The following is a 487,587-nucleotide window of genomic DNA, read 5'->3' on the forward strand; positions in this document are numbered from 1 at the left end:
AGTGTAGTGAAGCCCTCCTGTTGATAAGTCCGGCTCACTCATATGAAGTTTCCAGTTGGCAGTTTAATCCTAGCTATTGGTCATTAATGGATAGTCAAGGGCCACCTGACATTTGATGAAACTTTCCAATAATAAATACAAAGAAATTCAAAGCTAAAACTAACAAACTGGAAAAGGAAGTAGTGTAAATGTAGGATGAACTATTAAAAAAATTGTGATTATGATTCCAGAAAGATTAGAGAAGATAATTCATTCAAGAAATAAGAACAAGAGGCTGTAAAAAAGAAAGAAAGAAAAAAGGTAAAGAACATTAATAGAGAACAAAAATATATTTGGAACTTAAGGTTTAGGAAGAAAGATTTAAACTCCAATGAAGGAGTTGAGAAATAAAGATGAGGATATTTCCAGAAAGAACAAAAGATACAAAAAGGACACACAATTTTCAATTGATAGAACTGTGGAACCAGAGAACAAGAAAATGGAATGGAGAAAATTATCAAAGTAATTTCCTGGAACTGAGAGACATTTTTTTCCAAATTGAAAGGGTCCACTCAGTGCCCAGAATAATGAAGATGCTCTTCAGATGGAGAAGAGACCAAGTTCTTCCAGAGATATAAAAAACACAACACATACAAAAGACTAACAACTAGAAAGATACCAAATTTCTTAACAGAAACTCTAGTGGCTAAACTTTCTTAAAAATTTTTATACTCAAAGAAACTGTTATTCAAGTATAAGGAGAGCTAAAAAAAAAAGACGTGTTCAGACTTTCAGGGTCTACAAATTTTACCTCCTATATGCCATTCCTCAGGCAACTACTGAGAGATAGGTGCTTTATCAAAATGAGTGAGAAAAGTAGAGGGTAGAGGGCATTCCCCTTGATAATGTCCCTGGAAATTCCAGGAAAAAAAGTAGCATAGCTGGCATAGAGAGCAACATGTCCAGGCTGGAAAGGGATAATAGGGGAAGGCTCCAAGAACAATGCCTCCAAGAAAAATTGGAACTGGCAGATTATTTGTTTTGTTTCCACAGGTTTGATCACATGGAAAATTGAATTGAGAGGCATTTTACAGAGGTCTGAAGGCAGCCGAAACACTTGGAGATCCAAACCCAAATGAAAAAAAAAGGGCAATTAATTCTAGGAGAAAATTACTAAAAAAGGAAATAGGACCATAATACAATGTTTGACTCCTCAGTAAACAGTATTTATTGTACCATAAAAATGAAAGAATTAAATATGAGTTTAACTAAAAATATGGTTTACAAACCACTCATACAGAGTGGATGGGGAGGTAAAATGCATGTGTGTGATTGTTGAGGTAAGAGTTAAATCCTTGAAGGAAGTCAACATATTCTAAGAGAAACACAAAAATAGCACCATAAGTAGTATTTTTAAAAATAAATATGAAGGCAGATACCAGAATAAATGTCTATAGGAATTGAAAATTATTATTTTGGGGGAGTTGGAAATAGAAGTGAGGGAAGTTGGTTATGGAACTACTCTTTCATTATGAGCTCTTGAGTGCCATTTGAATTTTTAAATTATGTACATATGTAATTTGATAGGTTAAAACTAAATTTAAAATATTATGGTAATACCTAAATATATAACTCTAAATGAAAAAGTACTACTCTATGAAACTTAATAGATACAAAATTTACATGAATATTGAAATTATAATAGCTTCGGGTGGGTGTGGGTATACATGTATGTGTAGCAGAAGCAGGGTTCCCCGAGTATTGGGAGGTAATTCTCCACAGTTCTCTCATGTTTCTGCATACCTTCTATGAGCTTTCGTTCTAGACTATCTATTCAAGGCAAACAGGCTTAGAAGATAGAGCTAGTGTCTTCTTCCAGGGCAGAAGGCAGGTGTATTTCCTGATCAGTATAAATATGTCTCCCTCTAGGGCAAAGGATGAGTAGATTTGCTAGAAGCCGTGTTTAAAAGACTGAGGTTTCCTAAGCTCAGGTTTCCTCAGCTGGGATGCAAACCCAGTGTATGTTCCACAATGCCCTGTGGGATCTGGAGGGCAATTAAAACTGATTTGAACATGAAGTTCATGCTGGCTGATGTGCCAAGAGTAATAACATTCTTTGTCCCTGCCCCGGGAGTCTCATGTCTTCTGCTGGCATCTGTGAACCTGTGACAGGTTAACTCACTAGCTTGCAAATAGGTTAAAATCTCAGATCCTTCACTGTTTTTGACACTAGGAAGCAGACTCTGAAGAAGATGATCTGCATGAACAAACTCCAATGGGAAATGCTCCTGAGATCAACAACATAGTGGGAATGGAAGGAAGATGGTTGGGCAGAGGGAGAAGTTGGTGAATTGTGATGGGGTCACAATAAAAGCCTCAGTCAATGCCATTGGGGGTTCAGAAGATAGGATGGCCTTTAAGAGTTTTCCACAGTTGGGGTGAGGAGCTTGTGCCTTTATACCACTTACAAGGACAAGTCTTTGGATTAAAGCTGTTCCTCTGAAGGCAGCTTGACCTTGCAAGAGGCAGCCCTATTTAGCGGAGTCTGGGAGAATGGGCTCAGCTGAGAGCACTCAACTGACATCACTCCCAGGAGCTAATGGATTGAGTGCTTTAATCTGGAGGGAGTCCACAGTCTACCCCTTGCACCACAGAGATCCACTTGCTTTTATAATAGGTCCCAGTGCAGCTCAAGGCCACAGGTTTCTCCTTATTTCTCTCCTAAATACCCATTCTATTTTCCCCTCACTTTGGCCAGCACCTATGCTGGCTTAGGTGGTCTATCTTGTGGAGAGACCTAGATCCTCATTCCTGAGGTATCTGAGCCTCTGATCACCATGCCCTTCTCAGGCTGTGACTTGAACTGTGACTTGTCCATTTACCAACAACACTGGGTAAGGGAGAACCAAGAGACACTCAAGTTTATGGATGTCAAATATATTTCTTCCCTGTTCTGACCATTTAGGAACAGCCTTAACTCCTCCTGATTAAAAGGGTAAATTACCCCTGCCAGGATGGTGGCTCCTTCTTTTGATGCTGGTTTCTTGGCACAAGAAACCCCAAAATAATAGGCTCACTACAAAAATCCTCAAACCCCTCCCCCCCATTTAATCTCCAACTCCTGATCCCTTTATACACTCACTGTAAGAGAAGATCTTGGGTGTCATCTAACCAGTTTTTAGACGTCTATTTTGAAATACCAGTGTGGGGTCTAGCTTTGGAAGATAGTATCTATTGTCTTCATGTTGAAGTAAAAATTGAGACAGCAAGGCTTTATTTTATTTTTTCATTACCCAAATATGGGATTATGTCAATTCTCTACTTAAAAGAATTCAATTGTTTGTTTGTTTTATAAATTAAGAATAAGTTGTGTTTGGCTATAGAAAAATTTAAAAAATAACATTTCTGTTCAACTAGTCCATTGTGTAAAATTTTAAAGTGTCGCAAGAGGCTTATTAAGCACTCAAAAGAATTAATGCTGCACTTTGGTGCACCTCAGTCCAGTGGTAGCGATGATTTGGAGACTCAAATAATAAGATTACACTGTGAGCATGGTTTATCTGAAACTGAGATCACAACCTCTTTGCTCTTTTTTCCTTTTAATTCAGTTGCTTTTTATTGCACTTGAAATAAAATCTAAACTCTTTACCATGCACTTCAGTGGACTGGCATCTGCCCACTTATCCAACCTCATTTCATGGCACTTCCTTCATCACTCACTCCATTTTGGCCACATGGTCCTTTTTCATTTCTTCAAATAAGCATATTTCCTTCTTCCCTCTGGGTACTTGCATCTGCTGCTTCTTGGCCTGGAAGGCTTGTCCGTTAGCTCTCACATGTCTACCTCATTCTCATCATTCTGGTCTCAGAGTAAATGTTGCATCTTCCGAGAGTCTTTCTCTGTGTATTTTATCTAAAATGGGTCACCCGCCTGTCTTGTTTTTCTCTATTATGGCAACCAATAGGCGGGCTTCATAGGACTTAATGGAATTTATAATTATTTATTATCTGACTCCACGGGAGTGGGGAATACTTTTTCTTTATGTGACTCACAGAATCTTTCATATTACTCTCAGACAGTAGGCACTGCATAAACATACAATGAATAAATGAATGACTCCAAAATATCATAAAGTTAGAGGATGTAAAATAGAAAGAAAGCTTGAAGCTTGTCTGAGGTTCCTACTCTAGAGAGAAACACAGATTTGATTCAATTGATTTGGATTAGACAGAAGCTAATCCACTGTTTTTTTAAGCTTCACTGGTGATTCTGGTGCATAGTCACTCTTGAGTATGACTAATCCATTTCAATCCCCCCAATTTTGAGGAAGGAAAGACCTAGAAAGTTTAGGGACTTGGCCAAGATCACACAATGAAGGGATCGCAGATTTAGTGTGTAAACTTAAAAACGGCTTCCCATCCTTTTTCCAGTGCATTATATTTAAAGATAGCCACATTTTCTTGGCTAATGTTAAAATTATGCACAATTTAGACTTTAAGTTATGTACGATAATGAAGTCAGCACTCCAGGAGTACACTACCATTCCTTTCATTTACCTAGGTCAGTGTTCAGCAAAGCAGATATACTTGTTCGGAGGAGGAGTGAGAGTGAGTGAGTGCTCGTGGGAAAAGACTAGCCCTTGCTAGTATATGGGAATAGCTTTGATACCTTCAAAGCTGATTCTTAATGACATAAAATCCCAGATGCCTGTACTCCTTATTTCTTCCACCACTATTAAGAGAAAGGAAAAAGCGCAACATAAGTTGAAGGCAGGATCACCATTCTCAGATGCCACCAGGTCTATCTCCTGCTTAGAGTCACTGTGGATGTAAATGGACATCACATAGAAGATGAGTGCAAGGAGGGTGTATATGCAGTTCTATGAATCAGGGGTCTACAGAGTCCTTCACCTCTTTGTTTAGCCACCCATTATAAGGCACCTGTGAGGTCTAATAAAGTGAGCACCGGGATTTCCCCAAATTAAACTGCTACAGCTACTCATTTCTTGGACTTTGAGGCCAGCTCACTACTTGGGTGGGACAGGCCTGTCATTGAATTGGGTAAGAGCTTCTCTGTGTCAGTATGAGGCCAAGCCACTCAATGACTGCCTCCTAACTCTTGTGTTAAGAAAGCCTTCCCCTACCACTTTGTTTCAGCCATGTGCTGTGATTAGAGTCAAGATGTTACTGAAACATTACTTCCTCTTCTGAGAAACATTGCTGTGTTGATAAGGGGAGAGAAACCCTACTTGGTTTTTCTTTCTTGTTCTTATACACACCATGTAATAGTTTCTGTACTTATGCCAACCTTAATTTAAGGTTGTTCTGAGATACAAATCAGCAGTTGGTGTTGATTGTGATAGAAACTAGGGACTCTGAGACATCAGATCAGAGCTCTAGGTTTAGCTTTGCCTGTGATGGAGAAACCCAGAGGTAGCTGGGACCTGAGGTCTCCTAATCCATGGTGAGCTGCTTTTCTCTACTATTTTAGATTTCAAAAGGAATCTGCAGTGTAGTACAATCTTCAGGCAAATGTCCACACATTATTACTAATGCAAGGACACCTGTATAATATATAAAATATTTCATGGAACTGTGCAACACAGTGAATTCTAAGTTAAACCTTGGACTATAATACAATTATAAAAATGTGCTTTCATCAATTGTAACAAATGTATGCCACTAATGCAGGATCTTAATAATAGGGTGGTATATGGGATTTTTGTATTTTTGCATGATTATTCTGTTAACCCTCAACTTCTCTAACAAAAAAAGTTCACTCACATTTCTAGGTTTATTTCAGGAAAAGGTTTAATTATCATCATTTTTTCTATCCAAGAACACTGACGCAAAATCAGTAACCTAGATCCAAGGCTCCACCCGGATCAAGATGACAGAGTGAGAAGTTTCAGGGCCCTGTCTCCTTATAAAAACTTTGAACAACCAGTAAGAACTGGCAGAAACATCTTTCTCAAAGCTCCAGAAAACAGTTAAAGGACTGACTGCAGTAACAAGGCAAGTGCTGAATCAAGAAAAAGGCTACTTAAAAGTGGTATGATCTCATGTTGTCCTGGCTGGCCCCTCCCGCCCTCCTCACTGGCTTGGCATGGAGCTGGCTCACACCCCTGTGCAGATCCCTGGTTCCAAAATCAGAAGGAGCAGAGTAGTCCTTATGCATATATTGGGAATATGTATGTCTGGACCAGTCTGTCTGGCCTGACACACTTGCCATCCCAGAACTTGCCCTGTGTGTAGAAGGTGCCATAATGAGCTCTGCTACATAATACCATGGGAAAGCAAGTGAAATTGTGCTTCCTGGGGCAAGGGATTGCTGGCTGTAAGACATACAGTGCAGTGTCCAGGAGGAAATTGTTTCCTAGGGAAAAAGGAACATTTCCTATCTGTGTGAACAGTGGAATTCCTAGGGCCACGCACACTTGTCCAAGACAAGAGTCGTGCACAGGAAGGATCAGGGAGTTCCCTCTGCTTTGGCCTGGAGCTATTCTTTAAACTCTTTGTATGAATAAGCTTTGAAAGAGAGCACTTGCACAGGTCAATCTGCAAAGACTGGGAAAGGTGTTATATTTTTTCCTTTTTTTTTTTTTTTTTTTGTTCTATCAAAAAAGGAAAGCTCTGTCATTAACACTAGCTGATAAGACCTTAAGGAACAGATGCTTCAGAATCCAAAATCCAGTGATAGCACATTAAAATATCAAAATGTCCAGGTTTAAACAAAAGATTACAAAACATACAAAGAAACAGGAAGTGATGGCCCATGCGAAGGAGAAGGTTAAAGCATGAGATACCATCAATGAGGGGGATCAGACCTGGATATTCCACACAAAGATTTTTTTTAAATGGTCCTAAATATGCCCAAAGAGCTAAAGGAAAACATGGGTAAAGAACTAAACAAAAATTAGGAAAATAAATAAATGTGCACACAGAGAATATCAATAGAGAGATGGAAATTGTGGAAAGGAACCAAGCATAGCTGAATACTACAGTAACAGAAGTAAAAAAATTCTCTAGAGGGGTTCAACAGATTGGAACTAGCAGAAGAAAGAATCAGTGAACCTGAAGATAAGACAACTGACATCATCCAGTCTAAGGAGCTGAAAGAAGAAAGAATGCAGAAAAGTGAACAAAGCCTGAGGAATCTCTGGTACACCATCAAGCATAACAATTTATGCACAAGCTGAGGTACTTCATCATCACTAGACTGGCCTTACAAGAAATACTAAATAAGGAGTTCTGTGAATTCAAAGGAAAGGGCACTGGACAACTGACTGAAGCCACGTGAAGAAATAAAGATCTCTGGTACAGATAATGACATGGCTAAATATAAATGCCTGTACTATTGTGTTTTTGGTTTGAAACTCCACTTTCTACTTCCTACAGGATCTAAAAGGCAAATGCTTAAAATGTAACGAGGAATCAGTGGTTTTGGACTCATAATGTATAAACATTTAATTTGTGACAAGAAGTACAAAAGGTGGAGAGAAGAGGAGGTACAGGAACATGGTTTGTGTATGCTATTGAAATTAAATTGGTATCAAAGCAAACAAAATTGCTACAGATTTAGGATATTAAATTTAAGCTCCATGGTAACCACAAAGAAAATATGAGAAAACATGCAAACTCATAGAGAAAGAAGGTAGAGTACAGATTATGTGGGAGTTCTCTGTATGGGGTTTGTATTATTTTTGCAACAGTCTTGTAGGTTTGAAATTATTTAAAAATAAAATTAAAAACCTTCCCCTCCAAGATCAATAACTTTAAGCATCATTACATGTTTATGAGTTTTGAGTTTAAAATAATGGACTCAGAGTCAGTGCTTTGAATTTTATCTTTTATCGTCATTTTTAAACATCTTTGTTTCCTATAACATAATTTTGATGTCAAGGTTTTTTGCATCATTTCTGGTGAATAATCCATTAGCTGGAAACTTGAGTTAGAATAGATGGCATGAAATAGAAATGTTACCTCTGCAATTTAAAAGCTATTGTTTTTTTTATTCCACAAGTTTATTTTTGAGGTTTCATCCCTGCAATCTCAGACAATGAAAATGCGTTTGTGACTTGGGAAAGAATTGTGCCGCTGACTAGCATAATTGAATTGTAGAATAAATTTCCTTCTCCCTGTTTGTCTCTATTAAGGCCATGTCTAGACTGTGAGCAAGCATCACTGATTTCATGATGCAGGATGCCAGGAGGGAACTTTAACTTATTCACAGGCCCAGTCTGGCTTGGGTACCTTAGTCCATTAGGAATAATTGTGGGCCAGACCAGTCCTGATCTCCATAATGTAACTTGATCATCTGTTTCCTATTACTTTACCTGCTTTCCAGGTTCCTAAACTTTGGCCTCCACTCCCAAATCAGGGATCATTTACCTGCCCTTCAAAGTATTTGGCATTTTTTGTTCAGATTCGTTGGACTTAATTTCGGACTTGCCTGAAAACTCCAACCCTTACCTCAGAGGCGAATGGATCCATTTCTTCTCTGATATTGAGTATCTTTGCATGCCTCAGTTCTGGTCATACTGTTTCATCACATACGAGTCACTATCTTATATTTGGTCCTATTAGTGGGAAGATTTATAAAAGGGGATATGCAGGTAGAATAGTTGTGAGCTATCCTGAGTATACATATTAAAGGGAAGATGTCTATAATTAGTGACTATTTTAAAGCTTCTCTGTAATTTGTCTTCCCTTCCTTTTATTCCATCCAAATAATGTTGTTATTGTTCTTCAGTATGCTGGTTTTAGTTGAGAAGTAAAATCTACATTTAACCTGGGACATATTATAGGCTCCTTTTGTGATTTAGGTAGAGTTAGACAGTCAGATGTATAATTATTTTCTTTTCCCCTGAAATTAGTTGAAAAAACACTTGAACTTTGCTAATAGCTGGGAGATGAATTTTCTTAGGGAGGGAATTGTGTTGGGAAAATATCTAGACAAGCACTTGGGATGGAAGGTGAGACACAAGGCATTGGTGTTGGCTGGTGACAGCATATCAGGGAAGAGAGCAGATCTTCCCTACATTTGTTGTTTTCATGAAAGAAGTGATGAAGAAGAAAAGGATGGAAGGATTAGGGCCTGTTCTAATAGAAGAAGGTACAAAAAATGAATCTTCAGAGGCAAGGTGACCATAAAAATTTTGGATACTAGGAATGACTAATAAATGTTCCTAGGAGTTCTTTCTTGTGCCATGTGCAACATGGACCCTCACTGGGAATCCCAGATAATTTCAAAAAGTAAGAATGTGTGGGTATGTGGGTGTGTAAGCAGAAAAATTTACTAAGTTTCATGTCTAAATTGATTCAGTTTGGTGAGAAGACAAGAGAGGGAACAGGCTCCTAGGAAGGGGACAGAGCACCCCAAGGACTCTCAGATATCTTGGAGGAGTATTGGAATACCAAAGGCCAGAGAACTGTGTGAGATGAAGCAATTTTACCTAGATTTCCAGAGATAGGAAGACCAGAACTGACATCTGGATTATGTTCTATGTAGCCTGGATATTGAATAAGAGTCTTGAGCTTCTAAACAGCATCCTTTGGGCCAAGAAATCAGGAAAACATTGATCTATGGAAACTTCCAATTGCTGGGTGGTTGGTGTTAATCAAGGCCCACAAGATCACCAGATGTAACCCCTGAGGACTCATCTCTCCTTACAAGGGGAAAAAGTTGGGCTCACTAATCTTATTTTAACTGATAAAGTACTCTCTGTTTATTATGGAACATGTTCTATTATGATGATGGGATGAAAGAGGGGGCATGGTGAGGGATGGATCATGAGATTGCATGAAAAGAAGATGGGAGTTTAACTGTATAATCTGTTATTTAAACTGCAGATTTAGGATTGAACTATTGAGCTATCTGCTGCCATGATGTAAACATGTCATCTTGAGTTCTGTGAAGTTTTCTAGAATCTGCAGGTAATGACCAACTTCTAATATTGATGTTTGATTAACAAATTTACTTCATACCTCCCATGTGAAAGGCTCGGTATTCGACTCTGGAAGTTAAGAAGGTGGAGAAAGACCTTCTTGCTGGAGAGAGCAGAGAAGCCACCAATGAGAATGAGGAGTTTGATCCAGGAATGGCAATTAGTCCAATTGACTGGATTTTAAGGAGAATTATGGGAGATGAAGCCAGAAAGGTAGGTGGAGATCAGATGGTGGATGTTTCATGTTAGAAACTCTCAATTTCAGTATAGGGAATGGGAAATCATTGCAGGTTTTTAAGGAGTAGAGGTCCTCACTAGAATTGTACCTTAGGGAGATTACTTTAGCTGCATTATACAGCCAAACTGGAGGGAAGACAGAACAGATGCATTTAGGCCAATTAGATGGCTCTGGGAATAGTCTAGATAAAAGGAACATTGGTGAGAATGTTAGATTAAGGATTTTTGAAAATCTTCTCCTCCATAAAAACAAAAATACTGGTAACAATGGTCAGAATTAACTTTTTCAGAACTCTGAATTAATCAAAGGTTTGGAGCAATCTAGAGAGTGGTTGGTCAAGAAAAATGTCTGAATCCCAGTAGGAACAGTGAGTTTTGTGGTGTTTTAACTTGCTCTATTCCAGCCCTTCTCTTCTCAGCTCTGTGGTAATCTTGAAAACAAATAGCCCATAATCATGGTGAAAATCAACAGCCTGGCAACCACTGGAGAGGGCAGAATGGGGTTGGAAGTCCTTCAAAACCCCATTCCCAGAGAATTGCCATTAGCTGCCTTGTCTGGTAGTTCCATAGAGAACCCCACTCAAAAGGCTTGTTTTTATTTAACCTGACTCAAAAGCACCAGTGCAAACAGCCTTTCCACTGGAGGCATTTGTCAAAAATAATCAGCATCAATTGTTTCACATCAAAGATAATTAGGTGGTGGATACCAGTTGGGGCAAACAATAGGCTTAACAAAAAGCTTAAAAGGAAAAGATGGAGAATGAAATGACCATAGGGGGCTTTTAAAAACTCTAGCGTATTTCTGGGAATCTAGAAGGCCATGCCTGTGCACAGGGCTCCAAGCATGCCCAAAGCTATGTGCATGCCAAGGAGATACCTGAGAAAGACCTAAACTCTCACCTGTGGTTGACCTTGAGGCTCTGCATAAGCAGGAAGTGAAAATAAGGCAGATTTGTAAACTGCCTAAGTGAGTATTGAAGTTATGCCCCAAAACATACATAAAGCTCCTCAGCAAAGACTGGGACACTTAATTGGTTCCAGACATTTAAGGAAGTCGCTGTCCATTGATTAGCTGACCTCAAATCTAACTGAGCAGAGATTTCATTGGCCACATACAGCATAGATTACAGACTATAAATCATCCATAGATGACAAACAGCCTATAACATATATTCACAAGAGACCTGAACACCACTTTGCAAAACAAAACATATGAATAACTAATAAGCATGTAAACAGGTGCTATACATCTTTAGTCATCAGACAATTGCAAACTAAAACACAGAGAGATATCATTTCATAGCCACTAGAATAGCTAAATTTAAGAAGACTGATAATACCACGTATTTATGAGGATATGGAGCAACTGGAACTCTTACATATTGGTTGTAGGAGTGTAACAATTGTACAATGACTTTGGAGAACAATGGCAGTTTCTTATAAAATTAAACATACACTTATCCTGTGCTCCAGCCTTTGCATTCCTAGGAATTTATACAAGACAATTCTCACCAAGACTTGTATGAGAATATACATAGCAGCCTTATTAATAACAACTCAAAACTGGAAACAACTCTAATGTACAGCAACAGCAGAATGGATAAACAAATTGTGCCATATTCATATAATATGGTACATCATACAATGGACTACAACTCAGCAATAAAAGGAATGAATTACTAAAGCACACTACAGGGATGAATCTCAAAACTAGGCTTATTAAAAGAAGCCAGACACAGAAAGTTACATGCTATGTGATTCCATCATTTGAAGTTTAAGAAGAGGCAAATCTAATCTATGGTATAGAAATCAAAAAGTGGGAGGAATGACTGGAAAGAGACATAAGAGAACTTCCTGAGTTGATGGAAATATTTTTATGTCTTGGATGCTGTTACACATGTGTATTCAATTGTCAAAACTCACCAAACTGAATACTTAAGATCTGTGCATTTTGTGGTATGTAATTTGTACCTTAATAAAAAAGAAACCTACTAACAATGGTACTTAAAGTCAAAAGTTTGTTTTCATATAATCACAGCTGTCTTGGCATGGCTTATCTACAAGAGAATACTTGTTCTAGGAGACTGTAGATAAACAAATCTCTATTAATCTTTTCTATATGATCCTTAAGACTTTTGGGCTCAGGGCCTACACACACACACACACACACACACACACACACTATCTCAGCCCTCACCCAATATCTAATCTTAAACATGCTTTATTTCTGTCTTAGATTATTTGCTTACCAGCAAATGTTTATTGAACATGTACATTGTGTGAAGTACTGTTTTAGGTTCTTGTATTCAGCAGTGAATAAAGCATGCAAAAATCTCTTCCTTCATGGAGCTTACATTCTTTATGGAAGAGTCAGACAAATAAAAGTGTGTTGCTTTCCCGTGGCTACCATAGCAAATTCATACAAAGTTAGTCGCCTAACACTGTCATGTATTCTCTCACAATTTTTGGGGGCCAGAAGTCCAAAATTAAGGTGTTGGCAGGGTTGTGCTTCCTCTAGAGGCTCAAGGGGAGATTCCATTTCTTGCTTCTTCGAGTTTCTGTTGGTTGTTGACAGTCCTAGGCTTGTGGCTGCATCACTCTAATTCCAGTCTCTATCTTCACATGGGCTCCCCTTCTTCCCTCTGTCTGTGCCTTATAATTGGATTTATCATTGGATTTATGGCCAACCTGAATAATCCAGGATGACTTCATCTCAAGATCCTTAACTTAATTATGATCACAACACATCTTTGGAAGGCAAGAAGAGCATCAGGTCACTGACTGGGGCTCCTTGAAATATTTGTGAACTAAATTCTTTGGAATCAGGAATCCCAAAAGCCACAGTCTTGAAATAGAGACGCTATGAGTGGATATAGACCACTGAAATACCCCAGAAACTTTGGGTGTCCTATGACTTCTCAAGCCTCTTAGTGACAATTGATAAGAACTGTGAGGATGCACTGCCCTCTGTTCAGCATAGTGAAAACAAAGTTGTTCCCTGTACATGTGGGCAGTAAAGTGGAGCCCCAAATCCCAACAAGTGGTCCATCTGTCTTTGCACCATTTAATGATGTAACTTCCAGTCTCCCTCCCAAATTTGAGCCATATCTTCTGGGCCTGAATCCTGGAAGAACACAGTTCCCTAGACAGACATAGACATAGACAGAGCTAATGCTTATGACTTGGGAACTAATTTTAGTAAACCCAGCACTTCAAGTACTTTTGATAGTCTTGTCATGATGAATAATCCTTTGTTACCTGAAGATAGTAGATCTTAGTGAGAATTATCACTGTGTTAAATTCTTGAGATGCCTAGCTCCTGACAGTACATGTGGAGGATATAGAGTTCACCTTTACAAATGAAATTTAAGTCCTATTTCTTCCTGGCAAGCAAGAATGACTGTAGGCAATCCCAACCCCTCAAATGATTATCAGTGATAGCAGGAGGTAAGCATGACCTTGCTTCAAAATGGTAGCTCCAGTTTAGGCTTTAGTTATGCTGTAAGATATGACCATGAAGGAATAAGAATTATTTTATTTTAAAGGATTCTTGAATATTCCAAGATTCTCTAGTGATGTTTTCACCTTAGGATTTGATTGCAAAACAAAGCTGCCTTCTATTTTCTCCTTTGCTTACACTCAAGAGCCACTGTAGTGATCATATGAGAACTTGATATTTAATAACCCTCAAATGCCAAGCATCTGGCTTCAAGCACTCTACTGGAGTCCTTGTCCTTGTCTTCTGGGGTAAAGCAACTAATAAGCTACTTCATTTTGGATAGAATTTCAAATGGAAATTCAGGTGGCTCTTGAAACAATATAGCATTTGAACATTTGGAACCCTGAGTTGAGGCTGCAGATAATATTTGAGGCACAGTGTGGAAGAGAGGACCAGCGATCTGTGATAGTTCATTTAATTTGTCTCCAGTGTCTCAGCTGACACTGTCGGGTGGTTCTGTAGCTCACTCTGTGGAGCATGGAGTTCTTCATTCATCTTCAAGGCATCCTTGAAAAGAAGGTGACTTGCGTGGCTGTCTGCCCTATTTCTTTTCTTTAAAATGCTTTTTAAGCTGTGAATCAGCATGAGGTATTAAGCTATCCTTCAACCACTTTTGGCTGATAGCTATTTTGTATCCCTCACATTCTTAAAAGGTATGAAGAATATAAAAGTTGTACGAGATGCCCCCAATGGATGAACAGAAGGTTTTTGTGTTTGTTTTTGCCTGATCATGGGCCTTGTGACCCACTCGTCTTCTTTGGTTAGGAAAGACAAATGTGGCTATTGGAAGGGAAATTGGGGTCATAATGGACTTTAGAAAAGATGTATATATGGAGACACATGTCAGAATTCTGCTTTAGTTGTGCATGAGCTAAAAATCAAATCCAAATGAGGTTTAAAAGATGTCATTAGGTCTTTCTCTCCCTCTCTCTCAGCTTTGCTTCTCCTTTTCTGTTGGTGTCATCCTCTCCTAACACAAATGGCTTTTTCATGAATACTTCTTTCCAGGGAAACCAGGAAATATGGATGTCCACTCACAGGCACATCTTAAAGCAGTGATTCTCAGCTGTGGTCAACTTTGTCTCCTGGGGGATATTTGGCAATGTTTGGAAACATTTTTGATTGTCAAAATGGAGGCATCTAATGCGGATGCTGCTAAAAATACTAGAATGCATGGGACTGCCACACCTCCCACCAGACAATTATCCACACCAAAATGTCAGTAGAGTCGATGTTGAGAAATCTCATCTTACAGGAAGAAAGCATCTTTCCTAAAGGTGCTGGCAGAGACGTTTCAGAAAGAACTCTGATTGCTCAGTTTTGGTCATATGCCCAACCCTGGACCAATAAAAGGGCCAGAATAAAACACCTGCTCACATCATTGGACAGGTGTGGGGCCATGTGGTCAACCATTTATATAAGGTAGAAGTGGGTAGTCCCCAAAGGGAGGAATGCTTGGGGAAAAATGTATGTCCATTACAAATGTGGTTTCAAGAGACAGGTGGAGAGGCTCAGACTCCTTTGGCTGTGAAATATTTCTTGAAGGAAACAAGGCAATCTTGACCATGGCACTCCTCCAAAGCAACATACCACTGACACATGGATAGCATTGTGTTTCTTTATTCATTAACAAATGCTTACAGAAGGTCTTGTCTGTGCCTGGCTTTCTGCCAGGTACAGGGCCAAGGTAGTGAACTTCACTGTCAGGGTTGTTATACTCATGATAATAGCAAATATCCACATAAAATTGAGCTAAGTGTTAAGAAGGAATAATAGGAATGAACTATCTTTGGTGGATGGAACTCTTGTCATCTGGCACATGAGAGAGCAAATATGATAATTGCGTTGGGTTGTGATTCTGGGTAGGGACTATGGTTGGCCCTAACCTAGACCCATCTTTAAGGGGCTTAGTTTTCCAGAGCTGCTATCGAGAATACCACACAATGGATTGGCTTAAACAACGGGAATGTTATGGCCCATGGTTTTGAGGCTAGAAGAAATGAAAAATCAAGATATTGGCAAGTGTTGCTTTCTGCAGTGTTCTGGTAGTGGCTGCGGCAATCCTTGGGATTCCTTGGCTTGTATTTCTCTGCCTTCCATTACATGGCGATGTCCTCTCTTTTCTCATTTTTTATGACTTCTGGGTTCTCTTTATAAGGCCTTCAGTAACCCAGATTAAGGCTCATTCTGCTTCAGTTGGCCATACCTTAACTAAAAGTAACGTCTTCAAGAGGCTATTTACTATGGATTCATACCAACACAGATGCATTTGTTGGGGTACATAGTTCAACTGACCACAATGGCCATGCATTTTGAAAGGCACAGGGTTGGCACATTTTTGTTTCCTTAGTCTGATTCTAAGTAGATCAGGTAAGAAAACGGAGCAAAATTTCTAAATTGTTTTAATTTAATAGAAACTTGAAGGAAAACAGAATATTAAAAGTGCCCCAGCACAGGCCTGTGATAGTCTCTGACCCCTGTCCTTGCATCTCTGTTCCTTCTTATCTCTTAGTAAGAGCGTTGCTGGGAAGGGTTGAATTTCATTATGTCATGCTTTTGGCCTCAATCATAGAATACTAATGTTAAATAGGAGTGGGTCAGAAGGGGATCATAATTTGTTTTTCATAACAGCTTTGTTGAGATAAAATTCACATAACATATAATTCAATGGATTTTTTTGGACATTCATAGAATTGTGCATTCATCATCACACTTGAATTTTAGATCATTTTTGTTCTCTCTAAAACATGCTCCATACTCACTGGCAGTCACTCCCTATTCCCCCAACATCCCTCCCCTTTAGTCCTAGGCAACCACTAATGTACTTTCTATCTCTATGTATTTGCTTATTGTGGATATTTCATATAAATGGACTCATACACTATGTGTTCTTTTGCAACTTGTTTCTTTCACTTAGCATAATGTTTTCAAGGTTCATTTATGTTGTAGCATATCTCAGTACTTTATTCCTTTTTATTGCTATACAATGTTCCATTGTATGGTGAGACCACATCCTATTTATTCATCAGGTGATAGACATTTGGATTATTTCCAGCATGATTTTTATTAATTAGTTGTATGTGCGAAGTGAGCAAGGGGAGTGATGAGGCCAAATCTGGCCTTGGTTTGACTACCTGTGAGCCTCTCTGGTTGGTGGGAGAAGTCTCTTGCCTGAGTGGTCGTTCAGGGCCTAATGCATTCCATTGCCAGAAATTTCCCTCCCCTTCCTTTCTTGAACTGGATTTGGTTATGTCAACTACTCAGCCCCTTCTGCAGTTCTGGCAGTCCCTGTGTCATTCTCTCCTCTGACTTGGCAGATTTATCACTGCCAGTGGTTTTGGCTAACCAGCTTCTGACAATACTTCTTCAAGTACTGGATAACCTCTCAGGCAGTACAGGGATTTATAATCTCGTATAATAAACTCCTGTATAGTTGCCTCATTTTATATTTAAAAACCTCTTTGATAATTCAGGTCATTCAACGTTATAGCCTCTTACAGGCATCAAGCCTTGCACATTGCGAAAACACTTTGAAACATATCTCATTGGTTTTCATTTCTATGCTGTGGGGTAAGAAGGAGGACAATATTGTTCTCATTTGGCAGAGAAGCTGAGACTTAGAAGCCTCAAGGTGGCAGAAGACCTGGCTCCAGAATCCCTGTCTCCTTATTGAGCCTCAATGCCTCTTTTCTGAGGGTCGATCTTGATTTCCACAGTTCAGGGCAAACCACAGCAAGAAGTGATGGAACTAGTCTGCAAATGACAACGTGTGCCCACGTGCTTCAGGCTCCCGAATGCTCTCCCTATCACCCCAACAGGACACAAGAATTGTCCTTATTTGGAGGCAGCAGTGACATCTGTATTCCTGCTTGCCTTTTTTTTTTTTTCATACCACAGTTGCATTTATAATGTCACTGAGTCTAAATGGGGGAGGTGAATGGATCTGCACAGTCTCCATGACTAGCTAATTGTAGCTGCTGAGTATATGCTCTTATTTCTGTTGATGCACTGTGGGAGTGCAAGGACTGGAAAATGTTATGTCTGTGGGAGCACTGGAGAGAGAGACACAAGTAAGAGGAGAGACAACAAGTGGGCTAAAGTTGGAGGAGGGCGGTTTTTGTTCTAGATGGTGTTTTGTTTGTTTAACATTATTGTAGAGTGGGAAAATTGTTTCTGATTTTAGTCTCCATTAAACTGCTGTTGGGGAACCAGGAGAACATGCATAGCATAAATGTTCTCACTTTTAGCTTTAACCTCTTTTTTCCCCATCTAAGCTCAAGCTACTGTTAAGTATGCAAACTAATGGATTTAACTTTTATATCTTTCAGTTAGAGAGCTCAATTTTGCAAAAGAACGGGTGGTAAAATTGTACCTATTTGTACCTAATTGTACCCTATTGGGAATTGTACCTATTTCCCCATCCCCTCCCCACCGACCTCCAAATAAAACCACAACAAATCATACCGCCACCATCACCAAACTACCAAGATAATATGGAGTCTGGATGATTGGTAGATGTGGTAATTGCTCCCATTTGATCTAAGTTTGTCCTGCCCAGTAAACTTCACATTGGTAGGATTATGCCCTATTGTTCACCACTGTGTCCCTAGACAGGGCCTCCCTAGCATGACATCTGTCACATAGCAGTCATTCAGTGAATATTTGTGGAATGAATGAATCCATGGACATAGTAGGTTCAACAAATATTTGACTAACTTCATTCACTTCTCTCATGCTTCAAGTGGTTTCATCTCCTTTTTAAATTAGAAAAAGAATAAATCTCTTGGCTACTAAAAATGTCAAAAAATATGAAACTATCAAGCATAACCAGCATGTTGGCTGTGATCAAATGTGACCTTATTTTTATATCTCACATCATTTCTTTACTTTATTCGGGGGGGTGGGGGGTGGTCATCTCCCAGTCCCTGGATGAAAATTCTAGCAGGGTCCATTATTCTTCTTCTCAGCCTTAGGTAGCAATCAGTGAAGTAGAAGAAAGGAAACAAAACTGAATAGGTATTTGTTTAAAATTTCCCATAGAAAATTTCTAAAGAATTATTTCAGAATAAAGCCAAAGTAATGTACTTTAGCTTAATAGGTTTTGGTCTGTTTTCCAAGATCACATTGCCTAAGAGGAAGATAAAGGCAGATGAGCTTGAATAAACTCTGAATTGGTCAAATTCTTTCTTTCCTATATGGCAGGAGAGTACATTTGATTTAGGATATTGTAGAAACCATGAAGGCAAAAATCCAAGAATGGCACTGATGCATGGTATAGCCATCCAAACCAGAATACTCCAGAGGGGAGAAAGAAAGCTTGAAGTCAGAGGTTTGGATGTGGCCCAAAATCTAGTAGGGCTGCCCAAATGATAATGTACTAAGGAGCATGGTGAAAGGAGGTTTGGCCAGTGTTAGGGTCTCCAGGGTCTGATCCAATGAATAGGACCTAAATCAGGAGTCTCCAGAAATGGACCAGGTAGCAGTAGCATCCTCCTGGATAATCCATTGCATTTGGGGGATAAGATCTAGGCCAACCTCGATGGTGTAAATTAGAGGAAGGTGAGCTCACATAGGGTTTGAGTCTGGGGAGATAATCAGTAAGCCTTAAAAGGATTAGGGATTGGGCAGACATGGGGCAGTTTTGGGGGTGGGGTGGGGGCTATAGTTCTGAAGGTACTTGAGTGCCCAAGTTCACCCCATATAGACTGCATGTAGGATAAGACCACTCATTCCAGACCCCATCTTCAGAAGGGCTGATCCTACTGAACTTTCGGAGGACTTCCCATGCATCAAGATTGCAGGTTGAACATGTCAAAAAATATTTGGAGGGGACCAGTACTGAGGATTCTTCCAAATATCTAGAGTATTTGAATAGAACTTTAGTCTACATACCACAGAAATACAAAATATAGAAAAAATCTTACTGCTGGAAGCCTGTAACCAGTCATTATTGACCTTATCAAAACACATACATACCTTCAACATGCTATTTTGACTTGAGCCATATAAATGTATATTTATTCACCCATTTTTCAATGTGAGATTAAAGTAATTTCTTTGATTATAAATTGGCTGATTGTGGTTTTCTATCATTTTCATGCATAAACTATGCCCATGGTGTTTTCTTGATGGTTTCCAGTTTTATCTTTTTTAAAGTGCAGTGATGATTTAAAGACCCTTGCAAAAAAAGGAAAAAGTGAGTATAGAACTCTTCCAGATGTCATGTTCTTTCCTCAAATTGTTTACAGTTGCCTTTCCCACACCTCATTCAACATTTTTCTTTCTTTTTTCAGAGAAGTTGTGGGTTTACAGAACAATCATGCAAAAAATACAGGACTCCCATACACCCTCCACCCCCACCGATACCTTGCATTGGAGTAGAATATTTGTGACAATTGATGGTAACACATTTTTATAATCGTACTGTTAAAGCCCATTGTTTAACTTATGGTTCACTGTTTGTGTATTGTAGTTCTATGGATTTTTAAAAAAAAATTTTATTATTAACATATATACAATCTAACATTTCCCCTTTTAATCATATTCAGATATATTTTTCAGTGCTGTTAATTGCATTCACAATGTTGTGCTACCATCAACACCATCCATTACCAAAACATTTCCATCATTCGAAATAGGAATCCTGTACATTTTTAGCCTTAACTTCCCATTTCCTATCCCTACCCCAACCTGGTAAGCTATATTCTAGATTCTGACTCAATGAGTTTGCTTATCCTAATTGTTTCAAATCAATGAGATCATACAATATTTGTCCATTTGTGTCTGGCTTATTTCATTCAACATGATGTGTTCAGGGTTCATTTATGTCACATGTATCAAGACTTCACTCCTATTTTTGGCTGAATAATATTTCATTGTATGTATATACATTTTGTTTATCCATTCATTGGTTGATTGACACTTGCATTGTTTCCACCTTTGGCAATTGTGAATAATGCCATTATGTTCTTTATTATGAACATTGGTGTGAAAATATCTGTTTGAGTCCCTCTTTCAATTCTTTTGCGTACACACCTAGTAGTGGGAGTGCTGGGTCATATGGTAGTTCTAATCTTAGCTTTCTGAGGAACAGCCAAACTGTCTTCCACAGTGGCTGCACCATTTTACATTCCCACCAGCAATGAATGAGTGTTCCTATTTCTGTGCATCCTCTCCAAAACTTCTTACTTTCTGTTTTTGTTTTTGTTTTTTTTTTTTAAATAACAGCCATTCTAATGGGTGTGAAATGGTATCCCATTGTGGTTTTGATTTGCATCTCCCTGATAACTAATGATGTTAAACATCCTTTCATATGCTTTTTGGTCATTTGTATATTTTTCAAGGAGAGATGTCTGTTCAAGTCTTTTCCCCATTTTTTAAATTGGGTTGTTTGTCTTTTTGTTGTTAAGTTGATGAATTCCTTTATATATACTGGATATTAATCCTTTATCAGATAGGTTGTTCCCAAATATTTTCTCATGTGTAGGTTGTCTTTTTACTTTCATGATAAAGTCCTTTCTGGAACAAAAGTTTTTGAATTTGATGAGATCCCATTTATCTATTTTTTTCATTTGCTGCTTGTGCTTTGAGTGTAAAGTCCAAGGAACCATTGTCTACAACAAGGTTCTGAAGATACTTTCCTGCATTTTCTATCAGTAGTTCGATAGTTCTGGCTTGTATTTTTAGGTCTTTGATCAATTTGAGTTGATTTTTGTCTGTGGTATGAGGTATGGGTCCTCCTTTTTGTCTTTGGCAAATAGAGATCCAGTTTTCCAAGCACCTTTTGTTGAAGAGATTATTTTTCCCAATTGAGTAGTCTTTGCTGCCTTGTCAAATACCAGTTAGCCAAAAATGTGAGGGTTGATTTCTGAGCTCTCAATTCAATTCCATTGGTCTATATGTCTGTCCTTGTGCCTGTACCATGCTGTTTTGATTACTGTGGCTTTCTAATCACTTTTAAGATTGAGAGGTGTGACTCCTCCAACTTCATTCTCTTTTTCAAGATGGCTTTAGCTATTTGGGGCTCCTTACCCTTCCATATAAATTTTTTTTCCATTTATGCAAAGAAGGTTGTTTGAATTTTGATTGGGATTGAATTGAATCTATAAATTGCTTTGGGTAATTTTGACATCTTAATGATATTTAGCCTTCCAATCCATGAATACAGAATATCCTTCCATTTATTTAGATCTTCTTTAATTTCTTTTAAAATGTTTTATGGTTTGTGTGTGTGTGTGTACAAGTCCTTTACAATCTTGGTTATATTTATTCCTAGATATTTTATTCCTTTATTTGCTATTGTGAATGATTTTTTTTCTTGATTTCTTCTTTGAGTTATTCATTCATTGTATGTATAAACACTACTGATTTGGGCATGTTGCTCTTGCACCTGCCACTTTGCTGAATTCACTTACTAGCTCTGGGAGCTTTTTTGTGGATTTTTCAAGGTTGTCTGTACATAGGATAATATCATCTGCAAAAAGGGAAAGTTTTACTTCTTTCTTTCCAATTCCTTTTATTTGTTTTTCTTGTCTAATTGCTCTGGCAAGATCTCCCAGTACAATGTTGAATAACAATGGTGACTGGGCATCCTGGACTTGATCCTGATCTTAGAGGGAAAGCTTTCAGTCTTTCACCATGTTCCAGTTTGCTACTGCTGCCAGAATGCAAAATACCAGAAATGGATTGGCTTTTATAAAAGGGGGTTTATTTGGTTACACAGTTACAGTCTTAAGGTCATAAAGTGTCCAAGGTAACACATCAACAATTGGGTGCCTTTACTAGAGGATGGCCAGTGGTGCCTGGAAAAGCTCTCTTAGCTGGGAAGGCACGTGGCTGGCATCTACTGAGGAGTTCTGGTTTCAAAATGGCTTTTTCCCAGGAAGTTCCTTTCTAGGCTTCAGCTCCTCAAAAATGTCACTCTTAGTTGCACTTGGGGCATTTGTCCTCTCTTAGCTTCTCCGGAGCAAAAGTCTGCTTTCAAAGGCCATTTCCAAAATGTCTCTGTAAGCTGAAGCTCCTCTCTCAGCTCCTGTGCGTTCTTCAAAGTGTCCCTCTTGGCTGTAACAAGCTCACTCTTTCTGTCTGAGCTTATATAGTGCTCTAGTAAACTAATTAAGGCCCATGCTGAATGGGTGGGGCCACACTTCCATGGAAAGTATGCAATCAGAGTTATCACCCATAGTTGGGTGGGTCACATCTCCGTGGAAACACTCAAAGAATTACAATCTAATCAACACCAATATATCTTCCAAGATTGCATCAAAGATAATGGTGTTTTGGGAGACATAATACATTCAAACCGGCACACACCATTAAGTAGGATGTTAGCTGTGAGCTTTTCATGTATGCCTTTATCATGTTAAGGAAGTTTCCTTCTATTCCTAGGGTTCTACGTGCTTTTATCAAGAAATAGTGCTATATTTTGTCAAATGTCTTTTCTGCATTGATTGTGATGATCATGTTTTTTTCCTTCATTCTGTTAATGTGTATTACATTAATTGATTTTCTTTTGTTGAACCACCCTTGCATCATGGTGTGTAATTCTTTTAGTATGCTGTTGGATTTGGTTTGCTAGTACTTTGTTGAGGATTTTTGCATCTGTAGGAGATATTTGTCTGTTGTTTTCTTGTGGTACCTTTTCTGTCTTTGGTATGTGGGTGATGTTGCCTCACAGAATGAGTTAGGGAGTGTTCCCCCCTCTTCAATTTTTTGTAAGACTTTAAGCAGAATTTGGAATTAAGTCTTTTTGGAATGTTTGATAGTATTCCCTTATGAAGCCATCTGGTCCTGGGCTTTTCTTTGGAGGTTTTTGATGACTGATTTCAATCTCTACTAGTAATTTGTTTGTTGAGATCTTCTAATTTCTTCTCTTTTTTTTTAGATTAAAAATGACTCTTTATTCATCAAGATTCTGAAACAATGTATTCAGTATCTTTCCTCCACAAATAAAACTAACACTAGGATTTGCCAGAAGATCTAAATGAATTTTATCTTATGTATCCACTCAGCTAAATCCACTGTTTGGAATCTGTTCATCATCAACTCAGGACTGGTACCTAACAACTCCTTTCTGTTATCCACTGCTGTGCTGCTGTGTGTCCTTCATTTGAGACTCCAGAAGAGACCATAAAAGTGACTAGTGAAGCAAAGTAGTCACTGTAATCCACCAAAAGAAAAATACGCCATTTATGACATACTTATTTGGATGATTATTATGATAAATAGTATTTCTACCTTTTCTTAAAAAAAGTTGAAACAAAGCCCTCTCTTTCAATCTCACAAAGTCATGGAGACAACAGAAGGTAGATTCAATTTGTTCCAGTTAGGATTCTTGGAATTACCAAAATTTCTTTTTGGCAAATATGAATTTGGCTCATCATAGAAAGAAGTTTCTTTGAAGGCTGCTGCTAAACTCACTTTCCTTTGAAAATGTAAACTTCAAGGCATGATAATGCAAGAGGTAAGTTTTTGATTTATAGAATACTTATAGACTTAATTGTACTTAGTTTCTAATTTCCAATTTATTTTACAGAACAGAAACTACGTTAATAAGTTTCACTTTGCCTAAATTTACCAGAACATCGATGGATTGCACCAGGATTAGTACAATTTGATTATCTTAATGATTTTGTTGTGAAACCTGCTTACTGCATCAGAAGGTGAAGACAGGGAACAAAATGTCCCTACAAGTTCTGTGCACAAGGACTCTCCTCTTAGGAATCAGTTACAATATCTGAGAAAGCACGTTTCCCTTCAGAGCAAGTCCTCAAAAAAACCTGTCTCAATAACGATTAGGAAAAACAGTGCTAAGTGGAGACTTTCTTTTGTTTAGTTAAATCTGGGAGGTCTGAGTGTTCCTGGAGTCTTCATCAGGATGTGTTGTGGGCCATGAATCCCTCTTATGTGAGTATTCACTACTAGAGGGCTCTGTAGGGTCAATCAAATTTTCATAATCACTGATTCATCAACACTGTCTCCAGCTGCTCTTTGGGAAGGAGGAAGTTCTGCTCTACCTTCAGGATACTTCATTTAGGCACTGGTGGAAGCATAATTGGAAGAGCCCATGGCTTGAAGTTGAGGCATAAAGACACTACTCCCCACATGAGAATGGATTAAAGTACTTTCTTGATTGTTTGGCTTAAAATCAAAAAAAGGGGGAGGAGGATCAGTGGCCTCTGCATCTCCAAGTGTGATTCTAACTTTGGCTGCAAACACAGAATAGGGTATCTGAGGACTGAACACTGGTTCCAAACTTTCAAGTGGCATCTGTCTGCTTAACATCATCTGCTGCAATCTTCTTTCCTGTTCCTTTTCATTTTTCCTTTGAGTGATTTGTCTGTTTAATTTGTTCACTTCTAGCCTGACAAGATTCAACAATTCGCTCACTCTTTTGTACATCTGCACACATTGCCTGCACTTTCTCCTGAAGTGCGTTATAAACCTGATAAATTACTCTGATGTCTTTCATTCCCATCCTTGTCAAAAAAGTTGGTACCATGTTCTTTAATAACTCCAGCATAACTCTGGGATGTATTTGGCACTGAAGACACTTTATACTCCTGCTGGCTAGTATTGCCTAGATTGGGAATAGCAAGTGATATCCTTTGATTACACCTTCAATTTGGTCTAAAGAGAACATATTCTAAAGCATGAGTAGAGTTGTTGGCGGTGGAGATGAAGCTGAAGAGAAGGAAGACAAGGTCAGGTAAGCTGAGTATGCTGGTTTGGATCTATTATGTCCCCTAGAAAAGCCTTGTTCTTTAATACAATCTTTTTTTTTAAATTTTTATTTTGAAATAATTTCAAATACATAGTACAGTTGCAATACAATACAAACCCCATACAGAGAACTCCAAAACATCCCCACCCCCAGATATCCATATCTATCAATTTTACATTTTGCTACCTTTGCAGTACCTTTCTTTCTCTTTCCTTCCTTTGTTCCTCCCTTCCTTCCTCTCTCCCTCCCTCCCCCCACTCTCTTTCTTTCAACTATATCTATTTTCTTTCTATCAATTATCTATCTACCCATTTATCATCTTCTGAACATTTGAGAGCAGGTTGCATATATCACACTCCTTGAACTCATAACACTTCCATGTATATTTCCTACAAATAAGGATATTCACTTATGTCATTAACTGCAGTTAATTCAAGAAAATTAATATGGATATAAAGCTTAAATTCTGTTCCAGTTTTTCCTTATGCCCCCTTTTAGCTTTTCTCCTCCATTCTTAGATCCACTCCAGTATCATATATTGCATTGATTGTCATTAACTCTTAATTAACTCTTTTTTTAAAAATTAACTATATCAAAAAAAAATTTTTTAAAGATATACAATAAAAAAAATTTCAAACAAACCATAAAAAGGGAGTAAGAAAAAGACAACTAACCTAAAATAACTACTTTACTTCCAACACGTTCCTATTCTACCCCGAGAAAATAACCTAGTATAGCAACATTTCTGTGAACTTGTTACTACCATACCCATCAGAAATTAAGAAACCATAGTCATTCCTGGGCATTCCCAGAACGTTAAATTTACCCACAATAGCTTATCTGTTCTTATTGGGTTATTGTTCCCCCTTCATTAATTGCTCTCTATCGCTAGTTCCCCTACATTCTACATTATAAACCATTTATTTTAGGAGTGTGTTTGTTTAACCTTCAGGTGTTTGTGAATTTTCTAAGTCTCTGGTGGTTATTGACTTCTAATTATATTCCATTGTGGACAGAGAATGTGCTTTGAATAATTTCAATTTTTTAAATTTATTAAGGCTTGTTTTAGGTCCCAGCATATGGTCTATTCTGGAGAAAGTTCTGTGATCACTAGAGAAGAATGTGTATCCTGGTGATTTGGGATGTGATGTTCTATATATGTCTGTTAAATTGAATTCATTTATCAGATTGTTTAGGTTTTCAGTTTCCTTATTGATCTTCTGTCTGGTTGATCTATCTTTAGGAGAGAGTGATGTGTTGAAGTCTTCCACAATTATTGGGAAAACATCTACCGCATCCTTTAGTTTTGCCAGTGTTTGTCTCATGTATTTTGTGGCACCATGATTGGGTGCATAAACATTTATGATTGTTATTTCTTCTTGTTGAATTGCCCCTTTTATTAGTATGTAGTGACCTTCTTTGTCTCTCCTAATGTCCTTGCATTTAACGTCTACTTTATCTGAGATTAATATTGTTATTCCTGCTTTCTTTTGGCTGTAGCTTGCGTGAAATATTTTTTTCCATCTTTCCACTTTCAATTTCTTTGTGTCCCTGCATCTAAGTTGAGTCTCTTGTATGCAACATATTGATGGTTCATATTTTTTGATCCATTCTGCCAATCTATATCTTTTAACTGGGGAGTTTAATCCGTTTACATTCAATGTTATTACTGTGAAGGCATTTCTTGAATCCGCCATCCTATCCTTTGGTTTATGTTTGTCAGATATATTTTTTCCTTCTCTCTCTTAATGTCCTTTATTGAACAAATATTGAATCTCTTTACTACTGAACATTTCTCCATATCTCTCTCTCCTTTCTTTGTTTCTCTGTCTGTAGGGCTCCCTTTAGTATCTGAAGTAAGGCAGGTCTTTTATTAGCAAAATCTCTCAGCATTTGTTTGTCTGTGAAAAATTTAAGCTCTCCCTCAAATTTGAAGGAGAGTTTTGCTGGATAAAGTATTCTTGGTTGGAAATTTTTCTCTCTCAGAATTTTAAATATGTCATGCCACTACCTTCTCACCTCCATGGTGGCCGCTGAGTAGTCACAACTTAGTCTTATGTTGTTTCCTTTGTATGTGGTGGATTGCTTTTCTCTTGATGCTTTCAGAACTTGCTCCTTCACTTCAGCATTTGAGAGTCTGATCAGAATATGTCTTGGAGTGGGTTTATTTGGATTTATTCTATTTGGAGTTTGCTGGGCATTTATGCTTTGTGTATTTATATTGTGTAGAAGGTTTGGGAAGTTTTCCCCAACAATTTCTTTGAATACTCTTTCTAGACCTTTACCCTTCTCTTCCCCTTCTGGAACACCAATGAGTTTTATATTTGGATGTTTTATTTTATCTGTCATATCCCTGAGGTCCAATTCAATTTTTTCAATTTTTTTCCCCATTCTTTATTTTGTTCTTTCATTTTCCGTTCTGTGGTCCTCAAGGTCAGTGATTCACTGTCCAGCTTCCACTAGTCTTGTATTATGAGTATCCAGAATCTTTTTAAATTTGGTCAACAGTTTCTCTTATTTCCATAAAATCATCTATTTGTTTATTTACTCTTGCAATTTCTTCTTTATGCTCTTCTAGGGTCTTCTTCATGTCCTTTATATCCTGTGCCATGCTCTTCTTCATGTCCTTTATATCCTGTGCCATGCACTCATTGTTTGTCTTTAGTTCTTTGATTAATTGCTCTAAGTACTGTGTCTCCTCTGATCTTTTGATTTGGGTGTTTGGGTTTGGGTGATCCATATCATCTGGTTTTTTCATATGCTTTAAAATTTTCTGTTGTTTTTGGCCTCACGGCATTTGCTTTACTTGATAGGGTTCTTTTAGGATATGTAGGATTATTCAAAGATGCATCTCTAATTTGTCAGATCTACAACTTGGTGGCATACACTTTCTCTAACTAACCAGCAGATGGCATCCTCAAGTCACCTATTCCCCTCAAGTCAGTTCTCCCCAACTTTGTCTTTGTGGTGTGTGGGGGTCTGATTCTTTTGGGGTCCAACTGGTGTACCAAGTTTGGGTGTGTTATTGATGCTGTCCTTCCTGAATGTGGGGCGTGTGTCTGAGCGGTAAGGGAGGGAGGGAAGCTTTAATAATCAAACTTCCCAGGTGTTCCTGGAGATTTAAGGCTGTTGCAAGTGTCTAAACCTTCATTTCAGTCTCGCCACAGATTGTCTCTGCCACTGACCCACAAGTCTTTGGTATTGGCGTATGGTCCCTGGGATTTCTGAGTGGGTCCCTCTTCCAAGATGTGCCCTTCCATGGGCCTCTGCTGAGGGAAGGCTGTGCTACATCAGAAGTGCACGCCGTCCCTCAAGGGAAGTTCTGGGTCTCCGAGCTGTGTAGGGGCATTCCCAGCCTGCTGTAAGGATGGCTGTATGGGGCATGCCAATTTCCCCCTTTTTGCACAGCTCCACCTTCCCAGCTCCAGGACAATTAGCTGTGGGTGCGCGAAGGGCTATTGTCCATGCCCAACACTGTGGTGTGTGCAAGTGCTGCTAGAAACACCCCCCATCACACTGGGTTTCTTGGCGTGGCTCTGGGCTGTGGCCCAGTGCCAGGCAGGAGCATTCCCAGCCCTCTGGGAAGATGGTTGCAAGGGGCATGGTTTTTTTTCCCCTTTTGGCTAACCTCTGCCTTTCTCATTCTGAGACAATTAGCAGCAGATATGCGAAAGGCTATCTTCCACGCCACATACTGAGGCGTTCACACAGCCCATTCCTGCCATGCTTCACTGTGAGGTTCTCACTACTGTATCTGCAACCACTTTTGAGTTTTTTTAAAAAAGAACTAGTCTGCCTTCAAATGCCAACCCTCGCTTTCCCCACACTGCAGCGTGGCTGTGGGATATTCAGTGGCTTACTCACTCGTTTCAGAGCGCAGACTCCCGGTTTCACCAAGTGCACAGTCCCTGTGGATTTAGCAGACCTTGTCCAGCTGGTGCATCGCTGGAACTGGTGTTCTGGGTCACTTTCTGGCTTTTATCTAGTATTTTTCACAGAGGTGTTTTTTTGCCCTGTCTCTCCTAGCTGCTATCTTAGTTTCTCCTCCTTTAATACAATTTTGTGGGGGAAGACTTATTAATCTTTTTTATTAGGTTGTGACCTTTTGCTTGAATGTTTCTGTGGAGATATGACCCTGCCCATTCAGGGTAGGTCTTTATTAGTTTAATGGAGTCCTTTAAAGGAAGCTCACACAGAGAGCAGAAAGATGAAAACACCCCAGGATATGCTAAGCTGGGACACACAGATGCTTGGGAGCTGACAGAGATTGTTAGAGATGCTTGGAGATGTGGACAGAAGGATGTTTGGAGATGCTTAGAGATGCTAAGAAACGAAGCCCAGACTTTCCCTGTAGAAGCTAAGAGAGGACTCCCAGATGCTTAGAGAGAAATGCCCTGGGAGAAAGAAGCAAGGACGCACAGGAGCTGAGCGAGAGGAGCCGAAACACAACCTGAGCCAGCAGACACCAGCTACATGCCTTCCCGGCTGATAGAGGTGTTCCGGATGCTACTGGCCTTTCCTCAGTGAAGGTATCCTCTTGTTAATGCCTTAGTTTGGACACTTTTAGGTTTTCAGGACTGTAAATTTGTAACCAAACAAGCCCCCTTTATAAAAGCCAATCTATTTCTTGTATTTTGCATTCTGGCAGCCCTAGAAAACTAGAACAGATTTTGGTACCAGAAAAGTGGGGTGCTGTTGAGTTTGCAAATACCAAACATGTTGGAATGGCTTTTTAAATGGATAGGGAGAAGATTCTGGAGGAAATGTGAGGCACTTGATAGAAAAGGCCTAGATTGCTTTGAAGAGACTGGCTTTTTGCTGGGAGAGGTAAAACAAGAAGAAACTTTTAGTTTCAGTGACTCACAAATCAGCAACACAGAATTTCTGCAAGTAACTGACATTTATTGAAGAACTTCCATGTGTGATGCATGTGTTAGGCATTGAGAAGAATATCTAGCTACTCATCTAGGAAACAGTAACATCTCTGCCTTCCAGGAGTGTGGGGATAAAACAGAAATCCATAACCATCAGCTTTGTTCAAAACTTTTTAGTTGTTTATGATACTCAAGCAAAGTTAACAAAGAGAGTCTGCACAGGATTCTTAAAGATTGGAGAAAGAAAGCTTTCCAAAAGTATTCCTTGACATGAGAGAGTACAACTTGATGAAATGTTTACAGTAATGTATATAAAGAAATCTAAATTTAATTTGGGATATATAATGCAAAAGTAATCTATTCTATAATGGTAACCAACATTTAATTAAAATTTTCTATTGTTAGAGACTGGGCTAAATGCTTTACAGGCATAACTTAACAGACTTATGGGTGCAATAATGCTTTCCCCATTTTACAAATGAGCACACTGAGAGAGACCATGTCCCCTAACCAACGCCTCCGAACCAGTGTGGCCATGCTCTTAAATTATGTCTCTCTGATGTGCAAATCTGTGCTCTTAATCATTACATCAGGGTGCCTCATATTACAGCAATAAATGCAAAACAAGCTGATATATGTATGCCACCAAAAGATCATAGTAAATACGATTCTTTTAAACAAATACCTTTAAGTTGCTCCTCTTAAAGTTCAAGGTAGTATTTGAGTTAGTTCAACTTCTTGATTCTCAGGGACCTAGATCAGACTTTTGGTCACACTTTATTGCCCATAAAGATGTATCACTGTCTAATATAGTTTAGGAGCAAGGGTGTTTATTAAGCACTTGCATATTGGAAGTGTGAAAATGAAAAATATATGGCCATTTCCAGAAGGAGCATATAGTCCCTACTCTCAAGAATGAAATTTGTGGTCCATTTGGGGAGGCAGAATTGTGCACTTGGTGACAAATGATGTACGGCAAGTCCCATATGAGTGATGCAGACAAACACAGCTCCAGGAGTTGGGATGTTGAGGCCAGGATGTGGTCAGGATGGCTTCATGAGGGACATAAGACACTGAATCAGTCACTTCCCAGATATAGTATCTGATTTAAACCTCTCAGACTTGGACAGTAGATATAACTGCCCTATTTTTTCAATTGAAGACATTGTTATCAGGCCCCAGAAGGTAGGGATTATATTATATCCGCCATTGTATTTAGTTGTTAGCACAGAACTTGGCACATAGTTGAACTCTAACAAGGAATGAAGAAATGGCATCTTAGGTAGCTTGTCCAAGGTCACAGAGCCAGTTATTTTTAGATCTGGGATTGCACTATGTTGTGGTGCTGAAGGAAAAGAAACCTTCACCCAATTGTCCAACCACCACTACAACACTTTGATAAATACAGTTAAGCCCAAACAAACTTCTTTTAGATTTCTCTAGAAGAAATAAAAGCTGGGCTTTACATTTTTTTTCATATGTATTATGAAGAGAATGATAGTGGCATATTTATTGTCATTTCAAAGACAAACAATTTGTTGTTACTTTTAAATTAAGCAAATATTACATCTTGGCAAAAGATATAGGCTCTCAGGGGGAAAAATGAGTTGGAGAAATAAGGGGAACAAGAGGCTGCTTGTTACAAAGATTTCCAGCACAGATCAGTCTTAGTGGTTTTACACATTACAGTTGCTGTCATTTGAGGGTGCAATGAGCTAACCTGGTGTCTGGTATGGGTGGCTCTTTTCTACTCATCACTTACCATTCAGACTGTGGTGATTAATCAAAACTAAAAAGGCTAACTTGAATGATGGAACTTGGGGTACTTGTGGTGGATGACAGGAGTGACAGACGTCCCAAGAGGAAGCAGAGGTCAGAGAACAAGAGAAGATGGGTTGCTCTGGAGAGTGGATGCAGCAGGAGAAGGGCAAGTGTAATTCCTAAATCCATCATAACTGATGTATGCCTCTTACTAGAAACAAGTGCACTTCCAATTTGAACATGTTCCAGTTCACAAGATAGTGGGTATGAGAAGCAAACTGTGAGGTCTGGTATTTATTGCATAAAGAGCTTACATAGCCTATTTGATGCCAGGCACATATCAAATATGCTAGCAGAATCCATGACTTCTTTATTAGGTAATTTTTTCTCACATACCCAGATGGGATCCCACGAACTCCAAAGCTTTGTTAAATTGAACTGTAAAAGAGAATTGAAACTTGTGAGCCCTAGGCTTATCATGGAATACCCTGTTTTGGATTAGTTCATTCTTTTTGCACAATTTGAGAAAACAGTTCAAGTTATTGGTTGGACTGCATGATGATCCAGATTGCCCAAGAGCAAGGCGGACTGGATGGGGGAGAAAAAGCATACTTTCTGCCACAAGGGTTGCTCTTCTGGCACTTTTCCCTCAGTATGATTCAGAGCCTTTCTGTTTCTGTTCTGTATAGTGCTCCGTTTACTGGTTCCTTCTGCTTTGTGATGAGAAAGGAAATCAACCACCCAGCTGACTCTGCTCATCAACATAACCCTACTATTCCAGGAGACTCTTGCCCAGGAAGATAAAAATTGCAAATAACTATTGTTCATTCCAGTAACTTCTTGAAAGACTTGTCAATTCTTCAATAAAAAGCATCAAGAAACAGTTTATCCCTGAGACTCTTTGAACACTTTGCCTCAAAATCCTCACCTAGCCAAGTCCGCCAATCCTAAATCATTATATCATAACCTTTATTCCATCCTATTTAAGTTCCTATCCTCCCCCCAGTTGAAATCACTGCCTTAAACCAGACTTTGAAATTTCAATAAATATCCTGACTTTGTCTTTTCCCCACTGAGATGCTACAAAGACTGTTGAAGTCGTGTTCCTAGGCCTGCCATAACAAACTACCACAAATGAGGTGGCTTAAAAGAAATTTATAGTCTCAGTGTTCTGCAGGCTAAAAGTCTGAAATCAAGTTGTCAACAGGGCCATGCTCTCTCAGATGGCTCTCAGGAAAATCCTTCCCTGCCTCTTCCTAGTTTCTGGTGGTTGCCGACAATCTTTGGCACTCCTTGGTTTGTAGCAGTGTAACTCCATTCTCTGCCTCCACCTTCACCTGGCCATCTTCTCCCTGTGTATCTTCATCTTCACTTGGCATTCTCCTCTGTGTCTGTGTCTCTTCTGATAAGGACAACAGCATTTGGATTAAGAGCCCACCTTAATCTTAAAGCCCAACCCTCATCTTAACTAATTATCTTATTTCCAAATATGTTCACATTCGGAGGTACTGGGAATTAAGACTTCAACATATCTTTTTGGGGTACATGATTCAACCCATAAATGTCTACTGCTTGGTATCCCAAAATTCATGTCCTTCTCTTGCACAAAATATATTCATCCCACCCCAACATCTCCAAAAGTTTAAATCCTTTTCAATCAACTTTAAGTCCAAAATCTCATCTAAATAGAAGCTACTCAATGAGTTCCAAATCTCCTCTTATAATTATCTAAATCAGGTATGGATGAGACTCGGGGAATTGTCCATCCTGGGGCAAAATTCCTGTCCATCTGTGGAGCTGTGAAACCTAGAAAACAGGTTATTTGCTTCCAAAATACAATGGTGGGACAGGCATTGTATAGACATTCCTATTCCCCCCCAAAAAAGGAGAAAATGGAAAGAACAAGGGTCACTAACCTAAGGCAATTTCACAATCCAGCAGGGTCTGCCCTCTGACCAAGAAACTACCAGAGGCAGTAGCTCCAGTTCCTAAGGCAGTTGCAGCCCCACTGGCCTCTGGGCCGCCCTCAGAGTCATTCTTCCCCTTTCTTGAAGGATAAACCATGATTCCAGCCAAGTAGCTCTATTGCCCAATTTCCTGCCTATAGAATCCCAGAAACCCCAAAGTCTTCATTTACTTCCATCTGTCCTCTGCATTCCAACAAGAGGGATTTTTCCTAAGATGGTTGATTGGATCCGTAAGTCACACACCTAATCTCTTTAGCAATTGATTGTCCAGCCATACCCTGATGTAAGCTAACTCTATAGATTGAGAATTTCCCACATCATCCAGATCTGGTTTCACTTTCCTCTCACATTTTACTGTAATTAGCAAGGAAAAACCAAGCTGCATCCTCCACATTTAGCTTGGAAACCTCCTCAATTAAATACCCAAGTTCATCACTTACAAGTTCTACTTTCCACCCAACACCAAAATATAATTCAGCCAAGTTCTTTGGCACTTTATAACAAAGGTCACCTTTCCTCCAGTTTCTAGTAACACATTCTTCGTTTCCTTCTAAGGCCTTACCAGAAACACCTTTAATGTTCATATTTCTACCAACTATCTCTTCAGGGCAATCTAGGCTTTTTCTGTCCAGCACCTCAAGATTCTTCCTGCCTGTACACATTACCCAATTCCAAAGCCATGTCCACATTTTTAGGTATTTGTTACAGTGGCACCCACTCCCCATTACCAAAAACCACACTCTTTTCCTAAGCTGCCATGACAAAGTACCACAAACTGGGTGGCTTAAAATAACAGCAATTTATGATCTCACAGTTCTGTAGGCTAAAAGTCCAAAATTAAGGTGTCCACAGGGCATGTTCTCTCTGATGACTCTGGAAAAGAGCCCTCTTCCTAGCTTCTGGTGGTGGATCACAATCCGTAGTGCTCCTTGGCTTGTGGCAGCATAACTCGAATCTTGCCTCTGACTTCATGTGACTGTCTTCTCCCTGTGTCTGTCTCCTCTTCTTATAATGACACGAGTCATATTGGATTAATGACCCATCCTACTCCAGTGTGACCTCATCTTAATAATTATAACTGCAGTGACACTTCCAAATGATTTCACAGTCTGAGGTATTGGGGGTTAGGACTTCAACATATCATCTAGGGACACAATGCAATGTAACCTGTAACAGTAGGTAAACAATAAACTCGGCTTTTTCTTATCAACAGGGTGTTTTGCTGATCTTTGGGGGAGCCAGCTTTTGACAGTGGCATTTGTGCACTGCATTCCTGTGTCTTTTTGCTTCAACTTCCTTTACTCACTGCCCAATTGTGTATTTCAAATCTAGTATTCTTGAAGTGTGAGGGTTTGAGAAGTTTGATTAACTGATATCATCCTGTTGGAAAAAGCTGAGTAGCAGGCCACTTCATGAAATGATGGCCAGCTCAGGGATTTTCTGCATTTTGTGGTACAACATATGGTCATCCAAGTTTAAGGAATTTACTATGTCCACTTTCCTAAGCAAGGATCTATGGACAGGAACTCTTTAGAGGTGGTGGGTTGCTGAGGGCACAGCATGCATTCTGAAGTGGATTCTGATAGCTGTAGCAGGAGAGAGCATTATCTGGAAGCTGAGAGCGAGGATGTGCTACTGGATTAGTTTCCTAGGGCTGCTGTAACAAACTACCACAAACTGGGTGGCTTAAAATGACAGAAATGTATTCTCTCTTAGTTTTGGAGGTTAGAAGTCCAAAATCAAGGTGACGGTAGGTCCATACTCCTTTTGAAGACTTTCTTGCCTCTTCCAGCCTCTGGTGGTTCCGAGAATTTCTTGTGGCAGCGTAATTCCAATCTCTATCTCTGTCTTTACTTGGCTTTTTCCTTCTGTGTTTGTGTCCGTGTACAAGTTTCCCTCATTTTGTAAGGGCTCAGTTATATTATATTTAAGGCCCAATCTAGTCCAGTTAGGACCTCATCTTAACGAATTGTGTATGTAAAGACCCTATTTCAAATAAGTTCACTTTCTGAGGTTCCAGGTGGACATGAATCTTTGAGGGGACACTGTTCAACCCAGAACAGGTACTGAGATCGTGGTTTAAAGATTGGGTGCACTTTCATCTGTTGGTTAAAAGCAATGGCTACAACCAACAAACAACAGAAGATGTCAGATATTTGGGGTTATCCTAGCATTTGGTTTCAGAGGCTCATGGATTTACCTAGCTTGTGCCAAGGATTGTTGTGAGGATTTAATAAGAGAATATATGGGAGATTTTTTTTAAACCTATAAAGTTCTGGGCAATTATTAGGTGCCACTTATTTATTTATTCATTCATTTAAGAAATAATCATCTGGTATTTACTGTATGAGAAATTTTGTTGGTCACAGGAATATAAATAGAAATGAGCTCATCCATCAGTTCAAAAGGCTCACAGTCTAATGGAAGAAACAGAGGAACAAACTGAAATTCAGAATATGTGCCATGATAAAGGAATGTATAAAGTTTCATAAGAATAGAGATAAATAATATATGTTTAAATTGTTTGTATTTTATATATATTATTCCATGAATCCCTATTTTATTCTGTAAATATATATTATTATCCTCCTCTTACAGATTAAATAACTGAAGTTAAGAAGGGCTAAATAATGTAGGCAATAAGTGGCTGATCTGATACCTAAAACTAAATATTCTAACTCAAAGTCTAGTTGTTTTTTCTCCCACTCGATCAAGATGCTTCATTCAGAAGCGGAGAGGGTCATGGGGCCCCTGCCAGTGAAGTCACAGGGCCTGGAGAGAGAGTATCGGGACTTAGGCTGGAAGTCTGAAGCCAGTGTGGTCTAGTACAGAGATACTATATTCCTTGAACAGGGAATGTAGAACAAGAAAATAAAACAAATAAATGCAAGAAGCCAGTTACAAGAATAAAAGGACTTAATTTCAGCAGTAATTAAATAAAAAAGGTGCCATTTTGTAGCTTATCAAATTAAACTTATATTTAATTAAGCAAAAATTAAAGTAAAAATATAAGTATAGACAATAGTGAATGGAAATGAGTACTTGCATATATTGAAAGTGGGAATGTAAATTAGTATAACCGCTCTGAAAGGCAACTGGTCAGTGTGGCTGAGACAGTGATGTGTTCATCAAAACATTTCCTATCCTTGGGAATAAAACAACACTACACTTCCCAGGCTCCCCGGCAATTAAATTGGGGATTATGTGACCGAGCCCTGGCCAATGAATGTGGACAGAAGTAATGTAAGTCACTGATAGGCCTAACTCTAAAAATCATTCCGGGTGACCCTTCAGCTCTCTCTTATTTTCCATGACAATCTCTAGAGACACATGCTTGAAGGAACCCAAATCCTGGAGTCATCGCTTAGATACGGCTGCCAAAGAGAACCATCTGGTCCACACTGGACAGTGACTAAAGCAAGACATGAACCTAAATTGTGTTAAACCCCTGAGAATAGGGAATGTGTTACTGAAGCAGAACCTAGCCTCCCCTGATTAATGAACGTAAAATATATCTAAAACCTTACTATATTCAACTCTTTGGACTAATAATTTGACCTACAGGAATTTGTGCTAAAAAATACTCTGATTTCTATGTACCAAAGAATTATGTGTGAGCATCTTCATCATAGCATTTTTTACATATAAGAAACAAGAAACAACCTTCTTTAGTATGCTAGTAGTCACAATAATAATCATGATAATGGCACACAGCATTTATTGAGCACTTAATATACCCCAGGCACTGTTCTAATTCCTTTATGTCACTTAATCATCACAGCAATTCTATAAGGGATCTACTACTATCCCCATTTCACAGATGAGGCAACTGATACACAAAGGGATAGGTAACTTGGCAAGGTCACACAGCTAATAAATGACAAACCCAGGCGCTTTGACTCCAGAGTCTATGCTTGTAACCACCACACATACTGCCTCTCTTAAACAAATTACAGTATCTGTGATAACATACTATGCAGTCATTAACATAAGACAAAGGTGATATTTTAATTCAGTTAATTCAGTGGGTTACTTAATAAATGACACTAGCACAATTGGCAGTCCATCTGTAAGAAAATATAATTGGGCCACTATCTAAAAATATATATTCTAAATGAATTAAAGGTTTGAATACAAAATAAAATTACAAAAATCTGTAAGAAAACTGTAAGAAACTGTATGTACAATTTAGAAGTGAGGAAGACGTTCTAAATCAAGACTGGAAATGCAGAAGCTGGGGTGGGGGAAATACAGGAAATGACTAATGATATAAGAAACTGCTTATTACATAGTGTTATATGAAAAAAGCAAGATTTGAAATATCCCAGAAAAGTGAAATTCCTCTGAAGAATAATAACTGTTTAATATTAGTTTTCGTAGCCCTCACCTGCCTGTAGGTACTAATGGGTTTAAACTAATAATAAAAGCTCCTATTTCCCTGGCCCTCCCTTTCTCCTGCATTATAAAGAACTTCTGCTTTTTATAAAACATGCTCCAAGTATATCTCAGAGTGCCGGGGATGGGGTTTTGTTACATGCTCGCCAGCGAGGCTGCTCCCAGGGGGCACTGTGGCTGTACTCCTGTTTCAACTGGTTCTCCACTACTTGCAGGCCCCAGGAAGCAATGCCTCTGTGTACTTGGTCATATAATCTGTGAAAGGGGTTTCAGGATTGTGTTACCTGGGCCCCAGTGTCTTAGAGAATGTAGAGAAATTGCTTTTATAGTTTTTACGCACAGCAGCCCCCACATCCCGCTTCCCATTAGGCTCAGTTGTTAACTAAATGGGCAAGTCCTGCACACCTTGTTGTATGTAGTCGGTGGAGCCAAGCTTCCCTCCAAGGGTTTTCTCACTGGATCATGCTCTGGAGGGAGCTCCTTCAGGACGTGTTCCTGCCCGGTAGGCACATATATAGTGTGATGGAGGGCACTCCCTGTCACTGAGCATATATGTTCCACATAGAGTCACACATGAACACAAATGCTCAAACTTGCTTGGGTTTCAGTGAATATTACTGGTGCCATTATTTTTTATATTATGTACATTTTGACAATAAGCATGTTAATTTTATAAAGAGGAAAAAATTTTAAAAAAAGAAAACACATGTTGGAAGTAAAGCAGTTATCTTAGGTTAGTTGTCTTTTTCTTACTCCCTTGTTATGGTCTCTTTGAAATGTTCTTTTATTGTATGTTTGTTTTCTTTTTAACTTTTTTTTTCATACAGTTGATTTAAAAAAGAAGGGAAAGTTAAAAAAAAAAAAAAAGAAAGAAAGAAAAACAAGGAAAAAAAATGATGTAGTGCCCCCTTGAGGAGCCTGTGGAGAATGCAGGGGTATTCGCCTACCCCACCTCCATGGTTGCTAACATGACCACAGACATAGGGGACTGGTGGTTTGATGGGTTGAGCCCTCTACCATAAGTTTTACCCTTGGGAAGACGGTTGCTGCAAAGGAGAGGCTAGGCCTCCCTATATTTGTGCCTAAGAGTCTCCTCCTGAATGCCTCTTTGTTGCTCAGATGTGGCCCTCTCTCTCTGGCTAAGCCAACTTGAAAGGTGAAATCACTGCCCTCCCCCCTACGTGGGATCAGACACCCAGGGGAGTGAATCTCCCTGGCAACGTGGAATATGACTCCCGGGGAGGAATGTAGACCCGGCATCGTGGGACGAAGAACATCTTCTTGACCAAAAGGGGGATGTGAAAGGAAATGAAATAAGCTTCAGTGGCAGAGAGATTCCAAAAGGAGCCGAGAGGTCACTCTGGTGGGCACTCTTACGCACACTTTAGACAACCCTTTTTAGGTTCTAAAGAATTGGGGTAGCTGGTGGTGGATACCTGAAACTATCAAACTACAACCCAGAACCCATGAATCTCGAAGACAGTTGTATAAAAATGTAGCTTATGAGGGGTGTCAATGGGATTGGGAAAGCCATAAGGACCACACTCCACTTTGTCTACTTTATGGATGGATGAGTAGAAAAATAGGGGAAGGAAACAAACAGACAAAGGTACCCAGTGTTCTTTTTTACTTCAATTGCTCTTTTTCACTCTAATTATTATTCTTGTTATTTTTGTGTGTGTGCTAATGAAGGTGTCAGGGATTGATTTAGGTGATGAATGTACAACTATGTAATGGTACTGTAAACAATCGAAAGTACGATTTGTTTTGTATGACTGCGTGGTATGTGAATATATCTCAATAAAAAAAATTTTCAATTAAAATAAATAAATAAATAAATAAAAAAAAAACAAAAAAAAAAAAAACAGAAAACACAAAGAATGTAGACTCTTGGAATAAACTATTTGAGAAGGTTATGGAACCTACATCTACACAGATTTTTAAAATAGAATGATTTATCATCCCCTGGGGTGATTTGAAATGAACCTTGCTTGACCCCATCAGAATGAACCTTGTGACTTCTCAACATTTAGGTCTCTCTGAATCACTTGGGTTTCTTCCACTGTTTCCTTTCTTTGACTCTTATCTGAGATGGAGACAACAGGACTCTGTACGAATTACTGAACATTGAAACATTACATCTGGGTTCCTTTGATTTTCAGGTTGAAATGGCTTCCATATAGATTTCAGTTGGTAGAAAGTAGCAATATTCACTTTAATCAAAGTTGTATGTAATTTCTGAAAAGAATTACCAACCAGCGTAGCTTGACACATATATAAATTCTCATCACTGAATTAACCCAAGCTCACATCTGATCCAAGGTTGGCAGCTGTATAATAGAAGCTTCTTACAGAGCTATTTTAGTTCATTTCAATAAAACTTTTGAGTATAATAAAACATTCTTGGAAAGACAGGAGGGATTCATTGTATTATAGTTGACATTGAAAGAACTTATGTAGTATTTTCACATTCTTATTTGCTTCAAAGAATGATGCCCAATTATTAATTCTTAAACACACATGTCTTTTTTGTTTTTGTTTTTTCTATCTGGTGCCAGAGTTTTCTTGGCAGGTGCTGGCGTGTACTGAATCAGCTGACACTACTTTTTATCTGCATACTCTATGGATTTGGTGACTCTGAATCCAAGTACTTGAATAATGATGGAGAACAAATGTTCCTGATGAACACACATTTCATATAACCAGATGTTGCCAACAAATATAAAAAAAAAAGGCTGATGTGGGTCAGTATAAGCTGTGTTCCTGCCACGCTGAGTGTATGCACAGCCACATAGGAACAAACCCTTCAACAAGCAATTCTCACAGTTGAGAATTAATGCAAAACATTTTACTATATTAACCATTTAAAAAATTCTGTTATTCCTTTTAATCCCTATGCTTTTTCCCCATTAAAACTGGACCACCAGGGAAGGAGTATTATAGCAACATAGAAAATAAGGAGTCAATTCTCAGGTTTGAGGTTCAAAATAGACTCCTGAGCCTCTTTACAGTTGGAGAGAAAAAGGTTTTGATTTCTAAAGCCTGAATCAAAAACAAAGACCATAAAGGACTCAGTGCATAAAGGTTTTCCTGGTAGCACTAGACTGGCAGGAGTACATGTGGATAGAAGAACAAGCTTTTCCTGTTGGAGAGAAGTTGTGGGTCCTACAGATTGAAAGCATGTCTCTGAGAAAGGATCCTGAGCTCTGATTCCCAAATGCACGTGAGTCCAGGGTGGAAGATCAGAGGTATGTGCAGGTTCCAAACCGTAAATAGATTTGGTGTCTGATAGCAAGCAGGACCTGTGCTTTTCTTTCTGACTGAAGCCAGGCCAGATGTGAAGTGCCTAGAGAAGCCCCAGCATCCAGCATAGCATGAGAGCAATAGAATAGAAATGGGTGGACGAGGCATCTAGGCAGATGGTCTGAGAGAGCCCACAAAGTCCCTGCACCCCTTCACATCATAGCTCATGGAGCAGCAGAATATATTTTTCCTCCAAGAGTGGTGTGGGCATGGCATCAATACAGAGGACTCGGAATGAGCTTGAGGTTCAACAATGACACAGCAGCAGATGCCAGCCTTGGAGGGATGACAACAGCCTGGGACCAGACAGGCCAATTTACAACCAAGGGGATGCAAGTGTGGACAGTGATGCCATGGACCAGACACCCTTTCCACCTTGTGTTAAAGGATACATCTTAAAAGAGGCCATAAGGATGACTCTCAGACAGATATAGCATGAGCACATGTCAAAGGTTTTATTTAACTCATTAATCAATGAGGAAACCAGGAAGATATTACAGTTGGTTCAAAGGAGAACTCAAAATAGCATGCATTTATAGTCAGTTAAGGAATGTTAAAATGAGTTTACAAATAGATACAAAGCAGAAAAAGAAAACAAAAAAAAAACAAAACTGGTCAATATTCCCACGGCAAGCAATAATCAATTGTGCTCCACCAGGCACAGGACACACAACCCCCAGACGCCCCAGAATTCCATCAAAACGATAATCCAGTAATCTCTTTCGACCATTTCAAAAATCTTCCACCATTTTTTTCCTATATCTGGAAACTACAGGATGCTGGGAGTTTAAACTGGAGACATCAGGGATGCTGGGGGTTCTTTCCAGGAGGACGACAGCATGAGCAGCAGGATCTGCCAACACTACTCCCTACGTTTCAGGAACATAAAACAGCCTGCAGAATAGGTCTTGGGAGAAAAGACATCAGAGCAAGGAACTAGAGAGGCTGAAGAGTATAGCTGGCGAGATTTGAGTCCCAACTCCACCTTCTACTAGCTATGTGACCCAAGCAAGTTGCTTAGGTTGGTTGAGAGGTTAAATAAATCATTGTGTGTATTCATTTGGCATTAGTACCTGGTTCACACTAAACATACATTTTATGCTAGGTGTTATTATTTTTAACATGGCATTTGTGGACTTGATTCAGGGGTTTTAATCAAGATTTTGAATGCAATTTTTCAGGAAGTGATTTTTTTAGCTTTTATTCCAATCTTTGGAAGAATATATGATCCCCCAAATGGTTATAGTCCCTTTTTTAGAGGGTAGAGGTTGGCGAGTGGGCTCTGAACCCTCAAAACTTTGTGATGGAACCGTAAAGTTTAGTTATTCCTTTTCTCTCTCTTTGTGATCCCTCTGGGCTTAAAGTGGATTTAAGTTTGGGAGGAATTATGTCCCTTGTCTCCTCTCTCTAACTCCAACTCCTCAGGTCCCCACTGTATCTTAGCAGTGTCTGTCTAGCCTCTGTGAGCCTAAACTCAAAGTAGTGACAGGACTGGGGGAAAATACCTGGACAGCACTACTTGCATATAATAAGACAGTAGGAAGAGGAGAACAATTTGCTTTGCTCTCCCTAGTCAGAGAGTTAATGTTCTCTAGTAGACAAAGGCTTGACCTTCTCTCTGCCATTTTATATTTCACTGGAAAGAGGATTACACTGTACCCTGGGAAAACATGAATGATGGTATAATATAAAGATGCAGAGCTCTGAAACAGAAAAGAGGAAAACTAGGTCTGGTTCTATAAAGGTATTATTAATTCCAAGAAATTATGAGAACATCTTAGTGTTCACGGCTAATTACCACATGCACTGGCATGTATGTATATAAATAATGTATCCAATTTGTTATAAGTTTTATTAGGGTGCAACACTACACTACTATTACTACTACTAATAATAAATTATTATTTGCTGAGTTCCTTTTATGTGCCAGGTACCATGCTAATCACTTTATAGAAATTCTTTTATTTTGTTTCATACTTTATGTTCTAAGTCCTCCATTGCTCATTTTGCATGGTCATTATCTTTGTGCTTTGTTTTGTTTTTAAAAGAAACTGCATTTTGTAAAATGCAGTTATATACTCTGAGAGTTATATACTCTGGGAGTATATACAGTTATATACTCTGGGAATAAAATGCAGTTATATATTCTGGGAGTCCTGAGTATATAAACCAGACCAATTGTGTATGTTTTGATAGTTATCAGATTTTTGCTGTCAAAATTGTATCTGCTGTACCTATAAAAATAAATTTTTATGGGCATTTCTCCAAATTCCTTTTAGCTTCTAGAAGAAAACAAAGAAAGGAAAAGCTTAATGAAGGCAAAACCATAAACATTATCTCTCTGCTCCCCTCCCCTCTTTTCTCCTCCCTCCCTGCTAAGGCAGGTGCAGTCTGTTAGCAAATTATTCTCAAGTCCAGTGTGGATATGTTTGGGAAGAGTACCGACTATAAATGCAAGCAGAAATATTTTGTGCTTCTTCACATTATTCTGGAAAAGAAACAAAACTTACCAATTTTAAGTTTTAAGGTTGCTTTTAAGTTTTAGGACAGGACATGATCCTGGTGCTCTGGAAATTTAAGATTGAATTCAGTTGCAGCTCACTGATTCTATTAACAAAAGGAATCTTACAAAAGGTTCTCTGTGACATGCTATTTCCTTTCTGGGTCAGGAATTGGTTCCGCAGTGTGCATGATAGCTCAAACACAAGGCAAAATTATCTAGAAGGTTTGTAATCCTAGGGATTGCATCTCAGAAAGCAATTTTTATTCACTGACCTTTATGAAAAAGAAGAAAGACTCTACAAATTGATAGTATGGAAGTTGAAAACTCATGGATGTGAGCACTGTCTTAATGACATATTTAAAGCTTGAGGGAGCTTTTAAGAAAATTTTAAAACATGAGGAGAGTCTATTTTCAAGAGGTAAGACAAATCTGAGAATAATATGTTAAATATTTTAGCAATTGTTTATGCTATTTGTTCATCAATTTCTGTTTTACTTTTTAATTAGAGAAATTTTTGTTTTACAGAAAAATCATGCAGAAAATAGAGTCTACATATATCATTCTCACACACTCAATTTCTCTATTATTGGGAATTTTTTTGTTAGTGGGGTACCTTTGTCACAATTGATGAAACAATAGTATCATAATTATACTATTAACTAGTATATAGTTTGCAGTAGGGTTCACTGTTTATATTATACAGTCCTATGCTGTTTTTTAAAATTTTTACTCTAGAAACATATATAAACCTAAAATTTCCTCTTTTAAATATATAATTCCTCTTTTCAAATATATAATTCTGTGGTGATACGTGTATTCGCAACGTTGTGCTACCATCACTGCCATCCATTACCAAAATTGTGCTATCACCTCAAACAGAAATTCTGTACCAACTAAGCATTAATTCTCCATTCCTCCCACTCTGGCCCTCATAACCCGCATTCTAGTTTCTGACTCTATGAATTGCTTATTCTAATTATTTCATAACAGTGACATCATATGAGATGAATTTGCTTATTCTAATTATTTCATATCAGTGAGATTATACAATATTTGTTCTTTTGTGTTTGACTTATTTCTCTCAACATGATGTCTTCAAGGTTCATTCATGTAGCAAACATCAGAACTTCATCCCTTTTAGGGTTGAATAATATTCCATTGTCTGTATATATCGTATTTATTTTTATCCATTCATCTGTTGATGGACATGGGTTGCTTTCATCTTTTGGCAATTGTGAACAATGCCACAATGGACATTGGGTTGCAGATATCTGTTTGAGTCCCTGCTTTCAATTCTTTTGGGTGTTTACCTGGAAGTGGGATTGCTGGATCATATGGTAATTCTATATTTAACTCCCTGAGGAACTGCCAAATTGTTTTCAGCAAAGGCTGCACCATTTAACATTCTGACCAAAAATGAACAAGTGTTCCTGTTTCTTCATATCCTTTACAATACTTGTAATTTTCCATTTTTAAAATAGTAGTCATTCCTGGAATTTGTATCTCATTGTGGTTTTTATTTGCATTTTCCTAATGGCTAATGATGTTAAGCATCTTTTTGTGTGTGTGGGTTTTTTTTTTTTTTTTTGACATTTGTGTATCTTCTTTGGAGAATTATCTATTCAAGTCTTTCACCCATTTTTAATTGGGTTGTTTGTTTTTTTGTTGTTGAGATGTAGGATTTTTTTTATATATTAATATTAAATCCTTATTGGATATGTGGTTTACAAATATTTTCCACCATTGTGTAGGTTGTCCTTTTACTTTCATGATGAAGTCCTTTAAGCACAGAAGTTTTTAATTATAATGAAGTCCATTTATCTAGTTTTTCTTTTGTTGCTCATGCTTTTGGTATAAATTCTAAGAAACCATTGCCTAACACAAGGTCCTGAATCTGTTTCCCTGTGTTTCCTTCCAGGAATTTTATAGTGTTAGCTTTTATATTTAGGTCTTTGATTGATTTTGAGTTAATTTATGAATATGGTGTGAGGTAGGGGTCTACTTTCATTCTTGTGCATATGGATATCCAGTTGTCCCAGCATCATTTGTAGAAGAGACTATTCTTTTGCCATTGGGTGGACTTGGCACCCTTGTCAAAAATCAGTTGGCCATAGATGTGATGGTTAATTTCTGAATTCTCAATTCTATTCCATTTAGTCTATGTGTCTATCCTTATGCCAGTATCATGCTGTTTTGATTACTGTAGCTTTGTAGTAAGTTTTAAGATAAGGAAGTGTGAGTCCTCCAACTTTGTTCTTCTTTTTCAAGATGGTTTTGACTATTTTGGGTTCCTTACCCTTAAATGTAAATTTGATGATTGACTTTTTCATTTACACAAAGAAAGCTATTGGACTTTTGATTAGGATTGTGTTGAATCTGAAGGTTGCTTTGGGTAGAATTGACATTGTAACAATATTTAGTCTTCCAATCATGAGCACAGATTGTCCTTCCATGTATTTAGGTCTTCTTTAGCAATGTTTTATAGTTTTCTTGGTATTACTTTAAAGACTGGGAAAAGCTACCCTAGACAAAACCACCAACAGATAACCAATACCACACAGCCATCAATGAAAAATTATAATCACAAATTTATATGTTTTTGGTTAGTTTAAAATTATATATTTCTACTTTGAGCTGTATCTGTGCTGCATGTAGTATTTCAATTAAGCCATTACATTATTGGGATGTGACCTTAAGGTATATTTTGTTACAAAGGACAGAAATGCACTCAAAAAAGCATGAGTAGAATTAAGGGGGATTATTGGAAGGATATAGGAGAATCATAGGAAACTCATAGAATCCAGCCTTCAGGGAAGAAGGAAGTTCAGAAGCTGCTCTTCACATCCCTCCTTTTCCAGGGCCCCAGGGCCTCTCACATCTGTTTCTCCTTCAACACCTGCTCAGTCCTCCTCCCGGACTGACCTCTTCTGTTTTAAAAATTTATTTTAAATCATCCTTAGAGCTATGACTTTATAGGCTCACTGCCATTTTTGCTGAGAAAATTCTGGAAAATCTTTTGAATAAAGACTTTGATTTTAACAGTTTGCTCCATCTAACATTTTATTTTTGAATTTTGAAATCAATTTCCAACTATTTAAAGGAATTTAAAATTTCATCCATGTATAGGCACTAATTATGGTTCAGGTCCTGCTACCCAAGTGCAGCCAAGTTTTACATAGAAATGCCTATTTAGTCAGACGTTTGTGGGTGGTGACATGTGGTAGAGTCAATCATAGCTGACAGATGCATTGTTTTGACAAAGTTTGAGTTCAGATGGCTAAAGGCAAACATCATATTTTGTGAATAGAAAGAAAAACTTACTAATATTGAGATATCCTTGTGCTAATGTCTAATAATTATGCATACCTAAGTTTGCTTTACTTTTACTAATCTATGTGGACAAGGTTGACTTACAGTTATAGTGATCTGCATTAGAACATGCTCTCTAAGGCTAATCCACTAGGATAGGAGTGATGTTGGACATTGATGGTCAGTTGAGCAATGGTCAAATGTTTGTTATCTTAACCTAACAATTGCACTCCTCTATACAGCAGTCCTCATATTGCACAGAAGTGTGGGACCATAAAAATGACCAGGCAGGCTGAACCCACGCACAATGATCTTAATAATCAGTGGGAAATTATGATTGTTGTGTAATCTTTAGGAAACCTTTTTAAACCATTAAAAACTCTCTGCCTGTCAGTTATAAATTATCAGGAAAAAAAGTAAAAGTAGTATGCATTTGGTATGCTGTAACTTAGAATGTTAGAAACATTGAGAATTAAAGTACTTCTTTGTGATAAAACTTATCAAATGAAGTTTGAACAAAATTGCCTTCTAATCAAACAATTTACAATATGAAGGAAGCATCTTTTCTATGCCTCAGTGATTATCATACACCTTTCTAAGTTTGGACTAGCTTCCAACATTTTGTCCTTTGTGCTTTCAATGTTGTGAGATATCTTCAAAAATCCACTTAATGTGAAATTTTTGTTGCTGTCACTTTCTCTGGGACATCCTCATCCTTTCTGTCATACTCACTTTCCTCTTCTATGTCACTAAGCTCATCTTCACTAAGTTCCTCTGGTTATATATTTAGAATCCTTCCATTGGTGACAGTGTTAACATCCCCATGGTCACTATTTCTTCTATAACTCCATTTATGTTTGATTCAAATTTCACTTCTAGCATTATCACTGTTCATTTATTTGCTGCACTTCCATCTTTCTCAGCCAATACCCTTTTTCAATGATCCATTTTTGTAAAATTTCACGAGTGCGTCACTGGGAGACAAGGAGGCCACACAATCACACACTTTGCTGTCTGGGCATTAACTGAATAACAGATGCACAGTAACCAGTCACCAACAGCCATCAGTGAAAGATCAACACTGATCACTGATCATGATGCCAAGGTGTTGTTTACATAGTGATTTGTGGACTGAAGAGCTAGTAGTGAGGTTTGCACTTTATGCAATTATTCATGATTAATAGACCACAGTAGCCACAATTTGAAAATTGTGGTTTTATAAAAAATGAAATTAGAGTTAAAAATAAATAATATACTTTTTATCTCTCTAATTTAGCTAATATTGTCAAACTATAAATTTTTTGACTTGATTAAAAATTAAAATGAGTGTTAAAATAAGTTCTAAAAAATAAATACTTACATTATTTCCTCAGAGTTTTATAAACTTTTGGGTTATAGTTGACAAACTGACCCATACATAGCTCATACCACCAGCAATCATGATGCAAGTTTAACATTACTGGAGCTAGCCTATACCCTGTCTAATAAGGCAAGTCTACACCAATTGTGTGAATTTTATTGCAATGTCAAATTGATATAAAAGTTTATAAATGCTTATTCTCAGTTTCCTCATTTATCCCATCACGAACCAGTAACAGTTTGTGAACTAGCATGGGTATGTGGACCCATGAGTACATTAAGTAACTTTAGCTACATTGAGTAACTTTAGCGCAATGTAGGATGAAAAGCAGTGGAGCAAGAGTGGGAGTGAAGTGAACTAAGCCAAGCTGAAAATGATGGTGTTGGGACCAGGGTGGTGGCATTAGTGATGGCGCAAAGTAGAAATAGTGGAGACTTATTTGAAAGATGGGATTAGCAGGTCTTGATGTTCAGTGATGTTGGGTTAAGGGAGGGATTGGTGTCACAAGCATGTTTGATAGGGGGTTCAATTTTAGGCATGGTGAGTTTCATTGGCCTGTGAGATGTTAAAGTAGAGAGGTCAAGGAAGATTCAGGGTGTATTGATCTGGAGCTCAAAAGACAAGTCTGAACTGGAGGTATAATTTTGGGACTAGATAATAAAGCCAGAGGCTTGGAGAAGATTGTCCAAGAAGAAATTAGAGAGTAAAGAAAAGAGGACATAGTACTGATTCTTGAGGAATTTCAAAAATTAAAGTTTAGTAGGGGAAGGACGAACATGCAAAGAAACTAAGACGAAACAGCCAGAGAATATGTCAGCACAGAAGCCAAGAAGGAAAGAGTAGTTCAGGAAGAAAGTCATATCCTGTGTCTCATTCTGCTGAGAAGTCAGAAAAATAGGAACTCCAAAGCATCACACTATTCAAAATGCAGTTGACTCCCAAATCTATCCTTTCTAAACCTAACCTCTGCCCTGCTCTTGCAATCCCACACATCCCCTACCATGTGTATTTAGGTTTCTGTGCCTTTACTTACCTGCCCCTTCTACCTGGAATACCTTTCTTCCCCTTCTTTACCTGGCTTCCCTCTATTTCTAATTCAAGTCTGAGGTCAGCTCCATCTCTTCCAGCAAACATTCCCTTGCCTTTGCCTTCATTTCTACCCGGAGATTCCTCCCATTGTCTTGGCAACTGAACTTTATTCCTGAATTTAAGAGTCCATGTTGAAATGATGTGTGCAAGAGTCTGTCTCCATCTCAAGACAATAAACTCCCTTAAAAGAGAAACTTTGCTTTTTCATCTGTGTAATCCTTAGTGCAAGCATTGTGCTTAGCACACAGTAGGCCATTCTATAAATTTTTATTTAACAGACCAAAATTGAATTGATAGTGCTTTCATTGTTTGGTATTTGTTTCTTAATTTCTGATATCTTTGGTTTGTATTTTTTTTTTTTTTTTAGGTTGGTATTATAGCATTTATTAAAATAATGCTATGGGTTAATAGAAACAGCAAGGAATCAAAGAATTAAAATGCAAGCTATGTGCAAGGAGAGGCTAAACCTGCTTATAACTGTGCCTAAGAGTCTCCCCCTGAGTGCCTCTTTGCTGCTCAGATGTGGCCCTCTCTCTCTAACTAAGCCACTTTGGTGGGTGATCTCGCTGCCCTCCCCCATACATGGGACCTGACTCCCAGGGGTGTAAATCTCCCTGGAAACGTGGGATATGACTCCCAGGGATGAATCTGGACCCGGCATCGTGGGATTGAGAACATCTTCTTGACCAAAAGGGGGATGCGAAATGAAACAAAATAAAGCGTCAGTGGCTGAGAGATTTCAAATGGAGTTGAGAGGTCACTCCGATGGACATTCTTATGCATTACCTAGATAATACTTTTTAGGTTTTAATATATTGGAATAGCTAGAAGTAAATACCTGAAACTACCAAACTCCAATCTAGTAGCCTTGACTCTTGAAGATGATTATATAACAATGTAGATTACAACGGGTGAGAGTGTGATTGTGAAAGCCTTGTGGATCACACTCCCTTTATCCAGTGTATGGATGGATGAGTAGAAAAATGGGACAAAAACTAAATGAAAAATAGGGTGGGATGGGGGAGTGATTTTGATGTTCTTTTTTATTTTTATTTTTTATTCTTATTCTGATTCTTTCTGTTATAAAGAAAATGTTCAAAAACAGATTGGGGTGATGAATGCACAGCTATAAGATGGTACTGTGAACAGTTGATTGTACACCATGGATGATTGTATGGTATGTGACTACATCTCAATAAAACTGAATTTAAAAAAAAATGCAAGCTATGTAAAATCCCAACTAAAACCCAAAAGTGTCTGATGTATTCATACATTAGCTAACTAAAAGCCTAAGAAAGACAAGATACCCAATATAATAAAGTACTGCAAAACAATTGGCAATTTTCAGCTATCAAAAGAGTGGATTTTGCATTTTGTATCCTTTTCTCAATCAAGAAAAAGATTCTTTTTGAATGTTATATAATATACATATAAAACAAGATTAAAAAATACATTATAAACTTGTAACAATGGCTGTAAATACATTATCTTACATGTTTACCATAGGCAATAGGTTGGTTATGGTACATACATAGCATGAAACTACTAAGATAATAAAGAACAGACAAAAATACATGCCAGTTGTACAGTAACATACACGTGACACTCCCATCTACCCACTCTAAAAAAAATTACATAGTACTGTCAGAAAAATTCTTAAAAACTACATATTTTAATATGAAATAAATTCAATAAAGAATGATAATACTGAGAACCAAGGCATTCAGAGATTTCAAAAGTCATGCCTTTTTTTCAGTTGACCCAAAATTTTGTCAACTAAGTTTTCAAAAATTTGTTCAGAGCCAACATTACCCATAAACGTCACACATTCATTTCATATATTTATCTTCTTTCCAATAAAAGACCTTTGACGAATATCTAAAATGTCCAGGTATAAGATGGTTGAGATGAAACTGGATCAACTACTGGTATTGTTTTTAACAACTATCATCTCAAATGTTTGAGTGTCACAAATTTATTCAACCAACCAAACAAAATAAAAATCAAAATGGCACAGCATATATTGTAAATAAATCAAACCAACTGTATGTGTAACAGAAAGACAAAGTAGTGGCACATTAAACCAAAGCTAGCAGAATACAAAACAATGAATGTCTATTGCATAGTAAATAAACTGAAAACTGTTTCCAAGTGAGACAAGATGATGGATGAGGTCACCACATAGGTGCTTACTGAGCTTACTGCTGACCTTGACTGTGACATCGTGAAGGTATGTAAGAGGGAATGAGCTGATAAGTTCATAATCCACTGTCACTTGATATTTGCCATGTCTGGTACCGAGCAGTTAACAATTATTTACTCAAGTGTTTAGATGTAGGCTTTGTGCACAAATTGCTTCAACTACAAAACTGTCTGAACTTCATGAGAAATTGGAGGTGTAAACTGAAATGTAGTGGAGACTTTATATGCAAAGTGATGTTAGTTTTCCACATGCTTTTAAAGTTAAAAAAGAAAGAAAAACTGTGGTGTATGTGTGTGTAGGGTCGTTTAATTTTTTTCGTTTTTTATTTTTATTTTTTTACTAAAACCAGCAAAGAGATGGACTATACAAGTTACCTGGTATGGTAGAAAGAAATCTGATTAAATTTTTGAGTCATTTAAAAACATTATTTTTCAAAATGAATATCATAAAGATTCATTTTTTGTGAAAAAATTTGTTATAGTCTACTTTTGTCTCCAATTAATAAGAAAAATTCAACACACCCTCCTGCTCTGAATAAAATAAAGCTCTAATATTGTCTATAAACTGATGTTTAGAATCGCACATAATTCTTAGCTCAGAATCCTTTGGGCTTGCTTATATTGAAGACTGCAATAACCAAAAATACTCAATTATGATTTTAAAAGAAGGATGTTTTAAAAACTTACTAGTCAGGCATTAGAAAAATTATCAAATTTTTTCACAGTATCAGATTTGGCAAATTTGCATCAAGGTAACGTGGCAAAAATCATATGATTCCAGCCATCAACACATTTGTCTCCCCCCCTATCTTTTCACATATTGGGCGACTCAGTAACATACATTAACTTGTATTCTGAGGGAGGAGCTGAATCTTAAAGACACTTTTAAATGACCATGAAGGAAAATAAGTCACTTTCTTTTCTTTAGACTTATTCCAATACTTACAAAATAAAAAAGAAAGACAAAAAGGCTCTTTTGGTCTTTTATTTCTTGACAACCACCAGAAAAAAATCATTTAATGAAATAAAGAGTTTCTTTGTTCTTTGTTCTTTTTTTTTTTATAACACTTGAAAGTATAAAATGTTACATTTCCAAAAATATATATATATTTTCTTCATTAGCACCCTTGTATAATAAAAGTATCTACTTTTTGTTCATTTGTTTCAATGCACTACACCTTATCTACAATTTCATTACATGTATACAGCAAATAGGCAAGCATGGCTTTCACATCCTTAATGATTTTTTTTTTCTTTACAGGGAGGTTTAAAAAAAAATTTGAACAGTTTTCCCAGTAATGTTACCTTTGCTTTTATGAGACTAAAATTGTTTCTTATTAGTTAATCATCCTCTTGGCCCACAACAAAATTTGCAGGCCAAGCACAATTCACAAAGATCTTAATATCCCATAGACACGAGTCACTGTCAAGCTTGATTTGTTTGTTAATGGGCATGTTTCTTACTCCAGAGTGTGACAGCTTTCCTGCCTATAAACTGCCTTGTAACAAATCAGTAAGAGAATTAGGGGAAAGGGCAAATAATCCATGTAGTAGTTACAGCACTGTTTCATGATAAGAAAACAAATATGGAAGGTTAACAGCTAAGTGGATTTAAAGTGCAAGAGATTCTTAATTTTTTATTTCATAAATGATGTGGCTAACCCTTAGGTCATAAGGATACCTTTTATTTTTTATGCCATTTTGTTTTTGCTTTATCATGTCCCCAAGATACTATAGCTTTTCATGTCATAAAGTTTGTCTACCTATATGCAACACTTAGATTAATTTATTAGCTTGGTAAATTAAGGGAAATAGTTTCATTTCCAGCAGGTTTACCTAAGGTATTAGCCACCAGATGTTTACAGTAAACTGAAGACCTCAATGCCCTTTTCTTGAGATTCATTCATCAAGCAAATTTTTTTATGAATGACCCCTCTGTAAGTGATGCTTCAGTCTGCTTTGAACCTAGAGACCCTTCCCAATGTGCTCAATGTCAGAGTCAGTTTTATTAGAAAAAATGAAAAATAAAGATGCTTATCCCTTTTTTATGTTCAAATAAATAATAATCAGTTGCTTCTTTAATAAACTGTGAATACTGCCATTTCTTGTGTTAAGGTCAAAATTTTAATCAAAAGCTCAATTTCTTTGCATTTTAAAAACAAGATATCTGCATTATAATATAAAACCCAGTGCTTTGTCATTCCAACAATGTTTGTGAAATATTCAGTAGGTATTTTAAGAAAAAAAAGATGTTGCTTGAAGGGTGTTGAAAAAAATCCCCTTAACCAAAATTTCTATGGCAGGGACTGCCAGTTTTCTTCCTAATAGCTGTTCTTTTCTTCTCTAGCAATAGATATTTAAGCTAGGTCCAGTGCTATCCAGCTAACGCTATCTCTTCCAGCTTCTCTTCCAGCTCCTGTGACCAGATTCTGGCTAATGGAGGTGAACGTAAGCGATATGTGCAACTTTTGAGTTGTTCCTTTAAATAGAAAGGAGTGTGATCTCCCCTTCTCCTTTTCTTACCCACAAGATGGAATGTAGACATCATGAGTGAAGCTGGAGCAGCCGTGTTAGATCATGACATGGAAGCTGTGTGCTGAGAATGGCAGAGCCACAAGACAAAAAGTGCTGGGGTCCCCACATCATGGAATCATTCTGTGAGCCTAGGATGACAACCTCAGGCAGTTATATGACAGAGAAATAAATTTCTATTTGTTTAAGTGACTGTTTCTTTGGCTTTTTGTACATGACCCTCTATTCTAACTGTTTTATACTGTGTATATATTCTATTTTATTCACAATTTATTCCTAAGAATTGAAGCACTACATCACCCTGTTAAAACTCAACTACTCTGGAAAAGGAGACATATTAAGGTGTTTGGGTCAATAATCCTAACATGAACTAGTTTATCAAATTAGTTTTACGCATTCTCTATTTTCAGGGTTCTGGGATAAAGGAAGATTGAATTAGTAAGGTTGGTGTTCTGTTATTCAAGTTAAGAAGGCTGTTACTCCAACTCTGCAGGTAAACTCACTGGCCTCCCCCTACATGGGAATGACTCCCAGGGGTGTAAATCTCCCTGGCAATGTGGGACATGACTCCCAGAGATGAGCCTGGCCCTGGCATTGTGGAATTGAGAAAGCCTTCTTGACCAAAAGAGGGAAAAGAAATGAAATAAAATAAAGTTTCAGTGATTGAGAGATTTCAAATGGAATTGAGAGATCATTCTGGAGGGTATTCTCATGCATTATAAAGATATTCCTTTTTAGTTTCTAGTGTATTAGAATAGCTAGAAGGAAATACCTGAAACTGTTGAACTGTGATCCAGTACACTTGATTTGTGATGAAGATTATGTAACTATATAGCTTTTTTTTTTTTTTTTTTTGTAATCAATAGAAATATTTACTAAAGGGATATTTTACATCACAATTTGGACCAGCCCCATTTCAAGTGCTCTTAGCTACATATGGCTAGTGACGATGATATTAGACTGTACGATTCTAGATGCTAGGGATACAGCAGTGAGCAAAACAAAATACAGTACCTGCCCTTGTGGGGCTTAATCCTTCTGGGAAGACAGACAGTAAATAAGTAATGCAAACATCAGTCTGTTACCATGGCCTAAAAGGCCACCCACGCACGATCTGGCCCAGGTCACCTCTCCAAACTCATCATCCTCATCTCCTACTGCTCCCTGCACTGTTGGACTCCAACCAACCACACTGCCCATCCTGGCTGTCCTTGAACCAGCCTGGCAAGCACATGCCCACCTCAGGGTATGCCCAGCTACCTGCAACACTCTTCCCCAAGACATAAAAGCATTTTAAAAATATTAAAGAGCAATGTATAACTGTATAGCTTTTATCATGTGTCTGTGTGATTGTAAAAACCTTGTGAGTGACATGACCTTCATCCAGTGTATGGGAGGATGAGTAATAAAATAAAGACAAAAATATATATAAATAATAGGGGTACAAGGGGTGTGGATGTTTTGGGGTTTATTTTTGTTTTTATTTTTATTTATTTTGGAGTAATGAAAATGTTCTAAAATTGATTGTGGTGACAAATGCACAACTGTATGATGATACTGCAAGCCATTGATTATATACTCTGGATGGATTATTTGGTATGTGAATATGTCTCAATAAAATTGCATTAAAAAAAGAAGCCTGTTACTAGGACAAAGGACTTAACTTCCTCTACCTAGAGATGAGTCAGGAAGAGCCCCTTAGCATAGCTCCAGAATTCTCTACAGGCAGAAAATTCACATTCCAATATGAAAGTTAACAAATAGTAAAGTGATTCAGGAGCAGGGTCTAGCTAAGAATTGATGGGGGTATAGACAAAGACATCTAGAGCTTGAGGTACTGCTTAGGAGAGATATAAAATGTTAAATACCTTTTAATCGGCAATTGGATTTTAAATGACTACAACTACTGATGGATGTCATTTTATGTGATTTTTCTCCAGAATGGCAATATATATTTATATTCCTAACAAAGTTGGTCATGGAATGTAAAATAATGCTGCCATGAGGACAGCTCTTTTCTGCTGTCTCCTCCTTCTTTTTCTCAGGATGCAATATTCTCTTTCCTCCTTCAGGTCATTCTTTATCTTGCTCCTCCTATCCCTACTATTTTCCATCTTTGATTTCTCCATCCTGTATGCTCAACATTACAAAGATTTATAATCCTCGAGCTCTTGAAGTTTAAAACAGGACTTCCCAAAATGAACCATCCGGTCCGTAACTAACTGCTTTGCTAAATTCTGAAACATGAGCGATAAAGAGACAGCAGACCTTGAACCAAACACTTCACTTCTCTTGACTTTAATTTTATTGCCCAAAAATAAGGAAACAGGTGATTTCTAAGTAGTCTTTTCCCTATCTAACAGCACATTTAGTGCCCCCCTTCCCCTTTTTTTAAGACTCATTTGGAGGTGCCAGTACTCATCTTGGTATATACTAAATGACTCCTTTTCTCCCTTTCTATATGCATCTTCGCCCTTCTCGATTTGCCTTGGCAAGAGAATTTCTTATTACTTCCAACAAGTATGGAGATAGAAGATGTAAATTATTTGAGCAGAAGTGTATCAGTGGTTTTATATATTTTAAAAAGTCACAGGGTGTGAATTGTTGCAAAACAAAACAAAAAATACATACAATAAAAAAAAAAAAACAAGAGAACTAATTCTAGGATATTGACTAAGGACTTGGAATCTGCTTACCTACTTATTCTGATGGTTTGTCCATATCCACCTTTGTAGGTTTCTGAGTGTAATAGAGCTTAATGTGTGTTGACTTTTTGACCACAGGCAAATATCCTAGGAAATGAGTGTTTGATCATCAAATCATTACTACTTTCTTCATTGATATGTGTATTCACAAGCTAACTAAATTGCTCTTTGTTGGTTGGGTAGCAAGTGTTTATTACTGAAATTCTAGTGCTGGCCAAGATGGAGTACATAGCTTACACTCTATCTCTTCCACTGATTACAACTAGCTTTTGGGACAGAATACATAAAGCAACTACCTGTGGACTCTGAAAAGTAAACAATATTAGAATTGAAGAACAAAGTGAAAATTTGAATAATGACCTGCAACAGAGGTAAGTTTCATGATCTTTTCTTTCTTCCTTTGACCCCTGGCTTTGAAACAAGGGCAGGTTGACATTTGCAACTGGGCAACAGCTGCTGATAGAAAAGCTCTTTCTAGCCAGAGGACCTGGAAAAGCAACCCCTGCTTGCCAGAGAGTATAGAGGAAAATCCCAAATTTGTTCTGCTTTTCTCTCTTTTTTTTCTCCCAGTCCTGCCTCAAGGGCAGCCCTCACCACAGAGCTGCACTGTCACCGATGTGGCATGGGCACCTAAAACCTCAAGAGAATGCTGACCTTTCTGGCTAGAGGAAGTAGGAAAAGAGTCTCCTGTTGCCCAAAGAGTGCATTATATTTTTTCTTTTGTTTCTCTTTCAGCTTCATTCTGAAGGCAGTGCCAATTGTGTGGAGCTGTGAAAAAATGCAGGAGGCTAAAATGCTGAGAAACCCTATTGTCTGGCTGTAGGAATTGATAAAAGGAGCCACTGTGAACAAAAGTGTGTTAAAAATACCAGAGAGGAGATGAAGATCCTTTAATTCTATTTATGAGCCAATATAAGGCCCAGGCTTACCCCCCAAGCTGGGCACTTGCAGACCAGGCCCAAAGAAACAGCAAATACTTCAAGAAATGAACTACCATATAAAAAACTGACCACGTTCCCAGACTACCCTCTGGGTCTGCACCAGGCAGACCCAACAGCAGAGCAAGGCTTTGAAAACTGAACTGATATTGAAAATAACACCCACAAAAGGCCAGATAATCCTTGTGGTTCAAACAAACCACATTGATTTCCTGCTAAAAAAACAAAAATAACAACAACAAAAAAATCACATTCTCCAGAGGATTTTAATAAGATCCAGTGTCTCTCCATCAAATATTCAAAATGCTTACAATGCAATTCAAAATTACTCAATTATACAAAGAATAGGAAAATATAACTGATACCCAAAAACAAGACAAAACAACAACAACTCAAAATAGAGGAAGTGATAAGAATCAACAGAGGGCAACACTGAGATGATCCACCTGTTAGAATTACTATAAAAAGACTGAAAGCAAGTATAATAATAATGTTCTGTGAAATGAAGGTGAACACTTTTGAAATGAATGGGAAGATAGAGGTTCTCAGCATGGAAATAGAAATTTTAAAAAGGAAACTAATGGAAATTTTACAACTGAAAAATATAATATTTGAAGAACTGACCAAGATTGTCAATCAACTTGACATAATTTATATTTATAGAAGATTTTGGCAACAACCACAACATACAGATTATTTTCAAGAGCACATGGAACATTCACCAAGATAGATCATATCCTGGAACATAAAGGACATCTTAACAAATTAAAGAATTAAAATCATACAAAGTATGTTCTCTAACCATACTGAAATTATATAAGAAATCCATAACTGAAATATCAGGAGAATTATCAGATATTTGGAAATTAAACAACTGAATTCTAAATAATGAATGGGTCAAAGAGGACATAGTAAGGGAAATGAGAATGTATTATGAATAAAGTGAGAAGGAAAAACAGAACATATCAAAATTTATAGGAGGCAGGTAAGGCATTACTAAGACTGAAAATTATAGTGTTAATGCTTATGTGAGAAAAAAAGAAAGATGTCAAATTAATAATCTAAGCTTCCACATTAAGAAACTAGAAAAAGAAAAAAAATGAAATCCAAACAAAGCAGAAAAAAAGAAAATTACAATATCAAATTGAAAGACACAAAATAGAGAAAATCAATGAACCTAAAACCTGGTCTTAGGTAAAGATAAAAAAAACTGATAAACCTCTCCCTGGATTGGCCAAGAATAAAAGAAAGAAGACACATATCAATATCAGGAATGAAAAAGGTGATATTACTACAGGCCCTACAGACATTTAAAGTACAAGGTATGAGTTATAGGTAAAGGCTTCATGCTTTTGCACATAGATAGCCAATTGTTCCAGCATCATTTGTTGAACAGACCATTCCTTTCCATTGAATTGCCTTTGTACCTTTGTCAAAAGCAAATTGAGTGGTGAAGGTCAACCAAGATGGTGGCATACAATTGCTTTAGGGCACTGTAACGCAACAGAATCTTTGGACACCAGCAAAAACTGGAGAACCGTCTTCCTCAAAAATCTGAAAAAAACAATTAAAGATTGGCAGTAACTAGTTGAGTGTGAAACAAGAAAACATAGCTTTAAAATCCATAGGAGAAGTTGTGGTGACCTGGCTGGTCCCAACCCCACCCCTTCCCTGGCAACGTGTGGAGCTAACCTGCATTCCCATTGTGGGTCTCTGGTCATGTACTGGAGGTAGTAGTATAACCCCTATGCACAACTAGGGTACCTGTATGTCAGTGCCAATCTATCAGGTGCAGTCTGAAAGACTGAACCAAGTAACTTATCTTGGGCTCCCCCTCCCAGGACTTGCCCCACAGGCAGAAGCAGCCTGGGGACAGCTAAAGCAGTGTAAGAAACAATTAAGTTAAAGTGGGCTATGGTACAGGATTCCCTGCTTTAAGTCATACAATAGAGCATCCAAGAGGGGAAGAAAGTCTATTTCATAGGGAGGAGAAAGGGTACTCAAATTCCTGTAAAAGGGGGATTCCGCAAGGCCACAAGCAAGCACAATACCATGACAAGACACAGACTCAGAAAAAAGAGGAACCTGCACTTCAAATTTGTCTCAGGCTAATCTTCTTCATAGGAGGGCTAAAATCTGAAAGAGCACCATCTAACACAAACCCAATTTGCAAAGACCCTGAAAGGTGTTTTTTTGCTTTGGTTTGTTTGTTTTTGTTAGCCCCTGGCACTCAAGGAAAATCTCTGTCTTATCACTATCTGGAGATAAACTTAAGGAACAGAAAGCTCAGGAACTAAATCCCAGAGTTAACATTTTCAAATATTAAAATGTGCAGTGTGCAACAAAAGATTACAAGTCAAATAAAGAAACAGGGATGATGACTCATCCAAAGGAACAAGATAAAAGTTAAAAACCATCAGTGAAGGATACCAGACTCTGGATATACCAAATAAAGACTTTCAAAAAATGACCCTCAAATGTTTAAGGAGATAAAGGAAAACACAGAGAAAGAACTAAAGGATATAAGGAAAAGAGTAAATGAACAATATGAGGATCTCAATAAGGACAAAGAAAATTTTAAAAAGAACCAAACAGAATTACTGGAGGCGAATAACACAGCAATTGAAATGAAAAATTCCCTAGAGGGTTTCAACAGCACATTGGACCTGGCAGAAGAAAGAATCAGTGAACTCAAAGACAAGACAATTGGAAATGATTCAAGCTGAGGAGCAGAAAGGAAAAAGAATGGAAAAAAGTGAACAGATCCTAAGAGACCTGTGGGATACCATCAAGTGTACCAATATACTTATTATGGGAGTCCCAGAAGGAGAAGAAAGAAAGGGGCAGAAGAAATATTCACAGAAATAATGGCAGAAAACTTCCCAAATATAATGAAGGACATGAATATGCACATTCAAGAAGTCCAACAAAACCCAAACCAGATACATTCAAAGAGAATCATGCCAAGACACATAGTAGTCAAACTGTGGAATACTAAGGACAAGAAATGGTTCTGCAAGGGAGAGTTCTGTAAGCTGCAAGGGAAAAGACACATATTATGTCCAATGGAGCCTCAATAAGATTAAATATTGATTTCTCATCAGAAACTATGGTTTCCAGAAGGCAGTGGGATGAAATATTTAAGTGCTGAAAGTACTGATACCACAGATATAAAAAAGACTATAAGAGGATACTATGAACATTTGCACACTGTTGTTTGAGGCAGCATTTTTCATGATTGCCAATGGATGGAGGCAGCCCAAGTGTCCATTGATCGATGAGTGGATGGGCGAACTGTGGTGTATTCGTACAATGGAATATTGTGCAGCTGTAGGAAGGAATTATGCAATGATGTGCAAGAATCTTGAGGATATTATGTTGTACGAAATAAGCCAGAAACAAAAGGACAAATATTGTATGGTCTCACTAATGTTAACTATAATGAGAGTTAAAATCGAGAGCATAGGTTATCAGGAGAAAGAAAGAGGGTAGAGATTGGGTAATTGATGCTTAAGGAATACAGAATGTTTAATAAGGTTAATTGTAAATGTTCAGAAATGGTAGCACAAACTTGTGTAATGGTAGCACAATATTGTAAGTCCAAGTAACAAAGCTGAAAGTAAGTATGGTTGAAAGAGGAAGGCTGGGGTGATATATGTCACCAGAAGGAAAGCCTCACTGGAGGATAAAAACTGGGACTGTATAACTTAGCAAAACCTAGAGTGCATGATGATGGTGGTTAATTTTACAAACATAAGAAAGTTCTTGCATGAACTAGAACAAACCTGCATCACTATTATAAGTGTTAATAATAAGGTGGTATATGGGAAAAAACACAATTAATGCAAACCAAAGTCTATAGTTAACAATAACATTGTAGTATTTTTTCATTAGTTGTAACAAAGGCACTATATCAAAGCTAATAGGGAGATATAAGGGGTGTGGGTTTTTTTCCCAGAAGAAATGAGAATGTTCTGATATTGACTTTGGTGGTGAATGCATAACTATGAGATTATACCAAGAGCCACTGATTGTACACTTAGGGCGGATTGTATGGTGTGTGAATATAACTGTTTAAATAAAAAAGGATGCTATGAATAACTGTATACCAATGAATTAAATAACCTAGATGAAATGGACAAATTCCTAGAAACACATAAACTATCTACATTGAATCAAGAAGAAATAAAAGATCTCAACAGACCAATAACAAGTAAAGAAATAGAATCAGTAATCAAAAACCTTCCAAGGACCACACTCCACTTTGTCTAGTTTATGGATGGATGAGTAGAAAAATAGGGGAAGGAAACAAACAAACAAACAAAGGTACCCAGTGTTCTTTTTTACTTCAATTGCTCTTTTTCACTTTAATTATTATTCTTATTATTTTTGTGTGTGTGCTAATGAAGGTGTCAGGGATTGATTTAGGTGATGAATGTACAACTATGTGATGGTACTGTGAACAATCGAATGTACGATTTGTTTTGTATGACTGCGTGGTATGTGAATATATCTCAATAAAATGAAGATTTAAAAAAACAAAAACAAAAACAAAAACAAAACAAAACAAAACAAAACAAAACAAAAAAACCTTCCAACAAAGAAAAGCCCAGGACAAGGGTGCTTCACTAATAAATTTTACCAAACATTCCAAGAAGAATTAACATCAATTCTGCTCAATCTTTTCCAAGAAAATTGAACACTTCTTAACTCATTCTATGGGACCAACATCATCCTAATACCAAAGCTAGTTAAAGATACCACAAGAAAAGAAAATTAGAGACCAATATCCCTCATGAATATAGATGCAAAAATCCTCAACAAAATACTAGCAAACTGAATCCAACAGCCCATTAAAAGAGTTATAAGTATGATCAAGGTGATTTATCCCAGGAATGTTAGGGTGGTTCAACAAAGAAACCTGATTAATGTAGTACACCATATTAATCTAAGGAAGAAATAAAACCACATGACCATCACAATCAATGTAGAAAATGCATTTGACAAAATCCAACATCTTTTCTTGATTAAAAAAAAAATACTAGAAATGAAGGAAACTTCCTCAACATGATAAAGGTAATGTTTTGTGATCACTCCCTCCATATCAGTCTCTATTTCCCTTTTCTTTTCTTTTCCTGCAGCCTCAATTCAGGACCTACCCCTACTATCTATTTTCCACATCCCCTCCCTAGGAAAACTCCACCACTTTCCACATTAGAAAGACATCATGGTCCTAAGATTCTTCTTATGTCTTGGAAATTCTGGTGCCTCAGACTTCTGGATGCTGAAAGATTTACCCCACCCAGGCTTTGCTCAATACAAGGGTAGAAGGGGCAAGGGAGGGTGTGTGCTCTGATCTGTAAAGAGAAAGGAATAGTGTCCTAGTTCTACTGGTGGCAGCCACAGCTCATTTTCTCTTGAATTACCCAAGGATATAGTGTACTTCACCACAGCAAGTATAATTTTTTTTTCTGATGAAAAAAGCATCTAGCCACTGATAAGAAAAGTATAGTCCCTTCTTAGCATTCCTTTGAATCTTCTTTTAAAATGTGGTTTTGTACATATATATGTTTTGGAATGTTTGTTAAGCGGGTGTCTGTATTCTAAGCCCTCTCAGAAACTTTCATACATTTATTTATTCAAAGGGTTCCCAAATTATGCTTTACATGCTACAATTTTTTTTCGAGAGAACAAGGTCTTCTTCCACCCCATCAAATATCAGTGAACAGTATTAATTAACAATGAATGACAGATTTATGCAATAGTCAAAGTTACAAAAGCATATTTTTATAGTAGCACAATCAGAAATTTCCTCCTGGAATAAGCCTACCCAGAATTTCACTGTATGGGTCAAATAGCCTTATTGAGTACTCTCCTAGCATCCTCATATACATCCATTTCATCACTTACAATGTTTACATTGAATTATTTGTTTATGTTTCATCTTCCCAACGAGACTGGAAGCAAGAGTGTGCTCACTAAGATGTTACTAGACATATGTTTTAAAATGTGGTTTTGCACATATACATTTATTTATTCATCAAATATTTATTGAGTACATACTAGGTCAGCCACCATTTTGGACACTGGGAATTCAGTTGTGCCCAGTAAGACAAAGACCCTGCTCTTATGAAACGTAGTTATTGTCTCTTCCCTCTCAGGGAAAGAGACAATAAATAAACAAATAGATATATACTGTGCACTGGGGTAATAAGTACCACGAGGAGAAACAAAACTGGATAAAGATATAGAGAGTGGTGATCTGGGGTGAGGGACGGTGAGGAGCAATTGGTAGGCAGTGCTGTTTTGTACATGGTAGTGGTCAGGGAAGGCTCCTCAGACAAGATCCCATTTGTATAGGAGCCTGGAGGAAGTGAGGTGAGCCATGTGGATATCTGGAGAAGGACTATTTAAGGGAAGAGTACATGCACAACCCTTAAACAAGAGTAGCCCTAGTGTGTTCCAGGAACAGTGAGGAAACAGGGTGTGACTGGAGTGGATTGATGGAGGGGGAAAAGGGTAAGAGAGATGGGAAAGAGGTGGGAGGCAGGATGGGGGAGCAGCAAAACAGGTCACTTGGTTTTGAAGTTTATGTTTAGGACTTTGGCTTTTGTAGTGAGTTAGATGGGGACCCATTGTTGGGCAGAGGCATGACATAACTTGGGCTGTTACAGTGACAGTACACTGAAAGAGAGCTAGGACAAAAGTTAGAGAAACCAGTTAAGAGGTTGGTATAGTAATTTAGGAGAGATATTGAGATAGTTTGACCCAGAGTGATGGTAGTGGAGGTGGGAAGAGATGAGACAAATTTATTTTTAAATTAGAGCCAACAGAACTTCTTGATGAGTGGGATATAGTGATAAGAGACAGGGAGGAGTCAAGGAAGACTCCAAAGATTTTATGATGCACAGCTGGAAGAATAAAGTTGCCATATACTGAGATGGGGAGGAGAGGATGTGGGAGAAAAGCCAAATGTCTTGACGAAGCCACCTGGGAACTCCATATAGCTAGAAATGAGTCCTGGGGGCACAGGTACTGTGTTAATATGGATTGTGAATATCCAAGAAGGAATAAGTGGACTGCATTTCTTAAATTTATTCCATCACAGAACCTATGCTTTATCTTATGGATCTAGTGTTTCATGGAACACACTTTGGAAATAAATATAATTGATCTGAACTAAATCAGAAGATAGTATGAAGAGAACACATTTCAGGAATAGGCCATCACCAGTGAGTTTAATAATTACCAATGCTCAAATACACTATGGTTTTCAAAAAGACCCCACATGGAAGGAAAGAATTAGGAAGTTATTTCCCATTTTGATAAATTATAAAATAGTGACTATTACAAAGTAATACCACTAGGTTTTAACAAAGTTATGAGTTTTATGAGAACTTCTACATTCAAAAGAACACTGCATCTTTTGGTAGTCCTTTTCAATGGTTAAATACTTATTCTAATGATGCTGCAATTAGTCAAATTACATTTAAAACTCATATTTGGATTATCCTTTATAGACATATTGCACTGAGAATACATAGAGATGGCAAAATATCTTTTGGGGGTGGATTTTTAAAATTGCTAAAAGTGATTCAGAGTCAAGTCAGATATAAGTAGACAAATAAATTAGGAAATATTTTATTTTTAAATGTGAGTTAGGTCTATGAAGATTGAATTTTCTGATGGCCTTAAGCACTATTCCAATGAGGAATTTTTAAAAAATGTTTGAACAGTGCCAGTATCCCTGTTATAAATATGTTTTTTTCCATGGTGATCACCTTCATTTAGAGACATTGAGGTCTCTTTGTATTATAGTCACAGGCTCAAAGCCAAATGAATGATTCTAATTATTTGAAAAATGAGGGAAAATGTTAAATGTTAAACATGTTAAAATTAGGTTCCCCTCTGCTAACTCCCACCACACACCCTTTCTCCCTTATCTATAATTTTGGATACAAAATTGCTATAGGATATTAAAAATATCCTGATTATTTAAACAACATTTGAATTTGCTCTCTCCTGATAATCTGGATGGAAGGGAGAAAGAGATAGATTCTTCCGGTTTTACAGAGGGAGGAGGGCAGGAAAAATAAGTTTGCCTCTAAGATCTGTTTAGACTAAGAAATTAATACTCCAAATGGACCTGGCCTAGTGCCTGATGTTTACTGTATCCAACTGGGTGCGACCATGTCTGTGAATTTTTGGTGGCAAGCCAGCTGCTTTGCACTCATTCTGGTTGATTAAAATGCTCTCAGTAGAGATTCTGTTCAGAATTGATCACTCGGCTTTTTCCTGCTGGGAAATGGGAGCTGCCTGGGCTTCTGAAGCTGAATGGAAAAATTATATCATCTCAGCAAGGTTCTCTCAGAGCCAAGGTTTCCAAACCTGTTGCGGTTAGAGACCCTTTCTGAATTGTATCCCATGTCAAGGAACTTCAACTCATGGTTCATGAGAGATGTTTTGACCAAGCAAGGAAGTAACAGAGGAGATTCCAATTAAGTACATCTACCTCAATCTAGGCATTTACTTGAACATCTAGAGATGCCTCACACAGAAGGAATTCTGGGGAAAAAATTGGAAAACACTATAGGCTCTGTCTTGCCTGTTCCTTTAATAGAAGTGTAGGATGATTATGTTGGACCAGTTACATCAAGGCAAGGGCAGTGATTTGTTATCATTGAAATAGATACTCATTATGGTTATGGATATGTCTTCCCTGCTTACTGTGCTTCTGCAAATAGCACTATTTGTGGATTTACAGAAAGTCTTAAATGTCATTATGCTATCCTATATAAAACTCATTTTCACCAAGGATTTCATTTCATAGCAAAGGAAGTAAGACACATAAAAGCCTACTTGTGGTCTCCCCTACTACTTCCCTCATCCCTTATCCACTACCTTCAAACACACAAGCAAGGAAATATTTTCATTTGACCAGTGAGCTGCAGCAAAAATAATAAGGAATGATATTTGTGTACTCCAAAGAATTCACAAGTCTTTATTGTAACCTAAAGTGTTCAGTGAAAATGGGATGAAGATTGATATTGCAACTTGCTCTTAGTGAACTGAAGTACAGAAAAATAAAACAGCACTGACCAAGAAAACTCATCTGACATTGCTGAACTTGAATCACTTCACTTCTTATGACTCCTCAACACAGGCATACCTCACTTTATTGCACTTCACCTTGTTGTACTTTGCAGATAGTGCATTTTTTCACAAATTGAAGATTTGTGGCAACTGTGCATCAAGCAAGTCTGTTGGCACCATTTTTCCAACAGAATGTGCTCACTTTGTGTTTCTGTGTCACATTTTGGTAATTCTCTCAATATTTCAAATGTTTTCATTATTGTTATACCAGTTATGATGGTCTGTGATCATTGATCTTTGATGTTCTTATCGTAATTGTTTTGGGACACTATGAACTGTGTCCATATAAGATGATGAACTTAATCGTTAAATGTTGTGTGTTCCACTGACCAGCCACTCCCCATCTCTTTCCCTTGCCTTGAGCCTCACTGTTCCCTGAGACATAATATTGAAATTCAGTCAATTAATAACCCTACAATGGCCTCTAATTGTGCAAGTGAAAGAAAGAGTGGCACATCTTCACTTTAAAAAACTGACAATGCACCTGGTCACCCAAAAGCTCTGATGGAGATGTACAATGAAATTAGTGTTGTTTTCATGCCTGGTAACACAACATCTATTCTTCAGCCCATGGATCAAGGAGTCATTTCGACTTTCAAGTCTTATTATTTAAGAAATACATTCATAAGGCTATAGCTGCTATAGCTACCATAGATCCTCTGGTGGCTCTGGGCAAAGTGAATTGAAAACCTTCTGAAAAGGATTCAGCATTCTAGATGCCATTAAGAGCATTTGCAATTCATGGGAAGAAGTCAAAACATCAACATTATTAGGAGTTTGGAAGAAGTTGATTCCAACCCTCATGAGCGACTTCGAGGGGTTCAAAAATTTAGTGTAGGAAGTAATTGTAGATGTGGAGAAAGCAAGAGAACTAGAATTATAAGTGGGGTCTAGAGATGTGACTGAATTGCTGCAATCTCATGACAGGGGCTCAAACTTTTCATGGATGAAGGAATGAGTAACTTCCACCAAGCAGGCAACCAAGGCCAGCAGAAGTGCTTGTCAAGGGTGAGGGGAATCTAGAATGGATGACAGAGGAGGGAGATGAATGTTAGTTGCAGCTTCAGGACCATCTGCAGCAGCAGGCGCTATGGCTTGTCCCCTAACCTTCCTGTTGTTAGAAGTCTGTCTTTGTAGAAGTCATGACCAACTACCATGTTGAAGAAGCAGTGACAGGATGGAGTAAACTTAAGGTGGGAAATGAGGGAATTAAGTGATATAAAGGAAATACTTTACCATTCAGTCAGTGCCCTGCCCATATACCTCAGACTACCATTACCACATGCTCCAGCCAACTTCCAAGCTCTGTGCCTGGGGAATTTCTCTGAAACTCTGAACACTCTGCTCTCATGCCTTAAATGCAGGGAATTAACACCCCCACCCGCAGTTATAAATAAATGAATGACAGTAAAGCCCCAGCTCCCTTACCCTTCAAGGGGATAATTCTGAGGTGTGTGGTTTACGCTCTTTCCCAGTTGTCTACAGTGATAGCTGATGTAATAACACACTCTTTTGTGGCTGCCTTCTTTCCCATCTCACTTTCCTACTCCCCTACCAGCTAAGGCACCATATAATTAATCGCTTATTATAAAATAAGTGATTGGTTGCACATAAATGGGGAAGCATTATTTCACACCCTGGACTCTGAGTCCAGAATCAGCATTCTCTCCCCTGGACAAAATCTCTAGTAGGCAGAATCTTTTCCACCTGCACATGGATAACAGGGTCTTCCTGTTACTCTTGGTCACACACACACACACACACACACACACACACAAGTTTCATTGAAAGAATTAAGTATCTACTCCCATGTAAGAATTAAAACTCTAAACTCAACTTGAAGTTCAAGTTCCTTCCCTCCCATATTTTGGACCTGCATAGGAAAGGCAGTTGTAATGGGCTTTCTGTTTTCACACCTTGACATTATCCTCCTCCAGCCTATTGCTGGAGGTTAGAGCCAAGATTTTCAGGGAAGATGGAGGCAGGGAAGGGCTTCTTTACTGGGACTATCATGATCAGAGTTACACTCTCTAGGTTTGGTGGGTATCGAAGCTGACTCTTCATGGGCTCGGCAAATTTTTTAAAACTGACCCTTCTTTTGTGATGCAATTGTGGGTTCTTTGGAGACATCCCAGATTTAGTGTTTTCTCATGTGAAGTTACCTAAATGTGGGGGAACTGGTCTCTGTCCAAACTGACTGCCTCCAATTTCTCATCTGATGGTATTCCTCCTGCTTCTTTCTGCAGAGGCAAACTTGGCAGGAAGCCCTCTTGGGCATGGTCCTCTGGAGGCAAACAACAAGGGAACCATATCTGGTTCTCAGGACATGTTCCTGCATCCTTGGCCCTGACAAACTGGGAGCGCAGACCCTTTCCAACCTGGCCATCCATCCTCACCCTGAAGGCTGAGCAACTTCCAGCCACTGCCTGTCTTCTTTGAGATTTCTTAGGTGTCAGGTGTCAATTCCACTGGTCTCCTAGGCTATAGGGGGTGCATATCAGGCTCTCCGAGCATCTCGTTGAAATATTTCTCTTAGGCTTGAAATGAGAGGGAGGAAGCTTCTTCTCATCCATAGTGAGGAGAGGATTAACATCATACTAGCACTTCTCTCCAAGGAAATCCTCTCTCCTGACCTCGTCAACCTCAACCCTTTAATACTCTCGAAGTGAGTGCTGGGATAAGAATTTCAAAACTCTCAAGTCTGCATAAGTGGTCTAGCAGTTTACTTTGGTAAATATGGGGCACTTTCTACCTATGATTATCTCTCCCCACCTTTTTAGACCTTACACTGAAACCATGGCAGAAAGAGTCACTTATTAACATCCTGTAACATCAATTTTTATTCATTCATGCATATATCCTCTCACCAATTGTTTGTTGAGCACTTGCTTTTTGCACCATGTTAACTGCTAGTGATACAAAGATAAAGAACAAGGGGGTTTCTGGTAGGAAGAAGCTCAGAGGTGTACAAATTATGCCTTGAGCACAGGCAGGTAAGGACCTTGTTTCTAATTTTCTGCTATCTGGCTGGGTAGAGTCTGATCTAAGAGATCTGCTCTCTTAGCACGCTGCCTGCAAAGAACTTCCCCTTCTTTGGAGCTTCTTTCTTTGCTCTGTGTTCCTCCTAAGGAAGGTCTGGATACAATCTGACAGGGCTATCAATTGCCTTAGCACTCATTCTGTTTAATGCCTCGTGTGGTGTTAAGTAGTTAAAAATGATAATTTTTGTGTTCCTAATACAGTAGTTCCAACTCTCTTAATCTTTGGAGGTGTGGGCAGAACATTGTCCGTTGTTAAATGCTCACCAAGTGATTCTAATATGCAGCCAGATTTGAGGTTTATCAATGAAACACATAGACACAAACATGTTCATGCACAGATGCACACACACAACCTCCAAATCAAACTTCTGCTCAAAGAATCTAATCCAGATACTGTAATCACTGAAAGATTACTTATCAATTATGTGAATCCACAGAGATTACATAAAATACTTTTCAGACAACATTACTTCATTGTATTTTGTGAGGTTGATTTGCTCACATACTTACTCTGTATCTATTTTCTGTCAGTCTAAAGATAGAAACACCTGATTTTGCAAGTGTCATTCTTTCCAACAGATGGAAAAGGAAATATAAGCCAGTCCAATTCACAAAGAAATGAGAAATTGCACTAAAAATCACTATTCTTTTAAAAACCTGGAGCACCGTTATTGCTTCCTCAGACCAAATTAGCAATAATGTTTCAACTTCACATTTTTATTGCAGAGTGAATTTGCTGCAAAAACTTTACAGTGAAAAATGATGTTCAAGCTTAAGGTATAAAACTTTCTTAAGAGTGGCTTCATAGGAGTATAGAAACTTTTAGCTAACATGCCCCTTCATCATTCTTATTCCTCCCAATGTTAATTTAATATGATCTTAAAGGTCAATTGAGTTTTCAATAAACAAGAGATGGAAACCCAGAACCCATGAGTGTTCTCTATAATCACTGTGCTAACTCAAGAGCCTGAGCATGTCAATTGCTATGCTATGACTTTTTTACAATTTGCTTATAATATTTTTTGCTCTTTTATTTATTGTATTTATGTTTATAAGTACCTCATGCATTCCTGCAGAAATTAATTTATTCATTCCCCACTTAGCAAATGTTTGTATTAGTGATAGAAAGATGAATGGGACATAGTCCTTGTCCTCTATTCTGCTCGAACACCACTTTGCACACACCTATATCATAGCCTTTCTCACTGGGTTCTTTGAATAGATTATTTGACTTCTAGGGACTCTGTCTTACGCCTCTTTGAATGCCCACTCCCTACCATTTGTAGGAAGGGGCAAGAATACAAACAGAAGCCCATATAAATGCATCTAAATATTTGAAAGTTATGTGTCAAGCTAGAAAACTGTTACATATAATATGCCCTTTCCTCCTACCTTGCAAATATTCCTTCATAACAAGAAATTTGAAAAATAGATGTAAAGTCATACTTTCTATACAAATGGAATTCAGATGACTGAATTTAATTATGTTTTGCACGTGTCTAGGTATCTGTCAATGGGTGATGCTGTTTGAATGAATAATAAAGACATACATAATTCATAAATGATTGTTTATTTATTCTATTAAATTAATTTTTCTTGCCTTCATTTTAGTAAATCACTGATTATGTTGCTGTAATCAAGGTTTTTAGATAATTTGTCTTCTCTTTAAGGTAATGAGCTAAAGGAATAAAAATTCAAGGTAAATGTATGCAAATATAAAGTGTAATTAGAATGTTTTCATAAAAATGTATATTAAGGTAAATATAAAATAGGAACATCAAATCATTTTATATATTTTCAAAAATGATATTATTTTATTCAAAATCATAAAATGTAATTAATAAACATCAATGTTTTAAATAAGATAAATTTTTAAAGTTGAAAGTTGGTTTGTTTTAAAATGTTAATTATGTAATATTAAATATTATAAATAAATCCATTTATAATTCTAGTGTTCAAGGTCCATCTAGTTGCCAATGTAAAGATTAATATAAATTTCTACACATATTACATCTAATCCTACATGTATGTAAATTTAAGAGTAAAATAAATTGTTTGATACTACAAAATGTCTCCACTGCCAAATTCAACTATTGTAACACTGTGTTAATTTAGAAGTTTCTCTGGAATCACAGATTCAAGCACAAAGAGAAGCAAGAAAACAAACACTCACAACTACTGGGATCCAAAAAGCTATTGCCTTCATGCTATCTGAGAGAAATGAATCAACAGATTAATTTGTGCTAAGTGCTTCTGCCACTTAAAGCCTCCTGTGTGCTGAAGCAGTATCCTTCTCTGACATAAGCAGTGGCATAATCCACAGTCCTACAAAGCACTGGATGTATCACCTTTTCTTTGAGATAATAAAACAAGAAATGTGGAATGCATTTCCCTGGGGCTGAATGTTGGTCTCCAGAGTGGATATTTAGGGTTACAGATCATTCTGAGCCAATGCTGTGCACCAGATCTTGAGTGACAGAGATACCGGTGTATCCTTCAATGAATTTATTATTTGTGTGCAACAAAAATATGACTTCCTCTAAAGCACAGGGCCCAGAGCAGGGGCCCCTCTTGTCCACGTGTAAGCATGGCCCATATCTAGCACTCAGTACTTATTGGAGTGCCCTTATTTTAAAAAAAGAGTATTAGTCCTCATTTGGTTGTCATTCAAACAAACTTAAGCAAAACAAGGTAATTTATTGACTGATGTAACTGAAAAGTCTGGGGATAAATATTCTAGCACAACTAGCGTTTCTGTTTGCTAATGCTGTCATTATGCAAAATACCAGAAATGGATTGGCTTTTATAAAGAGATTTTATTTGGTTACAAATGTACAGATCTACAGCCATGAGAGTGTCCATACCAAGGCTTAAACATGAGTATACCTTCACCGGAGAAAGGCAGTTGGTGTCTGGAAAACCTCTGTTAGCTCGGAAGTCATGCGGCTAGCGTCTGCTTGCTCCCAGGTTGCATTTCAAAAATGGCATTCTGCAAAAGGTCTCTAGGCTTAGCTTCTTCGGGCAAACTCTGGGCTAGTATCTCAAAAGCATCAGCAAAACTCTGCTTTCAACAGCCGTCTCCTAAATGTCTGTCTCAGCTGCAGTACTGAGCAACTTCTGTCTGAGCTCTCATAGGGCTCCAGTAAACTAAGGAAAGACCCACACTAAATGGGTGGGGCCACATTTCCATGGAAACATTCAATCAAGAGGTCATACCCTAATCAAAGGAGTCATTCACAGTTGGGTGGGTCACATCTCCATGGAAACACTCAATCAAAAGTTTCCAACCTAATTAGCACTAATACGTCTGACCCCACAAGATTGCACCAAAGAACATGGCCTTTTGGGGGACATAATATATCCAAACCGGCACAACTAGATTCAGAGCTTCAAATGACATTGTCAGGATGCTGTCTCTCTAAGCTTGTTTTCTTCTGTATTGGCTTCATTTTCATGGGGTTATAGAGATAATTTACTAGCTAACATCCTGTAGACTTGCATCCTACTAGGTTAGCAGCTTCAAGAGCAAATTAGTGCATTGTTTTCTCCAAGTGTCCCAGGAAAAGTCTTGAGCCTGATGGTCATTGGTTCTGGTCTGACTTGGTCATGTGCTCATCTCAAGCATCATTCACTCTGGATGGTGGGGGATGTATCACTCTCATTGACCAGTTCTGCCTTATATGGCCAAAGCCCTCATGAAGCCAAGGGTTAGAGGTCAGTCCCATCCAAACCCTACACACTAAGACTGGGAAGGGAGTGGTTCCCAAAGAAAACCTGAAGGGCAGTTACCAAGAGAATGTGGAAAGATTCTGGACACACAATACAATAATTGCCCACCCAAAGTGCTCCACAATGTTTTCTGAATAAACATTTGTACGCGATCAAGTGTCAATTTTGGGGTATATACCTAGAAGAGATTGTTGGGTTATACAATAATTCTATACTTATCTTTCTAAGGAAATACCAAACTCTTTTCTGTAGAGGCTGCACCATTTACATTCTCATCAACAATGAATGAGTATTCCTATTTATCCACATTTTCTCCAACTTTGTTATTTTTTGTTTTTTAAATAGTAGCTGTTCTAGTGGGTGTGAAATGGTATCTCATTGTGGTTTTGATTGCATTTTCCTAATGGCTAATGATGTTAGGCATCTTTTCATGTGCTTATTGGACATTTTTATGTCTTCTTTGGAGAAATGTCTATTCAGATCCTTTGCCCTTTTTAAATTGGGTTGTTTGTTGAGTTGCAGGAATTCTTTGTATATTCTGGATATTAAATACTTATCAAATATATTTTTCCAAATATTTTCACCCATTCTGTGGGCTGTCTTTTCCTTTCTTGATAATGTCCTTTGGTGCTCAAAAACATTTCAAGTTTGGTGGAGTCCCATTTATCTACTTTTTCTTTTGTTGCTCATGCTTTTGTTGTCAAGTCTAAGAATCTATTGCCTAATAAAACATCCTGAAGATATTTCCCTAAGTTTTCTTCTAACACTTTTATAGTTCTAGCTCTTAAATTTAAGTAATTGATTCATTTTGAGTTAATTTTTGTATGTGGTATAAGGTGGGGATTCACTTTCATTCTTTTGTAGATATCCAGTTTCCCTAGCACCATTTGTTGAAAAGACTATTCTTTCCCCATTAAGTGAACTTGCCACCCATGTCAAAAACCAATTGCCCATAGATGCCTGGATTTATTTTCATACTCTTAATTCTATTCCATTGGCTTTATGTCTGTCCTTGTGCCAGTACCACACTGTGTTATTTAGTAGCTTTATAATAAGGTTTAAAATCCAGAAGTGTATCTTCCAACTTTGTTCTGTTTTAGATGATTTTGGCTATTCAGGGTTCCTTGGCATCGGGTATGTTTCCATTTATTTAGTTCTTCTTTAATTTCTTTCAGTAATTATTTGTAGTTTTCCATTTTCAAGTCCTTTATGTACTTGGTTAAATTTATTCCTGAATATTTTATTCTTTTAGTTGCTATTTTAGATGTAATTGACTTCTTGATTTCCCTATCAGATTGTTTATTACTGGTGTATAGAGACAATGCTGATTTTTTGTCTGTTTATCTTGCTTAATTCATTTATTAGGTCTAATAGCTTTCTAGACAAGTCTTTGGGATTTTCTATATATAGATTCATGGCATCTGTAAATAGGGATGGCTTTATTTCTTCCTTTCCAATTGGGAAGCTTTTTATTTCTTTTACTTGCTTAACTGGTCTGGTTAATACTTCCAGTGCAAAGTTCAATAGCAATGGTGAAAGTAGGCATCCTGTCTCTTGTTCCTGAACTGAGGGGGTACACGCTCATTCTTTCACCACTGAGTGTGTTAGATGTGGGTTATTCATATATGCCTTTTATCTTGTGCAGGAAGTTCCTTTTTATTCCTGGTTTTCTGAGTATTTTCATTAAGAAAAAGTGCTGGATTTTGTCAAATACCTACACTGTGTCAATTTATATGATCATGTTTTTCTCCCTTCATTCTATTAATGTGGTACATTACATGATTGATTTTCTAATATTGAACCACTCTTGCATTCCTGGGATAAATGCCACTTAACCATTGTTTTCATTTCCCAGTTGCTACTACAAATATCACACTGTGATGGTTTGAATGTATTATGTCCCCCAAATGCCATTATCTTTGATGTAATCTTGTGTGGGCAGATGTATCAATGTTGATTAGATTGTAATTCTTTGAGTGTTTCCGTGGAGATGCGCCCCACCCAACTGTGGGTGATGACTCTGATTGGATAATTTCCATGGAGGTGTTACCCCACCCATTCAGGGTGGGTCGAAATTAAATCACTGGAGCCATATAAATGAGCTGACAAACAGAAGGAACCCAGTGCATCTGAGAGTGACATTTTGAAGAGGAGCAACTGCCAAGAGGGACACTTTGAAGAATGCACAGAAGCTGAGAGAGTAGCTGCAGATGAGAGACAGTTTGAACACAGCTGTTGAAAGCAGACTCTTGCTCTGGAGAAGCTAAGAGAGAACAAACACCCCAAGAGCAAATAAGAGTGACATTTTGAGGAACTGCAGCCTAGAGAGGAATGTCTTGGGAGAAAGCCATTTTGAAACCAGAACTTTGGAGCAGACGCCAGCTACATGCCTTCCTAGCTAACAGAGGTTTTCCGGACACCATTGGCCATCTCTCAGTGAAGGTACCCAATTGCTGATGTGTTATGTTGGACACTTCATGGCCTTAAGACTGTAACTGTGTAACCAAATAAACCCCCTTTTATAAAAGCCGATCCATCTCTGGTGTTTTGCATTCCAGCAGCATTAGCAAACTAGAACACACAAAATGAGTTGTCATAACAGGAATTTATTGGCTCATGGTTTCCAAAGCTAAAAGTCTTGCTTCCTCCTAGCATTGGTATATTCTGACTGGCTGGCAATCTTTGGGGTTCATTGGCTTTTCCATCACATGGCAATGAATGTAGTGGTGTTTTCTCCTTTCTCTTCTGGGTTCCCTTGACTTCCAGCTTTTTACTGTTCCCACAGCTTCTCTTTCCATGTCAAATTTCCTTGTCTTATAAGGACCTCCACTTTATTAGAGTAAGGACCAACCATACTGAGTTTGGGAATACTGTTGCTAGTAACATCTTCAAAGGGCCTATTTAGAAATGGGTTCACACCCACAGGACCAGAGATTGGGACATGAACATGCCTTTTATGGGCAACATGATTCAATCGTCAACAGTCATGGTGTACAATTCTTTTAATGTGCTGTTGGATTTGATTTCCAAGTATTTTTTTTTTAAGGATTTTTGCATTTATGTTCATAAGGGATATTTTTCTGTAATTATCTTTTCTTTTTTGTGATATCTCTATGTGGCTTTCATATTCAGATGATACTGGCCTCATAGAATGAGTTAGGAGATGTTCTCTCCTTTTCAATTTTTTGGAAGAATTTGAGAAGAATTGGTGTTTAATAATTCCTTGAATGTTTGGTAAAATTCATTAGTGAACTCATCTGGTCCTGGTTTTTTTTTGTTTGTTTGTTTGTTTTTTTTTGATGAGGTTTTTGATTATTGATTCAATATCTTGTTATTTGTCTTTTGAGTTCTTTTATTTCTTCTTCAGTCAGTTTAGGTAATTTTTGTGTTTCTAAGAAATTGTCCATTTAACCAGTTTATCTAATTTGTTGGTATACAGCAATTCATAGCAACCTTTTTACTTCTGTAAGGTTGGTAGTAATTTCCCCCCTTTCATTTCTGATTTTTGATATTTATGTCCTTTATCTTTTTTCCCTGTGTCAGTCTAGCTAATGGCTTGTCAATTTTATTCATATTTCTAAAGACCAATGGTTTCATTGATTCTCTCTATTATTTTTCTATTCTCTATTTCATTAATCTCTGCTCTAATCTTTATTATTTCCTTCTTTCTGCTCACTGAGGTTTAGTATGCTTTTCTTTTTCTGGGATTAGATTACTGATTACAGGTCTTTCTTCTATTTTAATGTAAGCATTTACAGCTATGAATTTCTCTCTGAGCACTTCTTTTGCTGCATACCACATATTTTGGTATATTGTACTTTTCAATTTCATTTGTGTCAAGATATTTCCTAATTTTCTTTGTGATTTCTTCTTTGACCCATTGGTTGTTGAAGAGCGTATTGTTTAATTTCCAAATTTTAATGAATTTTCTAATTATTCCTTTGCTTTTGATTTCTAACTTAATTCCAGTGAGGTCAGAGAAGATATTTTGTATAATTTCACAATTTAAAAATGCATCAAGGATTTTCTTGTTACATAGCATATAGTTTATCCTAGAGAATTTTGTGCACTTGAGAAGAATGCGTATTTACTCTTGTTGGGCGAAGTGTTCTATATAAATCTGTTAGGTCTAGTATTTTTTAAGCTCTCTATTTCCTGATGATCTTCTGTCTAGATGTTCTATCCATTGATGAGTGTATTGAAATATACTATTAATGTAGAACCACCCATGTCTTCCTTCAAATCTTTCAATGTTTGCTTTATATATTTTGGGGCTCTGTTTTTAGGAAGATATATGTTTACAATCATTGTATCATCTTGATTAATTGACAACTTTATCAATATATAGTGTTCTTCTTTATCTCTTTTTACTGTTTTTGACTTAAAGTCTATTTTATCTGCTATTAGTATATCCACACCTGTTCTCTTTTGATTACTATTTGCATGATATATTTTTATCCCTCCTTTCACTTTTAACCTTCCTGTGTCTTTGAATTTAAGGTGAGTCTCTTGCAAGCAGCCGATAGTTGGGTCATGCATTTAAAAAATCTATTCTACCTATCTTTGCCTTTTTACTGAAGAGTTTAATCCATTTACATTTAAAGTAATTACTAATAATGCAGAACTTACTCTGCCTTTCTGCTATTTGGTTTTTATAAGTGTTATACCTTTTTGTTCCTCAATTCTTCCATTACTGGCTTCATTTGTATTTAGTTGGTCTTTTGAAACCTTTAGAATGCATTCTCACTTCCTTCTGTCTATGTATTTCAGATATTTGTGGTTACAATGAGGCTTAAATTTAACGTCATAAATCCATAACATCTCATTTGACTTGGTACCAACTTAACTTCAATAACATACATAAAATATGTTGCTATAACCCTCTGTCCCCCACCTTTATATTGTTCTTGTCACAAATTATACCTTTGTATTTTGTGTATCCAAAACAGTATGGACATTTATATTTACCAATGCAATTACTTTTACCAGAGATCATTATTTCTTCATCTACTGTCTACTGTTCTTTCCTTTCAACCTGAAGAACTTGATTTACACAGTCTTGTAGAGCCAGTCGAGTTGTGATGAACTCCCTCAGCTTTTGTTCATTTAGGAATTTCTAAATTTCTCCCTCCTTTTTGAAAGACCATTTTACCACATAATAGGATTATTGGTTGGCAATTTTTTCCTCTCAGCACTTTAAATATCTCATCTCATGATTTCCTTCCTCAATGGCTTCTGATGTGAAATCAGCACTAAATCTTAATGAGTCTTAATGATATGTTTCTTCTCACTTGCAGGTTTTAGGGTTTTCTCTTTGTCTTTGGCATTCAACAATTTAATCACAATGTGTCTCAGTGGGGGTGTCTTTGAATTTGTCCTATTTGGAGTTCATTGATCTTCTTGGTTGTATATATTTATGTCTTTCATTAATTTTGGGAAGCTTTCTGTCATTATTTCTTTGATTATTCTTTTGGCCCCTTTCTCTCTTTCCTCTCCTTCTGGGATTGCCATTATGTGTATATTGGTATATTTTATGTTGTCCCACAGGTCTCCTAGGCTTTGTTCACTTTTCTTCATTCTTTTTTGCTATTGTTCCTCAGACTGGATAGTTTCAACTGTCTTATTTTCAATTCACTGTTGTTGTTGTTATTGTTGTTTCCTTCTGCCAGTTCCAATCTGCTGTTTAAACCTTTTAGGGAATTTTTATTTCTTTTACTGTGGCTTTCAGCTCCAGCATTTCTGTTTGGTTCCTTTTTATGATTTCCATCTCTTTACTGAAATTCTCTTTTGGTTAATTTATCATTTTTGTTATTTCCTTTAGTTCCTTTTCTGAGTTTTCCTTTGAGACTATTAAGACAATCTTTTAAAAGTCTTTGTCTTGTATATCCAAAGTCTGGGCTTCCTCAGTGATAATCTCTAATGCTTTATCTTTCTTCTAATGGGCCATTGTTTCCTGTTTCTTTGCATGCCTCTTAATCTTTTGTTGTGTAGTGGATATTTTAATATTTTAACTTGTTATCTCTGGAATGTAGTCACTGAGTTGTCTGTTCCTTAAGCTTATATCCAGATGGTTTTTTAATTTTTAATTTTGAAATACTTTCAGATTTACAAGACAGTTCCAGCTAGTTTTAGAACTGAAATTTCCTTGAATTTCAGGAGTTAACAACAACAACAACAATAACAACAAAACAAAAACAAAACACCTTTCCCAGTCTTTGCAGATTGGCCTGTGTGAGTGCAATCCTTCAGAGCTGAGCCATCCTAACAACAGGTTTAAAGAACAGTCTGAGGCAAAAACTTAGAGTTTTCCTGGTCTTTCCTGAGCATGTGTCTTATGTGCTGGGCATGTGTGCACACCCTTAAAATTCTCCTCTTTACATTTATCTGAATGTTCCCTTTTCCTGTAGGTCTTTCCTCCAAGTCCTGAATGCTATATTTTATGTCTTTAAGTCATTATTCCTTTACTCTAGGCAACTGTGATTTGATTGCTTTCTTACAGTGTATTAGCTGCCCTACAAGTCACTTCTACATGCTGGGCAAGATCTGGGATGGTGGTCCTGCAACAAGTATCTTGTTTCTGTTTTTTAGTCTGCTATAAGGCAGATTGTTACAGACATTCATGTACCCTAGTATGTGCATAAGTGTTTCTCTGCTTCCTCCAGAATCAGGACCAGGGACCCACTCTGGGACCCCAAGCTGGTTCCACACCAAGATAGGATGGACTGGGGAAAGAGCCAGCAAAGGGCTAAAAAGTTTTCCTACCATTTTTAAGTTGCTGTTTTCTTTATTTGGCACTCATCTAGTTACTGCAACACTTTATCTGTTTTCTGGAGCTCTGAAAAAGATGGCTCTGCCTATTTTGGCTCGTTTAAAACTTCTATGGGGTGATGGAACTCTGAAGCATTTCAACCTGCCATCTCGGTCATATCATTCTCAAATACTATGTATGTATAATCTGTGATGTGACAACATCCATTTCAGCAAATGTAGTTCTTCTAAAGAGTTCCTTCCATTTATTTGGAAAAGATATCAGGTTCTTTAGGTAGGGGACATAAAAGATTAGGTCTCACTGTACACCCAGAGTTCAACAAATCACCTTGGCCTCAGAGACACTGGGGTCCCACAAAGTGAACTAATTAATCACAGTCCTTAATTTATAACATTATAGAGTAAGAAAATGGAGCAGGGTTTATTCCTCTCCCCTGGTTATAATTTTGACTCTTTTATTCTACACTGAGCTTTTGGATTCTGCCTACTTTGGTATTGTTGCTAGGGTTACAGGAAGCAAAGATACTAGAGCTTCTCAAGTACTGGAAGATTATCTCCAATTTTCCAGAAAAAAACATAGCTTTGCTTGACTGCCAAAAATGCTCACATACAAAGAGAGGTAAAAGATTAACATTTCCGTATTAAATCCTTTCCAGATCATCAGCTTCAAGGTGCAGTGAAAAAAAGAGACTAAAATTGTCACTGTACTGAGCTTCTGAACAATGAAATGAAATTATGGAAGCAAAGACACTGTTACAATTGCATTCAATCTGATTTACCAAAGCCAAGTACTTTCAACAGTATTGATTTCCTGCCTTCAATACAAAATATGGAGTAAAGAAAACTTTTCTAATCTAACCAAATTAATTCCAGGAGTTTCATATAATCCAATTCTAAGTTTCCTCAAGTTAGTTATGACTGAAACTTATGCTTAGATTTTTTTTTTTTTTAATATCTCGTTAAATCTAATATATTCATCTAAGGTAGGAAAGAAACAAATAAAATAAAGCTTTGTGTGAGGAATCACACTTTTGGCAGTCCAAAAAACGAAGAAGGCCATACCCAAAAGAATTTTATTTTGCAACCCTATGCCCTGTTTGGTGGAGCAAAGTGGAGGGTCTGGAGACCCAGGTTTAGGACTGGGCTCTGGTACTTACCATCTGACTTTTGGTTAAGTTGCTGAAACTCTTTAGAACTTATTTTTTATATACATACAAAAGGGGCATAATTATAATTCATAATTAGCAGATTAATTATGATAGAATGAAAATGGTATATGCATTGTGATTATTTTAATTTTTTAGAAAAATTCTCCTCTTTGATGATTTGCTGAGTACTCAAATGACCGAAAGGTCACATTTATGCAAATAAACCCATTCTTTGATGCTCCTTTCCTGAGATGATCGATCATTCTTTCATACAAAAATTACTAATAGTGTAACTTCTATGTGCTAGAGACTGTTCTAAATTCTTGAGATTAGTATCAAACAAAGATCCCTGCCCTGTGAGGCATTCCTGCCCTGTTTTCCTAGCAAAAGGAGAAGGACAATAATCAGTAGATATAATAAGTAGCTAAGTAATTATATAACACATAAGAATAACCTCCAGAATGTCCTCTTGACTCTGTTTGAAATCTCTCAGCTACTGAAACTTTATTTTGTTCCATAGCTCTTCCCCCATTTAGTCAAGAAGGCTTTCTCAATCCCTCAATGCTAGGTCCAGGTTCATCTCTGGGAGTTATGTTCCACATTGCCAGGGAGATTTTCACCCCTGGGAGTCATGTCCCACGTAGTGGGAAGAGCAGCCAGTCCGCCTGCCAAGTTGGCTTAGAGAGAGAGGCCACATCTGAGCAACCAAAGAGGTTCTCTGGGGGTGACTTTTAGGCACAATTTTAAGTACGCTTCACCTCTCCTTTGCAGTAGCAAACTTCATAAGGGCAAGCCCCAAGATGAAGGGTTCAGCCTTCTGAATTTGTAGTCCCCAGTGCTTGTAAGAATATCAGGAATTCCCCAGTTGGGGGAGTTTAATGCTTCCACACTTTTCCCCAGTCCCTCAAGGGGGCTTAAAACACACTTTTTGAGAGTGAGGAATAGGCAAGTGAGGCACATGTTAATAAAACAGCAATAATTTCCATCCTGAAGGCATTTGCAACCTGGTTGTGGACACATCTCCAATCTCTTCACTATGGTGTCAGATAGGCATGGAAAAAATATCTTTTGAATGAGTGAATGAATGAATGTATGTGCTACCTACAGACTGCTGAGAAAAGTAGTGTCAACCACAAGGTCAGATGATCTTTTTTATTTTCTAATAAGAAACATGCAAATGTAGAAATCATTTTATGACAAACACAATGTGTTGAGTCCACCACACTTTCCCAGGACACATGGGAAGGGTCCCTTGCAGTTAAATTGGGGTCTTGTGACTAATTCTTGCCAAGGGCATGTGAGCAGTAATGACGTATAGTCCAAAGTGCTTATGAGCAGGTGTGTCTTCCCTATGTCCTCTCTTCTCTTGCTAAGACAACCTTCAGAGCCACATGTTCCAGAAGGCTTAGCCATAATATGAAGGAGGATTAATCCCACACCAGTCTGTGACACGAACAAGCAATGGGTGTTTGTTGGGTGTGGTAGAATGAAGCATGTGTTCCAAAAAAAGACATGTTCTTATTCTTAACCTGTGGATGTGAACCCATTTGTAAATAGGACATTTTGAAGGTGTTATTAATAGTTAAGGTATGGCCAAATTGAATCAGGTTAGGTGTTAATCCACTAGAGACCTTATTAAGACAGGAAATTTGGATGCAGTAAGTCAGAGAAAAACACAGGAGGAAACCAAAGACACTACCAGTGTGATGGAGGACTGCCATTGCCAGCATGCTACCAACCCCAAGAGAAAGCACAGCCTTGCCCATGCTTTCATTTGGGACTTCTGGCCTCAAAAGCCATGCCAATAAATGCTTATATAGTAAGACAATCCATTGTGTGGTATTTGTCACAGTAACCTGGCAAACCAAGACATCGGATTAGGCCACTGAGCTCTGAGTTTCTGTGTGCGTGTGTGTGTGTGCATGTGTGTGTGTTTAACTTAACATAGCATTAATTATTCAGGTTAATACAGATATCAAAAGTACATTGAGGGAAGGGATAGATGAGGACTACATTTAGATATTGTAAGCAACCAACTCTAGGCAACTTTCTGAGAGAATGGAGACAGAATTTTGTTTTCCAGGAGGGTCAGCCTATGAATTGACAGAGAGAAGAAGGAAAATTGGTCCATGCATAACATTTTGAACAAGTGACATGATAAATGCATTGTTCTGGTGATTTAGTTTGTATTTAACCATAAACCAGTATTAGGAAAGACTATACAGAACAGACTGCAAAACAGGAAACTGTTCTATCTTTATCAAGGGAGGCACTGAGCCTGTACTCAATAAGTACTTGTTGAGCAAATGAATATGTTTAATTCGAATGAATGGTATCTAGAGTACAGTACATGCTCTAAAAATATTTGGTGATGGTGGATAGGCTGACTTTAGCTCACATTAAATCAGGAGCATTTATGAAATATGCCAAACAAAATATTTACAAATACTCATTCTCTCTTCTTTGCACAATTTTTTTCTTAAAGAAGATTTCTGTGTGGGGGATGACAACATAGTATTATTAGAGGGATTGAAAACAAAATATGTTGTGGCCAAAAACAATAATAAAATCCAAGATCAATTTATAAATTCACTTTGTATTCTTCCTATTATTTTATTATTATTCATTATTTTAAGAAGTCTGCCTTCATAGAAACAATAATGCTCATTAGTTAATGATAATGTTTTTGTTTTTTTTTTTAATTTCTGCATACACATTTGAATTTCTCACACCCTTGAATTTCATGGCAGAAACACGTTTGGCCAAAAATTTTATTTGCTAACAATTTGAATCAAAGTATAGAGTCTTCTTTAACAAATGAATCACTTCCAGACACTGTGGCAATTTTTAATTTCCTAAAAGATATAGGTTTATTATCTTCAAGCATAAGATACTCAAATTAGGTCAAAACAAGTGATTCATGTTAAATTTTGTCTGGTAGAGGCCCTTAAGGACCTTAATTTGTTTTAAAAAATGCCTAAGAAAGATAATCTATTTAAATGTGCTTTGAAGGAATGTGTTTTCATACTACTATCGCAGTCTACTTCAGGTTTTAGACAACACACACGTATTGGTAGATTCTGCCATAATTATTAGGCAATGCCTTAGAAAATCCTTCAAAAGACCTCTTGTGGAGTCAGAGTGCACTAATCAGGTTTTTAACTACACACATTTCAATTTTAAAGTAAAACTGAACAATCTGAACCAATGTACAGCCTCTCCAGAAAAAAAAAAGAAATTCAAATTAATTTGAGGCTTTCTATTACTAAAGAAGAATAAACTCAAAAGAAAGGTTGGGATTATTCTACAGACACTGAAGAGAAAGAGATAAATATGAAAGCTACATTTGTGGCAAATAAAAGATTCTTGGGATGGAAAAAAACAGGGAAGAGAAAGATCCTTAGGATAGGAAACAAATAAATAAATTCTTGCAACATCTGTCTGGACTGGCACTGTTACTGAGTTACTTACTCTGAGACTGCTTCAGGTAGTTTTGGTTAACTATAATATTCTTAAGAATTGTAACCATTCCTCCCTGCAAACTTAAATACATATATTTAATTTGAATGATCTGTATTTTTAAAAGAAAGTATTTGAACAAAAACAAATTATAGCCTAGCCCAAAGTGTTCAAGTTTGTTACTTCTTTTTCTCTGGGAACACAGGGGTGGATGGAGAATTTCTCAGAAAAATTGCACAAGACCCCATGCCCACTCCCCAACACCACCTCCAGGTGTCAAATCTCAATCTCAGATGTACGCAAACTCCTGCCATAAACTCTCATAGCTGTAACAGATCTTCTGGGTATGGGGAGAAAGGTGATATGTGGATATCTAGGTTGTGATAATTAATATGTTAATTTTCCCTGTTGTAGATACCAACAAATAATTTGGCTTTTGAGTCTATGTAAATTTTGAATTGTGTCATTCAGATTCACTTTTATGCCCTATAGACTTCAGTATAGGTATATTTTGCTTAGCAGAAAGCCAAAATGCAAAACTCAGATTTTAAAAAACATAAAAGGTAATCCTTTATTATCCAAATACAGGAATTTAGTTTCAAAAAGTAGGAAGCAAAGTTTTTGTCTTGGGAGGCCTGAGACCATCCAACCCAACATACTAGTACTGTCCCTATTACTAAAAATCAGGTAAAAGTAGACAAATTGTAGAGTTAGACTTCTGAGCATGGATAGGGAGTCACTACAATTCAGGGCAAGTGAGAAGAGCAGTTGTTACATTTAACGACAACCTCAGATAATGGCTTTGGCCAAGGATGCATCTTTGCAGATAAAATGAAAGTAGCTTGGAAGAATCTAACTTGTTTATTGACATTTCCCTTCATAAGAAACTCTTCAGAAATATTATCAGTCCATTCATTATCACCATCACCATCACCATCACCATCATCATGGCTCATTTATTGAGTGTTTACTTTGTGCCAGACACTAAGAGTTACTCCTGATAAACTTAGGTGGCAAGTATATCTATAATTATTTCCATTTTGCAAATGGAAAAAAGATAGGCTTCTAAGAAAATTGCCAAAGTCACCCAGGAAGCAAGCAACAGAGCAGGAATACAAGCTGTGTGGTCTGTCCCTGGAGCCCCTGCTCTTGAATGCTATAGCACGCTGCTGCCTATAAACTGATAGAATGCCCATGGCAGTAGACTCCATTACCTTCACCAGCTGTCCTAAGAGTCATTCCACTACATTGTATGCAGCATCAGATCCTGAGATGGTGTCTACGAAGGAGCCAACCAAGAAAACCATAGACACAGATACTCTGCCACACACGCAGTGGCACTGTCGTGGTACTGCAGGGTTGGTGATTTTCATATACTTGTACCCTAGGCTTGCTAGAACATGAATTCAAGTAAAGTCACAGGTGTGCATCTGGCAAAATGATATTTGTGTGTATTTTGATGGTTTGGAATATTTTTTAAATGATAGCAGCACCTTTCCTTTGACTCTTTAAGTTAATTTGATGTCTGCCTAAAATGAAGGGAAAGGATGGGCTTGTGAATGCATCAACTGAACCTGGATATAAATGACTACATCTCACATGTCAAAATCCTTGTTAAAATGTCTATAGTCACATCTTATTTCCAATTCATATCAGAACTTATTTAAGATTTAGAGGCTGCCTAAGACCTATTCTTGACCCTTTACTGTTCTCAAGTTGATTATGATGATGTTGTACACTCAATAGTGATCTCTTAAGTATTCCAAGGGTTCACATATCATGGTAGATACTTTTCATAGAGGCATTAGCATCCTGAAACTTCTTGTGTTTCTAAGAATTGACAATAGAGAGGACTTTCTTGCTTGTAGGAATAAAGCCTGTTTTAATTATGCTCTGTTTGCAGCACCTTGGGGTGCATGCATTTTAAGACACTGTAAAATAGAGTGGGATTGGATTGGTGAGGCTCTAGGGAAAGCCTTGGAGCACAGCTGTTTGGAGAAGTGACACAATAAGCTCAGAAGAGCACCCAGGCTCAGGCAGCATCAGTCTCTCCGTCTCTTACAGCCCTGCATTAAATTGTCCTATGTGATAGACAAAGAGGGAAAAGCTTAAATCGCGCTTCCCAGTTCAAAAAAAGTTTTATGTGAGTAGCTGTAATCTCTAGTCATTAACTTTAAACCAACATTGCAAAAGAGCCAGGACGCAAATGTACTTACTGAAACAGTGCAGGAATAATAGTGCTATGGCTTATTTGAAGAGCACGTTTGAATAGCAGGTATAGTTTAATTGAGACTTCTATGCAGAAAGGAAAATAAAATGATATATTTGTTTAATAATGACTTGTTGAAAAGCAGTGGACCATTGCTAAGTTGTTCTTCATTTTCTCTCTCTAATACCATTTTGTTTTCTTTAAAGAGATGCCAGATTTTTTTCTCTCTCTCTCACGAAGGAGCAGGGCTAGCCACAAAATAAGAAATGTGAAGACCATCTACTGAGTACAGAGAAAGAACTATAGCTATTTCTTGCCTTGGAGCAGGGGAAAGAATGGGATTCAAAGTCTTCATCAACTGTTGTTAATTCATAATTTTCTCTGTAATGAGACCGGAATGAGAGGATGTAGCCTGCCTAACAGCAACAGGCTTTCTGACTGATTCTGATCTCAATGGCTACCTTCCTTTCAGAGTCTTTCCAGAGTGCACACACAATAAAAAACCATCATGACCAATTGGAGAACACTCTGCTTTTAAAATTTCAAATCCTTTCCCAGATCCTTTTCATAAAACAGGAACTCAGCAGATATTTCTTACTTGGTAAGCCCAATAAGTCCTCTGTAGAATTAGGAAATCTATTAATATATTATACCAGGAACATAAAAAAGAAAAATTATGTGATCGACAGATACACAGAAGGCCTTTGATATTCATCTCACATGTGTTTCCAACCAAAAACTTATTAGAAATAACATATTTTCTTAATTTGGCAAAAGTGACTGCATTCCAAAATGGTAGCTATTTCACACTCAGTAGGGAAACACTAGAAGGATTTCCATTAATTTCAGAAACAAATCAAGGATGCTTGCTACAAGTAATTATCATTTAACCTTATCATAACAATTCTGGACAGTATAATACGATATGAAGCACAAATGATAGAAATGGGTTTTAGAATGGTAAGGAAAATTTTTATTTATAGGCAGTCTAAACATACTACACATAAACAACAAGTACAGATAATTTTCCAAACCCAAGAAAATCTACTAAAAAGCATTAGCAGATTGAAGGGGTGCCTCACTCATAAAACAGGCACCATCAAAAGTGAACTTCCCCACACTCCCTCCAGCCTATCTAGAGACAGAAATTAACCTTCATTCCTGTTATAATGGATGCAATGTCCGTGATATACCCATGGCCAAATCATTCACCTGTGCACTGGCTCTTATCCCCTTTCACCTAGTCAAGGACATTACTTTTGTATTCACTCCTTTTCTCCCACACTATCATATTTTCCATCTCCACTAGAACATCCTCATTAGTATCTAACCATTCTACAGTATGTTTAATCTTAAAAAAAACTATCCCTTGGCTGGACGTACTTCCATCTAATGCCCAAGTGCTTAGCTCCCCTTTCCAGCAAAACTCCTTAAATGAGTTATCCTTATTTACTTTTTGCAGGTCCTGACCTCTCATTCTTTCCTGAACTCAGGTCTAACAAGCTTTCACCTCTACAACTGACTGAAACACGTTTTGCCAACATTACCAATGACCACCATGTTGACCCACGTCCAGAGTCAATTCTCAGTCCTGCTCTTTCCCCGTCAATCAACAGCATCTGACTCAGTTGGCCACTTGCTCCTTCTTGAAACAATTTCTTTATTTAGGTGATATTATGTCATTTTCTCTTGGTTCTCCTCCTGTCATACTAGCTGTACTTTCTAGCTCTCCTTTGCTGAAATTTCCCCACCTCCCTATCCTGTAAATATTGGAGTGTCTTGGGGCTCAATTCTAAGACCTCTTTTCTACATGAACTTACTATCTATGCAATGTCAAATGGTCACATGGCCTTTAGTACCTTCTATATGTTGATTACTCTCAAATTTATCATATTTCATCAATTCAAAGACATGCTTTTTCACATTTTATTGCATCTAAAATGGGATGTGTCTTACAATTGATGCCACCTGTGGTGGCTTAGATTTATGTATCTCAGAAAAAACATGTTCTTAATCTTAATCCATTCCTGTGGGTAAGAACCCACTATAAATAAGACCTTCAAAGACATTATTTTTAGTTAAGGGCAGCCAACTGAATCAGGATGGGTTTTAATCCTGTTACTGGAGGCCTTATAGAGAGGGCCAGAGAGAGAAAGCCATGAGAAGCTAGAAGCCAAAAGTCAACAGAACACAAAAAAGAAAGGAGAGGACATCACCATGTGATGGAAAAACCAAGGATCGCCTGCAGCCAGCTCCAGAAAGCCTCAGTCTTTAGGGAGAAAGCATTGCCCTGATGGTGCCTCGGTTTTGGACTCCTCCTAACTTCAAAACCATGAACTGATAAATCCCTGTTGTGTATAACCATTGTATGATATTTGATTTAGCAACTAACAAACTAGTACACTATCTTACAATCCTTTTCATTAAGTTAGAATTAAGTTAGGGGTTACGAAGTACTTGCCTATACAGATGAGCATTTGGTCATAGTTGTTTATATTATCAATAATGCAGTTGAATTAGTATATAGTTGCTATTACACATGTTGGAACCACACACCAAACAATGCAACTGAATGGAGATAAATTGCCAAATATCTTGGAATAGATGAAAGATATTTCAAGTAATAAGGGTTTGGTATAATTAAACCATATGTCACACAGGACTTTCATGAACCAGTCAAACATCAATTTGTCAGAAACTTAACAGATGTGTTTAACTTTCAGCCCCATGTGGTTCAATTGAAGAAAAAAAGTAACTGTGAGTTTAAAAAAATAGCATAATGGGTGTCTGTAGCTTGGAAGAAAACCCTGGAAACAATGGTGGGCACTTATTTAAGAAATGCTGCAAATACCAATGCTTTCGATGGCCAAGGATGATAATTGTAGGGCGAATATCTTATGTTAGTTAATAGATTTTCAGATATATCTGATGTCAATCACAAGATCATAGGCTTTGAGCCTGCTTCACGGTTGGATAAGGTCTTTGGAGGCCTCTACAGGGGATAACTGTATTTTGCATATAGGAGGGATACGCACAATGTTGACAGGAAGGCAGACAATGGTAGATTATTTGCATTAATAGCCTCATAGAATGGCTTCCCTGTAACCATGCCCTGTGCCCCAAAATTTTATAGTCCCTCCCTGTCTCTGAGCTTGACCTCGTGACTTGCTCTGGTAAATGAAATGTTGACAAATGTGATGTAAGCAGAGTATTGAAAAGCACTTGTGCTTTCTGCTTGTCTTCCTACATGATTAGCTTGGTTACTTTAGTCCTCTGCCCAAGTCATTAAAACATATCTGAGTAATCTAAAGGAGAGAAAAATGGAGAGACAGACGGGAGAGTTAAAATGCCCTAGTTGTCCTATCCAACTTGTTCATCCCAGCTGCTCCAGCTAAAGCCATCTTAAATCAGTCCACATCCAGCCAAGTTCAGAAGAATGTCTGGCTGCACCCCTCCTAAATTATCTTCCAACATAAAGCTAAGTAAATGCAAAATACCTGGATTCAAATACCCTAATGGGTACCACATGTACAGTGGAACAGGCATTCTGCTTTTGGTTGCAGAGGCAGAACTGAGATCAGTGGATATAAGTTACAGAAGGCAGATTTAAATTCCAGTCAAGGGAGAATCATCTAATAAGTTGAAAGAAGGGGGATAGATGGAATCTTCTTTTCTTAAGGACTTACTATATGTCAGCCACTATACTAGGTCTTTACCTCAATTATCAAATATAAATCTTACGACTCTGTGGGATCAATATTATGCCCATTTTACAGAGGAGGAAACTAAAGCTCAGAGAAGCTAGTAATTTACCCACTGTATCAGTCAGGTTTACACCAGAGAAACAGTGTGGAGCAAGTTGCTACATGGTACATCACGGGAACACAGGCTCAGGGCACCAAAGAAATTTTCAGCAGATGACCACTTTATTACTATACAGCACAAAGGGTCCAAAAGAGCGGGGGTAGAAATCCCATTCTGGTCGGTCTCCTAGGGTGGCCAGAACTACTCAGGTTGGGGTCAGTAAAAAGCATCTTCGCACTCCCACTTCATGTCAGAGAAGAGAGACAAATCTATACTACTTGAGTGTAGTATTTATCCACCCTAGGGGCAGGGGTGGATAAATAACATCTGAGGCTGTTTGTTCCCAGTCTCTGGGTTTAAGGCCTGGTTGGACATTTTCATTGGACCTAACATCTCCCCCAGGTTGTGGAATGCAAACAGCATAATAGAAGAGGAGGCAGTGAGTGGGGGTAGGTGAGAGCTGGGAGATGGCTACTGAGCACGCATCTGTGACTTTCCCAGCAAATAGAAATGACATATATGTATGTATATGCATGCCTACCATAGATATTAAGAGATTTATTGCAAGGAATTGGCTTACATGATTGTGGGGACTAGCAAGTACTTTCAGGCATGAGCTAAAGCTGAAGTTAAGAGGCAGAATTTCTTCTTCCTCAGGGAAGCCTCAGTTCAGGCCCACCCAGATTGCTTAGGATAATCTTCTTTACTTAAAGAAGATTATTATAGAATTTAATGACATCTACAAAATACCTTCACATTAACTCCTAAATTAGTATTTGATTGAATAACTAGCTACATTGACACATAAAACTGACCACCACACCCATGGTCTATAGGTGGAAGAACTGAGTTTTGAACCCAGGTAAATCTAACACCAGAGCCAGTGCTGTCTCCAGGATCTCATCTCACCCCATACTCTAATAAGGACGTGCCTCTTAAAATTGGGTCCTCGCTATTATCATAAATATGCAAACATAAGCTCTTAACCATTTGTCAGAAATGGGGGAAGATGTTCTTATTTTCAGCAGAGACTAGACCAGCACTAATATTTATTAATTCTTTAGTTCAATGATACTAAGTTTTGTGTAGTAGAGGACCTTAGCAAGCCCACATTAGTAGAAAGACAATGATTTGTACAGGGTAATATATGAAATAGGTGCATTTATACGGTTTAATAAGGCTGCTTAAAACAGTATATTGTTAGGTTTGGAGACATTATCATTGCAACATTTTAAAAAATGTAAATCTGGTGAATCTCCGGATAAAGGGTTTATCGAATAAATGAAAACTTCAGTCTGTTTTGTTTGTATCTATATTACCACCCTTTTGAATTGATTCTGAATTAATGAGGTTTTGCAATATACAACATTTAGAGAAATAACTCTCATATTCATTTGCTGAAGTTAGTTGTTGTAGGCGGAATAAAGCCCCCCCAAATATATCCGCATCCTAATCCTGGGAACCTGTGATTCGGCAGATTATATGGGGAAGGGGACTTTGCAGATGTGATTAAGTTAAGGATCTTGAGATGGGGAGCTCATCCTGGATTATAAGGATGCAGGGAGAGTCAGAGCCAGAGGAGAAGGCAATGTGATCACATGGCAGAGACGGGAGTGATGTGCAATGAAGATGGAGGAAGGGGCCACAAGCTACGGCATGCAGGTGGCTACCAGAAGCTGCAAGGCAAGGAGTCCGATTCTCCTCGCAGATTCTCCAGAAGGAATCATTCCTGCCAATACCTTGACTGCAGCCCAGTGAAACCAACTTCAGACTTCTGACCTCCTGAACTGTAAGAGAGTAAATTTGTGTTCTTTTAAGTCACTAAATCTGTGGACATTTGCTACAGCAGCAATAGGAAACTATTACATCAATAGAGAAAAAAGTTTGCCGGTTAATTGTTCTGGGCTTAGCGGTAGTTACAGGATAATCTTTTAAGACCCTTCACAGTTCTTGATGGCTGTTCAGCTGGGGATGCCCATGTGACATAGTTTTGGCTTGTGAGATGAAAGCAGAAATTTGCTGAGTGGGCATCTAAGAATGCTTTCTTGATTAAAAGGAATGTACTAAACTAGCACACTTCTTTATCAATCTTCTCCCTTCCTTCTACCTATTACTCAGACATGATTCCTGTTGCAACCAGAGGATCAAAAGCCAACACACTAAAGATGATAGAGCAGAAAGTTAGAAAGAGCCTGGATGCCTGAGGGAAGTCAGCCCTGTACCACCTAGCTCCAGATTCCTTATTACGTGAAGAAAATTAAATTCTTATTTCTTTGCTCCAATGTTGGTCAGACATTCTGTTACTTATAACTGAAGGCATCTCTGATCAAAGATGAAAAAAAGATTTAATTCTAAGAGAAAATATTTTACCCTGGCTGTTTTAATTTTTTCTCAAAAATAAAAGTTTTGTTGTTTTTTAAATGATAAAACTAGTATGTTCCTAAAAAAAATTCAGACAATATTGAAGAGCATAAAAACAAAGGAGTCACCACTGCAACCCCACCATGAGCAACCATCACTAATTCAGTCATGCTGAGGCTACTTTAGTGGACGGCTCAGAGTAGATTCTAGGGTTAGGATGCTTGTGTTAGAATACTAGCTCCATTACTTATAAGCTCTGACCTCAGACAAATTATTTAAATAGCCCATGGGTTGGATTTCTGATCTGCAAAATGAGTGTAAAGATAGCACCAACCTTTTGATATTTATATAAAGTAATATACATAGAACATCCAGGACAGTTCTTTACACAGAGAAAACAGACATTAAATGTGGTTGTTCCAGTTTGCTAATGCTGCCATTATGCAAAATACCAGAAATGGGTTGGCTTTTATAAAAGGGGGTTTATTTGGTTACACAGTCACAGTCTTCAGGCCATAAAGTGTCCAAGGTAAGGCATCAACAATAGGGTACCTTCACTGGAGGATGGCCAATGGTGTCTGGAAAACCTCTGTTATCTGGGAAGGCACGTGGCTGGCATCTGCTTGCTCCCAGGTTGCATTTCAAAATGGCATTCTTCAAAATGTCTGCGTCAGCTTCCAACAGCCATCTTCAAAGTGTCTGTCTCAGCTGCAGCAGCAAGTTCCTTCTGTCTGTGCTCTTATATAGGGCTCTAGTAAACTAATCAAGGCCCACCCTGAATGGGCTGGGCTATACCTCCATGGAAATTATATAATCAGAGTTATCACCTACAGTTGGGTGGGTCACATCTCCATGGAAACAACCTAATCCAAGGTTCCAACCTAATCAACACTAATAGTCTGCCTCCACAAGATGGAATCAAAGATAATGGCATTTGGGGGCCATAATACAACCAAACCAGCACAGTGGTTATTGTCATCCTTCCAGACTTTTATCTGTGAGCTCCCATGCATGTATGTTCACAAACACATGTGCATGTATACACAGACACACACATATTTAAATCAAGATTGGACCTTACTGTACATGCTATATTGTAACTTCATTCTATTTAACATTATTTCAGGGGCATATTTTCATGCCAATAAATGTAAATCAGTATTTGTCATTTTTAGTGGCATGGAAATATCCTTAATTTATTTAACCATTTCTCTATTGCTGATCAATAAGATTTTTAAAGCTTTCCCCTATTCTAAATAATGCTCTGATGAACATCTTTGTAGGATATCACTTTGCAAATTTATCCTGGTAATTCCTTGGTATCATTTCTAAGAAATATAATTGTTAGGTCAAAAGATATGGACATTATAAGGCCTTTATACATAATTCATCCAGAAATGTGACAATTTGCACTCTTACCATATCATCAACACTGGAAGTTATTTTTCTGCTTAATATTGGACATCTGGTAGTTAAAAATGGTCTCTCATCATTTCAATTTCTATTGATTTGTTACCAAGGGAGACGGAATACCTTTCTGTTTATTGATCATATGTACAGTATAGTATTTTATCTTTTGTTAATTGTTTGCCCATATCTTTTGCCTATTTCCCTCTTGGGTTAGTATTCCTTTACAATTTATTTATAAGTTCTTTAAGTATATTAATCCTCTACTCATCATATAAATAGCAAATATTTCTAGTTTTAGTTATTCTCTTTCACTCTTGTTTATGGTAGAGTTCTTAATACAGAAAATTAACATTTTCATAATCAGATCTGCCATTTTTCCCTTTATAGCTTCTGACTTTTATGGTCACATTTAGAAAGTCCTTACCCAGCCCAAGGTTATAAAAGTATATAGCTTTGTATTGTTCCATCAGTTTCTTGGAAATACATATTTCGTAAACTTTAATTAATCTGTACTGTATTTTGTAAGATTTTAAAGATTTCTTACTTTAATATGAGCCTGATGATTTAGACAGATATACAAAGACTACAAACATTATTGAACAGTCCATTTCTTTAGTACTGATTGAAAATGCCAGCTTTATCATATACTAAAGTTGTCTGTTTTTAGTTACTTATAATTTTAATTTTTGTAGCTTTATACTGTATTTTACTATCTGATAGGGCAGCACCTGCCCCATTATTCCTGTCTGGCAAAATTTTGCTTGGATCTTCTCATGCATTTATTTTTTCAGACAAACTTAGAATCATTTAATCAAGTCTCTCTTCCCCCCCAAAATTCTGTTGGGACTTCAGTTGAGTTTATGTATATTACTAGACCAATCTGCAAAAAATTGACGTCTTTATAATATTGTGCTTCCTATCTAGATCATGGTCTTTATGTCCAGTTAGTTTGGGCTAGGTGTTAATGAGATAGAATGAAAATAACTTCCTTGGTTGAAGAAGAGCAAGAAGATTCTGTTGAGATGGTTTATCTATTTTGCCTGAGTGCAAGCAGGATAAGCCCTTTAATATCAGGACCATATATTATGTATTCCACTTTGCTAAAGCTGCCAGAAATGCAATATACCAGAAATGGATTGGCTTTTACAATGGGAGTTTATTAGTTCAAAAATTTACAGTTCTAAAGCCATGAAAATGTCCACATTAAGGTATCAAGAAGTAGACACCTTCTGTGAGAAAAAGGCCAATGGCATCTGGAACACCTCTGTCAGCTGGGAAGGCACATGGCTGGCATCTGCTGGTCCTTTGCTCCTGAGTTGCATTGCTTTCAGCTTCTGATTCCAGTGGCTTTCTCCTTAAGCATCTGTGGGTTCTCACTTAACTTCTCTGGGACAAACTCTGGGCTTCATTTCTTAGCTCAGCATCTCCAAATGTCTGATTTCAACGGCTGTCTCTGAAATGCCTCTGGGCAATTTCTCTCTAAGCATCTCTCTCTCTACTTTCTTCAGAATGTCTCTGCCTTTTATCTTCTCATAGGGGACACAAGTAAACTAATTAAAACCCATCTTGAATGGGCAGGGTCACATCTCAATGGAAATAATCTAATCAAAAGGCCCCACCCTCCACTGGGTGGGTCATATTTCCATGCAACAACCTAATCCAAAGATCCCATTTTTGATTGGATTGTCTGCCCCCATAAGATTGGATTAAAGAATATAGTCTTTTGTGGGGTACATAATACATACAATTTATTTTGCATGGTTTCAATAGACACAAATTTCAGTTACCCTGGTTTAGTTAAATAATATCAGTCCCCTACAACACAGTTCAAATTTCAGTTACCACAGTATATTAACTATGAAAGATTGCACAAGGTACAAACTTTGCTGCTATCTCTTCAGTTCACAAGTCACTGTGAAAATAACAGATGTGCATCATTATCAGTGACCAATCACTTCTCTTCTCTCAATGTCTATCGCTGACTGCCACTGTTTATCTGTTATTCATTTCACAGACAGGCAGCAAAATGTGTAGTTGTGTTGCTGCTGTATTTCCCAGTGATAAACCCATGCGACATTTTCCAAAAATGGATAATTGAAAGAGGGAATTGGCCAACGAAAATGAAAGCACAGCAAATAAATGGAAACGATTATACTGAAAATGAAATTTGAATTGAATATAAATGAAGTTATAGAAGAAATAGCATCTGTGGGAATGCTGATACTGCTGCTATTCAAGAGATTCTAGATGTGCAGTCAGAGGAACCCATCAAACTTATTGACATACATGACGAAGGTGGTAGCGACAAAAAGGATGAAGATGTCCCAGAGGAAGCGACACTGGCCAAAAACTTCACATTAAAGAAGTTCTCAGAGACATCTCATGAAATTGAAAGTGTGAAGGATAAAGTGTTGAAAGCTGATCCAAACTTAAAAAAAAGGAATAGGATAATCTCCCAAGGCATAGAAAAGAGGCTTGCTCTGTATCCCACATTATACAACAGAAAGATGGAGGCAGTTACTGTTCAAACTGCTCTTCATAGGTGTCATATAAAGACATAAAGAACTTTAATTCTCAATGTTTCTAATGCTTTAAATTATATATACTAAAGAAATAATACTTTTATAGTTTTTTTCACTTCCCATACATTCACAACCAATTGTAAGACAGTTTTTTAAATTTCGACAAAATTTTTTAAAGGTCACAGAACAATTATAATTTTCCATTGATTAACATAACTGCTTTGCATGATGTCAACTTACCTGGCCACTTTTATGGTGCCTTGCATGCAAGGTAGGGCTGCCTGTACTATGGAAAACAGGGAGGCAGAAAGTAGCAAGAATAACAAGCTGAATGAAAATCCTCCAGTGAAGAGCAGATGGCAGGAGAAGAGAGTGGCTATCTGATGCATTCACCTCTGTTAAAAAAAAAAAAAAAATGAGGTTGACACCATCTATTACGTGGGGACAGAGACCATTCAAGAAGATCCTTTGACATAATTATCTTATTTAAATATAATGTATTCCTTTAAGCTTTTGCTTATAAGATTAGAATGCCATCATTCTCTGATTCTAGAATTTACACCATAGATACTTCGGCATTTATTACAATGTTTTGTGCTAAGTTATATATTGCAGAATTTTTGATAATAGCAAAATATTGGGAATAACACCAATACCCATTAGTAAGGAATTTTTTTAAAAAATTCAGTTTTATTGAGGTATATTCACATACCATACAATCATCCAAAGTGTATAATCAATTGTTCACAGTACCATTATATATTTGTGCATTCATCACCACAATCAATTTTTGAACATTTTCATTATTGCAAAAAAGAATAAGAATAAAATTAAAGTAAAAAAGAACATGCAAAACATGCCATGTCCCTCTCCCATTATTCATTTACTTTTTGTCCCCATTTTTCTATTCATCTGTCCATATACTGGATAAAGGGAGTGTGAGCCATAAAGTGTTCACAATCACATGATCACACTGTGTAAGCTATATAGTTAATCATCTTCAAGAATCAGGGATACTGGGTTACAGTTCAACAGTTTCAGGTATTTCCTTCTAGCTATTCCAATACACTAAAAACTAAAAAGGGATATATATATAACACATAAGAATAACCTCCAGAATGTCCTCTTGACTCCATTTGAAATCTCTCAGCTACTGAAACTTTATTTTGTTTCATATCTCTTCCCCCAATTAGTCAAGAAGGCTTTCTCAATCCCTCAATGCTAGGTCCAGGTTCATCTCTGGGAGTTATGTCCCACATTGCCAGGGAGATTTACACCCCTGGGAGTCACGTCCCACGTAGTGGGAAGAGCAGCGAGTTCACCTGCCAAGTGAGTTCACCTTGGCTTAGAGAGAGAGGCCACATCTGAGCAACCAAAGAAGTTCTCTGGGGATGAGTCTTAGGCACAATTTTAAGTAGGCTTCGCCTCTCCTTTGCAGTAACAAGCTTCATAAGGGCAAGCCCCAAGATCAAGGGCTTGGCCTTCTAAACTGATAGTCCCCAATCCTTGTGAGAATATTGGTAATTCCCCAGGTGGAGAAGTTTAATGTTTCCACCTTTTCCCCCAGTTCCTCAAGGGGGCTTTGCAAATACATTTTATTTGTCTAAATTACTCTGAGATGTATTGGGGCCTCACACTAACCTGTACAAACCAACCAGATCTCACTACCTATTCAAAGTTCCATGTAATTATGTTGTTTGAATAAACTGACCACACAAGTTAAATTATATAGTCTGCTACAGAAAACACAGATTTTGCACCAAGTAAACACCTCTTCCTTTGGTCTCACACAGAAGTTGAAGTTTTAAAGCAGCATCAATATTGTCCTTTACCCTTTAGTCTGATTTACCTTGGTCCTAACCAAATCCATTTCATTTGTATCTCTAATTGAGATCTGATCTCTTTTTCAGCCTCTTTAACATTTGCTGTATGGGGTAATGCTGACATTCATAGCTGCCAAACTCTGGCTCTGAGTCTCAAGTGTCATGTCATACATACACCTGAAATTCCAGGGAATGACCAGTTTATACACAAAGAGCCCAGCATCTCAGAACTTAGAAATAGCCATTACAACTCAGAAATAGATGTAACTGCTGTAAGAGCTTACAGTCTAAGAACCTTTACTATAAGCCTTCTCCTGATAACCTATACTCTCAGATTCATTTCTCAGAGTTTGCACATTATAGTTAGTCCACATTAGTGAGGCATTATAATGTTTGTCTTCTGGTTTATTTCAATCAACATACTGTCCTCAAGGTCCATTCACCTCACAACTTCATTCCTTCTTGTAGCTGCTCAATATTCCATTGTATGTTGTGCTGGTTTAGACATATTATGTCCCCCAAAATGCCATGTTCTTTGATGCAATCTTGAGGGGGCAGATGTGTAAGTGTTGATTAGGTTGGAATCCTTTGATTGAGTGTTTCCATGGAGAGGTGACTCAATCAACTGTGGGCGAGACCTTTGATTGGATAATTTCCATGGAGGTGTTACCCCACCCATTCAGGGTGGGTCTTAACTGAATCACTCTAGTCCTTTAAAATTCACAGACAGAAGGAGGTGCTGCCACAAGAGAGACACTTTGAAGAACGCACAGGAGCTAAGAGTGGAGCTGGATCAGCAGATGCCAGCCATGTGCCTTCCCAGGTAACAGAGGTTTTCCGGATGCCATTGGTCTTCCTTTGGTAAAGGTACACTTGTGTTGATGCCTTTGTTTGGACATTTTCATGGCCTTCAGACTTTGTAACCAAATAAACCACCTTTATAAAAGCCAATCCATTTCTGGTATTTTACATAATGGCAGCATTAGCAAACCTGAATATATGTATATACCACAGTTTGCCATTCTGTTCATCAGTCAATGTACCCCTAGGCCACATCCATCCATTGCAAATCATGAATACTGCCACCATAAACCCCACTGTGCCAATGTCATTTGTGTCACTGTTCTCAGTTCTTCCAAGTATATACCCAATAACAAGGTTGCAGGACCATATGGCAACCCCATACTTAGCTTCTTGTGGTACCACCATACTGCCCTCCAGATGGGCTGCACTATTCTACTCCCCACCAACAGTGAATAGGAATATCCCTTTCCACATTTTCTCCAGCACTTGTATCCCTCTATTTTTTAAACTATTTTATTCACACAACATACAATCCATCCCAAGTAAACAATCAATGATTCCTGGTATAATCATATAGTTATGCATTTGCCACCACGATCTATATGACGTCATTTCTATTTCTTCTGCAAAGAAAGAGAAAGAGGATAAAAAAGAAAAAAGAAAAAAATGCTGACAAAAAATAGAATAAAAATACAATACAATATAATACAATACAATAAAAATGTCAGACAACACCACCAATGCCAAGAATCCCATACCCCTCTCTTATATCCCCCCCTTATAGACATTTAGCTTTGATATAGTGCCTTTGTTACAGTTAATGGAAGCATATTACAATGTTACTGTTAACTGTAGACTCTAGTTTGCATTGATTGTATTTTTTCCCAATACCACCCCATTTTCAATGCCTTGCAAAGTTGACATTCATTTGTTCTCCCACATGTAAAAACACTTATATTTGTACATTTAATCACAATCATTGACCACTCTAGGTGTCACTAAGTTATACAGTCTCAATCTTTATCTTCTATCTTTCCTTCTGGTGTCATATGTACCCCTAATCTTCCTCTTTCAACCATACTCACAGTCATCTTTGTTCAGTGAACTAACAATGTTGTGCTACCATCACACAATATTGTGCTATCCATTTCTGGATCTATACAATCAGTCTTCTTGAACATGCTATATTCCTTCAGCATCAAATACCTGATATCTACCCTCTTTCTATCTCCTGATATCTTCATTTCTATACTCTTCTCCAAACCTCTGTCTCCTATCTTTTCCTATATGTCTGTAGCACTACCTTTAGTATTTCTTGTAGAGGAGGTCTCCTGTTCACAAACTCTCAGTGTCTATCTCTAAATATTTCTAACTGTCCCTCATTTTTGAAGGAAAGTTTTGCCTGATATAGCATTCTTGGTTGCCAGTTTTAATCTTACTGTATCTTGAATATATCATACCACTGTCTTCTCGCTTCCAAGGTTTCTACTGAGAGATCTGCACTTAGCCTTATTGAGCTTCCCTTGTATGTGTTGGATTGCTTTTCTCTTGCTGCTTTCCAAATTCTCTCTTTATCTTTGATATTTGAAAATCTGATTAGTAATTGTCTTGGCATAGGTATATGTGAATCAATTCTGTTTGGAGTATGCTGCACTTCTTGGACCTGTAATTTTATGTTTTTCATGAGAGTTTGCAAATTTTCATTGATTATTTCCTTTATTATTCTTTCTACCCCTTTTCTCTTCTCTTCTTCTGGGGCACCTATAACACATATATTCATGTGCTTCATGTTGTCATTCAGTTCCCTGAGATGTGGCTCATATTTTTCATTTCTTTTCCCTATCTGTTCTTTTGTATTTAGGATTTCAGATGTCTTATCCTCTAGTTCCTTTCTTCTGCCTCTCCAAGTCTGCTGTTGTAAGTCTCCATTGTGTTTTTCATCTCTTCTATTGTGCCTTTCATTCCCATAAGTTCTGCCATTTGTTTTTTCAAGCTTATGAATTCTTTCTTATGGTCACCCAGTGTCTTCTTTATATCCTTCATCTCTTTTGTCACATTTCCTTTCAACTCATTGATTTAATTTAGAAGATTTGTTTGACCATCTTTAGTTAGTTGTTTCAACTCCTGAATCTCAGATGAGTTGTTAGTTTGTTCCTTTGACTGGGCCATATCTTTGTGTTTCCTGATGTGGCTCATGATTTTTTGCTGTTTAGGCATCTGATTTTCTTGATTAGTTTATTCTGGAGGTTGTTTTCTCTCTTTTGCTTAGGGTTTTCTTGTTGTTTGTCTTTGATCTCTATCTTTTCTTTGTTTCTCTCACTGGCCAGTTGTCAGATTGGCTCTGCTTCCCAGCCTCCCACCCCAAATCAGGCACCCACCATGGCCTGCCCCAGGGATGGGATGTAGACACCAGACACCCCAGCAAGTTCACTGTGTGTGGTAATACAAATCTTCCAGTGATGCTCTGCTTTCCACTGGCCAGGAAGACCTGGGTTTGTTTCAGAGCCCTGTTTAACAGTTGGGGCTTCCATATTTCTCAGCCAAAACAGGGCTGGGTTTCTGTGCAGGGAATGTAGACCAGTTCCAGTGGTCCTAAGAAAAGGTCTGAAGCATCTTTTTAAATAGGTTTCTATTCCCTTGCACTTTCCAGACTGTCAAGGAGACAGCACTGTTCAGTAACTTAATCATCCTCAGAGGCTGTTTTGCCTCTGAGTATAAGCTACATCTACACAGGTGAGGTGAAACTGCAGGATTCCTGTGCCTTTGCTTTGCTGGCCAAAATCTAGCTCAATATGGGGCACCACCTGTCACAAAGTATTCCTTCAGCTGACCCGGTACTCCAGCTGTCACTAAGGAAAGGAAATGGCTGCTGGCTGCTGCTTCCCTGAAGGGTGAGAGAAGAGCTTTCAGATCCAGGGCTGGAAACACAGTCTCTGCCCACATTTTCTCAGTTTATTTGTCCCTCACTGACTTGTGCCATGAAATGTCTTCCCCTGTCCCCTGGGTCTTCAAACAGTGGGGATATGTCTAACTGCTGTGAGAGATTTTATAGTCCCTGTCCCCAGGGGGAGAGGTCCTGTCTGCTGATTCTGTGCCTTCCCCACACTGAGTGAGGGGGAGGGGAGAGGACCAGCTGGTGTGGGATGGAAGATTCCTACCTGGTTTTCTTCTCTTTCTTCAATTTGGCATTTGCAGGGCCCTTCTCCATGTCTATATCCTCCTCCAGAGTTTCAAACAATTCAGAATTGTCCTTTTTTGTTGTTGAGTCTCTGGAGAGAAGTTTTCAGTAGTCAGTAAGGAACTTTTTAACTAAACTATGGTACATGATTCACACAATGGAATAAGAAAGCTCTCCATGTACTCACATAAAAATATCTCCAGAATATATTTTTGTATGGAAAAATAAAACAAGGTGTGTTGTGTGCCTTTTGTACGAGAAAGTAAAAAAAAAAACAAAAAAAAAAAAAACAAACTTCATGTTTGTGGCATGGGGTATAAGAGGAATTTTTGGCCCTGGTTCCCTGAGTTTACATCTGTGTATTCTTTCCTTCAGGGGATGACATTTTCTAGGTCAAAAATGCCCTCTGTCTTGCCTCATATTGGTTTCCATGTCAGGGAAGGTGATAATTCTTATTCCAGTTCTTTCATGTGAAGTCATCCTGGTCACTTAATCTTCCAGTGCAGTGACACAATGAAACTCTCTCAGCCTAATGGGTTCGGGCACATCTTTCCTGGGCTGATAGCCAGAAATGGATTGCTAGACTGGTTTAAAAGGAAAAGGAAGGTACAAAGAATTTTTCAGACCAAAGTAGAAAAAAAGGGGGGGGGGAGTGGGGAAGAAATACAGTATCTGTCAATGGCTCTAAATGAGGATTTTTTCCTTAAAATCCTAGTGACACTCTACAATGCTATGAATAGTGATTTATAGGATGAAGCAAGGCTTGGCTGTGTTTAAGGAGTCTTTTGATTTTAATGCCTCATATGGGACTGCTGCTATTTTTGGCCCCATAAAGGTGTCTGCAGAGGTACACATGAGCAAATTAAAAAGGCAAATCATGACTACAATGTGATCAGTTCAGGGAGAGGGAGTCAGGAGAAGAAAGCCAGACTGACAGTGAGATGTGAGATGTAATCTCAGACAAAACATACAGCATCCTCACATCCCTGGGATAAAAGTACACAAAAGGCAGGGCTGGCCTTATTTATAGACACTCAGCCTCCAACTTGAAAGTATAATTTGAGGGATTCAAAGGCCTGTCTCATCAGATATATGTCCCTGCTAAGTTCCTATATTTCCTCTCTCTATCTTGACTTCTTAAGAGTTTTTCTGGATCTGCTTTGACTAGCAGTTTGACCTTGAATAAATTACCTAACTTTGCCGGACTTCAGCTTCTTCACTGTAGAGAGACAGGTTTAAAGGGAAGATCTCTAAAGTTTCGTTCAGTTCAACATCTTTGTGACTCTCTAAAATCCTTCATTAGAAATTCTTTTAATTGGAGGAATACTTGGTATCAATAAATTTTAAAAATAATGAATTAAAAAACCAACCTTGTTCCAAAAAGGATTAAAGGTGATTTGTCCTCATTTTATTGCTCTGGTTTGAACATATGAGGACATTTATTTTTCTCCCAGCCCTGTTTCATGGTTATTGTCAACTAACTAAGGTTTTCAAGAGTATATTTGTTCCTAGACTGATTGGCAGGACACATTAGCAAATGACTGCAGGCAATTAAGAGTTGCCTATAGAAATATCCTATATTAAAATAAAGCATCATTAATAGAAATGCTATCAAATAATTTGCAATAAAATATGAATTAAAAAAACTTAAAATAACTACCTACATATTCATTTTAAGAACTACCAACGACCTCTCTAGCCTTTCTTTTTTTTGCCAGATGTAGGGAAAAAAACAAGTCTTGATTCACTATAAATAAATTTTTAGAGTGAAAGTTAATCAGTCATATTCATAACTCATGTCTGGCTAAAACTCTTAGAAGTTTTAAGAAAACTTGAGAGAAAAAACTTATTGAGGACTTCCAAATTCCCCTAGAAAATGGCAGGACTCCTAAATCCTAATTTTTCCCACATCTTCCAAACAGCATGTGTATGGACAAGGTAAGTAAATAAAATTACCAATAACAAAAGCCTACAACATAACTAGGAGACAGGAAATAGTACAATTCTCACCAATTGTCATGCAGTGGAGAAAAGGATACAGCAGAGTCAATCAGGAACTATGCCAGAGTAGAGAGCCAGGAAGGAGAGAGCAGGCGGGTTCTAGAAGTGGAAGAAGGAAGATGAAATCCTTCCCCATTAAGACAAGGTCCCACCGTGAGTGGAGAAATACTGTCACTGCTAATGAGATGACCTTTCATGATGTGCCTCCTGAGCCGTGCAGGGGAAGGTACATGACATCAGCTATGTGGCATCCCTGACAAAAACGTTTTACCTGAATGGAATTACAAGGAAAGAGATGAGAATCCAGAATGAGGGACATCCTGTAAGACAGCTGGCCTGGACTTTAGATTCAAAAAGACAAAAAGACTTTAGATTCAAAAAGACAGCTGGCCTGGACTTTAGATTCAAAAAAGGACCACAGCGGTGAAAAGACAGTTTCAGATTGGAGGGGAGTAATGAGACTAACGACTGTATTAGTCAGAGTTCTCCAGAGAGCCAACAGAGAACCAATATATAAGATTTATTACATGCCTTGGCTCATGCGACCATGGAGATTGGCAAGTCTGAATTCTGTCGGGCAGGCTGCACATTGAGAACTTGATGAAAGTTAAGGTGAATTCCCCAGGAGAAGACACAAATTGGAAACTCCAATGAAGGTGATATTGAAATCCCCAGGAGAAGTGGGCTGGCTGAAGTAGATAGAAATTCTTCTTTCTTTCTGACTCTTGAAATTCTCAATTCTCACCTTAAGGCCTTCAACTGATGGGAGGAGGAGACTCCTCTCACTGCTGAAGGCAATCTCCTTGGTTGATTGTAGATATAATCACCATAGATGCAATCAAATGAGTAATGATTTAAAGCCATCTATGAAATACCCTTATAGTAACTATCAGGCCAGTGCTTGATTAACCAAACAACTGGTTAACCATAACCTAACCAACTTGACACATGAAATTAATCATCATATTCAGCTTAGCATCCTTGCACAGCTTCTTAAACAATACTTACCCTAAATAAGGACAGTAAAACAGTCATACTTTCACCTAACATAATTCAGTAGTCCTTGTGTACAATCAGAAGTGCACTAAACTTTTCCCCAGAAAAGGATGAAAGTCCTTGAGGGATATTTACTCTTATCCTTGATATCCTGTAATGTAAATAGAAAGCAAGCCTTCTAGCTTTCTAAACCATGAGATAATAAATTCCCTTTGTTTAAGCCAACCCACTGTATGGTATTTGTTATAGCAGCTGGGAAAATAAGAGTTTTTAGTACCAGAAAATGGGATGCTGCTATTGCAAATACCTAAAAATGTGGAATTGCTTTGGAACTGGGTAATGGGTAGAAGTTGGAAGATTTTGTGAGGCACTTGATAGAACAGCCTATTTTGCTTTTAAGATACTGTCAGTAGAAATACGGACATTAAAGGTGCCTTGGTGGAGGCCTTAGAAAGAAATGATGAATGTGTTATTCGTAAATGAAGGAAAGGTGATCCTTATTTTAAAGTAGGGAGAACTTGGCTAAGTTATGTCCAAATGTTGGATTGAAAGTAGAACTTGTAAATGATGAATTTAGATATTTAGTGGAGGAAATTTCTAATCTAAGTATGGAAAGTATAATCTGTTTTCTCCTTGCAGCTTATTATAAAATGTGAGAGGAAAGGGATAAGCTGAGAATTAAACTTAAGCACAAAGGAACCAGATACTGATGATTTTGAAAATTCTCAGCATATCCAGGTAGCACGTTCTGAGACTAGGGCCAGAAATGGCTCTATCAGAGACCTCTCTGAGCTTCCAGGAAATCAATCTCCAGAAAACAAGCCTCCATGTGAGGGTTTAAATGAAAAACACTTTTCTAAAAAGGGTGTGGCTGAACATGGATCCAGTCAGACCTCTCAGAGGAAGTCAGGATTTAAGATGCAATTATCCAGGAAGGATTTATGGAAAGTCCTTTTGTCTAAGGATTTGGTCTCACTTGAACTGCATGCAAAGCCAATAAGGGTTTTGCAAAATTTGTATTAACAGAAGCACCATCATCCTGGACATGAGAAGGAACAAACGGAAGGAAGAATGACTTCAAGGGCAAAACCATGGAAGCAGAGGCCTAGACCTAAATGATCTCCTTGGGCAAAGAAAGTGGGCCTTCCCATATGTGTGGAAAGGGTGGGTCCAACCCTGTGCTTGAAGGGCACCAGGCTTCCACCCCAGAGAGATTTAAGCCACCACCCAAATGCTTGGAGAGGGTAGGTCCTACTCCCCAGTTCTCAAACAGAGAGTGTCGGTCATTCTGATGACCAGTGTGCTGGTTTGAATGTATTATGTCCCCCAGAAAAAGCCATATTCTTTGATGCGATCTTGTGGGGCAGACATATTAGTGGGGATTGAGTTGGAACATTTGGATTAGGTTGTTTGCATGGAAATGCGCCCCACCCAACTGTAGGTGATAACTCTGATGAGATAGTTCCATGGAGGTGTGGCCCCACCTATTCAGGGTGGGCCTTGATCAGTGGAGCCATATAAATGAGCTGAAAAACAGAAGGAACTCAGTGCAGCTGTGAGTGACATTTTGAAGAGGAGCCACAGCCAAGAGGGACACTTTGAAGAAAGCACAGGAGCTGCAGATGAGAGACAGTTTGAAGACAGCCTTTGAAAGCAGACTCTTGCTCCAGAGAAGCTAAAAGAGGACAAATACCCCAAGTGCAACTAAGAGTGACCTTTTTGAGGAACTGCAGTCTAGAGAGGAACGTCCTGGGAGAAAGCCATTTTGAAAGCAGAACTTTGAAGCAGACACCAGCCATGTGCCTTCCCAGCTAACAGAGGTTTTCCGGATGCCATTGGCCATCCTCCAGTGAAGGTAACTGATGGCTGATGTGTTACCTTGGACACTTTATGGCCTTAAGACTGTAACTCTGTAACCAAATAAACCCCCCTTTATAAAAGCCAATCCATCTCTGGTGTTTTGCATTCCAGCAGCATTAGCAAACTACAACAACCAGAGAAGGTGGGGCCTAGGACTCAGGGAGATCCTGACTGCAGTTTAAATACTTGGAAGGGGTGGGGCTGCTGCTTCAGTAGACCAAGAGGAAAAAAGGAAAAAAGCATCAATCCACAGATGACTCTCAGACCTTGAAATCTAATGGTGTTTGCCCTGCTGGGTTTTCAAATTGCTTAGGATTTGCAACCCTTGTTTTCCTTCCATTTTCTTCTTTCTGGAGTGGTAATGTCTATCTTATGCCTGTCCCACCATTGTATTTTGGAAGCAGATAATTTGTTTTTTAGGTTTCACAGGTCCACAGAGAGAGAGGACTTTTGCTGCAGGATGGATCATGCCTATAACTGATATTGATGAGACTTTGGACTTAGAATTGTTCTACAAGTGCTTACAGTTTGGAGGACATTGTGATGGAGTGTATGTATTTTGCATGTGGGAAGAACATAACTTTTTTGGGGTCCAGAGGGTGGACTGCTGGAGACTGAACCATGTCCCCCACAAAAGGCATATTCAGGTCCCCAAATCTGGTCCTGGAGGTGTGAACCCATTTGTAAATAGGACCTTTGATGGTGTTATTAGTTAAGGTGTGCCCAAAATGAAAAAGGGTGAGCCTTAATCCAATCTGGCTCTAGTCCTTACAAGCAAAAGAAATTTAAAGCAGGAAGAAGAAACTACAGAGAAAAGCTGGAAGTAGGAAGTCAATGGAACACAGAAGCGAAAAGAGGGGACATTGCCACATGACAGGAAAACCAAGGAACCCCAAGAGTTGCTAATAGCCAGCACCAGAATGCCAGTCTTCAGGGAGGAAGGAAGCCTTCTAGCCACTGAAACCATTGTTTGTTCCACTGTTTCATACATACCAGTTATGGCATTTGTTATAGCAACCAGGAAAATAAGAACACAACCACATACAATGTGTGACTCTTGTCTGGGTACTGGATGAGGGGAAGGCTACAAAAGCTATTTGGGGGAAAGTTAGAGAAATCTGAGTAATTGTACATTGAATGATGTTATTGAATTGATATTGGTTCTCATAGATATGGCGATGATGATGTGGTTGTGTAGGAGCATGCTCTTGTTCATGAGAGATGTAAGCTAAAGGATTTAGGGGTGAGTGGTCATGAAGTCTTACTTTCATATGGTTTCGCCAAAGAGAAGCACGTGTTTATACACAGAGAGAGATGGAGTGGATGCGACAAGATAGTAACAGTTGGTGAATCTAGCAAGGGATATATCATTCTCTCAACTTTTCTGTGAGTTCAAAATTTTTCAAAGTAAAAAGAAATTTTTAAGCCCTCTCAGTCATTTTTCATGAACGCTTTATGACATTTAGCTGTCTGCTGCCAACTTTTCCAGTAACATTTCCTAGCTACCTATCCTTACATGTGTCTTTGACCTTCCTACAGCTAGCAAAAAACAGAAAGGCAAGAGAGAGGCTCATGCATCCTGCCAGTTCCCAGTTTGCATCACACACTTGTTACGCCTGCATGGGGGTTCTCTGGTGCTTTGTTTCTCAATGTGAACCATTTATAAACCTGCATAATATTCGACCTGCCCCAGACTCCTACAAGTCTAGATGTGGGACCCAGGAATCTGAATTTTAAGAAGCTTCATGTGACTTTTATGCACACTTGAGTTTGAGAAAATCTTACTTTTGCTCCCACCTACACCCTTAACACCAAAACCACCGCAACAGGCATATGGTGTGAACAGGTAACTAGTATTGAAAATTATTTTCAGCAGGCTTCACTAGAATTAAAACTTACGGCATTAAGAGAGCAATATGGCAGAACATCCAGAGAGGTAACATTGGATGATGAGGGAGCTCTTTTGCCCACTTATTTCACCAGTTTATAGTTTGGCCTCTGACACAGATCTCTGACTCAAACAGCATTCAATTCCTAAAAGAATCACATCTCTCTTCTCTCCCCTTTCTCTACCCACTCACATTTGCCCACACGATTATTCAGAACATTAATTTTCATGTTTAAATATAACAACAGTTTTCAAACAGCAATTTCTTGACACTGGGTTAAGATTTTATATTAACCATGGAGATGTGCTAACCTAGTACCACCCAGCACACTAACAAACCCAGTGCCTGGAGGAAACGGGACAGTCAGGCTTAGATGGAGGACCAAGAGCGGGCACACAGAGAGGACATGCTGGAGGTGTGGCATGTCTGAGCCTGGAGGTGCAACAAAGTTGGGGGCCCTGGAGAGCTGGGGGCAATGAGAAGACCCAGAGAGTTCTGAGAGAAAGGAGAGTGTGGCCCAAGGGTGGGCCAGAGGGTCACAGAAGAATAATTTGGCATATAGGATTTTGACGGGTTATTTAAAAATCTCTCTTCTAGTTCAGGAATGGTTCCTGGAAAAAAAAATTTTTAATACTCAATTTACAAGTTATTTGGTCCATATGGAAAATTCTTGGTTGCAGACCCTGGTACTGAAATACCACCCTTTATCATTTGCTTTGGAGTTCCTCCTAATAAGACGTCCCTTGAGCCTCCTGGGAAAAAGCATCACTCCATCAACACAGTCATGAAAGGTTGAGATTGAAGTTTAAATGAAGAGCTAATCAAAGCTTGTAATGCCATTTCCATAATATCTGCTGCTCACTTGTGAAAAGTAAAGAATCATGGGAGGCTGGAGGGGGATAGGCAGTAGTAACTGTTAATGGGAAATGGGATTTCTTTTGGGGGTTATGAAAATGTTTAAAATTGATTACGGTGATGGTTGCAACAACTCTGACTATATTAAAATCCTTTGAATTGTACACTTCAAATGGGTGAATTGTATGGTATATGAATTAGATTTCAATAAAACTGTTACAAATATTTAAAAATAAGTGGAAACATATCTAGGAACACAATGAACAGAAAGGGACAAGGCCTCTCTGAGTTATAATCAGACTCTCTGAATTATTGATAACTATGTATCAGAAAAGCTAATGACAAACGGAGACTTCTTGTAATCTAAGTTGCAAAGAAAGTAATTGTGAAACTTTTTAAGAAGCATAGATAAAAATGGTAACAATAAAAAGACCTGTTCTTTTGCATCACCTACCCATTATTTGTTTTTTTAAAAACTAAGTAAAGTATAACCAGAGGGTATATAAAAAGGAGGTGGGGGTGGGTTGGACACATTTCAGTGAAAATTTAATATATAATTTCTTTAAGAATGACAGCATCTGTCTAGAGCTGACACCAAGATGACATGGGATGAGTCAGATTGGCGGGCTAGCTCATGTACTAGTATTATAATAATTGAATTTTCAGAAACAGGAATTCATAGATATGCAGCTGTAATTGCTAGCCTATATCTCAATGACACTTGATATTTCAGGAGACCTCAAAACCCTCTGCTTCTGTTTTGTGTGTGTGTGTGTGTGTGTGTGTGTGTGTGTGTGTGTGTGTGTGTGTGTGTGTGTGTGCGTGCGCGCGCGCGCGCTTGTAAGTCTTACTAACAGTAATGCCTTTTCTTTAAACATCATCACCCAAAACACCTCAGGGCTTTGGGGCAAGTGGGAGGGGGTTGAAGAACAACAAAACGTGACTTTTAAGCAGTGAGCCTCTCAAGCCTCAGAATTTGGAGCCACGTGGTCAGCAGACCTAGCACCATCCATCCTGACTCCCCTCCGTGAAAAGCGGGGGCCAGCTGGAGGATGAGGTCTGGAGCACGTCAGGTCTGCCCTGGCTCACATCATCACTTTTCCAGGGCTGAGGTGTGGAGCTGAGAGGGATGATGGGGCGCCTTAGGGAGAAAGCAAAGCAAAAGTCAGGCAGAATGTCTACATGAACTGCCAATCAAAGAGGCCAGGCACAAGGGAGAGAGAATTCAGGTACACAGCCTCAAGGCAGAACCCAAATGGGAAAAGCAGGTCCAAAGCAAATGGTGGATGTGTGCTAAAAGGTAAGATTCAGTGGCTTTCATAGAGTGCTGTGGGCTCTGCATGGGTTGGGTCCAAGGAGGGGAATGGAGCTGATAATGGCTCAAACTCAGGGGCTCACTCCCTGTTGCTTATTTCATCCCTATTCTTCCTAGAGCCAAATCAAGGGGTTATGGAATTGATTAGCTCCCCTAGCCAGATGATCATGAAAACCTCCAAGAGTAGTGGTGTTTATGTACCTCTGGAGTAGCAGCCTGATTCACAGCTCCACAACTTTCACTACCAAGATATTCTTCCTTATATCAAGCTGCACAGTTGCTGCAAGTAAAACCCATTTCTAGCCTTGGCTACTCACTAGCTGGGGTTTCCTTAAGGGTCAGTCTCCTCATTTGTAAAACAGGAGCAATAATAGGACTTATGCTATAAGAATTAAATGAGATAAGACTTATAAAACATGTAAATTAGTCCTTGGCACATGGTAGGCATTCAGTCATGTCAGGCATTATTATCAGGATCAGAATCATTATTAATGTTAGTACAGTATTTGTGTCACTTATAATAATCTTGAGGCCCACAGTCCTGGGGGACATACTAATGAAAAGAGGTTCCTTATCTGGCCACTTGACCATGGCCATAGATTTCTTGATAACACTAATGACCAGGAAAATATAATGTTATTGGCCTACTGAGCGCTCATTGTGTGATAGCCCCTTTGGTGCATGCTTTATTTAGATTGTCTCTTTTCACCTGGCTACTAGACCTGGGAAATAAACATAACCCCACTTTACACGTTAGGGGATAAGCTCAGAAGATTAAGTGACTTGCTCACCGTCACACAACTAGTGAGTTTGAGGTGGAATGTGAATCAAGTTCTGTATAACCCCCAAATCCCCTTTTTGGAATAAGAGAAATCACTGGAGCATGAAGTCATGGTGACATCAAGGACACCTTGTTAGAGACCGTGAGGGGTAGGGCCTAAATCTTGCAATGTTGGGGGTATACCAGCAAAGTTCCTTCACTTTCTTTATGATCCATTATAGATCCATTGTCTGTTGGGTTTTCTAAACCCTTCAAGAAGCTGTTTGTATTTTCAGTTTGTACTGGCCTTTGTGTTAACAAATTCTTTACATTTCCCACATATCAGCAGGTTTTGGAATAGCCCTGGAGTTTTTCTAAGATGATATCTGGCTGACATAGGATCAGAGGAGAAGACTAAGTGGGTACAACTCTTCCACTCCATTCAAAGTTGCTCCAGTTTTATCTGTTTTAGATCTTGGGGTTCTACATAAGAAGATATGTTTTATGTAGCAAAACCTAGAGTGGACAATGGTGGTTATTAAATGTACAGATACAGGAAAGTTTTCACATGAAAGAGAACAAATGAATGTCATTATTGCAAGGTGTTGAAATTAGGATGGTTTATGGAAAAAATACAATCAGTGAAAACTAGGGTCTATAGTTAACAGTAACATTGTACTATTTTTCCATTAATTGTAATAAAGTAATATAGCAAAGTCAAATGTTAATAGGAGGGGGATAGGGAGGGGAATAGGATTCTTGTAGGTTTTTTTTTCTTATTTTTATTTTTTCATTTTTGTTATCTTTTTTCTTTCCTCTTCTTTGCAGAAGTAATGGAAATGTTTTCATATAGATTGTGGTAGTGAATGCATAACTATGTGACTTTCACCAGGAGCCATTGATTGTTCACTTAGGATGGATGTATGGTGTGTGAATAAAACTGTTTAAAAATTAAACAGAGGGATACAAATGTTGGAGATTTGGAGAGAGAGATACCTATTCACTGTTGGTGGGGAAGTATAACAGTGCAGCCCCACTGGAGGGCAGTGTGGTGGTTCAACAGGAGGCTAAGTATATTGTTGCCATATGATCCTGCAACCCTGCTATTTAGTGTATACTTGGAAGAACTGAAAGAAGGGGCATGAAAAGACATTTGCACACTGGTGTTTATGGTGGCATTATTCACAATTTGCAAGGGATGGAGGTGGCCTAAGGTACATCAACAGATAAATGGAAGGGAGAACTATGGTGTATACATACAACAGAATATTGAGCAACTGCAAGAAGGAATGAAGTTGTGAGGCATGTAACTAGGTGAATGAAACTTGAGGACATACGTTGAGGGAAATAAGGCAGAAACAAAAGGACAAATATTGTAGGGCCTCACTAATATAAACTAACTATAATGAGAAAATGCTGAGAATTGAATCCAGGGGCATAGGCTATCAGGGGATAGAATGTGGGCAGAGATTGGACAATCAATGATTAAGGAGTACAGAATGTTCAATAAGGCTTATTGTAAAGGTTCCTAGATTGTAAGCTTTTACAGCAGTCACATCTATTCGTGAGTTTTAACTGTTATTTCTAAATTGTGAGATGCTAAGCTCTTTGTATATAACCTGGTCAGTCCCTGGAACTTTGGGTATCTGTATGACACCTGAGACTCAGAGTTGGAGTTCCAGAACTCTAAAAGTCAGCATTACTCCATACAGCAACAGTTAAAGAAGCTGAAAAAGAGATCAAACTACAATTAGTGATATGAATGAAACAGACTTGGTTAGGACTAAAGTAAGTCAGAATACAGAGTAATGGATGATATTGACTATAGTGTAAAACTTCTACTTCTGTGTGAGATCAAAGGAAGAGACGTTTATTTGGTACAAAATTTATATATTCTGTAGTACACTATCTGATTTAACCTGTATGGTCAGTTTATTTAAACAACATAATTACATGGAACCTAAAATAGGGAATAAGTCCTTGTTATTCTGTACAGGTTAATGTAATACCCCAATACATCCTTGAGTATCTGGGGCAGAAAATAAAAAAATATTTGCAAAGTCCTCTTGAGGGACTGGGGAAAAAATGTGGAAATATTAAACTTCCCCACCTGGGGAATTCCTGATATTTTCACAAGCATTAGGGACTCCCAGTTTAATAAATCAAGCCCTTGATCTTGAGGTTTGCCCTTATGAAACTTATTCCTGCAAAGGAGAAGCTGAGCCTACTTATAATTATGCCTTAAAGTCACCCCCAGAGAACCGCTTTTGTTGCTCAGATGTGGCCTCTCTCTCAGTCAACTGTGCAAAATAAACTCACTACCCTCCCCTTAAATGGTAGAAGACTCCCAGGGGTGTAAGTCTCCCTGGCAACATGGGACATGACTCATGGGGATGAGCTTGGCCCTGGCATCATAGTATTGAGAAAGCCTTCTTGACCAAAAGGGGGAAAGAAATGAAACAAAATAAAGTTTTAGTGGTTAAGACATTTCAAATAGAGTCAAGAGGTCATTCTGGAAGTTATTCTTATGCAGTATATAGATATTCCTTTTTAGTTTCTAGTATATTAGAATAGCTAGAAGGGAATATCTTCCCTTGAACTGTAATCCAGTAGACTTGATTCTTGTTGATAATTGTATAACTATATAGCTTTTATCATGTGACTATGTGATTGTGAAAACCTTGTGACTGACACATCCTTTATCCAGTGTATGGGCAGATGAGTAACAAAATAAAGACAAAAATAAATAATGGGGGGTATGGAATGTTTGGGGTGTTCTTTTTTATTTTTATTTTTTTCTTGGGGTAATGAAAATTTTCTAAAATTGATTGTGGTGATGAATGTACAACTATATAATTATAATGTGAGACACTGATTGCATACTTTGGATGGATTATTTGGTGTATGAATATATCTCAATAAAATTGCATAAAAAATAGGATTTGTTTTAGGAGGAAAAAGTGTTCTGCTGTGAAAAATGCAAATGTTTGAAAACCAAAGACTTAAACTATTGTTGGTAACACTTGCATTAGTCATCTCAAAAAAATTTACTAAAATATGCCCTTTCCTTGTTTCTTACAGTCTATGATTTGATGAATAGTTGTGTTTCTGATCTGTATACCCTTCATGGTTTTCTAGACTTATAGAATAAATCTCTGTGATAAGCATATATTGGTTTACTCTGGTAAATATGTTTTTCTTTGGAGAACCTCCCTCTATGTACTTCCAGAGGAGCTCATGATCCAGACTTGGCTAATCATGTACCCCACCCCACAGGCAAACTGACTGGTCCAGGAATGGCCATATAGTTGAAGCAGAACAAATTAGAGTCCTTTCCTAGAGCAATATGCTGCCATTGAGAGAAAAACACTCCAATGAGTTGCTCAGCTGGTGCATAAAAAGCATTACCTGATGAATGAAACAAAGCAGGAATGAGCAATGCAGGGAAATGGAGGGAAAATCAGAGTCCTGGGAACTTCATTTGAGCCCCTGGATTCAGTTGGGCCTGAAGCTTCTTCCATACCTGGACTTTCCTATTAACATAAGTCAAGATTTCACATCATCCTGGAAGCCCTCCAAATTAATCCCTCTGATTTTGACTCCTTTATCTGCTGACTTCCTGGCATTTTAGGCTCTGTGCAATGCTCATTTTTTTTTTTAATTATTCATTTTATTGAGATATGTTCACATACCACGCAGTCATACAAAACAAATAGTACATTTGATTGTTCACAGTACCATTACGTAGTTGTACATTCATTACCAAAATCAATCCCTCATTTGATTGTTCACAGTACCATTACGTAGTTGTACATTCATTACCAAAATCAATCCCTGACACCCTCATTACCACACACACAAAAATAACCAGAATAATAATTAAAGTGTAAAGGAGCAACTAAAGTAAAAAAGAACACTGGGCGCCCTTGTCTGTTTGTTTGTTTGTTTCCTTCCCCCACCTTTCCACTCATCCATCCACAAACTAGACAAACGGGAGTGTGATCCCTATGCCCCCCCCCAATCCCACTGCCCCCCCTCATAAGCCACATTTTTATACAATTGTCTTCAAGATTCATGGGTTCTGGGTTGTAGTTTGATAGTTTCAGGTATCCACCACCAGCTACCCCAATTCTTTAGAACCTAAAAAGGGTTGTCTAAAGTGTGCATAAGAGTGCCCACCAGAGTGACCTCTCGGCTCCTTTTGGAATCTCTCTGCCACTGAAGATTATTTCATTTCCTTTCACAACCCCCTTTGGGTCAAGAAGATGTTCTCCATCCCACAATGCTGGGTCTACATTCCTCCTCCGGAGTAATATTCCACGTTGCCAGGGAGATTCACTCCCCTGGGTGTCTGATCCCACGTAGGGGGGAGGGCAGTGATTTCACCTTTCAAGTTGAGCAATGCTCATTTATGCATGCTGATAATACAATTGTGAAAAAGTGTCCTTCACTTATTCCAAATGTAGTTTCCATCTGTTTCTTCAACCAGAGAGTGAGCTTCTTGAAGAAGGGGCCATTGCCACAATATCTGTAGCCTCTCAATGGGTCTTAATGATTGAGGATCTGACTTCATCAGAGGAAAGTAAAGCTTTTTGTTTAGGGAAACCTGAACAGTTTGCCTTTTCATAGTAGGAAGAATGACTTTCAGCTCCTGGAGTCTCTGGTGAGTGGCTAGCATCATGGATACTTGTGTTGTGACTGTGCCAGCTCTGATCTTTACCACATGCCTTTCCTTTTGTCACACGTGAAGTTTCCATGATCTATTTTTGGCTTCCCTCTCCCTTTCCCTGTTTTCAGTGGGAGATACTATGTAAGGAACAAAATGGTTTCTGGTTAAATAATAGGGTGTGATGGTTTGAAGCTGTATGTGTCCCAGAAAATCATGTTCTTAAAGCTAATCCATTCCTGTGGTATGGAGCCATTGTGTGGCAGCCCATGGCCTGAGCAAAACAAGCCTGCAGATCTTGGTGCACGGCAGTCTGCGTGACCTAGGCAGCTAATGTTTAACCTATTGTCTTTGTAAGCCAGTAAAGAGAAAAGGGGTAAATTGACTTTAAAATGTAACTTTATGGGAAGCAGGCAGGAGGTGAGAGGCTCTCAGTCTCACAAAAAGAGCAAAATGTAATTGTTCAAGTGTTATTCTAGTCCTTCCTGCACCACCCCCCAGGTCAGAGTGACCTGTTCTCATGTCTATGCTCCCCCCACCCTTAGGAAGGCCTTTGTCTTAAGCCCTTATAAATGGCCTTCTGTCCTCTTTGCATCACACGGTTGACTTCCCTTGGAATGCAATGCCTGCCCAGCCTGAGAGAACCATTATGATCTCTCCATGACTTCTCACCCTGTAAGTAAGCCCTGAATAAAAGTTCATGTATCAGAAAATGCTCATTGTCTTCTTTGGCCTCTGGACTGGCATGGCCCTCATGGGCTGTGACACATTGTAAATGGGATCTTTTGGTGAGTAGGATCTTAACTTGAGATGTGACCCATCTCATTCAGGAGTGGCTCCACCTCATACTGGAGTCCTTTTATAAAAGGGTAAAAGAGAGAGAAAAAGACACAGAAGCTAAGAGAGAAATAAGAGGAGCTGAGAGAGAAGGACTGAGGATGGGCCAAATCAGCAACTCAGGGCCTGGGACTGTAGTTTGACAAACCGCTCCCCAGTTCCTATATGCATCTGCCTGATTGAGAATTGCTGGTCTAAACTCCAGACTTGGCATTGGTTGCTTCCCTGATGTTCTCCAATATTCATGATTCAATAACTCTGATTTCTATGTTTCAGAACTTCCCCAGAATTGTTACCTATCCAAACTCCATTTGTTGCCATCTCTTCTTTGAAACATTTCCTGTAGTACTTAATCATAATCACCATCATCACCATCCTCATCACCATCATCATCAACAACATGCACATGGCACTTAATATGTGTGTCTATATCTACTCACTTAATCCTCTCAACAACTCCACAAGGTATTATTATTATTCCCACTTAACAAATAATAACACTGAGGCACAGCAAGGCTAAATAACTTGCCCAAGGCCACAGAGCCAGTAAGTGGCAGAGAAAGGATTTGAATTTAGGCTGCCTGTCTCCAGAAACTGTGCTCTGATTTCCCATAATGTATTGTTTGAACTTCTCATGGCTCTTCTCATGCTCTCTCTGATAGTTTCATTATTTGTAAATAAATTCATTATTTGTATATAAGTATATATAAATTTGCATATAAATCCCTGGTCTATAAATTCCTTGAGGGCAGGGTGAAGTGAAATGTTCACACTTGAAATCAGACAGACCAAACTAGAACAAATTATTGAACTTCTCTGAGTCTCAGTTTCTTCTTTTGTAAAAAGGGAGTGGTAATAAGTAACTTAGAGCGTAATTGTTAGGAGAATTAAATGAAATAATAGGTGGAAAGTTCTCACTTTGGTTTCTGGCATATAGTAAGTATTCAATAAACACTATCTCACTACACCCTTCTGTTCATATCACTATAATCCTTAGCAGGTTATCTTTCACCTTATTATAGCACCTTACTGGAGGAAACTAACAAATTTAAGGAGAAACTGGGAACATCCTCCCTTGCATTCACTCATTTAGCAAACATTTATTGAGCATCTACCATATGCAAGACACTCTGTGAGATCCTGGGAATATGAGAATATGGAATAACAGAGTCTCTGTCTTCACAGAGCTTTCATTAACTGAACTCCTGGGAGACTCTCTCAAGTTTATCTCCAAAATATTGAGGATTCTCCCATCTCACATGACTTATGGAAACCAGCTGCAATACTTCAAAGCATAACTGTTAAGACTTATAGTCTTTTGGCTTGCCTCACCCATTTCTGACAAGAAGATTCTTGAGATTTGACTACTGTTCATGAGAACGTGGGAACAGAGAATCTTGCCTTGGTCAAGGGAAGTAGGGAACCCTAACACAAGCAACAGAGCTATCCTTCAATTTGCTTCATTCCATGAAGGTGTCTGCAGGCTTCTGATTTCTAGATTCCGGAAGAGCCAAGAGCTGTGTGAATTTTCCCCACAGCAATGATTAAGAAAAAAATGCCCTCTCCTATTCATGTACTTTACAGAATGACTGAATGGCTTCATTTAATTTTTTTTTCTTTTTTACAAAAACAGAACTGAACTAAAATATACCCATTGCAGTGAAGTCAGAGAGAGAGCAGAAACTTCTGAGAGCAAGCCCTTGTCCATCTCTGCAGGGAAACCTGTGGAATTCAAGGCTGTACCCTGTATTGGCTAATATGGAGCCTTTGTGCCAACACTGGCTTTTTGGCTCATGGACTGTTCAAGGGGACTTAGAAGTCTCTGAGGATGAAGAAATATTCTTAGCCTGTATCTACAGAGTAAAACAGATTCCTATTTGACAGTACTCACTTAACCATAAATTTGAGACCATTCATTCTCTCAACCAGTCTAGATGATTCTGAATTTCAGGCTCAAAACCATGAATTCATCCTGGATGCTTCTCTTTCTAACATACCCCATATCCAACCTGTTGGATTTTGGCTCTACCATCAAAATATTTCCAGAGTCCAACTATTCCTCCCCTCCTCCATGGTTATCACACTGGTCTAATCCATTCATGGAGGTCCACCACCATCTCCCACTTGAATTATTGCCTCTTAGACTCTCTGCTTCCACCCTTGTCCCCTTGCAGGCTTCCTAGCCCAGGGCAAGCCATTTAAAACTTAATTCAGATCATGTCACTTCTCTAATCGAAACCCTGCAATGACTCCCCATCTTACTCAACGTAAAAGCCAACATTCTTTGGTCTACAGAGCCTATCTCATGACCACTCTGATTTCACCTTTACTCTTCTCTCACTGACTTCCCTTTAGCCATACTGGACTTCTTGCTGTTCCTCAAACAGGCCATTCATGCTCCCATGCCAAGGCCTGTCCATGGGATCTTCCCTCCATCTGGAATGCTCTTCCCCCAGAAATCTCCATGGTGCCCCTCAGCTCCTTCCAGTCTCTACTCAAAGTCAGCCTTCCCAGTGGAACCCACATGTCCATCCTACTAAAATTGCGATCCTCCCTCTGGCACTCCCGACACCTTTCCCTGCTTTTTCTACTAGGACTTATCACCTTCTAACATAATATAAAATTTACTTCTCCATTTTGTTTATTTTCTGTCTTCTCCCACCAGACTTTAAGCTCTACTGGGGCAGGGATTAATTTTTTCACTGCTGTATCCCCAGCACCTACCCCCAGCACCTGTGAACCCAAAAGGACACATTTGCATTCAGAGGTTCTGTTTTAAAAAATGTAAATGTAGTAGGAGTTCAAAACAGATTTGCTGCACTAATATGTTGTTTCTTCAGAAGGAACCCAGTTGCAGCTCCGTATGTAAAGTGAATGAGCATCAGGCTCTCTCTTCCCAGCTCTTTCAGGGTGCAGAGAAATTCATAATTACTGGGAACCCAGCTGTGGGCTCCATCACACCTCATGCCTGCTTCTCAGGGTGGGTGATCACTCACTGCTAATTATCCAGGAAAAAGACTGCTGGATTATGGTATTGCTTGCAAAGTGCAGTAATTTGCTTAAAATTGGTTAATGTGAATGTTCAAGGGGATGAATCCTACTGAACTTCAGACTTCAATTTTATGGGAGTTTATAGGTGCACTGAGGCAAATTTCAGGTAGAAAGAAAATGTAACTCCGAAATTCACTCTCAAAAGTTCGGATTTCCCCTCCCTCTTTCAATTTTCAACCCTTTAACGTTCTAGCCAAATTTCAGAGGAAAAAAGAATTGAAACAAAACAAAATAGGACATCAATTTTAGTTATTCAATGGCACTGAAATTACTTTTGACTCTTTCTAGCACTAAAATTGGGTATAAATTTGGATAGCTCAGTTTCAGTGTATTTAATTATGCAGCATATAGTTTTTAGGTGACCATGGGGGTAAAAAAGAGTCCAGCAGGTAGTGTGTCTCAAATCTGTAACAGTCCAGGGTAGGAGTTAAAAATGTCTTCCTTGGTGCAGTTAACAGCCATGCTATGAAACTAAACTTGGGAAGAAGTGAAAGGTTTTAAAGAGAATTTCACAGTTTAGTCTGGGCTGCTAATCTTTGGAAGCATATTTTTTATGTGATGGGAGTCATTAAAACCTTATATTATGCTGACCCTAAAGCAAAGTAGGAGAAGCACATTTCCAGCTTATAAAGCAGAGCTGCCTGTTTTCAAAGAACAAGCTTTTGAAGGCAGATAACAATAGAGCCACCCTTTCCCACCCACCAAGACAGCAACCTGTGTGGGTGGATGGTGCATTGTTACTTGATAGCATGTGCTTCGATTAAGTAACCATTTTCAAAAAGGAAAAAGAAAACAATGATACTGTCAAAAAAGCCAGGAGTTCCATCCTAATACACCAAAACTTTTACTTCCAACAGCTGACTTGATAGAGCTTAGCTAGAATTTAACAGAACAGACCCCCCCCACACACACACAAGGAAAATAGAGAATACAGCAGCTAGCCATTTCAGCATTGCCTGGTAAACACTCTAAAATTCTGAGGCTTTGGCTTCCATGTGTTTGATGCTGAGCTTTAAGCTTTATTAGTAATAATAACTTCAGAGTAATAATTAACATTTATCTCTTGCTTACTATGGGCCGGCATGAAGCTAAACATCTAACTTTATCTCACTTAGCCCTGACAATAATGAATGTAACAGGTGGTGTCCCCATTCTAGAGATAAGGAAACCAAGGTTTAGAGAAGTTAAATAGCTTGCCTTGAATTACATAATAGAATTGGGATTGAACTCAGATCTATTTAAATCCAAACTGCCTGAAACCTCACACCATATTGCCTAACACGTTGGTTTTCAACTTTAACAGATCCAACCCCACTTTTTTCAGCAATTATTTTTAATGTTCTTTTCCATTCTAAAAATCAAATTCATGGATACAATTACTGGTTTTAAAAGTACTCAACGTCCTAACTATAATAAAAAGGAGAAATAACAGGAAAGTGATTTATAATAAATATGTATTCAAATATGTTAATAAGCCAGCATGGCAACATTAGAAGACACAGTAATCTCATCAGATACTTGCACATATGTGGAGAGTCATGGTGGATGAAACTTATGAGCCGCGTTTCCATGGGTGACATGAGTTTCTGAAATAAAAAACAATTTTTGGTTAGGCTCTGAGTAAAACAAAGGACCGTCTTCCCTCCATTTATCCTGTAGTTGCATTTTTGGAAAATGTGATGAAAATGAAAGTCCAAGCCCCTGTCCCCACCCCACCCCACCCTAAGTAAATGGCAGCGTGAAACCAGTTCACTTGGAGTGATAGATTGAATAATATACCCCCAGTTAACCCCACTTACCTCCATTTAGATATAGCCTTACTCTTAATTCACATTCCATTGTAAATAGGACCTCCTGAAGATGTTCTTTTTATTTAAAGTGTGGCCCAACGGAATGAGGGTGGGCCTTAATCAAGATTACTGGATGCTTTTAAAAGAAAATCTCAAAGTTACAGAAAAGAGGAAGTACAGGACATTGCCACGTGATGGGAAAGCCAAGGATTGTGGCAAGCCAGCACCAGAATGCAAGAACTAGAACCAGGAAGCCTTCTAGCCTTGAAAATTGTGAGACAATAAATTCCCATTGTTTAAGCCAATCCACTGTATGGTAGGTGATAGCAGATCAGGCAAACTAAGACACTTGGTATTAAATAACTATAAACTATCTCACTTTTACAGTGATTGCCATCATTGTAGAAAACCCCAAAGGGCAGGTCTTTCTTCCTGTACCACTTCATTCTAAGAGGGAATCTCCTTGCCTGGTTCAGCAGGGGAAGGTAATGAATGTCATTAGCATCACTAAAATGTGCACCTGCATTAGCTGCATCAAAGCAGCTGTGTTTATTATCATAATTCACTAAATTTTCCACAGTAATTTCTCACTCATTATAGTGAGGTGGAGAGTTATATTTTACTTGATTACAAATATATCCCCTATAATTTCATCAGGAAAAATAACTTTACATTAACCCTGTGTTTTGGTTTGCTAAAGCTGCCGAAATGCATTATACCAGAAACAGACTGGCTTTTAACAATGGGGATTTCTTAGCTTACAAGTTACAATACTAAGGCATGAAAATGTCCAAATTAAGGCATTAACAAGAGGATACCTTCTCTGAAGAAAGGCTGCTGGCATCTGGGACCCCTCTGTCACATGGGAAGGCACATGGCCGGCGTCTCCTTGTCCTTCTCTCCCGGGTTTTGTTGCTTTCAGCTTCTGGTTTCAGTGGCTCCCACAGCAACTCTGGGAACTTTATCCTTCTGCTCTCTCAGCTTTTTCTATTCTTTATCCTCTCATAAATGACTTCAGTAAGAGGATTATGACCCACCTTGAATGGGGTGAGTCACATCTCAGTTGAATTGACCTAACCAAAAGGTCCCACCTACAACAGGTCTGCACCCAGAGGAATGGATTAAAAGAACATGGCCTTTCTGGGTCACATAACAGCTTCAAACTAGCACACCCTGTGCAGCATGCATTGCCTTTCTTTTCTTGGATCCAATGAAGCCTCCATCAGCCCCTGGCTTTCCCTTTGGCATTTTTTTTTTTCTCTACTATATACATAACCTGAGACCTAGCTGGAACTGCCTTTCCACAGTTACTTGATTACTTGATTCATAATAATGACTTAATTTCTGTTATCTCTATCACTGAGTTTTTTAAAAAAGGATTTTAACTAACATTCCTTCATTAATCTTCACAGTGTAGATTAATTTTTCTCCAGAAGCATCATATGTAGCCAATAGAAAAAGTACCTCTCATCCAACTGCAGCCACTCGTTTTTAGGAATTCACGTCCATGTTATCCCGCTAGGGTGGATAAGAGGACAAGGAAAAAGTGAAAATCTACCTTCCTTGTATTCCCTTGCTGCTACATTTCTGGATGAGATTGAGGTGGCAATCAAATATTCTCATGCAAGATTTGGGAAGTGGCAATTAGGGGTAAGCTACACTCTTGTTGCTTCTGGTATTTTTGCTGACAAGCACAATTTTGAGAGATCGTGATCCACTGTCCAGTCACTGCTTTGCGGGTTTTCGGAAGAGGGGTGCAAGACATCCATTTTGGGCATGCATTTGTCAGCAGTCATGGTATTGTACCCCCATGATTTTGGAGAGAATCCAAATGGCAGAAATATTCTGGGGCTGGTGGATTCCTCATTGTAGAAGAGGCAGGAGATCGCTTAGTCACCCAATTCTATAGTGTGACTTTTCGGGCCCAGACCGGGTTCATGCACAGCATGGGCTGGTGCAGCTGCAAGACCGAAAAACATGCTAGGCACAGACACAGACATAGATTTATTGGGACTTATGAACAGAGAAGTTGTCTGGTGGTTGCTGCTCCAGACATTTAGCACTCTGCCCAGAATGGGGGGAGTACAAGGAGTCATACATGATTTTAGAACAAAGACATTCCATATAGTATGAAGACATTGGGTCTTTAGTATAATCACTAAAGGGACCTAAAATCTGATGTTTTACCAAGATTAGTGTTAAGACTAAGATTCATTCAATGCCGTTTTTACATCCATGGTTATGTGGTTACATTCTCCCCCCGGGGAGATTGTTTACTTTCTTGACCTTTGTCCTTGGCTAAAGCAGGTTTGTTACAGGACATTTAGGAGGGGGGCCTGAGCCCTGAGCCACCACATTCCTCCCCCCACCCCCTGTAACAGTCTGTGTTGACCATAGGACAGGCATTGCATCCAAATACAACAACAATGTACAAGATAACAGAATAGTAATAATCCATGCATAGGGCAGATAATCTCATAAAGAAATGCCACCAAGGCTGAGTAGGAGAACTAAACAAAGTACAAAGAGGTCAGTAAATAATTGATCAATACTCTGTATATGTTCTTGCATATGATTTAAAGCTTGTGAAATGTTATGTGAGTAATCAAGAATATATAAACAACTTTGTACCTTGTGCCACAGTTAAAATGTCTAAAGCCATTTTATTTTGTAAGACTGCTTTCCATAACTGGGTGGTCTCATCATTTAACAATAATATTGCTAACTTAGATTCATTAAGCACATGGGCTGTGTGGTTAGCTAAGGTTTTTCAGTAACCATCACAACTCACCCTGGGGCAAGAATAGCTAAAGGATAAAACCATCATGGGGTATGTTTCACTGGATATATAGATTTAACCATTTCCCAATTGCTAGGAGTGTGTGGTAAAGAATCATAGATTGTGGCAGGGACATACAGCTTCCCCCCATGTACAGCATCCTGTCCTATTGTAAGGTAGATAGGGCCGTCCATATTGCCCACAGGTCCATAGCCACCCCATGGGGAGGCATATGCTCCGTGTCTGTTGGAGACACTCTGCCATTGGAAAAGGCTATCATTTTGTAGCTTAATAGTAAAATTACACACTTCTGAGGGTAACCACCCCAAATATTGGCTCCCATTAAGACGTTCCATGCAGACAGGGGCAATATGGTCTAAGGTTACTATTTCCACTGTCAGCCATCCTATTCCATCATGTGCAGCATACCCTACTATAGGCTGGGGCGTATTTACTTGGTTCATCACAAGGGAAAATATATCAGCCCAAGTCTCATTATGAAACAGCAATTGGATTTCAGTCTTAAAAGAGAAAAGTCTCACTCCAGATTTGTCGGTGCTTTGAATTCTGCCATGTCAACAGGGCATTCCATGTAGTCCAGTTAGCAGGAGCTATGGTCCAGGGAAGGCCAGTAGCATCCAAAGATGGCAAGTCTGTGCAAACCCAACATTGGATTCAATGGTGGGCATGAGTTACTGCTGAAGCCCACTGTAGAAAGGTGTTTGCTAGGGCACTATGGGCAAAAAGAAAGATGTGTATGGGGAACAGAAAGGGCTAAATCTTATTGATTTAATAATATACATGCAAGACTTCCATTGGTAGATAGTAAGATCCAAGGCAGAGGGACGTTGTGGGGAGGTTTTAAATACCAGATATTCTTCCCCTGTAAATCTTGAGACTCCTCTACCATGATGTCAGTTGTTAGTCTAGGCAAAAGAAAGGTCCACATGGTTATATATAAAGTTCCTGTGAGAATAGGAGGCCCCAGATTGGTGATAAAAATTTTTACAGGCATTTTTTGTATAAATTGTGGCTGTATTACAATGTTTTGGTTGACTCCTATTCCCCATGGGCTTAAGATTCCTAGCCAGTGCTGTTGCATAGGCCAGCATCAAGGTCAAAGACCTCATTTTTCCCCATTAGTATGGTCTGAGATACAGGCAACAATGAATTATTATTATTCCCCCTTTTAGGTTGTAAAGTTGCTGGCCCTTTAATTAGTATTCTCAGCACCTGCATCAGTCCTGACATTAGCAGGTGTAGAGTTTAGGTGGATTAGGGCCTGACATAGCCTTTTAGTCCATTGCTATAGGGATATTTCTTATCATCTTTCAACTGTTCTTTTAAGAGGCCATTTATTCTTTCTATAAGACCTGCACCTGTGGGGCTATAGGGTAGATGAAAAGTCCACATTACATCATAGTCCATAGCCCATGCTTGGGTCATTTGTCTGGTGAAAGGGATTCTCAGATCACTCTCTATTTGCCTGGGTATCCCATAGGTATTACATTCTCTAGACAGCATATGGTGGCTCTCTGATTTGCTATCCCCACCAGAAAAGCAACAGAAGTTCTGTGGCAGTATTTACCATGGTGAATGTATACCTTGCCCCTTCCAAGAGTGGAAGGGGGCCGATGAAATTCACTTGCCACGGGGTCACTGGAGCCTGTGACTGGCTGATGTGTCCCATCTGGTGAGGCAGTTGACATGGTCATCACAGGGAGCACGACAGGCACTCCTGTGTGATGTCTGTAAGTTGTTGGTGCATGATGGATAGCTGGAATTGCTGTGCTAAATGCCATAAGGTTTTATACCCTCTGTCCACTCTTTCAATGAAGCCACTCAGCTGCTTCTTGAGTTTCAGTGATGTGGCTCCTGACTCAAGCGAGGGTTTCTGCCTCAATGTTCATGGGTAGTGTGTTAGGAATGTGGGTGGGGACATTGTGCCAGTTTGAATGTATTATGTCCCCCAAATGCCATTATCTTTGATGTAACCTTGTGTGGACAGACCTATCAGCGTTAATTAAATTGTAATTCTTTGAGTGTTTCCATGGAGTTGCGTCCCACTGAACTGTGGGTGATGACTCTGATTGGATAATTTCCATGGAAATGTTGGCCTGCCCATTCAGGGTGAGTCTGAATTAAATTACTGGAGCACTATATAAGATCAGACAGAAGGAGCAAGCTGCTACAGCCAAGAGGGACACTTTGAAGAAGAAACTGGAACTGAGAGAGGAACCTCAGCTTACAGAGACATTTTGGAGATGGACTTTGAATGCAGACTTTTTCTCTGGAGAAGGTATGAGAGGACAAACGCCTCAAGAGCAACTAAGAGTAACATTTTTGAGGAACTGAAGCCTAGAGAGAAACATCCTGGGAGAAAGTCATTTTGAAACCAGAACTTGGAGTAGATGCTGGCCACATGCCTTCCCAGCTAACAGAGGTTTTCTGGACACCATTGGCCATCCTCCAGTGAAGGTACCTGGTTGTTGATGCATTACCTTGGACACTTTATGGCCTTAAGACTGTAACTGTGTAACCAAATAAACCCCTTTTATAAAAGCCAATCCATTTTTCATGTTTTGCATTCCAGCAGCATTAGCAAACTAGAACAGACATGATAGACAGTTATCTTTTGTCACTGGCAGGTGTCCCATATGTCTTGCCACAGTTCTTGCTCCCATAGCAGTCAGCCTATCACTGTCCATTGTTCTTGTTTTGGGGTTGCCATCCAGGTTGTGAGGCCTTTGTAAACAGCCTAGCTTTTGGTACAGTTAGCATGTCTCCTGGTTCATGCACTATTACCATCTGTATGGCTCTTAATTCAGCCCATTGACTGCTTTGCCTAGCACCAATCTCCTACCATGTAGTGTCAGTACTGGGTTGTACTGCCATGACTGTCCATGTAGGATGCTGCCTGCTAAAGTATCCATCAGTATATAAAGCAGACTCTGAAATTGTTCCTGCGCCCTCTATAGTGAGTATTTCAACAGCTATTTCAGGTGTGGAAATTTTAGCTGTTGAATCTTTTCATATGACACTGGTCCTAAAATTTCATGCATCTTGGCACTAAGAAGGCTGGTATTGAAAATGCTGTGTCATAATGAGTAAAATTTCCACTTTGTTAATGTACTTAAATGAGCACTGCCAGAGTGTGGCTTATTGGCTATGTCTGTAATCCACCCCTGAATAGGAAGGGTGGTCCTCAAGGACAGGACATTCTGTGTCAGAACTTCCACTTGTAATAGAGCATTATACATGCAGCACACAGTTGCTTTTCTAAAGAGCTATACCTTAATTCTGCCCCTTTCCATAATTGTGACCAGAACCCTAGGGGTACTTGTTTAGAATGTTCTCTCTGCTACAGACTCCACCTGAAACCAATGTCAGTGCTAGCCCCATCCAATTCAAAGGGTAAATCAGGATCTACCACCCTCAGTGCTTGTGCCTGTGTTATTGCCCATTTTGCCTTTTTCAAAAGCAGCCTGCTGGGGGTCTCCCATTCCCAAGTATGACTTTTCTAATTAGCATATACAATGGTTTTAATATTTGATCTAAATGGGGAATGAAAGGTTTCCAAGATCCTAGTAGTTCTAGAAAGGCCATTAATTCCTTTTGCATATGTGGGAGAAGAAAACATTGTTCCTTATCAATTACTGCAGAAGGAATAGTTTTTGTCTTTCCCAACCATATAACACCCAAGAATTTGACAGAGCAGCCAGGGCCTTGCAGGTTTTTGTGATTGATTGCCCATCCCCAACTCTCAAGACGGAATATTAACATTTCTAATTCTTCTTGTAATTCTGAAAGAGAATCACTGGTTAACATGCTATCATCAATATAATGAATCAATTGACAAATTTAGGTTTCTCCAAATTGGCCAACTCTTTTGCCACTAAGCTGTGGCACATGGTTGGGCTATGTAAATTGCTTTGTGGGTACATGGTGAAAGTTCTTTGTCATCCTTCCCAGGTGATAGTGAAAGAAGGTTGACTTGCTTTATCTAAGGAAATGCTGAAAAAAGCATTAGCTAAATCTAAAACAAAATGATGACATAAATGTGTGCTAATTTCTTATAGTAAAGAGGCAGTGTTTGGAACCTGTGATGGTTAGGTTCATGTGTCAACTTGGCCAGGTGACTCAGCTGTCTGGTCAAGCAAACACTGGCCTAACAATTGCTGTGAGGATGTTTGAGGCTGGTTAATAAACCAACAGGCTGGTTTATTGGATCATCAGTCAATTGACTGCAGCTGTGACTGATGACTCACCAAAGGGCGTGCCTTCCACAATGAGAGAATGCAATTGGCTGGATTTAATCCAATTAATCAGTTGAAGACTTATAAGCAAGACAGATAGAGGACCTTCACTTCTTCTTCAGCTGCCCAGTGAAGCATTTCCTGATTAGTTTGTCGAAGTTGTAGGTTCGTTTCCTGAGGAGTTCATCGGACATCTTCCTTGGAGTTGACAGTTGACGGCTCTACAGAATTTGGACTCGTGCATACCCACAGTTACTTGAGTCACTTTTACAATTTGATAATCAGAGACACCTCTCACTGATTCTGTTTCCCTAGAGAACCCTAACTAATACAGAACCATTACTTTGTTTAATTCATAGTAATCCACTGTCATGCACCAGGTTCCATCAGATTTATGTGCTGGCCACACAGGGCTGGTAAAAGGGCTATGGGCTAGTATTAACTTTCCCACTCTTTTGGTTCCTTAATGGTGCAGAAATTTCTTGATATTCCCCTAGGAGCTTATATTGTTTAGTGTTTACAATCCTCCAAGATTTTGGTGCTTTTACAGGGAATCATTTTGGCTGCCCCTTGAAGACACTTTCACTATTCTACACCAGAGGCAGAATTCTCCTGTGGTAGTTTGTAATTGGGTTAAGGGAAGATCAATTCCCCATATATATTCAGATATAGGAGAAATATATACAGTGTATTCCCAGTGTGGGGGGCAATCTTCCAATGTGCAAGATCAAATTATGCCATTTGGCTCTGATTGTCTTTCTCCCATCGCCATCTATGGCCAGCATGGGTCAATTAAATCAGGCTACATTTCCATAAATTAGAGTACATTCAACCTGCATAATTACAAGTGCCAACACTCTCTGTTTGCAAGTAGGGGTCCTATAAATAGTTAATTCTACATGTGGCCTCCTATCTCTGGAGTCCTTGATTATTGTTCATACCTGGGAGTCTTGACCCCTCCCCTTTAGGAGGGGAAAAGGAGTTTACCAATTCTCTTCTGGGGTTATGGAGGGTTCTCATGGTTTGAAAGGGGGTATCTTAGATGGTTTATTCCCCCCCCTTAGGTGTTTGGGGATTTATTTTAGTAAATCTTTTGTCTTTGGGTAATTTGCCCCATAATTTAAATAAAACAGTTTTGGTTGTTTATCTACGGTTTCTTGTTCTGTCCTCACAGCAATTAGATCAGCCCACATTTGCTTACATGAGACCCAGTTAGAGTCATCATCTCTTGGGGAGGTTTGCCTGTGGCCCTCACTCCTCTTTTTTGGAGCTGCTCAGATTCTCTGAGGTCTGCTACTGCTTGGGCAGCTCTTGAGAGGGGCTGTCCCACTAGAGGACTCAAAATGGACATGAGGGTCCATAAAAATCAGAGGAGCGTTGTGAGTCTGCTGCCAGCAGTGTCTCAGTCTCCTGGCTGGCTCACCAATTCTGTGGTCCTAGACCGATTTCATGCAGAGCACGGGCTGGTTTGGCTGTGAGACAAAAAAACACACCAGGCACAGAAGCAGACATAAGAGTTATTGGCACTTACTAACAGGAGAAGTTCTCCAGTGGCAGCTGTTCTGGACATTTAGCACTCCATCCAGAATGGGGGGAGTAAAAGGAGTAATATATAATTTTAGAACAAAGGCATTCCATATAGTATGAGGATATTGGGTCTCTAGTATAGTCATTAAAGGGGCCTAAAACCTGATATTTTACTAAGATTAGCATTTAAGACTAAGATACAATCAATGCTGTTTTTACATCTGTGGTTACATTCTCCCTCTGGGGTGGTTGTTTACTTTCTTGACTTTTGTCCTTGGCTAAAGCAGGTTTGTTATGAGGAGGGGACCTGGGCCCTGGGATGCCACAGTGGCTTTGGGTATTGTCCCTGAAAACTCATCTGACAGGCTCTTTCTTCCACTGTCCCAAAGATTCTGAAGTCCTTTAATACATTATAATATACCTCATCTTCCTTAAACCAGTAGCAGTGGATACTATTCTCTGCAACTGAACCTTCAACTTTTGTTAAAAATTTGTCTTCAGTTCTCCACTTCCTTCACATGTCAAATCACAACCTAAGATAGAAATTAACATCTCTTTCCTAAAGAGTAGGAAAGTTTTCTTGTATAATCCAAATCAGAGGGCTTAGTCTAATTTCAAAAGATCTGTACCCCAATTTGAATGTATAGGGGATTTTCAAGGAAAAATTGTGGAAAATCAGCATGTTTTTAAAAAAGTGTGGAATGGCATTAATTAAAACAATGATATGTGTAAGATATTGCTAAGATATTTTAATTTTTAAACTCAAATTCCACAACTTATAAATCAGAAAATGAATCTACCATTTTCAGCCCAGTGGTTTACTTTCCAATAATGTGTCAGTGGCAATAGGACACTTCCCTACAATTGGCTGTTTTAATGATGTAATTAAGTGTGGCAAAGTTAGGAGGATAAAGTTCAGAGAAAGGTGTTAAAGAGGTTCATACATGTGTTTATAAAAAGGCTCTCAATATTAGTACAAGAGATAAATCCTATTTGTACCTGAACCCCTGGTAAATCTAAGAGATTTTAAAAACTGATAATCAGTACCCCCAAAGACCAGATTAAGCTGTACAAGTAAACTGAAGAGATAAAACTACCAATCCTTGTGCAGTGCTGGGTAGGTACAAAACTCAACCTGAGATAGGAAAAAGTTGAGATTTCTGGAGGCTCTTATGGATTTCTGATCTGTAGTGGGGATCCTTTTGAGTGTGGCATTGGGAATTGTCACTTCTGATTACCTTCTCAGCTATCTCCTGGAAAATTTGTCCCAATTTTCTTGAGTGAGGGAGCTTATATCAAAAAGAGAGAAAAGCAACTACTATTAGAGAATCTAATCAACAGCTGTATCCTATCAGTATCAACAGTTATATCAACACTGTTTCAGCTGTGGTAAGAGTAGAAGAAAGAGAAGCAGAAATGTGGTTCTAGAAAGAAACCAAGAGAAAAGTCTCCAGGGATAATATCAAAGTATCCTATGTTCCAGAGAGACCATTGAATGTAGCAATTTGCTGGCCATTTGATGATTTTAGATAGAGAAATTTCAACAGATTTTGAGGGCAGAAGCCAAATTACATAAGTTTAGAAGTGAATGAAAAGTGAAAAATTGAGAAAGTAAGCATATACTCTCCATTTGAGAAGACAATAGTAACAAAAAGAATGATGACAGTAAATCGAGCATTGTGTTGAATAAATCTGAGTATGTTCCTTGAGGAAAAGAGTCAGTGGAAAAAGAGATAATAAACATCAAAGTTCAATGAGGTTAGAAATTATTCATGCGAGAGTATCGTATGCCTTTTTTCCTTCTCTCCACCTTCAATGTCAAATTTATCAAATTTAGGTGTTACTTGCTTCATTTCCCAACCACTACTATATATCTGGGCCTTATCATATAAACTGGGCTAATTTGGTATGAAAACCAAAGAACCTGGGATTAAGACTTTATGTCTTGTGTACATGAATGAGAGAAAAAAAATAATAAAAAGGGATGTTCTCATTTGCTAAAGCTGCCATTATGCAAAATACCAGAAATTGATTGGCTTTTATAAAGAGAATTTATTAGATTACAAATTTACAGTTCTAAGGCCATGAAAGTGTCCAAACTAAGGCATCAACAAGATACTGTCACTAAAGAAAGGCGATGGTACCTGGAGCACCTCTGTCAGCTGGGAAGGCATGTGGCTGGCATCTGTTGGTCCTTTTCTCCCAGGTTCTAGTTTCAAAATGGCTTTCTCCAAAATATCTCTGGGCTTCTGTCTGTCTTAGCTTCTCTCTGTCAGCTTTTGTGCATTCTTGCTTGTTCTCTCAGGGTGTGTCTCTAAGCATCTGGGGGGTCCTCTCTTAGCTTCTCTGATGCAAACTCTGGGCTTCATCTCTTAGCCTATGTCTTTCTGTCTGCATCTCCAAGCATCTCCAAGTGTCTGTGTCAGCTCTTAGCTTCTCTCCAAAATGTCTCTCTCAGCTTCTCTTGGGGCGTTTTTGTCTTCTCTGCTCTCTTTAAAGACTCTTTAAAGAACTCCAGTAATCTAATTAAGAACCACCGAGAATGGGTGGGGTCACATCTCCATGGAAATAATTTAATCAAAGGTCTCACCCACAGCTGGCTGAGTCACATTTCCATGGAAACACTCAATCAAAAGGTCCCACCCAACAAGAAGGGATTAAGAGATCATGGCCTTTCTGGTGTCCATAACAGTGTCAAACCAGCACAATGGATAATGGAAGAAAAGAAGGTCATATATAAGTGGGCAAAACTAAGAGAGTGTTGGTAGAGATAGGAGGGTAGGGAAGAAAGTTCAGAATATCATGTAATGTGAGGAAAGGGATTTTAAGCAATGTTGTCAAGGATAATGAATTGGATGTCCTTGAAAATTATCTGAAGGAGTAAATTATGGAATCACTCTAAGTTTTGAGTGATGGACTCTAGGACACAAGGATGCATGAACCAAGTTATTGGATTAAGTCTCTGGTAGCATTCCAGTTACTAAGGTTAGCTAGCAGCCCATATACTCAGGGGCATAAAGCAATCCAAAGTCTACTAAGGTTTTGTGGGAACTGTATTGTCAAAACCCATGAGCTCAGATTTAAAAGCCTTTGACAGTTATAGTTTTAAAAGAACTTTTGAGTCCCCAAGCTTGTACTAGCACAGAGTGGGATGTATAGTTTACTAGGAGGGCATAGTCCCTGAAGCCAATTTCAAATGTGGCCTTGGAAGAGGATAGGTAAGGAAGAATTTCCTAGAGGGAAGAGCCAGGGGTCCTGAAGAATAATGGGCAAGGGAGTTCCTTCCAGAATGCAGAGTCTGGGTCAAATTGAGGGAATCCACACACCCCAGTCACAAGTTATCTCATGAAGGCCTATGGGATTTCATCATTGCTATGGACCAGTGGCCAATATATTTTCTCCATTCTTCACTTTCTTGAATGAGAGTTCTATTGAAGTTATTCTTTCCCTGTTTTACCATTGTATGTTCACCAGATCATTAAGAGTCATATCCAGATGTGATGATGAGAGCAGCTCATCCCCCTGGAGATGCTGGACTTGGCACTAGAATTAGGAACAGAATGGGACTTTTGAGTGTCTCTGTTGCAGAGAAAGTAAATGTGTTCTCTGTGTAAGAAGACTCAAAAGGTAGAGTGTGGCTGTTAACCAAACTCATTCCTCCCACTCCTAGACATAGAGCTAGGCTGTATTTCCCAGCTTGCCTTGCAATTAGGTATGGCCACATGACTGCTTCTTTCCAGTAGAACGTACATAGAAGGGCTAGGTGTCTCTTTGGGGCTAAGTGTGATGTAAGGCCTTAAATTAAGATGTAATATCAAGTATATTCTTGACATCTCTGAGCCTCACAGAGCCCCAAAGTCCTAACCACGAGTTCCCTTGCTTTCACCAGATATGCCCCCTACCCAACAGGTAAGGCACTCCATCCATCTAGTACCCCTATCAGCTGGATCAGCTACACTCTACCCAGTCCTCAATCTAATGGAATTTGCTTCCCTTTCAGCCCACAAAATTATTCAAATAAACCAACCACATTTTCCCAAAGGGACCATGAGCACCTCACCCTCTTGTTACTTCAAAGCCTGCCTCCCACAGCCCCTGTTTATTCACTCTGCTCCAAGTGCAACACCCATGTGGTGCTGCATGGCGTGTGGTGTACTTCCCAGGCTGTGAGAATATGTGACTCATAAACTGATGCTAATGTCTTCTGTCCAGTATTGAGTGTTGTGTGTTTCGCCATCCCCAGACCCCTAAGGTGGAACTCTTCCTTCACCAACAGGGTGAAGAGGAGGTAAGCAAACTACCAAGATGAGTTACAAAAGCAGATGTGCTTTTTTTTCCATGCTCTCTCTTTCCACATTCTAGAAGAGGCCAAGCCACAAGACGGAAGAAACCTGAGTCTCTGAATGACCATATGGAAGGTAACTGCCAACCAAGAACACTAACATTGAAAGGTAAGTGAGAAAGAAATACACTTTTATTGTGTCAGGCCACAAATTTTATGATTTGTTCAGCAATGAGGTTGCTAATTAATACAATGAGGTTAGTGAAAACACAGAGAAATAATTGGTCCATTTCAATGATTGGTTTGGTTTTCTGAATGATTAAGGTCTGAGACCATTTGATTAGGGATCTGGCCAAAAAAGCCATAAGGTAGCAGTGTTTTTTATAAAATTAATGTTCAGATTAACCAAGATTCTTTATTTGCAAGCTTTGCTTATCCTAGTAAACAAGAACACAATTTGTGAAATTGTTAAATTCTTGAATTCAGAATTTACCATGAATACTCAACTAATGTAATGACTTTATTTGTTCTATATATTTTTTTAATTTAACAATGTGAATTTATTTTAGTTTAAAGCAACATTTCCAAGCACCGAAAGAACTTGTCAAGCAAGAAACAACAAACGAAGTTGCAAAGCAACAACTGCATTTATTTGGGGTCTTGGAATTGCAATTTGGGGGCGACAGGTTCAGGTAGCAGCCCAAATTTTGTCACAATTTGGCGTTTCTAGGCAAGAGTTTTTAAAGAAAAAAAAGTTTAGACAAGTTGTTTATGGTTGGTGGATATTTGGGGTACTCTAATTGTCCTTTAGTTTAGATAGTTAACTAAGTTCTTTATCTATGGTTTGTTTGTAGTGTCCAGATGTCCTTAGGGTTTTGAGGAACATTGTTGGTGGAGGCTTTGCATAATTTGGCAGTTTGCATATCTTGGCTTTGCATATATCTGGCTGAGATCTGCACAAGGGTTCAGAATGACTTCCCAACTCCTTTTAAATCTCTTAGCCGTAGAAACTCTATTATGCTTTATTTCTTTTAATAAACTGAATGGTCATAACAAATGAATATTCATCCTAGAAACAAATTGCATTCTGGTATTAGTAGCATCGTTTTCCTATTCAATTACCATCATACAGATTGATTACCAAATCCTTTAGCTGCCTTTGTGGCAACTGTGAAAGCTAATGTCCCAAGTAATCATCTTTGTCCTGTTTCACCTTTGTCTCACTGTCCCCAGTACCCATCACAAGGCCTTGTGAATGGTAAAAGCCTAATAAATATTTAGGGTACCAAACTTAATGTGACAATACAAAATTACAAGTGATATAGGACTGGTGTAAAGATACTTTATTATTTATTTATCTTGATTTTAACTGGCAAAGATAACATCAGTTTTATTCCTTTACTGGGAAAGTCGTTTTAAAATTGGAAGAACATTTTTATTGATGATTCATTTGAAACTTCTCTATCTTTCGTTTTATCCCATTAATGCCTCGGGATATTCAAATATGCCTGGCATATTGAATCACCATGAAAGCTTTTAACCAGTCTTCTTTGTGTTAAGATCTTGCAGGTGAATAAAAGTTATTTGATCTTGTTCTTAAAATCAAAATGATCGTCATCAGTAAAATCATTGAAATTATTGACATCATGTTGAGTCTTCTTCAACTGTTCTTGAATCATTTTTAGTCCTGAATCTTCAAGGCAGGCATTAATAATCTCATTGACCAGAACAGGGAGCCAAGGGTGAAATGATTTATCCCACACCATCTGGCAGCTGTGGCAAGGCTGGCCTAGAGATGGAAGCTACTGAGAAAGTTCTCTGTCTCACTGCTCTCTCACTGGTGTCTAATGCCTAACAGCCGCATTAACTCACCTGCAGTCATCTAGTGCTCTAAAAGATGATATGCTTTTCTCTGCATGCCTGATGCATCCACAGGAGCCATATTGGCCTTAAAATATCAGAGTGTCTTCCCAAGTACCTGACTTCCATGAGTGGCAGGTGCCAGAAAACCAGAGCAATGCACTCTTTGGAACTGGGCAGCCCAACCTCTAGCCCACACTACTCTGTATTTCTTTCACCCATGCCGTTTCGTATTTTGCAATAAATCCAGTTAGCATTGCAGAGTGTTTTTCACCATATCATCTGCTAGGAGCATCCCATAACAGTCCCTCTTTCTCCTCTTTATATCAGCTAAAATATATCCTCTGCTGAGAACCTTCATCTTCCCTCAGAAGGCGAAGGCATGAAGTAATCAGCAAATACAGGGCATAAGCCCTCCCAATGGCGGACCTGCACCAGGGTAATTATTGGGAACTGCTCTAATCCATTCATTCCCAAACTGTCTGCACTGAAAAATCCCTTTGGAAGCTTTTTTAATGATATTGTTAATAATTAATCTATTTAGTTATTCATATATATTTAAAATCACATATAAAATATTAAATCAGGAATCCTGCTTTTTTCCTTTCTTCCATTTCAAGAAATCACTTCCTGTGCATCTGCTTCATCAGTGTCTGTCACCATATTTTGAATCATTATGCAGTTTTCCAATGCATATCATCTTCATGTTTATAAAGTTGTTTAGATTCATACAGCAATTTAAAAAATCTGTACATGATATGCTGTCACTGGAAATTTTCCTTCCCAAGCCATGAGTACCAATTTGCATGACATGAGAGTCACTTTTTTGTTGTAGTGGCTGTTTCTATCCTGTGTGTTTATATTAATATTTCCACAATGTAACCACCAGCTGCATTTTTTAAAGTGATTTTGAAAAAGGCTGATTCTCAATGACACCCAATACCTACAAATGTGAGATTCTACTCCTGGAATACTGACTAGCTAGATCTGGGTTAACTTTCTTTCCTACATTTTTTTTTTTTTTTTTTTTTTGGTAGCTGATTCTGTCAGGTGACCTCTATAAGCACTGTTTCCATATATTTCCCCAAACACTTCTTTGCTGTCAAAATAAAGCAACTGAGAGAGAGGCTTGTGGTATGAGATATTTTCTAAGCTCTTAAATAGAAGTCAGTTCCCTCTTTCTGAAGGATAATTGGGGGCAGGGAGGAGAATGCAGATGCTTTTGAAATGTTCAGATCCCTCAATTGTCCCATGGTGTTTGGTCCAAAGAGCCCTGGAGTATAGCCAGGAAATATGAATTTTTCAGAAGCATTCCATGTGATTCAGAGACCGCCATCCCAGAACAGGAGGGCAGGAGTGTCTGTGTGTGGCTGTGCAGTGGGGCTTCTTTCCATAGCACTTCCTCTCACATCCTTCCCAAGGTACCCAGTTTGGTATGAATACTTCCATACTTTCCTCCATGCTTAAGCAAAGATATTTATTCATTTAGAGTTGTCTCCCTATATCTTAAGAAAATAGCATATTACAAATTATTATGCTACTTTATCTTTAAGTTAATATTTTTGCAGGGGCTCACCTGCATGCCATCTCTCATATTGCAACACATTCAGTTAGCCTTGCAGAGTGTTCTATACCATATCACCTTCTAGGATTCACCCATAACAATTTCTCTTTCTTCACTTTATACCAGATAAAATGTATATACACATATATATAGGTTTCTTAACCTCAACATTATTGATACTTTGGAGGGGGACAGTTCTTTGCCATGGGGGACTGTTCTGTGCATTGTAGGATGTTTAGTGGCATCCCTGGCTTCTACCTACTAGCTGCCAGTAGCAGCCCACTCCTATCTGTGACAATCATGTTGCCAAATGTCTCTTGGGAGTCAAAATCCATCCTGGTTGAGAACGACAAATACAGAGTAGTTTACTCAACCATTTATTTTCTGTTTTTTTTCATCCCACTCTATAATAAAAATTTCCATACATGCATCTTTAAACAATGTTGCTTCTCTTTCTAGAGCATAGATTCCTGTAAATGAGATTGCTGGGGAAGTTTATATTCATTGTCAGATTACTTTCCTGCTAGCTTGTAGCAATTTACATTCCCACCACAATGTCTGAGAGTTTCTCTTCCCTCTCAGGAGCACTGGACGTTAACCATCTTTATTCATATTTGCCAGTCAGACACATAAAAGTGATGTCTCAGTGTTGCTTCGGTTTTTCCTTTTCCTGATCCCTTGTGAGCATGTTGTCACTTATTATTGGCCATTTGCTTTTCATGTTTGGTAAAGCCTATTCATATGCTTCAGACATTTTTATGGATTATTTGTGTTTATTTTCACCACTGTGTAGGAGCTCTTTGTTAGGAATTTTAACCCTTTTCCATTAAGTATTGCACAGTCAATCATTGATCTTTAGGATTTGTTTTTATGGGCCATAACATTTTTCTTCATTTCTATAGGGTCAAATTTGTGGGGAAAACCCTTCAATTTTAATATAAGGAAACTAAAGGGGGATGTGTCTTGCCCGAATTTGCACCTTCAGTTAAAAGTGGAGCAGAGTCAGGCCAATAACCCTCACCCAGTACTTTCGCCTTCCCCAAAACTGCCTTCGGGGAGCTGTTCTTTCCACTCTGCCCTCAGTCCTTCACACTCCACCTGTACATGTTTACAACAAATAGTAAAATCATTAGAAAACTCAGGTCAGTGAGACGTAATAAAATATACACACAAATAGCACACGTGCTTGATTATTTTTTTAAGTTGCCCCTCTAGAGTAGTCAAAAAATGTAAGCAGTACTTGGGGAGAGATTGCTATGCCCCTGGCACATGAGCAGGGGGGCAGAGATAGAGCAGATGGCTGTTGGGCATTCCAGGAGCTGGGAATTCTGCCAGCGAACATTCGGTAAGGAGGTGCATAGATACAGTCTGAGCAAGACAGCCAAGCCTCTAATATGTTCAGATGGCATAATGGCCCTTTCACAAACTGCTGGGCTGTTGACTCACAGCAGAAGGAACAGCTTTCAGAAGCTCTGTCTAATACCGTAAGCATCATATTGCTTTGGAAATCCCTTCTCTGTAAGAGAATGGATGTATTAGGAAAACATTCTCTGAAATCTCATCACATCTGCTAAAATCTTATGTTTTTGAAAGTAACAAAAACATCCACTTATTGACTCTCTGTATTGAGACGTTGAGCCTATTAATTTCTGCAGGCATGATTTGCCATACTGTTTAATACAAACCCACAGCTGGACACCCAGAGAAGTGTTACGGATTTGTGTTTTTAATAGCACATTGAGAAAAAATGGAAATCAGATGGCCTTTTTCTGCCATATTGCTCTATTAGACTTCTTTATGGCTTCGGGGAAGCCAATCAAAGCATTAATGTTTGTTCATACCTATCCATTCCAAATATGTGTCGACGTAAAATGAGTTACAAACATGGAATATTTTAGCTTAGATAAGCAGTGCTTTCAGAAGTTCATCTGAATGACCGAGGCAGTAATTTTTCAGCCATTATGGCGGTAGGTGGGTGAAAAAGAAATTTTAAAACTACCTGTGCACATCTCACCCAGGATTTTGATATATCCTCTTATATGGCATCCCATCTACCCCAACCCAAAGTGACAATTAGGTGAGCCAGTTACAGCTGAAAATAGATGATGTATCCTGGGTGAGTTGGGCATGGAAAAATATTGAAAACTAATGATCTAAAAATGCAAAGAGATTTCCTCAAGTAGGAATCAGGCTGGGAAACACACACACACAAACCCATTGCTATTAAAAGAAGGCTATAGGTGGATCTGTGCAAGGTGCAGTGAAATGAATTTTTTCCTGTACTTTTATTCAACCTCTAGTCAACAAACTTTGGTGAAGTCAGCACAGTGCTCCTCACCATACAAATAATTATTGAGCATCTATTAGGTGGAAGATTGTGTGCTACAAAGCCTAAGACATTATCCCTACCCTCCAGAGGCTTACAGTCTTAGTTGAGGCACTAAGGCAAATACATGAAGAATAACAACGCAAAGCAAACACTGCCATCCTTATCCTCCCACTGCAAACACATAGAAATATCAGATAAAATATAACTAAGAAAATGTTTTAAATACAGCTGAATCCAAAAGAGATAAAGAAAAATCCCTGATGGAAAAGTAGAGACCAACCTTAAAGCTACAACAGCAACCAGCTGCCTGGGGTTTGGGAGGGCTTGTACCTGGACTGACCTCCTGAGAGCTGAGACTGGGGTTGAGCACAGGGCTTTAACAAGCACATGTGCACAGGAGTGTGAATTTGGACCTGCTCAAGGTATTACACTGGTCCCAAGACCATTTGTAGAGAGCTGGGACTCTGGAAGATGATAAGGAGAAAAACACATGCCCCCCAGCTCAGGGGAAAGATAAAGAAGAATGTCTTTTTCTGGGACTTTTGAGGGAGAGAAAGTGCCCTTTGAGAATTCAAAACCTCAAGTCTCTACCAGGCAGACGAAAAACCAAACAGAACCTAATTCTAGATGGATGAAATCCTCTATAGCACTCAGAATCAAAGCAAAAACTGCTCTGTGGAAACGACTGAGTGAATCAGACTCATAAAGGGAAAAATAAATAAATAAATTGGTGAACTCATAAACCAAAATTACAAACCATCTAAGGTAAAGCTCTATCCTAAGTGAGACTCGGCAGAAACAGCAGACAAGGGGATTATACCCGATCACATCCCCCAGAACCTGAGAAAACAGAACAATTGGAAAGAGACTGATTCAGAGAAGGGAGAAATGAGACCGTAGGCTAGGATGATCAGGGGAGGCCTGAGCTAGAAGAAAAGGTAATTTTGATAGGCAGAGTTAAAGAAAATGATTTTTTTTTCCAGATGAGAGACTTGACTGAAAGCTGGAAAATTTAGGGTGTTTTCAATGACATTGAATAAGAGATGGTGTAGAAAAGGGTTTCCAGATTTGCAAACAAAAATGCAGGATGCCCAGTTCAATTTGAGTTTCAGATAAACTATTTTTTTAGTATAAGTATGTCCCATGCAATATTTAAGACACACATACTAAAAATTATTCATTGTTTATCTGAAATTCAAATTTAACTGGACATCTTGCATTTTATCTGGCAACCCTAAGTAGAAAGTATTTTGACAAATTTTTGCTGAGGGTTAGGACTTGGCTTTCCAGGTAGGCCCTATCTAAGGGTGTGATTCATGCCTAGAACTTAAGGAGGGAACCCATAAATTAGACATATTGAAGAATGGAATGGGAAGGAATATGAGAAGGGTGACTTGCCTGGGACAACTGGTGAAGCAAATATAATTACCAAAATGAAGATCAAGAAAGGGAACCATAACCAGGAGATAAGGACCTGGAAAAGGCCATTCAATTATGGAGATGAAAAGGATGCTGATAATTTTTGAGAAATTGGTATCTCTAGAGAGCTAGAGCTAGGAAATCCAGAATACAGGTGTTTCAAGAGTCACAGAGAGGTGAAGGAAAGAGGAGGAATAAGCTAAGTAAGGTATTTTGCAGGTTAAAATAAAGAAAACAAATAAAGATGATATCTAGAAGAAACCTGGAGACATTCATAGAAATAGCAGAAGGCTCTACAAAGGGAAGGATTGAGGATGGCTCCAGGAAGTGGGAATTACTGAGGCAAGAGGTGAATGAAGAGCACAGAGGAATGGAAGACACAAATGGACAAGCCCTCTGTTGGAGGGCAGGTGCCTAGGCACTCTCAGCTCCACTTAAAAAAAAATGTTTCATTGAGCTATAATTGACATACAATAAACTGAACATATTTAAAATGTAATATTTGATAAGTTATGACACATGTATAAGCATTTGAAACCATCACCACAATCAAGGAAAAGAGCATATTCACAACCTCCAACAATTTCCTTGTGCCCCTTTGTAATCACCCTTCTGCCCCTTCCCCACCTCACCCATCCCCATGCTTTTTTTTTAATTCCAGAATTTTATGTAAATGGAATCCTACAGGATGCAATTTTTTTGTCCAGCTTATTACACTCAGAATAATTATGATTCATCCATATTGAAGTATTTAACAGCAGTTCATTTTTCATATTGCTGGGTAGCATTCCATTGTATCAATGGACTAAAGTTTGTTCATCTATCACCTGTTGATGGACGTTTGGATTGTTTACAGTATTTTCTATTACAAATAAAACTGCTACAAACCTTCATATCCAAGTCTTTGTAAGAACATATACATTCACTTTCATATCTTTTGGATAAATACTTAAGAAGGGAATGACTAGATTAGAGCATAAGTGGTGTTTTACTTTTTAAGAAACTGTCCAGTTGTTTTCCAACCTGGTTGTAACAGTTTTACATTCCTAACGACAATGTATGAGAGTTTCATTTTTTTCACATCCTTGTCAACATTTGGTATGATCAGTATTTTTAATATTAGCTATTCTAATAGGTGTGTATTAAAAACTTGTGGCTTTAATTTGCGTTTTCTAGTGACTAATGATGTTAATTATACTTTCATGTGTTCATTTTTCACCTGTGTATCTTCTTTGGTGAAGAGTCTTTAAATCTTTAGCCTTTTTTTAAAAAAAGTGTCCTTATTATAGAGTTTTGAGAATACTTGGTATTTTCTAGATAAAGATTCTATATCAAATATCAGTGGAAAATATTTTTTCCAAGTTTGTAGTTTGCTTCTTCACTCTCCTAATGGTGATTTCTAAAAGCAGAAGTTTTTAATTTTGATGAAATCCAATGTATCAATTTGTTATTTTATGAATCATGCTTTTGGTGTAGTATCTAAAAAATCTTTGTCTGACCCAAAGTCACAAAGGATTACTCTTATATTTTTTTCCAAGAAGATTTGTGATTATAGGTTTTACATTTAGTTCTATGATCCATTTTGAGTTCATTGTTGTATATGGTGTGAGGAATGGATCCAAGTTCATTTTTTTTGCATATAGATATTGAATTGTTACAGCCTCATACTATTAAATTGTTCCAAACTATGTTTTCTCCATTTATTCACCTTTGCACCTTTGTTGAAAATAAGTTTTCCATATTTGTGTGGGTCTCTTTCAGTATTCTTTATTTTCTTTCATTGATCTATGTGTCTATCTTGACATCCCTGTATTCAATAATGTTGCTTTATAAGTCTTGAAATCAGATAGTGTTAGTTCTTCAACTTTGTCCCTTTTTGAAGTTGTTTTAACTTTTCATTTCCATGTGAATTTTAGAGTCAGTTTGCCAATTTTAACCAATAATTCTGCTGAGAGTTTGATATGGATCATATTGCATCTATTTACAAATTTGGGGAGAATTGAGATTTTAACATTATTGAGTCTTCTGACCCATAAGCATGGTATGTCTCCCCACTTTTTAGGTCTTCTTTAATTTCTCTTAGAAATGTTTTATAGTTTTCATTGTACAGGTCTTTCACATATTTTGTCAGATTTCTCTCTAAATATTTCATATTTTTAACACTATTATAAATGGGGCTTTAAAATTTCAATATGTGATGGTTTATTGACAATGCATAGAAATACAATTGATTTGTGTATATTGATTTTTTTTATCTTGCATCATTGGTAAACTCATCTATTCATTCTAATAGCATTTTTGTAGCTCCCATTGCATATTCTACACAGATAATTACATCAATATTCTACATGAGTATGTCCTTAGTGAATAAAGTCACTTGTACTTCTTCCTTTCTAATCTGGATGCATTTTATTTCTTTTTTCATTCCTTATTCTACTTGTTATAATAGTACAATGTTGAATAGAAGTGGTGAAACCAGACATCCTTTTCTCGTTTTTGATCTTAGGAGAAATCCATTTCTTCTTTAAGTATAATGTCAGCTATAGGCTTTCCATAGAAGTCTTTCATACAGAGTTGAGGAACTTCCCTTATACTCTTAGTTTGCCTAGTTTGCTGAAAGTTATTATTCTGAATGGATATTGGATTTTGTTAAATGCTTTTTTTTTTTTTTTTTTTTGCATGTACTGAGATAATCAGATGGTTTTTGCTTTTAGTTTGTTAACATGGTGAATTTCATTGACTGATTTTTAAATATAAACCAGCCTTACATTCCTGGAATAAACCCCACTTCATCATGATGCATTGTCTTTTTTTATATAATTGAATTCATTTGCTAAATTTTGTGTGGAATTTTTATATTTATGTTCATGAGGGATATTGGTCTGTAATATTATTTTCTTATAATATTTTATCTGGTTTTGCTACCACAGTAATCCTAAGTATATGAAATAAATTGAAATTTTATTTAGCACTAATGATTTCAGGATTCATCCACATTGTAGCAAAATGACCTTTAACACTGGTAATCTTATTTGCTCTGAAATCTACTTTCTCTGATATAAATATAGCCACTTGAGGGCATCAGCAAGATGGTAGAGTGAGAAACATCCAGATTCCATTCCCCCTCAATAAAAACCAGCAGAAACTGGCAGAACCAACTTTCTCAGAGATCTGGAAAACACTTAAAGGGTGGCAGCAACTTGGTGAGCACTGAATCAAGAAAAAGCTAACTTTAAAATGGTAGGAAAACCTCATGGAACTCTTGCTGGCACTTCCCCCAGCACTTCCTGAGCTTGGTGTAGTACCAGCCCACACAGGTGGCCTGGTTCTGGGTTCCAGAGGGAACAAGACAACCTTTATGTGCATACTGGGGTGAATGAATGTCTGTACCAATCTGTCAGGCGACAGTCTGAAGAAATGATCCAGAACACTCATCTCTGTCTCGTCAATCCAGAACTTGTTCTGGATGTAGAAATGGCTGGCAGGGCTGATAAAACACCACAATAAAACAATCAAACCACAAGTGCCTGACTGAGGCAAAGCATTACCAGTTGAGACATATAATAACACAAGGAATAGCAGAGAAGGCTGTGAATTTCCTAGGGGAATGTGAGCACAGACCAAATATCCACGTTTATGGGATATTGATAAGGCCACATGACCATGTCCTTAAGAGACCTGTGGTCCATATACTTTCACTCTGGGCTGTTCTTTGGACCCACTTTAAGTCTGGCTAAGTGCTAAAGAGAACACAGGCAGAGGGCCAGTCTGTGAAGACTGGGAAAGGTGTTTTCTTTTGTTTGTTTTTTTGTTGTTGTTGCCATTCATAATATTAGGTCCTGGTATTCAAGGTAATCTCTGTTATAACTAACTGGATATGAGCTTAAGAAACAGAAAATTCAGTGACTACAAACATCAAGGGACACAGTCTTTGCATAAAGGGGAAGAATTCTTTAAAAATAGAGTACTATAGCTTCCAACAATTGGAAGGAAAAATATCAAACCCTGGGGAAGGTGGAGAGTCTGATTTCCAGAATTAACATTAAAATAGTCAAAGGCCCAGATTACAACAACAACAACAAAATCACAAAGCATTCAAAGAATCAGGATAAGATGGCCCATTCAAAGGAACAAAGCAAAGCAACAGAGACCATCACTGAGGAATATCTGACACTGGGCATCAGACAAAAACTTTAAAAGCTGTCTTAAAAATGTCAAGATGTCAAGGAAAAAATTGACAAAGAACTAAAGGAAATCAGGAAAATGATATATTAACAAAATGAGAATTTTAATAAAGAGATAGAAATAATAAAAAGGAACAAAACAGAGAGGCTGGAGATGAAAAGTACAGAAATAAATAAAAAATTCCCTAGAGGGATCCAACAGCAGATTGGAGCTGGCAGAAGAAAGAATCAGCAACTTGAAGACAGGACATTTGAAATTATCTAACCTGAGGAATAGGAAGAAAAATGAATGAAGAAATTTAACAGAGCCTAAGAGACTTGTGGAACATCATTAAGTGTATCAGTATATGCTATTGTAGCTCCAGAAGGAGAAGAAAGAGAGAAAGCTGCATAAACAATATTTGAAGAAACATTGGTTGAACACCTACCAAATTTAATGAAATACATGAATATATACATCCCAGAAGCTCAGTGAATTCCAAAATTGGATAAACTCAAAGAGATCTATGCCTACACACATTATAATAAAACAGTAAAAACCCAAAAACAAAGAGAGAATCCTGAAAGCCACAAGAAAGAAGCAACATACCATGTACAAGGGAGCTTCTTTAAAATTAAATGCTAATTTCTCATCAGAAACCATGGAGGCAAGAAAGTAATAGGATAATATATTTAAAGTGCTGAAAGGAAAAAAATTGTCTACCATGAATTCTATATCCAGCAAAACAGTCCTTCAAAAATGAGGGAGAGGTTAAGACATTCCCACAAAAATAAGGCAGGGAATTCTGAGGGAGTCCACCACTGCTAGACCTGCCCAACAAGATATGCTGAAAGGAGTTCTTGAGGTTGAAAGGAAAGGGCACTAGATAGTAGCTTGAAGCCATATGAAGAAATAAAGATCTTAAATAAAGGTAATTACATGGGTAAATATAAATGCCAGGACTATTGTATTTTTGGATTGTAACTATACTTTTTACTTCTTACATGATCTAAAATACAAATGAATAAAAAAGTAATTATAAATCTAACTTATTGGGCACATAATATATAAAGATTTAATTTGTGACAAGAACAACCTAAAGTAGGGGGAGAAGAGAGGTATAGGAAGACAGTTTATCTCTGATATTGAAGTTCAGGTGGTAGAGAAACAAAAGAGATTGTGTTCCGGTTTGCTAATGCTGCCATTATGCAAAATACCAGAAATGGATTGACTTTTATAAAGGGGGCTTATTTGGTTACAAATTCACAGTCCTAAGGCCATAAAAGTGTCTAAACTAAGGCATCAACAAGATGATACCTTCACTGATGGAAGGCCAACGGTGTCCTAAACACCTCTGTCAGCTTGGAAGGCTCATGGCTGGTGTCTGCTGTTCCTTTGTTCCCAGGTTGTGTTTCAAAATAGCTTTCTCTAAAATGTTCTTGGGCTTGTCTCTTTTAGCTTCTTCAGCTTCTGTGCATCTAAGCATCTGGGTCCCTCTCTTGGCTTTGCCAGGGCAAACTCTGGGGTTCATCTGTTAGCTTAGCATCTCCAAATGTCCTCTGTTCACATCTCCAAGCATCTCTAAGCATCACTGAGCATCAGCTCCCAAGCATCTCTCCAGAAGTCTCTCTCAGCTGCTCTTGGGGTGTTGGCTTAGCATATCCTGGGGTGTTCTAGTTTGCTAATGCTGCGGAATGCAAAACACCAGAGATGGATTGGCTTTTATAAAAAGGGGGTTTATTTGGCTACATAGTTACAGGCTTAAGGCCATAAAGTGTCCAAGGTAACACAACAGTAATCAGGTACCTTCACTGGAGGATGGCAAATGGCGTCTGGAAAACCTCTGTTAGCTGGGAAGGCACATGGCTGGTGTCTGCTCCAAAGTTCTGGTTTCAAAATGGCTTTCTCCCAAGACGTTCCTCTCTAGCAAGCTTGCTCCTCTTCAAAACGTCACTCACAGCTGCACTGAGTTCCATCTCCTTGAGCCAGCACAGTCATATGGCTCCACTGATCAAGGCCCACCCTGAATGGGTGGGGCCATGCCTCCATGGAAATATCTCATCAGTTATCATCCACAGTTGGGTGGGGCGCATCTCCATGCAAACAACCTAATTCAAATGTTCCAACTTAATCCCCACTATTCTGTCTGCCCCACAAGATTACATCAAAGAATATGGCTTTTTCTGGAGGACATAATACATTCAAACTGGCACATGGGGTGTTTTTCATCTCTCTGCTCTCTGTGTAAGCTCCCTTTTTTAAAGGACTTCAGTAAACTAATCAAGACCTGCATTGAATGGGTGGGGTCAAATCTCCATGGAAACATTCAATCAAGAGGTCACACCCTAATCAAAAAGATTAATAGCTCTGCCCCCGCAAGATTGCATTAAAGAATGTGGCTTTTTTGAAAGACATAATATATTCAAACTGGCACAGACAGTTAGATTTTGGATGTTAAATTTAAGCCCCATCCATAGTAGCCACACATACAAAAAAAAAAGTCTAGAAAATACATACTAAAGGAAATAAGAAACAATTCTAAAAGGTTCATTGGAAAAGATCAACTAAGTATAAAAGCAGGCAGTAATATAAGAAATGAGGGGGGGAAAGAGGCATAAGACTTACAAAAAACCAAATAGCAGGATGGCAGGAATAAGTCCTGCATTATCAGTATTACTTTAAATGCAATTTAAATGCAAGTGGATTAGACTCTCCAGGCAAATGGCAGATACTGGCAGAATGATTTTTTTTAAAAGAATGCCTAACTACATGCCTTCTACAAGAAATTCATCTTAAATTAAAAGACACAAATAGATTAAAAATGAAAGGATAGAAAAAATATTTCATGCCAATAGCAACCAAAAGAAAGTTGGGGTGGCTACACTAGCATCAGATAAAATAGATTTTCAGTCAAAATTGTTACACAAAATGATTTTATATATTGATAAAAGGATCAATTCAACAAGAAGATAGAACAATTTTAAACATATACAAACCTAACGATGGAGCATCAAAATATAGGAAACAAACATTGAAAGATGGAAGGGAGAAGTAGACAGCTCTATATTAATAGTAGGAGACTTCAACACACCAATTTCAATAATGGATAGAACATCTAAACAGAAGATCCACAGGAAAATAGGGAATTTGAACACTTTTATAAAGCTACTACACCTAACAAATATATATAGAACACATCACCCAACAACAGCAGAATATACATTTTTTTCAAGAATACATTGATCATTCTCCAGGATAGACCATATGTTAGTTCACACAACAAGTCTCAATAAATTAAAAAATATTGAAATCATATGAAATATCTTCTCTGATCACAATAGAATGAAGTTAGGAAACAATAACAAAAGGAAAACTGGAATTTTTACAAAAATGTGGAAATTAAACAATATACTCTTAAGTAACCAAAGGATGAAAGAAGAATCAAAAGAAAAATTAGAAAATATCTTGAAAGAAATGAAAATGAAAACACAACATACAAAAAATTAGAAAATATCTTGAAACAAATGAAAATGAAAACTTGTAGGATGCAGCAAAGGCAGTGCTCAGAGGGAAATTTGTATTTCTAAGTGCTTACTTTAAAAAAGAAGAAATACATCTAATTAGTAACTTCATCTCACATCTTGAGGAACAAGAAAAAGAAGAGGAAGTGAGCAGAAGGAAGGTAGGCAGAAGGAAGAAAATAACACAGATTAAAGCAGAAATAAATGAAATAGAGAATAGAAAAACAATAGAGAGATGCAATGACACCAAAAGTTGTTTGAATAGGTGAATAAAATTGACAAATCTTTAGCTAGACTGAAAGAGAGGTGGGGGACGGAGGAAGGGAGGAAGAGAGAGAAAGGATGAAAGTAACTAAAATAAGAAATGAAAGGGAAAACATTACTACCAACCCCTCTGGAATAAAAAAGATTATAGGAGGATACTATAAACAATTATATATCAACAAATTGGATAACCCCATGAAATAGACAAATTGCTAGAAATACACAAATTACCTAAACTGAGTCAATAAGAAATAGAAGACCTGAGCAGACCAATAACAAATAAAGAGATTGAATCAGTAATCAAAAATCTTCCAACAAAGAAAAGTCCAGGACCACATGGCTTCACTGGTGAATTTACCAAACATTCAAAGAATTAACACTGACTCTGCTCAAACTCTTCCAAAAAAATTAAAGAGGAGGGAATACATCCTAACTCATTCTATGAAGCTATCATCACCCTAAAAGCAAAGTCAGACAAAGACATCAAAAGAAAAGAAAATTACAGACCAATAATCCTTACAAATGTAGATGTAAAAATTCTCAAGAAAATACAAGCAAACTGAGTCATACAGCACGTTAGAATTATACACCATGAACCAAGTGGGAATTATTCCAAGAATGCAAAGGTGTTTCAACATAAGAATTTCAATCAATACAATAGGCCACCACTACAATGAAGGAAAAAAGCAAATGACCATGTTGATTAAGGCAGAAAAAGCATTTGACAAAATCCAGCATCCTTTCATGATTAAAAAAAAAAAAAAAAAAAACTCAGAAAACTAGGAATAGAAGGGAATTTTCTCAACTTACTGGTTTGCTAAGTATGCTGGTTTGCTAATGCTGCTGAGATATAAAATACCAGAAATGGATTGGCTTTTATAAAAGGGGGTTTATTTGGTTACATAGTTACAGTCTTAAGGCTATAAAGCCTTAAGTCATCAACAATTGGGTACCTTCACTGAAGGATGGTCACTGGTGTCCGGAAAACCTCTATTAGCTCGGAAGACATGTGGCTGATGTCCACTTGCTCCCAGATGGTGTTTCAAAATGGCGTTTTCCAAAATGTCAGTGTCAGCTTCCAATGGCCATCTTCAAAATGTGTCTCTCAGCTGCAGCTACTCTCTCAGCTCCTGTGCATTCTTCAAAGTGTCCCTCTTGGCTGTAACAAACTTGCTCCTTCTTTTTCAGCTTACATAGTGCTCTAGTAAACTAATCAAGGCCCACATTGAATGGGCAGGGCCACACCTCCATGGAAATTATCTAATCAGAGTTATCACCTACATTGGGTGGGTCACATCTCCATGGAAATACTCAAAGGATTCCAATCTAATCAACACAATACATCTGTCCCCACAAGATTGCATCAAAGAATATGGCTTACATTCAAACAGGCACATTCCACCCCATGGACCCCAGAAAAACGTATTCTTTCCCAATACAGAATACATTTATCCCACAACAATATCACAAAAACTTAAATCATTTCAGCAACAATATGTAAGTACAAGATCCCATCAAAATTATTTACAGGCATGGTCTGTCCTAATGCAAAATTCCCCTCTGACTCTGTACCTGTGAAACTTAGAACAATTATCTGCTTCCAGTATACAATGGAGGGACATTCACAAGATAAACATTCCCATTTCCACAAGGAGAAACTGAAAGGAAAACAGGGTTTAAGGGACAAAAACAGTTCCTAAAACCCACAGGGCAAACTCCATTAGATTTCAAAGTCTGAGAGTCATTTACAGAATGACGTTTTATCCTTGGGGCTTGAGAGGGCAGGAGTCTAAACCTTCCTAAGGGCCTTTGCAGCAGTCCTTTTATCTCCAAACACTGGGGTGAGTGCTCCAAAATATCCACACACTGGGGAGACCACCTTCTCAGCCCCACCCTCCTCAAACATCCAGACAGTACCTGGATTCTCTTCCATCTCCAGTGCACATGCTCAACCCCTTCAGAACAATGGAGTGTTGGCCAGGCTCTCCCCAATTCCCTGGGAATGTGCTCCACCCTCTCTGAGGCCTGGGGAGACAGCACTCTTCCTGAACATCGAGGCAGAAGGCCCACCCTCAACCTCTGGGGCAAACTCACCCTCTCCATGCATGTGATCCACTCTGCTCTCCCAGCCTGAGACCTCTTGACTCCAGACCTCAACCTCCATGGCTCTGTCTTTGAGGAAATTTTTCCTTCAGTTTGTTCCTTGTCTGTCTCCTCCAATCCAGACTGGCAACAGCTCCATCTATAAAGATCCCACAAAAATTTTGTTGGCTTCGCATGGAGCACACAGGGGTCAAAGCTGTCAGACAATCAGACTTTCCACAAATCCTTTCTGGATAACTCCATCTCCAATCTTGGCTTATACTGAAATGGTGGTCTGGTTCCATGTTTGTTTAAATCCTTACATGGCACTGTAACTTCTGGAGTTCCACCCCTTAGAAGCCCAGAATTTTCCAAACCATCAGTTTCTGGTTTCTTTGAACCCAAGAGTTCAGTTCTAAGTTTATCTCTCTCCACTCCCATTTTACTATAAGCGCAAGGAGAAGCCATGCTATATCCACAGATTTAGTTTCAAAATCTCATCAGCCAAGTATCCCAGCTTGTCAGTCTCAAACTCTTCCTTTCATCTGACACCAGGACTCAATCTTGCCAAATTCTCTGCCACTTTAAAACAAGGATAGCCTTTCTTCCAGTTTGCAACAATACATTCATCATTTCTGCTCAAGTTCTCATCAAAAATATCTTTAGAGCCCATATTTCCACAAACAGTCTCTTCAAAGCAGTTTCGGCCTTTTCTATCAAGTTCCTCACAATTCTTCCAGAATCTTCCCCTTATCCATTTAAAAAGCCATTCCAGCAATCTCAGCAGCACTAGCACCTCACTCCTGGTACCAAAATCTGTTCTGGTTTGCTAATGCTGCTGGGATGCAAAATACCAGAAACACATTAACTTTTATAAAAGGGGGTTTATTTGGTAACACAGTTACAGTCTTAAGGCTATAAAATGTCCAAGGTAAGTGGGTACCTTCATTGAAGGATATCCAATGGTGTCTGGAAAACCTCTGTTAGCTGGGAAGGCATGTGGCTGGCATCTGCTCCAAGTTCTGGTTTCAAAATGACTTTCTCCCAGGATGTTCCTGTTTAGGCTTCAGCTTCTCAACAAAATGTCACTCTCAGTGGCCCTTGGGGCATTTGTCCTCTCTTAGCTTCTCTGGAGCAAATGTCTGCTTTCAAAGGCTATCTCCAAAATGTCTCTGTAAAATGCAGTTCCTCTCTCAGCTCCTGCACATTCTTCAAAGTGTCCCTCTTGGCTGGAGCAAGCTCACGCCTTCTGTCTGAGCTTATATAGTGCTCCAGTAAACTAATCAAGGCCCATGCTGAATGGGCGGGGCTACACCTCTATGTAAATTATCCAATCAGAGTTATCACCCACAGTTGGATGGGTCACATCTCCATGAAAACACTGAAAGGATTCCAATCTAATCAACGCTAATACTGTCTGCCCCCACAAGATTGTATCAAAGAATATAGCTTTTTCTGGGGGACATAATACATTCAAACCAGCACAGCATATATGAGAAACCTACAGGTAATACCATGCACAGTGGTGAAAGACTGAAAGTTTCCCCTCTATGATCATGAACAAGACAAGGATATCTAATTTTGCCACTGCTATTCAACATTGTACTGCAAGTTCAAGCCAGAGGAACTAGGCAAGGAAAAGAAATAAAAGGCATCCAAATTGGAAAGGATAAACAAAACTACCTTCATTATTGTACTCCGTGGATGATTGTATGGTATGTGAATATATCTCAATAAAACTGAATAAAAAAATACTACCTGCATTGACAGATGACTTGATCTTATATACAGTAAATCCTAAAGAATTCACAAGAAAGCTGCTAGAGCTGATAAATGAATTTAGTAAAGTGCAGAGTACAAGATTCGCACCCAAAAATCAGTTGTGTCTCTATACTCCGGCAAGCAACAATCCAAAGAGAAAATCAGGAAAACAATTCCATTCACAATAGCATCTAACAGAAAAAAATATCTAGTAATAAATTTAACCAAGAATGTAAAACACTTACACAGTGGAAACTAAAAAATATTGCTGATAGAAATTGGAGAAGACTTGAATAAATAGGAAGACAGCCTGTGTTCATGGTCTGGAAGAATTAATATGGTTAAGATGTCAATATGACCCATAGCAATGGACAGATTCAATGCAATCCTGATCAAAATTCTAGCAGTCTTTTTGCAGAAATAGAAAAGCCAAACATCAAATTGATATGGAATGGCAAGTCACCCTGAATAGCCAAGACCATCTTGAAAAAAAGCAAACTTGGACTCACACTTGCTTATGTCAGAACTTACTCCAAAGTTGCTATAATCAAAACTTTTTGAACTGATGTAAGGATAGACAAATAGAACAAAAGAACAGAATCAAGATTTCAGAAATAAACCCACACATCTGTGGTCAATTCATTTTTGGCAAGAGTGCCAAGTCCACTCAATGGGGAAAGAATAGTCTCTTCAACAAATAGTTCTGGAAAACTGGATATCCACAGGCAAAAAAAGAAATTGAACCCCTACCATATATAAAAAGTTAACTCAAAATGGATCAACAAATATAAAAGATAAATGTAAGAAATAAAATCATAAAACTCTTAGAGGAAAACATAGGAGAAAATCTGCAGTACCTTCTATCAGGCAATGGATTCTTAGATAGAACACCCAAAGTACAAGCAACAAAAGGAAAAATAGATAAATGGAGTTCATCAAAATTAAAAACTTTTGTACATCAAAGGACATCAGGATAGTGAAAAGACAACCTACATTTTGATAGAAATATTTGAAAACCATACATTTGGTAAGGGTTTAGCATCCAGAATATATAAAGAACTGCTGTAAATTAACCAAAAAAAAGGCAAACAACTTTATTTTTAGATGGGTAAGCAACTTGAATAGACATTTCTCAAAGAAGATATACAAATGGTCAATAAGCACATGAAAAGATGCTCAACATCATTAGCCATTAAGGAAATGCAAATCAATAGTACAATAAGATACTGTTTGACACCCACTAGGATGGTTCTTATTTTAAAAATACTGCTACTACTGTTAGTGAGGATGCAGAGAAATGGGTACCCTTGTGCATTGCTGGTGGGTATGTAAAATGGTGTAGCCATTGTGGAAAACAGTTTGGCAGTTCTTCAGAAAGTTAAGTATAGAATTACCATATGATTCAACAACTCCACTTCTAGGAATATACCCAAAAGAAACAGAAAATAGGGATATGAACAGATATTTTTACTCCTATATTCATAGCATCATTATTCACAATAGCTAAAACCTGGAAGCAACCATGTGTCCATCAACAGATGAATGGATGAACAAAATGTGGTATATACATACAATGGAATCTTATCCAGCCTATAAAAAGGAATGAAGATCTGACACATGGTACAGCTTGGAAGAACCTCTAGGATGTCATGTGAAGTGCAGTAAGCCAGAGAGAAAAGGACATATATTGTTTAATTTCACGTATATGCAATAACCAAAATAAGCAAATGCATAGAGACAGAGAGTAGACTACATATCACCAGGGATTGGGGGTGGGAGGGAATGGGGAGTAATTGCTTGATGGGTACAGAGTTTCTGTTTGTGGTAATAAAAAGAAGTTTTGGTAATGGATGATGGTGTTGGTAGCACAATATTGTAAATGTAATTAATATCACTGAATTGTACACATTATACTGGTTAAATGGGAAATTTTGAGTTGTATATATGTTACTACAATAAAATCTGAAATGTATGTAGCCACTCCTGCCTCCTTTTCATTAGTTTTGGCATGATACATCTCTTCATATCTTTTTACTTTTAACTTACTTGCACCTTTATATTAAATTTATGCTATTCATAGACACCACATAGTTGGGGCTTGCTTTTTAAGACAATCTCTACTTTTTAAGGGGGGGTATTTTTGAGCAGGGGTCTGCAAACTATAGCCTGAGAGTCAAATCCAGCCTGCTACTTTAAAAAAAAAAATTTTATTGGAACACGACTACACCCATTTGTTTACACATTGTTTTTTGTTTATTTGTTTGTTTGTTTGTTTGGCTGCTTTTATACGATAGCAGCTGATTGGAGTAGTTGCCACAGAGACTGTTATGGCCCTCAGTGTCTAAAATATTTGCTCTATGGACCTTTACAGAAAGTTTGTTGACTGTGATTTAGACTATTTACATTTACTGTGGTTATTGATATACTAAGGTTTAAATCAATTATCTCACTATTTGCTTCTGTTTGTCCCTTCTCTTTGTTTCCTTTATCACTTTTCCTGCTGTCTTGAATTAGCTGAATTTTTATAATGCCATTTTATTCCCTTTTTGGCTTTATTAACTATAATTCTGTTATTTTGGTTGTTGCTTTAGGGTTTATATTATAAATCTTTAAAACACCACAGTCTATCTTGAAGTCATATTACACTACTTTTCATATAGTCTAAGAAACTTACAATAGTATACTTCCATTTCTCTCCTTCAAATTTCTGTGCTATTATTATCATATCTTTTTTATGTTATATTTATATTATAAAACCCGTACTATTTTATTATTTTTGTTCAAATAGTCAAGTATCTTTTAAAGAGATTTAAATAAGAAAATAAGCCTTATATATTTATCCATGTGTTCACCATTTCCAGTGCTCTTCATTCCTTTGTGTAGATCCATGTTTCCATCTGATATCATTTTTCTTCTGCTGAAAAACTTTCTTTAATATTTCTGGTAGCACAGGGTCTGCTGGTGATGAATTCTTTCATCTTGTACATGTCTGAAAAAGTCTTTAACTTCTGTTTTTTGAAAGATATTTTCTCTAGATATAGAAGTCGAGCTAGGTTGAAAGTTTTTTGCATTTGTTTTATTTTTTTTTTCCTAGCTTACATTGATTCTCAAATTACTTATGTTTTATCTTGATTCTGACAAGATATTCATTCATCCCAATCTTTGTTCCTCTATACATAATGTTCCCCTTTTCTCCGGCTGCTTTTAAGATTTTTCTCTTTACCACTAGCTTTGAGAACTTTGATTATGATATGTCTTGGTGTGGTTTTCTTGGGTTACGTTCAACTTCTTGGATCTGTAGATTTATAGTTTTCATGGAAATTGGAATATTTTCAGCCATTATTTATTTGTATATTTTTTTCTGTCCCCTTTTCTCTCTCCTCTTGAATGAAGACTAATTATATGTATATTAAGTTCCTTGAAGTTGTCCCATATCTCACTAATGCTGTATTCTTTTTTTTAAATTCTTTGTTTTCTGTGTGTTTCATTTTGGATAGTTTCTATTGCTATGTATTCAAATTCACTTTTATTCAAATTCAAATTCATCTTTTATTCTTCAATGTCTAATCTGTTTTTAATCCTATCCAGTGTATGTTTCAACTCACATATTGTAGCTTTCATCTGTAGAAGTTTGATTTGGGTCTGATTTATATCATCCATACCTCTACTTTTCTTTACTTTTTGAATATATTGAATTCAATGATGATAATAACTACTTTAGTTTTCTTGACTATGGATTATCATATCCATGTTAGTTCTAGATCAGTTTCAATTGACTGATTTTCTCCTCATTATGTATCATATGTTTCTGCTTCTTTGCATGCCTGGTAATCTTTGGTTGGAATCTAGATATTTTATCTTTCCAGGTGCTGAATATTTTATATTCCCATAAAAATTCTTAACTTTGTTCTGGGATGCTGTTAAGTTACTTGGAAACAATTTGATTCTTTTTGGTCTTCATTTAAGATTTATTGGTGGGACCATCAGCCAGATTCTGTAATTACAGCAAGTTCTTGAAGTGTGTTCCTTCTCTGCATTAGTCACTTCTTTTTAAGTACTTGATTGAACAGAGCCCTTCAGTTCCAGAGGCAGATTTCAATCCATACTCTAGGGTGAGTATTTTATATGGTTGAAGGGTCAGGAAAATCATTTTAAAGGGAAGGGTTTTAATGATTACCTATGTCTTTTTTAAAAATTCCAGTAAATTCTAAGAAACTGAAAAAGACTTTATTTCTTAATGTGTACAACTTGTCAAGGCACCTCACATAATCTTAGGAAATGGTTTTCAAATATTTTGGTTTGTTTCAAGAATTTTTCAGGCAAGGACAATTGTTTTGGTCAGAGGCTTGGTTTCCTTTATTCCTGTAAACTTATTCTGGAAAGAAGAAGTTTCCATCTAAGGTGTAGGAGTTGTTTGCCCACCCTCCAGGAACTTTTGGTGAGGGGAAGAGCCTTTTGGGTAGTTCACAGACTCACTGGACCTGTAAGTGTAAACACTGCTGAATCACTCTGGTAATTATATAATGTGCATTAACAAAGGAAGCATTCTTGATGCGTATAATGCTTGGAGCCATCACCATCCACAGTTCAAGGAGGTGCCATCCTGCATGGTTGGCAGCACTATTCTGACCAGCTTTCTCAGGAAAGCCTAGTTTAGAGATGTGCCTCCTTCTGGAGTGGAGAGAGCCACTACACCTTTTGTTGGCTTCAGTTTGGGACCTTTCCATTGGTGACATTCAAAATACTTTACAATATATAACAATCAGTATGGTCATCTAAATTAACACATGATTCAAACATTTAAAAAATCCCCTTTTATTTTTGAAATAATTTGTTGATTTTTAAAAATTGCAGGTGTGATCTTCTATTTGACCCAGCTGTCACAGGCTAAATGATGCCCCTGTCTCAGCCACAATTTGATGTAGGGACTACATCAAACTTTTCCAACAACTTCCCCATTAAATAGATCATCATTTAGTCCCTAGTTCCTGATGTTCTGTTGCTGCCAGAGAGTCACTAGGCTTGTTGTTTTCTCCTCATGGCCAGGCACACACCTGATGCCAGTCCTTTCCAGGCTATCTGGATTCAGAGAGCTTGTATCTCAGAACCTGCAGATGATGGTGCCCCACTTCCAATGCCACAGACTCTGTGACTGATCTGCTGCCTGCAGACAATGCTGGTTGGCAAGCCCTGCTCCAGTGGCTGCTCCCAGGCCCAGCTACCTGACTCTGCAGTTGGGCAATGTCTTTAGGTGACTTGTACTTTCAGTAAGTAGGAAATTGCACTTTCTGTTCAATTGCTGAATCCTCTCCAAGCGTCTGCTAATCTAATGGCAATTCCATTACAAATTTTTTTAGCCCATAAAATACTGCCTGAGATTTTAATATATTCAATATCTCCATTATTACCTAGGTCACACTGCAACAGGGGATTCATTTGTTAATGGTTAGAGTGACATTCTAAAACAGCTTGAACTAATGAGTTGACATTAGAAATTTAATTATTAATGACATTTACTGCATATTTCAGTTACTTTTATATTCTTTATAACTGGTAAAGAAGCATTTCAATAGTTGAGCAACTTGCCTTATTCCCAACTACTGGCATTCAGTTTCCCAAAGACCCATTGGTTGCTTGAGCTCCCTGATGGAGTGAATAAACTCCATCCTTATAGCCCAGCCCAGGTAAGAGAAAATGTAATTTAGTCATAGGTTTACAAGCACCAAAGAAAATCTACTGAAATAGGAAGTCTCTAAATATATTTTACTTCTGTTTTGTAAGGAGCCTTCTAAAATCATTCCTTTGGAATGATATGGGTTATAAATTAATATCATTAAATGATATAATTAATTATGAATATACAAGGAATACAGCTATTTTATGGATATTGATTAACTAATAGTTTGGAAGAAAATAATGTGATTTTTCTAGGGGCAGGGACTCTTATTTATCAACATCTGGTATAGGGCCCAGTATACTGAATGTGTAAACCAAATGAAAAAAAGGAAGGAAAGAAGGAAGGAAGGAAGGAGGGAGGGAGGGAAGGAAGGAAGGAAGGAAGGAAGGAAGGAAGGAAGGAAGGAAGGAAAGAAAGAAACTCTCCTCTTTAAGCAGCAAGTTGGGGATTGAGGGGTGGGAGAAAGTATGTATAGTGGAAATAGTATGGGTTTTGGAGTCAGGTGGATCTTGGCCTGAATCCCAGGTCTAGCACTGCTTAGCTTCCTGGGCTGCTCAAGTAAATACCATGCAAAAGGATGGTTTAAACAATGGGAATCTAATGGCTCACAGTTTTGAACCCAAGGAAAAGTCCAAATCAAACCATCATCAAGGCAATACTTTCTCCCTGAAGACTGTGGCATGCTGGGGCTGGCTGCTGGCGATCCTTGGTCCTGGGCTCCTCTGTCACTTGGCAATGCACATGGCGGCCTCTCCTGGCCTCTCCCTTCTCTTCCAGATTCTGTTGATGTCCTGCTTCTGGCTGCTCCCTCTGTGGCTTTCTCTATAAATATCTGAATTCCATTCCACTTATAAAGGACTCCAGTAATAGGATTAAGACCCATCCTGATTGAGATGGGCTAGGCCTTAACTGAAGTAACCACATCAAATGGTCCTACTTACAATGGGTTCATACCCACAGGAATAGATTAAGTTTAAGAACATGTTTTTCCGGGCTACATTGCTCCAAACCACCATAAACACTTACCTGTTATGTTACTTCGAGTTTCTCACTTAACTTCTATGAGTCTTGGTTTCAAAATCTGGAAAATGAGGGTTGTAGTGGTGGTGATAATATTTATACCGCTGAGTTGTCATATAAATTATAATTATGGCTCCTTGAACATAGAATGTGGTCAAAATTGCAGAAACTTTATCACATTATTGGATAGTCACACTATTCCTGAATATGTTAATTCTAAAGAGTTTTTGAACTTGCCTTAGTATATAAAGAAAAAATATTCTCAATATACTCTGAACTGATAGCAAAAAAGTAAAATGGGAATTAAACCCTTTTATATTTTGTATAATTCTTGAACAGCTTGTGAAATATCTCTGGGAAGATTAAAGCTTTCTGCAAGGCAGTTCAGACTACACCTATCATTTCCCTTTTGTGTTAATGAAGAGCTTTGTAACAGCTCAGAGGAATCACATAATCGAGTCGATATGCAGCTTTGCTCTGTAAATGCTCATATGAGCACATGGGAAACTTCAATTATGTCTCCTCTTTTCCAAAATAAACAATAATACAGCACAAGATCCTGTATGAGGTGTCATTTCTCAAGAGTTCTCATTTTAGTGTTTCTATAATGAAATCGGCTATTTTTTTTTTTTTAGCCATTGCTGTACACAGGGCAAGACATTCAGGTCAGCAGAAGAAACCATCCACCCCATGGAGAAAGAAATGAACTGAGTAGGCCCCAAGTCTACTGCCCAAGGTTTGGCAAAGTAGACCAGCTCTTTGCCCTGTCCTTCATTTCCTAATTAACCTTCTACAAACATGAGGGTTGTTGTTGCTCATCTCCTGAGCTTTTTCTGTCCCAAACATAGAGGCACAGCTCATGTCCCCTCCATGGGAAGGCTGACTGTAATGGAGCATGTCACATGACCAAGCAGGAAATCTACGATCCTCTCTTTCACATGTAGTATATTACCACTGTTTGCTTTGGTTTCAGTGCATGAAATAGATAACCTTAAAACTAGGAGGGATCTTAACTAGTCCAACACCCTCCTTGTATAGATAAGAAACTGAAACCTAGAGAACAGTAACTGCTTGTGGGGTATCACATCAGTGTTTAGAAGTACAGCTAATGCCCTTTGCAGGTCATGTGAATATGTGCTCATTCTTTTATAGACTTCTATAACTTAAAGAAACTGAGAAACAGAACAGAAAAAATTCCAACTAGGTATTCCCATGGGAGGTTAGTAATATGAATAGCATCTTCTATACAAAGGACCACATAAAAAATAGACATGCATGTACTTACAAATTTAAAATTTATTTGTAATGTTATATACCTCTATCTGCTTCTAAAAAGGAATGAACTCAGTTAAACACACTTAAACCACATATACAAGAGAACAGTTTAAAATAAAGGTGAAATTAATGAGGCTAGTAGCATAGTAGTAATTATTCATTTCCTTACTCAGTTTTCTCCTATGTTCCTAGTAGTATGTCACCATTGTGTATCATGCAAAAGTGGTCCTCATGTGCCAAATTAAGATATTTGCTTTGAATAAAAGTACAATATTAAATTCTGTGAAGACCATTTTGAACACTACCTGTAGGTTGGTATAAGGGAGAGGGCACAAAGAAAGCAACCTTGTAGAGGAAGAATGATGTAGTTGGAAGGTTAACATTTTAAATCCTTGTTGCTTTTTTCAAAGCTAAAGGATTACATATGACCACTTGCACACACAAGTGTGGAAGCACACATCTCTCTCAGCAGTCTCTAATAAGTTGATGATACAAGAGCTGTGCAGTGAGAACAAAAGAGCCCTCATTTACAGCACTCTAACTTCGTTGTCCTGGCTACCAGGAGTGGATGCAGGGATTTTGAAAGCTACTCTTCTTGATGTGTTTTTAAATTGAGAATCTAGAGTTATATCAGAGTTAAAAATATTCTGTTTGGAGCAGTAGGGAAAGTTGTAGCATCACAGCTTACCAAAACAGGCAACCCTCTTCCTGTCTCAAGGCACCTGGTCAAGAAATACCATTGTCGAGCCTGGGGAACTGGAATGGTAGGGTTCTGTTGGGCAGAGTAACCAGTGAGTTAAGCTGGGGAGGAGGAAAGTGGAGAGAGAAGAGATCTAACAAACAGCCTCTTTGTACTTGTGCCAGGGTCAGGAGTCACAGGCTCACTCCTGTGGGGCATGGGCAGCAGTACAAATGGAGGTCCACATTCCATACATCGAAATATTTAAAAGTTATGGATCAAGCTCATATGTTATGAATGAATAAAATATGTCCTATCCTCCAACTTTCATAAATATGCCTTTGGAATGAACTGGAAGGCCAGGTTCAAATTTAGAACCTCAAATCCTCTGAGTTCTGCAGCAGCACCTGACCAGCCACCTTCTCTCTCCACCTCTGGCTTCATCCCTCATTGCAAAGGGCCTCATGCCTGTGCTTGTGGACATCTTAGCCTGCGTGTCCAAGCTCCTTTCATGTCTCCTTAAGCAATCACCCCGTGGGCCCAAGGTTGTTCACAGATCAGTGGCAGAGTCCCCCTAGGGAAGCAGGACCCAGTGACAGGAACTTGCAAACACTGAAAGGAGCTCAGGACATTTGGGGAGGGGGTTCTGAGATCTCAGGTATTCCTATTGTGGTTTAGAGATGGGGGCAGGGAATCCAGGTGGGCGCAAGTGGCCTGGCACAGGTGTTTTGGTCTAAAGGCATTCCTGAGGGTTCAAACACTGGTTGTAAGGACATTCTGCATGTAATATCTGTCACCAGCACCTCACCTCCTCACCTCCACTGTGCACCAGAGCTGATTCAGCTAATTGGGCTCTCTGGTGAAGGTCTTGTCCTCCCTCATAGCTCTATACAAGTTCCTTCTAAAGCTGCCTATAAGTTAAAGAGGACTACAACTCAAAACCCCAGAACACTCTCTCTGCTCTGCCTTTCCACTCAAGGCTGCTCCTCAGGCTGGATCTACCAGCTCCTTTCAGTCCAGTGAAAACAGGCTTCTCTGTCCATACCTTGTGGAGAGTCACGTCATACCCTGTGTGACATGTGACCCACCCTCAATAGCAGCCCCAGGTTCTGTCCAGGGTGCTGCTCACATGGTCTGGCTACTCTGGATGTGACAGCAGTCTTGACTACAAGTCAGTTCCTTTAGCCCACTTCATTCTGTACCTTTTCTTAATAACTCCTGAAAGATTTCTTTCTCTTTGGACTTTACAATGAGAACAAATGAATGAACTGAGAGAATGAACTTTCAAACAGACCTGAGTTCAAAACCCAGATCTGCCACTTATTAACTTTATTCAAACTCTTTATGCCACAATTTCCTCATCTAAAAAAATGAAGATGATACTAGTCACATTGTAGGCTTGCTGTAAGAATTAGATGAGATAACATATGTAACGTTCTTAGCTAAGCTCCTGGCACATAGTAAATGTTTCATAAATGCTAAGGTCCTTGCTTCAAAAGTATTTTTAAGATTATTACTTCCTCCAAGGTCTTTAGAAACTTCTTCTAAATCTGGGTCTCAGATTAGCATTCAGGACCCTTTGGCAGTTACCTCTGTCCCATCCTTTTTCCATCCTTGATGTGACTTTCCTGCTCCTGCCAAGTAAATTTACATACCTCCCACAAGTGACTCACACTTTCTGGCCTCCAAGTCTCTGATCCCATCATTCCAGCTGCAGTTTCTGAACAGCTCTTGGCATTGGACCTCCCCTCTCCAACTCTAAGTCACAATTTATCTTAAGGCCTAGCTCATACTCACTTCTTCCAAAGAACCAATGCCAGTCTCCTCTTTGCACTCTTCTTTACATGCGGTAGATTGTTTCTCTAACAATAGCTTCCACTAACCTCCCAATTCCACATCCCCTGTTGCATTGTGACCTTGCCAAGGGGTAGAGTCTGTTTCCCCTACCCTTGAGATTGGGCGGACTCTGTGGCTGCTCTCACCAATAGAAGGGGGCAGATGTGACTTCCCTGGCCTTAGAAGGACTGGCAGCTTCCACATTATGCCTCTTGGGACGCACACTCTGAGGAACACCAGTGTCCTTGCTGCAAATCCATCTACTCTGAAACTGCCATGCAATAACGAGGCCCAAGCTAGCCACGTAGAAAGCCTATTTGGAGCAAGAGAGATGGCCACCAACCCCCCAGCTATTCAGCCATCTGTATTAAACCAGCCTTCTGATTATTAAGATGGCATCCAATGATCCCCTCCTCCTGTATTTACACTTTTGTGTAGTCCCCTTCTTCATTGTACCAGGATTCGACTGTGTGACCAATCGCATAGGGCAGAAGTACTTGCTGGTATGTTGCTTCTAAGATTAGGATATAAGAGACTGCAGCTGCCGTCTCTCTCCTCTCTCTCTCCATATCGTATCACTTGCTCTGGAGAAATCTGGCTGCCATGGAGGGTAAGTAATTTGTCAAAATCACACAACTAGTAAGTCATGGAACCAGGATTCAAATTCAAGCTGCAGGATTTCAAAGCCCAGGTGGTTAACCACTACATATTCTATGTCTCCTAGAATTCTGGAGAGTCCCAAGTATACTTCATATTCTGTAGTAATAATTCCTCATAACCCTGCCCCCCAAATGCACAGGCCAATACACATTTTATTCCCTAAGTGAAACAGCATCAGATTTATTAATCTGCAGAACTTCATTTAGTGTAAGTCAAATATCACAGCATGTATTCACTTTGATTATTCATTTTCCTTTTTTCTAATGCTTTGTCAAAGCATTTTGTTTCATTTCTCTATGTGTGGCTGCAGGTCAATCTTCTTCCAGAGTATTAAAAAATAAAAAATAGGAACAAAAGTTTCATTTAATAACACCAATCAGTATCCTTTCCTGGCATTATTTATTTCTCCTCCTTTCATTTTTCTATATGTATTGAGTGGATTAACTACAATCATATGCCAAAAACACAAAAATTGACCTATTGTGACCCAAGGAACTGCTTTTGGGGCAAGATACCTGTGCTGCCTCAAGCTGCCCATGGCAGTATTTTCCTAATTTATTGTTTAAATCCATTTTATGTTGCTTTTCAGCCTGAGTGCTAGTAGCATGGTCAACTCCCTGTTGACTTGCCAGTAGCCTGCTGCACACAGGGCCCTACGTCATGTTCTGTGGAGGCTAAATCAGCTGCAGCAAAGGCCCCTGCATTCAAGAAGCTTAAATCTACTGATGGTTAATAAGACTACCAGGTTGTCCAGGGGTGTGGGACGGAGGGGAGGGGTAAGAAGGACTTTAATAATTCACTCCCCAGTATTTTGGGAGCACCTACAATGTGCTAGGCAGTCGGAACTCATCAGTGAACCAAATGGCCAAAAATCCATGCTATGTGGAGCTATACTCTGGTGAGTAGAGACAGATACTAAATAATAAACTTGATATATGAGTTTATAGCCTATTATAAGGTGATATATGTCAGAGAAAAAATAGAGCAGGACAAGGGGGAATGGGATTGTCTTCTTTTGAGTTGCTTTTATATACTAGATGCTTTGCAGTTGTTCTTGATCATCAAAATAACCCCCTATTATAATTGGAAAAATAAGAAATTTCCAGCTTAGGAAATTAACAAATTTGGTGTGGAAGGCAGGGACCTCAGATCTTTATAACCCAAAGGCTGTGACACCACTGCACCCTGTTACCTCCCTTTAAAAATGCTAAGATGAAGATATATGCAAAGTTCAATGGAAGCGGATGAGAAAGCAGTGAATTTTGGATGACCCTTTATGCAAGGCTCCATGGAGGAGTTGGTATTTGAATTGGGCAATAACAAGATTAGCAGAAAAGAAGAGAGTGGGGGATGATCATTGAGGGAACTCTGTGGATCCATGAATATATCTATATATCTATATCTATATATATATACACACATATATATATATTTCAAATCCTTATTATTGTATGAAGTTTTTACTATGTTGAACATGAAACCTTAAGAGGTTTTCCTACTGAATTAGAAGTTGTTTTCTAAAAGCCAGCATGCAGATCACAGCATCAGAGCATTCAAATAAATGCAAAGAACATAAAGCAGTGCTCTCACAATAAGCAACGGAGCTGCCAAGTCAGCATTTTTAGAATAAAAAAGCCCGTGACTCTGAGCCAAAGAGACGTCTCAGGAGAAGACGTGGCCAGACCCAAGACCCCGCCTGGTGGTGCAGCAGTAACTCCTCAGCTCTTAAGGAGCTTCTGCACTGTGACCGCCCTTGCTCATTCATTGTATGTCACAGGGCTCTGCCACTTGCTTTTCCCATTACGGAAATTAGGACTATTTTTTTTGCCAAGTCTTTCTTTATTAATGGTAATACCTTGGCTGCCTTCCAATCAATCTTCTAAACAGTGTGCTTATATGCATTCTGCTGAAGAATGTGGGTTGAATTTTTTCCATTATCTGACCCAGGTTATTCTTATGTCTGATGGATAATTTTATAATCTTTCTAATAGTGTTTTTCTTTTTGTATACTTTTCATTGAAATGTAATGTTCATACAGAGAAGTACAAAACTTGTAAGTGTACAGCTTGATGAATTTTCACAAAGTGAACACACTTGAGTCCCCAGCACCCAGATGATAAAACAGAAGCCCCCCTCATGTCTCCCCTAGTCACTATCCCACACCCTCCAAGGGTAACCCCAATCTGACTCCCAATGATATTGATCTGTTTTGACCAATTTTAACTTTATGTAGATATTAATGGAATCATATAGTATGTACTCTTCTGTGTCTGGCTTCTTTTACTCATCATTATATTTGTGAGATTCATCCACAGGGTTGCCTGTGATTGCAGTCTGCCCATCCTCAAGTTGTGTAGGATTCCATTGTGTATCCATGATGTGAATAGACCACAACATATCCATTCATCCATTCTGCTATTGATGGACATTGGGTTGTTTCCAGTTTGGGACTAAAGCTGTATGTTCTTTTTATATTTTATCTTACATGGCACCTAGATGACTGCCTTAAAAACAACTTATGGAGCTTGTATGTGATTGACAAAATAAAAAAAATTATGATATTAATGGACACTATCATTATAAACAAAATTCTAACTTAAAAAAAATTCCATTAGACAGTAAGCTCTTAGAAGACAAGATCTGAATCTTAGTCCCCATCGTATCCCCAGAGCCTATTACAGGGTAGACTCTGACATGCAGTGGGGTTCAGCAAACATTTGATGAATGTATAAATGAATTTTACAAGTAGACAAGTTTCATCTTTAGATAAGAAAACATAAAATAGTCCATCTTACTAACTAGTGAGCTTATTGTCAATGAGACTGTTCTGGCCAGGGCTGGATGATCAGGTGACAGAATTCAGTCACAGGAAGAATTTCTGTAGTGGGTGGGTGGCTGGTATCACTAGATGATCCCAAGTCAAATGTGCTAGGGTTCTATGTAACAAGCTGTAATTTCACAAGTAATGCCACTTTGGGCTGAAAGTCAGTAAAAATATGAGGAAACAAGTTGCTTGGCTCTGTTTTATTTTTGTTTGTGGGTTTTGTTGTTTGTTTGCGTTAAATACTTCCCCAGCAGCAGTAAAGGAAGCCAGTGATTTGGTGAGTAGCAGCTCACCAAGATTTATTTTTTTTAAATAAAATTTTTTTCATTTAAACAGTTTTATTCACACACCATACAATCCATCCTAAGTGTACAATCAATGGCTGTTGGTACAATCACATAGCTATGCATTCACCATCACAGTCAATATGAAGATATACTCATTTCTTCTGGAAAAAAAAAAATCCCATGCTCCTTGTTCCAGTTTGCTAATGCTGCCAGAATGCAAAATACCAGAAATGGATTAGCTTTTATAAAATGGGGTTTATTTGGTTACAAAGTTACAGTCTTAAGGCCATAAAGTGTCCAAGGTAAGGCATCTACAGTAGGGTACCTTTACTGAAGATAGGCCATTGGCCTCCAGAAAACCCCTGTTAGCTGGGAAGGCATGTGGCTGGTGTCCACTTGCTCCTAGGTTTGTGTTTCAAAATGGCATTCTCCAAAATGTTGCTCTTGAGATGTTTTGTCCTCTCTTAGCTGCAGCTCCTCTTCAAAATGTCACTGTCAGTTGCTCTCCAAAATGTCACTTACAGCTGTTCTGAGTTCCTTCTGTCTGTAAACGCCTTTATATGGCTCCAGTGATCCAATTAATACCCACCCTGAATAGGCAGGGTAGCACCTCCATGGAAATTAACCAATCAAACATTTCACTCACAGTTGATTGAGTCACATCTCCATGGAAACACTCAATCAAAGGGTTCCAATCTAATCAACACTAATATGTCTGCCCCCACAAGATTGCATCAAAGAATGGCTTTTGGGGGACATAATATATACAAACCAGCACATCCCTTATGTCCCCCTATTATTGACATTTAGCTTTGGTATAGTGCCTTTGTTACAATTAATGAAAGAATATTACAATGTAATATTAAATAAATAAATAATAAATTAAACAAATGTTTGTTCCTGTAAGAGCGTTCTCTTATTTGTGCAATTAACCACCATCATTGTCCACTCTAGGTTTCACTAAGTTATACAGTCCCAATTTTTATCCTCTAGCTTTCCTTCTCATGACATTCATGACCCTAGCCTTCCTCTTTCAATCACACTTACTCTCAGCTTTGTTACTTAGACTTATAATATTGTGCTGTAAATTGTATTACTTATTTGTTCTCAACACAGGCGATGACCCTGACGTCTCTCTTCCTCCATAATTAAGCACTTAGACCTTAGAGAAGAGATGTAAGTAAACCCAGCGGGAAGACGTCACTGGCTTCAAGGAGAGAATGTGCAGAAAAACCCGGGGAGTTATTGCTGTGGTATCTCTGTATCCAGAGCCCTAGGCATCCTGAACCAGATTACATGAGCTCCAGGTAAAGATGGGGTTCACACACAAGGGGATCAAGAGCCCTGGAACGTAGGTGGGTAAGGCAGTGCTCCTTCATTCATTAGTTCATACTTTAATTCCTCTATTTTATCCTATAAATTATTTACACATTGGTACTCTCTCAATTCCTGACTAAAACCTGCCAGAGTATTTAAAGGTCTGGCATTTAAACCAGTCTATAAAGCTCCTTTTCTTTTTGATAGCTTTTCATTTGTATGCACTGGAATCAAAGTATCTAAAGAAAGTGATCTGTAACAATTCTGAACTGAGATGAAAATGTGATTTTCTTTCTGCTCATCAAATCTCGATAAGTTACCTCTCTAAGAGAAAGACATAGGGAAGAAATCATCCAAACTTCCCTGCTGGTTGTCTGGATTTAAAAAATAATAATAATAGGTAGGGTAGATCACAAAGTAAATACATGTGACTACATGCAAATTTAAAATCTTTGTAGTCTTTTTCAATTAAAAGCATAATCAGCACAAAGAAGAAATAGACAATGTCTTTATAAAAAATCCACACAAATCATTAAAAAAATATAGACTTTAATATTCAATGAGTAAGAAATTCACAGAAGATGCCATACAACTGTTTAGCTAATATACCAAAAAATGTTTAACTGTACTGGTAATAAAGAAATGCCAACAAAAATGACAGCAGAATACCATTTCTCTTTATCATATCAGTAAATATACTTAAATGATAATACCCAGAGCTGTTGAAGATGAAGGTGAGAAAGGTCCTGCTGGGGGACTAAACCGGTAGGATATAATCTAGCAATAGATGTTTATGCCTTTGGAGCCAGTCATCTCACTTCTAGAAACTAGCAAAACTTAGTCAGCAAAGATATCCATCACAGCATTGCTTTAACAGTGAAACATTGACAACCACTCAAGATTAGGAGATTAAGTATATATTCTTTTCAATACAGTCATGAAAAATAATGTTTACAGAATTTGCAATATGACAAAAAAAGTTTCTGTGATAATGTTAAGTGAAGGAAGCAGGTCACAAAATACAGCATGATTTATTCTAAAATCTATAGCAAGCATCCATGCCTGAGGAAGGCTGACCTTTTTTTGAGTTTTGGGTGTCATTTATCTTTTCAGTTCAACACTTCAGGTCACGACTCTGTGTCACATCACTCAACAAAACGCACTGATCGACACAAGTGTTATGATCCAATGCTAGACTCCAGAACTGTAATGAGAGAGGTATATTTGTATTCAGAAATGTACCAGACAGCAGACCAAAAGGCAGATGTTTTGACTCTACAATTCAGGGAATACGTATTACTCAGCCTTTAGTCATGGACTTGGAGAAAATAAATTGGTTGTTCTGTGATACTGTGAGATTAATCTGGTGTTATCTGAGCTAAACTACTCAAAGACCAAGTGTGACATTTTCATTGTCCAAAATCATTTTGTAGCAAATAACTTCACAATGACTTTGACTCAAAATCTAAAAAATATATATGGATTCTATCACAAGTTCTGGTCTGGAATTATTGTTTTGCCAAATATCCACAGGGTTTTCTGTTTTGTTTTACTTTGCTTTTAGGCAATTCAGGTTTTGCTTCTTTAATACCCATTTTCTGTTAATTTTGAGATGTGCTACAAGGAAGCAGCATGTTACGGAAAAATCACAGAATTCTGAATCCATACGAGCTTTGTGACTATGCCAAGTCAAAACTTCTGAGCCTCATTTTTCCTTGCCCATAAAATGAAGATCCCAAATGTCTGCCCTATAAATCTCATAGGTCGTGGTGAGGATCAAATGTAATATTACATTTTTAAGTTACTATACAAATGGAAATTATTAATCATAATTAATAAGAAGAAAAAAGGTTGAAATAATTTTTAAAGAAAGTTAGCTTTATTGTATAACCATAGCAACTGTCCTTCACTTATGTACTAAATGTTATAAGATTGAATCTTGGTTCTACTGCTAACTAGACATGTGGCCTTGCACAGCAATTTGATCTCTCAGACTCAATTTCTTCTTTTGTAATGCACATTAATACCTATTGCTCAGGGGTTTTGTGAGTATTAGGGACTACAATATATGTAAAAGTACTTAGCAGTGTGACTGACTGCAATTACTATTATCATTATTTTGGGTTAAATGAAGTTAAAATTTCATCAGTTGGTCAAATAATTTTGATTAAGTTTTATGGTCAATCTGGAAAATTATGGCAAACAAAAAATATAGTTTCATTGGAACCAAGTTAGTATTTATAAGTTCAGTAATTTCTTCCGCTGTATCCTTTATTTGACTAAAGAAATGCTTTATAGGGACTATTTAATGGCCATGTCTTATTTTAGAGTTAACAGTCTTTTTAGGTAAGGCTAAACCTTGTTTCAAACAAAAGTAGTATTATGGTGTATTTGGTTTCCCCTCTTATTTGTATTTAGGTATTTGATAAATCCACTATGAGCCAGGCATTAGCTCTGGATTAATGTCAGAGGTGCACGTGCAAACAGGAAATTAGCTATGTTGAGAGGAAAGCAAGTAAGGAGAATCCTGAAGGGGTCTCTCTGCCTGAGCTACCTCAACGGAAATGACCACGGAAAACCAGGACGTGATCAGGGTCTGATATGAGAATTATGTCCTCTTCCAATGAGAGCCCATTTCAGATCTTTGATCTGCCCCGCCATGCACTAAACCCTCCATATCAGCCCTGGAATGGGCATGTTGCCACACTTGGGTGGGCTACAGCCAGGACAGCTCCAACCGTCTTCTGTCCGACACTGACTTAGGCACCAGAAGCCAGCCCTGAGCCAAGTCAAGTTTATATGTGCTTCAACTGTCACAGCTGATTAAATTCTTATTTTTATGGAGCAACAGCTTAGACTGAGGAGAAATAAATGTTGGGAAAGACATACTTTTAATGGCTTATTAGAATATAGACACAGACAAGGAATTTCTTAAGAGCTGAAGAAGAAAATGACAACAAGTGCTGAACATTCTAGCTTTTCATTATTGTAAAATTAAATTTGGAACAGAATAAATTGGGAGATGATTTGCCTTATAATATGACTGTGACTAGAAGCTGAATTTTGAAATTAGTATTATAAAGCAAATCTAATCACAGTTTAAAACATAAACAGGAATACTTTTATCCCTTCAGAATACTAAGATAAGTGCATGACAATTTTAAGAAACTGGAGTATACTCTACCAGATCTTGGTGCATTTGTTCAAATTTGAAATGCCTTTTGATGAATGTGTTCAATCATTTCCAAAGTTATGTAAGTGATCACAAATATTCTGAATTTAAGATAAAGAATGTAGCCAGTATACTTGACGGAGAGATTATAGAGATAAAGCACACAGACTCTAGAGCCAGACTACCTGGGTTCGGTCCACACTACTTTTCTAGCTGTATGACCTTGGGGAAGTTATTTCAACCTTGTGACCTCTGTTCCCTCATCTGCAAAATGAGGATAATAACAGTACTTATTGGATTCTTACAAGGAATAAATGAGTCAATACCTGGGAAGCACCTGGAATAGTTCCTGGAAAATTGGATTATGTGTTTCCTATTATTTTTATTACCATAAACAAATAATTAGGATAATTTCCCCATATTATTTGCTACTCATTCCTTAAAGCCTGGGTTTGCCATCCTTATTCCAGTGAGAAAGCTAGCCTGGATCAATAGACAGCCGGGTGAGAAGCAAGGATGTGAAACCCTGTCCTCCCCACTCCACCCCTAATTCTATTCTTGGTAAGTGATATATCTAAATGAGTGGAATCGCTGCTCAGATTCTTTTTATGCTCTTATTTTGGGTACAGAGAATCATCCGTCACTACCTGTATCATCTAACAGGTACTGAGGCTCTGCAGGACCATGTAGGATACAGATGTATGGAAACCTGTCCCCTGAAGTCTTGCCTCTGCCATAGACTTTCATTTAATTCTTGACAGACATTACAATTTTTGTTTTATTCTAGTGTGTTTAAAACACATTTGAAGAGATATAAACAGCTTTTAAACAGTTTTCCATGATCTCTTGAGAGTGATTCAGAGGGACAGATGTACTCTGGCTGCCTGTGCTCATTCACGTCAAACTTCTACTTCTAAAATGGACATTTAAAAATAAATGCACATCAGGAGAATTGCAAAAAGGGATCCAGTAATGTACTGAATTATATTTGTACCAAATGCAAACAAACAAACAAAAACACAAAGCACACTATTTTCTTTACAGGGAGTTGTGCATATTTTGGTTCATTTTTTTTACCCTCTCAGCATATAAAACCAGGTATACATAGCAGAGGCAGGAATGTTAACTGAAGTAGTTCAAATGTTTAGGGGTTTTCTTTATCCCTGAGGCTAGTAGCTTAGTGGCCCCTAAAACATTTATAAGACTTGCTGCTATCTTTGTCTAATAAAACTAGGCAGGTAAAAAAAAACAAAACAAAACAAAACAAAAAATCAGGCAGGTTTATTATCTAATGCAATGTTTAGAGTATAGGGCAGGGAGGAAGATGGAGGGATTCGATAGATGGTTACATGAACTTGGGTATCAGGGATTTTATGGTACAAAAAAAAAAACAAAAACTGTAATTTTGCAGCTCCCTTCTCTGGTGAGTTGGCAAAAATTCTGAGAAGTAGGAAAGGCCCTTTTTTAAGGACCATGTCATATGCTTGAGTCAATTTGAAGATGAAAGTACCAAAAGTAATATTATATTTCTTACGATGGCAGCCAGCCAAGTCATTGGGATTGCTTTTAATTAGACCCAAATAAGCTCCAACAGAAGTGCAGAGAACAAAGTAATACCTCTTTTGAATTCAGTTGGCTTTTCTGACCACTGAAGTAGAGATTCAGGTTTACATACTATAGAGAAACATGGTGTCATCTCACCCGTTCACCTTGTTGCCCTGCCTCCAAGATGGTTAAGTGCTTCCTTCAGATTTCAGTTGAACTCTACCCACTTCAGTAAAATGAGTGGAAGATCGGGTAGTACCAGCATTCATATGTGATTGTCTTTATCTGATCAGAAGGTGACTGTCCCCCTCCACTGGACTCCTCTCCTTCCTGGAGCTGATGAATTGGTTACTCCTATTGAAGCGTTGTCTTGCTCTCTTGTCCCATGTGTCTGTAATAGTTCCTACAGTATACATTCCACCTCTCCTAGGGAGAAGCTAGAAACTCTTTAGCAGCTTCCCTTGCAGCAAAGGAACAGATAATTGGGCCAATCTGAGGATTGTGAAAGGCTTTGATTCAAGAAGAAGAGAAAGAGGAAAAGCAGACACTACACCGTAGTCATTGACTGGCAGAGATGATGGTAGAGGTGTCTGACTTTTGGGGTCAGAGGTGCTGAAGGTTCTGGCATTCTGTCAGTGGTGGAGCCATGGGATCCGTGCCCAGCATTGGTGTGGTGAGATCTCAGCTGGAGCATCTGTGGGGTGGTTTGGACATGCATTCCTGCTGTCTGGTCTCTAAGCCTAATTCTTTGGTCCTCTCAAAGATACTGTAAGCTACTTAATATCCTTTAACAGGTTCCTTTTCTAATGGAGTCATCTCATACTCTTTTATTTACAGATAAGGACCCTGAGCAATAGAAAAAAAATTTTTAATACCGGGGTTATTTTATGCACCCTACAATTTTATAAATTTGCCTCTGCCATAGACTTTCATTTAATTCTTGACAGACATTATAATTTTTGTTTTATTCTGAGTGTGTTTAAAACACATTTGAAGAGGAATAAACAGCTTTTAAACAGTTTTCCATGATATCTTGAGAGTGTTTCAAAGGGACAGATGTACTCTGGCTGCCTGTGAGTTCTGTTAATCAAAACATATATAAACAACTTAAAAAAGAAGGCAGTGAAGAATGACAATAAAGGAGTGGGGGGTAGGGAGGAAAAATAGAAGAGGTTGAAGAGTGTTACAGAATAAACATAAAGCTAAACTGGTACTCCATGCTAGTATTTTGTTTACTGCATAATGAGAAGTTGTTATTGCTGCAGAATGTGGAAGCGAGATTGAAGTTAGTATTAGACTTTGAGACAGGAGAGGAGAGTGTGGAATAGAAGCCCGAGAAAGGCTTGGAAGGCGAAGGGTTGCAATTCTTAATGTAAAAGACTTCTCCAGGGAAACAGAGCTCAGCCCTGGACGAACGGGGATGCGGGATGCTGTGGCTTCAACAGGTCTCCTCCCAGGGTGCATGAGCCTTCCTTGAAGTGTGAACTTGTCAAAAAAAACAAAGCCAAACATGAAAAGAATCAACAGTATGTGCTGGTCAAGTAAATAACCTTGGTTATGTAAATATCTGCTTCTACTTTGAGTTGGTCCCTTGGCTTAATAATCTTTGTTTTAGTTTTGCATATTGGATATCACTTGCTCCATCATAATACCCCAAAATATTTATTAAATGCCCTTCTTTGTGGGATATTGCTCTAGGTCCTACTCAGAGCAAATCGGGAGGAGATTGTTCCTACCCCCTAGGGGCTTGTAATCCAGGTCTCAAGGAAGGTCTCCACTGCCTCCCTCCTTCCCTGGACCTGTCTTAGTAGAACCCCAGGTTATATCTTAGCAGAAACTGGATTGATGTGGTCAGAAGACTGAGATCAACCTTCCCTAACTTTTCCTCTTTTAAATATCAGTGCTCTGAGGACATCAAAATGCTTTATTAACTGTTAATATTTTCTTGTTGTTCAAGTGATTTTAAGTTCAAACAACTAAATTCTAAGAATGACGCACTTATGAATAATCAAAGGAACAACATGCAAAAGCTATTTCTCTTCTCCCCTTTTCTCATAAGTATTAGATCTAAAAGAAATTTTAAAAGGAAAACAAATCTTGTAATTTATTACTGTCTTAGATACACGAAGTTTGGTTTTGATGTTGCTAGTAGGTCTTAGCTAATATCAAACTTTTAAGTTTGCTGAAAAATATTCTCTGAATGTTTTGGACTTCCAGAAAATTGCATATAATATAAAAACAGGATTTCAAGTAAGAATCAAAGATTGATCTGAATCTTCAGCAAATAGAAAATTTTATGGTTTTTAAAATATAACATTGTCCTGGGTCTGATAAAATTTTCTTAAAATATATTAAGTCATAGCAACCTGTAACTAAAATTATTGAAAGAGATATACATTTTTAAAGTAAAATATTTATTTTTAAATGTCCTGCATCAAAACTCTGGGGTCAGGCAGTGGTGGAGCAAGATGGCAGTGTAGGGAGGTATGGAATTCGATTAGCCCTCTAGAGCAGCTAGTAAATAGCCGGGAACTGTCTGCAACAACTGTTTGAGGGACTTTTGCAACCAGACGCACATTGTACACCAGTCTGGAAAGGCCGAGTTCACAGAATAGAACTTCATGAAAATGTTCAAAAATTGATTGTGGTGATGAATGCACAACTGTATGATGATTCCATGAGCCATTGATTATACACTTTGGATGATTATCTGGTATGTGAATATATCTCAATGAAATTACATTTTAAAAAGGCAAAAAAAAACATCTTTGGGGCCAGAGGATTGACCATCCTTTAGAAGACAGTGGACCAGAAATTTTAAAAACACTTTTCTTAGCTCCCTATGCATAGGAATTGAAAGGTATCAAGGCAAGTGCGCCAAGAACAATGATTATTCACATTTAATAAACCGTATTTCTTTTTTAACTTTAAATTTTATTCTTTCTTATAAAAGTTGCCTCTTATTTTTATTGAAAAGTGTAGAAAATATAAAATAATGTTAACATTTAGAATATTTCTTTCATGTTTTTCTTTTAAACATAGTATGTGTAGCTGAGATCATGTGCATGTACAATTTCGTTTTTCACTTAATACTCTTTAATTATTTCCCTGTCTTATTAGAAACTCTTCATTAATATATTTGAATGGTCACCTGATATTTTATCACACAGATAAATCAAAATATGCTAAGCCAGTCTTCTGTTAGATATTTTAAGTTGTTTGCAGTTTGTGCTATTGTAAATAATATTGCATTGACAGCTTTGTGAATATGGTTTCCTGTTTTTAGGGTTCCACTTAAGGGAGACTACGGAAGGGAGATTTCTGCCCCAAATCGTAGGAAAGGTTTGCGAGCTCTTGGCCTGTATTGAAAATCATTTCCTTAAGCCCTTAAATAATGGCATCAATTTGAACCACCATCAGGGGTACATCAAAAAAGACTTTTCATGATCTTCTAACCAATGGTCTGTGTTGTCTCATTTTCATATGCTCCTCCACCTTTATATAAAATAATTAAATTGAGGTTCACATAAAGGGATGCTGTGAGAAAACAAACAAACTCTGCACAGATGTTATTGAGAGTATGATATGCTGTTTTACTTCATAATCTCTTAGGAGAACATAGGGAAGAAATTATTCTCAGATTTTCTTGCCAAGGAAAACTGCACCCCTAGTGAATAACTGGTATCTACAGTCAAGTGAAGTTCTAAATTGCATGTGTTTCCTTTTCTATTTGCTAGGGATTTCAGAAGCCAGGCTGTAGCTCATTTTCCAGCACCATGGAAGGCTAATTGTTACACCTTATCTTGCCTTCAATCTGTTTTTCTTATCTTGGAAATAATTGCTATTTTATTTATTGTGTTTTTAAACTGCCTTAAAACTTTAAGGGAAAAGATGTGGTCTCAGTTAATTAAATAATTATATTCACTTAAAAATTTTTTGATGATGAAAAATATATTGTCACTTTAGATTGTACTCTTGGTTATTAGTGAACTTGAATATTAGTTTGGTTTTCTTACAAATTTTTTGATGATGAAAAGTATATTGCGACTCTAAATTGCATTTTATTGATTCTTACTGAAATTGAACGTTTGTTTGTTACCTATTTGTATTTACTCCATGATGGGCTTCCAATAATACCCTTTACTCATTTATCTACCAAGGTCTTATTTTTTCCCTTAATAATGTGTGTTTTATGTGTTAAAGCTATTAAAGCTGTTTATCCTTTGTTACACTTTTTGCAAATATTTTCCTGATTTATATCTAATTTTATTTGTCATGTTTTGACCTAGAAAAAATTTTCCATTGTTTAGTTAATAAAATGTTCACATCACACATTGGAAGAACTTAGTCAATGAATTAGTGGTACTACTATTTGTGATTTCTTCTTTTGCTTTTGAATTTAGAAAGTCCTCACTGATCCAGTGGTTTGACAAATATTAACTTCAATTTTTGTCTAGTTTTTACTGCCTCACTAATTTTATTGTAAACTCTTTATCTGAAATTTATTTTGGCAAAGTTGATGAGGTAAGGATCTAAATGGATTTTTTTTCCCAAAAAACTAACCAATTAGTCCATCCTTTTGACTGTTTTTTCATTTTAAAATCCTTACACAGGAGGTGGGGCAAGATGGTGGCATAGTGAGGTGTGGAATTTAGTTAGTCCCCTAGAGCAACTAGTAAATAACCAGGAACAACTGATAGGGGGACATCCATGACCGGACAACATCATACACCAGTTAGGAATGGGTGGAACACTGAGATCTTAGTGTAGAACTGTAAGTAAAACTCCCCAAACTGTGGAGCTTGCGCCCCTCCCCCACTGGCATGACAGGCTGGGTTGGAAGACTTCACTGTGGGAAAAAGAAGCAGGCTACCTGGAGTGAGGGAAAGTAATTCAAACAAGTTCCAATTGTGGTTTTAATTAACAAATTTGAACTATTGAATACAAGCTGCAAGACAGATAAACACAGAGCAAGCAGGAAAGCTACCCTGAGGTCACTCCTGGCAGAGAGGAGGCAGGGCTGACAGAAAATAGATAAATAAATAAATAAATAAATAAATAAATAAATAAATAAATAAAAACAGAGGCTTTTGGAGACAGCTGAGACACAATACTGGAAAATGGCTGTGTCCCAAGAAAAGGGGCAGAGAGAATTGGGTACCAATATCGGTCAACTGGCAAAACCGGGGTTTTGGCTTTGAAAAGGGGCTTTCTCTCTTTTTCCTTTTTTTTTTAATCCCATTCCAAGTAGCTCATTAGAGAAAGCCTCAGGCATTTTCAATTGTCAGGGCTGACCCAGGCAAGGGTGGAGTTAAGGGAGTCAGAGAGACAAAGGAGGAATTCAAGTGTAGAGATAACTCCCTAAAGGGTTTATTTACCCTAAAAAAAAGGGGGTGGGCTCAGCTCAAGTGGATGCCCTCCTTAAGAGAAATTCAGACCCCATAGCCTGGGGTGGGGGGCATGGGGGGAACAGAAACAACTTAAGCTTGGCTTCTGACACCCTAGGCTCCTGGCCAGGACAGGGTCCACTGAGAACTAAAGGGGCCGAACCTCTTTATGCCAGCTGGGAGCTGTGGGCCGACAAGCACCACCTGCTCTACAGGATAGGAAAAAGCACAGAGTCTAGAAGTCTTACAGGAAAGTCTGACAATCTGTTGGGTCTTACTCTCAGGGAAACCCAATACTGAATACAACCTCCTCCTGAGACCTAGGCCCGTCTGGTCTGGGAAAATATCATTGGGGTAATCAAGGAAACAAGATGCCTAGACAACAAACAATACAAATCACACTAGGAAAAATGAAGAAATGGCACAGTCAAAGGAAAAAACTTACAATTCAAATGAGATACAGAAGTTGAAAGAATTAAAAATCTTCAAACAAATATGCTAAATCAATTCAAAAATCAAATCAATGATAAGAGGAGATGTCAAAAAAGATGAAGGATATAAAGACATTGGGCAAACATAAGGAAGAATTTGAAAGTTTGAAAAAACAATTAACAGAACTTATGGAAATGAATGACACAATAGAAAAGATGAAAAACACAATGGAGACATACAACAGTAGATTTGCAGAAGCATAAGAAAGGATTCATGAACTGGAGGACAGGGCATCTGAAATCCTACACACAAAAGAACAAAGGGAAAAGAATGGAAAAATATGAGCAGCATCTCAGGGAACTGAAGGACAACATGAAGCACATGAATATATGTGTCATGGATGTCCCAGAAGGAGAAGAGAAGGGAAAGGGGGCAGAAACAGTAATGGAGGAAATAATCACTGAAAATTTCCCATCTCTTATGAAAGATATAAAATTACAGGTCCAAGAAATGCAGCATACCCCAAACAGAATAGATCCAAATAGAGCTATGCTAAGACACTTAATAATCAGATTATCAAATGTGAAAGATAAAGAGAGAATTCCGAAAGCAGCAAGAGAAAAACAATCCATCACATACAAAGGAAACTTGATAAGACTATGTGTGGATTTCTCAGTAGGAACCATGGAAGCAAGAAGGAAGTGGTGTGATATATTTAAGATACTGAAAGAGAAAAACTGCCAACCAAGAATTCTATATCTGGCAAAACTGTCCTTCAACAATGAGAGAGAGTTTAAAATATTCTCAGACAAACATACACTGAGAGAGTTTGTGAACAAGATACCTACTCTACAGGAAATACTAAAGGAAGCACTACAGACAGATAGGAAAAGATAGGAGAGAGGTTTGGATAACAATATTGGGTGATGGTAGCACAATATTATAAGTACATGGAACAGAGATGACTGTGAATATGGTTGGAAAAGAAAGGTTTAGGGGCATGTAGGACACCAGAAGGAAAGATAGAAGATATAGACTGGGACTGTATAACTTAGTAAAACTGAGAATGGTCAATGATTGTAATTAAAGTTACAAATATAAGAATGTTTTTATATGAGGGAGAACAAAGGAATGTCAACTTTGCCAGGTGTTAAAAATGGGGTGGTATTGGGGAAAAAATACAATCAGTGCAAACTAGAGTCTATAGTTAACAGTAACATTGTAATGTGCCTCCACTAATTGTAACAAAGGCAATATACCAAAGCTAAATTTCTATAACAGGGGGATATAAGGGAGTAGTATGGGATTTTTGGCATTTGTGTTGTTGTCTGACTTTTGTATTGTATATTATTTTAATTTTATTTTAATTTTATTTTTTCTTTGTTGCTTTTCAATTGTCAATTTTTTCTTTGGTTTTCTTTCTTTTTTTCTTTTTTTTTGCCTCTTCCTCTTTCTTTGTGGAAGAAAAGGAAATGTCCTTTTCTAGATAGTGGTGGTGAATGCATAACTATGTGATTATATAGGAAACCATTGATTGTTTACTTAGGATGGAATATATGGTGTGTGAATAAAACCATCTAAAAAATAAACAAGGGGATAAAAGTACTGGAGAAAATGTGGAGAAAGGTATGTACCTAACTACCATTGGTGGAGAAGTAGAATGGTGCAGCCCATCTGGAGGGCAGTATGATGGTTCCACAGGAAGCTTAGCATGGGGTTGCCAAATGGTCCTGCAACTTGGTTATTGAGTATGTATTTGGAAGAACTGCAAAGAGAGACATGAATGGACATTTGCACAGTGGGGTTTATGGTGTCAGTATTCACAATTTGCAGTAGATGGAGGTTACTTAGAGGTACATCAACTAATGAACAGAATGGCAAACTGTGGCATATACATACAATGGAATATTGAGCTGCTACAAGGAGTGAAGTTGTGAGGTGAATGGACATTGAGGACAGTGTGTTGAGTGAAATTAACCAGAAATGAAAAGAAAAACATAAAATGCCTCACTAATGTGGACTAACATAATGTGCAAACTCTGAGAATTGAGTCTAAGAGCATAGGTTATCAGGGGAAGGCTTATTGTAAAGTTTCCTTGATTGTATGCTCTTATAGCAGTTACATTTATTCCTGAGTTGTAATGGCTATTTCTAAGTTCTAAGATGCTGAGCTCCTTGTGTATAACCTGGTCAGTCCCTGGAACTCTGGGTATTTGTGTGACACCTGAGACTCAGAGCCCAAGTCCAGCAGCTATGAATGTCAGCATTACCCCATACAACAAATATTAAAGAAGCTGAAAAAGAGATCAGACGTTAACTAGAGATATGAACCAAATGGACTTGGTTAGGACTAAGGTAAACCAGACTAAAGGGAAAAGGACAATATTGACAGTGCTTTTAAAGTTTCAACTTCTGTGTGAGACCAAAGAAAGAGATGTTTACTAGGTGCTGTGCCAATTCAGATATTTTATGTCCCCCCAAAAGCCATATTCTTGAATGCAGTCTTGTGGGGACAGATATATTACTGTTGATTAGGTTGGTATCTTTTGATTGAAGGTTTCCATGGAGATGTGACTCAACTGTGGGTGAAACATTTGATTAAATTATTTCCATGGAGATATGGACCCTGCCCATTCTGGGTGGGTCTTGATTTAATCACTGGAGTCTTATAAAAGAGCTCACAAAGAGGAGGAGCTCAGAGCAGCTGAGAGGGACACTTTGGAAAGAAGCTAGTAGCTGACCCAGATGCATGTGGATGCTTAGAGATGCTTGGAGATGCAGACAGAAGGACATTTGGAGATGCTAAGCTAAGAGATGAATCCCAGAATTTGCTCTGGTGAAGCTAAGAGAGGAACCCAGATGCTTAGATGCACAAGAGCTAAAGAAGCTAAGAGACAGAAACCCAGAAACATTTTGGAGAATGCCATTTTGAAACACAATCTGGGAACAAAGGACCAGCAGATGCCATCCTTGTGCCTTCCCAGTTGACAGAGGTAATCCAGACACCACAGAACTTCCTTAGTGAAGGTATCATCTTGTTGATGCCTTAGTTTGGGCACTTTTATGGCCTTAGGACTGTGAATTTGTAACCAAATAAACCACCTTTATAAGAGGCAATCCTTTTCTGGTATTTTGCATGATGGCAGCATTAGCAAACCAGAACAAGTGCAAAATCTGTATTTTTTGTAACACATTATATAATTTAACTTGTATGTTCAGTTTATTCAAACAACATAATTACATGGAAAGTTGACTAGGGAGTGAAATCTGGTTGGTTTGTACAAGTTAGTGTGAAGCCCCAATACATCCCAGAGTAATTTGGGTAAAGAATAAAAATGTATTTGCAAAGTCCCCTTGAGAGACTGGGGGAAAATGTGGAAATATTAAATTTCCCCACCGGGGGAATTAATGATATTCTCACAAGCATTGAGAGCTACCAGTTTACAAGACCAAGACCTTGATCTTGGGGCCTGCTCTTATGAAGTTTGTTACTGCTAAGGAGAGGCTGAGCCTACTTATAATTGTGCCTAAGAGTCACCCCCAGAGGATCTCTTGTTGCTCAGATGTGGCCTCTCTCTCCCTCTAATCCAACTCTGTGTAAACTCACTGCCCTTGCCCCTACATGGGACATGACTCCCAAGGGTATAAATCTCCCTGGCAATGTGGGACATGACTCATGGGGATGAGCTCGGCCTTGGCATTGTGGGATTGAGAAAGCCTTCTTGGACCAAAATGGGGAAGAGAAATGAAACAAAATAAAGTTTCATTGGCTGAGAGATATAAAATAGAGTCTAGAGGTCATTCTGGAAGTTATTTTTATGTATTATATAGATATCCCATTTTAGTTTTATTGTATTGGAATAGCTAGAAGAAAATATCTCAAACTCTTGAGCTGCAACCCAGTAGCCTTTATTCTTGATAATGATTGTATAGCTATATAGCTTACATGGTGTGACTGTATGATTGTGAAATCTTTGTGGATCCCACTCCTTTTATACAGTGTATGGACAGATGTATAGAAAAATGGGGACAAAAAGTAAATGAATAATAAGGAGGGATGGGGAATATGGCATGTTTTGGGTGTTCTTTTTCACTTTAACTTTTATTCTTTTGTGTGTGTGGTAATGAAAATGTTCAAAAATTGATTGTGGTGGTGAGTGCCCAACTATGTAATGGTACTGTGAACAATTGACTGTGCACTGTGTTTGACTGTATGGTATTTGGATGTATCCCAATAAAATTGAATTTTAAAAAATCCTTACACAATAGGGTCTGTTTTGGCTATCTTTTATATTTCTTTGTTTTTACAAAATATCCCACACCAGCACCAAACTGAAGTAATTATTTGGGGAGAGGATACTCAGTATTGTTCTTTTACCAAAAATGACTAAGCAAATTCTTAACTTTTTTATTTGTCTGGGTACCTTGTTGCTCTAGTTTGCTAATGCTGCAGAATGCAAAACACCAGAGATGGATTGGCTTTTATAAAAAGGGGGTTTATTTGGCTACACAGTTACAGTCTTAAGGCCATAAAGTGTCCAAGGTAACACATCAGTGATTGGGTACCTTCACTGGAGGATGGCCAATGGTGTCCGGAAAACCTCTGTTAGCTGGGAAGGCACGTGTCTGGCGTCTGCTCCAAAGTTCTGGTTTCAAAATGGCTTTCTCCCAGGATGTTCCTCTCTAGCAAGCTTGCTCCTCTACAAAACATCACTCACAGTTGCACTGAGTTCCTTTGCTTTGAGTCAGCTCATTTATATGGCTCCACTGATCAAGGCCCACCCTGAATGGGTGGGGCCATGCCTCCATGGGAATACCTCATCAGAGTCATCACCCACAGCTGGGTGAGGCACATTCCAAGCAAATCTAATCAGCACCAAAATGTCTGCCCCACAAAACTACATCAAAGATAATGGCATTTGGGGGACACAGTACATTCAAACTGGCACACTTGTAATCATTTTGATAACTTTCCCCAATTTCCTTCAGGATTTTGTGTTTTGTTAAATCTGTAAATTGACTTTGGAACAACAGAAATCTTTATAATATTTGGATTTTCCATGCAAGTGTATGTCTCCATATATCTAATGCTTCTTTTAATCTTTTAGTAAAATTTTGTTATTTTAGTCATGTTGTTTTTCCCATAATTTTCTTGCTAAGATTATTCCTCAGGATCTTATTATTTCTCTTGCTGTTGTGAACAGGATATATATTCCATTTTTCCTTATAGTGGGTTATTGTCAATAGATAGAATAACTATAGATTTTTAAATATTTACCTGTAGTTGGCTATTTTACTTAATTGCCTTTCTTTTGATATTTATAGATATACAGTCCTAGCAGCTACATATGATAGTTTCTTCTACTTCTTTTTTATGGTTATGTCTCAAATTTTTGGTTCATGTTTTTATTCCATAAGCTAGAGTTTACTTTTTTCATTCCAGATTTTAATGGGCATGGTTTCATCCTGATAAAACTATAAGGTCATGGCTTGTTCTTTTTTTTATATAGTGCTGAATTCAGTTTGTTGGGATTTTATTCAGGATTTTTGTGTCTATATTCATGATTGAAATTGGTCTGCAGTTTTATTTTTTGTATTATCTCTGTGAGGTGTTTTATATCATGGTTTTCTAGTTTTGTAACTCATTGGATAGCTTTCCATCTTTTTTATCCTTCAAAATAGTTAATATAGCAACAGTAACATTGTAATATTCTTTCATTAATTATAACAAAGGCAATATATCAAAGCTGAATGTCAAATGTCAATAAGTGGCGGATATAAGGGAGGGGTAGGTGATTTATTTTTCTTTTTTTTCTTCTCTTCTCTTTTCCTTTCTTCCTTTTCAGAAGAAAGGGGAATGTTCTCATATAGATTGTGGTGGTGAATCCACAACTATGTGATCATACCAGGAGTCACTGATTGTACACTTAGGATGGATTGCATACTGTGTGAATAAAACTCTTTAAAAAAATAAACAGAAAACTACAAGAAATGGAGAAGATGTGGAGAATGGGGTATGACTATTCACTGTTGGTAGGGAAGTAGAATTGTGCAGCCCCTCTGGAGGGCAGTGTGGTGGTTCCTCAGAAATCTAAGTATAAAATTGCCATATGATCCAGCAATCCTGTTACTAGGTATATACTCAGGAGAACTAAAATCAGGAAAATAAATAGACATTTACACACCGATGCTTATGGTGGCATTATTTATGATTGCCAATGGATGGAGGCGGCCCAAAAGTCTATCGACTGATGAGCAGAAGGGTGAACTTTGGTGTATACATATGATGGAATATTGTGCAGTTGCAGAAAGGAGAGGAGTCATGAGGCATGCAATGATGTGAATGAACCTTGAAGACATTATATTGAGCAAAATAAGCCAAAAACAAAAGGACAAATATTGTACGGTCTCATTAATATGAACTAACTAAAATGAGCAAACTTTGACAGCGAAATTCAAGAGCATAGATTGTTAGGAGATAGAAAGAGGGCAGAGACTGGGCAATTGATGCTTAAGTAGTACAGAATGTTCAATAAGGTTGATTGCAAAAGTTTGAAAATGTATAGCACAATACTGTAAGTGTAATTAACAAAGCTGAGAGTGAGTATGGTTGAAAGAGGAAGGGTAGAGTCATGTATGTCACCAGAAGGAAAGCTAGAGGATAAAAACTGGGACTGTATAACTTAGTGAAACCTAGAGTGGACAATGATGGTGGTTAATTGTGTAAATGTAAGAAAGCTCTTACATGAACTAGAACATACATCACTATTACAAGATTTTCAGGTTTGTTAATGCTGTTGTTTTGCAAAACACCAGAAATGGATTGATTTTTATAAAGGGGGGCTATTTGGTTATAAATTTACAGTCTTAATGCCATAAAGTGTCCAAGGTAAGGCATCAACAATGGGGTGCCTTCAGTGGAGAAAGGCCATTGGCATCCGGAAAATCTCTGTTAGCTGGGAAGGCACGTGCCTGGCATCTGGTTGCTCCCAGGTTGCGTTTCAAAATGGCGTTCTCCAAAATGTCAGCATCAGCTTTGAACAGCTGTCTTCAAAATGTCTCTCTAAGCTGTAGTAGTACTGAGTTCCTTCTGTCTCAGCTCTTATAGGGCTCAGGTAAACCAATCAAGACCCACACTGAATGGGCAGGGTTGCACCTCCATGGAAATAACCTAATCAGAGTTTTCACCCACAGGTTGCGTGGGTTACATCTCCATGGAAACAACCTAATCCAAAGATTCCAACCTAATCAATACTAACACATCTACCCCCACAATACTGCATCAGAGAACATGGTGTTTTGTGGGACATAATACATCCAAACTGGTGTTATTAATAGGATGCTATCTGGAAAAAAAAATACAATTACCATAAACTAAGGTCTATAGTTAACAGTAGCATTGTAATATTCTTTCATTAATTATAACAAAGGTACCATACCAAAACTAAATGTCAATAATAGAGGAATATAAGGGGTATGGTATTTTTTTCTCTTGGAAGAAAGGAGAAAATCCTCATATTGACTGTGATGGTGAAGGCAAACTATATGATTATACCAAGAGCCATTGGTTGTACACTTAGGATGGATTGTATGGTGTGTAAATAAAACTGTTTTTTAAAAAGTGAATGACTGGAAAAAGAAAAAAAAGAGTTAATATAGCAAGAATTATCTGATCTAAAAAGGTTGAAAAAATCACTTTGCCTCTGTTCTTCTTTATTTACATCCTGAATCACTCCAAGAAGAAATAGGGAGGTTTTACCAAAATCCATATAAGAAGATTAAGTCAAAATGAACCAATTGCATAGAAGCATAACAACTTTTAGTAAAAGTTAGAAGATTAAAGTTCTCTTGGGTCTACTTAAAGACTATGCTGTCTGATCTAGTGACCAAAGTCCTTGCCGCCAACCCTACACTAAGGAGATTATTTCTTATGATGGCAGGCTGATGGCATAGCATCAAAATACAATTAATAAAATTGGCCAAGTACAAAAAAAAAAAAAGAAAAAGCATCTCAAATATGTAACTCATCTAGATAGTCTGACATAATCCAGGTCTAACAATCACTCTATCAAATGGATAGCTTGCACGAACTTTAGGTGCCCCATAAGCACTTTTCTAAGTCAAAACTGAGCTTTTGATAAGAAATGAGCAGTAAAAGGTTTGATGTTATAGTCACTCTTTGCCAAGAACCTGGAGTGCCAGTTTTCGATATTGATACCATATGCTTTGAGAACCAATCAAGTAGAAAAGGGACTGCTGTCCTTTTACAGGCCATCTGTGTGGATTGATAGTTACTCCATCTGTCTGAGGGGCACCCCTCATTATCCCCATCCACATGCCTTGCTGGAGCTGTGGGACTCCTGCAAAAGAGCTTTGCCTCCAGAGTCTCTCCAGTTGCATTCTCTATCCTCCATTCAAGTTTCTGATACTTCCAATTGCCATTCTGCTGCACTGCAGTGGATATTCTTTCTTTTGTCCTGAATAGAACTCCCCTCCTCTCTGCTCCTCTGGGAGACACAACCTCCTTTCTCTTTTTTGAAGGGCCCCTCCACACACTGGCTGTGGTCTGGTGGGTGTGTCAATCAGGGTGTCCTCAGCTTAACCTTCTGCTTGTCACAGAGGTGGACATATGCCCGAGGCTGGACCATTCAGACTTTCCAGGTAATTTGGATATCATGATAGCCATACAAGGACTGGGTGGGTTGAATTGTGTCCCCCAGAAAAGATAACCCCTCATAACTGCAAATATGACCTTATTTGGAAACAGGGTCTTCGCAGATGTGATCAAGTTAAGATGTGGTCATATTGAATTAGGGTGTGCCCTAAATCCAATGGCTGGTGTCCTTATAATGAGGGAGATTTGGACACAGCGAGACACAAAGGGAAAGCAGCCGTGTGAGAACAAACACAGAGACTGGCATGAGGCTGCCACAAGCCAAGTGTCTAAGTTTCCTAGGGCTTCCATAACAAAGCACCACAAACTAGGTGGCTTAAAACAAAGAAATTTATAGTTTCACAGTTCTGGAAACTAGAAGTCCAAAATCAAGGTGTCAGCAAGGTTATGCTTCCTTCAAAGCCTATAAAGAAGACTGTTCCCTGCTTCTCTCCTGGCTCTTGCTGGTGGCTTGCCAGCCATCCACAGCATTCTCTGCCTCGGTTGTCACATAGTGTTTTCCCCTTTGTCTGTATCTATATTTCTTCTTCTTATAAAGGCACCAGTCATATTAGATTATTACCCTACTCCAGTATGACCTCATTTTAACTTGCCGAATTCCATCTGTAACAACCCTGTTTCCAAATAAATTCACATTCTGGAGTACTAGGGATTAGGACTTCAGCATATCTTTTTGAAAGACACAATTCAATCTGTAACAGTCCACCCTCTGTGGACCAAAATCCAAGTCCTTCCCACATGTAAAATAGCATTTTCCCATCCCACTATCCCAAAGGCCTTAAGCCATACAGCATGATCTCTAAATCCAAAATCTCATCTCAGTCGGTTACAGGTATGGTCCATCCTGGAGTGAAATCTTTCTCCATCTGTGAACCTACAAAACATAGAAAACAAGGGATCTGTTACCAAAATACAATAGTGGAACATACATAGGTTAGATAGTCCTATTCCAGAGGGGAGATGTTAGGAGGAAAAAAGGGGTCACAGGCAAGGCAAATTCTATTAGACTTCAAGGACTGAGAGTAATCTTCTGTGGCTCAATGCTCTGTTCTTCAGCTCCATTGGGGTGCCAGCCTCCTCCCCTGTGCCGGTTTGGCTCTGTTATGTACCCCAGAAAAGCCTATGTTCTTTTAATCCAATCTTGTGGGGGTAGACCTTTTGTGGGTGGGAACTTTCGGTTAGGTTGTTTCTGTGGAGATGTAAGTCCACTCATTCAAGGTGGGTCTTAATCCCCTTGCTGGAGTCCTCTATGAGAGGATAAAAGGCAGAGACATTTTGGAGAGTGCTCAAAGAAGCTAAGAGAGGGAATCTAGAGTTTGCCCGAGGAGAAGCAAGAAGGACCCACGAGAGAAACAAAGAAGCCCAAAGACATTTTGGGAAAAGCTGTGGAAACCAGAAGCTAAACCTGGCCCTGTGCCTTTCCATGTGACAGAGGAACCCCAGATACCATTGGCCTCCTTCAGAGAAGGTACCCTCCTGTTGAGGCCTTAGTTGGGACATTTTCATGGTCTTACAACTGTAAATTTGTGAACTAATAAACTCCCATTGTAAAAGCCAGTCCATTTCTGGAATATTGCATTCTGGCAGCTTTAGCAAACTGAAACACAGCCCCCCACCCCCAGCCTCTGAACACCAAGGAGATGGCCGGCCCTCTTGGCTTGTGACGGTCCCAGACCTCTGCATCCACGGCTCTGTCCTTGGAGTTGTTCTTCTTTCCTTTTGTCCTAGTTCTGTTCCTTTCAGTCTAAGCTGGCAGTGTTTCTGCTGAGAAGGTTGATTGGATCCACAAGTCCTACACCTAATCTCTTTAGCAAGTGGTTGTTCAGTCATAACCTTGACCATGTTTCCAAAGCATGCAATCTGGATAGGCTGGGAATGTGCCAAATCATCAAAAGCTGGTTATTTGGTACTTAATAGCTCACTCTTCAATATCTCTCTTTCCTCTCACATTTTACTGTGTGCTGCAGGGAGAAAGCTTGCACATGGAAGGCTGCACATTTGGCTTGGAAATATCCTCAGCTAAATAGCCAAGTTAATCTCTTGTAAGTTCTACTTTCCATATAACACCAGAATTAATTCAGCCAAATTTTATGCTACTTTATAACAAGGATTGCCTTTCTTCCAGTTTCCAATAACACATTCATCATTTCCTTCTAAGGCCTCACTAGAAGCACATTTAGAGCCCATATTTCTACCAATGGTCTCTTCAAGGCAATCTAGGATTTTCCTGTCAAGCTCCTCAAAATTCTAGCTTCTCCCCAGTACCCAATTCCAAAGCCACATCCTCCTTTTAAAGTATTTGTTACAGCAGCACCGCACTTCCTGATACCAAAATCTGTATTAGTCACAGTTCTTCAGAGAAATAGAACTAAGAGGTGTGTGGATGGATGGATGCATATATGTATGTATATGTAAATGGAATTAATTTTAAGGAATGGTTCCTGTGATTGTTGGGACTGGCAAGCCCAAATTCTGTAGGACAGGGAAATTCTGGTTATTATGATATAGAGGTCTTGAGTCTGAAAAAAAAGCTGTAGGAGAGGTCAGCAGTCTGGAAAATCAGAGAAAGAGAAGTAGAGTAAATTGTCCTGAAGCAGAATTTCTTCTCTCTGGAACCCTCAATTCTTTGCTCTTAAGGTTTCCAACTGATTGGACGAGGCCCACTCATGTTATCAAGGGTAAACTCCTTTACTTAAAGTCAACTAATTTTACATGCTACTCTTATCTACAAAATACCTCCACAACATGTAGGTCTGTGCTTGCCCAAACAGCTGGACACCGTAACCTAGCCCAGTTGACACATCAAGGAATACCAAGGATTGCCAGCAACCACCTGAAGATGGAAGAGACAAGAAGGAGTCTTCCCTAGAGGCTTCAGAGAGAGCATGGCCCTGTCGACACCTTGATTTCAGAGTTCTATCCTCCTAAACTGTGAGAGAATACATTTCTGTTGTTTTAAACCACCAGTTTGTGGTACATTGTTATGGCAGCCCCACGAAACTATACAAGCACTATAGGCAGAGGATCTGAATCATTCCAAAAACAGAAACCTAAAAAGGATTCCAGTGTTTGCTCTCCTGGTTCCTGTCTTTCCCAGGCCTGGGTCTTCATTTCTTCCTGTTGTGTCTGTGGACAACATGGTTTTCTTTTTTGCCTAAGTTAGTGAGACATTTTCTGTTGTTTGCATCCACTGATACAGTCCTCATATCCAGATTGTAGCTCTGTGAAGCCTACCTCCTTGGGATTTGCAGAAAACCCTTAGCCAAGCATGTGGGAAAGAGGCACTAAGCTTCATCTGATCCTTCAAGCTGCATTATGAAAGAACCAACAGTTCTCACAAGCCGATGAATACAGAAATGAGCTCAAATTGCATCGTGGGAGATTTAATGTCTTACAGGATGCATTGTTATACAAGAAACTATCAAAGCACTCTGAAAATTCTTCTTGGGAGTGGAGTAAGGGAATGGGTGTTTTTTTCTTTTTCTTCTTTTTAGTATTAATAGACTATTTTTCAGAGTAGCTTTAGGTTTACAGAAAAATTGGGCAGAAAGTACAGAGTTCCCATATACCCCTCCCCCCCACACACAATTTCCCCTATTATTAATATCTTGCAGTAGTGTGGTATATTTGTCATAAGTGATGAACCAATATTGATAAATTATTATTAACAAAAGTTCATAGTTTACATTAGGATTCACTCTTTATGCTCTACAGTGCAATGGGTTTTGAAGAATGCATAATGCCACGTATCTACCATTACCCATATAGAATAGTTTCACCACCCTAAAAATCTCTTGTACTGGTTTGCTGAAGCTGCTGGAATGCAAAATACTAGAAATGGATTGGCTTTTATAAAGGGGATTGATTAGGTTACAAATTTACAGTTCTAAGGCCATAAAAGTGTCCAAACTAAGGTATCAACAAGACGATACCTTCACTGAAGGATGGCTGATGGTGTCTGGAACAACTCTGTCAGCTGGGAAGGCACATGGCTGGCGTCTGCTGGTCCTTTGTCCTGGGTTCTGCTATCAAAATGGCTTTCTCCAAAATGTCTCTGGGCTTCTGTCTCTCTTAGCTTCTCTCTCTCAGCTCCTATGCATCCTTGCTTGTTCTCCCAGGGTGTTTCTCTCTACGCCTCTGGGGGTCTTCTTTTAGCTTCTCCAGGGCAAACTCAGGGCTTCATCTCTTAGCTTAGCATCTCCAAATGTCTTTCTGTCTGCATCCGCAAGCATCTCTTCACTCTCTTCAAAATGTCTCTGCCTTTTATCCTCTCATGGAGGATGCCAGGAAACCAAGACCCACCTTGAATGGGTGGGGTCACACCTCCATGGAAATAATCTAATCAAAATTCCCATCATCAATTGGATGGGTCGCATCTCCATGGAAACAACCTAATCAAAAGGTCCCACCCACATTATGTCTGCCCCCACAAGCTTGCATTAAAGAACATGGCTTTTTGTGGGGTACATAACAGATTCAAACCAGTACACCTCCTGTGCTTCACTATCCATCCCTCTCTCCCTCTGAGCCCCTACAAACCACTGGTCTTTTTACAGTTGCTATAGTTTTGCCTTTTCCAGAATATCATTTTTTGGAATCATGCAGTTTGTAGCCTTTTCAGACTGGCTTCTTCCACATAACAATATATATTTAAGGTTCCTCAATGTCTTTTTATGCATTGATAGCTCGTTTCTGTTTATTGCTGAATAATGTTCCATTTTATGGATTACCACAGTTTATTCACCCTTTGAAGGACATCTTGGTTGCTTCCAATTTTTGGTAACTATAAATAAAGTTACTATAAAAATTTGTGTGCAGGTTTTTGTGTGGACATAAGTCTTCAATTGATTTGAGTAAATATCTAGAAGTGAAGTTGCTGGATCCTGTGGTAAGCCTATGTTAACTTTCTAAGAAACTGCCAAACTCTCTTCCAAAGTGGCTGTACCTTTTTTGCATTCTCACCAGCAATGACTGAAAGTTCCTGTTACTCCACATCCTTACCAACATTTTGTATTGTCAGTGTTTTGGATTTTTGCCATTTTAATAGGTATGCCATGGTATTTCATTTAATTTGCAATTACCTAATGGAATATGATGTTGACTATCTTTTCATATGCTTATTTGCCATTTTTATATCTTCTTTGATGAGTGGACTGTCTGTTCACATCTTTTGCCCATTTTTAAATTGGGTTATTTATTTTCTTATTGTTGTGTTTTGAGAGCTTTTTGTATATTTTGTATCCAAATCCTTTAACAGATATGTGTTTTGCAAATATTTTCTCCCAGCCTGTGCCTTTTCTTTTCATTCCCTTAAAGAATGAAGAGTTTTTAAAAAAAAAAAAAACATTTTTGTCAGCAAGGAATGTCTTTAGTCTAATGTAGGGAAAGAGAAAATGGGAATTAGAGAAACTATTAATACCAAAAGTTTCCGTCATTAAAAATCATTTGTGGCCCAAAAGCTGGTCTCTGCTCCAATACCTACGGATCATGCTAAAAATAGAAGTTAATCTAACTTCCTGAGAGCTTACTACATGCATTTTTAGTAGCTAGATCATATGGGGAAATCAGCATGTCTATTATTAAAATAGGAAAGCTGAGTGTTGGAACACTAATTTGGAGCAGGAAGATTAGGCAAGACAAATTTGGAACATGAAAATGATAATTCTCCCTTGACAGGAAAATAATTTAATAAAATTCAATGCATTAGCAAACCTCTGATAGAATGTTAAAAAAGAAAATCCAGGCAGTGATCATGTGAAAGACCCAATGGGAATATTCATATTTGAGCTATAAATCATTTGGATACAGAGGAACCATAACACTTGCTATAAAGCTTAAAGCAGACGCAGAATTCACTGGAAGAAAATGAGAGGGAAAAAATTCAGAGATTACTGGTGTCACAAAGAGGGCACCTGTGTTTTTGATCTATATCAAATTAAAACTAGAGGAATACAGGCTTCTTGGGTTGTTGTTGTGCTATTATCCCTCCAAAGAAGGCATTGCAGAATTTGAAGCTATGAGTCCCTCATACAGAAAGACCCATGATAAAGCTGACCTTGGAAAGAGAAGTTCAAAAAGGAGTGTGTAATATCAATTAAAGAATTGAATAATTATTTAAAAAGAATTATCTTTCATATGCAAGAAATTGTGTTGGGGAGTTTGCGGGATTTAACTGGTGCAAGGCCTCGTGTCCTCACCCTCAAAAAGCTGACTGTTGTACTATAGGAAATGAGGCAGAATTAATTATAGCCAGGGTGGTAAGTAGTGAGGGCCATATATGCAGTTCAACCTTAGAGCTGTCAGAGTACTGTGCTGGGAAGGGCATTTTGCCTATAAGGGTTGGCAAAGGTACAGTAGAGAAGATGGCATTTGGAATTCCAGGCAGTGGGTACAGCTTAAGCAGCTTTACACAGAGGTGGAAAAACTTGGTGACCCTTTGGGGGATGGCAATTAGTCCAGACTTTCTGAAGTATAAAATTTATATTGGCAATATTGGGGGAAAGGAGGACTTCTGCCAGATTACAGACAGCCTTGCATGCCAGGCTATCTTAGTTTGGGTTCAAGAATGTGACTGCATATAGTGCACTTGAGAAGTGATTCTGTGAAGTACTGTGAGCAGGTGAAGAAGTGAGACAGGGAAAGGAGGAAAGTCAATAAATGGTTAATTAATGAGAAGGTCTCAGTTATATGCAACTGGGACTCTATCCTGTGAGAGACCTTCTGATGGACTTAGAACATTCCTCAGAATTGTCCCTCCATTGGGCAAGAACACAGATATTCACCCATCAGCTCTCATCCCTCATTGGCTGAGGGTTCATGGGACCATTTTACAAGCACTGGGGTGGCTGAGAACAGAGACTGACTGATATCTGCTGCCTGAGTACTCCTGTCCACTTAGTGGCTCAGTGCTTCCTCGGTGGTAAAAGTTCTCTGGTGGGCAATGACATGAGATACACAGACAGGCTAAGGAGCTTGGACTTTATTGACAGGCACTGTGCAGCCATTGGGAAGATGTGGAGCCAGACAATTTGCCTAGTCACAGTGGTGCTTCTCCTGGGCATTTCCAAACCAGTTGCTGGGACCTCACAACACTGTGTGAGGAGGCTCCAGTCTTCTCTGCTACTATTCAGGGATCAGGGGCTGCCCCTCCTGGGACTGAGGCCTCAGGAACACAACCTCCCCCTTGTGACTTACAGTCTTCCTAATCAGTAGTCATATGCACTAATGCTAGACATTTCTGCATGACAAAAACTACCTTACTCTAGACATGCAGATTCATACAGGAACAAACTACATAGAGGGGAACGATCACAGGCTCACAGAGTATACCCAGAGTACAACCCTGACCAGGTTGGAATTTTCTTAGCTTCATCCCTCTCCTTCATCCCATGAAAGTTTCCAAATGTCAAATTCTGCCTCTTTTTCCCCAGGAATGTGCCTTGTGGCCATCCTTTAGGCTCCCTTTACCCATCTCTCCCTTGCACAAGACCCCTAGGTGACACACTGCCTTTTGCTCTGAGCCACCAGAGGAGGCTGGAGAACTTTTCAGGTTCTCTTTCTCTGACCATGCCTAGGGCGGCTTCTTCCCAGGCGATTTGAGCAGAACGATTCTTCTAAAATTTGAGTTTTCAGCGAGCTAATTTTTATTTTCAGCCTTCCATATAAACTCCTAAAGTTTCCCTTTTGCTTACTAAGATTGTAAAGCCATTCTGGTTTTAAGCAAATATTTGGCAAACACCTTCTATGATTTAGGGATTGTGCTAGACACTCAAATACAACAGATGGCGTCACTTGTTTACGCAATAGAAATGAACCCATGACACAGCTCAGTTCAAATCCACAGATGCTTACAGAGTACCTACTATCTCTGTGTACTCTTTTAATCTTGGGGACGGTATAAGTTAGGATGCTTTCAACTGCAAGTAAAAGACTCTAACTTAGATGACTTTTTAAAAATAGGGAAATTTACCACACAACAGTAAGGCTGTTCCAGGCATTTTTACACCAGGGTTCTGGCTCAACTTTTCTGAAATCCATTTTACTCCTACATCCTCCATGTGTTTTGTCTTTCTATTAGCTCCACTATGTGATGACAAGACTTTGCAGAAGTTCTACATATAGCATTCAGGCATGACAATATCTAGAAGCAGAAATGAGGCATCGCTTCTTCATTTACATTTTCAGGAATGAGGAAAAACCTTTCCCAAAAGCTCTCTAGAAGTCTTCCCTTCACAACCCGTTGTCTAGAATTGTATAACATGTCCATGCCGAAACCAACCTTTGGAACAGGTCGAGATTATGTGGCTGACTTTGACTGATCAGGATGTACCTGGCACTGGGATAAGGCCAGCCCCTAAAGCACACTGCCATATGGAAAATAAGAGATCCCCAAATAAAAATCAGGGTTCTTTAAGAAAGAGTAAGGTGTGTATATGTAGGAGGAGGGAATGAGATTGCAGGTAACCAGCAGATTTGGTTAGAAGGCTCATTTGGTGCTTTTCAAATACGATTAGTCACTCCTTATAGTTTCCTATTTCCTGCAAAATTTTCAAGGTTTAACTTTACTTCTCTTCAAAGAAAGTGAGTAGTGTGCCAGCATCAGAAGTTTTTCTTTAATGAAGGAATGTCATTTCTTATGTTATATATGCTGGTTCTTCTTCATGGTGCCATGCTTCCTTCTGTGATTACTCATTTTGTATGCTTAGGTATTTTCTAACTTACATTTAAAACTTACTGGTGGAAATTTGTGGGGTTTTTTAATTGTGGAATATAACATATTTACTCAGAAGTGATAACTTTCCAAATGCAATTTAACAAGTAGTTAGCATATTTCAAAGAATGTTATGGGTTACAGTTCCACAGTTTCAGTTATTTCCTTATTGTGAAATATAACATATATACCAAAAGGTGATAACTTTCAAATTACAATTTAACAAGCATCTATATAGCAAATTTCAAAGTATGTTATGGGTTACAGTTCTACCATTTCAGTTCTTTCCTTCTAGCTATTCTAATACCCTAGCAACTAAGAAAAAGAAAATTATATAGCAATTCAGCATTAATAATCCTTTGTTAAATTTCATCTTGTCTGTGGCTACCCCTTCCTCTAGTTGAATCACTTTCCTGATCTTCTAGGTTGTCTAGGCAGTGACCACCCTAACTTGTTCATGTTGAAAAGGTGTGTCGACAAAGAAAAAGGGGGATGCAAATGGTTGATGCATGGAAAGTTTTTGAAGTCTAGAATGAAGGAGGGTTTCTCCAGAGAGCACTTATGTTCCTTCTGCCAGGGGTCTGAGAAATTACCAGCCCAGTATTAAACTGAATTCACAGTTTAAAAAGAATTTTGAACTGCAAAATTCTACAAATTGTGTTCAGTTAAATTTTCTCAGGCATGCACTGCTTGTCTCTATTTGCAATGAAGTCACATTTTCAGCAGTCCCCTGTGTTGGTGGCAGTAGGGAGGATTGACTTCCAGCTCTCCTTACACTGATGCTGCAGGCCTTTGGAGTTTATATGGTGGAAGGTTTGCTAACTTATGCAGATCCTGGGTTTTTATTTCTGTTCCTCTTATCCCCAAAAGTTTACAAAAAACCTATTCAATTATATTGCTGTCTTGCATCTCTTAAAGGTGTAAGAAGATGAGTAAGGCATGGTCGCTGGCTTCAAGAAGTATCTAGTATAGGGGGAGAGCTAGACAGGTAAAATGATTAGTTTATAATAAATTATAATGAGAACTGTGATAGCTACATAGACACTTTGCTGTGAGAGTATAAGGGGCAGCTACTGCCACCTGAGAAAATATATATCATCAATTTAATTCCAAACCTGCATCAGTAGCTTCAGATGGTCTCTTCAATGTCCATCTTAAAAATGCAGATATCAAGGAGTTCCCTGTCACAGTTAAGTCATCCAAACTCATCATAACCTTTTTTAAAATCAGTTTAGATCAATTTTGTCAAAAATTTAATTCTGATGATGTTTAAAGAAATATGTTTTATTATAAGGCTGGAAATTGGGACAAGTACTTAATTTATGACAGCTAATTTCACACAGGGATTTTCAAATCTAGCTGCACAACTGAAATATCTGGGGAGGACTTTTTTTTTTTTTAATTCTAATGCTTGGGTGCCATGCCCAAAGATTCTGATATGGTTGAGTCATAGGTTGGATTCTGTGGGAGGCAGGCTCAGAGAGACTGAAATTTGCATGCAGGAAGCTTAGTTTTCAAGAACACTTAGGAGGGGAAAGGGATTGGGCAGATGGAGAAGTCTAACTGGGATTCAGTTGAACTGAGTCCTCAGTTGACCCTACAGGGAATTCTGGAGCTAAGATGGCCTTTCAGAGTTGTCCCTCCTTTAGGCAAACGGCCTGGGCCCTTTATAACTCTCTTCCCACATCTACCAGTCATTGCTTGCAGGCAGCTCTCTGAGAGGGTCAGGATCTTGGGTTAAGCAGCTCTCTTCAGTTCAGAGAAATTCCCAGAGCAGCTGGGGGAATGAGTCCAGAAGAGGGATCTGAGCAGCTCATCACATAGTCTACTTCTTGCACTGCCTGGATCCCGTGGCTTCATGCAATACATTCTGGGTAGAGCTTTGCCAGGATTTGAGTTGGGCTCTTTTCCTGGGGATACTTATAGGAGGAAGGCTACTGGAATGAACCATAGCTCCCACCACTGCAGCTAGTCTTGAGGTTGCAACTGATACTCATTGTCTCCCTCCTCTACTACACATTTTAGATTCTCCTCACCCTTGGCTAGTACATTAGCAGGTCTAGTGGCTTACTTGGTACAAAATGAAGTAGATCTTCATCCCTGAGGGGCCTGAGCCTCTGATCATCATGTCCTTTACTAGGAATTTTGGGCAGGGAAGTACCAATAGCACTTCCATGAACTACCTAACCGCCAAACATATTCATGTCTAATTATGATAAATATTGAGTAGGGGAATACCAAGATACCCCCCAGTGGATCACCTGGGTGCAAAACATATTCTTTACACGTATTATGGAACAGTAGCCCAGTTCCTCCTGATGATCAGAGGCAATTATCTTTGACAGGACAGTGACTCAACTGAGATAAGGAAAGCTATAGTTGTAGCAGATTTGGGCAGGAGGGAAAATCAGGAGTTTAGATTTGAACATGATATGTTTGCCATGTCTATTAGACATCCAAAATGGAGAACTGAGTAGGCAGTTGGATACTCTTGCCAAAAAAGTAGAACTGGAATCTGATACAGCCTTTAGATTTTACAGGAAATACAGGGGACAAAAGAACATGCTAAACCACACTCACATACAGAGGGATTCAATCATATCTGGCTTTCAGGAGAGAGGTGTGGGTGGTATTTGAAGCCATGAGACTGGCTGAGATCAACAATGGAGTGAGTATCATTAGAGAAGAGAAGGGACGAGGTCTGAGCCCTTGGGTGCTCCAATATTAAGATGTTGGAGAGAAGAGGATATACCAACAAAGGAGAGTGAAGAGGGGAAACCAAAGACAGAGGAAGAAAACCAAGAGAGTGGGGTTCCCTGGAAGACAAGAGAAGAGAGTTTAGTAAGGAGGACAGCTTGACAAACTATGTCAAGTAAGACTACTATGTAGGAGGCACATAATATCTAATTGACTCTTTTTGTGATGTTTAAAGTCATTGATGATTTATTGCAGAAATTTATTGCAGAAACCAATTAGTTAAATAAGGTGATCATTCAGAGGAAACCAGGGAATTTAGCAATGTGGAGGTCACTGGTGATGTCGATAAAGGCTGTTTTAATGGAGAGGTGGTAGAAACAAGGGAGGCCTAACTGGAGTGTGTTTAATAGAGAATGAAAGGAAAGAATCAAGCTTTTTTTCTCCTACATTTCCTGCATGAATTATACCTCAGGTAGCCAGATAGTTAAAGAGATAAAGTTTTCTTTATATTAGTATTCCAGATATTAAATGGAAGAAAAAAGAATGATAACATTAAAATCTTTCCATTTAGCAAAATCTAAATGAAATAGTGGATCCATGACAATGATCATCAATGACTTTAAACATCACAAAAAGAGCCAATTAGACATTATGTGCCTCCTACATAGTAGTCTTACCAAGAAATAAAACTTGAGTCTGATAAGCCTCTAGATTTATCTTCTAAATTACAGTAGATAAGTCAGTAGATAAGTCAGAATTATCTTCTGAATACAAAGGACAGCAGAACATTTTAACAGCATAATGGGAGCTCAATCAGCAAAATCCAGGTTGTGGAAAATTCTGCAGGACTAATGGCTTCTACAATAAATTTCTAAGTAGATAAAAAGGAGATGAACCAATAGATGAAGAGATATCAAAAAGTACAAAGATGTGGACATTGTAGCTTGATTCAAACAAATTTATAAAAAACATTATAGGGTTAAAAGGAAGGTGGCGGTGGAAGAGGGCTACCCAAACTCAAGTGTGTCAGCACCTTTGCGGAGACCCAATCTCTCACAATTTTAGGAAGGAGATAGGGCACCAACCAGAGGGAGCAATCTACTGATCAGGCAATGCTCCTACAACCAGGATGGGTCCAGGTTCCCTGGGATGACTTCACAGGTAGGAGTTATGGAGCTCCTCAGGGCATGTGGTTAACCCTACAGTGAGTTTGGGTGGGGTGGGGTTGAAAGTATCTGAAGGGGAGAGACAGGGACAGGACCTAAGTGGGTCTGGGTTCCAGCTCCAGCTTTCCACCAGACTCACTACCACTGGTTGAACTTGGCCTCCATAAGGGGACATAAACATTTTAGAAGAAGGCCCTCCAAAGCACAGCCTCCCTAAGGTGAAAGACCAGGAGCAGGGAGCCTTGTTTACCCAGGTCTGAGGGCCATTCTGGTTGGAAGTGTTTTCTATGCATATATTGAGTTGCCAATGATTAAGGCAGAATTAGTGTTTAGGGAGTGACCTTGAGACAGCAGCTAAAATTGTCAGAAAAGGAATGGAGTGACATGGAGGTTTGAGTGTGATAGCAACGTTTGAGATTAGTGGGTGGAATAATCTGATGAGGTGAGACTCAAAGTTGTAGATTTTTAGGGAGAAGGGAGGAAGAATGTTCTGGAAGCAGCAATGAAGAACAAAGAGGACACCACCTTCCTACCTCCAGACACTGTGATACAAGAGCTGGAGAGAAGACAGTCATCACTTGAGAGGGAGGTGGAGGCACAGTCGCTTTGTGGGGAGAATCAGCCTTCCAATTAGAACAAGAAGGTGAAGGGAACATTTAAAGAAGAGGTTGAGGATATACGGTATTTCGCTAATGGTGGACTGTGAATTCCAGAAGGCACAGTTGAAGGTTTTCAGGAATTGGATAGGGAGAAAGGTCAGAGTTAGAGATGTGTTGAGCCTCATGAGTATTAGAATGTAGGAGATGGAGATACGTTTGAGATTCTGGGGCTTCTTGTGGCAACTGACATGAATAGAACATAAAGGGCTGAAAGAGGTTAAACATTTGTGGACTCAAGACATACAGTGTTCAGGGTAAGAAGTGTAGGTGTGTGTGCTATGCTACTGATCCCTGATGATGGAGATGAGGAGAAATGGAGATGTGTGGACTTGGTCCAAGAGTATGGGGCATTCTCTTGACCCTCTGCCATGGAAATCAGGTGTTACCCTGAGCTTGCAGAGTATCTTACAGTGCTAGTTTTCCTTGCATGGCCTTTGGAAAACCTTGCTTTGGTAACTAATAGGGGAGGGGGAACTAATATTTATTCTATGCCCACTATATGCATTATTTCTCATATACATTATCAAATCTGATCTCCACAGCATCTGTATTTAGTATGAATTATTTTTATCTAAAGCATTTTGCAGATGTAAAACCAAATCTGTGATGCTCCTAAGGTGTGTTTAATGGCTTGTTTCTAGATCCAAGAGCAGACACTACGCATTGAGGAATAAAATTTCTGATCTGTAGGAGGGTAGTGATTGTAGAGCACTGGGATTTTCTGGGGTCAAGTCAGGTATATCCCCTCACTCTCCATCAGCTCCAACAAGACAAGTGCCTTTAGAAGAGAGAAAACATTCCTTATGATGAAGGTGTGAATAATGTTAGTTTGAATGCTGGATTCAAGAAGCCTGGGAGCAAAGGGTGCAGCAGGCAAGAACCTAGAGCAACTTTGGTGTGTGGGCAAGACCAGAAAATGATGCACAAGGTCATCATGAGAAATTGCTGTGCTCCAAAGACACAATGTTGAAATTCTCTTCTCCAACACATTCTGGTCTTAAATTGGACATTTCCTGCAAGCACACAATCAGGGACTTTCCTACAGGGGCATGTATCAAGACATGAAAATCCAGCAGATAGAAAAATTAATACACTTAAATATCGTCCATAGATAGCACGGGAAAATGACTTAAGAAAGGAATAGTCTATCATTGTGCGCATTGATTATTTTTAAGGTTTGTTTCATGACTTCTTGGACTTCTATCACTTAGAGAAACAATCCCTTATTTTGTGGCATTTATGGTGGTGTCCATTTGAGAACTCAATGAATAGCCAGCACATTTTGCAGCTGAGAGATCAGGTTTTTATACATACATGTTATAATTTTATATACAACATGTAGGAAATCCAGATAAGATTTCATGATTTTCTATTTAATAAATATTGGATTTATTAAATATTGGATTCATGGATATATTTTCCTTCTCATGATTATGGGACATAATAACTTTACCATAATTAATTATTTAATTTAAATAATTAACTTGTGCTGAAGGATCCACGAAATGCACATGAGCACATTCACTAATTTTCTTGCTGCCTGACCACCTCACAGCATCACATGTAGTTGCAAAATGCAAAGCTTTCAATGGAAATGACCCAGGCAGGCTTTCAAAGACAGTGTAGCAAGCGTTGGCTCAACGGAACACGAAAATCATAAGTTATAGCTCTATAGCACCTGAACTGGAGAGCAGAGAAAGTTATAGGATACAGAATTCTCGCCATTCTCCTCTCTCCACAGTATGATGCATAGTGGTACAGACTCAGTGGGAAGGCTCATGCTATCCAACAGCTCTGGGCGCACCGCCTCCTCCCCGCAACTTTTCTCGCTAGGAGACTCCACACCTGAGGTGACTGATATCTTCCCTTTCCCTTCACAAGTACATGCAATATTTATGTTTATATCCACACACCCATCCGTTCATCTATCTGTTCAATTATCCACGCATATACACACAGAACACAATCGCGGATAGAGTGTGAGTTTCACCCACTGCAGCCCGCGCCAGCGCCTCGCTTTGTCTTGCTTCGGGTCACCAGTCTCCGGAGCAGTAACTGCCGGAAAGCCACCTGCCCGTGAGGCCACTGCCCACACCGCTTGGGTTCTGTGTGGGCACGGAGTTGGTGGAGGCAGGGACCCAGGGAAATCCTACTTCTCGCAGCTTCTAGGTGGCAGGTGGGAGTGGGGGACGGGGAGGGTGACTGGAGGTCCAGGGAAGACTCCATGCCCTGATGTGCCTCTGCGGGGGAGGGCGCTCCTGCCTGAGGGTGTGGTGGCCTTGCGGAGGCGGCTTTCTCCTAGGTCGCAGAATCTCGCCGCTTTAGACTGGGAAAGCTCGAGTCGGGGTCTCCCGCACGCTGAAGAGTGAAATGTTCCGCTGTTCCGAAGAACGCAAGCAAAACTCTCGTGACTTTTTTTTTTTTTAATATTCAGTAGTTTCCCCTATGAGGCTACTTCCAACGTCTGCCTGTGAGTCTAGATGTGTGGTGCTACCTGACATTGGGGACACCCTAGACACTGGACAGTTTTTCGTTTTTGCTCCTGCTGCGCCCCAAGCTTTCTCTCGAAGTTGTTTGCCACAAACCGGGGGAAACAGTCACCTAGCCCTGCCTAAAGAATCCCAGGAAGCCAAGTTAAAGTTATTAAGTCAATCCTAGGCCCAGAACTAGTAAGCTCCATCTATCTCCCTGGGCATCCGCCCAGTCCCCCACTCAGGATTCCCACGCGCCTAGCGGGATTGGGAGTCGCCGCCGCCACGGTGCGTAATGCACAGTCACATTACAAAATCGAAGCCCTGACTTCTTTCCCAAAGTACCTGCTACCTAGACAGAGGCCCTTGCCTCCTCCCCGCCCCCGACCCTCTACACCCCGCGCCGCAGCAACGCGGCAGCACCTTCACTTCCCTGACTGGACCCGCCCACCCCCCGGCGAGTGGTGGCAGCGCTCGCCTCCCCCGCGCGCGGTGACTCCCTCTTGCGCACCGCTTGAACCCTCGCCACGCCGCCGCCCGGCACTGCAGCATTGGGAGGCGGGGACGGGGGAAGGAGGCGTGGAAGGAGGACCGCATCGTGCAAGCCCTCCCCTCTTCTCGCCGCTGACACGCTCGAAGGAGTCACCACTCCGTGTGCCGCAGGAGAGAGTGGCAGACGGAGGCGGCCCCAGGCAGAGAGCCTGAGCGGGGCCCGCGCGGTGGCGGCTGCAGTACTGACACCACCCAGGGCAGGCGTTCCCTGGCGACTGGAGTGGTGAGTGAGGGGCCCCCGGCAGCGGTGGCTGGACCTTCCGCAGTTGCTCGATTTCCCTTACAGATGCGGAGGCCAGGCGGTGCGTCTGGGGAACTTTTTGCAGCCTCGCTGAAGCGCAACTTTGCCTCGACTGCCCCGGGGGAGGTGGCTGCAGGTGCCCGGGGCTGCCCAGGTGGGCTTCTTGCTGAGTTGGGACCAGAAAAGTCAGTGCAGAGCCGAGGGAGTGACCCACGGTTCGCCAGGGTACGTCAGGGGATGCAGACGCACTTTATCCTGGACTCCCCGGTGTGGGCAGAAGCGAGGGTGCGAAAGCCGCGCCCGCCTTTTGCGAGGATTTTCACGCTCTTTTGCTGGGGCGGTTGGACCGGCAGGGAGAGGTTGATTCCAAACAAGCAGCTCCGAATCATCAGCCGAGTTCCCGACTTGTACCCGACCGCAGTCTTAGACTTAACTTTTCGTCGGGATCCCTCTGCAGACACGCGGGTGGCGGGAGAGCGCAAGCAGCCGCAGTAGGTGCTGCGAAACCTAAACGAATCACTTTGGATTTTAAATCTATTGCACATAAATTTCCGAAGCCCCTGCCTAGCGTCTGCACGAGAGGAAGAGAGGGATGGAGAGTAGGGAAATCCGCGAGGCTGTGGCTGTTTGTAAACGCCTGCGTTTCACTACGCATCTGCCTTCATTCAGCAAAAAGCTATTGAGCGCCTACTGTGCGCCAGCTGGTTTGAAGCTTAGCAGGGAGAAGGGTAACATACGTTACCGAGATAATTTCATATGGCGATGAGGGCTGTGGAAGCCATCACCCAACCCATTGGACCCTTCCTCTTTCCCCTGCACCTGTGTTCTAGACCAGGGAAAAGGCTTTTCCCTAGCGTACGCCAGGGACCTCGCGGGCTGGGCCCACCAAAACTGCTGAAAAAGGCGATGAACTTGACATGGAGCAGTGGCACCCCGCCGCTGGTGCACAACCCAGTGCATTTCTATGGGCTTGCGGGAACCTCGGGCGCCCAGCGCGGGGGGCTGTAAGGGGGAGGGACTGAGTCATCGGGGCTGAGGCGCCGTCTGGACGGCCCGAGTGGGGACCGCTCACGTCACCTGTTACGTGTGTGAGTGATGCAAATACAGACCCGTGAGGGGCGGGCGAAGAAAGGGGTGGGGGAGACGGAGTCTCCGTCTGGGGGCGCGCGTGTGTGCGTCAAAGGCTCTCGCATGATGGATGCCCCGTGGTGCACGCGGCGCGGACAGCGGCGACCTGGCGGGGCCGCGGGGGGCTGGCGGACTGAGGCGGGGGCGAGCCGCGGCTCTGAGCAGCTAGGAAAGCCGCGCAGGGCTGGGACTGCGGGCAGGTGGGCGGCTCCGCAGTGCGCCGCAGTGCCGGGAAGGCGTAGCTGCAGCCGGCAGCTCCCCGGGGGATAGAAGAGCTCGGGCGTCTTTTAAAGCGGCTCGACAGGGATGCCCTCATGTTCTCTTCTCCCCCTGGATATGCTGCCTGCACACTTAGCCGACTGATAGCGCAACATAGTTGTTTCAGTTTTAATTCTTAGTTTCAATCTTGGAGGAGAATTAGGCATTTATAAATTAGGCGTTCACGCCATTTTCAATGGCAAGTTCCAAAAGGCCTCGTGCTCAGGGCTTGTTTTCACGTGAAAGCTTCCGAATTGAGGTTCCTCACGTTCTGTAGTGCCAACCCAGTCCTTCACCGTTCTTGAGGTTATTTTGGCGCAGAGCCTTGCCTGCAAGTGGGTCTTAAGAATGAACTACAAAACAATGTGCTGCATTTCTTCTTTTTTTTTAACATAAAAATACGAGTTAAAAACAGGACTCCTATACAAACAGTGTACCCCAATGTAAACTATGCAGTGTAGTTGGTAATAAAATTATAATAATATTCTTTTATCAATTGTAACAAAGGTACTCCACTAATGAAGATTTTGATTAAGGTGGGAGGGGCTATTGGAATTCTTTTTTTTTTTTTTTTTGCATGATTTGTCTATAAACAACTGCTCTAATAAAAAATGTATTAAAATAATTAGCAGTACTGTTAATGCTTCCCCTGGTGGAAAGTAAAAAAATCCAATCCACATTGCATTCTGTTTATCAATAAAACAAAACAAAATCCACTCTCTGAAAAGCTGATGACAAAGGTCGTTTTTCTACTGCTTTACTGGATGAACCCAAATCTGCAGTATGTAGGGCAAAAGTTTAAAAAAAGGGGAGGAGAGAGAAGAGGAGAGAGGGAAGGGAAGGATGGAGGAAAAGTAATCAAGGAGCCCAAAGGTCCTAGTTCCCATTTTCCCTAATACTGTTTTTGGTACCTTGGGAAGGTTACTTATTCTCTGTTATTCTCCCATATTTGAGAAATGTGAAAAATAGCTCAGACTAGCTCTTATCTACCTTACTGAGTTGTTTTATGAACAAAAGAGTCTCAGAAAGCTTTGGAAATACACATTTTTTATGAATGGAAAATGCTATGACACTAAGCACCTTCAAGCAAAAAGAAAACAATTTTATCTTTTAAAAAATTCTGGAGACTTTTCCTAGTACTGTTTCTTTAATGAAATTTGGCCTTTAATGTCAGCAAATGCAGACAATAGACTTACACTAATAGTCTAATATAAAATCAAATGCCATTAGCTGCTGCCTGGAGAAGGAAAATTAAGCTCTGGACCACATCTCAGTGTTTTTGGTGATGTGGTAAAGAAATCAAATTTATTTTTCATGACCCACTGACAGTGAAAGTAGCTTCTCTGGTCTGAGCAGCAGATTAGCTTAAGAGCTTTTAGGTAAAAAAAAAAAAAAAAATCCTACTTATTATTAGCCCTGTCATTTTTCTTACATGTAAGAGGTTCTTCAGAGAAGAGGACACAGTTACCTCCCTCAAAGAGATTACAGCAAGAGGTGTTATTGCTATATATCATGTGCTCTTATTCTTAGGTAAACTTGTTGATGAAATAATTCATAAATAAAAGCATATAATTTGTTAATATGCCTCCTTAACCAGCTCATTATATTGTTATTCATGTTACTCTTACATAATGGTAGATTTCTTTGAATAGTGAAAGTGAAAAATGTCCTTTTTATTCTATGCATTCGCATTGGGGAAAAAACCATGATTCACCAGTGTGCTTCTAAAACATGGACTGCCTGAACCAGACAGCCACTCACTGGGTTTCACGTGGCAGAGGTTTCTGCCTGACCCCATGGTTTGCAACCCATTTAAATGCAAACTCTCTTAGATTAAACCTAGGACAGGCAGCTTCCCAGCTGTTTGCTGCTTTGTCACAACATGGCTAAATTGTTTTTGTTTTTCTGCTTTGCTTTTTCAATCCTAGCACTATTGAGCAACCAGTGTAAAATGTTGTAGTGGACCAAATTTGGGGCTTCTTTCTTTAATTTAGGCAGCTGAGAATAAGAACAGGGGATGAAGTTACTATTTTAATTCTTGCTGGAAATATTTCTTAGTGGAATACAAAGACATCATTTAGTTTTATCACAAACATCCCTCATAATCACAGATGGTTTTGGTCCTGATTGCACATAGTGATGGCTTCTCCTATGGGGAAGAATTGATCTGAAATGAAATAAATGGGGAGGGCAGATTGGTTGGTTTGGTCATCTCTGGTTCTAATACTCTGTCCTTCTATGAAATGCAGAAATATATGATGGACTACATTTTAAATGTGAACTTTGCTGGTAAATAGAATGTAAGAAGTGTTCTTGATTAATTCATATTGAAATTTTGTAAACAGTGTATTAGATTTTGTATTATGCCATTAGGAGTATAAATTAAAACATTTTTGAAAGACAAAATTTGAAAAATAATCTTTGCTTAATATAAATGAGATATTCAGATCAACTTAGGATGATAACATTGTATATATTTTCTTTTGACCACCTAAAACGCATGATGCCTGCTGTTTTTCTTCCTGGAGACAATTTGTGCTACAAATGATTAAGACTTAATACCAAGAACTATATTGATGGTCTTTAGTCTTCTCATAGCACTTGGGTTCTTTTACAGTTTGAAATTGTAGTGAGATTTATGACAAATTAGCCCAAGTGCTTTCTCTTCTAATTGGCCATTATTTAAAAATCCAATGAACTAGAATCCTGGAATAGTCAAATCGACCAGTGGTTCTCAAATAGTTCTGTGTTTCAGACTTTCCTGGGGAGCTTGTTCAAAGGGAGATTTCTCAGCCCTATCCTAGACATTCTAAGTTGGTGGTTCCATGGTAGAGCCCAGAATAAGCTGTTTATCAAGTTCTGCAGGAGCTCTCAAACTAGTACTAGTGTGTGTGGCAGGGATCCAGAACACATGGAATTTCTAAGTTATCTGGTTCTCTTTAGTATTTATTGAGCACCTGCTGGGAACCTCCAGAGAAATCACATCTTAGCAGGCAAGACAGAAGTGATGATGGACGTCTTTGGTAAGAGTGACAGGAGCCCAGAGTAGTGGTGAGGCAGGTGGTTGTCTAGTTGGTATCAGAGAAGGGAAGGGCATAGAGAGAAAGAACATCAGATATGATGGTCGGGTCGTGGGATAAAGGCTGAAAACCTTAGCCTGGCCTTCACAGCCGAGATGGTCTGGGCTCCGTCCACAGCAGCCTTCAAACCTCAGTCCCCTCCTGCAACAACCTTACCACCTACCTCAACTTGCCTTCGCCGTATTAACTCCTTATATTCTTCAGATCTTAGCCCCATCTTCCCTGCTCTAGGGAAGCCTCCCAAATCTCCCTGGTGAGGTTAATCCCTTCTCCTATCACAGTGTGCTTTTCCTTTATAAATAGGCTTGTCGGAGGATGCTTAGTTAAATTTGGATTTTGGGTAAACAACAAGCACTTTTGTAGTGTAAGTGTAGCTTGTGCAATATTTGGGACATACTTATACTTAAAAGCCTGTTTTATTGCTTACCTGCAATTCACATTTAACTGGGCATCCTGTATTTTTTGTTTGCTAGATCTGGCAACCCTATTTACAAAGATCATTAATTTTGCAATTTCCCTTTTTTAAAAATGTGATTCTTCCGTTAAGGCCTGTCACTGTTTGCTAAACTATAAACTCCAGGAGGCCAAGGAATAATAGGTTGCTGTTGATGATGATGTCTTGTCTCATTGTTATATATCTGGTGTCTAAAAGAATATTTGTTACATGAAAGGGACTCGATAAATATTGTAACATGAATTAATGACATATTAGAGAAAAATGGTGTAGCCATGGACAGGCTTCTTAAGCTCTCTGAATCTTCATTTGTTCAGCAGTGAAAAGGTGATTTTCATATCCACTTATTAGGACTGCATATGAAGATTTAACAGGGAAAATATACATAAAGCTCCTAGCATGTTTTTCATAGAAATTGTACTTTAAAAAGTGTTTTTTCTTTTCTCCCGATGTTTGCCTTGTAAATGAGAGGATTCCTTTTTAAAATACAAAACCCTACTTTCTTTTTATTATAATGCAGTCCCAGAAGCAGCCAAATGGTTCCTGAGTATTTACCAAATGCAAGGTACTCTGGCAGATTCAGCTATGCAGATACAAAGGCCCTATTCTCAAGGAGCATCCATCTGTGGGATGGTAAGACCTAGAGCTGCTATCACTGATGCACGAACTGTGTAGTCACATAAGGCTTCACATTCAGAGAGGCCGATGCTTGATTTCATGCTCTAGTGTCATCTCTGGAAATTCTTTGAACCAGGGGCCCTGCATTTCCATTTTTCACTGGGCCCGGCAAATTATGTAGCAGGCCCTGGGTATGCTATACTTATTTGCCTACAGCTCGTGCATGTAAAGCATTATATTTAATCTTCATAATGACCTTGGGCCTCTCATTACTCAGAAACCTTAAGACTTTTCCCAGCCATATGGCTTATAATTGACTGAACCAGTTTATCAGATACCAAGTCCGGAGTTCTGTCCACTATGTCAAACCTATCTTCACCTGATTACAACTGTCTGGTGTATCCAGACTTTTGGATGAGCATCAGGAGATTTTAAAAAAATCATTGCCAGGTCTCCAATCCTTAGGTCACTTCAGTGGACCATCCCTTCCTATCCTTGCCTCTGCGATTCCTGAAACAATCAGAACTTGAAGTTCTGGGTCTGTCTTTGTAGGAACATCAGAAACAGCGGAAGTTTGTTTTTTAGATGCCATCTCCTCCAATATTCAAATTATAAAATCTGACAGTTCACATAAGTTAAGTAGTGATCTTGGAAGATTGAAATTTTTCTAAGTGAAATATCTGAAATGTTTTGTTCTTTTCTTTAAATTACACAGCTAAGTCATGTAGCATGGGTGCCTCTACAGCAAGGAACAGGCATGCATTTTGGCAGTGGATAGAGAAGGTGATCCATTTTGACATTTCAGGCTCTAACAAGGCTGTTTTAAAATACACTCATTTTAATGTGTCTTTTTAGTAGTTCTAAGTATGCCATTTTGCCCTTGTTTCATTTTTGTGCTCATGTGCATTTGTATTTAAGAAGTGACATTCTAATAATTCCATGGCACCATTCTCACACTTTTTCTCTCACCATCATTTTCAACATGACAGCATGCTCCAATTAATACACGTTAAACATGTTACTAGCTGTGTTGAACACAAAAGCAACTTAGGTGTAAAGATTATTATTTTGTTTTTTGAAGTATCGAATTAAATCTGCAGCCTGTGTTTCCCTGTTGGCCATATCACTGTGGAGGTAGAAACACAGACCCTCAATAGCATCCATAATCATTTCTCTGGTTCTATCCTTGTCCTGATTGTGGGAATTCCCAGCCTGCTTCAAAGATTCCCCAGTTTTTCAGGGAGGTCCTCAGAGATCGCTACTGCAGTTCTCCTTCCATGCTCTGGTTCCCTGTAGCAACATCTCAGTGTCGCTGAACCTGCCTCGCACTGCTGAGAATGCCTTGGCTCCAATAATGTGTAATCTGCTTATTCTGCTGTGTCCTCTTCGCTTCACGTGACACACTGTCTGGTATTCATAATTAGTGGTCCCCTCCCACTTTAGCCAATTATCCTAGGACTATAAATGGTGGGTCTCAAACTGCTCTCTGCTTGGGATGAGCTCATTCCCAGGAGACTTCTTAGTCCCTCCCTTCTAGATATATTCAAAGGTATCAGAATACTAAGATAAATCATCAGAATTTTGTATAGTATATTCATTGCATCATTATTTGTAGTAGTGAAAAATTTGAAAAAAATCTTCAGTGTCCTTCAGTCAGAGGATGATCATGTCAATTATGTCTCATCCAAACAATGAAATACTACACAAAAAGAAAAGATGAGGTGGATCTATATGTACTAATATAGAAATTTTCTGAAGATATGTTAATAAGGGTCAATAAAATAATTTAGTGTGTTTCCATTAAAAAAATTCAAGTTACCATTAAAATATCTGGAAGGATAAACACCAAAATGATGTCTTTTGGGGTTAAGATGGAAGCATCTGTTCCAGTTTGCTAATGCTGCCATTATGCGAAATACCAGAAATGGACTGACTTTTTTAAAGGGGGTTTATTGCTGTTGGGGCGTTTTGTCCTCTCTTAGCTTCTCTGGAGCAAGCACTAGGCTAGCATTTCCAAAGTGTCAGCAAAAGTCTGCTTTCAGCGGCCGTCTCCAAAATGTCTCTCTCAGATCCTCTGAGGTCCTTTGATTGTGAGCTCTTTTATAGTTTTATCCAGTGATTAAGTCAAGACCCACCCTGAATGGGCAGGGTCCATATCTCCATGAAAATAATTTAATCAAATGTTTCACCTACAGTTGATTGAGTCACATCTCCATGGAAACAATCAAAGGATTCCAACCTAATCAACACTAATACATCTGCCCCCACAAGATTGCATTAAATAATATGGCTTTTGGTGGGACATAATATATCCAAACCAGCACAGTATTTGATGCTTTTTTATTTTATATGTTTCTGAATTGTTTGAGTTTCAATAATAATATGTAAAACTTCTGTAATTAAGACCTCAATAAAGGTAATAAAAATCTTATGTGTCCCACAGCTGTCAAAAGCCTGTATTAATACTCTGAATATTTTGCTTTTAGGGACACTTTTCAGTCTACTATGACAGTGTATTTGATGGAATTGGAGATGAGTGATTTTTAGTCTTCTCTCCCCATGAGACAGAAGGGCCTGACATGTCTTCTTTCCCATCTATACCCACTATACCCACATTTATCTGTGGAAAAGGCTACTACTTATCCTCCAACAGTTTAAAAGTCATTTTTCATCAACCTCTGCAGCAGGACTAGGGCCCCCTTTCTCTGACTCTCAGGCTCCTTTGCAGCCTCCCAGTTGGACTGCTTCTCTCCCTGTATCGTTGGGACAGCTTCACATGTTTTCCTGCTGGACTCTAAACTGCTTGAACCTCAAGGGAAGGGGTCAGGTCATGGAGATCTTTACAACTGCTAGCGCTGGACAGAGAGAGCCTGAAATATTTTTAAGTTATTTTTAAACCTTTTACTGAAACATACAGAGAGAAGAATGCACATATTAAGAGTTTAGCTGAATTGATTTTCATAAACTGAACACCTCTCTTCAAGCAGCACGCAGATAATGAGACAGAATATTTCCTGCAACCCAGAAGCCCCCTTTGGGTGCCCCTTCCAGTCCTTGACACCTTCCACTATCCTGACTTCAGTCCTCTAGTCAGTTCTCTTCCCATTTGCTCTGGTGCCCATTTTTCCATGCCCTTGGTCTGGGAAGGCGCTTGGCAGAGCCTTCGCAGTGTCAGAGCATATGAAAATGTCATGACTATTCCTGAGTACTCTCATAAAATCCCTCTTAAATAGTTGTATAGATACAAGCCCTTATTTTTTTATACCTTTGAACCTGAATCCATTCCAGGGGGTCAGGAAATAACAGACTGCCTTCCAGTCTTTCCAAATTCCTCTTCTGTCGACTAGCTTCTGGGCCCAGTGGTCTGGATAATATGGGGTCTATACATCCCTCTCTATATTCTAGAATTCTTAATTCTTATCACTGGACCAAGAAAACTCATTGGAGACCCCTGGGCTTCCATCAAATTATTTCACCCCTCATGGACTTGCTTCTAATGAATTGCCCTTTGGTATAAGCTACTGTCAGAAATAGTCATAAGGAACTTTCTGTATTTATTTCAAGAATGCCCTATTCATTAGGATCTATGCAACAAATGTATTTGAAATTTTAGTATTATGAAAAACTGTGATTCTCCTGAGCACTGATTTGTTTGTTTCATTAATTAGATTTATTAAGAGTATACTTTACATAAGTAATATTCATAGATCATAAGTGTGTATTTATAAATGTGTAGATGACAAATATATGCATCTGTGTAACCAGTAGAATATTTCCATTACCTTAGAAAGTTCCCTGAGGCCCTTTCCAGTCAGTTCCTCCTACCCCACAGATACTGCTCAGATTTTTATCACCAAGGATTAGTTTTACCTATTCTTGAAATTCATGTAAAGGGAATCATACGGTAGTACTCTTGTAACATTCAGTATAATATTTTTGAGAAGATCCTATGTTGTATGTATCAGTAGTGCATTCTTTTTCATGGCTAAATGTTCCATTATATGAATATACCACAATTTATCTGTTTACATATTGATAGACATTTGAGTTGTTTCTGGTTTAGAGCTATTATGAGTAAAGCATCCATGAATATTCTTCATAAGTCTTTTTTTGGGGGGGGGGGGGATATGTTTTTAGTTCTCTTAAGTAAATACCTAGGTAGACAATTCCTAACTTTTAAGAAACTGTCAAACTGTTTCCCAATGTAGTCTTATTTTACACTCCCACCAGCAATGTACAAGAGTTCCAGTTGCTCTGTGTCCCCTGCAACATTTGGTGTTATCTTCAGTGTTTTTAATTTGCATTTTCTTGTGACTAAAAATGTTGAGCACCTATTCATGTGCTTCTACACCATTTATACATCTTCTTTTGTCAAGTTGTGGTTTTGCCCACTTTAAAAAATTGATTGTTTAATATATTCTGGATAAAAATATATTGTTAAATATATGAATTTTAAATATTTTTTCCATTCAGTGGTTTGCCTTTTCATCTTCTTAATGGTATCTTTTGAAGTACCAAAGTTTTTACTTTTGATGAAGTCCCCTTTATCCATTTTTTTTTTCTTTTATGGCTAGAGTTTTTTATGTGTTCTTTAAGAAATCTTTGCCATACTCAAGGTCAGTAAGGTTTTCTTTTATATTTTCTTCTAGAGGTTTTATACTTTGTGCTCTGACATTTAGATCTATGATTCACTTCTAATTAGTATTTGTATGTGATATGAGGTTGGAGTGGAGGTTCATTCTTTTCCATATTGTTATCCTCTTGTTTTAGAACCAATTGTTGAAAAGACTTTCTTTTCTCCACTGACTTGCATTGGCACCTTTGTTGAAAACCAATAAATTCTGTATGTGTGAGTCTAATTCTATACTTTCCACTAATCTATTTGTTTATCCTTATACTAATTCCACTGTTCTATTTACTGTAGCCTTACAATAAGTCTTCAAACCAGGAAACATATATCATCCAACTTCATACTTATTAATCCAAGATTTGTCAGGCTAGTCTATGTTCTTAGCAAGTCCATAAAATTTTAGAATCAGCTTGTCAATTTCAATAAATAAGTCTTCTGTAATTTGATTGGGATTGCATTGATTCTATGAATCATCTTAACAATATTGAGTCTTCCAATCCATGAACATGGTATATCTCTCCATATATTTAGGTTTTTTAAAAAATTTCTCTCAGCGATGTTTTATAGGTTGTATTGTAGAAGCTTTGCACATCTTTTTTAAAATTTATTCTTAAATATTTTTTTGGTTATGATGCTATTTCAACTTTTTTTTAACTTTTTAATAAGAATTTTATTTTAAGATAGATTTAGATATACATAAAAGCTGCAAAGACATTACAAAGCATTCCCCTATATTCCACACCCAGTTTCCCATATTATTAAATTTACATTAGTATGGATATTTGTTACAATTAAGGAACTAATATTGATATGTTATAGTAACTGAAGCCCACACTTGTTTGGGTTTCCTTAGTATTTATTTAACATTCTTTTTCTGCTCTAGGATCCCATCCTAGATCCAGCAGTGGATACCACATTACTTTTAGTTGTCATGTCTCCTTAGGATTGTCTTGACTGTGACTGTTTCTCAGACTTGCCTTTCTTTATTTACCTAAAAAAAAATTAACCTTGACAGTTTTGAGGAGTATTGGTCAGATGTTTTCTAGAATATCTCTCAATTGGGATATGTCTGATGTTTTCATGGGTTTTGTGTTTTGGGGAATAAGACCAGAGAGGCAAAGTGCCATCTTCATCCTATCATATCAAGGGTACACACTATGAACATGACTTACCTCTGCTGATGTTGACTTTGATCACCTGGCCAAGGTAGTCTTTATCAGGTTTCTTCACTGTGAAGTTACTCTTTTTCCTCTTTCCACACTGTATTCTTTGAAGGAAGGCACTCTGCACCTCCCCACACTTAAAAAGTGGGGAATTATGCTCCACCTCCTTTAAGGCAGAGTATCTACATAAATTATTTGAAATTCTTCTTCACAGAAGATTTCCCTTTTCTTCCCCATTTACTGATTTATTCATTTATATCATTATGAACTCGTGGTTATTTATTTCATACTTTGGATTATAATTCAATATTACTTTATATTGATCAGATTGTGCTAGCTTTGGCCATTAGGAAATCTTTCTGTTGGTGTCCGTTCCTTTGACATGCCCCATAGTTTTGGACTTTATTTTTTTTTTTACTGCTTCCTTACTTTCTGGTACTAAAAGATGCTCATATTATATAGTTTCTGCCCCAGTCCTAGAATCAGCTATTTCTCCAAGAAGCCCTAGTTACTATACTGGAGAAAGGTGTTAGAAACCAAGATATGGGTATTAGGTGTAATCATTGCTACCTGGGTGCCATTGCTTCTAGGCCCTCTCAGGTGACAGAACAAGTGAATACTAACCTGTGTTCATACACATATCCATAAATATATCTGTATGTAAGCATTTGTATCTATATCAGACTAAACGTGAATTCATACAGATGTTTCCAACTCTCATCCATTGCCCCATGGATTATTCTGGCTTCCTCCCATTGCTTATCTGTAAACTCTCCTCAACAGTGAGACAACTGGCTCCCACCATCTGCCAGCCATGTATTTAGTTTCTCAGTTTTAGTATACATGTATAGCAGTATCAGAATTGTTAACTCATACCCCTGTGGGAAACAACTTTATCACTAAGCTGCAGTGCTTATATACAGTTTCTTTTGCCTTTATCTTACAGAATCCACTTATTTCCACAATTACATAGATTGTACCTTTTTCCTCCAGCCCTCTTCAGTGTTATTTCATACATTTGTACTATAGTTAGATTGTTTTGTCACATTCTCCATTCCATCCTGTGATCCCCAAATCTCTTAAATGATTTTTAAGTTTTGCATACATTAAATTTCACTCTTTGTGCTATGAAATTCTGTGGATTTTGACAAATGCACACTGTCATGTACCCACTATTACAGTATCAAGCCAAATAATTTCACCACCCTAAAAATGTCCCTGTATTTCATCTGTTTAATGCCCCCCCTTTCTCTGAGCCCTTGAGTACCACTGATCATTTTGCCATCATTACAGTTTTGCCTTTTCTGTAATATCGTATTTTTGGAATCATACAGTAACCTTTGGGGCTTGGCTTTTTTTCATTCAGCATAACTCTCTGGAGATTCATTCAGGTTGTTGCATGCTTCAGTAGTTTATTCATTTTATCACTGAGTGATATTCCATTGTATGGATGTACCACCTGTTTGTTTATCGATTCGTATATTAAAGGACATCTCAGTTGCTTCCAGATGTCTATAAACATCCCCATGCAGGTTTATCTGTGGACATAAGTTTTCAAATCATTTGTATAAATTGTGCCTAGGGGTGCCATTGCTGGATCATAGAGTAAGACTATATTTAGCTTTGTAAGAAACTGCCAAACTGTTTTTCAAAGTGACTGCATCATTTTGCATTCCCAGCAATGAGTTAGAATTTCTGTTACGCCACATCCTCATCAGCAATTGGTATTGCCTGTTTTTGAATTTTAGTCATTCTTACAGTGTGTAGTGGTATCTCATTGTTTTAATTTGCATTTCCCTAATGATAAATGATGATGAGTAACTTTCATTTACTCATTTGCCATCTATATTAGTTTCTTGTGGCTGCTGTAACAAATAACTACAAGCTTGTTGCCTTAAAACAACAGAAATGTATAATCTCACAGATCTGGAGGCCAGAAGTTCAGAAACTAAATTATCAGCATGGCTGCATTCCCTCTGGACAAGGATCTATTCCTTACTTTTTGCCTGTGGTGTCTGCCTGGCATTCCTTGGCATTCCTTGGCTTCTGGCTACATCACTGCAATCTCACCCTTCATCTTCGCTTGGCCTTTCTCTGCATACATGTATCAAATCCCTCTGCATCCTTCATATAAGTATACATGTCTTGGCATTTAGAGCCCACCTAGATAATCCTGGATAAACTCTCTCAAGATCCTTAACCTTATCATATCCTTTGGCATAGAAGGTAATATTCAAACTTGCTGGGGATCAGGAAGTGAACCATTTTTCTGCCTACTACATCATCTGTGTACCTTCTCTGATGAGATGTCTGTTAGACCTTTTGCCCATTTTTAAATGGAATCATTTCTGTTCTTATTTTCCAGTTTTAAGAGTTCTGTGTGTATTTTGGATAAAAGTCCTTTATCAGCGTACTCTCTTATTCTTATTCTATGTTTGCAGAGATATTTTCTCCTGGTCTATGGTTTGTCTTTTCATTCCCTTAACAGTCTCCTTTGCTGAGCAGAAGTTTTTAATTTTAATAAAACCCAACTTACGATATTTTTCTGTCATGGATCATGTTTTGTTTCATCTCAGCACTCATCAACTAACCCAAGGTCATAAAGATTTTCTTCTGTTTTCTTCTAGAAATTTTTTCATTTTGCATTCTACGTTGGGTCTTTGAGTCATTTTGAGTAGATTTTTGTTTAGGATGTAAGATATAGTTTGAGGTGGTTTTGGGTTTGTTTGTTTTTTTTTTAATATGGATTTCTAATTGTTGCAGCACCATTTATTGAAAAGACTATTCTTTCCTCCATGGAATTACCTTTGTACCTTTTTCAAAAATTGGTTGGTCTTATTTGCGTGGATCCATTTTTTTTTCATCTATGTACCTATTTGTTCTCCAATAGTACACTGTCTTGATTACTAAAGCTTGATAGTCTTAAAACTGGGTAACATGAGCCCTCAAACTCTGTTCTTCAATATCGTGCAGATTATTCTAAGTCTCTTTCCTTTTCATATAAATTTTAGAATCAGTTTGCCTACATCTACAAACTAGCTTGCTTTGGATAGCATTGAATCTATAGATCAAGTTGAGAAGAATTGACATCTTAAGAATATTGAGTCTTCCAAACCATGAACACAGACTAATATTATTTAAATTCTATTCTCCAATTTTTTGTTGTTAGTATATAGAAATAATTTATTTTTATGTTGATCTTGCAATCTTTATACATCATTTATTAGTTCTTGTAGGGTTTTTTTTTTGTTTTGTTTTTGTTTTTGTTTTTTAGTAGATTCCTTAGGATTTTCTATATATGCAGTCATGTTGTTTGTGTTCTATTTCTTCTTTTTCAATCCTTATGCCTTTTATTTTTCTTTCTTTATTGTATTGGCTAGAACCTGCACTACAGTGTTAAATAGAAGTGGCCAGAGAAGACATCCTTGCCTTGTTCCTGATCTTGGGGAAAAGGCATTTGATATTTCACATTGAGTATGATGTAAGCTGTAGGTTTTTTGATGTGTTTTTTTATCAGATTGGATAAGTTTCCTTCTGTTTTTAATTTGTGTATAGAATTTCATCTAATGCTTTTTCAGCATCTTCTTAATTGCAAAATCAATTTATTTAATAGATAAAGGCTCTCCAGAGTTTCTATTTCTTCTTAAGTAAATTTCTTCTTTTGGTAAGCTGCATTTTTTAAAGGCATTTGTCAATTTTATCTAGATTGTTGAATTTATTGAATAGTTGTTTATAATCACTGGTTTGTTTTTATTTGTGAATTCTGTGATGTGGGGGTTTAATTGCATTTCCTTCATTGCTTTGGCTACTCAGAAGCTCATCTAACTTTTCTATAGATTCTAGCAATTTTACAAAGTCATGTGACATTATCCAAAGACTTTTAAAATGTATATGAATTATTTACAAAGTATTCCTATTCCATCAGATCATGGAAGACCAGTTGCCTGTTGTTATAAACAAGATATTTTTAAAGTCATTACTTTTTTCCTTTATCACTGCATAAGATGCCTAAAAATATCAGAACATAACTAGAGAGAATGACAAATTACATTTATTAATTTTAAAAATATCTAAGTGCTAGAAGCCAGGTTTGTCAAAGACAACAATTCCTTTGGAAACAAAAAGTTGACGAAAATTACTCATGGCCTTGCCTGGACTCTACTTGTTATTTAATGCTGTATGTGTTTATCAACTAAAAGGATAAATGAAACATGAATTGAATTTTAATGACAAGAGTATTATTTTGTGAAAACCACAGGCATTACTCAATCATTATTACATCTCTGCCTACCATTCAATTAATCTGTTGGGCTGCAAAAGATTTTGCATGTTTTGTCCTTCAAGGTGACTGGAGGGGAGTAAGCTCAAGGAAATACATACTGATATGATTTGTTGGAGAGCTTTTCTAATGCATAGAAACTCATATAGCTAGTGATGCAGCTCGGTATGTTTATATAGCATTAGTTAACTTATACCGTCTCCCTGGATTCCACCTGTTGTTTGCTAAGGCTGCCAAAATGCAAAATACCAGAAATGGGTTGGCTTTTACAATGGGGGTTTATTAGCTCACAAATTTATAGTTCTACAGCCATGAAAATGTCCAAATTAAAGCATCAAAAGGTAGATACCTTCTCTGAAGAAAAGACTGATGGCATCTCGAATATCTCTGTCAGCTGGGAAGGCACATGACTGGCATGTGCTGGTCCTTTGCTCCCAGGTTGTATTGCTTCAGCTTCTGATTCCAGTGGCTTTCTCCTTAAGCATCTGTGGGTTCTCAGTTAGCTTCTCTGGGGCAAACTCTGGGCTTCATCTTTTAACTTAGCATCTCCAAACATCTGGGTCTGTGTAGGCTCTGAGCTCTCTTCAAAATGTCTCTGTCTTTTATCCTCTCATAGAGGATGCCAGTAAACTAATTAAGACCCACCTTGAATGGGCAGGGTCATATCTCCATGGAAATAATCTAATCAAAAGGTCCCACCCACAATTGGGTGGTTCATATCTCCATGGAAACAACCTAATCAAAAGTTCATACCCACAATAAGTCTGCACCCACAAGATTTAATTAAAAGAACATGGCTTTTCTGGGGGTACATAATAGATTCAACCCAGCACACCACCCATTCCTTCTCTTTCCCAATATCCATCCCTTTACTGTTCAACACTGTGAATTTCTCATTGGCTTTTTCTATTCCTCTTTAACCATACTTGCCTCTCCTATTCTGGGAAAAAAGAAAACAATCTCATTTGTTATATCAAATATGTTTTGCTGCATCATGCTGCATAACCAACCACTCTAAAACTTAGTGACTAAAAACAACAATCATTTATCTTCTCCCATTCATCTGTGGGTTGGTTGGGGGCTGGCTGTTTTGGGTTGAACTTGGCTGGATTTTTTCCAAGCTGTGGGTTGGGGTCAGGTCTTTCACCCTCCTTGGAATAAAGGCCACATAGGGTGTTTTTTGGTGGGTGGGGAGCACTGAGATAGCAGAAACCCAAGAAAGGTGACTGAGAATATGTGATGCTTCTTAAGCCTGGGCTCAGAGCTGGCACACTGTCACCTCAGCCCAAATTCCATTGACCAAAGATCCAGAATACATAAGATAGTTCCACCAAACAAAATACAGCCCCACATGTTGCACAAGTTTTCTGCATCCCACCAGACATCTATTTAGTTGAAATATTTGTTTCTAATAGTTTGAACCTGACCCTTATTATGTTTTATATATAAACACAAGAGTCTTTTGCATAATTTTGATATACAGTGAATTTTCCAGGAATGAAACTACTTATAAATCAAAAGAAGATTGTAGTTTGTTTTGTTTAAAATCCTACAAAGAATTGTTCCGTCTCTTCTTTTCACCATGGGTAACAAACACTAGTGATATTTGGCTATATCAGTCTTCACTGTTGTTTCCTGCAGTCATGGCTTTACATTTTGATGCAAGCATCTCATGTCTTCATTTTCTATTCTAGAGTTGTTACACCAAAATATTCACCGATTTTTAAACATAATTTATTCTAGGTTTATTTGTTCTATTTCTCCTTATTAGGCAGGAAATGATATAGATTTTAAAACTTATGTGTGCCCCTAGGATATTTTATCTATGAATATTATTTAATAAAGCATTACAAAATATACCTGATGACTAGGTATGTTGGATTATCTAAATTCTCTATATTTTCACTTTGCCTGAAGTAAGCTGGTTTATATTTGGGGTTGGGGAAGGGACAGGTTGTAACATATAGAGGGTTCTTCCATCTTGGCACTGTGTCTGAAGGAAACACTGTTTCTGTGAAGACTGCCATGCTAATCTCTCTGACAGTGGTTGTGAAGGTGGTAGTGTGTGGGCTGGCCTGCCTCCAGAAAGGGTGCATCTGTAGGGAATGTATAAGCCTTTATCATGATTTTACTTCTAAGACTCACCTGAAACCCATGCAGTCTTGGGTCTTGGGCTGTGAAGGTGTTGCATTTTTACTGGGCTACTCCAATCTTGGTTATCAATTCATAAGAACAGGGAAATTCAGGGGAAAGAAAGAGCAGGTATGCTCAGAGACGGCTGCTCCAAGGCCTGAGGGGGATACCCAGTAGGAATCTGCAAGTTTCTTTCTAACCCTGTTTTCAAATTCTGATTTTCCCAGAGGACACTGCCAGGCTTCTGTAAAGAGAGTCTTTTCTGTGGGATTTTCAGGGGTATCTTCTGTGTACAGGAGTGGGGGCCCTCCTGAATCACTTCCAGAAGCAGCACTCTCACAAAAGAGGAAGGGAAAGCTTGGCAACCTATCTTGGTCCAGAGGTTCAAGGATGTGAATGTCTTCCTGTCAACTGAAACTGATTTAAGGGTAATTCAGAAGGAATAAATCAGAAGACATTGAGAGAGTGACCTTGGACTGAATACTATATGCCCCTGTGGGTGCCCTTTATCTAAAGTCAAGGTATTGATAAGGGCATCATATTCCTTATCTGTGGCATGCAAAGGACATTATTGTTGGGGCAGACCTTGCCTCATTGATGGGTAAATACATTACAGCTAGTTGCTTTCCCAAACATTCATTACTGTGAACTGAATACATAATGATCATGCGTGCCTTTTGGGATACAAATGTACATGCACAAATAGGTTTTATTATATTCAAGGGCAGTGAATGCAAAAAATAAAAAATACCCCTTGTAAAGGTAACATCCAGCTTCCCAGCAAGCCTGAGAAGAAAAGCCAGTGATTAACATAATTGAATGAGAGATTTATGAATGTAGACCATCTTATACCTGCAGCTTTATTTAACACCAGGAGAATGATGTGATTCTTCTTAAGAACTGATGCTGGCCATGGAAGACTTGGAGACATCTGAGCTCCATCCAGATGGAGCACTGAGAAGGACCTGAGCCAAGAATAAAGGAATATTTTGCAATGGCTAAACTAATTCATTGCTCCCGTATTTTTGGTATCATGCACTTCCTTATTATTACCAAATTACATGGTTGCTATGTTGATTACCACATTAGAAATTTGGTTTAACATTATATTCCACTTTATAATGCTCCCAAATAAGATGAAAATAATAGTTCACACTGTGTCTTATCTGCTGACTTAGAGATTCTTTTCCCACTTACTAGTTGATTTTGAAATTGGACATTGCAAAATTAAAAGAATTGAATGATGAAATATCTTTGCCTAAAATTAAGGCAGAATAAATTGTGTACCTGAGCCCTTGGAGTTTCCAATGATTTTTTTTTAATTCAGTTTTGAGATATAATTACATACCATATAATCATCCATGGTGTACAATCAGCTGTTCAGAATACCATCTTATAGTTGTGCATTCATCACCCCAATCTATATTTGAACATTTTCCTTATGCCAGAAAGAATCAGAATAAGAATAAAAAATAAAAATAAAAAAGAACACCCAAATCATCCTTTTCATTTAGTTTTGTCCCCATTTATCTACTCATCCGTCCATACACTGGATAAAGGGAGTGTGATCCACGAAGTTTTCACAATCACACTGTCACCCCTTGTAATCTACATTGTTATACAATCCAATGATATTTTTGAAGTTACTTCTACTATTATACTGTCCCTCTTGCTTGCCATGTGCCATATTGGTGCCTTTCTTATTGTCGTGTTGTGTGGTGTGTGTTGTGTGTGTGTGTCTTCATTTCCTCCAGATGGTACGGATGAATGGTGACATCTTCACTCAAGAACCCATGACAGTGTTAACGGCCTTTTCAGGGTCTTCTGCTCACATTGTGCTTTTCTGCTTGGAGGGGCCTCCTCCTTCCCTCGGCAGAATAACTAACCACTGATTTTCAGTCTGGCTGACATATGACAACACAGAGGTCTCTTTTTAGCAGTTTTCATTGTCTCTTTGACTGACAGCATTGGGAATCGGGATGTCTAGCTTCTCAATGAAACAACTTCTCAGGCCAGCTACTGTAACTGTCCTCAGCCTGAAGGCTGTTTGGGCTTATATTTAAGATAGCTCAGCTTCCTTCTAGTAATGGTGAGAGGGATTTATGATGATATTTTCTGATCATACCAGCTTTTCCTTATTTTCACCCAACCTGAATTTCTCATTCAAAATTCCAAACTTAATTCTCAGACTTAGTGTGCCTCTGTGTGTGTGTGTGTGGCACTGTATCCCTCTGTGTGTGTGTGTGTGTGTGTGTGTGATTCCTTAGGCTCACCGATTTCTCGGTCTCAGAAGAGATAACATTGTGAGTTGGTTCTCAGATGTGAATTCTGGCTCTTAGTTCAATTTTTTTAAATGTACCCAAAAGTCTCCAAATGTACAGCCTTGCCAGGAAAAATGGTCATACTATTTTATTTGCAAAATATTCAGTGAAGATTTATAATGCCAGCTAACTATAAAATTAGCAAATGTTTACATGGCATTTATTCTTTAGTCTTGATTCATGGAATGCTGCCTTTTAACTCAACTGGAAGTCAAGCTTAGCTATTTATTGAATTATTTGTTTATAGCTCATAAGCTACAGATACGCTCAATGAAACAAATGCAGTTTCACAGTATAGAATGAAAACTAGCGTCTGAACTACACTTAACCCAATTTAGCACCAGTTATTGTCCTTAAAGGGTACTCTTTCGTATGTGATAATAAAAGGTACTGGATTTATCTGGAGTGAAGAAGACAGATAGGCAATTTAATAACAGTCTTTAAGTATTGAAGGGTAAATGCACAAAAGATGGTGCCCACCTTTCTTCTCTTCTTTACAGGAAATAGGAGAAAATAGACCTGAGAAGATAATTGGGATGTTTTTAAAAAATGAAATAGAAATTTCAATTCAATTACAGTCAACAAATTGATCATCTTCCTTTTGAAAGGCATGTGCTGTGTCTATTAGGATAACTGAGATGAGTGGCACAGAGTCCGTGATCTCAAGAGGCAGATAGATAGCCCCCCACCCCCGAGAGGGAGGGCTCAGACAAGTCATATGTAAGGACCGTAAAACAAAAGTGGGAGCTCAGTAAACACAGTCCAAAATTCCGTGGTGGCTTGAAGGCAACAGTGGGACATCTGCTGTGCCAGTTTGAATATATTACGTCCCCCCAAACGCTGTTATCTTTGATGTAATCTTGTGGGGCAAACATATTAGTGGGGATTAAGTTGGAAAGTTTGGATTAGGTTGTTTCCATGGAAATGCACCCCACCCAACTGTGGGTGATAACTGATTGGATAATTTCCTTGGAGGTGTGGCCCCACCTATTCAGCATGGGCCTTGATTAGTTTACTGGAGCACTATGTAAGCTCAGACAGGAGGAGCGGCCTACTACAGCCAAGAGGGACACTTTGAAGAATGCACAGAAGCTGAGAGAGTAGCTGCAGATGAGAGACAGTTTGAAGACGGCTGTTGAAAGCAGACTCTTGCTCCGGAGAAGCTAAGAGAGGACAAACACCCCAAGGGCAACTAAGAGTGACATTTTTGAGGAACTGCAGCCTAGAGAGGAACATCCTGGGAGAAAGCCATTTTGAACCCAGAACTTTGGAGCAGACGCCAGCCACGTGCCTTTCCAGATAACAGAGGTTTTCCAGACACCATAGGCCATCCTCCAGTGAAGGCACCCGATTGCTGATGTGTTACCTTGGACACTTTATGGCCTTAAGACTGTAACTGTGTAACCAAATAAACCCTTTTTTATAAAAGTCAATCCATCTCTGGTGTTTGCATTCTGGCAGCATTAGCAAACTAGAACATCTGCTTAAGGCAGGGTTTCTTAGCCTCGGCATCCACTGACATTTTGCACCAGCTAATTCTTTGTTGGGGTGAGGGTGGTGATGTTTAGCAACAATCCTACCCTTCACCTACTAGATGCCAGTATCTCCCCCTCCTGTGTGACAACCACAAATGTCTTCAAACATTGCCACATGTCCCTTGAATCAATTCCAGTTAAGAATCACTGACTTAAGGGGTAAAAAAATGTTTTAAAAGCAATTGCTTTGGAGATGAGTCTTGAAGTTTAGGAAGGGTTTATATCAGGCAGAGAAGGGAGATGCAGGGTGTTTGAGGCATTTGGAGATTAGGGGTACAGAGGTAGAGTGTACAGGAGCCTTTGGGGTGTAGTAAGTGGTCCTGTTAAACTGGGAGAGGGCTTATGTGAGGACTGGAGCATGGGCCGTGGCGGGAGATGAACTGCCAGGGTGGCTGGGAGTCTTTCAAGGTCAGATGCAAATGTTTGGGCCCAATTTGAACAGAGGGTTTAGAGAGATTTAATTTGAAATCCAAGGTGCACCATGGCTTATCATGGGGAGAGCCTTGAGGTGAACCCTTAGCCCATGTGCATTTATTAAGCCCTCTGAAGTGCCAGGCATTGCTCCAACTGCTGGAGGTAGAGCAGTGAACAGGAAAGATAAAAACTCTGTTCTCCTGGAGCTTATATTCTGGCAGGAAGGAGAAAGATAATAAACAAATAAAAAATGAAACTATCAAAGTAGTTTAAAAATAGTTCTTAACTCTACGAAGTCAGTGAAGCAGTTGATGTGATCAATAGGCAGTGGCTGAAGAGGTTCTTTATATTAATGGTAAAATTTATTATAATTAAGAAATACAAATCATTTTGCTGCCATGAAATTGCATTTACCTCAATATTTATTAGCTATCCTCCCTAGGCTGCCAAAAAAAAATGGGGGGCGGGGGGGGTAAAATAGAATTTTCTTCCTGTTGACTTATGGAAGTGTCTTTTATGAAGAATATTTCTTTGTAAACCTATTCATTGGAGAAGGATTTTACCTGTATGACCACTGGGGCATTGGACAGTTCCTTTTAAAACAATGAAGACTAGATAATGAGGCAAAGAAGAAAGAAGGCAGTTAACACTTTCTGGGTTCCTGGTACATGCCAGCTGTGCTGTTGGACACGTGTTATTTGGATTTTATCACACCCTAAGTTTAGGGCACCATCTTCTCTCACTTGAAATGATACACATTTTGCCCCTTGTCAATACCTTATAATGCAGCTTTGTCCCTCTTCAACCTTATCCACCCTGATGGAGTGAACTTTATAAAACGCAAAAGGACCATGTCCACTCTTGAGTTAAAAATCACCGATGGTTCCCCATTGCCCTTCAGATAGATGAGCAATTCCTTGCTAGGGCCACCTTGAACTGCACCATGCTCCCCTTCTGCCTCCTCTGAACCTTTCTGCCCACCTGGATGACTCTCCACCTCACGCTTCACCCTAGGACCTCACCTGGCTAGCCCCCACTCATCTGCAGTACTCAACTAAAGGTGGATTCCTCAGGAGAGGTCTTATTTCGGCACGCTTCCCATGTGCAGCTGTAGCACCTTTCCTTATCCAGTGACAGCTCTCTCTGTTTTGTCAATGTTCATTTCCTTGTCCCATATTGAAGGTTCACCTTTGTGAACCCAAGAAGTGACACAGGGCCTGGCACAATCGATAAGTTTTTGTGGAATGAATCAGTAGGGGGTAATGCATATTGGAGATGAAAAAGCTGAAGCCTAGAGAGCATATGTTACTTGCTCAAGGTCACAGAGCTATAAATAATGAATTTCTACTGCCCTGACTTTCAAAACCAGGTTCTATCTGTACACCAAGGGTATCTGTGTATTATATGGGGGCTCTGTAAGAGTATTGTAGAGTATCATTTGGCTTAGATGGTTTACTTGTAGCCTTTCCCCAGTAGCGTTCAATAAATATTCATTATTAATCAAACAGGAAGTAAGATCCCAACTTTAAAAGTTTCCTTCATTTGTGTGATTCTATGATTATCACCAGGACAGGACTGTCAACACTCAGGTTTCTATGTTCATATTCACTCATTTGGAAGAGCTAGATTTTGTTTTCAAATAGTTTCTTTCATTAATATTTTATTAAACATTTACACAAATGTATTTTGTTACAACACCTGGTATGCTTCACCACCGCCCCTCAATTCTGTAATAAAATCACGCTGAAAAAGCATATGGGGATGTGTGAAAAAAACTCTGGAGTATGTAGTAATGCATAACCAAGACTGCTAAAATATTCAGTATTGTTGTTTAATGGATTTCTAAAATTACAGCAGCTTTGATTCATTGTTTACCATTCTTTATTTAGCCCTCGTGCCTTTTTGTAATCACTGAAATGCAAAGTGGACAAAGAAGGAAGGATTTTGCAAATTCCTTTGCATCTAAGTTTATTCTTAATGTAATGTTTCTAATAAATAGCAATATTTTTGCATCTAAGTTTATTCCAAATGTAATGACTCTAATAAAAAACAACATGCTTTTCTTGATCATTTAGAAATTTAAAGCACAATTGAAAAACAAAATATTTCAAATAGCAAAATTCTCAAATTCTTTTTATGTATTAACATCCCTTCACTAGGTATCCTGAATAATGATTGTAGCAAAGAAACCTAAGTTCTTTTCTTCAAATCTTGGCTTATCTGTGGGGTTTTCACCATTACCCCTAGTCGAGAAGTAAGCCCTAGCTGAGTTGCATGTCAGCCTGTGGCATATAATGACAGCCCAGAGCTTCACTGGGTAAATGTATGCTCTGCTAGCAATAAGCTAACTACTTAGGCTGAATTGGATTAACAGACTAAAAATAATAGCAAATATTTACAGAATACCCAGATGCTTTTTGGTATAGCACCTGGGCTACTAAAATATGTTATTTCATTTAATCCCCACAGTTCTATGAGAGGGTACTATTAAATCTCAATGGAAGAAATAATACCAATATTACATAAGCTTTTCCAGGATAGAAAAGAACACACCCTGCAACTCATCTTTGAAGAAATTGCCCTAATACTTAAAGCAAAATAAAGACATTACAAGAAGAGAAAGCCACAGACAGATATTTCTCATGAAGACAGACACAAATATCCTTAACCAAATACTAGCATACTGAATTCAGAAATTTATAAAAGAGATAATATATCATTCAAAGTAAGGTTTATCCTGGGAATGAAATGCTGTTTCAACATTTGAAAATCAATTTAATTATCATTTCAACACTCTAACATGCAGAAAAAAGCATTTGACAAAATTTATCATCCATTTGTGATTAAAAAAAAAAAAAAAAAACTCTCAGCACACCCAGAATAAAAGGGAACTTACTTATAAAAGCCACCTACAAAAATCTTATACCTAACATACTACTTAATAGTGAAAGACTGAATGCTTTTCTCTAAATACTGGGAACTGGGCAAGTATGTCTGATTTAACCACTCTTATTCAAAATTATATTAGAAATCATAGCCAGTGTAATAAAGCAAAAAGAAGAAATACAATGCATGCAGATTGGAAAGGAAGAAATAGAACTGTCTTTATTAAGATGGAGTAGTTATCTACATAGAAGATCCCAAAACATTCACACAAAAATTCTACTAAAACTAATCTTTAAAAATCCATCGTATTCTTTTATACTAGCAATCAACAGTTGGAAATTCAAATTTTAAAACACGGTACCATTTACAGTAACACCAAAAACATGAAATAGTTATAAATCTAGCAAAATATGTGCAATACCTTTATGCTGAAAACTAAAAAACACTGATGAAAGAATCAAAGACCAAAATAAATGGAAGTATTTACTGTGCTTATGGATGGAAGACTCAGTATAGTGAAGATGTTCCAATACATTAAAATATTGTTCCAGTACATTCAAACTATTCTGTAGGTTTAATGCAACCCAAATCAAAATCAAAATAGGATTTTTGTTGCTATAAATTAAAAATCTGGCCATAAAATGTACATAGAAAGAAAAAGGATCTAGAATAGACAAAACACTTTTGAAAAAGAACATAGTTGGAGGATTCACATTCCTGATTTCAAAACTTACTCTAAAGCTATAGGAATCAAAACAGCGTCATATTGGCAAAATGATAGATATATAGAAGAATTGAAGAAACTGAAGATTCTAGAAATAGATCCACACACATGGTCATTTGATGACTGAAAAAGTGCAAAGGCAATTCAATGGAGAAAGGATAGTCTTTTTAACAAACGGTACTCAGAACTTTGGCTATACAAATGTTAAAAAAAAAAAGAAAGGAAGAGAAAGAAAGAGAGAGAGAGAGAAGGAAAGGAAAGAAAGAGAAAGAAAGAAAGAAGAAAGAAAAAAGAAAGAAAGAGAAAGAAACCCAAACCCTACCTCACATTATATGCAAAAATTGATGACAAGTGGATCATGGACCTAAATGTAAAGTGTAAAGCTATAAAACTTCTGGAAGGAAATATAGAAGAAATTTTTGGTGAGTTGGAATTAGGCAAATATTTCTTAGCTATGACACCAAAAGCATAATTCATAATTTAACTTGTATGGTCAGTTTATTCAAACACCATAATTACATGGAACTTTGAATAGTGAGTAAAATCTGGTAGGTTGGTACAGGTAAGTGTAATAGTGATACATCCCAAAGTAATCTGGGCAGAGAATAAAAATATATATGCAGGGTTCCCCTGAGGAGCTGGGGGAGAATGCAGAAACATTGGACGTTCCCACCTAGGTTATTACTGATATTCTCACAAACATTGAGGACTGACAGTTTGGTGTGCCAAGCCCTCAATCTTGGGGCTTGCCCTTATGAAGTTTGTTGCTGCAAGGGAGAGGCTAAGCCTACTTGTGGTTGTGCCTGAGAGTCTTCCTCAGGGTGCTTCTTTGTTGCTCAGGTGTGGCCCTTGATCTCTAGCTAAGCCCACTCGGCAGGTGAATTCACTGACCACCCCCCTACATGGGACCTGACTCCCAGGGGTGTAAATCTCCCTGGCAAGGCAGGATATGACTCCCGGGGGTGAGCCTCGCCCCAGCATCATGGGATTGAGAACATCTTCTTGACCACAAGGGGGATGCGAAACGAAATAAAATAAAATTTCAGTGGCTGAGAGATTCCAAATGGAGTCGAGAGGTCACTCTGGTGGGGACTCTTATGCACTTTATAGATATCTGTTTTCAGGTTTTAATGTATTGGAATAGCTGGAAGTAAATACCAGAAACTATCAAACTCCAGCCCAGTAGCCATTATTCTTGACTATGTAGCTTACTATGTAGCTTACATGGGGTGACAGTGTGATTGTGAAAACTTTGTGGTTCACTCTCCCTTTGTCCAGGGTATGGATGGATGAGTAGAAAAATGGGGACAAAAACTAAATGAAAAATAGAGTGAGATGGGGGGGATGTGATTTGGTTGTTCTTTTTTACTTTTATTTTTTATTCTTATTTTTATTCTTTCTGGTGTAAGGAAAATGTTCAAAAATTGATTGGGGTGATGAATGCCTAACCAGTATGATGATACTGTGAACAGTTGATTGCTCACCATGGATGATTGTGGTATGTGACTATATCTCAATAAAACTGAATTTTTTAAAAACATAATTCATAAAAGAAAAACTTCATAAATTTGACTTCATCAAAATTGAGAACTTCTATTCAGACACTCTTAAGAGAGTGAAAAGATAAACCATAGGCAGTAAGAAAATATTTACAAAGCACTTATCCAGTAAGGGACTTGTTTGCATGTAAAGAATGCTCAAGACTCAATAATTAGAAAACAAGCAACCCAATTAAAAATGCAAAAAAATATTTGAACAGACTCTTTATCAGGAAGACATATGGATGGCAAATAAAACATACTCAACATCATAAGTCACTAGGGAAATGCAAATTAAAACCACATATGTGCATATTGTCCCTTTAGCACGTATATGTGGGAATCTATTTTATGGTGTTTTCACTCATGGAAGTTTAAAACAGGTATGGATCAAGACTTACACACATAAGAATGGCTAAAATTTTAAAAAGTGGCAATACCAAGCACTGGTAAAGCTATGGAGCACTTGGGACCTCTCATACATTACTGGTGGGACTGCAAAATGGTACAGCTACGTCAGAAAACAGTTCTACAGTTTCTTATAAAGTTTAATATCCATTCACCATATGGTCCAGCAATTCCCATCTTAGTTATTTACTCAAGTGAAATGAAAACTGATGTTCACACAAAAAATTGTTGTGAATGTTTATAGAGGCTTTGTTCACACTTGCTAAAAATAACTGGAAACAACCCAAACATCTTTCAACAGTTGGATAAACAAACTGTTGTTCATCCATATAATAGAATACTACTCTGCAATAAGAAGGAACAAACCACCAATACATACAATGAGGATGAATTTCAAATGCATTATACTAAATGAAAGAAGCCAGACACAAAAGGCTACACGCTGTTTGATTATATTTATACGATATTCTGGAAATGGCAAAACTATAGGGATAAAACACATAGGTGTTGCCAAGGGCAAAGGTAAGGGGAGCGGTTGACTACAGACAAGTGTGGGCACTTTTTTTTTTTTTTTTGGATTTTTAAAAATTCAGTTTTATTGATGTATCTTCACATATCATACAATCATCCATGGTGTACAATCAACTGTTCACAGTAACATCATATAGCTGTGCATTCATCACCCCAATCTATTTTTTGAACATTTTCCTCATACCAGAAAAAGCAAAAATAAGAATAAGAAATAAAAGTAAAAAAGAACACCCAAATCATCCCACCCTCCCACCTTATTTTTCACCCAGTTTTTGTCCCCATTTTTCTACTCATCCATACAGTAGTTAAAGGGAGTGTGACCCACAAGTCTTTCACAATCACACTGTCACCCCTTGTAAGCTACATTGTTCTACAATCATCTTCAAGAGTCAAGGCTACTGGGTTGCGGTATGATAGTTTCAGGTATTTACTTCTAGCTATTCCAGTGCATTAAAACCTAAAAAGGGTTCTCTATATAGTGCGTAAAAATGCCCACCAGAGTGACCTCTCGACTCCATTTGAAATTTCTCAGCCACTGAAACTTTATTCTGTTTCATTTCACTTCCCCCTTTTGGTCAAGAAGATGTTCTCAATCTGACAATGTCAGGTCCAGATTCATCCTTGGGAGTCATATCCTGTGGTGCCAGGAAATTTATACTCCTGGGAGTCAGATCCCACATGGGGGTGGGGGTGCAGTGGGTTCACCTGCCAAGTTGACTTAGCTAGAGAGAGAGGGCCACATCTGAGCAACAAAGAGGTACTCAGGAGGAGACTCTTAGGCACAATTATAAGCAGATTTAGCCTCTCCTTTACAGTAACGAGCTTCATAAGGGCAAGCCCCAAGTTAGAGGGCTCGGCACACCAAACCACCAGTCCTCAATGTTTGTGAGAACATCAGCAACAATCCAGGTGAGGAAGCCCAATACCTCTGCATTTTCCCCCAGCTCCTCAGGGGGGCTCTGCATATATATTTTTGCTCTCTGCCCAAATTACTTTGAGATGTGTCGCTATTTCACACTAACCTATACAAACCTACCAGGTCTCACTTCCTATTCCAAGTTCCGTGTAATTATGGTATTTGAACAAACTGTATGAGTTATATTGCTTAGGAAATATAGATCCTGCACCAAATAAACATTTCTTTCCTTGGTCTCACATGGAAGTTGAAGTTTTAAAACACAGTCAGTATTGTCCTTTACCCTTTGGCCCAATTTGCCCCAGTCCTAAGCAGATCTGCTTCATTCATACCTATAATTGAAGTCTGGACTCTTTTCCAAAAGCTTGGGGACTTTTTGTGTGGTAGAACTGTTCTGTATCTTTACTGTGCTGTGGTGTGTGTCAAAATTTCCTTAACTTTTCCCCAAAAGGGTAAATTTTACTGTATGTAATTTATACCTGAATGGAATTTTTTTTAAATTGTGTTTCCTCTCCAAATTGTTTTTATTTTTTTTCTACATAATCTAAATTTGTTTTTGGCTAGGTCTCTGACTTGGTTTCCCTGCTGTTGGCACTTCCTATCCTGGTTATCAATAGCTGGCTGTTTTCCCAGCTCCCCCTTTTGCTTCCTGAATGGACCCTAACTCGTGCTCATTGGCGTGGCTCCACCCAGAGCTAATCCCTAACATTTGACCTCATTTTTTCTCTAGCCCACAGCCCATGAATGGCAGTTGCTTACTCTCTAGCCCTCCACCTAGAGGAGATTGATTACTTCCACCTTTACTGTTGGCATTTGTTTGCTTCCACATGCTAACTCATGCCACCGAATGATGGGGTCCAGTCTCCTCGTTCTTTATCCAGGTTTTAATTTACACAGTGTGCTTATTGTTCATTTAGCACATACACAATGGGAATTTATTGAATGGAGACTAAAGCTGTGATTCTCAAAATCACACAGAAGTCATGGTGCCCTTTTTTTAACACCATAAATATATTGCTATACTAAGCTTGAAATAAATAAAAGTGTAAATTTGTTCTAAATAAGACCTTGTACTAGATTCTAGTAGTGATAAGCTATATCAAATACTGGTGCTGTAAGAAAAAAATGAATAAACAAAAAGTTAAAAATGAGATGATTATAACCACCACTTTTTTCCCCTGTGTAATGGAAAATAGTTGCTTTTCAGTTTGAGCAGTGTAATGTCTTTGTCCTGCTCATAGAGCATCCATGATAAACAGGAGCAGAGTTGGATAACTTGTGCTCTTATAACTAAATCTTCTTTTTGGAATATTATCATGGATCTGAGTTTTTCAGCAGATTATAAATAAGGTGACCATATAATTCAGTGTCCAAATCAGCACATTTTTTATTTTTAAAGGCAGTGGAATAATAATTACTATTATTATTAATTCTTAATAACAATGTTATTATATTAAAATGATATATTAATAATTATGATAAATAACAAATATAATAATAAATTATTTATTATTATAAATAATAATACACAAATACAATAATGTAATATAATCATAATAAAATATTATATTTAATAATTATTAAATATAATAATAATTATTATTATTATTCCAGGATGTAGCAACTAAACTATGACCATCTTCGTAATCTAGGATATGTGGTCACCCTAGTTATATGACACAAGTATACTTGATATTCAATAATTATTCATATTCAGTGTTAAGATCGTTAAGGTAAAACTGGTTTTATCAGCAGTTCTCCTTTCATTTTTCTGCATGAACTGCATGACACATTGCTATGGGCACACCCAGATACAATTCCTCATTAACACCTGTAATTCTGCTGCTTTTTCTTCTACTCAAGGAACTATGTCAGAATGCAAATGAATGGGAATGCTGATACTTTGGAGTAATGCTTCTCAAATCTTACTGTGTATTCAGATCACCTGGGGATCCTGTTAAAATGCAGATTCTGATTCTGTAGGTCAGGGATAGGGCCCAAGATTCTACATTTCTAACAGGTTCCCTGGTGATGCCCAAACTGCTTGTTCAGGAAACATACTTTGAGAAGAAAGATTCTAAAGGAAATCTTTGAGAAGTCATTGGCCAATCTGGGAACTTGAATTATTGGTAACACAAAAGCAACACACTTCTCAACCAATTGCTGTTCACTCAAGTAATGAGACACTAAAATAGAGATCTGCTGATTTATAGTAATTAAATGCTTTTACCAATAAAAATGGTGGTAAAATGCAGTCTGCATTTCTTGAAGAGATCTATGCAGCTAAAGGCTAATAAAAACATTCAGAGTCTCTCCTTTAGTGTAAGAAAGCTTGAAGGGAACACTTACATTCTGCACACAAAAAAGAAAATGAATGGTTTATTGCAAGCACTTTCTCTTAAAGTAATTTTAAAGAAAAATCCTTCTCCTTCAAATATTCAAATTAGAATGTAACCTGTATTGTATCTTTGCAGTAAGGGTTGACAGCTATCATCAAACAGAAATAGTTGCGTTAAACCCACATCACACATATGGACACACACCCATGCCAAACAGAATCTACCAGAAGTCCCTTTTTTTTAATTTTTTAAGGTTATTTTCAAGTTTTGCCACATATAGTGATTTTCGTGTGTGATATTTATCAGCAAGAAACATACTATTCTGAATGAAGATGTTTAAATGAAACACACAGTTACTGTTTTCTATCAGTTTTATTTAACCAGATACATGTTTTAGTGGAATTTTAGTTGGATGAATTTCCCCACACCTTCTGTTTTTAGCACAGTGTAGAGGAAGCTCTTCTGAAAGATGAATTACGAATGTAAAAAGATGAAATTGATGGACACAAAGAACTCAGCACTAAGAAGTTAGGAATGTATATGTCCTCATAAAGCCAAATTAGATTAATGACCTGTCATACATTGATTTATTAGTGTGTGTTTTCATATTGTTAACCTCTTTTATCAGTTTTAGACACATGCTGATATATACTGGGTGCTTTCTGGATTCTGTTTTACTATTGATTTTTGACACACTGGTTAATTTCTGTGAAAGAAGAGCAAGTCATAGAATTCAAATAAATAATATTTAATATTGATAGCTGAGATATTTTCTTTCAAATTTGACTTTCAGTGTTTCAGTGTAGACTTCTTAGTTTTCTGTTAGCTTATAAATTTGTTGAGTACTTACTGCTGCTTTTCAGTAAAATATGCAAACCCTTTTATGTAGAGAACAGATTAGTAATTTTGATATCTGAATAAAATCCTCAACTGATTTCAGCTATCAAAATTCATAGTTATTGCATAATAACACTGATAAGTTTACATGGGAGTTTGAGTATGTAGGCAATACAAATCAAAAGCTGGCAGATTTTTTGAGAACTTTTATGTATCCTTTTTAATGGATGAGAAAGACCAAAAGCTGTTAAAACACTTGCCTAAAGCTACGTAACTAGTTAGAGACAAAGGTAGTCTTAGAACCCAAGCTTCTTAGTTCATAGTTCAACACTGCTTTTTTGTCTCCTTTTTGTTTTTATCTTGTATTGTGTATTTTAAAAGTATCTGGGACATTAGCATGTTTTATAAATTTTTATTTAAAGCAGAGCAGCAAATATTTCCAAATTAAAGTCAACAAGGGATCCAGGATGCATCTGTCTCTAAAATGTGCATAGAGTTTGCTCCAGATTTATCAAAACAAACTCCTTCCACTGCTTTTGCTTGTTTCTTTTACCCTCCAAAGTAACAGACTAGGAGAATATAAACACCTGCCTTCAATCATCCATGAACTTCTTAATGAAGTTACAAAAAATAAGGAAGAAAGGCACTGAATTTTTGTTTTATTGTAGGCCCATCACCTGATTTTACTTGACATTCTCTCTTTGTAATCTAGGGAAGACCTGCAAATATGTTCTATTGCATATTATCTGCAAGCATCAGAATAAAACGCAGCAGAGGGGAGACATAGGATATGGGGCAGCATTAGATAACATGGTGAGCATTTTGTAAATGATTGTGTATGTGATGGCTGTTGGAAAAGAGCCAAAGTTCTGAAACACCAGCCAGTCCTACAAAAAGCCCCCAAAGACTACTTCCTCAAGTCATTTGATCATGAAACACTGAAGCTAAATCAGTAGACAGTTCTCAACCCTCATCTTTCTTGAGCTATCAGCAACTTTTGACACAGCGGATAACTCTCTCCTTGTACTAATTATTAAGATATTGTCTCTCAGCTCCAAACCCATCTTTCCGTCTTCTACTTTGTGAAGATGGAGATGGGACTCTGCAAATTAGACTTCTCCTTTTCCAGCTAGCTTCATGTTAGGCTCTGCCAATAGGAGATGCTAGAGGGAAACTGAAAAGCTGGAGGAGAGAGATGGGGTTGCTCCTTGTGTTTGCTTTCTGTGGGCTTCCTGTGTGCCTGGGGAACTGTGAGTGTGAGCCCTTAGAGATGCTTCTTCACCCCGGCAGTGGCAGTTCCTTCCCGTTGCAGCAGTTGACTCCAGTGTGCAGTTTTCCATCTCAGCCTCCTCGTGACAGCAGCACCAGATGACTGGCACCCTCTTTTGAACTCAGAAACACCAGCACCAGCCAAGCAGCACCTGCTTCTGAGAGGTCTGAGTGGAGCCCTTCCTCTAAGTTTATTCAATAATTAAAACCTCCTTTCTTTGTCCCACAGCCCTAGATGTGGTATTTTTTTCTTGCAATTGCTAGCTTCATGATACTTTAAAGCTCCCTTTTCACACTTTTTCATACCTGGTTAGCAACTTTGTAGTTGATAATTATTAACATTAAATTCTCTCCATTCAGTCTCCCAACTGGATCCTGATTGACACAAACCTTCCTGATATTCTTTCTTCATTAATTTCACACTCTTTCACACTCTTTTGATCTTCCTCCAGCCACACAGGTCACTCCTCAATCTTCTTTGCTGCTTTTTCCTCTTCCTCTGAATCTCTTAAAATTCCAATACTCGCTTGGGCAAGATGGTGGCATAGAGAGGAGTGGAAGCTAAATAGTCCCCCTGGAACAACTACAAAAAACCAGAAACAACTAGTAAATAATCCAGAATAACTGCGGGGGGGATAAACGAGACCATCCACTCATCATACACCAACCTGAATTGGGAGGAATGCCTGAGAACACAGCATAAAATCTGTAAGTAAAACCTGCGGAGCCAAGTCGTGAGACCCCCTCCCCCATAGCCCGAGCTGCAGAGCCTCGTGGTGCCAGAGAGAAGCTCTCTCCCGGAAAGCGAATACAGCTCAGCTGAGCTCCAACTGGGGTTTTAAGTAGCGAGTGTGAACTGCTCACTACAGGTACGCATCCCCAAAAAACAGACAGAAGCTTTGGGTGACGACTGACCTGGGAGAGCCGGAGGGTCACCTTGGACTGGGTCTGAAGGGGACTATCTGTTTCTTTTTCGGCTCAGTGGAGAAAGCCCCAGTCATTTTCAGTTTCCAGGGCTGTGACTCAGAAAAGGGCGGAGACAGCACAAGCAGAGAGAGAGAACACTGAAATGCTAATGACCTCCACCTGGGGGCTCTGTCTTCTCTAGGAGGAAAGGGGTGGGGCCCTTTCCATTCAGAACCAGACCCCAGAGCCTGGGGGAACACGGCCATACCTCCTCACACCAGTCAAGAATTATAGGCTAACAGGCATCACCTCCTGGGCAGAAAAGCACAGTGACCCGAGGCATCAAAGGGTGGAGCAATTTTCTAAGACACCTGCAGGGAAACCAGATACTGAATATTTCTTCCCTCTGGGACCTGAGCCTGTTCTGATCTGGGAAAACCTGATTCGGATAACCAAGGAAACCATGCCTAGACAACAGAAAATTACAACCTACACTAAGAAAAACAAAGTTATGGCCTAGTCAAAGGAACAAACATGCACTTCAACTGAGATACAGGAATTTAAACAACTAATGCTAAATCAATTCAAAAAGTTTAGAGAAGATATTGCAAAAGAGATAGAGGCTGTAAAGGAAGCACTGAGCATGTATACGGCAGAAATCAAAAGTTCAAAAAAACAACTAGTAGAATCTCTGGAAATGAAAGGCACAACACAAGAGATGAAAGACACAATGGAAACATACTACAGCAGATCTCAAGAGGCAGAAGAAAACACTCAGGAACTGGAGAACAAAGCACCTGAAAGCCTACACGCAAAGGAGCAGATGGAGAAAAGAATGAAAAAATATGAGCAACGTCTCCGGGAACTCAAGGATGAAACAAAGTACAATAATGTACTTATCATTGGTGTCCCAGAAGGAGAAGAGAAGGGAAAGGGGGCAGAAGCAATAATAGAGGAAATAATTAATGAAAATTTCCCATCTCTTATGAAAGATATAAAATTACAGATCTAAGAAGCACAGCGTACTCCAAACAGAAGAGATATGAATAGGCCTACGCCAAGACACTTAATAATCAGATTACCAAATGTCAAAGACAAAGAGAGAATCCTGAAAGCAGCAAGAGAAAAGCAATCCATTATATACAAAGGAAGCTTAATAAGACTATGTGTGGATCTCCCAGCAGAAACCATGGAGGCAAGAAGGAAGTGGTGTGATATATTTAAGATACTGAAAGAGAAAAACCACCAACTAAGAATCCTGTATCCAGCAAAGCTGTCCTTCAAATATGAGGAAGAGCTCCAAATATTTTCTGACAAACAGACAATGAGAGACTTTGTGAACAAGACACCAGCCCTACAGGAAATACTAAAGGGAGCACTACAGGGTGATAGAAGACAGGAGTGTGTGGCTTGGAACACAATTTTGGGAGATGGTAGCACAACAATGTAAGTACACTGAACAAAGGTAACTATGAATACGGTTGAGAGAGGAAGATGGGGAGCATGTGAGATACCACAAGAAAGGAGGAAAGATAACGACTGGGAGTGTGTAACTTGGTGAAATCTAGAGTATTCAACAATTGTGATAAAATGTACAAATATGTTCTTTCACGAGGTGTTAAGAGTGTTAAAAATGGGGAGGCATTGGGGGAGGGATGCAATCAGCATAAACTAGGGACTGTAACTAATAGAATCATTGTATTATGCTTCCTTTAATGTAACAAAGGTGATATACCAAGGTGAATGCAGATGGGGGGGGGATAGGGGAGGCATGTTAGACACTTGACATTGGTGGTATTGTCTGATTCTTTATTCTACTTTGATTTAAGGTTATTTTTCCTTTTGCTGCTTCCTAGCTGTCATTTTTTTTTTCCTCTTTCTTTTGCCTCTCTACCTTCTTTGACTCTCCTTCCTGCCTTGTGGAAGAAATGTAGATGCTCTTATATAGATAGTGGTGAAGGTGGTGAACACATAAATGTATGACCATGCAGAAAACCATTGATTATGTACTTGGGATGGAATGTATGGTGAATGAACAAAACCATATCAAAAAGAAATGGGTTGGTGACAAAACCTCGAGGGCAATATACTGAGTGAAATAAGCCAGACACATTAGGACAATTATTGCAGGGTCTCACTGATAGGGACTAATTATAATATGTAAACTCATAGACATGAAATATAAGGTACCAAGATATAGGACGAGGCTTAAGAATGGGGAGTGGTTGCTTAGTATGAGCAGAATGTTCAAGTAGAATGAACTTAAATGTTTGGAAATGAACAGGGGTGTTGGTAGCAAGATGTGAGAATAACTAACAGTGCCAAATGGTGTGTGAATGAGGTGGAAAGGGGAAGCTCAGAGTCATATATGTCACCAGAAGGAAAGTTGGAGGTCAAAAGATGGAAATGTATAAAACTGAATCCTATGGTGGGCAATGTCCATGATCAACTGTACAAATACTAGAAATCACTTCATAAACCAGAACAAATGTATGACAATACAATTAGAAGTTAATAATAGAGGGGCATATAGGGAAGAACTATATACCTATTACAAACTATATACTACAGTTAGTAGTATTTCAACATTTTTTCATAAACAGTAACAAATGTACTATATCAATACTAGGAGTCAACAATTGAGGGAGGTTGGTTAGGGATAGGGGAAGATTAGAGTTTCCTTTTCTTTTTTTCTTTTTTCATCTTTCACTTTATTTCTTGCCTGGAGTAATGAAAAGTTTCTAAAAATTGAACAAAAATTAAGTGTGATGGATGCACAGCTGTATGAGGGTACCCTGGGGCAAGTGATTGTACAGTTTGGATCTTTGGATAATTGTATGGTATCTGAACAATCTCAATAAAAATGAAAAAAAAAATTCTAATACTCCAGGGTGCAATCTTTGATTCTCTAATGAAAACTGGTAAGTGAACAAAAATGAAATAATAAGTTTTAGATATTCTAATTCAAGATCACCAGAGTATTACAAAATGTGGATTATAAATCCTTTGATTAATTCCAACAACTTGAGAGCAACGAGACATTGTTGCTTTTATGCATTATAAATGTTTAAAACACAATAATGATGGGAGGAGCTAAGATGGAGGCATAGAGAGGTGTGGAATTTAGTTAGTCCCCTGGAACAACTAATAAACAACCAGGAACAACTAGTAAATAATCTGGAACAACTGCTGGAGGACAACCTTGACTGTCCACACATTGTACACTAACCAGGATTGGGTGGAAAGGCTGAGATCACAGCATAAAATCTGTAAGTAAAAACTGCAGAACTGTGCTAGGAGCCCCATCCCCCCACAGCAGGCTGAGCTGCAGGACCTCACTGTGGCAGAAAGCAGCATTCTCGGAGTGAGCGAATATAGCTCAGTCCAGCTCCAACTGGGGTTTTAATTAACAAATGTGGACTGCTAAATTCAAGCTACAAACATAGACAAGCAGCAAAGTACCCTGAAGTCACTCCCAGTGGAGAGGAGGTAGGGCAAATGGAGAGGAAAAAAAATAATTAAAAAAAAGAAAAAACACAGAGACTTTTAGAAACTGACCTTAGCCAGAAAACACCTGTGCCCTGGGAGGGAGAGTCCAGAAGACCAGGTGCTCTATTTAACTGACAGGTGAAATTGGGGGCCGTGGACAGGCTCTGAAGGGGGGGGTTTCTTTCCCTTTTTCTCTCTCTCAACCTGAGTGGCTCAGTGGAGCCTCAGCCATTTTCAGTTCACAGTGCTCTGACTCAAACAGGGATGGAGTTGACAGAGTCAGAGAGACAAAGAAACTATTGAAATACAGAGGATAGCTCCCTAGGGGGTTGTGTCTTTCATAAGAAGAAGGAGGTGGGGCCCAGCTCAAAGACCTGCCTTCCCCTCAGAACTCAGGTGTGAGTGCCTGGGGGAAAACAGTCAAAACAGAAACAACCTAAATTAAGAATTAAAGGGGCCATACCTCTTTACACCAGTTGGGAATGACAGGCTGACAAACGCCACATGCTGGGCAGGTTAGGAAAAGCAGAGTGGCTAGAGACCTCACAGGGAAGTCTGTCAATTTCTAAGACACACCCTCAGGAGACTTGAACCCCATTATGAGACCTGAACCCATTCTGGTCTGGGAAAATCTGATTGGGGTAACTGGGGAAGTCAGATGCCTAGACAACAGAGGGCTACAAACTGCACTGGGAAGGGCAGAGATATGGTCCAGTCAAAGGAACAAACTTACACCTCAGACAAGATGCAGTTGAGATATTGTTTCACTTTAATGAAACAGTCACTTAAAGATTTTCAAAGAAATATGTTAAATCAAATAAAAAACCAAACAACAAGTTGAGGAAAGATATGGCAAAAGAGATGAAGGACATAAAGAAAATACTGGATGAACATAAGATAGAAATTGAGTTTGAAAAACTATTGGCAGAATCTATGGAAATGAAAGGCACAACACAAGAGATGAAAAACACAATGGAGACATACAACAGTAGAGTTCAAGAGGCAGAAGAAAACACTCAGGAACTGGAGAACAAGACACCTGAAATCCTACATGCAAAAAAACTGATAGGAAAAAGAACGAGAAAATATATGCAACATCTCAGGGAATTGAATGACAACATGAAGCACATAAATGTATGTGTCAGGGGTGTCCCAGAAGGAGAAGCAATAATAAAGGAAATAATCAATGAAAATTTCCCATTGCTTAAGAAAGACATAAAATTACAGATCCAAGAAGCTCAGCAAAACCCAAGAAGAATGGTTCTGAATAGATCTATGCCAAGACACTTAATAATCAGATTATCAAACATCAAAGACAAAGAGAAAATTCTGAAAGCAGCCAGATAAAAGCGATCCATAATATACAAAGGAAGCTTGACAAGACTATGTGAAGATTTCTCAATAGAAATGATGGAGGCAAGAAGGACATGGTGTGATGTATTTAAGACACTGAGAGAGAAAACCTGCCAACCAAGAATCCTATATCCAGCAAAACTGTCCTTCAAATTTGAGGGAGAGTTTAAAATATTCTCTGACAAACAGACAATGACAGAGTTTGTGAACAAGATACCTGCTCTACAGGAAATACTAAAGGGAGGACTACAGACAGATAGGAAAAGACAGGAGTGAGAGGTTTGGAACACAGTTTTGGGTGATGGTAGCGCAACAATGTAAGTACACTGAACAAAGATGACTGTGAGTATGGCTGAAAGAGGAAGTTTAGGAGCATGTGGGACACCAGTAGGAAAGAGGAAAAATAAAGACTGGTACTGTATAACTCAGTGAAACCTAGAGTGCTCAACAATTGTGATAAAATATACAAATATGTTTTTACATGAGGGAGAACAAATGACTGTCAGCCTTGCAAGTGTTAAACATGGGGTGGTATGGGGAAAAATACAATCAATGCAAACTAGAGACTATAGTTAACATAAACATTGTACTATGCTTCCTTTAATGTAACAAAGGCAATATACCAAAGCTAAATGCCTGTAAAAGGGGGATATAAGGGAGGCATATGGGACTCTTGGCATTGGTGAAGTTGTCTGACTCTTTTATTGTACTTTAGTTTAATTCTACCTTTCCTTTTGTTCCTTTTTAGCTATCATTTTTTTTATCTTTCTTTTTCTTTTTCTTTGGTCTCTCTACCTTCTTCGACTCTTCCTCCTCCTTCGTGGAAGAAATGGAGATGTCCTTATATAGATAGTGGTGATGGTGGTGAAGGCATAAGTACGTGATTATACAGGGAACCATCGATGGTTTACTAATGATGGAATGTATGGTGTGTGAACAAAACCATCTTAAAAAAAAATGAAAACAAAAAACAGGATGATAAAGAAAACTTGAAGGCACTATATTGAGTGAAATGAGTCAGACACAGAAGAACAAGTATTGCATGGTCTCACTGATATGAACTAATTATAATATGTAAACTCACAGACATGAAATATAAGTTACCAAGATATAGAACGAGGCTAAAGAATGGGGAGCAGTTGCATATTATGAACAGAATGTTTAACTAGGTTAAATTTGAGTGCTTGGAAATGAACAGAGATAATTGTAGCATGTTTTTGTGAGAATAACTGACAGTGCCGAATGGTCTGTGAGTGTGGTGGAAGGGGGAGGCTTGGAGACATGTATGTCACCAGAAGGAAAATTGGAGGTTAAAATACAGGAATGTCTAAAACAGTGAATCTTGTGGTGGACAATGTCCATGATTAACTGTACAAATATTAGAAATCTCTTTCATGAACTAGAAAAAAATGTATGACACTATAACTAGAAGTTAATAATAGAAGGGTATATAGGGAAAAAATATGACTTTTGGAAACTGTGTACTACAGTTAGTGGTATTTTAACATTCTTTCATCAACAGTAACAAACGTACTGTACCAATTCTATGAGTCAGTAATGGAGGGGGGTGGTTAGGGGTATGGGAGGATTTGAGTTTTCTTTTTTGTTTTTGTTTCTTTTCTGGAATAATGGATGCACAGCTGTATGATGGTACCATGGGCAACTGATTGTGTGCTTTGGATGTTTGTATTGTATGTGAATAATGTCAATAAAACTGAATTTAAAAAAAACATCTATTAGTATTTCACTGACATCTGTTCTACTGAACGCAGTTTAAGAAATATTGCCATAGAATAATGGACTGGCACAAGATTCAGATTTTGCACATATACTGTTCCAGTTTGCTAATGCTGCTGAAATGCAAAACACCAGAAATGGATTGGCTTTTATAAAGGGGGTTTATTTGGTTACACAGTTACAGTCTTAACGGCATAAAGTGTCCAAGGTAATGCATTGACAATCAGATACCTTCACTGGAGAGTGGCCAATGGCATCCGGAAAACCTCTGTTAGCTGGGAAGGCACATGGCTGGCATCTGCTCCAAAGTTCTGGTTTCAGAATGGCTTTCTCCCATGACATTCCTCCCTCGGCTTTAGCTCCTCAAAAATGTCACTCTTAGTTGCTCTTGGGGCATTTGTCCTCTCTTAGTTTCTCCAGAGCAAAAGTCTGCTTTCAAAGTCCCTCTCCAAAATGTCTCTGTCAGCTGAAGCTCCTCTTTCAGCCCATGTGTGTTTTCAAAGTGTCCCTCTTGACTGTAGCAAGCTCTCTCCTTCTGTCTGAGCTTTTATAGGGCTCCAGTGAACTAATCAAGGCCCATGCTGAATGGGTGGGGCCACACCTCCATGGAAATTATTCAATGAAAGATCTCACCCACAGTTGAGTGATCACATCTCCACGGAAACATCCAATCAAAAGTCTCCAACCCAATCAACACCCATATGTTTCCTGCCCACACAAGACTGCATCAAAGATTTTGGGGGACATAATACATCCAAACCAGCACATACACAATTTAGATGTAACAAACAAATAATATCTTATCATTTTCAGAGTATTTTCAATTACATTTTCATTTGATACCGTGGCAGTTAAGAACTGATTACATAGATTTTAAAGACTTGTAAAGGAAGCAATTTTCTCAACAGAATTTATATTTACAGTATTTTGTGAAAATCAGTTTTCAAACGCTTAATTTTTGAAATCAGTAAAATATCTACAGATCCTTTTAAACTTTACATTATACCTAAGTATGCAAAAATCATATTTTAAGAAAAGGTCATTCATATTTAGCTTATGCAACACAGCAGGCAAATGTTGAAGATATTTTCAGGATACTTTTTTGGAAGTGTTTGTCTACAGTGAGCATAGGAAAACTTTTTTTTAGGGCCACTGATCCATGGTTGCAGAGGATGGGAAACCAACAAAAGATCATGTAATCTGAAAGCAACCTAAGAATTTTTTTAAAGTATTTAAGGCATTTTTAAATTCTTGCTTTTTAAAAAGTAATGACAAATATTATATAATACAAAAATAATAACTTCTGTTCTATAGTGTGACCAGCAAAAGGAAATAAATTGGTTATTATGTTCCCTACATTAGGAAAAAGGAGGATAAAAAGAGAGGATTGAGACAAAGGGATTTGGAAGAGTCATACAGAAAGATGAAGGTAGGAATATGGAAATAGAGGGCCTGAGGTTTAGACACTAGGAAATTGAGAAGTTAGAGACATGGACAATATTTGCAGAACCTTCTGTAAAGAAGTGTTTTAATTTCTGTCTTTTTATGTTTGATTTTTTAAAACTCAGGTGCTCGTGAAATTCTTTTCAAGGGAAAAATTCTTTCTGCTCTGGGAAAATGAAATATCTCCATTGTATAGAGGAAAAAAATATTTGTTTGCATTGGGTAACATTAAAATCATTTTACCTTTTAGCAAGTGAAAGACTGTGTTTTGATTTCAGAGCTGAAGCCTTAAGTTATCTGCTGCTACTTGACCTAGGATCAGATAGAAATAACACATGAGTCAAGTGTTCCCATCCCAAAGTAAGAGGAGATGTCTTGTTAGTTTGGTTAACTGTGGTGAAAATAGATTGATTTGTTTGTTTAGTGTCATGCAGACAAAGAAAAGGCTGGCTAACTGCTTAACAATATCTTGTGCTGTTTTCTTGTAGCGCACCATTGTCCTGTTGGCTTTAGAGAAAGAGTGATTAGTTCAAAATCACCCAGTAATAACTGGAAAACTAGGGATGTGAACACAGACTGTCTGACTTTCTTTTCCTTTTTATGGTCTGTGAATTTATAATTATGGAACTGACCTTTTGCTTTCAACCACTTGGAGTCAGAGACTGAAAGGAAGAATCTGTTAGAGAACTGATTTCCAAGTCCTAATTATTACTACATATGACTTTAAGATACATGAAGATTGAAGTGAAGGTGAAAGAATGAAATATATAGAAGGAAAGAAAAATGATAGGATCATTTCATATGTGTTCATGAATATTCCATTTTTCTTCTTTCTATTCTAATATAGGAAGTTAAATGGCTAAATCACTTCAAATTTTAAAAATTGTGCCATTTAATGTTTCAAATAAAAGCATCTATCTGAGACAAAGTATGTGCAAACCTAATGTTGGAAATCTGAGGGGGAAAACACTAATGAAATACATGTCTTCTTATAATCAAGTATGGGTTCATTTCTTATACAATCAGTTCTCTAAAATGGATTTGTGCCTAGAAAGGACATTTCAAGTCACAATGACTTAAGTTAAATCTTATTTTCCATAGAAATAGAGTAACACTTAAGGGTTTGTGCTGTTTTGAATCTGTTATGTACCCTATAAAAAGACTATGTTCTTTTCATCCACTCTTGTGGGAGCAGACCTTGTGGGATCTTTTGATTAGGTTGTTTCCATGGAGATGTGACCCCCTGTGATGGTTAGGTTCATGTGTCAACTTGGCCAGATGATGGTGCCCAGTTGTCTGGTCAAGCAAGCACTGGCCTGTTACTGCAATGACATTTGTGGCTGGTTAATAAACCAGAAGGCCAGTTTATTAAATCATCAGTCAATTGATTGCATCTGTGGCTGAATACATCAACAAATGATGTGTCTTCTGCAATGAGAGAATTCAGTCAGCTGGATTTAATCCAATCAGTTGAAGACCTTGAAGGAAGAAGAGAGAGAAGTTTCACTTCTTCTTCAGCTAGCCAGCCTCTCCTGGGGAATTCATTGAAGACCTGGAGTTGCCAGCTCGCTGCCTGTACTCCTGCATCTCCATGGTTGCCTGAGACACTTCTATAAATCTCATATTTACAGATATCTCCTGTTGGTTCTGTTTCCTTAAAGACCCTGCCCAATATACCCACCCATTGTGGGTGGGACCTTTTGACTAGATTATTTCCATGGAAATGTGACCCCACCCATTTAAAGTGGGTCTTAATTAGTTTACTGGCATCCTCTATGAGAGGATAAAAGGCAGAGACATTTTGAAGAGAGCTCAGAGCCGACACAGACCCAGATGCCTGGAGATGCTAGGCTAAGAGATGAAGCCCAGAGTTTGCCCTGGAGAAGCTAAGTGAGAACCCACAGACTCTTAAAGAGAAAGCCTCTGGATTCAAAAGCTGAAAGCAACACAAACAAGGAGCAAAGGACCAGCACATGCCAGCTAACTGACAGAGGTGTTCCAGACACCATTGGCCTTTCTTCAGTGAAAGTATCCTCTTGGTAATGCCTTGGTTTGGACACTTTTATGGCCTCAGAACTGTAACTTTGTAACCAAATAAACCCCCTTTATAAAAGCCAATCCATTTCTAGTATTTTGCATAATGGCAGCTTTAGCAAACCAGAACAGGGTTACATTTTGTTATCAAATGCCTAGTTCTTCAAAGGAATGATCACCCAGAGTATTTTTAATCACCTAACAACTGTAAATGGTGTTTCTGTTTACAAAATAATGAAATGCATGCATATCACAAAGGTCTGACTTCTCTCTTTCTTGAGATCTTTATGAAAGGAACTCTGCTGAGCAGGCACAGAAGTGGTGGGATTATGTCAAAACAGCTAGAAGGGCTGGCCCAGGGAGAAGACAGGGGTAGGGAAGTGGAGTTGGCCAACTCTGCTTCAAATCAAGGGCATGGAGTCTGATTTGTTGAGTCATTAGGAAGTAGATGGATAGGATGGATGGACAGTGTAATTTGTAGCCTCCTCCGCAACTGCTTTAAGCAAGAGCATGAATATTGTTAGCAGTGCAGCATTAGTAGGGATTCACTTGGGTAGAATGGCTGTGTTCACATGAGGTTAGTAGGCAGGGTGCTCTCTCAAGCAAAGGCATGTTCCTGAATCTTCTATTAATCAAATTCAGCAGATCTTCAGTGTTTATGGAATGAACAGTTGAGAGTGGACAGTCAAGAGCAGTCCCCCATGCCTCTGACTTGTAGTGACTGTGCTGATGCAGTTTCAGTCACGGGTGCTACGAGGTTTGTGTGCAGAAATGAGTTGTTGGGGAGTGAGTGAGCCTAGCAACCCACCAGGACCCACATCGCTATGTCACTCTCTTGTTCTCAATTTGCCTCCTTATATATTTTTTTTAATTCAATTTTATTGAGATATATTCACATGCCATGCAGTCATACAAAGTGTACATTCAGTTGTTCACAGTACCATTATATAACTGTGCGTTCATCAACAAAATTAATTTTTGAACATTTTCATTATCACACACAGAAAATAATAAGAATAAAAATTAAAGTGAAAAAGAACAATTAAAGTAAAAAAGAACACTGTGTGCTTTTTTTTTTTTTTTTTGCCCCCGTTTTTCCACTCATCCCTCCATACACTGGACAAAGGAGAATGTGGCCCATATGGCTTTCCCAATCCCATTGTCACCCCTCATAAGCTACATTTTAATACAATCGTCTTCAAGATTCAAGGGTTCTGGGTTGTAGTTTGATAGTTTCGGGTATTTACTGCTAGCTAAACCAATTCATTAGAACCTAAAAAGGGTTGTCTATACTGTGTGTAAGAGTGCCCACCAGAGTGACCTCTCGGCTCCTTTTGGAATCTCTCTGCCACTGAAGCTTATTTCATTTCCTTTCACATCCTCCTTTTTTTCAAGAAGATGTTCTCCAACCCATGGTGCCGGGTGTAGATTCCTCCCTGGGAGTCATATTCCATGTTGCCAGGGAGATTCACTTCCCTGGGTGTCAGATCCCATGTATTGGGAGAGCAGTGATTTCACCTTTCAAGTTGGCTTAGCTAGAGAGAGAGGGCCACATCTGAGCAACAAAGAGGCATTCGGGAGGAAACACTTAGGCACAATTATAGGGAGGCCTAGCCTCTCCTTTGCAGCAACAGTCTTCCCAAGGGCAAGTCCCGTGGTAGAGGGCTCAGCCCATCAAACCACCAGTCCCCTATGTCTGTGTGACTTGCTCCATTTTTATTTTGAAGATTCTATTTCTGGAGTCACATTGCCTGTGTCCTCACTTTTACTGGGATAAGTTCCTTCCAAGAGAGACCTAAAGCCCTCATGGAAAACAGACTTTTGGTGAGCTGGGCCTACTAGGTCAGTAGATGTGTTAGTTCGGTCAGGAAGCAGACACCAAGTTGGAATTAGAAACGCAAGAGATTATTGATGGGGAGGGGGGTACACTTGTGAAGGTTAAAGGGGAGCAAGAGCAGGAGTAGGTGGGAGAGCCTCAGACTGTGACACAGGTCTGAAACCTGTGCAGCCTCCTTATATTTTATGGAGAAATTAGAAACTGAATTCTGAAAACTGGGTTGGGATGCAACACATCAGAATGCAGAATATGAGTGTTTGAATTTCAGCATGGCTTGGCAGCTGAAAGTTGGCAGATTGCAGAAGGAGAAATCTTACTCGTGGGTCCACCTTTGCCACATACTGGCTCCTTATGACTCTGGGCCAGTCCTAATACATGTTCCAACCTCAATTTCTTAATAAAATCCACTCTAAGTGCTTCATGATGTTGTCCTGAGGATCAAATGAGGTGTAGTATATGTGAAATTACTTTGTAAATATTAATGTGCTGTACACATGACACAACATAAATACTAATCACTGAACACCCAAAGTCTCGGAGTTGAATATTGCCTAATTTGCAATTTGTGTAATATGCACCAAGCAAGGAAACATCTTGGGGAGTGAGAGGTGAAGAGAGCTAATAGGCCTGATTGACTCTGCTTACATTTAGAGAATCTTTCAAGATCTTTTAAATCATTAGTACCAAAAGCTCTCACTTAAGTAAAAAATTTGCTTTGGAGCAGACCGTTTCCAGCCAGAGGAAATCTTCCACTTAATGCTTTATTTCGCCTGTCAGAAATATGTAGGGCTAGTCTTCAAAGCCCAGATGTCTCAAATTCTCTATCAAATCAAAGCCCAAGTCACTGGTCATATCAGAACAAGTCACTTTTATTACGACGAGTCATCCATCCACCAGCATTTCTTTAAAATAAAATCAACTACAAGCTCAAGTCCACACTGAGGCTATAGATCTTTCTGTCCTCTGATAGCTATCAGAAGAATTTGTCCCTCCTCCTCGTGGCCTGACCTTTTGTGTTTATGGCACGCCCCACGGTGTGATGTGTATTCCAGCTGGTGTAAGGGGGCATAGGTCCCCACCCAAGAGAGAGTTCAGAGGACACAAGCTGGGCCTCCTGCCATCCACTTGTGCTCCCACCGCAGGCTCTGCAGGCCACAGGCGCTCCATAAATGTGCACTGGATTGAATGTCACCATGGCCTGGGAAGTCATCTTTTAATGGCCTTTGAGTGAGCTCCTTCACTAACCCTTTGCCTTCTTTTATCTTGCCTTTCTTTAAGAATCACATGTGATTTCCTTATGACTCTAGATAGCAAAGATAGTTATTAATGGTGAATATTTAAAACAACTACATGTGAATTATACAAGGGATTGGGAGAGGGTAAAGTAAGGCACTTTTCCAGAAAGGAAATGTATGTTTGTTCTTCTCCCTGCACCCTGATTATTTCCGGCAGTGTGTTTCCATTGAGAGTGACCTGTGGGACTCTTCTAATTGGATTCCATTGCTGCTGGTGGAGACGGGAAGACAAAGGGAAGCATCTTTCTGCACACCAAACTGGCTGTGGCAGAAACCATTCACTCCCAGTGATCTCATCAAACTAGTCTGCCTCCCCAGGATTAGACCAAAAAACATCAAAATTAATTTGCTTTTTTCCTAGGCTGGCCGTTAGAGGCAGTGGCCCCGCACTGGCTTCTGTATTGTGAATTGGCTGTGTTTTACCTAAAGGAAAGGCCTCTGTCTTTCCTGAAAGAGCCTCCTCCTCATCAGGAAGTACTGCAAAAATGTTTTCACCCCTCATGCTTCTCTAGATGAAGATTACCTGAACACTAATCCTGAGAATGCTAGTTCTGTAAGATGCTTTGGCAGTGAAAGGCTCCAAGGTCAGATAAGTGTGGGGTGTGCCACATGCCTTTCCCCTTCCTGGAGGGTCACGATGCCCATTAGTATATTAAATGCTCTGAGAAGGTCTACAACAACAGCAGCAGCAAAACTATTTTGCTTAATTTAGTATTTCATTCAGTCACTCGTTCAACAAATATTTTTAAAACGTTTCAGGCATGCTTTAGGTGCTGGGAATCTAGCCTAGAATAAAACAGAATATGGAGCTTACAGTTTGTGGGGAGAGTCAGATAATAAACAAATAAAAATATGTAATATGTTGTCAGGTGGTGATAGATGATAAGTGAAAGAGCATAAAGGGTCCATGCATGATGCTGTGGGGCACTGTTTTAGGAGTGTGGTCCAGGGCTCTATGTGAAGGTGACATTTTAGAGGAGGCCTGAAGGAAGTGAGGGAGTTTGCCCAGCAGTTATCCTGGAGAAGAGCATTGCAAGCAGAGGGAACAGAAATTGCGGAGGCCCTGAGGCAGAAGAGTGTGTGGAGTGTTGGAGGCCAGTATGCTTGGGACAGAGTAAGGGTGGGGGGTGGAAGGTGAGATTAGAGAAGAGTTGGGCAGGTTATGTAGGGCCAAGAAAATAACGGCAAAGATTTTATTCTCAGTTGAAAGGAAAGAAAGCCTCTGGAGAGTTGTTAGCAGAGCAGTGATCATTTTCCGCTGTACTTTGGAAAGGATTTCTCTGGCTGCTTCTAAGGGACAAAGGTAGAACCAGAAGACCAAAGAGGAGATCACTGCAGCATTTGGGTGAGATGTGATGGCAGCTTGGACTGAAGTACAGAGCAGTGAAGGTTGTGAGAAAGTGACAAATGTTTCCCCAATTTATTTGACCATAAATGCTCTCTTTAAGGAAAACTTTTTAATATTTCTTTAAATGCATTTTGGAAAACACTGTTATATATAATTGTTGTCAAGCATGTATTTCTGTCAATCATGAAAGTGCTTTTATACCTTCTTCCCTGGCGCTAATCCTTAGTGGATAACTGTGTCAGAGAGTTGAGATGTTGAAAAAACAATGGAAGAAATGGAAAAATTTAATTTTTGCAAGTATGGTTAAGGTTGAGTCTCACTCTTGGGCCCAGATATTCGACAGTCAGAGAAAGCACTACAAATCCATTTTTTTTTGTTGTTTTTAATTTTGTTTTTCAGCTGACACAGGTTTAGATTTGTGCTAGGCTCTCACTACATGTGTGTGTTCTTTAATTTCTGCTGAGTTGAAACATACACTGAATAATATCCTGAGTTCCTACTGTGTCCTTGGTCATGAATACCTGTTTGCCCCCTTGTGCCTGACCGAGTCAGTTTAGGCCCCATTCTGTCCCATAATATCATAACGCCATGTGCCAGCACAGCTCTTATCACACTGGAAGGTAATTGTTTCCTGACTTGTTGGATGCTCCCACTAAATGCGAAATTCCTTGATGACAAGGGCCTATGCCTTTAATTTCTCTATGGATAAAGTCTGGGGACAGTCTGGACGCTGCCAAACAGTAGGTGCAAAATACCTGTTTGTTGAATGATGAATGAATGAATGAATGCCCAGGAGTACCTTGATCTCTAAGAAAACCAGATGGAGCAATATCATGGTCCCCTGCCTTAAAGAACATGTATTTAGTGGGTGGATGGATGAATTCACTGGGTCAAAAAAACCACTGACATTTTAAAGTGCTAGTAAAGGAATCCTCCGTAGGACCTTTAAAAAAAATCTTGTTTTCTGTGAATCTGAGCTAGTTGTCACAAGCAAAGGAAACAATGAGATTATCCCATGGGGATAATGCCCTGGAGGTAGGTAGTTTCATGAGGTGCTATAGTACGCACAGGAGTTACTTTCGTAGCCCTCACCCTAGGGACCTTGCAAATGAAATATTTACTAAGGAAGACATGGACAGAGAGTGGAGACAAAATACGTCACTTCCAGATGTTAAGGGGAGAACAGCCGGCATCTAGTGGTTTGCTTCCTCTTATTGACATCTATGAATGTTCACTGAGGATAAGCAAAAATATTTTTCTATTATCTATGTAATATGAATGGGGCACACTTAATAAATATGGTTCTGCCTTTAAATTGTATTAAAACTTTACAAGTATGCTAATCACATTGCCCTGACTCTCTCAGAAAAGACAGGAAGACAGACAGGATTCTTCTTTGAGGTTTTTCTTTGCAGGCTAAACCTCAGTGTGTGTATCAGCAACAACCGAAACACGGGCGGTGAGCCTTTTCTGAAATAGCATTCAGCCTACTCATCACTCCACGCCGGTGCTTGCAGACCAGAGGAAAGCACAAGCCAACCTATGTTTGATAGTCATTTATCCTTTCAAAAGAGGAATTTGCCAGCATTATCACTGCTGGATGACAAATTATATTTATAAATTACATTCTTTTCTCTTTTCTAATTTGAAGCACACAGCACTTATTGAGCAGGTACCATGTGTCAAATGTTTTGTTTTCCAGGTTATTTTAATTATTCCTCACAACAGCATTTTTATTTCCCATTACAGATGACTCAATTGAGGATTAAAGAGCATAAATAACTTGCCTAATGTCACAAAGCTAGGGGGTGGCAAAAGCAGTATTGGAGCACAGGTGTGTGTCTAACTCATAAACAAGAGCACAGCTTGTGTCTAATAATTCCAGTCATTTTAATATTTTTCTAGGACACCTGTTTGCTCAAGGGATGCTGTGGATTTTCTGTATGATTTTAGGAATGACTGTGTGTTTGTTCCGTGGAGACAGTTTATGGATTATATGGCTACTTCTAGTTTCCCGGCTCTGGGCCTAAGTAGTTGCTCAGCACTCAGTATTTGACTGGCTCTTTAGTCAACTTTTACATGTAAAAGATTTGATTCTCTGAATTATAGATTGTCTGGGTCCATTTATTTTCTTTCTACTCCCGAGGATGGGCAAGCAGAGGAAATTCAAACTCCTCTCCCTTTGTAATAGCTCTGGTGGGATATTCAGATGATCGCAGATGTTTGTAAGCACTACCAGGTACAACTGAGAGTTGATTTCTCTTTTTGATTGCTCTGTCTTTGCTGAAGAACTTTTCCCCCAACTCTCCTTCTCCTTCCCCAAACGTAGTCTTTAAAGACGTTTAATAAATCCTGCCTTTATTTTGAGGTTGTCACATTCATTATCAGATGATGGTAGTCAGAATAAAGATTTATATCAAAGAAAAAGCAGTACTTCTGAGATATAGTGAAAGAAAAGAAAGCATTTTCAGTGTTTGGGCAAATTGAGTTTAAAAAGAAATGCTTGTTACTAGCTATTAGAGAGATGCAAATTAAGAGCACAATGAGATACTATCTCACACCAATTAGAATGGCTGCCATTAAACAAACAGGAAACTACCAATGCTGGAGGGTATGTGGAGAAATTGGAACTCTATTCATTGTAGGTGGGACTGTATAATGGTTCAGCCACTCTGGAAGTCAGTCTGGCAGTTCCTTAGAAAACTAGATACAGAGATACCCTTCGATCCAGCGATTGCACTTCTCGGTATATACCTGGAAGATCGGAGAGCAGTGACACAAACAGATATCTGCACGCCAATGTTCATAGCAGCATTATTCACAATTGCCAAGAGATGGAAACAATCCAAATGTCCTTCAACAGATGAGTGGATAAATAAAATGTGGTATATACACACGGCAGTAAGAAGGAACGATGTTGTGAAACATATGACAACATGGATGAACCTTGAAGACATAATGCTGAGCGAAATAAGCCAGGCACAAAAAGACAAATATTATATGCTACCTCTAATGTGAACTTTGAAAAATGTAAAATGAATGGTTTATAATGTAGAATGTAGGGGAACTAGCAATAGAGAGCAATTAAGGAAGGGGGAACAATAATCCAAGAAGAACAGATAAGCTATCATGGGTAAATTTAATGTTCTGGGAATGCCCAGGAATGACTATGGTCTGTTAATTTCTGATGGGTATAGTAGGACCAAGTTCACAGAAATGTTGCTATGTTAGGTTACTTTCTTGGGGTAGAGTAAGAAAACGTTGGAAGTAAAGTAGTTATCTTAGGTTAGTTGTCTTTTTCTTACTCCCTTGTTATGGTCTCTTTGAAATGTTCTTTTATTGTATGTTTGTTTTTTTTATTTTTTTAATTTTTCATACTGTTGATTTAGAAAAAAAAGTTTAAAAAAAAAAAAAAACAAGGAAAAAAATATGCAGAGCCCCCTTGAGAAGCTGGTGGAGAATGCAAGGGTATTGGCCTACCCCACCTTGATGGTTGCTGATGTGCTCACAGACATGGGGGACTGGTGGTTTGATGGGTTGAGCCCTCTACCATAGGATTTACCCTTGGGAAGACGGTTGCTGCAAAGGAGAGGCTAGGCCTCCCTATAATTGTGCCTAAGTGTTTCCTCCCGAATGCCTCTTTGTTGCTCAGATGTGGCCCTCTCTCTCTAGCTAAGCCAACTTGAAAGGTGAAATCACTGCCCTCCCCCCTACGTGGGATCAGACACCCAGGGGAGTGAATCTCCCTGGCAACGTGGAATATGACTCCCGGAGAGGAATGTAGACCCGGCATCGTGGGACGGAGAACATCTTCTTGACCAAAAGGGGGATGTGAAAGGAAATGAAATAAGCTTCAGTGGCAGAGAGATTCCAAAAGGAGCCGAGAGGTCACTCTGGTGGGCACTCTTAACGCACAATATAGACAACCCTTTTTAGGTTCTAAAGAATTGGGGTAGCTGGTGGTGGATACCTGAAACTATCAAACTACAACCCAGAACCCATGAATCTTGAAGACAATTGTATAAAACTGTGGCTTATGAGGGGGGACAGTGGGATTGGGGGGGGCCATAGGGATCACACTCCCGTTTGTCTAGTTTGTGGATGGATGAGTGGAAAGGTGGGGGAAGGAAACAAACAAACAAACAAACAGACAAGGGCACCCAGTGTTCTTTTTTACTTTAGTTGCTCCTTTTCACTTTAATTATTATTCTGGTTATTTGTGTGTGTGTGGTAATGAGGGTGTCGGGGATTGATTTTGGTAATGAATGTGCAACTACGTAATGGTACTGTGAAAAATCAAATGTACGATTTGTTTTGTATGACTGCGTGGTATGTGAATATATCTCAATAAAATGAATAATAAAAAATATATATATAAAGAACCCATAACATAATGACAAAATAGAAAATAGATACAATAGAAAGAATCCATAATATCAAAAATGGACCTTTGAAAGGATCAGGAGTGAAAAGCTTATGGGGAATATGATAAAATAAACCATAAGGCACAACTAAAAAAAAAAGTGTATATACTCACAGATATAAGATAAATTGAATAATAGTAAATATAGTAATATGATTAATTGTATTAATTCAATCCATTATATCAATAAATTAATTTTGAAAATATCTTCACCTAAATATTTGAAGAAAATATTCCACATAATTTAAAACTCATTCATGGTTTGAAATATCTGAAACTAGGAACAGAAACAATTTCTTTAACCTTGATTAACATTGTGAACAAGACGTAAACATATAACACACTTGAGATTTTATTCAAACAGTCCCTTTACAATCAGGAAAGGAGAAATGACCAATAATAGTACTTCTGCCCAATATTGTCTGGAGAGCTTTTCCTTGCACTGACTGAAATAGTAGCCACAAGCTACATGTGACTTTCAACTCTTAGAATTTAGCTATTCCAAATTGAGATGTACTATAAATTATAAAATTTACACTGGATTTCAATTGGTACCAAAAAAGAGAATATAGAATGTCTTGTTTGTAATTATATACAGATTACATGTTGAAATGATAATATTTTAGATATATAGTCTAAATAAATTATTAAACTTAAAAAAAAAAAATAAATGCTTGGTTTATACTCCACTAAGCTACATTCTGTCAGAGCTTGTCACTCCCCTACGCTAAACGCATCCCACTTAGGATAAAACCTCAGGCCCAACTGTAGCCCTCAAAGCCCTTGATGACTGTCCCCAGCTGTTGCCCTTGACACCGCCTCCCTGACTTCTAGTTTTTCTCCAGAAGCAGCTGTGTTACCAACAGTTAGCAGCATCCCAGGCTCTCCAGGGCAGCTGGGGCTGGGACAAGCAGAAGGAGAAGAGGGACTTCCCTCAACCATTCTGCTTATCTTCCCTGGGACTAAAAGAGGGCCCCAAAAGATCAAATCATTCATTCAACAAGTATTCAGTAAGCATCAATTATGTCAGACACTCTTCTAGGAGTTGAAAATAAGAGATTGAGGAGGCGGGGCAAGATGGAAGACTGGTGAGCTGTAAGTTTTAGTTACTCCTCCAGGAAAGTAGGTAGAAAGCCAGGAACTGCGTGGACTGGACACCACAGAGCAATCTGTCTTTGGGCATACTTCATACAACACTCATGAAAATGTCGAACTGCTGAGATCAGCGAAATCTGTAAGTTTTTGCGGCCAGGGGACCCGCGCCCCTCCCTGCCAGGCTCAGTCCCGTGGGAGGAGGGGCTGCCAGCTCCGGGAAGGAGAAGGGAGAACTGCAGTGGCTGCTCTTATCGGAAACTCATTCTACTGATCCAGACTCCAACCATAGATAGACAGAGACCAGACACCAGAGAATCTGTGAGCAGCCAGCCCAGCAGAGAGGAGACAGGCATAGAAAAAAAAAAACCAACACGAAAAACTCCAAAATAAAAGCAGAGGAGTTTTAGAGTTCTGGTGAACACAGAAAGGGGAAGGGCGGAGCTCAGGCCCTAAGGTGCATATGCAAATCCCGAAGAAAAGCTGATCTCTCTGCCCTGTGGACCTTTCCTTAATGGCCCTGGTTGCTTTGTCTCTTAGCATTTCAATAACCCATTAGATCTCTGAGGAGGACCCTTTTTTTTTTTTTTTAATCCTTTTTTCTTTTTCTAAAACAATTACTCTAAGAAGCCCAATACAGAAAGCTTCAAAGACTTTCAATTTGGGCACGTCAAGTCAAGAGCAGAACTAAGAGAGCTCTGAGACAAAAGGCAATAATTCAGTGGCTGAGAAAATTCACTAAACACCACAACTTCCCAAGAAAACGGGGGTGTCCACTCACAGCCACCATCCTGGTGGACAGGAAACACTCCTGCCCATCGCCAGCCCCATAGCCCAGAGCTGCCCCAGACAACCCAGTGTGACGGAAGGGCTTCAAATAACAGGCACACACCACAAAACTGGGCGTGGACATTAGCCTTCCCTGAAACCTCAGCTGATTGTCCCAGAGTTGGGAAGGTGGAGCAGTGTGAATTAACAAAGCCCCATTCAGCCATCATTTCAGCAGACTGGGAGCCTCCCTACACAGCCCAGCAGCCCAGAACTGCCCTGAGGGGACGGCACTCACCTGTGACATAGCACAGTCACCCCTCAACAGAGGACCCGGGGTGCACGGCCTGGAAGAGGGGCCCAATTGCAAGTCTCAGGAGCCATACGCCAATACCAAGGACTTGTGGGTCAGTGGCAGAGACAAACTGTGGCAGGACTGAACTGAAGGATTAGACTATTGCACCAGCTTTAAAACTCTAGGATCACCAGGGAGATTTGATTGTTAGGGCCACCCCCCCTCCCCGACTGCCCAGAAACATGCCCCACATACAGGGCAGGCAACACCAACTACACACACAAGCTTGGTACACCAATTGGGCCCCACAAGACTCACTCCCCCACTCACCAAAAAGGCTAAGCAGGGGAGAACTGGCTTGTGGAGAACAGGTGGCTCTTGGACGCCACCTGCTGGTTAGTTAGAGAAAGTGTACTCCACGAAGCTGTAGATCTGATAAATTAGAGATAAGGACTTCAATAGGTCTACAAACCCTAAAAGAACCCTATCAAGTTCAGCAAATGCCACGAGGCCAAAAACAACAGAAAATTATAAAGCATATGAAAAAACCAGACGATATGGATAACCCAAGCCCAAGCACCCAAATCAAAATACCAGAAGAGACACAGCACCTAGAGCAGCTACTCAAAGAACTAAAGATGAACAATGAGACCATAGTACGGGAGATAAAGGAAATCAAGAAGACCCTAGAAGAGCATAAAGAAGACATTGCAAGACTAAATAAAAAAATGGATGATCTTATGGAAATTAAAGAAACTGTTGACCAAATTAAAAAGATTCTGGACACTCATAGTACAAGACTAGAGGAAGTTGAACAATGAATCAGTGACCTGGAAGATGACAGAATGGAAAATGAAAGCATAAAAGAAAGAATGGGGAAAAAAATTGAAAAAATCGAAATGGACCTCAGGGATATGATAGATAATATGAAACGTCCAAATATAAGACTCATTGGTGTCCCAGAAGGGGAAGAAAAGGGTAAAGGTCTAGGAAGAGTATTCAAAGAAATTGTTGGGGAAAACTTCCCAAATCTTCTAAACAACATAAATACACAAATCGTAAATGCTCAGTGAACTCCAAATAGAATAAATCCAAATAAACCCACTCCAAGACATATACTGATCACACTGTCAAACACAGAAGAGAAGGAGCAAGTTCTGAAAGCAGCAAGAGAAAAGCAATTCACCACATACAAAGGAAACAGCATAAGACTAAGTAGTGACTACTCAGCAGCCACCATGGAGGCGAGAAGGCAGTGGCACGATATATTTAAAATTCTGAGTGAGAAAAATTTCCTGCCAAGAATACTTTATCCAGCAAAGCTCTCCTTCAAATTTGAGGGAGAGCTTAAATTTTTCACAGACAAACAAATGCTGAGAGAATTTGCTAACAAGAGACCTGCCCTACTGGAGATACTAAAGGGAGCCCTACAGACAGAGAAACAAAGACAGGACAGAGAGACTTGGAGAAAGGTTCAGTACTAAAGAGATTCGGTATGGGTACAATAAAGGATATTAATAGAGAGAGGGGAAAAATATGGCAAACATAAACCAAAGGATAAGATGGCTGATTCAAGAAATGCCTTCACGGTTATAACGTTGAATGTAAATGGATTAAACTCCCCAATTAAAAGATATAGATTCGCAGAATGGATCAAAAAAAAAGAACCATCAATATGTTGCTTACAAGAGACTCATCTTAGACACAGGGACACAAAGAAACTGAAAGTGAAAGGATGGAAAAAAATATTTCATGCAAGCTACAGCCAAAAGAAAGCAGGTGTAGCAATATTAATCTCAGATAAAATAGACTTCAAATGCAGGGATGTTTTGAGAGACAAAGAAGGCCACTACATACTAATAAAAGGGGCAATTCAGCAAGAAGAAATAACAATCGTAAATGTCTCTGCACCCAATCAAGGTGCCACAAAATACATGAGAGAAACACTGGCAAAACTAAAGGAAGCAATTGATGTTTCCACAATAATTGTGAGAGACTTCAACACATCACTCTCTCCTATAGATAGATCAACCAGACAGAAGACCAATAAGGAAATTGAAAACCTAAACAATCTGATAAATGAATTAGATTTAACAGACATATACAGGACATTACATCCCAAATCACCAGGATACACATACTTTTCTAGTGCTCATGGAACTTTCTCCAGAATAGATCATATGCTGGGACATAAAACAAGCCTCAATAAATTTAAAAAGATTGAAATTATTCAAAGCACATTCTCTGACCACAATGGAATACAATTAGAAGTCAATAACCATCAGAGACTTAGAAAATTCACAAATACCTGGAGGTTAAACAACACACTCCTAAACAATCAGTGCGTTAAAGAAGAAATAGCAAGAGAAATTGCTAAATATATAGGGACGAACGAAAATGAGAACACAACATACCAAAACCTATGGGATGCAGCAAAAGCAGTGCTAAGGGGGAAATTTATAGCACTAAACGCATATATTAAAAAGGAAGAAAGAGCCAAAATCAAAGAACTAATGGATCAACTGAAGAAGCTAGAAAATGAACAGCAAACCAATCCTAAACCAAGTAGCAGAAAAGAAATAACAAGGATTAAAGCAGAAATAAATGACATAGAGAACAAAAAAACAATAGAGAGGATAAATATCACCAAAAGTTGGTTCTTTGAGAAGATCAACAAGATTGACAAGCCCCTAGCTAGACTGACAAAATCAAAAAGAGAGAAGACCCATATAAACAAAATAATGAATGAAAAAGGTGACATAACTGCAGATCCTGAAGAAATTAAAAAAATTATAAGAGGATATTATGAACAACTGTATGGCAATAAACTGGACAATGTAGAAGAAATGGACAATTTCCTGGAAACATATGAACAACCTAGACTGACCAGAGAAGAAATAGAAGAACTCAACCAACCCATCACAAGCAAAGAGATCCAATCAGTCATCAAAAATCTTCCCACAAATAAATGCCCAGGGCCAGATGGCTTCACAGGGGAATTCTACCAAACTTTCCAGAAAGAACTGACACCAATCTTACTCAAACTCTTTCAAAACATTGAAGAAAATGGAACACTACCTAACTCATTTTATGAAGCTAACATCAATCTAATACCAAAACCAGGCAAAGATGCTACAAAAAAGGAAAACTACCGGCCAATCTCCCTAATGAATATAGATGCAAAAATCCTCAACAAAATACTTGCAATTCGAATCCAAAGACACATTAAAAAAATCATACACCATGACCAAGTGGGGTTCATTCCAGGCATGCAAGGATGGTTCAACATAAGAAAAACAATCAATGTATTACAACACATTAAAAACTCGAAAGGGAAAAATCAATTGATCATCTCAATAGATGCTGAAAAAGCGTTTGACAAAATCCAACATCCCGTTTTGATAAAAACACTTCAAAAGGTAGGAATTGAAGGAAACTTCCTCAACATGATAGAGAGCATATATGAAAAACCCACAGCCAGCATAGTACTCAATGGTGAGAGACTGAAAGCCTTCCCTCTAAGATCAGGAACAAGACAAGGATGCCCGCTGTCACCACTGTTATTCAACATTGTGCTGGAAGTGCTAGCCAGGGCAATCCGGCAAGACAAAGAAATAAAAGGCATCCAAATTGGAAAAGAAGAAGTAAAACTGTCATTGTTTGCAGACGATATGATCTTATATCTAGAAAACCCTGAGAAATTGACGATACAGCTACTAGAGCTAATAAACAAATTTAGCAAAGTAGCGGGATACAAGATTAATGCACATAAGTCAGTAATGTTTCTATATGCTAGAAATGAACAAACTGAAGAGACACTCAAGAAAAAGATACCATTTTCAATAGCAACTAAAAAAATCAAGTACCTAGGAATCAACTTAACCAAAGATGTAAAAGACCTTTACAAAGAAAACTACATAACTCTACTAAAAGAAATAGAAGGGGACCTTAAAAGATGGAAAAATATTCCATGTTCATGGATAGGAAGGCTAAATGTCATTAAGATGTCAATTCTACCCAAACTCATCTACAGATTCAATGCAATCCCAATCAAAATTCCAACAACCTACTTTGCAGACTTGGAAAAGCTAGTTATCAAATTTATTTGGAAAGGGAAGATGCCTCGAATTGCTAAAGACACTCTAAAAAAGAAAAACGAAGTGGGAGGACTTACACTCCCTGACTTTGAAGCTTATTATAAAGCCACAGTTGCCAAAACAGCATGGTACTGGCACAAAGATAGACATATAGATCAATGGAATCGAATTGAGAATTCAGAGATAGACCCTCAGATCTATGGCCGACTGATCTTTGATAAGGCCCCCAAAGTCACTGAACTGAGCCATAATGGTCTTTTCAACAAATGGGGCTGGGAGAGTTGGATATCCATATCCAAAAGAATGAAAGAGGACCCCTACCTCACCCCCTACACAAAAATTAACTCAAAATGGACCAAAGATCTCAATATAAAAGAAAGTACCATAAAACTCCTAGAAGATAATGTAGGAAAACATCTTCAAGACCTTGTATTAGGCGGCCACTTCCTAGACTTTACACCCAAAGCACAAGCAACAAAAGAGAAAATAGATAAATGGGAACTCCTCAAGCTTAGAAGTTTCTGCACCTCAAAGGAATTTCTCAAAAAGGTAAAGAGGCAGCCAACTCAATGGGAAAAAATTTTTGGAAACCATGTATCTGACAAAAGACTGATATCTTGCATATACAAAGAAATTCTACAACTCAATGACAATAGTACAGACAGCCCAATTATAAAATGGGCAAAAGATATGAAAAGACAGTTCTCTGAAGAGGAAATACAAATGGCCAAGAAACACATGAAAAAATGTTCAGCTTCACTAGCTATTAGAGAGATGCAAATTAAAACCACAATGAGATACCATCTAACACCGGTTAGAATGGCTGCCATTAAACAAACAGGAAACTACAAATGCTGGAGGGGATGTGGAGAAATTGGAACTCTTATTCACTGTTGGTGGGACTGTATAATGGTTCAGCCACTCTGGAAGTCAGTCTGGCAGTTCCTTAGAAAACTAGATATAGAGCTACCATTCGATCCGGCGATTGCACTTCTCGGTATATACCCGGAAGATCGGAAAGCAGTGACACGAACAGATATCTGCACGCCAATGTTCATAGCAGCATTATTCACAATTGCCAAGAGATGGAAACAACCCAAATGTCCTTCAACAGATGAGTGGATAAATAAAATGTGGTATATACACACAATGGAATACTACGCGTCAGTATGAAGGAACGATCTCATGAAACATATGACAACATGGATGAACCTTGAAGACATAATGCTGAGTGAAATAAGCCAGGAACAAAAAGAGAAATATTATATGCTACCACTAATGTGAACTTTCAAAAATGTAAAACAAATGGTTTATAATGTAGAATGTAGGGGAACTAGCAGTAGAGAGCAATTAAGGAAGGGGGAACAATAATCCAAGAAGAACAGATAAGCTTTTTAACGTTCTGGGGATGCCCAGAAATGACTATGGTCTGTTAATTTCTGATGGATATAGTAGGAACAAGTTCACAGAAAGGTTGCTATATTATGTAACTTTCTTGGGGTAAAGTAGGAACATGTTGGAAGTTAAGCAGTTATCTTAGGTTAGTTGTCTTTTTCTTACTCCCTTGTTATGGTCTCTTTGAAATGTTCTTTTATTGTATGTTTGTTTTCTTTTTAACTTTTTTTTTCATACAGTTGATTTAAAAAAGAAGGGAAAGAGAGGTCACTCTGGTGGGCACTCTTACGCACACTTTAGACAACCCTTTTTAGGTTCTAAAGAATTGGGGTAGCTGGTGGTGGATACCTGAAACTATCAAAGTACAACCCAGAACCCATGAATCTCGAAGACAGATGTATAAGAATGTAGCTTATGAGGGGTGACAATGGGATTGGGAAAGCCATAAGGACCACACTCCACTTTGTCTAGTTTATGGATGGATGAGAAGAAAAATAGGGGAAGGAAACAAACAGACAAAGGTACCCAGTGTTCTTTTTTACTTCAATTGCTCTTTTTCACTCCAATTATTATTCTTGTTATTTTTGTGTGTGTGCTAATGAAGGTGTCAGGGATTGATTTAGGTGATGAATGTACAACTATGTAATGGTACTGTAAACAATCGAAAGTACGATTTGTTTTGTATGACTGCGTGGTATGTGAATATATCTCAATAAAATGATTAAAAAAAAAAAACAAAACTACAGCTTGTAGTAACTGAAGCTTCCATAGGCAAGCAAAACCCAAGAGAAGAAATTCTGTCACCACTGAGATAGTGTTCATTCTTATGACATTCTGCAATGAAAAAGAAAAAATACATTATTATTTATGAGGAAAAAAAAAAAAAAAAGAAAATAAGAGATTGAACAAGGTAAATGATGTACCTGACCACATGAGCTTCCTTTCTAGTGGCAAGACAGACAAAACAAATAAACATATAATTTCATGTAGTGGTGAGTGCTGCAAATGAAAAATAAAGGGGTTAGAGCAGCAGTGCCCTGTAGAACTCTCTGGGATGATGGAAATGTTCTACGTCAGTGCCTTCAAATAAGGTAGCCGCTATCCATGTGTCACTATTGCGCACTTGAAATGTGGCTACTGAGATTGAGGAATTGAAGTTTAAAATTTACTTAGTTTTAATTAATTTAAATTTAAATAACCAAATGTGGCTGGTGGCTAGCCTATTGGGCGGTGCAGCATTAGAGTGCAGAACGTGCTGCTGTTCTAGAAGAGTGATCAGGTCAGGAGACCCTGAGCAGACCAAGTTTGAACAGAAGCCTGATTAAGGTGAGGGCATAAGCCACGCTGCTACCCTGGAGTTCAGAGCTTTCCAGGCATGGAGAACAGCAAGGCACAGGCTCTCGGGTGGAGAACAGCGAGGAGGTCAGGGGACTGAGCATTACCTCATACAGCAACTGTTTAAAAAGCTGAAAAAGAAATCAGACTTCAATTAGAGATATGAACGAAATGGACTTGGTTAGGGCTAAGGTAAATCAGACTAAAGGGCAAAGGACAATATTGACTATGTTTTAAAACTTCAACTTCTGGGTGAGACCAAAGGAAGAGATGTTTATTTGATGCAAAATCTATATTTTCTGTAGCACATTATATAATTTAACTTGTATGGTCAGTTTATTAAAACACCATAATTACATGGAAACTTGCATAGGAAACGAGAGCTGGTTGGTTTTTACAGGTTAGTGTGATGCCCCAATATATCCCAGAGTAATTTGGGCAGAGAATAGAAAAGTGTTTACAAAGCCCCTTGAGGGACTGGGGCAAAATGTGGAAATATTAAATTCCCTACCTGGGGAATTCCTGATATTTCCCCAAGCACTGGGGACTACAAATTAAGAAGGCTGAGTCCTCAATCTTGGGGCTTGCCCTCATGAAGCTCGTTACTGCAAAGGAGAGGCCAGGCCTGCTTATAATTGTGCCTGAGAGTCTCCCCCATAGAATCTCCTTCATTGCTCAGATGTGGTGTCTCTCTCTAAGCCAACTCAGCTGGTAAACTCACTGCCCTCTCCCCTACGTGGGACATGACTCCCAAGGGTGTAAATCTCCCTGGCAATATGGGACATGGCTCCTGGGGTTGAGCCTGGTCCCAGCATGGTGGGATTGAGAAAGCCTTCTTGACCAAAACGGGGGAAAGAAATGAAATAAAGTTTCAGTGGCTGAGAGATTTCAAATAGAGTCAAGAGGACATTCTGGAGGTTATTCTTATGCATTGTATAGATATCCCTTTTTAGTTTTTAGTATATTAGAATAGCTAGAAGGAAATACCTGAAACTGTTAAACTGCAGTCCAAATGCCTTGACTCTTGAAGATGATTATATAAATATATAGCTTATATGGTGTGACTGTGTGATTGTGAAAACTTGTGGTTCCCACTCCCTTTATCCAGTGTATGGACAGATGAGTAGAAAAATAGGGACAAAAAATAAATGAATAATAGGGGGGATGGGGGTAGGGGATGTTTAGGGTGTTCTTTTTAACTTTTATTTTTACTTTTATTCTTTTGCTTTATTTTTTGGAGTAATGAAAAGTTTTAAAACTTGATACTGGTGATGAATGCACAACTATATGATGATACTGTGAACTTTGTGCACTTTGGATGATTTATGGTATGTGAATATATTGTAATAAAATTGCAAAAAAGAAAAACTAAATGTGACAACTTCAGGGGTTATTGTCTGTCGCAGCCTTGCTCTTTCAAATCTCTATTTCCTTCACAGTCTCCTGTTTCTGCTAAGAGGTAGTGTACATAACGATTCAGTCGGGCTCTGGAATGGGATTGCCTAGGTTTAAGTTCTCACTGGGCATTTTTCAGTTTCTCCACCTGTAAAATGGAGATTTAAAAAATACTTTACCCTATATGATCATTTTGAGGATTAGATGAGGTGATGTATCGGTCAAGTGCTTAGCATATGGCTGATATAATAATAAATTAGCTATTATCATTGCTGTCATTACTCTGAGTGTACAATGGCATTAAGGCTGTATAAATATGGTTATTGGAATGGTGTAATCTCCCAACATGTAAAGCATCCTAGGATGAGCTAGCCAAGATCTTTTGATGATGGTGGTGGTGAGGGTTAAAAGACAAGGAAGGACTGGAGCATCAGGTGCATTGTGGGGAAACTAAGAGAGAGGAACATCTGTGTTTATGAGTGTGGGTTGTGTTTGGTGGAAGCAGGTGTAGGGTGATGTGGAGATAGTATGTGGTGTTAATATATACTGCTGTTTGACGTGAACCATCAAAGGAAAATAGTAACTAAAACCATTTGCCAGAATAACTCCCATTTATGTGTATTATTTATTGTTTGTACAAAATTATTGTCACACAGTAATGATTGTGCACCTCATTAAATATCAGACAAACGTCTGTAAATGTTATTTGGTTTAAACAGTCACTTCTATAAATATAACTTCCAATCAGCGCTGTGGATCTTGCCACTTAGCATGATTATCTGGGCAGGGCACATAAACAGTATTTATTGAATGCTTACTGTAATAGATGCTGTTGATGTACCCAGATACTCGCAGATTCCTTTCGTCATCTCTGTGTGTCGTCTGTGTGCCCAGCTCCCTGGCTTCAGTGTGCTTTTACTCCCATTGGCCAGTACCTGCACCTCCTCTGCAGAGGACTGCCCTTGAGCTACTGGAACTACCTTGCCTTTCGGTATAGAGCTGGAAGTGCCTGTGCTCCACTTCGGCCTTTGGATGGCCTGGGCTAACAATTGACAGGTGTGGGGATATGAAAGAAAGCCCAGCACCTTCGCCTTGGGTGGGGAACAACTCTGAGGCATAGTTTACACTCCAGTTTTCCCCTACAGGATCAGCCTAAAATTGTATCCTTATGGGGTCTGCTTCTGGGAACCTGACTTAAAGGCACTTAACCTATGTCAAATTCTACCCTAGCCACCATGTAAAAACCAATTCATTTAACCCTTGCAACAACACTGTAGGCAGTTATTATTATTTCTATTTCGTAGAGAAGTAAACACACTTGAATAAAGGAGAAGCGGCATTGTGTACTTAATTGGAAGTCTTTACAGCTTTACCTTCCTACCTTTCTGGCCCACTAGCATCTTATTTAATGTGACTATAATATCTTTTAAAATACAGTCACCATTTAGGGGTAGTTTATCTGAACAATTCAAGATCATAGTTTGAGATTATTTTTTGTATAAAGCCTATCACTGATGACAGCACAATAATTCTTTTATATCAGAACAAGATGATTTAGAACAGAGATTATGACAGTTTTAGTTTATGGAGAAAAAAAAAAAAAACTTGCCTAAATGAATAGTAAGAAGCTATGACATTTACTAAGTCCTCAGAAAGAGTACTGTGTGAGGCTCACAAAGATAGGGGACAAGTCCTTGGGGTCAGAGACAACTGAGCATCACCTCTGACGAAAATTGTGTGACCTTGAGCCACTTGTTTAATCTCTGCAATCCTTAGTTTTCTCATCCTTGAAGCAGAGACTATAATATGCATTTTATAGTATTGAAGTAAAGATTAAATAAAAGAATGTACCTAGCATAGTGCCTACCATATAGTAAACACTAAATCAAGCTTGATGTTGTTTATTATTATTATTAAAATGGTGCCTGGCACGTTACATGGTATAACTCAGTAATTCATTCTAGAAACTAAGTATATTGTTTGCAAACATTGGACATGCTCTCAGCAGCTGCCCTTGTATATCACACCTGATGTATAAGTAACACCTTGAGAGCTGCCACTTTAGGGCAGTCACAAACTTCCAATACAGATTTCAATCTATCTGCCATTTTCCTGGTGATCTCTAGAATGAGCCAAACTTTTTGCATTTTGCCATATATAGAGAGAAGTAATAGCCATAAATTATAACTCTGCCTCCTGAATAATCTGTTCACTAGCCAAGCACCTTATGTACTTCCAAGATTGTTTTATAGGGATGGTACAAACTTGTGGGTTTTTTTTTTTACTTTTTATTTTGAGGTCATTGTACATACATATGTAATTCTAAGAAATAATATAGAGATACCCTATACTGTTCACCCCGTTTCCCCCAGTGGTAATATCTATGAACCTAATCTTAAATATAGAATTTTCAAATATGTATTCACACCTGCTTGTACTTACTAAAAAGCACTGAGAAACCTACTTTGCTTTAATGAGACTACAAACTGCACAACCAAGTCTCTTTCTTCCCTCAAGTATCTTAAAATTTAGCTGGAGACTTGATTTTTGCAATGAGAAATTTGAATTTAAAAGAGATCTTATATACACATGGTTCCTTATTTTGCACCAGAATTAAAACTAAGATTTTTAAAAGAAGCATTTTTTCAAAGTTGAAACATTTAATTATAATATTCTTTTTTTTTTTTCATTGCTCAAGTGATTAACCTACTAGAATTATCCACCTTTCTAGTCAACTGTGCCATTCAAGACTTCTCACCTGCTGTCTCTTATGGAGATAGCTTCCATACAGGGAACTTTTGGGGGGTTAAAGCCCTTTCAAGCATGTAGTAAGAATATTTGTGGCTGCGAACAAAAGCAGAAAAGCCAAGTGCAGTAAATGTATTTACTATTTATTAGAAAAAGCTATTGCAGAAGCTTTCTGCGAGTAAAAGCCACTGCCTTTCACGGGTACGGGAGTTACCATGGTTTGGGCTCTGCTTTCCTGCTCCCCAGTCTTTGTTTTCCTTAATGGTGTTTTCGGGGCTGGTTGTGCAACTGGAAGCAGCTGGTGTACATTGACTGATAGAATCATCCATTTTACGGAAAGTATAGCAGTTGGCCTTATTTATTGTGTGAAATATTTTAATTTTCTTTTTAATTGTTAAAGTAGGAAGTGTCTTTCTACCCTTGACATTGCCAACCATCGTTCTCCCTCCTGCTTCTCTTCTTTCCTGCTTTCTTCTTGAGCTTCTGTGCTCTCCACCCTCTACCTCTTTTCTCACTGCCTGCCTGTCTTTTCCCACTCTCCTCCTGTCTTTCCTTGCCTCCCTTTCCCTGCCTCTCTGCCCTCCAAAGAGAAAGAAAAAGGAGATCAAACAGAAAAACCGTCTATTAAAACATTTGGCAAAAAGGCTTGTCACCGTATGTTTATTTTAGTTGGATTTTGTCATCTTGCAAGATGCAGGCCCATGCTGAGCTATGTTTCTATTTTGCCTACTCGACATTTGTAGGTATTCAGTGGTAATGAAGCACAGTCCATTTATAAACAAACATCTGTCTGGCTTTACTGCTGGATTTGTGATGTCTGAATGAGCAGTTTAAGTGTATGTTTGTAATAGTCACAAGTATTTTACACAAAATAAAAAGGAAAAATTAGAAATGATCATTACATAATTTAATGCTGCCACAGCTTAGAGCTGGGAGAATTAATAATGGGGAGAAAGGCTTTTTTACATTTATTTCAGCTTTGTATGCGAGTGGGCCTGATGTCGGCTCACTTGAGCCACCAGAAGCGTCGGCACAGTGGCCAAGTGAAAGATAAGTTCCCATGAGGTCGGTCCAAACGTAATGAGCCAAGACATGGGGGACTCTCAGAGAGAAAGAAGACCAAGTGATGGGTCATGTGAGGCTGGAGAGTCTGGTATCCAAGACAGCAGCTAACTTCAGGGGCAGTAGGAGGGCATGATGGAGATGCACTGGGGTGGGGTTGTCTGTGTCCAGAGAGAGAGCAGGAAAACGGAGGTCAAGACTGTAGTTCTTACGGGATGGAGTTCTGAAGGGACGTTGCGTGTAGCTTGCCTTTCCTAGGTGACCTGGGGGTGGTTTCTGAAAAGACAGATCCCTGCTGGACAGACCATACATTTTAATTCAGTGCTTTTCAAAGTTGCCTGCGAAATCATTTGATGAACTCTCCCTACTTCCTACTTACATGACTGCCATACTCGGGGGAAATACCTCATTGTCTGTTTGGGGTGCATGTCAGTCTCTGGTATCATTTATTTGAAAGAGACACAATGAAAGTAGGAGGGGACACAATTTTACAAATATATATATTCATAGTGTAATGGCACTGTATATAGGGATGCTTGCTTGCTTTTTTTTTGTTTTTTGCAATGTGAGGAAATAATCTCAGGCAAGGTTCTTCTACTAATACTCTGGTTTTGCCTTTGCTGGATGTGTGTCTGTATTTGTGAGCAATATTCTTTTTCTTAGTCAGGTTGCACCCTTACAGCACTTTCAAAATGTATTAAATGAACTTATTTTATGTCTTGTTTTATTCTCAGGGTAAAACCTGTAATGTTCTATATAAAGTTATTCAGGGTACAGAGTCCTTTAAATAATAATAATAATAATAATAATAATAATAATAATAATAATAAAAGCCTTAAATGCTCCAAGTACTGATCATACTTGAGCAGAGAACCAGGTATAGTGTGTATATGTGCAGTGAGATCAAAGAAAGGAAAAGCTAATTCTGTGATCTTAAACTGTGGGGCAGTGGAAAAAAACAAAGAAATGGATGGCAAAAAAGGCAGCGAAAGGAATAATATGTATCATCTGGTTCTTCTCTTGCAGTTCCATTTTGAACCCAAAGTGGATGATGCTATCAGAGCTCCACCACTGACCAGAATCTTCCAAAAATTCTCATCTTCACGTTCCATCTGCTGAGATAAGATGGAAGACTCTTACAAGGATAGGACTTCACTGATGAAAGGTGCCAAAGACATTGCCAAAGAGGTGAAGAAACAAACAGTAAAGAAGGTGAATCAAGCCGTGGACCGGGCTCAAGATGAATACACCCAGAGGGCCTACAGTCGGTTCCAAGATGAGGACGAGAATGACTATTACCCGCCTGGAGAAGCCTGTGACGGAGAGGCGAATGATGACGAAGGGTCAAGTGAAGCTACTGAGGGTCATGATGAAGATGATGAAATCTACGAAGGGGAGTATCAGGGAATCCCCAGTATGAACCAAGGGAAAGAAAGCACAGTGTCGGTGGGGCAGCTCAAGGGCAATGAGTACAAGGACCGACAGGAGCTCGAGTCAGAGAGAAGAGCTGATGAGGAAGAGCTAGCCCAGCAGTATGAGCTGATCATCCAAGAGTGTGGTCACGGCCGTTTTCAGTGGGCTCTTTTCTTCGTCCTGGGCATGGCCCTTATGGCAGACGGCGTGGAAGTGTTTGTCGTTGGTTTCGTGTTGCCCAGTGCTGAGACAGATCTATGCATACCAAATTCAGGATCTGGATGGCTGGGTGAGTGGCATGTTGGTGAGACAAATTCTGAAACTGATTTATTTGTGAAAAGCAGTTTACCGATAGAATACTTTCATCTAGAGCACTGCATTGTTCCAACAATTTGCCAGGAAAAATTTCAAGTGTATGAAAGAATTGTATAATGAATAGCTGTGTATAACCAACATCTAGACTTCAAAGCTAACATTTAGTATGTTTTCTTATTACATATTCATCCATCTATCTATATCCTTCCATTCATCCATCAATCCAACTAATATTTTTTTTTGCGTTGCCCCCCTCACCCCTTTTTAACTTTTAATTTTAAAATACTTTCAAACTTACAGGAGAGTTACAAAAATAATATAATCCCCATACAGAGAACTCCAACATATTCCTACCTCCTCAGATACCCAGATCCACCTTTGCCATATCTTTCTTTTCTTTTCTCTTTTCTTTTCTTTTCTTTTCTCTTTCCTTTTCTTTTCTCCTCTTCTCTCCTCTTCTCTTCTCTTCTCTTCTCTTTTCTTTTTTCTTTTCTTTTCTTTTCTTTTCTCGCAAACACCTGAGTGTAGGTTGTATACATCATGTTCTGTGAACACTTAATACTGCCATATACATTTCCTAAGAACAAGAATGTTCACTTATGCAACCACTGAGGTGCAGTTACCAAGTTCAAGAAATTTAATATTGATATAAAGCTTATAGTCTATATTCCAATCTTTTTTTATGTCCCCATAATGTCCATTTCTACCTTTTTCTCCTTCCTTGCTAAATCCCATCCAGAATCATGTATTGTCTCTTTAGTTTCTCTTTTTTATTTTTTTTTAATTGTGGGAATATATATACAACATAAACAGTCCCATCTCAACCACTCCCAAGCATACCATTTGATGGGATTAATCACATTGACAGTATTGCAGTGCCCTCAACACCTTCCATTACTAAAACTTTTCCATCTCCATAAACAGAAATTCTTACACCCACTTTGCATTAACTCTCTACACCCCCTGCTCTCTGTTCCTGGCAACCTGTGCTCTAATTTCTGTCTCTATGAGCTTGCATATTCTCTGATATTTTCTTTGTAATTCCCATGTGGCTTAAATTTAACATCCTAAATTTATAACAATATCGTTTTCTTCAGAACCAACTTAACTTCAGTAGTATATGCAAACTATGTTCCTGTACCCCTCCACCTTTATGCAGTTCTTGTCACAAATGACATGTTTATACACTATGATTCCAGAAATCCCTAATTTCTCATTACATTTTGTGCATTTGCCTTTTAGATCCTCTAGGAAGTAAAGAGTGGAATTCCAAACCAAAAATACAATAGTACTGGCATTTATATTTACCCCAGTCATTACTCTTACTACAGATCTTTATTTATTCATGTGGCTTTGATCTATCATCTGTTGTCCTTTCCTTTCACCCTGTAGAACTCTCTTTAGCATCTCTTTTAGCGCTAGTCTAATGGTGACAAACTCCCTCAGCTTTTGTTTATCTAAGAATGTTTTAATGTCTCCCTCATTTTGAAAGACATTTTGCCAGATGTAGAATACTTGGTTGTCAATTTTTTGCTTTCAACACTTTAAATATGTCATCCCTCTGCCTTCTTGCCTCCATGAGGCACTTCATCTTTTTGAGGCTCTCTTGTATGGGACATGTTGCTTTACTCCTGTGGCTTTCAGAATTCTCTATCTTTGGCATTCAACAACTATTATAATAGTTGTACTAGTTTTACTTTATTAACTTCCAACAGGGTGCCCTTGGAAGGTAATAAAGCTAGTATATGAAACTCATTTGACACTTTTCTAAATTCAAAGAAAATATGACAAATGTGATTTTCAAATTTTATATTATATAATGTCATAGTTTAAATGCTTTTAAGATCCTGCTAATTTTTGTTTTTCTCATAATCTGTGTGTACGTTTGCTTGTGTTTTTTTAATTAGCCTTATTTATAGAATTTTCTCTACATGACTTTTTCTGTCTTTTTCAAGTTTCATTTCTTTTTATCTAAACAGGAAAAACTTCATTTCCTCATGATTTAAAAATCTATTTCTTCCCATATTAAAATTTTAATTGTATGTTTAAAAACTATATGACCTCTCTGTAAAATATCTAGATAGCACATTTAATTTTTTTAGAGTTACCATGAACGCAAGGTTCATATACTTACAAAGCTGCAGTTAACGCTCCCTAAGCTTGTGCAAGGTAAACTACAAAGGCCAAGAAGCTTGCACATCGTGAAATATCCCCAACGCTTTGAGTCTACCATAATCACTCAGTAACAAGTCACCAGGGTTTTCAAACTCTATTTGCAAAGTCAGCCTCAGGGAACATGTTTATGTGCATATTAAATCATTATGTGTTTCAAAGTCTGTGAAAGCAACCAAGAATACTTGGTGTCTATATTTCCAAGGGATTTCTTTAAATTAAAGATTGAAATATAGGCATATAGAACTCTGTGGAAATCTAGTGACTTTATTAGTTAATGTTATCATCATTGATGCTGAGAAATTTGCTGAGTAATTAAAATGAAATGCTACTTCCTAACTTCCTATATAACACCATGAGACATAATCATGAATAAGAGAAGGATTTGCATCTTTTTATTCCTTTAACGTTTGTTTCTTTTATATGTCCCACTCTCAGCATTTGTTTCTTAAATTGCTTGACTGAAAGCAATGGATCTGGGAGGGCAGATTGTGAAGGGTGGTGGTAGAGGGGTATCTTAATTTGCCAGAGTCTCTATGACAAATACCACACAGTGGGTTGGCTCAAACTTGGAGCATTTATTGTCTCAGGTGTTTGGAGGCTAGAAGATGTCAGCAAAGCTATGCTTTCTCCCATAGTCAGTAACATTCTGGTGATGGCAGACCTCTATCCCACAGCAATTCCTTGGTCTCCCCTGTGGCTGTTTCTGACTTCTGGCTTCTTGTTATAAGGCTTCCAGTAAAACTGATTCAATTGGCCACACCAAAGCAGGCTTTCCAAAAAGCCTATTCACAAACGAGGCCATACCCTGATATATATATTCAAACATACTATTTACATATGGGTTCATACCTACAAGAACAAGGATAAAGATCTGAACATATTTTTTTGTGAGGTATGTGATTCAGACTCCAACAGGGGATGTGTTTTGCATGTTTTTTGCTGGTAGAATCATTTCTGTGTTCAGTCCTCGAAATGCAGAACATGTTTCAGCAGAGGGTCTTAAACATTCACCAACTTGATCATTGCAGCATTATCTGTATGGTATCTAGCACTGTGTTTCTTTTTGTTTCTTTGATGAGCAAGTATATCTATTTTAACCCAGAGCATCAAAATATTTATCAAGATTTTGTTAAAGGAATTTGACAGCAGAATGTTTTAAGAGCATAGTCTTATAAATACATCCATGCAAATATTTAATAATTGCAGGCTTAAATTTAGAATAAACATCTTTTCATGCTATGACCCCAGTGTTTATATTGGAAATATTGCAGGAGGATCTCAGCTAAGCTTGCCTTTGTGCCTTTACCTTCTCAGCACTGAATGGAAGCACAGTATCACAAATGGCTCTCTTATCAGTCTATCCCATATATCTATAAACCCTGATGATGTTACACACCCCCAGGTGGCTTTCAAAAGTGTAGATAATGCTGCAGAACAATTGGAGCACAGATATTTTCATAACTGTGCCTTCCAGACTTGTATTTCAATTATTTTGCCATTGTAATTTCACTCATAATTGCATTCTAACGGACTCTTTTTAGACAAGCATTTAAATTGTTTTGCCGTTTTCATTTCATCGAATAATAGCTTTGTAATATAATTACCACACTAAGTCATAGCAATGGGATCAAAATGCAAGAAAGAAAGATCCATGACCCATGTTTAGTAGCATTTTGAGGAAACAGATTTGCAAAATAATTTCTCATTTGCAGTAAGCACTGTGCTATTTTCCTCAAGGAGACCCAGGAATGAAAATATGAACCAGTTTATGTTTTAATTATTAATTATTTAGAAAATAGATATTTCCTTTGTGGTTGCTAGAAAATTGATTTAAAGGTAACTAAGGGCAAACCATGTTAGTGCATCCGTGTATATTCTCTGTGTGCATATATAACATTGTTAATCATTCTAGGAAGACATTAGAGTAAATATTTATCTATCTAAAGAGCTGCTTTTTGGGGGGCATAAGTACATTCATTTTATGATAAACACTTTCTTTTGCCAGAGTCTATTTATTATGCATTGATTATGTGCAAAGCACAGTTTACCACTGTGGATAAAAGGACAAAAGAAAAAAGAAAAAAATGACAAGGTTTGTGGATCCAAGGAAGTTATAGTGTGGAGAAATCAGAAATGTCTGTAGATTACCAGCACAAGAAAGTATGTGTCAGTTGCCATGAGAGACGTGTAAATAAAGAGAATTGAAGCTGGGAGACCACCAAATGGGTAAGGAACTGACTAAGGCAGTGGAAAAAAGGAAATGGATTTGTGAGCTATTCTGGAGGAAAAGTAAGCAAGGATTTGGTAATTGATTAGTTTGGAAGGGTGATGAGGGGAAGATTTAATTAAAAAAGCAGTTCATCAAATAATGGTAATGCAGAGGGAACAGGTTTCAGCAAGAGGTGGAAAGATGAAAGGTTTAGTTTTAGACATTCTCATCTTGAGGCCCTTGGGGTGCCTAAAGAAGGGTGCCCAAATGGCTATTCTCCATTTGAGCTGAAGTACTGAGAGGTTGGGAGCTACTTTCTAAGATGAAACTGCCAAGGACCTTAACCAGGGAGAGAGGATGGTTTTCTGCTGAACAATACGTATAAGACTGGCAGTGGAAGAAGACACTGTTAAGGAGACTGAGGAGAAGCCAGAGAAGGAGGAGCAGCTAGGAGAAAAAGGAACTCTGGAAGTCACGGGAAAGAGAAAGATGTATAATTCTCAGGTGCTGGAGAGTCTTGCAGTAAATTCTGAAACGGGCCTCTTGGGCCGAGCCCTTAAGAGGTCATTGGCTGCTGGGAAGGGCTCTTAAGACAAACACAAGGAGTTAGGCTATAAATGTTTTAAAGGAAGGAGTCTGCGCATTGAGTGAAGGAGCGACATGGCACGGCCACCTGCCCCTGGACACAGTGAAGGCTCCTCTCTGGGATCAGGCATTCTCTCTCTTCTGATTGCATAGCTTACAGGGGAGGCTGTGTGAGTGAACCCTCTCGGACCGTAACTTTGTTTCTGTCTGAGGGTTGTTGAGGGGGACAGGTTGCATTCTGAGATAACCCCGAGGCAAGAAGGACATGAAGCCATTCCAGGCTCAAACCATGACCAGGTTCATTTCTGTCCTGACTCCAGCCTGTCAAGTAGAACAAGCTCCTTGTTGGCTGCTGTTTTGTCACGGTGTTACGTTAGAGGTGCTGGCGTCTCCCTCATTGGGCTATTTCCTCTGAAGACCAAAATGGAGAAGCAAAAGTCTTAATCATTACTTGTTCAAGTGCTTTCTCACTTAGTGTTACAAAGATGAGTAGTATTTAGGAACTAAACCTTGGCCAGGTGTTGACTAGCACAAAATAATCTTTGATTATTACATAGAAAGCAATATACTAAATATAATTCAATATGGGAGAGAGACTTAAAAAGTCAAATGGGCATGGCATCTAAGTCTAACTCTGTCACTTACTTGATGTGTGACAATTTGCAAATAATAGAAATTTCTTTGTGCCCCAGTTTCCACATCTGTATGATGGGAATAAAAATACAATTAATTCAAGAGGATTAAGTGAGAGAATGTAGGGATAGCTCCTAGCAAAGTATCTAATATGTAAAAAACACTAATAAATGATAGTTGCTATAATAATTATTAGGGGTGTGAAAATCAGTTAGGAGGCTACTGCAATACTCAGGCAAAAAATGATGGAATCCTGAACTAAATAAGTTAATAGGATGACAAGGGGATCAGAATTGGGAGATGTTTCTGAAAGAGAGATAGCAGAATTTGCTGAATGAGAAAGATGATAAGTACAGAGTTGGGGATGTCATGGGGTTGAGCATTGAGCTTAAGAGGCTGAGTAGGTGTTGGCAAGGGAGGAGGCCAAGTGGGTGCAGGAGACAGATGAAGTCCATTTTGGAGGATATAGATCTGGTAGGTAGACTGAGGTCAAGACCGGTGCAACAAATATGGGAGTCTGAAGAGAGGAGTTTAACCAGACAGAGAGCACAGCTAAACAGGAAGCAGAAAATGGCCAAAGAAAGGTATAGGACAACATAGTAAGGTGTTGGAGAGTCTATCAGCCCCCAAATATCTTAACAGCAGAAATAAATTAACCTGCATAAGGACACTTTTAAATTTGATGTATCTATTCATCTGGACACTGTTGTTTCCATGGAGCACTCTTTGGAAATAGGGTGGGAATGGGGTGGAGTGGAACCACCTCTGGCATCCCTTCCTCCTGCTTCATAAGAGCAGCCTCATATTCATCTCTTATATAATAAGATTTACTTGAATAAAAGATTCCATAATAAACAAAAAATTAATATCTTATCTGGAATATCAGTGATTTCAGCTGCACTGGTGATACAATAGGTTGAATGTTTGACAAAGTGGTATTTATGGAGTGAGCATTATGTATGGGGCATGGCCCAAGGCCTTGTCAATGAGATAGTGTTGAATAAGGCTCAGTTTCTATTATCAGGGGAAATGACGGCATTTTCCAACTGTTAGATACTTTAGTGATTTAGGGAAACCCTGTCATCATAAAGATGAGGATAGTGAAAACTGGGGAGTTTGGGTGATTTTTCTGTTGGCTGGGTATCAGCTGAAACAAATTATGGAACCCATGTATTCAAACTCTTAATCCTGTGTTCCTTCCAATTCTCTAACATTCTCATTTGAGTCCTCTTGATGGGGTCAGCCCACCCTTGGGAGAATTCAAGTCTCTCAATTCTTGGCTAAAATCCACCACCCACCACTCTGGTATCTCAAGCTATGACCTAAAAATTCACTTTCTGTCTCTGAACTCTCAATGTGCAGTCACCTGTTGAACTCATACATCTTTCTCCTATTTCCAAAACCCCAACAGAAGATATTCTCTGTTGTTTGTATTTATAGGCAGTACATAATGGCAAGTCATGAATGATAAATGAAGTTATCCAGGAGAATTAACCTATAAAACCAGCTCATAGTGCAAAGTCATCTTAAAAAGGCAGAGTACCAGAAATTAAAATAAAGAGAGAGAATGTAAGCCTATAGGAACAGGGATTTCACTGCTGTATTCCTACTGCATGGGTCATTGCCTGGTACATAATAGGAGCTCAACAAATGTAACAAATGTTGTTGAACGAATAAGTGACAGTCTCCAAGGTCTGTAAGACTTTGAGACCTTATTGAAAATATTAATATATCCAATGTATTATTTCACTGGAATTCATCAGCAATGGGAAAACATGTAAGGGAAAATAATAGACGTAAATATTGGCAGTGCCCTTCCACATGCTGCTCAAGGTTGGGTATCCTGACCTAAGGATTAAATATATCTTGTTTGAACCAGATATACCCCTACTTTAGGGAAGGAAGATTAGGAAACCATGGCCTGGAGCCAGTGAAGACATGAATCTCATAGCTAAGACCTGTCATTCTGATTTCATGCTCCAAAGCAACTTCAGGATTTCAAATTCAGCTTTCTCTAGCACTTGCCAGTCAGGTGTGTGCTGGCCAAAGGATGTCAGTCCCCTCGGTGGTTCTGTTTTTTTATTTTGATTAATTGGTTGGAATTCTGATTGTTTCTTTTCTCATCAGTCTTGCTAAGGCTGGCTATCTGGAGTCTCTTTCTGAAAGATGGGCCTGTTCTCAGTGTGTTGACACACCCGATTTCTGAACATGTAAGACCGAGGTCCAGACCAGGGCTCAGAGGAATTAGATAGCACTGTGTGAGTCCTTCTTCAGCTGGTCACCTCAGTCTCCCCCAATAAAATCCCACCTGCAGTAAATACTCGTTTTCCTTCAAAACTTCAACAATGCTAGCTAGAGTTGATAGGCATATCAGGCAAAAACAGAGATAGACCAAGAACATAAAAGCATTAGGAAGAATATTTATTTATACATATGAATTCATTTATACATAGGAATGGGATTTTACTTTATTTCTTTTTCATTTTTAGGAGCTATTGAAAATTTTAAAATATTTCTAAATAATTCTAGAATAAATACAGATTTTTGTGGATAGAAATGGAGCAGTGTTTTTCTTTTATTCAATGTTTTGCTATCAGCAGTATTAAGTCAGACTCCTTGGCATTCCTGCATCTTCCAGTAACACCTAGAATAGTCACTTAACAGACATTTATCGAGCACCTGCTATCTGGCAAGCACCGTTTTATAATTGAGAGATACAATAGTAGGTAAAGCAGAAACAATTTCTAGTAGACCTTAAGCATGTGTTTTAAATTCTCTTTCTATAGCTTTCTATCTGGATGATGGAATTCCTTGGAATATCTACAACTCTGTTTTTTACTTTTTTTGCCACCTCCAGAAAGGGTAATTTCTTTGAAGTCTGAGCTGGATGGATGTGACCTTATTTTCTTTTCCTCTCTTCATAGTCTCCCTTATTCCTTTAGGTTTTAACAAAAGAAGTACTCTGTTGGGATATCTAGTTGCTTTATCTCTAGCTGTCTGTGTTATTTGGAGACAACGAGCTTCAAGTTTCTGAGACCTCTTTTTTGTTTCATTGACCAGTGTTTGTCAGCTAGGCTGAAAGCAGAGTGTGTTGACTCTTTCATTGTTCATTGAGCCGTTCCTTTTAGAGTGTGTATGGCCCATGCCAGAACTGCCAGGTAGACCAGCATATCCAAACAGATGACAAAGAGTGATACAGAGTTTATTCTTTTTCACCTTTATTCCAAGCTTTTGATTATTTGGCATCTTTGTATGCTTGAAGTTTTAAGACCAGCAGCTTTGTACCCTAAAAATGTATTCTGTAGAGTTTAGGATCAGCAGCTCTGTGCCCTACCCAAGCCCTTTGTCCACAACATCTGCCTTGGTGACTTTGATGGAGGTTTGATTGCTCTGTGTACTCCCTCTGGCTCTGCTTAGCCTCTCGGCTGTCACAGTGATCCTAATTGGAATTAAAAAGTTTATTGGTTCACGGAATACATCCTGTTCACCAACACTAGCAAAATCTTATTTGGATTCATTATTGCCAAATTGGAAAAGAAGATTCAGTAATTCATCGCCATTATGTTCCTGGGTCTTATTTCCTCATGACTTTCACATTCTCCTCAGAGAAGAGAGGTTTCTGACATCAGAGTGGAGTTTCGACAAAGTTGCCAGTATGATTCTTCCATCCAAAGGTCTATGATTCATTTTCACAGGGTGGGAAATGAACAGAAACTCCGGGTCAAATTCCTGAAAATTGCCAAGAAGTGGCTTTCTGGAACTGGGGGTGTGATGTGTAAATGCCCTCTGTCTCCCTGAGGGTCACTGGGGATTTTCCACAGTATGGGTTTGAACCTGAAAGCTGATTTCCTGCATTCCTGCATCCTGAATCCCCATATTCCTCCACTCCAGAGCACTCCTTGATGAAGACTCTGATTTCACTGGGAGTATTAACCTTACCTATGCATCCTTATCAATCTGGGACTCTTTCTGAAGTCACTGCAGGACTCACTGGTGTATTATGTCAGTTTGGAGAATTTGTTAATTGTGGACTTTGGCTTAAATAAGGCAATTTAAATTATCATCTAATAACTGGGTCAAGCCAAATACAAATAATATAGACTTGTAGATTTAACTTTCAAATAATCAAGATGCAGTTGCACCCTTTCATGGAAACTGACATCTCAATATTCTCACATAAACAAGAGCCTTTAAAGGACATGAACATCCTACAGAATGCCTAAGAGAGTGGGAAACTATTTGAATGCATTCATCGTGAAGAAAGTATTCCCAATCCACGTATTTACAAACTGATATTCTTACTGTAAATTTAGACATTTCTTTTCGGCCTTTAAGATTGTAAGAGGAAGTGTGAAAGAAGTCCTCTGATATAGTCCTTACCTTCCGTTTCAAAACTGAAGTCTCTAATCAACTATAAAATGATGAATGTTCCTGCCTTAACAGGATGCATATAGCTCTTTATTACTTCATGGTTGTGCTAGTTTTTCTTTCTTCCTGGAATAATTGTCTTTCCCATTTGTCATGCTAGCAGCTACTCATCTTTCAGGTTTAAATTAAGTTAAATTGAAATTTTATACATATATATATATATATATACATATATATATATATAAAATGAAGAAACACTGGGTTCTTCCAATATAAAATTTTTTCAGTGCAAGAAATTTGCTGAAAAATGGAATTTAATGGCCTTTAAATTATTTCCACAGCTGTCTGTTTTGATCATAGTGCATGTACTTATTATCATAGCTGCAATTATTGTGTAAAATTGTTTGGTTGATCTTTGTTCACTTAACATTATCTGATATAAACATTTTAGAGAATCAATACAATTGATTATGGGCTTTTGTGATTACATGGCTGTCCATAATTTACAGTTACGGTAACTTAACCATCCTGTTACCAAACACTGGAATGTATCCAGTTGTTTGCTTACTATATGAAAATAATTCTCCAAGTGATATCATTATTAAAATGATTCTTTTGTTTGGGACATTTACTTGGCATATTTTCCTCAAAGTGGAATTGAATAAACTATTATTGGGTGTAAGATATTTTAATTCTTTTTTAAAGTCATTAATATAAGAAACATTGGAAAAAGAAAAGAACATGACAAGCACACAGGAATGTTGGAAATGCCAAGCAGCATAGACCCAGGAGGTAGGTAAGGCAGAGCAAGGATCCCTTTGCATCTTCTCTAAATATGGTGACTTTTCAACAATTTTTAAAGGAAATGTGTTGCAAAGATGATAATGAAAAGGCATGAATGCACACAGAGCAAATATTAAAGGTCAGATGATGATGAGACACATGGGATAAAGGTGTCCCATTCTCCGTGCTTTCTCACTCTCAAAACAGTGATGTAGCCCTCCCACCTCCACCTTCAAAACTGAGCTCATTGCCCATGTTCAAGTCTAGGCCAGTGTTTCCCAAAAGAAGCATTACTAATAGGGATGAGTCTTTGCTGTGTGATACATGACAAGGTGTGTGTGTCTCTGGTCTGTCCACTAACTATTAGCAGTACCTTCCATGCATTGCTTAAAACATGTCCCACCAACAGGCATTTCAAAACAAGGCCCTTCATACACATATTTCTAAAAGCTCCCTAATTCAAATAAGGCTGCTGCTGATGGAATTATCTCAGTAGCAATGGAGAATAGAGTCTCCCCAGGTAAGGGAAACAGAAGAATCATCCCTGTGTTGGCTTTCTTCCCTCCTGGTAGATGCTGTGTACCTTCCAGGTTTGGGATTTTAACATCAAGGATCTTCTACTGATCTTGACAATGGTCTTGGATCTCTCTCTAACTGATATTACTAGAAAACCAAGCTGGGAAATAACTGAGCTTTTCTTAGAGCTGTAGCTTTTAAGGAGGTGTTCCGGTTTGCTAATGCTGCCATTATGCAAAATACCAAAAATGGATTGGCTTTTATAAAGGGGGTTTATTTGGTTACAAGTTTACAGTCTAATGGCCATAAAAGTGTCCAAGCTAAGGCATCAACAAAAGGATACCTTCACTGAAGAATGGCAGATGGTGTTCAGAACATCTGTCAGCTTGGAAGGCATGAGGCTGGTGCCTGCTGTTCCTTTGTTCCCAGGTTGAGTTTCAAAATGGCTCTTCTCCAAAATGTCTCTGGGCTTGTCTCTCTTAGCTTTCTCTGGAGCAAACTCTGGGCTAGCATCTCCAAACGTCTCCAAGCATCTCTAAGTGTCTGCTCCCAAGCGTCTCTCCAAAAGTCTCTCTTTCAGCTGCTCTTGGGGCATTTTGTCCTTTCTTAGCTTCTCTGGAGCAAACTCAGGGCTAGCGTCTCAAAACATCAGCAAGCATTGGGGGCATTTTCCTTTTTCTGCTCTGTGTGTGAGCTCCCTTTAAAGGACTCCAGTAAACTAATCAAGACCTATCCTGAATGGGTGGGGTCAAATCTCCATGGAAACATTCAGTCAAGAGGTCACACCCTAATCAGAAAGATTAATAAATCTGCCCCCACAAGATTACATTAAAGAATATGCCTTTTGGGGGGACATAATATATCCAAACTGGCACGGGAGGGAAGGAATTTTAGTGCTCCTAAAATCAAGCATCCTCAATTTGAAGAAGGCAAGTAAGGGGGAAATGACTTGTCTGGGGACACATGTCATTAATGGCATGATGTAAATGAGAACCTGGCCTCCTAATTTCCAGTTTGGGGTTTTTCCTACAAACATGCATAGTCTTCCTGTGTATATTAGGAATGAGCAAATACTTCTAAATATTGGAACATTGCTCATTTCTGTCATGAAGTTTCTTTTTAATTGATGAGTGAGAGTCTAGAAACAGATAAGATGACTTATGAGAGACTGCTGAAAACCCTAATGGAAACACTACGATATCCACTTTACACTTGGGGCTGCCACATACACTTGTGCAGGTCAAGCCATTTGTCCTGGCTTGGGGCTGCTTTCACCCACCTGCAGGAAAGGGTGACTTTTGCTAATGAGGGAGCTTCTTTTTGTAATTCATCCATCAAGACAAGTACCTTTTCCCAATTCACATAGAGGTGCCTTCTGTGCCAAGGCAGCTCTATCGTTTGATGCTCCACGTTAGGTAGGAGGAATAAGATAAGAAACTTCGGTCTTACCCTTCCAAGAAGTTCTGGGAGATTCAGAATATTCAAGAAAGTGGAAAAGATCAAATATAAAGCATAATTCATGTGCAAATATAATTCAGTAAACACTCATGTGAGCAGCTACTGTTGTGGGATATTAGGTACAAGTCAGATTAGCATAAAGTTTATATTAGCAAATCATGTGTCTAGCCTACATATTTGAGAAATGTTGAAAAATAAGGGAATTTTGAGTTTGTAAATGCACTGCATTATATTGACTCAGAAAAATAGAATTGACAAGAATGGATTTAAAAGGGACTCTGGGCTTTGAAAAATGCTTCACTAGCAGGGCTTCAGGCCCCCTACCATGCAGGGATTGAGCATATATATATATGGCCCAGAACTTACATAGTTTTGTTTTGGAAAAACAAATGACCAGAAGGTGACATTTTGTAACTTCCATTAATCACAGATATCAGTGTCTTAAGGTTCCTATTTCACTCAATCCAAAATCCAACAGCAGAAATTTTCTCTAAGGAATGGGTGGAAGCCCTGTAGACTGTAAGGCAGCTGAGAGCCCTTTGATCAAGTCCCTTCCCTCCTAAGGCTTGTGTCTTGGCCCAGCAGGACTGGCAGGCCCTTCACTTTCTGAGTGATGACTTTGCTTCTGTAGAGCCACCTCCCACTCTTGTGTAGAGCCAAGCCAAAGAGCATAAAGCCTCCTCGTCCTATCTGTGGGAGCTGGTTGGTGCTCCAGAGATCCAGGGAAGTCCTGAGGCTCAGAGTCCCGGGACACTACAGGAGGGAATTTCCAGAGTGCCTAATGATGCTTGCAGCTGGGATCCCCTTCCTACACTAACCTATATATCTGGCATCTCAGTGGGTCAAGAAGTGAAGCCAAATCTAAATTAAGGGAGTGAGCATGTTAAAAAGTGTCACTGTTTAGTCTCTGAAGGAGGGTCCTTGGGCTGAGTTCAGGCCAGAGTAACAAGGTGGTGGGGAAAGGAACACATAAAAAGCTTCATATTTTATCAGCTGTCATGCATTTACACTGTCCCCTTTAGCATCGCTACCTTCAATAACTGACATATCAACATATTACCCTTAAAAAACTATGTAGGAAAATGCCCTGCTTTATGACAATGGACCCTCCTAGCTACACCACCAATGAGGGCTTCTTACCTAGCCATGGGGCATGCCAGCCTGCATTGTGGCTAAGCTGGGACCTAGCTGAGTGGTTAGCGTACATCTGTGCCATCACCTCCATCAAACAACATCACAAAAATGAAGGAGCTTCTGTAGCTGACGCTGAAGGGAAGAGCTCAAGGAGAGCTGAGCCAAGCAAACCACAGCTACCAGGTGTCTTTGCAGGAATGGTTGCCCCCAGAATGATAAAAGTCCATCCAATTTGCATCAGAATAGTACCCCTGTGGTAGGACCTGGGAGAGTTTAGGTAAATGGTGTATGATCCCGCTCTTAGAGGTGAAGTTATAGGGACTGTCTAACAATCAATGTGCACTTTGTAAAGTTAGGAAGAAGAGATGTAAAAGGCAGATGTCCTTTTATTTACTATGGGATATTAAAAAGGTACCTAAAAGTAGATATTCCAGCTTATCTTTCTTCTTGGAGACTTAGACTTTTTATTGTTCCTCAGAGAAATGAGCATTTTTGGAATATTTCTGTAGCTTTTGAATTACACTAAAGATCAATATCCAAAATAAATTACATTTCTGTTAGATTTTAATATTTGAATTTAGGTAACTATAATGTTCAAAGAATAGAGAAAAAATATTTTCAGTAAAATCATCACCAAGGATATCTTAGCTGTTGGAAGGATATGGTGGTTTAGAGCTATGTGTGCCCCAGAAAAACATGTTCTTAAACTGAAACCATTCCTGTGGGTGTGAACCCATTCTAAGTAAGACCTTTTGGTGAGGTTATTTCAATTAAGGTGTGGCCTACCTCAATCAGGATGGGTCTTAATCCTATTACTGGAGTCCCTTTTAATTGGAATGAAATTCAGATGGAAGGAGAAAAAAGCCAAGAAAACAAGAAGCTGAAATTCAATGGAACCCTGAAAAACAAAAAAAAAAACAGGCCGAGAGGCCGCCATGTGCATTGCCATGTGGCAGAGGAGCCCAGGACCAGGGTTCACCAGCAGCCAGCCCCAGAATACCAGTCTTTGGGAAGAAAGCGTTGCCTTGATGGTGCCTTCATTTGGATTTTCTCTTAACTGCAAAACTGTGAGCTAATAAATGCCTACTGTATAAGCCATCCCGTTGCATGGTATTTGCTTGAACAGCCAAGGCAACAAAAACAGAGGGATTTGCATGAATTGAAGTGAGAATGAAGTCTGGATGTCTTCTTTTCTGCGAAAAGGCTGACACAATATGATGCAAATGCCTGTCTGCTAACCCAGCTAATATGCCTATGATACGGCTGCAAAAGAGGGAATAAAACTGTGAGTGAAAATTTGTTTTAAGCTCCTAAGCAAGATTTTAGAAGGGAGTCCTTTTTAGGATTTTAGGAGGGCATCCTTCCCCCAATGACTAAATAAACCCAAGTCTACCTAAGGGGTCTCTACTCCCCTCCTGGGAGATGGTGGTGCCATCTCCCCTAAAACAGAGAGAGTTGGGAGTGTGCTTTTACCACCAGATTCAAGAGATCTGATTTATCTCTGTGACCTGGTATAAAGTGGATCTCCTTATGTTTGAACTTTTCTCCCAACACTTTTGGGCCACATTATTGTATGCTACCATCTTGTCTTCTGTAGGCTCATTCAGGCTGGGGTAGCAAAGATATTTCCACCGCCAAGAAACTCATCTCCTAGGAATTCCAGTGAACAAGAATACACAGTTTGTTCCACCCAATGTGAAAAACAAGGCTGCTTCCTTTCCAGCACAGTGCTCCCTGGCAGTAACTGAGCTAAGGTGCAATGAAGAAACCCACCCAGGATGTGGAAGCCACATCTCTAGCTCCTCAAGTAAAAGGAGAAATGGATGGACAGCAGCCAAGGGTATGATCACTAGTGACATTCAAAGCTGGAAAGAAGGATGATAAAGAAAATGCAAAAGAAGAAAGCAAAGCAAAGCAAAACAAGAAAAACCAAATAGAATATAAGCAAAGAAGACATTTAAAGAGAACAAGTTGGAAGGGTGTCTTTCAGAGATGGTTGGGAGCTCCTCGTGGTATTAGGTGCCCTATCTCGTGTTTGAGGAGATGCTGGAACCGAGTAGGACCATTCTAAGGCCCTGTTCCAGTTTGCTAATGCTACCGGAATGCAAAACACCAGAAATGGATTGGCTTTTATAAAAGGAGGTTTATTTGGTTACGAAGTTACGGTCTTAAGGCCATAAAGTGTCCAAGGTAACGCATTGACGGTTGGGTACCTTCACTGGAGGATGGCCAGTGGTGTCTGGAACACCTCTGTTAGCTGGGAAGGCACGTGGCTGGCATCTGCTTGCTCCCAGGTTGCGTTTCAAAATAGCACTCTCCAAAATGTCTGCATCAGCTACAGCTCCTCTCTCAGCTTCCTTGCATACTTCAAAGTGTCCCTCTTGGCTATAACAAGCATGCTCTTTCTGTCTAAGCTTATATAGTGCTCTAGGAAACCAATCAAGGCCCACACTGAATAGGCGGGCCCACCTCCATGGAAACCATCCAACCAAGTTACCACCCACAGTTGGGTGGGGCACATCTCCATGGGAACAACCCAATCCAAACGTTCCAACTTAATAAACACCAATACATCTGCACCCACAAGACTACACCAACAAACATGGCTTTTTCTGGGGGACACAATACATACAAACCAGCGCAGTCCCCAAGTCAAGAAACAGCAGTATTGGCTTTTTTATGCTGGTCTCTCTCCTACACAGTGGGGAGCATCACAGTCCATGAACACGCTTACAGCTCTGAATCCCAGTTGTGGGATTCCAGATGTGCAAGGGCACAGTGTGACTCTGCTTTGTGGAAATAGCTTGTCTCGCCAGAGTCTTGGTGATAAAAATATAATGTGACTTCTTCAGGGGTTTTTCTTTCCTCCTACCTACATGAAATTAAATGGCATTTTTTGAGAGTAGCTTAGTTTTCTCAGTGGAATATAGTTAGATCAGAAATTGCAAAGTACCACTATGTCAAAAGAACGGATTGCAAACTGTAAGAGTTAACCAAACTGCTCATATGGACAAAAGAAAGTCCTGCTGGGTAAGTCAATCCAGTAAAAAATATTCAGGCCTAAATGTAAGCAGGTTATTTGGTTATTTTTCTAATTAATAGTCATGAGATGAATGGAGGTTAGATTAGAGATGTCTTCGTGGAATGCAACCTTTCAAAATTTAGTATTTCTCACACAGAAAGAGCACCAGGAGGATCTTTTCCATTCTTTCATCAGATTTTTACCAACCAGTGCCAGACACAGCACTCTGCTGTGTGGCAAATGCAAACATCAACCAGAAACAAACTTTGGGCCCACGATGCTTGTCAAAATGTGATGAGAACCAGGTTACTTGTGTTTGAGGGAAGAGTGGATTTAAAAAGACTTCACGAAACTGTGGTATTTGAACCAGGCTTTGAATTGTGGGTAGAATTTGGACTCGCTGAGATAAGGGTGGGGGCACAGTGTTTCTGAGGGAGAACAAAGGCACAACAGAGAAAAATCTTGGATTGAATATTGTGACTAGACCTTGGTTCGGTTTTGCTCAGATGTATCATACATAAATGAGACTAATTAGAAAGATGTATTGGGACTTGCCTGTACATGGAGAACTTTAAATGAATTTCTTCTGGTACCAGTGGGGAGCCATTGGTATGTTGAGCAGAGGAGTGACATGGTTAAAACTTGCATTTTGGAGACTGCTGTCAGTGGGATGGTTTGGAGAAGAGCAAGCTCTATATAGGGGAATCATGTAAGAAGGATTTGAAATAGTTCAGATGAAGTTGACAGCAGAAGAATTGGAGAGGAGCTTGGGTTTGTGGGAGAATTTATGGACCTTAACAACCAATTAGATGTGGGAGTAAGGGAGGGGAATATATCATACATGGCTCCAAGGCTTCATGCCCAGGTGTGGTGTTGGAGTTCTGGGGTTTGTGGGGAGGTGGGGGAGCCATGTGTAGGATGGAATGATGAGTTTGTTACCCTGGATGCACCAGACTGTGAGGGCAAGAGCTGAGTGTGTCTTACCTACCCTACCCTTAGCACTTAGCACAGCACCTGGGTGATAAGTGGTACCCAGTGAATTTTTGTTGAACAGCATGTTGAGTTTAAGATGTCAATCAGGCTGCTTAGGAGACAGTGTCCAGGAAGGCATTTGGAAGTGGCCTCTGGAACTTGATGGGGAATTGGCTGTAGAGATGGACATTGGAGAATAGAGGTTGATCAGAGCCCCCAGGAATGAACACACTGCGGAAGGGAGACAGAGGGGTAGAGGGGGAGGGGGGCTAAAGATAGATCCTTAGGAAATGCTTTAGGGGCTGAGAAAAGTCATAAAATAAATGATTGGAAAGGCAGAAAAGTCTCCTCTGCCCAGAGGCCAAATGCAGAAAGAATTTCAGGAAGGAGACGGTGGCCCTGAGTGAGAAGTGCTTCATGGGGACTGTGAGTGAGAAGAGGGATTGGCAGTGGCAGTGGGAAAGCTATTCCATTCCAGAGAGTGGTTAAGCATAGATGTCAGATTAACTGCTACATTGAATTTTAATGTATATTTGTAAAGGGGAGGAAGTAAACCAGTGTTTAAAAATTGGTTGTGAGGTTTTGTGTTTGTTGTAATTATTTTGGCTAAACTTATAATAATATAATTATAGCATAGACTGGAGCAGCTGAAAAAATTTAATTATCTTCTGTAAAGAAAAAATTACATATTTGTAGCTATTATCTAGTACTTCTCCATCATGTGCCAACAATCACATCCAGAATATATAGGAGATAAATTGGCAGACCAGGAGAGGACTGAGTCAGCTGCTGCTGTCTCATTTTATTTATTTTTCCAAATTGAAAGCTGTATCAGTTATTTGTACCTCCAAATTTAAGAATAAAATGAACTTTGCTGAAATATTAATATTCCAGAAGTTAAATAGTAATTATAAAGTGGTATGGAATTGCCCAAGACAAGGGTGGGAGGCAGGGAATGCAGATACTATTTGATTAGTGCTTTGGGGTGAACTGACTCAAGACAGAGGATGCTGTAACAACAAACACTTCAGCTTTGCTCCTTGAGTTTCTGCTGGATCAGTAATGAAACCATCCCATTCCCCTCTCCCAAATAAATTGGATACCTCATACATTTATAACATGGGGACATGGGCAGAGTGTGGCCAATGATGATGTGATGTTTGCCCCTGCAGACAGGTACTGCACATCACATGATGTGTGAGACGGCAGAAGTCTTATTTTCTGAGAGTCAAAGATGATGAATATGACTCCCCAGCCACCTTGGTGGCTGCTCTTGGTTGGGGGACATTGGGCACTTAAGGCAGGAAGTTGGTAGCCACAAAGAAGATGAAAAAGTTGCTGGAGTTGATCAACTCTAGGCTCCAACTCATTATGAAAAGTGGAAAGAAAGTACATGCTGGGATACGAGCAGGCTCTGAAGATGATCAGGTAAGGCAAAGCGAAACTAGTCAGACTTGCTAACAACTGCCCAGCTTTTTTAGGAAATCCGAAATAGAGTACTATGCTTAATGCTCTGAGAGAGCAAGACTGGAAAGAGGTAATAGAAGCAACTCTAGACGTTTATGACAAGCTCAGGTCTGTGGCTTCTAATACCTGGTTGTATATTCCCATTAAGATGTGCAGGAAAGAAGCACAGAATGAACAAAGGCTTGGGAGGCAGATCCGGGTTTGAATCCTAGAGCTGTTATTTAGGAGTTGTGTGACTTTAGACAAGTTTCTTAAGTTCTCTGAGCCTCAGTTTCCTACTCTGGAAAAAGAAAACACATTGTATTCTTTATCTGGCAGAATTTTTGTTTAAACTGTGGATGTCAGTTTTCCAAAGCCTCTCAGCACCTATTCCTGAACTGGGGTTATCAATATGCAGACAAGAATAAGCTGGGTAAAGGCTTTCAAATGCCATTAGTTCCCTGTTAGTAGTTGAGGACTATTTAAAACTGACCTTAGATGCCTTGAGATGTTTCTTCTTGGTCCATGTACCAGTCAACTTCAAATAGCCTACAGCCAGTTGTAACTACAAATGTCACCTCGGGGAGTTGTTTCACCTTAGGGACAATGTTTGAAAAGCACCTATTACTAGATTAGAGTAGACCCTTGATTAATAAGTTTGTCTTCCGTTATCTCCAACCTGCTGCCAGCAGACCAAAAACTCATCTTCCCAAAATACTAGGTTCCCTCTTTTCGTTCTACACCTGTCAGTAATAACATTGTCCTCACGTGTCACTCAGCCTGAGTTCCTGCCTTCTTAGTCCTTTGCTTTCTTCGTATTCCCTTGTCTCCTCCTTCTGTTAATGCATGCAACCCGTGATAGCTTGATTTGGATGTAAAGGGAAAGATGACAATGGCTAGAGTCTTTCAATTCCATGGGAGCTGTAGATTTAAGATATTTTTATACATCCTTTGTTTGGAGTAGGATTGTCCTGGGGAAATTTGTGCGTTCATCCAGTGGGGATGGGGTGTCCAGGCAATACCTAGCAGCTGAGTAAAAACTCATCCTGAATACTACCCTTCATCACACTCCAAACCACAGAGAGCTGCACTCATGCAGAATCTGCACTCTGCAGACCCTCCAGGCACCCAGAACCTTTGTGCTGTCCATTTATGAAAATAAGTAAGGGTATGTGTGCAAGATTGCTTGGGAAATTTACTGGCTTGCTTTGTAAAGCTAGGTCAAGTATATCTGTGCATATTCCTTGTGTGTAGTATCATTTTAATGACTGTATAAATTCTAGGACAGAAACAAGAAAGTGATGGCATCTTATCACCTAGTTCTCCAATTTTAAACTTGTTACTAAACTCTATTAGCCATAGCCTACATTTTTATGCCACTAATAATTTATGCTCTTTAGACTGAAGCTCTTGTGTAAGTCTGGCTTGAGGAAAAAAATCTATTTTCAGAATAATAAGCTCTGTGAGCCAGTAGGTTAACAAGATTATAACACCAAAGATATAAAAAAATAATCTAATTCATATGGTGATGGGAGGAAGTACTGTCAGATAATGATATTTGTGAGGGTAAGGCAATGTTAACTGTTTAGCAGTAGTACACCTTTACTTTCTTTCCCTGGAATGTTCAGTGAATGCTTCCAAGAAAATAGATTCATATTTTATTCTCATTTTTTATAGTGATGGCAGAAATATTGTAATTAGCTTTAATGACTTGGTAATTATCATTTAGCACCCACTGTATGCTAAATATTGCATACAACACATAAAAGATGGGCTCCCAATTGCAGGTACTTGGTCAGTAGGGCTTTGGGGCTGGGAATCAGGAGCTTAGGGTGTTCATCACAGAGTAGCTGCTTTCAGACTCACTATAGAGTGGGAAGGTTGTACCAGACTCTTCCTGAAAAGCTTATCAACTCCACCTCTCTATGATGCTTATATTCCAGGAAAGATGAATTATCTTCACATATCATATGGAAAAGCAGTCAGTAAAAAATACTGCGTACATATCACATGGCATTCTATCTGATAATTGGATAGCAGTGAAGCTTCCATGTATTAGCTGGGGACAGGGAGGAGCCCTGGAGTGTTTCCTGGGACATGCATGTGCTGCTCTTTCCCCATGGCTTGCTTAATCATGTCTCTCCATCATGGATGCTTGCTCCCTCTACCTTTTTGCTAGTCTATATCCCAGAGCAGTGTTACCCAAGCTGGATTCTGTCACGTATTAAAGTTGGTTAAGTTTCTTTACAGGAGGACTTCTCAGAACCTTTAATGTGCTAAATTGAGACAGTCAATGCAGCATTTCCAAAGTGATTTGACTGTGAAACCGTTTGTTTCATGGAACATGTGTTAACACTTCACTGAACTAGAATTCAGGGGAATCCAGAGTCAAGAAGACATCTGTTCACCTATCTTTGCCCTTCTTTTAGGAGAAAAAAGCTAGTGATTATGCAGGTCTTAACTTAATGGCCAAGCCATAGTAACAAACACCAAGTACACCCTTTCTTAAAGACCTTGAAGCCCTCACATCATTTGAGAACTATTAATTTTTTTTAAGGGACAATGTTTCCTTTAAATATTCTAATCTTACTTAGAAGCAGTAAGTGTTTTCTTAATCTGGCTTCTTTGATACCTTACAGGAACTCTTGGCTTACTGTATTTAATGATTCTTTTATGTCCAGAATTATTAGAGAATGACCACATTCCTTTTCCAGACAGTCTCAAGGTCATTTCCCATACCAGAATCCTGTACATCAGGGACTGATGTTCATGGCAAAAAGAAATTTACAATCTGCATGACAGAATAAGAACTATATGGAAGGACACAATTGCCAAAGGAAAAGCCAGCCATGCTTGAGGGATGTGACACATTAATTTTAGTTTCAACTCCATTTTATGTGTCCACAGTTTCAGTTCTCTCAGCTGAAGACATATCATAGGTAAATCATACGACTTATCCAGTTTTTTAAAATACCAAGGCTTTTTCCATTTGGCATCAAATTCCACATGATATTTGCATTAATGTTTTGTAACTCTGCTTGTCGATTTTTGCCATTCTTGTAATGGGCTACTGCCATAGATAGGACTCAGGGTCTGAGTATTTGATGTTTTGCCTTTTTTTTTGTTAAATGTAACTTTTAATTTGAAATAATTTAAGACTTCCAAGAAGTTGCAAAAATAGTAGAGGTCCCATGTACCCTTCACTCAGCTTCCCCTAATGATAATATCTTACCCTTAGTATACTATCAAACCAGGAAATTAACATTAGTTCATTATTAACTCAAATGCAGGCCTCATTTGGACTTCACTATTTTGCCAGTTTTTATACCACAGTTTTTTGTAGGTTTTTTGGGGGGAAGTGTATAATTCTATGAAATCTTGTCACATATGTAGATTTCTATAACCTCACCGCACAATGAATATGCAGACTGCTATAGCATCACAAAGAAACTCTCCCATGGTACCCCTTTATAGTCACCCACACCCAACCCTAGCCCCTCAAAATCACTACTCTATTCTCTACCACTATAATGTCATTTCAAGAACATTGTAAAAGTGGAATCATACAGTATGCAACCTTTGAATATTGACTGTTTTTTCACTCAACATAATGCCCTTGAGATCCAACAAATTGTTGCCTGAATTAATAATAGTTTATTCCTGTTTATTGCTGAATAGTATCTATTGATTTTTTTCTTTGCTTTTGTCTGTTTGTTGGGTGTTTTGTGGCTAGTTTAGGACCAAAGTCAAAAAGATCAAGCCATTGTATAACTATATAGCTTTTATCATGGGACTGCGTGATTGTGAAAACCTTGTGACTGACACTGCCTTTATCCAGCGTATGGGCAGATGAGTAAAAAAATAAACACACACAAATATATATATCTATAAATAATAGGGGTGGATAGGGTTATGGGATGTTTTGGGTGTTCTTTTTTATTTTTTTTTAAATTTTATTCTTTATTTTGGAGTAATGAAAATGTTCTAAAATTGTAATGATGAATGCACAACTACATAATGGTACTGTGAGTCATTGATTGTATGTTTTGGATGGATTATAAGGTGTGTGAATATATTTCAATAAAAGTGCACTTATGAAAATCAAACCAGTAACTAAGTAGATTTAGGAACTGGAAACTAATGAGATGAGGCAGATAGAGCGAAAGAGGCAGTAGGACCGTCTGGGGTAGAAAGCAGCAACTGAATCAGGATCAATAGCCAGAGTTATGAGGCCGAGCTGCCAAGCCCAAACCAGGAAAATGAGAGCTGCGCTAGGGATATCCAAGGATCAAACTCACAGTCTAGAAATGAGAGCAGCCAAAAAGAAACATCAGCACGGCGAAGGTGCGTGATAATGCCTGATGTTCCTCTGCCTGTCCTTGGCTAACCTCGGGCCTGGAACCTGCCCTTCTCCCTGACCTTCCAGATATTGTTTCTGCCCAGGGATGTCTTTTGTTGATATCATGCCCAGAATAGAAATGAAGGAAAGGGGAAGGGATGGACATACACTCGTGTATCAGGTTTTTAGCCATTTTTTCAACATAAAGGAAATCCCAATCAGTTGAACTAGCACGTAATGACATAGCAACATCCACATTCCTGCAGTGTGGAATCTGAGGTGATTTGGCTCAAATTCCAAAGACTTTTAATGGTGGGGAAGGGATCAGAAGAAAAGACTGGGCTTCTTAATTCCAAGTTTATAATTAGAATCACCAAACCTTCATTGAGCAGTTAAACATCTTTGCTTAACCCAGATTTGATTGTAAAGTGATAGAAGGAATGGGGCTGGCTGCAAATTAGAACAAAAGGCACCATTGTAGATGTTGTATTTTGCTGTTATGGTAAGTAAATCCTGCAGATACTTGTGATCTAGGGTTGAACCAGTAGACAACTGGCACCTATTAAACACTGCCATAGAAATGTTGTATTGAGCTCTTTTCCCCTCACCCTCCACTGGGGAATGGAGCAGTATGTGACCTACCATTTATGCTCCTTCCACAAAACTGCTCAGAAATTATTTGGATTTGGATTATGTTGCCTAACAGCGTATCCCTTGGTTAGGCAACCACAAACTTCCTTGTCTTCAACACCACAGGCCCTTCAACAAAGGGACTATTTTCCTGTTAGAATAGAATCCAGAGTTCAAGGTCAAGTCTGCCAGTGTCAAAGCTCTTTCTCCTAAGAGGAGATGCTTGGGCGTGGGGTTCCACTTGACATGACAGGATGCAGAATTAGAACATTGAAGGGAAGTAAAGCCATGGTGGTTTTATTTGAATGATAGTTGTATCATGGTTGTGCCCACCCTTCACCAACACCTACAGAATTATATAGTGACCCTCTTCTGCAGAGCCAAAGACTTGTTCACATTTGATGATCCTACTGGAAAGGAGAAAGGAGAACAGCTGGGCTGTCAAAAAAAAAAAAAGAAACAAAGAAAGAAAGAAAGAAAAAAAGCAATGATAAAGCAGGAACTTGATTTTAGAAATTAAACCTATACCTTCAGACAATGGCAAATTCACCCTACTGAATTCTAATCCTGGTTCTATCACCCAACAAATTCCATAACCATTGCAAGTTTTAGCTTGGGTGTTCTTTTCTAAAATAAAGTAGTTTGACTCAGTTTCTCACAATTAGAACTTCCACTTCTAATATCCTCCGAGTCTTTGACTCTTGTAACCTTGAATGTGACTAATAGGTATGGCCATGTAGGAGGTAGGGGTAGGGGGGAGTCCCAGGGGAGAAAGCCTCAGGTTGCCATGATGCTTCCTGAGTTGCAAATGTGCATTAATATTATTTTTCTGTGAGCTCAAGGTAGATAGCATTAGCTTGCCTTTACAAAACCAGGACATTAAAAATGACAAATAATTATACAAGATTTACTGTGTGCCAAATACAGTTCCAAGCACTTTATGTGATTTAACTCCTTAATCTTCATAAAAACCCTCTGGGAAAGGAACTATTATTATCCCTATTTTACAAATGATGAAATTGATACTCAGAGAGGTTAAGTAGTTTGATGAAGGTCAAACTACTAAGCTAATAAGCATCAGGGCTTGGATTTGACACCATGCAGGCTGGCCCCAATAAGTAGCTGGTAGTGAAGAGTCTTCAGACTCAGGAATCTGAATCAGTACCCTCATCAGCAGGGTTATAAACAGGCACGTGCATTTTTTTTTTAAATCCCAACCTAGTGGAGGCACCTTACACCACTTTTTGGTCCCAAAATGATACAGGAAAGGCAGATCCTGCCCAGTGTGTAGGACAGAGAAAACTGCTTCCTCTTCTGAGGCAGAGTCTGTGGTATCAAGACCTACCCACCCCAGTCTGTGTAGTTATGGGATGTAGCCCTGACTGGGTCAGGCTTGACTCTTCTTTGCTGGAAGGTTCCTACCAGTGTAGCCTTTGCTGGCTGTACCCAAACTCCAGGACTCGTGGCCCTGTTCTGACCCTCCCTCTTAATGACACCCCATTGCTTGCCCTCCTACACCAGTTCCTCCTGCCCACTGGAACTACTCATCCCAGACTCCATTCTCTCCTTGGATGCAGATCAAATCATGTGTAGAACTCCTTAAGCACATTGACCAAAAGCAAAGGTAGGTTGAAGAAAGTATAAGTAGATTCTATGACATTTTAGAGACATCCCTGTATGATAGCTTTATAAAGGGAAGTTAAGTGAAAACAGGTTCACAAAATTCCCCATCTCCTTTTGGAAATGGTGTCACGAAATTGACTAAATGTTCCTTGGTGCCCATCAACAGGTTGGTCTACAGAGGCTGTTGGTTTTATGCTGCACTAGACTTCTTATTCTTTCACCCCACTCATTTTTCTTTCACAATGTCCTGAAGTGAATATATCTTCCTTTCCTTGTCAGCCCTCACCTTCTCTCCTAAATTGCTTTCTGATATGTGTGCATTGTAAAGTTCAGAGACACAAAGTTTCTCACCAGATTTTCTCGTAAAATATAAAACACTCTCCCTTTTCTGAAAATATTTCGGCTCTAGTAGTTTTAGTAGTTCTGAAATGATGTTCAAGGGATGTTCCAGGGGCCAATTTAACCCTGAAGGAAAAATCACCTGCCCTGCTCTTTTGTCTAAGTCTGCCCTCTAGACACCATTGCTTAATTAATTCTTCTGGCATGACATTAATCTCAAGGAACTCATTTGGTGCTAATGTAGCTGTGGTGGGTAGCAGCAGACCTCCTCCTGTTTTTCCTTATTAATTAATGAACTGTTATTTAAGGTATTGCTGACTTACCTGGCTTCTCATTTCAGGTAGTTCTACTTACTGGGCATGAAAGCAAAACAACAAAACAAAAGCATAAAATGCACTTTATTGCACAGAGTATAAGAATGAACAGTGTTCCAACAAGCCCTTTAGAGGAGAGCTCTGAATGTGAATGAGTTAATCCAGGAACATGGGACAGTTAGCAGTTGGTGAGATTCAGCTAGTGACTCCACTTACTATCATTCTCAGATTCCTGGACTCACTGTGGCAGTATGACAGCTGTCATGCCAGTTTGCTGGTATGCTGAGATTGGCTCAGATCTGTATGAGGAGTGCACTGTACTTAGCATCTAAACATGGAGTAATATCCAGAGGAACCTTCTTAGTTGTCTGGGGAGGGTGGTGGAAAATGAGAAACTGGGGGTATTATGAAGGCTTTAGTAGGTGTATTTTATCTTGGGCTTGTCAGTTAGGATTTTGTTCATAAAGCTGAGAGAACTACTGGATCAGAGAAGAGAGAATGAAACTGATAGGGCCCTCAGTAGCACCAGGGGAATCCATCAACTGTATCAAGCATTGCCCAGATTAGCAGAGGTTTGCGTAAATCCTACACGGACTGGAGGTTAACTGGTTTCTTTACATGGAACCAATGAACGAAGCCACTGACACTGCTGATGCTGCTTGGAAACCAGTCTTAACAACACTAACATGGAATCTGCAGACTTGAGAAAAGTGGTGCTGGGTAAATTGGCTTGTAGGCAGAAAGATTATTTGGCTGTCTACGAAAACTGTGCTGGTAGAACAGTGGCATTGATTTGTGGGGAAATATTGTAGTTGGCAGAAAAAGAAGTTTCCCAAAAGAAGGTCAGAGATGGCTTCAGGAAGACTGCGTGGCAGATAGCAGAAATCAAACTGCACAAGAAGAATGCTGGTCAAAACAACCTTATCCAGAAAACTGTTGATGTGAAAGTCAATGATTACTTCAATTCCATTATGGAGAAATCACTTGCCTCTAGTGCTTATTTTGAGAGTACGGGGTAATAGTGAAAGAGCAAACAATCCCATAATGCACTTGTTCCCATCAGAACTGCTATTTGTGGCCAAGATGGAGAGAGAAAGATAAAGATAGACAGACAGACAGAGACAGAGAGGAAGACACAAAGAGAGAGTAAGATCCTGAATCCTCTATTTGCCATGGTATGCCACTTTCCCCTATCTAGGTCCCAAGCATTAGGGGTTGGTGGGTAAAATTTTTCCATAAAAAGCCTGATAGTAAATTCTGGCTTCTTGGGCCACCTATGGCCTCTATTATGTCTTCTTCTTTGTTGTTTTTTGTTTGGTTGCTTTTTATAACCCTTTAAACCTGTAAAAGCCATTCTTAGCTCATCAGCTGTACATAAACAGGCCACAGGCCAGATTTGGCCCATGAGCCCTAACCCCGCTACAGGCCTATGCACTCTTCCTTGCTAGTTTATACCTTATCTCTAAATTTGGATATGATCGCCTACTCTGGGGTCCTCTTGTCCATCTAGCACAACCCCAAGGCTAGAGGCAGGCTTAAACTACCTGCTTCATACCTTCTTGGTCAGCAAAGGCTGGTTCCCTGGCTGCTGCTATTGTCTTCTGCCAGCATCCATTAAACTGCAGCAGACTAATTTATAGGCTTGCACATGAGGCGAAAGCTCAGATCTTGCACAGTTCTTGACAGAGATGAGTGAGGGAGTTGGGGAGGAAGGGAGAGAGATAGATGATACAAGAGCAAGCACTACGTGGAAGAGAGAGGATCCAAATGAAAAGGCAATTTGCCCCATCCCGACCACGCTAGCTTCATTTTTAAGTCTCCAAAGTTTCCATTTTGGCCTTCACAGAATCAGAGCTCCTTTTCCTTGCTGGTGAACTTGCAGCGGAGGAGTAGAGATGGGGTGTCCTAGGCTCCCCCTGGAGGGTAGAATTTGCCAACAACTGGTAGGTACCTAAATCACCAGTTGTAATCGCATATTGCTCTTTGTTATAAAACAAAAGGAGATCTGTCGAATGGATTTCTCTCAAATGGCCCAGGGATTAGGTATGGATATAATTCAATTAAAAAGGAAACTTATTCTTAAATTACGAGGATATATTTTTGTGGTTTGTTAATTAAAAATAAAACTTGACACTGAAAGCAATAGTGAATATTTAGAGATTAGTGACTGTGCTGGTTTGGATATATTATGTCCCTCCAAAAGCCCTATTCTTTAATGCAATCTTGTGAAGGCAGACATATTAATCTTTTTGATTAGGGTGTGACCTCTTGATTGAATGTTTCCATGGAGATTTGACCCCACCCCTTCAGGGTAGGTCTTGATTAGTTCACTGTACTACTTAAGAGAGCTCCAGGTCAAGACGCTTGCTGATTCTTTGAGATGCTAGCCCAGAGTTTGCTCTGGAGAAGCTGAGAGATGACAAAATACCGCAACAGCAGCTGAGAGAGACTTTTGGAGAGATGCTTGGGAGCTGCCAGAGATACTCAGAGATGCTTGGAGACGTGGACAGAAGGACATTTGGAGATTCTGAGCTACGAAATGAAGCCCAGAATTTGCCCTGGAGAAGCTAAGAGAGGACCCCAAGACACTTAGAGAGAAATTCCCTGGGAGAAAGAAGCAAGAACACACAGGAGCTGAGAGACAGGAGTTGAAACACAACCTGGGACCAATAGATGTCAGCCAGTTCTGAACACCATTATCCTTCCTTCAGTGAAGGTATCCTCTTGTTGATGCCTTAGTTTGAACACTCTTATGGTTATAGAACTGTAAATTTGTAGCCAAATAACCCCCCTTTATAAAAGCCAATCAATTTCTGGTATTTTGGCAGCATTAGCAAACCAGAACAATGACAGTTACAATTGTTGAAGTGCAGAGAGAGAATTAGAACACAGGAGGTTTAAGTAGTGTAAAAATTCTTTCCACATTCCAGATAATGTCCTGTTTGTAGCTTGATTTGCTGATGGGATGGATACCTTTAACATTAATCCCGAATGCACTGAACCTTAGGGATGATTGTTATCTGCAACTGTATTTTAAATTGCCAAGCAATAAAAGCATAAGATTTAGAAAGTCACATAAAATTCATTATTTATAAAATCTGAAATGGGAAATTTTTAAATCAGTACTAGCCATACACCCAGGGATTTAATGAATCACATTCTCAGTGGGAAAGTCAGTTTGTGGGGCAAATGAGAGAGAGCCAGGGTTGCAATCGGTAATAAAAGCAATTGTCAAACTCTGTCAGATTTGTCCGACAGCACCACTGCACCTGTCAGCGTCTCTCCAAGTGGCCAGGTGAGCTTGCAAGTGGCGACAGCGTTCTAAGATCTGAATGAGAAAGCAAGTGTCACACAAAGCCCTACACGTGATACTGTCCTGCTTATCTGCACACACAGCTGTGAGGCTCCAGTCTGACCCCAGGGAGCAGTTTGCCGTTTGTGACAACCGTGTGTGCATGATGCTGCCCTCCCACCTCCCAGCCCCCAACCACATGGAGTCAGAGTTTACCACATTTTATCCAATTTGCATTATGAGCCTTAACTGTCTGAAATTTAAAGGATTACTGATTTACCACATTCTGGAGTCTTGAGATGGGAAAAAATGGAAGGTGGTCTGGAGGTTCTCAATTTGCAGGAGGGTAGCTGTACAAATAGAAAAGCATGGTGGTGAATCTGCCATCCAGTTTCCTAGGAAGAGCTGTGGTTCTGTTTCTTCCAGCCTCTGAGCTTTATTGATCAGCCACATTGCATTTGGCATGCTCCAGAGCACAAGGAATTTATGTGCTTGTGCTCTCCCATCCAGGAGCTAATTCATAGATTTTTTTTTTCTTGGTGGCGAGAAAGTGTTCCCTATATGTTTCTTCTCCTCATGGTTATGATCGCATCTCCATCTTAAAACCAAAACACCCACCAGCACCACCCAGAAAGCACCCTCTGTTTCAATCCTGGTCCCCATTGACTTAGTTCCTACCTCTTCTCTGCTTTTAAAAACATTCATTAGTTGATTGCACACCATGGGTAATTGTATGGTATGTGAATATATCTCAGTAAAACTGAATTTAATTAAAAAAACATAACAGTTAGGTTTCTTTTATGTATAGCAGAGGCAACTCTAATTGTTACAAGCAGTGGCACTGCTAATTTTTGTTATATTAAATTGAAATATAATTTTTAAAACGTTCTCTCTTAACAAAAAAAAAAAAATCATTAAAATAAAACAAAAGCCTTCCTGGCATTGCCAGAACACCTGACAGGAGCCAGAGGAGAGTCTTCAAGCTTCCTTTCCAGCCCCCTACTCACTGTTTAGTTTACGGCTGTAATAAGGGAGAAAAATGGAGTGCCTTCAGGGATTTGCTTATAATGTTCTTCTTTTGAAATTGGTTGCAGTACTAAAAGAAATATTAACAATTAAACCATTTTGGTCTCCCTTAAAACTGAAAGTGGGGAAATGTATGTGACACTTAATACTGTACTCCTTACAGTCTGGGTGTCCCAGTGGAATGAAATGTTTTTAGAAGTGTTTTAGGGAATATGTTGTTCTAGTTTTGCATCATTGTGTAATAAACTACTTGAAAACTAAATCTCATGTTTTTGTGGATTAGGGATTTGGACAGGGCCTGGCTGGTGATTCTCTCGTTCTATGTGTAATCAACAGAGGTGGCTCAGTGGTGTTTAGCTGGCAGGTGGACTCCTCTGGAGGTCCAACGTGACTTCACTTAGGTGTCTAGCATGTTTACAGAGAGGGCTGAAAGGCTAGACGGTGATGAGAGCACTTACCTGTGGCCTCTCCAGCATGGAGGCCTCAGGGCTTCAAGGCCATCTAACTTCATAAATGGTGGCTCCAAGATCCAAGAGCAAGTGTCCACAGGTGGACACTGCCTGGCCTTTTATGACTTAGCCTTGCAAGTCACATAGCATCACTTTGGTCACACTATTAGTCAGTCTGTTTCCCCAGATTCCAGGAGAAGCAAGGTAGACTCTACCTCTCAATGGAAGGAGGGTCCAAGACTTTGTAGCCATGTTGTAGAATCATCATACAGGCACACAAGAGACATTTCTCTTCTATAACATTTTAGAAATTCATTTATGAGCCATGGTTTGGTCAAATTCTGTTCTCCCTTCCTGTCATCCTTTTTGAGAGTGCGTTATTTCCAAAATATTGGTGCCACCATTTAGAGTTCTATACCAGCGGCTCCCAGTCTGAATTTTAAAATCCAATTTTAAAAAAAGAAATTTATTGGAGGATTGACATAGAGAAGCCAACTTTTTATTTTGGTAAGGAAGGATATTATATTCACTAGCATTTCATAAAATAAAAGGCATGTTTGCATCAAAATAAAAGGAAGGACATATCCTTAGAATAAAGGATCCTCCTTTAAATTTAATACATTTATCTTTATGAAAAAAGTCATATCATTTTCCTTGTTTTTCTCATTTCAGAGGCTGGTGGAAACTTTCTCATGGATGCTGTTCTGTAAATGTGCATTTGGGAATCACTCTTCTAGAGAAAATGTCTCTAGTATGCCATTTAACATATTGACTTGGGACACTCAAGATTTCTTGGTCAGAATTTCAGATTTACATTAGCTCCGTCAATTGCATAGCTGTATGTGAGAGGATTAGGATTGGAGCTAAACCTCCTATCTTAAATTCAAATTAAATTAACCAGGTTTTACTTATTATTTTAAATGTGCCTAGAATAGTATAGTCTCCTGAGGTTTCAGTGAAAAATGCCATAAAACACATTTCCTGCCAGGAGTCAAATTGCAGATTAGTTACAGAGATAAGACTAATGCACATGAAACACTGGAAAATAATAAAAGTCAGAATGTGGGTGAGAATATATAGATGTGACCCATGAAAACTAAAGTTATCTGGGTATCTTCACAAAGAATGTGGAGGTGAAACTCAAGGTACAGGATTTGGATGAAGGGCAAGAAAAAGATGCTATATGTAAGGTTAATTCAATCATGGATCAAAGATGAGAATAACTATGGTGTGTTAAAGGGAAATGGAAGGCTTTTTGGATGGGTTGATTTTCAGCGTGCTTTGTCTTAGATTTTAGAGGAGAAAACAAAGTGCATACAGCATTCTTTTTTTGTTTTTGAGCCATAATATAATAAATGATCAAAATTCCTACTTTCTTCTTTCAAAAATGATCACATTTGTTTTCTTAATCTGAGAAGCAGTTGAGTAACTGCTCATTCTAGACTCAAAATCATTAATAATCCTAATGAAAATAGTCAGCCACTAAGTAACGGCTTCAGTACTGTGGGTCAGCGCGGAATATTTGGTGACCTTCCCCGAAATGCATTAGCGTACTTCTGACACACAAGGATTGAGGAGCCCTTGTGTGACGCTTCATCACCAATGACAAAATAAATCTCAGATGTCAAGAAATGCTTCCCTGAATTCACCCTTGCTTCGCTAGCAGTAATGGATTAGACCAACATCCATTAGACCGAGGAAGTTCCTGATATTTACTCATTGCTCTGGACTGAGGACTTAGGTATCCGCCTATTTCAGGAAACAAAAGGTCATGTTGGAGAGTCAGAAACAGCCTATGGAATATTCTTTTTAAACATTTACCAGAATCTATTATGTTCTAGTGTGGTTGTTATCATGGTATCTGCCATCTAGATTTCAAAAACACCAATAGCCACAAAGAAATTTAAACATAATTTTCCAAGATAGGAGTTTTGAGAACTTGTGCAATCATTTTCCAATCAATATCGATCACACCCTGCGTGATCTTTTTTTCTGCTGTGTTCATTTTTAGACCTGTTTTTCTGGCATGCACAACCACAGTCTGGAAATACCCTGAGGTAAGCAGAGAGAGTCCTTGCTATCCAGGTTTTGCTGTTGCTGTAAAAATATCAAAAGATATAATATGGGTATACTTCAAAGATTGTTTTCTTGTCCCGCTCCTCTAAAATACCAGTTCCTTTTAGATTTTTGTGCTGTATTTGTAAACTGTGCTGATATCAAAGAGACCTCCCTGAAAAAAAATTTCCTTCATTGCTTGCAATTATGTTTAATTTGAACTTGAGGAGATTAATAAATTTCTCAGAAGTCTGTTTTTCATGCATTTTTGGGAAACAAGACACATGATAGGTCTACTGTTTCCACAGCCCTTTGCTGTGCTCTGTTCTGTTCATGGCTGTGGTTTCAGGGCAATCGAGTTCATGTTAATAAGCTGGATGTTTATCTTCTGTTTTCACTGCTTTCCTGTACCGATGCATTTGTTCTAGTTTTCCTTTCATTCCAGCCTGTTCTGCCCTTTTGCTTCTCTGAATTGCAACTGTACTTAGCTAAATCCCTGGCCGCCATTTTTCTTTTTTTTTCACTGCTCACTTGGCTTGAATCTCCTCTTCTCTGCTTTCATCATTTCTACTGGCCTGAAATTATCCTTTCAAAGATCACCGATGGCCTCTTTTGAGACAAACCCAAAGATCTTTTTTGAGTTTTCCTGTTCTGGACATGATTGAGCAGTCCTTCCTTTTCTCATTTTTTTAGGTATTCTCTACTCTATTTGACCCTCTTCTTATTTCCTTGCCTACCCTTTCTTATCTCTGACTTCTTTTCCTTGTTGCTATTCCTCAAGGGTTGAACTCTGGGTTTCTGTCCTCTCTTTCATTGTTACAGAGAAATCACATTTCACAAGACTCTAAACTTCTCTTCCCTGCTGCCACTTCTGAAGCTTTCAGTCTGTCACCCCAGCCTTGGTTTAAGCATCATATTGCCTCTCAGATATTTCCACTCACCTGTTCAATCATTACACAACCACCTTCAGCCAAACTTTTCCTCTAAAGCAGGGGTCCATGAACTGTGGCCACAGACCAAACCCAGTCCTCCATTTTTGTAAATAAAATTTTATTGGAACACAGGCATGTCCATTCCTCTTCCTATTGGCTACGGCTGCTTTCCTGCTGTAACAGTGGAGCTGAATAGTTGCAACAGAGATCATATGGCCTGCAAAAGTTTAAATATTTATTTCTGGCCCATTACAGAAAGTGCCTGCCACTCTCAGATGTCTTTGTTTTTCCACATTAGGCTTTGATAGCATCAATTTTGTACTCGGGGAAAGTCATAAACAGCTTCCCACTGTCTATATAATTAATTGTAAAATGTTTGTCTTGATATTAAGAATTTTCTCTTATGCATCCAGCCTCACTGCACTTCTCTACACTCCCAACCCAACTAAGCTCCTTTCTCTCCCTCACCCCCCCTTCACAAACTTCTCATGCTCATTTCCACTGCCAGACCTTTGCCAGTGCTGTTTTGTATGCCTGATAGTAAGCAAAACTGCCATTCTTCCTATCCTCTTATTATTCATATTCTACTGTGTTTTTTAAGATACAACTCAAGCTCTCTGCTTCCTTCATGAAGCATTTCCTAATGATCGGCCATATTGATCCCTGCCTTATTGATCTACATGTATCACCCATACGCCCCCATTCTGCCCTATTCACAAATAGTATTAATGAGGGTTTCTAATGTGAACCTCTTCCTCACTGTTTAAGCTGTGGTCCCTGTTAGGTCTGCCCTCCTCCTGTATCCCTTTCTTCATGAATTTTATTGTGACCTATCCCAAGCCAGAACCTTCGGTGTCAACTTCAGTTCTTCCTTCTCCTTATTTACCAGTCTTCAAGAACTGTGGACTCTAACTACTAAAAAGATCTCTAGCCTTTACCCTCTTCTCCAAGCCTACTGACCCTGCCTCAGATCAGGCCACCAACATTTCTTTCCTGGACTATTGGAGTTATCTAATCAGTGATACTCCTTCAGCTGGTCTTTCCAGGCCTGGGACTAGAGTAAGGTGAGTGAGGAGGCTGGGGTGCCAGTTTTAAGGAGGCACTCACTCTCACAGGCATGCAAGTACCGAGACGGCACCTGAGAATGAGTGCCGCCTTAAATGTTGTGCCCCAGGAGACTGGGGTCTTTTCCAGCTGCAGTTTACCCTCCACTGTTACTGGAATGGTTTCTCCCTTCCCCTCTCCCTCCCCCCTCCCCCTCCCCCTCCCTCTCTCTCTCTCTCTCTCTCTCTCTCTCTCTCTCTCTCTCTCTCTCTGTGTGTATATATATATATATATATATATATATATAGTCTCCCATCTGGTTTTTAGTTGTCCAAAGGATAAAGTCCACAGCCCTTGGATTTTCTCCAACTTGTCTTCCAGCCTCATCTCTTCCTACTTCTTCCACATCCCCCATTCCAGACTACTCCACTCACCACCCCCACCCCGTCCACCCTATCCCACCCCCATTTAACTCTACATCCCATCTCCCCTGAACTACCTAGAGCCCCCTTAGTAAGCTGTGCTCTGACAAACCTCTAAACCTTTGAACATTATTTTCTTCCCCCCCTTGGAACGTCCCTCTTTACTTGGAGAATCCACATTCATTGTTCAAAGCACACTCAACTGTGACTTTCTATATGACAGTTTTCAGAACTCTCTGAGACCAGTGAAGTAGCTCCTTCTTCTTTTCCCCTTAAGCCCAAGGTATGCATCTAGCTTGTGTTTCATTTTGTGGTAATTAACTTTTTGTATGTTTTTTCATTTATTGCCCATGAAACCAAAGGGTCAAAGCCCCAACTGCATATTGAAATCACTTTAAACCTTCAATTTAAAAAATACTGTCACCTGAGCCCTACCGCAGAACCAGCATCTCCAGGTGTGGCCTGGGCATTGACTTTTTTTTTAAATCCCACCCCATCCCTCCACCCCAATGATTCTAATGTGCAGCCAGAGTTTCAAACCACTGTGCTAGGCTGCCAGCTGCTGAAGAGTAGAGAACATTTCCTATTCATGTTTGTGGACCTCTCCTCAGTCCTCCAGACTCTCCTTCTTCTGCTCCTTCCCCCACATCTTGCAGAATGCCTGGCTTACAGCAGGAGCTCAACCTAGAAATGTGGAATTAATGATTGCCTGCTTCATTCACTGGGTCAATGTTTGGGTTTATGAAAGAAAGGATTTAGTCAATTACCACTTTTCTCCCTCAGTATAGGACTTGGAGTGGGAAAGTTTGCAGAGACAGAGATCCCATTGGTGTGGAATTGATTTCTGATATCCGTGGTGTGCCACAAAGTGATGTGCTCTAATGGTCTCGATTTCTAAGACTTGGTTCTTTATTGCTTTGAATACCAAGTGGGTTGTAATTGCCTTTCTTTGGGCCTACAGACCCATAAATGCAAAAAATATATATTTTAATGTATCTTCCTCTATTATACAACCCATTTAAGTAAAGATAATAGAGAAAATAGATTGGGCTTCATTATTAGGACTATCCTTCTGCAGTCTGCTCACTGGATTCAATGAGCTTTCACACAGTTTAGTGCCCACACGGAGTTAGGCATCAAGTAGCTGTATTGCTCAATATGGCCTTACCTGCCTATAAGAGCAGCTAACATCAGTCTCTTCCTGGAACTACAAACTTAAATGTCAGACTGTCCAAATATAAAAGCAAGGGATGCACTGTAGAAAGCATCTGATATTTACAATTCTTTTTAGGTAAGGTGAACTGACTTTTGTTATAAATATCCTCCAAATGCAAATTGAAGAGTTTTTTTCCCCCTCTTTAGTACATATGCCTTCATTTGGTTTTATTTGATTTTGTAAAGATCCACGGATGCATTTGAACACATAACAACCCATAGTCGCTGAAAATAATGGGTTGTTTTTCAGAGAAGGCTCTTAATTATATATTTAATTAGTTTCAAGTTGCAAAATAAATATGTCTGGGATTAAGAAAGCATGAGATTGAACCATTAACTATAATTGTAAAAATGTGCTTTCATCAGTTGTAACAAATGTACCACACCAATGCAAGGTGTTAATATAGGGTGGTATGTGGGAACCTTGTATTTTATTCATGATTTTACTGTAAACCCACAACTTCTCTAATAAAAAAGAACCACTGCTTCCTTAAGTTATTCTTACATCCGATTCCACCTGTTCCTACTTGATGCTAACTTGAGAGAGCAGATACCTATACTTTGTAATATCTCCCTGTTGAAGCTATTAAATGGATATAACCAAGAAATTGAATAGAAAAACAGGCTATTAGATTATTCTTTCTGTGCTGTTTCAGGTGGCTTCCTTTCAGAGCTTGAACTGAGAGAGGCCAAGAGCTATAATTTCACTTTCTATACCATTCCAGAGTCCTTCTTTTCTTCCTGCTGCCTCTTTTCTATCACCATTTCCTCCTCTCCTATTTTCCCTTTACCTTGCACCAATAGTAATAATCATACATGTTAAGTATTTTACCCATTACTTTCTTCAAAAAATCTGTGAGGTAGGTACTGTTATTAGCCCCCTTATACAGAAGAGAAAACCGACACAAAGAGGTTGAGTTACCCAGGGTAGCACAGCTAATAACTGATATTCAGATGGATGGATGGGTGGATGGATAGATGGATGGAAGGAGGGAGGGAGAGAGGGATATGGATACATAGGTAGATAGATAGATAATAGGTAGATAGATAGATGGAGGGAGAGAGAGAGAAAGATAGATCAAAGGAGGGAAAGAGGGAGAGAAGTGGGCAGAGAGAGAGATTGTTCAGACCTAGGACATCTGTTTCAAGAGCCTGGTTTCTTAATTGTTTGCTGCCTGACCCAAAGCTCAGAGGGGTAAATGGTAGTGGAATGAAGATAAAGGATATTGCATTTGGCAAAAACAAAACAAAACAAAACAGTTCTTCCTCCACCTCCTCAACCCCCATTACTTAAATAATGGGTTCACTTCTCAGGAATGAATATTGAACTTGAGATTTTATATATTTCTAATTCAGGCCCAGAATTTGAAACCAATAATGATGAGAAATAGCACATTGTAGAAAAAGAGAGCGATCCTATGGCCTTCGTAAGATTGATTGTAGGGGCAGAGGCAGCTGAAGAGGGACAGTGGCCTCTGGAATCGGCGTTTTGCTGACTGAGTTGGGGTCTGGCAGTGGGAAGGCCACACTCATGGTCAACCATCTTTGGGGTCCAGGAGCAGCGACCACAGGGCAGCAGCTACTGAAGCTTTGACGTGAGTAGGTGGGCAGGGAGGATCCATAAAAGGCCAGCAAGGGACAGATACGCATGTCCCTCGCCTAAACCAAAGGCTGGGTCAGGCTTGCAGGGCTAAAGACATCTGGTCCAAACCAGCATGTGACACAGGATGAAAATGAATGACTAGCCTGAGATCTTTCAACTGCTTAGAGGAAGAATTAGAATTAGTCCTGGATGTCTTGACCCTCACTCCGTGGAGTTTTCCAGTGTGCAATGGACAGGAATAAATCAAGAATCTTCTTTTGAGGAAATGAAAGAGGGAGGCTGTGAGTGCTGAGATTTACTTTATGGAGATGCTGTTTTCAGTGTTGTGTTCAGAAATAAGATAAACCAATTGGTGTGTGATTGGTGGCTAATCTAAAGGCTTATGCAAACCTGATTTTTTTGAGCCCAAGGAAAAGCATGCCTTCAGTTGTCTTCTGAGGCCCAGTAGAAACCCTCTTATCAGACTAAATCATTACTAGTAATTGGTGAGTTTATGGAAAAGTCAGTAAAAGCAGGAAAACATACAAAATATGCATCTATGCTTAAACATTATATTTTAATATATAAACATACATTCATTTGTCCATCTTTGGATGCAGGATCAAACACTTTCCTTTGATTTGGGATCCTCAGATTGGAGTTACTCATTGTCTTTCTTGCATCATTAGAGCCATTATGCATCCTTAATTTCTGTTTTAATTTCTTTTAAGTGGAATGACAACTTAAAGACACATGTACCACAGTCTGCACACACAATCTGTAATTTTATGATTTCTCCCAATCTTTTACAGTTGTATTGCTCACATTTATTTTAATAGCAGTGGGTTGGTTGGTTGTTTTGCAACTGTCTTTTCCAAGTCTTTCCTGAATTTGTTTTCACAGAAGTAGCTCCCTTTCCTTTCACACTCATATTTTGTTGTTTACGTGATTGATGTTTAAATGCATAATTAATAAGAAGCAGAACTGGCAAAAACAGATTAGGTGCCAAAACAACTGACCCTTGGTAAGCATAAAGCACTGCTGGCTAGTTAAAGGGAAAAGCTTCCCGGTAATAGTTTTTGGCGTGTTTGGGGGAGGGATTGGGGCCTGTTAGTTAATCCAGTGAGGTAGTTAAGTGAAAATTGGCCAACAGGGCTTCTACTGTAGGCATAAGACAACTTTGTGTGAGAAACCCTACCTTGAGGAGAAATAAATGGGCTTTTGTCTTGTGAAAAATATGAGCATATTTCAAGGAGTAAAGCTTTTTTTCTTAATCTTGTGAATTTGATAGATCATATTATTCTTTTCAACACCCATTTCCAGAAATGTCATTGTTATCCAAAAAAAAATTTTTTTATTTTACTTTGACTTAAAAAAAAATTGCTTTAACCTAAGAAAACCCCCTTATATACGGTGACTGTGACTGTCACCTCATGGAGATTATCACTGAATTCAGAATACCAGCACAGAATGTTTTTCATTGAAAATCAGTTTATAAATAAACAGTGCATTGAATTCTAGAGTAACACATTAGACATGGAGAGCTGAAGAGCTCAAAACATTGTTTAAAAACTTAACCTAAAACTAGCTTTGAGAAAAAAAACACTAAGTACCATTTCCTAAAATTGTTCTGTTTTCTTTAAATGTGGCTTATACTGATGTGGAAAAAGATGCGGCCTTTAAAGACTGTCAGGAAGGAACAAAAGCAGCTTAGCAAAGAAACAGACATGGAAATGTGCTGTTTATCAGGGGAAAGGAGAGTATCATTAGATGAAATGGAACCTGCCAGCATATTAGAAAATATCTTTTTGGGAAAGTCCCACTCTAGGCCTCTTTTTGGCAACTTCTAAAAGATTGAGATGGTGGACCGGCAAAGAATGGCTTTGGCTGTAGCTTGGTAGGAAGAGTAGTTAGTGATTCTCACTCAGTTTGATTTTATTTCTCAGGTCAGGTTCTACCTCCTGAAAATCTAGCTGAATTACAATCTTCATTCAATTCGTGAAAGGATCAGAGGAGCAGAGGCCAGCATCTCTTGACCTTGCTGTTGTGGAATTGAATTGGAGATCTGCACCTAGTTGTGAGCTGCACAACCTTAGGAAGGCTTCTAAGTGCCCTTCTGGCTCCTGCTTGTCCTTTTGAGATCTCCAGCTCTTCCAGGGTGCCCTGACACACTCTTGCTTACTGTGTTTCTTTGGAGCTAAAATATTCTGTATCTTGCATCTCCTCCCCTCAAAAATGCATTAGACAAATATGAACTTTAAAAGCTGTATTAGAGAAATGATGTGTTTTAATGGAAAGCCCACCAGCCCAAAAGTGCTTTCAGATACGAATGTGCACACAGATTACTTAGGGGTCTTGTTAAAATGCAGATTCTGAGGCAGTAGGTCCAGAAGGGGGTCATAGGGTCTGTGTTTCTAACAAGCTCCCCACTGGGGCTGATGCTGCTGGTCCAGCAACGACTTTTGGGGAGCAAAGATCTAGAGGACCTGATTTCCAGTTCTGGTTTCTCAGAGCCTCGGTTGTTCTACTTGCAAAATGACTAAGATTCCCTTTAATTCTGACCATCAGCAATATCATGAGGAGTGGGGAACCGAGAAGGTTGGTGAATGTCAAGAGCATATCCCCATCTCTGAGTTTTCTAGGACTCAACATTTTATCACCATGAAGGCAATATGGAAACATGAAAACAAACAAGGCAGGAAATACAGTTTGTTTTCTCTCAGTCCCAGAGTGATTACAGTTTATTCACATTGTGACTTTGCTACCATTCAAAATTTGGCTTTATCTGGATCACACTATCAACAAATGAACATTCTAATTGTGGTGTGTTTGTCTCAAATGAGCTGTTGGATAGGCTGACTTCTTTCCATAGCATGTCCAATGGAACAGCCTAATTACCAGTCATGATCAAACCTAGGCTTTAGATCGTAAATATATTTTTAACCAGAATACAAGTGAAGATAAAGTTTGATATTGCATTTTTTATGCTAAAACTGTCAGTTGTGGAGGAATTTAATGCCATCTTGAAATCTTTCTTATCCTTCAGATTCCCCTCAGATGTTCCCTTCTCATGGGAACCCTCCCAGAGGCCACAGGATTAGTAGCCACCTCGCCTCTCTGCTTCCAGTACATCCCCATTAGAGCCTACACCCCACAGTTAGGCTCCTCTAGCTGTGTGCCTGCTTGTCTCCCTCCTTGAGCTCCTTAAGCCATCATAGTAGAGATAAAAGAGAATTTGGGGAACTTGGAGCCTGGGCACATGTGTCTCCACTGCAGCACTGTCCTGTACTGGTCATGTCACCCCAGGAGGCATGGAAACTTCTCTGTAGAGTGGATGTGATCAAATAGGGTAGTTGGAGGTGTCTCAGTTTTCCAGAGCTGCTGTGACCAACACCACACAACGGGGTGGCTTGCACAGTGGGAATTTATGCTGTGGTTTTGGAGTCTAGAAGTCTCAATAGGCCATGCTTACTCCCAAGTCTGTAGGGTTCTGGTGTTGGCTTGCCACAATCCTTGGGGCTCCATGGCTTGCATCCCTGCCTCTGTCACATGGCTTGTCCTTTTGGCTTCTACTTCTCCTGCTTGGTCATCTGTGTCTCTGTCTAGATTTCCTCTCTTTATAAGGATTTCAGCCATATGGATTAAGGCCCACCCTATTCACTTCAGCCTCATGTGCATAGGGTCTTCAAAGATCCTATTCACTGATGAGTCCACACCCTGACTCACCTTAACATATTCAAACACACTATTTACAAATGGGTTCACACCCACGAGAATGTGGAGTAAGACCTGAACTTTCCATTTGTGGTGTACATGATTCAGTCCCCAACAGGATTACATGCAGTGATGGATGCAAAACTCTCTCCTACCTCTCCTGGCTTAGAGGAGGTATAGGATAAAGGTTTGCTACCTTTTTCTTTCTCTAAGATCAGGTATCACACCTTATTTATCCTTGTAAAGAAAAGTCATGCATAGTGACTCAATAAATTCTTTAAAATTTAATTTCATATCCTTTGTATGCAGGTTGGGGTGTCTTTATGTTAGGTATAGAGGTAATGCAGGATAGAGAAACAACTGTTTGGTTTTGCCCTAATGGCTAACAGTAATGCTTTTCTGAAATATATGAAATGTATTTTTGAGTAGTTATTAAAGTCTGACAGAGATTATTTCTGGTTTGCTTAGTTTAGAAATTGTAAACACAAGGGAAGAAAAGGTAAACACTAAACAGGAAAAAAAGTAGTAGTAGTGGGAAAATTTAGGGTATCCATTTTTATAAGTTTGTATGTATAAACTTTCTAGAAGAATTGGAAAAATAATGATAGTAGTTCTCTTTGGGAGTGAGTCCAAAATGAGAGTGAGGGAGACTTTAATTTCATTTTATATATTTCTTTACAGTTTGAAGTTTTTGCATATAGATATATATAAATTTTAATGTATATTAATAGGGATATCTGGGGGAATTGAAGGATGGGCCTTTTTTTACTCTTTCATGTTTTAAAAACCCTAATAAATATTATTTTTAATGTCTTTTATTTTCAAGTGGCTTTAAGTATGAAGTGCTAATGCTAAACTGAGACTTTCTGCCCCCTTATCAAGTCACTAAGCTGTCCCCATCACAGAAGTTAAGTCCAGCTCAGCTGGTTCAGTCTTTACTTACCTCTGTGCTTGTAAGAATCTTCTGGTAGGCAGCTGTGTCCTCACATTGCTGCTGGTTGGGGGAGATTTAGCATCTGAATCATGAGCCTTTAAAAATGTTGATTTCCTGCACTTCAGAAAGGCATGTTCTGGCTTATCTGAAGACAAGCCCAGAAGAAGGGGAGCAACAAGGACTGTAGAGAGGAGCCCAGGCAGGAGTGCCATCCCCCCTGGACCAGAAATTCAAGAGAAGTTAGAGCAAATGAAACTTGAAGGCATCGTTTTGAATGAAATAAGCCAGACACAAATGACAAATATTGTATGATCTCACTTATAGGAAATAACTAAAATTTGCAATTTCATAGAGTCAGAAATTAGCATTTAGAACACAGGTTGCTGTTCTTTTTAGCAAGGGATTAGATTTTCATTTTTCCTTTGGCTCCACCCTATTGTCTTCAGCAGTGATCCCCTCCACCTTCCCTCTCCCACCTCCAAGGGTCGAAAATGTGCCCATTTGGAGTGCCTGAGAACGAGATGGGCAGGATGGAGCAGCATTTTCCCCTTAGCTCCCTTCCACCATTTCCTGCAGCCCTGGACATAACTCTAATTGTAAGAGGGCCGGGCCCAGGGAAAAGGCATCTCAGAGACACTCAAGGTACTGCTTTTAATTCTAGGCAGGTACTGTGTCTGAGGGGCCTGGACAAACTGGGAGGTTTCGCAGGAGGGCAGCCAGGAGTGTTAGAGGAATCGTAACCTCATCATGCAAGGGACTATTGTTGGCTGGGATGTACCCACTACTCACTTTTCTGTGGTCAAACCATTAACTTTGCTGTACCCAAGTCTCCTCTCCAATGGACTAGGCTTCCATAGCACTAATCCCCAAGCGTTCTCATGAGGATTAAATGAGTCAACTCATGTAAAACACCTAAAACTGGTAAGTGCTCAGCAAGTGATAGCTTCCACTAATAATTCTTGGGAGCCCGCAGGGAGTAAGGAAGACCCCTAGAGCATACTGAGAGTGCTCCTGTACCAAGGCTTCCTTTTCTTCTGGATGGGGAGGGATGGGGGGGGGGTGTTTTTATTTTTGCCCTTTTATTTGTATTTATTTGGGGCTTGCTTCATTCTGCAACAGTTATTGATAAGCCCGTCTCTCCAGGTTGTAAATTCTTCCTAACAGGAATCTGGAAGTCCTAATATCCCCAAGGCTAGGGTGGAAAAAGGATGGTGCCGAGCGGTGGGTCCTAATAGGGAGGAGCAGGGAACTTGGTAAAGGACACGCTCCCCCCACACCAGGCCCTCACATTCACTTTCTTTAAACAGAACAGCACTGAGGTCAGGCAGAGGCTCCAGTGCCCAGCCGGAGACCACTGCTGTCTATCACCTGGTTCCTGGTTTTCAGATAATAGATGCTCCCAAACATCTAAAGGCCTTTGGCCTTTAGAGTAAGAAAAACACTGTTTCACAGCCCAGCTTTGCCATTTACAATCTCTTGGAGCAAGTTACATAATACGGCTGAGCCTCCATTTCCTCCTCTGTGAAACAGGTTAATAAATACCAGTTTGCAGGATTGTGGTGAGAATTAAATGAACTAGCCAGTGGAATGTTCCTTGAAGAGTGCTTGGCACAAACAGATGCTTGGTCAGTGAAAGCAGCAGAAGTGGTTGTTGTTTACTGTTATCCTTAATCGATAATAAATGCTTACTGATTGAATGCAGACAGCTTGCCTGTGTATTGCCCTTGCTTGCTGTAGCAGAAGTCCTCTTCGGCAAATGCTGCTGTCTTGGTGTCTTAGCCTGGGGAGAAGGAGTGCTTATTATAAGACTTAAAGGGAGTGGGGAGACTTTGTTCCTGGGTCTAGAGCTACAAAAAAGACCCCCCCCAAAAAAAAAAATCTTTAGATTGCAGCAGCTGCAGGTAAGCTACTCCTGATTTATGGAAGCCCACTTTCTGATTTGTGGGCATTTTTAAAAGACACAGACATTTATTGTAATGAAGCTTAGTTGCTGGCTATTTTTCTGAGAGGCATATGTAGCAAACTTGAGCCTTTTATGCTATAAATAAGAGATGCTGCATATGCATTTTTCTGGGCAAATTTTGGAATAACCCTTGCACTGTGCTGATACATTCCTTAAATCATCTTCTAGACAAAAATTGAGACAGATTATTTGTGTACAGTCAGTCCCATAGTCCAGAGGAAAAATATGTCAGGACCACTCACCTGTTTACAGTATTCCAGTCTATATAAAAATAGCTTTTATTTCATCTTTTTTTTCTATGGCTCCAACATTCCCCATTCAACACAGCTATTTGTACTGGGCTGTCTGCAAAGCAGCATCCGTGTGTCATTGGTGTGAAAGCCTCAAGACCTTGTCAAGAATTTTCCTTCTGGATCTTGTATTGATCTTTTAACTGTGTGTTAAGCAAACTAATTTGGGGCTACATGTTTAAATAAGTCATTTCCAAGCTAATCCGAAGCAGTAAATAAACCAGTGTTTTATAAGCATCTTACTTAGCTTGCTGCTGAATATCTTGGATATGCCTTTGAAAATGGATTGTTCAAATAGTGCTTTGGTGAATCAAGGGAAAAAGCAGAAATGGATAAAAGATAAAGTAGCAGCTTCTTTAACTTTACATTCCAGGTATAACAAACTTTCATTTATTAATTCTGCCATTTCCTCTAGACACGGCACAGAATTTTAGAAACCTTCCTGAGCTAACATGTGCACACCTAACATCATCTCCCCCTGAGAAATGTTCTGAACAGGGTATAGGGGTTGGGATGAAGGAGTTGTCTGGTATTTTAGAATGAGCAAGTGAATTAGAAATTTTAAGTATATAAATGCATGATGACACCAAGCGACACATCTATCTAACTCCTGATTTTCTACTTGTTTCCAATATGGAAACAAAGTCAGCTATGATAAGTTTGATAGTTTGCAACGTATCAACAACTGTTTTCCTTCTCCTTAACCTTATGACATCAAGAAAGAGTCTTCTTTATGAATAAAGTTAAGAGACTATCTTGAACTCTCATAAGCTCCAAGCCCAAGGAAGAATGTACAAAATCCTCTAGAAAAGCCCTAAGATTCTGCCATTGGTCTAAGACAACTACTCCAGGCAGGGATTTGAAGCAGGCTGGGGGATTTACTTTGACTGATCTCCTATCTTGGCTTTGCCATTGTTTGAGGCCAGGCATTCCAGACCAAAGATGACTTGACTGAGTCAAACCCGAGGACTGTTCTGTGTGAAGAAGTTTAGGCTGTCCACTGTGTACCCATCCCCACAAGACTGAGCTAGAGCATGAGTGTTTTGTCTTCTAGGGGGTGAGATAAAATGGCAGAGGCAATGACTTCCCATCAGCCCTTGCAGCTAGTCATGGTGGCCAAAGGCAGCCTGCAGATCTTTCTTTCTAACTTAAAAACTGATTAGTGCATTCTGAAGGATATATTTTTAATGGTCTTCCCCATGCAAAATGCTGAAATATGTTTTGTTTTTGTCCATTTGCAGTTACACATGTCATTTACTCCCCCCAATCTCTGACGTGTTTTTGTTTTCTGTGTTTTGCAGGCAGCATAGTGTACCTCGGGATGATGGTGGGTGCATTCTTCTGGGGAGGACTGGCAGACAAAGTGGGAAGGAAGCAGTCTCTTCTGATCTGCATGTCCGTCAACGGATTCTTTGCCTTCCTTTCATCATTTGTCCAAGGTTATGGCTTCTTCCTCTTCTGTCGCTTACTTTCTGGATTTGGGTAAGATTTTCTCCATATTTTATAGTAATGTGTTTGCTCTTCATAATTGGACATGTTCTCCACTTAGAAGACCTCATTACCAGGAAATTATCATAACACATCTCTTTTCCTATCTTTGTGGCTTTGGAAGTCACAATGCTAGTTCTCAGAAATATAATTATCCCCCTTTAAATCTATAAGAGAAGAGAACATGCTCCTATGTTCTTTTGTTTAATCATTTTAGTATTTACTTCTAGGAAATGGGTATTGTTTATAAATTGAATGCTGTTTCTATGGCAGAGCTCATTCCTAAATGGATTTTTCTTCTGAAACTTTAAGCAAGAAATAGCTCTGGTCCTACCTTTTATGTACTAATTAAAGTTTCAAACCAGTCAGTCATGCTCTTAAATCTTGGATTAGAGTATCTCAAGTAAATGTTTGTTTATTGATCTATGTTAACTTGGCATTTTAATTAGGGAGAAAGTCTGTTTCTTGGGATGTAATAAGTTCTTTTTGTAATTTCTCAACTTCTGTTGAATTAGCAGAAGTTTTGCTATTTTAACTAAGTGCATTGCATAGCATAGCCAAGTATGTTTTCATTTTCCTTGAAGATCCTGAAGCACTCATTACTAAGTGTATTCACAAGCTTGTCAGGAGAGTATGAGGAACTCTGCTTTGATAAGGAAAAATATAGAAAAAAAAAGTTTCCAATTCATGTTTGAGGGCTTTATTTTCATTAGAGACATTCTTTCTGCAGTGTCTAGCATAACAAGAATCTAAAATAAATACTATGAAATGGAAAAATTAATGAAGGAAGTGAAGGAGACATGGCTGGGTTATATATTTGAGAAACATAGAGTGTAACACAGTTTCACCAAAAGAGAAAGGGAGCTACTATGTGTCTTTCTTAATGATATATACTAGAGCTTTAAAATCAGGCCTAAAATCAATAGGAATATAAAGTATCAGGGAGGAAGACGGTACAACTAGGTTACTTCTAGGTTATGGTAACTTTCATAATTCATTCAAAATATATTTTTTTTAATTTTATATCCATATTTGTACACAAATTGAGATTGGTTGATTATCCATAGATTTTTCTGATGTTCTTTTTATCTTCCTGTAGCTCCTCATAAGCTGCATTCTGCACACAGTGGGCTTTTTGCCAATAATTGTCCATCTTGCACAAGTCTAAGGTTTGTTCCTTAGAGTGAAGACTGTGTATTCTAGTAAAGCAAGATGGTTTGCAACTTTGGGGAAATGTAAAAATGTTCTGTACCAGAGAAAAAAATTATCAAAATCAATGATTTGCTTACTACTGATGGAGAAAGGGGGCTTTTCCTCAGCAGAGAGAACCCTCAGTGCCCAGACCTCCGTGTGAGATTGTACATACTGCTGACTCGAGAGGTAGTTTGGATCATTGATTCTAGGGGCTGCAGCAGACCTCAGTGTTGAGTGAACTAAGATTCCTGAGGAATAATAGGTGTTGTTTGAGGCTCTTTATTAAAGGGCCTTCTCAGTGAGGGGGGCCATAGGATAAGACATTCTTGCCACCAGGAAAGGCCCAAGGCCCCTTCTCCTTTCTGTAACCTACTTACTGCCACTAGCCTGTCAGGAGAAAGCTAACAGCTAGCTCCTGAACTTTCCAGTTCTTTCAGTATGCAGTCTTCTCCAGGAAATTTCAGCCATATCCACAGACTCAACAGTGCCTGACTGTGTTCAGATGAGTATGGCAATTTTAATTGCCAGTCTGGATTTCAATATGGTCAATGCAATTGACTGTAGAGAAAATGGCCATGTGGTAGCCACAAAATACTCCAAGCTAATGAACATTACTCCAAGTTAATCCAGGGGCAATATAGAAGCAGAGACTGCATGGGTATATTCATGATATCATCTTCATCCCTGTTGCAGACAAATTGTTCTCCAGCTAACAGGCTCAGGACTCCTGACTGCTAAATTACACAACTTACCTGGCAAAGAACTGACTGAGTATTGCAAACTCAGCTAAGCTCTATAAATTGTGATACCAGAGGCTAAAGCATTGTCCCTTTGTGAAGTGACATGGGACCAGGAGTCAAGAAATCCAAGTCCACCTGCTCCTGCTATTTACTGCAGGACCTTGGGAACGTCACTTTTCTCTCGTAAAATGGAGATAATAGTATTTTACATTCTTACCTTGGAGTGTGAGGATCAAATGAGATAATGTATCAAAAGTATATGGAAGAGTTCCACCATTTCACTTCTTTCCTTCTAGCTATTCTAATACTCTAACAACTAAGAAAAAGAAAATTATATAGAGATACAGTATTCATAATCCTTTGTTAAATTCTATCTTGTCTGTTGCTACCCCTTCCTCTAGTTTAACCACTTTCCCAATCTTCTAGGATGTCTAGGCAGTGACCACCCTAACTTGTTCATGTTGAAAAGGGTTCTTTGAAATTTGCTCTGTAGCTACTTGTTAAGTTGTAATTTAAAAGTTGTCTACCTTTTTGCATATATGTTATATTTCCCAATAAGGAAATAATGGAAACTATGGTGCTGTAACTCATAGCATTTTTTGGAAATTTCCAAATAACTACTTGTTAAATCATACATTGAAAGTTATCACCTTTCTGCCTATATGTTATATTTCATAATAAAGAAATAAATGAAACTAAGGAACTATAACCCATAACATTCTTTGAAATTTGCTCTCTACTTGTTACATTGCACCTGGAAGGTTATCACTTCTATGTATATATGTTATATTCCAAAATAAAAAATATGATTAAAAAAAGTATATGGTAGACTCCTGGGCATGTACTCAAGAGAAATGAAAGCATAAATTTACTCAAAAACTTGTACATAAATATTTATAGAAGCATCATTTATAAAAGCAAAAATGTGAAAACAACCCATATGTCCATCAACTAATGAATGGATAAATGAATTGTGGTACATCCATACAATGGAATATTATTCAGCCACACACAAAAAAGTAAGTGCTGATACATGCTGCAATATGGATGAGCCTTGAAAACATTCCAAGTGAAAGAAGCCAGTCACAGAAGACCATATGTTATATGATCACCTTCATAAGAAATGCTGAAATAGAAAAACCTATAGAGACAGAAAGATTAATGATTGCTTAGGGTTGGGGGAGGAGGAAATAGGAGGGTGGTAGCTAAAGGGTATGAGGTTTCTTTTTGAGGTGCTGAAAATCTTCTAAAATTGACTCCATTGATGATTGCACATAACTGTGAATATACTGAAATCCATTGAATTGTACACTTTAAATGGTTGATTGTATGGTACATGAATTATATATCAATAAAGCTGATAGAAAAAAGTATGTGGTAGAGGAAAAATTTGGGGTTAATGTTTAGAAACATTCATCCATGGTTTAGTATTTCTTGGTCTCTTTACTGGTCCTCCCACTCATTCATCTAAGTTGCTGGAGACAATAGGGTTTTACAGGAATGAGAAATGGGATTTTACCAATTCACTCATCTGTCTCTTATTTTCCCGAGACTCACAGCAAGTAGCAATGACAGCACAGGGGGCCTTTTTCTGGCTTTTGAATTTCAAATCTAGCCTGTGAGGTCAACAGGACCCAGCATGGCCAAAGATTGGGGAGAAAACAAGGCCAGTGAGATCGCACATCCCTGCTCTCCAGAGTAGATGGAGGTTCCCTAGGCTGGAACCAGGGCCAATGGGGGGAAACAAGCTTAGTGACTGGGGACCCAGGCTGAGCCCGCGTGGCAAAATGTCCACAGAGTTTTGTGGGATCCAGTTGCTGAGGGGACCTGAGAAATGAAATTGTTAAGGAAAATGAAGAAAGTTATCCTCACCTGAGCTTATGGGCTCTATTACCCAGTCTGTGCTCTTGGTAACGTGCTACCCCAAAGACAGGGGTTTCTTCTCAGCAGCTCTGGAGTTTGCCTAGATCCCCCACCTCTAAATCTATGGAGGTCTCAGCCAAATCTCCATTTTCTTCAGTTCTATTCCAGTTGAACTAAAACACATTTTAGCTCCTACTCTATCCTTGAAACCATGCTGCGTTTTTTTGTGGATAGAGGTGAGCCCTTGCCTCAAGTTGCTTCCTGACCAATAGTAGAGAGAAGGTACAAACAGCTCTCCCATTCCCTGCCTTCTAAGAGTTATTAAGAAAGAGGTATCAACAAGGGGCTTGGTAAGCACCGAAGAATGAGAAAACCACAACGAAATTGCGAGAGACCAATTTCCACTTCAAGGCTCTTCTTGTTTTTAGACATGTAAGGGAGTAAAATAGTCCATAAACTCGAGTGAGTTTAAACCCTTTTCATTCCCATTACTTATGAATTCGGTATATTAGCAGCTGAAATATTCATATATTTCTCTTTTTATTTAAACTTTCCTTATTCAAACTTAAGCCGAAGAGTCATGGCTTTCATCCTGGAGAACTTAAAGAGCTCACATTATGTCTACTTAGTTAAGCAGCTTGCTCTATCCTGCTTTGATCCCAGTTTTTAAACTGAGGAAAACTAGATGATCAAGGAAATAAGGTTCCAAAAATTGGGGAACTTTCCTGTCATGAGCTTGTGGTACTCAGACCCTCTGGGTGTTTCCCGGGAGCTCTGCTCACGTCATCCCTTCTGCCTCAAAGGCTCCCCACCCAGAGCCTTAGGGCTCACATCCTCAGAGCCGCCTTTCCTGAGACCATCCCTCCCAGTGACTCTTTCCTCAGTACCCTGTTTTGTCTTTTTTTTGTTGCACTTATTGCTGCCTGAAAATATTTTCTTTGTATGTGTCTGTTTCTCTCTTCCTCCAGCCTGTAAGTTCTGGTTGGGCAGGGACTCTCCGTCTTGCTCTCCATCACATCTCTCTGCAGCAGGTGGTACAGTGTAGGGACCCAGGGAGCTCCTCAGACCTGCTGTGAATCCACCAGTTCCACACTTAGAGCAGGGAGAGCATTTCTGAGTCATGCAGTCTAAGCCCCTCATTTTTCAGACTGAGGTTCAGTGGCCAAACCAGGAGTCGCTTAGCTAGGGCCTAAGTTGCAGTTAAGCCTTTTTAAATAGCAAATCTGTAAACTAGTAAACTGTACTTCCTGAAGCCAAGGTTCAAGATGTCTTCGCTTTGGCTTTATTGCAAGTGCCATAATTTCTGATGTTAACAGCAATGTGTTATGGTCCTGGTTCTGACCATAAAGGAGACTAGAAGGAGATTCTGTTTTAGACTGAGATCTATCTAGGTTTATTATTTCATTGTCTCTAAACGGGCTTTTCTCTTCACCACACCAGGTCATGAGCACATCTTCTTAGAAACATAAATACGTCTAGCTGCCATATGCTGCCTGACTTTAAATATTTATTCAGTACACAGATTGATTTCCTGGCTGGGGACAACAGTGTTTTGCGGGAATGAATAATAGGATATTACCAATTTACTCATCTGTCTCTTATTTTCCCAAGTGAGCCTCACACCAAGTACCAGACATTTACCTCCCATCTTTTGTTACAGAAAATTAGAAAGATGGGAAATGGAGTTGGCACCATTGATTGGTTTTCAGTTGTCCCAGAATTAAATTATTTGTTTCCAGTCACTGTTAATTATGGGAATGATAATGTTTGGGATGCCTGGCAAAGTTAGAGTCAGGAATGTCTCACCGAGGGTCTGGCATCGGTAAGCCTGAAGGTCAGTAGAAAAATATGATAGCAACAGAGATAATGAAATCTCAACATGTCTGTGTATCGTACTAGAAAGAATAGTCAATTCTCCTGCAAATGGAATCTCACAAATGCACACTTCATAGCTCTTTGCAATATCCTTTCATTAACAACATTGAATTATAGCAACAAGACTACCTTGGCTTTGAAGAAATGATCACTATTAGCTGGAGTTCTTCAAAGTACTTTGTATGTAGTAGCATCTCATTTACCCCCACAACAATTTTTATGAGCAGGCAAGAAAAGTACTACACTTCTGTTAAATTAGAAAATTGAGATATTTCTAGATTAAGTGACAGACCAAATGTCCAACAGACCCTCAGGTCTTCTGATTTTTAGTCTAATTCTGAACTATAAGACTTCCTCTTCAAAGTAGCCATTCTCTTAAGATAAGTTTTACTTTATTGTATTGGGAAAATGTAGGTGTATTTTAAATTTTTCAAGACTTTTAAAATGTGTTTTATCAAGGACCTATGTGGTTTTTGCCGTATGCCAGATGCTGGGTTAAGCACTTTGGAAATATTGACTCATTAAACCTCATAATGACCCAATAGGAAGACACCATTTATTATACCCATTTTGTAGATGCAGAAAATAACCTCTCTAAGATCACACAGTTGACAAGTGATGTAGTCTCAGGTTACACAGCCAGAACCCTGCTCCAGAGCCCATGCTTATAATCACCAGGCTGTGCTGTGTCTCATACTCAACCAGAAATGTCTCTGATTTCATATGAAACAATTTCTGATGCATGATAGGTACAACAACAACAGCAAAAATCCACATTTGAACAGACAAATTTAGGAATATTTTTGATCCCAGAAAAATGGAATGGAAAGACTTTCCCTATAAGTAAACTGTGGGGGCAGTTGGACTAGATTATCTTTAATCCAAAAATAATCTAAACCCAAATTGTAAATGGTGGGTAAATGTTTTCCTAGACCCATGCTGTCCAACCAATGTAGTAATCATTAGCCTCATGTTGCCACTGGACACTTGAAATGTGGCTGGTCCAAACTGAGATGTGCTGTAAGTGTAAAATACACAGCACTAGAATTTAAAGACCTAGCATGTGTGAAAGAATGCACAGTAGCTCACGAATCATTTTTATATTGATTATGTACTGAAATGATAACATTTTGTGTATATTGGGTTAGATGAATATATATTAAAATTAACTTCATCTGTTATATTTTTGCCTTTTTTTAATGTGGACACTAGAAAATTTAAAATTACAATGTGGCTCCCATTATATCTCTATTGGACACCACATTTTTAGACAGTGACCTTTAACAAGAATTTCCAACATAAATGTTGATCTTTGTGACACACTTTATTTCCCAGTATACCCTTTGGTGAAGATACTTTTGACATCAAGTGAAAAGGAATAGAGTAAAAGATCTTCTTGACCCACAATGTATAAAAATTAGCCATATACACTCTTTTGAATTGACTTGTTGAGGGCAGGAATGTGTGTTCATGGCTGTACCCTCAGCAGCTGGTGAAGTGCCTTGCCCAGAGTTAGGCTGGGTAAGTAGGTAGATGGAGGGATGGTGGAAGAATGGAGGCTGCTGCATGGGGTAGGGGTGGGGATGCTTTAGTAGATGTATACAAAAAGGGACTAGGTAAGTCTGCAGGTTTTTGTCATCATGTCTTATAGATCATCATAATGATCACCGCCATCTTTGTTCCTGGCACCATTTAGCTACTGTGGGAATGCAGTCTTCCATCTCTCTCAGTAGCTAGGTTAATTCTTTTCCAAGGGAGCATTAGGATCCTGATCTATGACTACACCATTTTCCCCAATGGCTCCACATCTGCTTCTGTGGAAAGTTAGGCTTACTCAGCTTTGGGGACTTAGGGCACCAATCTGATTGCAAACAAGGGTGTAGAGAGTTGAATTCAAACTCTTGTATTCTTGGCAATGCACTGTTTTTACCCAAATTATCTGCTTACAGATTGATACATTTTAAGTAGCAAAGTTTTCTACCAATTATTTTATTCCTAGTTTACATAATATTGAGAAAATAGCAATTGTCCATATCAAAGAACATTATTTTTAAATATGTGGCTTTGGACATTAGGAGGACTAAAGCTACCCAAATCAACCGTTCTTAACACTGCCACCATGCATAAGAGATTCTCATTTTTGGTTTGGTGATCGATTGGACCACCAGTAAGCGTTCTTCTCCAAACTGTTTGTATCTTGATTATTCATTTTAAAAAATGTGCCTTGTGATCAATATAGTAACCTTATTTTCTCTGCTAACCCGGCCTCTTCAGAGACTGTTAGATCTGTTAGATCTGTGTTCTTTCCTCTAAGCCCCTAAGGTCTGTGATAGTCTGTTTACTTTTGCAAAGCAGAAGTTGCCAAAAGGTCCATCATTTGGGCAGCTGCTTTAATTCCTTATTTCTGGGTCCAATTTAGACAATAATGAATTGGTTCTGAATTGCTATGCAATTTGCCTGACAGTTCAATGTCTTTTCATTGATTCTAAGGATTGAAATGGGTATTTTTCACACAAGCTGTTTATAATTGTAATTCACAGTGTAGACCAGAACATTCACTATTCTTTTTGAAAACCCATAATAAACATCTTAATAAAAGTTGCCCAGAGTCAGCTCTTAGTGAATTTTACCCTCTGTTTATTATCTGTATGGAACGCGTGACTTTCCCAAAATTATATAACTTCCTCCTTAATTACGTTCTCACATAATGCCCCATTTCCCACTGGAAATGGGAAATGGAAGATTGAAGTCAAGGACTGTTGGACAATCACATAGTGAAATAAATTAGAATGAAATTATCCTTTGTTACGTACTCGCTGGGGAATTAAAGCAGAGCAGAATTATTCAGTAGAATCTCTCCTCCTCAGGACAGAAGCCATCAAACATTCCATAATCTCTCTCCTAAAATTTCATCTTTTAAACCATTTCAGAGAAAAATCCTATTTTTATCTATAGCCTCCCTCTTTCATTGAAGAAACCTGAACCTCTCCCTATCGTGGACTGAACGGCCCGCCTAAAGCATCTTGTCAGTGGGGTGATCATGTTAACTAAAACAGGGACAAACACAATCCACTTCTGAGCTGCCTTTCCGACTTGGGGCAATATAAGGTGTGTCTGTGACATCAGCAGAGCTCAGGCCAGTAGGGGCCGCCCAGGTTCTCAGCGAGGACGGTGCGAGGTTTGACTTCTTTGACATTCTCCTTCATCCTGCCACATTGGACAGATTTAACTTTTATGTCTCAGGCTCTGTGACAGAGGAGAAACATTATCTGTAAAGCTGACACAATTTTGCCTTACACAATAGCCCACTTGTGACTTTGCCTTAGTTTATTGGAGGAAAAATAAATGAATATGTTTCATGGTATTTACCAGATTCCTCGAATTGAGTCCTGTGCGGACTGATTGAGGTTTTGTGTCTGTGGTGTGCATGGGCACGTGGGAAGGAGGTAGGGGGTCCCAGCTTATTCTGGGAATGTGTTTTAATGTAGAACTTTTTTAGTTTTTTTAATAGTTCTACAATTAAAGCTACAGGAACCTAAAATTAAGATTACTCAGGGAATAAACACTCCTTTGAAATTCTAAATATCTACATTCTATTTCACATGTGTGAATTCAGTTTTTTTGGAGTCTGTGTATATCTATCTGCATTTAAAATTTAATAGAGAAATAGCACAGTGCTGAAATCTGGTTGTGGATATCAATTATGGCTCCCTCTATGTCTCCTGTTACCAAAGAGAGTTAAGATTTGATTTTTTTGAAAGCTAACAAATAGACTTAATATCCTATCCTGAGAAAATTTTTTTTGTAAACCACCCTGATCTGATTGCTTCATTTATGCAAACATTCAGTCAAAGATGAATTTCAGCAAATTTCAGCAGTAGCTAACTAATAATTATATAATGAACAAAAATAAGTCTTCATGTTAATCAGATTTATAGATTTGTAACTCATCAGGTAATGTAAAAGTTAACCATTTTATTTATTAATATAAATTATTTATTAATGTAATACTATTAAATGAGATATAAATTATTAATGTAATACTATTAAATGATATTATATTAATATTATTTATTAATATAAATTATTTATAATTTTTAACATAAATTATATTTTCCATGTTTAATTCCTGGCAAGAGTCTCTCAACCTTGGCACTGTTGATATTTTGAGCTGGATAATTCTTTTTAATTGGGGGCTGTCCTGTGCATTATAGGATGTTTAGCAGCATCACTTGTTGCCGGTAGCAGCCCACGCACAAGTTATGAAAATAAACATGTCTCAAGACATTGCCACATGTCCCCTGGGGAACAAATTTCCCCTGATTAGAACCACTGACACATGAGAATTTGAGCACTGCCATTTAAATATTTTTTGTCACTTCACGTATTCTCAGAAATTATATCTGAGTATGATAAAAACAAATAAGGAAATATATTAGCCCCTCATGCAAATATTGAGGGTGAATAGTAGCGGGAAAGCTTTTTTTTTTTCATTTATAAGATTAGTTGGGGGAGTGGCAACTTTCTCTCATCTTTAACGCTTATCCTAGGAACCTGATTATATTGTAAGATGTTTAAGACTCTTGCTTTATCTCTTATCTAGATATTTTTATTGATGGCTATTATAGCATCTACAGCATTTTTCTGCAAGACACACAGGTGTTTTAGAAGTTCCTAGCATGCCCAGGGTTTCTGAGTGAGCCGCCTCCATGAGAAAGACCATCAGGCGTCTGTTCAGTGGGGAGATCACGGCAACTAAGACGAGGAACTCAGGCCCAAAGCTGCGAAATCTGTGGGGGCTTCACTGCTTTCAGAACTTCCATTCCAGCATCCCCAACTTCTTCCATGGTCGTACTGACCCAGGATGTAAGGTGCTTGTTTCCATCCCCGAAGTTGTCAGCATAGATTTCTCAGGAGCCTTGGCGTGCCACAACTGTCCCTGGAGACTCTTTTTGTAATCCAGTTCTCTTGAGTAATCACTTAGTGCATGTCCATTGAGCCAGATACTGGGGATTCAGAATTGGGTAAGGATATAACCCCATTTTCAAGGAGACTTCAGTCTAGTGTAAACAACGCCAAAGCCCTCTGATGGCTACAAAACACAAGTAAAGTAAAGTTAACGTTACAGACTGCCGCAAGCTTCTTCACTGCTTAAAAAACGTCACGGTGAGGCAAGGGGTAATGTTTTTCCCAAAAGAGAGGATCAGCTCACAATAAGAAAAGCGAATGCTTGGGTTGTTTTATAGGTCTCTAAGTCTGAAGAACTTTACAAACGATTTAAATAGAATCTCTCGGTCTTCAGACTCATTTTTCCCTTGGTATTAGAGTTCTTGCAGTCTGCTTTAGAAACGGATATTAGCAGACATCCATACAAAGTAACTACCTTTAAAAAAAAGGCAATAAATCAAAAGAACTGAATCGCTTATAAGCCCCTAAAACTTGGTATTCTCTTTAAAATTGCTTGTTTAAACTAACAGACAAGTCTACAGTCTTCCTCTTGCAATTTTAGCCACTCCAAGTACATTTATCTCGGTCCAGAATGGCCTGACATACCTTGGCATGTAATTGTGCCTTCACAAAGTGTGAGTTATAGCCCTTCCATACAGGACACCAGAACCCTGAAGAAACATTAATTAGGATGTGAAAAGTCAGTAAAGACTGCAACACTTTTATGCATTGAAAAGCAGTCATAAATCAGGGACCTGGGACTTTACGGTGCAGAGAAACAGGCTCTTCAAATAAAATGAAAAAAGGAGTAGCATTAAATGATTTGTGACACAGACTTTTTATTTCCCACTAAATTGTTATAAGAAAACCATTTCAAATCTGTCCAAAACGTTGTTAAATTTTTAAAAATTTGTTATGTTTCAAGGCCTGTGCTCTTTTAACGGAGGTATTTCCAAATTAAAGTTCCTTATCTTAAACTGTTGCTTCAGGGACCAGCTACTTGGGACTCATTTACTGTTTTTTTCTGATATGCCATAACCTACTCTAGTCATTAAAGTCAAATGGAGAAGGGAGGCGTTACGGGGAACTTCTTGCCGATGAATTGTAAACTTATGTGCCAACCAAGAAAATTCAGTGAATATTGCTCCACCTTGGAGGCATCTTCCCACAGAAAGGTCCTTCTTCCTCCTATTCTTCCAGGTGAGGCGAGGGAACCTGAAAACGGAGAGTTTGACAAAGTAAACCGAGGCCTTGCTTTTGATTAGCGCCATCAAACTCTGAAAGATGAATGCATCTGTCTCCAGAGGCTGAACCAGCCACTTTCTGAGGGAGGTGCAGCCTTTGGCACCCATAGGCCAAGCCTGCCGGAAGGGCACAGACCCACATCAGCTAATGCTACTGGCCCGACACAGTGTTTCTCAAAGCGGGGTCCCCACGTCCCCCGTCACGGAAAGACCAGGGACACCTGATAAGAAGCAGATTCCTAGGCCACAGAATCCAAGGCCTCTGAAACCAGAACCTCTGGGGTTAAGACCCAGGAAGATGTGCTTTTGAAAAGTGTTGGCATGATTCTTGGGTTAAGAATGGCGTGTGCCATTCCATCATTACAGCGGTAGTGTTGGTAACTGAGCCCAGGCCAAACAGTGGGGCTGGATGCAGGGTGGGTGGCCCAAAAAGAGTGCTGAATTTTTGTTGCACATGCCTAAAAATGCAGAAAGTAATGCTGAGCTTAAGGGTTTAGATGTAGATTCTCTGGTCAGTGAGCACATCCAGGTGAACAAAGCCCCCAAGATGTGCTGCCGTACTTACAGAGTTCATGGTTGGATTAACCCATACATGAGCTCATCCTGCTACACTGAGATGATCCTTTCTGAGAAAGAACAAATTGTTCCTAAAACAGAAGAGGAGGTTACACAGAAGAAAAAGATATCCCAGAAGAAACTGAAGAAACAAAAACTTAATGGCTCAGAAATAAATTCGTCATAAAGTAACTGCAAATTAAAGTTAAAGCAGAATGTTGGTTGTCTTATTAAATTTGTTAAATATTCAAAACAAAAAAAGAATCCTTCATTAATTATTAGGAAGTAGGTGGGCAGATTGGTCAACCACTGGAAAGGTGACATGTGGATATTGTAAGCTGTCCCCATCCACACGCACTCTGCAGCCCACCCACAAGTGTTATTCCTACTATGGCCCTGCCTCAGCACAGAGGCTGAGGACCACGATATGGAAAGTCAGCGCTGCGGTGAGTCCTCTGCATTGTAGGTTCAAGACCTGGTTCTGCTCTGCATGTATTGCCGTTGCCCCCTAATGCCATCAACAGACTTGGGCCGCAGAGAGCAGCTTGAGGACAGGGAGGGAAAAGCAGTGCCCACCTACAGAGACTAATAGCAAATGCACCTTTCTCGTGGAGTGTTCTCTCTTGCATTTGCTGCTTCCAACTGATACGGGCTACTGGCTCATCATCCGTTGCTAGCTCCTGCCCTAGCACTGCAATTTGATCCCTTCTTAGAAATTTCCATCATGCTGTGAATGAATAGCCATGAGAAGTTGAGTCTTTTGAAAAGGGAGAGATTTCCCAGAATGACTAAGAGGTGTGAAGTATGTGGCTCTTGCAAAGCAAAATGTGTAAAATACTCAACTTTTTTTTTTAATTTTTTTATTGTGAAATATATATACAGAAAAGTGAGAACTTTCAAAGTACAATTTAACAAGCAGTTAGAGAGCAAATTTCAAAGAATGCTATGAGTTACAGTTCCACCCTTTCAGTTATTTCCTTCTAGCTATTCTAATACTGTAGCATCTGAAAAATTTATGTATATTTACATAAAGATGCAGTGTTCGTAATCCTTTGTTAAATCCTATCTTGCCTGTTGCTACCCCTTCTTCTGGTTTAATCGCTCTCTCAGTCTTCAGGGATGTCTAGGCAGTGACTGCCCTAACTTGTTCATATTGAAAAGGGGTATTGACACTATGGGGAAGGGGGCTGCATCTGGTTGATGTTCTTGGACAGGCTATTGCCTGTGGGTTTGGGGTCTTATCTGGCATAGGAACACTCTGGAGGTTTTAAGATTCTGAAAAATAAACTTCGTGAGTGAAACTTTGATAAAGTCTCAGATAGGGACCTAGGTATTTTGGGACTACTGTTGATTAGGGCTTGGCATACTGTGGCCATTTGGGATGTCTAGCTGGAGCTTGCATAAGAGTAAACTCCAGGACAGTCTCTCGACTCTATTGGAAATCTCTTAGCCACTGTAACCTTATTTTGTTACCTTTCTTTTCCCCCTTTTGGTCAAGAAGGCATTCTCAATTCCTTGAAGCCAGGGCCAGTCTCATTCCTGGGAGTCAAGTCCCACGTCACCAGGGAGATTCACTCCCCTGGGAGTCTTGTCTTATATAGGGGGGAGGTTAATGAATTTATAAAATACTCAACCTTTGCTCTTTGCTGCATCATTACCTATAATTTGAGCCAGGCATGGGGCCTATGTCTTATTCAACTTGAATACTCAGAGCCTGTATAAACATAATTCATGATAAGTTCTTAATAAATTGGTTTTGTTTGGATGAATGAATGAATCAATCAATCAATGAACAGCACTTCCTGTCCATGGTGCAGGTGCTTCAAGAAGCCAAGCAAGAGAACTGTGTAAGTCTGGTGTGCTATGGAGTCAACTTTGATGGCCCACCAGATGCATTTGTTTCTTGTTTGAGGGTCTAGTCAAAGGACTAGGACCTAGTTAGCTACTCTTGTGAATAATGGTGCTAAGTCACCATTTACTGCATTTGAAGTTAGGTGCAGTCATACCTCTAGGGGATTTCAGCTAGAACTACTACATCCATAGCCCAGAAGAACAGATGTAAATGCTTTAAATTAGTGGTTTTTAAACTCTTTTGATAGCACTGTCACTATCATGGCCCATGATACATAGGTATATATAAATATGTATATAATGGAAACAGAAGTTTCATGAAACAATACTTATTCTTGTTACTTGGATTACACTTCAATATTTTCTTCCCTATTTCATTTTTTTAATATGTTGTTTATGGCTTACTAAATTAATTCCACAACCCACAGTTTGAATATCACTGGCCCAAGAAATATGCCCATGTCCAGCAATGGATAACTACTGCATCACTTTAAGCAGGGGTAAATGCATGAAATAGTCTCATATTTTGACCTGGCCAGTTGCTTCAGAGTGATCTTATAAATCCTGTGGTCCATTTGGTATATCCAGTTTGTTGCAAATATGGTATTTCTCTGAATTGCATTTGCTGAGGTCCTTGCCAATATTTCTTTATCACATCAAAGGCTATAAAAATCAGTTATTGCTGAATAAACACGTTTTATTCCTTGACCTCAAATTTATAGGAAATGGCAATAGCAATTTATCTTACAGAAATCTGAGCATAAATGAATTAGTACATACTTTTGAACTATATCACCAGATATTGTTTCCACAACCTGCTTATATTGTTACACATCTTGTTGTTTTGTTGTTATTTTAAGAATTCACAAGTTGTTTGTAAAGATAACGAGTAATGTTTTTCCAAACCACCTTACTCTTTGGGGCAGTGGTTTTAAAATTTTAGTCAAGACCTGTTGGAAATGCTAATGAAACCTATGACCCATCTCCTTAGAACAATGTTTTTATTCTGTGGACACTCATTTGAGAGCATTTAACCTAGGGTGTCTGAGAAGAAGTCACTGTTCATGTCACCTCTCCAGAACTTGGTCAAAAGCTCTCATTACTAGCCCTGGTCGGAAGGAAGCATTGTACCCCATTCTACTGGTTTGCAAACCAACAGTCCTTGTTTGATTTTGCCAGTGCCCCTTTTACATTGTACTTATTCAGCCATGATGTCTACTAAATTGAGACCAGAGAGGATCTGGAAGGTGACTCCAGTGTTCCTTTGTCCACACAGCCCAATTAGCAGGACCAGCTGCTGTGAGGTAGCAGTGAATGAGTACTAACTGCAGATGGCCCCACAGAGGTGTTTGAAGCTGTTTTCCAAATCCCTACTTCATAGGAGACACGTCACATAGTTTTTAAAATGAGTTAATTAATAATCACTAGATTATACCAAATTACTGTAATGTTTACTAGGTATCACGTAGAACATTCAACACTGAGCAGAAAGCCCATGTGAGGCTCAGGAGAGGTTTTATAAACTGCATGAGAAGCTCACCACTGCCACCTTTTGGTACCATATCTTAATTGCAGGTCCAAGTTCTTGGAGGGATAACAAACCTACTTAAAACATGAAGAGTATAATCTTAAAGTCACAAAATGATAGAACATGCATTCTACATTATGATGCTGAGCTAGGGAAGGTCTCTGCAATGAGCATGTGTTAGATTTCATCTGGGCTCTGCCTTTGGCATCTCGTCCGGGCTGTACAGGTCTCAATTTCATGTATTCTCTCCACCTCCTGGCAGGATCGGAGGAGCCATTCCCACTGTGTTCTCCTACTTTGCTGAAGTGCTGGCCCGGGAGAAGCGGGGTGAGCATCTGAGCTGGCTTTGCATGTTCTGGATGATCGGCGGCATCTACGCCTCTGCCATGGCCTGGGCCATCATCCCGCACTACGGTAAGAGGCTGGCCTTGCACCAGCCAGGCGGTCACCTCGTTTTACTTCTGCCTCCATTCTCATCCCATTCCTCTCTTGTAAGTACTGGCTTGAGAACATTACTCTCATCATCATAGTTCTCCCTTCCGTACTCTCCAGGGATTTTTTTTTTTTTTTCTGTATAGATAATTAAATAAGGTAAAATTGTGCCAATGGTCCTTTTGGCAATACTGTTGCATTTTTCTATTTTTAAAGCCATCACTTTCATTCATTTCCTATGTGCTATCAACTCTGGGGTCCCTACCTAAGTAGAGCTGGGAGGATACACAGTTCAGAATCAGTATATAAGGCAACAAGATTTATATTTGCTCTTGGGACTGTCATACCCACCAGGCACACACAGGTGCATTTATTCGTTCCTTCTGGGCTCAGCTCAGAGCTCAGCCTATGTCAGCCCCACCTCTTCTGGCAGCACTGGAATAGGAGTGGGAAAAAGCCTGTCTCCTCATGGACAATCAATTTGCAGAATTGAAGAGGTGACTCTGTCAGTGCCCACTCTTAAATACTTACCATTCCTGCCACTTCAGGGTACTTAACAGTTTCAAGGTTCTGAGAGGTGCTTTCCTGCTCTGAAGCCAAAGCTCCCAGGTGCTTCACCCACCAACAGTGAAATGCAGGGAGAGGTTAAGAGAACCCAGGGATAGAATTCAGCATGTAAGCAAAGAGAAGGGAGGTATTCTGGGTACTTTGTTTATATATACATACACATCTGAGGAATAAAAGGAGATTCTCCTCCTTCATCTGAGACTTGAGGACCTTGGAACCTTCCTCTGTCTAATCCATCATCTAATTTATGCCCTGCTCAGCTCACTGCTTCAAATGGAAAAGCAACTTTGTTGCCATGTAAGGAACTGATTATCAGGAACCGTATTTAAGGAGGCAAAAAGGGAGATGAGAGGTTGGGCAGAGTCCAGCTTTACCCAGCATTGCTCCTAGATTCACCACTAGCCCATATGCAGCCTTTGTGCAATAAGATACCCCCTCAAGTGGATGCAGTGTTCCTCCACGCATCCCAGCATGAGCTGGACTTGAGATCCACTCGCCTTCTTGGCCAGACATGGCAGCTGAGGAACTCGTAGCCCACACTTCAGGCCAGTCTTGTTCTCTGACTCAGCCTCTGAGCACAATTCCTGGCTTGGCCAAATTTGCTCCCCAGAGCTCCGTGATGCCCTGGGTCTGTTGTTGTCTCTTTCCTAGTCCTCCCTTCTGTCATATCTCTCAGAATCTCTCCTGCTGGCCTTCCCTAGCTCATAACTCAGATTGGCTTCTGCAGTCTGCATCTTTCCACCAAGCCTGGGCATGATTGTTTTTTTATTTTATTTTTTCATCACTAGGGATTCAGTTGCTTGTCTCTTGCCTTTCACACATCCCTGCTCTCTAACCATGGATGGCTCCAGATTTTCTGTCTCTTGCCTTGCCACCTGTCAATCAGTAGCTGACCCATGAAGAATTAGCATGATTCCCATCTTTATTTTTCTCAAGTACACATATTTCTTGTTTATAAGCCAAAAGGGCTACCTAATCCCAGATATAACTGGAAAGAGGAAATGTCATGAATCATGAATAATGCATGAGAAGTAAGAAAACAATCATCATATAATAAAATTAAATGATCTAAGAAAGCTGATGTTAAATTTTATGCTGATAAACCTTGAGAAATCATGACCTGATTAAGAAATCAGTAACATAGAATATTAAAACCTTCTGCCCATGCTTTATTGAAGAATTTCCATAGCCAGATATATGGCAAATTTCAGTCAATACAGTTTCTATATTAGCATTAACAAGGGAGATTTTTTAAATTATTGTTATGCTCTTTTTAAAATTGCGATATAATTCACTTAACATAAAATATTGTTATGCTCTTGCAACTTGTAGAGTTTTAATTTTTTCAAAATAAAAAAAATTGAGTGAAAAAAATCCTGGGCCAAGACTTCTGGGGTGAAGATAATATTCTATATCTTTGTTGTAAAAATTCATCAGGCAGGGTGCTTAAAATATTGCATGTCTCTAAATGAATGTTACACTTTTTCATAAGCACTTTTTAATAAAAGTGCACTGTCTCCCTCATCCCCCAAAATACCCTTGCTTGGATCCTTTTCCAGATCAATTGAATCAGATTTTCTGTGAGTGGACACTAAGTACCAATAGTTTTTGAAAGTCCCCAGATGGTTCTAACATCCAGCCAGTTTGAGATTCTTTGGTTCCCTGTCCCCTCTGGCAGGTGAGCTCGGGAGCCTGTAGGTACACTGGTCCCTTGGGACTTCTTGGTATATGGGGAGGGCTGTATACTGGGAGGGAGTAAAAAAAAGAGTAATCTGCAAGATTTTGAGCTTCAACACTGCAGATCTCATCTAGGCTAAAGCACACTCTCACTCATCCAGTTTAGTATCACACTTAAAAACTAATGTCAGTATCTAGATATGTTGGGGGAAGAGACGTGGATTATAACCTCCAAGGCAGGTGAAGGATAAAGAACATGTCAACCCACTCCAACTCAGGTGTCAGGATCACCAGGAAAGACAATTTACACAGGCACTGGATGGAGCAGTGTTTAGTCCCATAGAGAAGAGACAAAGCTGTAGAAGGGGCACTTCCCAAATCTGGGTTCGTCACTTAGCACAGCCAATAGAAGTCACACCAAACCAGGCTGAGAAGGCAAAAGGGTTTATTTACACCAGTGGGAGACAGGGGGGAAATCTTTCCCAAGTCTGCCTCCTCAAAATGTTTTTTTCAATTGGCTTTTATGCAGGTTCAGAGACAAAGAGAGATAATCATTTAATTAACATGCAGCAAGAGTGATAGATGAAAGGCTTATCTATATCTGGGAGGTTTGGGACAATTCAAATCTGATTCTTTGGTTGGCTAAACCCATTAGAGCTAGACAAAGAGAATTAATCGTTTTACTTAACATGTAACAAAGGTTTGGAGAATTACAGTAATTTTGTTATTTCATATTTCCTTTAGGAACTAGGTGGCACCTGTGAAAGGGGCAAACTTTACATTTACATATTGTTGCAGACTTTACATCTTGCTCTTTTGTGAGACTAAAGGTTTTCACCCCCTGCCTACTTCCCGTTTTAAGGTTACATTTAAAAGCTGCTTTAGGTTACATTTTAAGGTTAATTTACAATCTCCTGCTTGCTTATAGTTTTAAGGTTGTATTTAAAAGTCACTGTTACAAAGCAAGGTCAGCATTGCTAGTGGGCATCGGGCCCCCATGGCCAGTAGGTATTGTGCCACAGCCAATGAAGGGAGGTGAAGCTACGTGCACCCACCTCTCTTGTGTTCTGTGGGTGAGGGACCCTGCGCCCTCCCCACCCAGGACACATGTAGCAGTCTCTGTGGATGTTTACCTACTCTCAGAACAAAGTGGGAAGGGATGGGCCTGCAGATCTCTATCTGCTAGGGGATGTGTTTTGGAACAAGACACCCCAAAGTCGGAGTCAGCCCACATCCATCATCCATCCCAGGCACCAGGCCGACAGATCTGGTCCCAAGCACAGGGTTTACTTGTGGGTCACAGGAAAGGCAACAGGACATGCTCAGGCTGTTCCCTTCCACAAGGTACCTCTTTTCCATGACACATCTTTTTATTTTGCTTAATATAGAGAAGAGGTTAAAAGTCCATCCACTTTCCCCACGGCCTCTAAAAAAAGGCTTTGTATTTTCCCTGCGAAATTCCGTGTTGTATAAATTATGCAGCAACCCATAGAAACAAGAAGAATGTGAGGTTCTTGTTCATCCCTTTTATTTAGGAGACCTTTGAGTACCACCTGCACAGCAGCATGTTGAGTTTTCACCTGGCAGGGTAGGATTATAATAAAGAGACTCGGAGCCAGGTGCTGGCTTCGCTCACAACCTAGAGTTGCTCTGGAGGGAAGGAACTGATCCTTGGCATCCACATTGTATTTCAAATGATAAAACAATGCAAATAGTCATGAGACTCATGGTCAGAGGAGCTCTTCTGAGTTCCTGATTGTCACCTTTCTGCCTTTGTGGCAGAGCTGTGGTCAGTGTTTAAAGCCCTGAGTCTGATGCTGTGAGACTCGAATTCTGGCTCCAGATAAGCCTTGGATGCAAAGTAGATGTTGGACTGGTCATCTGGGAGATCTGTGCGATCTGGAAGGATTCCTACGAAATTAGACGGCATCAAAAAGGGTGCTTCCAAGGGCTGGTGAGTTGAGCATGGGCAGTGGCCAGGAGTTTGTGATGGACAGTGGGGTCAACCTGACCTGCTGAGGCCCCATTTCTTTATGAGCACCTGATAATGATAGTGCTTTCCCTTCACATCAATGCTCTAGGGGTAGAAAATTTCCCAAGAGACAGGAAGTTGCCTGCAGCTGAAGGTTCTCAGCGTAATATTGCCTCATTGTGTTCAGACAAGACCTTGGGAGGCAGAGTACTTGCATGTCCTCACGGCAGGCACCCACCTCCCTGCAGCCACCTTCCTTGTGACCGATTCCTTCCACACAGGAGCTGCTGGGCTATTTGCTTCTCCCCTGTAGCAAAGAGCAGTCCCACTAGATCAAGGAAGGGAGGGAGAACAGCAACCCAGACGGAAATGCCCTGTCCTCAGGAATTAGGCTACGTGCAACAGCTGAGACCCTTCTTGACCCCAAGTCCATTCTCAAGCCTGCAGACTTCTGACCCACAAGAGGAATTTGCTACCAGTTCACATAAGAACAAGCAATATTTTCGAGAACAGATAGTTCAGATGTAAAGGTTGTCTTTCAGCCGTTCGTCCCTCTCCCCCCACTCTGTGGTAATCAGAACACGTCAGCATTTAATGGAAATATATCATTTCCATTATAGCCTTAGGGGAGGAAATGGGAACTAGGCGCTGAATCTTAGGCAATTTTCCTCCTCGGCTGAGAGCGTTCATTTAAGCCCAGGGTTTGGTGTTGCGGCTGTATTGCGGCACTGTCTGCTCCATTAAACCCTCTGTCATCATTTTCTCTTGTAAATTCACTTGTGCATCAGATGAGGGTTCTCCCCTGCTATGGTGCATTACAGTGTGTAGCAAGGACATTCAATTACCTAAACGGGAAGGTTCTCCTTTTAGCTCAGAAATGTCTCATCTCTTAAAGCCCCCAGCACTGTACAGCCCTCACAACCTAGAACTGCCCCTTTTTCTGGCCCACCCATCACTGTAGACCTCTTCAGGGCCAAGTGGAGATGCTGCATAGCCAGAGCCCACCCATCCCATCCCTCCAGCCACAGTGGATGCCAGGGCTTAAAAATGCACATATTCCTGAGATTGTCTTGAATTATCAATATGCCTCTACTTACTTTGGTTACAAAATGGGTGTAGTTCATACATTCCTTCCCCCTAATTGTGAAACTGGGGGTATTTGAATGAATAGCTGTCTAGTTGAGGAAAGAGACAAGGAAGGGGGTTATCATCATTTGTTCACAGGACAGAAGATGCTGGAGCCAAGGGAAGAAGTGTGGCATGACAGCTGATTTTGAGTCTCAGTCCTACCACTTCTGGGTGTGGGAGTTTTCACTTTCTCTTGGCCCAATTTCCTAGCTAGCACATGGTGAGGACTAAGTGTAATAATCATGTTAGAACATCCACTGCATAATTAGTGCTCAAAATGGTAGCTGTTGTTGCTATCAGATTAATATCCTATATTAGATACCTGGACTTCGTTAGAGCACCCTGAATGTGAGCTCAGAAACTACAGGAAAAGAGGAAGAATGAGCTAAAGTGCCTGTGCTGGTTTATATATATTATGTCCCCCAGAAAAAGCCATATTCTTTAATGCAATCTTGTGGGGGCAGGTATATTAGTGTTGATTAGATTAGAATCCTTTGAATGAGTGTTTCCATGGAGATGTGACTCAATCAACTGTGGGCAAGACTTTGATTGGATAATTTCCATGGAGGTGTTACCCCACCCATTGAGGGTGGGTCTGAATTAAATCACTGGAGCCATATAAACAAGCTGACAAACAGAAAGGTTTAGAGCAACTGAGAGTGACATTTTGAAGAGCAGCTGCAGCTAAGAGAGGACAAAATCCCCCAAGAGCAACATTTTGGAGAACACCATTTTGAAATGCAACCTGGGAGCAAGCAGACACCAGCCACGTGCCTTCCCAGCTGACAGAGGTTTTCTGGATGCCAATGGCCTTTCTCCAGTGAAGGCACACTTTGTTGATGCCTTACCTTGGACACTTTGTGGTCTTAAGACTATAACTTTGTGACCAAATAACCCCCCCTTTATAAAAGCCAATCCATTTCTAGTGTTTTGCAAAATGGCAGCATTAGCAAACTGGAACAGTGCCTGAACTTTGACTAAAGTGTGAGAATATCAGAGGAGACAGAGGAAAGAAAAAACTGGATAAAAGTTAAGATAATGAGAGAGAATCAAGTAAAAATAATACGGTAAGACATTGACTTCCTGAAACTCTGTGAAGAAGAACCCTCTCTTCATTTTTTTGTTGGATGAATTAATATTTAGGGGGCACATACTATAGAAAAGGCCTGTCTTCAAGGTCATGATGCCACCCTCCCTAGGAAGAAAGAACAAGAGCATGATGACCCTAACCTACTGGTATTACCACCAGCTGACCCTGTGTGTTACATGGGCAGCACCTGAGCCATGCTCTGTCTCAACACTAAGATGTCAAAGGCCCTGGAGTGGTTAACAGCATCAGGTTTTCTGTAATATAGGCTGTCTATATTACAGCCAGGGCTGCAACAACAAAATACCACAGACTGGTTGGATTAAACCATAAGAATTTATTGTCTCTCAGTTTTGGAGGCTAGAAGCCCAAAACCAAGGGTTGGCAGGCCATGCTTTTTCCAAAGCCCTTGGGACTCTAGTGGTGGCTTGCAGACAATCCATAACTCAATCTCTACCTCCATCCCATGGCTATCTGTCTCATTCTGTCTCTTCCTCACTCTTACTACTTTGTCCAAATTTTCTGTACTTCTAAAGACTCCAGTGATATTGGATTAAGGCTCACCTTGATTCATTTTGGCCTCCATCTTAATATGCTCTTCGAAGATCCTGTTTACAATTGAATTCACATCCACAGAACTGGTATTAAGACTTGTTTTAGTATCCGGGCTGCTAAACAAATAGTATGCAAAGGGTTAACTTAAAATTTAATGGGAATTTATTGGCTCACAGTTTTGAGGCTAGGAGAAGTCCACATCAAGGCATCATCAAGGCGATGCTTTCTCCCAGAAGTTCTGGGGCTGGCTGCCCGTGAGCCTTGGTCCTTGGCTTTTCTGCCACGTGGCAATGCACATGGCAGCCTCTCTTGACTTCTCTCACCGTCTGACTCTCACTCTGCCTATAAGGACTCCAGTGATCAGGATGACAGTCCAAACTGATTGAGCTGGGCCACACCTTAACTGAAGAAACATCTTGAGGAGATCTTATTTGCAATGGGCCCACACCCACCAGAATGTGGACCTAGACCAAGAACATGTCCAAACTGGGGTACACAATTCAGTCCACCACAGGACTGGAACATATTTTTGCAGGGGATATTTTTTAATCCATAACATAGGCCCTGCTTCCAAGCCAGCTCTGCCATTCTTTAGCTTTCTCACCTTTAGGACAGTTACTGAGGCTCTCTGGTCTCAGTTTCCTCATCTAGAAAATGGGCATAGTACTAAGATCACCACCTCTTAGGGTTGCTGTATTAAAGGGCTGCATTCAAAAATTGGTTACTTAGCACAGAGCCTGGCACAGATGTTCATCAAGTGTAGTTTTCTCTTTCCATGGATGGGGCTACAGCGGAGGTGGAGGAAGGAAGAAGGACTAGAATGTTAGAAAGATGTTTTTCATTTTTTCATAACTAAGGTTTTCTCCAGATCTTTGCCTATCATTTGAAGGTTGTGGGGATGGAGAAGAGGGGGACTGGCATGGGAATAGGACTTGTGAGACATGCCAAAGCATTCTGTGCCCACTCCAGGGTGGCAGTGGGAGGCCTAAAATGATAGCCAGGGTCCCACTCACCAGGCCCAGCCAGGACAAGCAGATGAAGGGGTGACCCTGATGCCCTGGCCCCCAGCTTTGCCATATTTCACCAAATGTCACAGCCCTGAAGTCTTTATGCTTATGTGTCAGAGGAAGATGTTGCAAGGGTAATCACTTTGGTACATCTATATACATTTTAATGATTTATTAATTTTTCCATTTGAGAATTGGTCCTATGTTTCATCTCAACAAAATGACCCTTGGCCACAGATTTCCTTCACTCTGTTGCTCAGTTTTCCCCATGCAGTAATAAGATACTTTAAAGGCTTAAGAAATGAACATAGGCTAAATAAAGGCATTATTATGGTTTAAGTGTACAGTCATTTCTTTTAGCAAGTCTGCTGCATTTTTCATAGTATCAAGAAGCAAGTGCTTTGGAAGGCAGCTCTCCCCCCCACCCCCAGCCTCCCTCTCAATCTCTGCCCCACATTCTATGCGCAAGTCCTCACTATTTAATAGGAGTAATAAACACCCCATGGGGAAACATGCCCATAAGACAGGTAGCGACCCACAGACTCCAAAGAAGTATGTTTCCTTCCTTAAGGGATCATGAGTTCTGCACAGTTCTGGGAGGCACTTTTCAATATTCTCATGCCGGCCCTTGAGGTTTGTGTATTGAAGAGGAGCTGCCTCTTCCGTGATCAGTTCAGTCGGTTAACACAGGGCTCGGGACTTACCTCACTCTTCCATTCTAGCTCACCAGTTAGTGGAGAGGGAGTTCGTCATTAGGTGAGAGCCCTCTGTGTCCAGGCACATTATACACATTATCTAAAAATGGGGAAATAGGCTTTAAAATGTGGCAGTTCTTCCTCTTGCATTGCAGTGGAGAACTTAATCCTCCTATGCCACCAACACAGCTCGGCGACACTGTAGGGTTCGGGTTTGCAGCCATCATCCTTCAGGAAGCCTGATGAGGCCTGCAGACTTTTTGTCAGAATAATGGTTTAAATGCATAAAATGAAATACGTAGGATTCTAAATGAAACCAATTGTACCAAAATACAGTTATCAAACTATATTAGCATATTTAGTAACAAGATCTTGTGACAGGTCTAGTAGCTACCACAATTCTGAAGTAGACATGAGCATAGGGACTAGAAATCAACTCAGACTTTCTTTTGAATCCAACTAATACTTTCTTTTGACTCCTAGAAATCACTGGCTCTAGGTTCCCCATGCCCACCCCTACCCCCCACACCTAGAATCCCACATTCCATTTCTTCACCATTTGTATTAGTGTAGATTAAGATTGACTGCATATAAAAGAAGCCCAAATTAACAGAGACACAAACAAGATACAAGCTCATTTTATAATACATAAAAGAAGTCTGGATGGAGGTAGTCCAGGGCTATATGGTAGCTCCGCGGTTGTTAAAGACCCAAATCCTTTATCTTGCTGTTCCACCATTCTTAGCACATTCTAACTATCAGGCCCACATTCTAGGCAGCACAAAGTGGGAAGCATGTGAAGGCCATGTCTGTCCTCCCATGCAGAACCTTTCTGGAAGTCCCACTTAATCTCATTTGCCAGAACTTCAACACATGTTCATAACTAGTTGCAAGGGAAGTCCTGGAAATTAAAAAGAGTCTTCTATTCCAAACAGAAAGGAGAATAAAATTCAGAATAGAGTGGATATTAGGAGGCAACTAGCCATCTCCGCTGCACCATCTCTTTCTTTTTCTCTGGAAAATCTTTTAGGAAGGCGTATACATTTCATAATCTAGAGTTTAAGTGCGGCCCTACTATTAGGCAGAGTTTGGGAGGCAAGTAATGGAAAGCAACTCTGGCTAACTCAACCAGAGCAGGAATTTATTGGAAGATTGTTGGGTGGCTCACAGAATGGTCAGGAAGGCTGGAAAATCAGGCTCAGAAAACAGGCAAGAACCAAGGGAATAATTCCTTAAATGATTGCCATGGCCAATCAGCAAACTCCAGATTTCAACACCCATATCCCAGGAAAACACTTTCAGTTTAAGCAAAATTAACCCACATTTTACAGCCTCAGTTTCCAGTGCATCAAGGAGGTTTTATATTGATTTGATTCTTTTTTTCAAAAGTCACAGGAAGGAGTTGTTTTCTTGCAATCCTTACGTGCACCACTTACTGTTATTAAATCATGATTACCCAAACATGACAAGATAGACAAGGTACCCCAAAGCCCTCATTCTGTTGAGGTGCTTAGCACACACTGTGTGTTAGAGAGAATATCTGAGCCTCTTGCCCTAGCATCCCAGGGCTGATATGAAGGTGAGTGTAGTTGGGCTAGTGTGGCCTTTTCATGTTGGTTTCCAGGATTGTGAGTACAAGGTTTTAGAGAATCTTGCCTCATGTCAATCATCTGAAGCATTTCGGAGTGAACCAGACTTCCTAGATCTTCAGATAACAGTTAAATAGACCCCTGAGTTGCTCTCAAAGCAAAAGTGAGTCCCCAGCCAGACTAGCAGACTAGGTCTCCCATGAATCAGGAAGAACTTGATCAAATAGTTGGTTTCATTTACTATAGATATAGGTGACTACTACAAGAGCTGCTGGCATTGGGGTTTGCCTTGAGAACAGTGAATACAAATTTTATAGTATGAAAATAAATTAGTAAAAAAAAAAAAGAAAAATAGTGGTAATACCAAATGCTGGTGAGTATGCAGAGAAACTGGATTTCTCATACACTGCTGGTGGGAATGCAAAATGGTGCAGTCACTCCAGAAAATAAGTTGGGCAGTTTCTTAAAAATCTAAACATACACCTATGTCCCAACAATTACATTCCTGGACATTTATCCTAGAGAAATGAAAACTTATATCCACACAAAAACCTGTAGATGATTGTTCACAAGTTCACTTTAATATCCCTAAACTGGAAATAACAATGAGTATCCTAAAATAGTTGAATGGTTAAACAACCAGATATCATGAAATACTACTCAGTAATAAAAAGAAACAAACAACTGATACTAGCAACACCTTGAATGGAGCTCAAGGGCATTTTGCTGAGTGAAAAAAGCCAATTTCAAAAAGTCACATCATGTGATTCTATTTATATAATATTCTAAAAATAACAAAATTATAGAGACAGAGAACAAAGAGTGGTTGCCAAGGGTTAGGCATGGTGGGGGGTGGGAGGGGAGTAGGTGAGAGTATAAACAGGGAGCACAAGGGAGAACTTTGTGGTGATGGAGTTGTTCTGTATCTTGACTGGGGAGGTGGTTACCTGAATCTGTGTATGTTATAAAATGACATAGACCTATACACAGACATTCTACTGATACTGATCAAAAGTGTTCTCTGCTCAGTGCTCTCAAATGACCAATTCCTGAGATACTGGGTTTTCAAGGAGAGAAAGAGTTTGTTGCTAAGTGCAAAGCAGAAGATCAGATGGCTTATCAACCTAAAAATCTGTCTCCCTGAACTGCAGTAACTCTGATAGTTTTGTAGTACCAAAAGATGGGCAGGTTTTAGGATAATGAGTACAGTGGCTCCAGAAGACAGGGCTAGAGATGATCTAATTATTGAGAATGTACAGATTAATTATATGCTTAGCCACAGAATGTATGTAAGAAAAATAGTGGACTTAATATGATGATGGGTGTGATTTTTAGTATTTTAATGAGGTATAGGTGACTTATAAGTTAAATTTTAAGCTACTGTACATGTCAGGTGGCAATTTTGGTTAGATCCAATTTCATCTAACAAGAAAGTTTTGGAGTGTCCGGCGCGGGCTGGGGGGAGCGAGCCCGAGAGCAGGGTTCAGTGCCTTTTCTTCTGTCTCCAGCCGGTGCCCAGAGTCCCCCTCCCCTTCCTCCCCACCCCCTCCCTTCCCCCTTGTCCCAGGATCCCTCCGTTGCACCCACCATGATGGAAGACGATGGACAGCCCCAGTCTCTATACATAGGTAACCTCTCCAGAGATGTAACTGAAGTCCTTATACTTTAGTTATTCAGTCAAATTGGACCCTGTAAAAGCTGTAAAATGAAAACAGAGGAAATGACGTCTGGTTGCTTCACCACTATTGTTTAGATGTCCTATTTTGGATTTTTCTTCTAAAATTTTCCTGGAATGGAAAACAGTGGTTGTTGAAAAGATCTTTATTTTATCTGGTATTATTATCCCTTCATACAAGCAATGACCCATATTGCTTTGTGTAATTTTATGAACACAGAGATGCATCTGCTGCATTAGCTGCTATGAATGGGAGAAAAATTTTGGGAAAGGAGGTCAAAGTAAACTGGGCAACAACACCAAGTAGCCAGAGAAAAGATACTTCCAATCACTTCCATGTGTTTGTTGGGGATTTGAGTCCAGAAATTACAACAGAAGATATCAAATCAGCATTTGCCCCTTTGGTAAAGTATCAGATGCCCGGTTAGTCAAAGACATGGCAACTGGAAAATCCAAAGGCTATGGTTTTGTATCTTTTTATAACAAACTGGATGCAGAAAATGCAATTGTGCATGTGGGAGGTCAGTGGTTGGGTGGTCGTCAGATCCGAACCAGTTGGGCCACACATAAACCACCTGCACCTAAAAGTACACAAGAAAACAACACTAAGCAGTTGAGATTTGAAGATGTAGTAAACCAGTCAAGTCCAAAAAATTGTACTGTATACTGTGGAGGAATTGCTTCTGGGTTAACAGATCAGCTTATGAGACAGACGTTTTCACCATTTGGACAAATTGTGGAAATAAGATTTTTTCCAGAGAAGGGCTATTCATTTGTCAGGTTTTCAACCCGTGAAAAGGCAGCGCATGCCATTGTTTCAGTGAATGGCACTGCGATTGAAAGACATGTTGTTAAATGCTATCGGGGTAAAGAATCTCCTGATATGACTAAAAACTTGCAACAGGTTGACTATAGTCAGTGGGGCCAATGGAGCCAAGTTTATGGAAACCCACAGCAATATGGACAGTATATGGCAAATGGGTGGCAAGTACCGCCTTATGGGGTGTACAGGCAACCATGGAATCAACAAGGATTTGGAGTAGATCAGTCACCTTCTGCTGCTTGGATGGGTGGATTTGGTGCTCAGCCTCCCCAAGGACAGGCCCCTCCCCCTGTAATACCTCCTCCTAACCAAGCTGGATGTGGTATGGCAAGTTACCAAACACAGTGAGCTGGGACTCGAAACAAAATTGTAATTCATGAAAGGCTTCGGTTTTGCTATGACACTCTGAAAACATGAAAGTAGACATCAGAAAATGAAAATATTTATTTTAAAAATTGAAATGTTTGAAACCTTGAGCACAGCTGTACTTTGGTGAAGGACACGTCTTCTAGTTCTGCCTTTTTAATTTTTTGTTCATAATGGATATGAACATGATTTTTTCTTTGTGTACAAAAACTAAAATAAAGTCAATAAAGACAATTCTGACTGCAAATTTTGATATAATAGGAGAAATGAGTAAAACATTTTGATTATTAGATACAATTCCATTTTTATCTTGCTGATCAGTATTTTATCTCCCCGTGTTTTTAAAAGAGCAAAAATGGGAGGATCCTGAAAAACTGGGAAACACATATAAGTTCATCCTGAATCTTGATACTCCCCTCCCTCACCCCAAGGTGGACCACATTTGAAGTCAGCAGGAAAAAGTATGATGTTCAGAAGAAATGTGTGACTTTGGAGTCACTTTGGAGGAAATATTTGCATTCTCTTTGCCTAAAGAAACTGAAGCCAGACTGACAAAGAAATTTTACAGCCTAAATAAAGAACATCATTGTCTGAGTTACTTGAGCAAATGTTGGTGGTCCACCTTAAGACATATTTTTAAAACTTCAAAAAAGTGTTGATTATTAAAACTAGTAAATTACATTTCATTTTGGGGGAAAATTCCAAGTATGATGTTTGTATTAAAGTCAGACAGTCATACTTGTGCTTTTACATGAAATCTGAATGGTATACATTGTAAATATTGAAGAACTACAGTGTTTAAAAAGCATGCTTCAACATAGAAGTAACATCATTGTAATTATTTGGGGTAACACGTAACATACTCCACTGTACTGAATGCAGTGGATTGATAACAATCTCAAGATTGATATTTCCAAGGTTGGCTACTATGTAAAATTAAAATTACACAAGTTGCTATACAGAGAAAGCCTTAATTTTAATTTCATACAAATCTGTGATACATTAGTATATTTTAAAATGTCATTCGAATTTTTTTTTTTCTTTTTTTTTCTTTTTTTTTTTTTTTTGGTCTTTATTTGTTGTATAAACACCTTGACTCAAAACCTTGTAAACCTGTTTCAGGGTTCTTATAAGCTGTATAGTGTAAGGGTTTTTAAACAATCTTGGGATTTTTTTAAATTAGCTATATTTTGCCCAAGAATTTTTTAAAGAGATTGCTAAAATATCTTATTTAGACAGTTCATTGTACCAATTTATAATGAATATTCAGTTTAAACAGTACATAGAGTAGTGACTTTTATTTTTAACTATTTTTTTTTTTTTTCTTTATGGAACTGTGCATGGAATGTATGCCTGAACGGAGGCTGAGTTGTTTGTGTGCAGCTTGTAAATGAACTAATGGGAGAGATGTATAAGATTGAGGATTGCCTCTGAAGTACCTTTTGGACTATGTCTATAAAAACTGCCTCAAATGTAAAATAGATAAAATCCTATGTATATGAATTGTAACAGCTAGGGGGTGCAAATATTTCAGCAGTGTGTCTGAAATGTTGTTTTCAAAGCTGGGCACAAAAATGAGAAGAACCATTTAGAGACAAGTAGTAAGATGGCAACTTGTATCCCAAATTTAACAATTTTTTAAACCTTTGAAGACTTACAATTAGCTTTAAAGTAATGATGATTTTATAAATGGGTGACCACAATAATTTTGGTATTACTTTCCTTCTTCCCCTGCATACAAACATAGCCAAATATATCCACCATAAAAATTCAAAAAAAAAAGAAAGTTTTGGAGTTGGGGTCAGTTAGTTCTGGGCTGATTCAGGGCCCTTCATTAATAAACATTAGGGGCTGTCTTTAGAAATCATAAGACTCTAAAGTTGAAAAACAGGATAAGGGGGTACAAGTGAGGGTCAGTCACAAGGTTTTGCAATCGCAAGATAATGGTTATATAGTTATGCAGCCAGATTACAGTTCAGTAATTTCAGGTTATTTCCTTTTGGCTATTCCAACATACTAGAAAAGTAAAAGTGAAGGATGATACTGACTGTGTTTAAAACTTCAACTTCTATGTGAGACCAAAGGAAGAGATGTTTATTTAGTGCAAAATCTATATTTTCTGTAGAACACTGTATAATTTAACTTGCATGATCAGTTTATTAAAACACCATAATTACATGGAACCTTGAATAGGGAGTGAGATCTGGTTAGTTTGTACGGGTTGCTGTGAAGCCCCAATATATCCCAGAGTAATTTGAATGGAGAATAAAAAAGGATTTGCAAACCCCCTTGAGGGACTTGGAGAAAATGTGGAAATATTAAACTTCCTCACCTGGGAAATTCCTAATATTCTCACAAGCATTGGGGACTACCAATTTAGAAGGCCAAACCCTCAATCTTGGGTCTTGCCCTTTTGAAGCTTGTTACTGCCAAGGAGAGGCTACGCCTACTTATAATTGTGCCTAAGAGTCACCCCCAGAGAACCTCTTTTGTTACTCAGGTGTGGCCTCTCTCTCTAAGCCAGCTCAGCAGATGAACTCACTGCCCTCTCCCCTACATGGGACATGACTCCCAGGGGTGTAAATCTCCCTGCCAATGTGGGATGTGACTCCTGGGGATGAGCCTGGACCCAGAATCATGGGACTGAGAAAGCCTTCTTGACCAAAAGGGGGAAGAAAAATTAAACAAAATAAAGTTTCAGTGGCTGAGAGATTTCAAGTGGAGTCGAGAGGTCATTCTGGCAGTTATACTTATGCATTATATAGATATCCCTTTTCAGTTTTTAGCATATTATAACAGCTAGAAGGAAATACCTGAAACTGTTGAACTGCAATCCAGTAGCCTTGATTCTTGAAGATGACTGTATAAATATATAGCTTATACGGTGTGACCGTGTGATTGTGAAAAACTTGTGGCTCACATTCCCTTTCCTCAGAGTATAGACAGATGAGTAGAAAAATGGGGACAAAAAGTAAATAAATAAAAGGGGGGAGGGGATATGGGAGGTTTTCAGTGTTCTTTTTTACTTGAATTTTTTTTTTTTCTTTATTTTGGAATAATGAAAATTTTCAAAAATTGTGGTGATGAATGCACAACTGTATAATGATACTGTGAACAACTGATTGTACCTTTTGGATGATTGTATGTATGTGACTATATCTCAATGAAATTGCATTTAAAAAAGAAACAAAAGAGAAATATCTATACAATGATTCGGTAATCATAATCATTTGTTAAATCCCAACTTCTTGGTTGCAAGACTGATGTCAATTTCCAGGTTTTGATATTTTATTATAGTTACTTAAGATATAACTATTGAGGGAAACTGAGTGAAGAGTGAAAGGTATATGGGACCACTCTATCTTATCATTGCAACTTCCTATGAATCTATAATTATTTCAAAATAAAAGAAATAGTAATGCCTTTTATGATAGGGCAGTTCTACATATATCATCCTACTTATTCCAATAATCCTGGGAGAAAAAGCACCAGCAAATGATATTCTCATTTTCTAAATAAGGGACCTGTTGCACAGAAATTTTTTCATTTCTCAAAATGACACAGGAAATTGGTAGGGTAAAATGTCAAACCAGTCCTGTGACCCTCATTTCTTCAAAATGTTCTGTGGACATGACCAAGCTAAGAGACTTTACCAAAGAGCTTTACAGAGCACAGTTTGGAACCATCTAAACTGTCTCTACTGTTTGTATATGTGGCCTGGGTGCCAACTCTTCCCTCATCTGTGCAGCTGATGCTGTCACAGCCCCTCACCAAGCATTCTAAGATCTATGCCCCCATCATTTTCCATCAGAAAAACCAACTCCTTGCAGAAATTTTTTGTTATTTTAAAAATTAATTTACTAAAGATTTTATAGGCAGACGGGAGGTTTTTACATCAAATACCTTAAAAGCCACAACTTCATAAGTTCTCATTTGATATTTGTGCTTCCCTCAAAGACTACATTGCCAAATGGGAGTCTTCTTTCTCCCATCCCCACACAGCTCCAGTCTCCTTCCTCCAGGAATCTAACTGCAGGCTACCCTGCTTTATTATTCAGAGAAACTCAGCTCTACCCAGGTTCCACCTCCAAATTTCCACACCCCACCCATTGCCATCCTGGCAAATGAAGGGCCCTCCAGCCACCAGAAGCACTTCCCCTTTGAAGAATTTGGGTGTTATGCATTTTTTCTAACATGTTTATCATTAGATACCTACTACAAACCTAACTCAGAAACACCGATCTTTTTTCTCTCTAAAATAAGATCTTGTAATATCCTCATGGTACCATAAGAATTCTCCATCTCATTTCTCTGCATGAGAACGAGTCAAAACACATGTGTGTGTATGTGTGTTCCCTTGAAAAGAGTTGTTCTGAAAATACCTTGCTGGGCTGAATTCATCATTAACCTAATTAGATCCTTTCTCCAAGGCTTACAATTAGCATCATTACCAAGTCTTGGTAACTAACTGCTGTGTTTCCAAATTAACTTTCTCTGGAGGAACATAAAAATAGCCATCATCTTCTAAAATGTTCTTTGTTTGAACATCACGATCATTCCCCCAAATTTCCATGAATAATATTGAACTGGCATAGAGGGCAAGAGGTAGAATGCTTCCTAGGTATCATTTTTCTTCTCCATCCATATGCATAGTGGTGTTCCCAGAAGGAATACTCCCTTAACTTGCCCAGATTATTAAAGTGAAAGGTTGCAGAGCCACCCATCTGTTTTTCAGCAAGTGCAGTATTCTTTCATTTGTAAGGGTTAAGCCAAACTTTCTTTTTTACACCACCTACTGATAGAGACATTGCTAATGAATGCAATTTTCTCTATGTGGAAATCATGTTTAGATTTTCCCTGAGTTGCTTTTAGAAGGTCTCAAGGCGATCTAAGGAGACATTCCAAGATACAGCATCTGGCAAAATGGCCAGTCAGAACAACTAGACGACACTGAGGGTGCCTATGCAACTAATTTCATGAGATGCACAAGTAATTGCTTGGACTAGAGCATTGGAACAATAGACTGATGCATAAGAACAGAGTTCAAGGTTGAAAGCATGATGGTGAAATCTAATTATGCAACTACGTGACTGTTAAAGGAATCATCTCAACTTTGTAAGGTACCTCTTCTTTAGAAGTGCCTAATCTTTTGTGTAATGTTACAACGTGTTTCCACTTGAGGACAGATTGAATCACATTATCCACTACTTCCTCAAACTCATGCTCACCCCTCAAGTAACTCTTCAGCTGTGCCATCCGTCACACTGTGAGATGCACAAGACAAAAAGGAGTCATTTGTAACTTAGGACACCTTCAAAGAGATTAGAAAACAAAGAGCCTGCGAACTCTGTGGCTGGGGAGATGGCCGTGTTCAGGCTCTAAATATGGCAAAATTAAAGGAGGAAAAGTACTGGTAACAGAAAATTTAGAGCTGTCCTTCTAACAAGAAAACACTCTTGTTATTTCATTTAATCTTGCAGTAGAAGAAAAATTGGGCTTTAGAAGCCATTTTATATATTTCCTTGCCCAGCCTTCCCAATGATTAGCAGCATATCTTAATGAGATGTCTGCCCAGGGTTAGGAAATCAGTCCAGGGCCATGGAACAAAGTGTGCTGGTTTAGGGCTGTTATGTACCCCAAAAAAGGCCATGTTTTTTTAATCCATTCTTGTGGGTGCAGACCTGTTGTTCAGTGGGACCTCTTGATTAGGTTGTTTTCATAGATTGTGACCCAGCCCATTTGGGGTAGGTCTTAATACTTTGCAGGAGTCCTTTAAGAGAGCTCACACAGAGAGAGAGCTTAGAAAGAAAATGCCCCAGGAGAAGCAAGAAGGACCCGCAGAAACTGTGAGAGCCATTTTGAAACCAGGACCCAGAAGAGAAGGACCAGAAGATGTCTCCATGTGCTTTCCCATGTGCCAGCAGTCTTTCCTCAGAGAAGGTATCTTCCTTTTGATGACTTAATTTGGACATTTTCATGGCCTTAGAACTATAAATTTGCAGCCTAATAAATGTGCATTGAAAAAGCCAACCCATTTCTGGTATATTGCCATCTGGCAGTTTTAGCAAACTGAGACACTGAGGGTAGAGAAGTATCTGGTATTGAATAACAATGGAGAGTATGAGTCAAAGCCTTGCTTCACCTGTGCTCTTTTAGCCTGTAGATACAAAGCACCCTTTCCTCAAATACTCTAATGGATTTGGGAGTTCAGCCTTGCTGACACCACCTTGAATTCCACTGTGTTCTTTAACATACAAATGGTGTTACTAGTTGGATGGAGGAAGGTACACATTACCTTAATGGATTGAGTGGAGGCCCCCAGGGAAGATGGGACAGGAAGGAAAGATGATATATGAAGACCTAGCAGAATTTTGCTTTTGTTTAGCTTAAAGTTTTAAGACTGAGATGGCCAAATTAAATGTCTTAGTGACCAAGCAGGTGACATAAATAAATGAAGAAGGCAGGAAAGAGAACCGAACAGGACAAACCTCTGATTGGCAGGTGATGGCACCTTATGCGAGAATTACCCTTGGTGGTTTATGTAGACTTTCAGAAGCATCAGGTCAAAATTCAAATTGCTTGACATCCTTTTCCGTGCAGGGGCTGGCCAGGCAGAAGACACTAATGGTAAACAAGTGGCTCCCTCTGCCATGTATGGTTTGTGCTCAGGGATGCCCTGGGCCAGTGGTCAATTTTCTACATTGTAGTAGTGGACAGAGGGTGGGGATTGCAAGAAATGAGAAAGAAAGGAAAGGCTGTGGAAGGAGGTTCTCCCTCCTTTCTGATTCAAAGGTGGTACCAGTGGAATCAAGTAAGAGGAGCCATTATCCCAGGCTCTCACTGGGGTGTCCTCCCACCCCTTCCTGTGTCTGCTGCTCACTTCTGCCTTATGGAGATTTCTTTATAACTTCATTTAAAAATATGTTTCTTTTGTACATTAAGCAATTTCTGGACTTCTTGAGGCCAGAAAGTCTTAGTTATTTAAGTCTTAGTCATTCTTATAACCTCCATGGCACCGAACACAATGCCTGACCCAGAGAAACTCACAATCAGCATTTTGGTGAATTGAGTCACAGAGCCCCGGTCAGGGATGGCAGATCCCCCTGCACATATGATCCAGTACAATTGGATTGATCAGTTTTATTAAATAAGCTTGTGCTATGAGATGATTTTTTTTTCCTTATAAATCAGTATTTCTAGGAATACATTCCCACCCTGGTGGTGGTTGTGGCTGATGGGGGAACTCGTTTTATTCCATTATGTTTCATGTAGCCCAAACCTCTGTAGGAGCTATTACTTAGAACAGCAGAATTACAAGTAGCTCTCAGACTGCCTGAGGTTTTGTCATTGCTAAGCTACTGCTGGATTATTTTAATTGAAAGTAGTCTGCAGTCTTCTTGGGTCTCCCCTACGCACATACACACTTTTTCCTGGCCTGTGACTCACATTTCAATTCTACAGCATCATTACAGTGGCTTTTGCAGACTGCTCAAAGGATCCAGACTGTTGCATTTATTTAAAGTGTCAGGCATTTATTACATACCATGCCATCCAGGAGACTTTCCTTGCTATTAAGAATCAACTCCAGCCGAATCAGATCCACTTGGGCGTTTCTCAAAGAAAAGCCTGTCAACCTGATAATTGTTTGAACTGAACCAAGACACACGATTGAAGAGTGACAGGGCAGAAGATGGACTCTGGTGACCTAAGAATTGGTCTGGAGAGGAACCTCACTGGGGAGAGTCCTCAGGAAATCAGAAATTTGACTGTCATGCTGGGGAGGGCTGTCTGATGGCTGCCCTCTATGAGGGCTTGGTGGGAGGGTGGGGAGGATGGAAAAATCCAGAGCTAAGCTGCTAAAAAGTTAAGGCAAGGAAACTACCACAGGTCTGCCCTCCAAATTTCCATGGTTTTACATTTGAGGCTGAGGTCACTGTCCTAGGGGAGATGGAGGAGCTCATAGGTGAGAGTGGGGGAAACACCCCTCCCCATGAAAAAATTTGGTGTCAGTATCTTTACTAACATTTATTGAGCATTTATTATGTTCTATACACTATCCTTTTAAATTTTACAACCATCCCATGAAGTACGTATTGTTATTATACACATTTTACAGAAGAGGAAACTGAGATCCAGAGAAGTAAAGTGGCTTTCCCAAGGTCACGCAACTAGTAAGGGGTAGAGCTGGAATTTAAAACCATGTAGCATCCCTCCAGACACCACACTCTTAATGTCTTCACTGTATTGCTTTCCAGTCGACTGAGATGACACTCTGGAGGCCAGTTGTTTCCACTCTGGCCAAACCCCCAGCTTTCCCCTCCCCCAGGGTGGGGCCTCCAAATAGCCTGAACCAGAAAGCAGGGACATTTCCAGAATCAATGCTTGCAGAAACTGTGGGTGAAAATGGAAGCCCCATTGACACCTCGCCCTCATTCCCTGTATCTGCTCAGATGAGGATGCTCCTGCTGAGAAGGCAATATGGCTGTTCATGGCTCTCCACCCCTGCCCACCTCATCCAGCTTTGCAGTGCCATCTGTTGCTTCAGAACCTGACAGCCTTCTCTGGACAAATGAAATTTGCTCCCAGCTTTCAAGTTCCTTCCTTCAGGCTGGATAATTAGGAATGGATAAGACCGTAGTAAATAGACAATGACCACTGCTCCTTTCAGGCAGTCAGCCTAAAGTCTTGACCTAATTTCCATTTAGACTTGGGATGCAAGTCATTCAGGGGCTAGTTACCAAGAGCCAGTTCAGCTGGCCCTCACTCCTTTGAGACTTTTCCACCTTCACGCTCACTAGCTTACCAGTCCCTTCTCTTTCAGTTCCAAGCCTCCAAGTTCTGAGGCTAATGCTTATTAGTCCGTACCTTTTCCTGGTTAGAGAGGATAAGATGGGGCCAGGAGAGGAGACGGGAATGTAGGTAGTGTGTGTGGTGCCAGGTGGACAGTGCTCATATCCCACAGCGTTAAGTGGCAAGAAACTTTCCACCGCAAAACCATGCTGAGGCTGGGACCCTGACGACTGAGAACCAAAAGTGAGGGGAGGACTGCGGGGACTGGGGTGGGAGAGTGTACGCTGGTGAAGTCATTCTGGAGAAATGATGGCACTTTGTCAAAATATGTAAACATATACATTATGACCTAGCACTCTCCCTTCTGGATATATTCCCAGAGAAATTTGTAGCTAGATCCGTAAGGGGATATGTGCAGGGATGTTCACAGCAATGTTTGTGATAAAATACTTGGAGCAACCTGGCTCTCCATCACTAGCGGAATGGGTAGTGTGAAAGTTGATGGAATACTTTGCGTCAATTAGAAACAATTATGACAACATGTATAGATCATAAAAACATAGTGCTGAGTGAAAAGAGTAAGAACAAAATGAGGACTATAGCATACTGCCATTATTGTAAGTTAAAAGATACACTACTTATTTTACAAGGGTTTATTCAAATTCAAGTCTACAATTAAAATACATTGGAATGTTTGCCTAGCAAGGGGTGACGAAAGGGGATGAGAGTTGGGAATGCTGACAAAAGGGATAAATAAGAAGTGGCATTGAAGGAGGCCCTTGACAGCACGGTGGGAAGGTGACTAGTTCAGTCCTCCACACCTAAGGTTGAAAGAGAAAAGAACATGTCAAGCGTCTCACAGGAGTTCATTTGAACTTGAATTATTCATTTACTAAATATTTTCAGAGCATAAGATATGTAAGGAGCAGAGATAAAGATGCACGGAGTCCTAGACTAAGAATCAGAGGCCATCTTTTCTTACCCACATTGCCTTGGGTTCTCCAAGCCTCAGTTCCCTGACACACATTGACTAGAAGCTGTTTACTGCGCCTTAATTCCAACACAACATTCTGAGGCCCTGTGTAAGTAATTCACAAAGGCTGAGGAATGGACCAGGAGCTCTCTGAATGGAATTTCTCTTCCAAATGCAGGAATCTGCGGGGTTAATGAACCCCTGTGCACACAGGCCAGCCAAGTCCATTTCCAAGGTTCCAAAACACCTGCCACCAGTTCATCTATTTTCTTCCTGGTCTTTAAAGGCACAGGTGTTCATGTATTGATTCCACTGCAGTTTACAGCTGATTTTATTTCCTCTGGTCTTGGGAAGTTTATTCTTGAAATGTTTTTTATGTCACAACAATGAAAATGCATTAATTTATAATATGGAGAGAGATGCTCCATTGAAATGAGAGGCTTCTATATATATATATAATTCTCATAAGCAAATGCTGTTTTAGTTCTTTAGAGTGTCATTCATTGCCATAAGCCTGGATGCAAATTGTAATTTCAGTTTGATTTATATGACTATAGTGTATTATTCAATAAATATTCAAATTTAATGGAAGTGGTAATTTAGAAATAGCTATTGTGTATGTTCCTAGAAATGCCTAGCTGCAGTAATTTAATATTTGCACTTTTTGCCTTCAACAAAATTAAGAGTATGTGACAAAAATTCATACTGAGCGATATAGTCCCCATTATACTAGTCTATGCATGTTTCTGAGGAAAATTATGGTTCAAATACTAAAGCACAATTCCAAATAACATATCCATTTTATCAAACTCAGTACAGCATATTAAGATCTGCCTGCTGTGGTCTTATAAGAAAAGTCTGACACATTCTCAGAGGAAAAATTATTTGGGGCTTTTAACTGAATACCTTGTGCTACTGTGATTTCCAAATTAGAGGTACTCATATAGATGAAGTTTTATTCTGATAGATTGTTCAGCCTTTTTCAATAGACATGTGGTTTGAGTAGCAAGCAACAAGCTGATTTCAGACTTCCAAGTTGCCTCCAGCATTTCTGCCACCATTCTAAAAAGCAAACGTCCTGGCATTCTGTTAGAGCATTGTAAATCATAGTTTCATTTTATGGAAGGGTTATTGATTTGTGCTTTTTTTTTTTTCCCGTTCTCCCTCTGGTGCAGACTTTAGTGGGAAATTGAAGCTTCCTTTATGCAGTATATTTCAGCCAATCAAAAGGGCAACCTGTGCTACTTGATTAATAATGAAAGGTGGTATGGGTGAGTGATTTTACACCACTCCTCCTGCAGTGACTGTAATCAAGAGATAAAAGCTAGAGCAACTATACATGCTGGCCAGACTTCGTCAGAATATTTACTGCACTTCCTAAGACAGGAATATTGGATCAGTTTCAGTGTCATTCTGCTTTTAAAGCCAATTAACATTAGAATTTTCCTGTGGTGATTAATTTGGCTTTTTGAGATACTACCTAAATATGATTTAAGTGATATTTTTCCACAAAGGGGTCAGAAAATAGACAATACAAAGGGAGACTTATCCATGGAGAAAATGGCAAAAAAAAAAAAAAAAAAAAAAGTAAATAAGAAAATGGTGATGAGACCTTTTACAATATCTTAAAAGACACAAAGTCCAGGAATAAATGAATATCCTTAGTAAAATGCAGAGATGCAATGAAATGTCTTGGCAGCAAGGTAAACAAGGCTTAGCTAGATTTTTCTTTCCTGTTATGTTATGGACTTTTCTAAGGCTTGATATACAGTAGTTGGTAAAGGAAAGCATAGCAAGATTTTCCTTATCCCAGTGCTGAGAAAAATATTTTTTAAAGTAAGGAAAATTGTAATATGATGCTACATTTGTGGAGGGAAAGACTGAAATTACAAAGAAAAATAATTTGAAAAATTAGGTCAGTAGAAAATGTTCACTGTGTGGCAGAAACACAGGACATGGGATCTTGTAACTGAGGTGTATTGTGAATATTTATACTGAAAATCTTAGGCTCTCTATATCACACGGTGTTTGCTTAGTGCAAAAAATGAGATTATGATATATATACATATATATACACACACATATATAATAGTAAAATATCTGTAAGCCATTTTCAGATCCAGAAAAAACATCATGATTTACAAGTATACATTATATACAATTGTTCAACATAAAATGAAATATTTTAGATTTTAACTTCAAGATACATATGGGCAGACACAGCTTTTCAAAATTGCTTTTTAGGGAGTACACTAACAAAAATTGGAAAGTCCACTGTTTTGGAACAGTGTTTTGGTCTTTTACATTTAGCTCACAAATATACTTACAACATTTCATTAATTATGTCTCCTGCATATGAGCACAACTCTTTTTGCATCTAAATTGATTAAAGTGGAGAAGAAACAGTTAGTGATATGGGTTGTCTTCCTCTCCCCAATCCTATATCAAATTGAGGGATTTGTATATTTTAGAAGACAGAATGATCTTAATCTAGAAACTGTACACTGCAGAGTTTAGTGAGGGCACCATGTTTTCTTACAGAGAAACAAATCCCTTGCCTCAGCTGAGCAATTTTTTTCTCTTGTATGAAATGAAACAAGTTTTTCCATGGCAGATGCTCACTCACCATGCCAGCAGCACGCTCAGAAACTCTTAATGCATAGTAACTACTTAATTATCAAACCTAATTTGCTCTGTGGATATACAGTGGTAGCACATGAAAGTTACTTCTGAATACAACTTTATCTTTTTTAGTTAATTTTCGTTTTTATCAAAGTTACACATGCCCATTGTTTTAAAAACCAAATACCATTAAAGAGATTATAACAAAAAATAACAGGGCTCCACAGGCTGTCCGTGTGTCCTCATGACTGGAGGCTGGATTCCCCCGGAGCTAGTAAACAGAGAGCGGCCATGGCAGAAGCTGCAGTTCCTTTTCTAACCTAGCCTTGGAAGTGTCAGCCTGTCACTTCCACAGTATTCTGTTGGTCACTCAGGCCAGTCATATTCCGCCATGGGCGGGGACGACACAAGAGCGTGAGTACCAGGAGACGCGGTCCCGTGGCGGCCATCTTGGGGCCTGGCTACCACGACGCCAGACTCTGTGGGAGTGTCCTGCTGCTTCTCTTTGCAACATGATTTTGCGTTGGGAGAAAATTAGAAAAGTTTATTCTCCTTACCCCATGCTAAAATGTTAGGGTTTTTTTGTTTTTTGTTTTTTTTCCTTCTCTTTTCTTATGTTTTTCCTACACCATCCCAGTTTAGCACGTACTAGGCCCTTTTTCCTGGGTCCTGAAAGGTGAGGGAAGTGAAGGTAAAAGAGAGGAATCCAATGTCCGCTATTTGCTTTGGTAGCTCTGCCAGAGTATAAAAGTGCTATGAGTGTGTGTGTGTGTGTGCATGTGGAAGAGCATGCTGTGGGTTCACTGCCAGCCAAAGGAGATGCATTTAGCCACCTCCTCCCAAATCCAGCAACTAAAAATTAAGCAGCAAGTGTGTGAGGAACTCTGCCTGAAGCAGATGTATTTGGGGCCCTGCACATCAGCACAGCCGTGTGGGCAGTTGTGTGCACAGTGCCTGTGTTCCACCTCAAGTCCCCTCTGAGGGTCTCCCTGGATTTCTGCCTCAGGGCTGTCTCCGAAGGCCCCTCAGCTCCACACATTGAGTGCCCCTAGAGAGCAAGGAGTAAGCTCCCTAGGGTCAACCCTCAACTAATAGAAAACTGGAAATGTTGTATAATTGCCCCAGCCTCAGTTCTCCTGAGGGACAATTCTGAGACATTCTACATGGTTCCTCAGGGGGTCGCCAATGGCATTGAGCTCCCATTGCCCCTTGAGGTAACCAGTTCAGTATGATCTCTTTATGTTTTACCTCCTTCCATCTTTTACTTTCCCGGCTGCTTCATGTCTGTGTTCTGGAATCACCTTCCAAATGAACTACCTGCACCCAAGTCCTCATCTTGGGCTCTTCTCAGAGAAACCTAAACTAAGACACTTTTTGGACGTAAGTATTTTTAAAGCCCCAAGTGCTTCTGAGGAGAAATACATAAATGTTAAATGACCAAATTTTTTTAAAAAGCAGATTTAATCTTAGTAGCAATCCTAAAAGTACATGCCAAGTAAATAACTTATTATGGAGTATCTCCACTGTTTATATAAAAATGAAGACTCCCAGGTGCCAACCTCATCTGTATTTTAATAAACAGTGCTGGTGATTCTGATGTAGATGATCCATGGGCCACACTTTAAGAAATACTGGCCTCGTGGCTTCAAGTCAGACACACCTAGGTTTGAATTCTGGTTCTGCACCATCTGCATAACCTCGGAGCGTTTTGTTTCTTCAGCAAAAATATAGAGATGAAAGCATCAACCTGTTGGGTCATTTCTAGAATTAATAAGATGATCTTTGTAGAGTGTTTGGTGCAGGGCTAGGCACCATAGCAAGTGCTCAATAAATCGTGGCCATGTGTGAATATGGATGTAATATGTTTGCACTATAGAAACGCATTGAATCAAGAAAATGCATGTTTTCCTAAAGCATAATTAGTTCTGTCAGGCACCCACAAACCCAGAGGAAAGGATTCCTCAAGGGCTCTCTCAAGTCATTCTAGAGTCAACAAATACATATTGGAAGGACTTTATTTTCTGAAATAGCTCAAAGCCTTCCTTATAAGCTTCCTCAGCTGAGTTCAGGAGAAAGACGAGGATCAAAGAGACAGTCCTGCATGAACGTCTTTTGGGCTCACTGTAAAGCTTTTGACTATGAAGAGTCATTTTTTAAAAGATAGCTTTTCCTGGATTGTTTTCAATTGGTAGTAAAATATATTGCAGGGTTCCAGCTGAATCCCATTCTCGTTTCCTGCTGCACACACTCTTGGGTGCTCAATAAGTTACTTTGGACCAGTGTTAGCACCTCCTGACTGGTCTCCCTGATACCACGTTTGTGCCCTTCAGTCTGTTCCTAATATGACAAACAAAAATATAGATCAGATGCTGCCATTCCATATGGCTGAACTGCAGTTTTCTCCCATCCACTTGGAATTAAATCCCAAGGTCCTTGCCTTGGCCTCCCTGCCCCCCACCGGCTCTGGTCCCTGGCTTTCCTCATTTCCTGGCCTCATGTGTGGTGTTTCAGCCACATTGCTGTCTCAGGCCACTTGCATTTGTGGTTCCCTCTGTCTGGAAAGTTCTTCCCCTCCTCACCCACATTCCTGTCTCTGCTCCTTGAGAGCTGAACTGCCCTACTAAAATGGCAAACTCATCCCCAGCCCATCCCTTCCTATTCCCTTAAACTGGCTTATAATATGCATTCATCATGGCATCTCCAGTTAGAATGAAACTCTGTGATGGCAGGAACTTAGTCTTACTGACTGCTCTATACCCTTGGGCCTAGAGCAGGACCTGGTAGGCTCTCAGAAAGTATTTATGAAATGAGTGTTGAATGAAATACTCGTAGTTCGGGGATCCACATGTAGAATGTCTTGCTCCGTTGATAAATATTTATGGAGCTCCTATCACACATAAAACATGGTACCAAAGTAAAAGATAAATAAGACCTAGTTCATGTTTTCAAAAGAGTCATAGTCTAGCACAGTACAGTCCAACAGAAATAAACATGATCCAATACTTTTTAAATAGCCACACTTAAAAAGAAACAGGTAAACTTAATTTAATGTCTTATTTAAATACTATATCCAAAATATTATCATTTCAACATGTAATCAATACACAAAGATGATAAGTGAGATGTTTCACATTCTTTTTTGTACTGCCTGCAAATCTACATTTTACACTTGCAGTACACTCGGATTTTCATTGGAAATACTTGCCCTATATTTAGATTTCGTAAAATTTATAATTGCAAAAGTAGATTCACATACCCAAGTTGTTCCCAACAACTTAACTGTTTTCTGATAACTGAACTGTGTCTATTTTCAAATTAAAATTAATTAAAATTAATAATTCAGTTTTTCATTCTCTACTAACCAGATTTCAACAGCTTAACAACCACATGTGGCTGACAGCTGCCTTACTGGGCAGCCATCATATAGACAAAGGGTACATAGATAGGTAAAGGGTATGATCATGGGAAGGGAATGCACTCCTGGAAAAATCTTATTAAAAAGAGAGTTATGGTCTGGTCTGAACACAGCGTTGTACACATCCTCTCCCTGACGGGAAGTTGTCTCTTTATTAGGATTCAACTTGTATGTCAGCTCTTCCAGGAGGCCTTCTCTGGGACTCCCAAATTGAATTAGCCCCCCTCAACTGTGAGCTCCCAGTGCGCCCTGTACTTCCTCTATCTTCAGCTTACAACCTATATTCTAACTGCTATCTGTCTATTTATTCTATTTGTATTTTCTACTAGTTTGCAAACTCCATGTAACCAGGAAGCTTTCATTGTTGGTTCCCCAGTGCTTGGCCCTCAATAAATATTTGTGGAATGGATGAATGAATGAATGCATAAATTGAACGGCCAAACTTTGAGGGCAAAAGGATGAAGAAGGACTAGAGAAATCCTGTTAAAAAGGAGAAGTAAGAGTGTGAAAGGGGAACAGGGACAGGGTGATCACAGGGTGAAGATGGATGCTCGTTCCGTGAGGACACTGAGTCACCCGTATCACATGCTTCAGAGGCGCCAAAGAGGGTGAGAGCTGTGTCAAAGAAAAAATTGCTCCAGATAACGATAAGCTGAAAAAGACAACTTTGTTCAAGGATATTTTCAGTAGAGAAGAGAGAGACCAGAAGGTTATTGTGATAGGGAGAGACCAGAAGGCTATCACAATAGGGGAGAGGGCAGGGCTCAGCATTCCTGAAGCAGAGGAGCATTTTTTAAGAACTGGGAGAGCTATTGGAAGGGTGCTGCAGGGGGAGGTCAAGCAATGGTGGAGCAATGGGCTGTGTCCATCAATGTCAAGGCCAAGTGGGTTGTGTTCTATGCGGCTTCTGTACGGTGAAGGAGGGCCGGGTCCCAGAGTCTAAAGTTCAGTCAAGCTAAGAAGAAATCAAGGCTGTCCTGCACAGGAACCCAGTGGATAGGGCAGGGACTCCTTAATCTCTGCTGTTTTCCAGGATCATAGGGTTCAGGTAAAATTTGTAGATCAGGGATACACACGTAGAATGTCACATCCCAAAGTAATTTGGGCAGAGAATAAAAATATAATTATAGGGCACCCCTGAGGAGCTGGGGGAAAGTGCAGAAGTGTTGGACTTCCTCACCTGGATTGTTGCTGATGTTCTACAAATATTGAAGACTGATAATTTGGTAAGCTGAGCCCTCTATCACGGGACTTGCCCTTATGAAGCTCGTTACTGCAAAGGAGAGACTAAACGTGCTTAAGAGTCTCCCCCGAGTGACACTTTGTTGCTCAGATGTGGCCCTCTGTCTCTCTCTAACTGAGCCACCTTGGGAGGTGAACTCACTGACCTCCTCTCTATGTGGGACCCAACTCCCAGGGGTGTAAATCTCCCTGGCAACGCAGGATATGACTCCCGGGGATGAATCTGGACCCAGCATCATGGGATTGAGAACATCTTCTTAACCAAAAGGGGGATGCAAAATGAGACGAAATACTTTCAGTGGCTGAGAGATTTCAAGTGGAGTTGAGAGGTCACTCTGTTGGACATTCTTATGCACTGTATAGATAACACCTCTTAGGTTTTAATGTATTGGAATAGCTCGAAGTAAACTATCAAACTCCAACCCAGTCAGTCTGGACTCCTGAAGACGATTGTATAACAATGTAGATTACAAGGGGTGACAGTGTGATTGTGAAAACCTTGTGGATCACACTCCTGTTATGTAGTGTATGGATGGATGAGTAGAAAAATGGGGACAAAAACTAAATGAAAAATAGGGTGGGATGGGGGGATGATTTGGGTGTTCTTTTTTACTTTTATTTTTTATTCTTATTCTGATTCTTTCTGATGTAAATGTTCGGAAATGGATTGGGGTGATGGATGCATAATTATATGATGGTACTGTGAACAGTTGATTGTACACCATGGATGATTGTATGGTATGTGAATATATTTCAATAAAACTGAATTTAATTTAAAAAAAATTAATAAAAAAATTTGACATTGTCAGCTAAGAAAAAACTGCTGTGTTTAGTAATCAGGGGCCCACCTTTATGGGAGGCTACAGATACATTCAGCCAGACCTAAGCGTAACACTCATTCATTGGCTCATGTAGATCCTCTGATTTCAGAGTTTTGTATATTTTAAATGTTGTGAATAGATTGGATTCCAAGACCAACAGCCCAGTCTTAAATGTTTGGTCAACTGGGATCCTTCCTGCTGCTGCAGTCCCCACTAATGACAGCTGTTAAATCTCTATGGTAATTGAAATCATGAACTATTCATAGCTGGCTTGGGGCAGTGTGTGATTTATGGGCATCTGATCTAAAGATACTTAAAGGATGGAATTATTGGAGCCAGGAAGAGAGATGCGATTAATCAAAGAAGACAATTTACTAAATGGCTCACTAAAATGCTGCAGTAAAAACTAAGAAAAGGACTCTAGTTCCAACCATAGAAGCAAGGGTGTGTGTGTGTGTGTATGTGTGCACATGTGTAAGATTAAATATATATACACAGGACATAAAAGCATGCATTTCCAGCATATGGAGATTATAGTTGTGGGGTTCTCAAAGGCATATATTTATCTCTTACATTTTCTCACATTGGCCCTATCACCCTCATGAAATGTCAAGTTCCTTAACCCCATGTTTGTATTTTCAGAGCTCCTAGGTGTTTAAGGAATGGTTACAAAAGGAAGAAAGAAAAAAAAAAGCAGTTCCATTTATTCACATCTCTTAAAGCCCCAGTGTGAGGCTTAGTCGTTCTGTTTCCCTGAGTGCTCCTTGATTTCCCTCACACTTGAAGGCCTGTGGTTTCCTGTGCCAAAATTGCTGGTACTAAGAGTAGGTGCAAGTCAAAATTTCCTAGTATTCATTTAAATAGAAAAATGACTATCAGTAATACCTATGTAATTGTCTTGAATTGTTGTCAACTTGCATCATCCCAGTTAGGTCAGTCTTATGCTCCTCCTGCCTTGTGGCCTTAAGTATTATTGAATACTCTACTCTGACAGGCACTACACATATTTTTCAATTGCTATAGACTGTCAAAACACTCAGTTTTGTCCTTTCAAGAGGAAAATCTGTCTGGCCTGCTTTTTCAGACTGTGTAACCAGGCATGCCCCACAAATCCTAAACAGCATCTGAGACACACACACACACACACACACACACACACACACACACACACCCCTTCCTTCTGCACCTTACCTGCCTACATGGTCGGGAAAAAGAATTCCAGATATAGACAGAACACTGTTCTTGGAAAATCAGGATAGAGAGAGAGGAGAGAAAAGGAGTACTTCAGAGTACTTGGTAGGGGCCAAGATTACTCCCAAAAAAGCAAGTAGCGATGCTGCCCCTCCTTGTAGACACTAAGACTCAGTGCCACCACCGTCACTGCCCCCCCCACCCAAGACACATACACATAAACACACACGCTTTAGTATTTCCCACCTTATCACCACTTCCTATCCGTGCCTGCAACATGGTTTAAAAAATTGGAGCCATGGATGGTTGGTGTGGATGGAAGCTACAAAGAGAGTCAAGTGGCATTTCACCCTTTCCTTTGGAACTATCTAGTGAGGCAGTGATTAAAAATAATTTGTTGCTGAGAGATGCACTGATAACCTTTACAGAATGTAAACTGAAGAACCAGACCTTAAAAATCAGAGACTCAGAATCTTTTAAGCTCCTGAATGTCCCCAGTTTCCTCCTGGCAAGATAGGGACCAATGATGCTGACACGAAAAGGGTTTAACTAACCATCGGAGTACTGTAGTGACCTAAGCAAATGATAAAGAGGAAAGGAAATAATTGGGCCAGAACAATGAGTGTATCTTATGACCTGCTGTGTGCAACAGACATGACCCTAAATTTTTGCAGGTAACTGTTTTTAATTGAAAGTTGTTTTCCCATGGATATATGTTGTTATTTGTGTGCTTCATGTTCAGTCCTGATTAATCTGTAACTGTCCCTCACTTAAAGCAACCTTTCCCTTTCTACGTCTAGGGCTGGAAGTAGATTCTAAGAACTGTGGAGGAGAAGTGAAAAAAAAAATTACATTTTCAGAGTAAAGCTCGTTTTCTCCCGTGAAGTTATTATTTATTCTCTGTGTGGTCATTTCAGATTATGAATTATTACTGCTGGTAATGCCTGTCCCTTCTTCCAGTTGCTGCACACTCGCACACAGATGCTGGCATAAAAAATTTGCTGCATGCTAAGGGGAGGTCAATAACAACATCTGAGAACTAGGTCAATTCTAACAATCTTTTGGGAAGAAAGTCGTCAATCTGTACACTTGAATTTTAAATTTAATTTTAATTTCTTTTTTAAAAGGGGATTTTTAAAATGTGGACCCAAAGCAGCTTTTCTTTAGGTATCTAAAACTGATAATGGTTAAACCACCCAAAGGCCCCACAGCGTCTAAGATTAAATTTGAAAATCAAGGACTCCGTGTGTGTTGGCATTTTATACATAGGTAGAGAATGAGGCATGAAATTCAAGACGGGTCTCAGACAGAGGCATTGGATGATGGTGATTTTTCGGTGCCTGGAAGAAGAGAAGCAAGGCCATATTGAAGGGAGAAAGTTAATTGCCCACAACCTGGAGAGTTCTTGTTTCAGGGCAAGGCTGGCAACATTATTTACATGTCCTGTTTGCCTTAAAAATGGTGCAGAACCTGTAATATTCATTGTGAACCTTATTCACACTTATGTGTCATCAAATTATCATCTACAACAATGCAAATGCATAGCAAATATCTACTCAAGGCAGCCTTCTTTCTAGCTCAGTGTCCTGCACGTAGTAGGTGTTCAGTAAATAATTGTTGAATGACTGAATGAAGAAGTATTAACCATAAGTTCCTGGGCTGAGTGTAAAGAACAGGTGTTAGGAGCAAGGGTTGTGACAATAGCATGGCTGCAACTGTGTCAGTCAGGGAAAATAGGAATTGGGTTTTTTTAAAAAATAATTGCATTGTTATTAAACCTGGAAGAAAAATTCAGTTCTAGATCAGCCATAAGGAGACAAGGAGAACAGACTTGGATAGTCTCTCTTTGAAAATACACAGGCAGGTGACACCGAGACTCCTTCCATCACATATTATGATTCAGAGCTGATCACAAACAATTAACAGCTGTTTAGAGTTTATGACGTTTATGGAAAAGTTAGGTTAGATGCTCCCATGGTAGATGTTGTTTACTCTGGAGTCCATTGTTACTTTTATCACACACAAACAGGAAATCTTTTGCCAGAAGCAAAACGTTTTTCAATTTTACATTCCCCCCTTATTCACAAAGTTAAAATTACAAAAAAAAAAAAAAAGCCATGCACAGTTAATTGGAAAGATGCATGATGCAGTCCTAATACCTATGAAATATTCAACATTGGATTTGAAAAATATCACCACCTTGTCATTTAAAACCAACTTGGTAGCATTTTAATAAGATTTGAGACTTTTGAATAATCATGTCAATACCAGCAGCTGGTTTTATTTGGTTAGTAAGATGACTAATTTTATAGTTAGTACTTTTAACAAGAAGGCACTGAAACTATAGTCACCTGGTTATTAAGACATCCATTCATACATATTTCTCTGTACAGTGAGGATATCACTGCTTATGCTGTTGTTATCCAAGTGGTGACAGGTGGGTGTGTTGCTGATACACACGGCTGTGTGTTTGTGCAGTATCAGTAGCAGCACTGAGCAGGATCCGATCACAACTCGGCAGAGCTATAAGGTCTATAAATCTCCAGAGGCTCCGACTTAGCCAACCATACAGCAGCTCGATTTTGTGCCACAATCCTCGTAATGAGATTTTTCAATGGTATTGGTTTTACATTAGCCCTCAGTGGGTGACTGTGGCATTTCATTCTGAGTACCTTGGTTTATGGAGAGATCCTTCAGTTCTTTTTCAAAGTCACTTCCTCTGAGAAGTGGAAATCAGGCGTGAAAGTCAAATGCTTGGTGACTTCCATTCTTTTCTGTGTACCCATGTTTTCAGGGTTACCACCTTGGTAAAGAAGGGTCAACAAGTGACCAATCTTTGTCCCCTTCTCCTCTCCATGTCATTTCAGCTGCTCTCTTATGTCAGGTCCTGCTTGTCTTCAAATATGATCAAGAAAATACCAAACCAAACTAGTCTCAAAAATAAAATGCCTAACATGATATTATTTATTTTGAATTTTGTTTTTTTAATCTATTTTTTCCCTTTATTTGAGAAGTTGTGGGTGTAGCTGTTTTTTATACTATTCAAGCCAACATATAAGAGATGCACTGGCTGAAAGCTTGCTTCTCTTCTATGGTTTATGATTGTTGCTGTGGTATAGCCTACTTATTATTTCATTTGTACTAAGTAAGTTTCCTGTGGAAACAGCATCCAAACCCAGACAGCATCCAGTATTCCTGGACCACCCCTTTCTACTTGTTTTCTAGATGCATTAAATAGGTTGTATTGGAAGAAGAGAGAGCTATGTGGCCACTTTGAAAAACAGCTGCAGACATTCTTCCTAAATGAGTTGTACTGGGTTGGGGTTCCTTCCCTGCCCCAAGGGAGGCAGCTGAGTCTATATGTGACTGGGGCTGTCTGAGGAAGTTTTGGACACTGGAGCAGACTCCTTGGGTCAGTGTTAGAGACTGGAGGGAGACAGGTTGAAGGAGCCGCTGCTCCTCCCAGGCTGCCCTGGTGCCGCACTGAAGGGGAAAACTGTATTGTCAAGGGTAAAACCCATTCTTTCTAGCCAGCTGGGCATGGCTTAATCTCCCTTGAAATCGTGGTGATCGTTTTTCTTTCTTTGATTCTCTATGAAAGGAAAGACAAAAAGGACTTCTTGTCCTTGCTCAAGAGAAGAGCAGCCATTGGTCTGTGTATTTAATGAGAGTTCTCAAGTTACACTCTGAAAGCTACTAGGTATAGCAGGCACCTCCTTCCCTGAGGTCCTTGTTGTTTACCCTGACCAATTCTAGTTATGGGCAGCATATGCAGCACCTGTGAAATGAGATAAGGCTCATTTTCTACCTCTGGAGAAATTTAGTGGCATGTGGATACAGAACTAGTTCACTCTAAATGCTTATTCCCATGGTCTTATGCCACTCACTCTTCAGGGAAATCTAATAGGGTCTCCATATCTAAAACAAAGCGTCCTGAACAGCAGTGTTCCCAACCTTTGGTGTGCACGAGTCACCTGGGTGGACTTGTTAAAACACAGACTGAATTCTTTCCCTAGGGTTTCTGATTCCCTAGGTCTGAGAATATTGCGTCTCTTAGAAGTTCCCAGGTGAGGCTGACGCCGCTGGTCCAAGCACCACACTTTGAGAACCACAGCTATCTTGTGTTAGAACCAGACCTTCACCTTTTCATTATTTTATCATTTGAGGGCCAGGAGACCAGTATTTTGAACATATTGATGAAGTTTCTTTAGTCCAGGGACTGGCTTCATTTGTCTACATTACCCAGGTTTTAATTTAATTGTTAAATTTACATCTTTGTTATCAAAAATAGTAATGCAAATAACAGTACACAATATTGACGTAGAATTTCACCATTTACAGAGCATTTTTACATCCGTTACCTCATTCATGCATCCAGAGAACCCCTAGGGTTATTGTCATCCTCATCTTGCATATGAGAAAACTGAAGTTCAGCTTGCTTGATTAGATTCTCCCATTTTTTCATTAAAAGCAAAGAATTAGAAACCTCTTGACTCCATGAGGGGGTAGAGTAGGAACTGCTTCTAGGATAACTCCAGAGACTTTTGGTCTTCAAACCAGGTTATATAAACTCGTTATCCAAGGAATCTGCATAGGCAATGGTAGTTTTAAAATAGTCACTTTAAAAACCTCCTCTTCAATAAGCACTTTTCTTAAAATTGATCTGCCTGAGAGACCACCCTTCTCCTCCTCCATGAAAGAGAGACCCAATTCTCACTAGCCTCAGGTTAGTAACTTCCAGGCTCTAAACTATGGGGTAACTCAAAACATCAGTGTGGGTGTCTGTAAAGAGTGAACAGTACCTCCTCTTGTGGTCAGGTGGTTTCTAATTCTCTGCTTTCAGTAAAATTGAAGTGGCATCTAATCAAGTAAGATGGTATATCATTAACAATTTTTGATGGTAGATAACTAAGTGAACTCAGAGTCCACAGAATTGAGTGATGTAGCTGTAAGAAAAACTTCCATTCACATTTACTTATTTATGTGAAGAACAGAATTAATGCTAATTCTAGCAATAAGTAATATTCATCCATAGATGCATGAATCAATTTGGGGGGGGGGGGAACGTCCCTTTTATGTTATTAAAAGATATACTTTCAATAAAACTTTATTTTTTCATTTAAAAATTAGTTATCACAAGATGAATTATATTTTGTCATATTGATAAATTGTGTAATAATAATTTTAATAGCTTATTCAATATAAATGCTTTACATTTTAGATTTAGATATAAATGTTTGTTGCAGTAAAATACAGTAAGTTGATGAATAAAATCATAAAAGCATGGTTCGAGCATAAAAATATACTATATTAGGTTAGAATTCTATGAGAAAAGTGGAACAGAATTCAAGTTCGAGGAGAAAAGGGAATCATGCAAAGTTTCCTTTTGGTCAAGGGCTTGTCTTTGTGGTTTTTAAGTGGCTATTGACAGGGACCAGATTGCTGTGAAATTTGGATTCCATTGACTCCATTTTAAAAAGTGACATCACAGTTTTATTTGAAGATGCCATTATTTACAATATGCCAGACATTTTGCCTTTAGCAAAGGACATACAACTCTGATGACAATGTAAATGTCAACATAGAAATGTGGAAGGGAAACATGGTTTCTCAAAATTCTTTTGGGGGTAGAATAGCACACAGTTTGAAGACCCCTGTCCCATATCACCTTCCTTTGATTTCCTCATGCTAAATGAGCTGCCCATATCCTCAGGTTGCTGAACAGCTCTGGGACTATTCTGTTTCTTTCCCTGCCACATCTCCTCCCACCACCCGAAAATCTTATCATTTCATCCTTGTGAAATGTTTCCTAGTTTCAGCTTTACCTACAGACATAATTGAATTTATCCCCATATATTATAAGGAGAAAAAGCAACTCAACTTTCTTCCTGTCTTAAGATGAAAAACTAGTGCAGACTGTTCTCATTGATTTTTTTAAAATCTGAGCTGCTTCATTCATCAGACCTGGCAGGAGGTAGAAATGTAATGCATCCATAAATCTAGGCAGCCAGTATGGCAGAGTAGCAGTGTTAGTGCGACGCTCTTTTTTCTTTCAAGCCTTGAGAATGTTGGTGGAAGTAAGTTCTGAGAGGCCCAGCTGGAGCGAGATGTAACACGATCAGTCATTGCCCAAACCTCCCTATTTAACTATGATTGTGTGTCTCTCTTGATCTCATGCTTTCAGCCTTTATGAATTAACTGCCTGTTTTCCTTGGAAATTTCCAGATATGTAAGATAATGTCTGATGCGGACCTGCTTGAACATTCATTGCAAAATACACAAATTGCTCCCAACATGTGGTGAACCAAGAATAAGATTTCAAAAACCTTAATGAATGAAACTCCTAGTTTTCCAAAGACTCTCACCTAACCTTACCATAGTTTAATCAGTTAATAGTGATACTAAACCCAGAATGGTTATTATGTTTATCCCTGGGTGATGAAACTTGGGGTGATTTACTTTCTTCTGAAATATTCTCTATATTGCTTGAATTTGCCACATGACCATGTAATTATTTTTGTAACTGGGAAATAACAACACTGCTATTTGAAAGTAAAGGAAAATGACCAAAAGAATCCCAGGTAATACCAGATAAATGAGGCACAATCAGAGTTGATTTGGGTTTTGGTTTTGTAAGTCCTTCCCTTCCTCCAACAAATGGATTTTACTTTGTTTACTAATTGTAAAACTCACCATCAGGAAATTGTATGTTAACCAAAGATTTTGAGCTTCTCCTTTTTATTCTGTCCTATGGGAAAAGGAAGAACAGCTGTTAAGTATAATGCTAATAATCACTCTTAATCTCATTAAAGACCATTATTAAGGTCTGTGGCTCTCTCCACCTATAATGTCTAATTAGTCAGTATGACGAGACTCTTTTTCAGATACCAGGAAGCTTTTCATGCTGGGGATTATCAAAACCATAATGCTTTACCTCTGAGAGGTTCCTAGCCTCAGTCTTTCCTGTTTAATTGCTGTTTACCCAGATGGGGATTTGTGAATGTATTGCCATTGTATAAGTGGGTCTTGAGACAGTCCACCTCTGCCTCCCATTTGCCCATCCTCCGCTGCACCTGACATGTACTTGGTTGTCACTTTCCCTCATTCCTGCTTTTAGAGACGTTTTCTCACACTAGTCCTCCAAAGAGTGCATCAAATTTCCTTCTCCACCATGACCCCAGAGTTGCCCTTTGGCCCCACCATCCTAGTTTCTATGTCTGTTTAGCTGGGTATTAGCATCCTTTGCTCTATCAAACTTTTCCTACCCAAGACCCAGATTTTGGGTTGGTGTCAAATAACCCTCATCTGTAGCACCAGGCCCACCGTTAAATCCAAAGACCCTCTCCCAGTGAAATCTTTATCAGTGCATTCACGCAGGACCACCCCCAGCTCACTCCTCAGGCTCTGCTGAGCCAGTGGGCCACTCAGCCACTGGAGGAAGGGACTGCATCACTTCTGAAACCACCTCCTACCAGTGTGCCCGCGATCATCCAGTCCCTCCCGCCTCTTCTTCAGTCTGGCTCCCATCTTGCACGGGGCCCTCTGGGGAGAGTCCTCAGCTTCTCTTTAGAACCCTAGCTTAAGAAGGAGAGACACTCTCAAGTCGTTTTTCCTGATGCCTTCCTAAAAACTCTAACCTCAGCAAAGGGGAAGGTGGTGCAGAAAATGTGCTAGGTTGTTTTTTATGACATGGTAGAAATGGATGTCCACAGCACATGCTTGACACTTCTACGAAGGCCCTGCCGGAGACTGCCTTGTACTTCAGCTGCCTCGGGCTGGGTGTCTGGCCCTGGGAGATGAAGGGCAGAGCCTGGCCTTTCCAATCTTTGCATTTTTGCATCTATCCCCCGAAGTAGGTGCTTTGCAGGGTTGAATTTAAGAGTGCAGCAATTGACTTCAAGTCAGTAAGTAAGTGAGAACCGCAAAGGATAGAAAAAAACAGAACAGTTTCCTCAGACCGTGATTTTTGGCCAATAGGACAAGTGCAGGGTCTGAGTTGCTTTCAACTTCCCTTCAGACTTGCTGGTAAAAGTCATCAGGGAAGAGATTTTAAAGTGCCTCATCTTTATGTGTCTTGAACTTCGGGCGCCCCCAAGTGTCAGTTTAGGTTAATCACACTTCACCGTTTTTTAGAACAACCTAGGGTGGATGACAGCGGTGGATGCATTTTAGCTTGTGGTGTGTTAGCCAGTTCTCATTTTCTGCCAGAAGCTTTTCCTGCTTTTGTTACCTCTGGAAATTCAGTCTATTGGAGGACTAGCGAAGTATTTTTTAAACTTAAAACTTTGATTTTCCTTTAGTACAAATTGGACTCTGATTAAAGGGAGCATTTTCCAGTGAAATTCATGTCCCAACCAGAATCCCACTCTTGAATTTTAAAAAAATGTCTGGCTCCTCCTTAAAAATGCCATTATATTTATCTTTTAGAGACCTTCATAAAACTAACAAATAATGGCTAGAAGGCAAAGTAAAATTTATAAAGCAGACTTCATCAAGGAGCCAACCTTATCATCAGAGTTGTAAGTTTACGTCAAATTGCATTTGAACTTCTTCAACTTACCTGCTGCCAAATGAAAATATCAAGATTTCTGAAAATCATTTTATTATTATTTTTGTGAGCATTCCTTCATCTACCTCTCTATCAAAGCACTCATTGGTTTGTTTGTTTTTTTTATTTAGACCAGTTGCCAAACTTTAGAGCACACCCAACTCCAGGCATTCGCAGTTTTTGGAAAGTTCCACAGGTGGTCTGATGTGTACCAAAGATGGAGACCCACTAAGTTAAACAAAGAAATTCCCTGCTTTCCCTACTTAGTAATCTTATTAATTAATAAATAATTGTATTGATTAATCTTCACATTTATTGATGCTTCTGGGTCTACATATTCTCTGTAGCTTGTGTGGGGGGGGAGTGAGAGAGAGGATTGGTGGTGAGGGATATGGTTGGAGGTGAAATATTTATTGAAATCACAATGGTCAGAACAACCTGTGCTGTGGTTTGACCCCTCAGAAACAGTAATTCTCCCACCTAAAGCTTTTGTGGAATGTTGTTGTGTTTTTGTTTTTGCTTTTGTTTTGTTTTTGCCTGCTGAATTTCTTAGATCCAAGCAGGATATTGCTTGCATTTGATGCATCTAGAAGGCTGCCAAACACAGTGCTAGGCGAAATGACATGGTAAAGGGGACAGTGACATCAGGAAATCAGCCTGGAGCTTACTTAGTCCCCCAGGATTGGAAACTCCCACTTCAAGAGTTACCAAAAGGCAGCATAGTGATGGCCTGTGTTCAGGAAACCAGAGCCTTGCCTTACCTTTGCTCACCTCAGCAAAAAGAATGCTGTCTATTCAGATGCAAAAGAATCCTTGCAAACAGTTGAAATCGTTCTAAACGCAAAGCAATACCATTTTGAATGCTTCCAATTCACCTTAATTTAAAAGAGTCTAGTCCTCCTCCTGGAGATACATGATTCATTGTTCTGTGCTCTTTGTTATTGTTGACATCCCAGGTGACACACACACACCCTTTTTTAAAATTGCAGTATAATTTACATACAACAAAATGCAAAGGATCTTAAGTACACAGTTCAATGGATCTTGACAACTGTATCCACCCAAATATCTACCACTCAAATCAAGATTTCAGTCTCCCCCAAAAAGTTCCCTCACACCATTCACCACCCTCTAAGCCCCACCCCAGAAGCTGTCACTGTTCTGATTTTTATCACCAAAGATCAGTTCTGCGTGTTCTTGAACTTCATTAAAATAGAAAATGGAAACTTGCTGGCTTCTTTTACCCATAAGATTTTTAAGATTCATCCCTGTTGGGTGTGTTAGTGGTCTGTTCCTTCTTATTATTAAATAGCAGTCCGTTACACGGATACACGACAATTTGTTCCTCCATTCTTCTGTTAATGGACAGTTGGGTGGTTCCCTGTTTTGTTGGTTGGTTCTGGGTAGTTTTTTTGTTGTTCTTTTTTCATGCCTGCTCTATGAACATTCTGATATTAGTCTTTTGAGCTTCATCAGTGCATGTATTTTCATTTCTCTTGGATAAATCCCTCAGAGTGGCATCGCTGGGTCACAAGGTGTGCTTAACTTTATAAGAAACTGTCACTTTTCCAAAGTTTTTGTACTATTTTACACTCCTACCAGGAATGGATGGGAGTTTCAGTGTTTATTTGTATTTCTCTGAAGACTAATCATGTTGAACAATGGTAATTCAGTCTTAAGGCTGTGGGATGTCGCAGTGTCCTGGTTGACCTAAACTGAGTGTATGATCTGAACAGATCTGAAGGTCTCTGGGATGTGCCCGGGAGGGTGCTGACTGGTGGGGATTGGGAGAGGAGGAGGATCACCTAGGATAGAAGGATGCTGAGGCAAGGGAGAGCCAAGAAGACAAGCCTGGTCCAATGCCCTAGTCAGAGAAGAAAGGGACAATTTGAGGTAGAGCAGTTTATTTTCTCACAAATCTTGGCTCATCCTTCTATAGTCTGAACACCAGCCTGTCAGTGGTGCTAAAGGACCAATGTCTGGCACGGTAGAGCAGCCCCGGCACTATCCAGCATTGGTTAGAATCATTTCAGATTAATCCTTACAACAGTCCCATTTTGCAGACAGGGAAACTGAGACATGAAATGGTTAAGTGACTTGCCCAAAGTCACACAACTAGTAGCCAACAGAACAAGAATTCAAACTCAGACGGTCCAATACAGAGTCCATACTCGCCATCCTTTCCAACGAGGTTACAAAGGTGGGAGCTGGCACCAGCTAGCAGGGACTGTTTGGACATTGAAAGCCCAGATATATGGCAGGATGTTCCCAAAAGAGAGAAACAAAAGACACCACAAGGTGATTGGGAGGGCAGTCTTCATGCAAGTGGCTGAGATGTTCCTCAGGCATCCCCAGAAGTAGCAGCACAAGAGGCTACTACCCCACATTTAAAGGAGGGGAGGACAGATTGGTGAGATTATTGTAACTCAAGTTTTAAAAATACTGGGGTAGGCAGAGAAATAATAGTTCAGTCTCTGGGGGTGCATGATTTAGCAGAGGACAAAAACAAACATAGATGGTAGGTGATAAATGCTGTAAGTGGGGGATATATAAAATGCTGTAGGAAAATGTGTTGTGTACAAACAATGGAATATTATTCAGCAGTAAGAATGAATGAAGTCCTGAAGCATTCAACAATATGGATGAAACTTGAGGACATTATTCTGAGTGAAATAAGCCAGACACAAAAGGACAAATATTGGATGATCACACTAATATGAACTAATGATAATATGTAAATTCGTAGTCACAAAATATAGAATATAGGTTACTAGGATATGGAAAGAGGCTAATGCAGTTGCTAAATACGTGCAAAATGTTTAAGTAGGTAGAACCTAAACATTTGGAAATGGACAGAGTTGATGGTAGCACGTTATTGTGAGAATAATTAACAGTGCTAACTGGTGTGTGAGTGTGGTGGAAAGGGGAAGTTTTGAGTCATGTATGTCACCAGAAGGAAAGTTGGGGGTTAAAACATGGGAATGTATAACACAGTGAATCTTTTGGTCAACAATGTCCGTGATTATCTGTACAAATATAGAAAATTTCTTTCATGAACTAGAGCAGGTACACGAAACTATTATAAGGAGTTAATATAGAGGGGTATTTGAGAAAAAAAAGTACCTTTTGCAAACTAGGGTCTACACTTAACAGTAACATTTTAATACTCTTTAATACTCTCATCAACAGTAACAAATGTACAAATGGGTCAGTATATGGGTGGGGATAAAGAGTATGGGAGGATTAGGATTTTCTTTTTGATTTCTCTTCTGGAGTAATGAAAATGTTCTAAATTTGGTCATGGGGCTGTATGCACAACCAGTGATGATACCATGAGCCGGTGATTGTATACTTTGGATTGTTCCCATGCAGTGTGAATATGTCTCAATAAAATTGCACTAAGAAAAAAACACTGGAGGAATACTGTTTGGATTTGCATTGTATCTCCCAAAAAGATACGGTCAAGTCATAACCCCCAGTCCTGAGAATGTGATCCTATTTGGAAATAGGGTCTTTGAAAGTAAGTGTTATATTAGTTAAGATGAGGCCAGACCAGATTCGGGTGGGCCCTAATCCAGAACGACTGGCATTCTTATAAACAGAGGAATGTGGGCACAGACTGAGAAGGCTGCCATGTGACTGGGGCAGAGGCCGCTTTATGCCAGAAGCCAAGGAATGCCATGGATCGCTGGCAAGCCACCGCCAGAACCCTACACACTTCAGCACCCTGAGCATGTCCCTGCTGACACCCTGATTTCAGACCTCTGGCCTCCAGAACTGCACAAGTTTGTTTGAAGCCACCCCATTTGTGGTACCTTGTTACAGCAGTCCCAGGAACCTAAGACAAATACCAGAGATAAAGCTATTGATTCTGAGCAGGTCTGTTGTAAGAAACAAGTCAGGGAAAGCTTTAGGGACGTGACATTTGATATGGGCTCTGAAAGATTAATAGGAATTTTCCTGGCAGGTAACGGGTTGGGGAGGGACATTCTGGGCAAAGGAAAGAGCCTGAGCAGAGGCACAAAGGCTATTCATGGTGAGGGGAGCAGCTGCGTGAGAACCACCTGTGTGAGTGCTCAAGATGCAGACTCCTGGGCCCAATACCAGACCTCCTACATGTGCATTTTAAATAGTATCCTCATGTGATTCCATTACACCCTGAAGTGCAATGGAGAGCGTCACTGTGATGGTTATTGTATGTGTCAACGTGGCTAGGCTATCCTGCCCAGCTGTTTGGGCAAACACTAGATGTTCCTGTGAAGGTATTTTGTAGATGTGATTAAAATGTACAGTCACTTGACTTTAAGTAAAGGAGATTACCCTGGATAATGTAGGAGAGCAAAGATGAAATTTTCTCAGAAAAGAAGAAATACTGCCTCAAGATTGTAGCATCAAATCCTGCCTGAATTTCCTGTCTGCCAGCCTGCCCTACAGCTTTCAGCTTGCCAACCCCCACAGTCATGTGAGCCAATGCCTTGCCTTAAAATCTCTCTCATAACAGATTATATATATATATAATGTACAATATGTAAATAATCTCTTAAGATATATACACACACATATTTACACATACATATATATATATTTACACAAACATATATCCTGTTTGTTCTGTTTCTCTAGAGAACCCTGACTGATACAATCGCTGAGCTATAATGGGGAGCACATGGTTAAAAATGCAGAAATGCCTGTGGAAAATCAGGCAGGCATGATGTCTTGAAGGTCTCCATATATAGGCAGTGGTATTCAGAAAATAGACACAGGGAGAAGGTGTATAACTAATGAGCACATTCTGGAAAAGGCAGGAGGAAGAAGAAGAGATTGAGGCTGCAGTCAAGTGTTTGGGTTGTTGATGTTTTATTTTCCCAACTTCCAGGAGACTGGATAATTAATTCGCAGGGCCGGGGAAGGAGACTCTGCAGGAGGGAAGAAGAGGTGAATGGTAGTGGATAGTGAATACGAGTACAGAGAAAAGGAAATGAACTTTGGTGACAGTGGAATCACTCAGTGTAATGTGGGACCAGAACCGAGAGGTGGAGTCCAGGAGGCAGGAGCTGAGAGGGAAAGACCTGAGAGAGCAAGTTCTTGCAAGAGTTCTAATACGGTGCTTGTGGAAGCCAGCGTGGGCCTCCTCCAGGGCTGGCTGGAGCTTTATTGGAGTCAAATTGTAGGGACATGTGGTTGAAACCAGGTGCTTTTACTAAGAATTCAGTTTCCCCATTAGTAGGGAATTTTAAGAGCAAACCTGAAACAAGAATACAAATGCTTTAGAAAATATATGGTTATTACCCTTTTTTTTTTTTTTTTTTTTGGTAATAGCCATTTATAACCTTTGGGTGTTATCAGAAAGCATTTGGTAAAGAATGCTACTTCTATCAAAATCCCAGGGGTGGGAAAAACGTTTCTTTGCTGTTTTTATTGTGTGGCAGCCTTTATTTGTTCTTCAGGGTACATTTACAAGTATATGGGGAGGAAAATGACAGCCCCTACAGATCAATTTTATAGCAAAAAAGAAAAAACCAAAAGAGCTTATAATATAATAGCAAAATCTAACATAAATACAAACACATTCATGCAGGAATGAAATCTGAGGTCTCCTGAAAGTCTGTTTGTATACAAGGTTTTAACATATCATCAAGCCTTAGCTCTGTTACTTTGAGTAGAGAATCTCACCTGCGAAACAGTTTGGTGGGGGACAGCCCTAGCACAGCCTGCCACCTTTCCCTGGAACCCACAAATACATCCTGTGCTCAGGACCAGTTGTGTCTACCTGACAGGCTAAAACCCAATCCCCATGTAGATAAGGGAATTGCTGGTACATTCCTTCACCTGTTGTCCCGAGCATATGTAAATATTCCCTAGACAGTCTGACTCTGATGGGTATGTTTCATGACATCCAGCTCACACCTGGGTGGGATATCTGTCCCTGTTGGGGAGGGAGCAGGGCTTCTCCATTATGGCACACACACACACACACACACACACACACACACACACACACACACACACACACACACACACACACACACACACGAGAGGGGAGCTGTGGGTAGAACATCACCCTGCATCAACCACAGATTGACACCTGCTGGCTGTGGGGAACCAACGCCCTTTAGTGAACTGACCTTGCTCTGTGTCTTCTCTGTGTGAGTAAAACGTCTTTCCATCAGAGCCTGTGTGACTCCTGCTTTTGCTTGCGACCCCGACGTGTATTGGAGCGGATCAACATCACTTTAGGCATCCCTCCTTCTAACCAACAAATGGGATGGGCAGGGTTTGTCAGTATCAGCACTGCTGACATTTGGGGCTGGATAATTAATTCTTTGTTGGTGGGAAGGGATTGGGAGAGGAGGAGGATCACCTAGGATAGAAGGATGCTGAGGCAAGGGAGAGCCAAGAAGACAAGATGAAGCATGTGATGTGCCTGGCACATGGTGGGTGTGCTATGAATATTCTAGAAATCTGCTGCAAACCTGGAATCTGCTCCATCTCTGTCCCCGCTGGGGGCTACAGTTGGTAGGGTGGGCGTGCTATTGTGAGGGGAAAGAGAGGCCATGTGTGAATCTGCAAGTGCTAAGAACTAGCCTTCCAGTCAAAGCCAAAGCATACGTCTGCTGCCCCCTCGTGCTTTGTCACCGTGGGCTCCCTGAGTTATTACATTATTATTACTCGCCCAGACTCAAGTCACTCCTGGTTGATTTTTCTGGCGCCATAGCCCCAGAAAACAATTCCCTGGGATGCACTAGGGCCAATCACATCTACAGTCGGCAGCAGCTAGGAACTTATGTCTGGGCCAAGATTAATGATCCAAGAAGTCAGCCTTTCCAAAGAGCAAAGGTGAACTCTAACTCCGAGTAGATGCCTGACATTCTGAAACAAAGGGCAGGGAAGGAGGGTGACGGGAGAAATAACATTGTTGTGTCTCCTGCAGGGTTGTAAATCAGGGATGGGCAAAAGTGAATTGGGTTTCTGCCAACAACTTAACCCATTTGGACTCCAAAGGTTTGACATCAGATGAACTGAATGAAACATGTTTTAAAGATGTGTTTTAAGAAATACTCCTTTTGGTTATATATATATAGGAACTTAGTAACTCTTGAGTGGTTCCCCCGCCCCCACCCCACCCCCAGCCAGAAAGGAAGTCCAGTTTGCATGAGTGAGGAATTAAGTTTGTCCATGAGAACATGTGTTAATTGGTCTAGGGGGAAGCCCTCTCTCATATCTGGCTGTCAGGGAGATACAGCATTGGAAGCTGACTCTCATCTTGGGTGAAGAAAAGCAAAGAGTAAAGGGAAAAACAGAACCAGCTTCGGGGCACCAGCAAATCCTGAGGTGGGCTGGATATTTTCATTGGTTGATTCTTGTTACTACAGAAAAGTTTGCCAACATATCTAGCTCCATTTTTGTTTGGGTATAAGTGAGCAAATTTGAAGCGCTTTATAGCTCTGTTGTACTACTCAACAGAAAGATGTCTGATTTTTTTTTTAATGTAAACTATTCCATTTTGTGTACTGAATGATAATTCAAGTAATCATGGTTTTATATATTTCCTTTTCCTCTGTCTGCTGTTATGAGCTCACCATCTCCATAACGTTAATGAGCTCTGCCAGCTGCTGGGACATCAGGAGTATAGGTGTTTCTTGCTTTCATAAGTATGTTGTTCCATAGCCAATAATTTGATAGGCCATGTTGTTTGGATTAACCTTTCCAAAGAAAACAACTTGAAGGAATTTAACACAACAAATAAAAACAAAATATCAGTGAAGTCAGAGATTTGAACACAATCAACAAACTTGTGCTGATGGACATTTGTAGATGCTGCACCAGTAACTGCAGAATTTACATTCTTTTTCAGCACCCAGGGAACAATGACAAAAATGAACCACATACTGTGCTGTATTGTAAGTTCCAACATATTTCAAAGAACTTAAATCATACCAAGCATGTGCTCTTACTACAGTGAAATTGAACTAGAAATCAGTTACTCTTAAAAAAAAAAAAAAATCACCATATATTTGGAAATTAGGAAACATAATAGAAATGTTTCCCAGAAGTCATTTTTTAATGTACTAGGCAAACTCTCTGATTTTAAAGAAATCCATCAGTGAGTTGGATTTATTAAAAAAGCCTTTGAGTGACTACTCTTTGCCAAGCATTGTACTAAAGATGAATAAGCCATGGCCCCTGCCCTCAAGGAACATATGTGTACGTAAATAATCGCTCTCAAAATTGGCTTCTCTCTCTGCCAGGAACTGTGCAAAGAGTTGTGGGAATTTATAAGATAGCAAGATAGTGCAACAGAGGAAGTGAATACCTTTGAATGTGTCCGGGAAGAATTTACAGAGACTATTCCTCTTGGTTAATAGAAGACTGGAGTTTAGGAAGTCTCCAAGCTGACAAAGGGGGTGGTTGAAATATGTTACCCAGCAGGTAGCAGAGGGTGGAAGGAGGGACTTGATGAGAGATGAGGCAGGAGCCAGGGAGCAGAAGGCTTATGACCACCCTAAAGAGGCCAAAATCTGCTATGAAGGACCAGTGGAGAACCACTCAAAGATTTTAAGCTAGTGAGTGATGTTGTCTGATTTGTATTATAGGAAGATCTTTCAGAGGTTCATGGATGATAAATTGGAATAGGCAGACTGGAAGCTGGTAACTCTGTTAAAGAGAGGCAATAGTAAAATTATTTAACAACCAGGCCCTTACCTGTTAGCAAAGAGGAAAGCCAAAGAGATGAGGCCTGGTCACTAAGGCCCGCTGTGGGGCCAGGTGTTAACCCTTAAGTTGCTGGGTCATGAAGGGATCCAAGGCTCAAGGGTTCAGAGCAATAACCATGACAGGTATGCTTCAATATTTCACCACGAGTACTGCCACAAGCTGCTTATCAGCCCTACCAGGGTGATCTAGAGATCACAAGGGCCTCAACTGAAGTGGAGATGGGGAGAAGAAGGATTTGGGAGAATAATAGAAAATAGAATTTCATCCTTAGTGATTGAATGGACATAAGGAGGGAGGAGAGTACAGGCCGACTCCACATAGCTGGTTTGGAAGGCTATGAGAAAGGTTGAGTGTCGCCACTTGAGCTGGGGCCTTTCAGGAAGCATCTGAAAGCACTAAGCTTCAGGAACTTGGAATGATCTGATGGATGTTTTCTTTGTGGGGTTTAATTGGATACAAGTGAGCAGTATCTGGCTTTAGAGCTAATAGACCAGACCTCTCCTGATTGATACTTCCATCCAGGGTACTTGGATGGAGGATGAGAAGTCCCCTTGCTTAAGGCACAAGGACAGGAAACTAGAGCCCCCAGATAATTGTTGTTGTATGTATTTTCCAGCCCATTAGAATGGAATTTCTTTGACATAAATGATGAAACTCTAAGAGTCATTTTGGGCCTGAGTCATGAGCTAACCAGCTGTTTTACTTGTGAAGTGTTAAATGATTTGTTCTGGATCATGGGTTACAGGGCAAGAAATGGAGTTAGAAAAAAGGAGCAGGTTAGAGAGGTCAGCAGTTAGCAGAGGTGTACAAGTGTGACCTTTGGGCATCAGCAACAAAGAGCACTAGGGCTGAGCTGTGTTGTCATAATGATGGAAATAATATAGTCTTCTCTTTATCCTGCCCCTCCTCCCTGAGAAAAAAATCTCTCACATAAGAATGGACTGCATTAGAGTTTTTGTGCCATATCACTAAAAATCTTCTGGACATGAACAGAGAGCTTTTGTTGATCACGAGCAAGATCTTTCTGAGACCATGTGTAAACAGCAAAAAGAAAACTTAATCTGGAATTGAATGGGGACCATGAAGTTGTTTGGGCACTATTTTTTTTTTTTTACGAGTATTTTAAGAACAGCTACTTTGAAAGCAGATTGACTAAGTGGATAATGTAAGAAATAAGCAACATTATTTTGCCACAAGTCCTCTTCTAACCTTTGATCACTTGTGTCAGAATAGCCAACTGCCATTTACAGGTTTTGAGTTGCTTTTGTTTGTTTGTTTTTGTTTTTTCAAAGTGTTCCACTTCTTAACAAAGATCTATTACTCCAGGGAGATTTTCTTGTGGTCTTATCTGTTCAAGGCACAAGATCTTAGAATCAAAGAGAATCTTAGTCTTGAAATGAGATTTACAGTCTATTTGACTTTCTACCTGATCCAAGAATTCCAGTACTTAGTTTTGTTTGCTTTCCAGTCTCCTAAGACTGTATCTGTTCAAAAAATGAACATCATTGCTTTATTATAATTCATCCATGGATATCAGCTGATATAAGAGTTTATATATAAATCTGTAAACATATACATTTCATTTTAAATAAATATTCAAGTGAGTGAAATAAAGAAGGAAAGTTAATGTGTGCTTATGTATGCTATAAAATAATAAATATGAATATATACAATTTATATCTATAGAATAATGAGCTGGCTTTACATGCATTTATGATAAAAGCTTCGTTTGTATATGGTCCAAATTTGTCTATCCTATAGGCTCTTGTAGTATCATATATTTGTATAAAAATATATTTGGTAAAATATTAATTGATCTATATTATCACAACACTGAAACTTTATTATTGTCTGTCTTCAAAAGAAAATCCCAAAGGACCTTTGTTTAAAACATAATCACACACACACACACACACACACACACATTTTATGCTATCAACTTTTCAGATATCCTTTCAGCTTTTCAAATCTCTGGACTTATTTTTCCTTTCAGTGGAGCTTGGAAAGCACCATGTTTTAATCTGCCCTACACGCTGGTTCCAGGAACTCTCTCTGAAAAGATCACCTCATTTGCTCTTTTCATATTCAGAGCACTCACAGATGATGTTCCAAAATAAGTAACCCCAAAAAATGAGCCCATGAATCCATGTGAGTTACAGAAACCACTAGGAGTCTAAAAAATTGAATATGCTTCTTGGAGAGAATGGTTAGGGTCACAAGTCAAACTCAGGAACTAGAGGCCTATAATGAGACTTCCTTCCACTGTTGACCCCTGGCTCTGTGCATTCCTGGGAAACAGTGGAAGACATACTAACAGGAAAAGTCAGCTTCTTGCTTGGTCCTGCTCTTAGAGACAGATGTCTCCTGCTATTAGGTAGAATTTAACCCTTGGCCCCTCTTTCTGGGACAGATAATTCCAGCTGAACTAAGGGCCAAGCTTATGTGCTGCAAGCAGATCCCTGCCAGTTATTGTGATCATGACTGCTTTGTGCATCCCGGCTGGCATACTCCACACTGCTGCGGCTCAAGGAGCAACTGGCCTCAGCCCCCAAAATTCAAGATTAGAAAATGACTGGGGTTATAGGTCAGAGCATCAAAGGTTCTGTTTCCCACCTGGGTGGTCTCTGGCACTTTCTCAGTGGCACCTGAATGAGCTGTAGTGCCAGTGTTTAGATTCATCACAATCAAAATTAACATTAGTTTAATTCAGAAAAATGTATAGATACTAAATTGTGTGACATTTATAATTCCCGTTTCCTTCTCCTCTCTATTCTCCCATCATTGCTTGTATCTCAGAAAAATAAAAGGCTTGTCCCTCTGTCAAAAGTTTTTTTTTTCCTTTTTGGGTAAGAAGTAGTACAAAGTGATATAAAATTCAAAAATCAAAAAAATAAACAATGTGAAAGTTCCCTATTAGCTCCTATCCCTACCCTGAGGAACCACTGGAAATAGTGTAGTACATTTTCCTCCCACTTGTTTTCTATATATAATATGGTTTATATATATAAAAATGAAGTCATTATTATTTACGATGTTCCGAAAAGAGCTTTTTCATTGCATGATGTAACTTGGACATTTTCCATGTCAGTTCAGAAGCAACTACATCATTCTTTTCCAGTAGTTATATAATTTTCCACTGAATGGCTGCACCATAGTTTATTTAACTATCTGCCCCTCTCCCTGCCTTTTTTTTTTTTACAAATTAAGAGAGAGGTGGAAAATCTTTGCTGATATCATCAACAGGGATGTCCATCTGCATCTAGTTATGTCTTGTGAGTCACAGATAATACTGGATGCATGACAGCCTGAGTTTCTAGCCAAGGATCAATGTCTCATGCTGATTATATAGTGTTAAACCAGTGACATATTGAGGGGATAAAACTTTACTAGTGGTAGGAATGAAATCAGAAAATCATTTGGTCATTGCACTTTCCAAAACACATTGTCCACTTGAGAAAGTGGGATTTAAGGCCGTTTTTCTAACAAGAATTAGAGTTGGCCATGTGCCTTGTAAGTGGAGAATACAGGCAAATAAATGTAGGTGAATTACTTCATCACTATTTAAAAAATCAACTCCAAAGGATATTTAAGTTTTTCTTTTAGAACAATGGATCTATGTCTTTCACCTAAAATCTGCTCTCTTACCAAAGACTGTTTCACTGATAAGATCGCATAACTGACAATCAAATATAGATGAATAAAGTGGAGCCAAGTCACTAGGGCATTAGGGACAGAGCCCAGAAAAGAATACCAAAGCTAGCATTATTCTACATGTGTCACCTACTTCTGCCTTGGCACCCTGAAAGATTCAGGTAATCCAACAATGAGGGAGACAGCTGGTTCAGAGCATCAGCTTGAAGCTGGCAAATGGTCTAGATTATTATGCAAGATTCATAACACTCTTATTAGTGCCACACTGACAAGAGCTGTGCAGCAATTTCTTTCTGCGATACCCTAATTGAGGTCCTTCCTTGCATGGAATTTACATCATCTGTAGATAAATCCCACAATGTGACATTTTAATGATTATTTTAACAAAGTCCAAAGGACCATTAGAACCCTCGCAAGTGTAAAATCATTTTTTTAAGACACAAAAGACATGGTGCCAAGGTAAAGGATTCATTTAAGAGAATGCATTTGATTAAGTGCAGTTAAGTATCCTAAAGAAACAACCCACTTTCCCCTTGAAACATTCCCATCCTTCACTCCGTGTTGATAGCTCTCCACTTCCTGAGGTTGGTGGTTTGGGCTCTGTGTGGCTCCAAATCCAAATTTAAACCATCTTGAAATAACTGGGGAGGGGTCTTGAGAATCCTGGCTGAGTAGTGATGGTGGTCAGCATTTCACGTATTCATTCATTTATGTATTTTGGATCCAGAGAGTGATATTTCAGTTTTACAAAGCATCTGAAGACCATTTCTCAAAGCCTCACTGTGTCTGTCCCCTGTCAGGCCACAGGATATTATCCATCAGCCTTTGAATCCCCTATGAGGCTCATCCCAAGAGGGGAATAGCCCTTCCCAGGGCCCTCTCCCCAGTTAGAAGGTCAAAATCTAGTCGGAAAAGGATGGGAATCAAGCTGTGGTACACAGTCCTGGCTGATTTCATCTACTTTGTAAATATTAATTTTAATTCTACCTCTAACTTTGGCTTTTGAAATTGAAGAATTTTCTCCCTTTATTTTCTGACCCAAATCAGAAAATAGTCGGCCCTGTCACAGGTCGTATTATTTATTATGTCTGTTAACAAATCTGCCTCATTCATTGGACACTAAACTTCTTGAGAGTGGGGAATAAGTCTTATTAACCTCCATATCACAGCACTGGATATGGCACTCAATAAAAGTATGAAGTAACAAATGAATAAATGAATAAAAAGTAAATCAAGCCATCATTAAGCATTAGAGAAATGCAAATTAAAACCATGATAAGATACCATATCATACTTATTAGAATGACCAAAATAAAATTTTTTAAACTGGAAAAAAAAAGTGGTAGAAAATATTTGAAGCAGCTGAAACTCTCATTACTCCTAGTGGGAATGCAAAATGGCACAGCCACTATGGAAAATAGTTTGGCAGTTTTCTAATAAAGTTTGACATACACTAATCATATTGACCCAGCTATCTCACTCCTTGATGTTTACCCAAGAGAAGAGGAAAACTTAAGCGCACACAAAAACCTCTATCAAATGTTTATAGCAGCTTCATTCATAATCACTCAAAACTGGAAACAACTTGATTGTCCTTCAACAGGCTAATGGGTAAACAAACTGTGACATATCCATACAATGGAAACTACTCAACAATGAAAAGACACAAACTGTTATTACATGCAACAATATAGATGAATCTCAAATGTATTATGCTAAGTGAAAGAAACCAGGCTCAAAAACCTACCTACTGTATGATTTAATTTCTATGACATTCTGGAAAAGCAAAACTATAGGGACAGAGAACAGATCAGTAGTTGCCAGGGGGTAGGGTTGGGGAAGGACTTGATTCGAAAGGGGCAGCAGGATGCAATATTTTGGCTGATAAAACTGTTCTGTGTCCTGATGATGATGGTGGTTACATGATTCTGTTCATTTGAGCTTCCTATGTTCAAAGAATTGAAAGCAGGCTAATGGGACGGGACCACATGAACAAGGGAACCAGGGGAAGGTGAGCTCAGATATGTTGGTTGGGATCAGTTTATGTAGCCCTTAGAGGCTATAGTAAGACATTTGGATTTTATTCCAAATATACTGGGGAGTGGAGACTTTCAAGCAGCAGAGTGGAATGCCCTTGTTGACATTTTAAAAGGATTCACTTTGGCTGCTGTAGAGAGTATGGGCTATGGAAGACCGAGAGGCAGGGACACCAGATAGGTGGCCCATGCAGGAGGGCAGGGAAAGGTGAGGTTGGCTGGAACCTGTGTGGCATCATGGAATCAGGGAGAAATAGATGTTTTAGCTAAAATATATCTTAAGGATATCTAATTCTCCCTGACTCTATGGAGAACAACAACAACAACAAAATAGAATAAATAAAAACAAAAGTTGGCTCTTTTAGAAAATCAACAACATTGACAAACCCTTAGCTAGACTGACAAACTTAAAAAGAGAGAATACCCAAATAAACAAAATCAGAAATAAGAGGAGGGACATTACTGTGGATCCCGAATAAATTTTAAAAACCATAAGAGGATACTATGAACAACGGAATGCCAACAAACTAGACAATTTAGAGGAAATGGGTAATTTCCTGGAAACATATGAATAGCCTAGACCAACCAGAGAAGAAATAGAAGGCCTCAACAAACCAATCAGAAGTAAAGAGATCCAATCAGTCATCAAAAAGCTTCCTACAAATAAAATCCACGGCCAGATGACTTCACAGGGGAATGTTACCAAACTTTCCAAAAAGAACTGCCACTATTCCTGCTCAAACTCTTTCAAAAAATTGAAGAAAAAGGAATACTACCTGTGTTGATTTGAATGTATTATGTCCCCCAGAATGTCATTATCTTTGATATAATCTTCTGTGGGCAGATGTATCAGTGTTGAATAGGTTGTAATTCTTTGAGTGTTTCCATGGAGATTTGCCCCACCCAACTGTGGGTGATGACTCTGATTGGATAATTCCCATGGAGGTGTTACCCCACTCATTCAGAGTGGGTCTAAATTAAGTCACTGGAGCCATATAAATGAGCTGACAGACAGAAGGAACTCATTGCAGCTGAAAGTGACATTTTGAAGAGGAGCTACAGCCAAGAGGGACACTTTGAAGAATGCACAGAAGCTGAGAGAGTAGCTGCAGATGAGAGACAGTTTGAAGATGGCCATGGAAAGCAGACTATTGCTTCAGAGAGGCTAAGAGAGGACAAACACCCCAAAGCAACTAAGAGTGATATTTTTGAGGAACTGCAGCCTAGAGAGGAACATCCTAGGAGAAAGCCATTTCGAAACCGGAACTTTGGAGCAGATGCCAGCCATAGGCCTTCCCAGCTAACAGAGGTTTTCCAGACACCATTGGCCATCCTCCAGTGAAGGTACCTGACTGCTGATGTGTTGCCTTGGACACTTTATGGCCTTAAGACTGTAATTGTGTAACCAAATAAACCCCTTTTATAAGAGCCAGTCCATCTCTGGTGTTTTGCATTCCAGCAGCATTAGCAGACTAGAACACTACCTAACTCATATTATGAAGCTAACATCACTCTAATACCAAAACCAGATAAAGATGCTACAAGAAAGGAAAACTACAGGCCAATCTTCCTAATGAATACAAATGCAAAAATTCTCAACAAAATACTTGAAAGTTGAATCCAAAGACACATTAAAAGAATCATACACCATGACATCCAAACATACAAGGGTGGTTCAACGTAAAATCAATCAGTGTAATACAACACATTAACAAATCAAAAGGGAAAAATCAGATGATCATCTCAATAGATGCAGAAAAAGCATTCAACAAAATTCAGCATCCTTTTTTTGATAAAATCACTTCAAAAGGTAGGAATTGCAGGAAACTTCCTCAGTATGATAAAGGGCATACAGGAAAAACCTACAGCCAGCATAGTACTCAACGGTGAAAGACTGAAAGCCTTCCCTCTAAGATAAGGAAAGAGACAAGGATGCCCCTGTCACCACAATTTTATTCAACATTTTGCTAGAAGTTCTAGCCAGAGCAATCCAGCAAGACAAAGAAATAACGGCATCAAAAGGAAGAAGTAAAACTGCCACTATTTGCAGATGTTATGATCTTATAGTTGGAAAATCCTGAGAAATCAATGACACAGTTACTTGAGCTAATAAACAAATTCACCAAAGTGGTGAGATACAAGATTAATGTGCAAAAGTCAGTAATGTTTCTATACACTAGAAATGACCTAACTGAAGAGACAGTCAAGAAAAAATTCCATCCACAGTAGCAACTAAAAAATCAAGGAGTAAACTTAATCAAGGACATAAAAGTAGGAGTAAACTTAACCAAGGACATAAAAGACCCTTATATGGAAAATTATATAACTTTACTAAAAGAAATCAAAAGGGACCTAAAACGGTGAAAAGATATTCTACGTTCATGGAAAGGAAGGCTAAACATAATTAAGATGTCAATTCTACCCAAACCTATCTACAAATTCAATGCAATTCCAATCAAAATTCCAACATCATATTTTGCAGACTTGAAAAGCTAGTTATCAAATTTATTTGGATGAGAAAGGGGCCTCGAATTGCTAAAAATGTTCTTAAAAAGAAGAGTGAAGTGGGTGGATTTACACTTCCTGACTTTAAAACCTACGACAAAACCACAGTACTGGCACAAAGATAGAATATTGATCAATGGAATAGAATTGAGAGTTCAGAAATAGACCCCCAGATCTATGGTCGACTGATTTTTGATAAAGCCCCCAAATCCTCTGAGCTGGGACAGAACAGTCTTTTCAAGAAATGGGGCTGGGAGAATTGGATATTATATCCAAAAGAATGACAGAAGACACCTACCTCACACCCTATACAAAAATTAACCCAAAGTGGATCAAAGTCCTCAATATAAGAGACTACCATAAAACTCCTAGAAGATAATGTAGGGAAACATCTTCAAGAGGTAATATTAGGAGGTAGCTTCTTAGACCTGATACCCAAAGCATAAGCAAAAGAAAAAATAAATAAATGGGAACTCCTCAAAATCAAAAGGTATTTGTCAAAGGTTATTTGTCAAAAAGGTGAGGAGGCAGCCAACTCAATGGGAGAAAATATTTGGAAACCATATATCTGATAAGTAACTAATGTCCTGCATGTATAAAGAAATCCTACAACTCAACAACAATAGTACAAACAGTCCAATTATTAAATGGGCAAAAGATATGAAAAGACAATTTTCTGAAGAGGAAATACAAATGTCTAAAAAACACATGAAAAAATGTTCATCTTCATTAGCTATTAGGGAAATACAAATCAAAACCACAATGAATTATCATCTCGCACCAATAAGAATGACTGCCATTAAACAAACAGGAAACTACAAATGCTGAAGAGGATGTGGAGAAATTGAAACTCATTCATTGCTGGTAGGAATGTATAATGGTACAGATGCTGTGGAATAAAGTTTGACAGTTCCTCAGAAAACTAGATATCAAGTTACTCTGTAACCAGGCAATTTCTCTTGTCAGTTTATACCCAGAGGATCTAAAACCAGTGGCACGAATAGACATTTGCACACTGATGGTTGTAGCAGCATTGTTCACAGTTGCCAAGAGATGGAAACAATCAAGTGTCATTCAACAGTTAAGTGGATAAATACAATGTGGTATATACATACGATGGAATACTATACCGCAGTAAGAAGGAATGTGGTCCTGAAAACATATGACAACATGGATGACCCTTGAAAACATAAAGCTGAGTGAAATAAGTCAGACACAAAAGGAAAGTTATTGTATGTTACCACTAATGTGAACTCCCTGAACAATGTAAAATCTGCATCTTATAATGTAGAATATAGGGGACCTAGAGATAGACAGAAGCTAGTGAAGGGGCAACAATAATCTAATATGTGCAGATATAATAATGAGGGTGAACTTAAAGCTATGGGAATGGACAGGGTGATGAGGGTTCATTAATGGGATTATAAGTATCAGTGCCACATTGAAGGCAAAAGTGGTTGTTTAAAGGTGTGTAACCCATAGAGTAGGACCACAAACCTAAATACAAGTTTGCATGATATACTTCTAAGGTATGACACTGGTACAAAGAGTTAACCATAGAAGTGTATTTGGAAAAACTACCCATTACATAGACTATATTTAATAGGAATACCTTACCAACACTACACTAATACCAGGGATGAATAATTAGTGACTGATAAGAGCTCTGGGGTGTTTGGGGTTATGATAATTGTTTAAAATTGGGAGTGATGATGATTATACAATTAAGTGAAGATGTGAGACACTGTTTGTTTATCTTGGGCAAAATATATGCTATGTGAAATTAAGAACCATTTGCTAGTGCTGCTGGAATGCGAAACACCAGAAATGGATCCGCTTTTATAAAGGGGGTTTATTTGGTTACAAAGTTACAGTCTTAAGGCCATAAAGTGTTCAAGGTAAGTCATCAATAGTTGGGTACCTTCACTGGAGGATGGCCAATGGTGTCTTGAAAACCTCTGTTAGCTGGGAAGACACGTGGCTGGTGTCTGCCTCAAAGTTCTGGTTTCAAAATGGCTTTCTCCCAGAACATTCCTCTCTAGGCTGCAGTTCCTCAAAAAATTCACTCTCAGTTGCTCTTGGGGTGTTTGTCCTCTCTTAGCTTCTCTGGAGCAATAGTCTGCTTTCAACAGCCATCTTCAAACTGTCTCTCATCTGCAGCTACTCTCTCAGCTTCTGTGCATTCTTCAAAGTGACCCTCTTGGCTGTAACAAGCTCACTCCTTCTGTCTGAGCTTATATAGTGCTCCAGTAATTTACTTCAGACCCACCCTGAATGGGTGGGGCAACACCTCCATGGAAATTATCCAACCAAAGGTCCTGTCCACAGTTGATTGAATCACATCTCCATGGAAACACCCAAAGGATTCCAAAATCGAATCAACATTAATATGTCTGCCCACACAAGGTAGCATCAAAGATAATGTCATTTTGGGGGACATAATACATTGAACTGGCACACCAGGGATGAATAATTAGTGGCTGATAAGAGCTCTGGGGTGTTTGGGGTTATGATAATTGTTTAAAATTGAGAGTGATGATGATTGTACAACTGAGTGAAGATGTGAGACACTGATTATTTATCTTGGACAAAATATATGCTATGTCAAATTAGGAACCTCTTACTTAATAAGTCAAGCCATTGATTTTGAGGCTTGCTTTTATGAAACTTAGGGCTGTAAACCAGAGGCTAAGCCTTCCTATAATTATGCCTAAGATGCACCTCCAGAGAACTTCTTTTGTTGTTCAGATGTGGCCCTTCTCTCTCTAAGCCCTTTTCATCAGATAAATTCATTAACCTCTCCCCTACATGGGACATGATGCCCAGGAAAGTGAATCTTCCTAGTGATGTGAGACTTGACTCCCAGGAACAAGCCTGACCCTGGCTGCAAGGGATTGAAAATGCCCTCTTGGCCAAAACGTAACAAAATAAGGCTACAGTGGCTAAGAGATTTCAAATAGAGTTGAGAGGCTACCCTGGAGGTTTCTCTTATGCAAGCTCCAGCCACCTATCCCAAATGGCCACTGTATACCAAGCTCTAACCAACAGTAGTCCCAAAGTACCTAGGTCCCTCTGAGAGTCTGTAAAAGTTTCACTCACTAAGTTTATCTCAAAAACTTAAATCCACCAGTGTTCCTACAGAAGACAAGTCCGAAAACCCAGTGGCAACAGCCTCTTTAAGAACAACAACCAGAAGCAGCCCCCTTCCCGATACTCTCGGCACCCCTTTTCAATACAAACAAGTTAGCATGCCCACTGCGTAGACACCCCTGAAGATGGAGAAAGAGATTAAGTGAGAGGAAGGGGTAGCAACAGACAAGGTAGGCTCTAACAAAAGATTACAAATACTGAATCTTTATATAAATATTTTTTAGATGCTAGGGTATTAGAATAACTAGAAGGAAATAACTGAAATGGTGGAACTGTAACCCATAATATTCTTTGAAATTTGCTCTATAGCTACTTGTTAAATTGTGCTTTGAAAGTTATTACCTTTCTGTATATATCTTATTTTTCACAATAAGGAAATAACTGAAACTGTGGAACTGTAACCCATAACATTCTTTGAAATTTGTTCTCTACTTGTCAAATTGTACATTGAAAGTTATCGCTGTTAAGAATATATGTTAAGTTTCACAATAAAATGTGTTTTTTAAAAAGACTTATTACAAAGCCACAGTTATAAAAACAGCATGGTACTGGCACAAGGACAGATGTATAGACCAAAAAGAATTGGAAGCAGAGACTCAAACAGATATTTGCACACCATAGTTCATAATGGCATTATTCATAATTGCCAAAATATGCAAACAACTCAAGTGTTCATCAACCAGTGAATGGATAAACAAAATGTGATGTGTACATATGGTGGAATATTATTCAGCCATAAAAATGAATGAAGTCATGATGCATACGACAACATGGATGAACCTTGAAGACATCATGTTGAGTGAAATAAGCCAGACACAAAAGGACAAATATTATATGATCTCACTGATGTGAAATAATTAGAATAGGCAAACTCATAATCTGAAGTAAAAGTTACCAGTGTATGGCAATGCAGAATATGACTCCCAGGGATGAATGTGGACCGGCATCGTGGGACTGTGAGTATCTTCTTGACCAAAAGGGGGATGCAGAATGAGATGAAATAGTTTCAGTGGCTGAGAGATTTCAAATGGAGTCGAGAGGTCACTCTGGTGGATATTCTTATGCACTTTATCGATAACACCTCTTAGGTTTTAATGTATTGGAATAGCTAGAAGTAAATACCTGAAACTACCAAACTCCAACCCAGCAGTCTGGACTCCTGAAGACAATTATATAATAATGTAGATTGCAAGGGGTGACAGTGTGATTGTGAAGACCTTGTGGATCACACCCTCTTTATCTAGTGTATGGATGAGTAGAAAAATGGGGATTAAAACTAAAGGACAAATGGGGTGGGATAGGGGGATGATTTGCGTGTTCTTTTTTCACTTTTATTTTTTATTCTTGCTCCTGTTCTTTCTGATGTAAGGAAAATGTTCAGAGATAGATTGTGGTGATGAACGCGTAACTATGTTATCATACTGTGGACAGTGGATTGTATACCATGGATGATTGTATGGTGTGTGAATGTATTTCAATAAAACTGAATTTAATAAAAAAAAAAAAAGTTACCAGCGTAGGGGTAGAGATTGAGGAGTTAATGCTTGAGTTGTACAGAATTTCTATTTGGTTTGGTTGTGAAGTTTTGGTAATGGATGGTGGTGACTATAGGACAATATTGTGAGTGTTATTAACAGCACTGAATTATGTCTGTGAATGTGGTTACAAGGGGAAATTTTAGGTTGTATATAAGTTAGTAGACTAAATATTTTTTTGAATCAACCAAAAAAAACAAAAAAGCTAAACTAGTTTAGCAATCTTAAAGAATCACTACTTTTTAGTACGAATTGTTTACACTGGGTCGCAGACTCATTCAAATCTTGTCATCTGATGTATTTAAAGAATTTAACACTGGAACTGGACACTAAATAAAATGTTTCCTTCTCAACCTTCGGAAGTTTACTATCAAGTAGAAGTAAAGACATCTACAAATGCACACACAGCAAAAGATCAGAAATTAAGTTTAGATTTGACTGATTGATTTGTAATAGAATGGAAGGTAACAAAATAATTCTTACCCAAAGATTCATATATGTATAGTGCCTACTTTAAAAAAAATACATCAGTGGACTGAATACAGAGCAAAGGACATCATTTTTTGGGAATTGTTGGATTCATAAGTATTCTGGGATTTCACAGAAAAGGGCTGTCACCTAGACTTGGAGTTACTGGAGACATGTAATTTCATTAGATCTTGTGAAGATAAGGCAGTAATGGAATGAACAAGTAATATGTGAGGCTCCATAAAGTTGGCAACCATGTAACTGCATGATTTTTTTTTTACATTTGAAAATGAAAAGTTATATTGTAAGCAAAAAGTTGAAAAGACAAGAGTAAAAATAAGAGAACAAACAGAATGTAGCTTATTTTAGTGGGGAAAGCACTTGAAGGAAAAGAGTTTTCAGATTGTTTCCCACTTTACTGCTAACTAGTCATATAATGTAACTTCACAGTGACTCATCTAATGCAATTATTCAGTCTTTCAATTCTAACTTATTGGGAATATTTTGTACATCAGCACTATTCTTTCATCTGGAGATGAGAGGTGAACAATGCATGCAAAACATCTGCTTTCAAGGAGCATATGTTCTAGAGTGGTGACAATCAATCACTATACAGTGTAATTTCAGACGGTGAAGCTCAACAAACTAAAATAAGTCCTAATGAAGAGATAGAATAGGGTGGGTTGGGAGATAGTGGTCTGGGATGGCATCTCTTTAAAGATATATTTTCAGCTGAGACACGAGTCAAGACTGGCTGTTGGATTGGATATTGGACAGAGAAAGACAGATAAGGGTCATGGATGATCTCAGAATTTGGGGCTGAGCAATTGAGTACATGCTTATGATATTTATTTGATTGGAAACACTATGGGAAGAGCAGGATTAGGGGGATTTAAGAGTTCATTCTGGGACATCTTATGCTTGATTCACTTATCATTGAAGAGGAGATGCTGAGGAGGCTGTTGTGCATGAGGGTAGAGCTCTTTGTCTCAGCTATAAAACACATTGAATTGGATCATGTATAAGACCCTTCCAGTTCCAATATTCTGTTACTTATGAACTAGAAATCAAAGCAAAGGAAGGAATTGTAGATTAAGGAAGGAAAAAATAGGAAAGAAAAAAGTCAATAATTAATGGAAACAAACAAAAATGTTCATTTAGATAATTGACCAAGATGGGAGGAGAAACAAATTTAAGTGGAATAAGAACAAAATAGTTCCTATCTGATATGTACATGCTTTGTTTCCATGAAAGATAAAATAAATTTTCTCTAAGCAACCAAAGAAGAGTGCAGGGCAACATTCCTAAGAGTAACCATCAAGAGAAAGCCTGAAGTCCTTGGAAAGGCTTCCGGCAAAGTCCAAGCAAAAGCAGGGAAACAAGGCACTTGGGAAGTTAGAGGAAGGTGGTTTTCAAATGGGAGCCCAAATACCTAAGCATCCATGGAACTGTCTACAAACAGAAAAGGTCTAAACGAAAGAGTATCTGTAGCAGCTCTCCTGTACCCATCTCATCAATCCCCCTCGCCTTAAGCGATATTATCAGATCTTATTTCTTGATGGACTTTCTCCTATTTTTCTCTCTCGTGAGGAAATAAGCCTAATTGAATTCAGTCAAGATTCCTAAAACATTAGTGGTAGAGACAGACAAATAGCGTACATCATCACTAGGCTGTAATGTGTTAGTGCATATTTGATAATCAGTCATCAGCTCTCTCTCCATTACATCATGAAGTTACCTGAAGAACAGTGACGTGACCCAGAATCTTGGGATGCTTAGGGATGCACATCTCTGGTAGGCTGATAGTGGTCCTCAATGAAGCCCATGCCCCAATCCTGGAACCTTTGGGTAGGTGATCCTACATGGATGGCAAAAGGGACTTTGCAGATGATTGAGGTTAAAGACCTTGAGATAGGGAGATTGTCCTGCATAGCCAGGTGGACTCAACCTAATCACATTCCCTAAGAGTGAAGAACTGGCCTCAAAGTCGAGAAAAGGCTCCAGGAACCAAGGAATGTTGGTGACCTCTTGAAACTGGAAAAGGCAAGGAAACAGATTCTCTGGCAGTCCTGCCAATGCTTCTGTTTTAGTCCAGTGAGATATATCAGACTTCTAACCAACAGAACTGTTAAGACAATACATTTGTGTTGTTTTCAGACATTAGGTTTGTGGTGATTTATTACAGAAGCAATAGAAAACTGATAGAGCATCTTTAAAAGTTAATTTGCCAAGAGAATGGTACAGAGTAGAGGTATTTCTAGAAGCTGGAGATTTCAATCGGCTGGTGTTACCTGGAAAGAAATCCCAGGAGATGTGAAAATTTAGCTGAGCCTCTAAGAATGAGCAGGAATACAGTAAAGGGGTAATACTGGGACATTCCAGGATAAAAGGGGAAAGCCAAGGATGTACAAGACTCTTTTAGGGAACAATAACTAAGCCAGAAAGGCAAAAATGCAAGATTAATAAGATGGCCTTCATAGGTAAGAAAGGGAAGATACCTTCAAGCTAGCTTTAGGATCTGGGCCTGATAAGGCTTGAAGTTTGAAATTTGTATCATAGAATTATGATTTTCATACTGCATCCTTTGGGGCTTGGAGATGTATCAGGGAGAAGCTAACTAGGCAGAATTCCAGATCCTCCTGTACCCCTTCCCTCTTCTACCAGAGCAGCTCTGTTCCTACCCGTTTTATGTATAGGAGACTTGCTTAAGATTTTATTTGAAAAAGGATGTTACCTCTTTGAAACAATAAAGAAAAGAAAATGGACAGTGGAACAGTCCCAGTGGTTGCTACTCTGTAGCCCATGCTACTGCTTCTTCCTTATTTTCCTTGATATCTGATTATCTCTTTATACTTTTAACTGTAAAGTTAGACATTTAGTTTACTTTTAAATTACTTTTATAATCACTCATGTAAACCATGTTTTGATATTCTGAAAAAAAGGAAAAGAATTCACCTAAAAATGAAAGTTAAGTTTTGATACTGTATGTTCCAACAGTATACTTTTCTGCATACATACAATATATAAAAGGGATTATGTTTTAATATCCAGTCTTTTCTTTTGCTAGATTTTCTATTTCCATGTCTGTGGAAAATTACTGCAAAATTTTTAAATAGTTCATGTATAGTATCCTAACATAAAAACGTATCTGCAACCAAAACATTAGTTTTCCTAGTTTTTGCCTGTAAGAAACCATTTTACAATGGGCATCCTTACAGCTAAATCACTGCACTCATACTTTCATTAGCAAAAAATGTATATTTCTTTTATTTCTTACTTAGAAACAGATTTTCAGTTTTTAGATACACAGATATCAATTATTTAACACATTAAAATTTTCTTGTGGTAAGAAAAACAATGCTTTTAGTTTTGTTTATTATTTTATTGAGGTGTGATGTACCTAGAGTAAAATGCTTACACCCTGAGTATTCAATGTGAGGATGTTCTATAGGTATAAACACCCATTTTAAAACCACCCAAAACAAGATACAGGCATTTCCATTATTCCAGAAAGCTTTCTTGTTCCCCTCTCTTATCAGTAGCCCCTCGTCCTCAGAAGTAATTGTTACTCTTACCACCATAAATTAGTTTTGCCTGGTCTTGAACTTCATATAAATATAGTGTGTATTAACTCTTTTAGGTCTGGTTTCTTTCATTCAGTAATTTTTGAGATTCATCCATTGTTGCACGTGTTAGTGTTCTGTTCTGGTTTGCTAATGCTGCCAGAATGCAAAGCATCAGAGATGGATTGGCTTTTATAAAGGAGGTTTATTTGGTTACAAAGTTACAGTCTTAAGGCCATAAAGTGTCCATCAACAAAGGTACCTTCACTGGAAAAAGGCCATTGGCATCTGGAAAACCTCTGTTAGCTGGGAAGGCATGTGGCTGGCATCTGTTCCAGAGTTCTGGTTTCAAAATGGCTTTCTCCCAGGACGGTCCTCTCTAGGCTGCAGTTCCTCAAAAATGTCACTCTTAGTTGCACTTGGGATATTTGTCCTCTTAGCTTCTCCAGAGCAAGAGTCTGCTTTCAACGGCCATCTTCAAACTGTCTCTCATTTGCAGCTTCCGTGCTTTCTTCAAAGTGTCCCTCTTGGCTGTAGCTCCTCTTCAAAATGTCACTCACAGCTGCACTGAGTTCCTTCTGTTTGTCAGCCCATTTATATGGCTCCACTGATCAAGGCCCACCCCGAATGGGTGGGGCCACGCCTCCATGGAAATATCTCATCAGAGTTATCACCTACAGTTGGGTGGGGTGCATTTCCATGCAAACAACCTAATCCAAACATTCCAAGTTAATCCCCACCAATATGTCTATGCCACAAGATTGCATTAAAGAATATGGCTTTTTCTGGGGGACATAATACATTCAAACCTGCACATGTTCAGAGCCCCTTTTGCTTGCTGAGAAGTGTTCTATTGTATGGATATGTCGTAATTTATTTATCCATTCTCCTGTTGATGCACATTTGGATTGTTTTCCAATTCTTTGTTATGAATAAAGTTGCTTTGTACAAAAAAAAAAAAGTAGAGAAGCAGTTTTCATAAAGAAGAGCTAATATTTTCTAACTTGATTTATATCAAGTTAGTGATTGTTCCAGTTTGCTAAAGCTGCCACTTTGCAAAACACCAGAAATGGATTGGCTTTTATAAATAGGGTTTATTTGGTTACACAGTTACAGTCTTAAGGCCATAAAGTGTCCATCAACAAAGGTACCTTCACTGGAAAAAGGCCATTGGCATCTGGAAAACCTCTGTTAGCTGGGAAGGCATGTGGCTGGCATCTACTTGCTCCCAGGTTGTGTTTCAAAATGGCATTCTCCAGAATGTCTGTGTCAACTTCTCGGGGCAAATTCTGGGATAGTGCCTCCAAAGCATCAGCAAAACTTTGCTTTCAACAGCCACCTGCAAAATGTCTCTGTAAGTTGCAGCAGCAAACTCCTTCTGTCTGAGCTTATATAGTGCTCTAGTAAACTAATCAGGGCCCACGCTGAATGGGTGGGGCCACACCTCCATGGAAATTATCTAATCAGAGTTACCACCTACAGTTGGGTGGGTCACATCTCCATGGAAATGACTTAATCCAATGATTCTAACTTAATAAACACTAAGTCTGCCCCAACAAGATTGCATCAAAGAACATAGCTTTTTCTGGGGGACATAAAATATATAAACCGGCACACTGTTAAAGCCCAAAATGGTTGGTAGGGCTCTGATCCTTCTGGAGGCTCTAGGGGAGGATCCATTCCTTTGCCTTTTCCAGCTTGGAGGCCACCTAGATTTCTTGGCTCATGATCCCTTCTTTCCTCCATCTTCAAAGCCATCAGTGTAACGTCTTGAAGTCTGTCTCCTTTCTGACTTGTGCTTCTTCCTTTGTCATCTTCTCTCACTCTTACTCCCCTGCTTCCTTCTTTCCCTTATAAGGACCATTGTGATTACATTGAACTCACCGGGACAATCCAGGATACTCTCTCCATCCCAAGATCCTTAATCACATCTGCAAAGTCCCTTTTGCCATGTAAGGTAACACATTCACAGGTTCTGAGGATTAGAACATGCTTTGGGGGTAGGGAAGGGGCATTATTCTATTAGAAGAAGCTCCTTGTTCTGTCCACTGCAGTGTGACATTCTCCTTGCTAGATACCTTTATCCTATTTTAGTTTGCAAAACTCCACCGTCTGGACTCATTTTTTTTAATTAAATTCAGTTTTATTGAAATATATTCACATACCATACAATCATCCATGGTGTACAAACAACTGTTCGCACTACCATCATGTAGTTATGCATTCATCGCCACAATCTATTTCTGAACATTTTCCTTACATCGGAAAGAATCAGAATAAGAATAAAAAATAGAAGTAAAAAAGAACACCCAAATCATCCCCCCCATTCCACCCTATTTTTCTTTTAGTTTTTGTCCCCATTTTTCTATTCATACATCCACACACTGGATAAAGGGAATGTGATCCACAAGGTTTTCACAATCACAATGTCACCCTTGTAATCTACATTGTTATACAATCATCTTCAGGAGTCCAGACTACTGGGTTGGAGTTTGATAGTTTCAGGTATTTACTTATAGTTATTCCAATACATTAAAACCTAAGAGGTGTTATGTGTATAGTGCATAAGAATGTCCGCCAGAGTGACCTCTCGACTCCATTTGAAATCTCTCAGCCACTGAAACTTTATTTCATTTTGCATCCCCCTTTTGGTCTAGAAGATATTCTCAATCCTACAATGCCGGGTCCAGATTCATCCCCGGGAGTCATATCCCGTGTTGCCAGGGAGTTAGGCCCCACGTAGCAGGGAGGTCAGTGAGTTCACTTACCAAGGTGGCTCAGTTAGAGAGAGAGAGAGAGGCCACATCTGAGCAACAAAGAGGCACTCAGGGGGAGACTCTTAGGCACAATTATAAGCAGGGTTAGCCTCTCTTTTACAGTAACGAGCTTCATAAGGGCAAGTCCCATGATAGAGGGCTCAGCACATCAAACCACAAGTCCTAATGTTTATGACAACATCAGTGCACTCATTTTTTTAAAAACAGAGGCAACAAGAACCTTCTCTTTGTCTTCTATCTTTCCCCCTGTACTTTCAGACTTACCAGTTCATGATTATAGAATGTGCTGTAGCCTGAAATTTAAAACTTTGAATTTGCTTAGCTCAGCCAACTAAAGCTTTTCTTTTTCATCCAGTGCTTAAAATAATAGGATTTAGAGTCTTTAAAAAAGAAGTTCTTTGTATGATGCTCTAAGATAAAATGTGAAATGAATAAGGTATATTTACTCTGTTTCATCATAGAATTTCTTCTGCTTTTTGGATATTTGAGACTTTTTAACTTCTACTACATAAAACATTGAGAACAGTCATTGACAGCTAAAGTGTGTGATGTAGTTAATTTAGCAATCCACATAATCCTCTTAATTGCCTATAAAATTTTTACTCTAAGATTGATATAGCATGTCATTGATGTTTACATCATTTGTAAACAAAATCTGTGCTTAAGAATTAGTGCACACACATGCACACACATGAAGCTGTATGTCAGTATAAAGATTTGCCTTGAATCCTGGAGGGAAAGATGCTAATATGTAGCTTCAGCTCTGTGGCCTTGAGAAAGTTCCATCACCTACAGAATCTCACTTGGCTCTGAACAATGAATAATTATACTGATCTCCCTAATAGATTATACTGATCTCCCCTAACTTTTTTTCTTAAAGAGCCCCATAAATACCCAGCACTACTATAAATAAAATTTTCACCTCACATAATTCATCGATGCTTCTATAAGTCTCATCTCTGTTTTCCATTAAATTTGATGTGCCTCATTATTTCTCATTAAGAACCATGTTTGAGTTTTGCTTTCAACCATTTTATATTCATTCAATTAGTGTCTCTCCTTCAGTTCTTGAAGGGATTTCTGTATCCCCATATGCTTGCTTTTCTGACAATAAAATGCTATTTAGAAATTTTAAATTCTGGACCTATTTTATGATTTGTGTATGTGGAAAGATACAACTGTCAGTTATTAGTAATTTTCCTGGCCAGAGTGCTGACAGGAAGTTGATGATACTCTCAGAAGGGGTTGTTGAAAAGAGTTTAATGAAAGGACTGTTTCCATAGTTGTGAGAATGGTTACGAATACCAACAAGGAATGATAGAGCATCTCAGAGCTAGTAGCAGGAGGACATCCTGTACCCACCATGCAGTGAAGGGCAAGAGGAGGGTGGGGTTGCCAGAACCTGACAGGGGCTGTGATTGGTGGAGAGGACCCCAGAGGATGACTACACCCACTGCCAAATGCCCGCCTAGCCAGGAGGAAGGGAGACGGGAGGTGAAGGGAACAAACATCCTAAATTGCACCCCTCTTCCTTTACTCAAACCCAACTGGGAGCCAGCAGGATGCAGAAAAGGAGAGAGTGATCCGGAGGCGCAAATTAAATACCCAGCATGGTGATCTGTGGGGCAAAGTTTTGTCCCTAATTAATTTTACCTTTGTCTTTGGAATTTGATTGTATGTAAACATACCTGCACCCTCATACCTAGGCCTGGATCCCTTTAGTTCCAAGCATCTTTCTTCTCAGCACTGCCGTTGTTGGTCTTAAAGTTGAGTTTGGCTAATGCCCAGGTCAGCACACCCCTCTGTGGTTAGTAATGCTTGACGAATGCATTCATGGTGTAAATACCCACGGTGGCTGTGGACTCCTCATTTCCCAGTTCACAGTCTGCAAGAATCTCACCCTCATTCTTCCTGTGCTCCTTTTCCAGGATGGAGCTTCAGCATGGGGTCGGCCTACCAGTTTCACAGCTGGCGTGTGTTCGTGATCGTCTGCGCTCTCCCCTGCGTCTCCTCCGTGGTGGCCCTCACGTTCATGCCAGAAAGCCCCCGGTTCTTGCTGGAGGTAACCCTTGTTATTACAAATATCCAAGTAAGCTCATTCATTGGAAAGAGTTCCTTGTTTAATTCTAGCAAAGTATGTTTACCTCTTTGGGAGGTACATTTTTCCTTCCTACTGTGACATTATGGAGGGTTTGGTTGCATGGAGACATGCTTTAAACAGCACGTGAGAAAAGCTGCCTCATGGCCAGAAAGCACAAATGTTCCTCCCAAGCAGGTAAATTTTCACTCAGTGAGGAGGATATGGCTTATTGTTTTTATAAGTGAAATTTTATCACCCAAAGATGCCATTTCTGATTAAAGGCACAAACATTGAGCTGATAGTTTACTCAATAATGTCCAAGTAGACTGTATGTTGCAGTGGAACATATCTAAATACATTTGCACAATTACACCCAATTTGACCCAACAGTATAAAAGGGTTACTGGAAAATCAGAGAGTATAAGTGTTTTGTATCTTAGCACACTTCACTATCTAATCACATTTCTTAGGTTGGAAAACATGATGAAGCTTGGATGATTCTGAAGTTAATTCACGACACAAACATGAGAGCACGGGGCCAGGTTGAGAAGGTCTTCACGGTGAGTACTGCTTCTCTGTGAATCCTCTGTAACAGGAATTAGCAAACTTTCTCTGTAAAAAGCCAGAGAGTAAATATTTTAGGTTTTGTAAGCAATATAGTCTCTGTCATAACTACTCAACTCTGCTATTGTTGCATGAAAGCGACATAAATACATGAGCAAATTGGCATAGCTGTGTTCCAATAAAACTTTATTCACAGAAATAGAGAGAGGACCAGATTTGGCCCATAGACCATAGCTTGCTTGTCTCTGCCTCTGTCTATCTAGTAGTCTAGGTTGGTTAAATGGTAACACCAAAAACCTGGGAAATGAGGTGAAAGTAGAAAGACATTTTAAGTTTAGACTTATTCTCTAACTCCTGTTTCCAGTAGCAAGGGGTAGGAAGCCCTTGGTTGTAGAGGTCACCAGCTGATTCTTCTTGACTTGCTAATGGAAGAGATACAGGATCCTGTGAGGCCATCTCATTTTCTCTGCTAGGCCAATGGCTCTTGCACTGGCCATGTGGCTGAAATTTGTTTCCACATGCAGCTTAGCCAAGGAGTTCAGAGGGTTCTAAAGGCCTTCTAGGTAAAGCATCATGGTTGAGAGCCTAAGCCTCATCTTAAATGTCAGATGTATCTGGGGCCAAAATACAGCTCTGTCACTTATTTGCTGCATAACCTGAGCAATTAACATCAAAGTTCTGAGCACTCGTTCCCTTATCAATAAAATAGCTATAATAATACATAACCGGTAGAGTGTTTGGGGAAGATCAGATGAGATAATATATGTAGAGCACTTAGCGTAACATCTGGCACATCCTAAGCACTCCAGAAACAACAGCTATGAATATATATACACATCTGTGTAAGACAGATTTGTGTACATACATATGAGTATGCATATGTGTATATGGGAGGAAATGGACAGAAGACAAAGATAATATTATTAAGTTGTGCTCAACGGTACCAACCTTGGGAACCCATGACTTTCCAGCTGTCTTGCCTTTCTCAAGGCACCTCCAGGTTTATTATCTCATGAAATATCCCGGATATTATTTGCTTTCACTTAATTTGCTGGAGGATCTATTTTGCACTCTTGTTCAAGATCTAACTTAGAGATGCCAGCTCAGCATTATGCTACATTTCAGAGAAAACATAATATGGATTATGGATTCATAGAGAAGCAATTGCCAAACAAACTCAAGTGAAAACTTATCTTAATAAAAGAGAATATAAGTGTATAAATGTCTATTAAATCCCTAAAAATCAGTGATTCCCAAATTTAAAACCAGAGAAGTTCACATACAAAGGAAATAGAAAGATATTCTCATACATGGAAGAGACCAGAAAAATACCACCCATGTAGCCTTCTTGAAAAAATGATGACATATTCAAACCAAAATTAAACAAAATTAAAACCTCAAGAAACAAGTTAAACTTATATTGATTCCTACATAACAGTTTTTAAAATGATAACAGATCTAAAGTAAATATCAAAAATCTTTTTGAAAAGAATATGAAATTATCTTTTTTTTTCACATTCTATCACAATCTTCCGTACTGAAAGCAACAGAAGTTAGGACTAGCAAAAATATTCAGGGAAAAAATGTATGCTAAATTCCTCTTATGAAAATATAAGCTAAAGAATACTTTCAAAAAACTTAAAGATAACCACTAATGAAATTAAGAATTGGATATATACTTTTCAAAAACATTGAAGGCAGAGGAGCAATGTCATCAAACTGGCCACATATGACATTCCTGGAGAAGTCTTCCCTCAGAAACAGCTAATAAAAGGGCAAATCCCCCTTGCTTGAAACTCTGGAGGATGATAGAGAATGGAGAAAGACTCGACAAATACTGAATCAAATTAAAACAAACAAACAAACAAAAAAACACCACCAAAAAGTCTGTAGTTCAGACTTGCCAGTCCAGATCTTCTCCCTCACTTGGTCCTGGCTTGGGAGTTCACACAGCGGCAACGCCCCAGCCTGGGCCCCTCCTGCTGTGGTTGTGGACCTCAGAGCCACTCACGGCAGTGATTTAGAAACCCACACTTTTAGGTACAGGGTCCCAGGCCACACAGACCCAAGGCAGAGCCAAAGCGGTGGGTAGGCACATGCATACAAAAGGACCCCCCCTGAAACTAACTGCTGGCAAGCGGTGTACATATACCAACTTGGTCTCTAATTGTTGGCACACCCAAATGAAAAAAAACAGGCATTTATGAACATGGACCCCATCTAGCTCCCTGGTGGCAGGATACCCTAACATGAAGGATACCGGAGGCAGGAAACCACACAGGAAAAAGGGAACTCCTATAAGGCAGGATGGGCCCCAGGACAGAAAGTTGTAATGAAATGGGAACACTAAGCATGGCAGAGCAGTGGAGCAAAGGCACAGAGAGGAAAATCTGCACAAAAACAAACAGAACAGCCCGGGACTCCCAGAGAAGGAACAGTGAAAAGGAAGTCTGTTGGAGGTGAAAAAGGGCTATCTTTAAAGTTGTACCATGGTAACATCATCAACATGGCGACCTAAGACATCCCCTGAAAAAGCCTCCCCAGAGATTTAGTAAATAAAAGGACAAATCCCACTTCCTTAGAACCCTGGAGGACAGTAGATACTGGAGAAGGACTCCACAAATGTTGAATCAAAGAAACAGGAAAATATCAGGTAGGAAAATTCTGTCCCAGACTGTCAGTCCATTGCCATTCACCTCCCCCTCACTTGGTCCCACACAGCTTGGGAGCTGCACAGAAGGAGCACCACCCAGGCCCCTCCCACCACAGGCAGAGACTATAGAGAGACTCACAGCAGCCAGTTAGAACTCCACGCATATCTGATTAAGGTTTAATATCCAGACTATATAAAGAAATCCTTCAACTTAACAATAAAAAGACAAACACCCCAATTAAAAATTGGGTAAAAGACTTGAATAGACATTTCTCCAAAGAGGATATACAAATACCTAAAAAGTCCATGAAAAGATGCTCAATATCACTAGCTATAAGGGAAATGCAAATCAAAACCATAATAAGGTATCACTTCACACTCGCTAGAATGACTACCAACTAAAAAAAAAACCCAGGATATTACAAGATTTGGAGAGGATATGGAGAAATAAGAATATTCATTCATTGCTGGTGGGAATGTAAAATGGTGCAGCTGCTATGGAAGACACTTTGCCAGTTCCTCAGGAAGCTAAATATAGAATTACCATATCACCTGGCAACCCCATGCTAGGTATATACCGAGAAGAATTGAAAGCAGGACTCAAACATATATTTGCACACTGATGATCGTAGTGGCATTATTCATGATTGTCAAAAGACAGAAGCAACCCAAGTGTCCACCAACCAATGAATGGATAAACAAAATGTGGTATATACAGATGATGGAATATTATTCAGCTGTAAGAAGGAATGAAGTCCTGATGCATGCAACAACATGGATGAACCTTGAGGACATTATTCTGAGAGACATGAGCCAGACACCAAAGGACAAGTACTGGATGCTCTCACTTATATGAACCAATTATAATAAGCAAACTCATAGACTTAGAATCTAGAATATAAGTTAACAGAGAATAGATTGGGGTAGAGAATGGGGAGCTGATGCTTAATTTGTACAGAATTTCTATTAGGTTGATTGTAAAGGCTTGGAAATGGATGGTGGTGATGGTAGTACCTTATTGTGGGTATAATTAACATTGCTGAATTATGTATGTGAATGTGGTTGAAGGGGGGTTTGGGATAGTGTATGTTACAGGAATGAAAATTAGAAGATAAAACATGGGACTGTATAACATAGTGAACCCTGTTGTGGACAGTGGACTGGGATTAATAGTACAAGTATAAAAAATTTCTTTCCTGAATTATAACAAATATGTGACACTACTACAAGGTGTTAATAATAGGGTGGTATGGGTGGGGGAATACACCTAATATAAACTATGGTCTATAGTTAATTGTGCTGTTTTAATATTCTTTCATCAGTTGTAACAAAAGTACCACACTAATGCCAAGTGTCAACAGTAGGGGAGTGTATGGGAATGCTGTATTTTTTACATGACTTTTCTGTAAACCTATAAATTCTCTAATTGAAATAATAATAATGATTTTTAAAAGTTGTGCTGCATGTCCAGGGCAAGAAACAGGTAAGAAAATCTGAGAAAATCTTAACAGTTAAACACGGGTTGTTCTAAAGGTTCAGGATAAACCGAACCAAACCCTGAAGAAGAGCCTAACCACACAACCAGTCTACAAGAAAACCCTAGGCACAAGGGCGAAACTGACTTTCAGAGTTAGCCTATCAAAATAATCAGATGCCCACACATCAGCAAAAAATTATAAACCATACAAAGAAACAGGAATATTTAGCTCATTCAGGGGGACAAGTTAAAACTTCAGAGGAAATGCAGAATTTGGAACAACTAATCAGAGAAGTTCATCAAATCTCCTAGATCTATTCAAGGAATTGAGGGAAAATATGGATAGAAATAAACTAAATATGGATATAGAGCTACAGGATATTAAGAAGACAATGTGTGAACAAAAAGAAGTATTAAGCTTACAAAGAAACATAGCAGAATTTATGGAGATTAAAAATTGTTATAATTCAGAGACTAACTTGAACAGGCAAAAGAAAGAATCAACAAGCTACAAGACAGAACAGTCAAAATCACAGTCAGAAGAACAGTTACAGAATAGAATAGAATAAACTGAGCAGAGTATGAAACTGTGCAACAACATAAAGCATATCAACATATGCATCATGGGATTCCCAGGAGGAGAAGTAAAGAGAAAGGAGGCAGAAAAAATATTTGAGAAAATAATGACTGAAAATTTCCCAATTCTTATGGAAGACATAAATGTAAATGTCCAAGAAGCACAACATACTCCACACAAGACAAATCCTGATAGACCTACTCCAAGGCACATACTACTCAGAATGTAAAAAAGTCAAAAATAAAGAGAGACTTTTGAAAGCAGCAAGAGAAAAGTGATTCAGCACATACGAGGAATATCAGTAAGACTAAGTGCCAGTTTCTCATCAGAAACTATGGAGGCAGAAGGCAGTTGTATGACATTTTTAAGGTACTAAAAGAGAAAAACTGCTACCCAAAAATTCTTTTTCCAGCAAAACTGTCCTTCAAAAATGAGGGAGAGTTTAAGACATTCACAAATAAAAAGAAACCAAGAGATTTTGTCCACAAAAAGCAGACCCTACAAGAATTGCTAAAGGGAATTTTTCAGGTTGAAAGGAAAAAACATGAAAGAGTGGCTTGGAACACTGTGAAGAAGATGTTCAGTAAAGGTAAATGTAAAAACCAGGAGTCCTGTATCCTCAATATGTGACTCTACTCTTTATTTCCTATGAGAGTTAGAATAAAATTGAACAAGAACTTACCATATTTCCTTATAATGGATATGCAAAATATAAAGAGGTTATGTGGGACAAAAAAAACATAAAGAGGAGAAACAGAGGGATATGGGAACATAGAGTGTGTATTCTATTGAAGTTAAGTTGGTATCTTTTCAAATATAGGATACAGACTTAAGTCATTCAATACAAATGCCAGGGTAACTGCAAAGAAAGTATTTGAAAATGTACGGGATCATAAATGAGAAGGGAATCAATCAATTACATTACAAAAGATCAACTATACAGAAAAAGAGGCAGCAATAAAGGAAAAGAGACAAAAGGATATGACATATAAAAAACAAAGGACGAGGTGGGGCAAGATGGCAGACTGGTGAGCTGTATGTTTTAGTTACTCCTCCAGGAAAGTAGGTAGAAAGCTAGGAACTGCGTGGACTGGACACCACAGACCAATCTGACTTTGGGCATACTTCATACAACACTCATGAAAACGTGGAACTGCTGAGATCAGCGAAATCTGTAAGTTTTTGCGGCCAGGGGACCCGCGCCCCTCCCTGCCAGGCTCAGTCCCGGGGGAGGAGGGGCTGTCAGCTCTGGGAAGGAGAAGGGAGAACTGCAGTGGCTGCTCTTATCGGAAACTCATTCTACTGATACAGACTCCAACCATAGATAGACTGAGACCAGACACCAGAGAATCTGAGAGCAGCCAGCCCAGCAGAGAGGAGACAGGCATAGAAAAAAAAACAACACGAAAAACTCCAAAATAAAAGCGGAGGATTTTTGGAGTTCTGGTGAACATAGAAAGGGGAAGGGCCCTGAGGCGCATATGCAAATCCCGAAGAAAAGCTGATCTCTCTGCCCTGTGGACCTTTCCTTAATGGCCCTGGTTGCTTTGTCTCTTAGCATTTCAATAACCCATTAGATCTCCCAGGAGGGCCAGTTTTTTTTTTTTTTTTTTTTTTTAATCCTTTTTTCTTTTTCTAAAACAATTACTCTAAGAAGCCCAATACAGAAAGCTTCAAAGACTTACTATTTGGGCAGGTCAAGTCAAGAGCAGAACTAGGAGAGCTCTGAGACAAAACGCAATAATCCAGTGGCTGAGAAAATTCACTAAACACCACAACTTCCCAAGAAAAGGGGGGTGTCCGCCCACAGCCATCATCCTGGTGGACAGGAAACACTCCTGCCCATCGCCAGCCCCATAGCCCAGAACTGCCCCAGACAACCCAGTGTGACGGAAGTGCTTCAAATAACAGGCACACACCACAAAACTGGGTGTGGACATTAGCCTTCCCTGCAACCTCAGCTGATAGTCCCAGAGTTGGGAAGGTAGAGCAGTGTGAATTAACAAAGCCCCATTCAGCCATCATTTCAGCAGACTGGGAGCCTCCCTACACAGCCCACCAGCCCAGAACTGCCCTGGGGGGACGGCACTCACCTGTGACATAGCACAGTCATCCCTCAACAGAGGACCCGGGGTGCACGGCCTGGAAGAGGGGCCCACTTGCAAGTCTCAGGAGCCATACGCCAATACCAAGGACTTGTGGGTCAGTGGCAGAGACAAACTGTGGCAGGACTGAACTGAAGGATTAGACTATTGCAGCAGCTTTAAAACTCTAGGATCACCAGGGAGATTTGATTGTTAGAGCCACCCCCCCCCTCCCTGACTGCCCAGAAACACGCCCCATATACAGGGCAGGCAACACCAACTACACACGCAAGCTTGGTACACCAATGGGACCCCACAAGACTCACTCCCCCACTCACCAAAAAGGCTAAGCAGGGGAGAACTGGCTTGTGGAGAACAAGTGGCTCGTGGACGCCACCTGCTGGTTAGTTAGAGAAAGTGTACTCCACGAAGCTGTAGATCTGATAAATTAGAGATAAGGACTTCAATTGGTCTACAAATCCTAAAAGAACCCTATCAAGTTCAGCAAATGCCACGAGGCCAAAAACAACAGAAAATTATAAAGCATATGAAAAAACCAGACGATATGGATAACCCAAGCCCAAGCACCCAAACCAAAATACCAGAAGAGACACAGCACCTAGAGCAGCTACTCAAAGAACTAAAGATGAACAATGAGACCATACTACGGGAGATAAAGGAAATCAAGAAGACCCTAGAAGAGCATAAAGAAGACATTGCAAGACTAAATAAAAAAATGGATGATCTTATGGAAATTAAAGAAACTGTTGACCAAATTAAAAAGATTCTGGATACTCATAGTACAAGACTAGAGGAAGTTGAACAACGAATCAGTGACCTCGAAGATGACAGAATGGAAAATGAAAGCATAAAAGAAAGAATGGGGAAAAAAATTGAAAAAATTGAAATGGACCTCAGGGATATGATAGATAATATGAAACGTCCAAATATAAGACTCATTGGTGTCCCAGAAGGGGAAGAAAAGGGTAAAGGTCTAGGAAGAGTATTCAAAGAAATTGTTGGGGAAAACTTCCCAAATCTTCTAAACAACATAAATACACAAATCATAAATGCTCAGCGAACTCCAAATAGAATAAATCCAAATAAACCCACTCCGAGACATATACTGATCACACTATCAAACACAGAAGAGAAGGAGCAAGTTCTGAAAGCAGCAAGAGAAAAGCAATTCACCACATACAAAGGAAACAGCATAAGACTAAGTAGTGACTACTCAGCAGCCACCATGGAGGCAAGAAGGCAGTGGCACGATATATTTAAAATTCTGAGTGAGAAAAATTTCCAGCCAAGAATACTTTATCCAGCAAAGCTCTCCTTCAAATTTGAGGGAGAGCTTAAATTTTTCACAGACAAACAAATGCTGAGAGAATTTGCTAACAAGAGACCTGCCCTACTGGAGATACTCAAGGGAGCCCTACAGACAGAGAAACAAAGAAAGGACAGAGAGACTTGGAGAAAGGTTCAGTACTAAAGAGATTCAGTATGGGTACAATAAAGGATATTAATAGACAGAGGGGAAAAATTATGACAAACATAAACCAAAGGATAAGATGGCTGATTCAAGAAATGCCTTCACGGTTATAACGTTGAATGTAAATGGATTAAACTCCCCAATTAAAAGATATAGATTTGCAGAATGGATCAAAAAAAATGAACCCTCAATATGTTGCATACAAGAGACTCATCTTAGACACAGGGACACAAAGAAACTGAAAGTGAAAGGATGGAAAAAAATATTTCATGCAAGCTACAGCCAAAAGAAAGCAGGTGTAGCAATATTAATCTCAGATAAAATAGACTTCAAATGCAGGGATGTTTTGAGAGACAAAGAAGGCCACTACGTGCTAATAAAAGGGGCAATTCAGCAAGAAGAAATAACAATCGTAAATGTCTATGCACCCAATCAAGGTGCCACAAAATACATGAGAGAAACACTGGCAAAACTAAAGGAAGCAATTGATGTTTCCACAATAATTGTGGGAGACTTCAACACATCACTCTCTCCTATAGACAGATCAACCAGACAGAAGACCAATAAGGAAATTGAAAACCTAAACAATCTGATAAATGAATTAGATTTAACAGACATATACAGGACATTACATCCCAAATCACCAGGATACACATACTTTTCTAGTGCTCATGGAACTTTCTCCAGAATAGATCATATGCTGGGACATAAAACAAACCTCAATAAATTTAAAAAGATTGAAATTATTCAAAGCACATTCTCTGACCACAATGGAATACAATTAGAAGTCAATAACCATCAGAGACTTAGAAAATTCACAAATACCTGGAGGTTAAACAACACACTCCTAAACAATCAGTGGGTTAAAGAAGAAATAGCAAGAGAAATTGCTAAATATATAGAGACAAATGAAAATGAGAACAACATACCAAAACCTATGGGATGCAGCAAAAGCAGTGCTCAGGGGGAAATTTATAGCACTAAACGCATATATTAAAAAGGAAGAAAGAGCCAAAATCAAAGAACTAATGGATCAACTGAAGAAGCTAGAAAAGGAACAGCAAACCAATCCTAAACCAAGTACAAGAAAAGAAATAACAAGGATTAAAGCAGAAATAAATGACATAGAGAACAAAAAAACAATAGAGAGGATAAATATCACCAAAGTTGGTTCTTTGAGAAGATCAACAAGATTGACAAGCCCCTAGCTAGACTGACAAAATCAAAAAGAGAGAAGACCCATATAAACAAAATAATGAATGAAAAAGGTGACATAACTGCAGATCCTGAAGAAATTAAAAAAATTATAAGAGGATACTATGAACAACTGTATGGCAACAAACTGGATAATGTAGAGGAAATGGACAATTTCCTGGAAACATATGAACAACCTAGACTGACCAGAGAAGAAATAGAAGACCTCAACCAACCCATCACAAGCAAAGAGATCCAATCAGTCATCAAAAATCTTCCCACAAATAAATGCCCAGGGCCAGATGGCTTCACAGGGGAATTCTACCAAACTTTCCAGAAAGAACTGACACCAATCTTACTCAAACTCTTTCAAAACATTGAAGAAAATGGAACACTACCTAACTCATTTTATGAAGCTAACATCAATCTAATACCAAAACCAGGCAAAGATGTTACAAAAAAGGAAAACTACCGGCCAATCTCCCTAATGAATATAGATGCAAAAATCCTCAACAAAATACTTGCAAATCGAATCCAAAGACACATTAAAAAAATCATACACCATGACCAAGTGGGGTTTATTCCAGGCATGCAAGGATGGTTCAACATAAGAAAATCAATCAATGTATTACAACACATTAACAAGTCAAAAGGGAAAAATCAATTGATCATCTCAATAGATGCTGAAAAAGCATTTGACAAAATCCAACATCCGTTTTTGATAAAAACACTTCAAAAGGTAGGAATTGAGGGAAACTTCCTCAACATGATAAAGAGCATATATGAAAACCCCACAACCAGCATAGTACTCAATGGTGAGAGACTGAAAGCCTTCCCTCTAAGATCAGGAACAAGACAAGGATGCCCGCTGTCACCACTGTTATTCAACATTGTGCTGGAAGTGCTAGCCAGGGCAATCCGGCAAGACAAAGAAATAAAAGGCATCCAAATTGGAAAAGAAGAAGTAAAACTGTCATTGTTTGCAGATGATATGATCTTATATCTAGAAAACCCTGAGAAATTGACAATACAGCTACTAGAGCTAATAAACAAATTTAGCAAAGTAGCGGGATACAAGGTTAATGCACATAAGTCCGTAATGTTTCTATATGCTAGAAATGAACAAACTGAAGAGACACTCAGGAAAAAGATACCATTTTCAATAGCAACTAAAAAAATCAAGTACCTAGGAATAAACTTAACCAAAGATGTAAAAGACCTATACAAAGAAAACTACATAACTCTACTAAAAGAAATAGAAGGGGACCTTAAAAGATGGAAAAATATTCCATGTTCATGGATAGGAAGACTAAATGTCATTAAGATGTCAATTCTACCCAAACTCATCTACAGATTCAATGCAATCCCAATCAAAATTCCAACAACCTACTTTGCAGACTTGGAAAAGCTAGTTATTAAATTTATTTGGAAAGGGAAGATGCCTCGAATTGCTAAAGACACTCTAAAAAAGAAAAACGAAGTGGGAGGACTTACACTCCCTGACTTTGAAGCTTATTATAAAGCCACAGTTGCCAAAACAGCATGGTACTGGCACAAAGATAGACATATAGATCAATGGAATCGAATTGAGAATTCGGAGATAGACCCTCAGATCTATGGCCGACTGATCTTTGATAAGGCCCCCAAAGTCACTGAACTGAGTCATAATGGTCTTTTCAACAAATGGGGCTGGGAGAGTTGGATATCCATATCCAAAAGAATGAAAGAGGACCCCTACCTCACCCCCTACACAAAAATTAACTCAAAATGGACCAAAGATCTCGATATAAAAGAAAGTACCATAAAACTCCTAGAAGATAATGTAGGAAAACATCTTCAAGACCTTGTATTAGGCGGCCACTTCCTAGACTTTACACCCAAAGCACAAGCAACAAAAAAGAAAATAGATAAATGGGAACTCCTCAAGCTTAGAAGTTTCTGCACCTCAAAGGAATTTCTCAAAAAGGTAAAGAGGCAGCCAACTCAATGGGAAAAAATTTTTGGAAACCATGTATCTGACAAAAGACTGATATCTTGCATATATAAAGAAATCCTACAACTCAATGACAATAGTACAGTCGGCCCAATTATAAAATGGGCAAAAGATATGAAAAGACAGTTCTCTGAAGAGGAAATACAAATGGCCAAGAAACACATGAAAAAATGTTCAGCTTCACTAGCTATTAGAGAGATGCAAATTAAGACCACAATGAGATACCATCTAACACCGGTTACAGTGGCTGCCATTAAACAAACAGGAAACTACAAATGCTGGAGGGGATGTGGAGAAATTGGGACTCTTATTCACTGTTGGTGGGACTGTATAATGGTTCAGCCACTCTGGAAGTCAGTCTGGCAGTTCCTTAGAAAAGTAGATATAGAGTTACCATTCGATCCAGCGATTGCACTTCTCGGTATATACCCGGATGATTGGAAAGCAGTGACACGAACAGATATCTGCACACCAATGTTCATAGCAGCATTATTCACAATTGCCAAAAGATGGAAACAACCCAAATGTCCTTCAACAGATGAGTGGATAAATAAAATGTGGTATATACACACGATGGAATACTACGCAGCAGTAAGAAGGAACGATCTCGTGAAACATATGACAACATGGATGAACCTTGAAGACGTAATGCTAAGCGAAATAAGCCAGGCACAAAAAGAGAAATATTATATGCTACCACTAATGTGAACTTTGAAAAATGTAAAACAAATGGTTTATAATGTAGAATGTAGGGGAACTAGCAATAGAGAGCAATTAAGGAAGGGGGAACAATAATCCAAGAAGAACAGATAAGCTATTTAACATTCTGGGGATGCCCAGGAATGACTATGGTCTGTTAATTTCTGATGGATATAGTAGGAGCAAGTTCACAGAAATGTTGCTATATTAGGTAACTTTCTTGGGGGTAAAGTAGGAACATGTTGGAAGTTAAGCAGTTATCTTAGGTTAGTTGTCTTTTTCTTACTCCCTTGTTATGGTCTCTTTGAAATGTTCTTTTATTGTATGTTTGTTTTCTTTTTAACTTTTTTTCCATACAGTTGATTTAAAAAAGAAGGGAAAGTTAAAAAAAAAAAAAAAGATGTAGTGCCCCCTTGAGGAGCCTGTGGAGAATGCAGGGGTATTTGCCTACCCCACCTCCATGGTTGCTAACATGACCACAGACATAGGGGACTGGTGGTTTGATGGGTTCAGCCCTCTACCACAGGTTTTACCATTGGGAAGACGGTTGCTGCAAAGGAGAGGCTAGGCCTCCCTATGGTTGTGCCTAAGAGCCTCCTCCCGAATGCCTCTTTGTTGCTCAGATGTGGCCCTGTCTCTCTAGCTAAGCCAACTTGAAAGGTGAAATCACTGCCCTCCCCCCTACGTGGGATCAGACACCCAGGGGAGTGAATCTCCCTGGCAACGTGGAATATGACTCCCGGGGAGGAATGTAGACCCGGCATCGTGGGACGGAGAACATCTTCTTGACCAAAAGGGGGATGTGAAAGGAAATGAAATAAGCTTCAGTGGCAGAGAGAATCCAAAAGGAGCCGAGAGGTCACTCTGGTGGGCACTCTTACGCACACTTTAGACAACCCTTTTTAGGTTCTAAAGAATTGGGGTAGCTGGTGGTGGATACCTGAAACTATCAAACTACAACCCAGAACCCATGAATCTCGAAGACAGTTGTATAAAAATGTAGCTTATGAGGGGTGACAAGGGGATTGGGAAAGCCATAAGGACCACACTCCACTTTGTCTAGTTTATGGATGGATGAGTAGAAAAATAGGGGAAGGAAACAAACAGACAAAGGTACCCAGTGTTCTTTTTTACTTCAATTGCTCTTTTTCACTCTAATTATTATTCTTGTTATTCTTGTGTGTGTGCTAATGAAGGTGTCAGGGATTGATTTGGGTGATGAATGTACAACTATGTAATGGTACTGTGAACAATCGAAAGTACGATTTGTTTTGTATGACTGCGTGGTATATGAATATATCCCAATAAAATGAAGATTTAAAAAAAAAAAAAAAAAAAAAAAAAAAAAGACATAATGCTGAGCAAAATAAGCCAGGCACAAAAAGAGAGATATTGTATGTTACCACTAATGTGAATTCTGTGAAAAATGTACAATGTTTTATACTGTAGAATGTAGGGGACCTAGAGATACCAATTAGTGGAGGGGGAATGATAATCTAATAAGAACAGATTATGATTATGATTATGGTTTGTAAACTTTCTTGGATATAGTAAGATCATGTTGGAAGCAATAGAGTTATTTTAGGTTTTTTTTTTTCTCTTATTCCTTTGTTTTCTTAGGGGTTGTTAATTTTCTTGGGGTATGGAAGGAACATGTTGGAAGCAATGTAGTTATTTTAGATTATTTGTTTTTCTTACTCCTCTGTTTGGACATGGTTTATTAATTTTCTTGGGGTATGGTAGGAACATATTGGAAGCAAAGTAGTTATTTTAGGTTATTTGTTTTCCTTAATCCATTGCTTTGTTTGAAATATTGTGGGGTTTTTTTGGTTGTTGTTTGCCTGTTTGTTTTTAATTTTTTGATAAACAAAGTTAAAAAATTGAAAAAAAATCAGTAGAAAAATGGGAGTAAAAACTAAATGACAAATAGGGTGGGATGGGGGGATGGTTTGGGTATTCTCTTTTCACTTTTATTTTTTATTCTTATTCTGATTCTTTCTGATGTAAGGAAAATGTTCAGAAATAGATTGTGGTGATGAACGCATAACTATATGATCATACTGTGAACAGTTGATTGTATACCATGGATGACTGTATGGTTTGTGAATATATTTCAATAAAACTGAATTAAAAAAAAAAAAAAAAAAAAAACAAAGGACAAAATAGCTGAAGTAAGTCTTGCCTTATCAGTAATAACACTGAATGTTAGTGGATTAAACTTGCCAATCGAAAGATACAAACTGGCAGAATAGATTAAAAAAAAAAAAGCACAACCCAACTATATGTTGTTTACAGGAGACTCACCTGAGACCAGACCCAAAGACACAAATAGGTTGAAAGTGAAAGGATGGAAAAAGATATTCCTTGCAAATAGTAACCAAAAGAGAGCTGGGGTAGCTGTACTGATATCAGACAAAATAGAGCTGCCTGTATTTGGAAGTCCATATTTAGCTTAGGAATTATATCTGTTAAATACAGGCATTTTTGTTTATATCACCAGGAAGAGGCTACTGCCTGCCTGGTACAATCTGAAAGATGCTGAGGGTCCCCAAATCACCTCTGTCAAAGACAGCCTTGGTAGCTGAATTCCCACAATAGACTCTCTACTTTGGATATTGGCAGGATCTCCAGAAAAATCTGTTCAAAAGTTATCCCTGGCAGGGGTAACCCACATACACATTTTTGAATCCTCTCTCAGATATCCAAATAAGGTAAATGTCAATTAACAGGGAAAGGTAGGACAGGTCCACAAAGGAACCATTTTCTTTTTCATTTTCTCTTTCAGGTACATTCCGCATTGAAAGCTTTGTTTCCCGTCTCTTAGTTCTTTTCCTTAGCAAATTGGGCTGACTCACCTTATAGGTGCAGCTTTTCATGCCTCCATCATTTATTCCCCCTTACATCACTGAAAAATCAGTGCTGATGCTTGCAGTTGAAATGGATTCATTTTACTTTGAATCATGGTCACTAGTGAATATATACTGACCAGCCATAGTGGGTTAGTCTGTGGGAGAAGGAAAAAAGAGGTCTGATCTCTCAGTGACCCTCTAAAAGTAGACATTTGTGAGAAAAGCTTTGAGAACTATATTTAGGGACCAAGTTCATTCAATTAAATAAACAGGTTCCAAAGAAAAACATGCATAAATACTCAAACTGAAGCACAATAACTCTTAATCCAGAAGCTATTCCATCCAGATGTTTTATCTTCTAATGTATATCTTTGTAGTAATTATTCAGAGAAGGGCATTTTGATTTCCTATTATTCCACTACTACTTGATCTTCCCCCATTTCTCTGTGATGTTTCCTCACACTCACTCTTTATTTAGTTTTTTAGGTGCCATTTGGATCTATGCATTTATGCTGATGGGTTCTGTCCTAGTCTGCTAATGCTGCAGAATGCAAAACACCAGAGATGGATAGGCTTTTATAAAACGGGGGTTTATTTCACTACAGTCTTAAGGCCACAAAGCATCCAAGGTAACACATCAGCAATCGGGTACCCTCACCGGAGGATGGCCAATGGCCTCCGGAAAACCTCTGTTAGCTAGGAAGGCAGCTGGCATCTGCTCCAAAGCTCCGGCCTCAAAACGGCTTTCTCCCAGGACATTCCTTTCTAGCAAGCTTGCTTCTCTTCAAAACATCACTCCCAGCTGCACTCACTTTCCTCTTTGAGTCAGCTCATTTATATAGCTCCACCGATCAAGGCCCACCCTGAATGGGCTGGGCCACGCCTCCATGAGAACATCTCATCAGAATCATTGCCCACAGCTGGGTGGGGCACATTCCAAGCAAATCCAACCAGCACCAAAACTTCTGCCCCACACAAGACTACAAAGATAATGGCATTTGGGGGGCACAATACATTCAAACTGGCACAGGTTCATATAAGTATCAATTATCAAATGCCTGCAGACTTTTTATTAGGTCACTTTTGTGCCTTTAAAAAAAAATTGTAAACCTAAACTCAGCAACTTCAGAGAGAACTCAATACCTTGTGCTCTGTTGCCCTTTACAGGTAAACAGAATCAAAACCCCAAAACAAATAGATGAGCTGATCGAAATTGAGAGTGATACAGGAACGTGGTACAGGAGGTGTTTTGTTCGAATACAAACAGAATTGTATGGAGTAAGTAACAAGTCCCACCCTGTCGTGCTTGTCAGCTTGCTGCATTTGGGAGTAATCAGAAGAGAGGTTAACTGTAATATCCACTGAGTGGGGTGCCTCCCCATTTGCCCAGGACCAGGTAACTGGACCCCCTTAGGATCAGCAGGATAGTCACACATTCCATCTTTGGGAAGAGGAGATGTTAGACAGGAGTCTTGGCAGTGACAGGGGTGGGTTTAAGTCTTGTCTGTTGGCCTTAGGAGTCAGAAAAATGAAAATTCCAGTATTTGGTTTCCTATGGCCTGTAGCTTTTACATTTTAAGTTCAAATGAATTCAGCCCAAAGAAAACTCAACTTTTTATAATTTGGTGGAAGAGTTTGGGGAGTGGGTAGACTAAATAATTGCATAAGTCAAAACAAAACAAAATGAAACTAACTCTGTACTATTTCACAGATTTGGTTGACTTTTATGAAATGTTTCAACTACCCAGTCAGGGAAAATACAATAAAGCTTACAATCGTTTGGTTCACCCTATCCTTTGGGTAAGTGATATTTGAATTCTTGGTGAGAAACATCTTTAAATTTCCACATTGTACTTCCCAGTCTCGTTGCTTCTTTTCTTATGCTGTTTGATGCTGTTAACCTGCTATGAAAGAAATATTTAGGTTAAGTTTGTTGATGGTTAGGGTTTTCATAAACCAGTTATTTAATCTATGTTGTCATAAAGCTGAGGTGGCAACACCAGTAGTATTCGGAAAGTCTGATAAGACCCTCCGAGGTTTGTCCCCCATGCTGTCCTCACCTCGTTCCCTCATCCATTCACACCAGCCGCTTTGTCCTTTCTTGAACGTGCCAGAAGTGCCAGAAGTGCCAGAACTGTTCCCACCTCAGGGCTTCGCACAGGACATTCTCTTTGCCTGGACAGCTCCTCCCCCAGACATCTGCACAGCTCCTTTCCTCCCCTCCTTCACATCTTTCCTCAGATTTCTCCTTCTCAGTGACACTGTCCCTAAGCACCTTTTAAAAATTGCAAGCCCTGGGCACTCCCTACTTTCTTCTCAGTTGTCTTAGACCCCATGGCACTTTCCACCTTCTAAGGTACAAAAAGGCTTCTTTTTTAACATATTGTCTGTCTTCACCCTCTGGAAGCTCCACGAGGATAGGGATTTTAAACTGTTTAGTTCATTGTTATATGTCCCTGGTGCACAAGATGGGCTCAAATAGCAGCTGTCGAATGAATGAAAACTGCCCTATATGTGTTCTAAGAAAAGAAGCAATAGGAGGAACATTTCAGAATGTTATTTGCTAATAGTTGACATTGACTGTTGGAAAGTGTGTATATGACTCTATTTTTCTTTGCCTAATTTGCCTTTTAGAGAAAGGCAATTGGATAAATACCATATACTTGCAGGCCAGTGGGTTCTTAGCAAACGGTAGAGCCCAATCTTGATGCTACAAATTCTACTTCATAACATTCCTAAGTTAAACCAGGCCAGTGATCAAAGATCCCCACGCTATCTGAGGGATACTGTAGGGAAAGGAAAGGAAGCTGGGGTCAGAGATCTGTATCTAATCTAGCTCTTCTTCAGCACTGGTCAGCTGTGTGACCTGAGGACATTTCTTAGTTTCAGTTTCCTCATTTCTATATTGAGCGGGTTGATTTTGAATATATAAAGTAACTCCCACCCAAATTCTAGAAAGTCCATTAGTAATGAAGGAAGGGAGGACTGAAAATGAACATTTGCTAAGTGCCTACTATGTGCTAAGCTCTGGTCTTAGCAAAGAAGAGAAAGATAAGCAAGCAATAGTCTTCCTCTCAATAATCATCTAGTTGTTTATTTTGTTTACTTATTTATCATTGACAAAATTTTAAGCTTTATGATTTCTTTCCTACCATATCCCAGAACTTCAACCAGTTCCTGGCATTGAGGGATGTTCAGTAAACATTAGCTGAATAAATGAAAAACTGGCTGAAACTCCTCCATTTTGTTGATAACAGACATTTTAGGGTAGCCTGCTTCCCACACTGTTGTCATTTTTAGTGTTTTTGCCCTATTTCTATGACAAGAGAGCACTGCTATAGAAGCAGGATACCAGAGTCATTTCTGATTCAGTTGCCACCACCCACACCCCAGAGTTATTAATTCATGATCCATGAAGAGAAGGGGAGGGAATCTATGGAACCTGGAGGTAGATGTGTTTCAGGAATCCTGGTGACAATACGATGATAAAAACTACTCATACTGTTTTTTTGAACACTCACTATGTTCTAGGTACTTTGCATTCCATTTAGTCCAGGCAACAATTTGGGGAGATAGATACTATCATTGTTCCCATATTAGAGATGGACTAACTGAGGCTTAGATAACTTGCCCAAGATTGTAAGTGGCAAAGCTAGGATTCACACCTAGTCTGTATCTCTGCAAAGGCTATGCTCATAACCAGTTCTTTCCGTGGGTAGCTGAATGTAAACAGGGTAAACTAGAGCAGTGGGTCTCAAACCTGAGAGTGCATCAGCATCACCTGGAGAGCTCCTGAAACCAGATTGTTGGGCTCTATTGCCGGGGTTTATGATTAAGTAGGCCTGGAGTGGGTGCTGAGAATTTGTGTTTCTAACAAATTCCCAGGTTGAAGCTGCTGCTCTTGGTCCGGGAACCACACTTGGGAGCCACTACTCTCAAACAGCGCTGTCCAATAAAATACAACTGTGAGCCACAAATGGAATTTAAAATTTTCTGGTAGCTGCACTAAAAAAAAAAAAAAGTTTAAAAAAACTCTTAACAGGTGAAATTAATTTTAATAATGTATTTTAGTTAACCCAATCTCTCCAAGATATTATCATTTCAACATACAATCAACATGAAAATTATTGAGCTATTTCACGTTCTTTTTTTTTATTAAGTCTTCAAAATCCTGTGTGTATTTTACGCTGACAGCACATCTCAGTTTGGTTTAGCCACATTTCAGCTGCTCCACAGCCCCATGTGATTAGTGGCTAACATTCTGGACAACACAGCAGCAGGACTCAGCTATTACCTGTTAGGTCAAGAGGCAGAAAGTTGTAATCACCTGTATTTTCAGATAATGACCTGAACATTCCTCTTCCCAGCCCTGAACCATTTTGGCTCTACCTCCAGGCTCACTTTACCTTAGTTGTGTAGGAACCAATTAGTACACAGAGGTAACTCTCCAGGGCTCTCACAGTTCACAGTTCTTGGATCCCAGGAATTTGTACCACCAGGCTAGCAGATGGGGTTTCTTAGTGCAGCCTGGGGTGACAGGAAAGACATAGGGCCAGAATGCCATGTAAGAGTACAAGACAGGGTTGTTTCTGCACACCCCCTCCCAAATGAAGGGTTCGGGAGTTACATACCTGGGGGTCTCCACCTCACCCCCAGGCCATCTCTCTAGCTTGATTTTTGCAGACTCAATTATGCATTGTGTGTGCATGCACTAGTGTGTGTGTGTGCATGCACTAGTGTGTGTGTGTGTGTGTGTGTGTGTGTGTTGGTGGTGGGGTTGGGGCAGGTTGCTGAGGATGATTTATAATGTTTTAGGGAGCCAGTCCTAACTGGAAATGCTTCTCTGAGCATGGCTCCCTCTCTGAAAAGGCTGGGGAGGTGCTCAATGCCATTGGTGTGTCAGGGCCTAGATGAACTCACTTTTCTTTGTCTTTGCAGGTACTATGGATTATCTGTTTGGTTCCCTGATGTCATTAAACATCTGCAGTCGGATGAATATGCGTCACAAACTAGACTGGTGACAAGAGAGAAATACGCAAATTTCAGTATTAACTTTACAATGGAAAATCAGATTCATACCCACATGGAATACGACAATTGCAGGTCTAGAAACTTTGAAATATCTCAATTTGCTATCCATTCACAAAAACTGATTATTTCTTGTTAGCCTACACTGCATTGAAACAGGCAGAGCTTTTTAAGTTTATACATTTGGTCATTTTCAGGCTGAATGTGAATATTTCCAAATGGGCTTTAAAGAAAAGGTGCACATATATCAGTTGCTTCACTTAAAACTGCTGAAACTGATTTTATTCACATTTATTAAGTAGTGGAGTTGATCTGTGTGAAAAGAAAATTGAGAGAGACCTTGGAGAGCAACAAAAATAAATTAAGGAAGAGCAGAAGGAAGAGTATGAAAAAATAAAATGGACTATAGGATTATGTAATTCAGAGGAGAAATCTGAAGTATAATTTGATGACTGCCTTCTATTCTATAAAAAGGAACCACTTTTCAGAATACCTCCCTTCTCCATTTTGCTGAATCTAGAATTGGGGTTAAATTGTATTAGGAAGAGTTTCAATTAAAGAACAAGAATGATTCCCCAAGGTCAAGGGCTTTTAAAAGATGGACTACATTAACAAGAGGTGCTTTTCAGTATCTAATCTGGCAACTTTTTGATAAGGAAAGAGAACTCTCTCACTGAGGTGGTTTGGGTTCATTCTTTCAGAAAGAGATAGTGATGGACAAGGTGGTTGTTTATATTGATTTATTTGTTGACTTAGCAAATAATTGCTGGTGTGCGTGCATGATGGCTTACATCATTCTTAGGAAATTGTCTCGATTTCAAAAGTCATAAAAATCAAAGTAGAAAATAATTGAACAAAATTTCCCAGAACAAAAACCAATTCAGAAGGGTTAAAAAGAATTCTGTGGGATGCATGAGGCTTCTGTAATGAAAAGTATACTTATCAACTAGGAGATAATTGTCTGAACTATTCAATGAGGAGCCTATTCATAATCCAAGCCAAATATGATCACCTTCATCCTCCCACGTAAAATATTGGCACTAGTCTACTCTCATATTCTGCAGAAACCTTGAAGTCAAGTGCTCTGTAATTCTGGGGTGAAAATTTACTTTATTTATTTAAAAAGAATATTACTACTCCATTAGAAATTTGTAATATATGTTTGTGTCTCTGACAGTCACATTTTTAATAATATTTGTTAAATTTTTCAGCTGATATTCAGTCATAACTAAGAATTTTTTTACATTAGCATTATAATGATTAATAATTTTAATAGTATTAAAATCGTTGAAAAACATATACATTTATTTTAGAAGGTGATCAAAGATCAAAATTTTTTTTGTCTTTCAGGGAAATTTGAAATTACCTCTAGCTAAACTAGTTTTTTTTAAATAGCTTCCCTATGCAGCATTATAAAATGGCTAGTTTTACTCTAAGTTAATCTATACATTTAAACCAATAAAAATAATAACAAGTTATCAGGATACCAAGAAAAGAGGTGATTCAAAACTATCTGGAAAAATAAACCAGCAAAAAGTCAAGAAAAGTTTGAAAAACAAAGACAATGAGGGAAAATAAACCCTACCCCTTATTAAAACATTACAAATTGACAAGAATTACAATGTGTGATACTGGCACATGAATAAACAGACCAATCAGTAGACTACAAATCAAAGAAATAGACCCAACAGACAGGAGTTTAACATACAATAAAGAAGTCTTTTCAGATAAGTAGGGAAAATAAATTGCCCTATCATCTCCAGAAAATAATAAAATTGGAGTCCTCTCTCACACCATTACACCAAAATAAATTCCAGCTAGGTCAAAGATTTAAATGAAAAAGAAACACCCAATGAAATCATCAGAATAAAATATGGGAAATTTTATTTATGATCTCAGATTGGCAAAGGTGTTTTTTTTTAAGTATGACAAAATGTAGAAAGTATAGAAGATTGATGAGAATTCAACAACTTCAAAACATTTTCAAAATTCTATCCAAAAAAAGGCATTAAAAAGTTAAAATCAAATAACAAAGTAGGAAAATCTTTGCAACCTATTTCACAAACAAAAGGTTAATTTCCTTAACATATAAAGAGATTTTATAAATCAATACAGTAACCAACCCAGAAGAGAAGCGGACCAAGATGTGAACAGACAGTTCAAAGAAAAGGAGACACAAATGACTTTTAAGCCTATAAAAACATGTTTTACCTCACTAATAATAAGAAAAATGCAAATTTAAGCCCTACTTATAAATCGCTTTTTTATTTATCAAATTCTCAAAGTGTTTGGCAACACTGAGTTTGTAAGAGAAGTAGGCAGTCATATATTGTTGGTCATGCATGTGTACAAAATGAAGTAGTTAAAAGATCAGGTTGTTTGTAAAAGATAGGAAGCATCTATTGTCCATCTGTGGTTGAATAAATTACGGTTCATCCATACAGTGCAATATCAGGCAGCCATGAAATGAGAAGGAGGAAACCCTTTATGTATTGATATGGAACAGCTTCCAAAGTAGACCCTGGGGAGACATTGGCAAGGTGTAGAATAGTGTGTCTACTTTGCTAACATTCTGTATATAGGTCCTAGAGAGAACACAAGAAACTGGCAACAGTGGTTATCTTCGGGCAGAGATCTGGGTGACTTAGGAATGGGTAGAAAAAGACTTGTTTTTTTCCTTTTTGAACCTTTTGAAATTTGTACCTTGTGTATTTTGTGTGTGTATTACCCACTTAAAAAAAATAAAATTGGTTTCCCTTTCCAAATTCAGTTCCATTTTAGAAATGTGGAAATCTTCTAAAAATGTGCCACTATTTACCCTTCCATAGTGCAGTTAGATGGTTTTACTCTGGGCCTGTGAGTCTAATTCTCTAAATGGAAATACCTTGGGTTAGGATAGTTTGAAAAAAGACAATTTTTTAAAGCTGGTTGGTTTGTTAGGCCACAGTGCATTTTGAACTGACAAATGCAATCAGATATTAGGGTGAGAACAATTTTGAAACCACTCAATGGTTAATGAAGTACTTTTGTCAACTCACTTATCCAGGGATTCAGCCCCTTTCTGCCCCTAATAGAAGTGGTAAAACTTCTTCCCAGTTTTTTGAACTAGCAGTTTCCTTGTTGTATAAATGTGACTAGCTAAGTGCATATTTATATTCTCTTATTAAATTACCAAGAAACACTGGTGAATATTCATCTGTGCTTTCCTGGGAGTCTTTATCAACATTTATAAGATCTGAACCATAGACTCTTCTAAGATGTTATGTTCATTATGATTATCATTATCATCTTCAACACCTAGAATTCCCTGCTTGTAGCACTCATGAGTATATATCTGAGCAGGTGTCTTTGTTTTAAAAGTTTTCAAAAATTAGCAGAGTTCTTGTCATTCTACTTCATTTAAGGAAAACTCAATTACCTATTGGCTGTGAGAAGAAAATCTCCCTGGAAATGTGTGTGTCTTCTGAGTTTCTTGACCCATGAGTCAGTCCTTTCTCACATAAATGAAGCAGAATTCCCATGTCTCTCTTCAGGCAGCTGGGAGTCCCTACACTTTAAGAGGCTTTTAGATTGAAGAAGTCTTGGGTTTTCAGCTTAGGGAACAGACTTTTACTAAGAGTGTGGGGGGAGGATGGTGGCGATGGTAGCAAAATATTGTGACTGTAATTAACATGATTGAATTATATACTTGAAAATGGTTTAAATGGGTAATTGTATGTAGCATATAAGGTACCACCATAATAGTTTCTAAAAAATCAAAAACACCAAACCACTTCAACACACAGGAAAAAAAAAACATGTGTGGGTGGGAGCATACCCTCAAGTTAGAGCTATTAACCCCAAATAGAGAATTTTCATGTAAAAGTATATGTGAAGAGGATAGGATTGAAAAATAAAGAATAAAAGCACCAGGTAACTCCCAAATTCTCTACCTTCAATCTCATACCCCATAAAAACTTTTAGCAAAATTGCAAAAAGCTAAATGGAGTTATTTTGAGTTTCATCTTTTTTGGTGGAGAATCATGTTGGTAAGCAATGAGATGGCCAAAGGAGAGGTTGCATGAGGAAAAAAGGGAAAAGAGCAAAGCGTTTAGACAATCCAGAATCTGTGTCCTTTATAATTAAGAGAGTCTATAGTGGGGCATCACGTCCCTCAACCTCTTTGACTTAGGTTTTTACTCGGACGGACACAAGTCATTGATATGAATTTGTTTTGTGTTGGGCAGATTTCTAAAGGTCAATTTCAAATCTGTAACTTTCAAAGATTCCACGTTTCAGACCTGCATCTTTGAGGGTGTGACTTCACTCAACACCTACTTCAAGAACTGCACATTTATTGATACTGTTTTTGACAACACAGGTAGGTGTGCTCCTCAGCCCTGCCTCCATGTCAGAGTGCCCAGATCTTGGCAGAAATATGATCCCCATATGCTAATGTGGGCAGAGGCTAATGTGGAAAAAAGAAATTAAAGTACAAATGAACCAGTTCCCTAAATCATGTTGGCTCAAAAAATAAGCTTATATTATTTGTCTTTGTCAGATTTAATGTGAATGGGATTTGTTGAAGTTTAAAGCTGAAGTAAAAAATCCTTTAGTGAATAGAAAGGATTAACCTGTAATTTATTTGCTTTGATAATCCTAGTTTCAAAATCTGGTGCTTGCTTAAGAGAGCATGCCGGGACTTCACATTCAATAGAGATAGATAAAATGTGGCTTTGCTCAGTCAAATACGATTTTTTTTTAGTTCAACCCATTATATAGAGTCTTCAGCGGCGGGAGGGGGGGGCAGGAAAACAAGGAGGGGAAACAAACATTTATTGAACATTTACTATATGTCATTAGACATTCATTACCCCACTTAGTTTTCTAAACTAAGGCTTAGAGCAGATAAAGCATTCAACCCAGGTTTATGTGATTTCAAAGCCTATGCCTTTCATAACCCCACACATTGGTCTGTCTATCCTATAATATGAGTCCAGAACAGCAGCCCAATACTGGCAGAAGTATGAGTGCCTACCTGTTTTCAGCTCTGCCTCCTTGGTGCTCAGAGAGGAGCCAGCTCTGCTTAGGTCCAAATATAAATGACTTTGGGAGTTTGGTTTTTTTTGTTTTTTTTTTAACTTTTTTTCAAATAGTACTATCTATTACTGTCTTCTAAACCACTCAACCTTAGAGAAAACTTTTTGGCAGATCTTAGTTGGCAAGGAAGATGAAAACGGTTTTGAGTCTCATGTTCTCTTAGCAGAAACCACCATCATCTACAGCCCTTTCTTGGATAAATCCAAGTTCAAAATAAAATCAAGGAGTGGACTTCCAGTTGACTGAGATGGTGCTCCAGTGTCCCCTTCTCAGTCTTTGAGCTACTAGTAGAAACTGGCAGAACCATCTTCCTCAGAGCTCTGGAAAACAGTTAAAGGGTTGTAGTAAATGGGCTACAGAAACTTAACAATGGTAGAAGCTTGTGTTGCCCCTGCTGGATCCTCCCCTCCCTGATCCCTGGCATGTTGTGGAGCTGACCTTTGCACTATTAGTGGGTCTCTAGCCCTGTTCAGGAGGGAGCAGAGTATCCCTTATCTGCATACTGGAGTGCCCCTATATCAGTGTCAGTCTATCTGGTGGCAACCTGAAGGAATCAACCAGGACACTCATCTCTGGTTTGCCATCCCAGAATTTGTCCTGCATGCAAAAGCAGCTTGCTCAGAGATAAAGCATTATAAGAAACAATCAGATTGAAGCATCATGGGTCAAAGGATTACCAGCTTCAAGACATAAAATAGAGCACCCAGGAGGGGAGGAGACTATTTCATAGGGAGATGGAAAGCATTTGGAGCCTTGTAAACAGGGTAATTCCTAAGGCCACAAGTGCATGCCTAGGATAAGGCTCAGAAGAGACAGAGAAAACTCTGTTCTTTTGCCTCAGGCTGATCTTCTTGGTAGGAAGGCTAAATTCTGAAGAAGATCACCAGCCAAGACAGAGCCAATTCACAAAGACGGATAAAGGTATTTTTTGCATTGATTTGTTTTTGTTACCTCTTGGCCCTGAAGAAAATCACTGTCATATTACCAGCTGGATACGTAATTAAGGAACAGCTCAGAGACTAAATCGCAGAGTTAATACATTAAATTATTAAAATGTACAGTGTGCAAAAAAGGATTACAAAACAAAGAAACAGGAAATGATGGCTCATCTAAAGGAATAAGACAAAACTTCAGAAGCCATCAATGAAGAAAACCAGACTTTGGAATACCAAAAACTTTTTTGAAAATGATCTTCAATATGCTCAGAGAGCTAAAGGAAAACACAAAGAAAGAACTAAAGGATATTAGGAAAACAATGAGTGAACAAAATGAGAATCTCAATAAAGAGATAGAAATTACAGAAAAGGAAACAAACAGAAGTACTGGAGTTGAAAACCACAATAACTGAAATAAAAAAAAAATTCCATGGAGATTTCAGCAGCAGATTGGAATTGGCAGAAATCAGTGAATTTAAAGATAAGACAGCTGAAATTATTTGGGCTGAGAGCTATTTTGTAATGGCGAGGTCCTAGACTAGACTTTGCACTTTGGCCAGGAGAAGACACAAACAAACATGAGTGAAATAGCCAAACCATGTTGATTGAAATAAGGCAGACACAAAAAGACAAATATTGTATGATCTCACTGATATAAAATAATCAGAATAAGCAAATTCATAAAATCAGGGACTAGAATACTGTTACCAGGGGCTGGGGCAGGGGAAGGGATGGAGAGTTAAAGCTTAATTGGTACAGACTTTCTTTTGGGGGCATGGAAAAGTTTTGGTAATGGATGATGGTGATGGTAGCACAACATTTTGAATGTAATTAACACCACTGAATTATGTATCTGAATGGAGTTAAAAGGGGAAGTTTTAGGTTGTATGTATATTACTAAAATAAAAATTTAAAAATATAAGGTAATAGCAAATCAAGAGTAGAACTACACCTGCTTAGAACCTGTTAAAATGCTGTGTAGTCATTAAATCTTTTTTTTTTATTAAGTTCAGTTTTATTGAAATACATTCACACACCATACAATCATCCATGGTTTACAATCCACCGTCCACAGTATGATAACATAGTTATGCGTTCATCACCACAATCTATCTCTGAACATTTTCCTTACATCAGAAAGAACCAGAACAGGAATAAAAAATAAAAGTGAAAAAAGAACACCCAAATCATCCCCCCATCCCACCTCATTTGTCCTTTAGTTTTTATCCCCATTTTTCTACTCTTCCATACACTAGATGAAGGGGGTGTGATCCACAAGGTCTTCACAATCACACTGTCACCCCTTGTAACCTACATTATTATATAATTGTCTTCAAAAGTCCAGACTGCTGGGTTGGAGTTTGGTAGTTTCAGGTATTTACTTCTAGCTATTCCAATACATTAAAACCTAAGAGGTGTTATCTATACAGTGCATAAGAATGTCCACCAGAGTGACCTCTCGATTCCATTTGGAATCTCTCAGCCACTGAAACTATTTCGTCTCATTTTGCATCCCCCTTTTGGTCAAGAAGATACTCTCAGTCCCACGATGCCAGGTCCACATTCATCCCCAGGAGTCATATTCTGCATTGCCAGGGAGATTTACAGCCCTGGGAGTCAGGTCCCACGTAGGGGGGAGGGCAGCAAGTTCACCTGTTGAGATGGCTCAGTTAGAGAGAGAGAGTGGGCCACATCTGAGCAACAAAGAGGTACTCAGGGGGAGACTCTTAGGCACAATTACATGCAAGTTTAGACTCTCCTTTGCAGTAACGAGCTTCATAAGGGCAAGTCCCATGATCGAGGGCTCAGCACATCAAACCGCCAGTCCCAATGTTTGTGACAACATCAACACCAGTCCAGGTGAGGATGTCCAACACATCCGCACCTTCCCCCAGATCCTCGGGGCTGGGGAGGGGGAGGCTGTAAATATATTTTTTATTATCTGCCCAAGTTACTCTGGGATGTATTCATTAAATCTTAAGTTAAAGATGGAAAAAAAATATCAAACTAGGCTGGGCCCAAGTCTGCCACAGGCTGCCTTATACTGTTGCACATCTGCTAAGAGCTAGATGGATTGTCCTTCTTTTTTCCACAGATTTTGAGACATATAAATTCATTGACTGTGAATTTCAAAATGCTACATTTTTACACAACAAGACAGGATGCCAGATTACCTTTGATGATGACTATAGTGCCTACTGGATTTACTTTGTCAACTTTCTGGGAACATTGGCAGTGTTACCAGGGAACATCGTGTCTGCTCTCCTAATGGACAGAATTGGACGTTTAACAATGTTAGGTATGTGCTTGGCTTTATGTAAAATAAAACAGCCGCTCCTGCAATCTGGAGGAAGCCAGTTTCCCACTGCCCTCCCCACCCCATTTTAGGGACTTACATCCCACAGAGATGAGGAGAAATCCCTTAAGACCTTTCATTAGCACTAAATTTTAGTGAAAATTATGTAATCCATTTCCTTTGAGCAGCTTCCATGATTAACAGACTAGAAAACTATGTGTGACTAACATATATTTATCCACTTAAACAGCTGAGTAATTGATGCTGTACATTCATGCTTGCTGCATGCAAAAGGCAGATGGAGGTGAACCCATCATACAGGAGAATGCACCTGAGCTTTATGAAGCCCAGCCTGCAGCTCCCCCCTAGATGTGGGTTGGCCTCAGAATTCAGTTTTGCTGAGAGATCTCAAAGACCCAAGGGCCCTTGCTCTATAAGGTGACAGGAAACATCCCAGCATTTTATCTGCTTGGTTGGCAGGTGGCTCCATGGTGCTTTCGGGGATCAGCTGTTTCTTCCTTTGGTTCGGCACCAGCGAATCCATGATGATAGGCATGCTGTGTCTGTATAATGGACTCACCATCTCAGCCTGGAACTCTCTTGATGTGGTCACTGTGGAACTGTACCCCACAGACCGGAGGTACGTTCAAATGTACATCCAGGAAAAGGTGCTTTGAGCCCTATATGACTATTGAAAATGCATAGAAAGTAAGCCAAACTGTCACTCCCCAAGAAAGGGAAACATCCAAAAATGCCTGGCGTATGAAGTGGTACATTCCACAAGCATCTTTTTAAAAATAGAGAAAGAAAATGTAGGGGAATAGAGTTGCTAGCAGGAATTAATAGGGTAGTGAAACCAGTGAAAGGATTTAATTGTGTCCATGACTTACTTCATGTAGGCTAACAATATGAGGAAGCTGTAATGAAGTGGTGAAGATTAGGGTTTAATAGCTTACATTGGCCCATGTTTTGAGTGGCTAATCAGTCCCTAGAGGGTCATTATCTTAAGTTCACAGGTATCTGCATGAGCTCTGCATTAAGCAATCACAAAGAGGTCTCCAGAACTTATTTCTTGACCTTTCTAGTCTGAGTTTTATAACCCCAGTTACAGAAAAGAAACATTGCTGTTAGAGGAAAATTTCTCACCCAGTCCCAAAATGGGGACACAGCGACTCTGTGCTTCATATAAAAGAAAGGGCTAAAAGGTATAGTTAGGGGGTAGAGCTTCAGTAGCTGAATAATTAAATTAAAAGAACGGACGCCCTGTCTTGCCATTTGACATGAACTAAGACAATAGCCTCTTACCTTCTTTTATTTCATGTATGATTCTTCGGTTTTGTCACCATGGAAACCCTCTGTGCCTCTCTGTACGGAGCAAGTATTCTCTGGACTTTAATTAGTTGTACACAAATGGAGGACATTTGGGCTATCAATTTGCAACGTTCTTACCCTGTTTCCCTCCTCTGGACTCATTCCTTTGGTTTTTGGCCCCAGTGGGGTATATTCTCTGCATGTGCAGACTCTAGCTTGTGTTTCTTCTTCAGGAATGCCTAATTGCTGAACTTAACAAGGACCCCATGGGTATTCCCATACCTGTCTCCCTGCAGGACATCCAAAACTCAAGAACCCTTGACATGTGCCTATCAGATATTTTAATTCCAACCCTCAGTGTGAGCTTCCCATTAAATAATGATACTTAGGCTCTGAAAGCAACCATACCATCTATGTACAGTATCTCCTTCATTCATTCAACAAATATTTATTCATTCTCTGTCTTTGGAGGACAAGGACCTGGAGTGGATGCAAGGAGGCTTCGAATGAGGGTGCTACCACAGCAGTTTGCAGTTTTGTTGAGCTTTTTTTCATAAACTTCTCATTCTGCAAATAGAGCCAAGTGTGGATTAAACCATACATTTAAATTAAAATTAAACCCCTCAATGTTAAAGCAAGGCTATAACATAGCCTCCTTCCCCCTTTTTTTTTTACATTGTAAGAGTTTGATACTATCTTAGATAAATCAACTGCCTATCTGTCTGCCCTAAGAAATGAAAGGATGAATATTCTCCTAAAGCAAAAACCTGGCTTAAAAAAAAGCACCAAATGAACCGAGTGGGTCCTTTCAATGAGAAACATGGACCTGCTTTATCTCTGTTATCAGAAAGGTTAAACATCAACTAAGAAAAAAAAAACAATAGTTGCTCTTTGTGTTGGTTCAGGTCCTCTGAAAAGCAGACCTCAAGATGGGATTAAATGGGCAAAGATTTCATTAGGAGGAACATCTATGAGAGAGAAAATGAGAAGGCCAATGAAGTCTGGGAGAGCCGCAAGTCTGAGCCTAAATGAAACAGACAGGGAGGCAAGGTGGGGTTGAAGCTTCCTAGACCCTCAGGCAATCAAAGGAAGACTCGACAAGGATATGCAAGCAAGGGTGGGACGTGTCTTGGGACAAACTCAGCCTCAGAGAAGTCCCCTATGTCCCAGGACCAGGCCTGCCGTGGTACTACTGTCACATTCAGTCACTGGCTAGAAGCAGCACGAAGAAAAGGTGGCCTCGGTGCAAACACGGCTCTGGATTTCAGAGCGCGGCATCTGGGGCAGTAACTTTGAGGTCTGTGAAGCAAGTTCTCAAGGGGGCCACACTGTTGCTGACAGACAGACATTCTCCAGCACTTAAGCAGACGTTGTTAGATAATTTGCAGGAAGTCGTTTCCTTCAGTGATCTTGAGATAACTTGTCCTCCAGAGCAGTATTGCCATGGCCACGTTAAATAGCTAGTACCACCTGCTCTGAAAATGTTCAAGCTAAAACCTTCTCTTCCATCTTTACCACATTCCTCTGTGCCGTATCAGGAGGTCTCTATTGATCTCTGACTCAGCTGTTGGAAGAAAACCCCAACGGTTTCCTGTGTAGGTCCACCATAACCTCTCTCCACACAGAGGCAGAATAGAATCTGTCTTGACAAGAATTCTGGGTAGAGGCTATAGTTTTCATAATAGACTTTTAGCACTGCCAACTTTTTGCCCAGATTCTAGAATCTGTCCTTAATCACCTGTCCTTAGTGATCAGATTCTCTGATTCCAGGCCCCAAACTAAAAAGTAACCTCTTAAACCATTTAACAGCCAACTCCAGTCAAAATATACCTAAATTAAGGTATATATTAAATGCTATAGAAGTCATAGCATTTGAAAGTCATATCTGTTGACAACATTACAGATTTGAACAATATTAGACCTTTGACTTCTATTAGGGGTTATATTTGCATTTACTGTGAAAATGCTTGGTAGTACTCATTTCCTCCTATGCACAGTCCAGCCATGAAGAGTGAATGTCTCAGAGCTTGGTTCTTGGAACCATTTTGTATCTCCCCCCCTCCCCCTGCCCCCGCAACCCCCACTATTCCTTTCAAGGAGCTGTTCTGTCTCTCCACTTCATGTAGTAACAATTGTGTAATTCTCTTTTTCTTTTATTGTGCAATTAGTAGGCAGAGAACTTTTCCATCCTGTAAATGCCAAATGTCTATGCTGAATCTGCATGGTTCAGATATTGGCTCTTCTTTTTCTCATCCTGATTTGCTCTCTTTTATTCCCATTTTAATAATTTTGTGTCTTCTATAAGCTACCTTAGACCCTTTCATTAGGAGTCAAGAAATTTTGAAATTAAAATTATAATACTGTATTAGTTTCCTAAGGCTACCATAACAAATTACCACAAACTTGGTGGCTCAAAACAACAGATATTTACTTTCTCACAGTTCTAGAGGCCAGAAGTCCAAAATCAAATCAGTAGGGCCATGCTTCCTCTGAAAGCTTGAGGAGAGAATCCTTCTTTGCCTCTTCCAGCTTCTGGTGACTCCAGGAGTGTCTAGGTTTGTGGCAGTGTTTTAGTTTGCTAAAGTTGATGAAATGCAATATACCAGAAATGGGTTGGCTTTTACAATGGGGATTTATTAACTTACAATTTTACAATTCTGAGACTGTGAAATGTCCAAATCAAGGCATCAACAGGATGATACCTGGACTCTGAAGACAGGTTTCTGACATCCTCAGCTCCTCTGTCACTTGGAAAGGCACGTGGCACATCTTCTGGTCTCTCCCTTCTCTCCCGGGTTTCATTGCTTCCAGCTTCTGGCTTCACTGGCTTCCTCTCTGAGCTTCTGTGTGTTTCTCTCTTTTAACTTCTGTCTCTCTTATCTTCTCTGAGGCTTTTTCCTGTGTCTTTTCCCTCTTATAAAGGACTCCAATAAGAGGATTAAGAGCCCCCCTGATTAAGGTGGGTTACATCTCAAGTTAAGATCCTACTCACTAAAAGATCCTACTTACAATGGGTCTACACCAACAATAGGTTTACACCCACAGGAATGGATTAGCTGATCTTTTCTGAACATGATCTTTTCTGAGGTACATTACAGCTTCAAACCATCATAGGCAGTGTAACTCCAATCTTTGCCTCTGTCTTCACATGGTCTTTTCCTCTATGTTTTCCCCTGTCTGTGTCCTCTCCTTCTTATAAGGACACTTTCACCAGATTCAGGGCTCACCCACATTATCTACGATGATGTCATCTCAAGATCCTTACCTTAATTACATATACAAAGATCCTTTTTCTAAATACGGTTCCAGGTGGACTTTTCTTTGAAGGACCACCATTCACCCATTCAACACTTTTCTGCACCTAAAAAACTAAGTAAAACAATAACGACAAAAACTTTCCCATCCTGTAAATGCCTTTACTCAAAACTTCCACATCAAGGAAATGTTCTCATGATGATGGCAGTCTTAAACAGGCTCAGTGGCATCTCAGCATTTCCCCTAGATGAGAGGGAACGTGGCCAGAGACTGGCACATGATGACATAAAGGGCAAAGAAAGGGATGGAAAGACCCTAAAAAGCAGCTTTACGTACTACACAGACTTGTTGTGAAGACTATGGGTTAGCAGGGCATACTCCACTGGATCTTTTTAATGTAGATTTACATGAAGCTGTAAGAAATAATAGAGATCCCATATACATTCTACAGTTTCCCCCAATGGTAATATCCTGCAAAATTATAGTACAATATACAACCAAGATATTGCTGTTCATACAGTCAAGATACAGAACATTTCCATCACCACCAGGACTCCTCCTGCTGCCCTTTTATAGCTATACTCACTTCCCTCCTGCCCTCACCCCTTCCTTAACCCTCCGCAACCACTAATCTTTTCTCCATTTCTATAACTTTTTAAGTTCAAGAATGTTATACAAATGGAATTATATGGTATGTAACTCTTTGAGATTGCCTTATTTCACTCAACATCATTCTCTGTAGATTCATCCAGCTCGTGTGTATATCAATAGTTCATTCCTTTTCTTTCTTTTGTTTTTTTTTTTTTTTTGCTGAATAGTATTCCATGGTATGGATGTACCATAGTTTGCTTAACCATTCACCCATTGAAGGACCATCTGGATAGTTTCTAGGTTTTGTCTATCACAAATGAATATTCATATATATAGGTTTTTGTGTGAACATAAGTCTTCATTTCTCTGGGATAAATGCACCGGAGTGTGATTGCTGGATAGTATGGTGGTTGTATGTTTGTTTAAGAAACTGTCAAACTATTGTCTACAGTGGCTGTACCATTTCACATTCTTACCAGCAATATGAAGAATCAAGTTTCCTTGCATTCTCACTGGCATTTGGTGTTGTCACTCCTTATTTAGCCACTCTGATGGATGTGTGGTGATAGTCATTGTGGTTTTAATCTGCATTTCCTTAATGGCTAATGACGTTGAGCATCTTTTCATGTGCTTATTTGCCATCTGTGTATATCCTATAGTAAAATATATCTTCATGTTTTTTGTTCATGTTGTAATGGATTGTTTACTTTTAAACTGTTGAGTTTTGAGAATTCTATTTTGAGTTACTTTTTGTACGAATATGAGGTTTAGGTCAAGGTTTTGTTTTTGTTTTGTTTTGTTTTGTTTTGTTTTATCTATGGTTGTCCACCCATTGAAAATTTTATCATTACTCCATTGAATTGCTTTTGCACCTTTTTCAAAAATCAATTGGGCATATTTTTATGAATCTATTTTGAGGTTCTCTATTCTGTTCCATTCATATATGTATTTATCCTTCAACCAACACCATACAATATTGATTATGGCAGCTATATAATAAGCCTTGCAAAGGAGTAGACTGATTCCTCCCAATTTATATTCTTTTTCAAAATTGTTTTAGCTTTCCTAGTTTCTTTCCCTTTGCATAAAATTTTAGAGGAATCATTTTATCTAATATACAAAAAGTCTTGCTCGTATTTTGATAGGAATTACAATAAAGTTGTATACCAGTTTAGGAAGAATTGATATCTTTTCTATTTTGAGTCTTCCAATTCATGAATATAGAATGTCTATCTATTTATTTATATATATTTTATTTCCTTCCTCAGTGTTGTGTAGTTTTCAGCATACAAGCCCTGTGCATGTTTTGTTATATTCACATCTAAATATTTCAAGTTTGATCAATTACAAATAGTATCATATTTTTTATTTCAGTGTCCACAGGTTTGTTGCTAATATACAGAAATAAAATTGATTTTTGGTTGCTTACCTTGTATCCTGCGACCTTGCTGAGCTCTGTGTGTGTGTGTGTGTGTGTGTGTGTGTGTGTGTGTTGTGCAGATTCCTTTGGATTTTCTAGGTAGCAATCATGTCATCTGCAAAAAGAGACAGTTTTATTTCTTCTTTTTTGAGGTGTATGACTTTTATTTCCTTTTCTTCCCTTATGATACTGGCTAGAATTTCTAGCAATATGTTGAATTAAAGTGGTGAGAACAGATTTATTTGCCTTGTTCCCAATCTCAAGGGAAAGCATTCAATCTTTCTATCTTAACTAACATTAAGTGTAAAGTTAGTTGTAGGTTGTTTGTAGAAGTAAGTTGAGGATGTTCTCCACTATTCTTCATTGACTGAGCATTTTTATCATGAATGGGTATTGAATTTGATCAAAGTATTTTTCTGCATCATTTGATATGATCATATGATTTTTCTTCTTTATGTTGTTAATATGGTGGATTACACCGATTGGTTTTTGAAGTTATCTATTTTTAATTGTGATAAATATACATGACAAAATAATTTTAGCCATTTTAAGTGGAAATTCTTTGGCATTAAGTACATTGACAACACTGTGTAACTTCCACCACTATCCATTTCCAAACCATTTTCATCATCCCAAATCAAAACTCCTATTCATTTAGCAGTAACTCTCCATTCAATAACTTTTCCTCCCTCCACCCTGGGTAAACACTATTCTTTCTGTCTCTGTGAATTTGCTTATTGTAAGTATTTCATAAGAAAGAAATCATACAATATTAATCATTTCATGTCTGTCTTATTTCACTCAACGTGATGTCTTCAAAGTTTATCCATATTGTAGCATGTTCCACCACTTCACTCTCTTTTTGGGCTGACTAATATTCTATTTTATATATATGACACATTTTGTGAATCCATTCATCTGTCAGTGGACTCTTGGGTTTTGTTCTAGTTTGCTAATGCTGTGGAATGCAAAACGCCAGAGATGGATTGGCTTTTATAAAAAGGGGGTTTATTTGGCTACACAGTTATAGTCTTAAGGCCATAAAGTGTCCAAGGTAACACATCAGTAATCAGGTACCTTCACTGGAGGATGGCAAATGGCATCCAGAAAACCTCTGTTAGCTGGGAAGACACGTGGCTGGTGTCTGCTCCAAAGTTCTGGTTTCAAAATGGCTTTCTCCCAGGACATTCCTCTCTAGCAAGCTTGCTCCTCTTCGAAACGTCACTCACAGCTGCACTGAGTTCCTTCTCTTTGAGCCAGCTCATTTATATGGCTCCACTGATCAAGGCCCACCCTGAATGGGTGGGGCCACGCCTCCATGGAAATATCCCATCAGTTATCATCTACAGTTGGGTGGGGCACACCTCCATGCAAACAACCCAATCCAAACGTTCCAACTTAATCCCCACTATTATGTCTGCCCCACAAGATTGCATCAAAGAATATGGCTTTTCTGGGGGACATAATACATTCAAACTGGCACAGGTTGCTTCCACCTTTTGGCTATTAGGAATAATGCTGCAGTGAACATTGGTGTACAAATATCTGTCTGAGTCCTTACCCTTTCAGTTCTTTTGGGTATATACATAGAAGTGGAATTGCTTTCTGATGAACCATTTACATTCACACCAGCAATGAATTAGGGTCCCCATTTCTCCAGATCCTTGCCAACATTTGTTATTTTCAGTTTTTTTAATAATAGCCACTCCTAGTTGACCTGAAGTGATATCTCATTGTAGTTTTAATTTGAATTTCCCTAACAGCTAATGATGTTGAGCATCTTTTCTTATACTTACTGGCCATTTGAATATCATCTTTGGAGAAATGTCTATTCAAGTCCTTGGCCCATTTTATATTGGGTTGTTTGTCTTTTTGTTGCTGAGTTGTAGAAATTACTTATATAATCTGGATATTAAACCCTAGAAATTACTTATATAATCTGGATATTAAACCCTTATAAGGTATATGACTTCCAAATATTTTCTCCCATTCTGTAGGTTGTCCTTTCAGTGTCTTGCTAATGTCCTTTGAGGACAAAAATTTTCCATTTTGATGAAGTCTGTTTTATATATTTTTTCTTTTGTGTATGTGCTTTGGGTATAAAATCTAAAAATTCATTGCCTACTACAATGTCCTGAAGATATTTCCCCATGTTTTCTTTTAAGAGTTTCATAATATAGATCTTATGTTTAGGTTGTTGACGATGAGAGATAGGGGTCCACAACATTCTTGCACATGTGGATTTCCAGTTGTCCCATCACCATTTGTTGAAGAGACTGTTCTTTCCCTCACTTGATGGACATTGCACCCTTGTGGAAAATCAACTGGTCATAGATGTGTGGATTTATTTTCTGGACTCTCTCTTCTAGTCCATTGGTCTATAGGTCTATCCTTATGCCAGTACCACAATGTTTGAATTACTATAGCTTTGTAGTAACTTTTTAAATCAGGAAGTATAAGTCTCCCAACTTTGTTCTTTTTCAAGATGGTTTTAGCTATTTGGGGCCCCTTGCAATGCCATATGAATTTGAGGATCACCTTTACCATTTCTGCATAAAAGGCTGCTAGAATTTTGATAAGGATTGCATTGAATTTGTAGAGTGCTTTAGAAAATATTGACATCGTAACAACATTAAGTCTTCCGATCCATGAACAAGGGGGATGTCTTTCCATTTATTTAGGTCTTCTTTAATTTCTTTCAGCAATGTTTTGCAGTCTTCAGGGTACAAGTCTTTCACCTCCTTGATTAGATTTAACCCTATACATTTATTCTTTTAGATGTTATTGTAAAAGGAATTGTTTTCTGATTTCCTTTTCAAATTGTTTAATACTGGTATATAGAAACCCAACTATCTACTGCATGTTTACCTTGTATCTTGAAACTTTTCTGAATTCATTTATTAGTTCTAGTAGCTTTCTTTGGATTCTTTGGGATTTTCTATATGTAGGATCATGTCATCTGCAAATAGGAAGACTTTGACTTCCTCTCCAATTTGGATGCCTTTTATTTCTTTCTCTTGCCTAACTGCTGCAGCTAGAACTTCCAGTACCTGAATAACAGTGGTAACAGTGGGCATCCTTGTCTTGTTCCTGATCTCAGGGGGTCACTTTGGGTTTTTCATATATGCCCTTTATTATGAAAAATTTCCCTTCTATTCCTAATTTTGTGAGTGTTTTTATCATGAAAGGATGTTGAGATTTTGCAGATGCCACCTCTGCATTGAGATGATCATGTGGTTGTTTTCCCCTTCATTCTATTAATGCAATGAATTAATCCATAGTAATTGATTATTGTTGTGATTTTTAATTGATTGATTTTCTTATGATGAACCATCCTTGTATTCCTGAAATAAATCTTAATTGGTCGTGGTATATAATCCTTTTAATGTACTGTTGCATTCGGTTTGCCAGTATTTTGTTGAGGACTTTTGCATCTGTATTCATAAGGGATAATGGGCTGTAATTTTCTTTTTCTGTGCTGTCTTTTATCTGGCTTTGGTAATGCTGACCTCATAGAATGAGTTCTTCTTTTTGGAAGAGTTTGAGAAGTATTGGTGTTAAATCTTCATTAAAATGTTTGGTAGAATTCAGCAGTGAAACCATCCAGTCCTGGACTTTTTTTGTTAGGAGCTCTTTAATTACTGATTCAATCTCTTTATTTGTTATGGGTATGTTCAGATTTTCTATTTATTTTTGCACCAGATTAGGTAATTTGTATGTTTCAAGAAATTTGTCAGTTTTCTCCAGGTTTTCTAACTTGTTTCTGTATAATTGTTCATAGGACCCACCAATAGTCTTTTTATTTCTGTAAGTCTGGTGGTAATGTTCCCACTTTCATTCCTGATTTTAGTTATTTGTGTCCTCTCTCTCTTTTTCTCTGTCTTCTGACTAAAGTTTTGTCAATTTTATTGATCTTTTGAGAAAGTCAACTTTCAGGTTTAATTCTATTTTTTTTCTCTTCTCTATTTCTTTTATCTCTGCTGTAATATTTACTATTCCCTTCCTTCTACTAACTTCGGGTTTACTTTGCTCTTCTTGTTCTAGTTTCTTTGGGTGTGAAGTTAGGTTATTGATTAGCGATCTGTCTTCTTTTTAATGTAGGCATTTTGTGCTATGAATTTCTCAATGGGCACTGCCTTCACTGCATCCCGTAGGTTTTGGTATGTTGTAGTTTCATTTTCATTCACTTCAAGATATATCCTAATTTCCCTTGTGATTTCTTCTCTGACCCACTGGTTTTTAATAGTGAGTTGTTTAATATCCACATATTTGTAAATTGTCCCATTTTCCTTCTATTGTTGATTTCTAGATTTAATCCATTGTAGCCCAAGAAGATACTTTGTGTGGTGTCAATATTTTTAAATCTTTTAAGATTATATTTGTGGCCTAACATATGGTGTATCCTGGAAAATGTTCCATGTACACTTAAGAATGTATATTTTGCTGTTGTTGGGTGGAGTATTCTATATAGTTTATATCCATTAGGTCTAATTGCTTACTAGTGTTGTTCAAGTCCTCTATTTCCTTGTTGGTATTCTGCCTAGATGTTCTATCAATGATTGAAAGTAGGCATTGAAATCTCCAACTATTGTCATATAACTATTTATTTCTCCCTTTAATTCTGTTAGTTTTTGCTTCATATATTTTGGGGCTCTGCTGTGAGTTTCCTGTATGTTTATAATCATTGTATCTTCTTGCTGGATTGAACCGTTTATGAATATATAATATCCTTCTTTGTCTCTTATATTCTTTTTTCACTTAAACTCTATTTCGTTTTACAATAATATAGCCACTCTGGCTCTCTTTTGGTTACTGTTTGCATGGAATATCTTTTTCCACCCTTTTCTTTCAACTCCTTTGTATCTTTGTACCTGAAGTGAATCTTTTGTAGACAACATATATATGGATCATGCTTTTCAATCCCATCTACAATCTCTGCCTTTTAATAGGGAACTTTAATTCATCGACATTTAAGATAGTAAGTGAGAAGGAAGTATTTAGTTCTGCCATTTATCTATTAGTTTTCTATAGGTCTTGTAAGGGTTTTGTTCCTCAGTTACTTCAATGCTGCCTTTTTTGTATTTAGTTGCATTTTGTAGTGCACCATTTTGATTCCCTTTTTCTTTCCTTTTCTTTATATTTTTTTAGTTATTTTCTTATCAGTTACCTTTGTAATCACAGTTAACATCTTAAACTAATAACTACCAAGTTCAACTAGTACCAAACTAGTTTCAGTAGTATACAAACTCTCTACTCCTATGTATCTCCATCCGTCCCCCTTTATTTTGCTATTGTCTCTGGTTATTTCGCTATACACTGTATATACACTTTATACACTTTATACACTACCCATTAACATAGATTTTAAATGTTATTTAACACATTTTCCTATTAAGTCATACGAGAGGGGAGTAGTTACAAACCAAAGGTACAATAATATAGGATTTTATATTTACCTATATAGTTACCTTTGCCAATGTTCTTTATTTCTCCTTATGGATTTAAGTCACTGTTTAGTGTCCTTTATTTCAGCTTGAAGGATTCCCTTTAGCATTTCTTGCAGGACAGATATTCTGATAATGAACTACTTCAGCTTTTGTTTATCTATAAATGTCTTAATTTCTCCTTCATTTTTTAATTCGATTTTATTGAGATATATTCACCTACCATACAGTCATCCAAAGTGTACAATCGGTTGTTCACACTACCATCATGTAGTTGTGCATTCATCACCCTAATCTATTTTTTTAACATTTTCCTTGTACCAGAAAAAGTGAAAATATGAATAAAAAATAAAAGCAAAAAAGAATACCCAAATCATCCCCTCTCCCACCCTATTTTTCATTTAGTTTTTTTGTCCCCATTTTTCTACTCATCCATCCATATACTGGATAAAAGGACTGCAATCCGCAAGGCTTTCACAATCACACTGTCACCCCTTGTAAGCTACATTGTTATACAATCGTTTTCAAGAGTGAAGGCTAATAGTTTTGGTTATTTATTTCTAGCTATTCCAATGCATTAAAACCTAAGAATGTCCAAGTCAGTGACCTCTTGACTCCATTTGGAATTTCTCAGCCACTGAAACTTTGCTTCATCTCATTTCATATCCCCCTTTTGGTCAAGAAGATGTTCTCAATCCCACAGTGTCAGGTCCAGATTCACCCCTGGGAGTCATTTCCCATATTGCCAGGGAAACTTACACACCTAGGAATCAGATCCCACGTAGTGGGGAGGGCAGTGAGTTCACCTGCTGAGTTGACTTAGCTAGAGAGAGAGGGCCACATCTGAGCAACAAAGAGGTACTCAGAGGGAGACTCTCAGGCACAATATAAGCAGGTTTAGCCTCTCCTTTGCAGTAATGAGCCTCATAAGGGCAAGTCCTGTGATAGAGGGCTCGGCACATCAAACCGTCAGTCCTCAATGTTTATGAGAACATCAGCAACAATCCAGGTGAGGAAGTCCAACACCTCTGCATTTTCCCCCAGCTCCTCAGGGGGCTCCAGCATATATATTTTTATTCTCTGCCCAAATTACTGTGGGATGTGTTGCTATTTCACACGAACCTATGCAAACCTACCAGGTCTCACTTCCTATTAAAAGTTCCATGTAATTATGGTATTTGAACAAACTGTACGAGTTAAATTGTTTAGGAAATATAGATCTTGCACCAACTAAACATCTCTTCCCTTGGTATCACATGGAATTTGAGGCTTTAAAAGAAAGTCAGTATTGTCCTTTACCCTTTGGCCTAATTTGCCCTAGTCCTAACCACATCTCCTTCATTCATATCTCTAGTTGAAGTCTGGACTCTTTTTCAGCTTTTTCAACAGTTGCTATGTGTTCTAATACTGACATTCATACCTGGCAAGCTCTAGCTCCGAGTTTCAGGTGTCACACAAATACCCAAAGTTCCAGGGATCAATCAGGTTATACACAATGGGATCAGCATCTCAGAGTTTGGAGATAGCCATTACAATTAAGGAATAGATGGGACAGCTATAAGGACTTACAATCTAGGGACCGTTCCAATAAGCGTTCCCCTGATAAGCTGTGCTCTAAGGTTCAATTCTGAGTTTACACATTGTAGTTCATCCATATTGGTGAGGCATTATAGTGTTTGCCTTGGTTTCTGGCATACTTCACTCAAAATGTTCTCTACAGGTTCCATTCACCTCATTGCATGTCTCACAGCTTCACTCCTTCTTGCAGTTGCTCAGTATTCCATTGTATGCACACACCACAGTTCACCATTCTGTTCCTCAGTCGATGTACTCTTAGGCCACCTTCACCAATTGCAAATCTTGCATACTCTCTCCGTAAACACCAGTGTGCAACTGTTCATTCATGTCTCTGCTCTCAGATCCTCCAAGTAAATGCCCCCTAATGAGGTTGCAGGACATTATGGCACCCACGTAGCTTCGTGTGGAACCACCCCACTGTCCTCGAGAAAGCCTATACCATTCAACCTCCTAACTGACAATAAATACGTACATCCTTCTCTTCATGTTTTCTCCAGCACTTTTATCCCTGTTTATATTTTTCCATACAATTTTATAGAGCTATATTCACAAACCATATAATTATCAACAGTGTACAATTCATGGTATCATCATACAGTTGTGCATTTATCACCACAGTTGGCACTTAAACATATTGATTAATATGAAAAAAAAGTTTTTTAGTGAATAATAAAAAAGATAATAAAAAGAACATTAAATATCATACAATACAGTATAGTAGTAGGGTCAGCCAACACCACCACTACCAAGAATCCCATATCCCTCCCTTATATCCCTGATTCATACACATTTAGCTTTGGTATATTGACTTTGTTACATTTAATGGAAGCATATTACAATATTGCTGTTGACCATAGACTCCATTTTGCTTTGATTATGTTTTTCCCAAATACCATCCCATTTCAAACACTCTGCACGGTTGACATTCATTTGCTCTCCCACATGCAAGAACAGTTTTATATTTGTACATTTAGTCACAATCATCGACCACTCCAGTTTTTGCTAAATTAAACACTCCAAGTCTTTATCGTCTATCTTTACCTCAGATATCATTCATGCCCCTAGCCCACTTCTTTCAGCTTTACTCATGGACATCTTTGTTCAGTGTACTTACAATATTGTGCTACCATCAAACAGTATTATGCTATCTATTTCTGGATCTATACAATCAATCCTACTGAACATTCTATAGTCTTTCAGCATTGAATGGCTGATTTCTACCCTCTTTCTATCTTCTGGTAGCCTGTGTTATCAGCTTTAAACTCTCAAAGTTTGCCTATTAATGTTAGTTCATATTAGTGAGTCCATACAGTATTTGTCTTTTTGTTTCTGGCTAACTTCACTCAACATAATGTCCTCAGGGTTCATCCACATTGTTATATGTTCTGAGTCTTTCTTCTGTTTTACAGCTGCGTAATATCCCATCGTGTGTACATACCGGTGTGTTTATCCACTCGTCCGTTGATGGACACTTGGGCTATTTCCATCTCTTGGCTATTGTGAATAATGCCACGATAAACATTAGTTTACAAATGTCCATTTGTGTCTTAACTTTCAGTTCCTCTGAGTTTATACCTAGTAATGGAATAGCTGGGTCATACGGCAAATCTATACTTAGCTTCCTGAGGAACTGCCATGCTGTCTTCCAGAGTGGTTGCATCGAGTGGTTGCACCATTCTACATTCCCACCAACAGTGAATAAGTGTGCCTCTTTCTCCACATCTTCTCCAGCACTTGTAATTTTCTGTTTTTTGAATAATGGCCATTCTGGTAGACGTGAGATGATATCTCATTGTGGTTTTGATTTGCATTTCCCTAATAGCCAGTGAAGTTGAGCACTTTTTTCATGTTTTTTTTTTGAGCCATTTGTATTTCCTCTTCAGAAAAGTATCTATCCATGTCTTTTGCACGTTGTTTAATTGGGTTGTTTGTCTTTCTGTTGTTGAGTTGTAGGATCACTTTATGTATTCAGGATATTAAACCTTTATCTTATATGTGGTTTCCAAATATTGTCTCCCATTGTATAGGCTGTCTTTTTACCTTTCTGACAAAGTCCTTTGATGTACAAAAGTGTTTACTTTGAGGAGATCCCATTTGTCTTTTTGTTCTTTGGTTGCTTGTGCTTTGGGTTTAAGGTCTAGGAAACCACCTCCTGTCACAAGATCTTTAAGAAATTGCCCTACATTTTCTTCTAAGAGTCTTATGGTCTTAGTGCTAATGCTGATGTCTTGATCCATTTCACGTTAAATTTTTTATAAGGTGTGAGATAGAATCCTCTTTCATTGTTTTGGAAATGGATATCCAGTTCTCCAAACACCATTTATTGAAGAGGCTGCTCTGTCCCAGTTGCTTTGACTTGTCTGCCTTATCAAAGATCAGTTGTCCATAGAAGTTAGAGTCTATTTCTGAACACTCAATTCGATTCCATTGGTCTATATCTATCCTTATGCCAGTACCATACTGTTTTGAGCACTTTAGTTTTGTAATATGCTTTAAAGCCTGGTAGTGTAGGACCTCCCACTTTGTTCCTCTTTCTCAAGATATTTTTGGCTATTTGGGGCACCTTGTCCTTCCAAATAAGTTTGGTTATTGGTTTTTCTATTTTTGCAAAGCAAGTTGTTGGGATTTTAATTGGTATTGCATTGAATCTATAAATCAGTTTAGGTAGAATTGACATCTTAATTATATTTCATCTTTCAATCCATGAACATGGTATGTTCTTCCATTTTTTTAGGTCCGAGTTCAATTTCTTTTAGCAGGTTCTTGTAGTTTTCTTTGTATAGGTCTTTTGTGGCCTTCATTAAGTTTATTCCTAAATACTTGATTCTTTTGGTTGCTATTGTAAATGGGATTTTTTCTTGATTTCTTCCTCTTGTTGCACATTAGTTGTGCAACAGAACATGACACATTTTTGTGTGTTGGTCTTGTAGCCTGCCATTTTGCTGTATTCATTCATTAGTTCTAATAGCTTTGCTGTAGATTTTTCTGGATTTTCTACATATAGAATCAAGTAATCTGCAAACAATGAAAGTTTTACTTATTCCTCTCCAATTTGGATGCATTTTATTTCTTTTTCTTGCCTAATTGCTTTAGCTAGAACTTCCAGCACAATGTTGAATAACAGTGGTGACAGTGGGCATCCCTGTCTTATTCCTGATCTCAGGGGGAAAGTTTTCAGTCTCTCTCCATTGAGTATGATGTTAGCTGTGGGTTTTTCACAGATTGCCTTTATCATACTGAGAAAATTCCCTTCTATTCCTATCCTTTGAAGTGTTTTCATCAAGAAAGGATGTTGAATTTTGTCAGATGCCTTTTCTGCATCAATTGAGATGATCATGTGGTTCTTCCGCTTTGATTTATTTATGTGGTGTATAACATTAATTGGTTTTCTTGTGCTGAACCAGCCTTGCATACCCCCTGAATAAACCCCACCTTGTCATGGTGTATAATTCTTTTAATGTGCTGGTGGATTCCATTTGTGAGGATTTTGTTGAGGATTTTTGCATCTATATTCATTAAAGAGTTTGTCTATAATTTTCTTTCTTTGTAGTATCTTTGCCTGATTTTGGTATTAGGGTGATGTTGGTTTCACAGAAGGAGTTGAGTAGCTTTCCCTCCTCTTCCATTTTTTTGAAGAGTTTGAGCAGGACTGGTACTAATTCTTTCTTGAACGCTTGGTCGAATTCACATGTGAAGCCATCGGTCCTGGGCTTTTCTTTTTTGAGAGCTTTTTGATGACTAACTCAATCTCTTCACTTGTGATTGGTTTGTTGAGGTCATCTGTTTCTTCTCGAGCCAGTGTTGGTTATTTATGCTTTTCTAAGAAGTTGTCCATTTCCTCTAAGTTGTCTATTTTGTTAGCATATAGTTGCTCAGAGTGTCATCTCATTGTCTCCTTTATTTCTGCAGGGTCAGTAGTTGTGTTTCCTTTCCCATTTCTGATTTATTTGCTCTTGTTGTTGGTAGCCTAATGAGGGGTCCATCAATTTTGTTGATTTTCTCAAAGAACCAACTTCTGGTTTTGTTGCTTCTCTCCATTCTTTTCCTGTTCTCAATTTCATTTATTTCTGCTCTAATCTTTGTTATTTCTTTCCTTCTGTTTGCTTTGGGGTTAGTTTGCTGTTTTTTCTCATTTCCACCAGGTGAACAGTTAATTTCTCAATTTTTGCTCTCTCTTCTCCTTTAATATAGGCATTTAGGGCAATAAATTTCCCTCTCAGCACCACCTTTGCTGTATCCCATAAGTTTGTCTATCTCTAGTTCCTCTGTATTCTACATTATAAGACACTGGTTTTACATTGTTCAGGAAGTTCATATTAGTGATAACATACAATATCTCCCCTTTTGCATCTGACTTATTTCACTCAGCATTATGTCTTCTAGGTTCATCTGTGTTGTCATATGTTTCAGGACATCATTCCTTCCTATTGCTGCATAGTATTCCATCATATGTATATACCACTGTTTGCTTATCCACTTATCTGTTGAAGGACACTTAAGTTGTTTCCATCTCTTAGTAATTGTGAACAATGCCGCTATGAACATCAGTGTGCAAATATCTGTTCATGTCACTGTTTTCAGATCTTCTGGGTATATACTGAGAAGTGGAATTGCTGGATCATAGGGTAACTCAATATCAAGTTTTCTGAGGAAACTCCAAACTGTCTTCCACAGCAGCTGTACCATTATACATTCCCACTAGCAGTGAATGAGAGTTCCAATTTCTCCACATCCTCCCCAGCTTTTGTAGTTTCCTGTTTGTTTAAAGGCAGCCATTCTTATTGGTGTGAGATGATATCTCATTGTGATTTTGATCTGCATTTCTCTAATATCTAGTGAAGATGAGCATTTTTTCATGTGTTTTTTAGCCATTTGTATTTCCTCTTCAGAAAAATGTCTTTTCATATCTTTTGCCCATTTTATAATTGGGCTGTTTTTACTACTGCTGTTGAGTTCTAGGATTTTTTAATATATGCTAAATATCATTCTCTTATCAGATATATGATTTCCAAATATTTTCTCCCATTGAGTTGGCTGCCTCCTCACCTTTTTGACAAATTCCTTTGAGGCACAGAAGCTTTTGATTTTGAGGAGCTCCGATTTATTTTTTCTTTCATTGCTTGTGCTTTGGGTGTAAGGTTTAAGAAGCTATCTCCTATTACTATGTCTTGAAGATGTTTCCTTACATTATCTTCTAGGAGTTTTATGGTATTGTCTCTTATATTGAGGTCTTTGATCCACTTTGAATTAATTTTCATAGAGGGTTTGAGGTAGGGGTCATTTTTCATTCTTTTGGATATGGATATCCAGTTCTCTCAGCCCCTTTTGTTGAAGGGACAGTTCAGTGGATTTGAGGGCCTTAAAAGTCAGTTGACTGTAGATCTTGGAGTCTAATTCTGAACTCTTGATTCAATATCATTGATCAATATGTCTATCATTGTGCCAGTACCATGTTGTTTTGACCACTGTGGCTTTATAGTAGAATTTAAAGTCAGGAAGTATAAGTCCTCCCAGTTTGCTCTTCTTTTTTAGATTTTTTTTTTTTTTAGCAATTCCAAATAAATATGATAGCTAGCTTTTCCAAGTTTGCAAAGTAGGTTGTTGCAATTTTCATTGGAATTACATTGAACCTGTAGATCAGGTTGGGTAGACGGCATCTTAATGACATTTAGCCATCCTACTCATGAAAACAGAATATCATCTTTCCACCTATTTAGGTCTTCTTTGATTTCTTTTAGTAAAATTTTGTAATTTTCTGTGAAAAAGTCTTTTACATCCCTTGGTAATGTTTACTCCTAGGTTCTTGATTTTTTTTTTTAATTGCTGTTGTGAATGGATTTTTTCTTCAGTGTCTCTTCAGTTAGGTCATTTCCAGTGTATAGGAATATTACTGACTTTTTGTGCCTTAATCTTGTATCCTGCCACTTTGCTGAATTTGTTTATTAGCTCAAGTAGCTTTGTCATTGATTTCTCAGGATTTTCCAAATATAAGTTATATCATATGCTAATAATGACAGTTTTACTTCTTCCTTTCCAATTTCATGCCTTTTATTTCTTTGTCTTCACAGATAGTTCTGACTAGAACTTCTAGCACAATGTTTAATAATAGTGGTGACAGTAGGTATACTTGTCTTGTTCCCAATCTTAGGGGGAAGGCTTTCGGTTTCTCATTATTGAGTACTATGCTGGCTGTGGGTTTTTCAAATATGCCCTTTATCATATTGAGGAAGTTTCCTTCAATTCCTACCTTTTGAAGTGATTTTATCAAGAAAGGATGCAGAATTTTGTCAAATGCTTTTTCAGCATCTATTGAGTAGATCATTTGATTTTTCTCTTTTGAATTTTTAACGTGTTGTATTACATTGACTGATTTTTTTTATGTTGAACTACACTTGCATGCCAGGAAAGAACCCCATCTGGTTATGATGTATTATTCTTTTAATGTGTTTTTGGATTCGATTTGCAATGATTTTATTGAGAATTTTTGCATCTATATTCATTAGGGAGATTGGCTGTAGTTTTCCTTTCTTGTAGTATCTATCTGGTTTTCATATTAGAAAGATGTTAGCTTCATAAAATGAGTTAGGTAGTGTTTCTTTTTCTTCAATTTTTTTGAAAGAGTATGAGCAGGAATTGTGTCAGTTCTTTTTGAAAAGTTTGGTAAAGTTCCGCTGTGAAGCCATCTGGCCCTGCACTTTTATTTGTAGGAAGATTTTTGATGACTGATTGGATCTCTTTACTTCTGATTGGTTTGTTGGGATCTTCTATTTCTTCTTGGGTCAATTTAGGTTGTTTGCATGTTTTCAGGAAATTATCATTTCCTCTAAATTTTCTAGCTTGTTGGTGTACAGTTGTTCAAGGTATCATCTTATGATTTTTTAAATTTCTTCAGGATCCCCCTCTCATTTCTTATTTTGTTTATTTAGTCTTCTCTCTTTTTAACTTTGTCAGTCTAGCTAAGGGTTTGTCAATCTTGTTGGTCTTAAAGAACCAACTTTTGGTTTTATTTATTCTCTCTATAGTTCTTTGTTGTTGTTGTTGTTCTCCATATCATTTATTTCTGCTCTAATCCTTATTATTTCTTTTCTTCTGTTTGCTTTAGTGTTAGTTTGCTGATCATTCTCTACTTCTCAGTTATTCATTTAGGTCTTTGGTTTTAGCTCTTTCTTCTTTTTTAATGTATGCATTTAGAGCTATAAATTTTCCCCTCACTACATACCATAGGTTTTGCTAGGCTGTGTTCTCATTTTCATTTGTCTCTAGGTATTTAAGAATTTCTCTTGCAACTTCTTCTTTTAACCATTGGTTGTTTAGGAGTGTGTAGTTTAGCCTCTACATATTTGTGAATGTTCTGGTTCTTTAGTGGTTATTAATTTCTAATTGTATTCCATTATTGTCAGAGAATGTGCTTTGAATAATTCCAGTCTTTTTAAATTTATTGAGACTTGTTTTGTGCCCCAGCATGTGATCTATCCTGGAGAAAGTTCCATGATTGCTAGAGAAGAATGTATATCCTGGTAATATGGGATGTAATGCTCCATCTATGTATGTTAAATCTAATTCATTTATCACATTGTTTAGTTTCTCAGTTTCCTTATTGGTCCTCTGTCTGGTTGTTCTATCTTTAGAAGAGAGTGGTGTATTGAAGTCTCCCACTATTATAGTAGAAACATCTATTGCTCCCTTCAGTTTTTCCAATATTTTTCTCATACAAGTTGGAGCACCTTGATTGGGTGCAAAAAAGTTTATGATTGTTATTTCTTCTTGGCAAATTGTCCCTTTTATTAATATATATTGTCCTTCTTTGTCTTTTATGACATCTTTGCATTTAAAGTCTATTTTGTCTCATGTTAGTATCGCTATCTCTTCTTTCTTTTGGCTGCAACTTGTATGGAATATTTTTTTCCATCCTTTCGTTTTCAATCTTTTTGTTGCTGAGTCTAAGATAGTCTCTTATATACAGCATATCAATGGATCATTGTTTTTAATCCATTCGGCTGGTTTGTATCTTTTAATTGGGGAGTTTAACCATTCACATTCTAAGTGATTACTGTGAAGGCAGTTCTTGAACCAACCATCTTATCCTTTGGTTTTTGTTAAATCTATCCCCCCCCCCCCTTTTTTTCCTATAAGTTACCCTTACTAATAGTCTTCAGCTGTATGCCCTTCTCCAGACCTCTCTCTCCTTTCTATTTTTCTTAGCTAGTAGAACTCCCTTTAGTGTTTCTTGCAGGGAAGATCTCTCGTTAACAAATTCTCTCAGTATTTTTTGACTGTGAAAATTTTAAACTCTCCCTCAATTTTGAAGGAGAGCTTTTCTGGATAAAGAATTTTTTTTCAGAATCTTAAATATGTCATACCACTGCTATCCCACCACCATAGTGCCCATTTAGTAGTTAGTACTTAGTCTTATGTGGTTTCCCTTGTACATGGTGAATTGCTTCTCTCTTGCTGCTTTCAGGACTTTCTCCTTCTTTTCAGCATTTGACAATCTGATTAGTATATGTCTTGGAGTGGGTTCATTGGGATTTATTCTATTTGGAGATTGTTGAGCTTCTTTGATTTGAATGTTTATGCCATTTAGAAGAGTTGGGAAGTTTTCCCCAACTATGTCTTCAAATACTCTTCCTAGCCCTTTTCTCTTCTCCTTCTGGGACACCAGTGTTTCTTATATTTGCATGCTTCATGTTTTCCACCATTTCCCTGAGATCCATTTCAATTTTTTCAATTTTTTTCACCATTTGTTCTTTTTTGCATTTGCATTCAATTGTGCTAGCCTCTAGTTCACTTATCATTTATTCTTTCTTTTGCCTCTTCAAATCTACTGTTGTGTGTCTCTAGTATATTTTTAAATTGATCAAGAGTACCTTTTATTTTCATAAAATCTGCTTTTTTATTTACTCTTTCAAATTCTTCTTTATGCTCTTCTAGAGTCTTCTTGATGCCCTTTGTGTCTTTAGCCAATGCATTGAAGTTGTTTTGGAGATTTATGTTTACTTCTTTGCTTAATTGCTCCAAGTTCTGCATCTCCTCTGGCTTTTTAATTTAGTCATTTCACTTGTCCATCTCTTGTTCTTCATGTGCTTTGTGATTTTCTGTTGATATTGTGGCATTTGCTTATCTTGATAAAGTTATCTGGGGAAATGCAGGTTATTTTAGGAAATATATGTATTTTGGCAGAGCCACAGCTTGCAATAGTGCACTTTCCCTGTCTTCCCAGCAGGTGGTGCTCTTGAACCACCTCTCACCCTTAAGCCAACTTTCCTCCAACTTTGCCTGTGCACTGGGCAGGGTCCAAACCAGGTGGAAATCCATTCAGCGCAACAGTTCTCTGTGTGCACTGGGGACTGCCAGCCCTGGACCCTGTGCTGTACTACAGGGAATCCACTTAAGGGCATGTGGGTCTTGTGTGTCCCAGGTTTCTGAGTGGAACACTCGGGCTGTGTGTCTGTGCATTTCACCCTCCAGCTCAAACCTTCCCCGCTTTCTGCCCGCCATGCACCCATGAGCTTCGGGGTGTAGGAGGGGCTCCTGATGCTTTTGTTTTGTGCCCTTGCCTAGCCTTGCCTCTCACCCATGCACACCATGGACTTCTGTGGAGGGAGACTAAATGTGTTCAACATGGTCTGCTGCCTCCTGGGTTCCCATATGGGAGCTCGTAGCTGTGTGGCTGAGGAGGATTGTCTCCCCAGCTAATTGCTGAAATGGGTGCACAGAAGTGGAGAACTGCTCCCTCCCCTGCTCGGTAGCCATTTCACCGCTGCCAGTCCCTGGTGGCAGTCCCGGCTGAATAAACTCACCCAGTCCTTTGAGACGCTGTTTCTCTGCTTTTTCATCCAAGTCCCCACCAAGTATTGTAGAGGTCCCTCTTTGGCCGCTTGCACCCTGAAACTGCTGTTCTGGGCATTTTCTGCCTTTTCCCTAGTTTCTGTCATGGAGAAGTTTGCTCTGCCTCACCTATTCCACCACCTTCCTGGAAGTCTCCTAATTGGCTTTTTTTTTTTTTTTTAATTAAAATCAGTTTTATTGAAATATATTCACATACCTTACAATCATCCATGGTGTACCATCAAGTATTCACAATACCATCATATATTTATGCATTCATCACCCCAATCTATTTTTGAACAATTTCCTTACATCAGAAAGAATCAGAATAGGAATAAAAAATAAAAGTCGAAAAGAACACCCAAATCATCCCCCATCCCTCCCTACTTTTCATTTAGTTTTTGTCCCCACTTTTCTACTCATCCATCCATACACTAGATAAACAGAGTGCGATCCACAAGGTTTTCACAATCACACTGTCATCCTTTGTAAGTTACATTGTTATACAATCACCTTCAAGAGTCCAGGCTACTGGGTTGGAGTTTGATAGTTTCAGGTATTTACTTCTAGCTATTCCAATACATTAAAACCTAAAAAGTGTTACCTATGTAGTGCATAAGAGTGTCCACCAGAGTGACCTCTTGACTCCATTTGAAATCTCTCAGCCACTGAAACGTTATTTCATTTCATTTTGCATCCCCCTTGTGGTCAAGAAGATGTTCTCAATCCCACGATGCCTGATCCAGATTCATCCCTGGGAGTCATATCCTGTGTTGCCAGGGAGATTTACACCCCTGGGAGTCAGGTCCCATGTAGGAGAGAGGGCAGTGAGTTCACCTGCTGAGTTGACTTAGCTAGAGAGAGAGGGCCACATCTGAGCAACAAAGAAGTACTCGGGGGAGACTCTTTGGCACAATTATATGCAGGTTTAACCTCTCCTTTGCAGTAATGAGCTTCATAAGGGCAAGTACCATGATAGAGGCCCCGGCATACCAAACCGCCAGTACTCAATGTTTGTGAGAACATCAGCAACAATCCAGGTGAGGAAGTCCAACACTTCTGCATTTTCTCCCAGCTCCTCAAGGGGGGCTGCATATGTATTTTTATTCTCTGCCCAAATTACTTTGGGATGTGTCACTATTTCACTCTAACCTATACAAACCTACCTACCTATATCTCACTTCCTATTCAAAGTTCCATGTAATTGTGGTGCTTGGACAAACTGACTGTAGAAGTTATACTGTTTAGAAAATATAGACCCTACACCAAATAAACATCTCTTCTCTTGGTCTTACATGGAAGTTGAAGTTTTAACACACAGTCAATTTCAACCTTCACCCTTTGGCCTGATTTGCCCTAGTCTTAGCCAGATCTGCTTCATTCATATCTCTAATTGAATTCTGGGCTCTTTTTCAGCTTTTTCTTTCTTTCGTTTTTTTTTTAATAGTTGCTGTATGCATTAATATTGACATTCATATCTGCCAAGCTCTAGTTCTAAATTTCAGGTGTCACACAGATACCCAATGTTCCAGAGACCAGTCAGGTTGTACACAAAGGGATCAGCATCTCAGAGTTTGGAGATAGCCATTAAAATTCAGGAATCACTTTGACTGCTCTAAGAGCTTACAATCTGGGGACCATTACAATAATTGTTCCCGTTAGGCTGTGTTCTAAGATTCAATTCTGAGTTTACACATTGTAGTTAGTCCATATTGGTGAGGCATTATGGTGTGTGCCTTGGTTTCTGGTGTAGTTCACTCAATATGCTGTCTACAGGATCAATTCACTTCATTGTGTGTCTCATGGCTTCACTCCTTCTCGTAGTTGCCCAATATTCCATTGTATGCATACACCACAGTTCACCATTCTGTTCCTCAGTTGTTTTCTCCTTAGGCCACCACCACCCATTGCAAATCATGCATACTGCCTCCATAAACACCAGTGTGCAAATGTCCAGTCATGTCTCTGCTCTCAGATCTTGCAATTACATACTCATAATGAGGTTGCAGGACCTTATGGCCCCCAGATACTTAGCTTTTTGTGGAACCACCACACTGACCTCCAGAAAGGCTATACCATTCTGCCTCCTCATCAACAGTAGATCGATACATCCCTCTCTCCATGTTTTCTCCAGGACTCTTACCCCTATTTATAGTATTTTCCTACAATTTTATAGAGATATATTCACATGCCATACATTTATCCACAGTTACAATCAGTTGTTCATGGTATCATCATAAAGTTGTACATTTATCACCACAGTCAGCACTTGAACATATTGATTACTACAAAAAAAAAGTTTTTGGTTTGTTTTTTTTTTTTTAGCAAATAATAAAAACAATAATAAAAAAGAAAAATAAAATGTCATAAAATGCAATGTAATACTAGTGACAGAAAACACCACCACTACCAAGAATACCATATCCCTCCCTTATATCCCCCTCTCATATACACTTAGCTTTGGTATATTGCCTTTGTTACATTTAATGGAAGCATATTAAAATGTTACTGTTGACCATAGACTCCAGTTTGCTTTGATTGTGTTTTTTTCCAAATACCATCCCTTTTTCAACACTCTGCATGGTTGATATTCATTTGTTCTCCCACATGTAAAAGCATTTTTATATTTGCACATTTAGCAACAGTCATTGGCCACTCCAGTTTTTGCCAAGTTATACAGTCCCACTCTTTATCTTCTATCTTTACCTCTGGTGTCGTACATTCCCCTATCCCACCTCTTTCAGCTTTACTCACAGACATCTTTGTTCAGTGTAGTTACAATATTGTGCTACCATCACACAGTATTATGCCATCTATTTGTGGATCTATACAATCAATCCTGCTGAACATTCTGCAGTCCTTCAACATCAAATATGTGATTTCTACCCTCTAATTTGCTTTTGAACCTTGTTAGGAAGAGGACTGAGAGACTCCAACAGGAGAAGCTTCATCCCACTTATCTGGTTCAGTCAGAGCTAGTTGGAGCCCCATCCCCTATTAGTTGTGAAAAAAATAATTTTCCCTCACCTCTTGGAAACTTCAAAGAGTAAAGACTATATAATAGGTTGAACTGGATTTACTTACTATGCATTGAACCCATCTTTCATGCCCCTTCTTTTTCTTCCCCTGGCTGTCAAGGTTTTAAACCTCCCAAAAGTCAGAAACATAGCCACATGGTGTAAAAGGCATGTACTCTGGCTCATTTTGGTTCTCAGTTTTGGTCTGGACATTCTGCATCCAGCCCTGGCTTCCTGCTGCCACCCTGTGGACACGGCGGAGCTCTAGTACTCACACTCCCTGTGTCGGTAAGGTCCAGTGACCATTTTAATCCTCCTCCCTGGACCTCAAGGCCAAGGAGCCCCATATGGAAAGTTATGCAGCCAGGCTCTCACTCTTGGCCCTCAGCTCCGCACAGACTCCTTCAGCCCAGGCAGCCCCTCTCATGCTCTTGACTTTGTCTGGTCACTGACCTCCTTCCTTCCCCCTTATGCATGTACAGTTTCAGACATGATCTCAGAAAGGATTTGAAAGTAAAACCCTGATTGTTCACATCTGCTATTCACAGCAGTTCTCAGCAGCTGCTGCTGTCGTCCAGCACTGGGATCATCCTTCTCCTTGATGAGCTAAAATCAAAACATCTGCCTGGAATTAACCAACCTAAGCCCCTTTTCTTTGGACTGTTCTTGCTTATACAGAGAAGTTCTCTCATTTTCCATGTGCAATCCCAAAGGTCTGTAATCCTAAATCCCTTACTAGTCAGTTCTCTAACCTCAAGGAAACAGCTCGGCATAACTGTCCATCAGTTCTTTGAGATATAAAATGAGATTGAAATAAATGGTATCTTAGGTCTTCTCTAGCTCTAGAAGTCTCCTTTTCAACATCATCATTTGGTATTCCATGACAGTAATTTCATTCATTCTTTGTTGGATATATTCTATATCTGTATTCTTTGGAGATTTTGAAATGAAGGAATCCTTCATTCAACTAATCTACTTAACCAACTAATGTAATACCCTCCATCCATGTCCCTTTACCCTGATTTACTTTTCTTTATAGGCTTTATCATTATATTATGTATGCTTATATTTTATGTGACCTAAGTCTTTTTGGCCTTTCAGCAAATGTCAGATTCTTTCTGTAAATGGCTGTGGTCTCTGGCAATTAGAAGTGGAGCGAGGGAAGGAAGACTGATACGTCCTCATGTCTCCTTCACCCATAACCTTGCTATCAGCTGGTTTATCACAATGGAAGCAAATTTTGCCAAGTGTGTAGGAGGCACAGAAACTGTCTACCACCTGTTCTTGGGCTCCAGGAAGGTCCATCTCTCTGCCCTTGCGTGCTGAACTAGGCCTTCCATGAAAGGGCCCTGGACATGATATACTTTTGAGTATATCACAGACTTGCTGGTCTGTCAGGCCACACGGTCCTCCATTAAGTGTTAGCCTGCAGGACCAGCTGGGCTCTAGAGTCTAGACAAGAATATCATTCTACAGGTTTGAGGTTGCCAGGTTTGGAAGGTGTTTGTACATCCCATTATGCCAAAGGTGGAGTATTCCTTCCAAACAACTGTATATCTTGAATACCATTCATATCACCGATGAAAAATCATCTCCATGTTCATTAGCAAACCTTCTCATGAAAGGTTTCTAAATTGGTATTTGAAGAGCTTAAGAACCATCTCTGGCATGTTGATTTCTGATTAATGTGCATTCAGTTCTATGGGATGGATTAGAGAAAACTTCTCCATCTTATTGTTTACACTGAAGTACTTTTAAAACAAACTGCTACCACTATGTAATGATAGTACATTGTGGTATATGTTTATTTGCTTATTATCTGTCACCCAGTAGAATGAGAGCTCCTTGAGAACAGGGGCTTTTCCTTCCTTATTTAATACCAAAACTCCAGCATGTAGTAGGCACTCATTAAGTATTTGTTGAATGAGTGAATGAATGAAATAAGCTTTTTTAAATGCTGTTGGTTATGGGCTATAGTTTCTTCCTCCCTGTGTGGATCTAACTTTTCACTCTCCAGAAGTAAGTTATTTGAGTCAATTGAGCATGAGGTAATCCTCTGTATCCCTCTTCCACTTCTGCCATCCACAGCCTGTGACCCCACAGATCCTTTGGCTGTCAGCTCCCTCTTCCCTATATGGCACTTCATAGTAGAGACCCACCTCCTCCTCTTCTCCCCTACTCCATCAATAATGTGGAGGAAATCTTACTGAACTAGAAGTCAGGAGACCTGAATTTAGGTGCAGGCCCTGCAAGAAAATAGATAGGTAACTTCAGAAAAGTCCTTTAACCATTCTGGGCCTTGGTTTCCTGATTTGTGAAATGAAGGCTGTCATGCACTTTGCTAAGTGTTGTAGCTTATCTCTTTTAACCTTATTTAATCTTCACTCCAACACTACAAAAGTAAGGGTTCTTAAGCTATTTTCAGGTGGGGAAAATGAGGCACAAAGAACTGAAGTAACCTGCCCTGGATCACTTAGCTCTAAACCCAGAAATCTGAGTCCCTACAGCCACTCCAACACAGACACACCCACATTCCCTCCCAGTAGCTCTGGTGTGGAGGCCTGAGAATAGATGCTTCTAAAAGGCTCACCTGGTCAAAATTACAGTGTGATACCACATCCTACCCACTAGGATGGCTATTATTAAAAATGGAATATAACAAGAACTGGTAAGGATGTGGAGAAATAGAAATACTTGTGCATTGCTGGTGGGAATATAAAATGATATAGCCACTGTGGAAAGTGGTTTGGTATTTCTGCGGAAAGTTAAGTGTAGAATTACCATATGACCCAGCAATTCCACTTCTAGGTATGTATGCAAAAGAACTGAAAACAGGGACTTGAACAAATATTTGCACACCAGTATTCATAGTGGCTTTATTCACAATAGCAAAAAAGTGGAAGCAACCTAGTGCCCATCAATGTGTAGGTGGATACACAAAATGTGTTGTATATCCATATAATGGAATAATATCCAGCCATAAAATAGAATGAAGTTCTGATACATCCTACAACACGAACGAACCTTGAAAACATCATGAGGAGTAAGGAAAGCCAGACACAAAAGGACAGATGTTGTCGGATTTCACTTACATGAAATACTTAGAAACAGCAAATACATCAAGACAGAATGTGGATTATAGGTTTCCAGTGGCTGGGGAGGGTGGGAATGGGGAGCTATTGCTCCATGGGTACAGAGTTTCTGTTTGGAGTGATGAAAAAGTTTTGGTAATGGGTGGTGGTAATATTAGCCAATATTGTGATGTGATTAATATAACTGAATTGTACAGATGGTTAAAATGGAAAATTTTGTGTTGCATATGTGACAACGCAATAAAAATTTTTAAAAAAGAAAAAGCTCACCTGGGAATTGGGATGCACAGCCAGGTTCATGAGCCATCACCTAAGGCAAGTTCTAAGCCGCTTCCTTATACTCACTGCCTACCTAATATACCATCACCTACCCTGGCCAGGTCCTCACTTTCTAGGGAGGTTTATCAGATATATGATAGTGTCTTAATAACTGACATAGGCTTCCATTATTACCTTTGTATGACTGTTTGCATTTCATCAGGAACAAGGAATAGGTAGATTGATGGTGGTGGGAATGGTGGGGATGGGAGGGAATTGGAAAGCTATTTTGGGTCAGGGATTCCTCTCAGCTCTTGATGCACAAGTAAATCCTTCTCTCCTTGTGTGAAAGGAAGGTCCTGCCCGCAGTGGTGTAGAATGCCATCTTGCCTGGGTTAATGGAGACACACCCAGACCACACACATACACATACTTCTTAACTTGGGTAAGACACATTTTCTCTTTCATTGAAGATCAGAAAGTATTCGAATTCAGTCTTTTCTGTGTTAAGACTGTGAAATTAATTTTTTTTCCTTTGAAGAAAGCATGATATTAGTCTGGCATAAATAAACAACCTGGCCCAACCTGTGCCTATTAAAATGCCCATTACAGAAATCTACTTCCAAAATACTTTGAAAATATCAGGAAATTCATTAGTTCGCTGTTTATTTAACGAGGGTCGTATGCATCCCTGTGCCAGTCCCGACACGCAGAAGACGTGCTGAGTGACTGCAAAGACTACACAGCACCTACGCTCAAAATGTGGCTACTTCCAATCCCCAAGATTGGTACAAACCAGTTGTAAGGAGGGCAGTTGGAAGGATAGCCTCACTCAGCCAGGGAGAGTAGGAAAGCCTCTATGGTGACCCAGTGCCTACCCTACTGAGAGTTTCCTGAAGTAACTGCATAAGGTTTGGAGGAGAAGAATGATTCAAGGTATGTAAAAAAATTGCTTGCCTCTGGTGAGCGTGAGTTAACCTATGAACTGTGAAAAGCAGAGTAAACAAGGGGTGTTAGCAAGATCAGAAGCAGGGAGAAAGAAGAAAAGGGGTTGGGAGAAGCCTTTGGCTTAGATTCCTCCCTGGGGGGCCATGGCATACCTTGCTGCCCCCAGTCTCCCTGCACATTGTAAACATTTCCCCTGGGTTTGTCACACTGCCTGGTATTTCCTAATAAATGCAGCCAAAAGAAGGAAGTGATATATGTGAAGGGGTTAATTGCCATATCATTGGTCACCCCAAATTTGGATACTTCCTAATTACCCAACAGTGTGGTTATGGAAATTATGGTTAAATCATTTTGTTTTGAATAAAACAAATAACTTGAGGCAAACAGTTGTATTATTGATTGAAGAAAGCAGAAGGCACAAATTGTATATCCCCTGTGATTTGTAAAATTCTGGATGTGGTTGGAAGCACACTAAAGGGAATTCAGAAATGAAAACCATTTGTCGGAGGAGGGTGAATATTTTGCTTTTGTGATTTCTTTTAATGTATAACCATAAATCCAAACCAATTCAAAAATGTAGATATCTCTGGGAAGATTGCAGGGCTTACTGCTGTGTATACATCGTAAATCACACAGAGCTTCTTAAAAAATGCCAATGCCTGGGACCCCGGTAGAACAATAAAATCAGACTATCCATGCTGTGACCTCAGCCATTTTTATCCCCACACTGCTCTGTTATTAAAAGCTCCCCAGAAGATTTTAATGAACCCAGGGCTGAGCACCACTGGGCAAAGGCATGGTTATCCATGTTTTATGTCTCTTAGTTCAATCAGAAGGCTACCCTCAAGTTGAGAACAGCTGCATGAGGTCAGGGAGGACTTGTTTGGGGGCTGGAGGAAGGCAGTCCACTTTGTCATTTGAAAAGCCTTTCTGGGGGGATGCCCTGACCAGCTAGCCCAAACTCAGGTAGACCTGAGTGGGGTACCAGGGAGAGAATTTAGGGAGATGGAGGGTACTGGGAGCCAGAAGATGTTCCTATTCACATTCCATTGTTTGTCTGGGAAACCCCTGCACTCTTCCTTCAAGACCAATTCTAATCTCATCCCTTCCGAGAAGCCTTCCCTCAGTCATCCCCCCACCTCTGCCCCCACCTTCGATCCATCCTCTGTGCCCCCATAATACCCTGTGGGTCTCTTTATCACTGCACTTATCATGTGTTATCATCATCTTTTCATGTCTGTCTTAGTGCAAACAGGGACTTGGTCTTATTCATTCCCTGGTGTCTGGTACAGTGCCTGGCACATAATAGAAGCTTAATGAATGACTGTTAAATCAATATGTGAGTAGGAGAATGTGAGCTATAAACTAGGACTATAAACAAATTTGCTTATTAGACAAATGTTAAAAGAGATTCTAGTGCACTTAGCACTATAGACTGAAAGCTCAAATTCAGTGTTAACATAGCTTTTTTTTAGGTTTACCTGGGAACCTAGCAATCATTTGTAATACTGTTTCTGTGAGGGAAGTGAAATTCACTCTGTTTCACATAACTAACTAACAGATGTATCTTTCAATCACAATGTTTTCCTGATTTAAGGACTGCCTGTACTTTCCAAAATGCCCCATGCCAAGTCCCGAGTATTCCTTTCATAACTTCCATCTATGATTTCTATGATTTGACTGAATTGTACAGAAAGTGTTCCCTTCCAAAAGTTTAGACTAGACAATGTAGAATGCTCACATTTTACCCATTAAAAGGTAAATTCTGTGAGCTGAGTCTGGATCTACAACTTCTCAGTTCTTTTTAAAATGCAACATTTACTTTTTCCCCCCTAATATTGCATCAGTTGATGGGGCAGATCATTCAACCAATGTCCAAAACAATGGCTAATGCTCACAGGGTGTTGACCACAGAGCAGGCCCTGTCCTAAGTGCAGCCGTAATTCTGAGCCCTGGCTCCTCCCAGGGGCCTCAAAAGAGCCACAGCTGGCACTGTCCTGAAGTCATAAAAGTCAGATGAGAAAGAGGCAGCATGGGAGGGCAAAACAAATTTTAAAAATAGGATTTATAAATAAACTAGAATCTGCTTTATTATGAAGGTCCCAGAGAAGGTGCCGCAGTCCAGCTGCAGGGAAGGGGTGCCCTAGAGGCCACACCCCACATCAGCTGGGCCTAAGTGTTGCAGCAGATCAGCTCCATACACCAGCACATGTTCTTCAGGCAAAGGGAATCAATGGTGCAGGGAGGAGAGCGCTTTATTGGAATGGGGAACAGAGCTGCTGCGGTCACAGGGTGCTGTTTGGAGAAAGAATTTACATTTGAAACATTTAAATAAATAGGTTGAGCAAGAATCCAGAACAAAAGATTCTGGGTGGAGAAGTGGAGGGGGAAGGGGGGGTCAGGTAAAGGGGTGGCACTTATAAGAGATAATAAATTATTCATTATTTCCCTTTGGTGCTTGTTGGTTATGAGAAAGCAGGAAAGAACCTTTGGTCTATGAAAAGGATTGCAATAACTTGTCGTACTGCTGAGAAATCAGCTGCTGAGCTTCCCACCCTCAGAAGGCTTTATGAGCACAAGGTGACTTGTGCTTTCCATGACTGCAGAAGTTAATGCCCTTCCTCTAAGTAAGAGCAAGAGAATAAATGAACTAAGAGCTGGTTTAGTTTATAAAAAGATAACCCCCAAGGGAAAATCACTTTTTGAATGATTTTCCTCATCCAGCTGTGCCTCAGATGCATAGAAAATCACTACCCTCCAGCTGCAAATTTTGAAGAAATAATTTACGTATCCAAAGAAGGGGCAGTCACGTTTTCTGGAATGCCAACACTAATTTAAGGCGGCTGTGTGCTTTGCATCCATGCCACATTTTCATCTCAGGAATTGCCTCTCCTTTGAGAATGAACATGGAGATTCTTAGGAAATAAGGATGTGATCTTCTTTAGAGGCTGCAGGCACCAGATGCTCTTGATGTGTCTGTCTTAGTGCTGCCCAGAAATCCCAGGAAGTTGTCCATACTTCAGTTACTGTTTCAGTGACAAAAGGTGATAGCTGGCGATATTGTATACTGTGTTCTAAGTTACACCAGAGGTTTATCGCTCAGGAACATATGACCATTTAAACTCAGATGTAAATCCATGTGTGTCACCGTGCGGTTTCATCACTGAGAGGCTTCATGACAGAAGAATGTCTTCCTCTCTCTTATCAGCAGCCTGCACACTCGCCATCTTTCCCAGGATGCTGCTGCTTATCTTACCACCATAAAATGGCTTTGGTAGCTCTTGATTCTAGATCTAAAAACTAATAAGTAGATTTAAAAAAAAAAACAGAAAAGTAACAAACGACAGTTCAGCCCCCTGACATCTCCGTGGAGGGTGAGGGAGGTGGTGATGACACCAATCTGTTCGAGTCTTCTTTATGCTAACAGTAGCCTCAGACCATTTTTTTTAGAATAGTTGGCAGTGTATGAAATCTCCTTATCTTGGTGGTGGTGGTTGCTCTTGCTAGTGTCTTTCTTTAAAAACAAACAAATATATTTTAAAAAATAAAAAAGAACAAGTAAAAGAATACAAAATTAGCTTGCCTTCTCAAGAAGTTCCCGTTTCTCTCACTCAGAGATTCCATTACACCCCCTCTACCTTCCAAACAGTTGCCAACTTTGCCACACTTCAGGAGTTTCCTTGTTCTACTTTCTAGATGTCATGGCCAAAAGGAAAGTCACCATTGTCTGCCTTTTATTAGGTCTCTTCTAATCAGTGAAATCTTTGGCCCTGTACTCAGGGGTTTGGTTCCTGCAGCTCAAGGAGGAGTGTACGTTCCTTTTCTATGGTGTGGAAAGAGAAATGATTGGATAATGACCGTGGTACACATCTTAGGTTAGAAGGAGCTCAAATACTGTAGAACATATCGCTAGGAATAGCACAGGTATTGATGAGTAACTGTTGTGAATTGCCAAAGAAAATCCATACATACACACACACATTTATAAATTTACAAATCAGTCCAAGAAAATGTGTGCTAAATACCACATTTTACATTATATAATATGCATTTCCCTCTGGGAAAAAAAGAAGTATCCAAAAATTTCCCTGCATCTGATGTGCCTGTGATACATACAGATATTGGATGGCAGATGAAAAACAGTGAGCTGGCATTAAGGCAGAAGGAAATTCATATTATTTCATGATGTCAATGGTGTACTGTTCTCTCAAGGACAACTTAAGTTTCCTGCCTGCAAGGCCACAGTGAAATCACATTAATACGTGCATAGTAAAGATAATAGAATTTTTCTTTTCCAAAGAATGTCTTAAGACATGGGATATATCTTACTTATATATCTGCACTTCCTAAATGCCAGCAAAGACAGTAGGCAGGATCTTCTCTGGGTCCACAATCTGATTCTTTTCTGTAATATTTTCTTGGACTTGATTACCCACATAGAAAGAACTATCACAAGAATATAAAAAAATGTTATATTAGCTCATTGGTGGTCTGCCCAGTTCTGTACTTAGTTTCTCCCTGTGGAGCGAGTTGCTAAGTGGTACATTGTGGGAACATAGGCTCAGGCACAACAGAAACTTTCAGCAAATGACCATTTTATAATGTACACAGCAGAAAGGGTACAAAAGAGCAGAGGAAGGAGCCCATCGCGACCAGTCTCCCGGGGTGGCTACTTTCTCAGGTCAGGATTGGTGGCCCTATTTCGCCTTGAAGTGGAGAGACCCTGTGCTGTTTGAGTGTTGAGTATTTATATAATCTCAGGGGGAGGGGCCCCTGACACCAAGATTGCGCATCCTGATAATCAGCTGGGGCTTCTTATTCTGGGATTTAAGGTAAGGTCAGGCCTTTTCATTAGACCTAACACCTTCCCTGGAATGCATACGTAACATCTGCACCCAATAAAAGGGGGAGAGGTGCTAGGCGAGGGCTGGAAGATGGCTGCTAGGTTTGTCCGTGCCTTCCATCTGCCTTCAAGCAAAAAACAGCTGGGGAGAAAGTGAGGTACTTCACCTCTTTGGCATCTAAAAATGAGAAATACAACTCAGACATCCCTGATTTCCTTTGAAAATTTTCATGGGCTTCAATTATTTAAAACTTAATACATTAATTAAGCTAATGGAAGGAAATGGGGAGTAAAAGAAATCTAAAAAAAGTTATCAGATATTTTTATGTAATACTGAAATGGAATTTAAATTGCCTTTAAACGTATGTTTCAGAAATTATGGGAATTCACAAAACAAAACAGCAGGTCACTCTTGTGAAGAGATGAGTTGCTGTTCAGTTTCCATATCCTGCCCTCTCCACGCCCTGCTCAGTGTCAGAGACCATAGTGGGACTCGGTCCCACCGAGCAAAAGCGGCCTGCCTCTCTCTACTGGCCTCTGTGTCATGCTTGCTTGTTTTTAAGAGAAGGGTGGATGGGATAAGGTTGAAATTTTTATTCAAAAGGCCCTTCTAAGTTCTGATGCATGCCACAACATGGATGAACCTTGAAGACATCATGTCAAATGAAATGTGAGACACAAAAGGACACATATTGTGGGATCTCACTTATCAAAATACCTCGAATAAGCAAATACATAAGAGAGTGGATTACAGGTTACCAGGGGCTGGGAGGCGTGGGAATGGAGATTTAATGCTTAATGAGGGTTTCTGTTTGGGGTGATGACAAACTTTTAGTAATGGATGGTGGTGATGATAGCACAACATTGTGAATGTAATGAACTGCCACTGAATTATATATTTGAAAATGGTTAAAATGGGGAAATTTGATGTTCTTATGAATGTCACCACAATAAAATTTTAAAAACTAAATAAACAACAAAAGACCCATTCTTCCATTTCCATTGGACCAAGAGAGAAGATACTTTTCTTACTCCCTGAAATTTGTTTCCTCTTTCTATTCATGGTAAATCGGAAGCCTCAAGCAGAATAACAGTCAACAGATTTAGGAAGAAAGTCTACAAAGGATTGAAATAACAATACCAACAGCTATTGTTCTCCACCCCCAGATTTGCTAACAAGCATTTACTCGTTTGTACCCATGATATACCAAACAATCTACTTGAAGATCATTAGAAAATTGCTCCACAGGACATTGGTGTAGAATTGGAATCTTGGAAGTCACTTTCTCAACCTTGTCCATATCTCTTTCCTTTGCAGGGCAACAGGCTTTGGCTTCTTGAACGCACTATGCAAAGCAGCAGCCGTCCTTGGAAACTTAATATTCGGCTCCCTGGTCAGCATCACCAAATCAATCCCCATCCTGCTGGCTTCGACTGTGCTCGTGTGTGGAGGACTGGTGGGACTGCGCCTGCCTGACACACGAACCCAGGTTCTGATGTAATTGGGAAAAAAAGCCATCTATCGTGTGTTACTTTCTTCTGTCATGTGTCAATTCTCCTGACTGATTCCAAGGCTTCAGATTTTTCATACATAGAGAGGTGGTCAAGTATCAGAACACAAACTCTTTGCTGTGTCACAGTCTTGCCCTTTAAATGTGATTTTGCACAGGTTTTCTTTTCATGCATTATCTTTCCTAACTGTGATGTGTTACTAACTCCCCAAAACCATTGGAGGCATTTCTAAAAATGTCCTAAGTCAGCCAGACTTCCCTGAGATGCTGCTCATTGAAGGTGTAGAGGCTAAGAGGACTGTGCTGGTGTAAGAAATAGACCCTGCTGCTAATTCAACATTAACAGGAAATATAAGTTGGCATATTCTTGCATTTGTGCTGAGGAGAGGGGTTATTTTTTTTTTTTTTTTTTTTGTAACAGAGTGATATTTCCTGTTTACTTAGAAGAGGACACCCAGCAATTCTCACTGTTTCACTGTTATATCAGGGCCTTTCAAAGAAAACCGTGTGGTACCAAACAGAGCTAGGTGGGGCTCTCCCAGATGTGACAATTAAGATGACTCCGCTGACCTGACCGGAGAAATAAAGGCCCCTGGGTTAGCAGAAAAGATCAGAGTGAGCTGTGTCAGCAAGATTTCTCTCAGAAAGCTACTTCAACTTCTGAAAGACATGAGGCAAGAGAGCCATAAGAGTGTCTGTGATGGTGGCATGGGCTCAGGATGTTCATAAATCATTCACAGAGAGACCTCCTGCCTCCACTGCCGTTGATCTGCCCACCTGATTCTGCCACCTTATCCAAACTGGCTGTAGTCTAGAGACTGTCAGTCAGCATTTAGGTAGTGATAAATTGCAAGTTGGGAAGAAAGTCACACGTAAAGCCATTTGGAAATGCAAAATCGTACCTCGAGGGTCCCTCTTTCTGGAGGGACGGTGCCCCGGGTGGTTGACATTCTTGGTAGCTGGCATCACCTAAGCCAGTTGTGTTCCACTATCTTTCTCTGGGCTGGTACTGGCCCAGACTGTGCTCCTGGCTGCCGTCTTTGTGTAAAAATCACAGCCGGTCTGTACTCCTGAGGGGCCCCCTAGCAGACAAGGGCAGCACCTCATGCTGACTGGCTGCTCATTTTACCTCTGGAATCTTCCTGGGCCTGGGGGGACAGCAGGCCATTCCCACGGGCTGCCTGTCATCTTCATGACCTCAGCTCTCTGGCCTGTCCCCTCCCCCAGGCTCGTGCTTTTACACATCTCCTTTGAAATCCGAAGCCTCCATGTGGGATGGCAGCGATGACCAGCAACCAGGAATAAATCCCATACTTAAACAATATTCCTTCTTCAACTCTGTCTTGTTAGGGGGTTAGCCTGGTTCCTTATTATAGGTGTTTCTAGCAGGGGCACAGTCCTGGGGCCTCCAGGAAGGGAGAGCTTTTGTTTCCAATAATTATTACATTCAAAGATGTCTTAACTCCCCAGAGGCTGCCCTGCCTTCCCCTCCCCTTCCTAATGATCCCTCCTAGGGCTCCCACTGCAGAACAGACTTTGTGAAAAGCTTCTTTCATTCATGTAAGCCATCAGTCAACTCCCCCTTGGTGTAAATCAGGTCTGTACAGGGAGGCAGCCTGGTGTGGGGTTGGCAGGAAGAGAATGGGTCCCTGGATTATGTGCTCAGGGCCAGAAATATCAGTAAAACTCAAACCAAAAACTGTAAAGGTGGCAGGAAGAAGGAAGACGTATTTGAGACAAGATGTATTTGAAAGCTATCAATGATCAGGGAAAGAAATGGAACTTGCTCTTATTTCGATAACAAAGACGGTGGTCAAACAACCCAATGAATTGCCCTGTGTGATATTCTTCTTTCATATGTATTCTTTTCCCCACCTATCTACTCTTTGATTTGTCTTCCTAAAAAATACATGTTTGGGGACCTGAGCAGGTAATTTAGTTGAATGTAATATGTGCAGAAAAACCTGCAAGAGTAAGATGTGAATCTCCATCAACCCATTCAAGAGAGAAATAGAAACTTGTATGGGTGTCCCTGTCTGTTGTCTCTCATCATAGTTACCTTCGCTTACTGGATTATCTTTACATTTAGAAATGTCTCCAATGTCTGTTGTAGGTCTAAATGTGTAAAATATCTCCCAAGCTGCAGAGTAGAGTTTACACAGAATTTTATTTGAGCGCTATGCTGGATCAGCATAGAATAAATCAGCTGAACCTCATTCATGAGACCTCCTATCACGCATCCCCTGCAAAAGGACCATGCCTGACCTTCTTGTAATGTAACCCAAGTCTTCAAGGTGGCCCAAGAGGGATCTATTCTAATCTCTTGGACAATCTGTGGTCACAAACCTTCTTGGTCACCACCTTTTCCACCTTGGTGCCCTTTTCTCTGACTCCCTTGCTTTGCTCTCTCCTCAGTTTTCTATGAGACAGCTCAAATTGTTTCCAAAGTATGTGGTGTGGCCTGTCTGACTTGTTCTGGATTTAGCTGGAGATTATGATCAGCATGAGATAAGCAGAAACTCCCAGCTCTCTGAATGTAGCAGGCCATTGGCTCAGGAACATGCAGCCAGCATCTCATTTCATCTAAATCAGAAGGAAAAATGAGAGTATGTGCAAATAGGAAAGCTAGGAACTTGTCAGCCCCACTGCAACTCTGTTTCTACCTCCTTTTCTATCCAAAAAGGGTATCTGTTCATCTTACTTCCAGGACACTAACCCGGGAGAGAAGATACACGGGCTCTAGCTCAGGCTCTACAAACCAACAGCGAGGCCCAGTTCCTGCCCCTGAGTATAAAGCATTTAACATCTCTGGCCCTGAGCTTCCCCTTCTATAGAGTAAAGGAGTGGGACTAATTTGTTCTCCAAGATTCTAGAGAATTATCATGAAAATAGCTTCATCTTATGATCCGCCTTCTTCTGATGGTAACCCCCTTTTTGCAAATAGTAAATAGGTTTATAAACCAAAAAAAATTTGGAATTAGATAAACATAAAAAGAGCTCTGGAAGTTGTTTGGAAAGCCTCTATGGAATAGGACAGAGTATATATACTTTTCACACTTTGGCTGCCAGCTCCTTAGAATCCTGAGCATGATCTCAGTGTTGCTGCTGGATTGACAGTTGTCATGACCCCACAGGAAAGGGAACCACCCTTTCAGGGTAGAAGAATCTGATTACAATATCATCACAAAGGCTGCAGCCCATAGCTCTTGAGACCGTCTGCTTATGTCTTCAATAGACCTAGGCTTCCAGAAATAGAGTTGTTTAGTGATGTCACCTAAATTGGCAAATGCACCTTCATTTATAAATCTCAGCAAATCAGAGTTCAGGTTTGCACCACAAACTGCTTAGCTGTTTTTTGAGATATCTTGAGATACCAAGGTAGTGTTGGGAAAAGGAATGTAGTGACAGAGGGTGAGGAAGGGTGGAGAGTCAGAGATATCCACTGAGAAGGTTCTGGTGAAGAGATTAGGGCATGATTGAGGCTATCTAAACTCTAAGATGCATCTGAGAAGCATTCCATGGGAATACCTTCTGCTCCCCTCTGCCAACCAAAATAGAATATGATATTTTCTAATTTTTTTTCTGTAAACATTAAAATGGCCTTTCCTTCTTTCTCCAATAAACATCTCACCTGTTTATGCATCAAAGGCTCAGAAACCAGGAATGTCTGAATTTGCCTTCACCTGTATCATAGAAAGAGAACCAGCTGGTTGGTAAGGAGCCTACTGGCTGTATATCTGGCTTTCTTTAACCCTTATAGCATGCCAAACTTATTCCAGCAAACCTACAAAAGTACCAGTTATGTTGCAACAAAGAAAAGAAATCTACGCAGTAGGGCCCTCTGATATACACTGTACATTTCTTAGAGTTTTTGTCTCTGCCAAGCAAAGTATGTATTTTGAGTAAAGCTGCTCCTGTAATTTGTGTAATATAGATGAAAGAAAGTTGTCAGTATTTCCTAACTGTATTATGTGTCCCTTCGTTGTTTCAGACCTGGAGTGACAGTTCTCTATGTAAAGTTCCTTTGCTCTAAATGTTTATCATTTAGTCAACAGTCTCACCAACCGGACACAGAGCCATTGCCAGGGTTTCCTGCAGTCTTTCTCCAACAACACCTACATCCAGTTTAGCAATTGCAGGATTGTGAGTTACAAGGGTACAGTCAATGAGTCTGGTTAGGGCCCCGTTTAAGGACTGTGGGTGGGGGAGGAAGAGTGGCATAAAGCATTCGCTAGTCTCTTGTTATTTTATATGGTTGTTCAATAAATAACTATTGAGCACCTCTCCATGTGCAAGGTATGCAGGTGCTGAGCTACAGACAGATAATTAACTCCTCACGGGATTTAAACATGGTCAGGGAAAACAGTGGGTACCAAATGAAAGAAAAAATCCCATATAGACTCCATTACATGTTGAATCCCCCCATAAACACCAGGTGTTATTTTTCCAAATTTAAAACACATAATAGCCTATGGCAGGTGGTATAGAAACTACTTGGTAACTGGGAACATCTTTGACAGATGAAGAAAGCCCTCCAATTACTTGGCCTTTGCTGGAGGGATTACTGAAACTCTACTTGGAGAACTGAGAAAAATGGACCCACACATATGCTATTACTTTAAACGTCTTAGCAAGAAATTGCACTAAGACATTATTCAAGGAAAAAATCAGCAACAAAGATAGCCCCTTCTTTACAGAGCTGTTCATTTTTAAAGTCCCAGTCTCTTCGGGGGTATTCTTTTCAGGGCCTGAAAGGAGAGGGGCTGGAAGTCTGTTCTGAGGAGGCATTGCTGGAGCTTTCCCTCCCAGAGCAGCGTCAGCAAATCCCGCAGCTGTGGCCACTTCCCCTGGGCTCAGCCTTCCAGGGGGTTTCCTTTCCGATTTCATGGCTCAAACTGCAGCTTTTCCCCTCTCCACCCTCAACAGATAAGCCAGCCAGAAAACAGGTTCTGACAGTAAATAGCTGGTGCATTTTCAGACAGTGGCAAAGTGTCTTGAAGCTGCAAAGGACCTTTGGGGCTCTGGGGCCCGGGGATGTGGGGGAAGAGGGCAGAACAGAGAGAGGGTGGTTGTTGGTGACCCTCTTCTTCTCCCTTCTTAGAGTCCTGACTTCCTTTTCCCCACTAGCTCTCTCATCCCTACCTCCTCCAGCAGTACAGACTCCCTTCCTTTTCCTTTTCTACTTCCTCCTGTCCTCTTGCTGCCTCTTGCATCTAGCAGTGTACAGAGCTTTATGGTGCACTTATGACTAAAGAATGTTCTGATCTTCAGGCCCAGAGAATGGAGACCTCTGGGCAACAGTTATGGGACAGAGGGATGGTGGGCACGAGATTATGGGGTCCCTGCATGCAGCCAGATTTCCAGCTGCTTCTCAAATCCTTTGGCATCATAGGATGGCCATGGCTGGCATGAAATCTGAGCAGGGCCCTCCCATGGGGCAGGAGTCTAAGGGATCAGCATTTCAGTCCTGAAAGAACAGGAAGTCACCAGTCAGCTTCCTGGAATCACTGACCACGGAGAGGCAGACACACCCATCCTTGCCTGCAGAGGGTCCTACTTAGTGCTGAAGGCTGGGCCTTCCGTTCAAATTGCAGTGCTGAAATTGCAGAGGGTGCTGCCGTCTGCCCACCCTACCACACTCATGCTCCCTGTAGAGCCTAGAGTGCACAGAGCAAGAAGGAGCAGAAAGCAGCGCTCGGCTCTGTTCAGACTCAGACAGGGTTTAACACCATGCTAGTGACCTACCCAAGAGGCAGGGGTGCAGTTTCCTAAGCAGCTTTCAGGTGCCTGGAGAGTGATGGGCCGAGGCCCCTTGCAGAGTCAAAAGTCACTTAAAGCCAGTGGTGTGCTAAAACAGGTTCAGGCCAGCTCATCAGAGCCAATTGTTAAAGTTTCAGGAATTCTGCATACCGGTTGTTAAATGCAGCCATTAAAAATTCAGTTATATATACTGACAGTTAAATTATGTTTAAAAACGAAAAGTAACGAACATTCAAAACTCATCACTTCTGAATTATTTTACTGCATTTTACTATTATTTTACTATTTACTATTATGTTCTTGAGGTCATTTACTCCCATTGTTCTGTAGGATAGAAATGTTATATAATGCTGTGCACATATTTCCCAGCACTGAGTTGGATAACATCAGGTTTGTAGTTTGCAATTGGCTGTGGTGAAAGCATTTATATCATGGTCACCAAAAAATACTACAAATCAGGGCCTGCCTCCACCCCACCCCAGCTAGTTGTTAAGCATTTACCAATACACCACTATCTAGAGCCCTGAAGAACAGGGCCCCCCACCCATTAGGCACAGGTCACATGTGTCCTCGAATTGAGCCCCGTGGATTTATGGGTCAGCATTGCCCATAAGGAAAGGAAAGATTTACCATGCTCAACCTCGTGTCGAACAACAAAGGGTTTCTTTCTGAATTTTTATTGACTCATAACAGGCCCACAGTGCAGAGAATCCATGGCTTTCTATGAGTATTGTTTTCTCAAGGAAACTGTACCATGAATTGGCAATTTTAATGCTGTGCAAACAAAACCAAACTAGTCTGAAGTTACAGAGTGTGTTCCCCTCTGATGCCCAGGTAGATGTCCAAGACAGAGACTCCTTCCTTGCATCTGACATTCACCAGGCCTGCCTGGATACAACATGACAGGCTGGTTTGATTTATTTCCATCACTAATGCTGTACCTTTATAGTTCCTAATCTGTGTCCTAAATCAGACAGAAGAGAAAAGAAATGTTCTTTCTTGAGATATGCTTTCTTAGCATCCAAAATACAGTTACATGTCCTCACCCTGACCCACAAACACATTAAAAAGATCATATGTCCTTTGCTGATGTCTACATACTGTAAATAAAGTCCTATGGGAGTTTTTTCCTTTCACGTGAGCTTCCATTCAAGACACATGCTAAACCCATAATCCACTGACTTCTGCGATGAGTTCTTACAATGGTCCTATTCTTGGTTTTGGTGTTTGGGTGTTTTTTCTTTTCTTCTTTTCTGTTTTCACTACTGTATAAAGTCTCCTTCTATGTATGTTCTAGTTATCCGTATTGTATTATATATATGTGCTGCATGTGTGAACCCCAATAAATTCTGTTTCAGGTTTCTGGAGTTTTCATCTTAAGTACAGCTGGTCCTGTTGTGAACTCATCTTTCTGGTATGCTCTTCTGTGTCAGATTCCCGATTGCCAAAATGTTTGACTAAGTGTGTTTTAACTAAAGTCCTGAGACTGTCATCCTTGTGAAAGGGCATGCTCTGTGGGATGACTCTGTGTACAGCATAAACCTATCAAATGTGGAGGTATGTATGCCTTTATATGCCAGATACCTAACAGTCATGTTAACAACTGCAAAGATATTTAACAGACATCAGATTAATAAAAGAGCATTTTTTGCTCCATTATATTCAAATAAAGGACTCGGTGTGACTTTCCCTTCCAAGCAATACTTTGACCCTTAAAAAAAATGAGTCTTTTTTATGTCCTTGGTTATAGGGAAAACCTGTTTCCCCAGATTCAGCCTTATTTGAATTGTTTCTGTGGGCAGGCGTCATGGGTATTGATGTGTTGTTTATTTTACAGGAACACTTTCCAATTGTTAGCCAAGACCACAGGGAAGAAAATGTTTGTGGGGGAGTTTATGGCAAAGCAGATGCTTGTGTTCTTTTGCCTTCGCGCAGGAATAGCAAACAGATATTTATCTAGCATACTAATACCAATTGATTGGTAGGGGCTGCTTGGAATATTGGCTTGAGAAAAATTATGAGGAAAAGTGCTCTATTTTACAGCATTGGCATTGGAAACAGAAACAGACTGCATATCGTATATTTGCTGTTCAAACCCTAAAACACAATGTCAGTTAAAAATATATATGTATATACTTTTTTAAACTTTTTTTTTAATTAGAGCAATTGTAGGTTTACAGAAAAATTATGCAGAAAATACAGAGTTCCCATATACCTCCCTTTCACACACACAGTTTTCCCTATTATTAACATTTTGCATTAGTGCGGTACCTTTGTTACCTTTGTTACAATTGATGAATGTTGGGGGTTGAATCACATCCCCTACAAAAGGTATGCTCAGGTACCAATCCCTGGTCCTGCAGGTGTGAACCCATTTGTAAACAGGATCTTTGAAGATACTAGTTTAGATGTGCCCAAACTGAATGAAGGGGGCCTAATCCAACATGGGTAAAGTCCTTATAAGCAAAGGAAATTGGGTGTGGAGAGAGAAGCCACAGGAAGCAGCCCGAAGCTGGAAGTCGGTAGAATCTGGAAGAGAAAGACGATGTCACTGTAGGCATTGCCCTGCGACAGAAAAGCCAAGGACCTGGGAATCACTGGCAGCCAGTCCCTGAACACCACAGACTTTGTGGAGAAAGCATTTTCTTGCTGACACCTCAATTTTGAACTTTTCCTAGCCTCTAACCAAGAGCCCACAAATTCCTGTCGTTTAAGTCAACCTACTGTATAGTATTTGTTTTAGTAGCTGGGTCACTAAGACAATGAAACATTATTATTATAATTATTTATTTAGGATAATCTGGATTGCATTTAATAGAAAATCCAGCTCAAAATATCTTTATTAATAAGGAAATTTGTTATTTCACATAACCCAGCAGGTGAGACAGTTCCAAGGTTGAGTATGATGTAACTTGGCAACGTCACTGAAGACCCAGGTTCTTTCTATATCTTAGATCTGCCATTCTCAGCATACTGACTTTGTCTCCTCATGGGCATGAAATGGTTGCAGTAACTCTAAGCATCATATCTTCACACAAAAATCTAAGGCAAAGAGAATGGGACCATGTCATCTTTATGACCCTTTTTAATATCAAAGAGAATATTCTCAGAATTCTCCAGTTGAATCCTCCCATGTCCCGTTGGCTGAATTTGCATCATTTGCCCACTCCTGAACCAATCATTAGCAAGGGGAAATATAATTACCATAATTAACTTAAACTAATCAAGATTCATCCCTCTTTGGTCATATGGTTACTATGGTACTTAGATTCCGTTGGATATACTTCAAAGAAAGATGCACAGTTGCTTTGAAATGTTTGCAGTGTGCTGTAAATGACATCCTTTGACACTAACTAAACATGGCAAAAATTTCAGATCTTAACTTAAAAATATGCACAGTTTTTCAAAATCCTATTAAAGGGTAAGCAAGCCAAAAGTTAGAAAGGCATGATACTTGCCTGAAGTATGATAGGAGGACAGAGGAATGCAGGATAACCAGAGCATGGTTAGACTGATATTCTACATCTAATAATATTTAGAAATCTGTCACCAAAGAGAATTGTAGCCCAGTCCAATGTGAGTTTGTTTGTATTAACAATTTTTAAGGACAAACATGAGATAATTGTTCAATGAAAAATACATATTGGAAAATGGAAGTAAAGCTGGCAAGCATGTGTCCTGCCACCACAGAAGTACATTTCTAATGTGCAGCTTTGTGATATTTCAAAAGCAGTGACAAAAGAGGAATAGTGTTGAATAGGCCTCTAAGACAAATGTAAAATATAGAAGAGATCAATAAAAACATTTCTGCATAACCCTGTATGTGAGTCTGTGAGACCCAAGTGTGAATAAGAGTTATTAGTGATGAAACAGTGATCTGGAAACCAGAATCTTCTGGGATCTGTTTTATTTAGCCAGTGTCCTGGTGGATGTTAGCCTACCGGGTGTCCATAGGAAACCTCCACAACTCTGCCAGGGGGTAAGCTCAATGCCAGATGGGTCAAATGCTTGTGGGAGCCTTTGCTAACCTGTGACTGAAGAAAGACCAACCGGGAAACTGGCCAGGGAAAGTGCAAGGTTCCTGGGAAAGATGAAGGAAGAAGAAATGTTGACAATTTTGAGAAAAGGAAGTTTCCAAGAGTAGCAGAACCCTCCTTCTTTCATCTCCTTGTGCATGATTTTTTTTGTTCAGTAAAGTATTTTAAGCATACAAAAAAGCATAGAGAATAATGTAACAAACGCACACCATTCATATTTGTCTAATATTAAATAACATTTTGCCTAACATGCTTCAGATTTTTTCTTCTTAAGAAATAAAATAGTTCAGGTGCTGTTGAAACTCCTGTATACCCTTCCAAATCCTTTTACGTCCCTTCCTTACTCTCTCCCTGATATTACCACTATTCTGAATTTGTCATTTGTTATTTCCTTCCATGATTTTATACTTTTGCTACATATAAATCTTTCAATAAATAATGCATATAGTATTGTTTTAAAGGTTTTGTAATTGTATGTAAATAGTATCACAGTAAATGCATCATTCTGTAACTTGCTTTTTCACTCAAGATTATAGTTGTGATGGTTAATTTTGTACCAACTTGGCCCAGATGTTGCTGTGGAGGTATTTTGTAGATATGATTAGCATCTACAGTCAGTTGACTTAAAGTAAAAGAGATTGCTTGGTAATCTGGGTGGGCCTTATCCAGTCATGATAGGCCTTAACAGCAAAGAACAACAGTACCAGAGAGAAGAAATTCTGCTTCAAGACTACACCATCCACTCCTCTCTGAATTTCCAAACTGTTGGAATCCCCTAAAGATTTTGTACTTAAGACATCAACATCAACTCTTACCAGAATTTCCAGCCAGCCAGCCTACCCTACCTTACAGATTTCAGATTTGCCAGTCCCCACACTTGCATGAGCCAATTCCTTAAAATAAATCTCTTCATGTATATATATGTACACACATTAAAAAGAAAAAAAAAAAAGATTCATCCTCTTCACACACACACCCCCACCATAGAGCTTGGAAGGAGCTCAGTCTCCCCTGAGGCACATGGCTTCCAACAGCCTGAACAGAGTTTATAGTGAGCAAGGAAGAAGGAAGGTGACCACTGAGCAGTCAACAACCATGGGCCACAGCTCTGGAACAGTGCTTTTCAATATGGTAGCCACTAGCTCCATGTGCCTATTTCCACTTAACTTATATAAATTAAAATTAAATTGAATGCAGGACATAGAACTGAGGGGCTGAGGCGACATGTACTCTCTGGCACCTTTTCCTCTCTCCAGATCCACATGGCAGGGTCAGGGCCGATGGGCAGC

General features: G+C 39.1%; 2 protein-coding genes and 1 pseudogene across 2 annotated transcripts; 2 read left to right on the plus strand and 1 right to left on the minus strand.

Moving 5' to 3' along the window:
* Positions 1-24,496: 24,496 nt before the first annotated feature.
* LOC119508427 lies at positions 24,497-69,865 on the minus strand (annotated as a pseudogene).
* Positions 69,866-206,519: 136,654 nt separating this feature from the next.
* SV2C (synaptic vesicle glycoprotein 2C) lies at positions 206,520-483,932 on the plus strand. Its single transcript, XM_037801846.1, has 13 exons — positions 206,520-206,822; positions 275,380-276,055; positions 322,847-323,027; positions 339,093-339,244; positions 410,334-410,467; positions 410,956-411,045; positions 427,235-427,345; positions 427,779-427,867; positions 431,006-431,170; positions 435,322-435,455; positions 439,205-439,408; positions 439,886-440,045; positions 476,309-483,932. Exons 2-13 carry the CDS (start codon positions 275,479-275,481, stop codon positions 476,490-476,492), a joined length of 2,181 nt encoding a protein of 726 aa, XP_037657774.1. The 5' UTR covers positions 206,520-206,822; positions 275,380-275,478; the 3' UTR covers positions 476,493-483,932.
* LOC119508259 (nucleolysin TIAR-like) lies at positions 351,434-352,393 on the plus strand. Its single transcript, XM_037801847.1, has one exon. It carries the CDS (start codon positions 351,651-351,653, stop codon positions 352,383-352,385), a length of 735 nt encoding a protein of 244 aa, XP_037657775.1. The 5' UTR covers positions 351,434-351,650; the 3' UTR covers positions 352,386-352,393.
* Positions 483,933-487,587: the final 3,655 nt, after the last annotated feature.

This window comes from Choloepus didactylus, chromosome 13 (assembly GCF_015220235.1).
Source record: "Choloepus didactylus isolate mChoDid1 chromosome 13, mChoDid1.pri, whole genome shotgun sequence".
Lineage (NCBI taxonomy): Eukaryota > Metazoa > Chordata > Mammalia > Pilosa > Megalonychidae > Choloepus > Choloepus didactylus.

Excerpts from the sequence above, each read along its gene's own strand:
- SV2C (XM_037801846.1), top strand. The coding sequence starts at position 275,479 with ATGGAAGACTCTTACAAGGATAGGACTTCACTGATGAAAGGTGCCAAA. Across the intron at positions 339,245-410,333 it reads GGCCATCATCCCGCACTACG|GATGGAGCTTCAGCATGGGG; the intron begins GTAAGAGGCTGG and ends CTCCTTTTCCAG. Across the intron at positions 439,409-439,885 it reads TGGACGTTTAACAATGTTAG|GTGGCTCCATGGTGCTTTCG; the intron begins GTATGTGCTTGG and ends CTTGGTTGGCAG.
- LOC119508259 (XM_037801847.1), top strand. The coding sequence starts at position 351,651 with ATGGCAACTGGAAAATCCAAAGGCTATGGTTTTGTATCTTTTTATAAC.